Source organism: Globicephala melas, chromosome 15 (assembly GCF_963455315.2).
Source record: "Globicephala melas chromosome 15, mGloMel1.2, whole genome shotgun sequence".
Classification (NCBI taxonomy): Eukaryota; Metazoa; Chordata; class Mammalia; order Artiodactyla; family Delphinidae; genus Globicephala; species Globicephala melas.
The window spans coordinates 19,769,212-20,344,868 of record NC_083328.1 but is presented as its reverse complement, the minus strand read 5'-3'; the positions used below and the strand labels follow the sequence as shown (position 1 = coordinate 20,344,868).

The 575,657-nt window shown below is 45.1% G+C and overlaps 9 protein-coding genes across 32 annotated transcripts; 5 read left to right on the top strand and 4 right to left on the bottom strand.

Annotated features, from left to right (window-relative positions):
• Positions 1–6,946: 6,946 nt before the first annotated feature.
• EARS2 (glutamyl-tRNA synthetase 2, mitochondrial) lies at positions 6,947–28,189 on the bottom strand. Of its 6 annotated transcripts, none has more exons than XR_009559004.1 (10): positions 27,892–28,187; positions 24,787–24,942; positions 21,388–21,577; positions 18,646–19,118; positions 17,412–17,520; positions 14,810–14,963; positions 14,565–14,695; positions 9,883–10,018; positions 9,209–9,436; positions 6,947–8,092 (listed from the first exon to the last, which is right to left on the bottom strand). XR_009559004.1 is itself a non-coding variant. In XM_030871489.2 (10 exons), the coding sequence occupies exons 1-9, from the start codon at positions 28,028–28,030 to the stop codon at positions 9,353–9,355; spliced, it is 1,572 nt and encodes a 523-aa protein (XP_030727349.1). In that variant the 5' UTR covers positions 28,031–28,187; the 3' UTR covers positions 6,947–8,092; positions 9,346–9,352. The 6 variants fall into 6 exon arrangements, 3 of the variants coding, with proteins under 3 accessions (XP_030727349.1, XP_060140631.1, XP_060140632.1); XM_030871489.2 differs by having other exon boundaries at positions 9,346–9,436; XR_009559005.1 differs by lacking the exon at positions 9,883–10,018 and having other exon boundaries at positions 27,892–28,188.
• A 1-nt stretch (position 28,190) lies between these two features.
• UBFD1 (ubiquitin family domain containing 1) lies at positions 28,191–43,787 on the top strand. Of its 3 annotated transcripts, XM_030871492.2 has the most exons (7): positions 28,203–28,479; positions 28,665–28,994; positions 29,884–30,092; positions 32,724–32,789; positions 32,951–33,056; positions 36,862–36,944; positions 39,414–43,786. In XM_030871492.2, exons 1-7 carry the CDS (start codon positions 28,455–28,457, stop codon positions 39,522–39,524), a joined length of 930 nt encoding a protein of 309 aa, XP_030727352.1. In that variant the 5' UTR covers positions 28,203–28,454; the 3' UTR covers positions 39,525–43,786. The 3 variants fall into 3 exon arrangements, with proteins under 3 accessions (XP_030727358.2, XP_030727355.1, XP_030727352.1); XM_030871498.3 differs by lacking the exons at positions 36,862–36,944; positions 39,414–43,786 and adding an exon at positions 34,333–36,360 and having other exon boundaries at positions 28,191–28,479; XM_030871495.2 differs by lacking the exon at positions 36,862–36,944 and having other exon boundaries at positions 28,197–28,479; positions 39,414–43,787.
• Positions 43,788–49,813: 6,026 nt separating this feature from the next.
• Positions 49,814–55,109, bottom strand: NDUFAB1 (NADH:ubiquinone oxidoreductase subunit AB1). The gene is made up of 5 exons (XM_030871500.3): positions 54,894–55,109; positions 52,790–52,912; positions 51,808–51,895; positions 50,763–50,862; positions 49,814–49,978 (listed from the first exon to the last, which is right to left on the bottom strand). The coding sequence occupies exons 1-4, from the start codon at positions 55,059–55,061 to the stop codon at positions 50,771–50,773; spliced, it is 471 nt and encodes a 156-aa protein (XP_030727360.1). The 5' UTR covers positions 55,062–55,109; the 3' UTR covers positions 49,814–49,978; positions 50,763–50,770.
• Positions 55,110–59,433: 4,324 nt separating this feature from the next.
• On the bottom strand, positions 59,434–83,753 carry PALB2 (partner and localizer of BRCA2). Of its 15 annotated transcripts, none has more exons than XM_030871505.2 (13): positions 83,544–83,753; positions 81,483–81,542; positions 81,243–81,345; positions 77,388–78,857; positions 74,662–75,485; positions 74,230–74,301; positions 72,342–72,503; positions 71,122–71,207; positions 70,487–70,648; positions 68,948–69,064; positions 64,870–64,957; positions 62,304–62,452; positions 59,434–59,936 (listed from the first exon to the last, which is right to left on the bottom strand). In XM_030871505.2, exons 1-13 carry the CDS (start codon positions 83,616–83,618, stop codon positions 59,726–59,728), a joined length of 3,579 nt encoding a protein of 1,192 aa, XP_030727365.2. In that variant the 5' UTR covers positions 83,619–83,753; the 3' UTR covers positions 59,434–59,725. The 15 variants fall into 15 exon arrangements, with proteins under 15 accessions (XP_030727365.2, XP_060140858.1, XP_060140866.1 ...); XM_060284875.2 differs by having other exon boundaries at positions 81,483–82,950; positions 83,544–83,676; XM_060284883.1 differs by lacking the exon at positions 74,230–74,301.
• A 130-nt stretch (positions 83,754–83,883) lies between these two features.
• Positions 83,884–104,838, top strand: DCTN5 (dynactin subunit 5). The gene is made up of 6 exons (XM_030871516.2): positions 83,884–84,022; positions 84,796–84,864; positions 93,244–93,362; positions 96,813–96,924; positions 100,697–100,799; positions 104,119–104,838. The coding sequence occupies exons 1-6, from the start codon at positions 83,975–83,977 to the stop codon at positions 104,214–104,216; spliced, it is 549 nt and encodes a 182-aa protein (XP_030727376.1). The 5' UTR covers positions 83,884–83,974; the 3' UTR covers positions 104,217–104,838.
• Positions 104,839–116,621: 11,783 nt separating this feature from the next.
• On the top strand, positions 116,622–128,203 carry PLK1 (polo like kinase 1). Its single transcript, XM_030871515.2, has 10 exons — positions 116,622–118,232; positions 118,911–119,079; positions 119,843–119,987; positions 120,984–121,077; positions 122,426–122,645; positions 125,611–125,766; positions 126,732–126,809; positions 127,011–127,165; positions 127,269–127,451; positions 127,702–128,203. The coding sequence occupies exons 1-10, from the start codon at positions 117,825–117,827 to the stop codon at positions 127,906–127,908; spliced, it is 1,815 nt and encodes a 604-aa protein (XP_030727375.1). The 5' UTR covers positions 116,622–117,824; the 3' UTR covers positions 127,909–128,203.
• A 113-nt stretch (positions 128,204–128,316) lies between these two features.
• On the bottom strand, positions 128,317–149,953 carry ERN2 (endoplasmic reticulum to nucleus signaling 2). The gene is made up of 22 exons (XM_060284546.1): positions 149,870–149,953; positions 148,133–148,238; positions 147,749–147,782; positions 147,458–147,530; positions 143,495–143,567; positions 143,248–143,355; positions 142,820–142,921; positions 141,299–141,563; positions 139,372–139,450; positions 139,136–139,283; positions 138,903–139,024; positions 138,063–138,218; positions 137,625–137,793; positions 131,832–131,916; positions 131,504–131,693; positions 131,322–131,421; positions 131,048–131,247; positions 129,635–129,782; positions 129,419–129,546; positions 128,763–128,886; positions 128,614–128,681; positions 128,317–128,529 (listed from the first exon to the last, which is right to left on the bottom strand). The coding sequence occupies exons 1-22, from the start codon at positions 149,951–149,953 to the stop codon at positions 128,317–128,319; spliced, it is 2,775 nt and encodes a 924-aa protein (XP_060140529.1).
• A 23,754-nt stretch (positions 149,954–173,707) lies between these two features.
• On the top strand, positions 173,708–177,743 carry CHP2 (calcineurin like EF-hand protein 2). Its single transcript, XM_030871517.2, has 7 exons — positions 173,708–173,991; positions 174,408–174,480; positions 174,593–174,673; positions 174,800–174,930; positions 175,120–175,181; positions 175,965–176,087; positions 176,286–177,743. Exons 1-7 carry the CDS (start codon positions 173,925–173,927, stop codon positions 176,337–176,339), a joined length of 591 nt encoding a protein of 196 aa, XP_030727377.1. The 5' UTR covers positions 173,708–173,924; the 3' UTR covers positions 176,340–177,743.
• A 58,648-nt stretch (positions 177,744–236,391) lies between these two features.
• Positions 236,392–546,561, top strand: PRKCB (protein kinase C beta). Of its 3 annotated transcripts, none has more exons than XM_060285527.1 (17): positions 236,392–236,764; positions 237,810–237,841; positions 366,198–366,280; positions 400,612–400,723; positions 403,458–403,586; positions 450,636–450,792; positions 451,978–452,112; positions 458,026–458,122; positions 465,057–465,203; positions 489,687–489,860; positions 502,823–502,914; positions 504,648–504,710; positions 509,854–509,992; positions 514,062–514,142; positions 514,424–514,531; positions 519,714–519,854; positions 539,561–539,789. In XM_060285527.1, exons 1-17 carry the CDS (start codon positions 236,592–236,594, stop codon positions 539,711–539,713), a joined length of 2,016 nt encoding a protein of 671 aa, XP_060141510.1. In that variant the 5' UTR covers positions 236,392–236,591; the 3' UTR covers positions 539,714–539,789. The 3 variants fall into 3 exon arrangements, with proteins under 3 accessions (XP_060141510.1, XP_030727378.1, XP_030727379.1); XM_030871518.2 differs by lacking the exon at positions 539,561–539,789 and adding an exon at positions 539,826–540,013 and having other exon boundaries at positions 236,399–236,764; XM_030871519.2 differs by lacking the exon at positions 539,561–539,789 and adding an exon at positions 545,913–546,561 and having other exon boundaries at positions 236,402–236,764.
• Positions 546,562–575,657: the final 29,096 nt, after the last annotated feature.

The following is a 575,657-nucleotide window of genomic DNA, read 5'->3' as shown; positions in this document are numbered from 1 at the left end:
AATTTTTATTATTATTATTATTTTGGCCACGCCATGGGGCTTGCGGGATTTTAGTTCCCCGACCAGGGAAGCACGGAGTCCTAACCACTGGACCGCCAGAGAATTCCCCAATTTGCCTGTTTACAGGCAAGAATTATTTGCGTTGCTCTCAGTTATCTACAGCTAAGAGTGTAAGACATCTCTGAGGCAGTGAAAGGAAGGATAGGAACTGGAAAGGTGTGCTCTCTAGACAACGTGTAATTTTCCTTGGAAGCACACATTATACTCAATTACCTGCTTCACCCCACTAATATAAGCAGGAATTTTGTACACTTTTATGTCCCCAATACCTAGGATAGTGCCTGGCACACCAGTGCCAATACATATTTGTTGAATGGCCAGATGAACAGTGGAAGCAGTAAGAGGTAGCTACAGGATTTTAGGTCCCATCCCTACCCCAAATAAACGCACGGTCTAAGTTTAAATGTACATTTGCTGTGCTATTTCAGCTGCAAAATAAGTCCAGACACACATCTCCATCTGACAGATTGCTGCCTTCTATTTGGAAGTTATCCGACTGAACTCCTCCCTGTGTGCCAGGTTCTTTTACAGTTGTTACCTGTCTTAGTAAACTTGGGCTGCTATAAAAAATACCACAGACTGGTTGGCCTAAACAACAGACATTTATTTCTCACTGGAGGCTGGGAAGTCCAAGATCAAGGTGCTACTGATGGGTTCCTGGTGACAATCTGCTTCCAGGTTTGTAGAGGGCTTTCTTGCTGTGTTCACAGGGTGGAGAGAGAGACAGCTCTGATATCTTCCTCTTATCGGGGGACTAATCCCATCCTGAGGGCCCCACCCTCAGCACCACATCTAAACCTAATTACCTGCCACAGCCCTACATCAAATACCATCACATGGAGATAAGCGCTTCAGCGTGTGAATTTGAATTTTAAGGGGACACGTTCAGTCTGTAACATTATTCATGTTTGGGAAATTTTGTATGAAATCAGTGAAAACTAAGCATTGTTTACAGCAGCCCTTCTGTGTTATCTGATTTTGGTTCCTTGGGAATTATTTTACCTCTCTGTAAACTGTAAATAACTGAAAGCAATGGAAAATTATTCTTGTCTATAGACATGCAAATGATTCTGTCCCAGGAAGACACAAAAAAAAAAACAACAACAAAAACCAGCAACAGAAATTGGGTAAATAACCAGACATTGGACTTTGTTTTTCTGAATTTCTGAATTTTATTTTATTTTTTATTTATTTATTTTTTTCAGTACATGGGCTTCTCACTGCTGTGGCCTCTCCCATTGCGGAGCACAGGCTCCGGACGTGCAGGCTTAGCAGTCACGGCTCACGGGCCCAGCCACTCTGCGGCATGTGGGATCTTCCCGGACCGGGGTACGAACCCGTGTCCCCTGCATCGGCAGGTGGACTCTCAACCACTGTGCCACCAGGGAAGCCCTGAATTTTGTTTTTTTATACAGCAGGTTCTTATTAGTTATCCATTTAATACATATTAGTGTAGATATGTCAATCCCAATCTCCCAATTCATCACACCACCACCACCTCCCCTCCCCGCCACTTTCCCCCCTTGGTGTCCATACGTTTGTTCTCTACATCTGTCAGACATTGGACATTTATATGGCAGGGACAGAGTGGGACTAAACCCTGTTAAAAGATCAAGAGGTCATACATTTCCCATCCTTGGGGCAAGGGAAACACTGCACATGCGCATAAAAGCTCCTTGGGGGTCAAAAGGAGGTGCACCACCCCATAATATGTGATGCTAAGGCCGTCCCATAGGCCCCTGGGCTGGAATCCATCTTGGAAAAAAGTTGCACACATACGTTGGGGAGGGTCCTAGGGCATCAGGCGTGGAAAAAGAAACCAGGTAATTGGCCAAAGGTAAACAAAGACCTGGAAGAACTGCTCTATATAAATGACCTAACCGCCTCTTTACTGCATGCCTCCTCATTCGGGAGGACGCCCACACCCTTTCTCTCTGGGGGCATCTCTGCCTTGCTTCTGTCTTAACAAACTGTTTCTCTGTGTGCCCTCCCATTTGTGCTATGTCTCTAATAATAAATTTTGTACCTGTTTTTACAGCTCTTGCCTCTGTGAGAAATGCATTTTTCACTGGGGACAAGAGCCAGGGGGTGTGGTGGTGGCTAGGATTCCTGGTTTTTATCCAGGCTACCCAGGTTCAATTCCTGGGCAGAGAGTTAAGATCTCGCTTCACGCCACCACTCACTACTGCCTCTCCGAAATCAAGACAAGAGGAGTTCTCTAGATAGAGAAGGCTGCCCCCTCCTTGGCTAGTCTGTCCTACTGCAATCAGGGTTGGAGGAGGGGTGGTAGGGGGCAGAGGGGAGGGCACTCGGGCCTGGGCTGGGACCCCAACATTTTGCCCAGATATAAAGGCTAAGTTGGAGATCCCCAGAGCGTGATAATGAGTTTAATGAGTACCAAGCCAAGCTTCTACAGCCTTCTATATTTAAAAAAATGCATATCCTGGGGCTTCCCTGGTGGCACAGTGGTTGAGAGTCCGCCTGCCGATGCAGGGGACACGGGTTCAAGCCCTGGTCCGGGAAGATCCCACATGCCACAGATCAACTAAGCCCGTGTGCCACAACTACTGAGCCTGCGCTCTAGAGCCCACGAGCCACATCTACTGAGCCCATGTGCCACAATTACTGAAGCCCACGCGCCTAGAGCCCGTGCTCCACAACAAGAGAAGCCAGCCACTGCAATGAGAAGCCTGTGTACTGCAACGAAGAGTAGCCCCTGTTTGCCACAAGTAGAGAAAGCCCACACAACAATGAAGACCCAATGCAGCCAAAAAATTAATTAATTAATTAATTAAAAAGATCTGAAGGCTGAGAGAGAGCTGACCAGGCAAAAGGGCAGAAGAGCATATGGACAGGGCCTCCCTGGTGGCACAGTGGTTGAGAGTCCGCCTGCCGATGCAGGGGACGCGGGTTCGTGCCCCGGTCCGGGAGGATCCCACATGCTGCAGAGCGGCTGGGCCCGTGAGCCATGGCCGCTGGGTCTGCACGTCCGGAGCCTGTGCTCCGCAACGGGAGAGGCCACAACAGTGAGAGGCCCGTGTACCGCAAAAAAAAAAAAAAAAAAAAAAAAGTGCATATGGACAAGAGTATTCCAGACAGAATAGCGGCACAAAGGAAGGCTTACATGGCGGGAGACGAGAGAAGGGGGCGCGTGTGGCAGGAATGAGTGAAGTGAAGCAGGAAAGGTAGATGGGGTTGGGAGGGGGGGGGCGGTCAGGCTGTGAGGATGAAACATGGCTTTATCTTGTTTCCCTCTTTCACGTCTCATTTTCCTACCAGGGCTCCCCGCTCCTGGGCCAGCCCTGCTCAAATCTCTCTTCAGCAAAGCTGCCGGAATGATCTTTAAAAAAAACACAAATCTGATCTTGTCACTTCCCTACTTAAAGCATTTCAGTGGCTCCTCACCTTCCACTTCATGAAGACCCAACTCATGTCTTCGCTAATGGACCCCCACTTTGTCCAGGAACCCAGGGAAAAGCTGGCCCCGCCCCCAGCTCTGGGTCTGACTGATCTATGGGGACTCCCCCACCCACTTCCCCGAAGGGACAGGTTGAAGAATGGGGAAGTCACGAAGGGGAAGGTGCTGGAGAAAAGTTTCCTTGCTTTCAGGGAGAGAGACACAGAAAGCCACGCTCTCTCTGACAACATGAAGTGCAGAGAGGCCCGAGCACTTTAGGCAGACAATTGTGAGCAGAGAGAACCAACCCAAGGCTGTTGCCAATGCTGGGGCCAATAGAACAAAGAGATGGAAAGACCCTAAGTCCTCACTGAGGTCACTGAACGCTTAATTAACCAACCCCAGAGCCTGCCATACCCCCGAACTTACTGCTTTGCGGGATACTAAATCTTCCTTTTCAAGCTGGTTTGAATCTGGATGTTTTGCTATTTGCATCAGATGGCACCTTGATACCCTTAACCTGGCAAAGAAGGGCTGTTTGGATTTCCCTCTGCCTGGTTTCTCAGCTACTTCTCCCACTCCCTCAACTCCTACCCTTGGCTCCACCCAACTTGGTGAAATTCTCTTTCATCCTTTTGTTTGGAATACCTTCCAACCCCCACTGATCTGGAAACTCCTACTCATCCCTCAGAACCCAGTTCAAAGGTCACTTCATCTGTAAAGTCCTCTGACATCTATGAACATGAACGCATGAACTACCCTCTCTGGGTTCTGCCCTCACCCAGGAAGTCCTCATTTTCTAAGTATTTATTATCCTGGTCCCTGGGAAGGTAGGGAATTTCATCATAAAACAAACATATTTAATCAATTAGACAATTTCTAATTTAGGTCCCACTAAACACCCCTCTATATTGAAGTATTCCATCTATCTCAGTCTTCAAAGTCTTTGTCAAAGGTCAGTTTCTCACAGATAGCTGGATTTGGTGCAATTTACAGGCAATACATCAGATAGCTAACTACAACTGCAAATCTTGCAAAAGAGATGTGATTCCCCAGAGTCAATGAAAGTGAAACTGGGAAACTGTTGGAATCTGGCAGAGTTAGATCAGCTGATAATTGCCACTTCTGAAGAAACTGATCTGACTGATGAAGGCCTCAAACATTTTTTTCATCATGAGAGCTTACCTGACTCCCTACTGTGTCAGACAATGTGTCAGGTGCTATGGTTACGACCAAGAATAAGAAAAACTTATTGCCTGTCTCAATCTTATCTTTAGAGTAAGACAGACAATAAACATGTACAAATACACTATATAATTTCATATAGTAATAAGCATTATGAGGAAAAAAATAAGCTAGGATAAAGGCAATATGAATGAGATTCCAAAGTTGCCTACAGAAAAATAGTAATTTTCTGGCAAAGGTATACTCTAAACTCCATGGAAAGAGAATACGCTCAGGGGGAGGAACGGCCCTCTCCATCACTAGAGTGGTCTCCTGCAGCCATGATTGCTTACATGACTCTGTCCCACTGGCCACAGTTGATTGGACCAGGGGTAGACAGCTGACCCAAGCTAGGCCAATCAGATTCTCTCCTGGGATTTTGGACATGGAATACTAGTTATTGAATTGGCAGTGTAGCAGAGGGGCGATGATTCAGCTTTAGGGCTGGGGCAGTTGTTCAACAGCTGCAGAGATAAGAGAAAGCCAGCCTGCAGAAGAAAGATGAGAGTAGCAGACACCCAGACAGAGACGAAGGTTAGAAACTGCAGTTTCAGAGGGATAAAGGTGAGTGTGTTGGGTCCTAATAGGTTTTTGGGTACAGATTCCAGTCTCTTGTAAAGTCCAGCTGGAAGTCCTGCCCTTGGGATCTGTGGGTCCTAAATCTTCCAGTAAATTACTTTCATGGTTTAAGTTAGTCTGAGTGTGTTTCTATGTGTTGCAACCAAGATCAGCATCTCTAAGGATGAAAATACTGGTGATGAGGATGACTGTAATTGATAACATTTGTTGAGTGCCAAGCACTGTTTTAAGAACTTTACATATGTCATCTATTTTGATTCTTACAATTTGCTGAGACAGATACAACTGTTATCCCCATTTTAACAAATGAGGAAACTGAGCTACAGAAGTCACACAGTAAGTGGCAGAACCAGTTTTTGAGTCTAGACAGTTGGCCTCTATGGCCTTCACTTCACTATACTCTGAAAAAACACTGGGGGACGGACTTGAGGTTATTTAAACTGTGAAGTCCTTTTACATATTCCTTCTGATCCTGAGCAAAACCCCAGAGCAGAGGATACATGCTGCTTCTCAGACAACTCACTCCAACCGAGGAAGTGGCCACAACTTTATCGACTCAGCAATTTGATCACTCATTTTGTTAAAACAGTCAGATTCCCTAACCAAGATCTAGAGTTTCTTGTAAGCATATTTGATGTCTTAGAATCGAAGCCTCTGATGTCACTCAGAGTGACAAGAGTTGAGGTTGGACTCTGGGTTGTCGTAAGCCTCATACTAAAACCTCAGAAGAGTTGATCAACTTTTCTGAGCCTCAGTCTCCCTATCTAAAACATAGAAACAACAACCATAATAATAATGCCTGTCTCATGGGGTTGGGAAGATTTAAAGAGATGATGAACTAAACTGTTTACCAGCATAATTTTTTTTTAATATTTATTTACTTATTTTGGTTGTACCGGGTCTTAGTTGCAGCATGCAGACTCCCAGTTGCGGCATGCATGCAGTATCTAGTTCCCCAACCTGGGGTCGAACCCAGGCCCCCTGCGTTGGGAGCATGGAGTCTCAGCCACTGAACCACCAGGGAAGTCCCCTACCAGCATAATTTGAAACCCAGAAGTGGTTGAGGCTCACGTGAACGCAAAATAAATTGCAAGCATTATTATTCTGTGTCCCCTTTGGCGGAACACCTGTTGTTTCTGCCATTGCCCCTTCTTCTGGAAAAACCACCCTACTTCTCCTTGGGAACTTTTCCTCCATTGGATATATTCCTGGCTGAGGAATGGTAACATGACCTCCCAACCACTCTCTTCTTAGAATCTGAATCTTTAGCTGAATCATCCAAAACTGAAGGGGAAAAAATACAGAGAAACCATAACAAAAAATAGTTAAGAGTTCATGTGTTCCCACTGAAGAACACAGACAAGACTGGCCATGAGCTCCTGCTGCCTGCATGCTCAGAGCTTCCCTGGTTCCTGTCTTTTCCAAGACCTGGTTCTTTGGCTTTCCCATAGAGTCTATGACTTTCTCACAAATTTAAACTCCCATAAACTTAAAGTCTCCAAGAAACCTAAGTTAGGCAGAGCTGGTTTCCATTGCTTGCCATCAAAGAACTTTATCTGATGTACTTTTCAAGCAAGGATTAGGTCTCTGTGAAACTCAGCAAATTCTTTAATCCCCTTTCCCTATTCCCCTGGAAAAGGACAGTGTATTAGCAATTTCTTACTGGGTAACAAATTATCCCAGAGCTAAGTGGCTTTAAACAATAAATATTTATTATCTCATAACTGTATGTCTGAAATTCAGGAGCAACTTTGCTTAGTGGTTCTGGCTCAGGATCTTTCAAGAAGGCTGCAGTCAGCACTATTTACAATAGCCAGGACATGGAACCAACCTAAATGTCCATCAACAGAGGAATGGCTAAAGAAGATGTGGTACATATATACAATGGAATGTTACTCAGCCATAAAACGGAACGAAATTGTGCCATTTGCAGAGACGAGGATGTTCCTAGAGACTTTCATACAGAGTGAAGTAAGTCAGAAAGAGAAAAACAAATATCGTATATTAACACGTATGTGGAATCTAGAAAAATGGTACAGATGAACTTATTTGCAAAGCAGAAACAGAGACATAGAGAACAAACGTATAGATACTAAGGGGGATGAGGGGGTGAGATGGATTGGGAGATTGGGATTGACACATACACACTACTATGTATAAACCAGATAACTAACGAAAACCTACTGTATAGTACAGGGAACTCTATACTCAATGCTCTGTGGTGACCTAAATGGGAAGGAAATCCAAGGAAGAGGGGAATATATGTATACGTGTGGCTGATTCACTTTGCTGTACAGCAGAAACAAACATAACATTGTAAAGCAACTACACTCCAATTAAAAAAAAAAAAAAAAGAACGCTGCAGTCAAATGTCAGCCAGCATTGCAGTCATCTGAAGGCTTGACTGGGGCTGGAAGACTGACTCCCAAGATGGTCCATTCATACGGCTGTTGTCCAAAGGCCTCCGATCCTTGTCTCTCTGACTGTCTTCACAGTGTGGAAGCTGGCTTCCCACAGAGTAAGGGATCCAAGAGAACAACATGGAAGCCATGACACACCACACAGAAGTCAGCCCTATTCAGTGTGAATGCCAGGAGGCAGCGATGACTGGGGGCTACAAAGGGGAAGCCCAGTAGCTGTGTAGGGGTCTTTGTAGCCGGCCACCATCCTCCTTCCACTTCAGCTATTCCTATTCACCCCAAGAAGAACATCTCATTTCAGAAACCCACAGACAGTGATTTACAAATGATGGGTGGAAGAAGGAGGCAAATATGAAGAAAAAGATGCAGAGCAGGCAGGGTAGAGGTCTCCAGTCCAAGGACCGGGGGAGAACTGGAAAAGAGAAAGAGACAAACTTTAGGGAAGGGAGATACAGGCTGCCCCAAGCCCAAGGACAAAGAGTAGTATAAAACGTTAAGTGTTCCCCCTGGGCAGATTTGTGGGTTCTTCCCTTATAAGCCCCAAAGAAAGTCTAACAAGCCACTTCAGCCCAGCTTGTCAGTCATTGCTCCAGACTCAAACTGGGGGCTTCCCTGGTGGCACGGTTGTTGAGAATCCACCTGCCAATGCAGGGGACACGGGTTCCAGCCCTGGTCTGGGAAGATCCCACATGCCATGGAACTAAGCCCGCATGCCACAACTACTGAGTCCACGTGCCACAACTACTGAAGCCCGTGTGCCTAGAGCCCGTGCTCCACAACAAGAGAAGCCACCGCCATGAGAAGCTCACACACCACAACGAAGAGCGGGCCCCCGCTCACCGCAACTAGAGAAAGCCTGTGCGCAGCAACCAAGACCCAACACAGCCAAAAATAAATAAATTAAAAAACAAAGTCAAACTGGGCCCGAGAACTGGGACCCAGGGATCCAGGCTGCTGCCAAGCTGTTATGCATGGGCTGAGTTGTGTTCCCCTCAAAACTCACATGTGAAGCCCTAACCTCTCTGTACCTGAGAATGTGACAAAATTTGCAGACAGGGCCTTTAAAGAAGTGATTAAGTTCAAACTGGGCCGTGAGGGTGGGCCTTAACCCAATCTCACTGGTGTCCTCTTAAGAGGGCCTTTGGACAAACAGAGGTACCCAGGGCACACACAGAGGGAAGGCCTTGTGAGGAAAGAGCAAAAAGGCAGCCGTCTGCAAACCAAGGAGCGAGGCCTCAGGAGAAACGAAACCTGCCAACACCCTGATCTTGGACTGCTGGCCTCCACAACTGTGAGAAAATCATTTTCTGTTATTTAAGCCACCATTCTGTGCTATTTTTTCATAGCAGCCCGAGCAGACTAAAACATGAGCTGCGACTGCTCAGTGAGCCAGCTCCTAACCTCTGCTGTGTACTGTGGTGTCAGAACCATAAGTGAGGCCTTCCTTTCCAGCGTCAGGTAGGTGAGGGGGGCTCGGTGACCCTGGCCAACTGATAAGGATGGGCCTGGCGTGGAGCCATAAATGCACCTGTGCACCCAGAGGTTGTGTGTCCATTCTTGGTTCCTTCCACAAGCTTCCGATGGGCCCCAGGCCTCCTGCTCCTCCCCTCTGAGGGCAGGTCCCACAAGAACAGTTCCTGTGGCCACCTCTGCTGTCCTGCACACCTTCTCTCTAGCTGGAAAGCACCTTCTGTATTCGTTCCCGCACTTCCTTTGGTCCCAAGGACAACATCATCTCAGCTACAGGAGGTCCTTGCTAAGAACAAAAAGAGAAAACATTGCCTTAAGATGCCTGAGGAATGAACACCCAACTTGGTCTGCAGAAGTTACCCCTAGGCCAACCCCAGCACTGCTGCCTGCATCCCAAGGAGCAGAGTCTGCATTTTACGGGCTTTGATTTCTAAGGATGGGTCCCAGAAGCCTGCTCTTGCTGGGTTGGTAGGTCCAATAGCCCCAGTCAACCGCCGGCTCCATGAAGGCAGGGAGCACATGTGTTTCACTCACTACCGTATCCACTGTACCTAGTATGGTGCTTACACATGGTAGGTACTCAGTAAGTATTGTCTGTTGAATGACTGAATGAGGGGGGTGGTCATGTTTCATTCATCTTTGCAGCCCCCAAACTGAGCTTAGTGCTGCCGGTGACTGTTAGCTGAGTGGATAAATGAGGGCTCCAGGACACAGTCCAGCCACCCGCCTCACCAGCTGTCCACTGAGGGCCACTCGGAGGAGCTTCATCACGTTACTGTGTTTGGTGCCTTCCAGACCTTCTGACAGCTTCTTCAGTTCTCCGTTCAGCATGTCCTGAGTTAAACTCATACCGGGTCCTTCTAAAAGCCTAGAAGAGGGCCAGTCTATAAGGGGCCAGCATGGGCCAGTGGCAAGTGGGTGGAAGGGAGGACTTCAGAAGATTCATCCATCAGCTACAATATACATTAACAGCACAACCAATGTTCAAGCCTGCCTTGTGGGTGGGGGATATCTACTACCCCCATCCCCATCCTAGTTGCGGAAGAAACAACCACCAAGAGACTACAAACACAGAGAATCCAAGCAAGTGGGCATAAAATAGGGAAACTAAGAGGAAACCATAGAGGATTTACTGATTACTACCTGTGCCATGTAATCTTCATGCCTCAGTTTTCTCACCTGTAAAGTGGGAATAATAAGTGTCTGCACCTCACAGGGCTATGGTGGGGCTAAGTTAAAACTTGTAAAGCACTAAGTACATTGCCTGAACAGATGGTAAGTACTTGAAAGGATGAGCTCTTATATTTCAATAAAAAGTTAAATATTAGCTAATATTTATTACATCCAAGAGCTCAGAGACATTGCAGGAGGATCTGAAAAGACACTTAGGATTGGGTTACACATAGGATGGAAGAATGAAGCCCTCTGGGAAATGATCTGAAACACAGCTTCAAGACTTCTGGGGGATGTAGCGGAGAAGAGCTGAAAGAAGGAAATCGGGAGACCCCAGCTCCAGTAATGTCCCTGCCGCCAACTTGCTACAACCATTCTTTGCCCACAAATGAAACACTTAAGGAACTAAAACAGGCCAGCAACCATTCCCCCCTTTCCTGGCAGTCCAGCTGAGACCCTCTCCCCAAAGCACGTTTGAGCTCAAGAGAAAGTCCCCAATTAGTCAGAGCACGACTTGCAAAAACTTCGTCCCAGCCCTGATTCTGAGTTAGAGCAAGAGACAGGAGCAGGGCAGGGGGAGTCATTCCACACGGAAGAGGGACCGAGGCTGGAGATCTTCACTAGCGCAGACGATCCTCGACGCCACCTCTGACACCACCTGCTCCCAAAAGGGCCCAGACACTCCATTCCCCACATCAGCTCAGGGTGGAGGGCTACCGGCTCAGGGACTGGGTTCATGAGGAATTGAAACAAAAAGCCTTTTAGTGCAGATTTCCTTACTCACTCCAGTACTTGAGCAATTCAGTTTCAATTTGAGAAACATAATCATCTGTATTGCATCTTAAAACCGGACCACATGATTGCTATTTATGAAATGGAGAAGAGGAAATATTGAAAATATGAAATGTAATGTGGTTTGCAGCAACATGGATGGACCTAGAGATTATCATACGAAGTGAAGTAAGTCTCAGAAAGAGACAAATACCATGATATCACTTATATGTGGAATCTAAAATATGACACAAATGAACATATCTACAAACCAGAAACAGACTCACAGACATAGAGAACAGACCTGTGGTTGCCAAGGGTGGGCGGGGTCGGGGGAGGGAAGGATTGGGAGTTTAGGACTAGCAGATGCAAACCATTATGTATAAAATGGATAAACAACAAGGTCCTACCACAGAGCACAGGAAACTATAGTCAATATCCTGTGATAAACCATAATGGAAAAGACTATGGAAAGGAATATGTATAACTGAATCACTTTGCTATATAGCAGAAATTAACACATTGTAAACCAACTATACTTCAAAAAAACCCAAAAATGTAATGTGGGAAAAAACCAAACACACTCCTCAATGTCACTGTGGGGAAGCAGGCTGCCAAGGAGCTGGTGAGAGTAACAGGCCCCAGGCAGCCAACACTGGCAGCCAGGGCATGTTAGAGCTGGTCCAGGCCTTGGTGTGGGCACAGAGGGACTTCCAGAGATCCGGCAGCTTCTAAATATTTGGGCGTCAGCTTTCTTGCCTTCAGTGGGAGCCCCCGAGGGTCTCTAAAATCTAATCCCATGGCAGGGGTGGGGAGGTAAGACATTAGCCCAGTGAACTAGAACTAACAGCCTCGTGTGGAATGTCCTAAATTAAGGGAGTATTATTACTAATAATACCTCTTGGGAATTTATCCTGGAGATTTACTTGTAAGGGTGCTTAATGATGTCTATTCAAGGTTACTCACTGTGATTGTCTGTAACTGCAAAATTTGGAAGCAACCCAAATGTCCACCAATAGGATATGAATTATATAAATCATAGTAAAGTGGTATAAAAAGGGAATAGCTGTAGCTGGGAAAAGAATGAGGATGCTCTTCTAAGCCCTGGACAGATCTAAAGATAAATTGTTAAGGGAAAAACAAACAGACAAACAAGCAAAAAAACACATATAGACACTTAGGGAAATACAGCCATTATTTTGTAAACTTTAAATGAAGTATAATCTATAAAAATACTGAATCACTATGTTGTACATTTGAAACTAACATATTATAAATCAACTATACTTCACTAAAAAAATAAAAATAACACAAAAATCCCACCCAAAGACAACAGTGTTATTGTATCGTATTTTTTTGGCCACACTGCTTGGCTTGCAGGATCTTAGTTGCCCATCAGGGACTGAACCCAGGCCCTCGGCAGTGAAAGCACTGAGTCCTAACCATTGGACCACCAGAGAATTCCCTGTATTGTACCTTTTGTGTAAAAAAGCTGAAAACTAAGGGTTATTTAGATATAGTTATGAATAGTAGTAACATCCAGAGAGGGTTCTGGAACAGGGCAGACAGGGGACAAGGATTAAAAATGGGACTCCTGATATATGCCTTTCAAAATAATTTCTAGGTTTTAAACCTAGAGGTTCAAGAGGTTTGAATGTATTAATAACAATTAAGTTTTAAATTCAAAAAACTGGAAGAATGGAGCTGTATACACATTTCCTTGAATCCACAGACATTTCACAAAGGAAGCTGCTGTTTGGGACTGCCTTTCTGCTGGGGGCTGAGTAGGAGGGAAGACTTGTGATGGCTGCTTGCTATCAGGGGCTGTCCAAGTACTTTACACCAAAGATAAGCAACAGAGAATATGACTGGACATACGGTCTCTCGCCCCAGCCGGCTTGCGTCTCAATCCCTGCTCCTTCAATTTACTAGCTGTATTATTTTAGACAAGTTACTTAACCTCTTTGTGCCTTGATTTCCTCACCTGCTAAAATGGGGCTAACAGGAGTTCCTTTATTAGGTTTCTCTGAATTCAAGTGTACACACACACATAGCATGCACACTTATCCGTGTACACATCTAACGTATATGATATATAACACAGCATGCTGTAGGCACATGTGTAAGCAAACCCACACGAGTGTTTGCTATTATTATCTAATTTAATCTTTATAACTCTCTCCACAGGCCCTAACTCTCCCTGTGGAACTACCCGGCTCCATCCTCAGCCCATGTGCTTTGGCTGGGTCAGGGGCGGGGGGGAGGGGTCCACTCAGGGTCCCACGTATGACCTAACCTAAGCCAGTCAGCACATCACATTCTCCAGGCCTCAGTGACTAGTTCGGAGACAGAAAAACCAGGCCAATCAGGCCCCATCAGAGTGACTCTTAGGACACAGCTGGAGCCGGAGGCTAAGGTTTTGCTGTCTTAACCACCACAGTGGAGACTGTGAGAGAGGCTGCTTCTGCCCCTGGTATCCTTTCTCCCTCTCATGTGTACTGACACAATTTTCAGCTGGGCACCTGGTCCCCAAGGTAAAAACTACATTTTCTAGACTCCCTTGTAGCTTGGAGTGGCCGTAAGACAGGCGTTCGGGCCAGCGGGATGCAGGTGGAAACGAGTGTGTCACTTTTAAGTCAAGTCCCTAAGGGGGAGGAGTATCCCGTCCCCCTCTCCCTTCCCTCATTCTTCCTCTGGCTGAATTGTGAGCCACCATGGACCATGGGGACAAGAGCAAAACCCAGGGATGACAGGACCCTGGAGATGTGGAGAAAGCTCTTCAGCCCAAACTGCCTGCTCTGGATGCAGGTAAGGGAGAAAGGCGCTTGTCTTGTCTGGTAGAGCATCCGACGCTCCATCTACCCGATACAGAACCCCTGCAGAAGGAGTAGCGGGCGTGGAGGAGTGGGGGAGAAAGTCAAAGGGGCAGAGGGAGAAATTAGGTCTTGGTGCCGTATTTTTGGCCCCAGCTTTAAGCTGGACCTCAAGTTGGCTCTTCTCCTAGCCTCTGCAATTACGTAAACCAATCATTCCCCCCCTTGCTTAAGCCCGTTTTGGTTGCACTTTGTGCCCTCGTAATCTGGAGAGTTCTGCTACTGTTAAAATAAGACCTTGTATCATCTCCACCCTATAGATGAGGAAATGGAAGCTCAAGGACGTGCAGTCACTTGGACAAATCGAAGCCCCCTGGGCAAGTGAACTAACTGGGCCAGCGAGGGGTGGGGCGGGAACGGAACCCAGGTGGGTCCGATCCCAGCGCCAGACCACCGCCTCTTCCTGGGAGAGCCTGGGCTCCTCAGGGTCAGCCCTTCCGCCAAGAGAGCCGTGAGTGATCGTCTCACGGAGAACCTCTCGCTAGCTCTGGGGCTGTACTGCAGGCCTGACAGCCGAGCCCTGGAGTGAAGGGGGGCCCTGGTGGGGAGAGAGGGAAGAGAGGTGCAGAACCCTGAACTCAGCCTGCGGACACTCACCCCAGCACACGCTTGGCAATGATGTCCACCTTCTCCGAGATGGCGCCCAGCTGCGCTCGACTCACAGCAGGGCGAGTCCACAGGTAGGAGTGCGCTGGGGAGACCAAATCCTGCAGGTGGCAAATGTGACCCTGGGGGAAGAGGCGGTCACTGAACGTCCTGGGATGGGGCTCTGACGCAGCGGGAGGGGGAGGAGTGGGGCGCCACCCGCTCCCTGGGTCCCCCCCGAGCTCCCGACACCACACCTGTCTCAGCAGGATGATCCTCTCCACGTAGGCTGCGTCCAGCACATTCCTGTCTTGCAGCTGGCTCCCGAATGCCTCCTCCACGAGAGCCTGTAGCTTCCCCACCAGCTGGCGTCTCTGGGTCTCATCGCTCACCAGCCGGCGGAGGTGCAGCCTGCCGGGGAAGCCAAGGGACCGTCCTGCCACGGGCATCTCCAGCCCAGACAACCCTCTTCCCCAGTGGAGTGGGTGGGGTTTGAAGAATGACACCTTCCGGCTGGAGCAGAGAGGAGGGTGCCGAAGGTCTGCCCGTCCCTCTGCTCCCCAGGGCCTCTCACATGGCCCGCCACCCTCCTCTGAGCTACCTGCCTGGCCTCAACAGGCACCTGAGTTTACAAAGCAGAACCTGGCGGTGCCTGCCTCCTCGCAGAGTTCAAAGCATGGGGCTCTGGAGCAAAAGGGCAGAGGTCGAGAATATGGATTTCTAGGATTCAAAGCCATGTCCAGACGGCACAGTTCTCTGAATTCACGGCTCACAGTTAAAAAGCTCAAGTTTTCCTGTCAGGTCAAATCTTTCCCTTTTCAGAATTCTTCTAACCGCCTTGTTCCCTCCTTCAGAAGCAACAAAGCCTCTAAGACTCCAAGCCTCAAACCAGGCCCTGTCAGTCCTGTCTCTGGGCTGCCCTCACCCTGTCCCCAGCACGACTGGAGGGACCCAAGAGAGCGAGCAGCGAGGGGCCGAGGGCCATTCTGTAGGCGCTTGGGCCCCTGTCCCTGCCGCAGAAGAAAGGCAGGCAGCAAGGGACTCTTGATCATCTCATGGGCTCTGAGACTGCACAGGCCTGTGGGTGAAGCCAGCTTTGCCAGATGTCTGCAGCAAGTTACACAACCGTTCGGAGCTCAGGGTGCTTGTCTGTTACTGTGGGAACAACGGGGCCTCCCTCACAGGGCGCTGGGCAGAGTAAATGAGGAGCTGTCTGTAAAGCACTGAGTACCAGGCCTGCGTTACTGCCACACCCGGCAGTTGGAGACGGGCAGGGAGTCTGAACACAGGGTGGAAGGATGAGACCGTCTGGGAAGCAATCTGGAGCACTCACTGGCCCAAAACCATCACTTTCTAAAACGAATGAAGAGAAATCACATGAAATTTGTACTGAAACTGTTTCTAGGACCTCCTTAGTAGTTAGATGAGACAGTGGGAAGAAAGAAATCAGGCTTGACATAGTCCACGGCCTGGGACGTAGCCAAGTGCTAGATAAATGTTCGTTACCATCACTACCTCCACCACACCACTAGCACTGCTATGACAACTACTATCTTTACAACTGTTACTGAAATAATCATAGCAGTGGCTTGATTACAGAAACAACTAAAGAGAACAGCTTCGGCTGCACAAAAACTGAGGGCATCTATCCCAAGCAAAAGCCCACTGCCGTCTCCCTCTGGCTCCCCTTCATGCTTTGCAGAGGACTGGAATGGGTCACAAAGTATCTCCCCCGTTCCAACTCCATTACTCCCAGGGATATCGCTTTCTCCATGATAAGAAAGGTAGAGAACAGGCTGCATTCAATGTGCACGCTGTTTGCTCCTGAATGCCCCACTCAAGAGATGCCCACTCACAGTGGTTAAGAATCCGCCCGCCAACGCAGGGGACAGGAGTTCAATCCCTGTCGATCTCTGTTCGATCCCGGGAAGATCCCACATGCCGTGGAGCAACTAAGCCTGTGTGCCACAACTACTGAGCCTGTGCTCTAGAGCCCGTGAGCCGCGACTACTGAAGCCCATGCACCTAGAGCCCATGCTCCACAACAAGAAGCCACCGCAATGAGAAGCCTGCACACCGCAACGAAGACCCAACGCAGCCAAAAATAAATAAATAAAAATAATAATAAAAAAAAAGATGCCCATCATTACTGTGTGAACTTGAACTTGGGCTGGTTATTCAACTTCCTGACATCTTGCTCTCCTTGTATGCACACTAGGGCAAAATCATACAACTGACCTTATGTCTGATGTGGGAAGTACATGAAGTAACGTCCTTGACACACCCGCAGTCGATGTGAATCCCCTGGGCTCATGCCATAAAGCACCGAGAAGAGCCTGCCCCCAAACCAAGGCTCAAGAGAAGACATCAAAGAGTCCCTGGCCCTTAAGTATGGACCTGTCCTCTGGCTTTCCCTCTAATGCCCTTAGCCTGAGACGTGGCAACAGTGATCCGAACTGTAACTGTGGCTGGAGGTTTCGCAGGGAAGAACTACTTGAAATGTAAAACAGACGCCATGACACAGCACTGTTACTGTGTTGGCTGGGTAGGGGAGGGGCTGAGCAGGAATAATGGTGACTACAAAAACCGTACCTGCCATTTTACTGAGCGCTTTCTATGTGCAAAATAGTTTGAGGCTTAATTTAACTGAACAATCGCCTAAGGTGAGAAAACATTTTAGAGAAAAGAGGCTTGAGGAGGTTAGGTGACTTACCAGTGGTCACATGGCACTAGACACCTGAGCCCATGGTCAAAATCAAGTGTGTGTGACTCCAGAGCCCACTAGACCTTCCACCGTGGGGACCCAGCATCAGCCGGTGAGCCCTTTTCTCCTGGGGGTGCTCCAGATTCCCCGCTCACCTGTTGAATTCTGGGAGCTTCTCCAGGTCCAGCAGGGCTGAGTGGCAGGTGACCCGGGTCAGGTCAAACTGTGAGATCAGCTCTGGCAAGGTCCTGCCCATCTGGTTCTCTGCAAGTGAGGCAGGCCCAGCTGCTCAGCACCCACCCCCCACCCTGCCATTCCACCTTCAATCACAAGGGAGGCTGCCCAAACAGATTCGACTTCTAGGTATTTTATATACCAAGGGCCCGAGTGAGCTTTCATTTGCAGAAAGGGTTCTGTCACTAAAGAACAAAAAGCTTGAAAACAATCCGGCTAAATCAACCCTCACGGCCCTCAAAGACACGAGCTGCAAGAACAGCCTGCTCACTGCCTGGCTGCGCCCCAGGGATCTGACCCGACTGGTTTTGGATGGGGTCTGAGCAGGACTGCATTTCATAAGCTTCCTGGTGGATTCCAAAGTGCAGCCAGAGTGAGAAGAGCTGAGGCACGAGCTGCTTCTCACGAGCGGTGGCCCATCTCACGCAGTCAGTGGGCATCCTGGTTAGGCTTGAGCCTCTGCCACAGCCCTCACTAGCTGTGTGACTTCGGCAAGTTACTCAATCTCTCTGAGCCTCACAAGCTTCTAACAAACAGTGGGGATAATAAATACCCCTCAAGGATATTTTAAGGTTTAAATGAGATACGAGCAGAAAAAGCAGGAAGCAGACTATGGCCACATTTTCAGAAATCGTCCCCCCTCCAAAAGGTCATCCTATTTTGTGCATCATCAAGATGTGGGCCTAAGTCTTTGGTCAGCTTGGAATAAACTAGAGTCACAGTAATACTAGTAATACTGTCAGAGTACCTACTTGTACTTCTATTAATAATGTAATTACAATAATCACAGGATCTGTAATTTTTGTGCTGTTGTGTGGCAGATACTGTGCTGGTGCCTCATAGTCAGGAGCTCAGTGAACCCTAACTTAACCCTGTGAGGTAGACACTTAGCCCATTCTACAGATGAGGCAACCGAGGCTCACAGATCATAAGATCCTTGAGGGCAGGGATTACATCTACCTTGTTCACCATTGTAGCCCCAAGCACGTAACACGGTGTCTGGCTCAATAAACACTTGTCAAATAAGAGAAGGAACATGTATAAGATCACACAGCCAGTGGGCGGCACAGCTGGGACTGAAGGCCAGGCGGCCTGACCCAAGGCCCTGGCTCTTCAGTGCTATGGTTCCACCAGTACCTCTTGGGGAGTGGGTACCTGCAAACCCTGAGCCGCAGCTGGTGATGATATCGAGCAAGGCATCTGGCAGGAAGCCGGCGGCAGCAAAATGCTCCAGGAAGATGTCCCCTTGCCTCTTGGACAGTTTGCTGCCATCCCTGTTGAGGAGCAGGGGCAGGTGGGCAAAGTGCGGGGGCTGCCAGCCCAGGGCCTGGTAGAGGAGCAGATGCTTGGAGGTGGAGACCAGCCACTCGGAGCCCCGCAGCACGTGGCTGATGCCCATGTGGTGGTCGTCCACCACACAGGCCAGGTGGTAGGTGGGGAAGCCGTCGCTCTTCAGGATGACTGGGTCCCCCTCCACACTGGCCACCTCATGCCGATTCCAGCCGTACACCAAGTCCTGGAAGGCAGGCGCCTCCCTCTCCAGGTGGAAGCGGATGGGAGGCTTGGGGTCTTTGGCCAGCTTCTGGGCCACCTGCGCCTCGCTCAGGCTCCGGCACCGATTGTCATACCTGTTGGGAAGCAGAGCAGCACAGTAACTAAGAGTTACTAAGAGTAGTGGTGACGGGCGTGAGCCCTACCTTTGCCTCTGATAACTGTATGACCTTGGGCAAGTCATTTACCTCTTACAGCTGTCTCCTCAGTCTTGAATGGGGATAATAAGGTTATTGCGTGGGAGAACTAAGTGAGATAACATAGCACAGCAGTCACAAGCCTGTTTCCCTTCTTCCTTGCTAATGAGGAAACGTCAAATGTCACCCAAGGGGGTGAATCATGACTGATTTTGCTTAGCATGCAATCTCATTCCCCTAAAGCATTGACCCATCACTGAGATTCAAAAAAAAGTATGCTTGTGGGGTAGCGGAGGATGAAGGTTCTGGGAAAGATTTTCTCTCTAAGTGAGAAGCGGGCGAGCCACAGGGTGCTGCAGCCACTTGTAACTGATGGGGGAGGGGGGCAGCAAGGGAGGCAGCAACAGGCCAAAATAGAGTCTCGCCTTCTCAAAGCTGCTGGCTTCATCCTGGAGTCACCCACCTGCAGACTTCTGCAGAAGGAGAAGATGAATGTCTATGTGGTTTATGCTTTGGCTACTCAAAGTGTGGTCTGTGGACCTCCAGCGTCAGCCTCACCTGGGAGCTTGTCAGAAATGCGGCATCTCAGGACCTGCTGGACCCACCCTGGACCTGCTGAATCAGAAGCTGCCCGTTAACTAGACCCTCAGGTGATTCTTCTGCACATTGAAGTTGAGAAGCTCTGGTTTGTCCCTTTTAAACAGAGTATTTGTTACTTGCTCCCAAAAGCGTCCTAAATGATACACAAATGTAACACTTGTAAGTACCATCCTTGACACTGAGCTAAATGTTCAATCGTAAATGGCTGTATGGGACTTCCCTGGTGGCGCAGTGGTTAAGAATCTGCCTGCCAATGCAGGGGACACGGGTTCGAGCCCCGGTCTGGGAAGATCCCACATGCTGCGGAGCGACTAAGCCCGTGTGCCACAACTACTGAGCCTGTGATCTAGAGCCTGCGAGGCACAACTACTGAGCCCGTGTGCTGCAACTACTGGAGCCCATGCGCCTAGAGCCCGTGCTCCGCAACAAGAGAAGTCACTGCAATGAGAAGCCCGCGCACTGCAATGAAGAGTAGCCCCCACTCGCCACAACTAGAGAAAGCCCGCACGCACCAAAAAAGACCCAATGCAGCCAAAAATCAATAAATGTATAAAATAAATAAATAAATGGCTGTATGGATCCAGGATAGGACATGATTGTAATTTTAAAAAATAATCTTCTGTCAATGGGCAAGTAGACCGTTTATGATTAAAAAGGCAATGCTGCAGCGGATGGCACGACCTTGTATGAGCATCCAAGCCCTTGTCCAAATAGTTCATTGAAACCGGAACTTGAATGTTATGATGCTGATGGGAGTACAAGCTAGTAGAGTGCCTCTAGACAGCATCTATCAAAGCTATAAATTAACCTGCAATTCCAAATCTAGGGAGGTAACCCAACAAACACGTTGCACATGTGCCAAACGATGTACGTCAACATTATTCATCACCGTTCCCTTTTTTTAGTAACAAAAGATTAGAGATAACATAAATGTTCATTAGAAAGGAACTGATCAAGTGAGTGATGATACAGCCCTGTGATGGAATACTACGCAAGCAGAGGAAAATTTATGGACTCGTACAGACCGATCCTCAAGACAGTAAGTGGGATCTGTAAACTGCATGACACGTATCTTGTGGGCTACCATTTGAGCGGGGAAGAGGAGAATGATCCCTGCCTCATGGTGCTTTTCCCATGTCCTCCCCGCCCTTGAGCGTGGGCTGGACCTAGTGACTTCCTTCTGATGCACAGAGCACGACACAGCCGTGAGATGTCACTTCCCTGATTAGGTTATGCAGAAGCTGTAGCTTCCACCTTCCTCGCTCTCCCCTGCCTTCTCCCTGGCTTGCCCTGAGGAAAGCCAGCTGCCAAGCTGTGAGCTGCCCTGTGGAGAGGCCCACGTGGCTCGGAACAGATGCCTCCAGGCAACAGCCTCGGAGAGGCATGGAGGCAGATCCTTTGAGTCCAGCCTCGAGGTAACTGCAAGCCTGGCCAAGACCTTGACGCAGCTTTGAGAGCAACCCTGAGCCAAAGGAGCCAGCTAAGCTGTGCCCAAACCTGACCCACAGAAACCCTGAGATAAGCCAGTTGGGGATAATCTGTTACACAGCAAGAGCTAACGAACACATCCACCCCTGGGGAGGCACCCGTGACAGGCTGGGGCTCTCACCGGGGTGTCTGATGGTTCCTTAGGGCCTCCCTCTTCAGGAGCTCCAGCCGCTGGGGTGAGCAGAAACACGGGTATGCAGCGCCGCTCTTCAGCAGAGCTTCGGTGGCCTGGGCGTAGAGTGCAAGTCGCTGAGACTGCAGGTAGGGCCCTGCAGGACCTCCCCGGCGGGGGCTCTCATCAGGGGGGATGCCTACAACACAGGCAGAGAATAATCACCAAACGGTAATAACTACGATGCATAAGACACTGGTTCCCAGGCACTGTTATAAGCGCTTTACACATATAGCAAAGCTTCTAACCCTCCTGACAATCCATGAGGCTGTTACTCTTATGATTTCCCTTTTCCAGATGAAGAGTTAAAACACAGAGAGGTTAACGCTCAAGATCATGTGGCTGGTGGATAAGGAGTCGGATGGAGGTGCACTGGTTCCACGGCCCATGCCCTTACAGGCACGTCCTCTCCCTCCATCCTTGCCCTGGGGAGGGAGAAGCCAGCAGGGCTGGAACAGGGGACTTGGGAGAAGAAGCGTGGTTCAGGGACAGCCCATTCAGCCTGGCTGGGCTCCTGGCCCTGCCCCTGACTGGCTGTCACGAGGGATAGTGCCTTGCACCTTCCAGGCTGCTTTTATGTTTTGTGATCGCTGTTAAAGCTCAAAACCACCCCACCCAGTAGGGGCCGTTATTACCCCCATTCAGTAAGGAGGACATGGGGGCGTAGAGGGGCTGTGTTATTTCACCTGGCCAAGGACCAAAGCCAGGCTAGCTGGCCCCAAGTCCGCACTCTTAACCACTTGGTGGACTGCCTCTTGCATTCCTTAGCCTTTCTAAGCCTCGGTTTCCTTCTCTGAAAAGTGGAGCTGAGAGTCTACTGTGCAGAGTGACCGAGACGTAAACGCACCAGTGCTTACACAGTGCTTAGTGCAATGGCTTCATGTAGAACAGCTGCAACATACGCTGTTAGATTAAATGTGACCTATTATAAGCGAACCGCCAACCCCAGGTCTGGTTTCCTCAGGTCACAAAGGATAGATTTAACTTATAAACGCTTCCGGGAGAGGTAGGGTGGACACAGAAGAGCTGGATGACGGTGTTTCTGCCCTGAAATGGCTTTCAAACAAATTAGGAAGAGGACAGGGCTAACCCTGCACACCCGACGTCACACAGACTCTGGAGGCTGAGGGGCCTGGGTTCAAGTGCACTGGCCATCTCTGAGGCCAGGCAAGACACCTACCAGAGCCTCCATTTCCTCCTTTACAAAAGAAGGAAACAAACATTTACTTTCTGCTGAGGGGCATCACGAGGCTGGAATGGGACGGCCTACGGGAAGGGTTTGGCGCTTTGCCTGGCACATCTCGGTGCTCAGCAGGTCCTGGCTGTGACCATCGTTGGTACTGTTGGTGTTGGTATTTCTTCATTTGTCAGAGAAGGGGGGGGTTAGGTGCATCTGGGGCTCCTTCCTGATCTACCCTTAACGTGTCCAGCATTTGGAATGCTCCAGGGTTTAAGAGAGACTCCACTAGGAAAACTGAAAACAGAGTCACATAAAAAATAGTATGTAAATGTTCACGGCAGTTTTACGCATCATAACCAAAAAGCAGAAACAATCCAAATGCCCAATCACTGACGAATAGATAAGTAAAAAGTGTTATTTCCATACAATGAATATTGTTTGGCATAAACGGGAAAGAAGAACCAATTCATGCTACGACATACACGAACCTTATGCTAAGTGTAAGCCAGACATAAAATGAAACGTCCCAAATAGGCAAACCACAGAGACAGAAAGTAGGTTAGTGACTGCCAGGGGCAGGAGGGAAGGAGGAATAGGGAGTGCCTGGTGCAGGGTTTCGTTTTGGGGTGATGGAAATGTTCTGGAATTAGAGAGTGGTGGTGGATATACAACTCAGTGAATATACTAAAGACCACTTTGAGATGGTAAGTTTCATCCTATGTAAATTACATACCGATGCCCAAAGCAAGAAGCTCCAGAACTGAGCCACCTGGGGTGCGGATCCCTGCCCTCTGCCTCACCAGAAGGCTCACACCGTTGCGCCGAGCTGGAGGCTCCTCGGGGCAGGACACATCAGGCAGTCTTGCTCATCACGGTACCCTCGTGCCTAGCACGGTGTAGCAGGTGCTCCACGCCACGTGGCCAATCACGGGCTCCTGCCAACCTCTCTGTCCTCACGTCTCCAGGTCCTCTGTTTACCTCACCGTGCTTGGGCCACACTGGCTTCCTTGCTGCTCCTCAAATACATCCAGCACTAAGCTTCCACAGGGCCTTTGCATCTGCTATTCCCACTGCTTTGAGCATTCTCCCCCTAGGTAACCAGAGGGCTGGCCCCTCACTTTGTGCAACTCTCTGCTCTACCGTCCCCTCCCTGGGGAAGTCCCCCCCCCATCTCCAAGACCTGCTCTCTGCTGGTTTCCTCGCCTGCTACCTTTCCCTCCACATCACTTATCATCACTTAATATTGTAGTAAGAATGAATTCACCTGTTATTTATCTGTCTTCCCCTACTTACTGAGTGCAGGGTCTTGGTTCCATGCTTGAACACTATCACTACCTGGACCACAGTAAGTGACTTTGGTGCATGAATTCTTTTATTCAACTAATCTCAACTGAGTTTCTGCTATAACCTTCTACAGTAGAGGACAGAAATGAAATCAGTTTTTGCCCTTCAGGAACCCAAAATTTAGTTAATGATTTACCTGAGACTAGAATACACATGTCAAGACAGACTGGTGTTTTTGGCATTTTTCCTTGGCGAGCTTAAATAGTCATACCTGTTCTGACAGAAAGGCAGCTACTGACCTGGGGAACACAAATACACTCCTCCTCGTCCTCCCTGAGCTGAGCTGGCCTCAGGGCTAAACTTCCCTTAAAGAGACTGACTTAAGGAGCTGCACGTGTTTTGTTTGGCTCGTACAATGTGGTTTAAAAAAAAAAAAAATCTGAGCTCAGATTTAACAATGGGAAGTAGTCATCAAAAACAAAAAAACCCCAGAGTTCCGGCTCCTCCCGGAAATCAGAAGATTTGACAAGCTGGGCCAGGAGTCCCACATCAACTGGGCTGGCGCTTTCTCGGGCTTACCACACCCCTGGAGACTCCCGGTCCATCTTCCACTTGGCCTGTGTTTCCTGCCCGCTCCCAGGAGGAAGTGAGATTCCGAGATAAAAACAAGAATCTCCAAACAGCCTTGGAGCTTTTTATTCTGCCCTGCCCCAGGAACTTCAGCGTCTTTCCAGGTGGAACCTGCCACCCCAGGCAGCACAAATGTACTCATTCCTCCAGGGACTCCGCATTCTCCACCCTGGGCCATGTGAGAAAACCTTCAGGCTCCTTTTCCTGCTCCCTGCGCCTTCCTTGAAGAAGGGGCCTCTCCCGGCCAGCCTCACCTGCCCACTCCAGCATGTCCTCTATATTCTCCGCTGCCCCAGGCACAAGGCGGGTCTGATCCGTGTCCTCCAGCCTCAGGATGAAGTTCCCTCCGTGCTTCTTGGCAAAGACGTAGTTGTACAAGGCAGTGCGGAGGCCACCAAGGTGCAAAAAGCCTGGCGGAAGAAGAGAACAGCTCAGACAAGATGGGGAAGACAAGGGGCAAGTAAGTTCTGCTTGTGACACAAGGTCTCAGGGAACATCAAAGTCTAAGAAATGGCGCTACCCTGTCCCATCTCCCCGTCAGGCACCCAGGCAGGCAGGTTGCCACAGAAGAGGACTGGGCTGGTTGACTCATTTACCCTCATCCTGGAAGTGGAAGAACACTGAAGTTTTGGAGCATGTCATTGGGTAAAATGGCTCCAAATCTCCCCAACTGCACCCATCATTCTACTTTGACATTTGCCTTAAGGCCAAGTTTCACCCAAAGGAGAAGCAGACAGTTATTCAGTGAAGCCACATCACACGTGCATCTAACTTATGCAAATTCAATGAAGTCCTTGGACAAAAAAAAAAATTAACTACTAATTAAAAGTACTGTAAGATTACATTTTGCCCATACCCTCTATGCACTGTACGTGACTATCCACATCATACATTTTAAATTTTGTCTACTTGACACTTTAAGTGCTGGCTTTAGATACTAACCGAAAGTAATATTCGATGCCACTGTATTTCTCTTCACCCAAGTTTAAACACTTAATATTTTACTTTTTCATCATTCCTGACTGAAAAGTTAAAGTGAACAGTTTTCCCAGGGCTGTCATTTCCCCCCTTACCCTTCCTTCTTTGGGCCAGGTGTAGCGGAATAACTGAGGACATGGAAAGGAGACGTGACCCATGCCCCCCCGCCCCAGCAAACTGGGGGCTGGCGAATAAGCCAGAACTGTAAACAGTCCTGATTGCTTTGAGCCCCCCCAGCAAACCGGGGGCCTGCGAAGAAGCATTGAGTGCTTTGGGCACTGATCCATGAGATGTCCTCAGTATAATCAGAATGGTGGGAACGCGAGGAAATGTCCTTGTGCTACTTCAGTATAATCAAAATAATGGTGGGAAACTTGTGCTGCTTTTGCGCTCAAGGACGAAGCACGGCATGTTTTCAAGAAAGCCCGTTATTGCCTGTATAATCAATAGAAACATATGTTGCTGCTTTGGCATTTCTGAAATGTTAAGAAAACAAGTCTTAAAATGTAAACATAGATAATGCTTTAATAAAAGCTACCACAGCAGGACAGACGGCGCTGCTTTGCCTGAGCGAACGGCAGCCCTCTACTGCTGTGCTTCGGCACAATTCATCTCGTGTGATGAGCTTGCTTTCGGCCCTGTCATAAGATAAACTACGACAGCCAGGCTACGGCCCTGTCTCCACAATGAGCTTGTCTGCATCTCCAAGTACAGGAGGCAGCACGGGATAGGAAATGCTTCTCTGGAGTCAGGTAGACTCCAGCTCAACACTGATTATGTATGTGACCTTCAGCTAGTTACAAGGCCACCACCAAAACCAGAGGTCCCCAAGATAGAGGACAGGGGTCCAGTAGTTGAAAGCAAGACCTTTTAGATCAAATAGACCTTGATTCAAATTCTGCTACCCCTTGGACACTCTACTTGACTTCTGTGTGCATCGATTTCTTAATTTGTTAGAGAGATTAACAACAAAAAATAGAAACCTTCCTTGCAAGGTTGCTGTGAGGCATAAATGTTGACCAGAGTACCCTATTAATTTTAGTTATTATAATGATCTACATTCTTCTATCTGTAGTCAACAGCCTTTCCAACATGGGCTCTTCCCACAGATCAGCAAGGAAAGGAGAATTAAAATCATCACAATGGAACCTTCTGCTTATTAAGTGCTTTCCATGAGTACCAGTCCTTACCCCGTGCCTCAGTTGCATTAGCTCAAACCATGAGGCAGGTACTATTACCAGCCCTGTTTGACAGATGGTAAAACTCAAGAGGTTCAGAGAAGTTAAATAATTTTCTCAAGCCACACAAATAGGAAGTGGCAAAGCCAGAAATTTGGGCCCAGACAATTCCAGGCCTTGGCACCCAAACCAGAGCTTGTCTGCAAACTGTTGGCAGTTGCCAACCAAGTTGACAGCAATTTGACAGAATAACTTTATATCTGTTGAATTCAATAGTCTCATATTTTGTATGCTTTTACGAGTTTCCTTTTTCTACTAATTTCTTTATATTGATTTTATAAAAGTATTAGTCCATAATTGACTGGAAATCAGAAATGAGTCCTTTCACCAGGGGTGGTTTGAGAAGCACGCTCTACACGATACTGCCTGCTGAGAAAGACCCCTGTCACTCTGTGTAGCTGAGACCTTGTCACAAAGGTAGCTCTGTGACCCTGGAGTTCAGAATGAGAGGCACGCTTGGTGTGAAGAGGGCAAGCAGGTTGCCTTGATGAGAAAAGAATTTGGGGAACTGGTGCGGAGGCCCTGACAAGATCGCCGCTAGGGTATACAGTGGGGCCCTGCCTGACTCTCTGGTTTGCTAGGCTCCAATACTAATCACAGGGCCTTTGTACCTCCAATTTCCTCTGCCCAGAAGGTTCCTTCTATAGGTTTCACATACCTAGCCCCTTCTTGTTATCTGGTTCTCAGCCCTTATGACACCTCCTCAGCAAGGCATCCCTGAGCATCCTACCCAACCCCCAGTCCCCTACCCTGCTTCATCTTCCGCATGACACACGTGACTGTTTAAAACTAGTTATTTTTATACGTGTTTGTTGCAGCCACTACAGTGTAGGCTTCTTGGGAGCGGGGGCCCTATTTTCTCCATGTCCACTGTACCCCAGCGCCTAAAACATTTTGTACTCAATACACATTTACTATATACACAAAAGAAAAAAGGGGCCCAAAGAAATGGTACAGTACAATAAACACGAAATTCCTGGCAACGTGAAAATTTTCCTCTCGTAAACCTATTTCTGCCTCTGTATAATGAGGCCGCACTACCCGCCCAGTCTGACTCCACCGGAAGGGATTCGCTCGGAACGTTCGGGGGGCGGGCAAGAGACGGTGGGCCTAGGCCTGCAGCGTCACGTCCGCCAAGGTTACCTGTGGGGCTGGGGGCGAACCGCACTCGCACCGCAGGCCCGGCATGAGTGCCCAGGCTGGCCTCGCGCCGTCCCAGGGGGCGGCCCAAGGCCTCCAGGGGCCTCCGGGGATGCAACAACCTCTTCAGGAGCACAGCCATGTGGAGTGGAACCGCACACGTGGGCTTCTCCGTGCATCACTTCCGGGGACTCCTCCCAGCAAATCCGCTTCCGCCACAGCAGGCGCAACCCCGCCCCTTAAAGGCGCAGGCCCCCTAGCCTACAAGCCCACTCCCCCTAGCCTACAAGCCCACGCCCCCTTGCACGACTGCGGTCCCACTCGGCCTCTAGGAGGCAGAGTCCAGCGAGCGGGCGATTTCCCGGGCCCGCCCCCCCCGGGTTCTTGAAAGCTAAAGCGTGGCAGGGGCCGGGCCGGGGAAGCGGAGGAGGCGGGTCTCCATAGAAACCTCCACCTGTTTCCGGCCAGGCTGTGCGCGATTAGGGGCTGTTACCGGGGCCAATCTCAGCCAGCTCGCCTTTTCCCGGCGGCCTCTGCGGGAGCGGTGGGTGTTGTACACAATCATCATGGCGGCGGCCGGAGCCCCGGATGGTGAGTGTGGAGGGGGTGGCGGGCGCCCGGGTCGGGCCGAGGTGAAGCGGGAGCCCCTGGGGGATGCGGCCTGGCGCGGCGGGGGGAGCAGTCTGGCTCGGGAGCGGCGGTCCGGCGGGCGCCCGGGCAGAATCCGGTCCCAGGCCCAGCCCGCGGCGAGCGCCCACCCCCTAACCCCCTTGCAGGCATGGAGGAACCGGGCATGGACACGGAGGCCGAGACCGTGGCGACCGAGGGGCCCGCGCGGCCCCTCAGCTGCTTGGAGGCCGAAGCCGCGGCGGGGGCGGCGGCCGAGGACTCCTGCGCCGCGCGAGGCAGTCTGCAGCCTGCCCCGGCCCAGCCCCCTGGGGACCTCGCGGCCCAGGCCTCGGTCAGCAACGGCGAGGACGCGGGCGGCGGCGCGGGCAGGGAGTTGGTGGACCTGAAGATCATCTGGAACAAGACTAAGCACGACGTGAAGTTTCCCCTGGATAGCACAGGCTCCGAGCTAAAACAGAAGATTCACTCGATTACAGGTAATCCCCGTGGCTCTGACAGCCTTTCCCACTTCACCTACCTAGTGTTGACGCTGTGCTAGGCACCGCGCTGGCCTCTTTCCTTGCATCAGCGTTCTCAGTGCTCACAACAGTCCCCCCAAGTAAGTAGTAATGTGCCTGTTATTCAGGTGGGGAAAATGAGACCCGAAGTCAGAGCTAGTCAGTGGCTGAGCTGGGATTCAAGTCCATTTCTGACTCTTCGGCCCAAGTTTCTAACTTGTGCTTCTAACATCTCTAATAAAATCACCTAAGGCGCTTGTGAAATTTACAGCTCCTAGGCCCTTCCCCCTGGAGATTTTGATTCAGTGGGTCTGGAATGTGGCCAGGAATTATTTTTAGCAAATGCCTCAGGTACTTCTAATAAGGGAAGTTTAGGAAACACTGTTTTTGGCTCTCATGCTGGCCCCTTCACAGATGCTCGTGTTACTTAGTTTTTTCTTATTTACAGCAGTTTGCCATCTGAAATGATTTTCTTTTTACATTTTCTGCACGTATTCTGTAAGCTCCATAAAAACAGAAACCTTATTGGTTTCTATATCCCTGAGGTTTATGGACTCTCACTTAATATTTGAGTCACAAGATGGTTGAGGAACAACTTGGAATGAATAATAGCTGATATTTATTGATCAGTTATTAAATACCAGGTGCTGCACTAAATGCTCCGTATTTATTATATCTTAGTCCTTAAAACGAGTTCGTACAGAAGAAACTATTGTCATTACTCTTATGAAGTTCTGGAGACTCAGAGAGGTTGTGAATTGCCTGAGTGCACAAAAGTAATTGGCAATAGAGCAGTATTCACTTTCAGGTCTGTTGTGCAAGAATGTTTTTCGTTTCTTCCTTTCACTGTCCTCTATCTTTTCTCAAGGTCTCCCGCCTGCCATGCAGAAAGTCATGTATAAGGGACTTGTCCCTGAGGATAAGACGTTGAGAGAAATAAAAGTCACCAGTGGAGCCAAGATCATGGTGGTTGGCTCCACGATAAATGATGTTTTAGCAGTAAACACACCCAAAGATGCTGCCCAGCAGGACGCAAAGGCCGAAGAGAACAAGAAGGAGCCTCTCTGCAGGCAGAAAGTGAGTCTGTCGTGTGATTGTTGGTCCTGGGAAGTGTGAGGCTTTGTCCTCTCAAGCCTAGGCTGGTTGTATCCTTTCTAGAATAAGCTCCTTTTTGGACAGGGCCCATGATGGAAATTTATGGCAGCAGTTGGGTGCGGCTGGCTGTTGAGTGGAGGTGACAACTACCTGAGATTTGCATCTTTGTCTCATCTGGCGGGTCAGTGTGTCTCAAGTCTATCTACTTTAGGATAAGGCCTTTGTAAAGGCAGGCTTTAGACCAGGTATTGAAATGAAGCAGATGTGGGTTTCTCTCCTATTTAGTGCCAGAGAAAAATGCCACTGTTGGAATTAATCCTCCATTTTACACAAGTGCTTGCATTTGTTTTTTTGGCTTGTGGCTTCCCTCACGTCAACAAGCCCTTTTCTGGATAGGCATGGAAATCAATAGCTTTCAGAGGTTCCTCTAAAACTGACTGTTTCAGGAAGCCAAATGAAGCTGACTAGGAAGATAACTCTGCTGATTTTCTTTTTTCCCTCTTCCTGGTCTGTGAAACGGGGGCCTGAATTTTTACATGCTTTGTTGGTCATTTTGGATGGAAGAGATCCAGCCTGTTTTGTGCTCATTGTAGCCATTCAGATTCTTTTTTGTGATTGGCAAAAGTAAGTGTGTTTCACTGTGGAAGGAACTGATTGGAAGAACCATCACTTGTGATCTTATCACCCAGCTAACCCCACCTGTAGTTATGGAGTCTCCTGGCTACTCTTAATGTGTTCCAGGAAAATAGATATTCTCAACTTAATCTGTATCCTGAGGAGAGTAAACCAACCTTGACCAACATCAGTTTCAGTGACCTTAGGCACCAAGGCACATGGCCAACAGTGTGAGAAGGACACAATTTTCTGTTACAGGTCCATAATCCCTTATATGTGCTTCCAGAACCCCAAAAGAGTCTGAAAACTCAAGTGCTTTTATAAATTTGGCAGCAAAACCTGATCAGAATTAGTGTGAATAGTCATGTTTTGCCCTAGAAATATTAACATATTTGGTAACAAGGTACTGTCCTAGACTTCACAAAGAATATTATGTAGTGTAGTTTAAAACCATATTATGACAAAAAAAGAAAAACTATTACGTTTATAAAATTCTTAAAAGTTTTAGACTTTATAAAGTACAAAATATTTGTCCTTAGGCTTTCAGATAAGAGACTGTAAACCTATATTAACATCTAAAATGTGTTTATTTGGATATTTTTGCCTCTAAATATGGGATGATAATGTCTTGTAACTAAATGAGTGCATTTCCATTTTCATATCTTCCTCTGCCGCAATGTATGAAATTGTCAAATAGGAACATGTCAGACATGAATGAGCCTTCCCACTGGTTACACCCTTGGAGCATAACATGCCTCTTAAATACAGGTTTTGAGTTACTAATGGTAGCTTAACAGGCTTTAGAAGTGTTCTCCACAGTGAAGGGAAAATACTTCAAAAGGTACTTGTGAGGTATGAGTCCAGTTAGGCTTCTAATCCACGCAGCTTTGTTCCGTTGATGCCGGTTATGAGGCATAACGTGGCCTACTGAGAGGGACCCGTTCTCCTGGCTTTTCGTCAGCTTGCTCAAGAATCTAGGGCTGATATGTAGAGTGACATTTTGCTAGTAGTCTGGCAGTGTTGAGTTTATTCCTGCCAGAGGGTTTCCACCATGCCCGTGCGGGTTTAAGCTGGCTCTTGGCCACTTGGTCCGTAAATTCGATTAAATGTTTACCCTCTACCCACTTGTTACCCTACAGTTCTAGCTTGACCAGACAGCGACTGTACCTGTAAAGCCACAGATGGAGAGGAAACAAGACTCAGGCATTTGGGCCAGACAGAAACAGTTTTAGGGGGCCATGAGCCTCATTAGAACCCTTAATGAGCTGCTTCAGACTCCTGAGGTGGGAGTGGGGTTAGAGACTTCTTAATGTCAGGCTTTAGAGTAATCAGCATTTCTCTTTGGAAATGTGGCTCCTGAGCTTTCTGTTTAGCTGGGGTTGAGGGTGGGGTTATGGGGAAGATTTGTGCAGTGGACTGAGTCTCCATTTGTTGAAGGAGTGCCCCTTCTAGGGCAGCTAAGCTGATTCTCAGCATCCTTATAGGTTTCTCTGGGAGTTTAAGTTGACAGAAATGGCTGTCCTGTTTCGTACATGCCAGGAGAGCAAGCACCCTTTGTGGCTGTCTTATCTTGATGTTTAATTCTTTCAGTGGTGATTTCGGGGGAGGGGGAGAAGGAAGTGGAGTTTATTTGAATTAGCAATCTGGAAATCCTGATTGCTCTAGAGCTTTGATGTCTAATGTGGTAGCCACATGTGGCTGATTAAAGTTCAGTAATATTAAGAATTCAGTTCCTTACTCATGCTAGCCACGTTTCAAGTGCTTAATAGCCACAGGTGACTCATGGCTACTGTTTTGGACAGCATAGATATAGAACATTTCCATCATGGAAATTTCTGCTGGACAGCACTGCTCTGTAGTGTCAAAGGACCCATATCTGTAGTCACAAAAAGCTTTTGAACCAAAACATTAAGGCTTTCTTCATTCTCTTTTTCAAAGAGGTAATAATAGATAAAATGCAGTCAGCTGTTTCATTTAATTATCTCTTCTGACTTATAGCAACACAGGAAAGTATTGGATAAAGGAAAACCCGAAGATGTGATGCCGTCTGTTAAGGGTGCCCAGGTAAGCCGAACTCCTTTGTGAGCATTCTGAAAAGGAACCAGACTCACCTTCTGACTTCCTGAGGTTCCTGCAATCAGGTCCTCGAGTCTTGTCCCATCTTCTTTTCCTGTCTCGCCTTGTTTCTGGTTCCTCCCTCTCTTACCATGCTCTTGTGTCTCCAGGAGCGCCTGCCAGCTGTACCCTTATCTGGCATGTACAATAAGTCCGGGGGAAAAGTGAGACTTACCTTTAAGCTAGAACAAGACCAGCTGTGGATCGGCACTAAAGGTACGGACTGCTCTCACCTCTTCCTGGCTCACTGCCTCTCGTACCCTGCAGGGCGTGGCCTTGGGTGCAATTCTGCTCCTCATTCTGAAATCCTTCTCCACTGTGCTTTGTGTGCTCCTGGCTTTCAGTTTTTCTTTTTGATGCTCGCCTTCTATTTGGACCCTCTTCCCTCATTCTTTTTAGTCTGATCTCAGGGCCAATCCATCAGACATTGGCTCTTCAGTTGCAGCCAAAACCAGAGGTTCCAAACGTGTGGCCTTAGGGCCAGGTCTAGTCCACAGACGAGGGTTTTATGAGTTTACACACAATCTGTGAAAATCGGGAGGTTTCACTGGATCTGATTTTTTTTGTGTGTGTGTGCTTCTCTTGAAAAGAAGCAAAAGATCTAGCCATTCTGGACCTGCATTTTCACATGGCAACGATCAGACGGAGCTGAGCAGTGGTTTCAGGGGTCCATGCTGTAGTCCTCACTGTTTCATTTATCTTTTATTGTAGCCAGCTTTATTAATTTATGTCACCTGCCTGGCTCCTGTAGATCAGAGTTTGCCCCTGTACTAGGGACCTGCCCCTCCTTCCCTGCCTGGTTGCCCTCTGCTTCCCCGCCCCTACCCTGCCTGTGCCTGTGAATCAGGCTTGCTTTTTGCTGGGAAGTGTCTCTGACTGTCCTCCCTCTCCCTTCCCCCAGATGGTTCAAAGTCTTGTCAGTTACATTCCAGAATTATTTGTGTCCCTTTCTTTGCCACTCTGTTGCGCCAGTTAACTCCTAGCATCTCAAATCTTGGTCTGTTAAAGCAAATTAACCTATATCCCTGCCCCATCCGGGATCTCTTTTGTCCTGCCCATCTTCTGTACTGGTTTTTCCTCACTGGTTCCTGTGCTCAAAAACCTTGCGCTCTTTAAGGCCAAGTTCAAATGCCTAAACACAGTGTCCCGTATTCTCAACGGTGGGGCCCAGTTTAAGTTTCTGACCTCACTTCCTGCCCCACTTGCATTGTTGTGCCCTACGTACTTCAACTGCATCACTCCTTGAGCTTCCCACCATGCTTTGCACAGCTCATGTCTTTGCTCATTGCTGTGCCCTTACCCAGAATGCCTATTTCCCATTCCTGTTGTTAACAAAGTCTTCTGAGGTCCTACCTAAATGTGCTCTCCTAATGAAGCCTTCCCTGATATCTCCCCCACCCTCCAAATGAATTGCTGCCCCTTCTGTTCATAGAGAGCCCCGTTATATCCTCAGAGCACTCATTACTCTCTGACTTGTCTGTCCCCCTGTTAGATTCCTGGAGGGAACCGAACATGCCTAATTCACCTGTTTCTGGCCAGCACTGTAGGTATTCAGTGTTCGAGGTAAATGGTAAAGAGAAGTATAGGGGATCTCATCGTCTGAGGTTACGTGGTTTCAGGGACAGGCCATTTAGTATGATTCTGCTTAAAATGGGACCAAAGTTTTATGGAAAATAATTGGAGTAGGGGTGATGGGGAGTGAGATTTTAATCATGTGAAATATGAAAATGTTTCTGTTTTCAACCCTATCCTGATTCTTAAAATGAACAAAAATTGAAATGGCCAAAATGCTTGAGTTTTCTAACAAGTTTATGATTCCTTGCTATAGTCTTCATTTCACTTTCGACTCTAACTGCATGGGCAAAGCAAGTTGTGCATAATATTTAAGGGCTTTCCCAGCATTCCCAGGGGCCTTTGAACCCTTTAGCAGGTCATTCTCTTCTGCAGAGCCTGTCACATCATCAGTTTTTTTTAATTGTGAGCTGCCCTTCCTCTGTCAGGTCGTCACTTATTCATGACCTTGCAGGTGATTTTGCTTAGTTCTCCACCATTGCATTGACTTGCTGAGAGCCTGCCTCTTCCTAGGCTTGCACTTTCACTCGGGCAGCCTAATGGGAGGCAGGGACTAAGGATGCTGGCCCAGAGGGTGGGTGCAGGCAGGGGAGCTGGACGAGGACTAAGTGTGTCAGTGTTCGTTGGTTCCTCAGGGAGTGTTTTCAGGTTATGAAGTTGTATAGGAGCCAACATCGTAACTGCAGGGGCTAAAGAGAACCTCCCACACTTGAGTTAGAGGTTTTATTTCAGCTTGTAGGAGCAGCTGCCTTTCTGCTTTGGCACAAAGGCAGAGCTCTAGAAGAATCTTGATGTATCAGGGCTTCAGAGCTGTTGAGAGCCGCATTACTCACTAGCCTTGTTAAAGAGCCTGGCCGTGAACATTCATGTCTTCAAGGGTTGACCAAGGTCAGGCTTTCCATTCCCACCCAGACTGCTGTGTCAGTGTACCTCAGGCTTTCTTCTCACTTGGGAGCCCAGTAGTCCTGTCACCTGGGTGTCCTCAGCACTGTCCGAGGAGGACAGCTTGTTCTGGGAGTTGGCTGCCAGCCACTGGCTTCATCTTTCTGCTGACGTGACCATCCCAGCTGCTAGTTGGCCTCTTTCTCCACGGGGTGCTTTACCGAGTGGCACTCAGGGGCTTCTGCGGTAGCGTGTGTAGAAGGCAGCACTGACAGCCTCAGGCCCAGTGGAGGGGGAAGAACGAGCTCCAGGCAGGAACTGGGACCTGTGACCACGTGGAGCCGCCTCGGGGGAGCATGTGCCCTGCTTGTAGGGAACTCGAGTCTCTAATCTAGCTGATTGCTGTCACTCAGGAATGTGGGCCCAGGATTGTTGAATCTTCTGTGTTTTCAAGAGAAGCCAGAAGTTCATATTTTTGCGTGAAATCTCTGGACAATTCAAAATGGCTGATGTTTTTAAAAGTTTCCATCTTAAAGATAAGTGCTGGTCAGGTCCTACCTGTGGGTCACTGTTTTAGAGCCAATGAAAGTCAAAATCTGAATGAACATCTTCAGGTCCCATCTCCTCATCCCCATTTTTCAGAGACCAAGGCCCACAGGATGGAAGTAACATGTCTCGAGTCACCAACTAGATGACAGGTCAGGGCTCTGAGTTCCTGGTTTGTTTTGTCAACTTATTCGTTTTCCAGATTTTGCTTTCTGCAAAGCCTGTAATGAGTTTTCCAGTTTGGTTTCTCCATGTGCTGAGAACTCCTCCCTGAGGTGTCTGCTGCTTCTGGGCGGTGGCTTTGTTGTGTAGGTGCCCCCACCTCTCCTGCCACCAGCCCTGTCCTGCTGCCCTCAGCTCACCTCCAGTCTCATCTCACTCCAGGCATCCCTCGCTGCCTCCTCTTTCTTACCTGCCATCCTTAAACTTGCTGCAAAATGTCTTCTCACCCCATGTGATAAGTGGCATTTAGAGTGTTAATCATAAGAGGTTATGAATGCTCTCAGAGAACTTCTTCAAGTGTGTGTATTTGGAGGGGTGGGGGACCAAGGGAGGGAATGGGGGGGTGGTGAGTGAGCAGGATCAAGGGATAGAAACTGGTCTTAAAGCCCCAAGCATCCCCCTTCCTGTACAAGTCACAGGGGCATGCAGTTGCCTCTTTTTGGTCCCCTTGGCTATCCCAGGTGCCAAAGACCTCAGCCAGGGCTGGGCTTGGCAATAAGGGTGCAGAGGAATTTCTTGGGTGTTTATTAATCATCAGACGTTACAGAGTAACACCAGGCAAGCTATACCTCTGCTCTCAGAAACCTTTAATATACCTCTGTCAAGTCCAGTTCCCCATTTGCCCCTAAGAAGTTCCCAACTCCCAAGCAGGGCTGGAGGTGCACTGACCAGATCTTTCCCGTCGTCCCTAGAGGGTGGGGAGAGATTCCCCCAGCCACGAGCCCTGAGGAGGGACTGCTGAGTCACAGGAGTAGAGCAGGGGGGCCTTTAATAATCACTGTAATCCCTCTTAACTTAGAGCGGACTGAGAAATTGCCCATGGGTTCCATTAAAAATGTGGTCAGTGAACCTATCGAAGGACACGAAGACTACCACATGATGGTAAGTAGCCGGCGTGGCCTGGCCCTCCCTAGACTCCTGCTTCTGCTCCTCTAACAGGGGATGGATGTTTCACTGAGGAGAGTACTCAGTGTTGAGAAGATGCGCAGGGTTAAGACCCTCATGTTGTCTTCCCATTCTTAGAACTTAATCCGTGACCTATTCCTCGTTCTGTTTATTTTGCAAACCGCACCCCGCCCCCAGCAGTTTAAAGGGGAGACACTTTATCTCTGCTGCATCTTTCATATCTGTAATGTTTTGTTTTTAGACCAGGAAAATAAATATAAAGAGGAGGTTAATGGCTTGTGGGTCTTCATTTTAAGTTTTGTCTTGCGTATGAAACAAAACCTCCCACTCGCCTTGGCGTCTGTGAGGGCACCAGGCTGCCCCTTTCTGCAGTGATGTTGCTTATCCCAGGGGGCAGCCCTCGAGGGGCCGAGGACCCTGTGGGGAGGGTGGAGTCTGTGACCTGGTTAAGCAAGGAGTTGTGCTCTAAAGAGAGCGGCTGCTCTTTCCCAGACAGCACATCTGGAGGCATTCCCCAGGTCTGCAGAACAGAGCAGGAGTTCCGTGGCGAGACTCCCTGAGCAGCTTAGGCAGACACCTGTCTCCCCAGCACTGTTGAAGGGACTGCTTTAAAAAGGAAGTTCAGCCACCTTGCTCCGAAGTTGCTGTGCCAGAGACCTGAGCTGAGCGGTGATAGGGTGTGGGCGGGGCTGCCTCCCTTGCTCGCTGAGGAGGTGACAGTGATGTAGCCACGGCGGCGGCGGCCCAGCCCAGGGAGGAGCAGGAGCCAGCGGTCTGGGCTGCGGGTTGGCCTCCAGGGTTCACGGCGCAGGGAGGTGTTGGGAGGTCCGGGAAAAGGGGATCTCGAGGTATGGCGGTTCTCTCTGGGCAGATGACAGGTCCCCTGGCTCTAGGAGGTCAGCCAGTCGTGTCCCCTCTGCTGCCCTGTCGGAGTCCGTCAGCTCAGGGGCTTCGTCAGGCCATGGCTGGCCATGCAGCCCTGGGTGCACAGCTCATGGGTGTCCTCCGGGCAGTGGCGACGACGACACAGGCTCCTTTCAGGCCCTCGGGTGGCCCTTCCGCCACTAGTCTCTAGTCTTTAAACGATTGCAGGTGATTTGTTTTGCCTGCTCAGTGAATTTTTCTGTTTTAAAAGTTGGATTTTAATATTTTCAGTTGGGCCCCTTCACTCCCTTTCGAAACATCTGTCTCACCAGTTTGACCCGGTAGGGTTTGCAGTCCCAGTTTTCAGACAGCCTGGGAAGAAGGATTTCAAACAAGTAGAGTGGACCATTTTGGACATCTTTTAAGGAGGTGGTGTGGATGGCTAATGCCTTTGTATTTAGTTTAAATGCTGATTTCCCTCTGGAGTCATTGCTGGCAGAGGTGGGTTCTAATCGCCCCATTTCTTTTCTAAACGCCATTAAGTAGCACCTTGGCCTTTGTCTTAATGAAAGTGTTTATTTCCCTCTTTGCAGATGCCATTTCACTAACTAGATTCACAGGTCACCTTAGAAAAGGGGGGAATGTCACCTTAGAGAAATGTTAAAAAGCATAGAAAAGGACCGAGAGTACTATAACAAACCCATATATCCATCACCAAGAAATGACTATCGTAAATATTTGTAACTTGTTTTCAATCTTGCTTTAAATAAAAGAAAATATACCAGCAGTGAATATGTCCCCATTGTCTTCCCCTCCCCCCATTGCCATTATCATGATTTATCACGTGGATCCTTCCATCTCTCTGTGCATTTATTTTCACGTATATCCATGACCAAGCTACAGTATTGTTTTGTGTTTTTTCAGTTTTCATAAATGGTATCATGGTATGTATCGTTCTGCAACTTGCTTTTTTTTGGTTCGACATTACGATCTGTCTGTATTAACTCTAGATCCAGTTCATACCTTGTAAAAGTAAATCTAGTATTCATACGAGTAGGTCACTTTTAATTTTGCGTTCCCTTACTGATGGATATGTAGGTTGTTTCCAGGTTTTTATCATTTCTGACAGTGCTGCTTTGAACACTCATGTCTGTTTCCTCCTGCATGTGTGACAGTTTTCCTAGGGCAGTGGTTCTCAAACTGGTCTCTGGATCAGCAGTATTACATCACCTGAGAACTTGTTAGAAATACAGATCCTCAGGCCCCGCCCCACCTCTCTGGAACCAGGAACTTTAAGGGCTGGAGCCCACCATTCTGTTCTAACAAGCCCCCAGCTGGCTCTGCTGCACGCGCGAGTTCGGGAACCACCGCTTTAGGATCGGCTATGCTTAACTCTCCCACCTTTTTATGTTTTATTTATCCATTTATTTTTGACAGGAGAATGCTCCCCATGTGCACAGGTTTTTTTTTCCCCTTCCCCTTTTAATTAATTCACTTCTCAGCCCTCCCCGTGTTTGTTGTGCTGCCTGCTCAGTCTCCCGACCTCTGAAGTACCGCTTGGTTTTCCTTTTTCCCTTCCAGGCGTTTCAGTTGGGCCCCACGGAAGCCTCTTACTACTGGGTGTACTGGGTTCCAACTCAATATGTGGATGCAATCAAAGACACTGTGCTGGGGAAATGGCAGTATTTTTGAAAGCACTTTCACCTCTGGCCCAGGAGACTGACCCAAAGTGAAGGACATTGCTGGGAGAGGCCTGCAGCATCCCTGGATTTCAGAGTTCTGGAACTTTGTTCAAAAAAAATCTATATCCAATCTAAGGTGATGTGGTGACTGAAGCCAGAGGTGATGTACTTTCACCATTAGCTTAATTTTAACTTAAAATCACCAGTTCCCTTTCTTGCAGTCAGCTTCATACCATTTTTAAAAGTCAATATGGTGGAAATCAATAAATCTGAATTCTGAACATGTTGTGTGGAATACTCTTAAGTGTGTTTGAGAGTAGATCTACCAATTTTGTTTAGAAAGCAATTATCAAAAGCTTTCTGGTTTCTTTCTTTTTTTTTAAGTGATTTCACCTGAAATATTTTCATGACTCTTTGGTTGCAAACATTTGGACTGTGTTGTGATGAGTTGGGGTGGGTTTTTCCCTCTCTTATATGAAATTGTATGCAGAATGTGGGGTTAGTAAGCCATATTTCTCTGTCCATTGATTCAGAATGAATTCTTTCCCTTTTTATTTTCCCACTTCCTGGATTGGAATTTATGTTTTAAAAACCCAAAGAGGTCAGTTCCTCCTCTTGTACCTCATCACCACTTCCTTTCCTGGCTTCCCTCCTGCCACGCTGCTGCTCGTGAGCACTAGGCGGGAGAGGAAGAGCTGTGGGTCTGGTCGGGGTCGCTCACACTGGCCGTGGTGACTGTTGAGCAGCAGAGTGTGTCGCAGTGACTCCTGTCTGAACGTCTTGCCCTTTGGGCCCCGATCCCTGGGGAGATCCGCTGCTGCTTTGACGGTTGTCTGCAGCCCTCACTGATTCGGCTTTGAGGCCCAGCCTGGCACAGGTGTGCCTGGGTATGCCGACAAAGACCTCTTTGAGAGGAGCCAGGTGGAAGCCAGTTACACAGCCCTACAGCCACAGACCCAGATCCTTCTTTCCTTAGAAGTTTCGAGAAAGTCTTCAGCAGTCCAATGATTCTTTCAGTTACGCGTCTCCATTGGGTCCTTCTGCTCATGTGTTATGTTCAAGTGTCCTTCATCCCAGGTTCAGAGATGCTGCCTTTCTCAAGAAGAAGACATCTGACCTAGTGGGTTGGCCGATGTATTTAAACATCGAAAATGGGATAAATGGCTTTCGTGATTAGCTCTCCCTCTTCTGGTTTTAGCCCTTATGTTCTTCGTCCACGTGAAGTTCTGTTGTCTCCCGATGGCTTGGTTGACTCTGGAATGAGGGACGGTCTCTTGGTGAATGATACCCTTTGTGCTGTTTGCTGTTGCTCTGCTGCTGTCTTTGCAATTCTCGTCTCACTGGTGCAGGCCCTCATAGTAAGGTTTGGCGAGAGATGTTCCAAACTTCACATTTTGGATTCTAGACTGTTACCCCTCATTCTGTGAAATGTATTAGCATGTGTTCGCCTAAGATGACTATTCCTTGTGAGCCAGTTTATGGTGATATTCTGCGCCCTTCCCTTCTAAGCTGTAGTTCAGGAATCCAGCCCATCCAGACAGACTCTTGCTTTTCGTGGTGTAGTCAATGCCAAGTTATGCATCTGGGCAGGAAAACCTACTGTTGCTTTCTTGAGGGGCATAAGTATGTATGGGAAGTGTGTAGTGTTCAGGAAACTGCCTGGTTTTCATCCTTGAAAAAGGAGCAGTGACTGTAGCTTTTCTGTCCTCGTTGGCCCGCAGCTCCTGGAGAAAAGAGTGCTTCTTTGCTTCTTGTTGAAGCCTCCCTCTGCAGTTGACAGGCCTACAGAGGAAGCGGTCACGTAGCAAGAAGAGCGTCACCTCAGTGTGAATACTGCCCTTGCTGTTGGCCGGCGTCCCTGTCCCGGAGGCTTGTCCTGACAGTGCCACACGCCTGCTTTTGGTCTCTTGAAGCACGCGTCTCCGTCCCCAGACTGGCCGCGTGGGGCTGCTCTCTGAGGCCCTTCCTGCCAGGTCTCCTCACTTCCCCCGCTTGTGCGGCTGCCCGTGCCACCTGACGCCCCTCCCTCCCGGTGACAGCGTGTGTCCCGTCTGTCTCCCTGCTCCCCGAGGGCCAAACCGCCTCTCGCTCAGGCTGGTGTCATCTCAAGACGACCAAAGCCTGTGTGAGCCTTTTTATTTTAAGTAAAATGGTGCTTTTTTCCTTACTTGGAGATATATAAATAATGTAAATGCCATCTTTTCATATGGACCTGTCTGAGTGTTGCTTGACAGAGCTCACTAAATCTGCTGGAACCATCTTGGGCTCTGGCTCCCGACTCCGTGGAGACCTTGCTGGAAGCCCCGGAGAGCCGAGGGGGCGGCACCAGGAGCTGCTGGGAGGAGTGTGGGGTGTACAGCCGTGCCTGGGTCCCAGCAGTTCACTGGCTTGTCACTCGGCCCCGTGAGTGGTCGCTTCATCATCTTACGGGCCAGAACGTACTGACTAAACCTGTGTTAGCAAACTGAGACTCTGTGCCCTTCGGTAGCCTCACGGTGTTCATTTTTCCCTCAGGATGCTTTCTGGGCAGAGCCCTGGCTGTGATCCCCTCGCCGCGGCCCGGGGCGTGCGTGCAGGGCAGGGTGGCCGAGGCCGCTGCTTTCTCTCGGGAGGTCGTGCCGGCGGTCCCCCTGCAGGACTCGCTCGCTCGCTCACAGGCAGCCTGCCTTTCCTTCCCTCCCTGAGGCGACTTGGCAGGATGGTGACAAGCTTGTCCCTGCGCGGCCTGGCCCCTCAGCTCTGTTCCGGTCAGTCCGGTCAGAAAATGTAGAAAGACAGTCCCGACACATACTGGAACTCTTTGGTATTAAGTATTTTAATCGATGACGGGCCTTTGGCAAGTAGCATTAGCTCTTTTTAAATGAAGTCGAACTGAACTAAGGATGCACTTTCTCCGGAGTTGCTGCTTTAGATTACAAGGGCCAAGGAAACTCACTTTGCCACGTCTCTGAAAAGTTGCCGTATTTCAGCCGGAAGGGGCTGCCTTTCTTCTTACTCTCACTCTAACCACGTGCCTGGAGGAGCGGTCCTGGGCTCCGCACTTGGCTCGCCCTCTTTGCCGGGGGCAGGGAAGGGCGTGGGTTGGACCCCGGGTGCCAAGGGCCACTCAAGGGCGGCTTGCTTTCCACTGCATCCTCTGAGGGACGCCTCTTTCTCTCCTTGCCTCTGCTCATGCCTGTTGTCTTGGGAAAAGATGGTCCCTTTGTCTTAAGGCTTTGTGAAAAAGTCATCTCCAGTTAGGACTGGCCCCTGTTTCCTTCTTAGAGGGGCCTGGTGGCCTTTCTGAAGTTACAGGCGGTCAGGAGCCCTCCAAGGCGCGCGACATCTGGCAAGTTTACCTGCCAGGCTGGGTGGTTCTACTGCTTTCTGAATTTCTAAGAATCTCTTCGTTTCTTAACCAGTTCTGCGGAATTATTTGACAATATATATAAGTACCATGTTTTCCTTGTGGTGTACGCTCTGTTCTGGTTTTTGTTTTTAATCAAATGCCTGTTTGGGAGGAGATGAACGTATTTAGTCTTATTAGATTTGCGCTGCTGGATTGTTTTTTTAAGTGTAACCTTGACTAGCTGTCTTATTGTTTATCCTGTAAGATTAGTCTATCAATTAAAGTTTGATAATTAATTGCGTCTTCTTTTCCTTACAATTCTTCACGCGCCTAATCTGTACTGGGGATTGACCAACATTTGGAAATGAGCCCAGAGCCATTTTTGGCCAGCTGTGGTGTACCATGTTACTGTCTTACTTATTTGGCGTATAAGTATATCCAAGTTTGTTCCTGCTGAAAATAGTTGATAAAGGGGTTTGATTTGTTTTACACTGTGTTAGTCAAACTACCCCTCGGCAGTCAGCCACGTCCCTATTAGGGCTGTTCTCCTTGGCCCGGCCCCCAGGCATTGGAGGGGAAGCTGCCTCCCAGCCCTTACGCCTCCCGCCTAGGACCTCGTGTGACTTCAGTCTTCGAGGACGTGTTTGGTGAAACACTGAGATGGAGCTGTAGCTCTAGCCTCAAGCTACAAAGACCCAGGAGGAGGGAGGGAGATCTGTTACCAAAAATGGGACAAAAGCAGAATCCTTGGCACAAAGAGTGACTATAGTTTGTCAGAACTGGTTTTGACCCAGCACCACTCCCACTGGAACCCTCTCTTCTCTTCCCCCTGCGTTGTAAATGTTCCTGAAGGTTCTGGTCTCACTGCCCCTTCCTGGCTCTTTTCCACTTTTCCAATACCTCATAATCCTGAAACAACACTGTTAGATTCTTAAGCCTCTGACTGTTATATGGGAGGGAGGGACGGGTGGGGCTGTGCTATATGTTGCCTGCTGCCCACCTAGGGAATCTTCGGTCTGCACAGAGGGTACTTCTGGACTCTATCCCAGTTCTGAACTGTTATTGCAGGCACCTTAAAACGAATAGGATGATTGACCCTCCTAAGATGGAGAATGAGATAAACTCCAGTCTGAATTTCTTACCATATTTGGGGGGGGAGATATCTTGGCATTTTCTCAACTGTGGGTAGCTAACAGAACACTTTCTACAACAGGACCCCACAGAACAGACTGTCACTAGGGCAGGAGGCAAGGACTTCTTCCTGCTTTTGCCCGAGCGGTCTGTCTAGCCCATGCCAGCTGTAGGAAGTTGACGTGCTTTCCACCCTGGAGGCCTGTGCCAACACCACCCGGCTGCTTCCAGCTGGGATTAACCTCTGGCTTTTCCAGTTCATCAAGGCTATTTTTGTTCTGAAGCCTTGTTAGCCTATCTTATTCTACTGATAGAACCTTTCCTACTCTTCACCGCATTTTATAACTCCTAGCTCTCAAGTTTCTTCTATTTTTACCACTTTCCTCCATATCTAATTTCAATCCCTTGCTGTCTTCCCTTTTTTGTTTTGGAAATTTTCAAACCTACAGAAAGTTGAATAATGCTAGTGACCACCTCATGCTTTCACCTGGTTCATCAGTTGTTAAACTATTAACTCCATTTGCTTTCTCTCACATACTTTATTTTGCTGAAGCATTTGACAGGCATGCAGACATCATGGCACTTCACCTGTGGATATTTAAGCAGCATCTCTGAAGAATAAGGCCATTGTTATACCTAAGTATGACACGGTTATCTCACCTAAGAAAACTAACATCAATTCAGCAATGTCATCTAATATACAGATGATATGATGTTAGTAATATCACCTAATATATCTTCTAGAACTGTTCTTTCCAATCAATAATCCTTATGTTTTTGAGTCCTTCTCCCAAGTCTTGTATTTTTTTTAAATGGCTTTTTTCTCTCACTTTAAAGTAATCTCCTCCCATATGTTTTTAATCTTAATTTCACAGTGACCCCCTACTCTCTTTCGCTTCCCGTCATGAGTCTTGTACTGTATGTTACTGCAGCTTCTGGAGCTGGGGTTCAGGAGGAGGTTGTCAGGGAACTCGCGCCCCTGCTGGGTAGAGTCCCCTTGTCTTCTGATCACTCTGGCTTCCCTCCCACATCTAAGTCTGAGATTTAAGGACCCCAGGGGTCCGTGACTGAGGACTCTTGGTTATTGGTGACAAACCCAATTCACATGAATTACGCAAGAGGGTTTGGCTCATGTAACCAGAAAATCCGCAGTGTCAGACCTAGGCCTGTGCAGGTGCTTCAGTCTCATCAGGTGCCTGACCCTCCACCTCCTGGCTCTGCTTCGTTCTCTCCTGACTTAGCTTCTACCAGACTTGCAGCCCCAGGGGAAAGAGAATTGTTTTCTTCCGCAAGAATTCCAGAGTAGAAATACCACACAGGGCTCTTATTGGCTTGTTACTCTGCCCTCCACAAACACACAAACATAATAACCTTAGTGTCCGAGACGTGTTAGTTGACTTCCATTCATTGTGAGTCTGGGGCTTTCGGGTGAATACTGCGGACTGTAGAAAACGGCAGCTGTGGCAGACCACCCAGCAGGGATTGGACCTCTTGCTGTGTGCCAGGTAAATCACTTGGAAAGGACCTTCTTTAGGGCTCCAGCCTTGGTGAAGAGTGGGTTCCTCTTCTGGACCCTCTCTCCACGGGGGACTTGCTCTTAAATACTCTGCCTGCAAGTCCCGTAACGTCAGCTCCTTCACTGAGTCTGTCCATTGGCAGGCAGTGGGTCAGATTACGCACACGCGTTACGTTTTCACCACTCCACCATGTCCCTCTTGTCAGCCCCACTTTACCCATCGGAGGAAACTTAGGCTTAGAGAAGTGACTTAGCCAAGGTCATATGCTTGTCAGTGACCAGGGCTGTGATTCAGAACCCAGATTTGCCTGATGCCAGAGTCTGCAGATGCTCGTGGTATTGAGAACTTAGGAAAGAACTTGGCTACTTCTTGTTTTGCTTTCATACTTTTTCTTCTTTTCTCTCCCCAGTTTAACGTCTTAAGGGCACTAACTTGTGTTTATGACTTGATTTTTAAACTTCAACCCTTAACATTTATTGCTTGGCTACCATTTAAAAAACTAAGACAGTAAGTAATATATGCACTTGATAGAGAGATTTCAAGGGGTAAGTCTCACACAGTTCTCCTAGTTTCTCCACCCCGGCTCTTCTGAAGGAAGTAGAATTCACTTTAGGCTTAAGCACTAAGAGGCCATCTCACGAGTGGAGGGTCAGTCATTCCCACGTAAATCCCTTATCAGAGGGAGAGGGCATCCGCAGTGGGAACTTCGCAGTAGCGGGGAACAGGCCCAGGCAAAGCATCTCACAAACACTCTGACTCCAGCCCGGAGTTTTTCTTGAGATCTGGCTCATTATCTGTCATCTGCTTGGGTATCCCACAAAAATCCATCGTCCCAAACTGAAATTATATCCCTCTTCTTTTTTTTTTTTTTTTTTTTGCGGTATGCAGGACCCTCACTGCCGTGGCCTCTCCCGTTGCGGAGCACAGGCTCCGGACGCACAGGCCCAGCAGCCATGGCTCACAGGCCCAGCCGCTCCGCGGCATGCAGGATCCTCCCGGACCGGGGCACAAACCCGTGTCCCCTGCATCGGCAGGTGGACTCCCAACCACTGCACCACCAGGGAAGCCCCCCTCTTTTTTTTTTTTCAACTTTTTGGCTGTGCCACGTGGCATGCAGGATCTTAGTTCCCCGACCAGGGAATCGAACCCACTCCCCTGCAGTGAAAGCATGGAGTCTTAACCGCTGGACCGCCAGGGAAGTCCCTGTCTCCCTCTTCAATCCGACCCTCCTCTATTCCCTGTTTCAGACAGCAACTCACCCAGCACCAGTAGCCGAAGCCATAAGCTTGAGAGATACCCTAGACTTAACTTCCTCCGTCATCTGACCAAGTACTGCTATTTTTATCCCCAGAATATTTTTGCAGTCCATCTCTCTTTATCCCATCCTCCAAATCTGTGTCTTTCTCTTGGGTTCTTCTAGTAACCAGCAGACTCATCCCCTTCAGTCCACCCTCTGCCGCCAACCGCTGAGCTCAAGTATAGCTGTGTCTTCCCTGCAGAAAATCCTGCACCCACTGCCAACAAGTTCCTTACCAGACAGTAGGGCCCTACTTCGTGACCTGATCCCGGCCACAGCTTGAACCACAGGTCACCCCACCCATGAGTTCACGCTCCAGCCATATCCCTGCCTGAACAAATGACATCTGTGCACACGGGGCGCTTCCATGTCTCCTGCCCTTGCCATGGGGCTGACCCTGGCAGAGCCTTAGAAACTCTGCTCAGGCTTCACTGCCCAGGAACGCCTTTCCCAAGCCTCACTCCTCAGCTTCTGCTGAACTACTCTCAGTTTTCACAGATTTTTAATACTTCTGTTTTTCGTTTATTACACAAAACATGGTATTTATAATTTAGAAAATACTGATTAGTGAAAATAAGCCAATGTTATTTCTACCACGTGGTGGTAATCTTTAACATTTTGGTATGTGTTTTATGGAAATGGAATCATGCTGTTTATAGTCTCTTTTCACTTAAAACACCAATCTTTCATTGTGTAAAATTATTTCTATTTAACCAATCCCATATCATTGGATATTCAGTTGTATGCCATCAATATACTTTTTGTTACATGTATGTATCATGTTGAATTTTCTCTTTATTTTGACAAATTTCAAACAGGATAGTTGACAGTGGTACAGTGAACGCCCATATACGTGCATATACCTGTCAGCTAGTCACCATTTGTTAACAGTTTTGCTACTGTTCTTTTTCCTGAACCATTTGAAAGTCAGCTGCAGACATCTTGATGCTTCAAGATGTAGTAAGTATGCATCTCCTGAGAATAAGGTTAGTTTACTACATAATACTGATTATATCTAAGAAATTTAACACTTGTTTTATCACCTATGTAGAGTTCAATTGTCCTCAAAATGTCTTTTTAAGTTTTTTTTCCCCAAACCTTTCAAGCTTCACATTTCCCATGAAGTTGATGTCTTTGGTCTCCTTTAATTTAGTTACCCTGTCCTTTTTGTCCCATATCATTGGGTTTTTTTTTAAAGTCCCACCTTCTGGATTTGTTTCCTCATCAGTTTTATCAGCACCAGAGGTGACATGTCCTCAGTTTATCACGTCAGGTATTGGTGATGCTGAATGTGAAACATCATGTGGATTTTAACTGTCTCCCTTATTAGATGGCGAGCTACCTGAGAGCAGAGACAATCTTATCCTTGTGTACCGAGGCCCTGCCTCGGGGAGTGTGCCGCACATGGTGAGCACATCGTTGTTTCACTGGGTACATGAGTGCACGGGCTGTTTGGGAGACACAGAAGAGCGACGGGGCCACACACAGGTCATGACAGGCCTCCCAGCCACCCTCTCTCAAAGGGCCCTGCCTACAGCAGACACACTGATCCTCGACGATTGAAAACTATGCACACAATCCCATTTATTCTAATTCACGCACTTTGGAATGCTACGTTTGGCCAGTTTGCTGCCTATGTATAGTGGCACACAGGTCTCTCAAAGAACTTTGCAGCAAGTTTTTAGACGAGAAAGGCCTCTGCTGTTGTCTGAACACCCAGATCTTTAATAGCATCATCAATGAGTGATGTGTGTGATTCAGTGAGCTTTTTTTCCTCATTCTGGCTCCCTCGGGACTTAGAACAGCTATAGAATGATGTGAATGGGCTGTTTCACTGCAGGTGTATGGTTAAGAGGTTAGCAAGCAGTCATTTCGGTGGCAGTACTGCTAGACTTCATGATCTTAGGCAGCAATAAACACAGATGCAATTTTTGGTAAAATGTGCAGCTGCCATGGAGGTTAAAAAAATAGCGAGAAGGACATTTACCCCAGATGTTAAATTATGGTACATTCCCAGCAAGGGAGTCTTGTGCAGCCTGTTTTGTTGCCTGTTGGACCTCTAGTGCCTAATAAGCACTCAAACTATTTGCTGAATAAATGCAGTTGTGAAAAAGAACAAGGCAGTGCCTTACGCTCCAATTTGGCAGTTTTCCAAGAATACCTTGTTAAATATCAATATTTAAAAAAATGCAGTATAACAATGAATGCTTCCTATTACTGAAAAAGGCCAGAAATACAGCTGCCTGACCTTGTCTGTAGTAATTCTAGAGTGACACAGAAGGAACTGGCAACATTGGGTACCTCCAGGAAGGAGAAGCAGGTGGGAGTGTGGCCTGAACCCCAGACCAGACTGCAGAATCTTGCCATGTCATCCCTCAGCCATGAAGCTTCTCTGCTGGCTGAGGGTCACTCAGCCAGTCCCTCCACCTCTGTAACGCTACTTCCCACTTAACTACAAGACCTCGGTCTCCTCCCTCCTACAAACTAGAAGTTTCGGGAAAAGTAGAGAAGTATTTTATGATAGGTCTCTCAAGTTAAATCTCATCAAGAGCTAGGCAACTGCCTACGTTAATTCCAAAGACCTAACGCAGTGCTAGGAATAAAAGGAGCACAAGTTAATACTGATATATGACAAACAGACACAATGTCAAAGTAATCTTCTAGGAGGAAAGAGAACCTTTTATCCTCCAAAATTACTAAATTCCATTAATTCAGAAATGGATCCTTAGGTCAGGGATGAAAAATTAGTCCCACATGCTGGTGTCAGCTGATATATGGAATAATCAGTAAACTAATGGAGGCATAAATATATTTGAGGCAAAATGTTTTTTATCACTAATTCATTCCTCATGCTGAAGGTGATGTCTCCGGAGAGCAACTTGTTTCAAGTACCCTGCTGGAAAGTCGTATTTTCGATATGCACGAATACCAATGACAAATCAGACAAATCTCTAAAAATGCCAAGCAACGTCAATATAAAGCAAGCACTTTAGAGACGTAATTTAAAAACTGAAGACAGAAAAACGTTGGTTTTATAGATTTATTTTCAACAGGCAAAAACACTTAAGACAATTTAAGTACAAGTCTAAACAGAATTACTCTGTCAAAGTCAGCAATGATGCAGAGATGCGTTCTCACTTCCAGACACTTGCCAGCATCTTCTGAGTCTTCTCTCAGTGAAGAAAAGGGGTCTGGCAAAAGATAAGTTCAGTGTTTCTCTCTGGTGCTACTGACTTTAAGTGATAATCTCTGAGGTGCTAAATCCAGGATGACTAAAGTTATAGACTCTAATAAAATGTTTTATTTTAAAAGTCTGATCAGTTGATTATTCTACAGCCTAAAGAACAATAGCCAATATTTATCATGAGGCTTCTTTACATCAAGGGTTGTATTAAGTGATTTACACACACTATTCAATTTTACCTTCACAGAAGCCCCAGGTAGGTCCTATCATTATCCCCATTTTACATATGAGGAAACTGAGGCCTACAGAGGCTACGCAGCCTGCCCAAGACCACAGGCTTACAGAATGTTGCAGAGCTGAGAATAAACTCGGGTGTCTAACGCTAGAGTCCATCCTCTTACTCACAAGGCCTCTCCTGCCTAATTAAGAGCCAGGCCATCTCAGCTTCCTGGACAGTTACCCTTGGGTGGGTAACTGAGGGAGGCAGAGGTCTCTGCTTCTGGGTCACCTTGCTCAGTTTTTTGTACGAGGCTGCTTTTACGAGGAGGGCTGACAGCAAGAGAGTCCTGTCCAGGAGTGAACTGCTGTCAACACCTCTGGAGGAGAAAGATGATCACTAGGGCTGGCCTCCTTGGAGTGGCAGATAACCAGAAGGTGCCAGCATTTTATAACCAGTGAAAATCTGTCAAGCACTTCCATTTTTCCATTTCTTCCCAAGTCTGTCTTTATTGAAGAACCACAGAGGGGTTAATTCTATGGGAGAACATAATTCCATAAATCAAATTATTTACCTGATATTTTATTCATATACGTCCTTCTTATCTGCAATGTAATCTACAATTTCTTGTGGGCACATTAACTTCTCCGCATCTATATCAGGAATTTCAAACCCTGAAAGTAAAATGTGCAACAATGCGTTAGTGTAGGAAATGCCAGTCCTTTAGAACTGAAAGTATCTAACACTTCAGCAATACCCAGAAGTACATCAAAAATTTCCAGCAACCCTGAATCCCATTTAAGTTGTGAGCCTGTTATGTTTCCAGGCAACATTTTAGATATAATTCACATATTAGAAAATTCCCCCATTTAAAGTGCAAAATTCAATGTTTTTTAGTATATACACAAGGTTGTGCACCATCACCATCATCTAATTCTAGAACATTTTCATTACCCCCAAAAGAAACCCTGTAGCCCTAACCAATGCCATCCCTCTAGTTAGCATACTCTCTGAGGAACGGTAAGTTCTGCTCTGTAGGAAGGCACAGAAGTCCCTTGGCTTCCACTCAGGCAATTCACCCCCAAAATGGGCTGTGGAACCTTGTAAAGGTCTCATTTGCACAACTAACCGTCCCAGACAAGGGTAAGTTGGAGTGTGCATGGGAGGCACTGCAGGAAACCAAAGCGTGTATGAGTCTGTGCACGCACACGCCCTATCCTTGGCACACCCAGCACTTCTCTAGACATTTAGGCCTAGCTCATCGGGGAGGTGGGGAGGAGGGAGATGGTGCACCGAGGTGTCATCAGCTTCTCCACAGGTGAGGCTATGCCCTCATCTTGGAGACCCACCTCAAGAATCTCCGTGCCACACTCCCCCAGGCCTCTTCCGGTCGCTTAGCCCTTGGTATTACACCGGGCACTCTGCGGACCTGCAGTAAGTGCTCTCCAAGTAAGTGCACTGTCCCTAATAATCACTTCCCCCGACAGTAAGCAGGGGTGGGGGAGGGGTGGGCACGACTGTTGCAAACCCCAATCAGGCTCCCAGCATTCCTCTGCATTTAATCCACCGAAATCAAGAGCCACGACAGGCAGGTCCAAGACTCAGCCCGTGTGTGTTACCAAATTCGTCTTCCATGGCCATGATAATCTCCACTTGGTCCAAACTGTCTAAGCCCAGGTCTTTCATAAAATGGGAATTTACTGAGAGCTGCAAGAAAAGAAACACCAAACGCAAAATTCAGTCTGTGAGAGCGTTTGTTTCTCAAGATAACTGAATGGTGAAATATCAGTCATTATACAGAAGATTTTTTAATATAAAAAGGCCATATTTTAAACATAAAGAGCCACAACTAACATTATACATTGAACGTGTGCCAACCCACACTTGGCGTGCTTTATATGTTAACTTACTCTACCTTATTTTGAAATGGTTAGCAATATATATAAAGCTAATGATGAATTCACTTTATATATTTTATGATGATCTCTGATCACTGTTCTGAATGACATCTGAGAGTCTGGTTTTTCTTGCTGCCTTACCACTAAGACACCACACACCACACCTTAGAAGTGAATTCTGCTCCCTCAAGAACAGCACACAGTGTCTATTATCACCCTGTCTTTAATTTAGACCTCAAGATCACCAGGAAGAATTCTTCAAAAACCACATCAAAAACAAACTACCCTACCCACACCACAGATTCTGTTATTAAAGAAGGAATGTTTTAAGGTAGGACTGTGAGAAAAACTCCAAGAAGAGTTAAGTTAAAAAAGCAAGGTGCACAACAGTATTTACAGTGTACTCTCGGTTGTGTTTTTTTAAAAGGTTGGGAGATATAGATCACATAGTACATATAATATACATACATGTACTTGTGTGTGTGTGTGTGTGTGTGTATATATATATATATATATATATGCCCTTCCATATGCACTGAGAATCTCTGGAAAAATACTCAAGAAGTCAGGTGAACTGGCACCTCCCAGAAGGAGAACTGGGTGCCTGGGGTGACTTTTTACTTAATGTCCTTTAAACCCTTTGGATTTTGTACCATGTGACAATACTCATTTAAAGAAAAAACATTTAAACCACATCAATTACCTTTTCTGGGTCAATCTTGTCATAGAGTTTCAAGACGTAAAGAACACGGTCCTTGATGCCCTCTAATGTCAAAGGGGGTGCATCACTATACTGGCGGCACAGCGGTGTAACTCCACCTGGAACCTAGACCAAGGGAGGGAAGCACTGCTGTTGAGCCTGAAATGCCTCTGAGTAAAGGCATTGGCCTACAGATGTCTTTCACAAAGCTTTCATGGGGTTAGCAAACCCATCTCATCTGATTCTGTGGCCATTGGGACACACCGAGGCCTCATGCTGGGTAGTGTCAGAAGCCCTAGCAGTTCAAGAGCATAAAAATGGATCTCCTTTCCCCTCAGAGCCAGGACCGGCCCCCTTCTTTCCTCTGTTCAGCCATCAGGCTTTGGACATTGGTTCCACTCAGTAACACTGCCACTAAAACCATCTAGGGCCTGCAGAAGAGCCTAAGGCTTCCCATGGCATCTTAAGCAGTGCACTGCCTCTGTAAGGCACTGCCACCTTTAATACCCAAGTCAAAATAACTCATGCCAAGAGCTGTCAGGGTGAAATGAAAGGCAGCTCACACTGAAAACCATACACTGGAAGGATCTAATTTGGCCTCAGCAGTAATTACACTAACTTTGGCCAAGACAAATGAAGCCAGTACCAACCCAAAGAAGAGGATGATGGAGCCTGACAGGCATACACTCCAATCTATTTTCCTTCCAAGTGGGCTTGCCTTGTTGCCACCAACTAAATAATGAGCCATTCTGATCTTTGCCATGATGGAGTAGTATCTCAAATATCTCTCCCGCTGCGGAGCACAGGCTCCGGACGCGCAGGCTCAGCAGCCATGGCTCACGGGCCCAGCCGCTCCGCGGCACGTGGGATCCTCCCGGACCGGGGCAAGAACCCGTGTCTCCTGCATCGGCAGGCGGACTCTCAACCACTGCGCCACCAGGGAAGCCCCACACTGCTCCTTTAACTCAACTTCAAGGTGACACTTTTAACCTTTTGATTCATCGATAAGACAATGCCCCCTGAATGAATCCACTACACTGTCAGTAAATCTTGACGCTGGCTGCATAAAAGAATCACTGGCAACTTTCGAAAACCGATGACCAAGCCCCACCTCTAGAGATTCTAACTGATTTGGCCAGGGCATCCTTAGTTTTTATTCTCATATCTTAGTCAAGATTGAAACCACAATTACATGAAGTCCTGGAGTTTGAAAAGGGAATTCTCAACTAAACCTTGGGAGTCTATCCTACTTTAAGACGATAGTTCTTAACCTTGAGGCGCTTCAGAATCACCTGGGGAACTTAAACAAAAAACATGTCAGTGCCTCATCCAAGAGGAGTAAATCAGATGGGGAGGGGGAGAGCCCACGAGGGATTTATTTTTCTTTCTCTTTCATGCTACCCAGGTGACTTGAATGTGCAGCCAGGGTTGAGAATCACTGACCTAAGGAGAGTTTCAGTCTCAAAAAGGTTTCATCAGATTAAAAAAAAAAAAAAAAAAAAACTAGATACTACTTGTTTCCTATCCTTCCAAGAGACCCAGAAACAGGCAAAAGGAGCCACAGGGAGAAATCCAGGGAGAGAACTGCTGTGAAGAAGGCTGTAGGCCAGGGTGTCTTCCTCTCTGCACCCCGTCATTATTTTTTCCTAGAAAGCTATCACGGTATTTATCATTATCACTACAATTAACGGCAACCAGTATTGTGAGAGCTTACCAAGCACCGCCCTCGGTACTTTACCTGTATGATCTCCTCTAAACCTCGCTGAAACTCCACAAGGTAGAAACTAGTATCCCATTTTTACGGTTCAGACTGAGGCTTAGCGAGGTTACAAGGCTTTTCCAAAGTTCCGGGGTCAGCTTTCGAACCCAAGGGTGTTTGACTGGAAGATCTGTGCTGTTGCCCGTAATCGCTAGGTCACCCGGGTCCCAGCAGGGATCAACCAAGCACATTTAGGCAGTGGGACGGAGAGCGAGCAGGCGTCCCCGGGTCACCCCCGCCAACAGCAGCCACAGTAGCTGCGGCCCAGCTGCCTGGCCCGTCCCCACCACCCCGAGCGGGCCCGACGCCTGACCCCAGCCAAGCCCCCCCAAAGTCACCGCGAATCACCTGCGTGAGCACCGAGGCCGGATGCGGAGCCCAAGACCTCGCTCTGGCCCCCGCAGGGAACAGGGTAGTGCAGAGTGACCGGGCCGCCGCCAGCGTGGGGAGCCGGGGCAGCGGCGCGAAGGCGGCGGGCAGTCGGCGGACACAGACGCAAAGGACACGAGCCGCCATGGCTACGACGACCCAGGAGGCACTGCGCCGCGCCCTCCGGTCCGCCCTCCTGAGCTCCGCACAGGTGACGCATAGAGAGGCACTGTCGCGAGCCGCCCGCGGTAGCGGCCCCTGGCGGCTCCTGGCTGCACTGCGCCCTCAGGGCGCGCACTGTCCTGCCCTCCAGGTCCGGAGGCGAATGGCTGGCTGCTAGAGCCAGAGCTAAAAGGGCGAAGATGTTCTTTCCCTAAACACTATAATCACTGACGCAAGAAAGGAACTTATTTTTGTTTATTCTCTGAAAGTTCTGAAATACATTTATTTAAAAGTTTTGATGGCGGGAATTCCCTGGCGGTCCAGTGCTTAGGACTCCGCGCTCTCACTGCAGAGGGCCCGGGTTCGATCCCTGGTCTGTAAATTAAATCCCATAAGCCGCGGGACACGGCCAAAAGAAAGAAAAGTTTTGATGCCGCGATTCTTCCATAGAAGAAATAAAATTAATTTAAATTAAAATTATTAAATAATTAAATTTATTTAATAGGTCAAAACTATTAAAATTATTTTTTAAATTATTTAATAGGTCAAAACTCAGTATAAAATAAGAATGTGAAAATATGAGTTGATGTAAATATATAACTAAGACTAATAAATGTGGGAATTACAATAAAAGCAATATACATATTTTAAAACTTGACAGTATAAATAATATAGCTCACAAAAATGGGTAAGTGGGAGAAAGTTTAAGCGTGCTAATTCATTCATATTTCTCGGCAGTGAAATCCAAACATATAGAACAATGGCTCCAAACTCTGAATATTGCCTGGATGAACAATTCAACAATGCCTTCAGTTTCTTTTTACTTTTGTTAAATTCAAGTAAAATAAAAGGTAGTGCCTTTAATTTAAAATAGAATGCATACTATGATCCTACTGTTGTAATTTCTATTTATGTATTCATTAAAATATCCAGAATCTGTTATGTGCTAGTTGTTGAGGCTACAGCAGTGAGCAAGCCAGACTGGGCAGTCTATTTTCAGATTTTACATGCTAGTGGGAAAATGTACAATAAACAAACAAACAAAATACAACCCCCTACCCCCCCACGGAAAAAAAACCCTCCAGGAAGTAATGATAAGTACAATAATGGACAATAAAACAGGGAAGGGGAAAATGAGAGCTATGGGAGGTGTGTCATTATAGCCAGGGTGGTCTCTGAAGGCCTCTCTTTGGAGGTGATACTTGAGCCAAGACTTTCATCAATCAGGGGGATGGAAAAGAAACCCCCCAGAATCACCCTGCTGTTGGTGATGCCAACCAGAGTCTCTATGGCCGTGCTAGCAGTCCACCCCAGGCTTCTGCTGCAGGCTGATTTAATCACCACCACTTCACTGCTTATTAAGCAATTGGAAGAGCAATTGTATCACCTCTTTGGAATGGTCAGTGAATAAACGGCCAAGCTCCACCTCAAGTAGCAGCCTTCCATTTCTGCAGAAAACTGGTGCCAAAAATCTGACTGGAGTCCAAGGATTAGGGCCGATAAGATCTGCTTAAGTCACCAGTGACACAAAAGCCTCTGATTACACCTTCCTGGCCATGCTCTGTGGCAGACCCATGGGCCAGATCTATGATGGTCTCAGAAGGAGCACTCAGGAAGAGCTTGATAGCCTACCAAGTTCATGTTTGGAACCCTCTCTTCCCATAACCTCTCTGTATTTCTGGATAACATTTAATTCTTTTGGTCAAACATAATAAATCACCTCTTTTGAAATGACATATTTTAGGAGAGCTACTTTTCCCTTCAGCAAACACATAAAGAGAAAATGTCAACCTAGATGGGCTGTAGGGGAAAAGGTTCATTATTAAGGTTGAGATCAAGTCCTTAGCAGCTGGGGAAGATTTACGGGAGAGCGCTGGTGCTTTTCAGTAGCACTGCCATCAAAGGATGTGTAAGCATAAACTATGTCAGCTTCTTGCACACATCACCCCACCAGCCCATCAGTCATCCCTCCCTCCTCCCAGCGCATTTGCACTACTGTCATATCCCTTCCTGTTCCCCCTGGGACCTTGTACCACCGGTCCTCTCTTCTACCCTACATCTTCAACCTCTCCTTTGCTTCTGGCTCTTTCCCTTGAGCCCATAAACATGCCAAAGTTTCTCCTAGCCTAAAAACAAGGCCAGAAACCTCCTCCAGTAGCCTTTGATGTATCTTTAATATCACCATTCCTCCTTCCTTTCATAGTCAACCTTCTTGAAGGAATAATCTGCTCTTTCAGTCTTCAATTCCCCACTTCCTATTCACTTTTTTTAAATTAATTTTTATTGGAGTAGAGTTGGTTTACAATGTTGTATTAGTTTTTGCTGTACAGCAAAGTGAATCAGTTTAGATTCTTTTCCCAAATAGGTCATTACTAGGTATTGAGTAGAGTTCCCTGTGCTATACAGTAGGTCCCCATTAGTTATCTATTTAGTATATAGCAGTGTATATAGGTCAATCCTAATCTCCCAATTTATCCCTCCCCACCTCCTTTCCCCCTTGGTAACCGTAAGTTTGTTTTCTACATCTATGACTCTATTTCTGTTTTGTAAGTAATTTGTCCTATTCACCCTTTAATCCACTGAAATCTAGATTTACTTGACCTCTCACCCTCAGCACTAAAACTTTTCATAAACCTCACCAATGTATCTTAATTTAAGTCCAATAGACACAACTTCTCTGGCCATTCCTTTCCTGCCTTCTTCATGGCTTTATTTCCTCCGTTCATCATTTAAACATTGATTCTGGGGGTCTGTCCTTGACCCATTCTTGACTTTAAACATACAAGTTTTCAGAATTGATTCACTCCAGAGGTTTTAATTGCTACCTGCATCCAACCTGGCCTCTTCTCTGAGCTTCATAGTCCTAGATCCAATTGCCTATTGCCAGATGATCTATAAGCACTCAGATCAGTTCATTCCCCCTTGTGTGTTCCTTATTTCAATTGCTGACACCATCACCCCAGTAAGACAGAAACTGAAGACTCCTTCACCTGCTGCCTAATCATGCATTCACTTAGTCCTCCTGCTTCTTTTCCCCCCTAAATCTCTCTCTCATTCAGCTATTTCATTCCCACTGCCCCTGCCACAGGTCAGGCCCTTCTGGGCGTCTCCCTGCCTCTACTCTTGGCCTCCATAAATCCATTATTCACTGTGGCTACTGTGGGACCTTATCGCCTCACTCCTCAAACCCTTCAACAGCCCCTTCACCTGCAGCATAAAGTCCAGGTTTGTTAACATGCCTCACAAGCTCCCTGGCTACCTTTCTAGCTTCCTGAGTCCATTCCCCATGGCATAATCATCTGGTAATCTGAGTTGTTTGTAGTTCACACCATACTGTCCTTGCTGCCTGGAATATCCTTTGCTTCTGCTCTGACCTCCTCACCTTGCAAGACTCAGCTAAGTTGTCATTCTTCATGAAGCTTTTCTTGAACCCCGTGTTGTGCTTGCCCATTTGAGCTTCCACAGCCGAACTCTGAACACACCCTTTCAATTTAAAACACAGTATTTAAATTAAGTCACTAACCTGTGCACTTCTGAGGGGTGGGGGCCTCACGGCAATCATTTTCACACCTACTATGTCAAGTACGTACTCAGTGTTTGTTCTACTGTTACTAACTTAGATCTACTCAGTTTTCGTACCTCTTAAAATCAAGATAACATGTTTCCCAGGGTTCCTGAGTAAATTAAATCTTTGTGAAAGTCCATCTATTATCTATGATGTGCTTGCAAAGTATTAACTCATTTGAGGTTAGAGACAGTGAGAAAAGAATTAGTATAGGAGAGAAAATTAAATCTTTTATTCAAATGTATTAAAGGGTAGTAATGAAGTTAGCAAAACCCACTACAGTAATAGCATAAAAAGGTATCTTTAAAAGAGAAGTAATGGTGCAAATAGTTACTTTATATAGATCATGAATACATACTCTTAATATACTCAAGAAAGTTAAGCAAATAAATACTTGTAGATTGGGATGAAGTTTCCAATGATACCACAAGATTAGGACTTTAAAAACTGCCGTCTCTCAAACCACTTAGGCAAAGGTGAAGATGATGTACTCAGTAAAGCTGTGTTGTTGACTCCAAGTGACTTGTGAAAATGCAGGCACTGGTATCAAGGGTGCACGTGAGAATGAAAAAGCACAACAGCATTTCTAAATTAGCATTTCAATAGGCAGATATGTGAAAATAAAGTATTGTAAGTAGCATAAAAAGTACTTGCGTATTAGTATACTGAGTTAACTGAAATTTACTTTTACTATGCAAGCATCATTGACTAAATATTCTAGTTGTAAAATAATTAGTTCTTGTTTCTGAAAATGATCTTTATAGGATAGGAAAAAATATGCCAAACAGGATGTATCAAAATAAATATTTATTAACATTTGAAGCTTTATGTAGATACACCTTTAAAAGCAAATGTGCAAATGTGAGGAATTACAAAAATCAACCTAAAATCCGTTTCTCCCAAATAAGCATAAATGAACATTCAAGATTAGTAGGGCCCCTACCAACGGAGTAAAAAGTCTGTCTGAATGAATACAGGTAATTACTTTAAATGACTTCCAAATAGTCTCCTTTATAGTAACAACTCCAAAAAGTACTAAGAGGCCGAAAATATCCAGAACACGGTGTTTCAAGCTTACCCTAACTCAGTAGTAGCGGTATACAAATATATTTCCATCTTTTTGTCCAGCCAGCAAATAAGAATCTGCACCTGACCATTTAACAAAAGACCAGTTCTGGTCAGAGACAGGTGGAAGGAGAGCAGTGCAATGACCTAGAAGTAAATCCCAAATGGCAATGGTTCCAGAAGTTAATACTGCTGCTGCAAAATGATCTTTCACGTCACCTTCCAGGAACCTAACAGCAAGCAGAGAAAAGACAATTCAGACCACATATCAAAAAAACAGACAAACAGAAAAAAACATGAAAAAAACAGGCCCAAACCATGCTCTCAGGAAGAACAAAATTACCTGGAAATAGGAATGCCTGTGTTTGCAATCCAGGACTGCTGGCTATAATCACTAGAGACCCTGACTGTCTCTCTGATGCACCTCTGTATCCCCTGCACACCAGCTCACAGGGGCCTGCCTCCCACTCCTCAAACCAGCTGAGCTCCGTCTCACCTAATTGTCTTCGCTTTTGCTCTTCCCTCTCCTTGGCAGCTCTAACCCGAGAGCTTAGCCTGGCTGGGCTTTGGTCATCATTCAGGCCTGTCACCTCCGTAGAAAGGTCATACCTACTCAGAGATCTGAGAGCGCACACACACATACACTCTGCTCCCTCTCTATCGCAGCACCTCTGTTTATCTTCACAGCACTCCTCACTATGGGAGATTCTCCTATTTCCGTGTTTGGTCCCACAAAAATGTAAACATCATAAAACAAATCTGGTTGTCTTTTTAAGACAGGGCTCTGCAGTCAGCTACCGGGGTTTGAATTCTAACAAAGTAAGAGATGTGCAACCCTGGCAAGTCATTCCACTTCATCAGTAAAACAGGGATATGATGATATGAGTACCTACTTCATAGGATTGTTGTGAAGTTTAATGAAACAGTTGATATAAAAAGCTTAGCACAGTACCTAACACACAGGAAGTGCTTAATAAAAATTAATGATTATTCCTTACTGCCATATCACCAGCACCTTGCACAGAGCCTGGTACACAGTCAGCCCTCAGTGAATATTGTGAGTGAACTGAATGATATATTTTATCTCTGGCTCGCACCCAACTTTGTATAGCTGATTCCTAGCCCTTCTTTTGAAAATCCATCAAGTTTTCCTTGACAGTCTCTCCCCAACCCTCCACTGCCAATTAAGGTGCCTTTCCATCCTTTGTGCTCCCCAAAAGTGCAAGCCTCATGGCATTGTGTGCCCTGAAGAGCAGTCACTAGTTGTTTCAGAAAAAGGTTTATTGCAAAGGCCAAGCAAGGAGAACAAGTGGCTTGTGGTCAAAAACTCGAGCTCACTAGGTTTCTCTTCTAACTTCCATGAGATTAGAAATAGTAGTGCTTCCTACAGGATTGGCACCAAATAGGCTTTCAAGATTTACTAAACAAATGGGTTTGAAAAGTGACAAAGGAAATGTTTGACCAGGTAGTTATCTGTATCCTCAATTTCTAGGCCAATGACTATGGTTCTCTCTTCATATCCAAGAAAACAAGTATTATGCAAGCATATATTGCAGATGAGAGTTCTGAGGTTCTTGTTGACCTAAGAGCATTTGCAGAAATGCCACAGCTGGCTAAGTACATAGGGAGAGAGACTTTTAGAACATGCCATGCTCTTGCAAGCTTTGCACAAGATCCAAAGAAACATAGAAATATACATTGTAACTATCAAGGTTCCTTACCCTTGTGAGTTACTAAAGCTAAACTTTGTGATCCTGATTTACCAGGTCTATTTTCAAACGTTAATAAAGGCAGTCTTTATAAATGATACCTTCAGATGTTGCTCGGTTCGCCTAATATCAGCACTACTTCAGAGCTTTACATAGCTCAGAAAACTGTTGGGATGACAGTAACTGTGGCATTGGGAAATAGATCTTCTCATCAGTCAACAGACAAATATTTATCAAAAGATAAATATCAACTGCCTCCATGACAGAGATTCAGTCAAGATTTCAAAGTAAAGGTGTCTTTGTACATTTAAAACTTCCTTAATTTAGGTTTCATGAAAAGAACATAAATTATAGTAAGTTTTTTGTAGAGAATATTAATTACTTTGTATTTGAAATGTTTTTGGTATGGGAAAAAACAGGGCTTGAAAACACATAAAATACCTATCCAGTGCCATACAAGTGGGGATCATAGGATGTAGGGAATGTGAGGTTTGACTCAGATCTACTAAACTTCATACTTCATCCCACTTCTTTTTTTTTTTTTTTTTTGGTGGTACGTGGGCCTCTCACTGTTGTGGCCTCTCCCGTTGTGGAGCACAGGCTCCGGATGCACAGGCTCAGCGGCCATGGCTCACGGGCCCAACCGCTCCACGGCATGTGGGATCTTCCCGGACTGGGGCACGAACCCGTGTCCCCTGCATCGGCAGGCGGACTCTCAACCACCGCGCCACCAGGGAAGCCCCCCATCCCACTTGTTAACGTTCTTTACTATGATCTGTAGTATGTCATGTTTCCATTCATGTTAGTGACACAAAAATATCTGGTTTCTGTATTTGCACAAATGCTTCTTAAAATGTCATACTCATTAAATGGCAATAACACACTTGCCTTCCAGCCTGCCCTTGAGGAAGGCAGTAGAGCATCATGCCCACACTCAGGGTCGTCTTTGGGTTAATCACAATCAGCTGAAACACAGGGCTTCCCAACAACTTGCTCTCTTTGGCACAAGGGTGACTCAGAACAACAAACAGGAGCCCCTGATTTAGGAGAAAAATTAATAACCAAGTAAATCATCAAGAGTATGTGGGGAAAAAAGCACTGGCAGAGACAAAACTAAAGAATTACAGGTCAACAGGCTCTTAAATTTCCAGAATTTAATCCCTGGCTCACTCTTTCCCAGGCAGAACTGTGAGGGTATCCCTGAGCTGGACTTCTGGCTTCTCCAGCAGAGGGCTCCCCATGACTTTACAGCCAGTCTTTGCAGGCATGACTAGCTGACTTACCAGCTTCCTCCACTTTACAGCCTACTAACATCTCATGCCATCTCTTTGGGAAAATGCTGGCATAAGAAAAAAGGGCATATAAACACATGGAGGGAGTCCTCAGACTAGAAATGTTCATCTGTAAGTTGGTTTTTGAAACTTCAGAAGACATTTTCTCATAAAAACCACCTTTTAAGTGGTGGCTGCATTTTCAGGCCAGTCTGCAATAGCCTGTTTATTTATAGAGTAAAAACGACCAAGAAAAGACACCATCACCTATAGTTGTTTCTGTGGGAGAATGTGGTACAGACCTCTCCTGGCTTTAAAATTACATGTTCTAATAATAACATTATTGTGTGTGAAAATATATGTCACACATACATGTATATACACATATATGTACGTTGTACGTTGAAAGTAGTTATTTTGGGGGGTAAAATAGGGAAAATTAATTATAGGGCCATCTTAAGATTAATAACATTCATTTCTAATTCATCCATTTCTATCAATAGAATGACTGAATTCTTATAATGAGAATGAATTACCTTTATAATTAAAAAACAACCAAGAGTCAAAAAATGTTACATGCTATACACTTAACTAGGGGTTGGCAAACCGTGGCCTACAGGTCAAATCTGGCTCAATGCCTATCTTTGCATGGCTCATGAGCTAAGAATGATTTCTGCATTTTGAAATGGTTGGAAAAAAGAGGAAGAACGTTTTGTGCCACATGAAAATTATATGAAATCCAAGTCTCAAAGTTTTATTGTCCAAAACGTTTTATTGGAACAAAGCCACATGATTTGTTTACATATTACCTCTGCTGACTTGGGGCTGTAGTGGCAGAGCAGAGTAGCTGCAACAGAGACCACGTGGCCTGCAAAGCTGAAAATAGTTACCACCTGGGCACTTTACAGAAAACGTTTGCTGATTTCTGTACTGAACTATTAACTATTATTTCTGGAGGTTGGCTTCACGGAGAAATTTTACTTCCTATCTTATACATTTCTGTGTTAAATGTTTTAATATCAAATAGGTATTAGTGTTGTAATAACAAAAATGTAAAATTATTTAAATACCTAGTAGGTATATTTAAGCATTCCAGAAATAAATTCAACCCTCTTATTTTAAGATGAAAAAAGTTAGCCCCTGGGCTTCCCTGGTGGCGCAGTGGTTGAGAGTCCACCTGCCGATGCAGGGGACACAGGTTCGTGCCCCGGTCTGGGAAGATCCCACATGCCGCGGAGCAGCTGGGCCCGTGAGCCATGGCCGCTGAGCCTGCGTGTCCAGAGCCTGTGCTCCGCAACGGGAGAGGCCACAGCAGTGAGAGGCCCGCGTACCCCCCCCCAAAAAAAAAAAGTTAGCCCCAAGATAATGTGATAGATTATCTAAGATCACACAACATTTTCTTTGTGGCATACAGGATCTTAGTTCCCTGACCAGGGATTGAACTCATGCCCCCTGCAGTGGAAGCGTGGAGTTTCAACCAATGGGCCTCTAGGGAAGTCCCTAAGATCACACAACTTTTGAGTTCATTTCCACAGATGCTGCTAGACTAGGGAAAGATGCATCCTTTGTGTTCAGAGCTTCTGGGTGCTGATGCTCACAGAGCTGCCACTGCGGCTGGGCCGGTCAGTCTCCACACAGCTCTGAGCTGGCTGCTTCTGCCTCTGCTCATGGATCAACAGTGGATACTCAGGCAGTTATCCCTGACTCCTGGACAAATACCTTCACCCTGTTCAGATGTTAACACTGGACTGTAAGCCAAGTCTATTAATGCAATGGCTAAGAAGCTGTGTTGAGTTCTATATGAGAATCCTAAAGCCTCAGAGAAAAACATGTCTAGGACCACTTAATCATCCTTCCTAAAGGCATTCATTCACATCATAAATCATTTATGGCAATGTGGTTGGGAGCCAGGTCTGATAATAGGCCTACTATCTCCAGGTACAAATTCACAGCTGGAAATCAAGGTTTGCCCTTAAGTCATACAGCCAGAAATTTTACCCAGTCATATTGTGCCATCACTTATTCTCACTGATAAATTTTAAGAAAGAACAAACACTGCTATCCAATTTTGAAAAAAAATAGGCACCAGGAAGGGCCAGGTAATTACTACTTACTAAGTTATTGCTCTCACTCAGTGAGGCCAACAGTAACACACAAAGTGGTCCCAGCAGATCATTACTTACCATTTCAGAATAAGCTTTGTGACAGACTGAAGCTTGGTAGGAATCACCAATGTGCATCTTTTTCAGGAGTTGACCAGTTTTTAAATTCCTTGGACACAAAAAAATAAATAAGTTGTAATATTCTTCCAGCAAATTGGTTTTGACATAATGTTCTCTTATTTATCACAGAATCCTTTAGGAGGTGACCAAGGGAAAAACTAAGAGACACGGCACCTTAGTTTTGTTTAGCCACCAATTTAGCTAAAAATAAAACTATAGTTTAACTTTGCCAACAGTGTAATTTAATAGTTTAGCTTTAGATCGAATCTGCTATGCCACGAGGGATAAATCTTTTCACATTCCATGAGAAAAGTTTTCCATTATCTCATTTTACTTGTATTGAAATTAGGCACATGGCATAGCTCTATTATTAGGATTTTATCACTCTTCTTGTTATGCCTATATTTTCCATGGAAGACAATGGTCAGGAAACCAAATTTGGTTAGGGGAGAGACTACACCTAAAATAGACTTAGAATTATGTCTCTATAATATATGTTTATACTAGAGCTAGACCAAGATAATGGAGAGAAAAGATAATGTGGCTAGTCCAAGACAAAGGAGAGAAAATGGACTGAGATGGGATAAAAAATGGAAAAAGGAAGACAGGAGAGGGTGAATACAAAGAAGAAAAAAATAAAGTTTGTTGGAACCACTCCTTAGCTTTATTGAGGATTTGTGACACTGATTAACTGTTCTACCATGTGCCTCTACTGGTGAGAAACTTTCAATTGGCTCCCCATTAGCCACAAGATAAAGTCCGAATTCTTTTTCATGGTACTTATAACCCTCGTGAATCCAGCGCTGCAACACTATATTACTCACTGCTCCCTTACTTGAAAGCTTCTCATTGTCTGGACAAAATATTGTGCATATTCCTGGCTCTATATCCTTGTTCAAGCTATCCCTCCCAACGCGCTCCCCATTACTGACTAATTCTCATCCCTGTTATTGACAATGCCCATCTATTCCTTAAGGCCTAGATTATGTCCCATCCCCTCCCAGCTGTATGAGCTCAATTTAGATTCCATCACTCCTCCCAGTCTGCACCAGTCCACAGAAATCTCCTCTCCTCCAATTCCCTATAGTACTATCCATAGGCCTCATTTTTTATTTAATATATACTGTAATAAGGTATAATATATTCATTCAACAAATACTTCTGAAGTTTCTATGCACCAGGTACTATGTATAAAAACTGAAGAAAGAAAACTAAATTCTCATGTACTTATGCAAGGTTTTCCTCATATAAAGAACACCAGAATGGTTTATTCCTTACAAAGGTTAGTACAAGTTCCGTATTTAGTAACTGCGTTTTCCCCAAATCCCAAAGCACTTTGTTTAAATCTCTATCACTTTGACCTTATGTAAATTGTAAAGGAATTATATACTTTGAATTGCAAAGCAATCTTATTTCCCTACTAGATTTTAGGGGGCTTGGGACCAAAATTCATATCTGATTCATATCTGCATCTCTCACAGAGAATGGTACATAAGTAGAGATTCAAATACCTAGTAAATAATTGAAAGATGGGTGCTCTGTTAATATAGCTTGATCAAGATTAAATATTTAGACCTTCAGCAATAGTTTCAAAAAGGACCACTGAACCTTGATTATAACATGAATCACTTTAGACATCTAACATATCAGGTCAATAGGGAAGGTGAACAACTATTATATGTAAATGTAAAGTTATACAGAGCCCAAAAGGTAAATGATAGATTTTGATAGACATCTATGAGTAACTACTCTAAGCAAGGAGCTAAGACAGACACTGAGAATAGATATAAGATACAGTACCTATCTTCAAGGACTTTCATAATACAAGGTAGTATATGCTAAGTTAAAAATAAGGGCAATATGAACTCAGAGAGGAAAACATCAATGAGGATTGAGGTGCTACAACAGAACTTAAGGCAACTTAAGGCAACCTTAAACTTAGAATTTAAACTGATACTTACAGGTTAAGTAGAGAGGTCCCTTCCTAGCCTCAAATTCCACTGTGATCCCTTATCTATGAAATGCCAAAGGCTATTATTATTAGAAGGGGGGAACTGAAGGATGGAATGAAAAAAGGGAGTGAAGGAATAGGGAACAGGTGGAGAGGAATTTTTGTGAAGCATAAGGGAAATGAAAGCTGCAAAAAGTAAAATGGGCCCCCATTGAAGGTTTTATTTTTGGCGGCGGGAGCTAGGAGGACTGCGAGGATGAGTATTTATAAAGTAATAGTATAAAAGATGATCTGGGGGCTTCCCTGGTGGCGCAGTGGTTGAGAGTCTGCCTGCCGATGCAGGGGACGCGGGTTTGTGCCCCGGTCCGGGAAGATCCCACATGCCGCGGAGCGGCTGGGCCCGTGAGCCATGGCCGCTGAGCCTGCGCGTCCGGAGCCTGTGCTCCGCAACGGGAGAGGTCACACAGTGAGAGGCCCACGTACCGCAAAAAAACAACAACAAGAAAAATGATGTGGAGGTTGAATATTGATTGATGGCAAGGAGACCAATTACTAGATTATATAAATAGTATAGGAGCCAAACAATGAAAGTCCAGACTACAGAAAGAGCAAAAAGAATAGAAAAAACAAGTTTTATTAAGAACACTGTTCTCAAACAAGACCTATGTGTGGAAACCCTGAGGAAAGTGCCTAAAGTGGAAACCTGCTCCTTGAAGACAGCAGGACATCTGAAAACAAAGTCTTCTGGCAGATTAGGTCATGGTCAAATTCCAGAGGCTCCCTGGTGGGGAGGGGACAAAGTTTCTCTCAGGGGTCATGCTTTCCTCGTTTATTCCTAGAGGGTTAGGACTGGAAAATGCAGAACAGGCAGGTAGCAGTGACACTAATATCTTAACTTTCTTTCACCAAGACCCATTCTGGCCCCAAGGGAATAGTTAATGGAGAAGCCTTCTGAGAAAAAAAAAAAAAATCAACTTCTTCTCCTACTACAAATTAACCTTACAAATGCCTGTGGCCGGGTGTGGTTCTCTTCCACGGTCAGGAAAGAGAGGTGGCTGGGGACTCTTCGACTTCAGTTACCCTACCACAAATGTGTTAATTTGAATCTTGAAATCATGTTTTATACATCTAGTAATTCTGGATAGTATTCTAGACATAATGAATGACACATCACATAAACTCTACATTCTGTTAGGTTCCTCTGAAAAATATTGATTTTTTTCCCCCTAGTAAACAGTGAAATTGGCTAAACTCAAATTCCAAATGCCGAAAACCCGGTTCAGTTCTTTTTGCTTTACCTGGGCTGCTTCAAGTCTGTCCTGCATACATGCAGTTTAAAGGTCAGCCAGATATTTAGGTAGAGAATATAGCCAGAGTTTAGGGCTCCTTCTCTGGTTCTCTACTTTTTGGGATTTTTCTTCCTCGCTTTCTAGCTGCTGTAGTTACCTTGATCTCTATCCTTCAGTCCTTTAAGCCAGCAGGACAGAACATTTTCTATCAGGCTCTTAATAACTGAGTGTGCAGACTGGGGCCTGCCCGCTGAACAGGAGATTCGCCCAGTGACATTTCCTTCTTCTAAGTATTGAACTTCCTCCAGCATATTTCTTTTTTTCTTGCTCTCTAGTGCTTTCAGATAGTTGATTTTTATATTTTGTGCAGAGTTCATAGGTATTTTAAGTAGGAGAATTAGTCTGAGAAAGCTACTCAGCCATTAACTGGAAGCAATTTTTTTTTTTTTTTTTTTTTTTTGTATTTTGGCCGTGCGGCGAGGCACATGGGATAGTTCCCTGACCAGGGATCAAACCCGGGTCTCTGCAGTGAAAGCGCCAAATCCTAATCACTAGGCCACCAGGGAACTCCCAGCAGTAGATTTTTGTCAACAAAAAAAAATTTCATTTATTTTAAAATTGTCTGCTTGGACTGTCTGAATTAATCTTGTTAAGACAAGTATATAGCATTTGATAGTAAACAAACAAAAACACAATCATATTTACAGAGTCTCTTATTTAATCTTAATAACCCTGTGAAATTAGAGGTAAATCCTTATATTACAGATGAGGAAACTGAGGCCCTCGAGGGAAAGCTTACCAAATAACAATGTTGTTCATTACAGTGGTACCAAGCAGAGCTTCCTGCATCCCTTGAACCTCAGCAAAAGTTAGTATAGTCTCTTCAGGGTGCATCAAAAACTGTTTTTCTTTGCTTCTGCATTAAAAACAGTATTAAAAATCAGCACTTTCTACCAAAGCAGTTTCTAAGCAGCCCTTCTACATTATTATTGAACTATGCATAATAAACACTAACCTAATGCCAGAAAAAAAATTTCAGCCAAAAAACACATGTATTCTAAACTTTCTACAATGAACATTTATTACTTTCATATTACCTACCTGGATATATTGCAAGCACCTCAAATTCATCATATCCAAAATTAAACTCACCAGCTCTCTCTTTAAACCTTGTGTTTCTTTCTGCATTGCTATCTCAACTAACCGTTCCACCACCCACCCAAGTGAGCAACCCAGAAACATGGACTTTATCCTTGTGTCCTTCCTCTCTATTTACTCAATCACCAAGTCCTAATGACTTTATCATCTCATCTCTCTCAAATCCATCTGTTTCTCCCCATCTCCACTAATGCTTTCCTAATTTAAGCAAACAATTATTTATCTCTTGCTTATTTTACTGCAACAGGTCATGGATTAAATAAGACAAACAAGGTCCATGCCCTCCGTTATTAGGAAAGACAAATAAATAATTACAATAGGGCTTCCTTGGTGGTGCAGTGGTTAAGAATCTGCCTGCCAATGAAGGGGACACGGGTTTGAGCCCTGGTCCGGAAGATCCCACATGCCTCGGAGCAACTAAACTCGTGTGCCACAACTACTGAGCCTGCGCTCTAGAGCCCGCGAGCCACAACTACTGAGCCTGTGAGCCACAACTACTGAAGCCCGTGTGCCTAGAACCCATGCTCTGCAACAAGAGAAGCCACCGCAATGAGAAGCCCGTGCACCGCAACAAAGGGTAGCCCCCACTCGCCGCCACTAGGGAAAGCCCACGCACAGCAACAAAGACCCAACACAGCTAAAAATAAATAAATAAAATAAATTTTTAAAAAATCACAATAAAGTGTAACGAGTGTATAACAGACATAGAGGATGCTATGAGTTCCATTTTTAGCATGTTGAATTTGAGGTAACCATGAGATGTCTAATAAATAGGCATGCAGGTCTAGAGGTTGAGAAAGAGCTCAGAGTTAGAAATATATGTTTGCAGGTAGCCAGCATCCAGATGGTACCTGAAGCAATGGAAACTGAGTTTGTGAAACCAGAAAAGGGTATAGGATCTTGAGGTATTTGTAATACTTAAAGGATACACAGAGATGTCAAGGGAGACTGAAGAACAAACTACACTTGCTGAGCCTCTCTGCTCCACTGCCTTCTTCCCTGCCATGTCTGGCTCCATTCCTCTGAACTGCTTCTATGTTATAGCCCAGTATTGAGGCAGAACCTGCTATACTACACATATAGCAGAGAAAACAAGATGCTACTGATTCAACTTTCTCTGAAACCCTGTGATAAAATCATTCTTGATCTAATAGTTAAAATCAACCAATGCTTTTCTTACCCTCCATCTTCTGCAAACGTCATGATTTCTACTTGTTGATCACAAAGGGTCCCACTGCTACTGACTAGCCTCCTCTTTGTCAGGCCAAGCACAGCTTTTATATTTCCAGAACTCAGGAGCACTTGCTTTTCACTTTTACCATCAGGAGAACAAAGTAGTGCCCTAAACCAAATATAAGGAAAAATGCAGAGAAGTCAGGAGTAAGTCTTTAATATTAAAGAACTAGGTTCAAACCTTAAAAGGAAACTTCAGTTAGGGATGTCATTGATAGTTTTGTTTGTTTGTTTTTTAACACATCTCTCTTTAGACTAAATTTAGATTCTTTCAAGACTCAAGACTAGGTTATAACTTGTGCTCAAAACAAGCTGAGGGGCTTCCCTGGTGGCGCAGTGGTTGAGAGTCCGCCTGCCGATGCAGGGGACACAGGTTCGTGCCCCGGTCTGGGAAGATCCCACATGCCACGGAGTGGCTGAGCCCGTGAGCCATGGCCGCTGGGCCTGCGCGTCTGGAGCCTGTGCTCCGCAACAGGAGAGGCCACAACAGTGAGAGGCCCGCGTCCCGCAAAAAAAAAAAAAAAAAAAACAAGCTGAGAAAGATCAAGGGAAAGAAAAGAATACTCCTTGAGAATTACATACCTGATTTCTCTGATTTCCAAGTTTCCCAAAGCCACACACACAAGATTACAAACATCAGGCACTAGAACTATCTGTAATACTGGGACCTAAATAAAACAAAACAGCCAAAAATTATATTTGGTTGTTTCATCTTTAATTAATCTAAATTTTCCAAAATTTGTCACATTCCTTTCTAGTGTCATTATACCAGGATAGTTTCCAACATCTGAACAAATGTGAAAACGTTCAGCAAACACCCTCTTTTTATAAGCTTAAATCCAAATAAGCTATGTGCATAATAGTGTTTACTGTGGCATTTATTTAACACAATCTATGCTCTAGCAATGGGAGAATAATTAAATAAATTCTGGCATGTGGATGAATGGAACAATCTGTAGCCATTTAAAGTAAGTTTATTCACTGAATGAATATTTATTGAGCAACACTCTGCAAAGCACAGTGCTAGAAGCCGGGGTATACTGGAGAACAAGAATGAAATCTGCCAAGACAGTAGTAAATCTTAAGCATTCTCACCAAGAAAAAAAAAAGGAAACTGTGAGGTGATAGATGTGTCGATTAACTTGATTATAGGAATCCTTTCACAGTGTGTATGTATATCAAATCATCACATGTGTACATCGCAAATATACACTTTAAATATATTACAATTTTATTTGTCAACTATACCTCAATAAAGCTGGAAAAATAAAATTCAGAATAAACAAATAATTAAGTATGAAGGATATGTAGAAACCAGGAAACATGTTTACATGGTAAGAAAAGGCAGGCTTAAAAATTTTAGGCACACTAAGATTGCAACCATGTAAGATACGTACAAAGGTAGACAAGGACAGAAGAAAGTATATACAGAAAAAAAAGCAGAAATAACATTTTGGTGAGAGGTAAGGAACAGAGGTATCAGCAAGTTTAGAAGTCAGAATAGATATGAAATTCCAAGCTCCTCCAGCAGATCTAGCATAAAAATGCATCTCTGGATAAATATATGATAAAGCAAATAAAGCACAGTGTTAATTGTTGAGACTAGATGCTGGGTACGTGGGTGCCCCCTGCACCACTTTTCTGTATGCTTGAATATTTTCATAATAAAATGTTGGGGAAAAACCGCATCTCTCTGCTCTGTCTTGCATAGTCATAGATCCCAAATTTTTGGTAAGCTGCACATCTCTATTACCATGCAAATGATTGGAAAGATCTCTTTCAGCTATAATATTCTGACTTACCTCTGCGAAGTGCCAGGAATAAATCTTTTCCCACTGCCAAGTATCCCGAGGTTTCCAAAGAGAAACTACGTATTCACAAGCAGTTACGATACACCGTTCTCTGAAACCAGCTATTTCCCACCACACGGCACTCACATCCACAGAACAGGAACCTGAAGGATTCTAACACGGAATGGCAACAACAGTTATGTTAAAGGGATCCTTGGGGGCTGCTTAATAAAAAGAATAAGTATGAAAAGTAATGGATTACAAGGATTAGATGAAATACCAACTAAATGTAATTAAAATTTTATGCAGGTCAAAAGAAAGAGCTTTGTGGGTCTCACGGAACTACAACAGTTGTCCATACACACTTACAATGATAGATTTAAAAACATGTAGCTCCAGACTGGAAAAGATTCAGATTTAACCACAAAAAAACAGACCATAAGAACTAACTGGAACATTAATTAGCTCCATAAGAACCACTGGAAATGAAACATTCTGATGAAGCACCCATGGGTTGAAGAGGGAACAAAACTGAAAGAACATATTATTTCTAAACGAACATGCAGAATCTGGTGGCCAAAGCAGTATGCCCCAACCCCCCGAAACAGAAAAAAACACAAAAACCTATAATTATAAAGGTATTTACAAAGTAAGCAAGCAACTCAAGAAGTTAGTAAAAGAACAATGAAATAAGCACAATGATAAACAGAAGGAAGGACTTACTAAGGATAAAAACAGAAAAAAAAATGAAATAGGAAATCAAAAAACTCAATTAACAATCAACACAACCAAAACCCAGTTTTTTTGGAAGACCTATAGGATGGACAAACCTCTTAAGTCTGATATAGGAAAAAAATACTTTTATATAGAAATGGGGAGTGAGAAGAGAGAGGCTTAACTGCATATACACAGACCAAAAAGCTGTAAGAATAATAAATAACTTTTTACCTACAAATTTGAAAATACGAATGAAATGGTTGATTCCTTTAAGAAACTAAGTTATTAAAACTGATTCATGAATAGCTTTGAAACAACATAGGTATCATTATGTGTTTTTTATAGAAAAGGAATCTGGGGCTCAGAGGCTAAATGATTTGTCCCACGTCACACAGCCAGTGATCCGGAGAAATAGTTTATGTGGCTTTAAAGCTCTTTCTTCTACACCAGTTGTTCTCAACTAGAGGCAATTTTGCAACCCTCCCCTGGGGGACAGTTAGCAATATCTGGAGACACTGTTGGTCATCAGTACTGGGAAGGGGGTGTTACTGGTAGATACCAGGGCTGTTGCTAAATACCATACAATGCACAGGCCAGTCCCCTACAGGAAAGAATTATCCAGCCCCAAATGTCAACAGTACTGAGATTGAAAAACGTTGCTTTACACCATCCTACTTCAAGTATAAAAAGTTAACCAGGACAGGGGTCTAATCCACTTCTCTGGATTTACCAAAATATCATGAACAGAATACTATAATTTATATTTCTCAGAACCATATATAACACATAGCATATGAAAATTAACCATTCATTATGTCATAACCTAGAACTGCTACCCATTTTCTTACAAATCACCACAAGTGATTCTTCTAGAAATACTATATCATTTGGGTAGGAGAGTCATGGATGACCCCCCTCTCTCTCTGTCAAAATACCTGATTTAAAATTTAGATACAGAGAGTTAAGTTGTTCTTGGCAATAGCTTGACATATAAACTTCTTCAGAAGATCTCAAAATATATTCACAGGTAAATATTGTGGAAAACAAAGAATTTAAATCTGTTTTTCTGAATCTATTCTATCAAGTTTTTCTAATGATCAAATTCTTCTGCATTTTCCTATCAATTCATCACATTTTTCACATGTAAGACACAAGACATATTATAAGTTAACAGTCTTCCGACCTTTAACTTTGAAACCAATTGTAGGGTGCCTGGGTTTAAGCTATCACAAGCAGGAACGTCTGCTATTTCAGTCTGTGGAAACAAAAGTCACATAATTAATTTATACTTTATGTATGATATCAGCCTGCATCACTCACTCATCAAACTATTTCCTATGTTTTATTTTCTATGGTAACAGCGGCAAAGTTCCAAATGCAACAGCTTCGTTGATAACAAAGAGAACAGGATCCCTTATATTTAAAAATATATATTTTTTAATTAATCCTAATTTCCCCAGAATGAACTTAATGTTTATAGTGAAGCCATATCACAGAAACATGTTAAAACATTCTCAAACACTGAGGAACTGATGTGTAAGGTGGTCACGCTGTCCATATTCACTAAGATACTTCATTTCTTCGGAGAAAATTTCACAAAGGAAGCAGTCTGTACCTGTTCAGTGGAATGTTTCCGTAATTCCTGGCACATGTTTCCACGGAGCTGATTTTCTTTGTAGGTTGATGACTCGATGGGTAGAGCTGTTGCTTGCGGACCAGAGTCACAGTCACGGGAAGGCTGTCCTTCCCTTCCTGCCACATGCAGGCTGCTATCTAATTTTGGTGGGCTGCTCCAAAATTGTTTATGGTCACTAGCAAGGCTGACTGCGGCTTTTAAGTGAGAAAGCTGGGGTGTAGAGCAAGCTTGTCCAACAACCTCTGCAGACACCTTTTCTCCATGGGCTTGGGAGCCAAAAGCTGGAGTAGAGCCTAAGACGGGGAAAGCAGGTGAGCATAGGTCTGCTGTCGGTCTGTCATTATCATCAGATGCAACAGTATTTACAGGAGTGAAAAGTAAAATGGATGAAGAAAGGCCCTTCTCCTGCGGCTGGCTTTTTTGGTGTGGCATTTTAGGATGTGCCTTTCCTGGCAGGATGATCAGTTCCTCTTTCCCATCCTCCTTCTCTATAGTGATTTGTTTAGCGGTCAGTTGCTCCACAGCAACACAATTTCCCCCTTTAAGATGTCCCTCTCCATATATTTTTGATCCAAAAGGCTCCATCAGCTTTTCTGAGCAAGACTTCAGTTTTTCAAGCTTAAGAGGCCCGAAGTCTTCATCAGGTAACTGGAAGTCTGTGATTTTGAGAAAAGGCGACAGATGCTTTAAATTTAGCGTTTCACTCTTATGAACTGGAGAACTGAAAGCATCATCATCCAAAGATAAATACACGTAATTACTGTAAGAAAGGGAGTCCTCTTTTTGACAATGACCTTCCTTCTCTAAAACAGAAAGCAACAGAATACCCAACAAGAGACATTAATTCCCAACGAAGAGTGAGATTCTAAACTCCAATATAGTGCAGAGTTCATCACTTTTCCCACCCATGACTCTGAAATCTCAGTGAACAGTTCAAAAATCAGCCATAGGTTAGTGGTTAACTAGCAGCTCCTCCTGTAGGAGCAAAATCAATGTGGTGCTGACAGCACTAGCTAGAAGGGAGATGGGGGTGGAGTCCCAGCTCTGCCACTGATTCCCTGTGTTACCTTGGGCAAGTCAATCCACTTCATTTTCTTTGTCCCTCCTAGGGGAACTGGACTAAGAATCTCTAAAGTCCTTTCTGATCCAGAACTATGATTCCAACAGGCTACCAGAGTACAGTCTACAAAATGCTGGCCCTTCTCACTGAGGAAAACTTAGTCCCCTTTTCAAGCAAAGAGTAATTTACTAGACTTAAAGCGACAGGAATTCTGTATCACTCAAAGTGTAGCTGCATCCAACACCTAAAAAACAGATAAGAAAGCTGTGGTTCATGTATACAATTGAATATTATCCAGCCATAAACTGATACAAGCTACAATGTGGGTATATCTCAAAAACTAGCTAAGTAAAAGCGGCCAGACACAAAACGTCACATATTGTATAATTTCATTAATATGAGATACCCCCAAATAAGTAAGTCCACAGAGATAGAATACAGATTGGTGGTTGCCAGGGACTGACGAGAGGAAATGGGAAGACACTGCTTAATGGGTATGGGGTTTCTCTTTGGGGTGATGAAAGTGTTTTGGAACTAGATAGCGGTCATGGTGACACAACACTGAGAATGTACTAAACATCACTTAACTGTTCACTTAATTTAAAAAGGTTATTAACTTTATGTTATGTGAAGGTCACCACAAGAAAAAAAAATTTTTTAATGTACCTGCAGGTTACTGAAATCACAGCAGATTATTTCAAAGTATACAAAAGAACATTTCAAGTTTATTATTAGATTGCCCTATATTCCCATTCCTTTGTTTTCTTGTTGGCCTAAAATATGATAAGAAAGTCATGATTATTATTTTTAAATTAATTAATGAATCGCAGCTCATAGACCAAAGCCTGTGTCCAGTGGTCTAGAGCAGCTGGCTGCCTGCTGTGTAAATAAAATTTTATTGAGACGACCACATTTACATATTGTCTGTTGTTACTTGCACACTATATTCATGTAGCTGTGACGGAGCACAAAGACTATACTTCGTATCTGGCCCTTTACAGAAAGTTGCTGAGCTCTCACACAGAACTGGAGTGAATGATCTAGATTTTGTGCTCAGCTTATCAGATATAACTCCTGAGTAAATGAATAAAGAAGTTTAAATTATAACATGTCACTTGATATCCTTCAAAATCTGTGTCCTACAAACCTCAGAGAGACTGTATTAGATATTTTACCCCCAAAAGTGGCTCAGAACAACTTCATTTTGCTAGACAATCATCCCCAAGAGCTTGTCAGGGGACTCTTACTCTGACACAGATTTAATTTTATTTCAAAAACATTTCCTATATTAGTTACTTCTCCCCATGGATAAAAGATTGTATGGTACCTGAATAAACACTAATTTTAGGTAAATATCCAATATATTTTCCTCCTAAGTGTCAACTTTTTCACCCGTATTTGTGAACTCTGGCACCATCCAGCTAGGGTTGAATTCTGACTCTGTCATTTTAAAGACAGAGTACTTTGATCTCCTTGCCTTAGTTTCCTCATCTGTAAAGTGAAGATAAAAATAGATTCTACCTCATGTACAGCTGGTGTGATGATTCAGTGAGTGTATGTACAACATTTAGAAAGTGCCAGGTACATAGTGCTAGCTACCACCACCATCAACCACAACTCAATTTACCTTTACCTCTCCTCTTACCATGAATAATTGCTTTTTCATTCTGATCTCTGTGCAAGGCAACTTCTTCCTTGGACCTATTAACACCTGATGTGCCAGAAGTTGGCAAAAGTAGTTCATGGTGATCTAACAGAGGGGTGCAGACTGACTTTCTTCTTCCTTTGCGTTTTCTACCAGATGGCTGGGTAACCGCCTTCCCAGAAAAGTCATTTTTAGTGGGGCCAGCGGGAGAGTTGACTTCAGTTAACGAGAGAAGTTTCTGAGGACTTTTTGAACTTAGTTGTTCTGCGTACGTGTCCGACATCTTAATTTCACTTTGGTTAGTTTCTTCATTGGAAACGTTTAACTTTTTAGCAGATTCCTTATTTTTATTTTTAAAGCCCTTTTTTCTGACATCCAAATGACTTTGTATTACAGCCTCCAGGGCTACTTCCCTCTGGCAATCTGACATGCGTCGTGTTGTTCTGACATAATACTCTGCAGGAAATAGAAGGCCTTCAAGCACTGTGCAAGAATGTGTTTGATTTTCTGTAGAAACGGGAGAAATTACTTCTAGGCTAAGACTCTTAGACTGACTTAGAACTTCTTTTTCCAGACGACTTTCATTTCTACCACCAAGAGCATTATTGGGAGATTTAAAAGACATCTCTGTGTGATTTTGTTCTTTTAAGTTTTGGTTTTCATTTGCCACTAAGTTATCGTAGGTGAGTTCATTTATAGAACATGAATTATCTGCCTCCAAGTTAGGACTTCTAGGCGGCTGCTCACTTGCACTTATACTTTTGTTTACCTCTGGGTTATCTGTAAAGACAGTCATTTTTTTGTTTTGTGTCTCTAAGTTTACAGGCGAAGCAGGGCTAATGTTTTCTAAACTGTGAGTAGTAAGTTCACAGTTACTTTTAGGAGGCTCATGCTCGAGGTGCTGACCACTACTGCTGACTGATGGAACACGCAAAGGAAGAGTAGTCACGCTGGGGAAATTATTTCCTCTTAAGAGTGCATCAACATCTCTCTGCAGTTTGGCGTTTGGCAGAATTAATACACTCCCTACATTAGTTCCTGTAACTGGTACTGGAGAATCGGGAATGTCAGACTTAGGACTTGACGGGTAAGTTCTTATCTCAGTTACAGGTTTCTTAGGATTTTCTCTATTGATTTCTTCCTGTTCCTTTAGTCTTTTTCCAGAGAGTATGAGCGAATCAATATCAAAGAAAGACTCTCTCTCCTGTGAAATAAATGTTCTCTCCTGTTTCTTTCTTCTCCCTAGCAGCTTACTCTGCCTTTTCTTACCATCAGGGCCACTGACCCCGTACGGAAAATGTTCTTGGATATCATCTGATTTTTGTATGCGTGATCCTTCTGCTGGGATTCGTCCAGGGCTAAAGGACTCAGGCTCAAGGTCAAGTGTGATAGGTGTCTTTTCTCCAGTTTCTTTATCGACGTGGGTGTTGATTTGCAACGTGTCACAAGGAGATACTTTATTTTTAGGTTCTGAGGAGAAAAAATTATATAGTTAATATTTTCCTTTTAAAATGACACAAAAACTACCCCATATTTATTTTTAAATATTACATATAAATACTACAAAACATTTACTTAAAAAAGAGTCAATGCTATTTCGTTCAGACAGATCAAAGTTCAAGGGTTTTTTGTTTGTTTTTTGTTTTTCTTTCTGCGGTACGCGGGCCTCTCACTGTTGTGGCCTCTCCCATTGAGGAGCACAGACTCCGGACGCGCAGGCTCAGCGGCCATGGCTCACGGGCCCAGCTGCTCCGCGGCATGTGGGATCTTCCCGGACCGGGGCACGAACCCATGTCCCCTGCATCGGCAGGCAGACTCTCAACCACTGCGCCACCAGGGAAGCCCGAAAAGATTTATTGCAATCATCTTTTCTCTTAGTTTTGTCTTCCAGCTTCATTGAAGTACAACTGACAAATAAATATTGTACATATTTAATGTGACGTTTTGATATATGTATATATTGTGAAATGTTGCTACAATCAAGCTAACATATCCATCATTTCATATAGTTACAATTTTTTGTGTGTCATGAGAACACTTAAGGTCAGCTCTCTTAGCAAATTTCAAGTATACAATACAGTATTATTCCTTTTTTCTTTTTTTGGGGCCGTGCAGCACGCAGGACCCTAGTTCCCTGACCAGTGATCAAACCTGTACCTGCTGCAGTGGAAGCGTGGTGTCTTAACCACTGGACCGCCAGGGGAGTCCCTACAAGGGACCACCAGGGAAGCCCCATGTCTTTTTTTGGCTAAAGTAATTTTCATATCACTTTTCTTTTTTTTGGCCGCACTGCACGGCATCTGGTATCTCAGTTTCCTGACCGGGGATTGAACCCATGCTCCCTGCATTGGAAGCGAGGAGTCTTAACCACTAGACCACCAGAGAAGCCCCTCATACCACTTTTCTACTTCATTAGCTTCCAATTTATGATTATAAATTACCTGACTTCTAACATAAGAAATGATTATTGTTTTTTATTAAAATGTTCCCAGCCAGACTTTTTTCTTTGTGCATATATAATTTAAAAAAATCATCTTTCCGGGCTTCCCTGGTGGTGTAGTGGTTGAGAGTCCACCTGCCGATGCAGGGGACATGGGTTCGTGCTGTGGAGCAGCTGGGCCCGTGGGCCATGGCCGCTGAGCCTGTGTTTCCAGAGCCTGTGCTCCACAAAGGGAGAGGCCACAGCAGTGAGAGGCCCGCGTACTGCAAAAAAAAAAAAAAAAAGTCATCTTTCCAATATTTAAGCAATAAATATAATTGCTAAAAGTTAAGAGAGGAAAAGAGCAACTAAATATGCAATCCAACTGAAATACAGTTTACTGCTCACAGAATGGGAGAAAATATTTACAAATCATGTATCTGATAAGGGTCTAATAGCTAGAATATATGAAGAACCCTTACAACTCACCAATAAAATGGTGAATAAGACAAATGCCTAATTAAAATATCGGCAAGGACTTGAAGAGATATTTCTCTGAAGAAGATATACAAATGGTCAACAAGCACACAAAAAGATGTTCAACATCATTAGTCACTAGGAAATGCAAATCAAAACCACAATTAGATACCACTTCATATCTACCAGAATGGTTATAATCTTAAAAATAGAAAATTACAAGTATTAGCAAGGATGTGGAGAGACTGGAACCCTTGTGCATTGCAGTGGGAATGTAAAATGGTACAGCCACTGTAGAAAAGTTTGGCAGCGCCTCAAAAAAGTTAAACATAGAATTATCGTATGACCTAGAAATTCCACGCCTAGGTACATACCTGAAGGAACTGAAAATATATGTCCACATAAACACTTGTACATGAATGTTCATAGCAGCATAATGGCCAAAATTCATAATAGCCAAAAAGTAGCAACAACCCAAATGTCTATTAACTGACAAATGGATATACAAATTATGGTACATCTATATAATGGAATATTATTCAGCTGCAAAAAGGAATGAAGTACTGATGCATGCTTAGATGAACGTATAGATGGATGGATGACAGTTGAAAACTTTATGCTAAGTGAAAGATAGTCACAAAAGCCCACATATTGTATGGTTCCATTTATATGCAATGTCCAGGATAGGAAAACCCACAGGGACAAAAAGTAGGTTAATAGTTGCCCAGGGGTTAACGGTAGGATGGGCACAGGGTTTCTTTTAGGGGTGGTGAAAATGTTCTGTAATTAGATAGTGACTAGATTATACAATTTTTTGAATATACAAAGAACCACTGAATTGTATACTTTAAAGACTCTACTGCTACTGCTTATCTTCTGACTGTGAGAAAAAGAACCACAGCCAAGTTTACCTGGGAAATAAATAATAAAGCAAGTATAAGTGAATGGGCTCGCTTTACCTGTGTCGGTTAGCTGCGTTGAAACTTCCTGCTGGAGCGAGGAATCTTGTCCTTCTACTGTTCTCTTAATGGAATTCTTAAACTTCTCAGCTCTCTGGGCACGCTAGAGAAAACAAAAGCAGCTCACAAAACAATTTTACAAAAAAGAAATAAATTTTGGTTAAAAGCTTTATTAAACGAAGAGCTGTTTTTATATTCTTTGTACCACAATACCAATTTGAGAGAATAAGATTCACTTACCTGAAGGCGGGCCAGTGTCTTGCTGTATTCCCTTTTCAAGAATGCTAATTTTTCCTTCAACTGGAAGAAGAAAAACACCAAACAAAACTGAGCAGGTGGAAAGGAGGCATCAGAGAGAAGGGATGCAGTGCCTATCAGACACAAGCATGCGGCGCCCAGCTGGCCCTTCATCTAGAGGCAGTGGAGGAAGCGGCACTGACTCATTCTACTTTCAGTTCTCACAGAACATCAAGCTCTATAACATCTCAGCATCTCTGCATAAGTTGTTCCTATCACCTGGAGCATTTCCTCCCCAACTCACTTTGCTAATTCCTACTGATTTCTCAAGACTCAGCTTAGATTTTTATTTCCCTGGGGTAAACGTCTAGGTCCTTCTCCAAATCCAAGTTAGGCATTCCATCTCTCCTCTGTGCTTGCTTTATCACAGTACTTATTACACATATTGTCTGTTTGCTTCTGTTTCCTCCCATCTCACTGTGAGATCCTTGAAGGTAGCAGGGGCTGTCATCCTCAGACAGTCATTCGACTAATGAATCAGTCATTGGTCCAGGTATCTCCAGCACCTAGAACAATAACTGATACCTACCGTGTGTCAGTTCCAGTTCCAGGGGCTAGGTATACAGAGTGGTCAAGACCCCTGCTCCCAGGCAGCTTACACATAGTGAGGGGTACAGATAATAAACAAGGAAACAAATAAACAGGTGAGATGATTTCACATGGTCATCAATACCTAGACAAACAGGGTGATGTGAGAGTGTCTGGGCTACAGAAGAATGGACTACTTTAGAGACAGTGGTGAGGAAGGCATTTCTGAGGACTACCATTTGAGCCCAGACCTGAAGGAGGAAAGAGCTAGCTTTGGGAAGATCATAGGGAAAGCAATTCCTCCAAGACGACACAATTCATAGGCATGATTCACACCTAGACTGCTTCTCACAGCTTCCTACTTATCACCATTCTTATCAACGTCTGGGAATTAGCTTGTTGACTTGTAAATGACCTCTGTCACCCCCACTGCAAGGCAGAATGGGATAAGAGGACTGATGAGTTATTGTGAATGAAGAGTTTCAGCACGATGCTTGGAAGAGCCAGCCCAAGATGCATTCGAGTTAACATTCGCCGGCCCACGTACAAGGTGTCATGTATAAGGATATTCACAGCAGCACTGTCATAGAAAGAAAAGCTGCAAACAACCTAAAAGGCTCTCGACAGAGTAATATGTAAAGAAAAGGCGGCACTTCCACGCTGCAGGATACTATAAAAAACTTTTAAAAATAAGGTAGGTGGGCTTCCCTGGTGGCGCAGTGGTTGAGAGTCCGCCTGCCGATGCAGGGGACACGGGTTCGTGCCCCGGGAAGATCCCACATGCCGCGGAGCGGCTGGACCCGGGAGCCATGGCCGCTGAGCCTGCGCGTCCGGAGCCTGTGCTCCGCAACGGGAGAGGCCACAGCAGTGAGAGGCCCGCGTACTGCAAAATAAATAAATAAATAATAAGGTAGGTAAACGTGGACTAATGTGGATGTTAAACACGGAGAAGGAAAACGGAAGTTGCAGAACCATCCGGATCATACCATTTACGAACATTCACCTTTCCAAAAAAATGTATTACTTTCTGGTGGTTAAAGAACACAACTGCACCCCTCCACACCCCCACCGCCCGTTCAACGCGCGCACACACACACACACACACACACACACACAGGTGCACAAAAAGGTCTGAAATCCAGATTCTTAAGAGATTTACTTAAGGGGGTGGGGTGGGAGAAGCCAAGATTGAGAGTATGCAAGGTGGGCTGGGGAGGGTGTCAAAGCGAACTTTAGCTTTATCTACAGTTTTACATTTTGTACTTTTGCATTTCTGCTGTAAAGAAACTTCGTTCTTCAAACGCCACCACGGGAACACAGGGCTCTCCTACACTTTCACTTCCTGTGCCCCCTCAGTCCAGGGAAGTGGGTGAGAGGTCACTGCCGCCCTCTGATAGTGGAGGAAACAAAGACAGGCCTCAAATCCTGGGAAAGGGGGTCAAAGTTCTGAGTCAACCCTTCCCGCATCCCCGGCACCTTTTCCTTCTCCTCACAGCTGAGGGGCTTCCCAGGAGGCTCTTCCATCTGGCCGGCGGCCAACAAAAAGAGCATCTGTCGCTAGCCCCGGGCCTGCGGATACGAGGAGCCCGGCTGGCCCTAGGCCCCGAGGCTCCCGGGGAAGGTACGGGGTGCCCGGGATCCAGTCAGCCCACGGTCAGCCGGCCCACGCGGGCTGGGTGCACCAATCACCCCTTCCGATTACATCCGCCACTCGGCCTGCGCACGCGCAGCCAGAGACCGCAGAGCAATGGAGCGAGGCCAGCTAGCGGAGAGCCGAGCTATGGATGAGACCGCAGACCGCCCAGAGCGGAAGTGGAGGAGCAGCCGGAAGTAGCCGGAGTCTGAGGCGGAGAGACAGGCGGACAGACTTTGACAGGAGCCGGAGCTGCGCAGGGGGGTTGGTGGCCATGGAGTTGGGCGAGCTTCTCTACAACAAGTCCGAGTACATCGAGACGGTGCGCGTGTCCAGACATCTGCCCTCCCCTCTCCAAGCCTGCATCCCCTGAGGCCGCCGTCTCCATCCTGTCCCTGCCCCACCCCAGGTCCCTTTGGCGTTTAGTCCGAGATTACGCAGTGAGAGTTCTTGTATGGTCTGGCTTCGTTATGCATTCCTTGCATGGCCAGTTTAGGCTTTTTAAAATTTATTCCTGATTTCCTCGTAGAGATAAAACGCCTTCCAGAAAGCAGGACAAGTCTCATCCATCCTGATAATTACAGCTCTGGGCTTAAGGCCTTTAAAAAAAAAATTTTTTTTTAAACTAACGTGTCATAATTTATTACTACGTGCTAAAGACTGTTAGGTTCTTTTTTTGTTTGTTTGTTAGGTTCTTTATAGTCAATACAAACTATATGTAGATGTGTGTTAATTGCTCGAAACCGGGTTAGTGCTCAGTCAGCATTACCCTTTATTTTTTCATTGAATTCTCACAGCTCTATGCTATTGGTAAAGTCATTATCCTGTTTTTAGGGCTGTAAAACCGAAGTGTAGAAATGAGAGTCGAATCTGCTGCTGCTAGGCTATAGACGTATCACATCCAATTTCTGGGTCTGTTCCTTGAATCCCTAAGTTCCTAATTCATCCTTGCTTTTTTGATATCCTGACTCATTCCATTGCAGACGACACCCCATTGCAAGTCCTTTTCTCTCCAGTATGAGCTTTCTTGATGGAAACCTGTAGCCCAGAACCCACTCAGTTTGCTCACCTCGTTTTTCTGCTCTTTCCTTTCAGGCATCTGGGAACAAAGTTAGTCGCCAGTCTGTACTGTGTGGAAGTCAGAACATCGTTCTCAATGGCAAGGTAAGGGACGGAGCCAGCTCCGGGATGCATATTTCTGCTTTCTTTCCACTGATTATCACATTAGCAGGGCAGATGAAATGTTGTCCCCAATTTATTGCTATATATGCTAAAATTCTCTCTCTCTCTTTTAATGCTCCAAATTGGATTTATTGAATACAAAAAATATGCAGTAAAAAGAGGCAACAGAAAGCCTTTTTCCTGTTATTCCAGGCACAAAATACAATGACACCTAGCACTGAAATTACTGGACAGTATTGTAGTGTGTCCTGTATTACTGGACACAAAACATAAATAGACAGCACAGTATTTTAGTGTAGAAACTAAAGTGATACTGATATAATTATCTGTTTACTAATTAATGATTCATTATTAACTGAAACTTAATTTGAGAATAGGGAAAGATAACTAAAATCTGAAATGCATTTGAAAAATGGAATGTGAAAGGCTCAGAATCTTGTAGTCTGAATAAACTGAAATAGCACAGAGATGAGCATAAACCTGGGTTAATATTAGAACACTTTAGAACCAGAGAGAATATCAAGATATATTTGAGCTTGACAAACACTGAAGTCCATAGTTTCTTCCTGCCATTAGGAGCACTCAATTTTCCTTGAAATATTAAATCTGTAACTTCTAGAGGTAAAATAATCTCATTGTAATCAAATGATCACAGATATTTTCAGTAGAGACACAATTACTGTGTCTGTTACCCCATCATACCATGAGATTTAATAGAAAAGAAATAGAGTTTGGTAGTTAGATATAATTAGTAATTATAGATACACTGTTTTAGTACAAAATTAGAAAATTCAGTTAACTCCATCTGACTCGTTAGCAAATATGTGGAGTTTTTTTTGAAATCCTTCATCTAATTCCAAACCATTTTCTGTGATTTTGTAGGGAAGATTTGTGTGTGTGTGTGTGTGTGTGTGTATTTATGACAAAATACGCCACTTTAAGCACTTAAGTATACAGTTCATTGACATTAATTATATTCACAGTGTTGTGCAATCATCACCACTATATCTATTTCTAAAACATTTTCACCACTCAGACGGAAGCTCTGAACCCATTAAGGAATAACTCTCATCCCCTTTCCTCCCAGACCCTGGTAACCTCAGTCTACTTTCTGTCTCTATGAATGTGCCTATTCTAGATATATGTCATTTAAGCATAGTCATGCAAGATTTGTCCTTTGGGCTGGCTTATTGCACTTAGCATAATGTTTTCAAGGCTCATCCACACGTATCAGAATTTTATTCCTTTTCATGACTAATATTCCATTGTATATATGTATATTTTGTTTATTTATTCATCTGTTGATGGACACTTGGATTGTTTCTACCTTCCCACTATCGTGAGTATTGCTGCAATGAATTGGCATACAAGGATGTATTTGAGCTCTGTTTTCAGTTATTTATTACATACCTAGGGGTGGGGGTGTCTGGGTCATATGGCAGTTCTATTTTTCAGCTTTGCGAAGAACTGCCAAATTGCACCATTTTACGTTCCCACCGCAATGCAAGAGAGTACCAATTTCTCATGAACACTTGTAATTTTCTGGGTTCTTTTTTTTTTTGGATGTGTATATGAAAGATATTCAATATTCCATTGTGTGTTTTTTTCTTAATTAGTTACTTTATTTTATTTTTGGCTGCGTTGGGTCTTTGTTGCTGTGCGCGGGCTTTCTCTGGTTGCGGCGAGCGGGGGCTACTCTTCATTGCGGTGCGCGGGCTTCTCGTTGTGGTGGCCTCTCATTGTGGAGCATGGGCTGTAGGTGTGTGGGCTTCAGTAGTTGTGGCACGTGGGCTCAGTAGTTGTGGCTCATGGGCTCTAGAGCTCACGTTCGGTAGTTGTGGCACACTGGCTTAGTTGCTCCGCGGCATGTGGGATCTTCCCAGACCAGGGCTCAAACCTGTGTCCCCTGCATTGGCAGGCGGATTCTTAACCACTGCACCACCAAGGAAGCCCCTCATTGTGTTTTTTTTTTTTAATTAATGTTTTATTGGAGTATCATTGATTTACAATGTTGTGTTAGTTTCTGCTGTACAGCAAAGTGAATCAACCATCCATATACATATATCTACTCTCTGCTAGATTCCATTCCCATATAGGTCATTACAGAGCACTGAATAGAGTTTCCTGTGCTATACAATAGGTTCTTATTAGTTATCTTTTATATATATAGTAGTGTTATTTGCATTTCCCTAATGTCTAATGATGATGAACATCTTTTATCTTATTGGCCATTTGCATATCTTTGGAGAAATATCTATTCAGTCCTTTGACCATTTTAAAATCTTGTCTATTTGTTGTTGAATTGTAGGAGTTCTTTATATTCTGGGTGTTAAATCCTTATCAGATTTATGATTGCAAATATTTTCTACCATTCTGTAGGTTGTCTTTTTACTTTCTTGATAATGTTCTTTTTACTTTCTTGATAATGTTCTTTGATGCACAAGAGTTTTTAATTTTGATGAAGTCCAGTTTATCTATTTCTTCTTTTGTTGCTTAAGTTTTTGATGTTGTATATCTAAGAATCCTTGCCAAACCCAAGATCATGAAGATGTACTCCTATGTTTTCTTCTAAGAGTTTTATGGTTTTAGCACTTGTATTTAAATGGTTGTTGATCCATTTTGAGTTAATTTTTGCATATGATGTGAGGTTGGGGTCCTAATTAATTAATTTTGGGGGGGGTGGAATTCTACTTGTCCCAGCACCACTTGTTGAAGAGATTGTTCTTTCCCCATTGAATGGTCTTGTCATCCTTATAGAAAATCATCTGGCCACAGATGTATGGGTTACTTTCTGCACTCTCAATTCTATTCCATAGTTGATATATCTGTCCTTATGCTAGTTCTACACTATTTTGGTTACTGTAGACTTCTAGTAAATTTTATAATCAGGAAATATGAGTCTTCCAACTTCTTCTTTTTCAAGATTGTTTTGGTTATTCGGGGCCCTCTTTCTTTTTTGAAAGGTGTTTTATTTGGCAATATTTGGTGCACACAGAAGACTGGTATGTGATATATATGTTATGAAGCATAAAAATTAAATCAACACCATGAACCCACCACCCAACTGAAGAACTGGAACATAATCAATGCATAATAATACAGTACAGCCTGAAGTTCCTCTCCCATTTCTTTCTTCTACCTCCTTCCAAGAGGATACCACTATTCTGAACTTTTTCTTATAAATTCTTTATTTTTCAAAACAAAATTTTTACCACATATGTGTGTATTTCTAAATAATTTATATTGTTTAGCTTTACTTGGTTTTCTGTGACGTACTATTTTTACTCTCAGTTACTGTAATAATGACAATAGAAAACATATATTACATTTAGTAAGTAACATCATTCTCAGCTTAGTTTCTAAGATTCATTGTGGTTTATGCATTTTCACTGCTGTGTACAATTCGGTTTATCCCGTCTTTTATGGGTGGATAGTTATTTTGTTTCCAGCTTTTTGTTATTATGAACAATCCATTTTTGTTTCCAGCCCCTGCCCCTTTCAGAACTTTGACATTTCTGTTTTCCATCGGGTGTCACAGTGCCTGCAGGAAGAGACAGGGATCAGATGAGCAAAGAGGACTGGGTGTAAACCAGAATGGTGGGGCCTAGTGAATTGGAGAATACAGGACCTAGCTAAGCTTGGGCTGATTGTTGCCATTGGGAGTGCAGACCTGTACTTGCAGAGCTTCTGATTTTCTCAAAAGAAACTGGAAATCTGGATTTTTTTTTAAATGTAAAATGTCCTACTATTCACATAATAGCATCTAATTTAAATGATAAAAATGGCTGCAGAGGCCAGAGAAAACCATTTCTAGGTACAGCCCTCAGACCCCCAACTTGCCACCTCTGCCTTGTCCTTGTTGAGTTCGGTGAAGTATGCTTTAATACTGTTTTTCTCCCTGAGAGGTCTTTTTAGGCACCTCCTTTCATTTTAACACCCTGTTGCCTCTTTTGTTTTGTTTTGTTTTAAATACAGTACACGGCCTCTCCCTGTTGTGGCCTCTCCCGTTGCGGAGCACAGGCTCTGGACGCGCAGACTCAGCGGCCATGGCTCACGGGCCCAGCCGCTCTGCAGCATGTGAGATCTTCCCGGACCGGGGCACGAACCCGTGTCCCCTGCATCAGCAGGCGGACTCTCAACCACTGCGCCACCAGGGAAGCCCATGTTGCCTCTATTTTTAATCTGACTTCTCTTCTTTAGCTCCATTCTTTATGAGATAGGAAACCAGGGTTTGAATACCACTTGCTAAATTTCTTTGACCATCTGTGATATCGTTTCTTTCTTATGTTTTTTGTGTGTTTGCTTCCTCAGTGGGAATGTAATTTAGGCTGACTGAGGGACTTATATGGATTTTCTTTATTTCTAGATTAAGATTGTTATCTTTACTTAAAACACAATAAAACAATAACAGCCATTACCAAATACTCAGAACTCTTGGTATTCTGTTTTCTTCCAAAAGAAAAATAAGTCATTTTCTCTGATTGTAGATGGAAACACAAGCTGAAAAACAATGATTGAAGTAAATTAAGGATCTCAGATGAAAGAATTATGTACTAGAAATAGACATCTCTCTAAGCTTGAAGAAGATAGCTTTTAAAAACCAAGAGAGGAATTCCCTGGCAGTCCAGTAGTTAGGACTCGGCACTTTCACTGCTGGGGCCTGGGTTCGATCTCTGGTCAGGGAGCTAAGATCCCGCAAGCTGCATGGCACAGCCAAAAAAACAAAAACAAAACAAAACCAAAAAAACCAAGAGGACCTGTAATACTTTACAATCAGCAGCAGATGTGAAAATTTCTTTTTACCCATAGAGGTTTTATAGACTGAACATATGTGGGTCAGATTGGTAAACTCTTCCAGGTGTGAGCCCATTTCTTTTTCAGTATCTTCTCAGAGCCTCATGTTCTGGCTAGTGATTTATCTAAATTCACCTATATTTGAGGTGTTCCCATCTACTTCTCTAGCCTGACCTTCTATCTTGGGCCCCAGACCTTTATTTACAACTGCCTGTTGATCATCCCACAGATTCCACAAACTCAGAATTTCAAAATTGAATTTATCATCTAATCCCCAGAATTGCTCACCCTGTCCTAGATTCTTTTTCTCTTACCCAACATCTAAACAATGATCGAGTCATATAAAATCTCTTCTTTTTTTTTTCTTTTTAAATATTTTATAATGGAACATTAAAAAAAATCATTTTTAGGACTTCCCTGGTGGCGCGGTGGTTAAGAATCTGCCTGCCAGTGCAGGGGACATGGGTTCGAGCCCTGGTCCGGGAAGATCCCACAGGCCGTGGAGCAACTAAGCCCGTGCGCCGCAACTACTGAGCCTGTGCTTCTAGAGCCCACGAGCCACAACTACTGAAGCCCACGTGCCTAGAGCCGAGCCCGTGCTCCGCAACGGGAGAAGCCACCGCAATGAGAAGCCCGCACACTGCAACGAAGAGTAGGCCCCGCTCACCGCAACTAGAGAAAAGCCCACACACAGCAACAAAGACCCAACGCAGCCAAAAATAAAATAAATAAATTTATTTTTTAAAAAATCATTTTTATTTAGGTATATTACATACAATAAAGTGTACCCATTTTATTTTATTATTATTTTTTTTTTTTGTGGTACGCGGGCCTCTCACTGTTGTGGCCTCTCCTGTTGCGGAGCACAGGCTCCAGACAGGCAGGCTCAGTGGCCGTGGCTCACGGGCCCAGACGCTCCGCGGCATGTGGAATCTTCCCAGACCGAGGCACGAACCCATGTCCCCTGCATTGGCAGGTGGACTCTCAACCACTGTGCCACCAGGAAAGCCCAAGTATACCCATTTTAAATATGCAGTTTGAAAAGGTTTGGCTGATGGGGACATCTATGCAACTAGTACCACAGTCAAGATATAAAATATTTACATCACCCTAGTTTCCTTGTGTCCCTCTGCAGTCAAGCCTTCTTCTAGCTTTGCCCAGGTAACCTATGTAAAACGAATAGAGGTTAGTTTTGCATTTTCTCAAGTTTCCTGTAATTGGAATCATGTACTTTTTTTGGGGGGGGGGGTCAGCTTCTTTCCCTCAGCATAATGTTTTTGAGATTTATCCATGTTGTTGGATATATTCATGGATTAGTAGTTCATTACTTTTTATAGATGAGCAGTATTGTTATGGAACTTTTAGGACACATTTAAGAGTAGAGAGAACAGGGCTTCCCTGGCGGCGCAGTGGTTGAGAGTCCGCCTGCCGATGCAGGGGACGTGGGTTTGTGTCCCGGTCCGGGAAGATCCCACATGCCGCAGAGCGGCTGGGCCCGTGAGCCATGGCCGCTGAGCCTGCGAGTCCGGAGCCTGTGCTCCGCAATGGGAGAGGCCACAACAGTGAGAGGCCCGCGTACCGCAAAAAAAAATAGAGTAGAGAGAACATATAATGAGTCTCTATATACTCATTCACCAGCTTCTACAATTAGCAATATTCTGGCATTCTTGCTTCATCTCTATACTCACCTGCCAAGTTCAAACCAATTTTGGAGTGGAATATTTTAAAGCAAATTGCAAGCATAATATTATTTTACCCATAAATATTTCAATGTATATCACTGATATTTAAAGGCTTTAAAAAATGTATAGAGGACCGTTATTATATTTTTTAAAAAGCCAGTCATTCCCTAATATCATCTAATCTAATCCTCAGTCCATGTTCAGTCTTTCCATTATCTTTTTTTTTTGGCTGCGTTGGGTGTTCGTTGCTGTGCCCGGAATTTCTCTAGTTGCGGCGAGTGGGGGCTACTCTTCATTGCGGGGTGCAGGCTTCTCTTTGCGGTGGCTTCTCTTGTTGCGGAGCACAGTCTCTAGGCATGTGGGCTTCAGTGGTTGCAGCACGCAGGCTCAGCAGTTGCAGCACACGAGCCCTAGAGCACGCGGGCTTCAGTAGTTGCAGCGTGCAGGCTCTAGGGCTTGCGGGCTTCAGTAGTTGTGGCACATGGGCTCAGTAGTTGTGGCACACAGGCTCTAGAGCGCAGGCTCAATAGTTGTGATGCATGGGCTTAGTTGCTCCGCGGCATGTGGAATGTTCCCGCACCAGGGATTGAACCATGTCCTCTGCATTGGCAGGTGGATTCTTAACCACTGCGTCACAAGGGAAGTCCCTCCATTATCTTAAGATGTCTTTTTACAGTTGGCTTGTTCAAATCAGGATCCAGACAAGGTCAGGTACACATTACTGTTTGGTTGATGTGTTTCTTAAGTCTCTTTGAATCTGTAACAGTTCTCGTTCCCTGCCTCGTTTTTCTCCGCATGCCATTTATATGTTGAGGAAACTGGCTCACTGTCCTGCAGTATTTTCAAATTTCTGAATTTGGCTGATTCTTTTTACACAGTGTTGCTTAATGTGATCTCTGTCCCCCTCTCCTTCCTCTAAATTGGTAGCTGGATCTAAAGGATTGCTCAGATTCCTCTACCTCTGATTTATTTCTCTTTCCCTGATGCACAGCTTTTGCCTTAGGTAAGGCCCACCATCTCGTTTCACCTTGATCCATCTGAAGGGTCACATCCCCTCCAGTCTTGCCTGCCTCCATTCAGGCTCCAGACTGCTTCCAGAGTAATATTTCTAAAATGAAGCTTCGCTTGTGTTAATCCTCTGCTTAGAATCTTTCATTGATTCCTTATACCCGCTAGGGAAAAACATCTGAACTTCTCTACTCAGCACAGGTAATTCTTCATGATCTGGTCCCTTGCTTACTTTCCCAGCCGCAACCTCAGCCACGTGCACTTTTTTTTTTAAAACCTCATTTATTCAGCAGACATTTCAAGAATGCCTACTCTTTACCAAGTATGGGGCATTAGTTCCCCCCAGTTTCTGGGTTGTGTTATTCAGCCCCTCCTGGCAACCTCTGGGGAAGCCAGATATCACACCTTGCAGTGTAGCACATAATCTAGGTCCAGAAATTGGGAGAGGAAGCAGAACCTCAGTGGGTCCACCTCTGGAGCATGAAGTTGGAGATAGTACTGTTAGGAGATTAGACAAAGGTGGGAACAGCCAGGACTCTCACTGAGCAAGCAGCCAAGGCTTGGGGGCAGGTGGAACCAAGTGCATCTGAGGAGATACACAGACCAGGTCTGCCACAGGTATTCTCAATAAATGTTTGTCCATCCATTGAGTCCTATTCATGGGATAATAAGGGCAAACCCTGTGATGTACTGGGAACATCTTGAACTGCAATCAGTATTATGAGGGCAATTCTCTTTACCTTAAAAGTTATCCCTTTTGACAGAACAGGTGATTCAGTAGAATATAGCATAACTCTCAAACTGTCTGGTTTCCTACTCTTTTTCATTATGTTTTAGGCTATGTTAGTAGCTTTTTAAAATATGCTTTGTTTTATAGACCATTGTGATGAATGACTGTATTATTCGAGGGGATCTGGCAAATGTAAGAGTTGGACGTCATTGTGTTGTGAAAAGTCGGAGTGTCATAAGGCCACCATTCAAGAAATTCAGCAAAGGGTATGTAATTTAATGACCTGATTCAGTCTTGGGCAAGATGCTGCTACTGGTGGTACTATCCATGCGTTGAGTTGTGGGGGAAGGAGCAGGTCTACACTATTGTTTGGGACACTAAGTAAGAATTCATCATAATGAACACAACTCTGGTGTTGGTTGTCTTAGTCTAGTTGGTGGTTAGTTGCCAGAAACAATCCACTTAAGCTGGCAAAAGCAAAGGGGGTTCTGATTAAACAGCCACAGGCATATTTGATGGAATTTAAGGGTAGAAAAAGGGGTCAGGCTTCACAAGGGACTAGAACCTGGAACTGGACAGCTAGCCAGAGTCAAGACCACTATTCTGTCTGACTGCTGCTCTGTTACCAAGGTTATACTGTTTCTTAACTGTTCTTCTCTCTGCACTTCTGCTTCCCTCTTTTTTCTTTCAGCTATATCTTCCGGCTTTTCTAATGGAGCCAACCTTGCTGCCTCAGCCCGTTTTTTTACATCACTTCTCCATTTAGGCTTCCAATGGATACCAACCAGAGATTTTAGGTCCTATCAACAAAATGTTGGGAGAGAGAACACCCCCAGTCTAAAAACAGCCCACCCCCAGTCTAAAAACACCCAGTCTAAAAACAGCTTTGACCCAGAGAGCAGGGTCAAGTCAGGCCCCCTGATCTCTCAGTGGGCATAAGGATTGTCTAAGAAAGGGCATGGACAGGGCAGGAAAACCGACCGCTATGCTTGATATGATGGTATTCTCTTTGCCTCTCTCTCGCTTTGCCCTCCTCGTTCCTACCTGTGGCACCATCTGCTTTTCATCCAAGAATTCAGCAAGCATTGATTGAGTGCTTTCCTTATGCCAGTCACTAGGTTATAAGCTGGGCATATACAGATGGATCAAATAGGGTCTCATAACCCAGTGTTAGAAGTAAAACAAACTAGTGAATGTAAAAAAAAGAGACTCACAGATATACCGAACTAGTGGTTACCAGTGGGAAGGAGGAGGGGCAAGACAGGGGTAGGGGATTAAGAAGTACAAATTACTACATATAAAATAAATAAGCTACAAGGATATGTTTTACAGCACAGGGAATAAGAGCTAATATTTTATAATAACTATAAGTGGAGTATAACCTTTAAAAATTGTGGATCACTGTGTTGTACACCTGAAACTTATATATTGGAAATAAACTATACCTCAATTAAAAATACAACAACAGGGCTTCCCTGGTGGCGCAGTGGTTGGGAGTCCGCCTGCCGATGGAGGGGACACGGGTTCGTGCCCCGGTCTGGGAAGATCCCACATGCCGCGGAGCAGCTGGGCCCGTGAGCCATGGCCACTGAGCCTGCGCATCCGGAACCTGTGCTCTGCAATGGGAGAGGCCACAACAGTGAGAGGCCTGCGTACCGCAAAAAAATAAAATAAAAATAAAAAAAAAACAACAATAACCTAGTGATAGAAAGAATTACATAAACAGAAAGCTACTATAGAATGTGATGCTGTAACGTGATAACCACTATAGAATGGGATACTCCTGTCAATGGGGCATGAACATGGTTAGGGAGGAACAGAGAAGAGGGCAGCTAACTCAGACTACCATACCTGGGTGTATATCATGCAGGAATCGTCCTGCATTTCCCATAGTGATGTTGGGCTCCAGGCTTTTATTATGTACAGGAATTGGAGCAGGGAGTCATTGTAAATCATATGAAATTTAGATGAAAGCATTTGCTCATTAGCTCAGAAGGCTATTTTTTTTTTTTTTTTTTTTTGGCCGTGCTGTGCGGCATGTGGGATCTTAATTCCCTGACCAGAGATCGAACCCGGGCCCCCTTCAGTGGAAGCGCAGAGTCTTAACCACTGGACCACCAGGGAAGTCCCTCAGAAGACTGTTGAGGGGAGGGGACTTCCTTGGTGGTCCAGTGGGTTAAGATTCTGTGCTCCCAATGCAGGGGCCCCGGGTTCGATCCCTGGTCAGGGAACTAGATCCTGCATGCATGCTGCAACTAAGAAGTCCACATGCTGCAACTAAAGATCCCATGTGCCACAACTAAGACCCAGTGCAGCCAAAATATTAATAAATATTTTTTAAAATTAAAAAAAAGGACTATTGAGTGGAAATCAGAAAACCCTGTGACACCTTTTCATGGTTTCATACAGTGACTGATGCTCTGCTAGAGTTGTTGACTCCACCTCCTGATAAAGGCATTATTGGGCTGGATATGGTCCAGGAAGAGGACTGAGAATGAATAAGAAGCTTATTGGTGAATGGAGGGAAGTGTAAATTAGAATAGTCCACATGAGAAATATAGAAATATGAAAGTGTAAATAGCAACACGTGAATAGAAGGTGAATGTCGATTTCCTCCCCTGTATATCTCAATACCAGGACCAGCTGATAGTATAAAGTTTGGAGTTTTTAATTTAAAATTAAGGAGTTGATAGTACTGTTGTAGACTATGATAAGATCAAGGAATCCATTGCCACACAAGGGGTCCAGACCAAAAATGCAAATGAATTAAGGAAGATTTAAATAAAGTATAGGTCTGTGGAGGACAGGTATCATCTCTGACAAAATATTCCTGATAAAATAGAACACAGGACTGGAAAGAGCCAATGAGCATCCAGCTGCTTTATATTAGTTCCAGTTCAAATATTTTACATCCCAAGGTACCGAAATTTCTTGTAAATATGATCACAGACCACAGTCAATGACATTTGAGGAGTCCTGGAGAATGGGAATGATGTCACAAGTCTGGAGAAAGCCGACTGACTCCTTAAGTCCTGGCTTAAATGTCACTTTCAATTACTTAACCTCCAGTCTGAGTAAAGTCTCTGTTATATGCTCTCATAATGTGTTATTTTTCCTCTGTAGCACTTATCACAGTTGTAACTAATTACTTATTTAATCATTTATTTAGTCTCTCTTTTCTTCTCTTGTTTGTAAGCTCCATGGGCATGATTGCATCCCTTTTGCTCACCATTGTATTCCGCAGTTCCTAGCACAGAGTCTGGCATATAGTAGACTCTCAATAAAACCAGTCAGTATATAAATTTTTAGCATGTTGAGAATTATATCCCATGAACCTCACATCAGTCCCCTGAAGGATTATAGAGCAGATTAATGAAAATGTGATCTGTGGGCATTTTCAAAGGAGGCAAGAATGAGCAAAACATTCATTTGTTTTTATTTGGTGCCAGATTTTTTAGCTTTGAAGGTTTTGCTCTCACTGTTCTGCTATTTCCTTTCAAATTTCCTTGGTCTAATATTTCTGATTTTGATTTAGTAGTCACATGCATCTTCTTCAACATTATAGAATTCGTTAAGCCTGAGGATTCTTTCCTTGCTAGGAACAGTCTTATTAAGAAAAGACGATGGAGTTGAGATTACGATCTTTAGTTCTATAAACCTTGACCAAAAGTACATCACCTTGACCTTTCTTTGTTCATCTTCTTTTTCTTCTATAGCGTTGCATTTTTTCCTCTACATATTGGGGACCACGTCTTTATTGAGGAAGATTGTGTGGTCAACGCAGCTCAGATTGGCTCTTATGTTCACGTTGGCAAGAACTGTGTGATTGTGAGTATGGTGACTTGGCTGGCTGAGCAGCCTCACTCTCTCTCTAGCTCGCGTCCCTCACATCAGTGGGCTTCTGCTTCTGTCATCAAGCAGGGTAGAAGTCCTTTCTGGTCTACTGGTCTATCAGAATTATTACTGAATTTGGAGTTTTTCCTAGGCATTAATAATCATGGCTAACCTTTATGGAACCTCTTCCATATGACGTTAAACTCTTACCTTTGATTATTTCATTTTATTCTCACAACCATCCAAGGATACTAGGTACTGTTATTATCCCTGTTTTCAGGTGAGGAGACTGAAGACCTTCGATATTAGGGGATTTGACAAGGCTAGTAAATGGTAGTGCTGGGATTTGAACCCTAGTGGTATGAATAGCCATGCCGCTATGTGACCTACCTGTTGCTTCACCTCAAGAATCTTACAGTCTGGTGGGGGTGAGGGGATCTTGAAGGGTGCATCAAAATTGGCTCCTAGACCAGAGGAGAATGAGTGTTTCAGGGAAGACATTGGCATGTGTAAGGGTCAAAGTCACCAATGGGCATGACGTTAAGGGAGCTGCACGTAGTTCAGGGTGCTGGGTTTGCCAGGTACGAGGGGGCCCCTCCCTCAGCAGAACCTGTAGGACCCTGGTCCACAGGTGCCTCGATATCAATTTGTTTAACCCAACCAAGGCTTTCCAAGGCTGAATTTCTTGGTATTTCATAGATGAAGAGGTTGATTTCAGTTAGGATTTCTGAGACCATCCTGAGTAAGAATGTTAATGATCAGAGCCAAACTGCCTAAATTTTCAGGGAAAATGTCTCCTACATTTTAGGTTTGTCCCTCAGATTCTGGGAAAAACCAAGACCCCTTTCATACATTTAAATGGCCACTCCCCTTAATTTAGAGTCAGTTCTCTGCTCTGGATAAGACTAGGACCCTAAAGTATCAGAAAACCTGCAGAAGCCATGCAGTCACATTCCAGGAGCCATGAGGGCACAGCAAAGGTGGACAGTGCAATGGAGAACCCCACTGATGAGAAAAACATTCCAGTCTGACTTGTTACTCAGAATTAAGGGGAGTAGTTGTTTTGCCAAATATTCTTCTCCAGGGGAGTCCCTTTGTATGTATTAGAGACAGAATGTCTGTGGTTCGGGCTGACGTTGAGAAAAGGGAGAAGAAATCCATCCTCTCCCCTCACTCTGACTGTTTGACCAAAGCTGGCTTTCCAAGCCACAGCTGGGTTTTCCTGATATTTTCCTCAGCAATGTGAAGACATCACCATAGTAGCCTAGTCCTTTAGCCCCAGAGCCAAATGTCTGAACGGTTAAAATCCAAATGCTATTCCCACAGCTTAGGGAATTCTAGTCCTATTGTTAGGTGCTCTGCTTTTTGTATCACTTTTCAATACATCAATTCATGGTATTGTCATTGTTCAGTATTGACAGGGCTTATTTGCTGAGCCTTTAAAAATTCCCAAGTAATCTCAGGAGAATGATCCTTTGAGAATCTCAGAGCTAGCAAGAACTCATTTAGAGTCCAACTGTCTTCATGACACACGGATCCTTCCTGTAGCATCTCATGTGGTAGTCTAACTTATGCTTGGATATGTGAAGGTGTGGGTGTTAATCAGAATTGCCCAATGTCTGCAGGAAAAGCCTAACAGGCAATATTAATAGGCACTGTTAACCATGCCATGAGTTTTACTTTTGTCTCTAGTCTTGACAGCATCCCTACGGGCTTGGTTTTATATCCTATTTCACAGGATTTAAGTAACTTGCTAAATAACTTGCATAAGGAGATATGGGTAGCTATAATACTAGCAACATATAGTTCTTAACTCCTTCTTGGAAAGTTCTCCAGGAAAGAATAAAGAAGTAGTTTCAGCTTTTTATCTCCTCAGCTATTGCCAAGCCATTCATGCCTAAGAAGTACCTGCATTTTTTATTCTGCTGCCATGTAATTGATCAGTTTACCCAGAATTCTCTGAAACCCAGTTGAGCACATTTCTCTGAGTGGGCAGAATGGCCAACTCTAGAAAGCAGGTGCCCTCAGGCTGTGTGGTGGCTGGTAGTATACAGTGAGAAGGTTCATTTCCACTGTCCCTCTCTTCCAGGGCCCTGTGTCTGCAGGTCCCTGTCTGTGAATGTGTCCTGCCATACGCAGCACACTCCTTTTACTCAGTGCCCCATGTGCTTAGTCTGAGTTATTAGGAGCTTAGGCGTCATAGGACATCTTTGAGTTAATTTGGGAGTCACCAGGGGAGCTGGCCATCTGCCCGATTTTTGATGTTGCCAATATAATAGGTAATTCGTGGAAGAAAACTTTCCAAGGAGAAATGAGCTGCAGTCATAACTTGCTTCTGACCTAAAGATGTTGCCCAACTTGGCTGTTACCACCCAACTGGAGACAACTTAGTTAGCCACTAAAGAAATTCAGACCTTAGAGGTATAAGCTTTTTAAAAAATTCATTTGGCAATCAACCCAGGAGTTCCTGGACTTACATAAGAGTTAGGTATTTAATACTGGGGAAAAATTTGAACACAACCAAATCAAAGTATCTTTCATATTCTTTGGTAAAATCTAAGATCTAGATGGGTTAGCATTATCCTGGTATTTGTTAGGTGTTCCGCATCTTCAGCCACCTGGGGATGTTTTATCAGATCATCTGACCAGAACACAAGTAAACTTATAGACCTGGATGATGTAAATGCAATCTTTCATTTACTCAGCAAGTTGTCTGAGACATAACTTTAACTGTATACAGAAGCCTCTCCTTTCCCTTAAGCCATGAAAGAGATGAAGTTCCCAGACCTTATTTCTTGCCCCCAAAATGCCATGGGTGATGGCAGAATTGAAAAGTGATGACAGTGGATAAAGTCAAGCATTATGTGCAGCCTAAACCTTCTAATAACTACCACTTACCCATGGGGGAACAAATGAACTAGTAACTTCATATCCAGAAGAATTTGCCAAGACTTTTCCAGTTGGAATTGGCAAAAGAACAAACAGACCTTAAATTGGTAGGTTCAAAGCGAATGTACTGGCTAATATGAAGCAAGGGTACAGAAGTAGATCCTAATTTCATACATAAGTGACTCTGGGGGTTCAGTTGATGTCATGAGAATTAATCCCCTTCCCTTTTTTGTTTTCCTCTGGGAGTCTCTCAGGCAGGTCCTTTCCTCATGGAAACCAGTGGCTGGTCCAGGATTCTGTCCTGTCCTCTAAAATCCCCATTGGAAAGAGTGTTTCCCTGTAGTCCCAGCAGAAGCCCTGACATTGAGATTCATCATCAGCTCATACGCCGATTGCCTAAACCAGTGACTGTGGCCAGGCTTGGGGTTCATAGTTTGGGATGGGAGGTGAAGCACATGGACTGAGATGGGGATGGGGCGGTATCCAAGGAAAATATAGCTTCTGTTACCAGAAGAAAGGGAAGTGGATGTTGGACAAGCAAAACAACAGATATCCACTAAATTATTAAAAAAAGGAAGAAAGAAAAGTAAACAGAATTCTTGAAGATTGAATTTCATGTAGTATGAAATGCCTAAGGTAACTTGAACTGTCCCTAGTGTATGACCCCCACCTCAAATTTGTACACACTCACATTTTTACCTCCTGCTTGTCATGTACCACCTGCAATAGGGAATAGTAGCCAAGCCTCTTGTCACTGTCCATGACTATTGTATGATATCATGAATAGAGAAAATATAAATATATTCCACACAGCAGACAAGACAACTTTTACTCCCATTTCCTGGTCTATCTCCTATTAACAAAATTTTAATTTCAGGGGCGCCGGTGTGTGTTGAAAGACTGTTGCAAAATTCTTGACAACACAGTATTACCCCCAGAAACTGTGGTCCCACCATTCACCGTCTTCTCAGGCTGCCCAGGTAACCTTGGGTGTTGATTATTAAAACTCAAGTTTATTTTCTTTCACAAAAGTAATGCATGCGATTTCTATCTCTAACAGTATGTTGATCTAGCTAACTTAAACATTCTCCTGGTACAGAGTACTCAGAAATACTATCTAAAATATAACTAGATAAATCTGTCACCAGCACAGGAAAAGTATGAGGAAGCATGTCTCTCCTGCCTTGGGCTCTGGGTGGAAAAATAAAAAGTGTGTCCAGAGAATTCTATGGCCTTACCTTCACATTGGGTGGGGTTTGAACTTGTACTTCCCGCCCTGCCCAGGAATGCCCTAACTGAAAAGTTACCATAAAACATGCTCTAAGACCAGTGAGAGCTCTAGGACACCTGAGAGAAGCAAATACATTATCTTTTGACCTTTGCCCGTAGGCAAAGCCCTCATGAGCTCAGAGTTCCAAATTACAAACATGTGACGAGACAAAAGCAATCCATGCTCATGCTAGAGAGCTTGGAAAACACCAAAAAGCAAGAAGAAGAAAACCTCACATTTCCCAACCCCCACCTCAAGACAGTCTCTTTTCTTCTACATGTTGTTTTATGCAGTGGAAATCACGTAGCTCATGTAAAGGCACATCACAGATTCACAGATGGAAGATGATATGAAGAGAGAGATTTGACAATATATGATCTCTAACCACTGGGTGGTTTATTTGTTATTCCAATTTTTAAAAATCTCATTACTCAGATCACTGAATGCAAATTTCAAAGATGTACAGAATCATCCACTAGGATTCTTTGGGGAGGAAATGGGCCATTCTGTTCTTTCATGCACCTCTGTTTGCAAAGGAGGAAGAGACTTTTATTTAGTAATTCTCCCCATAATGAGTTCCCACTGTGAGAAAGTTTAATAGTTCTTAGCAAGTGCTATATCAGCATGGTCTTGGCGATTGTTTTAGGAGTTGTGAGACAAGCATCTGAGCTGAGATGAGAAGTGTATTGCTGACGAAATATCTTAATCTCTTTTAACTTATTCAAAGCCCTTAGAACCAATTTATGGTCTTTGAGCACTGATGGCGTATGGCAGGGAAGCACTGCTAGATATTTGAAATCCAGATAAACACTGTGTGTGGAGGTTCTGCCTGGGACCTTAGAGATCATTGTATAGGTGAGGAAACTGAGGCCTAGGGAGGTTGAGTTGTACGACGTATCGGAGCTAGCTGGGGGGAAAGCTTTGACAAGCACTAAAGACTTCTTATTTATTTATTTTAAAAAAAAAATTTTTTTTTTTGGCCCCTCGGCTTTTGGGATCTCAGTTCCCCAGCCAGGGATTGAAACCGGGCCACGACAGTGAGAGCACTGAATCCTAACCACTAGACCACCAGGGAACTCCCAGAGCTCCTTATTTAGAGTTCGGTACTTTTTGCACTGATAGGGTACTTCCCATGTTTATTTTATGTGACTTCACAAACAAATGCTAACCATCTAGATACTGCTGTTGGCAATCTCCCCCTTTAATGAAGAGGCATAGGGTTGCAGGAAAACTAGTATATTTTTGGAAGGCTCCACAGCATGAAACTGAGTCAAAATGAAAGGCAAACCGTACAGAAAGGATCTGGGTTAGGGACCAAAAACTCAGATGTCCACAGGAGCCCGGCAGATCATGTAAATGATTGAAGTAATAGGCTATCATAGCTGTTTAAGAATACAGGCATGATATCATGAGAACTTCTGGTGTTTCATGAGGAGCTCAAAATCTGAATTTTTGTATGGTATTTCTGAATTTTTAATTGTTGAGTACTAATTTTTTTTAGGAGATTAACTACTGTACAGACTAAACATATATTTGGAAATCTGACATGGGCTGCTAGTTTGTAAAAGGTGCCTGTGAGAATTGTGTATCTTTTAAGACCATTTTTTCTATCCTCCTTTCTCTTTGTATATATACAAGAGCATATGTGTGTGTTTTTATATGCGTATGAGTGTATAGGTATGTGTGTTTATATATATATTTGTGTATATAATATGAAACTGTTTTTACATGTATAAACAGAATCATACTCTGTTCTGTTAGGAAACTTGCTTCCTTAACAGTATATCTTGGGCATCTTTTCTTGTCAGTATGATGAGATTCACCTCATGCCTTTTAATAGTTTCATGGTTTTCATTGCATAAATGTCCCACAGTATAACTAATCATCCTCTGGCATAATGGATCAAAAGAAGTTGCACCTGGTTTTTCATGATTAGAAACTTTGCTGCATTGATGCTTTCGTACATATATTGTGCAATTGGGCAAGATTATCTGTAGAATAAATTCTTAAAAGTTGGATTATCAGGTCACAGGGTATGAACTTTTAAAAGTTTTGCTAAATGCTCCTAAATTGCTCTTCAAACGGTTGTATGAGTTTACGCGTCCACCCAGAGTGTGTGAGAGTGCCTCTTTCCTAGAAATTCTTACATAGGATTCCTGCATCTTTTGTCTTTCTATAAGGTGTTTCTGTTCTACCTCCATTTGTGATTTGAATATATCTAGCATGTTCGGGCCTTGGATTCAGTTTCATTGTATGAATAGCAGGGCAGTTTCTTCCCTCAAGAGCTCTCACCTTGGCTTGCCCAGCAGGCGTCACCCCAGAATCCAGGGGATGGACGAACCCTTGCCTGGAACAACGTCTGATGTAGTCAGATTTGCCTTAACTTTTCAGGTTATGCCACGATGTACTAACCTCTTTTACCTGGAATATATTTCTCTCTTTTTTTTAATTTTTTTTTTTTTTTTTACTTTTTTATTTTTGGCTGCATTGGGTCTTCGTGGCTGTGCGCGGGCTTTCTCTAGCTGCAGCGAGTGGTGGCCACTCTTTGTTGCGGTGCGCAGGCTTCTCATTGCGGTGGTTTCTCTTGTGGAGCACAGGCTCTAGGCATGTGGGCTTCAGCAGTTGTGGCTCGTGGGTTCAGTAGTTGTGGTTCGCGGGCTCTAGAGCACAGACTCAGCAGTTGTGGCGCACAGGCTTAGTTGCTTCGTGGCATGTGGGATCTTCCCGGACCAGGGCTTGAACCCGTGTCCCTGCATTGGCAGGAGGATTCTTAACCACTGTGCCACCAGGGAAGTCCCTGGGATTTATTTCTGCATTTTGGGAAAGTATTAGTTGTTTCTCTCACACACACACAAATTCACATCATCTTGAAGATATGGTCAGTGGAAATATTCTGTTAGCACCAAAGATGGAAAATGTAGTATTTAGACATTCATGACTAAAGAAAGGAGACTTCTAGAAACAGAAGTCAGAGCTGCATGTGGGCCTCCTCCGGCTCCTCGTGGTTGACCAGGTCTTTCTTTCCTCAGGACTCTTCTCAGGGGAGCTCCCAGAATGTACCCAGGAGCTGATGATTGACGTCACGAAGAGCTACTACCAGAAGTTTTTGCCCTTGACACAGGTCTAATGTCTCTGCCTTGTGTCTCAAATTCGCTTGAGCTCTAAGATGAACTTGGGGACAAAGTGAGCCAGTCAGCATCTACAAAGAGCTCTTGTGTCTTTGACACCTGCCGCCCTCTTTCTTTCTTTTTTTTTTGGTTTAATTCTTTAGAGTTTCTCAATCCTCCCAGGCTCTAAGCTCTTAAGACTTAATAACAGAACGTCTAGAGGAATTGTCTCCAAATGCTGTGCTTAAACCGTATCTATTAACAGTCACTCCGTACCGTTATGTGTGGAACATGGACTCATCTGTTTCCAGCACTGCCACCCCTTGGTCCTGTGGGTGGCTGGATGGAGCAGTGCATTCTGTCCCAGTGGGGAGGTTGTGATGCTCTTGAGCTGCCCATGGCCATGAGCTACCACAGTGAGCTCTGCTCACAGGGATCACTCAGCTTCCCTGCTGCTCACACATTTGACCAGTTGCCACAGCTGCTGATAATCTGGAAAAGTGTTTTGCGACTTTTCAGAGCCCAGATTCCTGTTGGCTACTAAAACTTGAAGGGAGGGTAGTTAGTATTTCTCTTCTTTCCAGAGTGACCTGAACTGTCATTTTAATTCAGGGTGACTAATAAAAGACTTTCTAGCATCTATTCTAGGGCCTTGGCTTTCACTAAAAGGGGGGCCCTTAGTGTCCAGATTTTATTTTTGCAAGGTCCCAGGTTTGAGTCTCCCACGTGGGTGGACTAGTCTGGCAGCCACTCCTTGCCTCATGGTGTTTGGGGACAGCAGTATATGCCTTATTTCACTGGAGATGTAGCATTTGTGACACTTGCTCCCTGGCCTAAAACCATTCAACCCACCCTTTCTTTGCCATAACCTCACAGTTCAGACCAAAATATCTGTACTTGGGCCCAATCTCATATGTACATGGGGGCCTCTTAAAATCATTCTGGGGGCACAGAGCCCCAAGGAGTAAACGAAGTTGGCAGGGCCGTTCTTATCTTCTGGATAATAGCACAACCCTTCCTGTTCTGCTCTGGCCTCTTGGCTTAGTAGGAAGATATAGGAGTGAAGACCTGAGAAGGCTGGCCTTGCTTGAAGCCCTGATGCTGCTGTGAATGGGGTAGGACAGTTTAGCCTTGAAGGTTAGTATCTAGCAGCAGCTGTCTTGACTTAATATCTGGTTATGGGGTTTGCAAAAAGAGCTGTATGTAGTCATCTCTACTAGTTCAATGTAAAACTGCTTTCTGGTTTGTCACTTTTTATGTTTGTACATTAGAAGATTGGCACATGAAACAAGTCACTTGAAGGTGATCACTGTCCACCTCCAGCGATGGCAGCCTCTCGTGGGCACTTCACTGTGTGCCTGGTGCCCTTCTGCGGGCTTTATATTCACTTGCCTACCTAGGGCTCACACCAACCCTGTAAGCTGGACGTTATCCCCACTTTACTGATGAGGAAAAAATTCAAAGATATTAGATAACTTGTTCCAGTCTTCGTGGTGAAGAAGTGGCTGACCCAGAAGTCACATACATGTGTGCATGTCTGCCTGGCTCTGCAGCCCACACTCTTCAGGTCTGCCCTGGTACGATGGGACAGTCTGCTGTGTCCTGATACCAGCAGTCTGTGATGGTTGCAGGTTTTTGGGGAGCCATATCCGCCAGCTCCCTTCCCCTTTTGTGCCACCAAAAAGGTGGATCTTGTAGTTGGCAGAGTTTAGATGTGCCCTAGGCTAACCTCTTGCTTCCTAGAGAAATCTTCCAGGGCGTGTCTGACAGATTCCCTTCCAGCCTGTGTTTGAATACCTGCAAAAGGAAGCTTGCCACTTTATACGACTAACTGTTCGTTTTCTTTTTAAATTTATTTATTTATTGAGATATAACTGACATATAAGCTTTTGACTGTCCATTTTGTTGGTGAACAACCAAAATTAAGAGAAAATGGGGTTTTTTTTTCTGAGTATTTTAAAAATCTTTAAGTAATTTGAGTACATGATTCCAAAAATCCAGTCCAGTTAGTAAAGAAGGGACCTACAATGAAGTAGATTTTCCCAACCCAGAATCCAGTCCCATGTTCTACTTCCCAGGGACAACTACTCAGAACAGTTTTGTGGGGTTTTTTGCTGTACGCGGGCCTCTCATTGTTGTGGCCTCTCCCGTTGCGGAGCACAGGCTCCAGATGCACAGGCTCAGCAGCCATGGCTCACGGGCCCAGCCGCTCCGCGGCATGTGGGATCCTCCTGGACCGGGGCACAAACCCGCGTTCCCTGCATCGGCAGGTGGACCCCCAACCACTGCACCACCAGGGAAGCCCTCAGAACAGTTTTTTTCTTTTCTTTTTTTTTTTTTTTTTCAGAACAGTTTTTGATCTGTCCTACCAGTGGTTAGTCTACGCTTGGCACAAGCAGATACACACATACACACCAACCTCTGTATTCATACAGATGCGAGCACATGCTAGATGTGCTGTCCTGCACCTTGCTGCTTTTACTTAACAGTACCTTAGAGATTGTTCCATTTTGACACAGACAGGTGATAAAAATAACAACTGTTAACGTTTATGGTGTTTACCATGTACCAGGTACTCTTCTGAGTTCTTACCTTTGTTAGTTCCTTTAATCCTCACAATAACCGTGAGGTAGGTCCAGTTTTCCTCCCCAAGGAACAGAGGTAAAGTAAATTGCCCACACTTCTACAGCTAAGGTGATGGTGAATCCAGGCATTCTGGCCCTAGAGCCCATACTTTTAATCATTATGCAGGAATCCCTCCATGTTCTAATACTTTTCATTGCCCAAATTGGATCATTTGACCAGCCCTTGCTGTACAGAAAGCATTTTCAGGCAGGCAAGGAAAAGGGGGTTGGGAATGGGTATTGTTGACCCATCCGGCAATGTCTGCCACAGGCAGGAAACCTAATGCTCCCTCTGAGAAGACTGTCTTCTTGCTATGGGCCCTGTTGTCTTGCAGCTACAATTGTGATCTGACTAGTTAAATGGGAGCCAGTTTCTTGGGAGAATTATCCTGCTTGCAGCCATTAAATTGCATCATACAGTTCTGTACCACATGGTTGCACTCTATAAAGGAACACAGAAACTAGATTAGACAAAAATCCAATTAGATCGCTTGTTGCAAGTGGCAGAAATCCAGCTTGAACCAATTTAAGCAAAATAAGGGGCTTTATTGGCTTACACAACAAATCACGGAAAAGACTAGCTTGAGAAGCAATGTAATGTGAACCCTGGGCAAGTTAATTAATCTGTCTATGCCCTCCCATTGTAAGCTGTACGGTAGGAATGACAGTAGCACCCCATAGAATTGGAATGGATTAAATGAGGTACTGCATGTAAACATTGTGGGCAGTTCCTGGCACTTAGAAGCACCCCATAAGTGATAACTTATCATTGCAGGGACAACTATATCCAAGGATTTAAACCCCAGCAGGGCTCTTTGCTTTTATATCTTTTTCACCTTCACATTAGTAGTGGTATAGATTGGGCTGTGAACCATCAAAATACAGAAGATTATTTGAATATGAAAGAGAAGGTTATTTTTCACTCACCTAACAGTGCAGCAATAGGCAGGTGGTCCAGGGAAGTGTCATCAGGCACCCAAGTTTCTACTGTCTTGTCATGTGGCCACATTGAGCTGCCAGAGAGGCTGTAAATTTAGTGTCTAGCTGAGCAGCCAAAACTCTGAGGAGGGAGGTTCTGGTAGTAGAAGGAGAGGGAGAGAGTGGACGTGGGGAGACAGCAAGCCGGCCCCCCCAGGCCTGTGTGTTGGCTTCCTTTTCTGCTGCTGCAAGTGGGCTTTCTCCATGCATCAGGGCACGTGGCAGCTTACAGCTCCAGATTTGCATCCTTCCAGCTTGGTGACCCTGAAAGAAAGGTTTCTTCCCTCCAGTTCTAATTTGGAAAATTCCAGAGAAAGGTTCTTACTGGTTTGTCGTGAGCCCACTGTGGCCAAGAGTGTGTGGCCCTATGATTAACCTGATCTGGGTCATGACCTTTCTTCCATCCCTGCATTGTAGAGAAACAGCAGAGCCCATTTCCAAAACAAGGTGCTGGGAAGACAAAAACAATGGCTACTACGAATAGCCAAGGAGTCTATAATTATGGACTGATACTGTTTGAAAGTGTGTTGACAGTTGTGTGTATCCTAGGAAAAGCCAGCTGGACTCTGTCTCCATGGTGGCTCTCACCCCAGGGACAATCTCTCACCAGACAATTACTTTATAACCCCAGAGAAGAGAGTCGCTTTGTCCTCAGAATACTCCTAGAAAAGTGGAGATGGAAGAGACCTTGGTTGGGACTCTTTCCAGTTGGCTTAGGGCAGAGAGGGGATTATTGGCTCATGTAGCTGATAAGGCCAAGTCTAGAGCTGCCCTTGTGCTGGATCCCAGCACTCACAAAAGCGTCATCAGGGACCTGTCTCTCTTCAGCTCTTGACTTTGCTTTTCTCTGAGTTGGCTTCATTCTCAAGCCTTCACAATGTGATGCTGCAGCTCCAGTTATTGGTAGAAAGAGCTCCCCTTCTCTGACAGAACCCCTGGACCTGGCTCTCACTGGTCCAGATTGGAGGTATCCAGCCTCAAGTAGCCACTGTGGCCAGGAAGATGGAATACACTGATCGGCTGGGCCTGGGGCACATACCCACATGGACTGAGAGTTGGTGCCTGGTGGCTGTGGTGGGGGTGATTTTACCAGAAGAGGAGATGAATGGGTGCCAGGCAGTAAAAATCATCAGGTGTCTAGTTCAGACCTTTTCCCCTTCTCCAGATGTCTTCTTTGCCCAGCCTTATCCCCTGCCCAATCTCTCACTACTCTTGGTCTTAGGGAGTACCTCCTGAGGGGTACCTGGGCCTGGATTGGGGGCACAGAGAGGATGTTGCTTAGCCAAAGTGGAGTGTTCAATAAAGAGCCATTTGGAGGATGCTCCTCTGCCTGGAGCTGCTTCCTCATGGGCCCCATAGCACCTTATGGAAGGGCCCTTGTCAAGGTCTTGGTAGAATTCTAGTTATGTACCTGTGCTCTTGTCTGAGTGCATGCTATCTGTGAGCTCCTGAGGAGGCAGGCGTGAGCCTGTGTGTATCCGGCACATACTTCATGGTTGATTACCTGGATGTGAGTCCCCCTACCCCTGGTCCCCACCCTACCCCAGATAAGTCTCACATTGCAGGATCCTGGGTGCAGGGAACAGGTTGAACAATTGACTTGTGAACCTCCTGTTGACCGATTCTGTTTCACGTGGCTGCACAGGGCCCTTGTGGTTGGTTGGGATCTGTGGTGGCTTCTGAATTAGTCACTTCTGCATGAGCCAGTTCACTTAGAGCCGAGGCCACAGTGCCTTTCTTAGTGACTCTGGCTCATCTGGGTGATGACAGACTTGAAATGAATCAGACAAACATTGCTCCTATTAACATATCCTTGGAAGTTTCTCAGCTATAAAGCAGCGATCCTGATGGCTAGGGAAGCCTCCCTTGGTGTCTTGGTCTGGCTGGTGTGAGCCCACAGTGTGTCCAGAACGTGGAGCTCCAGCCACGTTCTGACTCACCCTAAGCCATTTGCCAGGAGAGATTGCATCTAACAAAACTAGGGGGTCATATCTAGCTGGCTGATATCCTATAGGTAGCTGCTGTGGAGCTGCAAGACCCTTGAAATGGCATTGGCAATATTGGAGCAATGTGTTCAGAGGCCTGGTTATTTCAGAACAGGTGTCAGCAAAATGTCCTGCCAGCTTGGACCAGTTCCCATAAGTCCATGATCACTGAAACACTTCTAGAGCCCCAGTGATGGGACTGTGTTTTTGTAGAATGTGTACTTGCTGCCCCTTGGGGCTAGGAGGGGGGCGCCCTGACCACAGGCTACATCACTCATTTATTCATTTAACAAATACTGAGTGTCAGGCACTGCCCTAGTGGAGAATGAGACGGAGCCAGTCCCTGCCCATAGGGATCTTACAGCTTAGCCCAGAAAACAAAACAGAGTTCTCTGATGGAGGCCTGAGGGGCCCTTCTTGAGGGTCACCATAGTGGTGAAGAGTGTGGATGCTGGGGGCAGCAGATCAAATCCCACCCTGCTGTTTTCTAGCCTTGTGACTTTGGGCAAGTTATCTCACCTTGTGGAACCTCAGATTTCTCATCCTTAAAATGGGGAAGATGTGTAGGGGTCATTATGATGCTTAAATGCATTCGTACATGAGACGCATGAGTACGGGCTCCGGGTAAGCACTCAGTAAATGGTAGTTACGACTACTATTATTAGGAATGATACACCTTATAGTATACTGGGTGTACTATACTATTAGGTATACCTTATACTATTGATATTATTAGAAAGTGAAACTATTGTATAAGGTGCAGCATTCCTATATATATATTTTTTTTAATTAAAAGTGAAATTAAGACCATCTTTCCCTTTATAATCAGTTCACCAGAAAGAGGAGTTGGGAAAAAGAATTGACCCTTCCTTGCTTTGCATCTATGGGGTGCCAGGCACTTATTAGAAAACATTTACTCCTCCCAACTGTCAAAAAAGTAGGGATTTTTACAGCCCATTATACAGACAAGGGAGCCGATCTTCAGAGAGGTTAAGTAAATTTGCCCAGTGTCACACAGCTAATAAATGGCTGAGCTGGAATCAAAGCCAAGTCTTTTTTTTTTTTTTTTTTTTTTTTTGCGGCATGCGATCCTCTCACTGTTGTGGCCTCTTCCATTGCGGAGCACAGGCTCCAGACGCGCAGGCTCAGCGGCCATGGCTCACGGGCCTAGGCGCTCCGCGGCATGTGGGGTCTTCCCGGACCGGGGCATGAACCCGTGTCCCCTGCATCGGCAGGCGGACTCTCAACCACTGCGCCACCAGGGAAGCCCCAAAGCCAAGTCTTATCTGACTGCAAAGTCCATGTTTTATGCAGCAAAGCACTTGGCCCTGAGGACTGCACTTTCTGCTCTGTCGGTGTTAGTCCTTTGCTTTCCTGAAGTTTTTGCTGGCGGGTTGGCCACACCTGCTTTCATTATGCACTCTGACTTGGACCCTGAAGTAAGAAGAGGTAGCACAGGACATCCTGCTTCCCCGAGGAGACTAAATAGCTAGTTCTGTATCTCCAAGGCCATTGGGCATCAGGCACATGGTTCATGCATATGAAAATCATTCAAGAAAGAGAGACACAGGAATGGAGTCCACACCTCTGACTTTCAAACCTTAGGTCTGAAGCCCGTGGGTTTTCTTGGCCCTGCCAACTTGTCTCTTCAGCTGCATTCATCTCAGCCTTTGGTGTCTGCTGGGTGCACTTTCTGATTTTTGATGGAAGTAGCAAGAGCCTGAGGTAGCAGTATGGCCAGAGGAGAGGGGAGAACAAGAAAATATGAGAGACCCAGGAACTGAAAAGTCCTGTTGAAGACTCTTTTTTTTTCTTTTTTTCTGTTGAAGACTCTTGAGCTCCCTGGGAATAGGTACAGGTTCTTTTTATTTCAGTAGTAATAATAATAATAACAACAACAACAACAGCCATGTGCTTGGTATTGTTTGAAGTACTGTCCTCATAGAATCTCTTCACAAAAACCCTAGGAGATAGGCATGTCATCTCCTAGTTGGAATCCTAGGAGATGGGCACAGTAATTATCCCCATTTTATAGACCTGGAAATTGAGGCACAGAGAGGTTAAGTCACTTGCCTGAAGTCACACAGCGTTTGAACCCAGGGTTTCTTAAGTTCATGAGCTTAACCAACACATCGTATTTGCTTTTTGGTAGGAGTGAATGAGCAAGTGAGCGAGTGAACCAAATGAGTCTGGGATTTGGTTCTTGCCAGAACAACAAGGCCCTGAGAGGCAGTGTACAGACAGGTGTGCTTTGGAGTCAGCAGAGTTGGGTTGTAATTCAAGCTCTGCTATCTCCTGGCTACATGACCTTGGGCAAGTAACCTAATGTACAAGTGCTCATTTCCTCATCTTCAAATGGGAGTAGTAATCCTTTTCTTCTAGGGTCTTTGTATGGCTTAAATTAGATCATCTCTGTAAAGCTCTTAGCCCCGTGCCTGACGTATAGTAAGTCCATAGGGCTCACTGTTAGTAGTAGTATTACTGGTACCATGCAAATAGATTGTATTAACATGGCACACTTGCAGCTATATAAAATTGAAAGTCCATGTTGACAAGGACTAGAAGGGAATATGAAAACAGCTGTTAAAGGATGAAAGGGAATTAAAGTTTCTTCAATGCTTCATCATTTTTTTAGTAAATGTTCCTAAATGGAATAAATAAAACATACATGCAGTAAGTACTCAACAGGCCTTTGCATGTATGCATGAAAAACAGTCTAACTTTAAAAAATTTTTAAATTTTGTTCGGCTGCGCTGCATGGCTTGCGGGACCCTAGTTCCCTGACCAGGGAGCGAACCCACATCCTCAGCAGTGAAAGTACAGTCCCAACCACTGGACCACCAGGGAGTTCCCTGACTTTTTTTTAATTGGTTGAATCCATTCCTTATAAATCATACCTTATGATAGTGGATACCCTTGAGGCGTTGTAATTGAAAGGGGGCCTGTGCAGAAAAGAGTTAACACTGCAGGCCTGTAATGATAGCCCTATAAATGCTGAATTTCCTACTAGGGGTTTGTGTAAATTTGCAATGAGAGAAAAAGGGAAGTTTTTAAAAAATGGCTTTGTATTTTGTGGTTCTTGTATCTGGATATATGATAAAATTGATTTAAAATGTTACATGCTTATAATTTCATAAATGCTAGAGGAACCATCTCAAACATGCAAAAATGAAGAAGGTATTGGTGGGGTACAGCTTCCTTGCTTTTACCATCAAGGGGTGGGTTGGAATTTAAATTCTTTGGGTATTAGAACTAGGACAAGTCTCTGTAACTGATGATTTTTCCTATGATTTGTGTCTGTTCGAGCCTCTGGAAAGAGGGTGACAACATGAAAAGAGAGGCAGTCTCTGGATGGAAATACACATTTGGATTTTGAAAAAGCAGTTAAATTGATAATAAGCCGTGTTGAAATCAAATATCTGACCCTTAGAGCCTGATGGCTGTCCAGTTTGATGTGCATGTTTTTGAGTGGGTCAGTTTGGACTCTGATAAAGATAAGATAAAAAGGAAGCCTTGCTTGTCACTTGGACTTGGACCGTGGCTGTTCGGCACTGCAGCATGCCTTTGCTGGTCCTGAAAGCACCTGGCTTGATTGGAATCCCAAATTCACTGATCCTAATTGCTTGGACCTGACTCTAAGCTGAAACCTGACCCTGGCTGTCATGCAGTTTCAGCCGCAGCAGGAGGTGTGCTGCGCTGAAAGCAGACCCAGACTCCGTGAACAGGACTCAGACCCTGGGACCACTGGAGATTACGACCCCTTCTGTGGAGCTCTAAACGATGAAAATATACATCGTGGATGCTGGCTGCACCAGCTGGGTCACATACGATACCCGTAGGAAGGGGCCTGTTCTCTGATGGGACCATCTAAAATCAAGCTGCTGATCAGCTCTTTACATCTAATGCAGAGGCTAATTGCATCCTAACTTGTGATCCCTACCACAGTCCGCAAGTTGGAGGACGGCACGTCACAGGGACTTCCACCCCTCTGCCTGCTTTTGACAGATCAGACTCTGGGCCTTCTCTGGGGGGCAGCTCACTGCTGTTGATTTGTGTGTTTGGCATTCTGGATTAGCTGCAACTTACTGCGATGGGCTGATAGCCTTACTCTACCTCCTCACGTTTCCCTCTCTACACACACCTTAGTAAGGTAGATGGATTATTCAGATGTATCCGTCTCTGGAAAGGGATTGATCTTTTCTAGGCTTTCTCTGGATAAAAGGGGTGGGAGGTTATATAAACCCACTTTGAAATGTTTTAAATTCAGGATTTCACCCTCTGTTAGTTTGCTAGGGCTGCCATAACAAAGTAGCACAGACTGGATGGCTTAAACAATAGAAATGTATTTTCTCTGAGTTCTAGAGGCTAGACATCCAAGAGCAGGAGGTGGCACGTTTCTCCTAAGGCCCCTCTCCTTGGCTTGCAGCTGGCAGCCTTTTCACTGTGTCTTCACATGGTTGCCCCTCTGTGAGTGTCTGTGTCTTAATCTCGTCTTATAAGAACACCAGTCATATTGGATTAGGGCCCACCCAGATGACCTCATTTTACTTTAATCACCTCTTGAAAGGCCATATCTCCAAATACAGTCACATTCTATACTGGACGTTAGGGTTTCAACATATAAATTTGGGGAAAACACAATTCAGTCCATAACATATCCTGATCAATTCCTGAATATCTTTCTGGTTAAATTGTATTAAAATATTTATCTGCAAAAATATTCTGTACCTCTTGCATACAGGTCTCTGGATGAAAGGCCTGGATGAGAATAAGAGATGATTGAAAAAATGTAAAGTTAGGATTGCTGATCTGCGGGGCATGCTGATTTTGAAACAATGAGAAAAAACAGAACCTGGCAGCTAGGGAGCTTTGGGGAAGTGGCAGGGTGGTGGGGGAGTGGGTGGCGGCGGGGGGGGGGCATTTATGATCTTTGTTTCTCAGAAACAAAGGAAAAGGAAAGCTCCCAGTGCTGCCTTTCCATGAACGAAAGGCATAACTGAGATCCATATTGCAGGTTGGTCTCACCCTTTTGTATGGGGTCCTACTGATAATAATTTTGCTCTAAAGTGGATTTGGCCCTTAAGGGCCAAGGAGGTGGACTGTGCAGAAGAGAGCTAATCAAGCAGGCCTGAGACTGCTCTCCTTAGAAAGACCTGCTCACAATGTTGGCCCTGGCTGGCATCTGGGTTCTTGGATTTCAGGAGGGTTCTCACCATTCCCTAAATGATAAGAGTTGCTCACAGGGCCTAAACTGTGCAAACAATGTGGTTGATGCTGCATACCTGCTTTCCTTCCAGGAATGTGGAATTTTGGTGTGTGCTAGGCAGAGGGTGCCTACGTGACCAGCCCCTAGAAAAGTCCTGGGCGTTGAGTCTCTAATGAGCTGGTAGATAACATTTCACACATGTTGTCACAGTCATTGCTGGAGGAATTAATTGTGTCCTGTGTGACTCCACTAAAAAAAGACTTGGGGAAACTTGTGCCTGGTTTCCCCTGGATCTTGCCCTATACACATTTTCCCTTTGCTGATTTTGCTTCATAGCCTTTTGCTGTAATAAATCATAGCCATCTGTGAGTAGGACTATATGCTGAGTCCTGTGGGTCTTCTAGTGAATCATTGAACTGGGGGTAGGTAATCTTGGGGTACCCCAACACAGGGCACAAGGGGGACTTCTGGCGTGTTGGTCGTGTTCTCTTTCTCAGTCTGGGTGCTGTTTACATGGGTGTGTTCAGTTTATGAAAATTCACTGAGCTGTTCCATTAAGATATGTATAGGGACTTCCCTGGTGGTCCAGTGGTTAAGACTGCACGCTTCCAATGCAGGGGGCCCGGGTTCGACCCCTGGCCAGGGAACTAGATCCCGCATGCCCAACTGAGCTGACATGCCGCAACTAAAGTCCCCCCATGCCGCGACTAAAGATCCCTCTTGCCGCAACTAAAGAGATCCTGCACGCCGCAGCGAAGATCCCTCGTGCTGCAACTAAGACGTGGTGCAGCCAAATAAATAAATTTTTTTTTTTTTTGCGGTACGCGGGCCTCTCACTGTTGTGGCCTCTCCCGTTGCAGAGCACAGGCTCCAGACGCGCAGGCTCAGCGGCCATGGCTCACGGGCCCAGCTGCTCCGCGGCATGTGGGATCCTCCCGGACCGGAGCACAAACCCACGTCCCCTGCATAGGCAGGTGGACACTCAACCACTGCGCCACCAGGGAAGCCCTAGTGTACTTTTTTTGTACATAGATTCAACTTTATAAAAAGATAAAAGAGAATATTACACACTACAGGGATAAAAAAATCATAATTTTATTTATTTATTTTTTTGGCAGCACTGCAGAGCATGTGGAACTTCCCCAACCAGGGATCAAACACATATGCTCCCTGTAGTGGAAGTGTGGAGCCTTAACCACTGGACCACAGGGGAAGTCCAATAACTTAGTTTTAAAAAACAACTTGCTTTTATTTAGAAAACATTTTAATCACCCCTTTTTACCAGGCATTGTCCTGAGAGCTTAGGACATGGGGTAGGAAAGAGGTCTTCATTGCCTCTCAGTTTATTGGGAGTCAGATAAAGAGATACTTGTAATATGGTTGACTTTTGCTGAGTCCTAGCAAAGACACCATTGGACGCTACAGAGCTGCTAACCTGGGTAATTCTCAGGGTTACCATTCCAGTATCTACGGAAGCCAGACAGACAAATGGGCAAAGAGGGGTAACAGGGAACTGTGACAAATTGGGAAGGTAAGTAGGCATAGAGTTGCCACAGCTAATGGTTTTTCTTAAGGAAAAACCACAAATCTTAATTTTTATGTGAGCTCTCTTGATTTTTTTTTTTTTTTTTTTTTTTGCGGTACTTGGGCCTCTCAGTGTTGTGGCCTCTCCCGTTGCAGAGCACAGGCTCCGGACGCGCAGGCTCAGCGGCCATGGCTCACGGGCCCAGCCCCTCCGTGGCACGTGGGATCTTCCCAGACCGGGGCACGAACCTGTGTCCCCTGCATCGGCAGGCGGACTCTCAACCACTGCGCCACCAGGGGAGCCCAGCTCTCTTGATTTTTAAGTCCTGTAAATGAATCCAAATTTTAAAAAGTGGGAGGCCAAACAAAACACCTCTGCAGGCCAAATTTGGCCTTGGCCTACCAGTTTGCCAGGGATTCTGCCAACCAACCATCCTTCCCCTCTTACCGAACAATTGAGGGTCCACTGTTTTAGGCACTGGGAAATAGAGCAGTGAGCCAGCCAGACAACTGTCTTGCAGAATGGCCTGGGGGCAGGGGTGGGGGAGGGTGGTGTCTGGTACTGTGCCCTTCAAACTTCAGTATGTGTGGGAATCACTGGGTAGATTCTGAATTGGGAGGTCTGCGTTGAGGCCTGAATCTTGGCCTTTCTAACAACAAGCTCCCAGGTGATGGTGATGCTAGTCTTCCCTGCTGTTATTTGAAGGAGGGGAGTAGGGAATTTGTCTTGAAGGTGCATTTGCCTGGCAAGCATCCTCTTTTTACTTAGATTTTAGTTTATTGGGGTGACTTGGAAGAGAGTTGATGACCTCGGAGGTGGGTACTCGGGCTCTGCCAGCTATCTCTTGGCGCTGCCAGGTCTCTGTTCTCAGAGTTTATAATCTAGAAGGTGGCGTGAGGGGTGGAGGAAGGTGCTAGGAAAAGCTTCCTGGAGGAGGTGCTTGTGAACTGCAGGAGCTCCCCGGCCGCCAAGAAAGGGAAAAACCTTTAACTCCCCCCCTCCTGGGGCTCGGTCTCGGCGTCCCCGCACCGGGTTTGGTTTCCCAGGCATCCCACGTGTCTTCGGTCCGCGAGTCCCTGTCAATCAAGCTTCTCCCCCAGGGGCTGGGTACGGGTTTAAAGGCGGCTGCAGTGCAGAGAGCTCCCAGAATGCCGCGCGGCGGGCGGGTTTGGATTTTAAATCCCCGCGGCCAATCAGTAGCGCGTAGGCTTTTGTAACGTTCCCGGCGCCGCGTTTGAATTCGAGGAGGAGCAGAGCCCTGCCAAGCCTCTGCCCAGACCTTGCTAGGTCCGCTGAGCAATTCCGGGAACATGAGTGCGGCGGCAACTGCAGGGAAGCTGGCGCGGGCACCAGCCGATCCAGGGAAAGTCGGGGTCCCTGGAGTTGCAGCTCCCGGAGCCCCGGCGGCTGCCCCGCCGGCGAAAGAGATCCCGGAGGTCCTAGTAGACCCGCGCAGCCGGCGGCGCTATCTGCGGGGCCGCTTTCTGGGAAAGGGTGGCTTTGCCAAGTGCTTCGAGATCTCGGACGCGGACACTAAGGAGGTGTTTGCGGGCAAGATCGTGCCTAAGTCGCTGTTGCTCAAACCGCACCAGAAGGAGAAGATGTCCATGGAGATATCCATTCACCGTAGCCTCGCTCACCAGCACGTCGTCGGCTTCCACGGCTTTTTCGAGGACAACGACTTTGTGTTCGTGGTGTTGGAGCTCTGCCGCCGGAGGGTGAGTGTCGCTGCTGGGGGACTGGAGCTGCCTGGGGACCGGGGTTGGGGCGCCCGCACCCGGAGCTGCTGGGGAGGAGGTGCTGGGAACCTCGAGCTGGGGATGGAGAAGGTCTCGGGGAAAGAGGTGCTTAGCATTTGGGGCCTCTAGGAGAGGGGGTGCCGGTTAAGTGGAGCCCGGGTCAGGTTGGCTCTAGGGAAGGCGGCTCCCGGACGCTGGGAGTTGGGCTGAGTGGGGGAGGTGCGGGTCGCGGGAGAACCCTGCTAATGGACGCCAGGGCTTCCGGAGTTGCTAGGTAAGGGGTGCTGTGGACCCGAACCTCCGGAGTGGGGTTGGGTCAGGCAGAAAGTAGTTGGAGCCAGACTTAGTAGCTTCGGGGAGGAGAGGGGTCAGGAAAGGGATCTGCTGCTGCGAAGAGGCCCGGGGCAGGGATACAGGGGACTCTGCGCTTCCGGAGTGGGCTGAGAGAGGGGTCCCAGGTAAGGGACTTGGGAGGGAGCTGGTGGGAGAGGGGGTGCTATGAACGGTTGTGGCCTGGCTTAGGGGAGAGTCTACATCGTAGTTGTCCTGTAGAAGGAATGGGCGGTAGGGTCCTGGGCTGCCTTCACCTAATGACACCCCCTCCCTGCCTTGGGCCTGAGTACCCACTCCCCACTCCTCCTTCCCTCCCCCGCCCAGTCTCTCCTGGAGCTGCACAAGCGGAGGAAAGCACTCACCGAGCCCGAGGCCCGCTACTATCTGCGTCAGATTGTCCTTGGCTGCCAGTACCTGCATCGAAACCGCGTTATTCACAGAGATCTCAAGTTGGGCAACCTCTTCCTGAACGAGGATCTGGAGGTGAAAATAGGTGAGGAGCTGGGCCTGCAGAGACACTTGACACTATGCTCTATGGGAATGAGGAGGAGCTGGGAGAGAGGGAGGGAGAGAGGAAGTCGGAAGGAGACAAGGGAGGGAGGAAGAGGATGGTAGGAAGTCTGGGCTGTTGATTTCCTCTAGAAGCCTCTCTTTAGTACAGAAATTCAGAACAAAGAGCCAAAAGCCAGTGGCTTGCCTGCAGATGCAGTTTTGGTGTGTGTGCTCTCCTATACAGTATTATTTAAAAAAAAAAAAAGGATTTGAATTTGTTTTCATTTTTTTAAATCGGGAGACATGATTTTGAATTTGGGGCTCCTTTTAAACAGTTGGGTGCTCCAGCAGTACAGGGGCAGCTCTTTGTCGGACTGAAAAGCAGCTGTTCCCTTTAGGTGACCTCTGCTTTGTCACAATCCCCACCCCTCCCTATCACTTCCTCACAAACTTGCCAAGTAGCCATCTTGACATTTACCTGCTTAATCCCTGAAGGCATGTGACTTTTGCTATCCCTACCAGTTCCCTTTTAGAAGCAAAGCCCTCCTTTCTAAGGGAGGGGGTGAGGAGGGTCTCTGGGAGGCCCCTCCCTGGGGCTAGCATGGTGGGAGGATTCCTGAGCACGCCTTGCTGCACACAAGAACTAGAGGCTTGAGGGATCAAACTTCCCTGGTTCTTGATGGTTACACCTGAACCAGCTGTCCGCATTGACAGATGACAGAGGCTAGCATCTGAGTCCCCCCCTCTTCCTCCCTCTGTCCCAGGGGATTTTGGACTGGCAACCAAAGTCGAGTATGACGGGGAACGGAAGAAGACCCTGTGCGGGACTCCTAATTACATAGCTCCTGAGGTGCTGAGCAAGAAAGGGCACAGTTTCGAGGTGGACGTGTGGTCCATTGGGTGTATCATGTAAGTTGGGAGTTGTCTCAGGACCCACCCAGCCTCAGCAGAGGCCTTTTTGGATGTCTCACCTGGCAGACCTTATCCTGTAGACCTTTCTGCCTTTGGGAAGGCTGCTCCAGAGGACAGACTGATCCAAAAGGAAGCCTCATTTCCATATCTTTTCTTCTCACTGGTGTATCCTTTAGGATTCCTGCAGCCTGGGCCATGGGTCTGGGGAATGGGGGAGGGAAGGTCTCCACAAACTTGCTCTAGTCCCTTGCTATTCAAAATATGGCAGACCAGCATCATCACCACCTAGGAACTCGTTAGAAACACAGAATCTCAGGACCCAGGCTGACTGGGTCAGAATCTGGATTTTAAGACCCTTGAGCTTTTCCATGCACAATAAAGTAGTAGCACCACTGATCTAGGAAGCAGCAGTGGGTGGGAGGAGTTAGGCCAGGAGTTATAGCTGGCAGGAGGAGGTCCTGTGGTCTGTCTGGATCAAGGCCATCAGAGGTGGGTGGGTGGTAGGCAGAGAGTTGGGCCTGTTCAGGTGTCACCCCTTTCATGGTCGCCCTGGGTACTGGAGAGTTAGAAATGAGTTGTCGCAGTGGCTTTCCTACTTCACTGCAGTGGAACTTTTTCAAATGAAAACTTGCAACCTTAAGTACAGAGCTATTAACCGTGGAGCTGCCTCTGTAGGAGCAGGTAGCCCACTTGCTTTGACCTGTTTTGTGTTGGCTGGCAGTCTCTGGAGCCGTGCTGTAGTGTAGGCTATAGCAGAAAAGTCACTGGCCCATGAGAACCAAGTCTCATCACCTGTATTCTACTGAGGACTCCTCCCTGCCAGTGTCTTGGCTCCTGGGGCTGTTCAGTGGACTTGCGGACTGTCCTCCGGGACCCGAGAGTCATAGTGAATGTCCAGAAGGTGTCTGACTTCCTTTCTGGCCCTGAGAGGATTCCTCCAGCATCTGGGTTTTGGTTAGGAGCCTTGAGCCAAATCCCTCCTTGTGCTTACAGGTATACCTTGTTAGTGGGCAAACCACCTTTCGAGACCTCTTGCCTAAAAGAGACCTACCTCCGGATCAAGAAGAATGAGTACAGTATTCCCAAGGTGACTAAAAACACTTTAAGTTTACATTTATTTTATTTAATTTCCCCCCCGCAAAGCTATTTACTGAGCCCAGCCATATCCTGGGGACAGAGGTGGGTCAGTCCTACCCCTAGGGTAGCCATAAGAGCTTTAGAGGGTCCTTGTCTGAAATTGCATACAAAACCTGACGTATGTGCACAAAAGCATTTTTTCTTGGGGAAGAGAGTTTGTAGGTTCTCAAAAGGTTGGGCAGATAAACCAAAAGGTGTGTAAAACAGAGAGCATAAAGGAAGTAGAAGGCAGACAGAGACATGCTGCTTAAGCCTTGGAAGTGGACTGTCTTGATTCAGATGGGCCCTGCCACTTAGCACCCAGATCGCAATAGACAGATGGCCTGAATCTTCTGAGCTGCAGTTTCCCATCTATAAAATGGAGTCCTTACCCCAGAGCACCTTGCACACAATAAGCGCTCACAGAATTGCAAACTGCTGTGCTTCGTGACCACCAGCATGAGTGCATTGAGAGGGATAGCCTGCAGCAACCTGGCGTACGGCTGCTTTCCAGTTTGGTGTCTTTGCCTTGTGTGAAGCCAAGAGCCCTGTCTCCATAAGGACAGATGGACTGAATCTGTCATAAAGGGTCACTTATTGGACAGAGCAGAGTGGTTCCGAGTGTGGGTGTTGGCAGCTGACTATGCCCCCGTGTGGGTGCTGGCTCTACCATTCATAGGGGTGTGTTCTCAGGCACTTAACCTCTCTGTGCCTCAGTTTCCCCATCTGCAAAAGAGGGATGGTGATAGAGATCTTCACCCCCTGGGTGTTTCTGTGAGGGTTAAATGAGCTAATAGATATGAAGTGCTTAGAATATTTTGCTGGCACATAGTAAGTGCATAGTTGATGCTAGAATATTAGTGTGCATTTGACCTGCACTGGGTTTGATCTCCTCACCAGGGCAGCAAGCTTGGTGCTGTGTCCCCATTTTATAGATGAATTTACAAAGGCCCAGAAAGTTGGGTTAGTTGTCACAGCCAGTATTAAGGGACAGAAGTGGGACTTAAAACAGGTCATTATGACTTCGAAGCCTGTGTTCTCAAGTGCTGCTCTAGTGGTGAGCAACTTGAATTATGCAAGAGCAAATTTTGGGAAAAAGACCTCAAGAGGAAGGAGAAATTGTCATTCTCACAACTTAGGTTGACACTTGTGAACTCAGTAAAGCTGCTAGTGGAAATTTGGCACCCCACATCCCCACCAGACTCAACTGCTGAACATGGCATATTTGAGGCCGGGGCTGGGGCTGCAGCTTCTTTGTGGCAGTGCTGCATTCGGGTCCCCCACCACATCCTACTTACGTCTCTCCCTCTCTGCTCCAGCACATCAACCCCGTGGCCGCCTCCCTCATCCAGAAGATGCTTCAGACAGATCCCACTGCCCGTCCAACCATTCAGGAGCTGCTCGATGACGAGTTTTTCACTTCTGGCTATATCCCTGCCCGCCTCCCCATCACCTGCCTCACCATTCCGCCCAGGTTTTCAATTGCTCCCAGTAGCCTGGACCCCAACAGCCGGAAGCCTCTCACTGTTCTCAATAAAGGTAAACCGGGGTCTGGGTAGACCCCAAGAGAGCCTAGGCCTCAGCTGTGTGAATGGATGGTCCCCATAGCTCAGGTGTGTGGTAAGACAGGCCCCAGTCCTTGAATACGTGGTCCCCATCCTCATGTGGCAAAATGCCCTTCCCCACAGCCCTGTCAGGAAAGACAGACCTTACCATGGTGGAATCAGACCCGTCATGCCCCAAAAGAAGAGAGTGGCTGAACGCCATGCCTGAAAAATTTGTATTTAAAAAAAAATTGCTAATATCACCTTGCATGGTTCTTTGGGAAAAAATGTTGAAATTTTTCAGGTGTACACATAGAGCACAATGCAGTAGACCCCACATCCCCACCAGACTCAACACTTATCAAGATTTGTCATGTTTGCTCCATCACTCCTTTTTTGTTCCTTTGAAGTATTTTTGAAGTTAATCCCAGACATCTTGTCATTTTACCCCATAAACTTCAGTATGCATCTCTTTAAAAGGATGGACATTTTCTTGCAAAACCACATCCCATTGTTTGGGTTGTCATTGTTTCTAGATCTCTTCAGAGAACAGAATTAGGAAATACATAATTGGGAAGGGGGCGGGGACCTTGAATTTACACTGCTATTTCTGATTCACACTTTTTGAACATTTTATTTTGATATTGTTTCAAATTATGAAAAGTGAGAATAGATAAAAACTTCCTGTATCTTGTTCCCCCTTTTCTCCACCAATTAACATTTTTCTACATTTACTTTATCTCTCTCATATATATATCTAAATTTCTTTTCCCAAACCATCTGATAGTAAGTTGTACACATTCTGGCCTTTACTACTTAATACTTCAGTGTATATTTTCTAAAAACAATTCTTTTACATAACCACAGCACAGGACACAGTTATCAAGTTCAGGAAATTTAACATTGATGAAACTTCTCTTACAGCAATCTTTTTCTTCACTGTGAAGTTACTACTTTAATTTTCTTTTGGTAATTTATAAGTCTCTGATTTAAATATAATAATATAGGATTTTTACTTCTTTAATTTTATACTTGTTTTTTTTTTGTGGTACGCGGGCCTCTCACTGTTGTGGCCTCCCCCGTTGCGGAGCACAGGCTCCGCAGGCTCAGCAGCCATGGCTCACGGGCCCAGCCACTCCGCAGCATGTGGGATCTTCCCAGACCGGGGCATGAACCCGTGTCCCCTGCATCGGCAGGCGGACTCTCAACCACTGTGCCACCAGGGAAGCCCCTATACTTGTATTTTTTTCCCTTACATTATATACGTGAATTTTCAACATCTATAAAGTATGTTATGAAATGATGTTTATTTTCTTGCAGTTCTATTTGTCTTTGGAATATATTTCACTTGAAAAAAAAAGTGCCACTTGAAAAACTTTATTTCTCTGTGTGGATATAGCACCAATTTAATATATGAGTTCATTTGTTTCAGTTATAATACTGCTATTTTAAGGATTACTTTTTTCTTTAGGCTTTAATTTTTGATATTTTCACTGGTTATATTACTATTCCCTTTGATTGGTGATCACTTGGTTAAGGTGGTACCTCCAGTGCAGAGTTACTGTTTTTCCTTTTGTGATTAATTAATACCTTGTGAGGAGTTAATTTGAAAGGATTCTATCTCTTCTCAGACTTTAGCCTACTGATTTTAGCATCCATGGTGGATCTTGCCTGCAGCAGTTATTACTGTGGTATTCTAATGGTGACTTTTCTCCTTTTCTTGTTCCTTCTACATCCATTAATTGGAGTTCTCCTGTAAGGAAGAGCTGTCACTTCTCTCCCATTTATTTATTTGGTTATTTGTGTCAGTTTGGACTCATGGATATTTAATCTTGGAGCTATAATGTAATATTGTTATTTTAAGGATTGCTTTTCTTTTCTTTTGGTTTTAATTTTTGAACATAAAGCGTTCTTCAAAACGTAGCCAAAATAAAGGTGAAATTTTTTTGGAATACATAAATCCCCATTTATTCATCATCTGTTTTCAATAATTACCAACATTTGCCCATACTTGTTTTTATCTTTTCCACCTTCCCCTTTTTTTGGCTAGAGGTTTCTTTGTTTGTTTGTTTTTTGTGTTTTTTTTTTTTTTGGCGGTGCTGTATGGCTTGCGGGATCTTACTTCCCCAACCAGGGATTGAACCCGGGCCCCGGCAGTGAAAGCACTGAGTCCTAACCACTGGACCTCCAGGGAGCTCCCTTGCTAGAGTTTTTAAAGCAAGTCCCAAATATGTTATTATTCCACACTTAAGTCCTTATCACAGCATAGAGTTTTTCAATTGAAAATTCATATCTTTAAATATCTTAAGAATTTCATATTACACAAGGAAAACTAGCACATGTTGGTGGGGAAAGAAACATTTAAGCCTAAAGACAATAAAAATCATCCATGCTTCTACCACCCAAATATAACTGATGTTAAAATTTCAGTGTGTATCTGTCTTTTCAGATTTCAGTCACATGTAAGTACATAAAGCAAATTTTAGGGTGGAAAAAATCTCTTACGTTTTCATTAAATGCCTGCTAAATCCATCTTGCTGATGGGTTGTGATTTACTGAGCCCTTCCATTTTCCTGGATGCAAAAGATGCTTTTAATTCTTGGATTGAAGCCAGGCAGCTCCAAGCTGCTCGTGCCTTCTAGCTGTCTGCCTGAGTGACCAGAGGTGCCCTGCAGGGCCCAGCATTGGGTTAGAGGTCTGAGTGTCCGAAGCTCTATGGCTCTGTGTGGCCATGAGCCTTCCTACAGGGCTTGGCCTGGCCCTGGAGGTACCAATGAGTGGGTACCAGGTGCTGTCACATGAGCAGGGCAGCTGCTGCTCTAATAACCTGGCACCTACCTAAAACAGTGGCAGCGCAAAGAGCTTTTCTCTGGGGGCAGTACCAGCTGTGGCCAGGGATCCTGGGCCCTCCCAACCTGCGGCCTTTTTGCCCAGCTAATGACTGTTTCATCTCCTTCCAGGCATAGAGAACCCCATGCCGGAGCGTCCCCGGGAAAAAGAGGAGCCAGTGGTGCGGGAGGCCAGCGAGGCGGTCGACTGCCACCTCGGCGACATGCTGCAGCAGCTGCACAGCGTCAACGCCTCCAAGCCCTCAGAGCGGGGGCTGGTGAGGCAAGGTGGGCACTGCGGGCCAGGGCGTCTGGAGAGGGCAGGGAAGTCAGCCCCGGAGTGCCGGTGGCTTGTCCAGGCCCCTGGCTCCGTAATACCTTTACTTCCCCCATTTCCTGTACGTTACAGTGCAAACAAGTTAGCTTACTGGCCCAGGCCCTCCATGGTCAGGCCCCTTCCTTCTTTTCCTGACTCATCTGTTCTGTCTCCACAAGCGCCCCACCTTCCAACACCCCCATGTGCTGCCTGTATACATTGGCACGCACTGTCTCCTCTGCTCAGAGAATCCCTCTGTAGCCTTCAAGACAGTGGAAATAACAGACCCAGATGTGCTCCAGCCTCGGGGCCTTTGCTCTCCCGGCAAGCACTTCCTCCAGATCACTGCAAGGCTCACACTCCCTGCCTTCACGTGTCTGCGCCAGAGTCACCTCCATGATCATCTCCCTGCCCCCACTCCTCTTACTTGCCTCGTTTCTCCACAACACTTCTCATCTAACACATTCTAAAGTTTCCGTATTTGTTTATTGTATTTAAAAGAAGGGATCGTCACATGCACAGAACATAACATTTTCACGTATCTGGGATTGTCTATCTTCTCACAATTTTTTAATCATTTAAAACTCACTGATTTGCACCATGATAGAAGTAACTTACATATTCTGTGAACATTTATTTTGATTGGTCTCTATCCCTAGAGCCAGAATGCAAGCTCAGGGAGGGCTGGGTTTTGTCATTGCTCGCTGCCTGTAACGGTGTCTGGCACACAGCGGGCCTTTGTTAAATGGGTCAGCTGAATGCATGAGTGGACTCGGCGCTCTGCACTGTAACTTTCTGCTTCGGTGCTGCCTGTCTAAGCTTGTTGCTGGCAGAGGCCTCCAGGCCTCTTGACCGAGCTCCCTGGTGTGGGCCGCCTGAGTGGACCAGAGGGGAAGAGGCTGGTGCTGATCGATCTTCTTGTCTGTTTCTGTCCCAGAGGAGGCTGAGGATCCCGCCTGCATCCCCATCTTCTGGGTCAGCAAGTGGGTGGACTATTCGGACAAGTATGGCCTTGGTACGTTTCTCCCAGCTGTGGCGGTGGCTCAGGTGCCACCTAGCAACCCTTCGAGTTGTTACAGGCTCTTGCCTTTCTTGGCTCCCACGTCCTCTTCTCTCGACACTCTCCTATCTCCATCCCAGGCTCACTAGTCCCAGCCCCTAACGGCCCCCTGCCCCCCATGGCCCCTTTCTGAGGCCTCCCTCCACCTACCGCTAGGGTACCAGCTGTGTGACAACAGCGTGGGAGTGCTCTTCAACGACTCAACACGCCTCATCCTCTACAACGACGGCGACAGCCTGCAGTACATCGAACGTGATGGCACGGAGTCCTACCTCACCGTGAGTTCCCATCCCAACTCCCTGATAAAGAAGGTGAGTGCTGGCTGGCCCGCGTGGGCTGCTGTTGGCCGGGAGTGAGGGCTTTGCCAGGGGACAGGCTCTTAACTCCGGACGCCCTCCCTCACTTTCCAACCAGATCACCCTCCTCAAGTATTTCCGAAACTACATGAGCGAACACTTGCTGAAGGCGGGTGCCAACATCACGCCCCGGGAAGGTGACGAGCTAGCCCGGCTACCCTACCTGCGTACCTGGTTTCGCACCCGCAGCGCCATCATTCTGCACCTCAGTAATGGCTGCGTGCAGATCAACTTCTTCCAGGTGAGCTGCAGCCCTGGAGGGTTGGGGCCGGGTATCTGTGCCTCTTAGTGGCCCACGGCATTGGGTGGGGAGTGGGAGGCACAGGACCTGTCCTTGGCAGCATCAGCAGAAGGGAGTGAAATGCCCCCCACCCCCCCCACCATCGACTGGGATATCTTCCCTCTACTCCTGCCAAGGCACACAGGCAGCTGGGAGCTTCAATCACCAGTAACCCCCTGTCCGTCCACCTGCTCCCCTCCTGCCCTCACAGGACCACACCAAACTCATCCTGTGCCCGCTGATGGCTGCCGTGACCTACATCGACGAGAAGCGGGACTTCCGCACGTACCGCCTGAGCCTCCTGGAGGAGTACGGCTGCTCCAAGGAGCTGGCCAGCCGGCTGCGCTACGCTCGCACCATGGTGGACAAGCTGCTGAGTTCACGCTCGGCCACCAACCGCCTCAAGGCCTCCTCGTAGCCCCCCCACCCCCCTGGACTGGCACTCTCCTCCCCCCCACCAGCACCTCGGCCCACGCTGGTTAGATCCCTATTTTATGGGGTGTCCCCCAGCCCTGGGGGCTGGGGTGGAAGCTCCATCATCCCTGCAGGTGGGGCTGCTGTGTAAGTTATTTTTGTACATGTCCCGGTGTGGGTTCTGAGGCCGCTTCCCCTTCCCTCTCAACCTCACCATATGAATTGTACAGAATATTGCTATTGAATTCGGGACTGTCTTTTCCTTGCCTTTATATTACATTAAACATATATGAATCTTCCTTTTTCTTCTTGTGTTCCCCGAGGGGTGCCTGGCACCCGGGTTCCGGCCACACTGTTGCTCTGGTGTCCCTGGCGGCCCAGCCTCTGCTGGTCTTTTCGACGCCAGGCCATCTCAGCTCCCAGCAGCTCCCAGGCTCAGCGCCTGGGCCCCTGAGGCCGGCGGATAGTAGGGCAGGAAGAGGCTCTCAGAGGCGCAGCTCCTCAGGGCATGGTACGTGTGGAGCAGCAGCCGTGGGAAGCGGTTTGTGAAGTACTGGACGAAGCTGTCAGGGACAGGGCCCAGCGCCTGCCGTACCTCGGCCGGGAGCTCCCTGTAGTGATGCTTCTGGAGGGGTCAGAGCAGAGAGCCCGGGCTTAGCTGGACCAGGCCTCCCCACCTTCCAGGCCCCTCCCAAGCCCTGGAACACACCTTGTTTCTCACAGCACGGAGCAGGTCTCGCACCGACGTCCCCTTATACGACCGGAACCTCTTCAGATCTGTGGACGGGGAGGTCGTTGGCACAGCCGTCCCCACTGGGCTCCCCTCGGCCTCCTGGGCCACCCGAGTCTGGCCTCTACCTGTGTGCAGCGGCACCGAGATGTGCTTGTGCCAGTCACTCCGGACCACCTCGGCACCACCCGCCTCCAGCGCCGTCACCAGCGGCCCCTGCTCAGGCTCCTTCTCCAGCCAGTCGCTGGCGTCCTAGGACCCACAGCTCCTGAGCCACCTGAGCGGGCTCGGAGGCCACAGGCCAGGAGTGTCCTATGGCTGGGGCAGTGCAGCCGCCAAAGCTGCTCGGGTTAGGGTAAGTATTATTGCCTCCTATGGAGTGTGGCTTCTCTGTGCTGTGCGGGGTCTAATCCAACCGGTGACAGAGGTGCTGTCGTCCCCGTTTTACAGATGAGCAAACAGGCTCAAGAAGCTCAAGGTCACACAAGTGGAATGGGCTGTCTGGGCACGAGTATAGCAGGAGGGACGACTAGGGCTGAAAGGAACGGGGTCTAGCCTCACATGAGGGGCAGCTGGGCTGGGGAAGCGGTGCTGAGGAGACCGTGCAGTGCCAAGATGGCAGCGTTCGGGAGTCTGGGCTCTGCCTTGATTGAGATAAGGATCTGGGCTGCCTGGAACAGGTAGACGAGTCTCTCTTCCCCCAACCAATCTGGCTTCCCCTCTCTTGTTGCTCAGGACCCAAACTTGGGACTTTCTGGGGCCGCTCCCCAGATTTCCTCCTGACCTGGAAGAACTGGAGCTGCTTGGCTCTGCTCCAAAAGAAGGGGTGGGCCAGCACCTGGTGAGCAGAGGGACGAGCCTGTGGCAGGGGGCTCAGCATGGCCTCCACCAGGTTCCAGGCAACGACCTTGTCTGTAGGGGCAAGAGGGAGGGACGGCTTCAGGCCCGCGCAGGCTCTGCCCTGCTTCCTCCCTCCTCTGCCAGCCCAGGTCCCCCTCACCGTGGGCCTCTTCCTCCAGGTGAGCCAGGCAGGGAGAGCCTGCAAGGATGTTTGCCTGGCGATAAAGACTCTCTCCGAAGGGGTGGCTGCCACTGGAAAGCACATAGTAGAACACGCAGCCTGCAGAGAATATGTCCACTGCGCTGGTCTGGGGGCCAGAGGGACAAGCATAAGGAGGAAGTCTCTGCTCCAGGAGGTCTGCCGGGCTACATTCTCCCCAGGGCTGATATGGCAGCTGGGGATCTGGCTCGGACTAGGACACAAGGACACTTCCCAAGAGGCATCCTCTTGGCCCTAGATCCCCTCCCCTCTGCACTGTTGAAAGGGACCCACGGTTTTCATCCAAAACCTTTGCCCCTACTGAGCCTCTAGTTTAGGTTTCCAAGTGTCATTCCTCCAAGTCTGGTGGGCAACACAACCAAGTGAAGCTGGGCACGCATGAGGCGATCAGGCAGCGGTGAGGACTGTATGATCTGTTGCTGGCCCTGTCCACACATGGCCACTGGCACTTAGCTCCAGCTGGTTGCCTCCAGGGGACTTTCTCGGTGGCAGAGCTTTTGATTTTCCAAGTGAATCCAGAAATCTAGACTTTTATGTGCAATTTCCCAGAAGTTAAAATATTGGCTGCTAATTTAAAAAATCAAAACCTGCACAGGCTCCTAACATCAGTGCTTTGGTCCTTGGGCCTCCAGGTTGCCAATCCTAGCTTTCTCTAAACTTCAGGGGTGGGGTGGGTTTGCCTGGTGACTGTCCTTGCGTGTTACTCTCATCCATGCCTGTGACTTTCCCCTACACACCAACTCAAAAATCTGTAATCCTGGGGTCTCCAACTCAAGTGTCTCTGGAGGTCAGACACTGCTCTGTGCTCCAGTTATATCAGCTCATGTGATGCTCCCCCGAACCCTCCGCATCTGGGTGGCTCTCCACGCTGGCTACACGTTACAGTCACTGGGGGTCAGTTACTGGGTGTGGGACCCGGGCACCTGAATTTTTTTCAAGTTCCCCAGTGATTGTGCATCACAGTAGAGATGAAAACTATTTTCTAGTTCAGAGTTTCTCAACCTCAGTACTACTGACATTTTGGACCAGATAATTCTTCGTCCTGGGGGACTGTCCTGTGCGTTGTAGGATGTTTCGCAAGAGTCCCTGGCCTCTGCCCATTAGATGGCAGTAACAAGCCTCCCTTCCCCTGCCAAGTGTGACATCCAAAAATGTCTCCAGACATTGCCCAAAGGTGGCAAAAATCATCCCTGGTTAAGAACCATACCCTGGGTAAGAAGGGAGGAATTATCCCCACTTTACAGATGAAGAAACAGGCTTGGAGGAGTGACTGAAGGTCACACAGCGGGCCCGGACAGGAGAGGCACTGGGCAGGGAATGATTACTGCGGCCTGGGGCGGCAGGAGGACTCACGGGGCTGTCTGGGGGCAGGAGCTGCAGGAGCTCGGGCGCCATCCAGCCTTCTGTACCGGGGACGCCTGAATGGAGGCTGAAGCTGCAGCGGCCAGCGGGCAGCTTCTTGCAGAGGCCAAAGTCTGAGAGGACCACTCTGCCTTGGCCCTGGCTGTCGGGCCCCGTAATGAGGACGTTGCCGGGCTTCAGGTCCCGGTGCACTGTGAGAGCGGAGCAGAGTTGAGAGCTGAGGGGGGAGTCGGGAGCTTGGATGGAGGGCGGAAGGGGCTGGTACCTATGTGTAAGGAATGCAGGTGGGCCAGGCCCGCCATCAGCTGCTGCAGCGCCATCCCGGGCTCCAGGCCCCAGCGGTCCGTCTCCGGGTGTTCCACGTACTGGGGAGCGGCGAGGGGCAGAGGTCACCCCGCGGCCCAGGACCCTGCCCCCCCCCCGCCCATCCCTGAGCACAGGTTTCACCTCCCGCAGCGAGGCCCGGCAGAGCTCCAGGGCGATGTAGTGGAACTGCGGTCCCCGCTCGGTGCAGAAGTAGCGGAGCACGTTGGGGTGCCTGTCAGACTCCTGCAGCATCTGCACCTCCCGCCGGACCAGGCCGAAGCACTCACGGAGGAGCCGCTTGACCGCCACGGCCCGCCCCTCGAACTGTCCCCTGGGAGGTGGCGAGCGGAGGTCCAGAGGGCAGAAGAAGGCAAAGGTTAGGAACTGTGCCCACCTCGGGGGTTCTCGGAGAGAATGGCTCTCCAAGGGACAGTGGCCATCCCCAGCCTGGCTCCTGGCTGCCGCTCACCGGAAAACGAAAGTCCCGCCTGCCCCGCGGCCCAGCACGTCCTTGGGATTGAAGGAAATCTTCCCCACCACGGTGAGCTGCTCGGCTGGGGGGAGGGGAGAGAGGGGGGTCTCAGGGAGACCTGCCCAGTCCCAGCTCCCCCACCTCGGCCCTTCTCCGGCCTCCCCCTTCCACGCCCCGCCTGGTGCCAGACTGCTTGGGTCCAGTGTCTCGTGCTGCCACTCAATCCGTGTGAACTTGGGCGAGTGACTTAACCGCTGTGCCCTGGTCCTCTCATCTGTAAAGTGGGACCTATGTCAAGGATCCTGCACAATATTATCGTGAGGATTAATGGAAGAAACGGTGGGGGAGAGGTTCACTCTACTGTCCTCTTTTATCCTTCTCCCTGTTTTGGCATCTTCTGCGCAGGTTTCTTTCCTTTACCCACCTCCACCAGTTATAAACCCTTTTAACTAAGGAATTCGCTTCCAACAGGAAGGTGAGTTTTGGCAGCCGTAAGCGTGAGGAGGGTGAATGCTGTTGCAGAAAAGACTGTCCTGGAAGAGGGCGGGGCGGGGTCAGTGGGCGTTTGGATGCTGAGCTGTCCCAGAGTTAGTTCTAGGGCAGCAGGGATTCCCCAGAAGGCCTTGGTTTCCTGTTAAGAAGGATGAGGTTGGACTGTTACTGCTCTTCCTTTTGGGTTGCTTGCAAGAGACCCCTCACAATGCACCAGGCTGCACCTTGCTCAGATCCAAGGGGCCCCATGCTCGCAGCTAAGTGTATCTGGCGCCCCTAGAGCTGTGTGCCCCTCCGTGGCCCTGAGAACACTCTCCTTAGGAAGAGCTGCCAGCTTCAGTCTCTCTAATCAGCTCTTGGAAAAGCAAATGAAAATCAGCATCAGGGATCAGTGAGAAAAGTATTAAGCTGTCCCTCAGCACTGCTCTGGATTATTGGCTTAAACAGTCACTCTCATCTCCTGACGAGATGCAAGCAGTAACCGAAATTTGTATACCATGGACACTCAGGCGTGTGGGCCCAGGGCCTTGCTGGAAGCACATCGCCCACAAGTAAGATGGGCCTGTCTCTCCAGCAGCTCAGGAAGCAGGGACAGAGCTGCGGGAAAGCCTGTTTGAACCAGCCATGATCAGCTGGCTCCAGGTGAGGGTCCCTGAGCACTTCCGACCCCTCTTCTGTACCTACTTGCTTCGTTCTGCTGCGTTTCCTGTCTCTTATGTGTCTGCCTTCCCTGCTCTGGATGCCCTTGGCATGAGGTGAAGACTTGCTATGTGCTTTCTGGGTTAGATTCAAAACTAACTCTAGTTTCAGGAGCACCCTCAATGCTGGGATGGAGGCCAGACTTCTGGCCTTGAATGCAGAAATAATGAGCCAGGGGGCTTCCCTGGTGGCGCAGTGATTAAGAATCTGCCTGCCAATGCAGCGGACACAGGTTCGAGCCCTGGTCCGGGAAGATCCCACATGCCACGGAGCAACTAAGCCCGTGCGCCACAACTACTGAAGCCCACGCACCTAGAGCCCGTGCTCCACAACAAGGGAGGCCACCACAATGAGAAGCCCGCGAAGCCTGTGCACCGCAACGAAGAGTAGCCCCCACTCGCCTCAACTAGAGAAAGTATGGGCGCAGCAGCGAAGACCCAATGCAGCTAAAAATAAATAAGTTTTTAAAAAGCTTTTGCACAGCAAAGGAAACCATAAACAAGACCAAAAGACAACCCTCAGAATGGGAGAAAATATTTGCAAATGAAGCAACCGACAAAGGATTAATCTCTAAAATTTACAAGCAGCTCATGCAGCTCAATAACAAGAAAACAAACAACCCAATCCAAAAATGGGCAGAAGACCTAAATAGACATTTCTCCAAAGAAGATATACAGACTGCCAACAAACACATGAAAGAATGCTCAACATCATTAATCATTAGAGAAATGCAAATCAAAACTACAATGAGATATCATCTCACACCAGTCAGAATGGCCATCATCAAAAAATCTAGAAACAATAAATGCTGGAGAGGGTGTGGAGAAAAGGGAACACTCTTGCACTGCTGGTGGGAATGTGAATTGGTTCAGCCACTATGGAGAACAGTATGGAGGTTCCTTAAAAAGCTACAAATAGAACTACCATATGACCCAGCAATCCCACTACTGGGCATATACCCTGAGAAAACCGAAATTCAAAAAGAGTCATGTACCAAAATGTTCATTGCAGCTCTATTTACAATAGCCCGGAGATGGAAACCATCTAAATGCCCATCATCGGATGAATGGATAAAGAAGATGTGGCACATATATACAATGGAATATTACTCAGCCATAAAAAGAAACGAAATTGAGCTATTTGTAATGAGGTGGATAGACCTAGAGTCTGTCATACAGAGTGAAGTAAGTCAGAAAGAAAAAGACAAATACCGTATGCTAACACATATATATGGAATTTAAGAAAAAAAAAATGTCATGAAGAACCTAGGGGTAAGGCAGGAATAAAGACGCAGACCTCCTAGAGAACGGACTTGAGGTTATGGGGAGGGGGAAGGGTGAGCTATGACAGGACAAGAGAGAGTCATGGACATATACACACTAACAAACGTGGTAAGGTAGATAGCTAGTTGGAAGCAGCCGCATGGCACAGGGAGATTGGGTTGGTGCTTTCTGACAGCCTGGAGGGGTGGGATAGGGAGGGTGGGAGGGAGGGAGACGCAAGAGGGAAGAGATATGGGAACATATGTATATGTATAACTGATTCACTTTGTTATAAAGCAGAAACTAACACACCCTTGTAAAGCAATTATACCCCAATAAAGATGTTTAAAAAAAAAAAAACAATAATAATAATGAGCCGGGAGGCTCAGTCTGCACAAACATATTCACCATTTGCTCAGCCTTCCATATCATGGTAATGGAGAAGCAGCAAAGGCAGGAGAGAAGTTCTAAAGTAATCAAAAGTTGTCACACGATGGGGAAGCAGTGTACAGTCAGAATTCCCTCTGAAAACCTCAAGAACATGTGATGTATTGTGTTGCTTCTTGTACACGGGTTGGGAAACCATTAAAGTGGTCACCTGTCTTCATGGGTATTGCCAAAATGCAAACAGAGGCAACATCCCAGAGTTGACCTGCTTTTGAGTTCCTGAGCTGCTCCTTACTGGCTTTGTGAGTCTGGGGTGGGGTGCCGTGAACCTTTCATTTTCTCTTCCATAAAATCAGCGTTATGATAGTATCTGCCTCACAGAAATGTTGTGACTATCATACGAGTTCATGCACGCACAGCATTTAGGAAAGTGCCCGGTACACAGTAAGCGCCATATAAATGTGAGCTCTCAGTGTTAACTCTGGTTCAGGCTTGAGTGCGCCCACTTGCCGCTGAATGTACCATGTAGCCGGTGGTCCTGGAGGACACCCAACCAGGCACGTGTAGATGGATTTGTGGAGGTTAAATGAGAGTGGGACAGGACCCCGCTGTAGATTTTGTGAACCATAAAAAGGTCCCGAGGAACGTTGTTCTCCCCGCACCAAAAGGAGAAGCAAGATTTCCAAAGTCAGAGTTCCTGACATAGAGGCCCTAAGAATAAGAATAGGTTGCCACACGGTGCCAGTGTGGCAGGGGCTTTTTTGGAGAGTGGTTCTTGAAGCTTTTCTGCCATCTGCCACATTCGTTTATTTGACTCTCCCTGCACTAAAGATTTTTGATACACTGGACTCCATATTGTTGCCTATTGGATGGGCAAGTCCCAGCCTATTAACTCTGCCTGTTCCTCACACCTGCTCGGCACATATTCACTCCATATATATTTATTGAGTTGAGAAGGGCTGTTTAAGAACCTGCAGTGGCCAGTCAGCCACTGCCTCAACAGATATTCCCTGAGCCATGCTCTGGGTCGAGATTGCAGCAGTAAGCAAGGCAGGCTGAGCCCAAGCACCTGTTCTCCAGTTTACCACAGTCCCATCATGCCCTATTCTCTCTCCTATGTGGCTGCTTCACTTGTTTACTTTATCCACCTGACCTACCCATGAGCATGAGATTGCCACCTTCCTTTCAGCTTCCGGAATGTGTACCCTGCTTCCTCTCATCTCTGAACCTTCGCCTGTGCTACTGGTGCCACCTGGACTGCTGCTGTCCCCCGCCTCCCTGTTCACCTGGGTAATTCCTTCTTATCCTTGGGATCACAGCTTAGACTTGCCTTTCAGGACAATTCCCATGTCCCCATGTCTGAGCTACATGCCCCTCCTTTGTGTTCCTATAGCTCCCTGTAGCCTCCCCAACCCCATCACAGCATTTATCACAGAGCCTAGTAACAGCCTGTCCTTTCCTGGCTTTGCCTAGAGGTCATGAAAACACCAAAGTAAAGTTTATGAAAACTTTAAACGAAGAAAGTGAAAGAAATAGAAAGGTTTCTTTTCAATTCCAGAGGGAATCCAGTATTATAAAGAGATTGTTACCACTGAGTTTTGTAACAAAGGTACCAAGCTCTAGCTGGGATTCTTGTCCTGAAGCACTGATATCACTTTGATTATTTTCTTATAGTGAGTAAAGAAGTTTAAGTGTTTTATATATCAAGGATGAGCCAGGGCTGGGATTCAACATCTTTTTTTCTCCTCCTCTGAGGATTATCGGTATCTGCGGACTCACAAGGGGACTGAGACGTCTGGGGAAGGAATTCCATCCTGTCAATGACTGGGACCGTGGACCGGGGTCGTGAGGGACACCGGAACGATGATGGCAGGAGGAACAGCAAGGTCATTTGACGAGAACCACCTGGGACAAGTGGAGTCTGGGTCATCTGGGGAAAGACTTGGCTCGAGTCAGAAGGTCCAAGGAGATGAGTGTTTCAGGGTGCAGTGGGGTGAGTATTACTTGGACCCACCCAGAGCCAGTAAAGTGATCGGAACTGCAACTCTCAGGGCTCAGGCAACTCGGCAGTGGGGGGTTTTCTACAAGAGCTGAGCCCTGAGGAAGAGAGCTGCTTCCCTCTCAGCACAGGGAGGCGAACGCAAGGGGGAACTTTGGGAGCAGCACGGGAGCCGCATGCCAAGCATGGGGCGGACTTCACGCTGAGTTAAGGGCACAGCAGAGTGGCTCCAAGGCTCCAAGGCAGTGGTTTGAGCAGTGACAGGAGGGTCCAGCAGCAGTTCACACAAAGGACCGAGGCCAGCCCAGCCCGGAGCCAAAGAAACAGGAGAGAAGTAGCCTGGACTGACCACTAAAAGCATGTGGAAGTTCCCCTGGGGCATCCCACAGATTCCAGAGGAAGCTTGAAAGGGCTTGTTTATAGGATGAAATTGAGAAAAGAGAAGAGAAACGTTTAAAAAATAAAAAGCCCTAAAGAGAAAAGGAACCAAATGGTACCTAGGTGATTTACTATTATTGTTACCAAATATGATGTTATTTTAACACAAATATTAATAACATCACATAGTCTGATTTAATAGTAATGGTGATGTAACCTCTCATCATGAAGTGATGTCATGGGGTGGGTGTTATTATTCCCATTTGACAGATGAGAGAACTGAAGCTCAGAGGAGTTAAGCAATTCATCAAAGTTAACAGTTAGTAGAGTTAGATCTATACCCAGTTCTATCTGCATCCAGGGTCCTTGAACATAACGACAACAGTAAAAATGATGGAAAACATTTTCAGAGGGCTGAACTACATAGCAGGCACTATTTGACGTTCTCTCCTGTTAACTCATTTAGGCCTGGCTACCCCACTATAGTGGCTTCTAATACACCGACTTTGAAGCTAAACCTTCCCCTCTCTTTTCTGTCCCTGACTTTGTCCTTTCCTGTTCATGTAAGCTCACCTTCAGGGTCTTCGAGTGGCTGGTCTTGCTCTGGGGGGTTTTGAAACCTCTTGCGGCTCCGTGGGGTGGCCCCGGAGGGCTGAGACTGAGCATCCTGTGAGATGTGAGACGGGCCTGCAGGTGCCAGGGAGGCCTGCTGCCACTGCTTCTCTGCCAGCTGCTGTTGCTGCTGCTGAAACATGGGGGCCTAAGAGGGCCCAGCCTTGGCCAGCCCCTGACCCATGATGGGCCCAGAAGCTGTGCCTGAGATGGCCTGTCCCTGGAGCACTGGCATAAAGAGCACAGTATCAAGGGCTCTGGGAGCTGCCAAGAGGACAGCAGGGGGCAGAATTGGATCTGGGTGAGGGAGAAAGTTGCCAAGTGGTCTTGGAGAAGAGAACCAGAGTTCCCCCTAGGAAGACCATGAGAGGGGCCTGAGGCCAGGGATGATGGGCTTACCTGCCTCATCAGGAAGAGAATCCATCCTCCCAGGAGGAGAGCAGTGAGGCTGGCTGCCAGCAGGTCTTGGGGTCCCAGTCCTGGATGCAGGTCTGGGGTTTTCTCTTCAGGATGCAGCTCCAGGTTCGAAGGTTCCTCCCGGCTCAGGCTCAGGAGCTGGGGACAAAGAACCTTTCACTCTTAGCAGCCCCTCCCACTGTGGAACCCCTAACCCTTCTTCATGACCCAGTATAGGGCTGGGCTTAGCTGAAGGGGTGATGAGTGAGTGGTGGGAAACCTGGCACTCTCCATGCTGCTGAAACACCATGGTGCCCCAGTGGACTGGTCTTTCAGATCTAGCTGAGGACAAGCAATCTCCTGGGGCATCACCAAAAAATTCAGATATCCACCTCCAGAGATTCTGAATTCAGGGGGGTCGGGTGGAGTGGGCTCCTAGGTGATTCTGATAAGCAACCAGATTTGAGAATTACGTCTCCAGGTCATGCCTGTTCCTTCTAAACTTGAACTATTGGCAACTCTTGTCCAGTCCTCTCCCAGGAGGACATGCTTTTATAGTTTTTCCATTTTCATTTTCTCACTTGATAAATATTTTGTAAACTTTAAACTGAAGAAGAATAAAGAAAACTGTGACCCATGTTTCACAATTTAGATAGCCAATATCTTTTTAACACTTCTAACACTCTTCTGGCAATAACAACAAATGAAAGTTTTCCTTCCGAGAAATTGTGAGGTCAGTTGACCCACCCCGAATGTTATTCCTAGAAGCCTGAGGAAAAGGTCCAAGGGCTGCACCCCCGCTGCCGCACCTCCCCCCATGCCCTCTACCCCTCTAGCACTGACCTCCAAGAAGAGAGCTGGGGCCTGGGTGCCCCCTGAGGGTCTGGTCCCAGAAGTCCCACTCCCTGGGGTGGGATGGAATCTCAGCATGGTCGTGTGCAGGACTGGGGGTGGCTCATGGTGTCCTAAGGGGCAGGGAAAATGTCAATGGGTTGGAGGTGATCTCAGCCTTCCAGCTCATAAACTGAGCTCACAGGTCCTTTATCCACTCTAAATTTGGGTAGAGGGGGTCTCACCAATGAGAAGCCACTGGCTAGGGAGGGCCGTACTGCCTGAGGGGTATCTGACAGCAGTGCTAGGTGAGCCCTCTCGCTCTCCTGAGACTTGGAGTGTCACCTCATCTGTGGTAGGGCCATCCGTGGGGGCCAGGGTCAGTCCACGAGGCTATGGAAGAAGGTGGAGAGTCAGGAGTGGTGGGGGGAGACTTCTCTCCTCTATCCCCTCCTTCCAGCCCCTCAGAGAACCTTCTCACCACTAGGGCCACCCCTGTGTGAACCAGTGCTTTAGACACATAGAAGCCAGCTTCATCCTTCCCCACATACAGCGTCATCCTAGTGGGGGAGAGGAAAAGGGGGAGGAGAATGAGTAATTGTGGTGGGTAGTTTCAGTCACCGTAGTACCCGTTTCCTTGTATTATCCCCGCCCACACTGACTCTGGGCTGGGCCAAGTGACTTGCTTTGGCCAGTGAGACAATAGCAGATGTGACACAAACACAGTCTTGAGAAATGCTTGTGCACTGGCGTTTGCCCTCTCATGGGGTTCTTTGGAACCCCGGGACCACCAAAGAAGGAAACCCAGGCTAGTCTGCAGGGGCATGAGAGACCTCATTTGACATCCCATAGGCTAAATAGTCCACCAACTACGAGAGAGTTGAGTGAAGCTATTCTAGATTGTCCAGGCCCAGCCAAGCCACCATCTGGCTGCTCAAACCAGAAAACCACCCAGCTGACCCACAGAATCTTGAAAAATAATGAATGTTTGTTTGTTTTGAAGCTCTAAATTTTGGGGCTGATTTGTTATATAGCAAAAGCTAACTGATACAAGCTCTGTAGTCATTGTTTCTAAATCTATTTCTAGCCCAGACCTCTTCCATGAGCTCAATCTTCTAAATCTGAACTCATCTCCTCATTCCTTAGCTCCCCCTTCTTCCCCCACTTCCTCCCCCCTTCTTCCCCCACTTCCTCCTCACCCCCACCACTTCCTCCTCCAGTGCTCCCTACCTTTGAAAACGACCGCACTCATGCGCCTCTAGAAACCTGAGCAAAATGGTTGACTCCTTGCTCTAATCACCAAATTCGTACTGGTTTTTCCTCTTAATATCTGTTACCCTCCACTTATTTCCAACTCTAGCGTTTCTGCCCTGGTCCAAAGTGTCTTCATCTCCTGCCTGAACTAATGCAATATTCTGTGAACACTTCCTCCCCACAATTCTAAGATACTCTTCACACTGCAGCCAGTTATCTTTCTGAAATGAAAATACGATCAAATCACTTCTTTGCCTAAAACTCTCTAGTGGCGTCTCCTTAGCCTTGTCCCAAACCCTTTAAATGATCCTACAAGATCCCTGTTTAACAGCCTCAGACCTTATTCTCTGCTCAGAGCCATGCTCCAGCCTTATTTATTTTGTTAACTTAATCTGTTCCCTGGTTGCCATGATCTCTCTCTCTCTCTCTCTCTCTCTCGTTTCCTCTTCATCCTTTAGGTTTCAACTTATAGGTCCCTTCCTCTAGGAAGCTTTCTATGATTACCTTCTGCCCCCAGTCTTGATTTCAGTGCCCTTCCTATACATTCCCATGACACCCTATACTTCTCTTATCTCATCCTTTATCATACCATATTATGATTACGTCTTTACGTACCTGTCTCCCCTACTAGACTCTGAGATTTTTGTAGGTAGGAACACTGGCTGTATTACTGTACTCCCAGAGCCTAGCAAGCAATTGCTACATAGCAAGTGCTCAATTAATATTTGTGGGATGAACTGAAAGAACGGGTAATCCGCAATTTTCCCAGTCTGTCTCCCGGCTCCCCAAGATGGGGACACTAATGTATTTGGTGTTGCAAGGAAGGGTCATATTTAAAGTTTTCAACAATCAGTAAACACATAGTACCTACCAAGCATAACAAGTGCCCGCTGTAGCACTGGGGTGGAGACATGGAGGCCCCTCCTAGGCCAGACTTTACCCTATCAGTTGCTGAACAGTGGGGCCAACCAGGGGGTCCTGGGAGCACATGGGGGGTGGTGCAGGGCACTGGTTATTTACCAAACTGCTTGAAATATTTTGACCCCTGGTTCAGCTGCACCGGCGTGTCATGGTCGGACATCACACCTGCCCATTGGACCTGGGCTACAACACTTGCAGAAGCTCCTCCCCAGTCCCCAGGCGTGGGCACTTACAGCAGCTGGGTGTCTAAGGCAGAGAAGTGAGTGGCGGTGTCCTGGGGGCCTGAGGCGGGCAGTTGGATGTGGCCCCAGCGGAGGGCAAGGAAGTGCAGGGTGTCCCGAGCCAGTGTGAGATGGGGCAGCTGGCGCAGGCTGTCCTGGTGCCATGTGTAGACGCCCACCACAGGTACGCCTAAGTCCTGGGTCCACAGCACCGCCCCGCTTCCTGGGTCCACCGTTAGCAGCAGGCCCATCCCACAGGATGCCAGGTAGCTCGTGTCTGCCAAGAAAGGTGGCTAGGAGATGTGGTCAGGGAGCCCTGACCTGAGGCACCTCGGAGCACCTTGAGGTGGGGAAGCTGCTCTGAGGGTGGGCCATCAGGAGGGCCACTCAGGTACGTGGAGGTCAGGTGAGATCACCTGGAGGGTAATCAGGACATAGGAAGTTCACTGGGTCACTTTGATCAGGGTCAGCTGGCAGCTGTGTAAGACGTAGGGGGTCAGTCATGGTCATCCAAAGGCGACTCAGGTGTGTGAACCAGTCCTTGTCGCTTAGGATGTGGGGTAGTCAGTCATGGTCTGGCTGCTGGTCAGTCAGGGAGGTCTGGAGACATGTGGGTAGCGTGGAAGTCATTTAGAAGGTGAAGGGTGTCAGCCAGGGGCCCTCTGGGTGTCACCTGTGATGTGTCAAGGTCGCCTGCATGAGTTCTCACGTGGAATGGTGGAGTCAGGGTCTGAGAGGTGGCTTGGGGCACCTTTGGGGTCACTCAGGCATTTGGCAAGGAGAGTTATTATTTTTTTAAAAACACATGATTATATTTTAATACACAACTAAAATACAAAACACCATAGTAAATTGATGGCAATAAAATATGGCGTTTCATTTGCATTGCCTGACAAATGGTTAGCATCCTTAGTCATAAATGAGTTCTTAGGAACCAGTAACAAAGACACTGATATACCAAGGGAAATGAAACAAACAAAAAAAAAAAGAAGAAGATGAAATAACCCAAGTAACTAGAAGGATTAAGCATATATGAAGATGACTGAGCTGAACAATAACAGAAGAAAAGCAATTTCTCTGTAATATCATATTACCAAAGGTTAAAAATCTAACATTTGTAGTTTTAGGAAACATAGGGAAGGACAGTTATAATATCAAGGGGGTGGTGAGTCTGGGGGAGGTCACTTAGGGTCATCTGTCAGGGGTCGTTCAACATTTGGGGGACTGCTCAGGGTGTGCAGGGGTTGTTTGGGGTCACTCAGGAGGTGGGGAGCACCCAGGGTGACCTGGCTGGGCTTATTGGGAGTGCAGAGGAATTAGGATGTTAAGAGCTGCTCAGGGTACAGGAGGGTCAGGCTGGGTGTCGAGAGGGGTCACTTAGGGCTGTCTGTCAAGGGTGTGTCATTCAGTACGTGGGGTCCCTCCGGAGTTCAGGTGGGTCAGAATGTGGTGGGCTTGGTCGTGGATACCACTCAGGGTTCCCTGAGTTGGGGACCTTGCTCCAAGGTGGAGCCAGAGAAGGGAGGCACTCACATTTCCCAGGTGAGCCGTCCACGGGGGCTGCTGCGTAGCGGCGGTAGGTGGTGTTCCAGCACAGGGCTGGGGCCCTGGGGTCATGCATGGTGACCGTGTACTCTGGGGACACCCAGAAGCAGGGTTACCAGGAGCGCCCACGTGGTGCTCCTCTATTCCCATCCAGGGGACATCATCTCATGGGGGCGGGGGCTTCCCGAGCACCCAGCCTGGAGGCCAGAGTCTTCAAACAGCATCAGGATAGCAGAAACTAGGTCTGTTTTGCTCACTGCTGTGTCCCCCGCTCCTTGTTCAGTGCTCAGGGAAGTGTTTGTTGACTGACAGAGTGATTGACTGGCCTGGACCCAGCGTGGATAGCAATTGCCAGGCCTGGGCAGAGCAAAAGGGGGGCTTCCCAGAGCTCGAGGAGCAGCTGGGGCCTGACTCACGCGTCCGGCCGATGTAGAGGCGGGGGGTAGAGGGTCGCTCTGTGGTCAGGGTCATCTGCGTCTTCCCTGATTCAGGGTCCACCACAAACCAGGCATCCTGCTTCCGGCCTGTGGAGGTGGGAAATGTGCTCGCTCTCAAGATGGCCTGGAGAGGGTGTGCAGCCTCTCCGTGCTGTGCCTAGCTGGCCTGTCCTGACCTAGGTCCAGTCCCTGCTGGACCAGGACTCCAGGCTGGAGAGATGCTTACCTGTATAGAAGACGCCGTCAGAGCTGCGACAGGGGGAGGCATGAACCAGCTCAGGGATGGTGAACGGCAGTCTCTGGGGAGTGGAAATAGCAGAGAAGCACATACAACCTATTCATTAGGTACAATTATTATCATATCCATTCCCAGAGGGGCTAAGTAATGTGGCTAATATCACACAGCTGCTAAGTAGCAGAGCCAGGCCTTGAGCATAGCCAGTTAGTTTCCAGACCCCTCACACTTAACCACTCTGCTACACAACCTCTTGAGGAGCTGCAGAAAATCCCACTCCCAGTGCCAAGATGCCACCTGATCACATGATGCTGGCCTGACCACCTCAAAAACACTTGCTGAGACTTGAAAACTTCAGTGGCCATGACAACCTTGGAGAGGCTGGGGAACTGTTCCACCCAAGAGACATGAGGACCAAATGCAAGGGGTGATCTTGGTTTGGGTTCTGGACTGGAAACAATAAAGCACACCATTAGGAACTTGACAAAATTAATATGGATTGTGGATTAGATAACACTATTGTATCGACGTTAAATCTGCTGATTTTGATAATTTACTCTCAGGCTATGTAGGAGAAAATCCTTGTTTTAGGAATGCACAAGGACGCTTTAGGAGTAAAGGAGCATAACGTCTGCAACTCATTCTCAGATAGTTCAGAAAAAGAAATTTTATACACACATGTGTAATATTATCCATCTGTTAAGAGAGAATGATAAAGTGAAAGTGATAAGATGTTAAAAATTGACGCATCTGGGTAAAGGGAATAAACAATTGCTCTGAACTATCTTTGCATTTTTTCCTTACATTTGAAATTATATCAAAGTGAAAAAGATCCCCAAACTCCACATACAGAGCTCTTGCCAGACAGCACCCCAGGCACAAGCAAGTACTGAGGGAAAGAGAGTCGGGGCTTCCCGGGGGCTCAGTCAGGATGGACAACAAAAGAAGTCCATACAACCTATGGTTGGTACGGTTAGTGCATGACAGGGGAGCACATGAAGTTGAGAGTACCTGATGCAGATGTGGGGGACTGAAGATGGACTGATGGAAGAAGTTCAGTTGTTTATTCATTCATTCAACAACCGTTTAATGAGCACCTATTACTAGCCAGGTGCTAGGACTCTGTTGTAACCAAGACTGACCAAGTGCCCTTCTGCACAGAGTTACATTTCTGGTGTGTGTGTGTGTGTGTGTGTGTGATAATAAACAAACAAAAACACATAAACCATAATGCCAGGTAGTGGTAAATATTATTAAAACAAACTCAGAGAACTAGGATAGACACTGATTTGAGATGTTATATCACATAGCCCAGCTAGGGAGTAAGTACCCAAGCCAAGGGAGGAGTGAGCCACAGGGTCATGTGGAGGGAGAGTGCTCTGGGCAGAGGGACAGAATGCTGAGGCCAACGGCAGGGCCACCTACCAACTGGCATGTTTAAGGAACAGCAAGGAGGCCAGTGCACCAGGAGTGGGGATGGAGAGGGGCAGAGTGGCCGAAAGTGAGGTCAGCTGGAGGCAAGATCACGGACTGGGAAGGAGTTTGGCTGTTACATTGGGACTTGAGGGATGAGTAGGAAACAGCCAGGGGAAGGGGAGCACTTCTCACAAGTATTCTGCTTCTTCTTCTGGGCTCCCGGTGGATTATATTTCTTTTCCTGCTTAAAGTGGGCACAGCCATGAGACTTGCTTTAGCCAGAGGGAGGGAGCAGAAGAGACCAGGTCCACATGGATACTACAAGAGCCAGGGTGTGCTTCACCTCGTTCTCCTTTTCTGCTTTGGTGACTGAGAAGCCTCGGTTGCGACGGAGTGTCTGACAGCTTGGGTCTCCAGTAGACCACAGTGTACAGAGCCCCCGGGGGACCAATGCTGGGCACACGCTGTAAGCAGGAAGCAAGCTCTCTGGAGCCACGGAGCTTTGTGTGCTGTTGTCGCAGCGTGCTGCGGCTCATCCTGACTGAGTTGGGGAAACAGAGGCAGAATGGAAGAGGGTTCCAGACTCTTGGGGACAAGCTGGGTGAAGCCCCAGAGCTGGCACATTCAATAAGTTGATCGGTGTGTGTGCAGGTGTGTGCACGCATGGGTGCCTGTAGGTGAGTGAAGAGACTGCACGAGTGAGCTGGCCCTGGTGTGCTTTGTCAGGGCGACTGGACTTTATCCCAGATGCCCGGAGAGTGATGAGACTCACAACCACACCTGCCCATAAGACCCAGTGATGACCCCCAGAGCTGGATGGGACTGGAGGTCCACTCTCCACCCGGCCCTCCCCATGGGAGACATACTTGTTTAGATTCCATCAGTGGGCGCCCTGTGCTCTGGCTTCCAGTCGGGGGCTGGGATACGGGGAGGGGGCAGAATCAGGGCGAGTGTTCCTGGGTCTCCTCTCCACAGGGTCATCGAGGGCTGGCTGTGTCCCTCCCCCAAAGGCCTCATCTCCTTCCCGGTGGCCCTCTCCTCAAGCCCCCTCTGGATCCTTCCCCTCCTCTGAGCTTAGGGCTGATAAGTGGCACCCCACGGTATGGGCCATAGGACACAGCACCCTGCCCTGCGGTTTCCTACCTCGGCCCACACCTTTGTAAGGAATCCCGTTAATAAAACCGCCTCAAACTCTCCTGTTGTAGTGTGCCACCTGCTTGCTGGGACCTTGCCTGCTCACGTGCTAACATTTCTTACCAATTCGGTTTCCTAAATCACATGCGTAAGACCATCCCGGTAGGCATCCCATGGCACAGTCAGAATTCTGACACTGCCTGACTCTGCGCTTGGCCACATGACCAGCTTTGGCTGATGAGACTTTAGCGAATGCGGTACCGTCGGCCCTCCCTATCCGCTGGCTCCGAACCCACAGATTCAGTCAAATGCAGATAGAAAATATTTGGGAAAAAAAGTTCCAGAAAGTTTCAAAGAGCAAAACTTGTATTTGCCGCACACTTGCCAACTATTTACATACCATTTACATTGTATTAGATATTATAAGTAATCTAGAGATGATTTAACGTATATGGGAGGGGGACTTCCCTGGTGGTCCAGTGGGTGAGACTCCGCGTTGCCAGTACAGGGGGCCCAGGTTCGATCCCTGGTCGGGGAACTAGATCCCGCATGCATGCCGCAGCTAAAAGATCCCACATGCTGCAACTAAATAAAGATCCCGCATGCCACAACTAAGACCAGGCACAGCCAAAATAAATAAATAAATGTGAAAAAAAATAAAGTATATGGGAGGATGCGTGTAGGTTATATGCAAATACTGTGCCATTCTAAATAAGGGACTTGAGCATCCTTGGATTTTGGTGGTGGGGGACGATTGACCTGTGGATACCAAGGGACGACTGTATAAGCAAAGCTTGAAAAATGCTCATGCACTGGCCTCGCCCTCTCTTGCTGCTTCTGGCTCCCTTGTTGATACCATGTGAACAAGCCCAGGCTTGCCTGTTAAAAGATGAGAGACCCCTGGCCCAGTTGCCCCCATCAAAAGCCAGCCAACTACCAACGAGTTTTCAGAAAGAGAGCCAGCTGACCGGAAGCGGACCACAGATGCTTGGGCAAACTCAGTCAAGGCCACCCAGCTGAGTCCAGCCTAAACTGTCATCTCACAAAATGATGAGTTAAATAAATGGTTTGTATTTTAAGTTTGAGTTTGGGGGCAATTTGTTATTTAGCACAAGCTAACTGATACATAGGTTTCCCCTTAAAACCCTCAGAGTCCCCTGGAGAACGCCCCGTGACGCCCTCAGAGGCCTGACAGTCATCCGGTCAGCCTGCTCTGCAGACACAGCCAGAGTCACACTACCACCCCCTTTCAACAGACCCCTCCAGACAGCCTTCCCCCAGTGCTCTCAGACTTCACCCTCTGCAGGACACTTGGATTCTGACCATACAGCCCTGCACCCTTTCAGTGCTCTGGCTAACAGAAGCCCTGACCCTCACCCATCCCAAGCACTGTAGGAAACACACCATTAATCCCTGTTGTTTTTGCGTCCCCAAGATGTACAGGCTGCCATCAGCTGGGTCTGAGAGAAAGGCTGTCCTGTGGGGCAGAGAGGAACGGGAGAAGGTTGGGTGCACGCCCCCTGGTTCCAAGAGGGCTCCTCCCCTCCAACTTCCCTGCCAGTAGGGGCCCACCCTCAAAGGAGGCACCACAGAGCTCCGGACCCAAATCTTCTCCCTTACTTCCAGCCCACCCGCCCCTCCAGGCAACTATGGCTTCCCCATCTCTCAGTTGCCCACTCCTTGGGGTCCACTTACTCTGTGACGTACATGGGCCCCTGGATGATGGGATCTGTAGGGACAGGGACAGGGGCATGAATAGACTCCCCGTTGAAAGGCATACCTCACATTGGTGCTTACTGGGTGCCAGACACCAAGCCAAGCATTTGTCACGAGTGTAATGTAATCCTCCCAAGAACTCTGTGAGGTAGGGTTGTTACCCTTGGCCCCCTTTTACAGGTGAGGACATTGAGGCTCAGAGAGGTGAAATGACTTTCCCAAAGTCACACAGCTGGTAAGTAGTAAAGCTGCCTGCGGACACCTGCTTCTTGGATTCTAGACCTCATGTTCTCATCGTCCACGCCAAGGTGACCTCCCCCCAACGCGAGATCCAAGGAGGGAGGAGTGACTGCCCTTGCTTACCTTCTTTCAGCGTCCACTTCAAGTCCCCTGTCTGCTTGATCAGTGCGTGGAGACTTCCATCCAGGGTGGACACGAACAGGAGGTTCTCTGGCGTGAAGGTCTGAACCTGCAGTGGAAACAAAGTCACCTCTTCTGAGAGGCCTGGGACCGCCCTAGTGCTTGCTCCAGGCAGGGCTGGCTGTGACTCCCCTTCCCCTAGAGGGAAACAGAGAAAGAAGGAAGGAGGACTGGGGAAGCTGCTGGCTCCTCCCACTGACCTCCACGACCCTAGAGAGGGGTTATGGTGGGAGCCGGGGGGCCTGGCTCCTTTACAAAAGGACTTCAGTGACCCTCACAGCCTCCCTAAGAGATTGGTGCTATTATTCTCACCATTGCACAGGTGAAGGAGACTAAGGCTCAGGAAGGTTAGGTAATTAGCCTCCAGCCACACAGATAAATGGCAGAACTGGGACTTGAACCACCATCTCTCTGGTTCCAGTGCCCGGTCCCTTTCTCCTTTGCCTCCCCCAACCCATTCCGTCTCCCCAAACCGGCCCAGCTGCTTTTGGTGCCAGGCTCCAGCAGGCCCCCTGGACCAAGTGGGGGGGTGGCCAAGGGAGGGAGGGCTGGTGCTGCCCTGCGTCTGGCCCCTGCTGGGCTAACTCACCTGCTCCAGCCCTTCCTTGAGCAAACAGGGTGGGGCTGAGCTCCTAGCAGGAACCCTAACATCCGGGTGGCCTAGCCGCACCCCTGCAAAGGCCACATCCTGCTCCAGGACCCTCAGGCTTGGGGCCAAGCCAATGGTTTCGGAGTAGAGTCAGGAAACTACCTTCGGGTCCTCTCTTCTCCGGGCCTGTTTTGTGATCTGCAGCGTGGCAGGAGGGAGAGTGATCTGGAGAAGAAGCTGCGGACTGATTGCCCACTGTTGAGTTTCGTTTGACCATCATCGTTTTTAAAATTTCATTTATAATTAGCTACCAAGTTTTTAAAAATTGGAAAGATTTCACTTAAAAAAAATCAAGATTTCTCATTTTTCTCATTTCTAGTTTTTTTTTCTCATTTTTTCTGGAAACACCCGATCTGGCCACACTGTGCTCACATTCTTACTTGGCAACCATCAGCTGGGTCCTGAGCTGGAAGTGGGCACGGGGTGGCATGAGCAGTTGCCTCTATGATCCCAGTAACTGCTCTGGGGGCTCCAGGCTGGACACGTGGGTTCTAGCCCTGGCTTTGCCTTCTCACTGCATTTCTGTAAGACTGGATTTTCCCGCTCTTGGCAGGGCTGCACCAGATACCCATACCTCGGCTTATTTATCCCAGAGGTTGTGAATCAGGGGTCCAGTCACGGGTAAGGCGGGAGCGTTGTGATCCGCCTGAATTTGTCTGTAAAGCTGGGTGTATGGGCGCATTTCTCGACAGAGGACCTTCAAGTGGATCCTGAGTTCCAAGGAAGCCGGGGTTCCAGAAGTTTTAGGACGCCTGGCAGGAAAGCGAGGGTCCCCTCCCTCCACCCCCACCCCCATGCTGCAGGACGCGCGGGGTGTTGGGTCTACCTGCGCTCTTCCGCGCGGGCAAGTCTCTCCAGCTCGTGGGGCAACCGGCAACTCCCCAAAGCTAGGAATTTTTCTCAGGCCAGGGGCCGACTTGAGGCGACCCGGACCAGGGGGAGGGAGAGGAGCCCGCTGTGCTCCCGCCGCGCCCCAGCCGTCTGCGCCCCCAGCCCCGACCTTGGAGGCTCCGTGTCCGCCCGCTTCTCACCTGTGGCTCGAGCGTCCCGAGCAGCGCCGCGAGCTGCAGCAGGAACGGGGACCAAGGGCCGGATCCCCGGGCCGCGCTCGCCATAGCCCGCATAGACGGCGTCCACACAGCTGTCCTGGTCCCCGGGGCCACCAGGGGACCGCACGGCTCCCGCCCGGCAGGAAGAGACTCCGCCCCGGGCTGGGCCAGTTGGGCGCGCAGGGGCCGGGGTGCAACCTCAGCCCGTAATTCTGCTCTTTCCCCCGCCCTTCCCATCGCACTCACACCTGCATCCCTCGGTCACCCCGCAAGGGATGGCTCTGAGGTTTCCTGGAAAAGGGATTTTACCAACGGCGGCCCTTATGGAGAATGTACCACCTGCCAAGTATTGTACCAAGTGCTTTACATCCATCATTAACTCATTTAATCTTCACAGCATTTCCCATGTAACAGCTGGGGCTCAGAACTGGGATTAAGATTCAGATGTCTGACCTCAGAGCTTGCGCTCTTTGTTACTATGCCAGTGGCCTCCATTGAGAAATGATAAACGACAGATTAATTGGTTGGTTCAGTTATTCATTCAATAGATATTTATCTATTACCCTAGGCTGGGAAGCAGGAGAGATAAAGTCTCTGTTTTCATAGAACTTGCAGATTCCTAAGCATTAGATATCAAACGCACACATGAAAGACTGCCTGGCTATGGCCGTTACAGTCCTAGCTGCAGGCAGACTTGGTTCAGGGAGGGCCTGCAGGGGTCCAGCTGGTTTTCAAGGTTTGACTCATTCATTTCTCCTTCTTTGTGTAAAAATCCCTGCTGATTTGAAGGTCGTGCAGCCTGGCTCTGCCACCATCTCCCCCTCCTTCTCTCTGTCATCTTTGGCCCTCTGGTCACACCGCCCACAGTCAATGAAGACTTTGCTGGCTGGCCCATAGCTTTCATCCCCACCCCCAATTCTGCTGTCATCTCTGGTGTCTTCAGTGTCACCTGCTCCTGCACGCTGACCCTGACCCACACTGTAATCAGCTCATGGTCACCCAGGCTTGCCCAAGTAACCCCAAGTCAATCTTGCGTGACTGGCATCTGCATTCCCCAGCTGCTGGGCAGGGGGGAGTGCTAGGGGCTCACGGGTGCCTACTTCTCTACAGAATTGCCCTTGGCCACTGGAGCAGCCCAGTGCCCCCTGCCCATGACTGACGGACACGGGCCCTTTTGCCTCAAGGTGGGACAAACTCTGTGGTGCAGTTTGTGCTCGAGAGGTCCCCGTGAGATGAGGCTGAAGCTGGTCTCCAGCTGAGACCCCTCCTTCCTTGGCTCTTCCCCCTGCCCCATCCTGCTTCCCTCATCCCCCTTCTCTTAAAGAGTTCTTCCCAACATGTCACTTGAGCAAGAATCCCTGTCTCAGGCTCTGTTTACAAGAACCTGCCAAACCTAAGGCATCCTCTAACCACATTGTCATCAGCTGTAGCCTTGGAAAGCCCGACTCCCTCATGGCGCAGAAACCTCTTTTAGAAATATGTACATCATGAAGTCTTTGGTTCACTTGGTTACTCCTTCATGCTTAGCTCATCCAATACCGTCAAACCTAACTTCATAACCAAAGTGGTTGCTTGCCACTCTAGAGACCAACCCAAGCTACTGAACATGTGGATGAGCCCTTCTTTAGGCTTTATATTTTGTGCACTGTACACTTGTTTCAGAATGTGCATTGTGTTTGTTAATTATGCTTGGATTCACAGCAATTTCTCATGCGATAAATTTGATTTGCATAGACTACAAGTGAACTGGTTTAGATAATTTGTGTGTGTGTGATGATATAAGTAATACCCATTTTAGAAACTTTGCAAAATTCAAAAAATATATATAAATAAGAAAGGAACACTCATTCATTGTTCCACCTCTTGGAAACACAGCATCTCTGTTAACATTCTGTCGTATTTCCCCCAGTGTTGTTTTTTTCCTGCGCCTATACGTCTGGTGGGTACTATGTTGAAATATTAACAATGTTTTCCCTTCCAGAGCTTCTTTTTCCCCTGACAGCCCTTCTCCTATTTGAGTGAGGCTGCTCTGAATTTATTGCCTCAGAGAAGGGATGAGGAAGCAGAAAGAGAGGGAGAGGGAGAGGGAGAGAGGGAGAGGGAGACGGAGAGAGAGAGAGAGAGAGGGAAAGGCTCTACAAAAAGAAAAAGGGACAATGCAGTAGAGACCAGTAAGGACAAGAGATAGGACACAATGAGACCATGGGCATCTCAGGGGATGGCGGCTGGGACAGATCATGACAAGGACTCAGTGCCGTCTTGCTTCCTGGCACTATGTGAACTCTATGGAATTTAAACCCACCCTGGAGGAAAGCTGGGAGAAGCCAGATGGGAATGAATTTCTTCCACCTGGCACAAGGGAGCTTAAAATAAAAAGTTAAATTGAGTTATAAAGATAAAAAGTTACATTTATTCGCCACACCTCGGTTTGTGCTCTGCTTCTGGACACATACATAAACCAATAACGTTTCTCCATTCTAGCAAAAGAATGTGAAAAACAGAAATGGTAATGGGAAAAATATTCCAATCATGATAGATAGCAATAAAAAGAAAGTCCTTAGGAATAAATTTAACTAGAAAGGCACAGGACCTATATGAAAACTATAAAGTCTTATGAAGGCTGTAAAACAAAATGTGAACAAATAAAAAGATATGACTATGTGGGAACACTTAATGTGACTAAAATATTAATTCTCTCTACATTAAATTGTAAGTATAATGAAATTCTATTATTGCTGTAATACTAAATCTACTCCTCGGTCTTTAAAACTTGGTTAAAATTGGGACTTCCCTGGTGGTGCAGCTGTTAAGAATCTGCCTGCCAATGCAGGGGACACTGGTTCGAGCCCTGGTCCAGGAAGATCCCACATGCCATGGAGCAAATAAGCCCGTGCGTTGCAACTACTGAGCCTACACTCTAGAGACCACGTGCCACTACTACTGAAGCCCATGTGCCTAGATCCCGTGAGCTACAACTAGTGAAGCCTGCGTGCTACAATTACTGAAGTCCACGTGCCTAGAGCCCGTGCTGCGCAGCAAGAGAAGCCACCATAATGAGAAGCCCGTGCACCGCAACGAAGAGTAGCCCCCGATCGTTGCAACTAGAGAAAGCCCACGCGCAGCAACGAAGACCCAACGCAGCCATAAATAAATAAATGTATGGAAAAAAATATTTGGCTAAAATAAAGATCATATATAAGAATAATGCCTGAGAATAGCCAAGAAAAGTGTGAAAATTAAGAATAATGAGAAGGGGGCTTGTCTTTCAGGGTATAAGCACATACTGTAAAAACTACAATATCAATATAATTTCAGCACAGGAGTTGACAAATAGAAAAATATGTCAGTGGGATCAAATAGAGAATCCAGAAATGTATATCCACACATTTGAGAATTTAATAAATTATAAAGATAGTATTTTAATTCATTGGAAAATTCAATAAATGCCATGGCATAATTATCCATCAGGAAGAAAGTAAATCTTTCTCACTCTTTTTTTAAAAATAGATTTTATTTTTTAGAGCAGTTTTAGGTTCATAGCAAAATTGAATGGAAGGTCCAGAGATCTCCCATATACTTCTTGCCCTCAAAATTGCAGAGCTGGCTCCATTATTTACATCCCCCACTAGAATGGTGACTTTGTTACAAGTGATGAACCTACGTTGACACATCACTATCACCCAAAGTCCACAGTTTAGGGTTCACGCTTGGGTTGTACATTCTCTTGGACAAATGTACAGTGACAGGTATACATCGTTATAGTGTAATACACCACTGTATTCTCATTGCCCTAAAAAGGCTCTGTGCTCTGTGTTCATCCCTCTCTCCCCTTCAATCTCTGGTAACCACTGATCTTTTTACTGTCGCCGTAGTTTTGCCTTTTCCAGAATGTCATGTAGTTGGAATCATACAGTATGTAGCCTTTTCATAATGACCTTTTTCACTTAGTAATATGCGTTTAAGTTTCCTTAAGTCTTCTCATGGTTTGATAGGTTATTTCTTTTTAGTGCTGGATAACATTCCTTTGTCTACATGTACCACAGTTTATTTGTCCATTCACCCGGTGAAGGACAAGTTGCTTCCAAGTCTTGGCAATTATGAATAAAGCTGCTATAAACATCTGTTTGCAGATTTTCAAGTGGATCTTGTCAACTTTCTATTGAAATATATCATACAGAAAAGTGAACTAATCATAGGTCATAGAGTGAACACATTTGTTTAACCTGTACATAGATCAAGAAACAGAATATGACCAGCAACCCCACAAGGTCCCTTATACCCCATTCTAAGAGCAACCTCTACCCTGACTTCTAACACCATAAATTAATTTTGCTTATTTTTGATATTTATATAAATAGAATCAGACCATATATTCTCTTCTGTGTCTGGTTTCTTTTTCAATAATATTTTTGTGAGATTGTCCATGTCATCAAGTGTAGTTGTAGTTCACTCTCATTGCTGTATTACATTGTATGAATATACCACAATTTATCCATCCTAGTGTTGATGGGAATTAGGATTTTTTTCCCCTACCAGTTTTTGGATATGATGGAGTGCTATGAATATTCTTGCACATGTCTTTTGGTGAACATATCTATGCATTTCTGCTGCGTGCATACTTAGGAGCAGAACTTCTAGGTCATAGGATATATATATGTTCATCTTCTGTAGATTTTGCCAAACCACTTTCCAGAGTGGTTGTACCAGCTTACATTTGGTGGTGGTGGTGGGTAGTTTCTTTTGTGATACAGAAAATATAGAAGCTGTAAAAGAAAAAAGAAAAAAAATGTATACTTAAAATATATAAAAAATTTTAAAAACTTAGAAGGGCAAAATATACCATAAACAAACATCAGAAGTATTGGCAACACAGAATATAAAGACTAACATGTATAATAACAAACTGCTCCTATAAATTGACAAGAAAAAGACAAACAACCAAAAAATATACAAAGGCTATGAATAGGCTCTTACATAAGATGAACTCCAAATGTGTGAAAATGTGCTCAAAAACACTACCAGTCAGAGAAATGCAAAAACAAGATTTTTAAAAAGTAACAAGTATATTGCTTTATGTCCATAAATTTGCAAAAATTAAAAAGAAGTCCACGGTAATGACAGAATGTTGGTAATTGCTGAAGCTGAGTTGTGAGTATTTGGGGGCTCATTATACTATTGTGTTTGGTTTCAAGATGTTTGAAAATGTCCATGATAAAAAGAAAATCCTCAAACAAACAAAAATAAGAAGGCAAAGCCCACTGCTGCCAGGGATTTGGGGAAGAGCATACTCTCATATGGGGTTGGCAGAAATGTAAATTGTTACAGACTTTTTTGGATGCAATCTGGAAACATTTGTTTAAAATAAAAATTGCATAATCCCTTTGACCTGAAAAACCCATTCTCAGGATCTTTCCCGTAAAAATAAAAGATCTTTATATAAAATTATTTTTTGAATATATTTTTAAAAGTTTATAATGGTAGAGATATAAGAGTGCTTATTGGAACATTGTTCTTAGTACAAACCAGTAGAAACAAAGCAAGTAGCCTTCAACTGAAGTACAGCTGACCTAGTTACAGAACATTTGTACTTTGGAGTATTATGCAGCCACTAAAAACAATAGAGTGTATTTATTAACTCAGAAAGATTTTTAAGAATAGCAAGATGCAGAAAGATCATTATAGGAACCTATTATTTTTGTAAAACCATGTGTATGTATATATGTAAGTTATTTTATATGAATATGGATAAAAATACAGAATGCAATATATTAGTTTGTTAACAAGGATTTGTGGTATGCTAGAGATGGTATGTTATGCTAAGAAAGGGGTAAAACCAGCAAAAAATAAAAAAATTAAAGCTGCTTGAAGAATATCACTATGTATCTACCCCATTTACATAAAAGCAGATGTATATATGTGCGGTGTGTGTATGCATTAATGTGCATTTAAGTCCTTGCCCAAATGAAATAGCTGTTTATATATTACGCAGAGCCATTTTAATCCCCATGTTTCCACACTTTGTCAGTTCTGTACATAACTCAGCACTAGAATGCCTTCACAAACAAAATAGGAGTCTCCTTTTCATCTTGATGATGAAAATACTACTTTTGAAAAAATATATGACCCTCTCCTTGCTTCACATATAGGATCTTACCTACTCTGTCAACTAACTAGCAAGGAAGGTTTTGTTCTCATTCTACAGATGAGCAAACTAAGTTTCAGAGAGGTTAAGTAAAATTTGCCCAAGTTCACAAAGCTAGTGAGTGAAGAGGCAGTGATTCAAACCCAGCTTTGTCCCTGAGTCTCCGAACTTAACTCTCTTATACTTCCTTTCCCTCGTCCTTCTCTCGACGTGTTTTTCTGTGGATTCACCTGGTCTAGATAAAGGAGCCACCAAGGCATGTGGGCCTGTGATGACCCAGGCAGAAGCAATCCTCGTTGTTCATTTGCCCGCTGGCTCCCTGGCAGACTCCATTAGGGTTTCAGGCTAAAGCCCCAGTTGGGACTCCCGTGCCAGAGCTTGGTCCCTACATCTCCCCCGGGAAACCTGTGGCTCCACAACTCCTCCGGGGACTCACCCACGCTCAGATTTAGCGCTCAGTTATTTCTCTATTTCCTCCCACCCTGGGTTGTGAGTAACCAACCGCTCCCTAGACGGAGAGAGGTGGGTAAGCGCCCTAGACTGGGTATGGGAGCAGCATTCCAAGTCCTGTAGGAGGAGCGTTCTGTCTGTGCCTCACGAGAGGCCTCTAGTGGTAATACTTCAAACTGCAGGCTTACTATTCCATAGGTGTAATCTACTATGCAGGCAAACCGGTTCAGCTGTTGGAAGTCGGGGTGTAGGTTATCCACCGAGGGTTCTGAGGGAAGGAGGCCAGGGAGGACGCACGAGGGAGTCGTCTCGGGATCTGGTCATGTTGTGTTTTTGCTTCTTACGGGTGCTGGTTGCATACTTCTTTGTGTGTATTTCATTGATGTGCTGGAGTCAGTTCATGAGAGCCGACTATTACATTTTCTGGAATTTTGAGAGCTGTCAGTTAATCACAACCATTGTAAAAAAAAATTAAATGATATAAATTTACAATGAACTATATTTTATTTAAGACAAACGTAATAAATACTCAAGACTCATCACTTCTTAATTGTCTTCCTGTTCTCTCTGCCCTTGAGATCATCTACATCTACGGTATCTGTATGGTGGAACTACCACACATGGTTGCTACCAGCCTCGAAGCATCCCAACTCCATGCTCAGCGACATCACTTTAGCAACTTGTAATCAGCCACAGCAGGAGTATTTACACCATGGAAATAAGCCGACGCTACAAACCAGACTTGATTTATTGTTTTGTTGATTGCCTAGACTTAAGAAAGTGAGAAGGAAAAGGTACATAGTGCATATTGTTTGAAAGCGTTCTGTGTCTGTGAATGGCATAAAAGAAATCAAGGAAATAGTCTTCTTCCTATTTGGAATGTATTATCTGATTCAGCCAAGAAATCGCTCACATCACTGAAGAATGAGTGGAGTTTCGATTTCTCTCCTGGGACTCGTTTATAGTGCAGAATCTGGAAACGTGTTAGAATGACAAATTCTTGGCCTTGGCCCCAGACCTATTGTGTCAGAAATTCTGTGGGTGAGGCCCAGCAACTTGTGTTCTAGCAAACCCTCCAGATGATTTTGAGGCACACTAGGGTTCGAGAACCACTGGTCTAAGTGTGTAAGATGTCACTTGCTCAGAGAGGAGATACACCCCACAGATAGTAGATTTATCTCTCCACCTCACCCCCAGAATAAGAGGGGATTAACCACTTGATGAGGGATTTCTCCCAGGAATTTGAAGATCAGGGGTGGGGAAATTAGGACAATTGGCATCTTGGCAAAGCTAAGAAAACAAGAAAGCTTTTCCTCTCTCTTCTTCCTTCTATCTTCTTTGCCTGCACACTTTCCCTTTGGTTGGTCATAGCAACATGAGTTGAGATGTTCGGATCAGGGATCTTGCTGTGGGGTTGGCAAATGCTACTTTAAGAAAGAGTCAATGATTTGATTTTAAGCTGCTGCTGTAGTCATTTCTGGTTCTAATATTTGCTTGTATTTTCTAAATTTTGGGGTGTAATGCTGGTCCTGAGATATCCTTCTGGATCCTATTGACTTCTAGAATTTTGGAAAAGTGAGACGGGTGAGATGCTCGTTGAAATAAATAACCTGATTGTGGAGGTGCTGATGGACCATCATGATCCAAGCCAGCTCCTGAAAAGGAAAACAACCGACCTGAATGAATCCTTCCAGCCCATCAAGACAGGGACTGGGAGGAATGAGAAGGGAAAGATAGAGAACAACAACGACAATGGTAAAGATACTGAGAGTCTGAGGTGTGCCAGGCCACCATACAAGGGTATTACATAGTTATTGACTATATTCCCCACACTGTACATTCCATACCCAGGACTCATTTATTTTGCAACTGGAATTTTGTATCTCTTAATCTCCCTCACCTATTTCTTCCCCCCTCACCCCGGTCCTCTCTTGCATCCACCTGTAAGAATGATTTTTTTTTTTGCGGTACGCGGGCATCTCACTGTGTGGCCTCTCCCGTTGCGGAGCACAGGCCCCGGATGCGCAGGCTCAGCGGCCATGGCTCACGGGCCCAGCCGCTCCGCGGCAGGTGGGATCTTCCTTGACTGGGGCACGAACCCGTGTCCCCTGCATCAGCAGGCAGACTCTCAACCACTGCGCCACTAGGGAAGCCCAAGAATGATTTTTATAGTTACCTTTTCTTGCCCCCTTGCCTGACAAGAGGCTTGGTTTTAAGTCTTTGAGTTACCCTGAGAAAGGAGGAAGGTGGCTGGCCTCGAGTGGAGCCCAAGAACCCTCTCCACCCCTGTCCTCCCGGTGGAAGGGTTTTGAAGTTCGGACTTTGACCAGATTATTTCACTTTTGTTTCTTCTCATTCATGGCTTTGTACGGTTCCTCTTTCATCTCCCTTGAGGCTGGTGTGGTAGAGAGACCTGGGGCTGCTTCCTGCTGTGTGTGTGTGTGCGTGCATGTGTGTGTGTGTGTGTGTGTGTATGCATGGATATGTGTGTGGTGTGTATGTGTATGTATATGTGTAAGTGTGTGTGTGTGTGTGTGTGGTTTAGAAAATTTTGGCTCTAGATACATTTTGTTTTAAATTTTTATTGGAGTATAGTTACTTTACAGTGTTGTTTCTGCTGTACAGCAAAGTGAATCAGCCATACGTATACATATAGCCACTGTTTTTTAGATTTCCTTCCCATTTAGGTCACCATAGATCATTGAGTAGGGGTCCCTGTACTAAACAGTAGGTTCTCATTAGTTATCTATTTTATACTAGGTAGCTCTTTGATAAAAATCTTTTGCCCCTGGATTCATCCTTCCTCATCGTTAAAATCGTGGGAACTAGTCTAGAGGAGGTTAAGGGTGGCTACAAAACCTACGTACAGCAGGGGGCAGTAGAGTGTAGTGATTAAAAGTGTGGGCTTTGCTGCGGTAGTTGGGTTTGACTTTGGCTTCAGCCAGTCGTTCCCATGCATCTGTGATCATACACCTCTCTAAATGAGAAAACATTTTTTAACTTTTTATTTTATATTGCAGTATAGCTGATTAACAATGTTGTGTTAGTTTCAGGTGTACAGCAAAGTGATTCAGTTATACATATACATGTATCTATTCTTTTTCAAATTCTTCTCTTATTTAAGTTGTTACAAAATATTGAGCAGAGTTCCCTGTGATATACAGCAGGTCCTTGTTGGTTATCCATTTTAAATACAGTGTGTGCATGTCAATGAGAAAGTTTTTGAATATGAGCCCTCAAATAAGGGTAAAATAACTGATAAATTATAGTCGTAATTCCTGTCCTTATAGAAGTATGTACTATAAAATATAACAAAGTTGAAATTAGAAATGGAGAAAAATGGTGAAAACAACTTTTAAAAACGCTTTGTTAAGGTGTAATTGATTATAAACTGCACATATTAAAAGCACACAATTTTATAAGTTTTGACCTCTGTATACACCCATGAAATCGTCACCAATCAAGATAGCAAACAGAGCCATCATACCCCAGAATTACCTCGCGTCCCATCCTCCTTCCCATCCTCCCTGCTCCCTGACCCCCTGATCTGCTTTCTGTCACTATAGATTAGTTTGCAGTTTGTGGAGTTTAGTATAAATGGCATTAAACAGCATTTACTTTTTTGGGGGGAGTCTGGCCTCTTTCACACAGCATAATTATTTTGTTTCAAGATAATTAAGGATGAAATACACTTTTAAAATAATATTTTGGGGCTTCCCTGGTGGCGCAGTGGTTGAGAATCTGTCTGCTAATGCAGGGGACATGGGTTCGAGCCCTGGTCTGGGAGGATCCCACATGCCGCGGAACAACTAGGCCCGTGAGCCACAACTACTGAGCCTGTGCGCCTGGAGCCTGTGCTCCGCAGCAAGAGAGGCCGCGATAGTGAGAGGCCCGCGCACCGCGATGAAGAGTGGCCCCCCGCTTGCCACCGCTAGAGAAAGCCCTCACACAGAAACGAAGACCCAACACAGCAGAAATAAATTAATTAATTAATAAACTCCTACCCCCAACATCTTCTTAAAAAAAAAATTTTGTTTATTTCCTGGTATGAAATATTTTGTTCTCAGATTGTAGAGGTTTGTCTTCATGTTCTGGATGCTAGATTTTTTCCCCCTTTTACATTGAATTAAAACAATTTTTTAAATTAAATTTTTGAACAGGGAATACATTCTAACCAGATAAAAAGGTAAAGTTAAAAGTCCCCCTTCAACTGCTAGCACCCTTCAACCTAAATTGCACTGTGTCCTCCCACCTTCCAAGTCATCACTTTGATTAGTTTCTTAGGTGTCTTCAAGATTTACTTATGCAAATATGAATAAATATGTACATATATATGTTTGTATTCTCCCAGCTTTTTACAGAAAAGATAGCATGTTTATTCACAGTGATACACACTGTTCTGCAGCTCGCTTTTTTAACTTGATCTATCTTGGCAATCTCTCTCTATCTGCTTGTTGGAAGTTGTTTGTTTGTTTTTTTTTTTCCCACAGTTTCATTGTGTTTCATGGTTCTGTGATTTATTACCTGATGGATACTTGGGTGGTTTACAGGTTTGTTTGTTTGTTTGTTTTTGCTGGGAAAAACAATGCTACATCAAATAACCTTGTGTACACCCCATTTTACAAGTGTGCAAATGTATTTGTAGGGTGAATTTTTAGATGTTGGATTGCTGGGCCAGGAGCGTACAATTTATAACTTTGATAGATAGCGCCTGCATGACCTTCACAGAGGTTATGCCAATCAACACACCCACCTGCGGTGGAGGACTGTGCCTATTTCCCTATAGTTTCACCAACAGTGTTTATCCAACTTTTGGATTTTTTTCCAATCTCAAAAATGAAAAATGGTATCTCAGGTTAGTTTTAATTTGCATGTATCTTCATGAGACTCTAGTTGAACTGGATGCTTAGTTTTTAATTGTCTTGCTGATTGTGATGGTTTCATAACATTATTACCTAACATCGCAAGGCATGAAACATGCCAAGTGCCTAGATTTGTGGTTTTCCTGAGCTTTCCATGAGCATGGAGATGCTTGTAAGTGTTGAGATTCTGATTCACTGGAGTTGCATCAAATGTGTGTTTACTTAACTTATTTGAATCCTATTATATACCCAGAGAAGAGGGAAAAGAATAATTTAAGTGGTGTTGTCATGAGATGAGGAAGATTATCCATCAGAGGGTGTATAGCACTCTTTATTCCTTATCCCATCATAGGACATATAGCATTCAACTAGTTGTATCATACAAGGTCATAGGCAAAAAACCCATGTATACTAAGGTTCATGGTAATTTTGCCTGTTCTTGCTTTTTGAATTACGTGTTGACCTAGGAACTGGATTTGCTGCCTAAGCGTGGTCTATTGTCCTGGTTAAGAGAGTCTGTTTCCCTTAATTCTCAGCATGTAAATATTACATGGTCTGATGAGACAGTATGCTAAATTCTTTGTCTCATGGCTTCTGCTGCTGAGAGAGGAATTACTAGTGTATTTGTGTGAGACTAACTGGCAATGTGTATTTGGCATCACACCTTGTGGTTTAGGGAGAGCAAAGGTAAATGTGGAAAATGCTTTTGGGGCACAGGTCTCACGTGTCATTCTTTCCTTGGAATTGCCTCACAGTATCTGCAAAAGGAGTGGACCTAGGGAGTCATGTTTGCCTCGACGTGACCAAGACTCTTAGGCCACAGCTGAGTGGACCAGGTATGGATACCTGACCCCAGTTAAGACCCCAGTTAAAATCTGAATTAATGACGGGAATGTTTGGGAGCATTGGAACTGTGATCTACTGTAGGATTTGGGCCAGAGCTGATGCCATGGAACCCAAAGTCAAGGACAGGTCTAAATTATGAAGGAGACAGACACTAGGAGCCTTTCAGAGGATGCTGACCTGCAGAGGGAAGTGAGGATACACAGTAGGAGAAAAGCAGAGACGGGAGGTGATTTGCCCCAGAGAGAAAAAAAAAACAGGTTGTTGGGGAGCTGAACTTCCCACTCTAGGTTCCCATGAGATTCCTCGAATCCTGACACTAAAACTCCTTTTCTTTAAGCATTTCATTTCCTTTCAACAAGTCCTGAGCATTTGAATTATAAATGTCTAAGATGCTTAGACAATGCTGGCGGAAGTGTAGAATCATCTCCAACACTTTGGAAAAGAGTTTGATTTTATCTCCTCAAGTTGGATATTCACATATTCTGTGACGCAGCAATTTCACCAAGAAAAACTTCTTCACCAAGAAAAACTCCTGCAAGTATAAACTGGAAACATGCACAAGGATGTTTGCACCAGCATTGTTTATAAGAACTGAAATCTGGAGGCCCGTCAATGGGAGAGCGGATAGATAAACTTTGGCAAAGTCAGGCTATGAATGTTAGCGGTCAAAACAATAACTTACAGGGACTAAACAATGTGGCTGAACATAAGCCGTATAATATTAAGTGAAAAAAGCGCACGGCCGGGACTGTGTCTATTTTGTTCCCAGCTCTAACCCCCTCATCCAGCACATGCCTGCTCAGTAGATATTTCTCAACTGAATAAATTGGTGGAGCAGTTTCCTGGGGAGAACTGTCGTTTAAGTCCACCAGACCATGGGGACACATTTGCTGCGACTTCTCTCCCAGCCTCTCATTCCTCACTTTTCTCACCCATTTTGTCCCTTTCTTCTGCTCTGTCTCTTTCCCTCACCTTTTCTTCTTTTTGGGCAGGAGATGACCCAGTCCCAGTTTTTAGTTTTGTTGACATTTGTCACTGGCTGTGGGTCCTTTGACTCAGCTTCTGATTTAATGGCCTGAGGTTGGGTCCCCAGCATCTGGCATTTAAAAAAATACCACGTGGGGCTTCCCTGGTGGCGCAGTGGTTGAGAATCTGCCTGCCAATGCAGGGGACACGGGTTCGAGCCCTGGTCTGGGAGGACCCCACATGCCGTGGAGCAACTGGGCCCGTGAGCCACAACTACTGAGCCTGCGCGTCTGGAGCCTGTGCTCCGCAACAAGAGAGGCCACGACAGTGAGAGGCCCGCGCACCGCGATGAAGAGAGGCCCCCGCTCGCCGCAACTAGAGAAAGCCCTCACACAGAAACGAAGATCCAACACAGCCAAAAGTAAAAAATAATTTAAAAAAAAACATACCACGTGGTTCTAATGTGCAGCCAGACTTGCCCATTTGCTTTGCTGGTGTTTTTATTTTTTGTTGTTGTTTTGTAGGCGCATGTGATGAAACCTTGGCCAATGAGATGTATGGTGAAGTCTGTTGAGGGAGGCTTCTGGAACAGAGCCCTTTCTGTTAGGAGGAACGCCTGTTTTCCATGTATCTTTCCCTGTGTGTGCGTAAACATCTCGGGAAGAGTCACATGAAAGAGGGGCCACAGTAGTTACCTCTGGGGTTGAGGAATGGGAGATGGGAGCTTTCAGGAGAAGCCTCACTGTCATGCAGGAATACCAGCGACCAAGCCTTGGGTATTGTCCCAAGATGCCTCCAGCTCTCGGGGTGCCCGAAGAGTGTGGGGTTCAGTGGAGAGATGGGGCGAATGGCCTCAGCCTGGACTCTGGGCCACACTTCACTGCTGGGCCCGACACAACCTGAGCTCAGAGGTGCACGAAACTCCCCACCCACCGGGGACACTGCTTCCTGAGTCTGCCTACAACCACGGGATCCAGTGAGGACAAGACATCACCCACCCTCTCCTTCGTCTTCCATTCCCTCCTGGTCCCCCCTCCCTGCTCAATCTCACTTCTCTGTTCTGTAAGGCTCTGCATTAGGCCAGGTTCCTAGAAGCAGAACCAGAGACGGGGACTCTTGTTCAACTGATTTATTGAGCGTGAGGGAAGTGGGGTAGGGCAGAGAATACAAGTGGAGGCAAGAATGTGATCTCAGCTGAAGGCCAGCTTCTTTCTGATCCCACAGAGAAGCTCTGGAGCACAAATTCACCACAGAGCAAATCCCACTTGGGGGCAAAGGGGCTGCTCTGTGTGCCACTGGCCGAGCTCGGTCCTGGAGTGTGTGTGTGTATGTGTGTGTAATCTCTCATCAAGGGCGGCTCATTTTTGACCGAGGGCAGTTTCCAGAAAGGGGGAGCTTCATGATGAGTTACCAGCCAATACTCCTGGCAGCTGGGGGTTGGGTACACTGGCAGGGGAAGGGGACCTGCACAGGGGATCCAGAGGAGACGCTGTGGTTCTCCCTTCGTGGATGCGGAAAGACAGAGAGGAAGATAGGCGGTGTGTGTATGAGAGAGGGAGACAGAGAGAGAGAGATACACTGTCACACGCTAGACAAAGATTCTTTTATATTATCACTTGCAAAGGACTTAGCCTGCCCCTTGAGTCCTTTCTCAGCCTAAGAGGCAGAGGGAAAGGACATTCTCATAAAAAGACAGCTTTGTTGAGGTGTAATTCACATATCATTTAATTCATCCATGTGGAGCGTACCATTCAATGGTTTCTAGTGTATCCACAGAGTGGTGCAACCACCACCACAATCAGTTTTAGAACTTTTCGCCATCCCAACAAGAAGCCCTGTGCCCTTTATCAGTCACTCTCCACGTCCCCTGGACACCCACACCCCATCCCCAGACAACAACAAATCTGCTTCTGTCTCTATGGATTTGCCTGTTTTGAACATTTCATACAAATGGAATCATATAACACGTGGTCTTTTATGTCTGGCGTCTTTCACTTAGCATAATGTTTGCAAGGTTCATCCGTGCTGTAGCATGTATTGGGTACTTCATTTCTTTTTATTGCTGAATAATATTCCATTGTGTGGATATACCATATTTTATTTATTCATCAGTTGTTTCCACCTTTAAGTGTGGGGTGAACATATATTTTCATTTCTCTTCTATGTACCTAGGAGAGGGATTCCTGGGTCAACCAGTCATTTTTGCACTGTTCTTGTGACGGCTTCTGCTAAGTTCTGGACAGCTGTCCAGAACTGGACTACTTCATGACTTTTTGCAAACCTGATTCCTTTTTTTTTTAAATTTCATTAATTATTTTTGGCTGCGTTGGGTCTTTGTTGCTGCGTGCGGGCTTTCTCTACTTGTGGCGAGCAGGGGCTACTATTTGTTGCAGTGCACGTGCTTCTCATTGCGGTGGCTTCTCTTATTGCAGAGCACGGGCTCTAGGCACGCGGGCTTCAGTAGCTGTGGCACGCAGGCTCAGTAGTTGTGGTGCATGGGCTTAGTTGTTCTGCAGCATGTGGGATCTTCCCGGACCAGGGCTCGAACCCATGTCCCCTGCATTGGCAGGCGGATTCTCAACCACTGCACCACCAGGGAAGTGTCCCAAACTTGATTCTTCAGCCTTCTTCCCCGCAAATGAGTTTGGCTTTCATTCTGAGAGTTCCTCCCCAAAGGAACAAAATTGTCCTGAAGGTCTCTGAGAACAATGGCTTTGTACTCTTGGGTTGAAGCCAATGTTTCCATTAGCATCCATTAGGTTTTGAGGCACTCCAGACAGTATGCCCCCACTCAGTTCTGGTTTGTTTCAGTCTTCATGCAAAATTCTAGTTTTCCTGGAGAACTCTGAAGAGAGAGCATATCAGTCTTTTACTGAGCACAGTCTGTAAAGAACGCAGAAGTTAAAATCTAGAGCAGATTAGCAAACAATGGCCTGTGGGCTAAACCCAGCCTGTTGCCTCTTTTGGTATGAGCCACAGCTAAGAGTAGATTATACATTTTGAGATCATTGAAAAAAAAGGAATAATATTTTTTGATGCAAGGAAATGAAATGAATTTCAAATTTTAGTGTCCATAGGTAGTTTTATTGGAACACAAACATGTCCATTTGTTTAAGCGTTGTCTATGGCTGCTTTTGCACTACACCAGCAGAATTGTGTAGTTGTGACAGAGACTGAAGGATACACAAAGCCTAAAATATTTACTATCAAGCCCTTTACAGAAGAAGTGTGCCAACCCTTGATGCAGCCAAGACCCTGCACTGCCGTGTAGCACCCAGCCTGGCATTAGTAAGCAAAAGGGGAGATGGGTGTTTTCAGTCCTCATTTTGAAAAGCACTCCATACACGCAATCCCCAAGTTTACCTATGACTATCCACATTTGAACCAGGAACTCCAGTTTATGCATATTATACTGACCCTTATTACCAGACTCATGCTCTTCACTTAGCTGGAAAACCACACTCCTGATTTTCCTTCTACTTCACTCGCCACTCCTTCTCAATCTCCTTTACCAATTCTTTTTCTCTTCCCAAGTTCTAAATGTTGGAGGATCCCCAGTGATTAGCCCTGGGCCTTCTTCTCTCCTTCCTTCATTCACATCACAGATGATCTTATCCAGTTTCATAGTTTTAATACCATCTATACACTGATAATTCCCACATGTATAGTCCTGTCAATTCCTCAAGGAAATATAAGAATGATAAATGCATATGCACCAAACAACAGAGCTCCCAAATATATGAAGCAAACGTTGACAGACTTGAAGGAAGAAATAGACAGTTCTATAATAATTTGAGACTTCAATATCTCACTTTCAATATTGGATAGAACATCTAGACAGAAGATGAATAAGGAAATAGACGACTTGAAAGACACTGTAAACCAACTAGATCAAACAGGCATATATAGAACGCTCTACCCAACAACAGCAGAATACACCTTCTTCTCAAATGCACAGGGAACCTTAGTCCACAAAAGAAGTCTCAGTAAATTTAAAAATATTGAAATTGTGCAAAGTATCCTTTCTGACTGCCATGGAATGAAACTAGAAATCAATAAGAGAAGAAAACTGGAAAATTAACAAATATGTGGAAGTTAAACAACACACTCAAAACAATCAATAGGTCAAATAAATCGCAGAGGAAATTAGAAAATACTTTGAGATGAATGAAAATAAAAACACAGGATAGCAAGTATATAACACTTGTCCCAACTTCTATTTTGAAATCCAAACTCCCATACCCAGTTAACTACTTAACATCTTTACTAGGATGTATAACCAGCAGCTCAAGGACTTTAAAATTTTCTCCCGTTGATCTGTACTCTTTTCCCTCCATTCACAATCTCGGCTAATGGTGGCCTCCTGTTGTTTACTACCAAATCCTTGGAATTATCCTTGACTCCTCTCTTTCTCTCACACTTTACATCCAATACATAAGCAAATATTGTGGACTCTTCTTTCGAAATAGGACCCAAATTTGACCCCTTCTCACCACTTCCACTTGTGGCACACTGATTCACCATTGTCTTCTGCCTGAATTTTTGCAGTAGTCTCCCAGCTTCCACTTTGCCCTAGTTAAGTCTACTCATAACAGCCAGAGTGATTCTCCATCTTTTTTTTTTTTTTTGGAGTTGATTTCTTATTTATTTATTTTTGGCTGCATTGGATCTTTGTTGCTGTGAGTGGGCTTTCTCTAGTTGCCACGAGAGGGGACTACTCTTTGTTGCGGTGCACGGGCTTCTCATTGTGGTGGCTTCTCTTGTTGCAGAGCATGGGCTGTATGTGCCCAGGCTTCAGTCATTGTTGCATGTGGGCTCAGTAGTTGTGCCTTGCAGGTTCTAGAGTGCAGGCTCAGTAGTTGTGGCGCATGGGCTTAGTTGCCCTGTGGCATGTGGGATCTTCCCGGACCAGGGCTCAAACTCGTGTCCCCTGCATTGGCAGGCGGATTCTTAAGCACTGCACCACCAGGGAAGCCCCCCTCATTCTCCATCTTAAACCCTACCGTGATGTCCCCTCACACTTAAAATAAAACTTGTGACCTAAAAGACTCTGCAAGACCCTGTAAGACATGACTCTTGCCTACTTGAAGTTCCTGACCTGTATCCTTGCCATCTTGACCACATCAAATGTACAAATAGTCTCTTGTTTTAATGCATACTTCTTTTATTTTTTTTATTTTTTTTTTCTAGAGACAATATGTACTTTTAAACTTTGTGAGGTTGGTCATCTTCTTATGCTATTTACCATTTCTATTTCACATCTTATCCCATTTTTTCTAATGAGAGGTGTGGGGATTTTTGGTTTTCCTTTTTGTTGTCTTATCATTTTCCTTTTGATTTTTAAGATACCTTTGTATTCTAAGGAAATTATCTTTAGTCTTTTATATAGACTGAATATTTCCCCAGCTAGTCTTTTTTTTTTTTTTTTTTTTTTTTTGTGGTACGCGGGCCTCTCACTGTTGTGGCCTCTCCCGTTGCGGAGCACAGGCTCCGGACGCGCAGGCTCAGCGGCCATGGCTCACGGGCCCAGCCGCTCTGCTCCACAGCACGTGGGATCCTCCCGGACCGGGGCACGAACCCGTGTCCCCTGCATCGGCAGGCGGACTCTCAACCACTGCGCCACCAGGGCAGCCCCCCCCCCCAGTCTTTTTGACTTTGAGATCTCTATCTCTCTGTGAATCGCCATACAGAGATTTTAATTTTCACATAGTCAAATTAGCCAATCTTTTCTCTATGCTTTCTGTGCTTCTGTTCATGTTTACAAAGGCCTTCAAGTTCAAGACTATAACAACATTTAAAATTTCTTCTAGTATTGTATAGTTTCACTTTGCATTTAAACCTTTATTCTATCTGGTATTAATTTTGGTATGTGAAGGTAGGGATACAGCTTTATTTTTTCCCCCAAAAGACAGATGTCCCTGATGACATTTACTGAGTAATTCACATTTCCCCCATTGATTTGAGATGTCACTTTTATCACATGTCAAATTCCCACATGTATTTGGGTCTGTTTCTGACTTTCTTGTCTGTTTCTTTTCTGTCTATTCCTGCCCTATTACGTCATAGCTCATTGTAACTTTATAATACATTTAAAAATCTGTTAGAATTAGTTTGCCCTCGTTACTTTTTACTTTCCAGAGTTTTCAGGCTATCCTTGGCTTTTGTCTTTAAACAGCTTTACTGAGATATAATTCACATAGCATATAATTCACTGTTTAAAGTGTACAATTCAAGAGATAAATATATTCACATATACGTGTAACCATCACCACAATTTTAGAATGTTTTCATCACCTCAAAAATAAACTCTGTACCCTTTACCTACAACCCCCTTTCCCACTGGCCCCCCCAGTCTTAAGCGACAAGTAATTTACTTTCTGTCTCTACAAATTTCCTATTCTTGACATTTCATGTTATAATATTATATGTGGTCTTTTGTGGCTGGTTTATTTTACTTTACAGAGTTCATCCGTATTGCGGCATGTATTAGCACTTCATTCCTCCTTATGGCTGAATAGTATTCCATTGTAATGGATATATCACATTTTATTGACTCATTAATCAGTGGACATTTGGATTCTTTCCACATAGTAGCTATTGTGAATAATGCTGCTATCAACATTCATGCACAAGTTTTTGTTTTAACACCTGTCTTCAATTCTTTTGGGTATATACCTAGCAGTGGAATTGCTCGTATGGTAATTCTGTTTAACTTGCTGAGAAATCTCCGAACTGTTTTCCACAGCAGCTGCACCATTTTACATTTCTACTAGCAATGTATGAGGGTTCCAATTTCTCCACATCATGGCCAAAACTTGTTATTTTCCATTGTTTTGTTTTGTTTTAAATTCTAGCCAGTCTAGTGGGTGTGAAATGAAATCTCATTGTCGTTTTATTTGTATTTCCCTAATGACTGATGATATTGAGCATCTTTTTATGTGCTTCTCGGTCATTTGCATATCTTTGGAGAAATGTCAGTTTAAGACTTTTTTGGCTCACTTAAAAATTGGGTTATTTGGAAACCCCAAATTTTAGCTGGGCATATGGCCACGCAGTACTACAGGAGTGCCCATCCTCCTCTGCAGCTAGGCTGGTCATGTGACTAAGCTCTCCCTCCAGAATGGAATGGGAAGCAATTTGCATGACTTCTAGGTACTTCCTAGGAGGGAGAGGCAGGCTCTTTTCTCTGCTTCTCCCTCTGTCCTGCTGGTGGGAACGTGAGCTCTGAGGCTGGAGGTCCATCCTGGCCTGCGTCCATCCTGGATGAGGGCAATGTCCCTGGGATGATAGAGCATCAAGGGAGAGGAGCTTCCTGGAGCAGCCCTGCCAGGCCAGCCCTGGACTGTCTGCCTCCAGACCCAAACATGAGAGAGCTGCCAACTTCTGCCTGCGACTCTTATGTGGAGGCTCTTTGTTACAACAGCTGAACGTTATCCTAACCAGGACAGCTGTCTTGGAGGGGACTTTTCTGTGCGGTTCCTTTGGGTCGGGTTGCTCCAAGAACCACAGCTGTCTGAAATTCTCAGCTCCCTCTTCCACGTGAGCCAAGCTCAGCTCCAGCCCACTCTCCTTTCCAGGTGCTCTTTGGAAATCTAATGTGTGAAGATCATTGCTCCCAACTAAACAAGCCTGGAGCTAATATCTTCCAGGGGCATTGTCTTATTCTTTCCTCCCACACTTGTGCACCCACCCCCACTCTCTCCCAAAGAGGCAGCCTGTTTTGAAATATGCTTTGCCTGTGGATATCTGTAGATTCTAATTAAATAACTCAGGAAACAGGCCACCTTGTGTGTGGTGTAACTTGACTCTTGCTAGAAAGATGTTTGGAACGTGTAAGTCCCCTGTTAAGCTGACAAATTTAAAAGCTTAATTTGAAAAACTAACCAAATTCCCCTTGCAGTATGAGGGCAGAAAGGGGGCTTGGTCAAGCCTTCTTGTCCTGAGCTCTCAGCATGAGGACACAGATATTTGGACTTCCCAGGTATCTGGACTTGTTATATAATTTCTTATATGCCCTCCACTCTTATGGAACCTGCAATGTTATGGGGAAAAGGAGCTCTAACATATATTAAAATGTGAAACTCATTGAGAACGTTGTAAAAACAACTGAGCTGTCTTTCTGTTATTGAGTTGTAAGTGTTCTATATTTTCCCAACTATTCTCGCATCTGCATTTTTCCAGTTGAACCTCAGTATTGCTTCATCAAGAATGGCTAGCAACTTTTATGCAGCTTAAAAGCAAATGACAAACGTTTAGCCTGAATCCTATTCAACAGATTCTTCAGATGAAATTCTCCCCAAAACATTTCCCCTTTAAATGCCCTGAAAAGATGTGGCCATGTAAATTGTGAAGTTGATTTAAACACTACTTGTGTGCGTGAAGCAGGAATCAATGCTAGCACAGTGTTCTCCTGTAAGCTTGTGATGGCATGTGGACTGGGGTTGTAAATTGCTATCTGGCCTGATTTACTTTAGTGCAGCACTGACTCAGAGATTAAGGCTGGAGGAGCTCTTTCCAAGATCAGCAGCCCAAGCTGGACTGAGATGATTATTGCAGCCTCCCAGGGGCTCTTACCCCCTCCTGGGTTCAGAACCTAACCCGTCCTACACTCCCAGGGTGGCGCCAGAGTGACTGCTTGGCTTCATTAGGGAGCAGTGTAGTTTCCCGCATGCTTTAGTCCTTGTGGTGGGGCAACTGAAAGGGAATCAAGCATTCTTTATGACAGTTGCCTAACCCTTGGGGTACCTGAAAAGAGAAGCATGCACTTCTTAGATCAATATTTTCAAGGCTTATCCGATGTGAGACTCTGCCTGGGCCTAGAGGCTTGATTGTTTCTCCAGTTTCTCTCTCTCTCCAAGGCGGGTATGAACTTGAACCCTTGTAATGAACAGCTTGCCTTTTTTTCCCCTTGGGAAATTTGTGTATCTATGTGATTATGATGGGGGAAGAGAGGGTAATTATACATGCAAAGCTGGACACCTGTGGTGCTTGTTCCTTTACAACTGAGTTTCTCAACTTTTAAAAAATTATCACCTCCCACTTAAGGAGCATTGTTAGACTTTTTTTTTCCTTAACCACCCCTCTCCCATGAAATCTTTTTTTTTTTTTTTGGCTGCGTTGGGTCTTCGTTGCTGGGCGCGGGCTTTCTCTAGTTGCGGCGAGAGGGGGCTACTCTTTATGGCGGTGCACGGGCTTCCCATTGCGGTGGCTGCTCTTGTTGGGGAGCAGGGGCTCTAGGCGCACGGGCTTCAGTAGTTGTGGCGCATGGGCTCAGTAGTTGTGGCTCGCGGGCTCTAGATCGCAGGCTCAGTAGTTGTGGCACACGGGCTTAGTTGCTCCGTGGAATGTGAGATCATCCCGGACCAGGGCTCGAACCCGTGTCCCCTGCATTGGCAGGCGGATTCTTAACCACTTAACCAGGGAAGTCCCTCCCATGAAATTTTAATACTACAGATATATATATCTATTTATGTGTTATATGTGTGTCTGTGTTTCATACATAAAAAGAAGATTTTTGCCCCTTGGGGGTCATGTGACCCCCATGGAGGATACATGCTTTATGACAGTCCACAGCTATTTCAAGCGATGGCAAGCCTCCACCACAGAAAAGTGGGAAGATGGCCGTGTAGCAAGCATGTGAGTTAATGCACTTAAAAGGGATAGCAAAGTGCAGGGCCCATGGTGAGTGCTCAGAAAAATGAGAGCCCTTGCTGTCATTGTCATTATTATGTAAAGGTTGGTGACAGTGAGGTTTGTAACGCTCCCTCAGGCTGTATGTGGATTCCCCTGGTGCTTGAGGGCTGGTCGGAGGGCTGTCAGTCCCTTAGCTGGAGCTTCTACCAGAGCCCAATAGGGCTCATAAGGGAGCAGCCGGGCTGGCTGGGGACTATAGCAAGAGGACCCCTCAGGATGCCCCCTCTACACATGGCAGCTGTTCCCAGCTGCCCCCAAGCGGCGCCAGGCAGGACTGCGGGCCTAGTGGTGTCAGATCTGATTTTTCAGAAGCCAGGAATTTGGGATTTGGGGTTCAACATCCAGATTTTTAAGCATTGACTCAATTAAACAACAAGGCTGTGTGGACCAAACGAAAGAGATGAAACCAAGATACGCTGACTTGTCCAGAGAGAGAAGCATAGCTGGGATTCCAATCCAAGTCTTTCAAACCCGGCGCTCCTTCCACTTAAACCAGCCCTTGCTCTCTGCCTCCCAACCCTCCTCGCTTCAGCCCCGTTTGGGACTCTTTCAAGGCCTCTGCCTCCAGGCCCGAGGGGGCCCCAGGCTGGGGCCATCCCGGATTGGGACGAATGCGTCTAGCTCCCCTGCCCACCCGTCACTCACTTCCCAGAAGGGCTTGGATTCTGTCTCCAAATGAAGAAGGGCGGACCTCGCTCGAGCCTTGCTCGGCGGCACCTGGGAGGCCCAGGGCCGGGAGGGAGGGCTGGGCCGGGCGGGAGGAGGCGGGTCGGTGCCGGGGCCAGAGTGGGAACGGGGACTCGCGGCCGGCGGACCCGGCCCAGCCCAGCCCCTCCCCTCCCCTCCCCGCCCGACCTCGGAGTCTCGGGATGCAACTGCGCGTTCTTCGCTCCCGCCCCGCTGACCCCGCCACACTGGCACGGTTTTCTATTCGCCCGGGTCGCGGGTGGGAGGCGAGGAACGGCGGGGTTCAGGAGCCTGGCTCCCCGCCAGGGCTGTGGCCTTCGGCCCAGGGGCCACCAGGCGGCCGCGCCTGCGAGGCGGGAGGGGAGGACGCCGGCCCCGGCGCAGCTCGGCCATGGGCTCCCGCAGCTCCCGCGCCGCCAGGATCCCCGACGTGGACAGCATCCAGCGGGAGACCGGCTGTGAGTGGCGGCGCATAGCGCCCGGGGACCCGGTAGGGTTCCGGGGGGCTCCGGCGGAAGGTCCCGGGGCCGGGCGAACCTAGAAGACCCTAGCGGCCTGGTTCGCGGGCGTGGGGCGCGTTCACTCAGGGGTCCCGGCTCCGGGCTTGCGGGCACCCAGGTAGCCTCCAGCCGGGGTCGAGGCAGCCTGCAGGACCGGAGGCGGATGGAGGGGTGGCTTTGGTCTCTTTGGGTCTCCCGGACCTCCCGGGTCGCACCCCGCCCGCTCGGCCCCGGGGCCCGAGTGGAGCCTCCCTCCAGCCAGCCCCCCGCCCCCCGCTCAACCCCCGCGGCCGCCTTGGGCATGGAGCGCGCCCCGGGGTTCGGCCGCGTCCCCAGAGTCCTCGGGGAGTCACCGTCCGCCTCCGTCCCCGCAGTCTCGCAGGCCAGTCTGCTCCGCCTCTACCACCGGTTCCGAGCGCTTGACAAGAATGAGAAGGGCTACCTCAGGTGAGCCGGAGCTGGCCTTCTGACCTCTCACCTCTGCCTCTCAGACCCCGTCCCCTCCTTGACCATGTTCCGTCTTTGCCTCACCCCCCCCCCTTAAACTTTGACTTTCCAGCCGCGTAGATCTGCAGGAGATCGGGGCACTGGCCGTGAACCCTCTGGGAGACCGCATTATAGACAGCTTCTTCCCTGACGGGTGAGCCTCGCCGCGGGTGGGGAGGTGGGGGTGAGAGCTTGTCGGGGGAGGTTAGCAACTGAGGCAGAGGCAGGGCCACGGCGACCACCGCGCCTGCACCATTGCCTGCCTCCCCCCACCCCCCAGGAGTCTGCAACTGGACTTCCCAGGCTTTGTCAGAGTCCTGGCTCACTTTCGACCTGTAGATGTTGAGGACCTCAGAAACAGGGACCCCCAGGAACCCGAGCCCCTCAACAGCAGAATGAACAAACTTCGCTGTGAGTCTGTGCCCCCTACCCGAGTGAGACCCCAGATTGACCATACCCGTTGAGAGGGCCCAGGCACCTTCCACTCCCTGTGTGGGCCCATTGGTGCCCCCCGCACCCCCCACTCCTCCAAGGTGAACTTGGGAGGGAAGAGAAGCAGGGAAAACCCACCTTCCTTTTCCCCCTCCACTCTCTTCCCAGTTGCATTCCAGCTCTATGACCTGGATCGAGATGGAAAGATCTCCAGGCATGAAATGCTCCAGGTTGGAAGAACCCAAGGGAAGGGGGGTGTGGTAGAACGGAACGGCTGTGGGCGATGGAGGGATGATTGGTGGGTGGGAGATGCAGATGACTGGGGTGTTGGGCGGGGAATAGGAGTGGGTGGGGTTGGAGTGTGGGTTCGTTGGGAGATGGGATGGGGAACATTTGGGTATGAGGTTGGAAATAGATCAGTAGCTCTCAACTGGGGGTGATTTTGCCCCCTGAATGACACTGGCAATATGTAGAGACCTTTTTGTTTGACGGGGTGGTGCTCCTGGGACCTAGTGGGTAGAGGTCAGGAACACTGCTAAACATTTTACAATACCCAGGGTGGTACCCTGGGTACCAGGGGTACAATACCCCTCCCCCCACCGAAAGGAGTTATCTGGCCCCAAATGTCAATAGTGCTGAGACTGAGAAACTCTGGGATAGATGTGATGAGGTGGGGGATGGATTTGGGACTAGTTGGAGGATGAGATGGGGGATGGGGTGGAGGATAGGCAGAGATTGGGTTCTAAGGTTGGGCTTGAGTAATGAACTTGGGCACATTATTGAGATGAGAGTGGGATAGTGAATGACAGATGGGGGGGTTGGATGGAGAAGCAATGGGGGAATTATTGGGGGCTGTGGTGGGAAGTGACTGGAATCGGGGGAAAATGAATGAGGGATGGATTACAAAATTGGCACTAACATTTGGGGTGATGCGGACAAGGTTTGGGGGATGGTGTCAGTAGTCTCTGCGCCTCCTCCTTATGGCTGTCTCTGTCTCTTCCTCCACCACCCAGGTACTCCGGCTGATGGTTGGGGTACAGGTGACAGAAGAGCAGCTGGAGAGCATTGCCGACCGCACAGTGCAGGAAGCCGACGAAGATGGGGATGGCGCTGTGTCCTTCCTGGAGTTCGCCAAGGTCAGGATGCCCTCAGGCCTGGGAAGTTGAGACCAGGAGTCCCTAGGACAGGTGGACATGGGAAATGAAGTTGGAAGGAGGATGGCAGAAAGAGAGGGGGTCCCCCAGGGAATCATGGGGCCTGGGGGATGGGAGAGGAGGCTGGAAGCATAGAGGTTTGGAATTCAAGCCTCTTGACTACCACCCGTCTCCCCGCAGTCCTTAGAGAAGATGAACATCGAGCAGAAAATGAGCATCCGGATCCTGAAGTGACGCCCTTTGTGCCATGGGTAGCTTACATGGACCAGTTCTGCCTGGAACTCCTCCTCATGGAGGCCCAGCCCCAGTGAACTGTATTCTTACTTGAACACTGAGCTCTAACTAGGACCAAGGAGAAAAGCTTGGAGGGGTGTTTACCAACTCATTTGATCTCAGATCTGTGAATCAGCCAGAAAATTTTTGGTTGCAAGTGACTGAAAACCCAAATCAAAGGGATTTCAGTTAAAAAAGAATTTTATGGGCTCATGTATTGAAAAAGTGTGGAAGTATCCAGAAAACTGGGAAGGTCTGGAAGTGTCTCAGGCACAGCTGAATCCAAGGACCAAGATGATGCTATCAGGACTCAGTTATTCTCTGTCTCTCATCTCAGCTTTCTTTTGTGTTGTATTCGTTCTCAGGTGGGCTCTTTCCTTGTAGTGGAGGATGGCCACCAGCAGTTCCAGGCTTCCGTCCTACTAGCCTAGTAATGCAGAGGGAAGAGATTTTCTTGTTCAATAATTCCAAGCAAAGAGTCTCATTAGCCCCCCCGGAACCTTGTCCTTTCTCCAGGGGAATGGAACTTTCTGTTTGGCCAGGACTGTGTCATGTGCTAAATGCTAGAGCCAGGAAGTAAGGCCTGAGGAGGACTCAAGATGGGGTAAGGGATGGTTGCTTAAAGGAAAATGCAGGGCTATTATCAGAAGGGGAAATGATGCTGGTCAGGCAAAACAAAATATCCATTAGTGTTAGGTTGACCAAATGGAGGGATCCTTGAAGTCTGGCTTCTTAAGTGGGTTTTCACTGATGAAGGTGGGTAGTGGGGGAAGAGGTGATGTAAAAATAATAAAGAAGACATACCTTCCTAGAGTATGAAATAATTAAAAGGTTTGGAGAGTACTTTCATTTTGTTTCACGGTAAGATGTTCAAGCATTGGCATATCACAGAAGAGAGTGTAAAAGTCACATAACATCATGAGATTCTATGTCTGTAGCAAAGCACTCTGGCTATACGTAAAGGAGATGCTGTCGGTACCCTGCTCATATCCCTTCCGAGGCCTGTGCTGGAGTTGTCTTGTATCAACACATTGATACAAGACACATCGGGAGCCAATTGTGCTTCTATCTTCCTAAGTCTGCTTTCAGTGATGTCAGCCTTGGTAGCTTGAAATTGCTGCGGTGGGAATATTTACACCATAGACATTGGCAGGCAATAGTCCAGCACTTTTCTGCTTAGGAGAGCCTGTTTTTAAACATTTATCAGCACATCAGCTGCTCGGCATTCACCATTACTGTATATGTCAATGACTTTTCCCCCAGCTTTATTGAGATATAATTGGTATACAAAAAACTGCACATAATTAATGTATCCAATTTGGTGAGTTCAGACATGTGTATACACTTGTATTACCATTACCATGATTAAGGTAATAAACATATCCATCATCTCCAAAACTTTCCTGTGTCCCTTTGTTTTCTAGGTTTATTTTAACATGTGTAGTAGGACCATGTAACATGAGACCTAACATGCTTAACGTATGTTTAAGTACACAGTATTACTGTTGACTAGGCACTCTGTCGTATGGCAGATCTCTGGAACTTACTCATCTTGTATAACTGTAACTTTTACCCATTGAACAACAGGTTCTCATATCCCCTTCCCCCCATCCCCTGGGAATCACCATTCCGTTGACTACTTCTGCACACTTGACTATTTTAGATGCCTCATAGAAGAGGAATCATGCAGCACTTGTCTTTCTGTGACTAATTTCATGCAGCATAATGTCTCCCAGGTCCATCCATGTTGTCACAAAGGGTAGGATTTCCTTCTTTTTAAAGACTGAATAATATTCCATTTATGCGTATACCACACTTTCTTTATCTACTCATCTGTTGATGGACGTTTGGGTTGATTATTGTGAATAAGGCTGCAAAGAACATGGGAGTGCAGATATCTCGTCAAGATAGTGATTTCATTTCCTTTGGACATGCACCCAGAAGTGGGACTGCTGGATCATACGGTAGTTCTATTTTTAATTTTTTGAGCAACCTCGACGGCTTCTTCCTGCAAGCATGGGTGACACTGCCCAAGGGCTTTGCCTGCCGTAGGCATGTGCTCAGCCTTTGTGAGGGGCAGGTGGAAGTGCCAGGGAGCCAATGTCTGTGGAAGCAGCTCTCAACCAATGACAGATGGAAACTGGAGGATAAATACTCGCTTCCTCACCCCTCAGGTGGGACAACAGGGGCAAGTTCTCTTCATTCTCAGAAATCTCCAGCAGGTCTGAGCCCCAGCTGCCTACGGTATTAACCTGCTTGGTATGGTGCCCTGTTTGGCTCCTTCTATCCTGTCTCCCTTTTCCCCGTCAGTGCTTCCTGCATCACCTCACATATAAACAGCTAGCTGTCAAAGCGTTGTCTCAGGACGCTCTGGAGAAACTCAACCTGAGACGTGCTAGACCTTCCAGAACACAAGCTCACAGTCCTCTGTGGTTGCAGAGGTATAAACTGTCTGAGTGGTATAAACTTGTGGTATAAACTGTCTGAGTGGGACACTCAGAGGGAGCACCGTGTTAGGTGACTGTACAGCTCCTGGTGTTTTCCAAGTCCAGGGAGTTTGAGGCCATGTAAAGACTGTGCACCTTTGGGGCTCTAGGAACATGAAGTTGTCTGGGGTGGCACATCAGCCCCGCTTCGACTTTTGCATTTTGATCGTATGATTCTGACAGGTGAGGCTCGCAGCTGAGGGGAGGGGGGCAAGGAGGATATTGGATTGCTTATGAAATGTTGAGTTTTTGTCAGCATTTTTACATGAGCAGAGACTTTTTGATTGAGAGATGTTTGTTTAGTTTTCGGCTCCAAGTAAAGGTGGGGGAGGTGTAAACCTCACTGAGTAGCTATGTCCTCCAGGCACTGTGGAGGGAGACTTGTGTACAGAGAGAAATAGGGGAGAGGGACAGGGAGAGAGGGAATGAATCTTTATCCATGGTCTTTTCCCCATTACAGTGTTTCTCAAATTTTCCTGACAGTAAATATCATCTGATTAAAAAGTTCAGACGCTTTGGCCCCATTTGAGAGCTCCTGAGTCTCCAGGGAAATCTATATTTTTAATATGTGATTCTGATGTTAGAGGTCCAAAGACTAAACTTTTAGAAACGCTGACCTAAAGCTTCTGGCCAGGACTTCCCTGTTGGCGCAGTGGATAAAACTCCGCGCTCCCATTGCAGGGGGCCTGGGTTCGAGCCCTGGTCAGGGAACTAGATCCCACATGCATGCCGCAACTAAGAGTTCACATGCCACAACTAAGGAGCTGGCGAGCCACAACTAAGACCAGGTGCAACTAACTAACTAAATAAATAAATATTAAAAAAAAAAAAGCTTCCGGCCAGGCTCCCAGTGACAGCTACCAGTGAGATGTTCTCCCACAACCACAAGGCACCGGCATAACACTGGCCCATAGGCTCTGGGTCCACACCTGCTCTGTGCCAGTGAGTAGCGCTTCTGACCGAATAAGGGTCCCTGGAGGGCCTGGGGGATCCCCCAGCCTCTACTTGCTGTTCTGGTGGGTGAGGGAGCGCACTGCCCCCACTTTTTCTCAGCATGAAATCCTCAGGATCCCACCGAGCTTAGGAGGTTGGAGACCTTTGTCAGGCAGGAGGGCGAGGCATCCGTCTGGCTGCTGTGGTATAAACTGTCTGAACCTCACCCTCTTGATATCGACCCCGACAGAGTTGCCTATGGATTTGTTCTGGGGGTGGGGGGCTCTGATGACACCGGTGGGGAGCCCTGTGCTGTCGTTAGCAGTTGCCAGATGCAGCGATTTGTCTACCGCCCTCGTCGTTGTTGCCGTACGGTCTCTACGAGCTGTGCCATTATTTACTTATTATTTGTCTGAATCGACTTGTTTAAAAATTTATGTATTTGAGCTCACAAAGGAACTGAATCTCACTCCTGTAAATTAGAAACTGCCGTAAACAAAATACATACAAAGAAACAAACAAACAAACAAATGTCAAGAAGAGAGATTAGCAAGTGTTGTCAAAGACAAACCTGCCTGAAACACAGCTCGTCTGTGGTGATCTGAAGGATAGAGAATCACCTTTTCGTTGTGTGATTTGGGGTTATTTAGAACTGTGGGGTTACCTCTGAAAATCATCTTGGGTACACGAGCGCTGTGTTTCCTACACTTTGGGATCCGCTGGCTGGGGGAACTGGAAGGCAGTAGTCCTGGATCCAGGGACCATCTTGGAGGCGGCCATCGGTGGGCTGGGCATCCCGCTTCTCGGGCCGGCTGCTGGTCGCCTTGGGCTTGGTAAAGGTTGGGCACTGAAATGGAGTCCACTCACCAGGGCAGGTCCAGGGACAAGCAGCAAGGCGTTACAACAGACGATTTATTACAGAGCTGGAAATGTTAAGAGCAACAGCCCTTTGCTGACATTTGTGTCCAGACCTGGTAAGACTGTGAGCTTGGAAACGGGGCCTGTGAACTTGCCTACCTGCTGGGCTCAGATGGCAAGAGTCGTCAAGGGAGGGGCTGAAGGCCTGGTGTTTGGGATCCTCACTTGAGAGGCGATTCCCAGAGAGGTGTGGGGCAGGCACTGGCACTGCCCCCACTTGTTCCACCAGGGCTGCTGCGAAGGTCTTTTGCTGACCTGGGGTTTTCTGGAAGAACCCATCTACATATCCTGAAAATAAGATGGGAATTCCAGAAGCCCCTTTCCTGGCCAAGGTGACTGAACCTGAGAGAGCGTGTGTAGGAGCCCTGGGGAGTAGCACTTAAGTAGTAATGTTGTATAAACGTAATTATGGCTAATCAGGAAAATAATGAAGAATGCTGAACTTGACTCTCAAATACAATAGAAGGAGACTATGAGTTGTCCTCTGCCCCGCCCAGCCAACACCAATAAAACTCTTCTTGATGTTTATGAGGCATTATATAGACTTGATTCTTGGTTATAGAGCTACCCTGAGAATCAGTGTGGTTCAATAAAATTAAGTTGAGTTTTGGAGTTCTATTAAGCCTGAGATTGAACCTGGACCCTTTTAATTACTCACTGAATGCCCTTGGGTAAGGAACTTTACCCTTCAATGCGTCAGCCTCCAACATCCATGAAAGAGACAGATAACAGCAGTACCTCGTAGAGTTATTATGTCTTGTCCTTCCCCTATGTCACCCTGCCCCCCAACCTGCTTTACTTCAGCTGAGGCCCCTTGGCCCTACCTGTAAACCAGGACTCTGGTCTGTATCAGTCAGGAATCTTTCTGTTGTAACCAGCTTATGAAAGAATAAGAGTTTGTTGGTTCATATAACTGAACGGAAAGTCCAAAGGTAGACCTGGCAAAGGACAGTTCCAAAGGCTCATTGATGTCATCAGAAATCCGTCTTTTCACTCTGCACTCTGCTTTTCTCTGTGTTTGTTTCATTCCCCAGCAGCAATCCCAATGAAAAGGGAGCCTCTCTTTCCCAATAGCTTTGCCAAAAGACACAGAAGTGAACCTCAGCTTAAAGAAGTAAACCTCGCTATAGCTGGGTGGATGTGCCACTCTGATTGGCCAGACTGGTGACATGCTCACCCCAGGAGCTGGAGATTGCAATCTCACTTGTACCAAATCCTGCGTAAAATGTGTGTGTGTGTGTGTGTGTGGTATCGCTTCCTTAAAAGAAAATCAGAATGCTGTTGCCAGAAGAAAAAGGCTGCATGCTGGTTCTGGGAAGGCAAAATCAACAGAGAACTGTACACTAGTTAAGTGTTTTGTTTTGGTTTTGTTTTGGGCTACAAAAAACAGAATTACCAACTAACAGTGGCTTACACGATTGAGACAATTGTCTCATATTATAAGATGTTTTTGGTGGTAGGCAGTCCTAGAGATGTTGAGTGGCTCAACAATTTTATTAAAGATCCAAGATCTTGTTAACCCTCCATTCCTCAGCATATTGGCTTTTAATTCTCAGGTTTGTTGACTCGTGGTTACAAGATGGCTGCTGTGGCTCTAGCCAACACACCCTCACAGGAATAGTGTCTAGAACAGGTGGGTGGCCAGGGCAGCTAAAGATAATGCCTTTTGTGTCTGTCTACCTTGATTGCTGAGGAAAATATTTCCCCAAACTATATCCCACTCATAGAGTGCCCTTTACTTGTCATTGGTCAGAACAAGAACACCTCTAGCTGTAAGGGAGGCTGGGAAAATGAATATCTGACATCTTCAGACTTCATCATGGGAAATGGTCTTTCCCAGTAATGATGAAAGGGGAGAGAAATCACAGCTGTGTAGTATATTATTCTAAGTGTGACTGTGATAGTGGACAACACCTAAATCTTCATGGCTTAAGACAGCAAGAGTTTATTCCCTGCTTACACTGTATGTTGTTAGCTGTGGGTCAGCTGTCCTCTGCTCCACATGCCTTCGTGCTGCAGGACCCAGGCTGAAGGAGCAGCCCCTGTCAGGGACATGCCACATGGCAGAGGGACAGCAAAAGAGCTGCAGGAAACGTGGCTAAGTTTCTGTGCAGACCTGACATATGTCTTGTCTACTTGGATACCATTGGCCAAAGCAAGTCACAGTCTAACTTGAAGTCAACAGAGCAGGAAATTCTACTCCTCCCATAGGGAGTCATGATGTTCTATCATATGATGTTCTATTGCTGTGTAGCAAATCACCTGAAAACTTAGCTTAAAACAACCACCATTTTATTATACCTGATGATTTTGTGGTTCAGGGATTCAGGCAGGGCTCAGCTGGGCAACGCTTCTGCAGCACGTGGTGTTGACTGAATCCACTCTGGTGTTCAGCTGGCACACGGGCTGGTCTGGAGGGTCCAGCTGGCTTTAATCACAGGTGTGGCACCTTGGTGGGGATGCTTTGAAGTCTGGGCTCTCTGGCATGGCAATGTGAAGGTTGTGGACTTCCTCCATGGCAGCTCAGGGCTTGAAAGACAGTGTCCTAAGAGACAGGAAGTGGAAAAGCCCAGGCCGGGGAAACTGGCCCAACATCACTTCTGCCATAGTGTGTCAGGACAAACCAGTCACAGAGCCCACAAGAGAAGGGGAGACAGATTCTCTCTCTGGAGGGGAGGAGTATTAAAGAATTTATGGCCGTCTTTTACTTGCCACACGTGGATATAGGAACAGATGCATAACCTTACAGGGAAGAGAAGTAGACATTTAAAAAAAAATAAATTTTAAGATGGGTCTTACCTTACCAGTTAGCATTTATCATGAAATAAAAATTATCAAAACATTGTTATGTTACATAGTTAATATTTATCATGAAACCGAAATAATTAAAACAAAGTTGTTAAATACTTAACACACGTGATGCTTAATATATTTGTGTATGCTTAACTATATGTTAGTTAATATTTATTGTGAAACCAAAATAATTCAAACAGTTGGGCTATTGCTACAGAAAGATCAAGGTACAAAAAAAGAAAGGACAGCTATACGCCCACACACACACATACACACACACACACATAGTTTATACAGTATGATAAAACATTATATATTTATATATTAGACCCCCCCAAATCAGATCACAAAATAAAACATCATGGTTTAAAAAAGGATATAATTGAATATTAATGTAATCTTGAGTGGCCAAGGCTTTTCTAAGAATAATCACCAAGGAAACTATTAATAGTATTAAATATATAAGAAGTTCTGTGTATCCAAAAAAACATGAAAAAAGTTAAAGACAAAGGACAAACAGAAGGATCATTTGCGTTATACATATCAGACAAGGGGTCAGAATCTTTCACATATAAATAGCTCTTTCAAATCCTTTAAAAAGGATGAATATCATATAGGCAAAGATATGAACAAGAAATTTTTTTAAAGAAATACAAATGTCCAAAGTCATATAAAAATGTTCAGCCTCAATGTTGATTAAATTCTAATTAAAACCCTGATTCTTCTGAAGATCACTCTGGTTTTATAAATCAAAAGCCTCAAAACTGGGCCTATGCTTTGACCCAGAACTCTCATTCCTGGGAATTAATCCTAAGTAAATACGTATGGATCTGCAAAAAGATCAACCTGCTAGATTATTTACCTAACTATTGTTTATAACAACGTGAAAAACCGGAGTCAATTAACTGTGTGATTGTGGGCGGGGCAGCCTCTGGGGTGTCCCTTCAAGAATGCACTTGTCCTTCACTGCAAGGAGTGCTGGAGCTGGCAGATTCCACCTTTGACCTGTTCAGGATCCGCTGTACTCTCACGCAGAGGCCACGTTCTTCTGAGACAGCCCTGGCTGAGGACTGAGCAAGGTGCAAGAGCCTGGTGAGTTTTGCTCATCCACGGGACTCCTCTAGCCGGAAACTCTGCTCCAGAGCTCCCTGCTGACCTGGCTGAACCTGTGCCAAGTCTGCATTGCGATCTGAGGCTCTCTCTGGCCAATCCTGCTTCTTCATTGTTTTATCTTCCCAGGTGTTACTCCCAACTGCACTCCTAAGTCCGTAACAGCGTCTGCTTCCCAGAGAACCCGATGAACAGAGACAGGATTCAGTTAGAGTTTGGTCAGAGAAGCAGAACCACGAAGGGTGAAAGGGACTAAGGAACTTAGTATAGAGATTAGACCCTGCACATCTGCGGGAACAGGTCATCAGTGGTCCAGTAGTCAGTATGTAAGGGGGTGGCTTTTCTGAATTCTGGTGTTGGGCCTGATGTCAACAGTTGGGAAGGAAAAATATACATGAAGTCGGCGAATGCAAAGATGAACAGGAGCTTGTGAGAACAGAGTGGAACCTGTTACCACCTGCAGCCTTGATGATGTGGGTAATGGGCAGGCACCCATCACATGCATCTCCCAGGATTTGGAGAAGCCAAAGGAGACCCAGAGTTGCTGGAGGAGCCGCAGGCCTGGCTGCTGCCCCACATGGACAAGGTGAAACAGCAGATCAGCCGCAACGTGTGTGAGGGGCAACAGTGCCATACTCTGACCTTCAGAGCGTAAAGACATCTCCTTCACTTCTGCCTGCCCAGTCCTGCATACATTTTTCTCATGGCCAACTGTAACCCAGACTATAGGGAAGGCAACTCTTGGAAATGTAGTTCCAGCTTAGCTAAACTGAAGAAGAATGAAGCCACCATAATGGGACTGGTTAAAAATAATACATATTCATAAAATGAGGTGGTATTTATCTATTTAAAATGGTGCTATAGGGAATTCCCCGGGGGTCCAGTGGTTAGGACTCCACGCTTGCACTGCAGGGGGCACAGGTTCAATCCCTGGTCAGGGAACTAAGATCTTGCAAGCCGCACAGCACAGCCAATAAATAAATAAATAAAATTTAAAAATGATGCTATAGATGAATATTTACTGTCATTAAAAGACAACAATATATACATTATAACCCCATTTGTAAAAATGTGTATAAACATATAAAGACAAGTGTTCAAAGGAATTGAATGGTGAGTTCACATATCCTATGGTCATAATATAGAGTTTACAGTTTCTTTTTCAGTGATTACCAAAGTTTTCTAATGGTTACATCACTCTAAACTATGCCATTTGAATTGTTATATTTTTACTAAATTGTAGCTATAAAGGCATAATTATAATAATGGCTACTTAATGAGCTAAACCTTTCACAAGCATTACCTCATTTATTATTTATTTATTTTGGGGATTTATTTATTTATTCATTTATTTAGCCTGCATTGGGTCTTCGTTGCTGCGCATGGGCTTTCTCTAATTGCGGCAAGCAGGGGCTACTCTTTGTTGCGGTGTGCAGGCTTCTCACTGCAGTGGCTTCTCTTGTGGAGCACGGGCTCTAGGAACGCGGGCTTCAGTAGTTGTGGTACGCAGGCTCAGTAGTGGCTCATGGGCTCTAGAGCGCAGGCTCAGTAGTTGTGGCACTCGGGCTTAGTTGCTCTGTGGCACGTGGGATCTTCCCAGAGCAGGGCTCGAACCCATGTCCTCTCCATTGGCAGGTAGATTTCTAACCACTGCGCCACCAGGGAAGTCCCAAGCATTACCTCATTTAATTCTTCCAATAAACCTGGAGTTAGGTATTTTTTAATTAAGCCCACATTTAATTATGTATGAATGTGAAGTGATATTCTCAAGGTCATGGAGCTACTAAGTGGTGAAGTCCATGGTGCTTACTCTTAATTATTAAGCTATTCTGTCTGTTGGGAAATTGCTGGTTTCCAATCACATAAGTGTTTCTTTTAATTAAACACTCTTCCTGATTTTCCTTCAATTTTATATATGAATTCTCATAATTATACTTCAGTGAATACTAAGTTGATATTCAAGAGGTCTGCTTGTCGCTTCCCAGCACAACTGTAATTCACAAAATTATTTAATTTAATACTCGGATCATCCATTTCTCATTGAAACCCCTACCAATCTCTTTCCTAACTCCGAGCAAAATTTTCAGACTCAGTTTTGAGTGAATGATTCCTTAATTAATTACTAATATTCATTAACATTCTGGCTTGCCAGGCCCTGAGCTGAAAGCAGGTGTTATAGGGATTAGCAAAACAAACAGTTCCACTGTCATGGAGCTCATATTCTAGAGAGGGAGGCAGACAATACAACCAAACATATATTAAAGAGTTAAGTTCAGATAGGGGTCAGTGCTGTAAAGAAAGTAAACCGGAGTGATTCTATAGGCAGCAATTGAGGGTGGGGTGCGGCTAGTTCAGATAAGGTGGTAAGTGAAGGCCTCTCTAAGGAGGTGATGCTCGAGGAGGGGCCTCAAGGCTGAGAGCAAGTTTCCCATGGAAAGATTAGGAGGAAGAGCACTCCAGCCAGAGGGTAAAGCAAGTGCAAAGGTCCTGAGGCAGGAACAGAAAGTGTTTAGAAGTGAAAACAGAGAGTTAAGAGATGCATTGGAAAGAGGGGCAGGGACCATAGTATATAGGTCAGTATAACGAGCTTGGATTTTATTCCAAGAGAAATGGGAAGCCATTTGGAGAGTTTTAAGTGGGATTGTAACATGATCTGTTTTAAATTTTAAAGAAGTCACTTTGGGTGCTGTGTGGAAAATAAATAAGGGGGCAGAATGGAAGCAGGGTTTGGCAGTTCCTCCATGACTTGAACATGGAATTGCCATATGGCCCTGTAATTCCGCTTCTAGGTGTATACGCAAAAGAACTGAAAACATGTTCAAACAAAAACTTGTACTCAGGGACTTCCCTGGTGGCGCAGTGGTTAAGAATCTGCCTGCCAATGCAGGAGACACCGGTTCGATCCCTGGTCTGGGAAGATCCCACATGCCGCAGAGCACCTAAGCCCATGTGCCACAACTACTGAGCCTGTGCTCTTGAGCCCATGAGCCACAACTACTGAGCTCGCATGCCACAACTACTGAAGCCCGTGCACCTAGAGCCCGTGCTCCGCAACAAAAGCCACTGCAGTGAGAAGCTCGTGCACTGCAACGAAGAGTAGCCCCTGCTCGTTGCAACTAGAGAAAGTCCGTGTGCACCAATGAAGACCCAATGCAGCCAAAAATAAATAAATTAATTAAAACAAAACAAAACAAAACAACAACTTGTACTCAAATGTTCCTAGCAGCATTATTCACAATAGCCAAAAAGTAGAAGCAACCCAAATGTCTACCAAAAGATGAATATACAACATGTGATATTTCCACATATCACCATAAAAGGAAGTGAAGTACTGACACATGCTACCACATGGATGAATCTTGACAACATTATGCTAAGTGAAAGAAGCCATACAGAAAAGGCCACATATTGTATAATTCCATTTGTATGAAAAGTCCAGAGTAGCTAAATCCATAGAGACAGAAAGCAGATTTTTTTTTTGTCTAGAGATGAATTTATTAATTTAAAACACTAAAAATACATAAATTTTGATCATAAAGTATAGACTGTTTTGAAATAGAGAATAAATGTTATCCCATTCCAGACATTTGTGAAAATTCAGAAAAAACACATTTGTGACAACATTAAGGACAGTCAATAGCATCTGTTTATATAACTGAACAGAAGTCAAATGCTTTCACATAAAACATAAGTATCAACAATTTTTTTTTTAACATCTTTATTGGAGTATAATTGCTTTACAATGGTATGTTAGTTTCAGCTTCACAACAAAATGAATCAGTTATATATATACATATATTCCCATATCTCTTCCCGCTTGCGTCTCCCTCCCTCCCACCCTCCCTATCCCACCCCTCCAGGCGGTCACAAAGCACCGAGCTGATCTCCCTGTGCTATGCGGCTGCTTCCCACTAGCTATCTACCTTACGTTTGGTAGTGTATATATGTCCATGCCTCTTTATCGCTTTGTCACCGTTTACCCTTCCCCCTCCCCATAGCCTCAAGTCCATTCTCTAGTAAGTCTGTGTCTTTATTCCTGAGAAAGCAGATTTATGTCTGGGGACAGGAAGAAGGGATTCTGACTGCGTGACGGGTATGAGGTTTCCACTGGGGTGATGAAAAAAGTGCTGAAAATAGATGGTGGTGAAGTTTGTACAACATTGTGAAAGCATCTAATGCCACTGAATTGTAAACCGTAAAATGGTACATTTTATGTTATTGTATTTAATCATCATAATAAAAGAATTACCCAAGGATTTATTTAAAATGCGGCTTCTTGGGGGATTTTCTTTCTTTTTTTAAAAATTAACTTTTATTGGAGTAGAGTTGCTGGGGGCTTTTCTTTAGAAATCATGATTCTGCAGGTCTGGGGAATCCTAGGGACCTGCCACTGAAAAAAAAAAAAAAAAAAGAGTGGAAGCAGGAAGACCAGACAGGAAGAGGGGGACTTGGACTAGGATGGTGACAGTGGCGGTTAGATTTAGAAAGGTAGGGGACATATCCTGGAGGGGGTGTCCACAAAACATGCTCATGGCTGGAACGTAAGGTAAAAGAAGGATCAAAGATGGCTCGCAGGCTTTTGACGTGAGCATCTGGTCAGAGAATGGTGCCCTTTACGGAGCAGGGAGATTCTACAGGAGCAATACATTTGGGAAGATTAAGGGTTTTGTGCTTGCTTAAGCAAAGTTATACCTTTTCTTGGAGAAGGTGCCAATGCAGAGGTTTTTTTGTTTGTTTGTTTGTTTTGTGGGCCTCTCACTGTTGTGGCCTCTCCAGTTGCAGAGCACGCAGGCTCAGCGGCCATAGCTCATGGGCCCAGCCGCTCCGCGGCATGTGGGATCCTCCCGGACCGGGGCACGAACCCGTATCCCCTGCCTCGGCAGGTAGACTCGCAACCACTGCGCCACCAGAGAAGCCCAGACTAAATTAACCTTCTGCTGTTACCTCCATCCCGCCTCTGTTCTCTGCTCTGGGTTCTTTCTTGGACGTGTTTGTCTTGCCTTGGGGGTGGGTGTGGGTGGGTGGAGAGCAGTTTCCTCCTCATTTCCAGTTGCCTCTGGGGGAAGGCTGCCCGCAAAGTGAGCTGCCATCAGGCATACGTCCCGAGCCCCCAGGGACTAATGAGAACCCAAATATCATCACCCTCTTCCTTGGTCTTCATTTCCTGCCCATCTTTACAAGATCATTGATAACTGGGGGAGCCTGCTAAAAACACCTAACCAGGAATTGCTCCTGCTGTTGTACTTCCAGCAGGGGGCAGAGCACACCACCTGTACAGTTCCTGGACCAGGTCACCTCACACCACGTGCTCTTTGGCCACCTCTCACCTCAGTCCTGACCTGTCGAATCCCCAATCTGCCATCAACAACCCCCAGCTGGTTTTCTTTCCTCTTCTGTTGCCAGGTGTTACCGGTCCCTTCTTCCGACATCATTAGGCTAGTATTAGTTAACATGTAGCTATTTTCTTTTCTTCATTTAAAATTTCAAATGCATGAATGCTCCTTGTAAAAATTAAAATAATTGAGAAGCATAGAAAGTAAAAAGGTGAGAGTCCTTCCCTCACTGGACTCATCCTGGTCCCCAAAGTTAACCACGGTGAGTAGTTTTGTGTTCCTCCTTCCAGAACTATTTTTCAGAATGTAATTTAGACTCATGGAGTTTTAGAACAGATGTGCACAATTTATAGAAAATAGTGGATGCAGGTGAGGCAGGAGGTAGATGGGCTCCAGGTTAGACATTTACAGGCAGTCTCTTGTTTACACTTCCAGACAGAAATAACAACAGGAAAAGGGTAAACAGCTGGACTTTGCCTCCAGCGGACACTTTAAGGTAACAATAATGGCAGGGGCAGAGAGGAGCTGAGCCCTGCCCAGATAAGAGATAAAGAGACCACATATCTCATTCTTGAGGTCAAGGAGACCTTCCCGACTACACAGGCGCAGAAAGGCTCCTTGGGGGTCAAAAAGGGAGGGGGTGTCACCCCATAGTAGGTGATGTCAACCTACCCATAGGCCTCTTCCCTAGAATCCCTCTTGGCTGAGAGATGCGAACACACATAGGGGAGGACCCTGAGTTAAACCAGGCATGGACTCAGAGCCAGGCAAAGCAAGATGATTGGCCAGAGGAAACCCAGAAGAAATGCCCCATAAAAGTGATTCAAACTACCACGAGGGCACGACTCTCTCCTGAACCCGCCTGTGTGTGTCTATTCACACACACTCTTTTTCCTCAATAATAAATACTTTACTGGTTTCACTACTTTCCATCTCTTTGTGGAAATTCATTTCTACAAAGCCGACGGGGCCAGGGCCTTGTCACTGGCCACTGGCCCTCGTGGTCTAGTGGTTAGGATTCAGGGTTCTCACTGGCGTGGCCTGACTTCAATCTCTGGCCGGGAAACCAAAATCCAGCTTAAAGCCGCTGCAGGCCAAGGCCACCACAGATCAAAGGGAATCGCAGCCCTGGGGTCTGGGCTGACTCCACCTGTCTTCTAGGACTTGCAGCATTTGAACCTGACTCCACGTTTCAATACTTGTCTCCTCCTGGGCTTCCTGGCCACCACACCTTGGCTGTTCTCATTTCCTCTGAGGTCTTCTCTCCTCTGCCCTCCCCTAAAGTCTGGTGTCCTTCTGGGCTCTGTTCTCCTCTCTTTAGGTCGATGGGGCACAGAACATATACTCGCTTCTTCAGACCTGCAAACACACACCCGCTGTTGAAGTATGTGCCGAGGTAAAGCTGAGTGGGGACCAAGTGTGGCTGGCTGTCCAACTTAGGATGTACAAGCAAGTTCTAGCCTTGTTCCAAGTGGGGTCCATATCCTCACGGAAGATTGCTACTATTATTGCTACCGCTGCTGTTACTGAACCAAACTTGGGTCCGCTCGCCCTTCGGCAATAAAGCCAATCTACTGACACCCCGTTGTGTGAAGGAAAATGCAGTGTTTATTGCAGGCTGCCATACAAGAAGTCTGAGACTGCTAGTGCCCAGAAAGCTCAAACTCCCTGATAGGTTTCAGCAAGGCCAGGTGAGGGAGGGGCATCTCAGGGTATGTAACCAGCTCATACACAATTCTCTGATTGGTTGATGGTGAGGGAACAGGGCGGTGTCACAGAGATTCACATTATCAATCTTTAGGTGCCAGTAGGTCTGGGAGCTAGGTGCACGTGGTCATCAAGTAGTTCATTTCTTCCATTTGGGGGGGGGGGTTTAGCATCTGTAAAACAGCTCAGGAAGTGCGCATCAGGTACTTTTATCTAGGTACTTCAGAGAGGAACTAAAGCAAAGGGTGTGGGGGAGGAGTCTGTCTCGGGAAGACCCTATAGGTTCCTGCTCGATTACCCTGCTGCAACTACTGCTGGCATTTTGGTTGGCTGAAGAGGAGCTCAGACCTTATGGTAGAAATAAACTCCTTCCACTCCCATCACCACCATGACCAATATCCCTTTGCATCCATTGATGGTCATGGGAGCTATTAGTGTATAACCTACTGTATAACTGGCTTAGGAAGGAGGTATTAGGATCCTGGATCTGAGCCCATGAGGCAAGGCAGGAACAGTGGGAGTGAGGAAAGGATGACATGGCATCTGTATCTGCTGGACTCCGTGGCATAAGTTTGAACCTCTGTCATGAGAATTGTAAAGAACATGTGCTATAGAATTGTTTTTCAAAATCTTTTTTTAGGGGGTGGGTGGGGTATATAACACACATATAGAAAAATTCATAAACTGTAAGTGGACAGCATGAGGAATTGCTACATAACAAACACCCATATAAGTAACCACCACCCAGATCAACAACTAGAACAACAGCCCCCAAGAGCCTGCACATACTTCTTTACTTTTGAAAACTTCCTCCCCACCCCCAAAAGGAAACAATGTTCCTGCGTTTTTGGTAATCAGCCCCTTGCTTTTCTTTGTTATTTTATCCCCTTAGAATTCATCCCTGAATCATGCCACTTGATTTTACTTGTTTTTGAACTTTGCATAGATGTATTGAAAATACTTTTTTGTGAGTGTTTTCTTTCACTTAACTTCATATTTGTGAATTGTGTGCAAGCTCTTGTGCGGAGCGTTCGTGCATTCTCAATGTTCCTTGGCATTCCATCCATTGTGTGAATTAACGGCACTTTTTTTTTTTTTTTTTTTTTTTTTTGCGGTACGCGGGCCTCTCACTGTTGTGGCCTCTCCCATCGCGGGGCACAGGCTCGCGCAGGCTCAGCGGCCATGGCTCACGGGCCCAGCCGCTCCTCGGCATGTGGGACCTTCCCGGACCGGGGCACGAACCCGTATCCCCTGCATCGGCAGGCGGACTCTCAACCACTGCGCCACCAGGGAAGCCCCACTTTTTTTTTTTTAAGCTCATTTTACTGTTGAGGGACAATCGGGTTGTTTCCAATGTTTGGCTTTTACAAAGATGCTGTCTGCAGAACTGTTTTTCCTGAGAGCCTTTGCTACTGTTGGGGAAACAAGCAGTTGCAGTGATGCAGCGATGGGAAGGGGCCAGTTCTGTGCAGAATCTACCCTGTGTGGAGTTCCGAGACCTCTTTGCTTTGTGAGCGTTGGGAGGTGGCACCTCAGTGCCAGCACAGACATTCTCACGAGGGACACTGTCAGCTAGTCGTTCCTTTATGTGGCTTCCTGCATCTCAGTCTGAAACAGAGAGAGAAAGAACTTGGCAACTTTTGTGTTTTCAGACTGGTGTGTGAGTGCAGGTGAGGTTGCTCCTTGGACACAGGAACGGGGTGCAGGCAGGAGGCTCGGAGGTATTGTAGTTTGGGTATAAGTGTAAATGTTCCATGTGTGAATCCGCTGTAGCCAAGATTTTCCCCAGACCTGTTGACTAGCGGGGAAGCGGCTCTTGTTGACCACCTGGGTGGGTGGGTGTGTTACTCATTGGGTCTGGGATAGGTGATGGCAGGATTTTGTGGGTGGCATTGGAGTAGAAGGGCCTGCCACTTCCCTCTGACTGACCCTGCAGCACATGTAGCTCATCAAGATGGCACTGGAATGAAATACTCATATATGTGCAGATCAGCAATGACTGGTGGTGATCTTGCAGGGTCTAGAAGAGCCGCCCTGTGCCAGAGAACCAGGTCTGGTCCTGGTTCTGGTCCATTGGCTAAATAAAGCAGACTTTCTTTCCTTGCTCCCTCTGTTTCAGTGAAGATCACCTCCAAGAAACTCTCAGTATCCTGGCTTCAGAGATGATGTGATGAATACTGATTGAATACTTATTATGTGTTAGGCACTGGTTGATGCACTTTTTATGTATATGTATTCAAGGTTCAAACATCACTCTGGGTGAGAAAATGTGTATGTCAGCTTCTGCTGTGTAACAAAACTTCCCCAAAGGTAGTGTCTTAAAATAAGAAACACTTATTATTTCTCACAGTTCTACGGGTTTGCTGGGAGTTTATTTTGACTTGGGCTGGCTTGGCTGTAGCTGGATAGTCTAGGATGGCCTCACTCACATATCTGGCAGTTGGCCTGACATTAGCTGCGCTGACAGCCACATGCCTCTCATCAGCCAGCCCATGCTTGTTCACATGATGGTGAAAATGTTCTCAACAGCAAGAGAGAGTAAGCCCTAGTATGCAAGCACAACTCCAGCTTCTTCTTGCATCACATTTGCTGGTGTCGCATTTGTCAAAGCAAGGCACACGGCTAAAATTAGATTATGGAAGTGACCTACTCAAGGTATGGTAAACAATCCACTACAGACTCTTATTACCCCCATTTTACTGAGGAGGAAACTGATGCTCAGAGAAGTTAAGTAACTAGCTCCAGGTCACACAGCCGCTATTGGACAGAGCTCAGCCTCAAATCCAGGTCTATCTGGTGGCTAAGTCTGTGCCTTAAGCCCTATTTATATTGCCTCCTTCCTCAGACCTGAGCCCTTGTGTCCCAGTGCACCAGTTCTGGAGAGGAGAGATGAACTCACTTAACCAGCCTCCCCCCAGGGGCCACTCCATTGTAGAGCCTGGCAGTTGCCTATATCGCCAGCCAGGCTTAGCAGCCTCTGCAGCTCTGAAGAAAAAATATCCTCATGAATCTGACCAATAGTTCAGCTATTGCACTGGATTCTGTGCACTTGGATTAGTCTTGGGAGGTCACATTCCGTAGAATGTAGGAAATGGATGGAAAGAATAAAAGATGGCAGCAGAAATGGGCCATTATGCTGCACATAAATGTATTAAATGCTCAATGGGCAACCATTAAACACCCACTGTGTCTGAGCTAGATCCTGATTGCTCAGGAGAAGTGCAGGCAGGGGAACAGTTATTCTCTGAAGCATTGATTTCAATAATGTGTGTTAAGGTAAAGAGTCTCCAAATGAAGTCACTTATGCTAAGCCCCGTATCACCAAACCAAGACTTAATTACAGGTTCAGCTCTCCCAGAAATGGAATCTTAAACCAGTCAATCAGAAATTGCCTGGTCAGAATGTAAAATAGTTGGCTGGTGGGAAGCAGCAGCATGGGACAGGGAGATCAGCTCGGTGCTTTGCCAGGACTTAGAAGGGTGGGATAGGGAGGATGGGAGGGAGGCTCAAGAGGGAGGGGATATGGGGACATGTATATGCATATGACTGATTCGCTTTATTGTGCAACAGAAACTAACACAGTATTGTGAAGCAATTATACTCTGATAAAGATCTATTTAAAAAAAAAATTGACTGGTCAGCGTTAGTTAAGTAACATGCCTGATAGATCCCTGCCCTCCTCCGTAAGGAAATGATCTTGCAATAACCAATCCACTTTTTGCCTAGTACAACTTCCTTGTTCCTGCTCCCTTCTGTTCACAAAATTTCATGCCTTGTATACCTCTTCCGGGCTCCTCTCTGTCTGCCAGATTGGATACTGCTTGATTCATGATTTATTGGATTGAATTTTGTTTTTTAACAATGGATATCAAGAATAAGATAAAAGACTCTTAGACTTGGAAACTACAAGATAGTAAGACCTCGAGATTCAAGAGAGGTGGGAAAGCAGGGCGTCTTTTCATAATACTGCTAGTGCAGACAGCCTCTTATTAGGTTGTTAGAACCTGTACCAACTTCTAACGAGATCTGAGACCACCATCTCCTTTTAAATTTAAGGTCTACTCCAAAAAGACATTTTTTGATGACTCTGGGAAAATGGGGTGAGCGTGCAAATTTGGGGTAAGGATTGAAGGAATAAAATCTCCAAACCCCAGTTTAGATTTGCAATCAAGCTGAAACTCTTCAGTCCCCCAGGGCTTACCTTTAAAAGAACAAAAAAGTTATTTGTAAGAAACAGCGATCTAGATTTGCATTTGAATGCGGTGCCGATCAATGCTTATTAGCAGGAATACAATGCACACCATTAGCAGGAAGGTAGCTTTGGCAACTGCTCATTAGTTTCCTAGATTCAAATAAGTAACTAACAGGTGATCCGGATGCTCCCGTGTCTGATGAGATCCAATGGCATCTATGATTTCCCACTTTCCTCCCCAGGGCAAGGCAACGTTCTGCAGGAATAATTGTATTCTCCTTTCCCTCCTTTCTCACTCACACATGCCTCTAGGCTCCTTTGTACTCCCAGGGTTATAGGATGTCAAAACTTGGAAGGACTGTAGGCATTTCTTGGTCAGGACATTACTTAGGAGGAAATTGTAGTCCCAAGAGGGTAGTAACAAACTGGTCATCTGAGAAGTCAGGAAAGAATCTGTTTATTACACACACTCCCTTTCTTCATTGAAAGGAGACTTGCAAAGGAGAGAAGACCTCTCTGCCTGAAGGACTGGAGAACTGGGGCCAGGCACAACTTTTTTGTTTGTTTGTTTTTTGTTTTTATTTGTGGTACGCAGGCCTCTCACTGTTGTGGCCTCTCCTGTTGCGGAGCACAGGATCCGGACGCTTAGGTTCAGCAGCCATGGCTCACGGGCCCAGCCGCTCCGCGGCATGTGGGATCTTCCCGGACCGGGGCACGAACCCGTGTCCCCTGCATCGGCAGGCGGACTCTCAACCACTGCGCCACCAGGGAAGCCCCAGGCACAACTTTCGGCTGGAAGAAATGTAAGCAGCTTTTGGCAGCAAAGAGTTCTCTGCAGGAGGCCCCCTTGTCCTGTCACTAACCTGAAACCAGGCACCCCCATGCTCTACTCATCTCTGACCCTAGCACACCTTTCACATCTTTTGACCACACACTACCTTGCCCAATCTGTTGGTTCTTTCCATATATCAAAGGAGTAGAAATGAAGAATAAGTAATTAAGTGATGACCAGGTCTCTTCCCTAGCTCCCCCTTCAGTAATCTTGGGAACAAACTGTGTGAACAAGATAGCATCTAAAAAAAATTGTTGCAGGAAGGGGGACCTCTTCCAGGGCCCGAGAGTGGGCTCTTGTCTAACACTCGGTAATGAACTGTCCGAGGAGACGCACGTGCTGAAAAAGCAAGAGACTTGATTGGGAAGGGGCGCCCGGGAGGAGAGCAGCAGGTAAGGGAACCCAGGAGAACTGCTCTGCCACGTGACTTGCGGTCTCGGGTTTTATGGTGATGGGGTTAATTTCCGGGGTGGTCTCTGGCCAATCATTCTGACTCAGGGTCCTCCCTGGTGCCATGCGCATCACTCAGCCAGGATGGATTCCAGGGAGAAGGATTCTGGGAGGTTGGCAGGACATAGACTGGCATCTCCTCTCTCCTTTTGACCTTACCCAAATTCTTACATTTCTGGTAGCTTGTTAGTTCCGCGTTCCTTACCAGGACCTCCTGTTGTAAGATAACTCATGCAAGTGGTTACTATCGGGCCTCGCCAAGGTAGGCAGTTTCAGTCAGTGGTTCCCCTAACAAAATCACCAGAAGCTGACAAGCCTGCACACAGTGGGGGATGGCGATGACTCTGACCCCCTATCTCCATGATTAACTGAGATTACCTCCCTTTTTCCTTTTAAAAGCTTTCAAGGCTGAGCAGAATCCATGGAGATGGTTTTTGGGGACGCTAAGTCCACCATCTCCCCAGACTACTGGCATTCTGATTAAAAGTAACTTTCCTTTCCACCAACTTTCCTCTCTGTCTCTGACTCTCTGGTTTTCGAGCCGTGAGCACCTGGACCTGATTGGGTAACAGAAACGTGCTGAGATTCACCAGGTCACAGGGGCTCACTGTGAAGGGAAACTTCTTAGGCCTAACTCTGCTGTGGGCGTTAAGGGAGCCCCCAGGACAACAGCACAGTGGTTGCAAGCCCAAGTGTTAGAATTACATGGACTTACGTTCAAGTTCCAGCCTTTCCACCAGTCTCCTAGGGTGATTCTTGGGCACGTTAATGTTTGAGAACTGCTGATCTGGCCTGTCCTGTTCTGATAATTCATGCTGGACCCTAGGAGATTGTATTTGAGGAGGGAGGAGGATGAATCCCAAGGTGAAGCCCACTCCTGTGAGCAGAGCATAATGAAGATTTAGTTTTTCCTAGAAAACAAGCATTTCCTCTTCCTTTTTTGTAATAGAACTTCCTTTTTTTTGTTTTCTATTTTTCAGCTACCATCTGTCCTCCATGTGATCTTATTCTTCAGGGGAAGTGGTCTCTGCTCCCAGGAAGTGGTATAATTGGTCTAAACAAACCATATTTTCGTATCCCCTTTGTTTAATGATGGGCTTAGGCATGGGGACATGAGGTGACTCTGGCCAAGGAGACACGAGTGGAGCCTGTGCTGGGGCTTCTGGCAGAGGTTTTCCTTGTTGATTGAGAGGACACAAAGAGGGAAGAAGCAGTCCCTCTACTGACTCTGGATACTGTTGTGAGAAAGTACCACCAGGAGCTTGGGCAGCCACCTTGTGGTCACGAGGAGGCTGCTAGGTCAAAGGCGGCAGAACAGAACAGCAGAAGGAAGCTGGGATTTACTGATATAACAGAGCTGCTGAATCAACCAACTCTGAAACCATCATTTTATTATGTGAGATAATATTTCCTCAAAGTCTAAAGACAGATGCATTGGTAGGTTCTGTTTCTTGCGGCTGAAAGTTTCTCTAAAAAGAGAGGTGGAGATGTACACTCTGGAGGCCTCAGAAAGGAAACACTGATGAAGGGAAGAACCTGAGAGCGGAACAGCAAGTCTAGGAACTAGACTGTATCTCTAAGGAGAGTGTTGAGGAGTGGCCTGACCTTTACCACAGCCTAGTGGCTAAAATCGAGGACTCTGGAATGAGTGCCTGAGTTCAAAGTCCAAGTCCATCACTTAACTGACTATGTCACCTTGGGCAAGTTACTTAACCTCAGTTTTCTCATCTATAAAACAGGATCATAATAGTACTATATAATATGATTTGAGAAGGTTAAATTAGTAACCTGAAGTACCAGGCAGTACCTCGCCCATGGTGAGTACTACATAAATATTAACTATGAGGTGAGTAATATTTAGCAATCAGTTTTCCTTTACATGTTGTAATTCCCCTTTGTAAAAAAAATAAACTCTTTATCTTGAGATAATTATAGGTTTATATGCAGTTGTAAGTAAAAATACAGAGAGATCCCATGTACCATGTACCCTATTTCTCCCAATGGTAACATTTTGCAACACTCTTGTCCAAAATCAGAATCAGAATCTTGACATAACTACAGTGAAGATACAGAATATTCCCATCACAGCAAGCATTTCTCTTGTGCCATTTTATAGCCACACCCACTTTCTCCTACCTTCACCCCCTCCTTAATCCCTGGCAACCACTACTCTGTTCTCCATTTCTTTGATTTTGTCATTTTAAGAATGTTACATAAATGGAATCATATAGGATGTAGCCTTTGGGTTTGGCTTTTTTTTTGCACTCAGCCTAGTTCTCTGGAGATTTATACGGGTTGTTGTGTGTATCAGTAGTTTGTTCCTTTTTACTGCTGAATGGTATTCCATGGTGTGGATATTCCGTGGTTTGTTTAGCCATTTATCCAGTGAAGGACATTTGGGTTGTTTCCAGTTTGCGGCTATCACGAATAAAGCTGCCGTAAACGTTCATGGGGCGATGTTTGCATGAACATAAATTTTCATTTCTCTGGGATGAATGCCCAAGACCACAATTGCTGGGGCCGTATAGCAGTTGCATTTTTAGTTTTTTAAAGAAACTGACAAATTGTTTTCCAGAATGGCTATAACATTTTACATTCTCACTAGTGACGTAGGTTTCTTTGCATCCTTGCCAACATTTGGTATTGTCAGTATTTTTTATTTTCGGTATTTTGATAGGTGTGAGGTGATGTCTTACCACGGTTTTAGTTGGCATTTCTCTCTTTCCATGTGCTTGTTTGCCATCTGTTATCTCCTCTTCAGTAAAATGTCTCTTCATATCTTTTGCCCATTTTCTAACTGGATTGTTTGTGGGTTTAGTTGTTGTTGAGTTTTGAGCGTTCTTTATGTATTTTAGATACTAATCTTTTGTTGGATGTGTGTTTGCAAATATTTTCTCTCAGTCTATAGTCTGTCTTTACAACCTCTTGACAAGGTCTTGAGAGCTTACTCAAATATTTCAGAGGAAGATGAGAAGACAGGAGGACGCTGGAGCTCAGGTGTTGGATAATATCATTTAGTAAATGATATGTTTTTATAATAATGAATGTGAGCTAGGAATGCAGGGTGGAAAGGGAGAGTGGAGTGAAAGAAGGCATTTGAGTCCCCCCGCCCTGGCCCTCATGACCCAGAATTGGAAATTATCCCTAGTGAAAACTCCCATATGAGAGGGTTAAGGGAAACTACTCCTGGGAGAACCATCTCCTGGCAACAGCCAAGAAGATGGGAAAAGGTGGCAGGGGGCTGAGGCAGGACCTAAACTCTGCAGGATTGGGAAAACCCCCAAGAGAAGAGCTGGCTGTTCCCCTCGCCACTCAACAATAAGGAGATTTACGATCTCAAATAAGAAGAATTATGGAAGTAGACAGCTCTGGGTCTGTTCAGAGAAGACAGACCATCGAGACTATCAAGGTTGCTTGGCCAGTTGCCGAGTGTTAAGGTGGAAAATTGAACATGGGAACATGGACTCTGTTTCTCGTATTCACTCAATACAGGAGTTCCCAGATCAAAGAAAGACAGGAGAGACTAGAACATTTGGAAAGGAAAACTTAAAAGTTTAAAAAGGGCTGGTGGAACTAGAGGGAAGAAGGAAATGTTAGGAAAGATATAGCAACTTGAAAGATCATCATTGCAAATTTGAAAATGTAGCTTTTTTTTTTTGGCGGTACGCGGGCCTCTCACTGTTGTGGCCTCTCCCGCTGCAGAGCACAGGCTCCGGACGCGCAGGCTCGGTGGCCATGGCTCACGGGCCCAGCCGCTCCGCTGCATGTGGGATCTTCCCGGACAGGGGCACGAACCCGTGTCCCCTGCATCGGCAGGCGGACTCTCAACCACTGCGCCACCAGGGAAGCCCAAAAATGTAGTTTTGAAGCCAAATCCAGCCTCTGTACCCTGACACTGAATTAAATCTTGGAGACAGAGTTTTGGGTGAAGTAGAAAAGAATAGCTTTATTGCTTTGCCAGGTAAAGGGGGCCACAGCAGGCTAGTGCCCTCAGAACTCTGTGTCCTGACCTGGAGGGGTCAGTGAGGAGATTTACAGTAATGGTTCCAAGAGGGTGTGCAGCTTGTGGACGTTCTTCTGATTGGTTGGACAGTCAACTTCTCCCACCTGGTGGTGGTTTCGATGTCTGCAAAACAACTCAAGGATACTGTTGTGTGTATCCCTCCCCCTTTTCTCTTTTTAAAGCTGCACCATGAGCCATGTGGGATCTTAGTTTCCTGACCAGGGATCAGACTTGTGCCCCCTGCATTGGGAGCCCGGAGTCTTAACCACTGGACTGCCAGGGAAGTCCATGTGTATCCCTTGATGGGGAACCAGGACCTTGCCCCAAGGCTGCACTATTGTTTATTTTGACTGTTCCTACCTTGTCTTACATCCCCCCCCCTTCCATAATTAACAACTGCTTGAACCTGCCTGCTGGAACTCAAGGAGGCTTGAATGAAGCCTATTTCCTGTAATCAAAGAAATGGGGGACACAGAAAGGCTTTTGTGCCCAGGAGTTCCACAGGGTCCTGCTCGGTATCAGCTTCTCAGTGATGATGTTGGAGCTGGTTCTCTCTCTCTGGAAAATGAGGATTTCTGTAAAGTGGGGAGGGTGATCATTTGCCTGGATATGAAATCCTTCTAAAGGGGAAATAAGATCACTTAAATGTCATTTGATCTCTCAGTCTCTTTTTACTTCCAATGATTTTATTCCCCTGTTGTAAAAATAGGGCATGTTCCTTAAAAAAAAAAAAAAAAAGGAAACTATTAACAAGATGACAAAAAAAAAAGAAGGATTAAAAAAAATACTCATAATCCTGCTACACTGGCAAAGCTACTCTTGTATATTGGTTACATGATTTTACATTATTTTGTTTAAATGCTACAAAGTTTGAAATTGGTATCCTGCTTTTAATTTTTCCCTTTCCATTATATTGTGAATAGTTTTCCTTGTTATTATGGACTTCTGGTCAATGTAATTTTTAATGCTGCTTAATAATAAATCAAGTAGCTGAACGGTAATTTCCTGAATAAGTCTTTCCCATTAGTTGGACAATTTAGCTTGTTTCCAGTTTTTGTCTATTAAATGGATGCTTTGGTGAAAACTGCAGTGAGAATACCCACAGTCAGTCACCGTTCAGCGAGCACTTACCGGGCCAAATGGTTTACAATCCACATTTATTTGATCCTCACAACAACACAACCGGGCAGAAGCCACTGTGGTTTATTCCACTTTTTTATTATTAAATTATAAAAACAAAATAAAGCAAGTCAAGCAGAACTAAAGGGACCTAAATGGGAAGGTTCAACTCCTCCTCCCCTTGCCCTCCAAGCTCACCAATCCCCCTTCCCAGAAATAACACTGGTGTATTTCTTATGCATCCTTCCAGAAATTTTCTGTTCACCTCCAAACACAGAAATCATGGCATATATTTTACTCTGAAACTTCCTATTTGTCTGAGCAAACTATCTCAAACGTCTTTCTATGTTTAGACATATTGATCTATGAGACAGCCACAGTTATTTTTACTTTACACTTGGAGAAATTGAGGCCTAGGAGGTGAAGAGACATGTTTTTATGGGTTGAACTGTGTAATCCCTCCAAAAGATATGGTGAAGTCCTACCCCGGGACCTCAGAATGTGACCTCATTTGGAAGTAGGGTCATTGCTAATGTGATTAGTTAAGATGAGGCCATACAGAAGTAGGGAGAGCACTAATCCAACATGACTGGTATCCTTATAAAAAGGGGACATGTGGACACAGGCATTTGCAGAAGGAAAACTAAATGCAGAGACACAGGAAGGCCACCATGTGAAGATGGAGAATTGCGGTGATGCACCTACAAGCCGAGGAACACCGAAGCAACTGGAAAACCATTAGAAAGGAGGAAGAAGCCGGACTGCCCTAACGGTCCAGTGGTTAAGACTCCGCACTTCCACTGCAGGGTGCACAGGTTCAATATTTGGTCTGGGGAACTAAGATCCCACACGCTACGTGGCAAAAAAAAAAAAAAAAAAAAATTAGGAAGAAGCAAATAAGGATTTCTACAGACTTCATGATTTCAAACTTCTAGCCTGGAGAACTGTGAGACAACACATTTATGTATGTACGTATTTTTATAAAGCCATCAGTTTGTTACAGCAGCCCTAGGAAACGAATACACAGCTCAAAGCTTCAAAACTAGCATGTGGCGGGGCTGGAATCTGAACTCAGGGAGGTGTGACCCCAAGGCTAACAGCATGTTTTGTTTTTTTGAGCACACACCTATATGGTACTTAGCCAGTGCCAGGCTCTGTTCTAAGCATTTCACATGGATTTCCCTGCAGTAGGCATCTTCCAACCCCAATGTGGTTCAGTCATTCCTTCCTTGAGGTTATCTGGCAGCTTCCGTCAGGGGACAGGCCAGCACCTTTGTGTTCAGAAAGGAAAAGAACACAGAAGTCAGGTCCCTCTGCCCAGATTGCTTATAAACTCAGTCCACCAAAGCAAGGTTCGCATCCAAAGAAGGGGAGTGATTGGCCAAGAAGAGTGGGCGCAAAAAAATTTGGGGATTCTCTCGGCGGGGAGAGAACAAGGCCCCTGTGGGCATGGGCAGTCTGGTCTCTAGGTTGTTCTGTCAAGGGATATAGGGGACATATTATCTATTTTTCCTCCAAAAAGATCCTGAGTCCATTCTCACTGAGCAACATTCTGATGCATAGACAGGTTAATGTTTGTGTGATAGGCGCCAGGTCTGGGGATTGTGGTGCAACAGGTCCCCTTTCTCTACAACTGTCTTGGCAGCCATGTCTATACCACACGACCCTAACGCCCCTGGACCCATGTGGAGCTGGAGGAATTCGGCACATTCCTGCTGCTCCGGCTCAGAAGCTGTCCTGGCTGTTGACCCTGCTGAGCCCTGGTTGTTCAGCCCTTCCTTGGATTCTGTAGAGCACCCCGGTATCCAGCTAGCATCCTTTTCTTGTTGCAAGTCCCCACTCCTTTTAAAGCTCTAGTCAGAGCTAGTTTCTATATTTGCAAAAGCGCAAAAGCAAAAACCTGAATTCATGTGAATTAGGATGGCTTCTGTGGATCGGAAAAATAAAGGATTAAATGTATTACTTAAAATCATAAAGGCAAGAAAAAGATAAAAATAATAAAGTCACAAGAACAACTAAGCACCTAGAAAAGAACCTACTGTGTTTAGATTCTTAATACATATTTCTTGACTGACTGTAGGAATTCACTAAAAATACTATCATACAAAAACTGGGAAAGCAGGAAAGGAGAATGAAGCTGAGCTAAATTTCACTTCTTTCTTAGCAACGGAGATAGTGTAGCTTCCAGTTGGTAATTTAAGACATACAGGTATAATCATATTATTTAGAATTATAGCGTTAAAACAAGAAAATGTTATTTCAGGAGTGGGAGAGTGTTTGTTTTTCAGCATCTTTCTAAACACTGTGTATTCTCAACCTTCTTTCTGTTTTGCTGAGGGATACAAGTCTGTTTGCAAAAGGTCCAGGCTGGGGGCAAGTGGCACTGAAATCCAGGACGCGCCCAGTCCCCCGTCACTAGACGCATCTTCCCAGAAGGGGGCGCCATTTTCAAACTTGCGCAGAGGCACTTACCGGCTGGCGTCTACCTTGTGTTTGCCAGTTCGACAGAGGAAAATGGTATCTCATTATTGTTTTAATTTGCATTCCCTTAATTGTGTGTGAGATCGAATGTTTTCTCCTATGTTTATACTCCATTTGTATTTCCTTTTCTGTGAATTGCCTTTTCATGTCCTAAACCCTAATGGAAATTCTTTCTCCTCCGTGCAGTACTTTCTTTTTCTTATCTGATCACACTATTACTCAGCTGCTTCCTCTAGTTTATTTTTGGCACACTCGAGCTGCTCTAAGTTCTCCTTTCCTCTTCCTCATGCTCCCCTACTGCCCTCTTCCTCCTGTTTGAATGTGTAGATGCCTCCTAGCACTCATGCTTCGTTTTCTGCCCCTGAGAGGTGAATCAGACACAACTGTGATAGCAACGACCTTCTATCGATGTAAAGCATAAAGTCACCATCTTTGTCTCCTCCAGTTCCTTTTATTCCTGAAAACTTTTCTCTCCCTTCTAGATCTTCTGCAAACCCTCTACACTCTCCTATGGGCTTGGATTTTTGGAGCAAAGCCACGAAATCTTGGCCGTGTTCTGCTTTTTGGACCTGTCACGAACCTCCTCTGGGCCAAGGACTTTCAAAGCTGGCTTTCTGCCTGCTTGGGTGCAGGAAAGACAGTGGGGAGAGGGAAAGTGTAGAAAAATCTGTAAATGAAAGCAAAATATCATTCCACCATGTTTTTATAAACAGAAACAGTTATGCAAGAACCTGAACCCAATACTTGTTAGTGGTTAACTTAGGGGACAGGATCGTCTTTCTTCGTAGAAAAAAAATTTTTTTAACTAGGCTTATGGGAGTTTTTTCTTTTCCTCCTCTCCAGCATTTCCAACCTTAGTAGTTTTCATTGAAATATTTTATAGAAAAAAATAATAAAATGGTAACATTCAAAGAGTAACAAAGTGTATATAATGAAAATGAAGTTTCTCTTTTATCTGAATCCCGGGGAGCAATTACTATTATCACTTTCTTATGTAAGTTTTCAGACTTGTTCTGTGTATAGTCGGTCTGTCTGTCTGTCTGTATCTCTCTGTCTCTGTCTCTGATCTCTTTCTTTCTCTCCTCATCCTTGACTCTTTTTCCACTAGTGGGTGTATCACATACAGACTTTCATGCCCCCACCAGAATATCTTGGAAGTTGTTTAGTATCAGAGCCCATAAAAATCCACCTCATTAAAAAAATGGCTTTGTAGTATTCTTATATGGGAGTTCTGTAATATAACGAACTCTTTTCCCATTAATTGGGAAAGATTATTTCCCATTTTTTGCTACTACAAACAAGGACCGAAAAAATAACCTTGAGCAAACATCTTAGATTTGAGAGTATGTCTAGGATAAATTCCTCAAACTAGAGTTCCTGGGTCAAAGGTTTCCCCCACATTTAAAATTTTTGATAGTTATCTAATAATTTCCTTTCAAAGAAGTTGTACCAACATGTGCTCACACCAACAATGTGTGAAAAGTGTGTGTGTTTATACTTCCTTTTATTTTTTAAAAAATAAATAATTAATTAATTAAATTTTGGCTGCATTGGGTCTTCGTTGCTGTGCACGGGCTTTCTCTAGTTGCAGCGAGTGGGGGCTACTCTTCGTTGCGGTGCGTGGACTTCTCATTGCAGTGGCTTCTCTTGTTGCAAAGCACAGCCTCTAGGCGCACGGGATTCAGTAGTTGTGGCTCGTGGGCTCTAGAGCGCATGCTCAGTAGTTGTGGTGCAGGGCTTAGTTGCTCCGCGGCACGTGGGATCTTCCCGGACCAGGGCTCAAACCCATGTCCCCTGCATCGGCAGGCGGACTCTCAACCACTGCGCCACCAGGGAAGCCCCCCTCACATCCTCTTAGGTTCACTTTTTTACTACAGCCAGCACTGTGGCACCTAGCTGTGCCCAGTTGTAAACAGAGAGCATCTCACTTTAGTGATACTGTACGTGTCACTCTCTGTCCCAGGGCTTTTCTGCCACCTCCAGATGGTGCAAATGTAAGGACCTGCGCAACTATTCTGACTCAGTCACACACCTGGATGTGCAAGGGGCTGACCTGCCACAGAACAACCCTTGACAAACGAAGGATGGGAGCCACGGATGAATCACTCTCCTCTTGAGTCACATATTCTGAAGAGCATCCCCCATGGCTCCTGCCAGGGACCCCTGCAGGACTGAGCCCTAGCTGCCCATAGTGGTAACCAGCTGAATAGCTTATGCCTAGGTGGCTCTCACTCCTCTGATTCACTTTTCTTCATCCTCCACCTCTTTGGAATCACTTTCCAAGTTAAACCCCTCTTTCAGGCTCTGCTCTTTTGAGGAACGGAGGCTGAAACAATAGTGTTGGAGAAGATCATGGAGAGGACGTGAGTGGCGGTTGACCAGGGCAGCGGGAGACTCCTCACCCCCACCCCATCCTTGGAATGTGCACATTCGGCCCACTGTTCCCACACTGAGAGCTGTTCCAAGGACGCAGCCTTGACAGAGCAGTGTGTTGTCAACACTGTCTGGGCTAGATATGTGACTGAACCCTGCTAAGGCCGCTACATAAACTTTTCAGGTTCTAGCAGGCGGGTGCAGAGATCTACTCATCTTGCTACTGCCTAAGACAAGCCTCATATGTAAGTTTGTTTGCTTATTACCCTGGCCACCTACCAATCTGGAGTGGCTGCCTCTTTCTTCCGTCTCTCCTTGCCCTCCGTGTATGGGCATCAATTTACAAACCAATAAGTAGATGTAAGGAATTCCACCAAAGTTTTCGTTCTTCCGTGACTATCTTAATGTCCCGGAGTCACTGATGCCGCTATTCACCAAGGTGCTTCAGGAAGACAGGAAGAAAGATAGGCCCAGGAACCATTGTAAACAGGGCAGGGAGAAAGCAGAATGAGGTTGAGGCCTAGTAAGAAATATGCAGACAGGATGGAGGGAAATGAGCAGACAGGCCAACCGTGAGTGTGGCAGAGTTAGGACACGTTACGAGGAGAATAACATTAGAAATAAAGCAGGAAAAATTCCCCATCCTTCGTGGAACAGACCACGTTTGGAGCACTGTGTCTCACTTCCGGGCCCTCCACTTTGATAAAGGCAATGGAACTACGGCCTGTTTAGACAAAAGGTCAACTAGATATTCAGGGACTTGTTACTATAATGCAGAAGGAGGTAGGAAGGTTTTACCTGTAGAACTGCTAGGAGAGAGGGAGGGGTATGAGAGCTGTTTTCCAATGTGCGAAGGGTTGTCATATGGCAGAGGCAGTAGATTTATTCTCGGAGTGAAGAATATTATATGGAAGTTGGAGGGAGCCGGATTTAGCTCAACACAAGGAGAAACTCTTAAATCTGGAGCCTGCCTTCTGTCTTCCAGAGGATCTAGAGGCCTGGGGTTCCCATGCATGGCATGGTTTCCAAACTAAGAAGAAGCAAAGGCAATGACATCAAAAGATCTTAACTTGGACTTCCCTGGTGGTGCAGTGGTTAGGAGTCCGCCTGCTAATGCAGGGGACACAGGTTCGATTCCTGGTCCAGGAAGATCCCACATGCCGCGGAGCAACAGAGCCCGTGCACCACAACTACTGAGCCTGCGCTCTAGAGCCCATGAAGCACAACTACTGAGCCCGTGTGCCACAGCTACTTAAGCCCGCACGCCTAGAGCCCGTGCTCCACAACAAGAGAAGCCACCACAATGAGAAGCCTGCACACCGCAACGAAGAGTAGTCCCCGCTCGCCGCAACTAGAGAAAGCCCGCGTGCTGCAACGAAGACCCAAGACAGCCAAAAATAAATAAATTAAAAAAAAAATCTTAACTTATCTCATTCCCTCCTTCCTTCCATTCATTCCATCAAATTGCTGAGCACCTCTAATGTACAGGAAGGTCTTCCTTACAGAGAATTGAAAATCTCTTGGTAACTCACATCTTTTGTTCCTAGGCTCTTCTCATGGAAAGAAATAAAAGTCTCCAGTGTTGCTTTCTTCTGTCAGAGTCCTTGAAGTGTGGCTCGTGAAACTGAGCATGCCTGTGATAACTATCTCCACATCATGGCAGCAAGAGTCAATTGCATTAGTGCATCATTCAGGATACTTTCATTGTAAACAACGTAAACGGACTCTGGCTAACCTTAGAAAAAAATTATTAGATTTTTAAATAGCTGCAGGTAAAACTAAAGGTCAGTCTTTGAGGCCAGGAATCAGGGAGGTTCTAAGTATCTGGGTAGTCAGAAAACATGTACCTATGTGTACTTATCTATCTATCATACATCTATCTATCTGTCTATCTATCTATCTATCTATCTATCTATCTATCTAACATCTATCGCCTGCACTCGTAACCAGCATGTTGTAGAATCTTCCCCACAAGAAGCCAGCTCTACACTTTGCCTTAATTGAAACCTGGCTCTCTAAGGAGGTAATTTCTTCTTCCCCTCTCCATTACCACTGTGAGCAATTTTAGTGTCCTTACAGATCACTTTCCCAACACTTTGGATGACTGTTCTGTGATCTTCTCAACCAACGATCTTCTCCTCTACTCTCTCGTGGCCACACCAGGACTTGGGCATCAGCCAGAACGGCTCTACTTGAAAAGTGTTAAAAGGGATGCTTCCACCTACTGATCATAACTTCCCATCTTCCCACCTCTTCCACACCTTCATTTCCACTGAACCTATTTTTCAATCCCATCAATGCCACTGGTCCCTCAACCTCTTCTGGCTTCACTTTTTTCCCCAGCTGCAAGACTGTGGTCAGTCCAATGAACACCTCTCAGGTCAATAATCCCAATTCTTCCACACCTCTGTCTTTCTGGCCATCCATTTTCTCAGTTCCTATTCTCAGGCTTTTCAGCATGACTGGAGAGGAATCATAGCATCATACTCTCTGGCTTCATGAAAAATTCTTAGTTTCCATCTGTTGTGGTTAATTTTATGTGCCCACTTGGCTGGGCTACAGAGTGCCCAGATATTTGGTCAAACATTATTATGGATGTGTCTGTGAAGATGTGTTTGGATGAGATTCACATTTGAATCTGTAGACTGAGTAAAGCAGATTGCCCTCCCCAATTGTGTGGGTCTTGTCTAATCAGTTGAAGGCCCGAATAGAGCAAAAAGCCTGATTCTCGCCTGAGTAAGAGGGAACTCCTCCTGCCTGATGGACTTTGAGCTGGGACATTGGATTTTCCCCACCTTCAGACTTTAACTGAAACATTGGCTCTCTCTGAGTGTAGAGTCTGCCAGCCTTTGGACTGGAACTTACATCACCGGCTCTCCTGGTTCTCAGGCCTTCAGATTCAGAATGGAGCTATACCATCATCTCTACTGGGTGTCTAGCTTGCCTACTCAGCCTGCAAATTTTGGGACTTTCCAGCCTCCATAATCACATGAGCCAATTCCTTACAGTAAATCTCTCTCTCACTCTCTCTCTCACTCTCTCTCTCTCTCTCTCTCTCTCTATATATATATATAATATATATATACACACACACACACACACACATATATATATATACATATACACCTTATTATTTCTGTTTCTCTAGAGAACCCTAACACACCATCCTTAGCTTGACTTTTATGCTGGTCAAAATCTTTTTATAAATCTTTAGTTGTTCTCTTTTCCACAACGCAAGGCTTTACCACTTTCCTCAAGCCCCCACCTGATTGTGTCTCTTTATTCCCAAGTTTTGACTTTACTTCTAGAAAATATATAGGCCAATAAGCTAAAACAACCTCAACTTCTCCCTCCTCCCTTTTGAAACATCTATATTTTCCCAGTCCTTACCACTGTCACTGTGTTCCTCCAGGACAAGGATCCTCTCTAGTTTTCAAGGGTAAGTGCTTCATCTCTTCATCCATTGTATTTCCTCTCTTCTCCCCAGGAGCCTCGCTCCAGCAATTAATTCTCTGTCCTCTGAACTTTCATCCTTTCCCTGCCATTGCCTTCTTTCTCCCCATCTGATGACGTCTTTATCATCGAAAAATAAAACTCCTTTTCTTAGCACTACCTTTGCTGCAAATCATGATTGTATCACTCTCCATTCAAACGTCTAGAAAAGTACATATGGTATACATTTTAAAGATGTTTTTATTTTGAGGTAATTGTAAATGGACGTGCAGATGTAAGAAATAATACAGAGAGATCCCATATGCCTTTGCCCAGTTTCCTTCAGTGGAAACACCCTGTATAACTGTAGCACAATAGCACGTATAATCAACCGACCTATTCCGATTTCACCAATGTTACATGTACTCGCGCGTGTGTGTGTGTTTAGTGTCATGTGATATATCACATGTTTAGGTTTTGTGACCACCACCATAGTCAAGATAAAGGACAATCTCATCACTACAAGGATCTCTCATGCTATCTTTTTATGGCCACACCACCTCCCTTCCTCCTTCTCCCTTCCTCTTGGAAACAACTAATATGTTTTCCATTTCTATAATTTTGTCATTTCAAGAATGTTGTATAAATGGGAACATACAGTATGTAATTTGGGGGATTGGATTTTTTTTTCCCTCAGAATAATTTTCTTGAGATCCATCCAAGTTGTGTATACCAATATTTCATTATTAAAATTTTTTTTAGTAGTACTCCTATTCCATATAGATGTACTGTAGTTTTTTTAACCATTTGCCCACATTTGATTGTCTCTATTTTGGGGCTATTATAAAGTTTCTATGAATATTTGTGTACAGGTTTTTGTGTGAACATGAGGTTTTATTTATCTAGGACAAATATCTAAGAGTGCAGTGCAGTTGCTAAGCCCATATGGCAAGCATCTATTTACTTTTATCTACCTATCTATCTATCTATCTATCTATCTATCTATCTATCTACCTATGTAATCTACCTACCTATCTATCTATCTATCTACCTATCTATCTATCTACCTATGTAATCTACCTACCTACCTATCTATCTATCTACCTATCTAATCTATCTACCTATCTATCTATCTATCTATCTACCTACCTATCAATCATCTGTCTTATTGTGGTAAAAAAAAACAGTACATAAAATTTATCATCTTAACTATTTTTACGTGTGTAGTTCAGTAGTGCTAAGTATATTCACATTTGTTGTGCAGCAGTTGTTCTCCAGAACTTTTTCATCTTGCAAATCTGAAACTATACCCCTTAAACAACAACTCCACTTTCTCCCTCCCTCCAGTTCCTGGTAACTACTATCTACTCTCTATTTCTATGAATTTGACTACTTCTGGGTACCCCATATAAGCGGAATCATACAGTACTTGTCTTTTCCTGACTGGCTCATTTCACTTAGCATAATGTCCTCAAGTTTCATCCTTTTTTGTAGCATGTGTCAGAATTTCCTTCCTTTTTAAGGCTGAATAATACTCCATTGTATGTATCTACCACATTTTGTTTATCCACTCATCCACTGATGGACAGTTGTGTTGCTTCCACTTCCTGGCTCTTGTGAATACTGATGTTATTAATGTGAGTGTGCAAATATCTCTTTGAGACTCTGCTTTCACTTCTATTGGGTATATACTTAGAAGTGGGATTGCTGGATCATAAGGTAATTCTATTTTTAATTGTTTTGGGAAACTCCATGCTGTTTTCCACAGCAGCTGCACTATTTTACAATCCGAACAACAATGTACAAGGGTTCCAATTTCTTCACATCACCACCAGCACTTGTTATTTTCTGTGTGTGTGTGTGTTTTAATAGCAGCCATCCTAATGGGTGTGAGGTAACAACTCATTGTGGTTTTGATTTGCATTTGTCTGCGATGTGAGCATTTTTTCATATGTCTATTGGACATTTGTATATCATCTCTGGAGAAATGTGTATTCAAGTCCTTTGCCCATTTTAAAATAGGGTTATTTTATTATTTGTTGTAGAGTTGCAGTGTTTTTTTGTTTGTTTGTTTTGTTTTCTGTGGTAGAGTTGCAGTGTTTTTAAAAATATTTTCTGGATATTAATCCCTTGTCAAATATATGATTTGCAAATAACTTCTCTTACTCTGTACATTGCCTTTTTATTCTGTTGGTTGTGCCCTTTGATGCACAAAATTTTTCAAATATGATGTAGTCCCAAGTACATTTTGTTTCGTAGGAAACTACCATAGTCTTTTCCAGAGTGACTGCACCATTTTACATTCCCAGCAACAATGTATGGGTGATCTTGTTTCTCTGAATTCTTAACAGCGTTTGGTAGTAGCACTATTTTTCAATTTTAGTCATTCTGATGAGTGTGTGGTAATATATTTTTGTGGTTTTAATTTGCATTTTCCTGATGGTTAATGATGTTGAACATATTTTCATGGGCTTATTTGTGATGTGAAATGGCTGTTCATGTCTTTTGCCCACTTTCTAATTTTTTTTTTATTGTTAAGTTTTCAGTTTTTAATATATTCTAGATACTCATCCTTTATGGGTTACAAATATTTTCTCCAGTCTGTAGCTTATCTTTTCATCCTCTTAACAAGGTCTTTTACAGAGAAAACTTTTTTAATTTTCATGATTTAATCTCCGATTTATCAATTTTTCCTTGCTTTTGGTGTCATGTCTAAAAACACTGTTATACACTCCCCCATTCTTTCTTCTTTTAGAGAATCATCACTCTCCTTATTCCATAAAAATGTTTAATCTGTGTGGTTTGGTGAAATGGAAGCTAACAAGTGTATGGCCAATGAGAACACACTCCATCTCCTTGCCCAGAGATGGTCAGGTCTCTCAAGCTCGACCATTCAAAGTCTCTCTTGAGACTTTCACAAGAGCCATTGGGAAGGATGCCCTCTACTTCTCCATGTGGAAAAAGATTTTTCTGAGAAGAAGACAAGCAGAACCAAGAAATGGAGAGAAAAGAAGACAGTGTTTCAGTTATGTAGTTTAAACCTCTGAACCCTGGTGTGCCTGAAGCTAGCTACCTTTTGATGCTTCTATGATTGAAGAGCCACCAGATCAATTATAAGGGCCACCAAGTCTCCCCTCTCCCACCAAACTGGTTTAAATTGGGTTTATGTGGTACATAATCAAAAGAGTCCTAGGTAATATAGCATTCTATATTTATTATTCCTCTTTTCTCTTCTTTATTTTACACTTTAATTGATAGTCTGTTTTTCACCATATCATGCCCCTGAAACTGCTCTTGCTAAGGTGACCAGTGACAAAAATGTTACAGTCTCTGTTCTTAACCTCTTTGCCATATTTGACATTAAGTCAATGTCCAATTTACTTACTTCCTAATATTCCTATAATGTCTTTCTCCTTTTTCTTTAGGTCCTACCCATCAGAGACCATGACAGACATCATCACACAAGTTATATCTTTACATGGAGCTTAAACCTCCCCACATCCTTTCACATCCTCTACATTTTATACCCTCTCCTTAACTAGTTACATGTGTATTTGGATTTTTGGACCCCAGAACTGGACTTTGCATGTAATTTTCTAGACTCTACATAATATTAAGGATGCTAAAGTTTGATTTTTGGGTAACTACCCATCACAGTTGGCTCGTATTAGGCGTGCAATCAGCCAGGGTTTCTTCACAGAAATTTTTTAATTTCCAGCCAACCTGGGATGTCTGGCTGTGGGCAAACCATTTTTTATTGTCTGGGAAATATCACCCCCAACACCTCAACTGATATGCAAAGATAATGTAATACCAACTCAACTATCTTAAACAGAAAGGAAAATTAATTATCTTACAACACCAGAACTTTCAAGGAAGCATCTCTGCAGGATTAACAAAGTCATTGGTTCAACATCGTCATTGAGAATCGTTTTCATCTTCTCATTTGCCATCCTCCGGCTGGTACCTCTCATGGTCCCAAGATGACTAGCGTTCTAGGCATCACTGTGATAGGTTGCAAAAATAGCTACACTATTTTGTAGCTACTCCCATCAAGAGATATAGTCTACTTCTCCATCTCATTAGGGCTTAGTCACGTGACTTGCTTTGGCCAATGGGACAATAGTAAGGAGACACATGAAGACACTTGAAAAGTGCTTTGCACATTGGAGTTGTTGTTGTTGTTTTCTCTTGTTGCACTTGGGACCTGAGACACTATTTCGTGACCAGCTTGCTGATAGCATAGAAATGAGCCACTTCCCCCACCCCCCAGCTGACTCCCTCTAGACCAACCAGCTTGTCAATTGTCAGACATGTGAGTGAGGCTGTCCTGGACCATCCAGCCCCAGCTGAGGAAGCCCAGGCCACAAGAGCCACCTGGCCAACCCACAGAATCATAAGAAATAATGAATGATTCTATATTAAGTCACTAGATTTGGGGGTGGTTTGTTATGTAGCACAAGCTAATCGATACAATCACATACAGACACAACAGCATACATTAACAGAAGAGTGCCCATCTTGACACTGTATCTGTTTTTAGTGAAGAATGTTTCCTTATGTATCATTGGCTAGAGCTGCATCCTTCTATTCCTAAAACCATCCCTTGCAAAGGGAATAGAATTACCATGATTGCCTTGGAAAAACACTGGAGTCATGCAGAGAGGAGTAGACTATCCTCCAAGTGGAGCTCTGCCAAAAAAAAAAAAAAAAAAAAGAAGCCTTCTGTCTTTTTGGCAGAATGCTCCATGGAGGATGGACAATTAGTGAAGGGGCAGTGGGTTTTCCGTAGGCATGCAATAGGCATCTACTATAGGTGGGCCCCGGAAATTGTGTTTCCTGATTCTCCTCATCATCCCCATCTCCAACTATGGCTCATTGGACTAGGGATGCACTGGGGCAGAAACTGTGTATTTGGAATTTAGACTATGTGATAGTGCCTGTGGGGGATGGGAAATGTATCAGGTACTTTAGGGGGCTGTGAGGAGGTTTTATGCCATGAATGGAGAGAGAGAGACAGAGACAGGGAATCTAGTTAATGTTTTTCCATTTTCTAGATCCAGTCTCTCCTGGGGCTTGGCTAGCTTTCTGCTCTTGGCTTCATGAAACACTTCTGTCATTCTTTAATACTAATTTCCCCTTCATTTGCTTGGGCTAGCCCTAATGAGCTTCTGTCGCTCACAATTAAAGTGTTTATTTTATTTTAATTTGGTTGCATTTGGTCTTCGTTGCTGCACGCAGGCTTTCTCTAGTTGCATGGAGTGGGGGCTACTCTTCATTGTGGTGCACGGGTTTCTCATTGCAGTGGTGTCTCTTGTTGCAGAGCTCGGGTTTTAGGCGTGCAGGCTTCAGTAGTTGTGGCACGTGGGCTCCGTAGCTGTGACTTGCGGGCTCTAGAGTGCAGGCTCAGTAGTTGTGGCCACGCATGGGCTTAGTTGCTCTGTGGCATGTGGGATCTTCCTGGACCACGGATCGAACCCATGTCCCCTGCATTGGCAGGTGGATTCTTAACCACTGCGCCACCAGGGAAGTCCCCAATAAAAGTGTTTTTAACTCACTGTCCTTATGAAAAGATGCCAAACCTTACTCATGATAAGATAAATGCAAATGGAAATTACACTCAGATACCATTTAACACTTACCAGATTGGCAAAAAGAGAATGTTCTAAAGACTTTATTGGTAAGGATGTGGGGAAATAGGCACTGTTATCATGACTGGTGTGAGTGCAAAAGGTTGTAGCCCCCGTGGAGGGCAAGCTGGCACCATCCATCAACCTTGAAAATGCTCTTACCCTTTGACCTAGTGATCCTGGCTCTGGGATTTATTCTACAGAGGCACTGTGGTGGGGAGAACATGATGATTTGCAATCGTAAAAGTTTGGAAATACCAAAGTATTCACCCACTAGGGACTATTTAAACTATTCAGGTACATCCTTACATGAATGCAATGCAGCTGTAAAAATTAATGAAATTCTCTATGCTCTAATATGGAAAGGTCTCCAGATAGATTGTTAAATAAAACAAACAAAGTGCACAATATTGTACATACTATTGATATCTTTTGTGTCAGAAAGAAGAATATATAAGAAAATTTATTCTCATTTTTAAATATTTAGATGGGTAAATTTGTTAAAGAAAGTATGGAAAGATGGACAAGAAACTAAGAAATGAATAAACATGGTTATTTCTATTGGGTAGAAAGAATGGCTGGGGTGGGAGTTCACTTCCCAATGACAATCATTTGATATCAGTCTGATTTTTGCAAATGGGAACACATTAACTGTTCTAAACCTGAGTATAAGTAAAAAGTCATTTTCCAATTCAAATATTCTATCATTCCATTCTATCCTGTTGTCTGAAGAATTCAGGGTGGTACAAAGAAAACATGCTAGGTTGATACCTTGCCACTTGTTTATAAAAACACCTAAACCTGGAATGTACTGACGAAAATCCAAAAACATACAAGGTGTGCAAGAAATATCCCTTTCACCAGATGGTTTCTCTGCTGCTTTCTACATTTGGCACTGTGACTGCTTGCTAAAGTCTCCCGTCTTCAGGCTGCACTGCATCTAGAAGTGCAGTTTTATGGATGGGTGTTCTTCTGGGCCAGCTGAAGATTAAGCTGACCAGCCAAGCATATGAAAGAATTGCAGGACAAAGAGACATGTTATATTAAAGATTTCTTTTTAACATGCAGGGATCAGGTGGCCTCTCAGAGAAATGATAAAATCTATTTTCTTTTCCTCGTATGTCCTTGCTATTGAGCACTCTCTTGTTATAAGAGGGACTAAGTAAAGATTGCTTGGGGTGGCAGGTATTAAGCTGGCATCTTCTTACAAATGTGGGTGGCGGGTTCTGTGAACCTGGGGAGCCAAGTCTCATTTAGTGCCTGGTAGCACAGACTCTGGGGTCAGATTGAGGAGTTTGAGCACAGCTCTCCCACTTGGTGACTGAGTGATCCTGGACACACACTCGACTTCTCTGTGCCTGTTTCAGTTAAATGGGAAAAAAAAATTATCTATCTCTGTGATTATCATGAGGATTAAATGAGTTAATCCATGAAAAAAGTTTAGAACAATGCTTAGCACATATATGAAGTTGCCGATAAATGTTAACACTCAAAGAAACAATAGTGATAATTTTATTATTATATAATTTTATATAATATAATATAATTTATAATTTAATAAAATATAATTTTAATTATATTTTAAATTTATTTAAATTTAATTATATTCAAAATTAAATATATTTAAATTTAATTATATTTTAATTAATAAAATAAAATATAATTTATAATATAATAAAATTATATTATATAATTTTATTATTCTTTGACTTCAGGCTAAACAGGAGAGTTGGCAGGTTCCCATTCCCCCACCCCAGACTCCCGACCAATCTGGTGCAATTTTATTGAAGAAGGATTGAGGAGAGGTCTCTGGACACCAATTCTCAGTCATCTAAGACCATAAATATAGTTCCAGGGGCTATTACGTGGCAGGCACTGGGCTCTGCTCTGAGGAGGATAAATTGATAAACAAGATAGGGCTGCCTCTACCCTCCCAAAAGTCCTAGGCTGCCTGGGGAGATGGATGAATAAACAGACGACACAATGCAGGGTAAGTGCAAAGATCAGGTCAATTGAGGATGCCAGGGGGGCACAGGTGAGGGGCAACGAATTTAAATTCAAGGAATTAGGAAAGACTGCTTAGAGGCAGGGATAGGAACAGCTGCTCCCCACTATCCCAAGTGATGAAACAACCCTCTCTCTCCAAGTAATAATAGTGATAATAACTAAATAATAATATTTCTGATAATAGGAAATTATGATTAATATGAAATAATAATAATAATGATGATAATAATTAAAACATTTATAGCTTGTTCCAAGAGTTTTACAAGCTTTAGCTCATATAATCCTAACAATTTCTTTGTAGGTCTACTCTGAACCTACATGACTCAGCCTCACTTACCTCACCTTAATCCTGGCAATGAGATCCTACCTTGGTTTAAAAAGTTGTTGTTTCCTTCATCATGTTTTTTTTTTTTTTTTGCATTAGTTTTGCTTTTTAAATACATTACATTGAACTATTATTGATTTTTCTTACTGATTTCTTGGTGCCCCTTAAATTTGGGACTCAAGTCGAGTGCCTCACTCTCCTCACCCTAGTCCTGGCCCTGCAGAGAAATGCTGAGTAAGGAAGCCTTAGGGCAGAGCTATCTATTCCACCCAATTCAAGTTTTCTGTGCAGAAGGCACTCCCAGTTCCTTCTTTCCAGGAGGCAGCATGGGAGGAAAGAGAAAGAGAAAGTACTTCCTATTCAGACTTAAGTCATCCCTTTGCATCTTGATTCCAAATTGGGGACCCTGCCATGACCTTTCGTATTGCTTTCACATGGCACCGGATCTCAAAATGAGAGTCATTCCTGATTTAACTAGGTTTCAGTTGTTCTGGAAACATTGAGGAGAAAATCTCAGATTGGTGCTAGTGGGTTTTCAACACCTCTCCAACATTTGCTAACCCTCTTCTAACGAAGAATGAGCAGGCCTCTGGCTTTCTCCCTGCAGCCCTTGAATGAGGAGGGTAGCAGAGCTGGAACCCTCCAACAGCAAGTCTGCCCTGGGAGCTGAGTTACCATTACTGTGCTATTACTCCTGGGAGGACTGGAGGGCCGTAATGGGAACAATGTTCCAGTCTGGATCTTTGAACTCTTCGTTTGTGCCCTCATGGCTTCATTTTTTCAGTTTCTTCTTCTAGAATTTAGTAAACCAAACAAGAACTCTCCCTGATCTAATATTGGGTTTAATTGTGCTGCATTCATTATTACTCAGTGTTTATCCACAATTACTTCCTGTTCAAGTTCTTGTTTGCTGCTGTGCTTGGAGAACCCACCTAGGCACTGGAGGCCCTGAAAGGAGTGAAGGGGAAACTGGAGACAGCCTCCTCCCAGGAGGAGTCCTCAGTGAAAGGAGTGGGGTACGTACAGGACCGTATGACATCATAGCTGCAACCAGCCCCAGCCGTTTGGAGTCAGGCCAAAGGATTTAGAATAGCTGGTTGTAGAAATTCCACTTCTGGTTATTTATCCAAGAGAAATGAATACATATTCATTCAAAAAGACACATACAAGAACGTTCTTAGTAGAGTTTTCCAAAGTTGTCCCCAGCTGGAAATAATCCAGATGGCCATTGACATTGACTAGATAAGCACATTGTCTGTATTCATGCAGAGCAAGAAAAAAAAAGAAAAAAAAGAAAAAAAAAAAAGAATGAAAACTGACATGCACCAAAAAATGGATGAATCTCACAGATATTACGTACAGTGAAAAAAATCCAGAAACAGTATGATTCCCATTTATATGAAATTCAAGAATAGAAAAGACTAATACATGCTACAGCATGGATGAAACTTGAGAACATTATGCTAAGTGAAATTAGCCAGTACAATGAACTGAACATTTGTGTCTCCCTTGTACTAAATTTATCTGTTGAAGCCCTAATTCCCAATGTGGTGGTAGGTGGAGATGAGGCCTTTGGGAGGTAATCGGGTTTAGGTGAGGTCATGAGGGTAGAGGCCCTATGATGAGACAAATGCCCTTATAAAAAGAAAAAGAGACATGAGACTTTCTCTTTTCTTCTTCTTCCCCTTCTCCTTCTTCTTCTTCTCCTCCTCCTCCTCCCCCTCCTCTCCCTCTTTCTTCTCCTTCCTCTTCCTCTTCTCCTCCTTCCTCTCCTTCTTCTTCTTCTTCTTCTTCTTTTTCTCCTTCTTCTTCTTCTTCTTCTTCTTCTTCTTCTTCTTCTTCTTCTTCTTCTTCTTCTCCTTCTCCTCCTCCTCCTCCTCCTCCTCCCCCTCCTCCCCCTCTTTCTTCTCCTTCCTCTTCTCCTCCTTCCTCTCCTTCTTCTCCTTCTTCTTCTCCTTCTTCTTCTTCTTCTTCTTCTTCTCCTTCTCCTTCTCCTTCTCCTTCTCCTTCTCCTTCTCCTTCTTCTTCTTCTTCTTCTTCTTCTTCTTCTTCTTCTTCTTCTTCTTCTTCTTCTTCTTCTTCTTCTTCTCCTTCTCCTCCTCCTCCTCCTCCTACTTCTTCTTCCCCCCCTCCTTCTCCTTCCTTTTTTCTTCTTCTCTCTCTCTCTCTGTCTCCATGCATGCACCAAGGAAAGGGCACATGGGGACATAACCAAGAAGACAGCTCCCACAACAACCTGATCATGCTGGCATCCTAATCTTAAATTTCTAGCCTCCAGAATCATGAGGAATATATGTTTCTTTAAGCCACCCAGTCTAGGGTAACTTGTCATAGTATCTTGAACTAAGATCGCCAGTCATGAAAAGATAAACATATATGATTCAACTTACCTGAACTACCTTGAAGAGTCAAATTCATAGGGACAGAAAGTAAGAAGGTGTTTGCCAGTGGCTGAGGGGAGGGGGATGGGGTGTGGTTTAATGGGAAGAGTTTCAGTTTTGCAAGATGAAAAGAGTTCTGGAGACAGGTTGCACAACAAAGTGAATGAACTTAACACTACTGAACTTTACACTTAGAAATGGTTTATTAAAACCACAATGAGATATCACCTCACACCTGCTAGAATGACTGTCATCAAAAAGACAAGAGATAGCAAGTATTGGTGAGGATGTGGAGAAAAGGGGACACTTGTGCACTGTTGGTGGGAATGTAAATTGGTGCAGCTACTATGGAAAATAGTATGGAGGTTCCTCAAAAAATTAAAAGTAGAACTACTGTATGATCCAACAATTCCACTACTGGGCATATATCTAAAGGAAAAGACATCACTATCTCAAAGAGATATCTGCACTCCCAAGTTCATTGAAGCATCATTTATGATAGACAAGACATGGAAACAACCTAAGTGTCCTTCAATGGGTGAATGGGTAAAGAAAATGTGGTGTATATACAGTGGAATATTATTCAGCCACAAAGAGAAGGAAATCCTGCTGTTTGTGACAACGTGGATGAATCTCAAAGGCATTAGGGTAAATGAAACGTCAGAGAGAGAAAAACAAATAGTGTATGATCTCACCTTTGTGTAGAATCTAAAAAGAACACAACTAAATTCATAGAAACAGAGAACGGATTGGTGGTTGCCAGAAGTAGGGATGAGGGTGGGCAAAATAGGTGAAGTTGTCAAAAGGCACAAAGTTTCAGTTAAAAGGCAAATAAGTTCAGGGGATGTAATGTACACCAAGGTGACTGTAGTTAACAATACAGTACTGTATATTTGAAAGTTGCTAAGAGAGTAGATCTTAAAAGCTTTTATCACAAGGAAAAAAGTTGCAGCTATGTGAGGTGAATGATTTTAACTAAACTTATTGTGAAAATCATTTTATAATATATTTGTATATCAAATAATTATGTTATACACCTTAAAATAATACAATTTTATGTCAATTATATCTCAGTAAAACTGGGAAAAAAGAAATGGTTAAGATGGTAAATTTTATGTTACATACTATACCACAATTTTAAAAATTCTTAAAAGTAAATAAACCTAATCTATGACAATAGAAGTCAGACAGTGGCTCTTTCTGGAGGGGATATTTCCTGGGAAAAGGTGCAGGAAAGTTTTCTGGGGAGCTGGAACTTTTCTGTATTTTGGTGGTGGATTTTACACAAGTGTCGAGGTATATAAAAACATATTCTGCTGTAGCCTTAAAATTAATGTATCTTGGGCTTCCCTGGTGGCACAGTGGTTGAGAGTCCGCCTGCCGATGCAGGGCCCCGGTCTGGGAAGATCCCACATGCCGCGGAGCGGCTGGACCCATGAGCCATGGCCGCTGAGCCTGCGCGTCCGGAGCCTGTGCTCCACAACGGGAGAGGCCACAACAGTGAGAGGCCCGCGTACCGCAAAAAAAAAAAAAAAAAAAAAGTAACCATAAATAAATAATGAAACAAATAGTTAATATTTAGAGGACCTAGCACACAATTTAGAAAAATTGCTTTAACAGCTTTATGACTTAATTTTCTCATCTGTACACAATGTAGGAAGCATAGAGTGGAGACACCAATGCATGTAAAGCATTTAGCACAGGATCTGGTTCAATGTAAGTGTCTAATCAATATTAGGCTTTTTTTCCATTCACTTTTTTATTGTGGTAAAGAATATAAAAGATAAAATTTACAATATTAACCCCCGTTTGAGGTGTACAGTTTAGTGGCATTAAGTACATTCACATTGTTGTACAGCCATCACCACCATCCAGCTCCAGAACTTTTTCATCTTTTCAAAATGAAATTCTGTATCCAGTAATCTATTTACTTTTCTCCCCATTTTCTTTTCTTTTCTTTTCTTTTTATAAGTTTATTTTATTTTTTAAATTTAGTTTTGGCTGCGTTGGGTCTTTGCTGCTGCATGAGGGCTTTCTCTACTTGCGGCAAGTGGGGGCTACTCTTTGTTATAGTGCGAGGCTTCTTATTGCGGTGGCTTCTCTTGTTGCAGAGCACGGGTTCTAGGTGTGTGGGCTTCAGGAGTTGTGGTGCTTGGGCTCAGTAGTTGTGGCTCGCGGGCTCTAGAGTGCAGGCTTAGTAGTTGTGGCGCACAGGCTTAGCTGCTCTGCAGCATGTGAGATCTTCCCGGACCGGGGCTTGAACCTGTGTCCCCTGCACTGGCAGGTGGATTCTTAACCACTGCACCACCAGGGAAGTCCTTCTCCCCATTTTCTTTATTGTGGTAAATAACATGTAACATGAATTTTAACATCTTAACCGTTTTAAGTGTATAGTTCAGCGATATAAAGTACATTCATATTATTGTGCAACTATCATCACCATCCATCTCCAGAATTCTTTTCATCTTGCAAAACTGAAACTCAATATCCCATTAAACTGTAAATCCCCATTCTTCCCAACTTTACTGTTCTACTTTCTGTCTCTATGATTTTGACTGCTCTAGTTACCTCATTTGAATCATTCAGTTGTCTTTTTGTAACTGGCTTATTTCACTCAGCATAATGTTCTCAAAGTTTATCCATGTTGTAGCGTATGTTAGAATTTCGTTTCTTTTTAAGGATGAATAATATTCCATTGTATGTATATACCACATTTTCTTAACCATTGATGGGCACTTGGGTTGCTTACACACTTTGGCTACTGTGAGTAATGCTGCTATGATATCAGCGTACAAATATCTCTTCAAGATCCTGCTTTCACCATCTTTTCATTTTTAACCTATGTGTGTCTTTGGATCTAAATTGATTCTCTCGTAGACAGCATAGAGTTGGGTCATATAGTTTTTGATCCATTCTGCCAATATCTGACTTTTGATTGGGTATTCTCCAATTAAATTAGTTACTGATAAAGGGGGACTTACTTCTGTCATTTTGCTATTTTTTTCTATATGTCTTATAGTTTTTTTATTCCTCATTTCCTGTATTACTGTCCTTTTTGTGTTTAGCTAACTTTTTGTAGTGAATCATTTAAGTTTTATTCTTATTTCCTTTTGTGTATATTCTATAACTATTTTCTTTGTGCTAACTATAGAGATTCCATTTAACATCCTAAAGTTAAAACACTCTAATTTTAATTTGTACTAGCTTAACTTCAACAATATACAAAACTCTGCTGTTATACATTTGTGGCCCCAGCTCTTTTAGTTGTGGATGCCACAAAATGACATCTGTATACATTGTGTGTTCAAAAACATAAACTCATAAGGTTTTTTTTATGATGCATTAGTCTCTTAAATTATGTAGAAGATAAAATGTGGAATTACAAACCACTGTTACAATAATACTAGCTTTAGGCTAATATTTTTCTTTTGTAAAATAGTGTATTAGCCTCTTAAATTGTGTAGAAAACAAAAAGTGAAGTTACAAACCATTTCTACAATAACACTAGCTTTTATAATAGTCATTTATCTACCTTTACTGAGATCTTTATTTCTTCATATGGCTTTGAATTACTGTTTAGTGTCCTTTCATTCCAATCTGTATGACTCCTTTTAGTATTTCTTGCAGGGTACATCTAGTAAAAAAATGTCCCTAAACTTTTGTTTGTCTAGGAATGTGTTAATTTTTCCCTCAAAATTGAAGGACAATTTTGCCAGTTAGGATTCTTGGTTGACAGTTATTATTTTTTTTCCTTTTAGCACTTTGAACATAGTCTACTGTCTTCTGGCTTCCAAAGTTTTCTGATGAGAAATCTGATCATAATATTGTTGAGGATCTCGTGTATGTGATGAGTCGCTTCTCTTTTGCTGCTTTCAAGATTTTCTCTTTGTTTTCTGACAATTTGATTATAACCTAAGTCAGTTTGAATCTCTTTGAGTTTATCCTACTTAGTGTTATTTGAACTGCTTGGATGTTTATATTCATGTCTTTCATCAAACTTGGGATGTTTTGTCCATTATTTCTTTAAATATTCTTTCTGCCCTTTCTGTCTCTATTCTCCTTCTGGGCTCCCACAATATATATCTTGATTTCTTGATGGTATCTTTTAGGCTCTGTTCACTTTTCTTTTATCTTTTTTCTTTCTGTTCTTCAATAATTTCTTAAAAAAATTTTTTTTATTGAAGTATAGCTGATTTACAATGCTGTGTTAGTTTCAGGTGTACAGCAAAGTGAATCAGTTATACATATATATATCCACTCTTTTTAAGATTCTTTTCTCATATAGGCCATTACAGAGTATTGAGTTGAGTTCTCTGTGCTATACTGTAAATCCTTATTAGTTACCTATTTTATATATAGTAGTGTGTATATGTCAACCCCAATCTCCCAATTATCTCTCCTCCCCTTACCCTCTGGTAACCATATGGTGTTTTCTACATCTGTAACTCTATTTCTGTTTTGTAGGTAAGTTTACTTCTACCCTTTTCTTTTTATATTCCACAAATAAGTGGTATCGTATGATATTTGTCTTTCTCTGTCTAATTTATTTCACTCAGTATGACAATCTCTAGGTCCATCCATGTTGTTGTAAATGGTGTTATTTTGTTCTTTTTTATGGCTGACTAATATTCCATTGTATGGGCTTCCCTGATGGCGCAGTGGTTGAGAGTCTGCCTGCCAATGCAGGGGACACGGGTTTGTGCCCCGGTCCGGGAAGATCCCACATGCCGCGGAGGGGCTGGGCCCGTGAGCCATGGCCGCTGAGCCTGCGCGTCCGGAGCCTGTGCGCCACAACGGGAGAGGCCACAACAGTGAGAGGCCTGTGTACTGAAAAAAAAAAAATTCCATTGTATATACATACTACATTTTCTTTATCCATTCCTCTGTTAATGGACATTTAGGTTGCTTCCATGCCTTGGCTATTGTAAATAGTGCTGCAATGAACATTGTGGTACATGACTTGTTTTGAATTATGGTTTTCTCAAGGTATATGCCCAGTAGTGGGATTGCTGGGTCATATGGTAGTTCTATTTTTAGCTTTTTAAGGAAACTTACTGTTCTCCATAGTGGCTGTATCAATTTACATTCCCACCAACAGTGCAAGAGGGTTCCCTTTTCTCCACATCCTCTCCAGTATTTATTGTTTGTATATTTTTTGATGATGGCCATTCTGATTGGTGTGAGGTGTTAACTCATTGTAGTTTTGATTTGCATTTCTCTAATGATTAGTGATCTTGAGCATCCTTTCATGTGTTTGTTGGCAATCTGTATATATTCTTTGGAGAAATGTCTATTTAGGTCTTCTGCCCATTTTTGGATTGGGTTGTTTGTTTTTTTTGATATTGAGCTGCATGAGCTGCTTGTATATTTTGGAGATTAATCCTCTGTCAGTTGCTTCGTTTGCAACTATTTTCTCCCATTCTGAGGGTTGTCTTTTCGTGTTGTTTGTAGTTTCCTATGCTTTGCAAAAGCTTTTAAGTTTCATTAGATCCCATTTGTTTATTTTTATTTCCATTTCTCTAGGAGGTGGGTCATAAAGGATCTTGCTGTGATTTATGTCATAGAGTGTTCTCCCTATGTTTTCCTCTAAGAGTTTTATAGTGTCTGGCTTTACATTTAGGTTTTTAATCCATTTTGAGTTTATTTTTGTGTATGGTGTTAGGGAGTGTTCTAATTTCATTCTTTTACATGTAGCTATCCAGTTTTCCCAGAACCACTTGTTGAAGAGACTGTCTTTTCTCCATTGTATATCCTTGCCTCCTTTGTCATAGATTAGTTGACCATAGGTGCATGGGTTTATCTCTGGGCTTTCTATCCTGTTCCATTGATCTATATTTCTGTTTCTGTGCCAGTACCATATTGTCTTGATTACTGTAGCTTTGTAGTATACTCTGAAGTCATGGAGTCTGATTCCTCCAGCTCCATTTTCTTCCCACAGGACTGCTTTGGCTATTTGGGGTCTTTTGTGTCTCCATACAAATTTTAAGATTTTTTGTTCTAGTTCCGTAAAAAATACTATTGGTAGTTTGATAGGGATTGCACTAAATCTGTAGATTGCTTTGGGTAGTATAGTCATTTTCACAGTATTGATTCTTCCTATTCAAGAACATGGTATATCTCTCCATCTCTTTGTATCATCTTTAATTTCTTTCATCAGTGTCTTATAGTTTTCTGCATACAGGTCTTTTGTCTCCCTAGGTAGGTTTATTCCTCGGTATTTTATTCTTCTTGTTGCCATGGTAAATGGGAGTGTTTCCTTAATTTCTCTTTCAGATTTTTCACCATTAGTGTATAGAAATGCAAGAGATTTCTGTACATTAATTTTGTATCCTGCAACTTTACCAAATTCGTTAATTAGCTCTAGTAGTTTTCTGGTGGCATCTTTAGGATTCCCTATGTATAGTGTCATGTCATCTGCCAACAGTGACAGTTTTACTGCTTCTTTCCAGTTTGTATTCCTTTTATTGCTTTTTCTTCTCTGATTGCCATGGCTAGGACTTCCAAAACTTTGTTGAATAATAGTGGTGAGAGTGGGCATCCTTGTCTTGTTCCTGATCTTAGAGGAAATGCTTTCAGTTTTTCACCATTGAGAATGATGTTTGCTGTGGGTTTGTCATATATGGCCTTTATTATATTGAGGTAGGTTCCCTCTATGCCCAATTTCTGGAGGGTTTTTATCATAAATGGGTGTTGAATTTGTCAGAAGCTTTTTCTGCATCTATTGAGATGATCATATGGTTTTTGTTCTTCAATTTGTTAATATGGTGTAGCACATTGATTGATTTGCGTATATTGAAGAATCCTTGCATCCCTGGGATAAATCCCACTTGATCGTGGTGTATGATCCTTTTAATGTGTTGTTGGATTCTGTTTGCTAGTATTTTGTTGAGGATTTTTTCATCTATATTCATCAGTGATATTGGTCTGTAATTTTCTTTTTTTGTAGTACCTTTGTCTGGCTTTGGTATCAGGGTGATGGTGGCCTCATAGAATGAGTTTGGGAGTGTTCCTTCCTCTGCAATTTTTTGGAAGAGTTTGAGAAGGATGGGTGTTAGCTCTTCTTTAAATGTTTGATAGAATTCACCTGTGAAGTCATCTGGTCCTGGACTTTTGTTTGTTGGAAGATTTTTAATCACAGTTTCAGTTTCATTACCTGTGATTGGTCTGTTCATATTTTCTATTTCTTCCTGGTTCAGTCTTGGAAGGTTATACCTTTCTAAGAATTTGTCCATTTCTACCAGGTTGTCCATTTCATTGGCATAGAGTTGCTTGTAGTAGTCTGTTAGGATGCTTTGTATTTCTGCGGTGTCTGTTGTAACCTCTTTTTCATTTCTAATTTTATTGATTTGAATCCTCTCCCTCTTTTTCTTGTTGAGTCTGGCTAATGGTTTATCAATTTTATTTATCTTCTCAAAGAACCAGCTTTTAGTTTTATTGATCTTTGCTATTGTTTTCTTTGTTTCTATTTCATTTATTTCTGATCTGATCTTTATGATTTCTTTCCTTCTGCTACTTTGGGTTTTGTTTGTTCTTCTTTCTCTAGTTCCTTTAGGTGTAAGGTTAGATTGTTTATTTCAGATTTTTCTTTTTTTTTTTTTAAATTTTAATTAATTAATTAATTAATTTTTGGCTGTGTTGGGTCTTCATTTCTGTGCGAGGGCTTTCTCCAGTTGCGGCGAGTGGGGGCCACTCTTCATCGCGGTGCGTGGGCCTCTCACTGTCGCGGCCTCTCCTGTTGCGGACCACAGGCTCCAGACGCGCAAGCTCAGTAGTTGTGGCTCATGGGCTTAGTTGCTCTGCGGCATCTGGGATCTTCCCAGACCAGGGCTCGAACCCGTGTCCCCTGCATTGGCAGGCGGACTCCCAACCACTGCGCCACCAGGGAAGCCCTTTTCTTGTTTTCTGAGGTAGCCTTGTATTGCTATAAACTCCTCTCTTAGAACTGCTTTTGCTGCATCCCATAGGTTTTGGATCGTCGTGTTTTCATTGTCATTTGTCTCTAGGTACTTTTTGATTTCCTCTTTGATTTCTTCAGTGGTTAGTTAGTAACATATTGTTTAACCTCCATGTGTTTGTGTTTTTTACATTTTTTTCCCTGTAATTGATTTCTAATCTCATAGTGTTGTGGTCAGAAAAGATGTTTGATATGATTTCAGTTTACTTAAATTTACTGAGGCTTGATTTGTGACCCAAGATGTGATCTATCCTGGAGAATGTTCCATGCGCACTTGAGAAGAAAGTGTAATCTGCAGTTTTTGGATGGAATGTCCTATAAATATCAATTAAATCTATCTGGTCTATTGTGTCATTTAAAGCTTGTGTTTCCTTATTAATTTTCTGTCTGGATGATCTGTCCATTGGTTTAAGTGAGGTGTTAAAGTCCCCCACTATTATTGTGTTACTGTTGATTTCTTCTTTTATAGCTGTTAGCAGTTGCCTGATGTATTGAGGTGCTCCTATGTTAGATGCATAAACATTTATAATTGTTATATTCTTCTTCGATTGATCTTTAAATCATTATGTAGGGTCCCTCCTTATCTCTTGTAACAGTCTCTATTTTAAAGTCTATTTTATCTGATATGAGTATTGCTACTCCAGCTTTCTTTTGATTTCCATTTGCATGGAATATCTTTTTCCATCCTTCACTTTCAGTCTGTATATGTCCCTAGGTCTGAAGTGAGTCTCTTGTAGACAGCATATATATAGGTCTTGTTTTTGTATCCATTCAGCGAGCCTGTATCTTTTGGTTGGAGCATTTAATCCATTCACATTTAAGGTAATTATCAATATGTATGTTCCTATTATCATTTTCTTAATTTTTTTTTTTTTTTTTTTTTGCTGTACATGGGCCTCTCACTGCTGTGACCTCTCCCGTTGCAGAGCACAGGCTCCAGACACGCAGGCCCAGAAGCCATGGCTCACGGGCCCAGCCGCACTGCGGCATGTGGGATTTTCCCAGACCGGGGCACGAACCTGTGTCCCCTGCATCGGCAGGCGGACTCTCAACCACTGCACCAGCAGGGAAGCCCTGGGTTTGTTTTTGTAAGTCCTTTTCTTCTCTTGTGTTTCCCACTTAGACAAGTTCCTTTAGCATTTGTTGTAGAGCTGGTTTGGTGGTGCTGAATTCTCTTAGCTTTTGCTTGTCTGTAAAGCTTTTGATTTCTCCGTCGAATCTGAATGAGATCCTTGTTGAGTAGGTTTTTACCTTTCATCACTTTAAATATGTCCTGCCACTCCCTTCTGGCTTGCAGAGCTTCTGCTGAAAGGTCAGCTGTTAACCTTATGGGGATTCCCTTGTATGTTATTTGTTGCTTTTCCTTTGTTGCTTTTAATAATTTTTCTTTGTATTTAATTTTTGATAGTTTGATTAATATGTGTCTTGGTGTGTTTCTCCTTGGATTTATCCTGTATGGGACTCTCTGCACTTCCTGGACTTGATTGACTATTTCCTTTCCCATATTAGGGAAGTTTTCAACTATAATCTCTTGAAATATTTTCTCAGTCCCTTTCTTTTTCTCTTTTTCTTCTGGGACCCCTATAATTCAAATGTTGGTGCACTTAATGTTGTCTCAGAAGTCTCTGAGAGTGTCCTCAATTCTTTCATTCTTTTTCCCTTATTCTGCTCTGTGGTAGTTATTTCCACTATTTTATCTTCCAGGTCACTTATCCATTCTTCTGCCTCCGTTATTCTGCTATTGATTCCTTCTAGAGAATTTTTAATTTCATTTATTGTGTTGTTCATCGTAGTTTGTTTGCTCTTTAGTGCTTCTAGTCCTTGTTAAACTTTTCTTGTATTTTCTCCATTCTATTTCCGAGATTTTGGATCATCTTTACTATCATTACTCTGTATTCTTTTTCAGGTAGACTGCTTATTTCCTCTTCATTTGTTTGGTCTGGTGGGTTTTTACCTTACTCCTTCATCTGCTGCATATTTCTCTGTCTTCTCAATTTGCTTAACTTACTGTTTTTGGGGTCTCTTTTTCGCAGGCTGCAAGTTCATAGTCCCCATTGTTTTTGGCATCTGCCCCCAGTGGGTATGGTTGGTTCAGTGGCTTGTATAGGCTTCCTGGTGGAGGTGACTAGTCCCTGTGTTCTGGTGGGCAGGACTGCGTCCTGTGGTGTGTTTTGGGGTGTCTCTGAACTTATTATGATTTTAGGCAACCTCTCTGATAATGGGGGTTGTGTTCCTGTCTTGCTAGTTGTTTGGCATGGGGTTTCCAGCACTGGAGCTTGCTGGTCACTGAGTGGAGCTGGGTTTAGCATTGAGATGGAGATCTCTGGGAGAGCTCTCGCCGATTGATATTACATTGGGCCAGGAAGTCTCTGGTGGTCCAATGTCCTGAACTCAGCTTTCCCACCTCAGAGGCTCAGGCCTGACACCCAGCCGAAGCACCAAGACCCTGTCAGCCACATTGCCAGGTATGTGGGTAGTTTCTTGCCTTTTGGGAAGTCTGAGGTCTTCTCTGTAGACTTTTTGATGATGGCTATTCTGACTGGTAGGAAGTGATACCTCATTGTAGTTTTGATTTGCATTTCTCTAATAATTAATGATGTTGAGCATTTCTTCATGTGCTTTTTAGCCATCTGTATGGCTTCTTTGGAGAAATGTTCTCCAATAGTTTCAATAGTCCTATCTTCGAGTTCACTGATTCTTTTGTCTGTCTACTCAAATCTGCCTTTGAGTCCCTCTAGTGAATTTTTCATTTCAGTTTCTATACTTTTCAGCTCTAGAATCTCTTGCTGGTTTCTTTTGAGGTTTTCTCTCTCTTTCTTGATATTTACATTTTGTTCATCCACCATTTTCTTGACTTTATGTCTTCCTTTAGTTCTTTGATTATGTTTAAGATGGTTGTTTTAAAGTGTTTGTCTAGTAGGTTCTCTGTGTTGTCTTTCCCTGGGACTGTTTCTGTTGGTTCATTTTTTTCTTTTGATTGGGCCACAGTTTCTTGTTTCTTAATGTTAGCTTTTAATTATTAATAGTAGCAGTCCTAGAATGACTGTGACTTAATTTTTTCAAATTTCTGTTTCCTTATATGTCAGATGGGAATTGTTACAGTTTATTAATTTGAATAATTTTATTAATGCAATAAATATTTACTGAGCTCTTCCTAGGAGGCCCCCAATTTCTTTGTCAGTCTTTTCGTTGAGACATGGAGTCTCCCCTTGAATATAGGCTCTGTGGCTATTTGACGAATAGCATATATCAGAAATGACACTGTCAGTTTTCAGATCAGGCTTTAAGGAACTATCATCTTCCACTTTCCATCTCTTGGGACACTCACTCTTGGAATTCAACCACCGTGTTCTGAGGAAGCTCAAGGTGCCAGTGGAAAGGCTCACCTAAAGAGGAACCAAGGTCCCTGGCTCAAAGCCCTGGGTGAGCTCTCAACTAACAGCATCAACTTATCAGCCATGTGAGTGAGCATCTTGAAAGCAGATTCTTCAGCCTCTAGTCAAGGTACCACTACTGATTCTACGTAGAATAGAGATGAATTTTTATTTATATTATCTACTTACAACTTTTAATTTATTTTTAAATCTACTCTTTAGAATAGAGCTGTCCAAAGAAATATAATGTAAGTCATATATGTAATTTTATGTTTTTTAGTAGCCGCATTAAAAAAGTAAGAAGAAGCAGGTAAAATTAATTTTAGAGAGAAATTTTATTTAGCCCAATATATCCAAAATATATTTTCAACATGCACTGAAGATAAAAATTATTTATGAGATATTTTACATTCTGTTCACACTAAGTACTTGATGTTTTGGGATATATTTTACACTTACAGTCACATCTCAGTTGAGACTAGCTACATTCCAAATGCTCAGTGGCCACACGTGGCTAGTGACTACTGTATTGGTGAGAAGCTTGCCTTATAATGAAAGAGTTGGAAGGCAAACTACATCTCTGCCCCTATTTTACAATGGAGGAAAGTGAGACCCAGAGGGAAGAAGTGACTTGCCTAAGGTTATGCACTGTAGTGGATTGAATCGTAGCCCCTCCAAAAGACATGTCCATGTCTTAACTCCTGTGGTAAAAAGGTCTTTGCAAATGTAATTAAGTTAATGATCTTGAGATGAAGACATTATTACAGATTATCTGGGCATGCCCTAAATCCGATGACCAGTGTCCTTGTAAGAGATACACCGGGGAGATTAGACAGAAAAGGAGAAGACTGACACACAGAGAGAAGTTGATGTGAAGAGGAAGGCAGAGATGGGAGTGATGTGGCCACAAACCAAGGAAACCAAGGAAAGCTGACAGATGCCAGAACTTGGAAGAGTTAAGGAAGGATTCTTCTCTAAAGCCTCCACAGGGAGTAGGGTCTGCAGACATCTTCATTTCAGCCTTCTGACCTTTGGCATTGTGAGAGAATAAATTTCTGTTATTTTAGCCGTCTAGTTTTCCAATAATTTGTTATGGCAGCCACAGGAAACTAATGTATACAGCAAGTTTGAAGCCTAAGCTTAAGAGCCCTTGGACTCCATTCCCAGCCAGAGCAACCTGCCTTCTCATTGCCTCTGAAATCTTTCAAGTGGCCAGCATTCATTCTTTTATAAGCAGAGTGGACCATGTGAGGGCTCTAATGACCTAGAGGGCCCATGCCCATTGTACAGAGAACCACTGCCCTTTCTCTCCAAGGGGCACCATGCCATTGTCATCATCTCTTGTCTCCTCTATTCAAATGACCTCAAATGCTCTCTCTGCTTCTACTCTTTCTATCTTCAGTCTATTTTATACATAGTATCCAGGGTAATCTTAAAAAAAAAACCAACCACAAATTATATCAGGCCACTTCTCTGCTCTCAATCCTCTGGTGGCTTCCCATTCTCTGGAGTGAAGTCCAAACTCCTTATCACATCTACAAGGCCCTGCTCTTTTATGGACCTTGTCTTGTACCTGTTCCCTCCACTCCAACCACAGAGACCTCCTTGCTGCTTCTGCAACACGCTAAGCACACTACTTCTCCAGGTCCTCTGCATTTGCTCCTTTCTCTTTCTGGAACTCTCTCTACCCTGATAGCCCAATGGCTCATCCTCTCACTTCATTCAGGTCTTTGCTTTTCATAAAGGATTTCCCTGGTGGCGGTCACTCTTCATTCCTTTACTATGCTTTGTGTTTCTTTACAGCATGAATCTCCATGCCACCTAGTATAGATTTGTTAGTTTATTAGGTTAGTGTCCATCTTCCCCATTAGTTCTATGAAGGCAGGGACTTTTGTCTGTTTTATTTAACAGTGTGTGGAACAGCACGTAACAGGTGCTCAAGAAATTCAATCCTGAATGAGTAAACAAATGAATGAGGAAGTAGAGGAATGCAGGCTCCATGTAATCATAACTTTTTTTTCCTAGAGAAGTCAGAATCTGGATATTTAGGTGAAATTCTACCAAGGTGAACCAAAAAATAAATGTTCACTGGGCTGGCTAAAAGAATGTGTCCAAGGGCCACAAGTTTGAGACCCCTGCCCTATAGAATCTGGGTGCAATGGGAACTGTGTTCCTCATATTCAGATGGTGCAGCCCCTCCAGGAATTGAGTGGTTCTTCAGGATCTACCAGCCCTTGCATCTTTAGGCCCAGGTCCCATGAGGTACTGTTTGTTGTTACAGACCAAAGTCATCCAGAGCTCTTGGTTCAAAAGGCAGGATGTGGGCTTCAAGCTTCCAGCTCATCAGTTCAAAGAAAATCTACTTCAGCAGCAATGTCTCCTGGGATGTTTTCACAAGCTTCCCTGGGAGATGATGGGGCCTCTTAAAGGACTAATAATAGACAAGCACGTCCAGTTTCCCAAACAAGTCAACCTTAAAAGTGAATGCTATTTTTTCCTTGTTTCCTTTGAGTTACTACGTAGGAAAAGGACATTCTATTATGACAGCCATTGCTCTCCACATGCCACTTAATAACGACTTAGACTCAGCAGCTTCCAGGTAAAATCATCCTAGTAGGACCTGAGCTTCATTAGGCAGAAGTTCAGTGTAGCTGGTTCAATTCCATCCTGTCTTCCTTCACCCTTTTGTCACCAGTATGCTTTGTACTTAGGCAGGTTTAACCACCACTCAACAACAATGTGACTTCGGGGGTCTATCTTAAACACTCTGAGCTTCCTTGTCTTTATCCATCATGAAAGTTACTAGACCTACATAGGGTTGTTGGGAGGTCTAAATAAGACACTGCAAATACCTGTGACACCCACCTAGCACCTGATGTTTATTATTATTGAACACCTACTGGACACGGGTTGGGGGTAGGGGGTAATGTCCTTTAAGTTTTCATTCACTCACTTGTTCACACAATTACTCACTTATTCAACCAATATTTATTGAGCTCTGAGAAGGTGTCAGGCACAGAGCTAGGCGCAAGGTGACACAATGGTGAGCAGAGCCTGCTCTCAGAGCCTAGGTCTAGTGCAGGAGTTCATAGTCTAATGCAGCAATGTGTCCCCAGAGTGTGGGGCATGGTGGGGGGACGTTTAGATGCAGTGTGTGGACGGGACACTAAATCACACAGCATTGTTTACGTAGACAATTATTACTCTTTTGGTTACCTTTCCATCCTTCAGATTCCATCCAGGAGAGAGTCCCAGTTGGATGTTAATGTCTTTAACATCTCTCTAAAATTTGTAAATCTCCCTTAACAAACAAAAGAAGGCCTCAGATGCTGGTGTTTTGGGCAAGTGGCAGCATCTGGAGAGATTTTCACAGTAAGGATACGTCTTGCTATTTGAACTCGGAAACTAGATAGAGATTTTTTTCTAGATGGTGCACAAATATTACCAGCATTTGTGAAGATGGGTCAAGAATGAATGAAAGTTGAGGAAATACTGGCCTCTTAAATTTCTCCCCAAGCCCTTTAATGACCCCATATCACAGCTGAGGAAACTGAGTCTCTTTGTGGAGGGGATGGACAGAAGGTAGGGAGTTTTCTTCTAAATGGTCAGGCAAGCAAAGCCAAGAATCGTCTTTGTGGTGGAGTTAGATGTGTGTATAAAGTAAGGATTGCCCCTCCCCTCCCTCTGCAGTAGTGTGTGCGTATGTGTGTGTAAGTGTGTGGAGCCACAGGCCTTTCCGAATGAGTGACAGCGGTAGCCCATCCCTCCAGGAGACGCGTGCAGAATGACAAATGGCACGGATACGGGGTGGATGGGCACCAGTCTCTGCAGAGGCCTGGGTGGAAACCGTCGCACCCACCCTTTCCACCCTCTACCCCCGCAGGCCTCAGCCCCCGTTCTCGTTTCCCCTGGGGCGCACCCAAGGTGCTCATTGCCTTCATGCAACCCAGGCTGAGGACGAGGTAGCGGGCGAGGCTCAGGTCTGGCGGTCCCTGGCTGCGGTCCCCGCGTCGCAGCGCTGCGGCTGAGAACGCTTCTCTGGGAGGCCGGCAGCCTCGGGGTGCCAGTATGTAAAGCAGCTGGCGGCTCTGGGCGGAGCCTGGGGGCGATGCAAATGAGGGAGGCGGGGTCTGCCCGCGGCTCCGCCTCCCTCCCCCGCAGCTGGGGCCAGCGGTGCCAAGCGCAGCTGGTCGAGTGGCTGCAGCTGGGCGAGTGACAGCCCCAGCTCCGCGCGCCGCGGCCGCCAGAGCCGGCGCAGGGAAAGCGTCCGCGGCCCCGGGCGGCAGAGCGGCCGCCTTCTCCCGCGCCTCCCGGGCCCGCAGCCCGCGCTACCGCGGCCCCTGGCCGGCACCTCTCGGGCTCCCGCTACCCGCGCGCAAGATGGCTGACCCGGCTGCGGGGCCGCCGCCGAGCGAGGGCGAGGAGAGCACGGTGCGCTTCGCCCGCAAAGGCGCCCTCCGGCAGAAGAACGTGCACGAGGTGAAGAACCACAAATTCACAGCCCGCTTCTTCAAGCAGCCCACCTTCTGCAGCCACTGCACCGACTTCATCTGGTGAGAACGCGCCGGCTCAGGGCACCTTCCCGGGGCTCCGAGGGTAGCGCCGCGCGCGGGGACCCCCTCTTCGCGTCCTCCGCGCCCCCCGCGCCTCCGAGGGAGGTTAAGCCCCGCCGTGGCCCCAGATCCCGGGCTCCCGCTCCGGACCCTTCTGTCCCGGACTCCCCCGTGGGCAGTCCTGCGGCTTCCCGCTCCCCGGGGTCCCAGACAGCCGATCGCGCGGTGCCTCGTGCCCTCTCTTCCTCCCAGCTGCCTCGGAGCGCCTAGAGATCGCGCTCCGCTTCGGAAGGGGAGAAGGGGTCGCTTCTCCACAGGGCTCAGGGCTCCGCTGTCCCTCCGCGGGAGGGCAGCGCCTCGAGTGCCCTCTCGTTCGGGGTTCCCTATCTCTCTGTCTCCTTCCGGGCTCGAGGCACCCTCACCCCTTCCCTCCTTTCTGGGGGCAGCGCCCTGGGTGTCCTTTCTCTGTCTCCCTGCGGGCATGGGGCATTCTTTCCTCCTCCTCAGTGTCTCCGGGGGCAGCGCCCCGTGTTATCTCTTGCTTCTCCCTAAGGGCCTGGGTTCCCCTTTCCACTCTTCAGTTTCCCCCCTTCACATCACTGCGGGGACTCTCCGCTCCCCGGTCCCTCTAGGCATGGGGAGTCCTCTCTCCTTTCCAGTCCCCCAGGGAATGCCATCGCCGCGGGGGCTCTCCCATCCTCCCACTCAATGCGTCTTTTTCTCTTTCCCCGAGGGCATTCGGGCATCTCTGTGGGCAGAACTCCCGCCTGTCCGCCACCTCCCACCAAGACGGAAACGCTCCCCCCACCCCGCCACCTGGTGGTCGCAGCCTCTTCTCTTCTGCCTTTTGAGGGGAGGTGGAGGTTACCGCTGAGCTCCCACCTACCCCCTCCCCCCCAGAGGCGGAAGACTCTTGGGCACCCGCCTGTGGCTGGGAGGTTGCACCTGGGCTAGGGGAGCAGGGGGAAGTGGGGTGATTCTGGGGGGAACTAACTGGTGGCTGGGCCCCTCGGGCTGCCTGACATGTCTCCTTCTGCTTTTGCAGGGGCTTCGGGAAGCAAGGATTCCAGTGCCAAGGTAGGCTGTGGGGTTCTAAGGATGCTGTTTGCCGGAGGAGAAGGTGAAAAAGACTTTCTGGAAGTGACTGAGATAGGCAGAGAGTGAAGGAATTACATTTGTCAGAGTGACCTCCCAAACTAGGAGTTCACCACAGAAAGGTCTTTAAAAGTCGTGTGTGTACATGGGGCAGAGATGCTCCATCCAGGAAGGACCAGTGGAGCTGGGAGGCTCAGCTGGCCAAGGAAGTACATCCATCCTTTCTCCCTAACCGGCGCCAGAAGAGTCAAAATAGGTTCTCTTGAACCTATCCTGCCTGGCCACTTCTTCTTGAGATACCCTCCCCCCCCAATTCCTGTTCATGTGTCCTTCCACTTCCCCTGCCTCATAGAGGTCTCTACAGGTGGCCCCTGCCTCTGCAGATGGTGTATCCCCTAGGAAGGCGACTGTGGTTGTCCCCTGGGCCTCCTGCCTCTCTGAAAGAAGTGGTTCCAGTTGGGGTGCTTCTCAGATCCTGATTTAAATTGCCCTTTCTTCTGGCTAGATACAGGAAGGACTCCAAGTGACTGGTTACCTGGGTCTTTGCATCGGGTTTGAGATCCTTGACCCTAGCCAGGGATGCCCAACCTAGTGGTGACTCGGCCGTCTCTGGTTGCAGATTTGCTCTCCAGATGCCAAATCATCTGTAGTTTTGTTTAGCCCTTAGGGTGTCAAACATGTTTTGAATTTGATGCCAACATTTTAGAACTGGGAGATTTCACGAAGTATCTGACTTTGCAGCTTCAAGTTTGCTGAGCATTGGTCCCACTTTCTTTTTAGAACCATCATTTGGAGCTGAGAGCAGCAGTTTTTGTGGACAGGGTGCACATGCTGCACCATTTTGTCTCAGTCGATCCCAACCAGGCCTGCTTCACCCATTTTTGGCCCCTGTAAGGCATTTGAGTTTGCAACCTCTGGTCTGGAAGGTCCCCCCTTTCCCCCATTTTAGACCAGGTCCACGTGGTTGAGTTTGGTGAGAAATATCACATTTCTGGGGAGTGTCTTAGGGGCAAGTTGATTGCCCTGGCGATCTGGGTTTAGATCAGGGGAAGAAAACATTTGAATGTTAAAGAGTCTGAGATGTGACTTAGCACTGACTGACAGTTCTGTTGTAGCACCTCCACCCTCCAGAGAAAAGTAAAGTGATCCCTGATGAGAGTGAGTGGCATTGTCAGTTATGTAGAGTGCTGGCAGTGTGGCACTGGTTTTTTCGGAGACTTATATGACCTCTCACCTGAGATCTGGGCAGAGCCCGCTCAGCCAGTGAGCCTCGTAGACCCCCAACCCCTGCCCTCTTTTACCAAGGTTTGGAGCCCCAGTTTCACGCACTGCACCAGAGGACTTCCCACGTTCCTTTAAATGGCAATAATTTCAGCCTTGGTGCACACGGTTGGATTGTTTTCTAGAACTTTAACCCCTTAAGCAGAATGCCAGGGGTGCCTTAGTGTGGGGACATGTAGAAGATCTTTGAGGTTACCTCTCACTTCCATGAATCGGTTTCTGTCTTTGTCTCTTGCTGAGGTCAGGGGTGATTTTTGAACATTTTTATTGCTGTTTTCCTGTCCCACCTGCTCTGCAGTTATTAACGGTTGGGAAAGTTAACTTCTCAGTGTGCAGGTAATGACACATCTGAAACAGCAGATCTGTTTTTTCAAAGCCAGGAAAATGGTAGGCATTTTCTGGTGCAGTGAGTAAAGCAGACTTAAAGTTTCTAATGAAATATGGCAGCTTTAGAGGTAGGCATGTTTAAATTTTTTTTTTTTATTGCCTTTCTTTTTCTCCTCTTCCTGAGAGGCAGTGTAGGGTAGTGAACATGTGCACAGGCTATCAGGCTACCACTGTGAGTTTGAATCTTGGCTTGAGACTTCCCAGCCATTTTACTTAGCCTCTCTGTACCTCAGGCTCCTTGTGTGTAAAATGGGTCCATGTAACAATACCTACCTTAAAAAATTGCTGAGCGGCTCCAAGTTGTTACGGTATATAAGGTGCTTGGACCAGAGTTCAGCACAGACTAAGCACTCAGAAAGTATCAGCTCCCATGATTGTCTCCAAAGTAACCCAGTGGTGGGGCAACTGGTGTGAGAGGAGACTGGCTCTGCAGGGTTGCTTTGCTATGCAACTGGCTGCCAGGTGAGAGTCTAAATCCAGCTGTGAACGTCTGGTCGCCCTGTGTCACTGCTTTGGTAGTAAATTCCATTTGGGCTGGAGTGGGAAGGAGCAAGAGAGGGGAAGGGGCAGATTGACAGCCCTTGAATTTGAGATGCTTAGGATCTCATGCTTAGGGATATCCCGGAAGGTGACAGATTATCCTCAGATGTGCTCAGAGATACCTGGGACTAGTTTTGAAATCAGAGAGGAGTTCCTTATCTGAGCATTTTTGTACCACATTTTTCCTCTTAAAGTGAATCTAATTAAAATGGGATCAGTATGTTATAGAAAATACATACGGTTTTATTCTCTCACCAAAGTCAGAAGTTCAGAGCCCAAGGTGCTATGTTCCTTTCAGTTTTCTGCTTTACTATCCCAGGAGTGAAAATTATTTCAGAGTCCAAGAAGGATGCTGGACTCCCCAGTCATCACAGCCTTATTTCAGCCAGCAGGAGGAGAAAAGGTACAGAAAGGTGAAGGACACATGTTCACTGTCCTGGAAGTTGCCTCTGATACTTCTGCCTATATGCTATTAGCTAGAACTTAATCACATACCCACACCTTGCTGCAAAGGAGTATGTTGGAAATGTAAGGTTAATTTCAGGTAGCCATGTTCCCAGATAAAAGCTATGGTGGGGGGTTTTCCATTTCAAAAGTAGAAGTGGAGGGCTTCCCTGGTGGTGCAGTGGTTGAGAGTCCGCTTGCTGATGCAGGGGACACGGGTTCGTGCCCCGGTCCGGGAGGATCCCACGTGCCGTGGAGCTGCTGGGCCTGTGAGCCATGGCCGCTGAGCCTGTGTGTCCGGAGCCTGTGCTCCGCAACGGGAGAGGCCACAGCAGTGAGAGGCCCGCGTACCACAAAAAAAAAAAAAAAAAAAAAAAAAAGTAGAAGTGGAAAGAGGATCTAGTCCCTGCCTTTGTTGGGTAGGAGTTGTGTAGGATGATCATAAAGCAAAGAAACCACTGAGGCCCGTGCTCCATGGTGCTGCCATGGAAATTGGCGGTGCTGAGATGGCTTGAGAGAGGAAGGATGGGAAGTCCATAAGCCATGGGAGATTGTGGATTTCTGTGTGCTCAGGGGAGTTTAAGAATAGACTTTCTTGCTTTTGTATAGAACTCTAGATTGACTGCTACATAATTTCTCCCTTTTTGTTTCCACTCTGTATTTTCTATAAAACCATTCTCTGTGAGGTAGTTTAAGAATGTCTCTGGTGACAGGGGACTGGAGCTGAGAATCTCTATTATGAAACCCCCTGAATTCTGGATTAGAAATAGGACTGCTCAGATAAGCAAGGCAGACTTCTCTCTGTGGTATTCTTTTTTTTTTTTTTTTGCGGTACGCGGGCCTCTCACTGTGTGGCCTCTCCCGTTGTGGAGCACAGGCTCTGGACGCGCAGGCTCAGTGGCCACGGCTCACGGGCCCAGCCACTCCATGGCATGTGGGATCTTTCCTGGACCGGGGCACGAACCTGTGTCCCCTGCATCGGCAGGCGGACTCTCAGCCACTGCGCCACCAGGGAAGCCCTGTGGCATTCTTTAGAGGAGCCACAGACCAACATTTGTGCTGTCATTGTAATTAAGACAAGGCTTTGGGTGGAATTAGGCTCTTGCCCAAAGAAACTTCTACAGTTGGGCAGAGAGAAAAAAAAAATTTTTAAGGAAGTCACTTAATTAGAAATAGGGAGGCAATAAAATATAGGGATTCAGAATTCCTAGCATGGGATTGGAGTCAGAACTGCGTTTGAATCTGTGCTCTGCCACCTACTTACTGTGTGAACTTGGGCAAGTCATTCATTTGTAGTGGCCTCGGTCTTCTCATCTGTGAAATGGGCTAATAGTACCTACCTCATAGGGTTGTGGTGAGGAGTAATGAGGTGGTACAAGAGAAATATCCACTATCGATAACTCTAAGTGAGATGATCATTATTACTTGATTAGCTGTAGGAAACTGTGTCAAAAGAGGAAGAGAATTAATTTGGGAACTCATTAAATGACTATGTCTCTTTCGTGTATTTAGATGGGTTTCTTCTTTGGTATGTTTCTTCATAGACTTTAGGTGACACCAGTGAGTCTAGCCCCAGATAGCCAGCTTGTTTAGATTGTCTTTTTTCACCCTTCTTGTGAGAAAAATCTAAACTTGCCATGGACCCTCTAGAAGAACCCCAGTGCACTAATTTTCTGACTATGTAGACCTAGCATTGATGACTATAATGAGTAAACCAGCTCTTTCCTTTCTTGTATAGATTAGAAAACAAGTTTTTAAGCCTTCTTTTTTTAAATTTTATTTTTTTAATTGAAGTAGAGTTGATTGACAATGCTGTGCCGATCTCTGCTGTACAGCAAAGTGACTCAGTTACACACATAGAGACATTCTTGTTTTACACGTTCTTTTCCATTATGGTTTATCCCAGGAGATTGAATATAGTTCCCTGTGCTTTTTTAAGCCTTCTAATAGACATTATTCTTTTTTTTTTTTTTTTTTTTTTGCGGTACGCGGGCTTCTCACTGTTGTGGCATCTCCTGTTGCGGAGCACAGGCTCCGGACGCGCAGGCTCAACGGCCATGGCTCACGGGCCCAGCCGCTCCACGGCATGTGGGATCTTCCTGGACCGGGGCACGAACCCGTGTCCCCTGCATCGGCAGGCAGACTCGCAACCACTGCGCCACCAGGGAAGCCCAATAGACATTATTCTTAAAAATCCCCAAAGTATTGCATGAATACAACCATTGCTAGTTTCATCAACATGACTTTACAGGATACAAGTTTATTTTAGTCTTTAGTTAACACTTTGAGATTAGAATATGTACTTTTTAAAAACAGTAGTCAAAGATGAATCGAAGGTTCATTTTATTTTTGGCATATTTTTCTCTAGGAACTATGATATCCTGAATTTCAGGTTGAACTTTCTCAGTAGAATCATAAATAGGGCCTTTTTTGTGTGCAGTCAAGCCTCTATTCTTCCACTTCCCTCCCTTCTCGGAAGCAGATCCCAGAGGCCTGTGAGTGAGGCTCCACTTATCTCTTGGCTCTTCTTAATGTGTCCTGGGGGTTCCATGTGGATAAAAGGCAGAGGCTTTTTGAATTTGTGTTTGTTGGTTTGACTTTTTAATTTTTTCCACCTGAAGTGGGATTTGGGGCTCAAAGTCCCAAATGAAATAAAAAATTTGAAGGATAGGTTAATGCTGGGTCTTAGCAAGAAGGAGGGTTGATTTGTTGAAGAGGCAGCAGCCAATTCCTTTTGAGCTGTAGAACACTCAGAGAAAGCTTGAAGCTTTGTCACTGGGCAACAGAATGCCTTTCCAAGTAAATATGGAAAATATGACCTTTGAAAATCTAGTTGATATGATATACCAGTTATTAGAAACTCATTAAAAAATATATTATTTCTGAGTACCAGTGATACTTCAGGTACTGCCCAGAACCAGATATAGCATGTTTATAGTGTATCTGGGTCAATAAAGAAAAAGATATAGAGAAGTTAACTGGTCAAAAGGTAAACCAAAGGTTTGAAAATAAATTGTACACGTTCTTGCTGTTGGGGTCCTCTTTCCTCTGTCTGTCTCTTTCTTTCTCCACACATGCACACACGTACACACACACGTGCACACACACGCAAATAGATCAGTACGTCACAATTTTGAGATTATGCATCTCCTTTTGATGCTTTTCAGCTACAGGTCGTTAAATTATTAAGTACAATGTTTAATCCTCTGGTCTTTTGTCTTTGCAGTCCAATTAATTCTTGGGTGGGGAGGGGGATCAGCTGAACAGTTCATCATCTCTGGCTGATGTGTTCAAAAGCTTGGTCCCTCATTCTTGGCATTTGATCTAATCTCAAGGATTCTTTGACTTCACTCATCCTATCTCTCCATTGAAATTGTGTGATAGCTTTTTTATAGAGTATATAAAAATCACAATGTTTACATGTGGTATTTGGAGGTGTGATGGCTCCTTGACAATCTGGTAGGAAATTTGTATATTTACCACATACCTCCATTCGTCCATCCATCCATCCATCCTTCCAAAAAATATTCACTCATTAAGCTCTCTGTGTCAGGAGTTATGTCAGATGGCAGGAATACAAGGGTGAATGAGATTGAGAGGATCCTTATTGTTGCGGAGCTTACAGTGTAATGGGGGAGATGAGACAGGCTACAAAGCATTGTACCAATATTTAATTTCACTCTTAAGTACTTAGAAGGAAATGTACAGGGTGCTATGGGAATGTGTAGGGGATGCTAACCTATGTAAGGGTTGGGGTGGAGTCAGGGAATTCTTTGGCCTGGGAATTAAAAACAAAAACCAGGGACTTCCCTGCCAGTCCAGTGGTGAAGACTCTGCGCTTCCAATGCAGGGGGCTCGGGTTCGACCCCTGGTTAGGGAACTAAGATCCCACATGCCGCACAGAAACAAAAACAAAAAACAAAAAACAGACAACTTCTTATTCTTTGAGGTAATTGGAGAAAGTCTGAGTTGTCAAGGAGCCAGAGCTAAAAATCTGTATTGTGAAGCTGCTTATAACCTGGATAAAGATGCGCAGGAGGTCTTATCTCTGTGACATTCTGTGGAGAAGCCCTGAATCTTTATTTGTGCCATGGTTGCAAGTAAGATGAATATTTAGTAGAATTAGACAGTTACGTTAAGATGGCTTCTTTCTCAGTTTGACAGACAGAGAACGTCATCTCCTCTTAGCTAATAACTCATAATGAGCTGACTTCCTTTTTGTTCAGGGGTTGCAGTTCGAGGTGGCTGCTCTACAGGAGAAAAATCAGATCATTTCAGAGGTGGAGGGGCAAGCCTGAGGCAATAGATTGAGAATAAATAAAAAGAGAGAGCAGTTATATATGTGTATACACACACAGATTCTTTTCCATTATAGTTTATTACAAGATATTAAAGTGTATAACTGAGTCACTCTGCTGTACGCCAGAAACTAACACAACATTATAAATCAACTCTACTTCAATTAAAAAAAGAGAGAGAACAAAGTCTATCAGGGAAAGGCATTTGTGAGCTGAAAGCCAGTTTACAGGGGCACAGGATTACTTGCATTTTCTCCTGAATACCTTCCTCATCCTGGGTCCATGTCTGATTTTCTACAACCATTCATTCCATTGGTTTAGGCAGTGTGTCTTCTTTTATTTGGAAGATAATTTTTAAGTAGTTTCACAGTGAGCAGCATTGACTCACACGTAGAAAAAGATCCTTTGTCAATTCTCTTTCCATTTTTCTGATTCCTTCAAGGAGAAAGTCTCAGTCTCTCTAATGAAAATCTGGGTACTTCGTAAATGTTCTTTATTGTTTTGATTATAAAGGGACTACAGGGAATTATGGGAACATAAAGATGTGTTCGTTTCTACCAGTAACCCACTTTTACCTAACGTTGAGCTCATGTTCTTCTACCTCTGGGCCTGGTTTCTTACTGGCGTTTCCTCCTTGTGAGTAGGGAAGGGGAGTTCAGTGTCTTCCCTGGAAATGTTTGGTGTTGGAAGGAAGCTCTGTGTTGCAGAGGGTTGAAAAGCACAGCAACTGCAGGCTCTGGAAGAGACGGTAGCCTTTATTCAGGAATGTCAGTCTTTTAATATTACCGTTGTTATCGTTGCTGTTTTTGTTACCTTTTCATTGTCCTTGGCCTGGTTATTTGTATCTCTTGGAGGTCTCTTTTTCCCTCAGCCCACATGCAGAAATTTGCCCTACCCGGTCAGACGGGGAACTCAGACCCAGACTAGGAGGGTTCTGATCCCCCTTATTGAGTCTTGGCATTTGCTAAGTAAATGGAAATTAACTTTGCTCAACAATAACCATGTTCTTGGGGTGAATTCTAGACTCTTCCTTTACCTTGCCACTGGCCAGTGACCAGACTTTGGGCTTCTAGATAGGCAGTAAAAATGGGGCTTGAGAATGAAGGTTCAAATATCAAACAGACCTGATTTCCTATCCTGGCTTTGTTTCTCCATGGCTTTGTGACCCTGGGCTGGTGAAACATGATTCTGCCTTTATCCACCCATCCATCTATCCATCCATCTTCCCACTCACCCACCAATCCATTCCTCTATCCACCCAGTTGTTTTTCCATCCATCATCCATCTATTCATCCATCCATTTCCACATCCATCTAGCCATCTGTCCATCTGTCCATTCATTCAGTTAATATTTATTGAGTGCCTACCACGTATCAGGTACTGTTCTAAGCACTGGAACTAGAGCGGTGAACAAGACAGAATCCCTGCCCTCAGAGACGTTTGGTAGAAGAATAGCAATTAATACATTTTAGTAGAAGAATAGCAATTAACAAGTAACTTAGAAGAAATATATTGTATAATGTCAGGTTCCAATATGGGCTTTGGAGAGGAATAAGACACCATGCTTGCCCTTGAAAATCTCCCTCGTCTTTTGAGGGGAGAACAGCACATGGCCAATTACTTCTGGTACATAAATGAGAAGTGTTACACCGAGGGTGTGAAAAAGCTTTGAATGACATCCTTACTCCTAGGAGAGGTGGAGAAGATTCCACACAGGAGCTGACATTTGGGAACAATCTTCCAGCAGGAGTAGGAGTTCCCAGATTGACATGGGGGCGGGGGCCGGGGAGGGTGTTTCAGGCAGAGGACAGCACAAGTGGAGCCCGGGAGGAGAGAAAGGGGCTCATGCGGGGAACAGGAAGGAGGGTGTGTGAGGGATGAGCTGGTGGGAGGGGAACGTCCTGTCGGGGGTCTGGACCTCGTGAAGGCAGCGTAGTGACTAGGAAGTGGCTGTTGTCACTGCTGTCGCGCGGGATGTGTGTGGGTGAGTGAAATGGCCAAATGTTTGAAAAAGAGCATGAGATGCATTCTGAAGCCATAATTGCCGTGACTCAGATCCTGAAATTCCAGGCTGGTAGGGTTGGAAGTCAGGTAAGAGGAGCGGAAATGACCACTTAAAAGCAGCGGGGGAGCGTTCCCAGAGCATCGAGGGGCTGCTGCCATTTTTCACATCCTAAAGAGACGTTTGGACTTTCGTGTCAGTCATACTGTTGATTGTCCTATTTTGGGAGATGGTTACTGGGTTATTTTTATGGTTCTGACAATCGGGATATTGCTCTTCACTGCATCCTTCATCGTAGAGGGCCACAGAAGCGATTTTTTTCTCTAGAAGGAATCCTCCCACTCCTTTTCTCCTTCTCTCCTGCTATCATGCACTCAGCTCGTGTTTATTGAGCACATGCTGCACCGGTGGTGACGAATTTGTGCTTTGGAGACAGAAAGGCATGGGTATAAGTCTTGGCTTCTTGCTATGGGACCTCGAACATGTTACTTAAACTCTTTGAACTTGTGGTTCTTCCAGAGGACAAAGGCAGTGACAGAACCTAGTTTACAGGGCACACGGCAGGTGTTTCCTGAGCACCTTGCCTGACATACAGTGAGTACTTGATAAACAGGGCCGTTTCCATGATTTCTAGGGCTGGGCACTGTCTTGTCCTTACTGAGTTTATAGTCTTGGGAGGCAGGATGAATGCTCCCGAGTCAAGGACATGATGCAAGAATGAATGTGCTTACATGCCGTGGCCAAGAGCGCACAGGGAAACTGACAATGGATCTGAGGGAGGAGGGCTCAGCTGCCGTCAGAGACGTGATTTGAACGTGGGTGAGCGCGGTGCTTTCTGTGCTTCAGTTTCCTGGGTTTTGATGCTTTAATTTTGTGGGAAACCTCAGAAAGCTGAATTGAAATCTGTGATTGCCCCACCTGCTGCCTCATTTTGGAAACGTGTTGATGGCGTTTCAACTTCAAATAGATTTCTGACCAGCTCACCTTTAAAATTTGGGGGTCCCCTCAGCCTCTGTGTGGGACGTTCTTGTGCTCTTTTGGGTTGAAGAAGCTAGCTAATAATGTGGGTGAAGGTAGAGGGTGAGCTCTGCAGGACTGTCTCTTGTCGTGATGGAGTTTTATGGAATAACCCTATTTTGAAGACCTTCCCTCCCTAAAGGCGGGGGGGGGGGTCATTCTTTACAGTTTAGGCAAAGCGGCAACTGAGAATTTTGATAGTTATCTGGATTTTTGTGTGTGTGTGGCAAAATGTATCGTTGGGGGCATTAATAAGTCTATCTGGGCCACCAGTACACTTAGGGATGCAGGATTGGCATATAGGGTGGTGAGGGACCGTTTTCTATTTTGGTTAGAGGTCTATGTTTTGGTGGCTGGCTCTCTTTTTCCCAGGGTTAAGTCCAGAATCCTTAACACCAGTTACAAGGTTGCCTGATCTGGGCCCTCACAATCCTCCCCTTGTACCACGCTTCCACTTGCATTTCACTTTCTGGCTGAAGACCCAACTGGTGGTCTTTCTCAGTAGGACACAGCCCTGCCCAGCCTAGGGCTTTTGCACCTGCTCTGTCTTCAGCTTGAATCGCTCTTCCCTTTCCTCTTCCCCCACTCGCCTCCTACTTCTCCTTCAGAAGTTAGCTCAAATGTCACTTTTTCAGAGAAGCCTTCCCTGATCTTCCAAATCACGTTCCCCCTTGTAGTCTCATAACCCCTTGTCACTTTTACATTTCCTAATTGTATATTTATTTGAGTGTTTGGTGTTTGTCTTGCCCACAAGAATGTAAGTTTTGTGAGCGTAGGGACCACATCTGTCTCATTTCCTGTTGTTTCTGGAGTACCTGGCTCCCTACCTGGCACATGGTATGTGCTCGTAGATACTTTTTAAATGAGTGAATGGTATGGGGGAGGATAACTCCATTGAGGGAGTCATTGGATTTGGCTTTTGGTGCTAGTTTTGGTATAGCTTGATCTGTGATTTTTATAAAGAGTGTTATCACTTGCTAGTTTACAAGCTCTGGTCATTTTTGTTTGAACCAAAAAAAAAATTGCCCTCATTAAAGCCTGTTGAGAAGTGATTTTCAGAAGTACGCGAATGCTGCAGTCTTAACTTTGGGCACAGCCTCAGGCTTTGGCCGTGTTTCACTGTGAAGATAAAGAGTTTCTCCACTGAAGTCCCTTCTTTGGGACCCTGGTGGACTGGAGTGAGGATAATTACCTTTGACGTAACATAAACTGGAGGCTACTGAAATGGCCATCTGAGTAGAATAGTGGGTACATAATGGAATACTATACAGCAACGAAAATGGACAGACTCCAGCTATACACAGCATAGATGACTCTCACAACCTGTGAGCTAAAATGCCAGTACGTTCTGTATGATTCCATGCGCTAAAGTTCAGGGACAGGTGAAAGTAATCATAGGCGATAGCAGTTAGGATGGTGATTACCCACAGGGGGACTGGTGGGGACTGAGAGGGGCTCCTAGGGTGCTGGCGATGTTGTTTCCTGATCTGGGTGCTGGTTACATGGTGGATTCAGATTGTGACCATCCATTGAGCTCTAGACATGTACCCACTTTTCTGTTAACGTATATTCCACTTTAACAGAAACAGCTAAAAAGCACAGAGTTTTGGAATTCCTTAGCGGTCCAGCGGTCAGGACTCTGAGCTTTCACTGCCGAGGCCCCAGGTTCAAGCTGTGCTCGCGGAACTAAGATCCCACAAGCACATGGCGTGGCCAAAAAAAAAAAAAAGTACATAGTTTTAAGTCACTGGGAATCTGAGAAATGTTAGTGGGGACTTTTTCAGTTTTGCACACAGAAGTGAAATCTGTACAGGAGACAAGCACCTTCTGCAGTCACCCATTGAGGGATGGTGCTGTTTGCCTTTTTGGGGGGACATCTGCTTCGCATTTCAATGTTGCCCGTCGGTTGCAAACTGTAGAACAAAGAAGCCAGGACATTCTGACAGTTTTCCCAGCCAGTAATGTAGCTCTGTTAATACCAGGAAAACTTGAGCTCGTAAACTGCTTTTAGGGCTTGCATTTAAAACATTCTCTATTTGCTAAGGTATTAGTCAGAATCTATGAAAGCTACTATAACAGATAAGCCTTGAAACCTCTGGCTTGAGAGGAAGGGATTTATTTCTCACTCACGGCACAGACCACTGCAGGCGATGCTGGTCAGGCAGCCTCCCGCCCAGTCATCCAGGGCTCCAGGTAACTCTCCACTGGGCAGGTGGGTGGGGAGAAGGAACACAAGAAAGCACATTCATTTCAGAGCCACTTCAGCCAGGAAGGGACACATAACACTTCTACTCACATTCTCGTGGCCGGAGCTTGGGCACAGGGCTGCGTCAACTGCGTGTTGACCAGCTCGGGAGCAAAAGAAAACAGGTAAGTGTTGAGAACAGCAAACCCTACTCTAGTCCGCAAAGCCATGGTTTCCTCTGACTTCCTTGGAGCTGGTGTATCCAATTTTACCTCTAGCTTGACTTCTTTAAACCTGAGAGGTGAAACTCTAGACCTCTTTATCTTATCAAACATAGGAGGGGATGTTAGGGGGAGAACACAGTCTGTTTGTGTTGCTTAGAGTGAAATAAAGAGACACTCTTCTTACTTTTAGCTGGTAGAACAATCTGGTTCTTGTCAGAATTTCCAGTTTTCCAGCCATTCAGAATTCTTGCTGCTTCTAGTTGTCAGTGGGCATCACAAACGCTTTGATTTGAGTCAGGAATAAGCTCACCCGGTTACTTCTTTTGGGAAAGTCTTTTGCTTATTTGTCATCTCTCCTACGGAAGAATCTTTCGGTAGTTCTACTTTTGGATGTTTGACTGAACACCTAATTTGACTGGACACAATTATCTGGTGTTTAGCGAACCACCTCAAACCTTTAGTGGCTTCAAATCACCACCATTTTATTTTGCTCCTGTTTCTGTGGGTCAGTCATTTGGGCTGGGCTCAGCTGCGTGGTCCTTCTGGTCTAGGCAAGGACTGGCTGTTCGTGGCTGGGCTCACCCGTGTCTGGGGCCTCAGCTAGGACACCTGGGCCACCTGGAGCCTTTCTCCAGGTGGTCTCTCATCTTCAGTGGGCTGGCCCAAGCTTGGTCACGTGGTGGTGGGTGCATTCCCAGTGCATAAGCAGGGGCCCAGCCTCTTGAACTCTAAGCTCAGAACTTGCACAGTGTCATTGCTCCCATATTCTATGAGTGAAAGGGAAACACAAGCCCATCCCAGAAATAAAGGAGGAAAGAGAGGGGGGAAGAGACTCTTCCTCTTGATGGGAGAAGCTGCATATACCATGTGGCATTTTTGGGGACCTAATAGACCAGTTTCAACGTGGCCCTCATGACTGCTTAGTTCCAGTACAGTGTGCATCTGCTGGACTGACCTTGAATCTGCGGTAGGTCCCGAGTGAGCGCTCACCGCTTACACCTAATAACAGGACTCAAGTCATAGGGAAGTGAAAGGGCCAAATGCTTTACGTAAAGGGCACAGCCCAGGCTTAGTGCACATGAAACACTGACTACTACCACCATCACTATCGAATACCACCACCATCACTACTGAATACACCACCACAAGTATTGTCATTACTACCACCCGGGTCCTGCTGTGGACTTGGCACTACACTAAGTGCTTAAGATTCATAACATGAGGCCCCTGCCCTTGAGGAGGGAGAGATCTGAGAAAGAAACAGATGTGAGTGAATCCGTGTCATCCAGTGTGGCACGTGTGATCACAGAGCTGCAGTGGAGTGGGATGAGGTCGAGGGCATGGGTTCAGACCTCAGCTCCATTGCTGCACATTCGAGGGCTTGGGTGCCTTTCTTAACCTCTTTCATCTCTGGTTTCCTCATCTGTGAAATGCAGGTAACAGCACAGAGCCCACCTCCTAGGATGCCGTGTGGATTGAATGAGACCTGGCATGCAAGGAACATAGGATTGCTTGTTAAATGTTAGTTCTGAAAAACAATTCTCAAAAATACCTTTGAGAAGTGTCCTAAAGGCACCATTTTTCCTTCAGTCTCCTCCTGTGACTCTGGCCAATGTCATTGCTGCTTTGTCTTCAAAGATGAAGCTTTACAAACAGGTGGCTTATGGGAGGAGGAGCTCTTGGGAACGACACCTGTAAGGGGTGGAGGGAGGCAGGGAAGAGAGAAGTTAAACTGCAGTGCAATAGTTGTAATAGAGGCCGAAGCCAATCCCATGGCTGGAGCTGGGATGGCCCTTCAGAATTGGAACAGTGGGGACCCACAGCAAGTGGGCACTGGCTGTGGGCTGCTCTGGGGAGCTGGCATTACCCTGGGCAAGGCAGCTTCTTTAAGGGAAGAGTCCCAGGGAGGATGCGTCTGGGGATCATCGGCCTTCAGCACTCCCAGCAGGGAGTGTCCTGGTCCTACAGGAGTGAGTAGGGTCTAGGGGATGCTCTGTGGGGTCCACAACATGCTTCCGGTTCTCTCTTAGAGGTTGAACATTCCAAACTGTGTCTTCTTGACTCTTAGTAACCCTGTGGGCCTGCATCCTTGGCCTCTTCCCAGAACTGATTTAGTTGCTATGTAGATTCATAGCCCGTATCTTCCAGCACTGAAATACCATTTACAGAGAGCCTTAATCCAAGTAGGACACGGGAATGGCTCGCCCAAGGTCACTTAGCTACCTGGGAGGAGACCTGGATTCACATACCTCCCCTTACTTTCCCTCTACCTTGCTCTCCTGAGTCACAGGAGATTCCCTCTTTATTCTGAGCCTGGACTCCGTGAGATGCCTTGACCTTCACCTTTACACCTCCTTGCAGCTCCGCTCTGGAGAGAGTTTTCTTGAATTCCTTTAAATGTGTTTTTTAAACTGTGGATCATCGCTCATTTGAGGGTCATGAAATCAGTTTCGTAGGTCATGAACACCATGAAAAAATAAACTTGAAAATAGAATGCATGACACTCATAAGTATTGTTGCATAAAACTTCTATTTCATGTATACATATACAGGCATGTGTGAACTGGGTCAGATGTAAAATGTGTTTCTCACTGTGGGTGATGGTCAACACAGTTTGAAAGTCATTGTGAAAAGTATAGACAAGAGGTGCTGGAGGCTCATGAAGTTGACTTTTGAGGTCCATGGACTGTTGAGGCTTTATTTATTTTTAGAGATGATATAAATGCATTGTTTTGAATTCTTTATAATTAGGTGTTTTATTCTCACCCCATCACACTATCCCAAGATTATTTTGATGATCATCTTTGAGCCTTAAACATTATCACTGATAAGAGTTATTTTTCCAAATAGAATTCTAAGTGTGGGATAAGAGTTTTTTAAAATGGAATTATTGGTTCAAATGGAGCTGCCTGGCCTGGCCTGTCACTTGGGTGCAGTGTTCCAGCGCTGTGTCAAGTGCTGGCAGAGAGCTGTCCCTCTTGTGCAGACAAAGAACTGGTTTTCCTGGGGGATCATGTGGGTTGAGAAAGAAGCGTTTTACGAACAGAATCAGCACAGAGGGAGGGAGGAGGAGGTGTTCAGGTGCAGGCATGGAGGTGGGCCGTGTAGCCTGGGTGGCAGTCTGCTGAGGTCAGCTTCCAGCTGGGCCTTCCAAGGGCTGGGGTTCAGGATGTGTTTCTATTCTCCGGTGTCCTCGATAGGTGGGGGCTGAAATGACAGTTGGCCTCATTGTGTTTCCCTTTTGGCCTTCTCTGATTTGGGGTCTAAGGCCGGGGCACTCCAGATGGGACCAAAAAAAGTCAGGTTCAAGAGAAAAATGAAATCTGGGCTAGACCTGTTCCTGCTTGAGTGTATGTGTCCCCAGCATGGTCTCTTTTTGCTGGGGAGACAGGCCAGGGAAATTTCCATTTCGTGGACGTCTTCAAATAAGGCTTTCAAAGGCCGCTGACTCGAGCTGACGTTTATTTGGTACTTACTATGTGCCTGGCACTATTCTAAATGTTTTACATGTATTAACTCTTTTAATCCTCGCGACAGCCCCATGAGGTTGCTACTGTCATTATTCCCATTTTATGCTGAGAAAACTGAGGCACAAAGAGTTAAGAAATTTTTCCAAAGTTACATAGAGTTAGGATTCAAACATAGATTTGAGTTTAGGATTGTGTAAAAGGAATGTTGAGATGGTGCTTGTGACAGTGATGACAGTGACAGCTAATATTTGAGGGCTTGCAATGAGCTGGGGATTTCACAAACTTCATCCCTTTGAATCTTCATCCTCCGCTAAGATTTGCTGTTATTATTATCCCCATTCACAGGTGAGGAAACAGGCTTAGTAAGGATAAAGAGTTTTCCTGAGAACTGCAGAGCCCAGATTGAATTCAGGACTGTCTGAGTCAGATTCTGAGTTCCCAGTCACTAAGGTGAAGTGCTCGGGGTGGGAGAGAGCATTGGTGCAGGGGTGGTTGGGGGGGAGGGCCCCTGGCAGAGTGAGGGGGAACAGTGGTCAGGCAGGTTTGCGGTGCCTGATGGTGGTCTGGCTCATCCCTCAGAGCTGGGAAAGCGTGCTTGCTACAGCAGTGGGTGAAACTGGCAAGACTTGACGGGACGAGGAAATTCCCTAGTGGGAGAAAATATTTTCAACAAATTGTTTTTGTTCAGTGAGGGAGTTAGCACATCTGTAGATTTTTAGCTATGGCCCTGAATAAGGAATTCAGAAAGTGGCTTCCGCTCTGAGGTCTTTTTGGTTGTCATATGACTGCAGTCAGCTGATTTCTTGGTGCGCATGAGTTGCTGGGCTGGGAGGACTGGCTGAAAAGCATGAAGTCCTTGCATCATTTGGAAGGAAGGGTTCACATACAGCAGACATGGCCATGAAACGATAGAACTTCCCCGAAGAGCTGTTCTCATTTTTGAGGCACCGAGCTTAATGCTTCACACATGATCACATTTAAAGTCTGCAGCACCCTAGGAGATAAGTCTCATTTTCCCTCCATGAGGAAACGGAGGCTCAGCGATATTAAGTAACTTGACCCAGGACTTGACCCTAAGAAGTATTTGAAGAGGGCGACAAACCCAGTCCATCTGATTATGAAGCTTGTGGTTCAAGGATTCTGCCAGGACCCTTAATCAGCCTTTGGCCAGGGCATAGTGACATATCAAGGTGTGGTTTGTGTGAGTGAAAAATGTTGCCTGACTTATCAGCAAACGAAGGATGCTGCAGCCATCCAGCCGTCAGCCACATAACTCAGGATGGAGGAGAATGGGCTGCCCGCTGCCAAGCCCTCAGCCACTGCAGCCGCCCCCAAAGGTGCACCCTGAGGGGACTTGGGAAGGGAAAGCACGGGATGATGGCCCTAGACAGCTAAGGTGCATATCAAAGGAATGATTGCAGTGAGCCCAGACTCTTGCATCTTCCCATACATAGAAAAGCACTAAATTCATTAACTCGAGATATCTGGTTTTCTTTAATTAACAGTAATTTTTTTTTTTTTGCTGTCGCGGGCCTCTCACTGTTGTGGCCTCTCCCGTTGCGGAGCACAGGCTCCAACAGTAATCTTTTGATGTTCCACTACCTGGTCTTTGTTGCAAAGACCCCTATATATCCTGGCTCCTCCCTGACCTCTTTTTTTTTTTTTTTGCATTTATAAAGAAAAGGTTTTATTTTCATCACAAGAAGCACACAGACCATACACACCAACAGATGTAAAAAAAAAAAAAAGTGTATTATGCATCTTCTGCAAATTCACAGTACAAAAGATACTGCCTTTTAAATGTGTAATATAAAAAAAAACAAGAAGAGGGCTTCCCTGGTGGCGCCGTGGTTGAGAGTCCGCCTGCTGATGCAGGGGACACGGGTTCGTGCCCCGGTCCGGGAGGATCCCACATGCAGCAGAGCGGCTGGGCCCGTGAGCCATGGCCGCTGAGCCTGCGCGTCCGGAGCCTGTGCTCCGCAATGGGAGAGGCCACAACAGTGAGAGGCCCGCATACCGCAAAAAAAAAGACAGAAAAAACCAAGAAGAAAAACAATATAATAAAAAAATCATTGATATCATAACACAACACACTGGAACCCACTGGCAGCTTCTGAAAACCAAAGGGCAGCCCATCCTGTGGAGCTCCTGATTGGGTGGAGGGCGGCAGTCTGCACCTGCATTTTGTTGCGAAGAGCTCAGGATCCCTTATCTCTTTGGAGCCTTCCCTCAGACCCATCTGAGAGGCTGTCTTCCGGGCTTAAGTACTCAGTTTTGTCTGCCAAATAAAACATAATTCTCAACTTTTAAGTTGTGCATTTTTTTTCACTTGACATTTACATTCCTGTGTATTTTCCAAAATCCACATAGAGGAGAGTAATATAAAAGGAATAATAGCACAGTGTGGTCCAGCTGGCATATTCGGCCATCCCCTCATGTGCAGGGGGTAATACAGAGCAATAAGGCATGTCTCTCCCCTCCAGCAGCCCCCAGTCTCATAGGAAAGTCCATAAATCAAACATTTATAACACAGTGTGATATGCACTATAATGGTGATAGAGGCGGGGATTCTGGGATCAGCTCGAGTCCCAGAGTCCTGGGAGGCTGCACGGAGGAGCTCAAGTTCTAAGTTGAGTTTTGAGGCAGCGGAAGCGGTGAGAGAGTGAAGAAGAGTGTCAGCGAGGGTGGAGGAGAAGCGAGAGAAAGAAGGGACACTGGTTAAGAGGCAGTAGTTAAAGGACTTGGAATGGTAAGCTTGGAGAAGAGAAGATTTGGAGAGGCTGAGAGAAGGCAGGAGAACGTTGAAAGTAGAGAGAAAGCTCTCCAGGATTCCTCAGCCTGGTGAGGTTCAAAGCGCTAAGTGCTGACGAGAGCGCAGTGAAGTAAGGTGTCTCCGAGGAAGATAGCTTCCCAGGAGATGAGAGCGGAGAGCACAGGTGGAAATGAGAAAAGAACGGAAAATGAGTGGGAAATAAAATAAGTTTAAGGCCAGTTGAGGAATTCTTGCTTGATGGTCTCTGTTTGCTTTGTGAAGTAGGAAAAAAGAGGATTAGATCTGGATTCAGATCCTGTGACCCCAGGCAGATTTCTCATCCTTAGCTTCCTAGTTTTTAAAAAGGGGTACATGATAGGGTAAGTGTACCTTCTACAAAGATTTCTCAGGATCAGATATAATGTCTGTGTGGGGCAGAGCAGCACTTTACCTGGCACATCGAACAATAAAAGTGTATGAAAAATTGTCAGCTGTTAAGGGAGTTCTCATTTGGGTACTTGATGAATAGGGGTACCATAAAGAGCAGTAGAAAATTCAAGAAGAGGAGAAGGCTTGGGGGTGAAGATAGTGAATTCTGCGTTGGCTATGTTGAGTTTGTGATACCTGTGCTATATCCAGGTATAGGTGTCCAAAAGGCAATTTGGAATAATGAGAAGTCAGGCATGGTGGTAAAAATTTGGGAGTTATTAATACAGGGCTGTATTTTTCAAAATACCTAAATCATATGACTGGATTTTAATTGTGTGTGACATTAAACATCTTGGAAATATGTCTCTGTGTGTGTATGTATATATATTTTTTACCTCTTCAATTATCTTTTAATTCTTCTGGTTGTTAAGGAGGATTTCTCAGTGTGGTGCTACCATGTCTCAGACATCTTTTGAATTCATGCTAATTTCTCTTTAAAAAAAAATAAATGAGGCAATCTCAGGCTCAGAGCTATGTGGCTGCTGGGATTTAATAATTATAATTTTCATTGTGTTTTTCATGCTTGCCTTCTATTTAGAGCAAATGTTACTGGCTTTCCAATTCTGGTGGTGGTTTTAGATAGGACACTTTGGTTGTTAATAGTAGAACCCTTAAGCTGTCTGGAGGTAGGTGATTCAAGTGTTTGTTTAATCAGAGGCTTAACAGGGCCGTGAAAGACTGGGGATTCTCCCAGTTATTTGCTCTGCCATCCTTCAAGATCAGTATCTCCCCTCTTGGTCCCAAGAAGACTGTGGTAAGTACCAAGAGTCATATTCTCACAGGACAGCATACAAATCAGGAAGGAAGGGGACCCAGGATAAAGGATTTTTCTTCAAGTACCTCATGTCATGGCTTGGAACTGTGGCAGCTGTCTTTTGACCATGAGGGACAGGGCTGACATGCTGTGAATGGCAGTGCGGAAAGATGGAGAAGAATTGTGTCCTTCATGATGTCGTTGAGCCACTGAATTAACTAACCTTGATGTAGCCCTATCTCTGGAAATTTGTTCTTGTTAGACAATAAATTCTCTTACTGCTTAAACCATTTCAGATGGGTTTTCTGTTACTTGCAGCTGAAGGCATTGTATCTCATACAATTTCAGATTATTGCCCCAACCTAGTAGGAATTGTTCCTCCCTGTTTTCCTTGGTTGGTTGTATTTTCTCTTGAGATTGGGTCATATTTTCCTGGTTTTTCATATGTTGAGTAATTTCAGATCGTATCCTGGACATTGTATTATGTTGTGGAGATTCTGGATTCAGTTGTATTTCTCTGAGGAATGTTGAAGTTTTCATCTTAGTAAGCTATTGACTTGGTTGGACAGTAAACTGTCTCTTGGACATTAGTTCAGATGTCAGTTCTGTTTTTTATTTTATCTTTGAGGCTGCCCCATGTGTGCATGGTTCAAGAGTCAGCCAGGCACTTGGAAAGAGTTTATACAGGCATACCTTCCTTTATTGTGCTTCTCAGATACTGTTTTTTCTTTTTCTTTTCTTTTGGCTGCACTGTGTGGCCTGTGGGATCTGAGTTCCCCAACCAGGGATTGAATCCGGGCCCTTGGCAGTGAGAGTGCAGAGTCCTAACCGCTGGAGCGCCAGGGAATTCTCACTGCGTTTTTTACAAATTGAAGGTTTGCAGCAACCCTGCGCTGAGCAAGTCTGTTGGCACCATTTTTCCAAGAGCATTTGCTCACTTTGCGTCCCTGGGTTACGTTTTGGTAATTCTCATAATATTTCTAATGTTTTCATTTTCATTATATTTGTTATGGTGACCTGTGATCAGTAATCTTTGATGTTCCTACTGTGATTGTGTTGGTATTTTTCAGCAATAAAGTATTTTTCAATTGAGGTATGTCCATTGTTTTTATAGACATAGTGTTATCGCACACTTAATACACTACAGTATAGTGTAAACATAACTTTAATATGCACTGGGAAACCAAAACATTTGTGTGACTCACTTTATTGCATTATTTACTTTAGTGCGGTGGTCTGGAACCAATCCCGCAGTATCTCCCAGGCCTGCCTGTACTCAGAAGCTGGGGCTCCTCTGTGGGCTCTCTCTATCCTTGGATTCGCTCCTCACTTTCCAGTAGCTGTGGTTGACCTGAAATTGGTCCTCTGGCTCTGCAAGCCAGGAAGACTTAAGGTTTTATATTGGAGTTTTAGCTGCCACTTGATGCAGTCTGTTCTCAGGGTAAAAGCTGCGAAATGGTATTCTCTTCTTTCAGATTTCAGCTCCCTTACTCCAGAATCTGCCTTCTTTTGTTCACTCTCCAGTGCTTTCAGGTTAAAAAATTTTTTTAAATAAAAGAAATTTTTTGGTCCAGAGTTAAACTTGTTATCTGCAGGAAGCTTGGGTCCATTTGGGGTTTACTTGACCATATCAGAAACAGAAGCCTTTTTTCTTTCTAACATATGAGAAAACGGATGCCCAGAGAGGTTAAGCCACTTCCCCAACATCACAGAGCTGGTAAGTAAGTGGTAGAGCCAGGGCCCAGACTCAGGCTGCTGCACTCTACGTCCAAGGCCCCTCCAGGGTATCTGGCTGTGGACTTGTGCCTTGGAGTAGTCTGCCAGTTTGGGCTCAGTTTCATTTTGGCGTGGCAGATGTCTGTCCTGTGAGTAGAGCTGCAGCAGCCACAGAGCTGAGCTCAGCAGTTTCTTGGCAGCCTTGGGACAGTTTTGTCCCCTTTCAGTCAGGATCCCTGGATGGGCTCCTTGAAAAGGTTTGGAATCAGTAGGCAATGTTCCAGGCAGAGTTTCGGATAGAAACGTTGCAGCGCCAGTAAGATACCTAATTATTATTTATTTGGCAATTATTTTACCAAAGTAAGCCAGTAGTAGTTGTGGTTAGAGGAGAGGAAGTTCAGAGTTCAGTAAGTTTTTTTTTCCTCCTCTCTTTCTGTTTAAAACGTAAAAGAGGAAGTGACTGCTCTTATTTTTCTACCAGCCTTGTCACTAATGGATATGGAATAAAATCTTAACTAAGCTGAGGTCAAGCTTTGAAAGTTTGTCATAAGGATCTCCTTTTCTCCTCCGTGGAACTGCTGGCATGGTGTTTCCAACTTTTAAACAACCTACAGAGTCACAGAAAAGAATCCTCATAAAATCTTGTGATTTTATGCCATTTACTTTAGGAACAAAAAAGTCCCCTCCAAGGCTTCCCTGGTGGCGCTGTGGTTGAGAGTCCGCCTGCCGATGCGGGGGACACGGGTTCGTGTCCCGGTCCGGGAAGATCCCACATGCCGCGGAGCGGCTGGGCCCGTGAGCCATGGCCACTGGGCCTGCGCGTCTGGAGCCTGTGCTCTGCAATGGGAGAGGCCACAACAGTGAGAGGCCACAACAGTGAGAGGCCCGTGTACCGCAAAAAAAAAAAAAAAAAGTCCCCTCCAAAATGGTTATTTCCAGTGCTCTTAGCCATTCTTTCTGCTCAGCAATCTATGTCACCCTCAGGTACTATGTTTCAAGCCTCTTGCTGTATTTCTGGAAGTATCTCCACCTTCAAGATGAAAAGAAAACAAAAAACAACTTACTGAGCACCTACTGTATGCCAGATACTGGGGATACAGTGGTGAACAAGACAGAGAAAGTCCTTGCTGCTCATGTAACTTACATTTCCTTGTTTATAAACAAGTAAACAAGGAAAAAAGATCATTATAGATTGTAGTAAGTGCTGGGAAAGAGAAAAACTTAGAGACGTCTTAAAGCAGACACGTATTTTTGAGGGGTGCTGTGATCAAATGGGAAACATAAGGTCGTGCCTTTCTCTCCATTTGCCCACCCTTTAGTCCCTTTAGTGGAGATAGGATAGTTCTTATCCCATGAGGTCTCTTAATGCAAGGGACTGTGGATGAATGCGCTTTGTTTTTTTGGTTGCGCCATGCAGCATGTGGAATCTTAGTTCCCCCGACCAGGGATCTAACCCCATGGACCCTGCATTGGAAGCGTGGAGTCTTAACCACTGGACCACCAGGGAAGTCCCTGAATGCACTTCTTGGGCTTGTCCCTGTGTCTCAGCTGATGCCTCTGGGCGGGTCGGTTACCCCCTTCCATTGTCAGAGGTCTTACCCCTCACACTTGGCACCCCCTTGGGCTAGATGGAACTGAGAGAAGGTTCTGGAAAGGTAGACTTAAGCCCAGAATATGAAAGGCTGTGGATGTCATGCTAAAGAATCTGTTTTTTCAACTTTGTCTTCACTCTTCACCCACCTCTTCCAGGGTTCAGAACCTCTACCTCGCCAGATTGCCCCCAGGCTCTGTGAATTCCTCTTGAATTCTATCCTTTCTGCTTATCCTCCACCCTTAAAGCATCTCCTCTTCTTTTTCACACCTAAGTAGATAAGAGCAGCAGTTGTTAACTCTATTGATAGTAAAAGTGCCTGCATTAAAAATGTTAATTATCGCCCCTGGGAAGGGATTAAGCCTGTAGGTCTTTAGGCTATTGGAATAGCAAAAAGCTAGGTGTGCCTTGGCTTCCTGTTTCTCAGAGTAGAGAAAGCATCTGGGGAGACAGAAGCCTCAGTCATGTGGTAATAATTATGGCCACATTTATCCCCATAAGCATATCTCTTCTGTTGATTCTGGAGTCAACTAGACCTTGTGACCCACCACGGATGATGCAGTGAGATCCTCCTGCTGTGTTAAAGGAAAACGTTAAATTCATAAGAAATGCATAAGTATAATCTCATTAAGATGAATTAAATATCATAGATAAGGTATTAAAGACCTTTTTGGCTTTTTTGACATTCCAATCCAGGTCCTCTCTCCCTTCCCCAGAGGTCACCATTGGTGTCTCTTTTTAGAACCTTTTCTTTGTTCATATTTGTATCCATACAGATTATATGGTAGCGTTTATGTGTGTGTGTGTATACGGCTTGCTAAACGGTGTCATACGTCACTCATCATCCTGCAACTTGATTTTTCACTTCACAGTGTTTTGAAGAGCAATCTCTGTTGTTATGCTTTTAACTACATACTCCCTAGTATTCCACAGTATGACCTTTCTCCCATTTTTATGGCCACTCCCTGTTGAGGAACATTTAGATTCTATTTTTTTAGGGGTGGTGTCTATTACAAACAGTACTGCAATAAGCAGCCTTGTACATGTCTCACACACATGCATGTGTTTCTCTAGTTACCGAGAAGTAGAATGGCATGGTAATGGGGTACACGATTTGGATTTTAATAGATACTGCCAAATGTTCTCCAGAGTGACTGGTGTCATTCCCACCAGCAGTGTGTGTTTCTGTTTTACTACATCTTTCTTAAATTATGATATTGCCAAGCTTTAACACTTTTGCCAATCTGAGGGGAGAAAAATGACATTTCATTTTAATAGACATTTTCTTGATTACTAGTGAGGTTTCTTTTTACGTATTCCTTGGACAGTGCATTTCGTCTTCTATAAATGCCCCCCCCCTTTTACATTTTCTTGTTGATTTGTACGAATTTTTACTTTAATCTGCTAAACACCAGTCCTTCACTAGTGTTGATTGAAAGAAAATGCACAACTTAAGAGTTGTGAGTTTAAGTTTTATTCAGGGATCTTACTGGGGACTGCAGCCTGGGAGACAGCCTCTTGGCAGCTCTGAGGACCAGCTCTGCAGAGGTAGGGGGAGAAGCCAGTTGTATATATGATTTTTGGCTAGGGAGTAGTTGCTGTCAAGCATACATCTCAGTAAAAGATTACTGTAGTCACAAGGAACAGGTATCTCAAGTTAATGATTTTAGTGCTTTCCTATGTATGGGCAGATGCAAGATTCTGGGGTCATGAAAATTCTTCCTGAGGTGCACACCTGACTATCTAAGGGGCCGTTTTTTCAAGGCTGAGTGCCTCGTCCTGTCTCTCATCCTGAATTCCTCTCCGGGTGTGCTGTTAGGCGACTGCAGTGGCTGATGGCTCCATATTTGTAGAACTGGTTGGTGAGCCACATTCTTTGTTTTACACTAGTTATTTGTGTTTGTGTTTGTTCAGGTCTATTTTCATCAAATCCTGACTCCTGTGTCACTCTAATGTCCAGGTGAGAGACTCCCTTATCTTGATTTGGCTCTAGAAGTCTAACAAAGTGTTTCCAAGCAATCTATCATTCCCACTTTAAAGGTGAGAAAACTGAGGCTCAAAGAGCTTATGTGATTAACTCAGGGTCATAACTTGTGCAGACAAGGAAGGAAACTTTGAAAGCTTGAGCAGACTTAGAAATAGACCAAACTGGGAATTACCTGGTGGTCCAGTGGTTAGGACTCAGAGCTTTCACTGCCATGGCCTGGGCTCGATCCCTGGTCGGGGAGCTAAGATCCTGGAGGCCACGGGGTGTGGCCAAAATAAATTAAAAAAAAAAAAGAAATAGACCAAACTGCTGTGAGCCACAGGGAGATTATTATCTCTAACCTTTCACTCTTACCCAGACACTTCCACTTAGTATCTTTTTTTTTTTTTCGAAATTTTCTTTTTTTTTTCTTCTTTTTTTGAAGATGTTAGGGGTAGGAGTTTAATTAATTAATTTATTTTTGCTGTGTTGGGTCTTTGTTTCTGTGCAAGGGCTTTCTCTAGTTGTGGCAAGCGGGGGCCCCTCTTCATCGTGGTGCGCCGGCCTCTCACTATCGCGGCCTCTCTTGTTGCGGAGCACAGGCTCCAGACGCGCAGGCTCAGTAGTTGTGGCTCACAGGCTTAGTTGCTCCGTGGCATGTGGGATCCTCCCAGACCAGGGCTCGAACCCATGTCCCCTGCATTAGCAGGCAGATTCTCAACCACTGCGCCACCAGGGAAGCCCTCCACTTAGTATCTTGAGAGAAAAGTCTGTTTAATTATTCATCTCTTTTCCAAGTAATTAGTGACAAGTCCTCCAGCTGGGAGATGGAATAAGCTTCGTTGCTAAAAATGTCCACCACACATAAGACAGGGAATCCAGCTCCAAAAAAGAGTAAATGGAGATCCTGTCCTTGAGGGTCTTTTTTGTGAGGGTCTCCTTGTATACTGACAGCAGCCTTTTGCTGAAATGCCCTGTGAACAGAAGGCTGGGGAAACCGATGTTGCCATGGTCCACATCCATTTATCACTTTCAGAAATGACTTTTGTACCTTTTGTTTCTTCAGGTTCTTTCAAAAGAATTGAAAATCCTTTATAGATAGAGAGGCAAGGTCAGGGAATTTCTACAGGGTTTCCAGGGAGCAGTGCGGTCTCCCATATCAAAGAATGAGAAATAAAAATTGAACTCAGACTTATACAACTGGTATAGGCAAGGGTACTGGATATACTGGATGCCAAACGTTGATTTGAAATGCTTGAATATCTATACTTTGGGACATGTACCAGCGTTAATAAGGGTTTCTATTTATTGAGCATTTAGTTGGACCTGGCACAGTAATGAGCCATACATATGAATTATCTCAATATAGTAATCTATGACTTAAATAGTTTATTGTCCCATTTTATGGAAAATCTGAGGCTCAGTTACTTAACTTTCTCAAGGTCACATCCAAATGACAGAGCCATGATTCCAATTCCAAAATGTATGCTTTTAATTACTGTACTAATATTATGATGTCAATTAATATAACCATTTCCTCTCCATTTTCTCTTTAGTTCTGGAACTGGTGTTTTTCCAGTAAGATTTTCATAAGGTGGCGACATGAGTGGCATAGAGGGACAGTCCCCTAAGTCCTTGCTTAGGAGGGGAGTACATTCATCTCACATGAATAATCACTGGGTTTGTTTTTAGCTGTTTACAGGTCTTGGACTAAACATTTGAATACAGCTGGTCTACCAAGGTCTTTCTAAATTTGGTTTGAGCTGCTCTGAATGAATCTCAGAAGATGGGAAAGGGGAAGGGAATTCATATTTATTGAGCTTCATTCTGAAGTAGGTATTCTCATTTCAAAAATGGAGAAGTGGGCTTCCCTGGTGGCGCAGTGGTTAAGAGTCCGCCTACTGATGCAGGGGACACGGGGTCGTGACCCGGTCCGGGAAGATCCCACATGCCGTGGAGCGGCTAGGCCTGTGAGCCATGGCCGCTGAGCCTGTGCATCCGGAGCCTGTGCTCCGCAACAGGAGAGGCTGCAATGGTGAGAGGCCCGCATACCGCAAAAAAAAAAAATTTTAAAAAATGGAGAAGTAAAAATGAGATGACTTGCGCAGGGTCATTATGGTGGATTATATTATTGAGTCAGTTATTTGCTTTCTCCACTTAAGAGGATTATATATCCCCATCCATTGCTATGTGAGGTATAGTATCTACTTACAGGAGGGATGAACTTTCCTGTTCCTGTTGATGTGGAGCTTGACCATGTGACACACATTGGCCAGTGGAATTGAGCAGACTTCACATACTGTAGATCTAAGCAGAAGCTTTAAGAGCCATTGCATGGTTTGGCCGTTACTCTTTTCTCCTCTGCCCCAGGACCAAGCAAGGGCTGTTTCTTTGGCTTATATCCTGCCATATGAAAGACACATGGAGCAAAGCCACAGAGCCACAGACAACTGCAGTGACATGTAGCATGAGCAAGAACTAAACTTTGCATGTCGAAAGCCATGGAATTTTGGGGTTGCTTGTTACTGTAGCCTTACCTAGCCGAAGCTGACTAATACAGTTTTATAGCTACTAACTTGGGTAAGCTGAACTTTGAACCAGGTTGAATTCCATATTCTACCCATGTTCTTTTCCTTATTTCAGTCTTCCCTAATATTCTGCTCTTCATAATATTTGCTCTGTGTGCACTCTGTCTTTTAAAAAATATTTTTTAATGGTCTGCTTTTTCATTTCAACACATTTATTTTAAAGGAAACTATATAAATGGAAAAACAATAACATCATAAAGAACTAGTAACTATAAAATGAATATAAATAAACAATATGAAATTCTAGCAAGGTACTATTGGCTGACAAGGATCTGAATTTGAAATCCCCCCCCGCTTTGTTCTGAAAGGGAATTTAGCAAATATAGAGTGGGGTTCAAAACATACAAGCACCAAACTGAGACTTTCTCCTTTGATAGAATCACGAGGATTGAAAAAAAATTGAAAAGGGAACAACCACTACTTATTATAGTTTGCCATGATTGAATGCCACGTCTATGTTCCACCTAAAATTCTTTCACATACCGCCAGTGTGGGCCTCACATGGGGACTTTCCCTCCCTTTTGTTTATATGTGATAATTGTAAACTTACACAACACAAAAGTGCTATGTCTATGTGACAGGTACTCTCTAATGTGCTTTATATATTTACTCCATTATCAAGTGAGGAAACAGAGGTGGGAGAGGTTAAGCTACTCATCCCAGCTGGTAAGAGGCAGGGTTGGGATTTAAAGCCAGGTGTGTCTGATTCTCACTGCAGAGTTTCAGCGAATGAAGCCACTGGGTGTTGCTGTTTCCTGGTGTCAAGCATCAGCCTGGGGCTGTGGCAGAGCCTCCCTGCAGCAGTGCTGTTGTCAGGACCCTGGCAGGGCTGCCAAGCACAGCCACAGAGCAGCCTCTCGTGGGCAGTTTCTGACTGTCCCTACAGTGCTTCTCTCTGTCCGGGCATCACCCTGGGTGTATGAATTAGCTATTTCTTTATTACAGACTACCCCCAAACTGCACCAAAGTGGGCAGTTCTGCTGATGTTGGCTGGGCTTGCTCGTGTGTCTGCGGTCAGCTGGCAGGTTACCTGGGGCCTGGAAGGTCTAGGACGGCTTCACGCATGTGTCCAGCACTGGGATGTGTGTTTCTTGGAGCGGCAGAGAGAGAATGGATCCTGTGTGTCTCCCCATCCAGCGGGCTACTCAGGCTTGTTCCTGGGCAGTTGGGCAAGGTTCCACGGTTCTAAGGACGCAAGCATGCAAGGACTCTTGAGAAATGCTTCAGAGTTGGCACACCGTCACTTCTGCTGCTTCCACTGGCCCCAAACCAGTCACAGGCCATCCCAGATTCGAGAAGTGGGGAGTGGAGGAGAGGAGCTGCAAAGCCACGTTGCGAAGGGCGTGGACACGGTTGGGGGGAATAAAGACCCGGCCATCCTGGCAGCCTACCGCACTCGCTCCTTCTCAGGGCTCTGGAGCAGGGTTGCCTCTCTCTCCATATGCCCGGCCCACTGAGGGGTGGAACGGACGTGTGCTCCAGCCACCGTGCCCACTTCTGTTCCTTGAGTTCGCACGCTTCTTCCCACCGCAGTGCCTCTCTGAATCTTCTGCTTCTCATCATCTCCATGTCAGCTCAGTCATTGCCTCTCTGAGAAGCCTTCTCCAACTACCCTACCTAAAAGTATCCCTTTCAATATTCTTATTACATCACCCTCCTATTTTCCTTTCATGGCATCTGTCACCATGTAGAATCATTCATGTATCTCCCTCTTCTAGAAAGTAAGCTTTGGGAAAACAGGGCCCTTGCCTGTCTTATTCTCTGCTAATTTTCTGTCTCCTAGAATAAAAGCTGGCACAGAGTGGGTACCCAACACAGATTGGTCCAAGGGATGCTATATCAGTGCCTGAGTGGCTTCCCCACGGCTCTGCTTGTGTCCGAAGGCCCTGGTCCAGCAACCACCTTGATGCAGGAAAGAGTCCTTTGCCGGCCAACTTAGCAAGAAGAACTGGCAGGGTTCCCGTGACAGTGCCTTCCAGGTGGCTGCTTTCCCCCAAGTCCATGTGGCTTCTCTGTGTCTCAGGCGGGGCTTTTTGGGTCACAAGTGATGGAAATTCACTCAAGCAAACTGAGGCCAAGAGGTAGAATAGTTAATGGTTAAATGCAAGGCCTCTGCGGCTGTACTGTTTGGATTCCGGTTCTGGTTCTGCCACTTCCTAGCTGGGTGCTCTTTGGGGAGTTACTTAAACTCTCTGCACCTCAGGTTCCTCACCTATAAAAAATGGGGGGGGGGGTTAAAAGGAAGGGTACTATTAGCTGTCTCATAGGGTTTTCAGGAAAATTAAATGAGTCCATATATGTAGAGCACTTACTGTTGAGCAGATGGTAAGCATCTTCGAACGTGGGCCGCTGCCTATGTTGTTACTATTAGTATTGGAGGTTCTCTTTTGTGATCGAAGGGCAGGAAGTTCAGCCTAGGCTTCATGAGTGACTGGATAGAAGAATTGGAAAACCAGCCATCAAGAGCATAGGCAGCTGTGCCCTTTCAGCCTCTCTTTGTCTCCGGGCCCTGGGTTCTTCCTACGCGTCTGCCTTGTTCTCCCTTCTCTGGCTTTCTTGGCTTATGTTTACGCTGGATCAACTGTGCTCTTTCTGGCCATATTCACAGTATTTCCCAACTGGGACAGATAGCATCTCTTAGGTCTAATTCCAAGTTTCTTGGGATAATCTGATGGCCCCCGCTGGGTCGGTTGCCCACACTCAGGCCATTTAGCTGCGTGTGCGTGCGTGTGCGTGTAGGAGGGTTTGGATGTGGAAGACACTATAGCTGGGATCCCCCCTCTATAGGTTTTAGAGAAGTCAGGGATGGGAAGAAACCCAAAAGATGTCAGCTAGAGGCAGCTACCATCGGTACATCTTCTTCAAGGCTGCTTTTCTGCCTACTGTTGAGGCTCTCAAGCATGTATTCCCACTCAATCTCATAAAAATCATTATTTTTAAAGTATTCCCCAGCACTCTTAACCTCTAATTACACTAGACTCTTGCCTTCTGCCTCTGTAAATCACTTGCTCATTTCCTGATCTTATATTTGGCTGTCACGAATACGGAAATGTCACAGAATCTCTGAATTTCAAGGTTGGATGGGAAAACTGCTCTTCTATGCCTATAAGAAAGACATACCTACACCCACATATTCATATACTTAACTAAAATAGTATTAGGCTAAACATTCATTTCCACAAGTTTCTGATTTTACCAAAAATGTCAATCTTTCCATGTCAACATATAGGCATTAAAAGGAATGGGCACAAAAAAAAAAAAAAAAAAGGAATGGGCAAAAAAAAAAAAAAAAAAAAAGGAATGGGCAGCATATGTGTGAATTTCATTGTATGTGTGAGCTAAGAGTTCTTAAACCTGTCCTCAAATTTCCAGCTTGTCCATGTACTTTATAAATAATGGATTCTGAAATCCTGTGTAACACTTCAGCAAGAGTCTGCCTATCCCTGAATAGAGAGGAACCATGACATCTCATGTTATAATTGGGGTTCACAAATTCAAATTCCTACAGGAGCACAGGCAGATAACTTAATCACATGAAACAGCCTAGATTTAAGAAATACCTGTATCTTAAACCATAAGAATTTTCTTCACTTCTACAAAGAAGTATGTAATTTTTGGAAACATACCCTTTTTTTAAAAAAAATACAGCCTTTATTATGTGGGTACAGAAGAATATATATTTTTAATTGTACCATAGGGAAAATAACCATCCAAGTGTGATGAGACTTGGCGACTGGCAAGTCTTGGTAATGGGGAGACCACAGGGAGGGGTAGGGACAATGGCAAAATAAAGGGAGTGTGCCCCATCTCAGAGGAGTGGCCACTTAGCTCCAGCCAATTGTTGCCAGTATGGCAGCACAGGCCTAGTATTGCCAGATTCTTTTTTCTTTTTTCAGCAGAGACAGGAAATCAGAATATTTATGGGAAGACTTCTAATTTAGGAGTATTGGTAATTTATTTACTTTTTTAAAACTAGAAAACAATTTTTGTAGGCCAAACAATATGTGGGCCACCGATTTGCAATCACTGATATAGATAATATACTTCAATTTGTCTAAAATCGTTAACTGTTTTTTGGCAGCCCTCTCATACTGCTGACTCACTAGCTTTTTGTCTGATGAAATCCTTAAGTGATTCAAAAGTGCTTAATCTAAAACCCTCTTAATCCAACTTGCATTCCTGGACTCGGAAACTGGGTTTCTGGACCTTCTGATTGCTTGTACTAATTCCATTCTGTCACATGTGTTTAAGATGCTACTTCTGTCTTCCGACTCATTTGATCCTTTCTTCAAGTCGTATCACGAAAATAGTGAAAGAGACAGGACCGAGGCCCAGGAGCCGAGGTCCCCCTTTAGCAGAGCTCACCAGTGGCCCTGCATATGTTTTGCTTTGCTGGGGCCCAGGGCAGGCTGCCCTGAAATGTGCCTCAATGGTATACTGATTATTTTGAATTAAAGTTAGTTAAGAAATGACCAACACAAGAAGGACACTCTGACCCTTCTCTCTGTCTCCCTGAAAGCAGGAAATAAATCTCTCCTGTGAAAGGTATCCTCCCTGCATCTGGAGGTAGAAGACACTCAGTTATATCACCAGAGATGGGGAATTAGGCTGAGAGCCTGTATAAACAAACCTATGACTTCTTTAATTTGCTGCCCCAAGCCCAAACTCTCCACTAATTTAGAGTCCAAAACCTAAGTTTCTTTGTCCTGTCAATTCCTTACAAATTTATTATTTCTTTGCCTAAAAAGTATAAAAGCTGCCTGCTTTGGCCACTTCTTAGGTCCCATTTCTTTCTTTTTTTTTTTTTTTTTTTGCGGTACGCGGGACTCTCACTGTTGTGGCCTCTCCCGTTGCGGAGCACAGGCTCCGGACGCGCCCGCTCAGTGGCCATGGCTCATGGGCTCAGCCGCTCCGCGGCATGTGGGATCTTCCCGGACCGGGTCACGAACCCGCGTCCCCTGCACCGGCAGGCGGACTCCCAACCACTGCGCCACCAGGGAAGCCCAGGTCCCATTTCTATGAGACCTCTGTGTGCATGAATAGCTGGAATTTCCTTTATCCTGAGGTGTAAGTCTAAGGGAAGGGGGATGGAAAAAAGGCTATCCCTTGAAATTCCTGTCTTGGTTAGGATCCTTGGTTGTGAGTAACATAAACTGACTCTGATTAATTTAAGCAGAAATGAATTTCTTAGCAGGGCATGAGAGAAATCAGAGACGTGAAGGAAAAGATGAAGATGTAGGCTTTGGAAAGTCCTGGAACCAGAGACGTTCTGGGGATCTAGAAAGCAGGACTTAATGGTTCATTCCTTCAAGACACCATAGGCAGGATGAATAACTTTGTTCTAGATGCAAAATCCAGGGAGTGAGCTTCTGATTGGCCTACCTGAAGTCACATGACCATCCCAGAATTGCTGACCCCCACCAAGACCCCAGGTAATACTCCTCAAGGGAAAACAAGGAGGAAAACCAAGGGGAGTGGATCTTAGGTGGGTGAACCCTGTGGATGCTCCCTGGAGTCTTCTTTCCTCAACGTAAAACCACTGTCAACTCCGAGCTCATCACCAGTGGTGTGCCACATGGTCAAAGCTTCTTAATATTTGGCCCACTCATTCGTCCCATTCAACTCAAGTCAAGAACACTTGTTCTGGGTGGGGCCCTAGTTCTCTTTTATTTCACCTCAGTCTTCAAGCTAAGAATGTGTATAAGTGATAAAGGAAAATGCCTACCTAGCCCATCGGATGGTCCGAGTGTTATTCTAAGTGCCTTAGTGATATCAGCTCATTTAAGACTGACAGTACTATGAGGTACAGTCAGTTCTTGTTACTTGCGGTTGGTATGTCCCATAAAGTTGCAGCAAACGCCGAATTAGTGAATACTGAACTATTGCTCCTAGGGGAAATATGGGGTCAGGTTCCTGTGAGCCTCTGGCCATGACATTTTTGTCAACCGATCGATACGTAACATTGTTTTATGTGTGTTTCTGTTTAAAGTCACTTTATTGTTGACTTTTTAACATTGAACTTGTGGCCAACAGGACCACAACTGAATGAAACTTATCTAACACACGTATTTTCTTCGAAAGACACATAACAGACTTCTTGCCCTTAGGAACACATCCTTTGGGCCATTTTTAACAGCTAAGTTTCCAACGAAAAGCATAAAAATGCGAAACACGCGCTACTGATTTCCCGCAAAAAGAATACTTGTTTATAACGTGAAAACTGAAACAAGAAGGCAGAGCATAGCCTTGTTCAACCTCAGCTGGGAATGTGTGCGTCGGGTGACTCAAATCTTTCATCACTCTGCATGTGTCTGAGAACGATCATGAAAATACTGTGAGTGTTGATTTGGGGGTTATAAATAAATTTTAGCAAGTAGGAAAATTTGCAAATATGGAATCTGTGAGTAATGAGTACAGACTTTAATACTGTTTTTCCTGTTCTAGGAATGGAATGGAGGTGGGGGAGCTAATTAATTAGCTCTCCTCAGGTAATGTAGCCGGGGAGTGTAGAGCAGGGTCTGACTTACTCTGTTTGCAGAGCATGTGTTAAGACAGTGGAGTGTAGTGGTGAGTGCAGTGTGGCCCCTGCGGAGAGCTGGTTTTCATGTTTTGTGGGCACCTAGGAAGCAGAGAATACTGAGGGCCATGGTCTGAAGAAGGAGGGGAGGTGGGAGTGGGAAAGTGGTTTCGTAGGGCAAGCTTGGGCTGTTTTCATAGCCCACCTGTGATGAGGTGCAACGATACTCAGCCCTGAGGTTTTCTGTGTAATTTCTCCTTGAGGTGAATTTCCTACAAACAGATGTCCGAGTAGTCTGAGAAAAGCACTTGTTGGTCTTTTGGATAGCTAAGAGAGAACAGCCTCTGGTTCACAGCATAGACCCTGGAGCCACAGCTTCCTGGGTTTGAACCCTGGCTCTGCCATTAATTAACTGTATGACCTTGGGCAAGTTACTTGACCTCTCTGTGCCTCAGTTTTCTCATCTGTAAAATGGGGATGAGAGTGATAACTATCTCATAGAGTCGTTGAGAAGATTAAATGAGGGTACATGTATATATATAAAATTTAGCATAATGCTTGGTCCAGAACACACACTGTGAAAGTGTTTACTACTATTTTTATTTGTCCCCAGCTCTGAGAGTCACACTATTAAACATTGTTGTGTGTATCCCCACCCAGTTCAGAAATCACCGTGGAAGCTAGGTCAGCTGGCAGGCTCCTGCGGCTCTTCCACTCTGCTAGAGGGGCTGCCTGACTCACCTGCTGTGCTCACGCAGATGACGGCTGAAGAGAAGGGCTCTTTCCTCTTAGCCTTAGCTTAACTATAGGGGCTCCCAGGCCCTGTAGTTGCTTCCCAACCCTCCCATCCCCCCGCAAGCCCCCACGGCCCCCGAAAGAAGCCTGAATGTTGTTTCCTGCCTCCTCTCTCTTACACTCACTTTTGTCCCTGTGATTCTGCGCACCTAATCTTTCATCTCTGGATGGGTCCTGTTACTTTTTTGTGTGTTTTCTCTGCCCTGGTTTGAGTTCCAAAAGGTCTGTTTGGGTCTCTGCGGGTGTCCGGGAGCTTCTGCGGGCCTTCCTGAATTACGTAACTGTAGTTTTGTGTTTTCTGTTCCTTGCTGGGCGTTCTTGCTGTGCTATAATTTGACTCTCAGGGTACTAGAATTTTCTTTGGGATCCGCAGTGTTTTCTTGTAAACATTTTTTTCTGCCGTGTTTTCTTCTTAAAGATAATGCCTTCTCACTGCCGAAGCAATATATCTTCGTTACGGAGCATTACAAAATACACAGAAAGCAAATTATCTCACCCTTCCCCCAAATGTCAATACCTAGGTATATATCCCTCTCTGTCTCTGTCTCTGTCTCTCTCACACAAACGGGATCATGATGACACTCGAGACTGCTCGTTTGTCAAGTCAGATTTCATCATTGTTTTTTTCATGTGACTCCGTAGTCTCTGTTGCATGGCTTGACCATACTTCATTTAAAAGGTGCCCCAAGATGGTCATGGAGGTGTTTCCATTTCTCACTATTATAAGCACATCCCGCGCCTGCATCCCTAATTAGATCCTCAGAGCAGATTTCTAGGAAGTCTTTAGTAGTGATGCCAGTAGGAGTGTTTGCCTCCTCTTGAATTCCCCTGATGCTCATGGGGGCCCAGATCCACGGGTCTCTGTGTCCATCTTCCAAAGGCGAATGTCAAAAAATGGACAGGACAGTTTTTGGGGCTCTGTGTTAACTTTTTTTCTTCTGGCTCTTTCCCCAATTTTTGTTCTTTTTTCCTCTCCTTTTAGCTGACTTAGGTATAGCTTTCTATTTTGTTCCCTGAGATAGGTGGAAGTTTTATTGTTTTAAAAAATATTAAGAAAATTTAAACTCATGGTAAAAAACATAAAACTTACCATCTGAACCATGTTTAAATGTACAGGACACTTGTGTTAAGCATATTCATGTTACAGTGCAGCAGAGCTCCAGAGCTTTTTCATCTTGCAAATCTGAAACTCTGTCCCCGTTGTAAACAACTCCTCATGAACCCCTCCCGCCAGTCCCTGGAAACCACCATTCTACTTTCTGTTTCTATGATTTTGACTACGCTAGACGTGGCGTGTAATGGCATCATACGGTAGTTGTCTTTTTGTGGCTGGCTTATTTCACTTAGCATGATGTCCTCAAGGTTCATCCATGTTGTAGCAGGTGTCAATTTCCTTCCTTTTAAAGGCTAAATAATATTCCGTGTTACGTATACACTACATTTTGCTCATCCATTCATCTGTCGATGGACACTCGGGTTGCTTCCACCTTTTGGCTACTGTGAATTATGCTGCTGTGAACGTGGGTGTATGAATATCTCTTTGAGACCCTGCTTTCAGTTCTTTTGGATATTATACCCAGACGTGGCATGGCTGGAGTGGAAGCGTCTCTGGCAGACTGTTCTGGGGACCTGGCCTCTAATTCCTCCACAGCTCCAGCTGGCACAGCCACTTGCTCACTTGGCATTTATTGGGCACCAGCCATGTTCTAGTCGCCAGTCTAGGCTGTGGAGCTAGAATAGCTAAGACAGGTCCCTGCCCTCACTGAGCTGATATTCCAGCAAGAAGACAGATGATATTCAAGTAAACGAATTGAAAACACAATGAGTTCAGTGTGTGGTGAATGTCATGAAGAGATTGAACCAGGAGAAGGCAACGGAGTGGTGTGGTGAGTGTCTTCTTTAGGTAGGGAAGACCATCCTGACCAAGTGACGTGTGACCTGAGACCCACAAGATAAGAAGGAGACAGCCATGCAGAATGGGGGAAAATATTGTTCTGGGCCCTTGGGATGAGCAGTGTCAAGGCCATGAGGAGGAAACCAGCTCAGCATGATCTTGTATCTGGGTTCTAGTGGGTGTGGATGGAGAAGCAGGTGGGGAGGTGGGCAGCGGCCATATCACATGGGGCTTCTTATGCTGGGATAAGCTTCTGTGCTGAGTGCAGTGGGAGGCCACTGGAGGGTATTACGTAGGGGATGGAAAGGACTGGATTTGTATTTAAAACATCTCCTATTGGCTGTTGAATGGAGAATAGATTCTTGGTGGCTGGGGTGGAAGTAGAAGATGAGTTAGGAGTCCACTGCAGATATCCAGGTGAGAGATGATGAGAGAGACATGATATGTTTGGAGAGACATTGGCAGACTGGGGAGTTGAAAGGACTTTCTGGATCAGATGTAGGTGGGGGAGGGAAATGAACACAATACTGGACGCCTAGAACTCTTAACATATGACATCTTCTTTGAACTTCATATCAACCTCCTAACATTTTGTAGATCACTGCTGTCCAATAGGAATATAACATGAGCCACACAATGTAATGTAAAATTTTCTAAGTAACCACATTAAAAAGAAACAAGTGAAGTTAATTTTGATTAATGTTTTCTTTAACTCATTATATCCCAAATATTCTCATATCAACACGTAATCAATATAAAATGATTAATGGAATATTTAACTTTTTTTAAAGACTACGTCTTCAGATGTTGGTATGTATTTTACACTTACGCCTCAATTCAAACTAACCACGTTTCAGGTATTCACTAGCCACATGTTGCTCGTGGCTACTGTATTGGAGCATTTGTACGTGAGGAAACAGAGGCTCAGAGAGTATAGGTTACTTACTCCAAGTTACAGAATTGGCATTTGGACCCTAACTTGACTCTCACACCCATACTGAGCTTGCGGCACTGTGTCCATCACCGTTGGCTAAGCCCTTCTCGATGTAAGCAAACCTCATCAGAAGTTCTGTAGACTTCGCCATATAGTATACGTGTGGACCCAGGAACTTACCTTTGTCATATGTTTACATTTTCCTTTACAAAGGAGATCAACCCCAAGTTCCTTCCCTCGGCCCAAGCTCCTCTTTGCAAAGATTACCTCATTAGAAAAATGTGAACATTCTCTTTGCCTTTCTGTTGGAGCACTGCATCCTGAGGACCCCATCATTCAAGTACCCTTGAATGATGCTCGAGTTGGGGGTGCCGGCCCCTATGGCTAGCCGTCGTGTGGCTTTAGCTCTTTTCTCCCCAGCTGGGTTCCAGGCATCTTCCCAGGTCTGGTTTTTTCTTGGGTGCTCCTAGCTCCTGCAGCTAACTACAAGAATCTGACATGCTTTACTCTGCTTTCCCCCTTTTCCTTTAGGGCATCAGGTCCCTGCCCCCACCACCCACTTTCCATTTTCCTAGCCTGGTTATAGCAGGGCCTGACTAGAGAACGTTAGGCAAGTCTCTTCTCCTTGATGGGCTGCTGCGACCTCAGCGGTACATTGATCCCCTGTCTTGACTCAGCCTGCCTGCTAGGGCAGATGCTGAACCTGGGTGGCTTTTGAAGTTGCTGAGCTGGTGAGACGCTTGGGCTGAGCGGTGGAAAGCACAGCTCGGCTCAGCTAGAGGAAGCTCCGTAAAAGCTGTTTGGGTGGGCCTGGTGGCTTCATGAGTTGGCAGACAAGCCCTCCCCCCCTGGGAGATGATGGGCCCTCATGGGGCCCATGTTTTTGGGGTAGAACATTCAAAGCTATCTTCCCTGCTGCCTTTCTGTATTCTCTTTATCCGGGAAGCTGAATGTTGTTAGCAAGCAAAATGCTGCTCAGTAACTGTTTCCCATTTTAAGTGTGTGCTGGGGCCAGAGCAGGGGAAATCCTCAAAACCCACTGCTTTTGACTCAGGCAACACTGGTTTTGCCATAACGGCCAGTTTGTCCCCCCTCCCTCCACCGCCCTAGTCAAGTCTGCTTGTTCTCAACAGCAGCCTGTTTGAGTCGTCCCCGTCTTTGTGAGGAGTTATTCCTCCCCACCTGCCAAGAAGGAGCTTCTGTGTGGGGACTGGGTACCAGGCTTGTGGTTCCAGGACGGCTGGAAGGGTTTCACTGGCAAGCATGCAGTATGTTTACATGGGCCTCTGGCCTTCTGCCTGGAAGACTATGACAGCTGTTTTTTTTTTTTCTGTTGAGAATGTAAGTGGTGACAGAGTTGGATGACCAAGACTGGTGAAATGAATGTGAGACCTGCAGGTGTATGAGTCCTTTTCTACTGGTGGCACGAGTCAAGCTCTTATATTTTCCTAGTTGACATTGTTATTGCCAGTCAACATGAGTGGTCATCCATCCATCCACCTATCCATCCATCCATCTATCCACCCACCTATCCATCCATCCATCCAATCTCAAAAATGAGATGATGTTGAAAATAATAATAGAGCCTACCTCATAGTATTGTTATGAGGGTTGTATAAGTCAGTATGTGTAAGGTGCTTTCCATAGTACCTGCCTCATAGCAGTGCTATGTGCTAACGATTACTATTATTACATCTATCCATCCTTTTAACTATCATCTTTCATAAGCACTCATGCCCTTCACTAAATATTTCTGGGTTTTGGCTTCACAGACCAATGGTAGGATTGCGCTTTCTGGCTCCCTTGTGGGTGAGTAGGGCCACATGAGTTGTTCTGGACAATGAGCTGTATTCCAAAGTGATTGTATGTCACTTTATGCTGAAGCATTTCATTGCTGGTTCTAGACTGTCCAGAGCAATCTTTGAGTTAAAGGCTTCTCTATCAACCTGATCCTGGAGACACAGAACATGTCCCTTAGCCGATCTAGCATGACCACGTAGTGTGAGAGGAAGAGAAACCTGTGCCTGTTTGGGGGTTGTTTACTACCACAATATAACCCAGCTCTCCTGACTGGTCCTCTCTCACCTCTCATCTGTCTGTGTACAATAACACCACAGTCTTTTTACTTCCTTTCCCTTTACTTTACAGCACCTGTTACTAGCTGGCATTTTATTATATGTTTATTCATTTGTTGTTAACTATATACAATGTACTCTCGTCTGTTCACTTCTCTTGTTCTAGTATTTAGAATGGAGCTTTGCACATAGTAGATGCTCAATACATATTCTTTAAATAAGGCAATTAATGAATAGATCTGTTTAACTTTTAGGAAGTTCTGCTGAATCCTATATTCTACAGCTCCCTTGAAAATCCTTACTGAGGTAGCTAATATTTGAGAAGGAACACACTGACCTTTCATTCTCTACTTTCATTGCCTGAATTAAGAAAAAAATCCCCAAGATAGATCTCTTTGTCTCTCTGCAACCCTCCTAATGTCCTTAGTCTATTGCAAGAAGCTACCCGGAACTCTGTGAGACTGTCCTTGCCCACATCAAGGCTATGTTGTCTTCCTCTGAACCTTGTAGGGGGCTTTGTCCTCTCTGTGACAGCTGTCACCCAGAGCAGAATGTCTTTTAAGCCTAACATATCTTTGGCCACTTCTCTGAAACTAGGAGAAACACTACCCAGGACCCTTAGCTATTTCTAGAAGCAAAATGACCTGTGCCCCACTGAGGACTTAGGAGGCTGGTCACCTCCAACCACGCTTCCCGTCTTTGTAATTCTCATTTATGGGCGGAGAGGCCAGCTCCAGTCCCCGTGTCATCACCTCATTCCTACCTGGTTCCTTGTTCTCTTGACCCCTTTGTTGACTCTTTCCACTTTGCCTTCTGGACTTGACTCTGTAGAATGCTTTCCCTTCCTCCTGCCTGGAGAGGATCCTGACTACCTCCTGGGGATGTCATTCCATTCAGGAACAGCAAGCTTTCTGGAGTCAGAAGTTTGCCTTCCTCTGGTTCTTTGTCGTTGCTTCCTGAAGTTCCTACTCTCATTCAGGAGCTCACCTCTAAGCCTCATGTTCAGTGACCATTCTACCCTCCTGCTTCTTCCCCTCTTTCATCTATAGACCGCCAGTCTCTCCTCGCATTTATTGAAGACACTGGGACCTGATCCATGATCTTTCTTCCCACAGCAATTCCTACCGTAATCTTAGGATTTTTTAATATCCATGAAGGCATATCTAGCTTTATCGTTTTTGTACTTCCTTACTTAAATTATCTTCACTCCCTGAGCCCAGTTAGGAAACAGAGATGTATAAAGATGTGTGCTGCTGTTTGTAGCAGAGAATAATTGTAAATATCGAAACTATCCAATATGTAAATAAAGCTAAAGCCTATGGTAGATTATTAGACTGTTAGAAAAAATACTTGTTGCCTTCCTTGGAAAAATGGTCATGACACGTGGCTAGGTAGGAAAAAATCAGGTTATGAAATAGGATGTTTATTTTTATGTGTATGCTTAGGGAAAAAACAAAGGGTCATAAGATGTTCTTGTATGTTTGTTTGTTTTTTGCGGTACGCGGGCCTCTCGCTGTTGGGGCCTCTCCCGTTGCGGAGCACAGGCTCCGGACGCGCAGGCTCAGCGGCCATGGCTCACGGGCCCAGCCGCTCCGCGGCATGTGGGATCTTCCCAGACCGGGGCACGAACCCGTGTCCCCTGCATCGGCAGGGGGACTCTCAACCACTGCGCCACCAGGGAAGCCCTGTTCTTGTATGTTTTTATACGTGCTTATTGTTGAGTGGTAAGGTTGTGAGTCCTGTTGTTTGCGTATGTGTGTGTATGTGTATGTATGTGTATATGTGTATGTATGTGTGCATGTGTGTGTGTGTGTATATATATATATATGTTTTCAGGTGCATGCATCTATGTTCTCCATAGTTTTCCCTTTGAGCATGTGCTAATTAATATATATATTTTTAAATAATAAAAATCATAACTGAGGGACAGGGGACTCTCTTGGGTATTTCCTAAGGTACATTGCCCAGTTTCCTGTATTGGGTATGTCTCCAGGAGTTTTTCAGGGTTTATTATTATTATTATTTCTAGAATCTCCAGTTCAACAAAAGAGCAGCATGAATTTTTAATTAGAAGAACTGGTCAGTTGTGGTGATTTTGGCTCTAGATCCAACGCCCAGTTGCAGGGGGCTGTGTGGATGACCTGGGGAGGCTGATGAGCATCTAAGGGAAGCAGTTTGTGAATGAGGATGCCACGTGTCTGCCCATCACATTGACCCAGGAAAGGCGCTTTCACCCAAGACAGCACAGAAATTTTGCAGGCTCTGACCAGAAGGGAATTTGTCAGTGTTTAGCTTGGCTGGCATCCCACAACCTACCTTCTTGTGCAGTTAGAATCCTTTCCAGTGTAATGTGTGAAAAACCATAGGCCCCCTGCCCACGCGCTCCAAGAGCTGTAACACCAACAGCTTTCAAGTGTGTGCAAATTGGGAGATGGCTGGATCCCACATCTCCTTGTGACATTTGCTGAAACAAATGCCTGTTAAGAAGTGGCATGGCTCCCTTGGTCTCGATGATAAAGATGTACCTGTTACTGGGAGCCCTTGAGAGGAAGTCGTTGGTGAGGGCCTCAACATTCCACATTTTAATTGGTGGTAGACAGATGTGTTGGGAAAGCTTACTTTTCCCCGCAACTGTTTCAGTAAGAATGTTGTGAAATAGCACCCCCTTTGCCCTTCTGTGCTTTATGCCCTGGACTTTAAAGGCTGACAACATGGTTGGTTAAAAAAAAAAACCTCCGTTGCTTCAGGATGCAGTGTTGGCTGATTTGGTGGATTAAATCGTTTTAAGGTCATGAGCTCTAATTCTTACTTCAGTGATTCTCAAACCTTGTTTTGCAAAGCCCAAGAGCTTCTACCTCAAGGGATGAGCACGTTATTTCCAAGACAATGTTACTTCTATTTTATATTAGTAAAAAAATATTAAAACATACATTGTCTTTGCAATGTGATTTATACAGCCAAAGCACTCGCATTCCCATTTATCTGTTCTTCATATGAAGCCCTGTGTGAGTGAACAGATCGGTGTTTTATTTCTTTTGTTCAACATATATGTATTGAGTACCTGTTGGTATCTAGCACCGAACAAATGAGACAAACATCAGTGCTTACGGGAGCTTAACACAGTCTAAGGGGGTGTATTAGGCCCATTTTGCAGAGGAGGAAAAGATGGCCCAGAGAGGTGAAGTGAATTCTTAGGTTTGATATCAAGTTAGCGTCAGAACTAGACTGTTATCCAAGTCTTCTGATCTCAGCCTATCATCTGACCCAGGTCCTATCTCCACAACAGCATGTGAATGGAACCAGCTTATTAGTGTGGGGATAAATAAATCATCATCCTTTTAGCAGGATTGGAAATCTACCTCCCTTGGTCACTTAGTCAAGAATTCTAGAGAATTCTTGAATTCTAGGGATGGCCTGATGGAGTGTAATGGAAGCCATGCTAAGACCCTGGATGTGCTTCATCTTTGGATACCTCTCCTCCAGCCCCCTGCCTGAATCCTTTCTCTTTCTCCCAAAGGGACTCTGAGAAAATCCAAATGAAGAGTAAATAAAGGGAAAAGTAAGAAGGGAACATGACAGGGAGAAGCTGGAAGAGAGAATGAGACTTGAGTAGAAGGAAGAAGCCAGGTAACCTTGCTGGACTTGGACTCAGTAAATTGGCCGTGGTGAAGGCCTTTGCCAGCAACATGGTGGCCTGTTCCAGCTCCTTTTCCTTTTGCTTTTCCCAGCTATGCTGACAAGCACTATGCTTAGGGTGCTTGAATAGGGATTATACTAGGAGGATTTTCTAACATCCATGCATGGATTACCCCTTATCTGATTTCTCAGCAGTGGCCTTTGGTGGGCTCAGAGTGTTCCAGGTTCAGCTCCCAGAGCAGCCCAGTGACTGTTTAAAAGCCCTGATTTATGAGCTTCCCTGGTGGCTCAGTGATTAAGAATCTGCCTGCCAGTGCAGGGGACATGGGTTTGAGCCCTGGTCCGGGAAGATCCTGTATGCTGCGGAGCAACTAAGCCTGTGTGCCACAACTACTGAGCCTGTGCTCTAGAGCCCGTGAGCCACAACTACTGAGCCCCCGTGCCACAACTACTGAGCCCATGTGCCACAACTACTGAAGCCCACGTGCCTAGAGCGTGTGCTCCGCAACAAGAGAAGCCACCGCAATGAGAAGCCTGTGCACCACAGTGAAGAGTAGCCCCCGCTCGCCTCAACTGGAGAAAGCCTGCATGTAGCTACGAAGACCCAGTGCAGCCAGAAATAAATGAATAAATGAATTAAAAAAAAAAAAGCCCTGACTTAGGATCAATGCAGAAAATATGAAGAGTGTAGGAAAAAAAACAAAGGAAAAAAGTCAACATGTTTGAAGACTGGTAGGTAACATTTTTGTCATTCCAGTATTTTTCCATGCATATAAAGACATATACTTATTTTCATTTTTTACAAGAATAGTCTCATACCATAATATTATTTTATAGATTTTATAACCTTCTTTTGCACTAAGAATATTTACTATCTTATAAATATTTTGCCACCTCAAATTTTGCTATAAAAGATTTTTAATAGCTGCACAGATTTTCATTGAATAAATATTCAATTACCTAAGCAGCCTCTATTATTTAACATTATTTAACCAGTTATAAATAACATCTTTGCATATTTATCTTTATAGATGGCTACTTCTGAATATTTCCAAAGGATAAGTTCATGTATTAGTTAGATTTTGCTGTGTAACAAATAATCCCACAATTTAGTGGTGTAAAACAACAACTATTTGTTTAGCTCTGCAGGTCTGCACTTTGGGCCAGGCAGTTCTTTTGGTCTGTGCTGGAATCAGTTAGGCTCGTGCGTGCATTTGTAATCAGCTGGTGGATTGCTCTGTATGGTGAGGGTATCATCTTCCAACTGGCCAGCCTTGTTTACATAGCAGTTACAGAGCTGCAAGAGCAGCAGGAAGTCCCCAGTGCACAAACTATTTTCAAGTTTGTGCTTGTGACAAGTTTGCTTCTGTCCTGTAGGCCAAAGCACGTGACGTGACCAAACTCAGAGCTAGTTTCAGAGGGCATTGCCAAAGGGCATGGCTACCATAGGCATAAAAAAATGGGACCTTTATTGCAGTCAGCCCATCACAGTTCCCAAAATTGGCATTTCTGAGTCAAAGGGTATGGCCATTTTAAAGGCTTTTGTTGCCAGATTGCTCTCCAGAGAGGCTGCAAGTAATTTATACCCTCACCTAGAGTACATGCATTTCCAAATTTTCTTGATCACTGGATATAATCATTGCTTTAATTTTCTCACAGAAAAGCACATTGTTGCTTTTGAAAAGTACATGCTCATTGTAAAACACCAAAGCAATGTATGACCTTTATTGTTACTGTCTCCCCAGTACTTGATTCATTCTGGTATTATTCTTCTACTATGGTATTGGGTTAAATTTACTTACATTATATATAAGATCTTTGAGCTTATATTCATCAGTGAAATTGGTCTGTAGTTTACTTTTTTTGGTTCGCTATTACGGTCTATCTTCTCTTCTCTCTGTCTTTTCTTTCTTTCTACTTAGATAGAGTCTAAATTGCAAAGTGTTTATAATGTTCTTTAATTTTCTATAGTACCTCCAAATAAGACAACTTTTTGGGCCTAGTGCCCTTTCTTGGAATTACTTATTTGACAAATTTTATAATTTATTCCATGATCATTGTTGATATGCTTTCAAATTTGTTGTGTTCTCCGAGGAATGATTATTTAATTGAAGTGTGGGACTGTATATGTTGTTCTGTAGTGATTTGAAAAATCTCCTTGCCACCTGCAGTTCTGTCTCTTTTCTCATTTTTACTGACAAGTTCTTATTTTTGATTTTTGAAATTTTTCTTGATGAGCTTTGCCAGAATGTTAGTTTTATTTTCCCTTTCAAATAACCACCCTTTAAATTTATCTTCCAGTTGTTTCCTGATATTTTAATTCCTGTTTTCCTCCTCACCCTTTTCTCAGTTTTATGACTTTTCCCTAGTTTCTTGAGCTAAATGCCCTTATATGATTTTAATAATGTCTGCTGATTTGTCAAAGAGTGGATAGTATGCTAGTCTCCCACTATGATAGTGATTTTTAAAAAATATTATTTAATTATTTATTTATGGCTGCGTTGGGTCTTTGCTGCTGTGCACCGGCGTTCTCTAGTTGCGGCGAGTGCGGGCTTCTCATTGCAGTGGCTTCTCTTGTTGCGGAGCACAGGCTCTAGGCGTGCAGGCTTCAGTAGTTGTGGCATGTGGGTTCAGTAGTTGTGGCTCGCGGGCTCCAGAGAACAGGCTCAGTAGTTGTGGCACACGGGCTTAGTTGCTCCGCGGCATGTGGGATCTTCCTGGACCAGGGCTCGAAACCATGCCCCCTGCATTGGCAGGCAGATTCTTAACCACTGCACCACCAGGGAAGTCCCTGATAGTGATTTTTTAAAACAAATTTTGCTTTATGTATTTTGAATTTATTTCTGTGTTGTAGGAGTCAGAGCTTCATGGTTCTCCAGTCTTCACTGTTAAATCCTTCTTGGCTGTTCTTAGCAAATGATGGGCCAGTTTTATATTCTCCTAAAAGCTTGCTGGTAATAATGATGCCAGTGTAACTTTTTTTTTTTGTATATTTAAATGATGTAGTCAATATAATGTGCTTAACATAATGCTGGGCACGTGGAATCCATATCACTATTGGTTTTGTTATTACTGATATACTTTTTATGAATACAAAACACCTAGCTTTGTCTTATGTAGTATTTTCATGCTTCAAATTTTCTTTGTCTGATATTAATATTTCTACTCATGACAGCTTTCTCATTTTTTCATTTTCATTTTATATCATTTTATCTTCAGCAAGTCTCTCGTGAACCGTATATATTTGAATTTTGATTTTTTTCTCCAAATTATAAATCTTTGTCTTTAAGTGGGATAATTCAACCCATTCATATATTTGCAAGACAAGGGATTTTGCAAGTTTCTACTTCCCTCTCTCAATCTACTCTCCTGCCTTTGAAGATTTAACAGCCAGAATTTTATGAAAAAATTGGAATGTATTTGATTTCACATGAATTGTTATTGATATTTGCATTATTTCATATGATTCAAGAAGACTTTTTGAGATGTGACTCCTAAAATTTACTTGTTTTATTATTCACTCTTTATTTTGGGGGGATCCATTTCCCTCTTAATGAGTTAACTGATTGATTCATTAATGCAATCAACAGATATTGAACACATACTATATACAGGCACTGTGCTAGGTGCTGGGGAAAAAAGTGTGTCATATAGAGCTAGTCTGTGACTTCATCAGACCTCCTTAGAGGATGAGACAAAAAAGAGTAAACAGTAAACAAACAGTAAACAAACAGTAAACAAACAACAAACAGTAAACAAACAACAAACAGTAAACAAACAGTAAACAAACAACAAACAGTAAACAAAAAACAGTAAACAGTAAAAAAGAGTAAAAAAAGAATAAACAGTAAAAAGCCACAACTACTGCTTCCCTGGTGGCGCAGTGGTTGAGAGTCCGCCTGCCGATGCAGGGGACACGGGTTCGTGCCCCGGTCCGGGAAGATCCCACATGCCGCGGAGCGGCTGGGCCCGTGAGCCATGGCCGCTGAGCCTGCGTGTCCGGAGCCTGTGCTCCGCAACGGGAGAGGCCACAACAGTGAGAGGCCTGCGTACCGCAAAAAAAAAAAAAAAAAAGAGTAAACACAAAAACAGACTGAAAGTTAAAAACAATTATAAAGGAAACAGATAAGGGGCTTGAGGAGAGAATAGTGAGCATGTGTGGGGATACCTGTTTAGCAATGCTGGCACCTTAAGGAAGAGGTGGAATTAGCTGTGTGAATGAAGAGAGGAGGATGGGTGTTCCAGGCATAAGGACCAGCATGTGCAAAGGCCCCGAGAGATTAAATTCTTTTTTTTATATTCAACAATTAGCTTTTGAATTAAAGGAATACACAGAAGCACAGTTAATTTCTTGTAGGTTATCAAATGAAGAGTTGGAGAGGGCATCCACAAGCCAGATGGAGTGTTCATCCATCCATCCATCCATCCATCCATCCATCCAATAACCATTTATTGAGTGTCTACTATGTGCCAGGCTCTGTGAGAGGTGTTGACCATATAAAATATGCACCCCTTAGAGTGTAGAACCTAGTTGTATAAACAGGCTGCAGGGCCCATGAGGATAAAGCTCGGTGCTTCTGTTGGAGTGGGATGGACCAGGGGGTGGGGAGGCATGTGCGAGCTCTGCAGAGCCCTGAGCAGGAGGGGGGTGGCGGGAAAGAGCTGAGAGCAACTCCTGCCAGATGGCTTCATTCTTCCCCCGAAGGAAGTGGGGACTTCGTGCTGTGATATGATACACAAGAACAGCGTTTCCTGTGGGTTTGCAAGGGCATTTTGAATCTAAAGACTACAGCTTGTTGATGTGTGAAAGAAATTTTTTTTTTCTTTTTTAGACTTTGTGAAGGGATAATCAGACTGATTTTATAAGCCTGGAAGAAGGTACTTGGGGTGAATTTAAATGCACCCATTGTATTGGGTGGAGCCCTAATCGAATGCAGATATTACCTGTTGAGGGTTCTCCTATGCACCTGCTATTGGTGCATCCACCTGTCACCTGGAAGCTCTTGTTCCTGGAACTGACCAATTTTCCTGCAACTGACCAGATCCTAATACTGGATCCTGTCTGATTTGACCCTAACCTGCATGAACCTTACTGTCTTCACCTGTAAGATGAGGAGGGGATTGGATTACTTGATCTCTTAAGACCCTGCTGATCTTTATTTATTTTTATTTTTATTCTTTTTTGGCCACTCTGCAGCTTATGGGATCTTAGTTCCCCAACCGGGGACCGAACCCAGGCCCTCAGCAGTGAAAGTGCAGAGTCCGCCAGGGAGTTCCCAACTGTGCTTATCTTTAAAGTTTAGTCATTTGTTTATTCACTTACCCTCCCTCCCTCCCTCCCTTCCTCCCTCCTTCCCTCCCTCCCTCCCTTCCTTCTTCTGTCCCTCCCTCTGTCCCTTCCTTCCTTCTATTTTTACGTCCATCCAGTATTTAATTGAGTGCCTGCTCTGTGCCAGGCACTGTGCTAGGTGCTAAGAAGAATAGAGTGGGTGGGAATGTGTCTCAAGGTGATCTGTCTTATTTTGGGGGTCAGAGAATCTTTCTTGACAAAGGGAAGTTTAAACAAAAACCAGATGAAGATTGGCAGAAAAGCATTCCAGGCAGAGGGCATAGCCTGTGCAAAGGCCCTGAGATAGGAAGGAGTGTGGCAACATTAACAAAATAACAATACAACTACTTTATGAGAACCTGCTGTCTGCCAGGCACTATGCAATCCTTAACTGTGTGATCTCGATCAAGCCGTTTTACCTCCTTGTGTCTTAACTTGTGTATCTGTAAAGTGGGGTGAGGATGATTGTACTTACTTCGTTGGGTTGTTTTGAGGATCCAATGAAGTAATGTCTGTGAAGTTCTCAGCACCACGCCTGGGCCATAGTAAGTGCCCCAAAGACAGTCGTTGTTACTATTCTTTTATGGAGAGTGTTGGGTGAGAGGTAGTTCTCACTGGAGCTCAGGACTTGTCCTCTCGATGACCTCTTTGTTGGGGTCACTCTTGGAGTTTCTGCAGAAGAGGAAGTCCGCCACTCAGCGCAGCCAAGCATGTGAAACAACTGCTTCTCCATCTGCTCCCAAGGAAGGAGGGGGTGGAGGTGGTGGCCTTCAGGCACCAGGGACATCAGGGGTTGGCTGTTGGCATTTGTAACATTGGTCGGCATTGCAGAGGGCATGGAAGGTCAGGGATAGTAATTATCAAAGAACAGACAGCTTCGGGCAAACAGCACATTCCATTTCTTATCTATTGGTGAGACCAATACATTCCCTGTTCTTTCACTGATGGGAAGACATTTCCCCTAAATCTCTCTGCTGAGAACCAGGGCCATTTCCCTGGTTACAAACATCAAATATAAACTTAGTGGTGTAAACAGAATGATGGATGTGCCCTTTTCAGCATTCAGACAGCCCCAGTGCCAAACTCTGTGTGTGTGTGTGTGTGTGTGTGTGTGTGCGCGCGCACATGTATGTGTAAGTAAAAATTTGCAAAAAGCCTCGTAAATTCCTTTTGTTCATTTGTAATTATTTATCTGTAAGAACTCTTGGTACATCATTAAGTATGGAGAGAGAAGGAAATAAAGAAGACACCGTTATTGTTCCTTGGGAGCCCATCACCTAACTCAGGCGATTTGTCCCCAGGGGACAGTTGGTTGTGTCTGGTTTGTCACAGCTGGAGGGTTGCTGCTGGAATCTAGTAAGCAGAGGCCAGGTTATACTGCTAAACATGCTACAGTGCACAGGACAGCTTCACAACAAAGAATTGTAGAGTCCAAAATGTCAATGTGCCAGGGTTGAGAAACCCTGATCTCATCCTATGAAGTACCAATTTTGTAAAACCAACGGAGGGAGGCGGGTATCAATTATCACCGTTTCTAGGGAATCGTGTGTGTGTGTGTGTGTGTGTGTGTGTGTGTGTGTGTATGCATCTGTTGACCTTAATTATATAACTTCCTTTATCTTCTTTTCCTAGGTATTTTTACTTATCTACTATCCATTAAAACAGTTTATTTTGAGTATATAATGCAAAGTTTGAAATCCTATAGGTACAACAAATGTATACAGGAGCAAAAAATCTCCCCTCCACCCCTGTCCCCAAGCCCCCAATTCCTTTCTCTGGAAGGACAGCACTGTTGCTACTTTTGCATGTATTAGTAAAGAGATATTACGCATATGAATTTTTTTATACCCTTAGCAGCGCCTTATGCACATTGTTTTTTGCTTGTTGCCTTTTTTTACTTGACAGTGTATCTTAGAGATCTTAGGGCACACACAGGGCTGCCTCATTCATTTTAATAGCTGCACAGTGTTCCCTTCTACGGATGTTCCATGTCTCCTGGTCTCCTGGTGATGGGCATTGGGCTATTTCCAGTCTTTTGCCTTAACAGACAAGGCTGTAGTGCATATCCTGGTACCCAACTGTGGACACACATGTGTTAGTACATCTCTAATCCAAAGTCTTGCAAATGGAATTGCTGGCCAAAAAGGCATGTGTGTTTTAAACTTGGCCAGAGAGTTCTGATAACAATGGGATCTGACTGTGTGTACTTCTTCATGGGCCCTATTTCTGGTCCTTGACTCTCCCCTTCTCCTGTGGGTTTCTGAGCTGAAAGTGGAACCTCTACCTCTCCCCCCTTTGGAACTGATTTCTCTAATCTGTAAGATGAACTTTTTTCCCTAATCAAAATGCAATGCCCAGGATGGTTTGGAAATATAAACTGTGTCTGTCATTCTGAGCTTTTGTGATGGTTTGGGATATAATTTTTTCAAATTGAGCACGGTTCATACAGCGCAGCAAGAGCCTCTCTCTGCAGCCAATCCATCCTGTCCGATCGCACCCACCCCCTTCCCCAGTGGACTTTCTCCTAAGGGTAAGGAGAAGGCATGGGTTCTCTTGGTTAAAAAAAATATCGTTAACTCCACGGAGGTGCCTGCTGTTTGATTGGGAGCGTCGGCATTTAGAGCCTGCTGGCTGCAATCTCGCTATGCAGACTGGAAGTTGTGGGGTGTTTTTATCTGCAGGAAACAGCTAGCAGCGGAAGGGGAGAGAGAGAAGGATAGATGAGGGAATTAGAAGAGGAGGAAGCCGTGGGAGAAAAGTGTCTTCTTTTAAAGACATCTCTGCCCATCTCTTTGGAATGTGAATTAGGAGTGAAATGAGACGTTGTGTCGCTTCTGCCAGACCTGCCCAGGAGTCAGCCTGGTTGGGTTCCCCAGGCTGCGTACTGTTGTCCGAGCTTGCGAGGGTCCCCCTCGACCCTGCCACCCCCGGAGTCTCTCTTACAGGAATTGGCCAGTAGCAGCACCTGCTCTGAGGTCCCACAGGTTCAAGGGGCCAAAAAGAAACCCTGCAGTGACCGTTTCCCAGCATTGGAGGCCACAGAAGGACGCTGGCCTGCAAATACATTCTCTAAGCTCCTGTCGCTGGCGCAGAAAGATACCTCGGTTGCGTGTGTGTCTTGCTCATTGTATTTCCCAGCTCCTGGAGGGGTACCCGGTACACAGTAGGCGCTCAATAAATATTCATTGAAAAAGGAGAAAACCTGATGGCGAGTAGAGGTCTGAGCCTGTTGGGATTTTTACCCCTGCGGAGAGACCTGATTTTAACTCACAGCCAGTTGATAAATGGCTTTGCAGAGCAGAGGGCGGGCTGCTGTGGGGTGGGGGGGGTGGGTGGGGCGGGGTGTGTGTATGTGTGTGTGTGTGTGTGTGTGTATCTGTGTGGATGATGTCTGTCCTTTCTGAAACTTGGACTTCTCTGCTGATGAGGGAGAAGACCTGAGGAGGCAGTGAGAAAATGTTTGCTTCTGCCTTTTTTTAAAAAAAGAACCTTGTTATTTTGGAATACTTTTAGATTTCAGAAAAGTTTCCAAGTTAATACAGAAGAGTGCCTGTATACACCCCTCACGCAGTTTCCCCTGATGCTAATCTTGCATAACTATGGCATATTTGCCGCTATTTTGTAGTTAATCAGAAATCCTTTGAGAATTCACCAGTGACTTCGATTTGGATTTTAATAATAAGAATGATGAAATGGTAATAATAGTAGTGGCAGTAGTGGAAGTTAGCAATTAAGACAGTACTTTTTCAGTGCCAAACACTGTTCTAAGCCTTTTCCCCTGCAGTAACTCATTGTCCTGTGAGGGACAGGCACTACTATAAAGGTACCCATTTTACAGATGGGGAGGCTGAGGCAGAGCAGTTGGACAGACAGCTCACGCAGCTATCTTCTGGCTAGGGCTAAAACTGAAGCTGTCTGGCTCTAGACTTCCACTCTCCACCATTATTTTCTGCACAATAACAGTAATAGCTGTCATCTTTTGGTGTGTGTGTGCTCAGGAACTGGACTCGAAGTTTGACAGGTATTATCTCTAAACTCTTCCTCTCACTCAGAGGGTTGTGATGAAGAGTGCTGATTTTGTTTTCCTGCTTAGGAGAAAGATACAGGGCCCCAAGATTTTGTGAGTAGGGGCAGGAAGAACACCTTAGCTGTGTGTGTGTGTGTGTGTGTGTGTGTGTGTGTGTGTGTGTCTGGGAGGGAGAGAGATCTGGTGGGGAGAGAGAGAGATTGTTGAGTGAGAGAGGTGGAGTGGGAGAGAGATGGAGATTCTGCTGCTTTCAGTCCTGGTTTTTTCCCTGTGTATTTGGACAGGTCTGCTCTGTACATCTGGCCACTGGTATTGCCACTTCCTTCCTCTCTCATCAGTGGCAAAGATTCCCAAAGCTTGGTCAGAACACGAACAGTCAGAGTGCCTTAATTTGGGGAGTTAAAAAACACAACACTTGAATTCAACAGCAAGCACATGCCTTGGGACTGTAAGCGGCTAAGTTGTTTCTGCCTTAGATCTTGCAGATAGCTGGCAGGGGAAATCAATATGAAAGCAAAGTGCGGCCCATGGGTTTAGGCTTGGGAGGAGGAGAAGGCTGAGGGGCCAAGGAGGCAGTGGAAGCGTTCTTGAGGCTGGGGATGGAGATCAACCTGAACTCATTTTCCACCCAGGGTCTTTGTGGCATGCAGGTCCCTCTGCCTAGAATAGTTTTCAAATGCTGAGCCCTTGCTGTGCAGTCTTAGCTTTCAGTGTCCCCCCAGCTCAAACGGCCCCTCCCCAGACAGGCCTTTGCGGACATGGTGTCTACAATTCCTCCTGCACGTTCACTGAACCATAAGCTTCACGATGTCGAGGATCTGCTTGTCTTGTTTGAGGCTGCGTCTTCTAGTGCCTAGAGCAATGCTAGGTGCATATTAGGCCCTTGTTACATATTTGTTGACTAAATGAATGGTGGTATATTCCCAGTCCTATCTGTCCTAGAACTTGGCGCTTCTGCCACTAGCTTGTCTGTTTCCTGTGGAGGATCAGATGCCCTCACAAACCGTAAGCCCCACGAGGGCAGGAGTGTGTCTATCTTGTTCACTACCCAGTGCCTACGACAGGCCTGGCCTGTGGTGAAGGGTGTGGGCTCTGGGGTCAGATTGTCAGGGTTCAAATCTTCTGCTTATCCACTGTGTGATCTTCATTAGTTACTGAGCCCCTCTTTGCCTCAATTTCCACATGTGTACAAAAGGGATAATAATAGCATCTGTCTCATGGGGTTGCTGAGATAATTAAATGAGTTAATGTTGGTTAAAATACTTAGAAGAGTGCCTGGCATATAGTGAGTGTTTCATAAACATCAGTTATTGTTGTTAGTGCTCAAAATATGTTTGGGAGGTGAAGGTTGGGAGATCTTTACATAAAATGCACTTTCCCTCTTTGAGTGATAAAATCTGTCCTAAGAAAGAGGTAAGGACAGATGGAGACGATCTGAGAGGGCCAAAAGATCCTTAAAGCCAGGCTGTTTAAGAAAGGTGACATTTTATTTCTCTCTGTTCTCTTGGAAAAAGCTAGTTTCTGGCTTGCCTGGTGTTTCTTTCCCCCACTGTTTTCTACATTTGTTTCTTTGCATTGGGCTTTTTTTTTTTTTTTTTAAATAGCGCAGCTCGGAATCCTGCTTGCTAACTTGCTGCCCGGGTGTGGGACAGAGCAGAGCGCTTCCATTTAGAGAAGCAGCTGGCCCTGGAATGCGGTTGTGGGGCAGCCAGACTGCTCCGAGGGCTGCCCAGGAATGCACTTTGCAACTTACGCAAAGTTGGGCCTCACATCCATGGAACTTCTCCTCTTTTCTTATTCAGTCATGTCAGGTTAAAATAAATAAATAAATAAAAGCAATACATACGCCTGATTATTATTCCAAACAGTGCAATACATTTCCACGTACAGGAGCATGAAGGCAATCTCCCTTCTATCCTGGATGCCTCATTCCCCCTCCCCGCACCTCCAAAGTAGGGTTGCCCAGTTAGCAGGATGCCCAGTGAAATCTAAAGTTTGGATAAACAAAGAATAACTTTGTATAAGTATGTCCCCAATATTGCATAGGACAAACTTTTGATTTGCCCAGTTTGACATCCCAGAGCCTCCCCTGTTATCAGTTTCCTGTGTTTCTTTCTAATAATTTTCCAAGCTTGTGCAACCCACACAGACTTTGATGGACTCGCTCCTGGGGGAATTCCCAGCATCCAGAACAGTACCTGGCATGTTGTAGGTGCTTAATAAATATTGGTTGAATGAATGACTGAATGCACTCACCCATTTTTCTTTACACAATTGAATATATAACACCATTTCATATATTGCTTTTCCTCCTGGTATTGCAGTCTCATGGGATTGATAGATAAAGCTGCCTCAGTTATTTTTAAGTGTTTCATAGTATTCTCTTTGATGAATACTACGTCCCTTGACAATGGGCATTGGCATGGTTGACAGTCTCCTGCTATTACAAACAATACGGTAACGAACATTCCTCTCTGTATTTATCTGTGTGTGTTGGATACTATGCAAGGATAGATATAGCATTGGGATCACTTGGGCAAAGGATATGTACTTTATTTATTAATTTTTTTTAAAAAAATTATTTATTTGTTTTTGGCTGCGTTGCGTCTCCGTTTCTGTGCACGGGCATTCTCTAGTTGCTGTGAGCGGGGGCAACTCTTCCTTGCTGTGCGCGGGCTTCTCATTGCGGTGGCTTCTCTTGGTGCGGAACACGGGCTCTAGGCATGTGGGCTTCAGTAGTTGTGGCACGTGGGCTCAGTAGTTGTGGCTCACGGGCTCTAGAGCACAGGCTCAGTAGTCGTGGCGCACGGGCTTAGTTGCTCCGCGGCATGTTGGATCTTCCCAGACCAGGGCTCGTACCCGTTTACCTTGCATTGGCAGGCAGATTCTTAACCATTGCGCCACCAGGGAAGCCCAGGGTATGTGCTTTAAAATGTGGATTGATGCTTCTGAATTTCTTTCCATAGCAGATCTGTTTGCACTTGCATCAGACAGCTTCTCCCTAGATCCTTACCAGCACAAACTAGTATCAGATTTTTTCATTTTGCCAACCTGATCAATGGAAAATGGGTATCTCACTTTCTCCTTAATTTGCCTTTGTTTGCTTATGAGAACCTTTTTATCTTTGAAAACTCTTCGTATTTCTCTTTCTGTGAACTAATTGCCTCTTGTGTTTTGCCTGTTTTTTTCCTACTTTCTTATTGATTTTTAAGAGGTTTTTATTTATGTTGGCTAACATGTTAGCCTTGACATATGTTTCATATATAATGTGATATAATACTATAGTATATAAAATTGTTCTTCTAACTTTGAAAAAATTGGTTTATAATGGAATTTTTTTTACTCTGTAGATATTTAAACATGCTTAATTAGTCAGATTTATGAATCTTTTCTTTCATGTATTCTACATTTTGTGTCTTGCTTACAAAGGCCTCCCCCTCAATGAGATTATGGAGCGGTTCTCCCACATTTTCTTTTACTACTTTAACTGTTTTTTTTTTGCATTTAAATCTTTAATCCATCTGGCATTTATTTTGGTTTTAGGAGGGAGGTGAGGATCTAGCTTTATTTTCTACCAGATGGCCAGCCAGTTGTCCCAATACCATTTATTGAATAATCCATCGCTTCCCACAGAATTGAAATGCCGCCTTTATCATATATTAAATTAGGGAGGAGGGATTTTGTACTCATTTTCTGAGAGCCTCTGGAGTCAGCTAGACAGCAAAGACGTGGAACCAAGGCCCGCCTGTTTCAGGTTCAGCCAGAGATACCGTGAACAGCAGCAGTGGGTTGCCTGGGCCGTGGGAGGGGAAAGTGAGTTCCCAGTGGTAGGAGGGGTTTAGTTAGAGCAAGATTTCTCACTCTCCGCATTACCGACATTTTGGGCTGAATAAGTCTTTATTGGAGGCTGTCCTGTGTATTGTAGGATATTTAGCAGCGTCCTTGACCTCTACCCACTCGATGCCAGTATTAATAACCCTTTCCCTGAGTTATGACAATCGAAAACATCTCCAGGCATACCAAAATGTCTTCAGGGCCCTAGATTGTCTCCAGTTGAGAACCACTGCTTTATCAGACCTGGGTTGCGCAGACTCTTGATTAGATGCACGTCAAGCCCTTTCTTATTCTAAGATTCCGTCATCCACAATCTCAAGGGTGCCAGACATCTAGGAGCCAGGAAGGGAGATGCCTTTCTATCTCACAGACCAGAGACCCCCAGTTCCCCCCAGGCCCTGCAGAGAATCTCCCAGAACTCCCTGGGGCCCGGCCTGAGCCTTCCCCCCCCCCCCCCCCCCCCCCGCCAAGTGCACCGCCAAGCAAAGGGCCTCACCTGGCCATGCCTCCCGGAGCAGTGACTCTGAAACCTGAGGTGGCAGAAGTTTTGTGATTTGAGGGTGTGTCAGTTTACTGTTTTAGGAGTAAAAGGGTCATGTGTTTGGGAGATTGGAGGTGGCAGGTGGGGAGAGAAATTCTGTATTGAATAGGCAGGTGTGAGAGTGAGAGGGAAGAGGAAAGAGAGGTGGGGGAAGTCCCTGGGGCCTGGGAGAAGGAAGAAATGCAGAGGGGAACAGTGGCTCCGAAGATTAGCCAGTTAGAGGTGGGGTCTGGATTACTGTGGACAACTGCAGAGGAGGGATGATCGTTACCGTGTGCGGTCGAGATGTAAGACTGACCTGAAGAAGGGGGTCCCATTGGAGTTTGATGGGCCAGGCAGTGTGGGGAGGGCAGCTCCGGCAGGTGAACAGCTTTTGCAGAGGCACCTGTGTGGGGCACGTTGGACCAACACACATCCTCCCCAGGTGTGGCTCCAACCCGGGATGCAGCTTCTGATGGGAGACAGAGAGCCAGACTCAGGATGCCTTGCTGAGGGGTTTGGGTTTTCTTTTATTTCAAAGCGCCCCTCATGTACTCAATATACAGAAAACATAGGAGGAAGTTGTGTAACTAGAAGATGATGAAGAACAGCCCACTGTCACCCCCCTGACCCCCCAGGGACCACCCGCATTCCTCCTGCATGTCATTAGGGTGCTGTCACCTCGCACCACTAGAATATATGTCCCCAGAGGACAGGAGTTTGTTTTGTTTTGTACACAGTGCCTAGAACAGTGCCTGGCATAGAGCTGACTCTTAATACCTATTTGGGGGATGAACAAATCCAGACTGCAAACCTGATGTCACTTATCCTTTTTACTTCATGGTTCATGATCCACTTTCCGTGTCTGTAGATACCTTTCCGTGACACAAGTCTTTCATGGTGCAGACTCTTTTTTTAAAAAAAAATTTTTATCTATTTATTTATGGCTGCATCGGGTCTTTGTTGCTGTGCACGGACTTTCTCTAGTTGTTGTGGGCAGGGGCTCCTCTTTCGTTGCAGTGTGCGGGCTTCTCATTGCGGTGGCTTCTCTTGTTGCGGATAACAGGCTCCAGACGCACGGTCTTCAGTAGCTGTGGCACGCAGGCTCAGTAGTTGTGGCGCACGGGCTTAGTTGCTCCATGGCATGTGGAATCTTCCCGGACCAGGGCTCGAATCCGTGTCCCCTGCGTTGGCAGGTGGATTCCACTGTGCCACCAGGGAAGCCCCCATGGTGCAAGACTCTTGTGCTGTGCCGATGGCCCTATTTTGCTTGACCAAGTCCTCCTGCTCTTTGAGGTTTTTTCCACGTTTCTCTATCACAGATGCCTTAGTCCGTTCGGGCTTCTGTAACAGAATACCACAGACTGGGTGGTTAAACGACAACAGTTTGTTTCTCATAGTTCTGGAGGCTGGAAGTCTGAGATCAGGGTGCCAGTGTGGTGAGGGCTCTCTTGCTGGGTTGCAGACAGCCGTCTTCCCATCATATTCTCACTTGATGAGAGCAGAGAGAGAGGAGGCAACCTCTCTGGGGTCACTTCTTATAAGGGTACTAATCCCATTCATGGAATCATGTTAAGGCAGAATGAAACTAACATTGTTTTGTTTTCTTTGTGTTTATGTCTGTGGTTGGCTTCTAGTTATGTTAAGAGATGCTGGTTTTTCATTCTGTTTCTTTTAAAAAATTATTATTATTATTAAAATTATTAAATTTTATAAATATTCACGTAACATAAAATTCCCCATTTTAACCATGTAAAATTCTGTTGTTTTTATATTTACAATGTTGTGCAGTCATCACCACTATCTAAATTCCAGAACATTTTCATCACCCCAGTAGGAAACCCAGACACATTAGCAGTCACTCCCCGTTTCTTCCTCCCTATTTCTGCCTCCCCCAGCTACCGGCAACCACTAATCTACTTTAGTCTCTAGATTCGTCTATTCTGACATTTCATATCAATGGAATCATGCAATATGCGGTCCTTTGTGACTGGTTTCTTTCACTTAGCTTAATGTTTTCAAGGTTCATCCATGCTATAGGTGTATCAGTATTCCTTTTTATGGCTGAAAAAATATCGCATCAGAATATATCACATCTTGTTTATCCCTTCATCAACTGATGACATTTGGGTTATTTCCACCTTTTGGCTATGATAACTAATGCTGCTATGAACATTCACATACAATTTTTGTGTGAACATGTTTTCAACTCTCTTGGGTATTTACCTAGGAGTGGAATTGCTGGGCCATATGAGTTATGTTCTATGTTTAACTTTTCCAGACAATTTCCATTTTAAAAATGCTTTAAAGAGTAAGTCAATTTAAAGAAAAATATGAATCGTATTGCAAACGGTTTGCGGATATGGCAGGTATCAGGACAGTGGGGTATAGTGATGGGAGAGTAACCTGGACGTGACCCCCTCCTCACACTGTTTCCCACATGTCTCTCCAGCCTTATGTCCTTCCACTCCCTGGAGCCTCAGTGCAGCCAAAGTAGATTTCTCGTTGTCCCGAAGAAGCGCTCCTTCCTCAAAGATGCTGCCTTTTGCCCTGACCTGGGATGTGATCCATCCCTTTGCATCCTCCAGAGAACTAGACTTCTCAGAACTCACCTTTTGCTTAGAATCTACAGTTTAACCCTTAATTGCATGTTTCCTCTTATTTCTTACTAATGGCTTTGTTGGTGAACCTTTTCCCTCCACTATAAGCTCTTGACGACAGGGTTGTATTTGAGTGGTCCGTTGTTCCCCTCACAGTGCAGCCTTACTTGATAGGTGCTTAATAGATACTTGGTGAGTTGATCTTCCTCGGAGCCTCCCTTCAGGCTGGAACCAGCCCCAGGGTTGGCTTTCGCTCTGTTTGTGTTACTTTTAGCTTGCGGTTTTTCCTTCGGTTAATTTATTTCCAGCTGTTTGGGTGCATTGGCCAGAGGTCCCAGGAGAGAGAGAGGTGTGTGTGTTAACCTTTTTTGGTTGTAAGAAACAGAAACCAACTCGAGTCAGCTACCCCTAGAAGGGAAATCTAGCTTAAGAATGTAGGGACATTGCTTGGGTCCAAGAGAAAGGTCAGCTGGTTGAAGGGAGGGAACAGAATTGGGAACTGGAAGACTGTTGGGGCCTCCATCTCTCATCTCCACTTCTCCTTATCTGTTTTCACCATTCTCGCCTCCTTGCTTTCCTTGTCTTTTACTCTACGTGTTAGATGGAGGGTGACGTCCCATAGCTGCCTGGTGTCCTTCCCCTTGAATCTCAGCCTCCATTCTAAAGTCTCCAAAAGAATCTGATTGTCCCAGCTTAGATGTGGTGGCTGGTGAACTGGGGTGACAGGCGGGGTCATATAACAGCAGTTCTGTGGGGCAGAGAGGCAGTCAAGGTGGGGTCCCTGGAGCTGAGCCCTCGGCGATGTTCATTATTGGGCAAGGAGCAGCTCTGGAGCTGTACGCCTCAGCTTCTCCTCCCCAAAGCTTTAGGGGGAGTCATTTGGGAGTGTGGGAGAAGAGCGGGATGTGACAAAAACAGTTAATGTCAGACTTGCTAACCTCGAAAGCTCTAGATAGAGATGTCTTAGTGGAGGGAGAGGCAAGCATGAAGCTGCTGGTTGGCTCCCACTTCTGGGGCACGAAGCTCTTCTCATTTTTCTGGCTCCGTGGGGGAAGGTTTGCAGCATCTCAGAATTCCCGCTCAGGTGATTTTTGGCTTGTGTACCGGGAATGAGAGGGAATCTTTGTTCCCTGCATCTGGGGGCTACTGCCACTCTTCTGGGTTTCCTTAGCTTAAGTTGGCTCACTTTCCATTCCTGTTGAGGGGCTGAGAGTGCTCCCCAGTACCTGGAAATACACCCAAGCCTTTAAGCTTTAGTTACTTAATCTATACAATGGGGCAAATATAGCTCACCAGTCGCAGTTGTGGATTTGATAACTGTGGTTCCTACTCTCATTAGCTACTCAGAAGATCCTTGGCACAGGGTCGTGGCTCATCATTTTAAAGATTTGCTTTGAATTGGATGCTTGGCGAGATTTGGAAGTAGCAGAATGGTGTTGTGACCAAGGTTATGAGCTCGGGAGTGAGATATGCTTCCAAGTCCAGACACAGCCATGTAGCTGGGTATCCTTGGGCAGATTATTTAACTTCTCTGTGCTTCGTTTTTTTAACCTATACATGGGGATGGTACTAGGACCCACCTCACAGAGTGGGCACTTTTGGGGAGGTTTAAATGAGTTAAGACATGTACAGACCTTTGAAGAGTAAGCCTCAACACATGTTGGCCACGACTCTTCTGCCTGGCTGGTTTCACGCATTCAGGTGATGCCTGGCCTCTAGGGGAAGGGGAAGTAGCCTGCCTGTGATGCCGTCTTCGTGGTCCGGTCCAGCTGTGCAGTGGACCGTGCGAGGGATGCCCACCAGGCCTACATTTTCCTCAAGAACCATTTAACGGGAAAGGTTCGGGCCAGGCAAGCCAGATGTTTGGGGTCCTGGATGCTTCCTTTTCTCAATCTTTGTTTACCTTTAACAAAACTGAGGCGAGCCAGGAAGCCCCTCTGGGTGGCCCTGCCCTGGCTGTTTTCAGCTTGTTTGCATTGCCTTAGGAAACAGCAGGTGCACTTCACAGCCTCTTTCCCCACCTCTGGCCTGTTAGCCCCGATCTCTGGGGACTCCTTAGACTAATGCAGTTTTAATGAATACACATTACTGTTTACATGGCTGAAACGAGAGCCTGGCTGCTTATTTGATGCTGAGGTTTATGGCTCTGCCTTGAAAACTCCTGCCTTCCTCCCTCGGCTTCTGGCCAAGGAGCTCTTTCCTGGCGGCCTTCTGTCACCCCTCCAAATAAGGTATTCCCTGCGAGGTCCTGTGGTGTAGGAACCCTTGCCTTGCCTAGGAAGGAGTGGCACGTGTGTGTAGGACAAAAGCTTAAAGGTGGATTCTTCATTTTAAAGAATTTAAAAATATTAAAAAAATTCTCAATTAGAAAATGAAGATGTACCAAGAGGAGAAAGTAAAAACCACCTGTAATTCCACTACTCAGGAAAAAACCGACTATTAACGTTTTGGTTTATATTTTTGCAGATCTTAATCAACATTTATATGCATTTTAAATTAAAGTTACAGGGCTTCCCTGGTGGCGTAGTGGTTGAGAGTCTGCCTGCCAATGCAGGGGACACGGGTTCGTGCCCCGGTCCGGGAAGATCCCACATGCCGCGGAGCGGCTAGGCCCGTGATCCATGGCCGCTGAGCCTGCGCGTCCAGAGCCTGTGCTCCGCAACGGGAGAGGCCACAGCAGTGAGAGGCCTGCGTACCACCAAAAAAAATAAAAATAAAAAAATAAATTAAAGTTAGAAACCAAAATTAAAACACATTGTTCTGAAATCTGCTTTTCATCCCCTGCAATTAACGTAATATAACATCTTTCCAAGGGAAGAAATACAGATCAGTGGCATCTTTTATCAGGCATCACTGTCTCCTACTACATGGCTGATCACTTTTCGAGAAAGTTTAAATTAAATTAAATTTCAAATAGTTATATACACTCACAGGTTCAAAATTAAAAATGTGCAATAGGGTTTACCTTGAAAAGTCTCTCCTACACTTCGTCATTGGCCACTCAATTTATCTCCCTATAGCAACCAATATTACCAATCTCTTGTGTATACTTCTGGAAGTATCCCATAATATACATGCAAATCATATATATTTATTTTCTGTCCCCAAAACACACACATTCAAATGTTAGCTTACCTTGCTTTTTAAACTTTATATATCTTAGAGTTTGTTCCATATTGGTACATAAAGAATGTCCTTATTCTATTTTATGACTGCATCATGGTCTGTGGTACGGATATCCCTGAAGTGTTTTTAAAATTGGTGTGTATTGACTCAGAGAAACCTTTCCTGTGGTTTTGGCCAAGTTCATTGTCCATATGGCCTGGCCAGGGGCAGCTAAAGGAAGGATGCCCATTCAGAGATTAGGAGGGACTGCAGGTCCAGATTATGAATGGGATTGGCCTGGACAGATCTGAGTGACAAAGGCAAAGAACAGAGCTGGAGAGCCGCATGCCAGGTGGCGGTCACCGGCAAAAGGCCATTTGTGACCTATCTGCCATTCTCCAGATGGACCACACTTAAAACAGAGGCACTGACCTTCATTTATGCTTGGTTGAGAAAATGTTTCAGCAGAGGCCCAGAGAGAGGATCAGGTGTTTCTTACACTTTCTGGCAAGAGGTTGAGGAGTGTCAGAGGGTAAGTCATCTCATAGAGCTGATTCAAAATGAGAAAGAATTCTGTGTCTGCTTTAGAAACATCCACTTGCCTCCAAACTGAAGGCATGTGATGGACTAATCAAAGCATTTCACATTTGACATCTTTGACTCTCCTCGTGGTCTTACATTGCTAGCCCAGAATGTTTTGAATAGATCGAGGAAACACTTCAAGTTAGTATGATCAGAGGAAAATATGGGGGTCTTACTGAATGAGGTTTGTTAGCAAGGACAGTGAAAACCTCCTAGAGATGGTGGGGGCCATTTTGTATAAGTAAATGAACCTCATGACTCTCTAAACAGGAGGGGTGATTTGACTTGGGAATGGGGCATTTCCCACACTTGGAAGGATGGGAGGGAGCCCACAAGGATGTAAAGGAAACTGGGATGGTGGTGATGGAGAAACTGAGAGAGGGTTTCTATGGGAAAACCCAGGGAGTAATGATCTGTCATTGATGAATTAAGCTAGGTCCACCAGGAGAGACTTGCTCTATTACTTTCCCCCTGAATTTCAGTCAATTCCACGTGACCAAGTTTTCATTATTGAGTGAAAAAGGAATCAAGTCGAGAATAAAGACTCATTCTTTATTATGTTACCTATTTTGTGAGGGATGGAGTGAAACAAATATCCAACCAAACTTAACCATCAAACAATTAAAATTTACATTCTTAAATAGCATAAATATTTAATATTTGGATTAAATAGGACTCAAAACTATAATTGCAAAGAGGCTATAAATGAAGAAAAATAGAGTGCTATATGAAAAAACTTAGGAGATTAGCCAATACTGTGCTTAGAGAGAAGTTTATAGCCTTAACACTTTTGTGATTAAAGATCTGCGTGATGCTGTGGTTTGAACATAATTTGGCTACTCACTTATTCTAATGCACCTGTCATGGCTTGAAAATGTTTCTGGTATACCTCTTTAGGAATTTCATGTAGACCCAGTTTTCTTTATTAAACCTTCTAAGGTGAATAGTTTGAATGTGAAACATTTATTTTGTTGTTTACATTAACACGTGTTTAGAGAGTCATGTAACTATATTATCCATCAAATATATTTCTAAGCCTCACTTAGTTTTTCTTATCACACAAAAGCAACATATCACCATTGCAGTAATAAGAATATAGGATTGGGCTTCCCTGGTGGCGCAGTGGTTAAGAATCTGCCTGCCAATGCAGGGGACACGGGTTTGAGCCCTGGGCCGGGAGGATCCCACATGCCGCGGAGCAACTAAGCCTGTGCGCCACAACTACTGAGCCCGCGAGCCACAACTACTGAAGCCCGTGTGCCTAGAGCCCGTGCTCCATAACGAGAGAAGCCACCGCAATGAGAAGCACGCACACCGCAACAAAGAGTAGCTCCCGCTCACCACAACTAGAGAAAGCCGGCACGTGGCAACGAAGACCCAATGCAGACAAAAATAAATAAATAAAATTAAAAAAAAAATAGGATCAAGCAAAAAGAAAAAAAAGGCAGGTAAGAATGTAGATAACCAGAACTTGTGTAGCAGCTGGATGATGTCTTTAAGGACTCAGGTTTCTTTGTTCTTCCTGTTCCACCAGCCCTAGCAGGTAGTTTTCTTTCACATGGTCACAGAATGGCTGCAGAACCTCCCAGCATTCAGTCTACATTCTAGGCATGCAGAATATGGAACGGCCACAAGTCTTCTCCTTGCAAGGCTTTGTCTTTTTCACTTCAGAAGGGATAATGATACTCTTCCCAGGGAATCCATGTATATCTTTATTGGCCAAGACTGAAGGGAAAGCTGTTAAGTTAGAATATCTTTATTTGGGAAGATTGAGCCATACCAGGGTTCTGTTAGTGAGAGGGAAGGGGAGACGGACATGGGGTGTGCACCGAGCAGATCTGCCACAGGAGGAGTCTGCGCCAGCCTGTAGTCTTCGTTAATGTGACAAATTTGTTTCCTTCATAGCATTTTCTGTACATTGTGGTTTTATAATTATTCATTTTTACCAGAAAAAAATGACTGATTTTTGTCTGTTTTCTTCATTGGACCAAGATCATTTCTGATTTGTAATTGGAGATAATACTTTTGAGTGAATGAATGCAACAAGAGGCAAAGGGGCTTTCCTGTTTCCGGTTCTATGCAGAATTGGTCTACATTGGTCCAATATTGACCGTTGAGATGGGTTTTGCAAGAGTTTGGGCATTTCTCTTTTCACCACTTTCAGTCTCTGATTAAAGGAGAAGGGAAAGTTTAGATCTCTAGAAATCTCTTTGTCAGCTTAGATACCTGGAAGTGGCAGGGGATAGAGGGAGCAGAGATGGAGGGGTACAGACTTATCCTCGTGCTTTCCTTCATCAGTCTCCCTTAAGCCATCCCTCCTTCTCTGCCTCTGCAGCTCAAAGCCGCTGGAGCACGCAGCCCCTCTCCTGCCGCAATGATGTTTCTTGGCTGTGCCTCTGTTCCACTCAGCATCTCTCCTCCACCACGTGTGCCGTGTGTGGGGAGCTGCAGGGACTCCCGCGAGATTTCTGAGCCTCATAGTCTTTGGGATTTGGGATGGAGGCTCATTGGGAACAGCAATTTGCTCCCAACAACTTGTCTCCAACCCCCCCACCCCCCCACAACATAAACCCAAACCCCTCTACTGCACAGAGCATCGATGCAGCACTCCTGAGGTCCTTTCTGGGCTGTACCATTTTATCATAAAGAGAGAATACTTACTGATTTCCATGATTTTTAAAACTTGTAGTAAAATACCCACAACATAAAATTGACCTTCTTAACCATTTCTAAGTGTAGAGGACTCTTTTCATCCTGCAAAACTGAAACTATATGCATTAAACAACTGTTTATTCCTCTCTCCTCCCAGCCCCTGGCAACCACTGGTCTACTTTCTGTCTCTATGATTTGATTACTCCAGGTTCCTTATTTGTATTCTGTGGCTGACTTATTTTATTTAGCACCATGTCTTCAAGGTTCATCCGTGTTCTTTCTATTGAATATGTATACCACGATTTGTTTAGCTATTCATTCATTGCTGGACACTTGGATTGCTTCTGAAACCTTTTGGCTATTGTGAATAATGTTGTTATGAACATGGATGGACAGATACCTCTTCAAGCTGTGCTTTTATTCTTTTGGCTATATACCCAGAAGTGGAATTGCTGTATCATATGGTAATTTTATTTTCAATTTTTTGAAGGAATCCCCATACGGTTTTCCATAGTGTCTGCACCGTTTTGCATTCCCATCAACAGTCCATAAGAGTTTCAATTTCTCCACATCCTCACCAACACTTGTTATTTTCTGTTTTTTTTTCTTGTTTGTTTTTTTAAATAAATTTATTTATTTATGTATTTATTTTTGGCTGCGTTGGGTCTTCGTTGCTGCCCACGGGCTTTCTCTAGTTGCGGTGAGCGAGGGCTACTCTTCGTTGAGGTGCACGGGCTTCTCATTGCAGTGGCTTCTCTTGCTGTGGAGCACAGGCTCTAGGTGCGCAGGCTTCAGTAGTTGTGGCATGTGGGCTCAGTAGTTGTGGCTCGTGGGCTCTAGAGCACAGGCTCAGTCGTTGTGGCGCACGGGTTTAGTTGCTCTGCAGCATGTGGGATCTTCCCGGACCAGGGCTTGAACCCATGTCCCCTGCATTGGCAGGCGGATTCTTAACTACTGCACCACCAGGGAAGTTCCTGTTTGTGTTTTTGGCTGTGCCGTGTGGCATGCGGGACCTTAGTTCCCTGACCAGGGATCAAACCGATGCCCTCTGCAGAGTCTTAACCACTGGACCGCCAGGGAAGTCCCTTTTTTTTTTTTTTGATAGATTTTAATGGATGTGAGGTGGTATCTCATTGTGGTTTTGATTTGCATTTCCCTACTGATGAGTGATGTTGAACATCTTATCATCTTTGGAGAAATGTCTGTTCAAGTCGATTTCCATGACTTTGCATTATCACATCTGTATTGTTTCAGGCAAGCCAACTAGAGTAAACTCTGGCATTTAGACCGATTTTGTGGTTTTCGGCAAATAAATTCTACCCCCAAATAACCTCCAACTTTCTGGAAGCAGTCAGCACGAGCACAGTTCTGAAGATAACTTTTTTAGAAAAGGAAATTCATAAAAGTATCATGCATCTTCCTTTTTTGACACTAATGGAACAATTTAATATAATTTCAGAGGGAAGCAGAGCTGCTGGAAAGGCTTGTGTGATGAGGGAAGGTTACCCAGCTCCGCTGTCAGGTGACGTGTGGGAGCAGAGAGTAGTGTTCTCTGCAGTCTCTAAGGGAGAGGAGTGGGTGAGACAGCCCATTGCAGGCCCTCCAGGGCTTGGAGCAGAGTCTGGGGAAGGGGGATGGAAGAGGGGAAAGGCAATCCTTCAAGAGTCCTGCAGAATTTGGTGGACATGTTGTTTCATCCTACAGATTCCACTTCCTTCTAAGCACAGGGTGATGGAAGCAGTGTGCCCTGGTGCTATGGTGGTTAAGAAAACTGCTCTTGGACATTGAGTCTTTCTAGGCCTCAGTTTCCTCATCTTTCAAATGGGGACATTAATACGACCCACCTCATAGGGGTTGTGATACGGTTTAAACAAGAAAAGGTGGGTAAAGTGCTGGCACCTAGTGAGTGATTAAGTAAGTTATTATGAAGGTGCTAGAGACTTAAATCTTTGCCCTTGGAAATCCGCTGGTCTCATGAAGAGACAGCCTCGTTCCTACAAAAGTGTAACGCAGAGTGGGAAGAAATAAGGGCTAAGACTTGATACGCTCTCAGGTTACAAGAATGCTGGGGAATGAACGTTTACTTCTGAATCATACTTCTTGGAGGGCAGTCATTAAGGTGGGCTTCACAAGAAGAAGGCATTTGAGTTGACTCTTGCAGGCTCAGCTGAGTTCTAATCCGCAAAGCTTAGGGAAAGGGCAGTGCAGGCAGGGCAAAGGTTGTGGCCATGATAGTTCATGGTTAATTACCAACTGAGATGTTTAGTGTTAGGGTACATGGAACACTAATGTAAGATCATGAAAACATTGAAATTCAACGTTCAAAAAAGATGTTGGCCGATTAAAATAACATGTTCATATTTACCTGTGGACACATATGTAAATGTAAAAGGATTGAAATCAAATCCTACAGGATCCAGGCAGGAAGCATAAATGAGTGAAGTGGGTTGGGTGTAAAACAATGATGGTGGTCGGGCTTGTGTTGAGCTGGAGAGTGGGCACCTTATTAAAAGGGGTACCAGTTGCCTATCTTAATTCAGAAGGAAATTCGTTGCTTTATGTAACTGAAAAATCTAAAGGTATCTGCTCAGGTATAGTTTGATCTAGGGGCTCGTTATGTTAACCGGGACATGGTTTCTCTCATTTCATCTCTACTTCTTCTTCATTGGCTCCACTCTCAAAGAGAAGAGCCTCCCCTCACTATCGCAGGATGGCCGTGGAAGCTCTCCTCACATTTCCTCTAGGGTCAAGTTCACGTGTGGAAGAGTAGCTTCATCTCTCTTGTATCTCACTGCTTCTGAATTGGCCACCAGGGCCAATGAGAAAGTAATGCTCTGATTGGCCAGGCTTGGGCACGCTTGGAATTCAGAGTAGAATTAACACTATTTGAATTATGTGGGCTTAGAGTGGGGAAGGGACAGTTCTTCAGAAGGATATGTGGTATTGTTTTTAAAAGAAGGTTAAGTAAGTACTGTACCGTCTAATGCTTCACAGCATACCGTGGTGACCATCCAGTCTTGAGTTACTAACATACTTCTCTCGAAGTGGTATGTTTGGACAGCTCTAGTCATCATAGAGTCTCTCCTAGTACTGAGCTAATGTTGGCATCACTCTAGTTCCTGGCATTCTTTCTAGTCCCAACCACGATCAACATGATTTGGCTAGGGTGGGAGGGGAGAGGTTTCTTGTTGTGCTCACAAAAGGGACCTGGCCAACAGACACTCGAACTTGAAGTATGCTTCCATAATCACTGAGGAAGGAAAGGGGACCTTGGCAAGTCTTGTAGTTCTTGAAGCTCTCCCTGGCAGTACCCATCACTGCCAAACACATATCATTGACCAAAGTGAGTCACATGGCCATACCTAACCTCAAAGCAGGTGCGTGGTTCCATACTGCTCTATGCTTGGAAGGAGGGAGAATCAGAATCTTTGACTTCGTGTCCACTCTCCAGCTGACCTTCTATATTTCTGTGCTCCTTCTGCTAACCCATTTCTGTTTCTTCTAGGGACATGTATAAATTATTTTTCAAGACCCAACACAAGACTCTAATAGTCACCTGTGTTTCATTACTTCCTAATAGACTGTGATATCTCTGGATACTGATTTTAAAATTCAAAGCCTCCCTAGGCCCACCTAGTTGCACATCATCTGCACACTTAGAGAGTAGACCCCATGTAGCTTCATTCCGGATCTGGGTAAAACTATCAATATTTAACAGGCTATTGAGGTTGGCTATTTCCTTGGACCTTTTTGCAGTCTATTAGACAAAGCCTTCTAGGTCAGCATCTGACTATGAGTATATTTTGGATACAGTTATTTAACCACTTTCTAATTTACCTCAAATCCTAAGCACTCAATGGAGGAAGAAGGGAACACAGCTTCTAGAAGGATGCTGAGAGGAGGGAAAGAGACAGAAAGTGCCCCAAGTAGGAAAACACTGACATTATCCCTTTGGGGGCTATTTCTCCTTATAACATCTCTGCCTGGGGTGCCTTCCATTGGGATCCCTGTCCTTTGCTCTGGGAATATCTCAGTGCATTACTACCCAGGAAGAGGCATCCCTTTCCCTTTCATTCTGCAGGACATGCCTCTGGGGTACTCTCAGGCCTGGCTGGTCATTGGGTATCTGTGGCCATGGGTGCTCATTCCATCCTAGTCACTCCTTGACTCTCCCCCATTAACCATGACGCGTGTGTTCTTAAGGTTGGAAAGAGAGCTCGTATTCCCACAGTTTCTAGCAGAGTACCAGGGACTCTGTTCTCGACACTGTCCTGTCAGCTCTGCAATGCTAAACCCTAGTAACCCTGCCTGAGATGGTCCTGTCTTTTTCCAAACAAGAAGACGTCTTAAAAACTTGAATAAAGCATCTCAGTCTGCCAGGCAGCTCCCAGGCTTCAAAATACTGCCCTGCAAGATTATTTTAGTCAAGAGTTTTCTCAAAAGCGTTGATGTGCACGCTGCCTGATTTATTTATCCACTGAGGTATTAATTGAATACCTGCTGTGTCAGGTGGTGGTGGGGGGATGTCCAACAGTGAAACAGTGACCACAGTTGGCAAGTCCCTGCCATGACAGAAGCGTTGTCTAGTAGAGAATACAGACTCATCAACAGGCAGGCGCCCATACAGGGCCTCGGTGCTATGGTTGCTGTAAGTGTGGGATTCTGAGGTGTGCAGAGTTGGGGCACCTAACTGAAGACATCAGGGAGGCTTCCAGGGCCAAATGATCTCGGAGTCTAGCTTTCAGGATGATAGATTTAATTCAGTAATGGAGGGCGTGGAAAGAAGGAGAAGGGGGTTCTAGGCAGAGGGAATAGCGTATGCAAGGGCACAGGAGGATTCAGTTTGGCTTGGCCGGCACAGAGCATCTGTCCTTGTGTATTTATAAGGTGGGGATGTGGTTAGGGAAAAGGAAGGCAGGAGCCTGATTATAAGTGGCTCATATGTCCAACGGAAGAGTGTAGATTTTATTCTGAGGGTACAGATGTCTTTTTTTTTAAATAAAGTATTCCATGTTTAGATTTGCCTTTTAGATACCACTCTGGCTGCAGCTGAAAGGTGAGTTTCCAGGTGGCAAGGCTGGAGGAGGGGACTTGGTGGGAGGAGGCAGGTGTAGTGATCCAGGCGCTTGAGGATGCCTGGATCGCGGTGAGGAAGGAGAGCTGGATGGAGGCTTGGAGGGATGTTTAGGGAGTGCTGTTGAGAGACCTTGGTGATCGACTGGGAGTGAGAGGAGTCAGGGGCGGCTCCCAGGCTTCCGGCTTGGGTGCGGGGTGGGTTGGTGGTGCAGTTCACAGAGATGGGGACCACGGGAAGAGGGACATGTTTCGAAGGAGCTTGGAGTTTCCCTTGTAGATGCCTAGTTGGTGTCCAAGTGGCACAGATCAGTTGGCATGTGATCTTCAGACCTGGGGCTTTGGGCCTCGATCTGGGCTCGAGACAGAGAGTTGGGACCCAGTTGCCTCCCAATGGTAATTGCAGTCACGGAGTGTGATGAGCTTTCCCCGAGAGCTCACGTCGACTCTGGAGAGGAGAAGCGGGCCCCGGGGGGGGGGGGGGGACACTGGCTTTGGAAATACCGTTGAAATGAAAGCACTTACAGAGTTATTTCAGCAGACGTTTATTGAGCAAGAGCTTGTGCAAGGCACAGAGGCACGTATGTTGTAGGGGGGCCTCTAATGGATGGAGCTCGGCATTGTGAAAGGAAGTGATCGCTATTAGGGGCAGAGAGCTTTCTATAGATGACCATAGTGTGCAAGAGACGGTGATAAGGACTGGCAGCAAGGTAGAAGAAGAGGGCAGTGAGCAATATAGGCTGGAAAACACACTTCTGTAGGGGGACTGGAGGGCTTCCTGGAGAAGGTGACTTTTTTTTTTTTTGCGGTACGCGGGTCTCTCACTGTTGTGGCCTCCCCTGTTGCGGAGCACAGGCTCCGGACGCGCAGGCTCAGCGGCCATGGCTCACGGGCCCAGCCGCTCTGCGGCATGTGGGATCTTCCCGGACCAGGGCACGAACCCGTGTCTCCTGCATCGGCAGGCGGACTCTCAACCACTGAGCCACCAGGGAAGCCCGGTGACTTTTTTTTAACCTGGAAAAATAACCTCGATACATGATTTTAATTTTGTACTCTGGCCTGGCATTGGATATGAATAATAGAGTAGTTGCTCTTTTCTCATAAGCAAAAAGTAAGAAGTTGCCTTTTGTATTAAACTTTTGTTTAAGGAGATCTTTTGTCAGGTGGAGCTGGAGTTTCGGAATGGAGAACTGGGGAGGACAGGTGAGTGAGCGGGCGCTGCATGAGAGAGAGAAAGCGTGATGGATGTTTTCAGGATACGTGAGTCCCTCCTCATGGCAGGAATCCAAGTGGCTGAAAAGCATTTTGGGAAATCATAATAGAAAATTGTAGGAAGGTTTGCTGCAGAGTTTGGGGTCCATCATGGAGGCAGAGGGGAGCTATTGAGTAATTAGAAACTAGAGGCCGATGTAGCCTCCAGAACACCCTGGCTAAAAGTGTGAACTTTGAATCAGACAGAACTGGGGTTGCATTTAAACTCTTTTGCTTCCTAGCTGTGTGGTCTTGGGCAGTGTATTTACCTCTCTGAGCCTCGGTTTTCTCATCTGTCAAACAGGAATGAAATACCTCAGAGGAGGTTGTGCGGAATGAAGTAAACTAACGTATAGAAAGCAGTCGGCAGTGTCTGGGATACAGCAGTCCCTCAACACGTGTTACCGTAATAACACTTTATACATGATCATACCCACAAAAGCACGGAGGCTGTCCTCTTAACTTATATACTTTGGTAGCCTCAGGGCCTAGGATTGTGTCTGGCATATAATAGATGCTCAACAAATATTCCTTGGATAAAAGATCAATTACGCCAGTTTTGTTTTGGAAGGGATCTTATTTTATGTGGGAAAATACTTTGATAAAGCCTTCGGGAGAAGGTGAAATTCCCTTTCTTCTGGTGCCTGGGTTTCAGAGAGGAGAGGTCGACCTTTCTGCAGAATAGACGGGGAAGGTTTTGGGGGTTCCTGAGCCCATGGGGAGGGAGACAGTGAGCAGGGGGACTGGTGAGGGGGTAGGAGACAGTGTCTTGTGAAATGTGACTCCCCACATGCAACCCCCTAAAAACCTTCTGTAATGTTTTGCATCTGTAATGCTTCTATCTGCCATCTGCCGTGGTTGGTATGGGATTTGTAGAGATTCATGTGACTACCAGACCTCCTAGTAACTCTACTTCCGTGGAAAGGCAGCTGTCTCCCTGCCAGCTGGTGTCTTCTGGATGTGGGAAGCTTGCATCTGGGGGAGGAGAACAGCTTGAGGAAAGATGGCAGGAAGCGTGTGGGGAGGGATAATGATGGGCCCGCGAGGCAGCCTCACTTGGTGTGGATGGGCAGGTGCTCGAGGTGGATGTTTTTTTTTCCACCTGAGTTTATGGAGTTGCTCTTTTGAAGAACATTTAAATGACTTGTCTGCAGATTCTAGGAAAGAAGTTAAATGTGGTTTTCAGTGTCTGTCTTTCTAGATTTCTTCCTTCTAACTCATAGTGGTTGTTATGTCTCCAGACAAAGAGCATTTGGTACTTATTATGGGCTTCATAGGGTTATGAATTAATACATACAAAGCTCTTAGTGCAGGACCCGAAACATAGACGGCATTTTATATTATTATTGTTATTAATGTTATTATTGTTATTAATTGCAAGCATTAAGCCCTGCGTCCACTTAATGCATGCAACAACATTGTGTGGTCAGTTCTATTACGGGGTCAATGTTAGAGACACACCTTGACAATATTGTGGTCGTACCTTGTGACTGAACAGATGCGTGGTCATGTTTGAAGGAATCTGAAGCTCCCGGAGGTTGATGACTCGCTCAGGATCACTCACGAAGCAAGTGGCAGAGCTGATTGCCATGGTAACCATTTCCAAGCATCAGTGCGCCAGGATGGACCTGAGGATTCCCAGTCTGGCATTGGCTGGTCCCCCAGAACACTGGGAGTGTCTGGTCAGAGAAGTAAAGGAAGCCAGTAATTCCTGAACAGTGCCTGCCATGGCTGGGGGTCGGTGAAGACGCCCTCAAAGACCTTTCTGTCCACTCTCACCTCACTGTCCAAGCGTTTTATCTTTCATTCCTCTGATACTCCCCACAGCCCCAGGAACTAACCAAGGGAGAGTTTTCTTCATCAGCTATGGGAAGGGGGCCATGATTGTCCCGAGGTCCTGGAGCTAATGGTGGGATCGGAACCAGACTTCAGTTTCCATGTTTCCAAATTCAGTTCTGTTCTTTCAGTAGACCACGAGGCCCCCAGACGAGACAGATGGCAGACAGCTATAGGAGTTTAAAATAGACCGAGCTCACTTCTGAGGTAGACATGTGCGTGGAGAGTGAGCTGGAAGACAGGGACCCCTGTGTGGGAAAGCATTTTGGCAGAAAGGGGCCCAGAGTGGAGCGTTGAACGTGAGGGTGAGTGTAGTTAGGTGGGTGTGAGAGTGTGAGAAGGGCCTTGGGCGGGAGCCAACGAGAGACAGAGCAGGGAGGAGGGAAGGCAGAGGGTGGCTGCCGGGCGAAGTGTGGTGAGCATTTGCATGGCTTCCTCTCTCCTCTCCAGCTGTGCCCACCAGCTGTGCTCCCGAGAGAGGGGAGGGTCAGGTGGTCGTACTGGGATGACTGCTGTTTTTTCCTTCCCGTCCTTCTGGCCTGCTGGCTCTTAGAGGCTGATGTCCCAGGAGAATCGTGAATTTCCTGCAAAGTGAGCTCGTACAGACCCCTTTAGGGTGCCTTTGAGGTCTGTGCATTCCCTACTTTTTGGCAAACAGGCCCCAAGGGGTGGCCCCTGGCATCTGCCTTTGAACCATGTCACTGGGATTCCTGCCCACTGCTGATGGACCAGGTATGGCTTCACCTGATTCTTTCTCTGGGACTTGGACTTTGCATTGAGAGACACCAGCTAGCCTCTGTCAACGCCAGACTGGAAGGCTGTGTGGTGTCAGGGACTGTGCGATGTGTACCGAAAAGCAAAGCCTCACTGCTTCCGGAGCAGGCTCAGAGGTTGTGTGGACAGAGAGGTGGACGTGGCTGCCTTGCTTCTTGACCATCCTGCACTGAAGCCAGACCACCGTTGCTGCCCCTGGTTTCTGTGAGTTACTTTGTCTCCTTACAACAAAACTTCTTTCTTTGCTTGAACTAGTTTTAGTGGGATTCTGACACTTGGAATCCTAAGTGCCCTGAGGAAGAGGCTGACAAGATGAAGGTGGAAAACTTGTCCATAAAGGGAATGGGGTTATTGGAATCTCTCCGGAGGGCACATTATGGGAATTATTAGAGTGCATTTCTGATTGGAGGGGGTCTTGTAGGTATCTGGGGATTGAAAAGTGGGAACAGATGCTATAGCAGATGATGTTGGTCCATTCAACAGCCATTCCCCAATCGTTCCTGGTGTTGTTTAGTGAAAATGTGCCCAAGGGACAAAGTATGAGTGATGCAAGATAGTTCTATTTCCGCTCTCAGTGATTGGTCTAGAGGTGGGCATGGGACCCAGTTCTGGCCAGTGTAAAAGAGAAAAGAACTCTTTTTTTTGTCTCAGCCCTTCTTCCTGCCTTGGAGTTTGTCAAATATGAAAACAATGGTTGGAGCCATGGCGACCACCTTGTGACTATAAATGGATCCCTAGAATTGCAGTGCTGAGAGCCTTGAGCCACTCATAGCCCCAGAAACCTCCTGCTTCAAGTGTTTTCTGTATGTGATATTTTTTAAAAAAATTTATTTATTTATTTATTTTTGGCTGTGTTGGGTCTTCGTTGCTGTGCGTGGGCTTTCTCTAGTTGCAGCGAGCAGGGGGCTACTCTTCGTTGCTGCGCGTGGGTTTCTCATTGCAGTGGCTTCTCTTGTTGCAGAGCATGGGCTCTAGGTGTGCGGGCTTCAGTATTTGTGGCATGTGGGCTCTGTAGTTGTGGCTCGCGGGCTCTAGAGCGCAGGCTCAGTAGTTGTGGCGCACGGGCTTAGTTGCTCCGCAGCATGTGGGATCTTCCCGGACCAGGGCTTGAACCCGTGTCCCCTGCATTGGCAGGCGGATTCTTAACCACTGTGCCACCAGGGAAGCCCTGTGTGTGATATTTTTTGATAAGCCCCTTTTGTTTAAGCAGCATTTACTTGGCTGTTATGTTAATTGAGGCCCAGAGCATCTTAATTGATACAGTTACACTTCATGATTTGGAGATCTGGGAGGAAAACAAGGTGAAAGAGCATGTACAATAATCTTTTTAAGCAGAAAATTAATGCTTTCACACATGAAGACCTTTAGGTCTGGTATTAAAGGCTGGTTTGTAAAGCCCTGACTTTGAGAGTTGTGTGAACTGATATCTGTCCATCAACCCATCCATACATCATGCATGCATGCACGCAGACATCCAACATCTGTCCATCCATTGATCTGTCCGCCTCTCTGACTTTCTTTTTTTTTTTTTTAAAAAAATAAATTTATTTATTTTATTTTATTATTCATTTTTGGCTGCGTTAGGTCTTTGTTGCTGTGTGCGGGCTTTAGGTGCGACGAGCAGGGGCTACTCTTTTTTGTTTGTTTGTTTATTTATTTATTTTGGGCTGTGTTGGGTCTTCATTTCTGTGCAAGGGCTTTCTCTAGTTGTGGCAAGCAGGGGCCGCTCTTCATTGCAGTGCACGGGCCTCTCACTATCGCGGCCTCTCTTGTTGCGGAGCATAGGCTCCAGACGTGCAGGCTCAGTAGTTGTGGCTCACAGGCCCAGCCGCTACGCGGCATGTGGGATCTTCCCAGACTTGGGCTCGAACCCGTGTTCCCTGCATTAGCAGGCAGATTCTCAACCACTGCACCACCAGAGAAGCCCCTGCCTTTCTTTTTATGAAACTTTCCCTTTGAACAATGGAGGATTTCCTTCCTGATCTTGCTTGATTCTGTCTGTTGTCATTTTGGTATAAATGTTTTTCTTTCTCCAATTAAGTCACATTTAGAGAAATGAGATTAGGTGGTCATAGCAGGGTGTGAAGGAGATTCTGCTGCAGCCTCTCTAGGGACACCTTGTCTTGCAGGATGTCTGGAATTTTAAGAGAAATGTTGATTTTTAGATGTTGGGGAAAAAGTGTTTCCTCTGTTTTTAGGACATTAAAAACTCCCACTTCCCCTTATTTCACTCCCTGTGGCTTCCTCAAAGGCATTCAAGCACCGTCAGCTTTAGGTCTGGCTCTGTTGGCCGGAAAGCGCCAGGGTATGTCTGCAGAAAAATGGTGTGGGATTGCCTCAGGAGTGCTTGCTTCAGGGAGTAATTACTATTTTCATAGTAATTTTAAGGGGAAGATATTCTTTATTTTTTTTATTTTTTTATTTTTTGCAGGGCTTGGGCCTCCCACTGTTGTGGCCTCTCCCGTTGCGGAGCACAGGCTCCGGACGCGCAGGCTCAGCGGCCATGGCTCACGGGCCCAGCCGCTCCGCGGCACGGGGGATCCTCCCGGACCGGGGCACGAACCCACGTCCCCTGCATCGGCAGGCGGATTCCCAACCACTGCGCCACCAGGGAAGCCCTTAATTTTTGATTCTTAGGAATTGTGCTTGGTCAAGTAGGTGCACTGGCTTTTGTTACAAAAATCAATTCCATAAACTATTTTATGTTTATAAAATTTTTACCCATCTTGGACTCTTGTCCACTTCAGGTTAGAATGGAACGTGTTTGTATGTGTGCCTACCCCCTCTTGGCCTGGCTGTTACTGGAGTGGGGGTGATGGGGGTCCTTGAGGCTGGGATGCCAGCACTGCTAGCATGTCCAGTGATTTCTGATTGAGGTCCTTGGGGTTGTAAGTCCTTCGGGAGGAAAGAGAAGGGGGAAGAAACCCAGGGTGATAGGAATGTGAACCACACACTCAGGAATAACCGAATGTGATTTCATTTAGAAAACAGAGTTCTTCTTGAGCAAAGTGGGCTTTTCTTTTCTGAACCTGGCCTTTGCTAATGCTTGAGTCCTTGCGTGAGTGCAGTGATGGCGGGGTAAGAGGATGTTGTTTTGGGCAACAGGAACATCTGGAACCGCTGGTCACAAACCTGGCTGAACACCGGTCACCTGGAGGACGTGTTTGTACATACAGATTCGGAACCTCACCTCAGATCTGCCCAGTCAGGAGGCTGTCACTGTGGTTGTGTGTTAGGTTTACCTGGGGAGCTTTTAAAAGTCCCAGTGCCCTGGCCCTCCTCGAACCTATTAAGTCAGAATATCTGGGGGTGGGGCTGGAGCAGTAGCCTTTACTGAAGGTTCCCCAGGTGACTAAAAGGGGCAGCCAGGTTTGAGAGCCACTGGGCAAGATGATCTGTACTTTTTATAAAGCCTGATGCAGTCAATCTTTTGAGCATCACTGATTGGACCATAGCCACTTACCAGTATAGACAAGGCAGGCTCACCCCACCTTCACGACTGTAGCAAACTGCTTACTAATGGGCACAGTGGAGAAATAGCAAACCACAGGAACCCAAAAGGAATATAAAATGAAACTTATATCATATCAGCCTTGGGCACCCATATCCCTTCTCCACATGAAAAATCTCTTAAGTTAAAAAATAGACTTTTTTAAAATGTAATTTTTGGATAATATATTTACATGGTTCAAAAAATACAAGAGAGTGTACAGTTTTAAAGTCTCTCTTCATGTCTGTCCTCCATCCACCCCCTGCCCACCCCTTCTTTGGGTATCCTTCCAGAAGTTTTTTCTTCTACTCCCTTATTTTCACAGGAAAAGATGGCATACTACGACCTATATCCTCCACTTTGCTCTTTCTGCTAATATTTGGTTAATATGCTCCAGTATGCTGGAATGGCTGGCCTTTGTTCTGATTGGTTGGGTATCCTCACTGATTGGCAGGGGCTCATGCCATGCCAGTCTTTACATATTTGAATTAGTCCCGCCTACCCCCCCAACCTTGCATCTTGGAGAACTTTCTATATCAGTACAAAGAGAGGTTCCTTAAACTTAAAAAAATTAGATACCAGGCTTTCCATTGTATGGATGATTCATAATTTATTTAACCAGCCCTGGGGTGGTGGACTTTAGGTTATTTCCAATTGGGGGCTATTACAAACGATGCCGTTAAGAATAATGTGGTAAATGTACCATTTCAGATGTGTAGAAATTCATCAGTAGAATTCCTCTATGTATTGGTGAAAGGGCAGTTGCTGGGGTCGAACTAGCAATGAAGAATGTTGAGAAGGTACCACGTTATCCAGTGTTGCTGTGCCAGGCCGCTCTGCTTCAGAACCGTAGTAGGTGAAGAGGTATATTTGCTTCTTTCCATTGTCTCTGAAGAAATATCAGAAGGGGCAGGTGATGCATAGCACAGGGAGATCAGCTTGGTGCTTTGTGATCACCTAGAGGGGTTGGGTAGGGAGGATGAAGGGAGACGCAAGAGGGAGGAGATACGGGGATATATGTATATGTATAGCTGATTCACCTTATTTTAAAGCAGAAACTAACACACCACTGTAAAGCAATTATACTCTAATAAAGATGTTAAAAAAAAAAAAGTCCAGCAAGGCAACAAAACAAAACAAAACTTTGTTGCTAAAAATGCTAAAAAAAAAAAAAAAAAAAAAGAAGGGACAGCTGAAAATTTCCCATCTGGTGGTTTTAGAGGAGATGCTTCTGGTGCTTCAGTTCTCCAAGGCCTGTTCTTGGCCCGTCGGCAGCATCCCCTAGCATTTGTTAAGGATGCAGACCCAAGACTCCACTAGAACTTTTGGGTGGAGCCTGATCAAGTTTTAATAGGCTCCCTGGCTGATGCTTCTGTACACTAGACTTTGAGAACCACTGTTCTAGGGAATTTGTTGTGGAGCAGTGCCCTGGGAGGAAACCCTCTCATGTGATTACACAGTCAGGCCACTCTGGTTCATCCTGGACAGGATCTGTAACTGCCATGAACATTGAAAGCTCTATAATTCCAAGCAAAGACTTGGCCGTGGTATAGGCTGAAAGTGACATTTGACTGTCAGTCCCTCTTTGCTCTTGCATGACTAAGATAACATAGAATAGGGGAAACACTACTGACAGCTTAAAAATAAACAACGAGTTGTTGGAATCTCCGTGAAATCTCCATTAATGGTAAGACACATGGGGCTGAATTGGGTCCAACTCATTCCAGGCATCACCTCCAGAAACTAAGACCAACTGGAAGCAGTAGAAAAACCCTTTGTCTCTCTTCCACTGTCCTATTCCTAGACTAAGAGACCCAAGTAAAAAGTCCCTCTTCTGCTCAAGAATCACTTGTTGAAATAACCAGAGGCTCCTTACAACCCCTAATCTTCCTACATTCATTCAGAGAAGTCAAGAAGGTGAAGGAGGCAGTTTACTTGTGCACTGGTGTGTGTAGGGAACTGTTGGTGGCACACTGAACCTTGAGTGGTGAGGCTTGTGTTGGTTAAGGTGCGTAAGAGAGACCAAAGGAACTATGGTGTGAGTGCATCCTGGAATCAGAGAACCAAGTAGCAGAGGAGGGAGAAGAGTCTGTTTCAGGACAACAGAGCTGCAGTGGATGAGTGCTTGCTAAAAACCTGGTGCTGTGTACATTAGCCTGCCCTCCAGTTTGGCTTGAGAAGGGGATTCAGCCATCACCAAAGTGGGCAGAGAGCAGGACCAAAGATAATCGACACAAACTATTTTTTGGCAAATACAGGGCCTGGATGTATATTTGCAATGAGTAACACAGAATTTAAGACTATGCAGCTATGTCTACAGAATTTTGAGGGGGAATGTTATCATCTACATATTTGAATCTCAGTCAAGCTGTCATTAATGTGTGACTGCAATGGAAAGCCAGTTTTCAGATATAAAAAGACTCTGGAGGGACTTCGCTGGTGGCGCAGTGGTTAAGAATCCGCCTGCCAGTGTAAGGTACATGGGTTCGATCCCTGGTGCAGGAAGATCCCATATGCCGTGGAGCAACTAAGCTCGTGAGCCACAACTACTGAGCCTGTGCTCTAGAGCCCACGAACCATAACTACTGAGCCCGCAAGCCACAACCACTGAAGCTCTCACTCCTAGAGCCCGTGCTCTGCAACAAGAGAAGCCACCGCAATGAGAAACCCATGCACGGCAACGAAGAGTAGCCCCGGCTCACCACAACTAGAGAAAGCTTGCATGTAGCAACAAGGACCCAAGGCAGGCAAAAATAAAAATAAAGAAATAAAGTAATTAAAAAAAAAAGACTGGAAATATACCACCAATGAAAGAGTTATTTGAAGATGTCCTCTATCTGATTGACAGAAGGTCTAATACTGAGAACTTAAGGATGGAGTTACAGTATAGAGGAACTGGGATGAATCCTTCAAGTAAGTAAACATAATATTGAGTCCAAATAATCACTTTAAGTCTCACATTAAAATAGATGGCAGAAGGTTTATCAGTTGTAACAAATGTACCACTCTGGTGGGGGGATGTTGATAATAAGAGAGTCCATGCATGTATGGGAGGATATGGGAAATCTCTGTACCATCCCCTCAATTTTGCTATGAACGTTAAACTGCTCTAAAAAGTAGAGTCTTAAAATAAAATAGATGTTAGATGTCAAAAATATTTGTGAATGAAAGGCAATATGATATAAAAATAACTTCATAATCTTTTATGAAGATTGAGTCTAAAATCCTAGTTTATGTTAATGAAGACTGCAAAGTAGACAGCAGGGGAGTGAGGATAAGGAAAATTTACTTAATTTACTGCCTTTTACATGGAAGACTTAATCAGAAAATATGCCGTCAACTTTCTCTGATTGAAATGAAGTAAAACTAGAAGTTAAGAAAAACAGTTATAAAACTCAAGGACTTAAAAAAAACCACTTTCCTTAATATCCCTGGGACATATGCAACATGGTGCTGGATGTTCTAGTCAGTTCTAAGCAGTGTAATAAGGCAAGAAAAGGCATACGTATAAGAAAGGAAGAAATACAACAGTCCTTATTTGTAGATGACATGATTGTGCAGAAAATCCCAAGGAATCTATGAAACAGCAAGACCAAAAAACCCTACTACAACTAATAAATGAGTTTGGCAAGGTTTCAGGGTACAGGATAAACATACCAAAAAATCAATTTTATTTTTATATAGTAGCAAAGAACATGAAAGACTCAAAACAATAAAAACGTCAGTTCTCCCTAAATTTATATACAGATTTGATGCAATTCCTATCAAAATCCCAACAAAATTATTTTGTGGATATAAACAAGATTATTATAGAATTTATGTGAAAAGGCAAAGGAGCTAGAATAGCTAAATCAGTTTTGAAAAAGAAGAATAAAATGGGAGGAATCAGTCTTATTATATAGCTACGGTAATCAAGACTTTGTGGTACTGGTGGAAGGATAGACACACAGATTGCTGGAACAGAATAGAGAACCCAGAAATAGACCCACACAAGTGCACACAGTTGATTTTTGACAAAGGCACAAAAACAGTTCCGTGCAGGAAATAGATTTTCAGTAAGTAGTGTTGGCGCAGCTGTACACCAATGGGCAAAGAAATGAACCTTTTGGCCTATACGTCTCACGCCTCCTACACAAATCAGCTCAAAGTAGATCATGGACTTACGCATAAAACATAAAACTGTAAAACTTGTAGAAGAAAACATAGCAGAAAATCTTCGGAATCTGGGGCCAGGCAAAGAGTTCTTAGACTTGACACCGGAAGCGTGAACTATAAACAGAAAAATCGGTAAGTTGAACCTCATCGAAATTTAAAACCGTTGCTTTGTGAAAGATCCTATTAAGAGGATGAAAAGACAAACTATAGACTGGGACCAAATATTTGCAAACCACTTATCTGCAAAGTACTATTATCTGGAATGTATAAAGAACCCTCCAAACTCAACTAAACAACCTAATTAGAAAATGGGTGAAAGATGTAAACAGACATTTCACTGAATAGGAGATACAGATGGTAAATGAGCACATAAAAAGATATTCAGTCTCTCTCTCTCCCTCTCTCTCCCTCTCTCTCTCCCTCTCTCTCTCTCTCCCTCTCTCTCCCTCTCTCTCTCTCCCTCTCTCTGTCTCTCTCTCTCCCTCTCTCTCTGTCTCTCTCTCTCCCTCTGTCTCTCTCCCTCTCTCTCTGTCTCTCTCCCTCTCTCTCTCTCTCTCTCTCTCTCTCTCACTCACACACACACACACACACCCACCCCACAATGAGATACTACTGCACACTTATCAGAATGGCTAAAATAAAAAAATAATGACAACACCAAATGCTGGTGAGGATACGCAGCATCTACGTCACTCTTATATTTTTGGTGGGATGTAAAATGGGAGAGCCACTCTGGAGAATAGTTCGGCAGTTTCTTAAAAAGTGAAACACGCAACTGTGATATGACCCAGGAATTAAACTCTAATTTATTTATCCCCAAGCAATGAAGATGTATGCTCACACAAAAACCTCCGTGCAAGTGTTGATAGCATCTTCGTTCATAATAGCCAAAAGCTGGAAACAAGCCAAGTGTCCTTCAATAAGTAAATGGCCAAACAAACTGTCGTATGTCCACACCATGTACTATTAGTCAGCAGTATAAAGGAACAAACTGTTGATACACTCAATGACCTGATGAATCACCAGAGAATTATGCCAAGTTAAAAAAGCTCAATACTATACTGTATGTTTGCAATTATATAACATTCTTGAAATGTCAAAATTATAGAAATATAGAAATGGAAAACAGATTAGTGATTTCCAGGAGTGAGGAGAGGGTGGGAGCAGAGAGAGGTGGGTGTGACTATAAAAGGACAACACGAAGCATCCTTGTGAAGTGTTCTGTATCTTCACTATACGAATGTCAATATCCTGGTTGTGGTATAGTCATATTATAGTTTTGCAAGATGTTACCTTTGGGAGAAACTGTGTAAAGGTTGTATGGGATCTCTCTATTATTTTTTATAACTTCATGGAAACCTACAATTGTCTCAAAATAAAAAATTCAGTTAAAAATTTAGGCTATTTAGTATAGTTTATAAACTATAGATAGTGTAAAATCAATATCCCAAATTCATAGTCATAAATGCTTTTTAAAATATTAACAAACCATAAATTAAGCATTCCACTCAAGAGGTAAGGGAGAAAAACTCCACAAGAGAAACCTAAGGAAAGCGGGAGTAAGAATGCAGAATTAGACATAGCATTGGAATGTATAAAATTTTATATTCTGTTGAAATAGAGCATTAAAATGTATAAGAAGCATTGTGTTGATAACTCGAAGAATTAGCCCTGGAAAACAGGACAAAGCAAAACAAACAAAAGCCAATAAAATAGATCTACTTTTAACGAATCATATATATAAAATGAATATATACAATGAATATATAATACATATAATGAATATATATATATATCCACAATATTGCAGATGGGAATGAAAAAGGACATGAATACAGGGATAGAAAAAATTATGACATAATACTATAATGGTGTCCAGCACAGGTATACATGGATTTATGTCATAGCTTTTCCACTACACCCTTCTGATCTTGGGCAAGCTATTTACTCTCCCTAAGATCAATCTCTTCCACTGTAAAATGGGGATAATAATGCAGTGTTTGTGTGGATTCAGTGAAATAATACTGGGCTGGAAGTTCGTTCGGGTTTTCCGTAACAGCGTTCGGAAAACCCGAACGAACTTTTTGGCCAACCCAATACATGTAAATAGCTCAACCCATTGCTAGGCACTTTGTAGAATTCAGATGGTTAGCTGTTGTTAATTTTTGGTATTAAATTTGAAAATCTAAGAAAACAGAAATGTCCTAATTATCTACCATAAAAGACAGCCTGTCTAGACTAGGGGTTGGAAAAGTTTTTCTTAAAGGGACAGATAGTAAATATTTTAGGTTTGTGAGGCATTCTGTAGCAACAACTCAAATCTGCCATTGTAGCATGAAGGCAGCGTAGACAATTTGTAAAAAAGTGGACATGACTGTATTCCAATAAAACTTTATTTATAAAAACACACGGCAGACCTGCAAGCTGAAGTTTACTGGCGCCTGGTCTAGACCAAGAGCAAGGAAGGAAATGATGAAAGTTTTCAAATCCATTAGCAAAACCTCCAGGACAAGTGATCCTTTTGGTTTTCAAAAAAATTTCTCTAAACCATAGAAAAACAGAAAACTATCTCAGTTCTTTCCTCTGACCTAGCATTATACAGACACAAAAACCTGATGAAGATAACACAAAAAATAAAGCATAGTATAATCTCACTTATAAACACAGGAAATCCTGAATTAAACCTGGACAAGTTGAATTTTTTGAATATTAAAAGATTATGATTAAGGAAGGTTCATTCTAGAAGTACATTCTAGAAGTACATTACGGTTTATTATTAGGAAGTCTATTAATAAATCCCATCAGTAACTCAGAGGAAAAAGTGTGATCATCTTTATAGATGCCAAAAAAGAATTTGTTAAAATTTCATTATTAATTTTGGGTAAAAACTCTTGGAGAAAGAACTAAGAATAAAAATGTACTTTCTCAGCATGATACAGACTGTCTATGGCCAACCAGTAGCCAAAAATGTGCCTAATTTTGTGATATTTGAGGCCTTCCCATTAAAGTCAAGAATAAATGAAGGGTGGTTGAAGGATCAACTCTGTTATTTGTCATTTTGGATGTTCTAGTCAATGAAACAAGAAACAGATATAAGTAGTAATTATATACCAGAAAAAAGAATGCCAAATTAACATTTTTCACAGGTTACATTAGTATTTATTTTAGAAACTCTAAAGGAATCACTTGAAAAACCATTAGTACTAACAAGAGAGTTACAGGTAAGGGGCTAGTTACAAAACATATCAACCAAAATCAATGACTTTCTAAGTCGTTGGATGCATGACATAATGGAAAAATAACCCCTTCTGATCTCCAGTGCCACCACCCTGCCCACCAGCTCCTTTTCCACATCTGCACACTTGGCAGAAGGTCAGAGAAGAGTGCTGTAACCCTCTATAACAGAAGGACAGGTGGGAAACTTGAATGTTAACCCATGGGTTGGCAGAACCACCTCTGCCTTGTGTCCGCTGCATTGCCTGCGTATGAAGGTAATCAAACCTCTCTCCTAGGGTAGAGTAGCATTAACTATGATTTTTTTTTTTTTTTTTTGGTAAGAGGTGGCACCTCAACAACTGCTCATTTAAAGTTAATTCCCTTTCTGCTGCCTTCCTTGGATTGGCTAATTCCCTTGGCCCTTTAAAAACACCAGGAAGCCTGGCCTTAAACTCCTTTTTGGAAACTAAGCATGGATTCGAGAGTTTGAGGCATCTTAACCTCTCCTTGTCTGGTGTAACTGCTTCCTGTTTCTGAACTTTGCTCTCATTTCAGGAAAGGAGAAAAAGAAATTATTCACAATTGTCATTTCTTGGGGGCAGTGACTACCTCTTCCATCCTCTTGTTTCCCCTGGAGCGCTCAGGGCAATTCTGAGGATAGGAATGTAGAGATAAAGTCAGGCAAAGAGGAACAGCAGAAACTGGAGAGGTTATGGTGATGGGGAAAGATCATGGACTCAGTTGTCTTGAGTGTTGGCCTTTCAAGTCCTTACTCTACAATCTGCCAGCTTTGTCGCTTGGGAAACTCCATTAAACCACTCTGAAGCTTGAGAGTGTTCTGGATTGTAAAATGAGAAAATGGTATCATCTGCCTTAGGACATTGCTGTAAAGGCTACACACGTGTGAATGTGTTTTATTTAACTGTTACATACACATAAATCCCGTAGATTAATAGCTCATGTAATATACACACTACGTGCCTTTAAAAATGTAAAGCTTTCTGAGCTGCCTAAGACATCTCAGAAACAGGGAATGTATTTTTATATGAAAAGTTATTGAATGGAGTGATGTAAATTTTTTCCACCCTGCCACACAACGCTTGCATGAAATAGCAACGGGCATGAACCCCACAGGCAGCTAGGAGTGCGGTTCTTCCTCCCCCGCTTGGTTATATCATCTTTCGTGTCTTCATCCTCGTCATCAGTATCATCAAACCTAACATTTATTGTGGGTATCCTACATGTCAGGTGCTGTTCTGGGATCTTGTTAATGAATTAATTCATTGTTTCCTTATAACATGGAGGGAAAGAGATGACAGGGGGACGGCGTTGGATCCCCAGATTTTGCCCCAGGTCACTGCTGGCACTATTTTCCAGAGAGGTAACAGCTTGGTTCCATACGGATCTATAAACTCATGATTGTTTTGGTCTGGTCTCAACTCTCATCTTCCTATATGCTCGTAGAAATAATCTTATCTTAAGAGAAAAATTTGGAGAAAACACTGAAAGTGGAGAGTCCCAGTCTTGCCTGTGGTCTCAGAAGGGTGCCATTACTTCCACTTTTCCAAATACCCTACAAGAGAGACTTCTGGTGTATCCAGAAGATGGGATACCAGCATAGTGTCGGCAAGTTGTGAAAAATTTCTAACTGTATCCGGAAAGGTTGCCTGACTCTATTGCCTCAGAGTCTGTATAATTAGAATTCCATGATGTCATCTCTGAGCTTTAATATAGCTTAAAATTATCCTTCTGTAGGTTGTGTTTCTTTCTGAAACATTTTAAATTTAGAAAATTAACTTGTTAAACTTTTTTTAAGTTAAATCTTTAGATTTTTTTATTCGCCCTGCTGTGGGCGAGTTGGAATGACACACGCTTGCTTGAGTCATCCAAGTCAAATGTTAGGGTACTCTGGTCGTCCTGGGGAAGCCAAGATCTCCATGGTCTCAGATGGTTCTGTTTGGCCAACATTTTTTATTGGCAGGGCTTAGGGGTGCAGGTGGACTCCAATATGTATGCCTTACTCAAGCCAGGTCCCTTGCCTGCTGACAACTGTCCTTGGGTGGCTGGAGGGAGTGCTACAAAGGGTGACAGTGTTCAGGGGTCAGAGACAGTTCTTGATGGACTGGATTCCGAGAGTTGAGTAATTTTCCTCCATCACCTGTTCATAAACTCTCATGGGGTCTAGTTCATGGTGCAGCTCTAGGTCAACCTTCCAAAAACCAGTTTGCTGAAATTAATTCAAATTGACTAGCTTTTTTTTTTTTGGACTCGCTTTATATCAGCATTTTAGGGAACGCCTGATTTGTCTCCATCCCTGTTCCCTGTTGTTGCAGGCTAAGAAGCAATGAGAGGGGATAATGAAGGACAGAGAGAGGAGGGGACTGAGGGTCAAGGAGAGGTGCTGATGAGCAAAAAGAGAAGGGGCTAGAGGGCAGAGAGGAGGCTATCGAGGGAGATGAGGGGCAGAGGGGACATGGCAGGATTGAGGGGCAGAGAGCAGGGTTCTGAGCAGTATGGGACAGCAGCTCCCTCATTTTAGTGACTAGAGATCCAAGTTTTTGGACTTTCCAGGCACTCCAGGGGCACCTTGGCGATTCTGGCAGTGGGAACATGAACGGCTAGGTCTTTCTTTATTTCACTCAATTCCTGCTGTGTGTGGTGAGTGTGGGTGAGTCTGGGGGAAGGTTATCCTGTTGTCAGGAGGTAATTTACCATTGGTGGGGGATGATCCAGAAATGATGTGTGTGATCCTTCCCCTGCCACCTTTGGGACTTATTGTTAATTTCCTCCCCCCCACTTGTCACAGCTGTGAAAACCCATCTTCTGATTCGATGGATGACAGATGGCAGGGCACCAGCCAGCCCTCCTGGAGGGATGATAGGCTGTACCTGCACATAATATGTGTCCAATAAGTATCGGTTGAGTGAGTAAATGAGAGGTCTACTGAGGGACCTCTTGGCTTCCTGGAAGTCACAGACCGGGAGCCATAGAATCTTAGTGCTGGCAGTTCCTACTGATCTGGGGCTCAGGGAGGAATGGAGGAAGCAGTGGTGTGCTCATAAATGTTCAATAATTGGCTCTCTGGTTAAAAAACAAAAACACAACCCTGGTATGTAAGACTTGCTGATGGCCAATTCCCATGGTGTAAATACCCCTTGTCATTCTCATGTGACATGCCTGAAAACGGAGTTGAGAAGAGATGCATGAACTGGTTCTAGCGCACCCCCAGAGGAGGGAGTGTGAATGGGGCAACACGAACGGCAGTAAAAAGCTCACTCTGATCTCTCCCAGCACAGCTGTGGACTCTGGAACCTAGTATTTATCTCCCCCTCTTATAGATGGGGCAGCTGAGGCTCAGAGGGGTTAGATAATGTATCTGTTATTGTAATCAGCAGCGGAGTGGATTCTAAGGGCTGTGTCCTCTCTACTCACCTCACTGGGCTGTCAAGGCTCAAGGTCAAGGTCAAGGAAAGCGTTTCATAAGGCACCTTTGAATACCAGAGACTAACAGGGCTGGCTAATTCTTCCAGGACAGTATTGGAGAGAGGCTCCATTCAGGGATGGCTTTGCTAAAGAGGTGACCTAAGAGGCCACCCAGAGACGGCGTAGAGGTGGGTGACCAGGTGGACATAGTGGTGAAGGGTGAGTTACATCTCCTGTCTAACCCTCAGTTTCCCCATATGTCAAATGGGACCCTGAAAGTCTACTTCAAAGGCTTGTTACGAGGATTAAATGCGATAAGTACATAAAGCACTTAGCATCATGCCTGCCACGTGGTAGCTTCACAGAAATGCTGATTCTCAGCAGCCTGACCTTTTCTTCTGGAATTCCTCTTCAGCGTTTGCCAGACTTTAACGTGCATGTGAATCACCTGGGGATCTAGTTAAGACGCAGATTCTGATTCAGCAGGGCTGGGGCGGGACCTGGGATTCGGCATTTCTGACGGGCTCCCCGGTGATGCTGATGCTGTGGTTCACAGATCACACTTTGAGTAGCCAGGGGCTAGGACACCCTGACAGAGCATTTTGGTGTCCTGCTGCTAAAACTCTCTCCTTTCTCTCCTCATGACCTCCAAGATTGCTCTTCACAGGGCAGGATCCTTTTCATCCCAGACTGGCTCCTCTGGAGCAGCCCTGTGCTCAGCCCTGCCACGCACATCTTCTGTGCTGTAGCGCCAGCTTGCTGTGGGGAATCTGGAAACTCGTTTCCCCTCTTCTTCATTTTCCTTGAGCTTAATTTTGTTTCTGCCAGGACTTTGCGGCGCAATCTTTGCCAAATCCCTTCTCTTCTTTAGGATTTAATTTCTAAATTTGCAAAATAAGACAGTAGTACAGAGTGACCTTCCAGTCGGGGCTTCTGAAGTTCTGTGAATCCGTGATTCCAGCTGGTTGATGCATTCTGCCTCTAGGTCATAGGAGAGCTTGACTCCATTTTGGGGCTCTAGGTTTCCGGTAGGATCTCCAAAGACATTTAGAGGAGTAGAGTTAGGACTTAGGAGGAGGAAGGGTAAGGATTTAATCCAGACCTTCTGGAAAGATAACACATGGGCCGAGAAGTGAAAAGGAAAGCCTGGGGCACAGGAACCTCCTTGCTTTGGGGCATAAAACACATTCCCTCAAATACATTTCCAGGGGATGGCTCCTAATTATTGAGCATGTATGTGCCAGGTGGTGTGCCAAGAACTAATAGGGGACATTTGTCATGCTTTCTGGCCTCTTAAACATCATTTTTTATGTTGGGAAATTCCTTACCTTAGAAACCTCTGCCCTCTTAATGTAGAATTCAGAAACTCACCTTCCCAGCCTCTCTTGCAGCTAGTGCACGGACATGTGACCTGTGATCTGCCGATTGGTTGCATCCTGGCTGGGCTTTGAATTGGCTGCTAGTGATGAGAAAGAGCAGACACTGGGCAATCCATTCTGGAGAGAGGGTTGGTAGATGTATCCAGACTATGCAGGCAGCTGTGGAAAGGCTTCTAGCAGGATCCATCGCACGTGAATGTCGAATATTCCATGGTGCAGACTCTAGGGTGGCGGCAGTGATTCCTCTACCGACGGATTCTGTGCTGTGGTGTAGGTGTTCCTCCGGGCTGTGTGGCTTCCAGTCAGATTCTCTAGGCCTCCCAGAGATTAAATGCCTTTCCCGCCTAAACTGGTTATAGTGGCTTTCTGTTGTTTGTAAATAAGAATCTTGACTGTTGACAACACTTCAACGTGCATTATCTGATTGAAGTCTCATGGTAACCCAGTGATGTAGCATTATTACCCTCTTCTTACAACTGAAGAAACTGAGGCATGAAGAGGTGAACTAGCTTGCCCAAGGTCACACAGCTGGTAAGTGGAGGAGCCAGGATTTGAGTCCAGGTCATCTGGCCCCAAAGTGCATATTTAATTTAATTTATTTATTATGATTTTTAAAAATAAATTTGTTTATTTCATTTATTTATTATTTTTGGCTGCATTGGGTCTTCGTTGCTGCGCATGGGGGTCTCTAGTTGCAGCGAGTGGGGGCTACTCTTCGTTGTGGTGCACGGGCTTCTCATTGCTGTGGCTTCTCTTGTTGTGGAGCACGGGCTCTAGGCGTGTGGGTTCCAGTAGCTGTGGCACATGGGCTCAGTAGTTGTGGCTCGCGGGCTGTAGAGTGCAGGCTCAGTAGTTGTGGTGCATGGGCTTAGTTGTTCCACGGCATGTGGGATCTTCCCGGACCAGGGCTCGAACCCGTGTCCCCTACATTGGCAGGTGGATTCTTAACCACTGCGCCACCAGGGAAGCCCCAAAGCGCATATTTTAAATCAGGGGTCGCCAACCCCTGGTAGCGGTCTGCGGCCGGTTAGGAACCGGGCTACACAGCAGGAGGTGAGCAGTGGGCGAGCAAGCGAAGCTTCATCTGCCGCTCCCCATCGCTCACATTACCGCCTGAACCCCCCCCACCCCCGTCCGTGGAAAAATTGTCTTCTACGAAACTGGTCCCTTGTGCCAAAAAGGTTGGGAACCACTGTTTTAAACCACTACCCATCTTTTGTAACAGATTCGTGGGTGTGGAAAGGCCTTTGTAGATCACCCGTCAGTGGTACAGCGTTCATCAGGTCGAGGCCGGGACTGGGCACGCCTGTTGGGTTTTCACTGACAACGTGAGGAGTCGTAACAGAGGCAACTGTTCTCGTGACAGTGATTCAGGCATGAACACTTGACTTTGGCCTGGAGCTTGCACTATGTGAGACCACAGATGAACATTAGGATGTTTATACTCTTCCAGAGTCCACAGGTGGATGCTGGGGGCAAAGAATGAGATTGAAGCTCAGAGGAGAAAGAAAGAACTGTCCTCTGGGGCTTTCTTAGAAAAGAAAGGGAAAGGAAGTCTTCGCTTAAGCCCAGAGACCGGTTAGAAAGTAAGCCTGGCTACCGCCTACTGATCAGCAGTACCGAGTCCTGTTTACAGTGACACAGCAGTTAATATTCTTGTGGGCAGTACTCCAAAAGAGGCGGATTGGCTAACTGGTCGACCTCAGCTGCTTCTCATGGGCTGGGAACCTCCTGGGGGTTCAACTTCCTCCCTTCTTCTCTCTTTCTTTGCCTCCTTTTTAGCACCTGGCATTTACTGATTCAATCAATATTTATTGTGTGCATACTGTATGCCACACGTGGTTGTAGGTGTTGGAGATACAGCAGTGAAATAGGCAGACAGACTCTCATAGTTTCTAATTTAGCGGCAGAGGAGGTGGTTTGGTGGGCACAAAAGCCAGCAGGTACAAGCTGATTTAAGTGGTGGTATCTCCACTCCCAGTCTTAACCCTGCTCCCTAGGAATATACCATTCTCATCCTTATTTCACAGATGAGGAAACTGAGGCTGGAGAGTTTGAGTCAACTGCTCAAGGTCTCACAGTTAGACCACATCTCTGTGAGATCTGTCAGAGCCACATGAGTCCAGATAAACTTGACTCCAGATTGCATCTCAGTCTGGGATGGGACTCAGACCCTCTTTATCCTTCTTCACTTGGGCCGAAGGACCAGCCTCCTTTACCCTCCCCGGTGCCACACCCATTATGTCCCAAGGAGCCTGGCTGTGGGGCGGATGTGGTCCCCCCAGTGGCCCACTTCCTTGCTGCCTCTGCCAATAGCAGCTTCGGCCCTTCTGATGTGAAAATTTTCTTTTTTTTTTTTCCTGTTGATCCCCCTAGGGGAAACAGATGTGGGTGGGGAGGATGGTGGGGCACGCCCACACTCACCTAAGCCCGGAAGTAACCCAGGTTCCAGGCTTTCTGTGCCCCGAATGGTGACAGTGACTCCCTTCTGAGATGCCTGGCTCACTGGATGTCCCAACCCTCCACCCCCACGTTGTGCTCCTGCGTTTCCTGTGGTGGATAAACCTCCTTCCGGTCCCAACCCATTGTTGGGCAGGACTTCCTTCTTGAGACCTGACTTCCTAGTATTACACCAGCTCAAAGTCAAGCAGTGTGGTTAAGCGTAGTGGGTTCTGGGGTTGGACAGACCTAGGTTCAAATCCCAGTGCTGCCATTGACAAGCTGTGTAGCCTCAAACAAGTGGATTAACCTCTCTGAGTTCCTTTGTCACATAAGCATGAGAGTACCTACATCAGAGGGCTGTAGGGACCTCCAGGGATAAGGCACCTGAAGGTCTTAGCTCAGTGCCCCGCATGCAGTAAACGGTAAGTGTTGGCTATTTCCGTTACTGGGTGGAACAGAAGGAGTCTTCTGCTGTGGGCCCCTCGGGCCTGGTGCCCCCATTTCTAAGGCTTGGTGCTGCCTTGCAGGGCGGTGCCTCTCTGCAGTTTCACTTTAGCAAAGGCCTCTCCTTGCTCTCCACTCTGCCTTCTGCCTCTTGGTCTATTTCCTCTCCACGGTGAACAATCACATACAAACCCTTTTTTTCTGGTCCCTGTTTCCGTCTGTGAGCGAGAGGCACGCCGAGCACCCTGGGTCGCCTCTGGGGAGGACGGACGAGTGGCCATTGTCGAAGGAGCACTTCGGTCTCTGGGTAAAAAGCCCTGTTCTTCCTTGTCCCTCGCTCCTGCTCCCAGATCCGTTAGCCTACTTGAATCAACCCCGATCCCAGAAGAGCCATGGGGAGGGGTGTTTGAATAATTAAAAGCCTCTGCAGCTCCGATAGGTAGCAATACCTTCCCTGTTTCGCTGGATTCTGCAGAGGACTGCTGAATGTCTGTCACGTGCAAAGCGCATGGGAGGAGGGCAGCAAGTAGCAAAACCAATGGAACGCCCATCCCCCACCTGCAAGGGGCTGGAAGATACTCTCACTCATCCATTCACCATTCATTCAACCCACGTGGGTGTCAACACTGGGAACTATCGTTCTTTTCCATTTTTGCCAGTCTAATGGGTGAAAAAGTATCTTGGATTCATGTGCATTTCCCAGATATTCATGCAGTTGGGCCTATCTTCCTGTGCCTGTTGCCCATTTGTATTGCTTTCTCTGGGAATTCCCTCTTCATATTACTTTGTCCGTTTTCTAGTGGGCTTTTTCTTATTGATTGATACTGTCTTTATATATGGTGGAGACCTATCTCTTATCTGTGCTATATGTTGGAAATAAATCCCCCTGCTCTGTCCTGTGTCTTTCCTTTTTGTTTACAAATTGTTTTGCCATGTGGACCTATCATACTTTTATGGTCAAATGTTTCAGTCTTCTGAATGGCTTCTGGGTTCATCTCCCCTCTGATAGTCCTTTGATTTGTGCTGACTTGTTTGTTTTCCATCTGTCGGACAGTGAGAAACTTGATGGCAGGGACTACATTTTATTCATGTCTGTCTCTTCAGGGACTAGTGCAAGGCCGCGCACAGAGTTTTGTGCCTGAATGAGTTTGCTTTTTTTTGCTGCAAACAGGTTTTAGGCCTGAATGAGGGAGTGAATGACGAAGCTGTGTGCTGCCCTCCCTTCCAGAGATGGGGTCTGCTGCAGAGAAGGGAGTGAGTCAGGGAGTGAATCACAACCTCTTTCCTGGCTCAGCTGACATTTCAAAAGCCCCGAGCAGAGAAGTGCTCCCCTCATTCCAGGAAGCCTTCCCCTTCCTGAGCAGGCACAGTGGGGTCCTGCTGGTTATCAGACTCGTGTGTGTGTGTGTGTGTGTGTGTGTTCGTGTACGTGAACACGTTTGGGCGTTTATCATTTAAAACTCTGAGTAGGTATCGTGTTCCGTGTATGTGTGAACGAGGCTGAAAAATTCTCTGAGAGGACCTCTGCCTGTGTGTGGGTGTCGGAGGTCTGAGTAGAGAGGGAGAGAGAGGGCGGAGAGCATGTTAAGAATCTTTGCCACGCACCGCATTTGATGCTGGGAGGCTGGGGTGGCGGGAGGAGGTTAAGCGGTCTGGGAGGCATCCTTGAGCCGAGCTTCCTCAAGTCTCTGGATCTGCAGCTACGTGATGTTCTTCCTCATCCACGTGGCTGGCTGCTGTCCCTGATGCAGAAGGTGCTTCTGTTTAGCTCCCAGAGGCTTGGCTTCTCCATTGTCGTTTTCCGAAGCCGTGGAGCATGCCAGTTAGATTGTTAGACCCAAATAAACAGAAATGTGTGAAAAAATAGTAAATATTTACTGTACCTTTTGTGGAGCAGGTTATTGCCATGGAAATGCTCTGCACGCAGACCTGAGTGATGGAGGGAAGCTGGCTCAGGAGCTGTGGGAGCTTCTGGATGCGATGAGGCCGGAATTGGCAGATTCAGGAGTGAGCGCTGTGGGTGTGGAATCGCAGTGCAGTTGGGGGAGGCTGCAAACCTTGGTCTCAGGTGGTCTGTAGAGAGAGGGCATTTGTTTACTGCTTACCACGTGCAGGGTACTGTGGGTACTGTGCTGAGCCTTCTGTGTGCCTTATTGCATTTAATCTTCATGCCAGCCCTGTGAGATGGCATTATCCTCCTGGTTTCCTGGGGCACAGAGCTTGAAGAGCTTGCTGGAAGGGACTCAGTCAGTGAATGGCAGAGCCCCATGACTGTGGCTCTCCAGAGCCCGAGCCTTCACCACCTAGCTGTTCTTTTCTCCATGATTTACTCCAGAGAAAGCTAACTAGCCGTCCACGGGGGTTTTAGTTTTCAGCACTGGATTTGTTGCCAACATTCAGAAACCATAGACAATTTCCAGCTTCTCTTGTCAGTGTAGACGACCTGGCTGCTGACTGGGGGCTGCTTCCCAGCCGGTTCAGCTGGGGCCTCCGCTCTCCAGCCGGTACTGGGCAACCCCCTGTTGCAGCTGGGAGAGAGCTCTGGGCATCACACTCAGGGGCTGTTGGAATTAATTGAGAATTTTCTGCTGAGAGCTTTCATCCTGTTAGAAATTACGTTTCCTTTTAGCTGTTGTTTTCATTTGCCAATCAGAGCTTTGGGGATTATTTGATTTTCTTCCTGTGGTCTCAAGAATGCGTGGGTGGTTGAGTGAAGCTCTTCATGGCAAGAAAGAAAGGGCTTCAGCTGGAGATGTGATGTGTTAGTGTATTCATTCACTCATTCGTATATTCATTCAACATGTTCATTGAGTGTTAGGTACTGCAGTTACAATAAATGATAGTCTTGCCTTCAAGGAGCTCACCATCTAACTGGGAGAGGTGTAAGCTGGCATTACAAAACAATTCAGAGATGCCATGATTGGGGTGCACACGTGCAATTCTGACAGTGTACAAGAGGACATCTGTTCAGATCTTGGGGATAGGTCAGGGAGGCCTTCCAAGAAGAGGTAATATCTGTTGATAATCAAATATGGGTGGATACAGTTAGCCAAGTAAAGAATAATTAGGGGAAGAACATTTCAGGCTGATGGAAAGGAGAGAGCATGACGCATGTGGAGAATGCCTGAGAGTTCAGTATGGCTGGAGCAGTGTGTGTGTGTGTGTGTGTGTGTGTGTGTGTGTGTGTGTGTGTGTGTGTGTGTGTTTGGGGGTACTCAATCTATGAGTAAAATCACACAGTCACTCATATCTCCTGGTCCAAGTTCTGTTGGGCACAGGGCTGTCAGGTTGGTGGGGATACAGCACCCCAGGGTGCAGGAGAACTAAATCTGGGAGCAGCATTAGGGGCTCTAGAGATCCTTTTACAGACAAGGCCAGCTTTATTAGGTTTGGCTTGGTAGGTCACATCTCTCCTTGTGTGATGTGAGGACTTTTAGAAAGGCTCCCCTACTTGGCTCCCCTTTGCTTGAAATTCTGCCCCTTGGAGTTATTCCTTTGGCTTTAAGCTTGGTCTGAAGTTAGAACGCAGTGAAATATCCCGGAGCGCTAGGTGGATTCTTCAGGTTGCAAAGGAAAGGCTTGTCTAGAATACCTTAGGTAGAGTGAAGGTTAACTGCAGGTGTGTATGGGGAAATAGGATGGAGGGGGAAACGATCTCATCAGCTGCATGGTTATACCAAGACAGGATGCTTTCTCACCTCTCTTAGAGAGCTGGGATTGTGGGCTTCTCTCCATGTACGTTCTAGCTCACCAAAGCTATCTGCTGTGTTTCTTATCTCTCCACCCCAGAGAGACCCTGGTTGGTTGAAATTTGACACTGTCTGGTATGGAAAATTTATGCCAGGCCACATGATCCATTTATCCAACCACCCGTCCATCCACCCATCCATCCATCCATCCATCCATCCATCCATCTGATTCCATAACAGATGTTAATTTAGCACCTACTCAAGTGTCAAACACTATGCTGAATTCCAGGCTTACAGTAATGAATAAGACAGATACAGTCACTGTTCTCAAAGAGTATACAGTCAGAGGGCAGTCAGATATTAAATGTGATGAATGCTATAAAAGAACTAAGGAAATACATAAATCTAAGACTTATAAGAGGGATGTAAGCGGGTGGACAGAAGGAGGTATTAGGGAAATCTTCCTAGGCTAATTTTTGTGACCAGGGGAGCTCTGTTCGTTTCACATGAACAGGAGCCTCAGGGGCTCTTGCAGAAGACCCTTCCAGGGGGAAATTCCTCAGAAGCGGTGGTGGGCTCTGCAGGCTCTGTGCACTTCCTGGCCTGTTCAATACCTCTGGGAGGTGTCTTATATCAAGACCCCTGGCTAGACATTTTCTCCAGTGGGGGTAACTTTTACCCTTTTATGAGAGTCAGTGTAGACGATGGAGTAAAGAGTGATGAAAGCGTTTGGGAGTGGTCAGTGATGAGCACACGCATTCTGAACTGACAGTATAGCATGGGCACTACAGCCAGAACACCTGGTTCAACTCAGCTGCACTGCCTATCATTATGTGACGTTGTGGTTTCCTGCCTCAGTTTCCTCATCTGTAAATTGTGAATAAAATACCCACGTCATAGGGTTATAGTGAAGATTCAATGAATTGATGTAAGGCACTTAGAACAATGCCAGGCACAGGATAAAAGTAGGCGCTTAAGAAATGCTAGCCATTAGTTTGAGTATCATGATTATTATATGGTGTCAGCCAGTCTTGCCTACTTTTGACAGCTCTTTCTTTGGTGGACTATACCTGTGTCCTTTCGTGCCACATTTATGATATATCCAGCCTTCCTATCTGCGTACTTCAGTTCATTCCTGTTCCCAGGCAGGTTCTTCACTGACTCTGAGGCCCCATTCTTGCCCGCATCCCCAGCACAGAACAGTGTCTCAGCCTGGCCCAGTGTTCTGTATCTGGGGATATGTGTGCATTAGGGCAGGTGGAGGTGTTCTCTGGGGAGCAACAGCACTAATGCTTAAGATGGCCTAGAACATCACAAAAGCACATGGAGAGACAAGGTGCAGGCTCCTGGCTCTCCAGTGTTGGTTACCAAGAAGTATTGGACTCAGCCTGTCTACTTACTGCACTGGATGCCACTGATAACTCTTAGCAGGTGCCAATGAGGCATTTACTTCTCCCACCATGGGTAAGACCTTGGAAGTGTTGCCTCTGCCCTGAGCAAGTGGCCAGGGGGTTCTGATGGAGGGGAAGACGGTAGTTGTGGATGACCAAGGCCAAGCGGCTGGAGCCAGGCCAGAGAGAGGTTGACTCCTCCTGAGGGGATGGCATGCCATGGGTTGGGGTGGCACCATAGGGCTGAAAGAAACTTTCCTTTGAATTTGAGTTTTGTTCCTACACTGACTTCCGGTGCCATGGGGTCCTCATTCATCAAATGGGGCTACTTCATACTCACTCATTCACAGGCTGTCTGCATTTCTATTTTTGTGTTTTTTAATTACCAAATATTTTTGTATTTTTGGTCACCAAAAAAAACAACTTATTATAAAAGAATGTAACAATGTATAACTATGTAATCTAGATAGAAAGTTTCTATCTTATAGAGACTACAGACAACATTAACTGTATTATCCTTTGAAATTTTTTACTTGTAAATATAAACAGATATTACTAATCAACAAAAATGAAAGCATATCCTATATATTACAGCCTACGGTGTTTTGACTTGTTACCTCTTGGACTTTTTCCTATATCAATGCCTTAATTACATCTACCATATTTTTTTAAATGGCTACATTGTATTCCATAATATGGTGACCGCCATATTTATTTATATTATATTTATGTTTATTTGACCAATACCCTATTGATGGGCATTTGGATTGTTTCCAGTTTTTTCTCTTGTTGAGCAATGCATCTGTGCATATTCTTGGGCACTTCAGTAACTATTTCTGTAGAATATTCTTAGAAGGAGGGTTTTTAGGGCAAAAGAAGTGAAGGGAACATTTTCAGTTATAGTAGATATTGCTGAATTGCTCTCCAAAAGGTTGTACCAATTTATGCACCCACCAGCAGCGCGTGAAAGTGCCTCTAAGAAATGTCTTTTAAAAGATAAAATACCTATTGTTAAGCCATGAAACACACTTCAAATGATTGCTGAAAATTCTTCCAGCTGTGGCATAAGAAGCTACAGTCCCAAAGAGGACCGAAGGGTCTTGGGAAACATGGGAACTTAATGTATTAAAAGGTGACATTTTGGATCAATGGGAAAAGAATGGTTTATTTAATAAATGGTACTGGCATAATTGGGTGGCCACATGGAAGGATGCGAAATTTGACTCCTAACTCACATATTATAAAAGAAGAAATTACGAATGGAGTAAATTTACAGACAGAGTAACGATTTTAAAGTAAAATAATCAAGAATATTAGAGGAAATTTTAGGAGCATATACCTATAACCTTGAGTGAGGGAAACCCAGAAGCCATAAAGGAAAAGATTAGACATTTTTTGATTATGTAAAAATAATTCAACCTTTTAAAAGAAGAATGTATTCATGAATTGCCTATCAAATTAAGAAATACTACTAAAAATAGACCCAGTAGATAAGGTACAGTGGTGTCCAATATGAATAAAGTTGAAGTTAATAAAGAAAAAACTTTAGACACTAATTGGAAAAGATACCTGCACCCTAATGTTCATAGCAGCATTATTTACAATTGCCAAGATATGGAAGCAACATAAGTGTCCATCAGCAGACGAATGGATAAAGAAGATGTGGTATACACACACAATGGAATACTACTCAGCCATAAAAAGAATGAAATTTTGCCATTTACAACAATGTGGGTGGATCTGGAGGATACTGTGCTTAGTGAAATAAGTCAGACAGAGAAAGACAAATACTGGATGTTATCACTTATATGTGGAATCTAAAAAATACAACAAACTAGTGAATATAGCAAAGAAGAAGCAGACTCACAGATATGGAGAACAAACTAGTGGTTACCAGTTGGGATAGGGAAAGGGGGAGGGGGAGGAGATTGAGGTACAAATTGCTATGTATGAAATCAATAAGCAGGGAAGATAGACAATATTTTATAATAACTTTAAATGGAGAATAATCTATAAAAATTTTGAATCACTATGTTGCACATCCAAAACTGCTGTAATATTGTAAATCAACTATACCTCAAAAAAAAAAAAAAAGGTGCTATAAACATTTGCATATTTTTAAAAAAAGAAAAAAGTTTTAGGACATACATGTGTCCGAGAGATTATGGTCAGGGACTGGAATTCTATGACTTTTATTCTAAGTAGAGTTGAATGATAAACTAGTAATTGTATGGCCCCTGAACCTGGTAAGCTCTGAAAGAGTAAAGAAAAGGGAAGGAAATGTTGTTTTCTGTTTCTTTTATTTTTTATTGTTTTGAAAAAGTTGAGTACCCACCCAAAGCCTCAGGTATCCCAGGAGAGAGGAGACAAAAACACTCCATCAAAACAAAGCTTCAGCCACATGTTCTAGTACTCAGCAGGGCACAGCGCTTGTTTCCTCTGTGTCTGGTCCTACGTGAAGCCTACGCCCTCCTGGCCTTCTTGAAATCTGGGTCTCTCAGGCTGTTCCTGGGCAGTTTTAGCAAAACCTCTTTCCCCACCCTTCACCTCAGTATTTGTACCACCCTCTGAATCAGCCCTGAAGGTACCTCCTTGTACTTTTCCCATTGTCTGGCCATCACCAGGGAACTGTGGTCTATGGAACTGAGCATGTGGTCCCAACTGTCCTTAAATTCAAAGCTCCATTATTCTCTACCTGCAGGGGTCACTGGTCTTAAAGTTAGCAGTACATTTAGTAGTAGGCAGGCAGACGTAACTTCAATTACTAGCTCTCCCACTTTTGGGATGAGTGACCTTACACAAGATCTAAGTCTCAATTTTCTCATCTACAAAATGGGGATACAATGGTCCTACCTCCTAGCATTGCTCTGAAGATTGTTGTTGTCATTATTATTGCTGAGCACAACACTTGGCATTTAGGAAATGCTCAGTGAATGTTAGCTATTGTTGGCAACTGTTATTTCTTCTCCTTCTCTTTCTTTGTTACTTTAAATGCCTCCTTACCAACGCCTGCAGAAATAGATTGATCTAGTGCCAGGGTTTGGGAAAGCTCGAGTTCCCTCATTACCTTAGAGGTAGCAGTGTAGTTCAGAGCCAGGTACTAGACCCAGACGGCCTTCATTCAAATCCTGGTTTTGCCACCTATTACTGTGTGCACCTTGGGCAATTTACTTAACATCTCTGTGCCTTATTTTCTTGATTTGTAAAATGAGGGTAATAATGGAACATAGTTCTTACCAGGATTAAATGAATTAATATTTATAAAACAGATAAAAGAGTGTCCGGCTCATTGTAAGTGTTATGTAAATGCCAAAATAATTACAAAATAAACACTTAGATACATTACTTACCCCCTGTGGATCATGTCAAGGATAAAGGAAACAGTGCTCTGAAAACCCTGGTGAGCTGTGTGCATGTGAGAGGTGTTATGGCGATTCATCATTGTGTGCCTGGCCACTTTCCATCTGTTTATTTTAGAATCAACCTTGGCCAAAAAAGGAGCCCTGACTGTTGAGAAGCTGACACCACGGGGGCAATTTCTGAGTCTCTTCGTCTCTCTATTTGATCTTCCTAAACCTTTCGCTAATGCAACTTTGGGATAGGACCAAAGAAAACTGAGTGAATGCACTGTTGCTGTTTTGCTTCCAGTAGTGGGAGTGACTGGTGGTTTACAAAGGGATGGGTGGAAAGGCAGTGCCTAGCAGGAAAGCCTTCTTGCTAAATAGAGGACTTTTCACACAAATAGACACAAGCTTGCTTGCTGTTTATCTCCAGTCTTGACTTCACTTCTGAGATGAGACCTCCATTTCCCCACCCTCTAGAGTTAGGGATTTCCATTTGGTTGTGCCACCTAGACGTGAAACTCAGCATGCCCCAGCCCTGGCCACCTCCCACTGGCTCCTATTCCTAACATCTCTGTTTACCTCTGGGACCACTCAGGTTTCCGTCTCTCCCTCCTTCCTACCCCCACGTTGGGGTTTCCAGCCACGTTGTGTTTCTTTGGGTTCCTTGAATGTGCCACACACTCTCTGGACTTTGCACGTGATTTTCCTAATTATGGAGCCCACTTTGGCCTACTCTTTGGTTGGTGAACCCCTACCCACCATTTGGACCTCAGTTCAGAAGTCACTCCTTGTGGGACCTCCACCCTGATCACCCTTTTCTGCCAAGTCTTGGTTAGATCCCCGGCGCTCCACTGGGCTTTTTCCTCCTCCGCCACTGGGCTTCTGACTCAGCCTCTAGTGACCTGTGCCATCGTCTGTCTTCCCCGCCAGGGCAGGGCCACATCTATCTGGTTCATCATTCTATCTTCAGTGGTCCAGACTTAGGATTTCGAGTCTGGGCTAGTGTCTGATGAACCCGGGTTTGAATTCAGGTTGCACCCCTCGAACGTAGCCAAATTCCTTCACCTCTTCAAGCCTCAGTTTTCTCTTGTCTAAAATGGAGATAATGAGGAATTCCCTGGTGGTCCCGTGGTTAGGACTCCGAGCTTTCATTGCAGGGGGCACGGGTTTGATCCCTGGTCGGGGAACTAAGCCGTGCAGTGCAGCTAAAAAAATAATAATAATAAAAAAAATTAAAATAGTCCCTTCCTCACTGAGCCACTGTGTGGAGTGAGTGGTCATCGCACATAGGAAGTGCCCAGCATGGTGGCTGGCACGTGGTCAACGTGGAATCCCTGCAAACTGTGGTTATTTCTACTTACAAATTATTTTACTTTATCCAGTGTCCAGCACATCATACACTCTCAACAAATAATAGCTCTTTTTAGCCTGGAACAGAACCTGAAACATAGCAGGCTCATTGGACAGTTGAAACTTGCATTTCGAAAATTCGGGGGGCGGGGATAAAAGAGGCTGTGATGCCTCGTTTGCTGCACGTCAGTTAGGAGTCGTGATCGATGAGGGAAGGGCAGTTTCAGTTGGGGGCTGGAGGCTATCCCCATTCTGGTGGGAGGCCGTCTTCTCTGATGTCACTGGGCTGCCCAGTGGACTGTTGCCGGCACTTGTTGGCGGGTTTGATCTAAGCAGGTGGCCTTGCGCCTCCTGGGGAAGAGGCTCATTAAGGTTAGTGAGGGGTGTGTTTCCGAGGTCTTCCAACGGCTGCCTGGGGCGCTGCATGAGGCGGTCCTCTTTTCTCATTTTGTCTCAATTAGTTGTTGTTGATCTCTACACGATCTTCCTCCCTCTGGCTAGCCTTGGGAATGGGTAATCCTAGGGCGTGGCTCTTGGCTTGAGAACTGCTGGCATCACCACCATCATCACCATCACCACCGGCAACATCACAATAAACCCTCACTTGGGTTTTTTGAGGATCTGCTTGTGACAGTATGCTAGCATTTTGTATACTTTAGGGCTGCTGGGGGGATTAAACGTGTCAGAAGGCATCTCTCTCCTTCCTGTGAGATATGGTAGCCACAAGCCACATGTGGCTACTTAAATTTATTTATTTATTTGTGTGTGTGTGTGTGTGTGTGTGTGTGTGTGTAGAAATTTATTTATTTATTTTTGGCTGCTTTGGGTCTTTGTTGCTGCGCGCGGGCTTTCTCTAGTTGCGGCGAGCGGGGGCTACTCTTCGTTGCAGTGCGCGGGCTTCTCATTGCGGTGGCTTCTCTTTGTTGTGGAGCACGGCCTCTAGGCATGCGGGCTTCAGTAGTTGCGGCACACGGGCTCAGTAGTTATGGCTTGTGGGCTCTAGAGCGCAGCTCAGTAGTTGTGGCACATGGGCTTTGTTTCTCTGCGGCATGTGGGATCTTCCCAGGCCAGGGCTCGAACCCGTGTCCCCCGCATTGGCAGGTGGATTCTTAACCACTGCGCCACCAAGGAAGCCCTTAAATTTAAATTAATGAAAGTTAAATGAAATGAAAAAAAAAATCCAGTTTCTCAGTCACAATATCCACCTTTCAAGTGGACAGTGCAGATATAGAATGTTTCTCTCATCGCAGAAAGATCTCCTGGACAGGGCTGGTCTAGAACTGGAGTCGGTAAACTATGGTTCATGGATCCACTGGTTGAATTTGTAAACAGAATTTTAGGGGAACACAGCTGTGTCTCCCTGTTTACATGTTGTCTGTGGCTGCTTTTCTGCTACAAGGAAGATTTGAGTAGTATCGACAGAGACTGGGCAGCCTGTGCAGCCTAAAATATTTACACCTTTGGGGCTTTTCTGGTGGCGCAGTGGTTGAGAGTCCGCCTGCCGATGCAGGGGACACGGGTTTGTGCCCCAGCCTGGGAAGATCCCACATGCCGCGGAGCGGCTGGGCCCGTGAGCCATAGCCGCTGGGCCTGCGCGTCCGGAGCCTGTGTTCCGCAATGGGAGAGGCCACAACAGTGAGAGGCCCGCGTACCGCAAAAAAAAAAAAAAAAAAAAAAAAAAAAATTTACTCCTTTAACCTTTTAGAAATTTTATTTATTTATTTATTTCGGCCATGCTGCGTGACATGTGAGATCTGACTTTCCCAGCCAGGGATTGAACCCGTGTCCCCTGTATTGGAAGCATGGAGTCTTAACCACTGGATGGCGAGGGAAGTCCCTTTACTCCCTTAGCCTTGAAGAAAAGTTTTCCTGACCTCTGGCCTAGCACATTGCCTGGCGCTCGATAATTAAATGCTTGCTATTTTTTATTTATAAAAAAAATAACGTTAGTTCTCTAAATAACCTTTCAAAGTCAGTATTCTCTCCATCCCAGAGATGGGAAAACTTGGACTAGAGTTCTTTACGATAACTTCCAGGAGGGCAGACACCTCATCCATCTCATTTACTTTTTTTTTTTTTAAGATATATAAACTTTTAATGGTGTATAACATGTACATTTACTCTTATATTTGGGGCAGTGCCTGGCACACAATAGACGTTCAGTATGTGTTTGGTGAATAACGAATGGATAAATAAATTGAATAAATGACTTTATGAACAAATACAAAAATCTGATCAGCTCCATTGTACAGATGAGGAAACAGAGGCCCTTCAGAGGGGAGTTGCCTCATCAGCAGGCGACTGGACGTGTAGAGCTGGGATTTTAGCTGAAATAGTCGGTGTGTTTCCTAAACCTTCCGCTCCACCTCTCCGCCCGCTCCGGGAGCTGCCCAAATGCAGAGCGGGGCCGCCCCTACCCCTGCTGCAGACAGACGTTTGTCTTGCACTGTTTGTCCTCATCTCCAGCTGCCAGCTTTAGCTGCTCTGTGGCGCTCTTGGGCTGGAAGCTTCCTTTCTGCTGCTGAGGCACTTGGGTCCAAGTAGGTTGAAGTTTGAATGATCTCTCTCTTGGCCACTGCAACTCATGTGGTTTGAGGAAAGACCATCTGTGAGTTGACATTTTTGTTAGAGCAAAACTAAGAGGACCATGGGGGTATCTTTAGCTGAGAAGCTAGAGGCCGAGCGAAACTCCTTAAGCACCTTCTCAGATGGCTCCTCATGGAGCATCTGCTCGCAGTGGCTTCCTGTTGAACTGAGTTGAAGATGCATTAAATGAACCCAGAGCATCACTGCTTCAAGCCATGGAGCCCCAGAATTCCGTCTCTGCTGAGGAGTAGCTTCATTAGGGCTCGGAGGACTAAAGCCAAGGGGTCTCTGTGGCCTGGCTCTTCCCTCTTTCATCATTATAGGGTTATTTTTCATGTGCTCTGGAGGTCGCCTACCTGGATATGAATCCTGCCTTCCCTACCTGGGGCTGTGTAATCTCCTTGGTCAAGTTACTTTCTCTCCCTGTGCTCACTCACCTTCCCTTTCTGCCTGGGAGGGATAATAACAGGACCTCCTACGTGGCTGTTGTGAGGATTAAAGGAGCCAGTATATGCTTGGCACGTAGTACCCGTTCTATAAGGGGTAATGGTGATTCTCTCCTCTCATCTTTCATTTCCGACGAGCAGGGACTGTGTCTTGCCTGCCTTTAAATTCTGCACTGTAAGTTGGGGGTCTCAAACTTAACTGTCTGCAGGGGCCTGGAAGAGAACTTAATTGGGTAAGTTGAGCCAAATGGGGACTGCTGTGAAGTGGAGAATACAAGGTGGTCTGGAGGGGGGAGCACTTATTCCTACAGTCAACACATGTTTATTGAGTATCTCCCATGTGCCAAGCATTGTTCTAGGCGTGGAGATAGAGCAGTGAAGGAACCGGACAAAACTCCCGGCCCTCTTGGAGTTTCCGTGTTAGAGGACTCGGGTTTAACTGCTTTGTCACCACGCAAGAATATGGGCCCATTGTTGCCATAACTTCGATTTTTGGAAAGAAAAGCCAGCAGCGGATTTTTAAAAACAATGAGAGAGTTTGAGATTAGCTGATGCAAACTAGTATATGTAGCATGTCCTACTGTATAGCACAAAGAACTATATTCAATATCCTGTGATAAACCATAATGGAAAAGAATATGAAAGAGAATATATATGTATAACTGAGCCACTTTGCTGTACAGCAGAAATTAACACACCATTGTTAATCAACTATACTTCGATAACATGAAAAAAAACCCCATGAACTCTCCTATTTAAGTATTGGCAATGTTTTTCTTTTTAACATCTTTATTGGAGTATAATTGCTTTACAATGTTGTGTTAGTTTCTGCTGTACAACAAAGTGAATCCGCTATATGTATACACATGTCCCCATATCCCCTCCTTCTTGAGCCTCCCTCCCACCCTCCCTATCCCACCCCTCTAGGTCATCACAAAGCACTGAGCTGATCTCCCTGTGCTATGCAGGTAGTGTATATATGTCCATGCCACTCTATCACTTCGTCCCAGCTTCCCCTTCCCCCCGTGTCCTCAAGTCCATTCTCTACGTCTGCGTGTTTGTTCCTGCCCTGCCCCTAGGTTCATCAGTACCATTTTTTTAGATTCCATGTATATGTGTTAGCATATGGTATTTGTTTTTCTCTTTCTGGCTTACTTCACTCTGTATGACAGACTCTAGGTACATCCACCTCACTACAAATAACTCAATTTTGTTCCTTTTTACGGCTAATATCCCATTGTATATACGTGTCACATCTTCTTTATCCATTCATCTGTTGATGGGCATTTAGGTTGCTTCCATGTCCTGGCTATTGTAAATAGTGTTGCAATGAACATTGTGGTACATGACTCTTTTTGAATTATGGTTTTTTCTGGGTATATGCCCAGTAGTGGGATTGCTGGATTATATGGTAGTTCTATTTTTAGTTTCTTAAGGAACCTCCATGCTGTTCACCATAGTGGCTGTATCAATTTACATTCCCACCAACAGTACTGGAGGGTTCCCTTTTCTCCACACCTTCTCCAGCATTTATTGGCAATGGTTTTATATTGTTTTATGATAAAAAACAAGTGCGGGCCAAACCCAGGGAGCCCTGAGGCTGCCAGTTTGCAGCTCCCCACTGTGAGATGCTTTACCAATAGCTCTGGGAGGAGGGGAGTCTCTGCTCTGGACGCCAGCAGCTGGGCTGATGTCAAGGTCATTGGTGCAGAGGGCACCTCCTCTCTCTCCCCCGGGGAGGTTCCCGTGCCTTTTCTGCCCACAGTGCAGATGACACTGCTACGTTGCAGACTGCAGGCAGCGAGATCGAATATTCTTTCTCTCATCCTTCCTTCGGACAGCAGCTGTGGCTGGGTTCCCAGGCCCCATACAGCATATATCAGAAGGACAGAAGCAGTGCACATAGTTACCCATGGGGGCAAGAGGCTGGTGGTAGTGGCAGTGGTGACGTTCAGAAAATGCAGTGGGTCCGGGAAGCAGCCTTTGAAGCCAAAGAATTAATTATCTTTGTTGCCTGCATCTTTTAAAAGTGGAGAACTGATTTAAAAGCCTGTGTGGGGAGGATTGGGAATAGGTTTGAGGAGAAAAGAACTTTAGGATGCTATCAGGAGTAATTCTGACAGCAAGAGGTTTTTGGAGAGGGAGTGGTGAGATTCCGGGGAAAATGTGAGAAAAGGTCATGAGGTACTTTGTGTTCGGTGTGCACGGTGCTTCAGTGCTCGCTTTTACATGTGGTTACCTGTAAGTGGGGCGTGTGCTCCCTGGTTTGCCTCAGTCTCCACCACCCCCTCTTGTACTTCAGCCACTTGCTTAACTCATTTCTGCCACTAGCCTTACCTTCATAGGTCTTAGAGCTAGTGGCCTCTGCTCTGAGGAAGCCATATGGCAGAGTGCTTGAGATGGTGGACTCAAGGCTCAAAACCAGCCTCATCTGCCTCTTATTAGCCGTGTGTCTCTGGACAAGTTTTTCTACCTTTGTGATTGTACCTGTCAGGATCCCAGCAGGAAACAGAAATCCCTCAGGCAGCTTCAATGAAGCAAGTTTAATGAAGGGATTATTTAACACCTCTAGGGAGGAAGAAGCAAGTGGAGGAAATAGCGTGGGGACTGTGGAGCTAAGGAAGAAAGGCTTGCCAGCATGAACGGTGGCCCTGGAGGGATGTAACTGCTTCCCGAATGGCAGCATCAAGGCAAGGAGGAAGGGGAGGAAGTACCCCAGCCTCTCTCCTCTCCAGTCACCTGTTTGTCCCACCCATTGGCTGAGCCCAGCTGGAAACCAGGAGGCAGGGGGACTAGGTGATTAATTCTGCAGGGGTTAGCCCTCCAGGGCTCAGATCATAGCAGAGTCCGTGAAGAATGGATCTGGGGGGGGGAGCAGGGAAAACGGGCACACTGATCCTTGGTTTCCTAATCTTGAAAGTGGAGGATAATACGGCAGCCTGCCCCAAAACGTTCTTGAGGTGAAAGTCCTCACTCAGGGACGTGCCTGCCCGGTAAATGCTAAGACTCAGTGTGGGTCTCAAGGCATTCCTAGGGTGAGGGTCCAGAGACAAGGGTTCTGTGTGCTGTCTCTCCATAAAATTTTCAGATGAAGGAACCTTCCTCTCCATCCCCTGTAATGGGGACCTGGCGTAATGGCTTCTTTTGGGGGGAGTACAGGTGGAGGGTAGCAGTTAAGCATTAAGACTCTGGAGCCAGATAATCTGGGTTCCAGCCTGACTGTCAAGTTACTTAACTTCTCAAGCCTCATTTTTTTCACCTGTAAAATGGGGCTGTTAGTAATTCCTATCTCATTGGGTTGTGAGGATTAAGTGAGTTAATCTATGTCAAGAGCTTAGAACAGTGCCTGGCACATAGTAGACAATCAATAGATATTAACTACTGTTGCTGTTTCCATCTCCCCCTTCCTTCTCCCCCCACCTTCTTCTTCTTCATCGTCATCATTATCATCATCATCAGTATGGGTTAACGCCAAGCAAAACTGACCTGTTGTCAATAGAGAATTTCCCACTGGATGGAGTCCATCCACCAACCCTCTCGGGAGCTTCATTGATCATACCATTATGCTCTCATCCTCCCACAGATATGATATTTCAGGGAGTGATTGATGGGTGTGTGTGAGTGTACGTGGGGAGGGGTGGGCTTGTGCCTGACTCTGGGGACACAGTGCTTTGTTATGCAGAATAACTTGCCTGTCATCCCACTACGAGCCCCTTCCTTGAAAAGTTCCAGGCTATTTTTGAAGCCCTCATGGCTCACATGTTCCTTTCTCTGTCAAGTCAATGCCAGTACAGAAACATCAGAACCTTTTGGCAGAGTATAAAGCAAAAGAGATTTCAAAGTGCATGGAGGATGAGTGTTGCTCAAATGACAGGGTATTAAGACGTGACAAGAATGCTGAGTTTCGAGACTGCAGCAGCTTGTGCGTTTGTATTTAGATCTTGTTGGATTTCTTGGGAAATCAGTGGAGGTGCCAAAGGCTCACGTCATCTCTAAGAAGGCACCAAAGGGTAGAAACACCCCGTGACCCTCCCCCGCGGTAAACACACTCCGGAAGATCAGTAAAGGATGCCTGAGTGAGTGGGTGGTTGCCCGGGCAACTCCTGGACTCTGGGCCACAGGGTTCTGCAGGTGAAATAGCTTCAGCGCTGGCTGCCCTGGAGCTTTGCTGCTGATGCAAAGCCTCACGCTGGAGTCTCACAGCGTGCGGGCCAGCATGTGGATCTGAGCGTGAAGGCACCAAACCCTCACCGTTGGTACATTTTATTACAAACGTAATATTTTATTTACCCTTCCTGTTCTTCCCTGAAGGGCAGAGAATGACCTTGGGGACAGGTAGACCTGAGTCCCAGTCCCTCCTCTGCCTCTTGCTAGCTCTTTAATCTTGGGCAAGTAGCTTTAAGATTCCTGGAATCTTTCTGAACCACTATTTCTTCATTTGAAAGGAATTGTCGCAGCCCTTATGGGATTAGAGATCATGGTGTCGCACGGTCCCTGGGACTCAAAAAATGTTTGTGGAACTGCCCTGTTGTATTAAGTGCTCAAATAGTCCCAAAGGGAGGATAAGTAGACCTGCTTCCACAAATGGGGAGACTTAGGTGCAGAGTGACATGTGCACACTGCACAGGGTGAGCACTGGGGCCTGAGTCTCCAGGCCTTCCTCTGAGGGAGGCAGTATGGAGTAGTGGTTAGGGCTCACCCACTCTCTGGAGTCCCTTGGCAGGTTTTCTAAACCTCCGTAAGTCTCACTTTTTCTCCCTGTGAAGTGGGGGATAGTCATAGACTTGCTTTCTATAGTTGTTGTGAGGGTTACACAAGATAACCTTACAAGCACTTAGCATGTGCTTGTGGGATAGTAAGCGCTCAATAAAGTTGCTGTTGTTCTTGCTAGTAGTATTACTGGTGGTGCAGTAATAGTAGTAGTAGTAGTTGCTGCAGTCGTAGTAGTGGTAGCAATAGTGATAGTACGGTTCCGCTGGTTTGTGAGTGTTGACCTCTGGCCGCATTGCAAATCTTTGCCCTTTTTCTCCCCTCCTCTGAGGACAGTGTCTAGCTACTCTCCACGAGATCCTTTCTCTAGGGCCACCATTCTCCACCCTTCTCTGCCCTGCCCTGTGTCTGGGGAGGTAAACCCCAGGGGACTGCATCTCCTGGACTCCCCTGCTGATGGCTTTTGTCTTGAGTTGGGCCAATGGGAGGTGGCAGCCAGAGACTAGAGGGCAGGAGGAGAGAGAGTTTGGGGTTATTTCCACCCTCTGCTCCCTCCCTCCATCTCTGGCCTCCTTCTGCAGTGACAGCTCCTGGCCAGCGGTCCCTCTTCCTTGGTTTCACCTCTCACTAGGCTCTTGTTGTTCTTTTTCATTAGATGATACCTGTAGCCCTAGGTGTGGTAACAGTTTTCCACAGTTGCTAGTGTTTTCTAATTGAACATCTAGAGTGAATCCCAGTTCTTGCTGAGACCCCAAGAGACCTATACACCTATTAAAAAATAATGTATTGGATTGTTTTCATTCTAAAAAAATAAAGTGCTACAACCATTTTGGAAAAAAGTGGCCGTTTCTTACACAGTTAAACATAGAATTACTGTATACCATTATTAGGTATGTACCGAGATAAGTTAAATTATGTGCCCACACAAAGACATAAATGAATATTCATAATAGCCAAAAACTGGGGGGGAAAATCCTCAAATGTCAATCAACAGATGAATGTATAAACAAACCTGGGAATAACTATATAATGGAATACTACTCAGCAGTGAAAATGAACTAACTACTGATGTTGACAACTGCATTATTAATCATTAATAATCAAAACATTATTCTGAGTGAAAGAAGGCAGACACAGAATAGTACATACTGTGTGCTTCCATTAATCTGTGCTAACAGAAAGCAGATCAATGGCTGCTGAAGGCTGGGGCTGGGGTGAGCGGATCTGACTGTAAAACGGTGCAAGGGAACTTTTGGGGTGATGCAAATGTGCTCTTGATTGTGGATGGTTACACGGGTGTAACGCATCTGCCAGAACACATCAAACTGTACATCTAGAACGGTGTATTTTATAGTATATATTTTTTCTCATAGATTTAAGATTTCTATATAATGTTGAAAAACTGCACAAATTTGTATGGAATAAAGCCCAGAAAAATGAAAACTATAGATTGAATAGTAATCTAATTCGTCCTAGTACGTATGACAAAGGAGGGGAAATTTGGGTACCATAATTTGTCTCTTCATGGTGTTGGACTTAAATCAGTTGAAATGTATTTCCATACTATAATTTAAGCTTCAGTGAAAGTTTGCTTAATTCTTTGTCTAGTGAAAAAAACCCCAACCTCTTGAAGCTTATTAAATTCTACATTTGCTTTATTATTTTAAAATATTAGAGGAATAAAGAATTATAAAAAGAAGAACAAGACCCCAAAGTCCTTATAACCAGACATCACTCCCCCCATCAACATTTCAGGTGTTATGTGTTTCCTTCCAGTTTTTTTTTTTTTCCTCTTCTTCTGTACTTAGATTTTCTACCCTCAGCAGACTTATTCAAATAAAAAAGAAAGCACGTGCAAAGTCTCCATCGTGAGGGCATTTTTGTTATGACTTTACTTGCCTCAGGGCACCTAGCATAATGGTGAGGAGGTTGTATCCTTCATCCCAAATATATTGGGAGGAAATGAAAATGTTTAGTCTGAAGAAGGGGAGATGGGTCGGGTTGGGGCGGGACACGGTCGTTGGCTTCAAAGCTCTATCAGTCAGTCAGTCAATTAAATATTATTGAACTTCTTTCATGTGCCAGCACTAGTAGTAGTATGGTAGTGACCACAGCATGTGGTTCTTCTGCTTGGAGTTAGTCTGGGAGGGAAGGGCGTTATTCTTAATAGTAATAACGACAATGGCAATGGCAGTCACTAATATTTATGATGAACCTACTATGTGCCTGGTATTGAGGCTTGTTTTTTCTGTTCAAGTTTTTAATATGTCGCTCTGTTTAATCTCCCAGCACTCTATGAGTAGGTACTCTTTTTATCCCCATTATATGATTGGAAATAATAAAGTGGCTTAGAAAGTTTCAGGCCAGTGGGATTGCACCATAAGCAGGTTAAACCTAGGCTGGTGGGTCAGGAGAACTGGAGGAAATGGCATCTCATCTGAGATCTGAGGGATGACAGGCATTAGAGAAACAAGATGACAGCTTCGGAGAACACAGACAAGGGCTATTTTTGCACTGAGGGAAGTAGGCTGTTTTGAGTGATAATTTGGGGTCAGGTGTGACAGAATTGGTGACTGAAAGTGAGTAGTGAGGGAGAAGCCAAGGGTGGCTCCCAGGATGAGTAAGCGGAAACATCAGAAGTGAGGCAGAAGTTTAAACTAAGTAGCATTTAGATTCTCACCAGAGATCTTGATTATTTTCCCCCCTCTGTCAAAAATACAAATGCTGCATTCAGAGGGTTAATGTCAACATAATCCTTATTTTTTTCCTGTGAACAGCGATGAACCTCTGAAAACCGGAAAAACCTTGACTCTATTACCTTTAGTTAATTCTTTAAGTTTGTGTTCAGAGGTGAGGCGCTACAAACGTCTAATGTAAAGAACACAAGTGTGTCCCTGAAATAGAACAATAACAACTTTGTTTCCTCAACACACTCGTTTCCAGGTTTGAACTGAATATAAGGTGGATTCAGATGGAGACTAAATTAGTTGAAACACCAAGCATTTTCCTAAAATTCCCTTTTTACTTCCCTTTGATGATCTTTGATGATTTATGATGCTATTATTTGAATATTCAAATCCCTTTTTGTAGAGTCTGGGAAGCATAAATAAAAGTAGGGATGGAAACAAGGGACTTCGTTTTTTGTGTATGTATCTTCACTGTTACCTGTGCTAAGGTTGTGGTAAAGAAAAATATATCAATATGCTTGGAAAATTTTCAGCTTTACAGATATCAGGTTACTTTATGTGAATTTAAACTTGTCTAATAACAGGGCGAAGGAGAAGGAATGTAAATGTTATGAATTTAAAAAATTGGATACTACATGATTTTTTCAAAGACCTTTTGAATGTAACCATCATTTCCTCTAAAGTATATATCTTATCATATTTAATAAATTGTTTTATAAAAGCAGCAACAACAGAAATGAGGCAGAAGAACAAGGACTTGGTTTGGGGCAACTTCAGTTTGAGATCCAAATCGTGGTGCTGAGCAAGTAGGGGAGAGCTCTTGGCCGAGAGGTGCAAATTTGGGAGTCACCAGCATGAACAGATTTTTAAGTCTGTAGGTTGACAAGATGGCCTGGCGAGAGAGTGTCCACAGGGAAGAGACCAGCACCTGGGACAGACCTTTAAGGAATTCCAGTAGGTTAAGGGGTAGGGAGAACAGGAGGAGGAGCCAGGAAAAGGGGAAGGGGCCACGGAGGGCAGGGTCGGGAAGTTACAGGGAGGCTGAGTTCCGTGCAGTCTAAAGAACTTTCTAGTATTAGAGTTGTTCTTAGGAGGTGGAGCAATCCTTGTCCTGGAGGTGTGCAATGAGAAGCTTGGTGACCAGCCCTCAGGGATGTTGTAGAAGCGGGTGATATCAGATGTCTTTGAATTGGCCGGAGTTGTTCGGTTCTTTGTAAGCAATCAAAATTGACTGTAGGTGTCTCAAAAAGCAAGTGGAAAGGTGTGGGTTTCTACATTCACGCAGTGCCAGGCCTTAGAAAGAACAGGGTCCAGAAGAATGGACCCTGAACAGTGGACCCTGGAACAGGGTCCAGGACAGTGGCTCTTGGATCTAGGTGGCAGGAACTAACGGGCTACCTTCACGTGGCAACACTACTGATTCAAGAATCAAATTCAAGCAAGAGTTTGATTGGCTGATCTTGGGTCACATGCCGCCCCCACCCCCCACCCCCTTGGCCAGGGCAGAGCTGGGCACCTTGATTGATAGCACCACCAAAACTGCACATCACGGAGCAAGGCTGGTTTCCCAAAGGAAAATCAACATGCCACTTACCAGAATGGAGAATGCATGCTGTGCAGGCAAAACCAACAGATGCCCACTGTAATCTCTATGGCCCTGTCTTTGATTGGGTGATACTTGCAATGTTCACATAACAGCCCACCCCTCCTTGCGGAGCTGTTGCTAGTGTTTTGCCTGTTGGAGGATTAAGTTTCTCTGTTTGCTTTTTAGAGTGAGTTAGGGGACTGGGATTGACATGAATTTGTCTCTGGGCTTCAAGCCACTAGCTCTGGAGGCACAATTTGGCAGGTATGACTCATGTTATTTCTTGACATGACAGTCAAGAAAAGACTTGGCCTTGTGGCTATGTGGCCCCTCCTTCATGAGCAAGGGTAGGAGCTGGTAGTAGACAGATGGTATAAATTTCTGTTGCATCAGCGAGGTGGGTGTGCCCATCCTACAGGCACTTACTGAAAAGAAGCCCAAGTGACAGGCGCCTGTGGGTAAAGGAGACCTGTCAAATCTTATACCTCCTGGTATTTTCTCTTACCTGAGCAAACTCCTAGGTGCAGCCATCCTCATAGGACTACGATATTTACAGGAATAAGGGTAGGGTGAGACACTGTATCCCATCTTTCCTCAATCCACCAACACGGACTGATCGAATTGAATGTTCTTAATATCAAGCCCCTAAATAAAAAAGAAAAGAGGTCTATTTACAGGAACACGTGAAACACAGGAGAAAAGAGGGGCCCTCCCTGCCCGTCCTCTAACTTCTCACCTTTGCTTTATTAGTCATATGTTCTTTGGTCTCAGGAAACAAAAACCCAATTCAAGTTGCTTTAGACAAGGAGGGATTTGTTGACTTATACAGAAAAGTCAAGGGGTTCTCCCTTCAGGCTTGGTTGAATCCAGGTGCTCATATGTGGTTATCAGATCCCTGTTGGCTCTGCTTTTCTCTTCGTTGGCTTCATTCTCAGGAAAGCTTTTCCTTAGTGATAATAAAGATGGCAGATGCAGACTCATTCCCCACCAGCTTAGCAGTACTGCTGGAAAATAAATCTTCTTTCCTAATAAATTCCAGCAAGAGTCCTGAAGTTGATTCTCATTGGGCGCCTTGAGTCACACGCCCATCCCTGAATCCACACTGTGGCCTGGGTCCTATGTCCACCCTGGGAACTGGGCGTGAGGGCATCCTTAGCCAGCTCACAGGAACTGGGGATCAGATGCCCCAAATAGAAGCAGAGAGGATGGATGCTGATTGGGCGTGTTCACCACACTTGGTTTCGGGACCAGCTCTTCTCCTGGTCTGAGAGCTCTAGGGTGGGATGTAGCTGGTGCCCTTAGGCCATGGCATTTTGTCTTACTGCCCCCGCCTTTGGGGCCTGATCAAAATGGGGAGGCCAAGGGGTCAAGAACAGTCTCCATGTGTTATCCAGACAAGCAGGATATTCCCAGCAGCTGTCCTGCCCAGGCCCTTCTCCCCAGGGTTGGTATAGCAGAAGGTGGTGGTGTGGGGCAGCTGTCTTCTCATGGGTTTGTTTACTTCTGAGGCCTGTCCTTTACCTCTCGTTGGCTCCACTGCTTTATCTGGCTCAGTTAAATAAATTTGGTAACATTATAAATGAAAACATTCCTTTCCTGCATTTGCTGACCGCTGCAAGGCTCTTGCTTTTGCTTTGAGTTCTCTCTGTAGCGCTGGGCTGTTGCTAAACAAATGAAGTTTGTTCCTGCTTCCTCCTCTTTTACAGGAGGCAATCATCATCATCATCACAATCTTGCAAATTCCCTTTAAGGCTGGGTAAATAAATGGTAGCCCCATATGATGGAATAAGATGCAGTTATGGAAACAGGATGAGGTCATTCTCTACATACTGAGATAGAATGGGCCTCCAGCTGTGCTAGTTGGGGAAAAAGCATGGGTAGAGTGTGCAGATCAGCAATGCTCTTCAACATTTGAGTCACCTGTTCCCAGCATCCCCCCAATAACTCAGAATCTCTTGAGGTGGGACTTGAGCCCTGATATGTTTTGAAAAGTCCAAATGACTCAGTGTGCAGCCAGGGCTGAGAACCAGGGGTATAGAATTGTATCATATGGTTGAAACAAAAGGAACATAGATAAAAAACAAGAAGGAGATAGAGAATTATACTACATATATAGGTAGAGACTCACATGTGCTGACACACGTGCAGAGAATATCTCTAGAAGGATAGACAAGAAATAGTTCCCTCCGATAATGGAGTAGAGCAGTGATTCTCAACCATATGCTCATCTGTAATGTTTGAATTTTAAGCCATAAGCATGGTATATAGTTTTAAAAAGAAATCCTCACTGCACACCCAAGGCCGGCCAGGCAGGGCTGTGAGATGATTCTGAGCTCACGCAGCTTGGCTGTGCTGGGGCCAGCCGCCCACAGATGCACACGTACCACCCACCGCCCCGGCCACAGCTGCCTTCCTCTTGACTCAGCCGTGGTGGGTGATTTCTGAGTGAGGGGGTGACCAAAAAAGTCCAATCATTCATTTATTCATTCATTGTTAATGCACTCATTCATATTTTTATTAAGAATTAGATATGGGGCAGGTACCTGCCAAGCACGTGAATCTGGTCTCATCCTCACAACTACATGTGAAGTAGGTGATCTTATCCCCATTCTGTGGTTGGGGATATTTTAGCTCAGAGATAATAAGTAATCAAGGTGAAAGTATTTGAGTCAGGAAGACCAGCTAAAACAGAGCTTGTAAACCGGTGGGACTCAGATGTTTTTGGATGTTCTGCACAGAGCTTAAAAAAATTCCCATCCGGCAACACCGGACTAGCGCTCACAGGGCCACTGTTGAATGGAATTGAGTATCCCAGGGATGGACGTGTGCTCTCTAGTTCATCCCATCCACCCATCCCTGCTGTATTACACCAGGCTGGCTTCACTTAGTCACAAGGCCTGGCCTTTGTAGGCATTTAAGTTTGTAACCCCTGCAATAAAGTAGGTAGGATGAGCCAACCATTATCTGTCCCATGGGGCTCCTGAGCTGAATTATCCTGTGGAATGTGTCATTTCTACTCCAATCTGGCCTTCAGTCTGTTCGCTGGAGAACTGAGCTCTGTGCCTTGAATTTCCTTGTGGCCATCATGGGATGGGCTATTGGTAGTGATATATTTATGGTAGAAAGGGACAGTCATCCAGACTGGCAGGAGTGTGGGGTAATGGAGTGAGAGGAGATAAGAGTAAAGTTAGACGCTGGCTATATGTGGATGGATGGATGTCAGCCTGCGGTATTTGAACTTTATTCTTTAGGCCAGTGCTGTCCAATAATACTTTCTACGATGAGTGCCCAGTGTGGTAGCTTCTAGCTACATGTGACTATTAAGCACTTGAAATGTGGTTAGTGTGAACGAAGAACTGAATTTTAAATTTCATTTAATTAATTTCAATTGGCATAGCCCCATGTCACCTGTGGCTACCATATTGGACAGTGCAACTTTAGATGATAGGCAGCCAGTGAATGTGTTGGGGCAGGGAAATAATATCAAGCTGAGTTTTCACAGGATGAATTTTCCAGGAGTGTGTAGGCTGCAGGGGGTGGAGGGAAGTAGGAAGGAATAATATTGACAGTATTTACTATATGTTAGGCTCTTACTGTGTCCACACACTGTACTAAGATGACCTCATTTAATCCTCACAACAACTCTATGAGAAAAGCACTGTTATTATTTCTGTTTTATAGACTAGGAAACCAAGACACAGCAAGGTCAATGGACTTATTCCAGGTCACAGAGCTAACAAATAGTGGTGCCTGGTGTAGCGTCCGGGCAGCTTGGCTGCAGAACTTGGACTGTAAACCTCTAACCTGGAAGGAAGTAAATAAACCTTCATTGAGAGCTTACTTTGTGCCCTGATGCTGTGCATCTGTACACCACGTCTCATTTAGATATCATGGCAATCACATAACATTGGTGGTCTTATCTCCTTTGTGGTTATGGAAACTTTGGCTCATCAATTTCTGGGGAGACCAGTTAAGGTTTCATTGCAAAATTCCACATCTGAGTTACTGAGGGCGGTTAGGGTGGAATCAGTGGGGAGTATACAGGAGGATATGGTATGAAAGATGTTGCGAAGGAAGAATCAGTAGGATTTAGCAATTGATTGGATGGCTGGGGTGAGGAAAGTGGGGGAGGATTTCTTCTGGAACAGTGAGATGAATGACAAACACAAATGCAGCCACGCCATGTGAGTTAAGAGTGTGGGCTCAAGAGAAAGACAAACCTGGTTTCAAATACAAGCATTGCCACCGACTAGCTGGACACCCTTGGGCAAGTCATGTCTCTTTGAGTGTCAGCATCCCTGTCGTTATAACGTGGATCAAAACACCTTCCTCACAGGGCCGTGATGTGGCTCAGGTGAATGGATGTGAAAGCTCTTCCAGACTCAAGTCCATGGCCATGTGAGTCACTCTTCTGAATGTCAGTGAGGCAAGGTGTTAGGTGGAGATGGTTACCAGGCCTTTCTGCCTTCGATCATGGAGATGTTTCCAGAAAGCATGTGGGGGAGCCCCACCTCATCTTGGACACTAGGCAGAATTTCGTGCCAGTGAGTCAGCTTTGACCTGGGAGGAAAGAGGGGTCCTCCCCGGCCATCGCAAAGCAAACTTGCCATGCTGACGCCTCCAACTCAACTGCCTCTTTCCACCAAGCGCTTTGTGTGTGTTGTCTCATTTGAGCTCACAACAGCCTTCTCAGAGTAGGTACTGCTATCATTCCTATTTTGGAGAAGGAGATGGAGGCTCAGAGAGGCATAGTAATAGTAATTGGGTTAGTATTGGCATAGTAATTGGGCTAATGTCCTTCAGTTTATGGCTCGTAAAATGAGGGTTCAAACTGAGGTCCATCTGATCCAGAGGCCTGGCCTGTAGCTCTTGCAGATTGTGGATTTCTGTCTCGAGAAACGGCTATTTGGAGGCCTCCTGAGAGAGATGAGAGCTGAGGAGAGTGTTGAGGGTCCTTCTCTTTCTTCTCCCAACACAGACATCTGTAGCTAGTGCTGGGATATCTATCTCAGGTAATTATGGATTCGGGGACAAAGATTGCTTCCCAAAGATGTCAGTTTTCCATTTTAGACCCTGGTGAGAATAGGGTACAAGAGATGGATCCACTCCAAAGAGAGAAAATAAAAATTTAATGACTTCATCTAGTTCTCTTTGGATGTAACAAATAAATTATAATGGCTAGAGTTGGGCATTTGGGAGTGGGTGCAGTATGAGGTAGAGTTGGGGTCCCATTGCTTTCTGGGGCCAGATACTCCAGAGAGGTCTCCTGGGATCAATGAGCTGTTTCTGATCCTTGGCTGGTATATCAGTTTATTATTGCTGGTATAACAAATTACCATGAACTTAATGCCTTGAAATGACACAGATTTATTACCTTATAGTTCTGGAGGTCAAAAGTCTGAAAATGGGTCTCATGAGGCTAAAATCAGGATGTCTACAGGGCTTCATTCCTTCTGGAGGCTCTAGGGGACAATCTGTTCCTTGCCTTTTCTAGCTTCTAGAAGCCGTCCACATTCCTTGACTTGTGTTCCTTTCCAGCAATGACATCACTCCAGCCTCTGCTTTTATAGTCACACCTCCTTCTATGACTCTTGAGTCTCCTGCCTCCCTCTAATTAGGACCCTTGTAATTACAATTAATTGGGCCCACCAGCATAATCCAGTATAATTCCCATTCTCAAGATCCTTAATGTAATCACATCTGCAGAGTCTATTTTGCCATGTAAAGTAACATAATCACAAATTCCAGGGATTAGGACGTGGACATCTTTGGTGAGGTTGGGGAAAGATGTTATTCTACCTACAGGCCTGTGACCTTTGTGATTTTACATGTAATACGGGAGGAGTGGAGGACGATAGTACTTGGGACCTTAATCTCGTTCTCTGCTGGAGCCAAGTAGCAGTTTCCCCTTTTAAACAGGTCCTGCATGCATTCTCCCATCTGACCCTCAGCCATTTTCATTGCTTATCTGTCCCTTAGGCATTTGAGTTTGAGACCGCATTGTGTAGTCCTAAGAAAGCATGGCTACGGGTTGGATTCAGAGGGCTGTAGGCTTGCAGGCTTTTAACCTCTACAGAGCAAGGAGTTATTGAATAAACTGGGAAGCATCTAGGAATTCTTGGCTCTTACGAGGTACCTGTTTGAAAGTAGGACCTGGTACGTGTTTCAGCAGCTCATTGAATGTTGGCTCTTATTTAAGAAAAGCTAGTTTTATCCTGAATTTGCCAAACAGAAATGTGGGGGTGTTTGTTTGTATCACAAAAGGGTTTAGTTTGTTTCTTTAAATAGCCAGCCCTACTACTTTTCTGTGAAGTGTTTTAGTTAGTGGGAAATGTGATTTGCAGAACTTTTCAGAAGCACGTTGTATAAGGTAAGTACCTGCACTGGAAGGTCATCAACTTTCCAGTCTGTTCCCAGCTTCTCTGTAGAGTATGCTGGAGTATAGCCAAGTCCCTTGGCATATTGAGTCTACCTTGGTAGGGATGGATTGTTTATTGTGTGGCTAATTGGAAGGCTGCCTAAAGAGACCTAGTTGATGACTGGTGTCTTCCTACCCCTGTCTATGGTGGTAGAATGTGGAAAGCCAGCCAGGAGCTACAGCTACCATGAAGTTGATTGGGCGTTCTTCTTTTTCTGTGGCTGATGATATTCATTCTTTTGTTCATTCATTCACCAAACATTTATTTACATATCAGTTATGTACCAGGAATTGTGGTAGACCCTAGGAAACTAGAGATGAGCCCCCCTCCTTCCCTCAAAGAGAGTATGGATGAATAAGATCATAACTGATATTTTGGATATTTTGAAGAAAGGTTCTAGACTAAAGTAGTTGCTTATAAATGGTGAATGGTGGGCGGGGGGAGGAGAACTTTCCTAAACATCTCTGGGTTAAGGAAGAAATGAAAACCACAGTAATAGGCCACTTAGAAACTTAAAACAGTGATGGCACTAAATATAAAACATAGGATGCAGCCAAAGCTGTGCTTGAAAGGAAAGTTTCTAGCTTTAAAATCTTGAAACTTTTAATGAAGAAGAATGGGAAGAAATTAACTGAACACTCAATTCAAGAAGCTTTAAAAAGAATAATGAAAAAAAGCAGCAGACATTTGTTGAATACTCATGATATGCTAGGCACAGTTCTGAGCATGGACTAGCTTGTTTAATTCTGACAACACCACTGTAATATGGGTATTATTATTATCACCGTCATTTTTCAGAGAGAAAACTGAAGCACAGGGAGATAAGGTAATGTGCCCAAGTACTATAGTTTACAAATGATGAATGCATCCAAACCTGGCCATTTGACTCCAGATACTCCCCACTAATAAGGAATAAAAGTACAAATACAAATAAAAGAAGTAGGACAAGTGAGAGTAAAACTAACAATTAATCAAGTAGGAAAAAAACAATAGAATTGAGAAATATGTCCATGATTTGCTTCTTTAAAATGAAAGAATAATAAAATAGACAACAAGGAAGATGAACCTCTGGAAAAAATAAAAAGAGAGATTCCCTAACAATACAATGTGAAGAAAGCATGAGAAAGGGCACAGCACCATCCCAGATAAGATGATGCAGTTGAAACACACTGAGAAGAACACTATGGATAATTCCAAAGGAAAATATAAATTCCAAAAGTTAGTTTGAGGAGAGAGTGAGGGAGAGGTGAAGCTGGTAAAAGCTCCAAATGGGACAGGACTGTCTGCTGTCATCCCTTTTATTCCACATTGTTCTGGAAATTCTTGACATGGAAATATAAGGGGAAGAAAAGAGGCATATCTATCAGGGAGGAGAAGAGAAAAATGTTATTATTGGGGATAATATGATTCTCTACATGGAAAACTCAATGGAAGCAACTGAAAACCCACCAAAACTATTACAAATTTAAAAAATACTTACAAAATAAATACACTGAAAGTTTATATCTTTCCTATTTGTAAACGATAACCACTTGGAAAACAAAATGCAAAAGATTTCAAAAATCATAATAGCGTAGAAAAAGGACCTCTCAGATAATACTAAGTGAGAAATTTGTAGAACGATAGAGAAAATTAAGACTTTATTGGGAGACATAAAATAAAATTTTAACAAAGGGACACCCTATTCCTGCTAGAAAGACTCATTATTATGAAAGTGTTAATTACCAAAGTCCCAATAAATTTTTTTTTCTGGGGGTGGGAAATTTACTAAATATAATTCCAATAAAAATTACATCGGTTTATTTATTTGTTTGTTTATTTATTTATGGCTGTGTTGGGTCTCCGTTGCTGCGTGCAGGCTTTCTCTAGTTGCAGGGAGTGGGGGCTACTCTTCATTGTGGTGCAAGGGACTTCTCTTGGCGGTGGCTTCTCTTGTTGCGGAGCATGGGCTCTAGGTGCGTGGGCTTCAGTATTTGTGGCATGTGGGCTCTGTAGTTGTGGCTCACGGGCTCTAGAGCACAGGCTCAGTAGTGGTGGCACACGGGCTTAGTTGCTCCGTGGCATATGGGATCTTCCCGGACCAGGGCTCGAACCTGTGTCTCCTGCATTGGCAGGTGGATTCTTAACCCCTGCACCAGCAGGGAAGTCCCTCCGTCGGTATTTTTAAAAGCTTGATAAACTGATTCTAAAGTTCACTTGGAACTCTCCGTGACTGCCAAGAAAATGTTGAAAATAAGGATAATGAGGGAGGACTTGCCCAACCAAGATATAACATGTTATAAAGGTACTATAATTAAATCCCATATTGCTTTATTATAAGACAGATCAGTGGAACAGAACAGAAGGCCCAAAGACAGACCCCAGTGTATATAATTATTTAGCATATAATGAAGTTGGCATTTGAGATCAGTGGAGAGGGGATGAATTATTCAGTAAAAGATGCTGGCACAATTGATTACCTATTTGGAAAAAATGGCAAATTAGATTCCCATGTCATTAAAGATAACCAAGAAATTACAGATGATAAAAGAGTTTAAAGTGCAAATGATGCCATATAAAAGTTAAAAAAAATTGTATGTGTAGGAATCTGGGTCATATGGGAAGGCCTTTTGAAGTGTAGTTGGATTAAGTTTTCTTTGTCCATTTTTTTCTTTTAGTGGTCTGCAAGTTATATATAATACTTCTATCCGTATTTTTATTCCTAATTGTTAACACACATATTCAAACTTATAATGTCCTAAATGCGGTTTCTCAATACCTATAAACTCCTGAGGAATAAGACAAGACTCTTAGCATATTGCAATTTTATAGTCTTTTTCCCAACCCCATCTCTTATGACTTAAGTCTCTCTTCCCCCGCCCCGCTCTTCTTTTTGTTCTCTCTTTCACCACTGTTTGTTATGCCCCGTTCATTCATTTTGTCGTTGTTTTGCGGAGTGTATATTCTCTATTTCTTCTTTTGTGGGAAGTAAATTTTCCAAGTTCTTATATTCTGGAAATGTATTTATTTTGTACTTTCACTTGAATGCTAGTTTGGCTGTGTATGGGGTTTTAGGTTCAAATGACTTTTTCTAAACCTTTGAAGACGTTGCTCCATTGTATTCTAGAATTCAAAGTTGCAGACAAGAAATCTGGTGTTAAAATTATTTTTGTTCCTTTGTCAGTAATCTTTCTCCTCTTCTCCTCCTGCCACTGCTGGACACGTCCTCACAGTGATCTCAGAGCCTTGAAAATCCTCACCATTAGTTGTTTTTTTCATTCACATCTATTGACACTTGATAGTTTCTTTCAATTTAATGACTCAAATTCTTCTTAATCTTTAGAGGACTTCCTTCTATTTTCTTTAATTACACATTCTTTACCGTTCTCTCTGTTCTTTCCTGAGTATCCTTCTATATGGTTGTTAGAATTTGGGGATCTATCCTACAGTTTTGTATCGTTTCTTTTATATTTTCTTGCTTTTTTGCAGAATTCAGGGAAAATCACTCAATTTAGACTCCAGTGTGCTAAGTTCCTCTTTAGCTGTCTCCATTCTATATCAGCCCAACCACTGAGTTTCCAGTTTGGGCAGTCATATTTTTCATTTCCTGACCTTTGTTTTTCTTTGACTCTTCGTTTTGTTTCAAAATGAAAGTGGGCTTATTTTCCCTGATTATATAATTAATACTCATTGTCAACATTTCAAACAATACAGATGTAAGATTGTAAGTAAAAATAATCTGTAGTCCTACTGCCCAGAGATAACCATCAGTGGCATTTTTTGGCCACTGCTCATGTATTTCTCTCAGCAGTCAGATATACAGGCACAGAGAGGGACCCCCCCCCCCACCACAGCACACACTGTTTGACACAAATGTCTTCCGACAAAGCATATATTATTTATAAAATACAGTAAATACTAAAACAGAAAGGGGAGAAAGCAAAGGAGAAAGCAATTGGCCCCTTTGGAACTCTTGTTTTAAACCACGAGCATTTAAAATGTTTTTATTACAGAAAATATACATAAAAGTAGAGAGATTAGTATAACGAATCCTTCTGTGTCCATCAGCCAGGGTCAGTAATGACCAGTCGAGACTCATTTTTTTTTCCCATCTATAACCCTCCCCTTTCTATCTCCTTCATGTCACACTGAATTATTTTGAATAGAATCATCTTATCCATAAAGATTATAGGATGTATTCTTAGAGGTAAGTATTCTTTAACAAAAATAATCATAATACCATTATTACATCAAAAATTATAATTCCCTAATATCAATAACAATGATTCTCTCATACCATCAAAAAGTGAATATATCCACTTTTCTGATTGTCTCATAATTTTAAAAAACTATTAGTTTGTTTAAATTAGGATCCAAACGAGGTCTACATATTACATTTAGTTGATATGTTTCTTAAATCTCTTTGAATGTATGTTTCTCCTCTGCCCTGCTACTTTCCTCTTGCAGTTTTCCATTTTTGTTTGTTTGTTTGTTGTTGTTTTGAGCAGTTTTAGGCATATAGAAAAATTGATTGGAAAATACAGAGTTTCTGTATACTCCCTCAACCCCATTTCCACCCTAGTTCCCCCTATTATTAACATTTGCAAGTGAAATAAATCGAAAAGAGAAAGAGAAATACCATATGAACTCACTTATATCTGGAATCTAAAACAAAAACCAAACCAAACCAAAACTAAAAAGCGAACTTGTAGATACAGAGAACAGATTGGTGGTTGCCAGAGGTGGGGGTGGGGAGTGAGTGAAATGGGTGAAAGTGGTCAAAATAAAAAGTTCTGGGGATGTAATATATAGAGAGTTGATTATAGTTAATAGTACTGTAGTGTATATTTGAAAGTTGCTAAGAGAGTAGATAAAAGATCATATTACAAGAAAAAAATTATAACTATTTTTGGTGATGGATGGATGTTGACTTACAGTGATGATCATTTTGCTATGGTCATATATATATATATATGTGTGTGTATATATATATATAGGATCATTATGTTGCACACCTGAAACTAATATAATGTTATATCAATTATATCTCAATTAAAAAAATGAAGACATCTATATTCAATATCCTATGGCAAACCATAATGGAAAAGAATATTAACAAAAAAGAATGTAAAAAAAAATGAAATGGCGTGCCTTAGAATCGTTAGGAGTATTAAATGAATTAATATATGTACAGTGCTTGTAAAGAATCTTGCATTAGTGTGGTACATTTGTTACAATTGATGAGCCAATAGTGATACATTGTTATTAATTAAAAGCCATTATTTATACTAGGGTTCACTTTTTGTTTTATATATTCTCTAAATGCAGCCGTTGCTACAGTATCATCCAGAAGAGGACAGATGCTCTCCTCTCCTCTTCCAGTTTATTTGTTGAAAAAACATCTTGTAGCTTACCACATTCTTCTGTATTAAAATTTTGTTTTTTCTCACTGTGGTGTCATTTAAAATGCGTCTGTCACTTGTAGTTGCGGTAAATTGGTAGTTGGATGAAGATTCTTGAACTGATTCAGGTGTGATTATTTTGGCAAGAATACTTCACAGGTGGTAGGATTCTTCATAGCACTTTCATCAGCAGGCAGGTAGTGTCTTTTTCTGATGTTGGCAGCATTGATGATTGTTGCCCAGGTCCATTATATCACTAGTGGTAACCTTGAGGTTTCCTGTCCTGTTTTCATTTACTGAGAATGTCCTTTAGAAAGATTCTGAGCATGGTGCCCATCCTCCAGGAGTCCACAGTCTAGAGTTTATAAAAATAGATTTGAACAACAACAAAAAATAGTTTTATTTTGTATGTATTCTCTAATTGTCCCTCCCCCTAAGTAATATAGTCCCCAAATAGTGGAGCGTTTAACGCATACAAATTCAAACATATGTATGTACACATTTGGTTTCAAACTGCTAAAGTAACAATGTAAACATGTAGCCTGTTTCTTCCACTTAGTTGATGGTTGCTCCTGGGTGAGATGCAGGTGTGGGTCCGCCGTTCCTGCTCACTCTTTTTCTACATGCCCTTCACATTATGCATCTCTCTAAGTGTGATTCTAGTGATTAAATGTACATACTTCATAAGCGTTATGGACCTAAACACAAGCCAACAGCTAGCTTCCTGTGGTGCCCGATCTGAAAAACAACATTCTGTTCCCAAAGTAGTGGAAGATCATACAACTTAAGTGATCTTCACTAAAGTGTAATTTTGAGCATGTGTGATCTTTTGAACCCTAGTTAACATTACAAGCGAAGTAATTTGCAAGTTGTAACATCCGTGTACCCAAGAGTTTGACTTCAATAAAAGACAAGGTGCAGAAGCTGAAGGCATTGTTTATTTTGGTATAAAGCCTTTACTTGTCGGGAAGTCCAGGTTTAACGATTTCTTCCTCTCTTCCCCTCCTTCCCTACTCTCCATTTTCCTTTTCCCCCACTCCTACCCTTATTTTCTCTTTTGCAGTCTGCTGTTTTGTCGTGCACAAGCGGTGCCATGAGTTTGTCACTTTCTCCTGCCCAGGTGCTGACAAGGGTCCAGCCTCCGATGTAAGTAACGGGCCCTGGTCACCTCTCTCTGTCCACAGTCAATGCATCCTTTTGGGTATCTGTGAGTACACTGAGACAGAAAAGTCAGGATGTCATGGTCCTATAGCCTCTGAGACGATTTTCGTTTTAATGGGAAAGAACAAAACAACAAAACATTTTGAGAGGGGTGTGTGACTTCAAGAAACCAGCTAGTTTCCCTACTGTGATTCTGCAAAATGTCTTCGTGTTTATGGCTGAGGCATGAGAGTGGTGGGCAGCAGCTAAATTTTTATGGCTACTATAAAAAGGTAGTTAGGATGGTACCTTACAGTGTACTTTTTAGCCCTTTGGTAGGGAATTTTTTGTACTAGGGCCCAAGAATTAGGAAGAAGTGAGCTTATCCTGCTACTGTGTACCCCAGAGTATGATTACTGCTGGTGGGACAAGGGATGCTTCTGGGTAAACCTGGCAATTTTTGTTTTGATCATTATGGATTTATTTTAATATGAATTGGAAAATGTGTCTAGTAATGGTTTTGCATTTATGGTGGGGATAGAAAATTTCCTATCTAGGTAAAGGTAGTTAGCTTAAATAAAAAATAAAGAGACTCAAGGAAAATATTAAGTGAATGGCAGCGTGAGTGCTCTAAGGATATGGCAAAGGATATGGTGCAAGTTTACCAAAAGTTTGGGGTACCATGTGGATTGCCTACCCAACAGCCATTCCTAACCCCCACTCTTTTTCTGGCAGAGGCCACCTCTCATGCTAAAAGCTGAAGATGCCTGATACTTGTTTTCCCAGGCTCCCTTGCAGCTAGTGAGCGAGCACGTGACCCAATTCTGCTCAGTGGGAACTGCAGGGAAGTCTGGGCAGGGCTTCTAGGAAGACTTTCCTTTCTGATAAAGGAAGACACTCCTTACTTTGTTCTGTTGCACATTTTTGTGGGAGGATGTAATGCACAGAGTTGTGGCAACCGTTTGAGTCAATGAGGGAGACACGGCTGACATCCTGAGCATGGCAGGGTGGAAGAGTTGAAGGGATCTGGGTCATCGATGACATTGGTGAGCTGCTGAGCCAACGCTGAGTTCTCTTATGCCCAGACTCTGTATGTGAGATAAGAAGCACCTCTTATTGGTAAAGTCTCATTGTTTGCGTTATTCTTTTCCATGGAGCTGAAACTGTCCTGGACCTTCCACCATGCACACTCTTCCATTGGCCCAGTCATGAACTGCGTTCAGCGTACCCTGTGTGCAGCTGTCACCCCTGGTTCTCTTATTTTGTTCCTGCTTTGGTTCACCTTCCTGGAATTTTCCCCATTGGCTTTGTCTCCCACTGGTCCTGTCCTGGTGCCTTAGACTTGACAGCTGACCTGAGGTTGCGTGAAGTGGGTGGTGATAACTACCTCTGTTATTGCATATGTTCTTGCTGGCCTTCTGTAAGTGGTCATCTGCCATTTGGCTGCAAATCACGGGCATACCACGCACACTCTAGAGCTAATACTGAAGTGGCTTTGCTTGGAGCCTGTGGTACTTGGGTTTAAAAACTCCAGGCAACAGAGAACAACCAAAGCCTTCACAGGCTTGTTTGCAGAGACAAAGATGGGACCATTCTTCATGTTCTCTCAGATCACACTCCCTGACCCTTTTAGTGCAATTCCATCTCTTGTCCCCAGGAAAGCAGGCAGGGAAGACTGGGGGGACAGCATGGCTCCATTATGCAAGCTCTGAATGTTCATGCAGACCAAGGCTTGGTACTCAAAGAGCAGCCAAGAGGATGGTGTTTCCCATATCCTGTCTTTATTCATTGACTTTTTATGTTGCCTAAGATAGAAAGAGCTCAAACTGTTTTATGTGAAAAGGGAAATTTTGGTCCCTGAAACTGAAAAGCTCCAAGGGTAGACTGGCTTCAGACACAGTGAGTCAAGGGGCCGAAATGAGGTCTTCAGGAATCTCTTTCTCCATGTCTTGGCCCAGCCTTCCTCTGTCTTGGTTTCTGTTTCAAGAAGATTTTTCTCCTAACGACAGCATGATGGCTGTGGTACCTTTAGTCATAACGTCTTATCAGTGCTGCAGTTCCAGTGACAAGAGCTAAAGTCTCATTGGACCCTGGGTCATATGTAACCAGAGGATGGTTATGCTGATTGGCAGGCCTGGTTATGTGCTTACTCCTGGCGAGGAGGGCCGGTGTGCCTACCCCATGATTTGAGAGTGGGGGAGAGGTGGTCCCTCAGAGGAGAACTAGAGAAGCAGTATTGTGTACTGGTTAAAATCGTAGGCTATGGATGGAGCCTAGACATGTGTAACCTTGGGCAGAGTACTTAACTCCCTTGTGCTTTATATTCCTCAGCTGAAAATGAATAAAACCCTACCATATAACTTTGCTACGAGTATCCAGTGTATACATATAAGACAGTGTCTGGTACGTATGTGAAGATGATAATGACAGTGCTAATGAATTACAGTGAATACATGCTGGGCAGACAGCAAGGACAGATGTCTACCAAATATGTCTGAAGAATGAATGGGTCCTCTGCCTGCCACCTGGCAGTTGTCCTTCCTAGGAGTGTGTAGGCGCCATAAGTTGTAGGAGACCCTGCTCTTTGTGAATGGAGCCATGCAGCCGTTCATTGCCTCGGGCGTGGGGAGAGCAGGCAGTACTGCCTGCAGCCAGCATGCATAGGATTTGGCAGCCTACCTGAAATGATTCTATCTCTGGACACAGTTCCAAGAAGGCCGGTTGGCACTGAGGATGATGAATTGGTCCAGACTCCTGAACTGACTTGACTTGGTTCATTGACCCTTTTCTGTCCAGGGGTGGAGACATGATTAGAGATCTGGCCACACCTACTTGCCAACCTGGCCAGGCTCTCTGAGGTATGGAGGAGTGCCTTCCTCCTTTGTGACCTTGGAGGAGCTGGCGTGCAGCAGGCTCATGGAGTAGAAAAGCACAGTCGCCATCCGTGAACAAGGAATGTGCTAGGTTTTGTCCTCTACGTTCTGCTATTCCAAGTCCAGTCTGAGTCAGGGAATATTCTGGATATTAGTAGATCTTTGTGTGGTTGGCATCCTTCTAGGTCTCCATCATGGCATATTAGGCTACCTGAGGGAATTTTATGAATCAGGCTTTGTCCCAGTGAACCCAGCTACTGACCCAACCATTCAGTGCCCATGGGAACAGGCAATACATATGGGCACCCACCACTGGGGGACCTCAAAACACAGCAGAGGTCCTGGGTGGTACTTCTGGTCATCTGTAGGCATCTTCCTTGTTTTTGGTCTCATCTGCTTGGAAACGCTCAATCCTGCTGTCTCTTCGACCTCTCAGGGAGACCAAGTCTCTGATATTGCCGTAAGCATTACTTATGGACATTACAGTTACCCAGCACTTAGAATACTGACCACGTACACAGTGTCCTGAGAGATCTTCTCAGAACAAGAAAGAGAGGACTTGTCTCTGAGGGCTGGGACTAGGATGAGTCAAGTGAGGTACTTGTCTTGGGCACCAAAATTAAGGGATTCTTGCTTGTGTCTGTGGATGTCTGGTGGCTGGTTGATCTAGGATGGCCCCATTCACATGACTGTCAGTGAGCCGGTTGGTGGCCTGGGTGCCTTGACTCTCCTCCACATGGCTTCTCATCCTCCAGCTGGCCAGCTCTGCCTTGTTCACATGAGGTTTCAGGGTTCCAAGAGTCCCAGTGCATCCGTGCTTTTTCAGCCTGTGCATCATGTTTGATAATGTACCACTGGATCAAGTAGTCTCATGGTCAAGCCCAAATTCAAGTGGTAAAGAAGTAGACTTCACTCTTCATTGAGGGGAAAGAATCTCTGGTCAAACTACTGAAGGTCCTGTTGACCCAGGGGACCACTGTGGAACAGAATCCCTGGAGGCCATCACACTGGACTTCAGAAAAGACCTGTGGGTCTCACTGTAGTTCAGAGTCACAGATGACCTCAGTAGGAGAACAGACCTCATTTATTGCCTGCCCCAAGTCCCTGGCTGACTTAGTGCCCTCCAGCTACAAATGGGACTTGGGCAATTTAAGGATCATGCCCAGAGACAATGGTGGTTAAGAGTATGGATTCTGAAGTCAGTCATACCTGAGTTCAGATCCTGACTCTGCCAGTTACTCATGAGGTGACCTTGGGTGTGTCATTTTCCTTCTCTGTGGCTCAGTTTCCTTATCCATAAACTGGGATATTAGTACCAACCACATAGATTTGTTGTAATAAGTTTTAAGAAATCCTTAAAATGAATAAGAGTTAACTACAACCACAACAAAAGGATTAACAGCAAATGGATTAAAGAGTCATTGCATGAAAGTGTTAAGCACAAGTGTCCTTGCAAGCCCCTGGTGCAGGTAGCTGAGGGCATTTCCATTGCTCTACTTACCTCCCTAGTCAGGGATATACTGGTAATTCTGTCCATGCCTCCACTCAGATCATTCCCTTAGGACGTAATGACTGTTTCCATTTCCATTACTTTACACAAAACCTCAAATTCTATGGTGCAATGCTGAGAAAAGAACCTAGACTTTGGAGCAGAAAAAACTCAGTGTCAAAATCCAGTGCTGACGCTTACAGCTCCATTGATCTTGGTAAAATAATTTCAGTTCTGTGACCCTTAGTTTATATCTTTAAAATGGGGAAAATAGTACGTATGCCATAGGTTTTTTTTTGGTGAGCATTCAATGAGAGTCTGCTTGAACCACGTCCAGAATAGTGTCTGGCACAAAGAAGGCACTCAGTAAATGGTTTCTAAATTATTATTAATCCTTGGAGGAGTCTCTCCTACTCAAGAAGGGGGATGCAGGACCTGCCCAGGAATAATAGGTAATAACAATAGCTGACTTTGCTGAGCAGAGGCTCTGTGCCAGGCAGTACAAAAGTACGAAAGGACTCTTGAGCTGGTTTGTCTGAAGATAATGTCTTCAACATTTTATGGTTTTAGAAATAATAATTTCTTATCATGCATATCAAGGTACTGAATAAAACTCACTGTTATGCCCTGTGCCCTCCTGATTCCATCACTAAATCAGTCAGTGAAAGACACTGGCAGTAATGTTGAGTGTATCCTTTTGTGTTTCTTAATCAAGTCTTATTTTATGAAGAAATATATTAAAAATGATAAATCATGTGTTAGATGTTGAAGATTTAATAAAAGGGAAATAAAAGAAAATTTTAAAAGAATGTTAGATTTATACATTAAAAAGAATATGCATATAAACGCTAATGGGCTTGAAAATCTGGTTGCAGTGGATGATTTTCTAGGAAATTTTAAATTGGCAATTTTGTCTCAAGAAGAAATTGAAAACCATAACAGGAGAATAATCAAGAGAGAAATGAGAACATTGCCCAAGAAGCTTTTCTTCTCCCAGAGCTCCAGAATAATAGGCTTCATGGGTAAATTATTTTAAACTTTAGAAGAATGAAGGATTTCTCTTCATTTTATTTTATTTTATTTTGATTTTCATAACAGTGAGCCTTAAAATATCTTTATGTTTCTTTATTTTTGACATGCTTTACTTTTTTATTGAAGTATATTTTGATGTACAATATTATGTAAGTTACAGGTATATAATATAGTGCTTCACAATTTTAAAGGTTATGCTCCATTTATAGTTATTATAAAATATTGACTATATTCCCCTTGTTGTACAATATATCCTTGTGGCTTATTTTATACCTAATCTGTTCATTTTCAATTGTATCAAATTACAGAGAAAAAGTAAACCTTCACAATTTTAAAAATTGAAAATGAGATAAATCCAACTCAAATCAGCACTAGGAAAAGAGATCAGCTCATGGGAAGGACATTGAGAAGGAGTAAGAGCTTCAGGGACAAGGGCCTCAGACACTGGAACTGAGGATCCAATACTTGCAAGATGTTTTCTTATTATCAGCTGTATCAGTTAGCTTTGCTGTGTAACAAACCATTCCAAACTTTAGTGGCTTCAAACAATAATCATTTATTATTTCTCATGATTCTGTGGGCTGCTTTGGTCATTCTTCTGATCTGGGTCTCTTCAGCTGATCACTGCTGAGCTCTCTCATGTGTTTGGTCAGCTAGTGTCTTGGCTGGTGCAGGATCACCTTGGATAGCTTCAGGAACACGACTGACACTTGGCAGCCTGTTGTCTGGTACACTTCATTCCTCCTCCACGTGGTCTCTTTTCCTCCCAGTAGGCAGGTTTAGGCTCTTTCACACACTGGTCTCAGGGTTCCAAGCGCAGCAAGAGAGGGAAATCCCCAAAGCACAGGTGTTTTTCAAGCTTTTATTTGTGTCACAGTGGTTATGGCCAAGAACAGACTCAGAGGTGGAGAAATAGACTTCACCTCTGGATAGGAGGGCCTGCAAAGTCGCAGAGATGCGTACAGGAAGGGGAGATTTGTGGCCATGTTGTCGTCTACCACACCTGGCCCTTGCCTGCTGTGCCAGCTGTCTCATTTGTCCTTCCAGGTCCTCTTTGCTTTCTCCCTGAGAGACTGACCTGTAAGGGCTGCATCCGTTGGGGTTCCCTTACCCTCTGGCTCAAGGGAAGGGACTGATAGGAGATTGGAGGGTGAGCCCAGGGTATTGATCATGAGATCTTCTTCGCTTTACTCTTTGAAGGTCGCTGCTCCTCTAAAGGCAGCCATCTCTATACAATTCTCTCCTTTTGGGTTCCAGGAACTACTCTCTTCCCTTGTCCCTTTGCTCTTAATTGCCCCCAGTTACTACATTCTCCCTCATGGTTTCTCAACACCATGCCCACACCTTTCTAAATAGTCCTTGCATGAAACCTGCCTTAAACTCTCTAATCTCAATATGCCATTTGTTTCCTGCTGGGACCCTGACTGATTTGTCCTTGTCTCATTTGTGCCTACTGTAGACAGGACATGTCTGTAAATATGTCTGTCAGCCTGGTTGTAGTTGACCCCAGGGAAAGATGGAAACCCTAGAGGAAGAAGTGGCCTTCTTTCTTCCTGCATTCATAATCAGTCTCAGGAAAGGGTTCTGATTGATTGGTCCTCAGTTGTTAAGGGAATGAACTCTTTACAGTTTATCAAGCCTGGATCACGTGGCATCCCTACGGCTCAGAGAGCAATGTATGTTATAAGAAGAGGGGATGGGAAACTTTGAGGAGCAGACAAAATCAATAGCTGTCACAGTTTATTATTATAAGCCACCTTCACCATGGTAACCAGCATAACCCAATAAAGTTGGCATAAAAAACTAAACTAGGGACTTCCCTCGTGGTCCAGTGGGTAAGCCTCTGTGCTCCCAATGCAGGGGGCCCAGGTTTGATCCCTGGTCGGGGAACTAGATCCCACATGCTGCCACTAAGAGTTCGCATGCTGCAACTAAACATGCCGCAACAAAGATCCTGCGTGCGGCCACTAAGACCCAGCACAGCCAAATTAATTAATTAAAACAAAACTAAACTATAGTAAACTTAGAGTCTAAATTTAAAGATCCTAAATAAAATATTTAATACTATTTAATTCTTGGCATAGACATATTGGTTCAGATAGACTTCTTTTAGTGTGAAAGAAGCAATCTAGAGATAAAAATAACAAAGAACATTTTGGTCAATATAACAAAATATAAAGACAAAGATAAAAATTAGCCAGCAAGGAACTGTGAAATCTAGAAAGTATACATTTCAGTTTATTTCAGTTACCTAACCCAATGTAAATGGATTGAAATTCTCTACTAAAAGGAAAAGACTTATCAGACTGGATAAATGTATAATTCTAGGCATTGTACAAGAGAAACTTATTAGGTTAAAAATAAAAGAGGCAGGGCTTCCCTGGTGGTGCAGTGGTTGAGAGTCTGCCTGCCGATGCAGGGGACACGGGTTCGTGCCCCGGTCCGGGAAGATCCCACATGCCTCGGAGTGGCTGGGCCCGTGAGCCATGGCCGCTGAGCCTGTGCGTCCGGAGCCTGTGCTCCGTAATGGGAGAGGCCACAACAGTGAGAGGCCCGCATACTGCAAAAAAGAAAATAAATAAAAGAGGCAAAGATATACCCCCAAAACACACATAGCATATAAAACAGGGCCTTAATAACAATATCAAAAGAAATAGGACTCAAAGTAAAAAGCATAAACAGGAGGAAGAGGGGAAAAGATTAGACTAATTTACACATTCACCAGTGTGTGTAAATTAGTCTAATCTTTCTCCAGAGAATATTACCAATATGTACCAAAAGTGTTAATGAACTTTTTGGCTTAAGAATTTTTACTAAGGAATTATTTAAGAATATGTGTATATATTTAGCTAAATTGATATTCATTGTCTCAGTATTTAATACTAATGAAAAATTGGAAACAACCTGAATGACTGCCAGTTAGGGTTTTTGTAAGTAAAACATATCCATGTGATGGGATGCTGTACAGTGATTAAAATGTCACAGTGTCTGGGGTAACGGAAATGTCCTATGTCTTGATTGGGATGGTGCCTAGCCAGGTGCACACATGTTTCAAAACTCATGAAACGGTCTGCTTAAAATCTGTACATTACTGTATGTCAATTATACTTCAGTAAAAAGTCACAGTGATTCAAATGTTATTGACATGGGACTATACAGTCATTATGAATGAAGAAAGCAGACAACAGAGGACATGTATGGTATGATATATCAAGAGATATACAAAAAACGCACACATGTAGAAAAACACAAGACCACATTTCCTAAACACATTTTGGTGGCCACTTGTCAGTTCTGCTCAGTGTTTTATCCCAGATTGCTGCCTGCAGAACTCTGAAGGTCACTTTGGGAGCTTCTGTAACTGGTTTCTACAAGACAGTCTTGTTTTTCGTGCCACTTCACCTCCAGCATGGAGTCAGCCTTCCCGCTTTATTTGGTTAAAATCAAACCTGAGCGAAGGCTTGGGTATAACTGTAAGCAATTATAGTTGCTTCTAGATGTGGTTACTCTTTTTTTTTTGGCCACAAAGCATGCGGGATCTTAGTTCCCCAAGCAGAGATAGAACCCGCACCCCCTGCAGTGGAAGTGCAGAGTCTTAACCATTGGGCCGCCAGGGAAGTCCCTAGATGTGGTTACTCTTAATATATTCCATCAGCTGGAAACCAGCTTAGTCCTCCAAATGGGAATCTTCAGGTGTTCTTGGTAAGAATCTGGCCCCTGTTGGCCAGTTCACCTTTGGCCCCAGAGGAGGGAAGTCCTAGCTCTGCCAATCCAGGCCTCACCCATTTCCTGCCTGAGCACTAGTGGCAGTAGGACATCCCTATCATCAGAGAAAGGGCCCCCCTCCTCTTACATGGCATTGTCTGGTCTCCTTGGCTCAGAAAAAGCAACATAACAGTCAACTGCACTCTTCTCAAAGCCTGGGTTGTTTAGTCTTTCATAACCCCAAGCAGGGACGCCCCACAGTTCAGTTCTGATGATGCTCGAAGACTGTCTGGCTCCTTCCAGGAGGTGAAGCAACAGTTAAGGTTGAATATCCCTCTTGGCATCATGGTAAGATCTCTTCATCACCGGAGGGCAAAACTCTCAAGGATAAATAATATTAGGGGCAAATCAGCCTAAACAGTACAGATACACACACACACACGCACACGCACGCACACGCACACACATGCACACACGCACACAGTCTCTCTCATTTATCTATTATCTATCTAAATCTGGCAGTGCGCCAGGACTATTATTTATTACTAAACACTGCAGTCTATAACTTCTACATTCACAACGAAAGTGCTCAAGAACCAGGTGTATGTTCCAAAGGGCAAAAGGACACCTTACAAGGGGGCTGGATGCCCTCTGAGGGTTGGCCTGGATAGCTCAGAGGCTAGGCTGTCATTAAACATTTAAAGAGCTACTGTATAGATGTTTGGTAGCTTCAAAGGACAGAATCAGGACTGAGGACCATCTGTGCAGGCTAAGGAAGAACAGCCCAAACTGACGGCCTGGTTCCTGTATACGGATATTAGCTCCCCTCCCAGTAGAGCAAAGACCAGTTGTCACGGATGCTGTAGAGGTGATATCTGTGGTAGGTGTGGGTTTCCTCCCAAGTTGGTTATTCTTTTACTAATTAGTGTTGTTTGGTTGCATGCAACAGAAACCACCTTGAGTTAGTTAGCTTGTTACAAAGAAATTTATTGAAAAGGGTATAATGTACTTTAGAGAATTGGAAGAAACCTTCCCAAACGACCAGACCAGTTGTATTTGATTTTGGTTCTTGTGTTGTTTTGGCCCTAAATTCAAATTCCGGAAGGAGGGACATTATGTGGTGAAGCTTAAGTTACCTAACCAGCCCTTGGTTGGGACTTGAAAGTGTTCCCTCTTTAGGGAACTAAATACAGTGGGGGTGGGATGGCTTTTTGATGGAGAATTGAGGCTCTGCTAACCCCAAAAGGAGGCAGAGATATTTGCAGATCAAAACAACACATGTCCACTACCATTTCTAAATGCCACTTTGCAGAGTACAGACAGGTTGAATGATTAAGGATTATTTTGATAGCCTGTTAAGAACAGACCTCACCTGAAGAGCTACAGACAAGGGTCTGGGGGTCTGTATTTTGAAGTCCTTTGGGTAATTCTGCAGGGGAGCCAAGTTTGGAAACCAGCAAAAGGTCCTATAGTAGGGTGGTTCTGAAACCAGAATGGTGGGGTTTGAATTCCAGGTTTGCCACTAACTAGCTGAATAATCTTGGACGAGTTACCCCACCTCTCTGCCTCCGTTTCCTCTTCTGTAAGAAGAGGATGAAATAGCACCCTCCTAACAGGGTTCAGGTGAGGATTAAATGAGTTAATCCATGTTAAGGGCTTCTTGCTGTGCCTGGCACATAGTAAGTGCTAATTAATATTGTTACCACCAATGGTTCTTCCGAATCCTAGACGGTGAGTTCTAGCTTAGAAAATAAATAATAAATAAATAATAATAAATAAAAATAATAATAAATAAAAATAATAATAAAAATTATTATAATAATTTTAATAATAAATAAAAATAATAATAAAAATAAGTCTAGCCTTATTTTTGACATGGCATGCTTCCATCTTGCTTGTCACAAAATGGAAATACAAAGGCACCTCCCATGGGCTGGTCGGGGCAAAAGTCTAATAAAAATGATGGTAATGTGGTAAAATGCAATTCTTTGACTCTGAAATGAACTCCACTGGATTCTTCTGCCCCCATTTGCCGTGTGCCACTGATGGCATCCACAGTGCAGAATGAACATGTAAAGGTCAGAATGAATTGCTTCTCAACGGCCCTCTGTCCCTCACTGTCACAAAGACACAGAGCTTCATGCTGTGGAGGAAGAAGCAAATCCACGGTGTGCAGCATCTGGGGAATGGAAGCCAACTGTTTCTCCCGTGCACAAAGAGGACAGGTGGTGGGACTAAATGAGGTGGGGATGTCCTGTCTGATGAGTTATTTTGGCTTCTCCTGGTTGTGGGGTGGGACCAGCCTCAGAGCCTGATAAAGGGAATTTCCCAGAAGACCTCAGCCTGTGGAGGCTGCAGACTTGGGGGAAATAGAGAAACCAAAGGCAGATGACCCTGGAGAGATGTGAAAGGAGCTGGTCCTGGAGTCAGAAGGCCCGTCCCCCCCCCGACTTCAGTGGTCTGGGATTCTAGGATGTCCAAGTATTTTACTTAAATAATAATATCTAAGAACCAGCATTCATAGATATGATTCTGTTTTAAGCACTTTACATGTAATATCTCTTTATTCTTCATTACACTCTATGAGGTGATTACCATTGTTATCAATCTCATTTTACAGGTAAGGAAACTGAGGCTCTCAGAGACTGAGGGACCTGCCCAGGGTTCCATGACCAGTGAGTGGTTGAGCCAGGATTCACACCCAGGCACTCTGGCCCGGGTCTGTGCGCTTATCCAGCACCCCAAACTGCTTTGTTACTTCAACCCTGTTCACCTGGAAAATCTAACTGAAGCAGACAACCCTTTTCTCTGAGAACTGCCTCCCCAGATCTGTGCTCCCAGAGGCTGTCTGAACCCATGGCCTTGGCTCCGCTGGGTCCAGATACATGTGGACATCTGCCCCAAACTGGACCAATCAGACTCCCTCTTCTAAGAATTTAGAATTTGGGTTCAAAGGTGCTGCCTTTAGTCTGGGCTGGTCATATAGTTTTTGAAAACCATTTATTATACATGAAAAGTGTCCATCTTGATGAATTCTCACACAGCAAACATTTCTCTGTAACCAGAACCCCAGAAGCCCTTCTGTACTCCCTTGTAATCCCTACACCTCCAAACCCTTTCATCAGGGTAACAACTACCCAGGCCAACAGCCATTTGCTTGCTTTATTTTACTGAACTATTTTATTTTATTTTGGAAAGAACACTTAACATGAGATCTACCCTCTTAATACACTTTTAAGGGTATGATACAGTATTGTTGATTGTAGATGCAAAGTTGTACAGATCTCTAGAGCTCACTCATCCTTTTTTTTTTAATGTTTCTTTTGGCTGCGCTGCATGGCATGTAGGATCTTAGTTCCCAACCAGGGATTGAACCTGCGCCCCCTGCAGTGGAAGTGCGGAGTCTTAAGCGCTGGACCACCAAGGAAGTCCCTAGAGCTTACTCATCTTGAAACTGAACTTTATGCCCATTGATTAGTAACTCCCCATTCCCCTCCTCACCCCAGCTTTTAGCACTCATCATTCCACTCTTTGATTCTATGATATGACTATTTTAGATACCTCATATGATTGGAATTATGCAATATTTGTCTTTCTGTGTCTGGCTTATTTCGTCCCATGTTGCAGAATTTCTTTCTTTATTAAGCCTGAATAATAGTCCATTGTATGTATATACCACGTTTTCTTTATCCATTCCTCTGCTGGTGGACATTGAGGTTGTTTCCTCACCATTGTGAATAATGCTGCAGTGAACATAGGAGTGCTAAAGTCTCTCAAAGATCCTAATTTCAATTATTTTGGATAAATACCCAGAAGCGGAATTGCTGGATCATATAGTAGTTCTGTTTTTTACTTTTTGAGGAACCTCCAAATGATCTAAGGACTTGGGTAGACATTCATCTGAAGACATACAAGTGAGCAACATGTGTATGAGAAAATGCTCAGTAATCATCAGAAAATGCAAATCAAACCCACAGTGAGACCTCACACCTGGCAGGCTGGCTATTATCAAAACAAAGTCCAGTGACAACAAATGTTGGTGAGGATGTAGAGAAGCCCTTGCTCACCCTTGGTGGGAATGCAAAATAGTGCAGCCACTATAGAAAAGAGAGCGCCTGCTTTGGACGCTATGCAAATGGAATTGTACGGGAGACCCTCCCTAGTGTCTGGCTGCCTTCCTCAATGTTTTGTTTGTGGCCACCTGACTTTGAAAGGATGCATGGTATTCCATTTATCAGGAGGTCTGACTTCAAAGCCAGCCAGGACCAGGCAGTAAATGAGTGCTAACAGGGAACATCCACCTGGGGTGTGTGCACGCTGTCCGGAAGGGGCAGCCATTACTCAGCTTTCTATTTAAAAAAATCTCCTGTTCTTTAAAGGACCAAGATCCAGATTTTCCAATTTTTCAGGAGATGCCTGAATCCCCCAAATGTGGATGCTGACAAATAATTCGAGAATTACATGTGTGGTATATTAAAAAAATATTTTTGCACTGGATTCATTCTGTGTACCACCAGTTTATGACCTCTGTAGGTGGGAACTGTCAGTGGAAGGTCGAGTCTCCGCCCCGTGCTCTCACCCCTCCTGCCGCCCCGGCCAATGAAGGGAGAGGGAAAATACAGATTTAGTCAAATCAGCCTTCTTTGGGGAGTATGGAGGGTGCAACAGTCCAAGGCAGGGAGCTTCAAAGGTATGCAGAGGGCCCTTTTCCCTGGCCATGTGGTTGAGCTGTAAATTGACAGGGGCAGACCCCTGATTAGGAAGCAGCTGCTGCAGCGCCCCCTGCTGTCATTGCACTCTCTGTGTCTAGTGGGAACTGCAGGGGGTCCTGTAGTCACTTGCTTCACCTGCAGTCTTCAAGGGGGTCATTCATTATTCCACATGTTTTTCAAGTGCCTGCTGCTGCCAGGGACAGCAAGGTGAGGATTCAACTCGACTTTTCTATGTTTGCTCAGTTGCCCCCCACCCCCCATCAGACCTTGCCATTCTTCATTCTTTTAAATAAGGAGAACCAGGCCAGGCTGCCCTTCACTCAATTCAAGTCTCACCTTTGCTATATATTGAAAAACATTTCAAGAGGTTTTGTCACTTACTTGGCACCTTTCCCTGATTTCTAGGCTGAAATAGATTCTCCTATTTTTAAACAATTCCTTCTGGTACTTGCAGTGGTAGTTTGGAGGTGAGGGCAGAGTGAAATGTTCAGGCTCAGGTGCCTGGTCTTGCTTGTTGATTAAAAGTATGGACTCTGGAGCCGGCCTGCCTGGGTTCAAGTCTTGGCTCTGCTACTTACTGGCTGTGCGACTTTGGATAAGTCAGTTAACCTCTCTGTGCCCCAGTTTCTTCATTTTCAAGATGAGGATGATACTCTACCTACTTTCTAGGGATGTTGTATGAAATAAGCTAGTTTATGCAAAGAGCTTAAAACAGTGTCTTGGGCTTCCCTGGTGGCGCAGTGGTTGAGAGTCCGCCTGCCGATGCAGGGGACACGGGTTCGTGCCCCTGTCCGGGAAGATCCCACATGCCGCGGAGTGGCTGGGCCCGTGAGCCATGGCCGCTGAGCCTGCACGTCTGGAGCCTGTGCTCCGCGGTGGGAGAGGCTGCAACAGTGAGAGGCCCGCGTACCGCAAAACAAAAACAAAAACAAAAACAGTGTCTTGCGTGTTACGTGTTTGCTTGACTGAGAATCTTGGACATGTTATTGCCTTCAAACTCAGCCTTTAGGTTCTGGCTCTGCTCCTTAATTCTGCATCTCAGCCCTTCCTCGAGCAGCTGTCTCTCTTTGATCCTCTTTACCCCTTAACTGTGAATCTCCAAAATTCTGCTGAGCCCGGGTCAATTCTTGGGACCTCTCCTGTGTTCCCAGACTTTCCCCACCTTAATATTCTCTCCATTGCTGACTCCTGTTGTACCTCCTAAATAATTATAGCTAACATTTACAGGTGTACCTTGGAGATATTGTAGGTTAGGTTCCAAACCACTGCAATAATGCGAATATCACAGGGATTTTTTTTTTAAAGATTTATTTATTTATTTATTTTTGGCTGTGTTGGGTCTTAGTTGTGGCACGCAGGATCTTCGTTGAGGCATGCAGGCTCTTTGTTGTGGCGCGCGGGCTTCTCTCTAGTTGTGGCATGCAGGTTTTCTCTTCTCTAGTTGTGGTGCACAGGCTCCAGGGTGCGTGGGCTCTGTAGTTTGCGGCACACGACCTCTCTTGTTGAGGCGCGCAGGCTCAGTAGTTGTGGCGCACGGGCTTAGTTGCCTCGCGGCACGTGGGATCTTAGTTCCCTGACCAGGGATCGAACCTGCGTCCCCTGCACTGGAAGTCGGATTCTTTACCACTGGACCACCAGGGAAGTCCCCACATGGATTTTTTGATTTCCCACTGAATATAGAAATTATGTTCACACTATACTGTATTCTATTAAGTATGCAGTAGCATTATGTCTAAAAAACAATGTACATATCTTAATTTTAGAATATGTTATTGCTAAAAAACGCTAGCTATCATGTGAGCCTTCAGTGAGTCATAATCTTTTTGTTGGTGGAGGGTTTGAAATATCTCAAGAATTACCAAAATGTGACATAAAGACAGGAAGTGAGCAAATGCTGTTGGAAAAATGGCACGGATAGACTTGGTTGACACAGAGTTACCACAAACCTTCGATTTGTAAGAAACTCAATACTTTTTCGGTGTAATAAAGCGAAGCGCAATAGAACGGTGTGTGCCTGCACTAGCACCTGTCATATGTCAGGTTCTGTTCTAAGTGATTTACATACACTAACTCATTGAGTCCTCACCTCATGAGAAAGATACTATTTGTATGCCCATTTTAAAGAGGGGGAACCTGAGGCAGAGAAGTCTTCTGACTTGCCAGGTCACATGACGAATAAGCAGATCTGAACATGGATTTGAACTTGGTCTGGCTCTAGAGTCTGCTCTTCAAAATGATACGCGTGACCCAGTCCTCTCCATCCCCACAGCCAGGACCTTAGTCCAGGCTCCACCCACCCTCCCTGGACCAGTAAGTAGTATCTTGTCCTGATTCCCTGATTCCTCTCTGTCTCATCAGCCTGTCATTTCCGTATTGCTGTGGAGTCATTTTTCCAAAGACCAGATGTAATCTTGTCATCATCCTTGCTGAAAACGCGTCAGTGGCTTCCCATTGTTTTTAAGGCAAAGTTGATTCTCTGATGTGGCCTATTAACAGGGTCCTCATACATCTTCCTTTGTCAAGCTTACTCATAAACACACCTGCTTATTCTGTTGCATTGGAATCTCAAAGGATCTGTGGCCCCTGCCATTCCCGCCATTCTCACAAGAGTCCCCTTTGGAAGACAAATGATATGGCCGCCCTACTCATAGGCCCTGCATATGCTGTGGCCCCGTCCGTCCCTCCAGCCTCTTCCTGACCCCTCACTCCTCACCCCTGAGCTTCCTTCCTTCAGTCTCTTGTCCTCCCTAACAGCTCTCCCACCACTAGGCATTTGCCTTGCTCTTACCTCTACCAGCTACTTCTTGTCTCTTCTTGCCCTTGCACTCAGTGAGTCTCAGGCCTGGTTGCATGTTTGAATCATCTGCAGAGCTTTATAACCGAATACTGGTGCCTGGGCCCACTGCAGACAAATGAAGTTAGAATCTCTGTTGATTCAAAGTCTCCCAGTTGATTTTAATGTGTGTTAAGGTTAAAAACCCTGGTTGACTTGTACTCATCCTCTAGGCCACAGCTCACCTCCTCAGGGAAGCCCTCCCTGACCTCCCTGACCAGGTCTGTTCCTCCTATTTTGCACTCTTATAGCCCCACATACCTCTCCTTGCTGTCACACATCATAGGGTCACTTAACATTTATTTATGGGACGACAGAGAGCCTAGAATCTGGGTCCAAGTCACCAGCTGTGTGACCTTGAACAAGTTACTGAACTTCTCTGTGCCTCAGTTTTCTCCCCTGTAAAATGAGGATAATAAACCTATTGTACAGGGTCAGTGAGGGTCAAATGAGTTAATTATATGTAAAGCTCTTAGAAGAGTGCCTGGCATATGTTAGCTGTTATAGTAAGTCCCCTACATATGAACCTTCAAGTTGTGAACTGTCAAAGATTCGAATGTGTGTTCGCATGTCCAATCACTAACTTAGTTCACGTGTCTGGCATACATTGTCACGTGCGTGCATCCTCTACAAGTGGTTGTGCTTTTGTGTACTTTACTTTACAGTACTGTATAGAGTACAGTAGTACAGTATCTTTATTTGAAGCCCAGGATGTCTGGAAGCAAGCGTAAAAGCAGCAGTGGTGTAGCTGGTACTGCTAAGAAGCGCCAAGCGCCAAGAAAGGACGAAAAGAGACACAAGAGGAAGAAGTAACTGAAGAACCGAAGAGATTCACGACGCAGGGAGTGGCAAGGGGGTTTTCTTTCTTTGAGGAGGCACTGTTAGTTTTTGAGGCACAGGACCCAGATGTAGAACGGTACACGAAGGTGGCAGCAGCCGTTCAGCATGCAATCCAGTGCCACTGTGTCATCTATGATGAGAAAAAAGGAGCTGCTACCCAGACATCACTGGATTGTTTCTTCAAGAGGGTAGATAGAATTGAACCCAGCAAGGAACCAGAACCTGTGCCATCAGCGTCAGGCGTGAGTGACATTGCAGCTTGCCCTCCGTCTCCTATTGCTGACGATCCTTCAGCTCTACCGTCTCCCACCTCCTCTCCCTCCTCCAGTCAGTAACTCTTCTTGCCTGTTCAGTCAGTGCCAGCGCCTGTATGCCAGCTGTTGTACTGTACTACTGTACTTTTCAAGGTACTGTACTGTAAGATTTAAAATGTTTTCTTTATTTTTTGTTTGTTTTTTATGTATTATTTGTGTGACAGGTATTATAAACCTATTACAGTACAGTACTATACAGCCGATTGTGTTAGTTGGGTACCTAGGCTAACTTTGTTGGACATACGAACAAATTGCACTTAACGAATGCGCTCTCGGAATGGAACTCGTTCATATGTTGGGGACTTAACTGTACTGTAATAATAATAGTAATAATAGTAATAGTAATAGTAATAATTATCATCCCCCATTGGAATCTAGAAATCCCTGAAGGTGGGGATAGGATCAGAACCTACGTGGGCTTGTGGTTTCCCAGGTGCCAATGGTGGCCTGACAGGCATTCGCTTCAGCAGTGTTCTGCGTGTCCTTCTACATAAGGGCTCTTTCTGCTCTTCTGAAATGCAGGCTTGGGAGTGCCGAGGGCTTCTGTGGCAGAGGGAGCAGTCAGGAAGCTGAGCACGGTGCTCTGAGCCCAGGAATCAAGCTGACAGCATCTTTGCGAGTTAAATAGCCCCGTGTCCTGGTCCTGCCTTTGGTCGACCTGCACTCACCGGGGGGAGGAGGTGCCCCTCCTTCTGTTGGCTGATGGCACTGTGGGGGGAGGAGGGGCAGTGAGAGGAGAGGATGGGTATGTGTGTTTTGTGGCTGATGGAGGGTTTATTTATAAAGCAACGGTGTGATCCGTGGCAGTGTGTCTGTTCCCTCAAGGCTGCTGTACATTCTGAGCAGTGAATTCACAGGAAGAGGCGGGACAGAGCTGTGTGAACAGCCTGGATGGCAGAGGGTGTCAGAGCTTGAAAGGCCCCTGGGGAATACCCGGCTTAACCCCCTTATTTTCTGCAGGGGGAACTGAGACCAGAGCATGGAAGTGACTTGGCCAAGATCATAGATGTAGTTTTTATTTTAAGCTAACATCGATCAAGTGCGTACTACCTGCCAGTCCCCGTGCTAAACACAATATAAAAATGATTTCATGAACCTTCACAAATCTAGAAAGCAGAAACATTTATTTATTTATTATTCCACACGCACAGTGTTTACTACATGCCAGGCATCGTGCTGAGCTCTTTACAAATACTAACTCATTAAAATCTCATAATCCTATGAGATTTTGTGTCAGGCAGCTGTTAAAGTTTTAAGTAATTCACTCCCCATAACGATCCCAGGAAATAACTATCATTATTGTCCCTGATTAACGGACGAGGAAACTGAAGTGTGTAAATGGTGGAGCTGGCTTTAATCCAGGCAACTGGACATGGAGCCTCACCTCTTGTCTTATTTTATTTTTTTAGTTTTTTGGCTGCGCCGCACAGCGTGCAGGATCTCAGTTCTCCCTGACCAGGGATCGAACCCGTGCTCCCTGCAGTAGAAGCGTGGAGTCTTAACCACTGGACACCCAGGGACATCCCTGGAGCCTCACCTTTTAAATACCCCTCTAAACCTCCTCTTCATGGTGAACTGCACCCTATACCAGGCTGAGGGTCACCCAACCAGGTCTAGGCCTCACCTGCTGGAAGGGATGTGGCTTCTCATCCCTGCCAACTCAGACACCAAACTGGAGCTGAACCTGCACGTCTAATGCCTGACGCCTTGAAGCCACTTAGAGTTGGTTCTAGCTTGTCCACACACACAGCCTTCCAGAAGAAGGAAGACAGCCCCTGTTTGCTGGGAGAATGAGGACTCCCACTTTTACCTGAGGCTGGGTCTACGCTTCTCCCTGAGGCTCCATGAAGGCACACAGTTGCTGTTTCCTATGGTCTCCCTCTGTTATACTAGTCGGTGGGTTATACTAGTTGGAGTGGGGATCTGGCAGGAGTTACGAACTCAGATGCCTGCAGGGACCCGCCAGTTGCAAGTGGGCTGGGTGGGGACCATTGTCCCCCACCCAAAGGGTGTGGCCAGGACTCGGCTCCAGCCCAGGGCTGCCCTCAGGAGAGCTGGCCCAGTGTTGCCAGCTCTGAGCTCTTTGCCAACGTTCTGTGTAAATCTGAGGAATACGATACCCCTGTAAAATTGTGGCTCCGTGGCTGTGAGTCCCACCCCGAGTCCTGGAAGTACCTCTCTGCAACAGATTTGCATGTATGCCCTGGAGGATGGCATAAGAACCAGGTTAAAAACCGCTGACTTAGCTAATGAATTGAAATCACTCGTCTAAATAACATAAATCCTGGAAAGGAGAAGACCAGCTTAACATTAGTGACAACCAAGAAGAGTTTAGGGGGTAGAAAACACAACACTTTTCAGGAAGCACATAAAGGAAGGCTCAAATTACATGTGACTTCCTTCCCCCCTTTCTCTTTCTCTCTCCATCCCCCCACCCCACCCCTTTAACTGAGCTTCAGCTCCCAGCCACTGCACTGCTCCTTGTTCTAAATTCTGATGGGCCTAGTTCTCCCTTCATAAATGGCACGTCACTGACCAGACCTTGGTCCATTCAGCACTGGCTGGAAGCGTGAGGTCAGATGCTCTACTGCCCACTGAGCTGGTGCTGTAGGTGGGAATTTTTGTAGAAGAGGCAATAAGCAGGGTTGACAAAGATTGGCATTTCCAACACAATCTGGAAGAATATGTGGGTGGGAATAACCAAGAAAATTTTGAAAGTGGATGGTGATGCTGGGGTAGGGGTGGGTGGGTATACAATGGATGTTTTTAGGTACTAAGATATTATAAACCTATGGTATATTAAAATAGTATGGTACTGAGGCACATCTCTCAGTTAAGAGACAGATCAGTGGAGCATAAGAGGAAACTTTAAAATGAACAAAGGATATAAGAGAAATTAGTGTATGATGAAAGAGGCATTTTAAATCAGCACAAGAAGATGCATTCCATACATTTGTTGTTACAACTTGCTAAACAGTAAGAAAAAATAAAGGCCTTTCTTCAAGAAGCTCCTGCTAAAATGAATTCCAAGGGACATAATGATTTCAGTGTAGAAAGTGAAACTGTAAGAGAATGAAAATACTGGGAAGGACTTTCTGAATATAGCAGCAGGAACAGAGACCATAAGGAAAAGGGAGAAATTGCACTTTATTTAAACACACACAAACAAATACACTTTCAGTGTTAGATGTTGAAAGAAAGAACATCAACAAAATTGAAAGGCAAATGAGGGCTTCCCTGGTGGCGCAGTGGTTGAGAGTCCGCCTGCCGATGCAGGGGACATGGGTTCGTGCCCCGGTCCGGGAGGATCCCACATGCCGCGGAGCGGCTGGGCCCGTGAGCCATGGCCGCTAAGCCTGCGCGTCCGGAGCCTGTGCTCCGCAGCAGGAGAGGCTGCAACATTGAGAGGCCCGCGTACCGCAAAAAAAAAAAAAAAAAAAAAAAGGGCAAATGAAAAACTGGGAAAACATTTACTGTATAGATCATAGATAAGTGGTTAATATTCTTTTTAAAATTGTATAGGAAACGTGTTACAAATAATTTAGAAAGAAACCAACTTGAATTTAAACATGGACAAAGAATATGGACAGAAAATTAACAATAACAGTGAACATTTAAAAATATTTACTTCCACTAGTGACTATTAGGCAGTTTTCATGCAGTAGAGCATTGAACCCTCCCATCAAGTTAGGAATTAGATATGATTATTATCCCATTTTTAGATGAAGAAACTAAGACTTAAAAGGGTTAAGTAATTGGCCTCAGAGTCCAAAAGCTATTGTAATAACTGTGAGAGCTGGGCCTTAAATTTGAACATGGCTATTAAGGAACCCCTAATATGGACATTGACTCCAGTACAGATTGTAACCCAGGAAATCATATTTAAAATTTTACCAAAGTTGGGCTTCCCTGGTGGCGCAGTGGTTGAGAATCTGCCTGCCAATGCAGGGGACACGGGTTCGAGGCCTGGTCTGGGAAGATCCCACATGCCGCAGAGCAAGTAGGCCTGTGAGCCACAACTACTGAGCCTGCGCGTCTGGAGGCTGTGCTCCGCAACAAGAGAGGCTGCGATAGTGAGAGGCCCGCGCACCACGATGAAGAGTGGCCCCCGCTTGCCGCAACTAGAGAAAGCCCTCGCACAGAAACGAAACCCAACACAGCCAAACATAAAAATAAATAAATTAATTAATTAAAAAAAATTCTACCAAAGTTGACACAACAGAAGCTTGTCCTTAAATGGAACAATTACTTATTTGCCCAAGGGGCGGGGGTAGTAGCAGGCATGGTGTATCAAACCATTCCTCAGGCACCCGAGCATCTGCACAGCGTTATCAGTGCTATTCACTCTCTTCTCCGGCAACATAATGAAAGATCTTCACCAAATTATAGTGTCCCCCTTTCAACTGTGTAATTACAGCTTCTAACATTTTACACATTTCGTGTTCACAGAATCTCAGTCCACGTCATCCCGATTAAGGTTTCCTTGCGTCTTTGTCTCTCGGGAATTCTTGGCGTTCTGTTTGCAGTCTGGGGCATGGTGGTGCTGTCGGGTTACCCAGTGTGCTGGTACGTGCTGTGGGAGTTTCGTGATAAACACGAAAATATTCTGCTTTCATCAAAACTTGACAGGGGTATATATGGAGAAGTCGTACTCCCTTGCACTTTGTTCCCTCCTGCCTTCCTAGAGAAACACTTATTACCTTCTCTTGCAGCCTCTCCTTCTAGAATTTGTTTATGCAGGTGTGAGTAATTTAGAGTATACTTCTTATCCCGCCTTAGTTTCTCACCCAAAAGGTAGTATGCGACACACACTCTTCTGCATCTTGGGTTTGGCTTTTTTTCCTTTTTCGATTTCACTTAAAAATAAACCCTTAAGATTTTTCCATATTAGTGCAGAGAACTCCTCATTTTTATACCTGAAGAGTAGACCATTGTGTAACTGCACTATGATTTATTTAAGCACCTCCCTACCTATGACACTTGGCTTATTTAAAGTCTTTTGCTATTATAAATGATGCTGCAGTGAACAACCGTCTGCGTATATAATTTCCTATGTATGTGGGTTTACCTCCAGGATCAGTTCGCAGAAGTGGAACGACTGGGTCAGAAGGGGAGAAGCATTTGGAATTTTGATAGACGTGCCCAGTTGCCCCCAAGGGTAATACCAGTCGGCCGACCTACCAGGCATATGTGTATCTGTGTTCCCACAGCTTGTTAATGGAGACCGTTGGGATGAACATCTTAAAATTTTAAAGAGTTGTCTATTTCATTTTTAAGGTGTATTAGAAAAAACATAATTTGCACATCAATTCCACAAGTTCACACTCTTAGAGAGTTTTATTTTAAAATAGATTTAAGTAAAAGTGGCAAGCCGAGTTAAAGAAAAGCACCAAGTAATAAATAATATTATAGGTAGTATGTAGATGTGCAAAGATATGACAACTCAAGACTGAAGTTGGGGAAGTGTTACCATGATTATATTTTCTCAAATCAGGAGCCTGTACTTCCTGTGTACAGGGCACTGTGCTGGGAGCTTTAACCATCACAACCGATCTGTGAGGTGGGTACTGTTTTCATCTCCATTTTATGGACAAGGAACCAGAGACTCAGAGTGGTTAAGTCACTTGCCTGAGGCCACACAGTTAACTCCAGAGCCCGTGTTTGTAAACTTCCTCCTGTTCTGACAGTATTTTCAAACGAGATCTCCAGGTTCGCCTTGCTGTCGACCTTCCAGGAAGCATACTTTCCAGGCTTTTGTAGTCGGTAAAGGTCCAGGGATGACACAGTCTGAATTTACAGGTTGCTCTGACTTCCTACTCTGACTGATGCTGTTGGTGTGGGCTTTCATGACCTTGGTGTTTCAACACAGCTTCTGTATTCCTGCAGCTTTGCCTCAGCTCAGCCGGATTTCAGCCCACCTGTGCACAAAGCCACACAGCCCATTCAGGTGGAGAAAGGCTATTTTAGGTTTTGATTTAGAGGTTTAAAGTTTTTTTTTTTATTGGTTTCTCATCTCTGCTTCCTTCCTCCTTAGCTGCATGTACCTGGAGTCAGGTGATGAACTGAAGATGCTGAGCTGGGTTCGGCCTGTCCTTTGGTCCTGGGGAGTATCTGTTCACAGTAAAGACTCTGGTTTGGGGGTGGGGGTGGGGAGCTCCGAGTGACCTGACTCTGGCTGGTGCTGCATTTGTGTGGGATGAAGGGTGTCATTATCTATAACGCCCTGTTGGGTGGGAGACCCTCTGGGAAGGCTGAGGAGCAGGGAGGCAGCCAGGTGACACTTGGGCGTCCCCATGCTGTTGCCTGCATCTTTGGAGCCTGACAAACTTGATTCCACTTCTTCTCTCCCACTTCCTTACTTTGTGACCTTGGACAAGTCATTTCTCTAAGCCTCAGTTTAGTCATCTGGAATACCGGGATAATAGCTCCTCCCTCATTGGCCATTATGAAGCTTTAATGATGTTATATGGAACCCTTAGCACAGTGTTTGGCAGAGAGTCTGCTGAATTCATGGTGGCAGTAAGAGTCACAGTAGTTGATTATCATTTTGTTGTTGTTATTTGGCAATCTCTTGGATCAAAATCAGAAGTGGAAGAAAACTTGGAATCCAAGTTTGCCTAGTACAAAGCATGATGGAGCTCAACCCCATGAAACAGTGGGTAGAAGAATCATGCCAGGACCCTGTGGGAACCTGGTTCCCAAGGGTGGGAGAGATGACCAGGGACACTGGAAATCAAGTGATGATGCTGGGGTAGGGATATGACAGTTTCTAACCCATTTCTTTTTTTTTAGTTTTTAATTTTTATTTATTTTTTTATACAGCAGGTTCTTATTCGTCATCAATTTTTTTTGTGTGTGTGTGGTATGCGGGCCTCTCACTGCTGTGGCCTCTGCCGTTGCGGAGCACAGGCTCTGGATGCACAGGCTCGGCAACCATGGCGCACGGGCCCAGCCGCTCCGCGGCATGCGGGATCCTCCCGGACCGGGGCACGAACCCATGTCCCCTGCATCGGCAGGCAGACTCTCAACCACTGCGCCACCAGGGAAGCCCAGTCATAAATTTTATACACATCAGTGTATACAGGTCAATCCCAATCGCCCAATTCATCACACCACCATCCCCAACCCCCCGCAGCTTTCCCACCTTGGTGTCCATATGTCTGTTCTCTACATCTGTGTCTCAACTTCTGCCCTGCAAACCGGTTCATCTGTACCATTTTTCTAGGTTCCACATACATGCGTTAATATACGTTATTTGTTTTTCTCTTTATGACTTGCTTCACTCTGTATGACAGTCTCTAGATCCAGCCACTTCTCAACAAATGACCCAATTTCGTTCCTTTTTATGGCTGAGTAATATTCTATCGTATATATATACCACAACTTCTTTATCCATTCGTCTGTCGATGGGCATTTAGGTTGCTTCCATGACCTGGCTATTGTAAATAGTGCTGCACTGAACATTGGGGTGCATGTGTCTTTTTGAATTATGGTTTTCTCTGGGTATATGACCAGTAGTGGGATTGCTGGGTCATAGGGTAATTCTATTTTTGGCTTTTTAAGGAACCTCCATACTGTTCTCCATAGTGGCTGTATCAATTTACATTCCCACCAACAGTGCAAGAGGGTTCCCTTTTCTCCACACCCTCTCCAGCATTTGTTGTTTGTAGATTTCCTGATGATGCCCATTCTAACTGGTATGAGGTGATAACCTCATTGTAGGTTTGATTTGCATTTCTCTAATAATTAGTGATGTTGAGCAGTTTTTCATGTGCCTCTTGGCCATCTGCATGTTTTCTTTGGAGAAATGTCTATTTAGGTCTTCTGCCCATTTTTGGATTGGGTTGTTTGTTTCTTTAATATTGAGCTGCATGAGCTATTTATATACTTTGGAGATTAATCCTTTGTCCGTTGATTCGTTTGCAAATATTTTCTGCCATTCTGAGGGTTGTCTTTTCGTCTTGTTTATGGTTTCCTTTGCTGTGCAAAAGCTTTGAAGTTTCATTAGGTCCCATTTGTTTATTTTTGTTTTTATTTCCATTACTCTAGGAGGTGGATGAAAAAATATGTTGCTGTGATTTATGTCAAAGAGTGTTCTTCCTATGTTTTCCTCTACTAGTTTTATCCTGTCCGGTCTTACATTTAGGTCTCGAATCCATTTTGAGTTTATTTCTGTGTATGGTGCTAGGGAGTGTTCTAATTTCCTTCTTTTACATGTAGCTGTCCAGTTTTCCCAGCACCACTTATTGAAGAGACTGTCTTTTCTCCATTGTATATCCTTGCCTCCTTTGTCATAGATTAGTTGACCATAGGTGCGTGAGTTTATCTCGGCTTTTTATCTTGTTCCATTGATCCATGTTTCTGTTTTTGTGCCAGTACCATATTGTCTTGATTACTGTAGCTTTGTAGTATAATCTGAAGTCAGGGAGTCTGATTTCTCTTGCTCCGTTTTTTTCCCTCAAGACTGCTTTGGCTATTCGGGGTCTTTTGTGTCTCCATACAAATTTTAAGATCTTTTGTTCTAGTTCCGTAAAAAATGCCATTGGTAATTTGATAGGGATTCTATTGAATCTGTAGATTGCTTTGGGTAGTATAGTCATTTTCACAATATTGATTCTTCCAATCCAAGAACATGGTATATCTCTCCATCTGTTGGTATCATCTTTAATTTCTTTCATCAGTGTCTTATAGTTTTCTGCATACAGGTCTTCTGTCTCCCTAGGTAGGTTTATTCCTAGGTATTTTATTCTTTTTGTTGCAATGGTAAATGGGAGTGTTTCCTTAATTTCTCTTTCAGATTTTTCATCATTAGTGTATAGGAATGCAAGAGATTTCTGTGCATTAATTTTGTATCTTGCAACTTTACCAAATTCATTGATTAGCTCTAGTAGTTTTCTGGTGGCATTTTTAGGATTCTTTATGTTTAGTATCATGTCATCTGCAAACAGTGACAGTTTTACTTCTTCTTTTCCAATTTGTATTCCTTTTATTTCTTTTTCTTCTCTGATTGCCGTGGCTAGGACTTCCAAAACTATGTTGAATACTAGAGGTGAGAGTGGACATCCTTGTCTTGTTCCTGATCTTAGAGGAAATGCTTTCAGTTTTTCACCATTGAGAATGATGTTTGCTGTGGGTTTGTCATATATGGCCTTTATTATGTTGAGGTAGGTTCCCTCTATGCCCAATTTCTGGAGAGTTTTTACCATAAATGGGTGTTGAATTTTGTCAGAAGCTTTTTCTGCATCTATTGAGATGATCATATGGTTTTTATTCTTCAATTTGTTATTATGGTGTGTCACATTGATTGCATATATTGAAGAATCCTTGCATCCCTGGGATGCACTTGATCATGGTGTATGATCCTTTTAATGTGTTGTTGGATTCTGTTTGCTAGTATTTTGTTGAGGATTTTTGCATCTATATTCATCAGTGATATTAGTCTGTAATTTCCTTTTTTTGTAGTATCTTTGTCTGGTTTTGGTATCAGGGTAATGGTGGCCTCATAGAATGAGTTTGGGAGTGTTCCTTCCTCTGCAATGTTTTTGGAAGAGTTTGAGAAGGATGGGTGTTAGCTCTCCTCTAAATGTTTGATAGAATTCACCTGTGAGGCCATCTGGTCCTGGACTTTTGTTGGAAGATTTTTAATCACAGTTTCAATTTCATTACTTGTGATTGGTCTGTTCATATTTTCTCTTTCTTCCTGGTTCAGTCTTTGAAGGTTATACCTTTCTAAGAATTTGTTCATTTCTTCCAGGTTGTCCATTTTATTGGCATAGAGTTGCTTGTAGTTGTCTCTTAGGATGCTTTGTATTTCTACGGTGTCTGTTGTAACTTCTCCTTTTTAATTTCTAATTTTATTGATTTGAGTCCTCTCCCTCTTGATGAGTCTGGCTAATGGTTTATCAATTTTGTTTATCTTCTCAAAGAACCAGCTTTTAGTTTTATTGATCTTTACTATTGTTTTCTTTGTTTCTATTTCTTTTATTTCTGATCTGATCTTTATGATTTCTTTCCTTCTGCTAACTTTGGGTTTTGTTTGTTCTTTTCTCTCTAGTTCCTTTAGGTGTAAGGTTAGATTATTTCAGATTTTTCTTGTTTCTTGAGGTAGGCTTGTATAGCTATAAACTTCCCTCTTAGAACTGCTTTTGCTGCATCCCATAGGTTTTGGATCATCGTGTTTTCATTGTCATTTGTCTCTGGGTATTTTTTGATATCCTCTTTGATTTCTTCAGTGATCTCTTGGTTATTTAGTAATGCATTGTTTAGCCTCCATGTGTTTGTGTTTTTTACGGTTTTTTCCCTGTAATTGATTTCTAATCTCATAGTGTTGTGTTCAGAAAAGATGCTTGAAACGATTTCAATTTTCTTAAATTTACTGAGGCTTGATTTGTGACCCATGATGTGATCTATCCTGGAGACTGTTCAGTGTGCACTTGAGAAGAAAGTGTATTCTGCCACATTTGGGTGGAATGTTCTATAAATATGAATTAGATCTATCTGGTCCATTGTGTCATTTAAAGGTTGTGTCTTGTTATTTATTTTGTTTGGATGATCTGTCCATTGGTGTAAGTGGGGTGTTGAAGTCCCCTACTATTATTGTGTTACTGTTGATTTCTCCTTTCATGGCAGTTATCATTTGCCTTATGTATTGAGGTGCTCCTGTGTTGAGTGCATAAACATTTATAATTGTTACATTCTTCTTGGATTGATTCTTTGATCAATCAATCAGTGTAGTGTCCCTCCTTATCTCTTGTAACATTCTTTATTTTAAAGTCTATTTTATCTGATGTGAGTATTGCTACTTCAGCTTTCTTTTGATTTCCATTTGCATGGAATATCTTTTTCCATACCTTCAGTTTCAGTCTGTATGTGTCCCTAGGTCTTAAGTGGGTCTCTTGTAGACAGCATATGTATGGGTCTTGTTTTTGTATCCATTCAGCCAGTCTGTGTCTTTTGGTTGGGGCATTTAATCCATTTACATTCAAGGTTATTATCGATATGTATGTTCCTATTACCATTTTCTTAATTGTTTTGAGTTTGTTTTTGTGGGTCTTTTTCTTCTACTGTGTTTCCTGCTTAGAGAAGTTTCTTTTGCATTTGTTGTAAAGCTGGTTTGGTGGTGCTGAATTCTCTTAGCTTTTGCTTGTCTGAAAAGCTTTTGACTTCTCCATCGAATCTGAATGAGATCCTTGCTGGGTAGAGTAATCTTGGCTGTAGGTTTTTCTCTTTCATGACTTTAAGTATATCCTGCCACTCCCTTCTGGCCTGCAGAGTTTCTGCTGAAAAATCAGCTGATAACCTTATGGGGATTCCTTTGTATGTTATTTTTTGTTTTTCCCTTGCTGCTTTTAGTATTTTTTCTTTGAACTTAATTTTGGTTAGTTTAATATGTTTCTTGGTGTGTTTTTCCTAAGGTTTATCCTGTATGGGACTCTCTGTGCTTCCTGGAATTGGGTGACTATTTCCTTTTCCATGTTAGGGAAGTTTTCAACTATAATCTCTTGAAATATTTTCTCAGAACCTTTCTTTTTCTCTTCTTCTTCTGGGACCCTTATAATTTGAATGTTGCTGCATTTAGTGTTGTCCCAGAGGTCTCTGAGATTGTATTCAATTCTTTTCATTCTTTTTTCTTTATTTCTGCTCCTTGGCAGTTATTCCACCATTTTGTCTTCTAGCTCATTTATTCATTCTTCTGCCTCAATTACTCTGTTATTGATTCCTTCTAGTGTATTTTTCTTTTTCATTTCAGTTATTGTGTTTTTCATCTCTGTTTGTTCTTTAGTTCTTCTAGATCTTTGTTAAGGATTTCTTGTATTTTCTCAATCCATGCCTCCATTCTATTTCCAAGATTCTGGATCATCTTTACTATCATTACTCTGAATTCTTTTTCAGGTAGATTGCCTATTTCCTCTTCATTTATTTGGCTTTGTAGGTTTTTACCTTGCTCCTTCATCTGTGACATATTTTTTTGCTGTCTCTCTCTCTCTCTCTCTCTCTTTTTTTTTTTTAATGAATGGGATTGTGTTCCTGTCTTACTGGTTGTTTGGCCTGAGGCTTCCAACACTGGAGTTTGTAGGCTATTGGGTAGAGTTGGGTGTTGGTGCTGAGATGAGGAACTCTGTTAGACCTCACTCCGATGAATATTCCCTGGGGTCTGAGGTTCTCTGTTAGTCCAGTGGTTCGGACTCGGAGCTCCCACCGCAGGAGCTTCAGCCCGACCCCGGGCTCGTGAACCAAGATCCCACAAGCCACGTGGGGTGGCAAAAAAACAATACCAAAGTAAAAAAGTAAGATTAGACTAGGAAACTAACAGATATGTTAGAAAGAATAGAAAAATAAAAATATAGATGAATCAACAACTGAAAGGTATGTCAGTATCACAATAGTAAAAAAGAAGAGGAGGGAAAAGAAAAAAAAAACGGGGGGAAAGGCCTCAGCTGAGGAGAGTGGGACCTAAGCAAGGGCGAGGTTTAGGCAGTGGGTGGGGCCTATGCTCAGGACCCACAGGGCAGGAGAAGGCCCTGGGGGCTGTGGGGGGAGGGGCTTAGGCTCAAGGAACAGAAGGGGCCCAGGCGTGCCCCCCACCCCTGGTCTCAGGGGGCGGGGGAACCTCACCTGGGAGCCCAGCAGGCAAACGCCCTCCTGTCCTCTCCTGCGCCTCTGGTCTGGGAGGGCCCCTCCCACCTGCCTCTCCTGATCTCCCTGGCCTCCCTCTTACGCCCCCAAGGACCCACGTGGCCTGGAGGGGGCTTTGGACGGCAGGGGATCAGTGCGGGAGCTCAGCGGGCTCCTCAGGCCCGCGTGGGCAGGGCAGTCGCCCTCTGCTCCTCCTGGAGAGTCCCTCCCACCTGCCTCTCCTGATCTCCCCAGCCTCAGGGGCGCCTATCTTCTCTGGCCTCCACTTCTCCTCCCCCCCTCAGTCCCCCTACATCCTACCGGTTCACTATGGGGTTCCTCCCATCTCCTTGGGTGTCAGAGTCCCCCACCAGCGGCCGGCAGGAACCCTAGTTGTGGGGAGAAGCCAACTCCTCGTCTTCCCACAATGCCATCTTGACTCTCCCTCCTGCACTATTGTTTCTGACTGCTCCTCCCTTGTCTCTGCATCCCCTCTCTACCCTGATTAGCAACCGTTTGAACCTGCCCTTTGGAACTCAGGGAAGGTCATGGAGGCTGAACAGAACGGCTCCCGTGCCCAGGAGCCCCACAGGGTCCTGCTTGTTTCAATAGTATGTGGTCAGAAATGCTCGAATCCTTCTCCCTGAGATTCCTCACTAAGATTTATCCGTGGAGGAAAGTGCAAAGCCAGCAAAGAGCAACTTTATTGTTAGTTGGGGTTTTGCTTCAAATCTCGAAGTAGAGCTCATGAGGCCCTTGGGGACCTAAGGACATTTAAAACATACTCAAAACTAATTCTTGGCTCCTATAGGTTAACATATCAGGGAACCCAGAAGGAAATACAAAACCAAGAGGAGAGAGAGAACTTGTCCTAGGGCTTGGAGTGGAGCTGGTCCAGACCATTCATGCCCAACCTTCTTAGGGTGAGGCCACGGCCCCCCAGCAGCCTCCTGGGAGAGGGAGAGAAAGAGAAAGATGGTGGTGCAGCTTTTAAAACCTGTGAAGGCTCCACACACCAAGGCTAGGCCAATCAGTGTCTTGGACTCTGACCAACCAGATAGGTTCTCCTCCTTTGAGGCTGAGTAGGGGAGTGAGAGAAGCCTTGAGCTCCCCCTTCAGGCCAATACCAGTGGTGAACAGGTGTTTCTTTCTAGGCAGATTTGAGACACTCATTTCTCGACTTTAAGGTGAATTCTCAAAGGCCAGGGAAGTGTTTTATGGCACAGAGCACTGGGACTATTTCCGGGAACCAGATGTATTTTCTGCATCTCATTGCCTAAGAAAGGAAACATGGCTGGTTAAGCCATCAACGGGGAGCCTTTAGTTTCCTTTTTTGATTTCCAAAAAATTGTTATTAGGGTAGCACCTCAGTCCTCGAGCAGGACAAGGGGGTCCTGGGGTCCTTCTGCATCCTGGGAGCCCTGCAGGACAGCCAGAGCAGAGCTGACCCAGCCTCTAAAACTTGGCGGTTCAGAGCTGTGCAAGGGCCAACACTTCATCTGCCTGACCGCAGAGGCTTGGAATGTCATGAAAGAAACTTTGTAGCTCATTAAGAAGATGCAGGCCAGCAAAAGCCTTCAGGGATGGACAGGGTTTTAGGCAGAGGCTTACTGAGACAGAGTTTTCATGCAGCAAAATTCACTTTCTTTACATATAGTAAAATTCACTGCAGTTGATATATAGCACATTCCAGTCAGCCCCTAAAAGTTCCCACATGCTGTCCCTTTGTTGTCAATCCCCTTTCCACCCCCAATCCTTCTTAACCACTGATCTGTTTTCTGTCCCCATAGTTTTGCCTTTTCTAGGATGTCATTTAAGTGGAATCATATAGCATGTAGCCTTTGATTTAAACAGAATCCAACAGCATGTGTTTGACAGCTTTATCTTACCCAAATTCTTCTGAGATTCATGAATGTTACCTGTATCAGTAGTTCATTCCTTCTTACTGCTGAGAAGTATTCCATTGTGTGGACGTACCACACTTTGTTTATCCGTTCACACGTTGAATGTTGAATACTTGGTTGGTTCCAGACTTTGGCTATTGTAAGTAAAGTAGCTATAAACTTGCAGGTTTTTCTGTGGATAGATGTATTCCTTTCACACCTAGGAGTGGGACTACTGGGTCATATATTATAAGGGTATGTTTATAAGAAAGTGCCACACAGTTTTCCAAAGAGGTGCTACCACTTTGCATTCTCCCCAGCGTCGTAGGAGAGTTCCAATAGTGTTCTCTCCACATCAGCACTTGGTATCGTCAGTATCAATTTTCTAAAATTGTAGCCATTCTGGAAGATATAAGGATTATTTTTAAATTTTGTAAATAACAGTTTCCTAAGGAGAAATGCTCATCATTTTAATAGCACATAAAATAATTTCTACTTATTCTGTCCATTTATTTGCTCACTTGTTCATTTCCTGTCTCTATTAGAATATGTTTTTAAAAGGCACCTGCATCAATAAATAAATGTGAATGGATGAATGAATGAATGAGTGAATGAATTAGGAGATGGGTAGCATATAGCAAAGGCTAGAACATCAGATCAGCCCTGGGTTGGAACCTAGGGCCCATGATTTTAACTTTTCTCTTTCACAGAGAAGGCAGCTTTCAGGCTGGGATGGGAAAGAGAAGAAGGAACTTTTTGGTTAGAGTAGCTCTTGAAGGAGAAAGACATCATGCAGAGCCAGAGAGTCATGAAGGGCATGGCATATTTGGGAGTACGAGCAAGTCCTGTGTACTGAAAACACAGTGTGTGTTTGAGGTCATAGTTGGGATCACATGGGGGATCTAGTAATAATAATGCAAAAGCTTATACTCCTTACTGTGTGCAAGGCTGTTCTAAGATCTCTACATAGGTTAATTCATTTATTCTTCCCAATGGTCATATAGCTTATATCATTCTTTCCATCATACAGACAAGGAAAATGAAGCACAAAGAAATTAAATAACTTGCCCCAAATTATGCATCAAAGAAGAGCCCAGGCAGTTTGGACCTTCAACTACTGCATTACATTGCCAGGTTAGGAAGGGCATGTTAGTTAGTTAAGGAATGGTGTAAGCTGCTGTAACAAATAGCCCCCAAATATAGTGACTTGAACAAGACAGAAGGTAGGTTTTCTCTCAGATGTCTGTCCAGAAGTACAAAGTCCAGGGCTGGTGGGTCCAAGTTTGGGTCCAAGGTGGTCACTTTCACTTCTCACCATCTTCCAGACAATGGGAAGGGAAAAAGGGGCCCTGGAGGCTGTACACCTTCCTTTTAAAGGAATGACTGAAACACGTACATCCCATGGGCCAGAACTCAATCACATGGACACACCAAGCTGCAAGGGAGACTGGGAAATGTGGTCTATAGTTGGGCAGCCACGGTCTCTGCTAAGACTCAAGGGTTCTGTTATTGAAAGGAAGAATGGGTATTGGTGGAAAGCCAGTAGTCTCTGCCACAACCTGTAGACGATTCATTGGACTTTGAACTCTGTCCCGTAGATGATGAGGTCCTGTTGGGGAGGTTTCATGCCCAGACTTGGGTTTTAGATCATCCAGAAGTTGCTTGGCTGATAAAGGAGAGAAAAGTAGGAGCAAGGCGACCTGTTTACCTGATCTGTCTGGTGTTTTGTTTGCCATCTGTGGAGTCCTTGCTGCAGATAAGAGTCAGTAGGTTGGGTTCCCAGATGGAGGACTTGCAGGCACAGTGAGTGTGCTGGGGCAGGATGGGAGCCATCAGCTGTCTTAGGCATTCATTCATTCAGTGGTTACTTATCAAGCACCATGTTTGGGCACAGAGCTCCAGTGATGGTCCCAGCAAGTATGATGAATGCTGGGGGCCAAGTTCAGTTCTCTAGGAGTTCTCCAGGGATGCACAGTGCAGTGGGAAACTGGGGCATGCCACACTGATGCCAACCTCTTTTGTTTGTTTCTTTTGACCTTAGGACCCCCGGAGCAAACACAAGTTCAAGATCCACACGTACTCCAGCCCCACGTTTTGTGACCACTGTGGGTCGCTGCTGTATGGACTCATCCACCAGGGGATGAAATGTGACAGTAAGTACGTTTGCTCTCTGGCAGCCTCTGCTGACTGGGCTGCTTCCTCATGGTCTACAAAACATTCTCCCAAGTCCTGGGTGGCCTGGGTACCACTTGTTTGTTGCTGAGTAACAATAACCATTTATAGAGCTCATGATTCTGCAAGGCTGTCCTTTAGGTCTGGGCTGGGCTTACTCATGCCTACGTGGTGGGTTAGCAGGTTGGTGAGGGGCTGTCTGGGCCTGGAGGGCCTCACCCACCTGTCTGCAAGGATGGCTGGCTGTCACCTGGGTGATGGGAATGACGGGGGTTGGGGGACCACATGTCTTCCGTCCTGAGCAGGCTAGCCTGGGCTTGCTCACACGGAGGTCCCAAGTGCTTTAAGAGGGCAAGTCCCACTGATCAAAGCAAGTCACATGGCAAGGTTCACAGTCTGTGTGGGAGGGGACAGTCCACAGGTGTGGACACAGGGAGGCGTGGTCAAATCGGGGCCATTCCTGCAGCCACGCACACAGCTGTTGCCAGCACCGATATGCGGGGCTGATGCCTTTCTCTGCAGAGAGAAAATCTGCCTCCCTTTAGCACCTACAGTTTATGCTAGAAGGGGGGCGGGCATGTGATTCTCTGACCAGGCTGGGGTGGAAAGAGGCAGGAGGGGGCAGGACTTCTCTTTATTAAGTGAAGGACTGAATGGCCCGAGGGGTGGGGGAGCCAGCAGGCTTTGAGAGCTGCAGCTGCAAAGGGGACAGGGTGGAGATGGGGGGCTCAGTGCTGCTGGCTCCCAGAGGCCTGTTGACCCCCGCATATTGAGCAGTCATGAGGCCGGACTGTCCCTGTCACAGGGGTCCTGAGGCCCAGGGGACAGAGAGAGAAACTCTCAGGGGCAGAGAGTGACAGAGAGGAGTATGGGTGTGGATGGGGAGGAAGGGGGCAAGAGACAGAGAGAAACACACAATCACAGACAGGGACGGATTCAGGGGGCAAATGACACGTGCGCCCAGGTGTAGGGAGCGATGGGTGAGGCTACAGAGGGGCCCAGCTAGAGAGAGACTCAAGCAGGAGGGACAGACAGACGAACCAACAGACACAATGATTGGAAGTGACACAGAGAGAGATGCCCTCAGTCAGGCTCCTGCAGAGATACTGAGATGGAGAGAGAGCAGAGACAGGCAGAAACACACACATGGAGAGACACAGAAAGAGATGGAGACAAAGAGGTGTGACACAGGCCCAGAGCATGAAACAGACCTATTCACAGATGCAGCCGAGGCAGCGAGAGACACATGCTGAAGCAGAGGAGCAGAGACCAGGAAAGAGACGTACACCCATATGGGTACCGAGAGGCAGACAGAAACAAACAGGGCAAGAGCCACAGAGACACGCATGGTGAATGGGGCTCCCAGGTAGACACATAACAGAGGCGGGGAGAGAGCGGCGCAGCTGCCTTCTGCCTGTGGGACACTGATTCCTCTTAGCGCACGTGGGGCCCCAGGTGGGCCTCAAGGACAGAGAGGGCTGGGTGGGAGGCAGCTTGGGCTGACGCAGAGCCCTGAACGTGGGCACTCAGGTTCCAGGGGGCTCTCCCTTCCTCCCCACCATCCTTTTCTCCCCACGATTCATTTCCAGTTTTGTAATCTGCCTGCTGCCTCCTGGAGCTTGGGAGGGCTGAGAAGGGGGTGTCCTGAGCACCCCCTGCCCCTGGGGATGCCGTCCCCCCAGTTCCCCAGGGAATCTCCTGAAATGCAGGCCCCATGGGGTGATCTAGACTCTCCTCCTGGCTTCTCGAACTGGAACGAGGGTCCCCTAGAGAACACTGGACTCCAGGCACACCTCCCTGGAGCAGCCGTGGGACTTAGGGGAAACCAGCCACCCACTGAAGGAAGCACAGATGTACTACAGGATTGTGGGAAGGGAGCCTGTATTTATCGTATCACGTAAGAGACGTGAAGGTCCGATTCAGTCGCAGACCTATTCCATTCGTCTTACCCTGCATCTAATTCTTTTTCTTGCAGTTAGTTTCGGTGGATACTGTGCGGGCTTTGCTCAGGTCCCAAGATGATGCCCCTCCCAGGGGGTGGTTCCTGGCAGGTGCAAGGGTGCAGAGGCCTGGTCCTCTTGTATCCATTTGGGACAACTCTGAAGGGTCCCTGGAGGTCCAGAGCTCTCTTTACTGTCAGCCTCAGTGCATCCTCGTGGGCGAGCTCCTCCCTCCCAGGAGCCCTTGCGGTAAACCTGCTGGCTCACAACTCCCATTCTCAGACGCTTTCCACGGAGACCAACCTATGGGCCGTCAATATTTAAAAATCGGGAGATGTCACATACAAGTCAGGATTCCTGCTTAATCTTGAAAAATGGGGCGATCTCAGCAATTTGGGGCATGCACCCTGCATGGCGGCTCCTGAGTGGGGACACTGCGCTCCCTGGCCGGTCAGGTCCCGCCACACCTGCAGCTTCTCTCGCTGCGTTACCTGCTGCCCGTGCCACTGAGCTTGGTGCCTCTGGCTTCAGAGCCGTCGGGGATGCGCGAGGTGCCTCAGCCTTTCGGGAGGACGGACATGTTCCTCCTCCTTTGTCCATCAGGGCCTGGGGTGGGGGGCGGGGGCCGCGGGAGAGTTGGAGAAGCCCTTCTGATGAGACCCGGGCAGGGCGGGCACGGCTGGCTGGTCTCCGCCAGCTTCGGAGGGAAGGAGGGGAACAGGAGGGGTCCAGCCTGGACCAGCCTGAGCCGCGCACCCTCCCTCTGTCCCCGCAGCCTGCATGATGAACGTCCACAAGCGCTGCGTGATGAACGTCCCCAGCCTCTGCGGCACAGACCACACGGAGCGCCGCGGCCGCATCTACATCCAGGCCCACATCGAGAGGGAGGTCCTTATCGTTGTCGGTAGGTGGCGCTGGGCTCCCGCTCCGGTTCTGCTAGGTTCGGACCTGGCTGGACCGCTGAGTCAGGGGAGGGGAGGTTGGTGGAGGGATGGGCGGTGCAGGGGCGGGGCGAGAGGTGAGGTGACACACTGCCTTCCTCCCCTCTCCCCGCGCCGCCGGCCCCCATTACAGCCCATCTCCGCTGTAGGCATCCTTAGAGACTGCATCCCCAAAGGGTGAAGCTCTCAGCACCTCTGGTGCGCTGGAGCTTAGAGCTGGGACACCAGCAGTACATTACTTTTCTCGAAGACCTCAGAGGAGCCAGTAGAGCAGACAAAATGCTGAACGCCTTAATTTTATGGCACTGTGCGTCCCTGGGGGCTTTCCATGTATTTGAAGTATTTCTTTCTTAAGCCTGACGGCGGCCTCACTGGTCCCTGTTCTGTGATTCTCCCTATTTTTCGCACTTCTGAAATACTTCATAGTAATAAGAAAGAGGGATAATACCGCCTCTTATGAGAAGTGCAGCATGGTGTCTGTCCCTCCTAATGGAGCATTCACAACATGCTTGGCTCTGACATGAGCAGCTCAGACAAAATGGAAACCTGGCTGTGCTGGATGGGTAACTGCTCAGACATAAAGCTACGGTCAATGCGGCACTGAACTGGACCAGAATGGGACTAAAACTTTGTTTTTTTAAATTTATCTTATTTTATTATTTTATTTTTTATATATTTTTTGGCCACGCCGTGCGGCATGTGGGATCCTAGTTCCCTGACCGGGGACCAAACCCTCACCCCCTGCATTGGAAGCACGGAATCTCAATCACTGGACCGCCAGGGAAGTCCCCAGAATGGGACTAGAACTTTGAAGGAATTCTCCCCCAGAGGCTTGTGTCAAACTTCTTAGAATTTACAATTTGTTAATTTAAACAAGGTTTTTTGACTTGATATCTTAGGAAATTGATCATAGAAGGGATTGATTTTGCAAAAATTGGTCTGAGGCCCTGGAATGGTTCAGCAGCTCTGAAGCACTGAGCCTACACCACATAAAAGTTGAAAGATAGCCCTGTAAAATGTAATCCCCGTTTTAAACTGAGGTTCATGACACCCAGTGGGCTCTTATGGAACGTGTATTCCGTTGAATTGTTTTTTCCTCTGAAAGGAAGGCAATGGCTGACATGACTTCTTCCCAGTGAAATGCTTGAGGGTCCCCCAAGGAGGAAAAGCCTCACGAAAAGCTGGTTTCCCCACTGTCGAAGCTTCCTGGGCTGGAGGGGCAAAAATGAGACCCTGCTGCCCTCTACTGTTATTCTCTAGGAACTACACTGGCTCAGATGTTACTAGGGCCAGCCAACCTTCAAGGAACCCATTGAATGCACGGCGCTCAAAACCAAACGACAGCATAATGCTCTCAAGGTCCATCCATTGTTCCCACCACAAAAAAGAAGTAATTATTTGAGGTGACAGAGGTGTTAGCTAATGCCAGGGATGTAATCATATTGTAATATACAAATCAACACATCCGTACACCTTAAACTTACACAGTGTTATATGTCAATGATATTTCAATTAAATAGAAAAGACTTACATGTTATCTCTTTCACTGCTCAAAACAGCATTGTGAAATATCTATTATACTTGTTTTATGAATGAAGATACTGAGGCTCAGAGGAGTTGTACTTCTGAGAGCTCACACCATTTGTAATCATCATCGTCATCCAGTCAGCTACATCAGAAGTAGCTAACATTTGAGTTTTTAAGTGTGTTAATCACTCTGCAAAGCACTTATGGCAATATCTTGTTTAAAAATTTTCAGTATCTCTCATGAGCTAAGTAGTATTATCGTTCTATCAGAAAACAGGCTTAGAGAGTCACACACGGCATCACCTAGGTCTGTTGACTATTGTGATATACTAGGTTACTTTTTGGTTTAGTTCCCTGCGCTAACTCTCCCCCCATACCTTATTTATTCCCTCTGTGGTTTAGCTGCATTACCTCTTATGTGTGTTTCCTGGGCACTTTGTTTCACGTGGTACAATGCAACGTCTCTTCCAATTCGAGGTCAAAGTCTTCCCCCTCAATCACAGATACACTGTCTTATATCTTGATCACAAGCTGACGATTTCCAGGCAATCCCAATGAGGGTGTGGTATATTTGTTTCCTAGAGCTACTGTAACGAAGTACCACAAACTGGTGGCTTCAAACAACAGTTATTTATTCAGTCACAGTTCTGGAGGCTGGAGGCTAGAAGTCTGAAATCAAAGTGCCGGCAAGTTGGTTCCTTCAGGAGGGCTCTGAGGGAAAGTCAGTTCCATGCCTCTCTCTTAGTTTCTGGTAGTTGGGGCTCCTTGGCTTGTGGCTGCGTCCCTCCAATCTCTGCTTCCATCATCACATGGCGTTCTTCCCTGTGTGTCTCGGCATCCAAATTTCCTCTTCTTCTAAGGACTCCAGGCATTGGATCAGGGCCACCCTAATCTGGTATGACCTCATCTTGACTTGGTTACATCTGCAAAGACCTTATCTCCAAACAAGGTCCCATTCATATGTATTGGGATTAGGACTTGAACACCTCTTTTAGGGGATACAATTCAACCCATAGCAAGGAGAAGGAAGAAAAGTTAGGACTCCCTTAAAGTTAAGGACAGAATATCTGCATGTTCAGGGTTCTGCTAGCACTAACTGAATAGCTACCGATATACTAAGAGCACTTTGTGGTTTTCCAAGTGCTTTGGTACTGACTCATCCAACGGAGATAGTGGTGTTGCCAACATACAGAAGGGGAAACTAAGACTCGGTGAGGTTGGACAACTTGCCTGATGTCTCGTGCAGAGCAGGATGAGCCCCTGGGCCTCCTGTCTGCAGGTCACTGTGCCCTGCTATTGCCTCCTCACCGTTCCAGGCACGGTCAGTACCTGGTGTGGGATCGTTGATTGACTGATGATAGAAGAAGCTGATGCTTTGACTGCAGTCCTCTAAACACAGAGCTGAGATGGAGATTTTTGTTCAAGTGATTTACTGGGGCTGCTCATAAGATAAGGAGTGAGGATAGAGCAGGGAAAAGCTGAGTGAGAGTGTGGTCTCCATTGAAGACCAGCTATAGCTGGATCCCATGGAGTCCTGGACCACAGATTATAGCACAGGGTCAGTCCCTCCTCGAGGCAAGAGGGCTGTTCTGTTAGGGTCAGACACTGCTATGGGCTGAATTGTGTCCCCTTAAAATTCACATGTGGAAGCCCTAACCCAATGAAATGGTGTTTGGGGGTGGGGCCTTTGGGAGATAATTAGAGTTAGATGAAGGTGGGGTTCTTATGATGGGCTTGGTGGCTTTATGGCCGCATGAGGGCACAGCAAGAAGGTGGCCACCTGCAAGCCAGGAAGAGGGCTCTCACCAGGAACCGAATTGGCCTGCACCTTGATATTGGACTTCCTGCCTCCAGAGCTGTGAGAAATAAACACTGTTGTTTAAGTAACCCAGTCTGAGGTATTTTATTTCCGCAGCCTGGGCTGGCTAAGACGGTCAGTCTTTGCTCCAGGCTACTGGGATTGAAAGTGGGATGGTACCTCCCAGAATCCATGGCTTCTGTGAGACTGAGGGCAGCTATCTGGACATGGGGCAACTGTGAGCCATTAACAGCCAACACTCACGGTAGCCGGGAGCTGGGGGCCTTGGCCCGAGTGGAGGGGAGCTGGCAGGGTCTGGGTCTCCTGGGTATACTCTGATCTCCCAAGCATCCTTCTGGTTTCATTGTTGGGACTCCAGGCCCTCCTCCTTGATCTCAGCCAGACAGATCAGAGAGAAGAGAGCCCTTCCCAGCAGTGTGAGGCCAAACGTGACCTGTGGTGTTGAATTGCCCCACTTCATTCAGACCGTAGAGGCACGTCCAGTGTTGGTACTTGCCACATGCTCTTTGAAATCCCACCATCTCCAGAGGCACCAGGCTACCGGTGCTTCTGAAAGATCTGAAGGTTTCCTCATCTCTGGCTCATGAAATCCTGGCTTTATATCTGCTGTCAGGAGTCTTGCAGGTCAAACTCAGAAGGGAAATCCAATCAGTTCTCTTTCTTTAAAAAGCTCATCACAAGTTTCTCATTGCCCTTAGGACAGACTAACTGTGACATGGTAATCTCATTATCTATTCTCTGTCTCCTTGCTTTTCTTTAATCCTTCATCCCCTCCAGGCTGCCACCCACCATAGGACATCTGCATACTCTCTTCCTTCCATCTGGAGTGTTTGCCCTTTTGTCTTCTTTCAGCAGTTTACTCTTCCTCTTCCTGTAGGTCTCAGCTCATTCTTACAATCAAGGCAGCTTCCCTGGACCTCCCTTTGTTGTAGACATTCATGGTATCCTGAACTTGAACTTGTGTCAGTTGTGGTTTTATGTTGGGTTGATTAGTGTCTGCATCTCCCTCTGGGCTTTAAGCTCGGTGAGGGTAGGGCTGTGTCTGTCTTGACTCACCACTGTATCCCAGCACCTAGTGTGATGACATCACTAAATATTTGTGGAATCAGTGGATATATGTGTGAAGGAGATGCCACTAGAGGATCCTGATGGATACCAGAACTCACAGATGATCCCCAAATCAGTGCCTTCCACAGTGAGGAGCTAAAGTTCAGCAGATAATCCAATTCACACCATCATCCTTAAAGAAGGAGACCATGCAGAAAATTCCAAGGACCAGGTCCAAGGTCAACAGCAGGTATTACTGAGACTGGGACTCACCCTTTGGAGCCATAACTACCCTCATTCCCTGGATAATGTAGAAAAGACACAGAACAGTGGGACTTGTAGAATCACAGGAAATCATGTGGACATCATGATGCCCTGTGTTACCGTGGAGGGGAGGCAGTACAATCAGAAGCCCTGATCAAAGTTGTAAAATGCTCCTGGAGGTTATGAAGCCCATGTCCTTGTATATAAAATACCCCTTTTCAATTCAGTATCTCCCTATTAACATAGCAACTAATATCCCATTATTAACATTTCCATCTACATTGCAGCAGTCTGCAAATCCTTAACCATATCCATAGTTCTATCTCACAAAAACTGGGGCTGTTCTTAAAAATAGCAGAGGAGCAATGTTTTGAATGTTTCTCTTTGGGACACCCATTCGGTGTTCTTACAATGTATTATGTTGTACACAACCTCCTCAGACTGAAGCATCTCCCAGAAAGACTGAGGAACTTCCAATACTTTGTATTTAAATCCTTCCCAAGATCTGACATCCACACATCAAAAGAAGAGCACCAGAGGAACATAAATCCTTGACGGGCTATTGGGAAAGGCCGAGGATTGCATCCACCTGTACACTAGGTTCCAAAAGAAGTTTTAAAAGCATTCTTAGGAGAAAGGAAACTGATGTTGAAGGCTCAAAGAAGCCCCTCTTGTTATGTAAAGAAGTGTTTCAAGGTAGAAAAGGTTCTGCCCGTCACGGAGACCCTAACAAGGGGGGAAGAGTTCAAGGAAACCAACGAGGGCCCTTCTACTTGGGTATCTTCCTTCCATGACCAATAGGGCAGGACAAGACCAGAAGAGCAGAGGGCAGGCCCAGGTATGGTGTACCTGAGGGGTGAGGTGGGAGGTGGGGGTAGTTTGGTGTTTAGGCGTTTACAGTGTGAGAAAGGTGGCACGTTATAGGTAGGAAGGTGAGATGGGCTCAGTAAGCACAGATGTTCATTCATTCATTCATTCATTCAGGAAGGGCCTGACTACCAGGTTGTATCCATTGACAAATGAGATCTCATCTTTGCCCTCGGGGAGCTCACAGCTTAGTGGGAGAGATAGACATAGATAATTATATTGCAATGTGGCAGATGGTGAGATGGTACCATGGGAACCCTCAGAGGGGCACCTGAAGCTTCCTGAAGGAAGCCATGGCAGAGTTGAGTCTGTAAGATGTATAGGAGTTATCTGGGTGGAGCGAGCTTTGTGTCAGGGTACATAAGAAAGCATCCGCTCTGTTTATTGAGTTCTTATTACACACCAGGAGCTTTACACAGATCAACTCATTAATCTTCAGAACAATCCCCTGTCGTAGGTATTATTATCATCCCCATTTTACCTGTGAGGAAATGAGGCACAGAGTTGGTTAACTAACTTTCCCAGAATTGCACAGTAAGTGCTGAGTCTCGTATCTAAGTCCAGGCAGTTCAGCTCGATGGCCCTCAGTCTCACCATGATGCTGCATTCCAGGCAGAGGGAAAATGGTGCACAAAAGCCTGGAGGCTGGAAAAATGGCAGGGGTTGAGGGAGGCTGTTAGCTGTTGAGTGTGACTTCCCTTCCCTACGTTCTAGTTATAAGCTCCTGTAGAATCTATTCGCTCACTCTGCCAATCATTCACTTATTCATTCAACAACAGGTATTGAATTTCCATTGTTTGTCAGGCATGTTCTAGACCATTGGGATACAACAGGGGGCAAGACAAATCTCTTTTCCTGGACAAACATCACAACCTAGGGTCTTGGCAATTCCCTAGGACTCTTGGAATTTTTTCTCATCTTTCTTCCTTTTGTTTGCAATGGAGAATTTCCTTCTTGTCAGGTTACATTCACTGCCCTTCGAGTTTTTTTTCAGACACGCTCTGTCCATTTCCTCTTTAAAACCTCAGAGGTTTGGGAATTTGGGACACAGAGCCAGAGTGACCTGAAGGCTATTTCTGCTTTTTGGCCTGTCACATCCTTCCCCGAGCTATAGCTCTCTGGTTTTTTTTTTTTTTTTTAACATCTTTACTGGGGTATAATTGCTTAGCTCTCTGATTTAAGGAGAAAGGGAAGGAGGGAAGAAAAAGAAGTGTAATGAAGAAAAACCCAGACGGATTAATATCTCAAAATACTACCCAGCCATGCATCAGTTGCAGGGATATAAAATGACCACAAGCTATCCAGCAATACCACTCCTGGGTGTATATCAGGGCAAAACTATAATTCAAAAAGATAATCAACAATACTTCAATTTAAAAAAAAAAAGACAAGCTAGGCCACTAGGGTCCACTAGGGGGCAGGCTTTGCATTCAAAGCCATTCCTCCCCCCAAAATCTTTTGTTTTTTTAAAATTTTTTTTATTGGAGTATAGTCGATTTACAATGTTTTGTTAGTTTCTGCTGTACAGCATAGTGAATCAGTTATGCATATACATATATCTGCTTTTTAAGATTCTTTTCTCATGTAGGTCATTACGGAGTATTCTCTGTACTCTACTGTAGGTCCTTATTAGTTATCTATTTTATATATAAGAATCTCTTTCACGAGATGCCCAGATCTTGCAGAACAAAGTGAAACCACAACACCATCGCTGTCCGTAATGGAAGGTATCACAGCAACAGTTATCCCCTTCTCCCCCCGTTAAACAGGTGAGTCACAGGGGCTCAGAAAAAGGAATAACTTCTCAAGGCCACACATCCTGGAGTGGGGATAGGGCCCAGTTCTTGTGGATTTCCCACTCCTTTATCATACTACTGGTTCGTATTTTTCCCCCAACATTTTATTATGAAAAATGTCCAGCATACAGCAAAGTGGAAAGAATTTTACAGTGAACAATCGTTTATCTGCCACCTAGATCCTGCCATTAACATTTGCTTAATCACGTGTCCATCCATCTCGCTCTCCATCCATCAGTTTGTCTTATTTTTGACACATTTCAAAACGAAGACATCAATTCAGTTCCCCCGAAACACTTCAGCCTGCACATCATCAACAGGAATTCAAAACGTATTTACAATTTCTTTAAACTTGTGAGGTCGAATTTACATACCATGAAATGCACACATCTTCAGTGTACAATGGCTAAGTTTTGACAGGTGTATTACCCTATCTCCTATCACGTTAACCCTCTTTTTTTTTTTTTTTTTTTTCCGTACGTGGGCCTCTCACTGTTGTGGCCTCTCCCGTTGCGGAGCACAGGCTCTGAACGCACAGGCTCAGCGGCCATGGCTCACGGGCCCAGCCGCTCCGCGGCATGTGGGATCTTCCCGGACCGGGGCACGAACCCGTGTCCCCTGCATCGGCAGGTGGACTCTCAACCACTGCGCCACCAGGAGAGCCCCACCCTCTTTTTCTGATGTCACAGCTGCCGTTGAGGATCTGGTGAAAGCTGTGAACACCATTCTCAGAGCAATCCCCTTGTATGCCGACACGCATGCCCCGCACCTCCGCGGACTCTGGGAATTAGGGCGCCAGGGAACCTAAGATCTTTTAGATTATATTACACTTGATAGTTGTTAAATTTGGGGGGGGTAAATTGTAATGCAGTAAAATAGATTTGTTCAAACCACTTCATGTGTACTCACTGGAGAGCACATCCCCTTAAACTTAGCAAGGCACCCATGTTATTTTGCTTCTCTTTAGTGTTTTTGTAATGAAGTTGAGTTAAATCCTATCTCTACCTATGGAACTCTAACCATCTTTCTCAATGCATTATAGATAGTTGTCTGCACACCGCTGAGGCCAGGGCAAGCATCCCCTGCCCACCCTTCACAGGAAGCCTTTTGACTTGGGAGGTGGTAGTTGGTGTGTGGACACTGAAGGAGGTGGAGTTGACTTGAGAAGATGGAGGGAGCTAAAGTCTTTCTACCCAGGTTTCCTTTTCTTGTTCCCTGAGTGTTTAAGTCTTGTGAGAACTGTCAAGCCCAGACCGCTATCTGAGGCACCCAAACCTCGAGATGTGCTGGGTACGCGGTCATTGTTCCTAAATGCCTGTTGAGTGGCACTGGTGGGGGCCCTGCCAGGACCTGCAGGGCTGTGACTTGTTACCGCCTTTGGGGGAAGTGGTCCGACAATATCTATTAAAAACTATATACATATACACACTTTGACTCTCAAATTTCCCTTTTGGGAATCTCTCCTATTGAAATAAATCACTAGCATCAAAGGAAATAACATCCGGAATAAGCATGTTTATTGATGTTTTCTTTGCAGTGGCAAAGAATTGGAATCAGCCTAATTGGGCTAATATCCATTTTATGAGGTATTATGCAGTTGTTGAAAACAGTGAATCAAATTGGGTGTGGGGGCTTCTGTGTACCCTACGCAGGTACGTGGGGAGTTCCTTGCCTTTTGGGAGGTCTGAGGTCTTCTGCCAGCATTCAGTAGGTGTTCTGTAGGAGTTGTTCCACGTGTAGATGTATTTCTGATGTATTTGTGGGGAGGAAGGTGATCTCCACGTCTCACTCCTCTGCCGTCTTGAAGGTCTCTCTCTGTGTGCGCTTTAAAATCCCATACCCCTTGCTGGCGGACAATCTCAGTGAAACAGGATGCGCCTCGTCCACTAGATGGCAGGCTTTACCTGCTCTGCTTCTGCAGGGACGGCCACAGGTGGAGGCTGGGTGGTGTGTGCCTCCCAGCCCACCTTGGCCATGACATTTCGCCTGTCGTGAGGCTTTGGTGTTAGTATCTCAGGGGCCAGAGTCCCCTTTTGTCGACCGCCTGAACCTCCCCACGTCCCCTGAAATAGTCCTCACGCAGCACGGAGCCCCTGGCTCGTGGAAAATGACCAGAGCCCTTCTCTGCTGTGCCTTTGTCTCCTGCCGCAGGGGGAGAAGGCACACCTTGCTTTTCAGTCACTAGCTCCACCTGCTTTTCTCACTGACTTGAGGCAAGTCTGTACAGTGTAGTCCAATATACAGGCCAATATAGTCTGAGATCCCAGAGCTTGTGCAAGGGCTTTGGGGTCAGGCCTGGGTTCGAATCCTGCTTCCTCTACTTCTTCAGCAAACACTCGTCAGGTGCGTCCTGTGTGCCGGGCACCTTACCATCATGAACAAGACTGCGCCTGCTCTTGTGTCCTGTGTTCTTTCTTTCTTTTTTTTTTTTAACATCTTTATTGGAGTATAATTGCTTTACAATGGTGGGTTAGTTTCTGCTTTATAACAAAGTGAATCAGCTATACATATACATATATCATTGCCATATCTCCTCCCTCTTACGTCTCCCTCCCTCCCTCCCTATCCCACCCCTCTGGGTGGTCACAAAGCACCGAGCTGATCTCCCTGTGCTATGCGGCTGCTTCCCACTAGCTATCTATTTTATGTTTGGTAGTGTATATATGTCCATGCCTCTCTCTCACTTCATCCCAGTTTACCCTTCCCCCTCTCCATGTTCTCAAGTCCATTCTCTAGTAGGTCTGTGTCTTTATTCTTGTCCTGCCCCTAGGTTCTTCATGACCTTTTTTTTTTTTCTTAGATTACATGTATATGTGTTAGCATACGGTATTTGTTTTTCTCTTTCTGACTTACTTCACTCTGTATGACAGACTCTAGGTCCATCCACCTCACTACAAATAACTCACTTTCATTTCTTTTTATGGCTGAGTAATATTCCATTGTATATATGTGCCACATCTTCTTCATCCATTCATCTGTTGATGGACACTTAGGTTGCTTCCATGTCCTGGCTATTGTAAATAGAGCTGCAATGAACATCTGTGTTCTTTCTGATGATGGGAGACGACCACTGAGCAAACAGAATCCTTTTTTATGTGATAAAGGTTATGAAGGAAATAAAATAAGGCCGAGGGCTAGCACTTTCCTAGTTCTCATGTAATCCTATCAATAGCCCTGTGGGAGAGTTACTAATATCACATCCATTTTACAGGTGACGACACTGAGGCACAGAGAGGGAGGTTTATGACTTGCTCCAGTGCCACAGCTCCGAAGGGGTGGAGCTGGGACGTGAACCCATGTCGGTCCCAGAGCACGAGGCTCTTGAACACCACCTCTGTCCCTCCTGGGGGGTGGGGGTAACACCAGCAGCAGCTTCCTTTTCTGAAACACTTCCTGGGTTCCGGCCGTGCCGCGGACGCACAAGCACCACTTCCGCTGTTAGAGTGATTCTCCCCAGGCCACCGAGGAGGAAGTGGGTACAGGGCCCGGCTGCCCTGCGCTGATGGAGACGTTGCTTCCCAGGGCTCCGTTTTCCCAGTACCCCCCGCTTGCCCATTTTTCTCCTCCAGGAGCGTTCGAGCCAGTATCTGCTGGGCTGCGAGGCTGATATGATGCCAGTCCTTCAGGTCAGCCTGCCTGTTTGCAGAAAGGCTGGCTTCGTTGGCCACGACCTAAGCAAGAGGCTGGCTGAGTTCCTAGGTTGTGAGAGGTGGACCAATGGGGAAAGCCTGTGGTAGGGCCAGGGGCTCTCCCTTCCTGCCTGGAAGGTAAGGAATACCTGGATGGCTCAGGAGGACAAGGTGAAGGTGGTGGAAGTACCCACCTCAGGGCCATGTGGCTGTGGGAATCCCACAGGCTGTGCGTACAAGCGTTTAGAACACCACCTGGGACAGGCTCGGGACGCCAGACGTATTTGCCGCTAGTCTGGTCGGCGTGGTTTACCCAACCCTTTCCAAGTTCCCTGGCTGATTTTTGCTGGATTTGCCAAATTTGGAGTTTCCTGTTTAGTGAGCTTTTTATTTCCTCCCAAAGTGGCATGTTTTCAGGACATGGTTTCTTGGGTGAGAAGTCCAGCGTCTTGGAGACTGTAATGGGCAGGCAGAGAGAGGGGTCAGAGGCACCCCGGATAAATGTCAGCTGTTGTTTTCTGTCTTGTTACTACCCTCCTGGGTACCATATGTCCTGGAAAACTTACAACACTTAAGCTGCCTCTTTGATGAGGAAGTGAGGCATTTGGCTCCCCTGAAATGGCCCGAGAGGGGGTACCTGCCCAGCTGAGGAGTTCAGAGGACCTGGTTGCTAAGCCTGCCACTTTAAGACACCGTTCCGCTTATATATGCAGCCAACATGTACTAAGCACTTACTGTGTGCCAGGTGCTTTAAGGGAAGCATCGCATGTCGTGCTCACCTCCAGCCTTTGAGGTTTCACCCCCATCGTTCAGGTGAAGACGCTGCAGCTTGGAGAGGTTAAGTAATTCATTGAAAGTTGCACAGTCATGAAGTGGCAGATCTACGGTTCAAAGCCGGGCTGATTCCAGAGCCTGTGCGCCTAATCTCTACCCCATCCTGTCTCCCTGGGTGCTCAAGTTGGTGGAACTGAGGGCATCCAGAAGGTGAGAGGGAGAGGGATAGAATAGAGTTCATAGCAGTATCTTGAGAAAGCGTTTTCACTTAAAAATAAAAAGGTGTCCAGGTTACACAGGGAAACATCAAGATACAAGGTGGTTTGAGCTTCTGGGAGGAGCAGGTCTTCATGGGAAAACCAGCTTCCCACCTGGATGGGTGCTGGGCCTTGCAGGCCTCTCGTATCATTCAGAGAATCAAAGTCACCACGCAGACAATGGAACAAGGGATTTACTGGAGGAATTTGACCTTACACAAGCTTGGAGAAGCTGGGGATGGGAACAGTGTGCTGGGAGATCAGAGGAGGAGCAGTGAGTGGTCCAGGCAGGCAGGGTGCCATTGGTTGGGAATCCAGTAAGCCAGACACGTCGGGCTACCAAAGGGTATATTAGTTAACCTCGTGAAGCTTCTGCTAGTGTCATCTCTTGGGTCACCCAGTACAGGTGTGCCGACAGCTTCTTACTCATTTGAAGCCCCAGAATCCTTCAGTTCCCAGGTGAAGCTGCCCCAACTCCTTCAGCCATTTGCTATCTAATCCCTAAGCCACAAACCACAGTTTCAAACACCACATGACAGAGCTGTGTGTCCCCTCACGAACATCAGCGGGTTCTAGAGAGAAGGGACTGTCTCTGGGTGTCCAGCCCTGGTGTGATTAGTGCAGGGGAATAGTGGCCTGGCGTGCAAGAGCTCCATAAAGGAGATGGTTGGAGGCATGGGCTCTGGATTGGCTGCTTTGCTTCTGAAAGATACACTCGCAGCTGATTTTAGTATCTCTAGGAATTGGCCAGCCTTGGGAAGGGCGGTCTTTCTGGGGTCAGCAAGGCCCCAGATGTCAAAGCATCAGAAACACAGAAAGTAAAAAGCTGTGATTAATACATTTAAAACTTTTTATTGAATGGTATTATCAAACTCGTTTAGGTACAGAGTTTAAAAACCCCGTATGCATTGAAGAGCCTCTGATGGAAAGCAGCGTGCCCTCTCCCACCCCCAGTTCCTCTCTTCAGAGTGGTGCTTCTGAGACCAGAATCACCCACAGAGTGTCCTACCCCAGGGATTCTGCTTCAGCAGATCTGGGGTACACCTGAGAATTTGAATTTCTAGCAAGTTCCCAGGAGATGCCGATGTATCATCCCTCCAGGGGACCATGCTCTGAGCACTACTGCCTTGGAGGACACCATTTGAAATTCTTTCTTCTTGTACTTGAGCTCTATGTTTTTGTTTTTTTGTTTTTGCGGTATGCGGGCCTCTCACTGCTGTGGCCTCTCCCGTTGCGGAGCACAGGCTCCGGATGCGCAGGCTCAGCGGCCATGGCTCACGGGCCCAGCCGCTCCGCGGCATGTGGGATCTTCCCGGACCGGGGCACGAACCCGTGTCCCCTGCATCAGCAGGCGGACTCTCAACCACTGCGCCCCCAGGGAAGCCTGAGCTCTATGTTTTAATGACATACTCTGTCACTATTTCACTTCACTGCTTCATGGCTCCAACTTCCTGAGCCGGACTTAGCTCGCTGACACCGTCCCTCTGGTGCCCTCCTCCACATACCTGCAGCACAGGTGTACTGCCACTTCTGGTTCTCTCATTCAGCAAAAGGGTCATATTATTGAGCATCTTGTAGGTGTCAGGCACTGACTGCTCATTGAGATTTGCCTGAGAGCAAGACAACCCAGCCCTCATGGAGCTTATATTCTAGTGCAAAGGCTCCACAGGCTTTCCCTGTTAAGGACCAGGTAGACTTTGCAGCCATATGGTTGCTGTCACAGCTACTCAACATTGCCATTGCAGCATGAAAGTGACCACAGACCATATGTAAATGAATGGGCATGGCTGTGTTCTACTAAAACTTTCTTACAAAAACAGGTGATGGGTTGGATTTGGCCTGCAGGCTGCCGTTGGACCTCTGTTGTAGTGTGTGTGACAGACGATAAAGTAGGTAAAGAAGTAGAATATACAGTATGTCAGATGGTAAGTGTTAAGGAGAAATATAAAGCATAAAAGGAGGATTGGGAGTATGGGCGAGGGGACAGGACTTGCAAATTTAGATAATGGTGGCAGGGAAAGTGTCACTGAGATGGGGACATTTGAGTAAAGACTTTTGAAGATGAAGGAGGGAGTCATGCAGCTCCCTGGAGGAAGAGCATTCCAGGCAGAGGAACAGTCGGTGCAAAGGCCCTGTGGCATTAGCGTGCTCAACAAGGTTGAGGAAGCAGCAAGGAGGCTCCTGAGTCTGAGTGGAGTGAGCCAAGGTGGGAAGAGCAGGAGAGGAAGACAGAGGTAACGTGAAGGCAGCTGCTGAAGTCTTTGTAATCCCTTGTAAGGAATTTGAGCCACAATAATGGATTCCAGGAGTGTATTGTGGCTCTAGTAGTTTTAATGGTTCTTTGGTCTTTGCGGAGATTGGTTCCAGGACCCCTGGTGGATGCCAAAGTCCACCGATGCTCAAATCCCTTAGCGTCGGCTCCCCTCCCCCACCCCTGTGTCTGGAAATACAGACAGCCGATTGTATATTTACAGCTCCATTTCTTGTTTCCTCAGTTATAAGTACCTCTTGACTTTCTGTTTTGTAAGAGGTACCAGGCATTGTACCAAGCACTTTTACACGCAATACATCATTTAATTCCTGTGAGACAGAGACTAATATTTTCTCCATTCTGTAGAGGAGGAAACTGAAGCTCAGGAAAGGTTAAGTGACTTGGCTAAGGCCACACAGCTAGTAAGTGCCAGAGCTTGGATTTGAACCCAGGTCTGCCTTTATTAGAGATGTTAGCACCCACATTATCCTGAGAGGCAATGCTGTAATCCTTCAGAGGTACTGGGGGAAACTGTGGGTTTTGGACAATAAAATGGAAAACCTTTGCCAAGGAGAGATGTGTGTGCATCCGTCAAACAAAACAGGAACTATTCTGAGAGAGGGGAAATGTTCTTTTCTGTGGGAACTCTGACCAAATCTCTGACAGCTCATTTATGTGATGCTGGTGTAGTTTGACATTCATAGTACAAGACTTGCATGCAATTAGCCTGAATCGTTCTAACACGGTTTCTTGAAAACATTTGGAATTTTCCCTGTCTGGCCTTGTGCATGATGTAACCATGGCTTTATTTAGTGGGTCATCCGTCCCAGAATAGTGCCATCTACATCTGCCCGCATCACTGTGGTCCGATTGAGGTCTTGTTTTCCTGGAGGGCCGAGACCGTCGTGTGGGCTTGCTTTGTGGACCCCCCTGTTTGTTCATTTGCACAGACATGACGGCAGAGCCTCTTTTCAGAGTGCGACAGTGTAAGCTGAAGTCCTGTTAAGTATGCCATGCAAATGAGATGCAAATGAGGGGGCCGCCTTGGCTGGGTGGGGATGTCAGAGCTCTGGGGACTTCTGCCCGCCTCCTCGTCAGTAGGCTGATGAACCTGGCAGTTCCTTTAACAATCATCTTTTTGGCCCACCAAAGGGCTTTTAATGAGGGCAGAAGCTGACGACTCCTGCAACCCCTTCAGATACCTGGTGATTGGAAGCTGGAGAGACTGAGCGCTTTGCACGGGCTGTCAGACTCCGAGTTACCATCAGCTGCCTGCTGGGCTCTGAGAAGGGCTGGGGCAGGAAAGGGAAATGGCGGTAACAGACTGCTGTTGTCTGTTCCTCCTCCCCCTGTGGAGCTGCGTGACGCAGGCTTGGATGGCTGGATTTGGGCTCTCACGCCAGCTTCCGTGGTCCTCGCTGGGTGCCTGCCTCGGCTCAGAACATGGGCCTCCCCAGGGACTTGGAATAAGAGCTAAGAGCCTGCCCCCCAAAGTTGAGGATCAATGACCCTTTGATTTTATTTCTTCTTCCAGTCTAACCCACTGTCTTCGCTTGTAGCTTAAGAAATCCCAATCCAAGCAGTCTTTTGAAGCAAGGAAAGAAAAGTGAACAAAACCGCAAGAAATTAGGCAACAGTGGAGAAAGACACGTGGATATATTCACAAAGAGCCAGTAGACCCAAAGGCTGCTCCCTGGTATCTTTCTGCTTATTTCTCCTAGTTTTGCAGGGGCTTGTACAGTGCATTCCCTTGACAAAATCATTACCATCTCTCTAAATATCAAATGCACAAAGCGAGGACCTCCTAAGTGCCAGGCACGGTGCAGAATTCTTTACCTGTATTAGTACACTTATTGAATCTCCGTTCACAGGTGGAGAAACTGAGACCCAGGGAGCTTAACTGACGTGCCCAAGGTCATTTGGCTAGGAGGTGGCAGAACTGATGTTGGATCCCTGAAGTCCTTAACCACTGTGACAAACTGAAGATTTAGGAATTGAAATGGTGACTTCAGCTGAGGGACGAGTGAGCTTTCATTATTTCCCCAGCCTTCCCATCCAGCCTTCCTGTTGTCAGACTGACCTGGGCTGATCACTGTCTCTGCTCATCATTAGCTCAAGAGGCAGCTCCTGGGGCTTGTGGGCTACAGGTTCCCCTAGACGGGGGTGATGGATGGGTAGGCAGATCCTGGGCTTGAAATGCCTTGTCTTCAGATCACTTTAGCAGGGATGCTGCCTGCCAGGTCTCCAGGGAGTGGGTTGTTCACTGAGGCTTGGGGTCTGAAAGTTAATGTGAAAGGCCTGTTTCCATGGCCTCGTTTCAGGAGTTTCTTGGGTCCATGGCACATTGGCAGGGGCCAGACTCAACCCTCATCCACGAGCACATGGGATGTGTCTTTCCCCAGCTGTTTATAGCAGATATAATGGGGGTGATGGTTGCATTGGTGTTCATGGTCAGCACTCAACAGACGTTTGTTAAAAATGAAAATCTGAAGAAGACAGAACCTTGTCAACAGTGTCCTATAGCCATGGGGCCACATTTTGGATTGCTCTACCCCTGCCCGTCCCAAACAGGTATACTTTTGAGAAGGGGAGGGACATTGGTGTTCTTTGGTCCCATTAGATCCTCATCACAACCCTATGAGATAATACCTATCCCTTTCCTACTATTATTCTGATGTTACAGACGAGGAAAGTGCAGCTCAGAGAGGTGAATTTACTTGCCCAAAGTCCCACAGCTAGTGAGCAGCGGGGCTTGAATTAAAATATAGATGTGACTGATTGTAAACCTAGGCTCTTAATGTGCAGCATTCCTGGGGAACACAAAGATATTTTCTTTGAGCCTCTCTCCCTCCCTCCCCCCACCCCACTTCCTTCCCTCCTTCCATTGCTCTTTGAGTCTCTCCGGTGTGGGAGGCCATTTGCCAGACACCGAGAGGGCTCTGGGAATGAGTATGACCCCTTCCGCACAGAGTATTTCACAACTTACTAAGAGAGCAAGGAAGAGAGAACCGACTCTATCAGGGCCATGGGTGAAGTGATAACCCAGCTTGAAGACAAGTGCTGTGGGAGGTGACTGCTGAGCAGAGAAGTATTCCTCCCAGTGGGGCTGGGAAAGGCTGCACGGAGGCAAAGGCAGTGGAGTTCGCTCTGGAGGGGAAGGACTAACCCCTGCTAGGACTCAGCTGGGAGCTTCATCTGTTTCATACATTGAAAGATGAATAGACACTTTCATGGGCTTTGGCCCTCTGAAATCTATTGTTCACACCCAGCCAGAGGGAGCGTTCTAAAATATAAATCAGACAGTGCCCTTCCCCTACTTAAACTGTTCTAAGGCTTCGCAGAGCTTTCCACTGAAATCCAGACCCCTGGCCCTGCTCCGAGAGCCTGCAGGGGCTGCTTCTCTCTCTGAGCCTCTCCCTCCAACCTCATCTTCTTCCTTTGTCCTCCTGCCGTGATAGCCTCCTCGCTGCTCCCCCAAAAGAGTGTCCTTCCTTCTCGCACCTGCTCTTCCCTCAGTTGGATTGTTCTTCCTTGAGCTCTACATGTGGTGGCCTCCGGTCACCCCTCAGTTGTCCACTCAAATGTTACCTTCTCAGAAAGGGCACCCCAGAGCCTTATCCAAAGAATGAATCCCCTCCCAGTCCCTGTACCCCGTTACCCTGTCTAACACTGTCTTGGTATTTGTCCCGTGTTGTTATTATGTTGTTTATTTGTTTCTTTGCTTCTTACCTGTTTCCCTCCACTGGATGCAGGGAAGAGCCAGTCTTATTTTTCATACCACTGTGTGCTAGCGCCTCGTGTGCAACTGACACGTACAGACGCACAGTGAATGTTTACTGAACAAGTGATTAAACAGGTGGAAAAGTGGGTTAAATGGTGGGCTGTCAGGATGAAGTGACTGCATGCGTGAAGACCCTGGGCCTGAAGGGCCATTGGATTTCTGGGGTGTTGAGACTACAGAGTGTGTCTGTGAAGACAGATCGATGCCATATCACAGAAGAATTGTTCACGCATCCTAGGGATTTTGGACGTTATTCGGTAGTTGATGAGCCATTTGGGGTGGTAATTACCTAATCTAGATACCACTGGTGGCAGTGAAAGAGAAGGATCTCAGGAGGATGGATGAGGAGATGCACACTTGAGTTAAGGAAGTGACAACAGAAAGGGACAGATGAGAGTCAGTTGATGTGGAGAGTCAAGGAGAGGATGGAGGAATCAAGGATTAATTGAGATTTGTGGCTCGGGAAGGTGCGTGCATAGCAATAAGCAGTCAGGGTTAGAAGTCAAGGAAACTCACTCGGAGGGAAAGGCGATGCTCTTGGGTTTGTGCAAGCCGGGTCTGCGACGTTTTGGGCTCACGTGGGTGACTACGTCCAGTAGGTGGATCTATATATCCAGACACCCAACTGAGGAATTAGAGCCGAGAGCAGAGGTTCAGGCGTCAGTAGCCTAACAGTGGAGCCAGAGCTGTTGGGTGTGCCAGGTATTAGAAGGCGGGGAGTTGGAAGAACAGTGTGGGTGGGACCCTGGGAAATGGAACCACTTCAAGGAACCAGTGAAGGAGAGAAAAAAATGGCGCTCTGAGACAAAGAAGGGGAGCCAGGAGAGTGGAGGGTCCCGGGAACCAAAACAAGAGAGAGCTCAAGAAAGTGAAGCGGGGACTTCCCTGGAGGTCCATTGGTTAAGACTTTGCCTTCCAATTCAGGGAGTGCGGGTTCGATCCTTGGTCAGGGAGCTAAGATCCCACATGCCTTGTGTCCAAAAAAAACCAAAAAACATAAAACAGAAGCAATAGTGTAACAAATTCAATAAAGACTTAAAAAAAAAAAGGTGCACATAAAAAAAAAAGAAAGAAAGAAAGTGAACGTGGCCAGCCTGTTAGGTGCTGCCAGCGGGAAACGGTAGAGAGAACAGGCTGAGCGTGGAGACAGCCTCCCGATTTGGTCATTTAACTTAGGGATTTGGGCAGTGCTTGTTCAGCGGCATGGTGGGAGGAAAAGCCAGGATGCTGGGTGTTAGGAAGGGGAGGTGGGAAGAGAAGTGTAGACAGCTCTTAAGAGAATGTGGGTTGTAAAAGGAAGGAGTCAGGAGAGGAAGCTTGAGAGAAAGTCATTTATGAGAAAAACTCAATCATTTCTATAGTGGGAATGGAAGAATGCGTGAAGGAAGGGCTCAGGATGCTTGGGAAAGGGGGCAGGAAGTATGCAGAAGAGGTTCTAGGCCTTTGTCGTCACATAGTTAGGTGTTCAAATCCCAGCTCTGCCAGCTGCCAGCTGTGGGACTCTGGGCAAGTGAGTCAGCCCCTCTTAGACTCTGCTTCCTCAACTGCCCAACAGCGAGAGCACACACCTCACAGAGTCACGGCAGGGGTGCCGGAAGAGTGTGTATTGGGACCTTCACAGTGCCTAGTACCTGGAGAGTTTTGAGTTAGCGGACTCTTCTCAGGCTCCTTTATAGATGTCATTTAGAAAAGACCACAGTGACACCCGCTAACCCTCAGTCCACTTTAGGTGCCTCCTGCTCTAAAGTCTGAACTCACGACACACATCACACTTATAATGATTCTCTGTGTAGTGGGTAGTGTGGGGCGCCACCCAGATCCCCCTTTCATAACTGAGGCACTTCTGCCCCAGGCATGGGGAGCGATGGCTGCTGACGACTCACAGCTTAGTCCTCCAGGAATTGCCCTGAAGAGACCTGCATTGTCCAGGCGCAGCCCATACCCAAGGACTGGTCTCTGGTTGGGGGGTGGGTACAGACGTGTCCACTGGGGACATGTCTGAAGGAACATCCCGACCTCAGAGCTCCCTAATAGATTGGGTGAGGTCTGTTACGACTGCATTGCCATTTCACTCCTCCCTCTGCTCTGTCTGTCCTGCTTCCCTCATTGCCTGCGGGGGTTATTCCCAAGGGTAAGACCCAGCAAGACCCCTACACACAAGTCTCCACATCAGTCTGTTTTCAGGGAACCTGACTTAAGACACCCTGTTTAATGTCTTTATCTTTCCCCTGAACTGTAAGCTTCTTGAAGGCGTTGACTCTGGTCTGTCTTGTTCATCGTATCACCAGGTCTAGGCACATAATAGATGCTCATTAATTATGTGTTGAATAAATGAATGAACTGATTTCCTAGACACACACACAGGAGTCCCCTGTTATATACAAATTTCTAGAATTGTGAATTACAGATCAAGTTCTCCACGAGTGCCTTTCTGTGGGCGTGTGAGCCTGCCTGGGCCCACCCGGTATGAAGCCATCGCTCACAGTAGCTCTGTGTCTTCTGTGAGTGATTTCCAGGTTTCTGTCAGCAAACAGTGGTCACAATTTATAAAATGTTCACACAAGAATCTTAGGGCTGCATTCAATATCATTTTTGTACAGAGAGGTGGTTCCTTAGGGCCTTTAATTTTCTAGCTTTCATTATTGGGAGAGTAAAATGTATCACTTGCAAGCCAAAATTGATTTTTATTTCCCAAAAGAAGCCCATAAAAGTAAATAACTTCCTGGGAGGGAAGAAAGAAAAGAACTCTTTACGCTAGGCAATTTGTTAAAAAAGAGAAGAAAAGGAAGCCTGGAGGGACAAAGCAATCTAAAGATTTAGATTGTATCTCCCCGCAGCCCCCACTCCTCCTTTTTTTGTTGTTTTAATTTGAGGCTTACTGGACTTTGAAAACACTCATGCTATTGAGAAGGTTCACTATGGAAAGCTTCATGGGGCATTCTGCAGCATTGCCCCACCGTTTGTACCTCTGGTACTCCAACCTACCACTGTGTTGCTATTGGGGAGGAGATGTATTGCCAGTATCTCATTAGTAATTGTATCAGTAAGTTTTTGCTGTGTAACAAATCACTCCGAATGTAGTGGGCTTAAAAGGACAAACATTCTTTCTCTCAATTTTGTGAGTCTGCTGGGAGGTTCTTCTGACCTGGGCTGGCTTGTCTGGGGCTGAAAGGTCTAGGATGGCCTCAGCCTCACATGTGGTGGTTTGCTCAGTGTCAGCTGGAGTGACAGGGCTGACCTAGCCTTGTGTTTCTCACCGTTCTGCAGGCTGGCTCTAGCTTGTTCATGTGGTTTTAGTCATAGGCGTCTCAAAAGCAGTAAGTGAGAGCATTTCAACTCAAGCCTCAATTCACAAGCACTTTTTTAGGACTCTGCTTATATCACACTGCCTAATGTCCCAGTGGCTAAAGCAATTCACATGACCAAGTCTACATTCAGAGAACGGAAAAACAGACTTTCATTCTTTCACTGGCATAAATAGGAGTATGTAGGCAGGGAAGATACTGAGTAGTCTCATTTTATAGCTAATAAGCTGGGAATCAGAGAAGTTGAGCAACTGGCTTGAGGTCACACAGCAAGCCAAGAACCCGCCCTGTAACCAGCCCCCTGTGGGTGAACTCACCCTGTGCTGCCACATGCTGTCTCCCCTTCCTTCATTCCCTCCACCACCCTGATATCCAGGAGGGCAGCTCCCTGTGGCCTCTGTTAACTGGTTGGCCCCTCACTCAGCCTTGGAGTGATGCCCTCCTTTTACCAATTAGTACTAACAATTGCCTGCTGTGCTGAGTACTTGCATTCCTCAGTCCCCATCCACTCTCTGCTCTTCCCTGAGTCTCAGGAGACTAACCCCTGCGGAGGGCATCCCCTGGGCCCTCTAGCTTCTGCTTGAGTGCATGCAGTAAGAAGCACTGGCCAGAGGATTGAAGGAGAGAGAAGGTGAGGTGTTCTTTCCCAATCCCCCTGCTCTGGACCCCAGCTCCAGGGTGCACCGGGCTCTGGTAACACTGTTTCCTCCCTTTGCCTTTCAGCCTAAGAGTGGCCGTGACATTCACCATTGCTAGTCTCTGGGTGCCTCACCACCCATTCTTGATTCCTTTAACCCTGGCCTCACATTTCTGAGTAGTTCCTTCATTAAAGTCTCTTAAACCATCTGAATTGAATTCTGTTTCCTGCTCGAGCCTACTTGGATATACTTTCATTAGGTTGCATTTGCTTATAAGGGAAGAAGGAAATAGAGTTTGCAGCCTGTGATTTGGGGAACCGAGTTTCATGCTGGGCATGCCCGTGAAAAGGAGCGTGTAGCCTCCAGAAATGCTCATGTGGCAGGAAGAATGTTCGAGAACTTCAGCGCTAGAGTGTGAGGGTTCCCATTGTCTAGGCTTTGTTCAGGGAATTCTGAGGACTCTGGGAAGGACGTCCAAGAGTATTTATGGCATCTGTGTGGTGGCAAAAAGCTAATGGCGTCCTGAATACCTGTTGATGGAAGAATGAGTGGCTGAATAGTTTGTGGTCCGTGCATGCGGTGGTATAATAGGCAGTTTGAAAAGAATGAGTTAGTTCTCAGTTGATTGACATGGAGAAATAGACAAGATGTACTGTGAGGTAGGAAAGGTACTTTGCTGGGTAACAGGTACAATGTGATTCCATTTTTGTAGAGTAACTCTCCCGATCCCTTCCTTTCCAAGTGATTGTCACTGCAGGGGGAAAGGTGTGGAAGGGTAAACACCAGGTTGTCAGTCTGGGTTTGCTGGGGTGGGTGTTGGGTGTGGGGAGGAAGAGAAGGTAGGGCAGGAGATGATGGGGGAGGAGAACTCGAGGAAAAAACTAGCACAATGGGAAAGTGCACGGGTTTAATTTGCTCTTCTCTTTCTCACGTTTTGCGATACTTAGATCATGGATTTTCAGATGAACTTTTTCCTCTAAGCACAGCTTTAGCTGACTTTCACAAGGTTTGAAGCTTTTGAATTTCTATTATGATTTCTTCTTTCCTAGGGGCTATTTAAAAGTGTCTTTAATTTTCAAACATTTGTGGATTTTCTTATGATCTTTTGTTATGGATTTTAAGTTTGGTTCCACTGTGGTCAGAGAACACACATCATTTCATCCTCTTGAAATTTTGGGAAATATTCTCTGTGCACTTGGAAAGAATACATATTCTGCAGTTGTTGTAGTATTCATGCGGGTAAATTAGGTTAAGGTTGTGTCATTGTGCTGTTCATGTCTTCGGTATCTTTGTGGATTTTTATCTTGCTTGCTCGTTCTGTTACTGAAGGAGTTATGTTCAAGCCTCCTATCATGACTGTGCATTTTCCTCTTTTATTTTTTTAAGATGATTTTATTTAATTTATTTATTTTTTATTTTTGGCTGCGTTGGGTGTTCATTCTTGCACGTGGGCTTTCTCTAGTTGTGCTGAGCAGGGGCTACTCTTAGTTGTGGTGCGTGGGCTTCTCATTGCGCTGGCTTCTCTTGTTGCGGAGCACGGGCTCTAGGTGTGCGGGCTTCAGTAGTTGTGGCTTGCAGGCTCCAGAGCACAGGCTCAGTAGTTGCGGCGCACGGGCTTTGCTGCTCCGCGGCATGTGGGATTTTCCCAGACTGTCTCTCTCTCTCTCTGTCTCTCTGTCTCTCTGCCTCTCTCTCTCTCTCATGAAAGTGGTTGACAGTGAGCGACTGGAAGTAAAAAGGAAAAAAAACCTAAATATAAGGATATGGAAAGATCAAAAGACAAAAGAAAAAGAAAAAAATATGTAAAGTGAAAATGATTGAAAATGAAAGGAAGAAGAACATTTAAAAATGTATATTCTTTTCCCTTTGCTTTCAATCCTTATATTCAGGATGTGTCTCTTATAAGCATAATTTAAAAATCCAGTCTATTTGATTTTTAATTTGACCATTTAGACCATTTTCATTAAATGTAATTGCTGATATATTTGAGTTTATGTCTGTGATCTTCCTATTTATTTTTATTTGTCCCATGTGTTTTATATTCCTTTTTCTCTTCGTTTTTGCCTCGTTTTGAATCACTTGAGTATATTTTATCATTTCACTTCCATTAACTTGTTAGCCATATATTGTTATTATTTTTATGTTGGCTCTGCAGATTTCAACATACATCCTTGACCTTTTAGAGCCCATTATATTTCCAAATAACCCTAGGTCCTTAAACATTTGAGTTCCATTTACCCTGTCTCACCCTGTTTTAATTTTACATGTCATTTTAATTATACTTTATTATTATTGCTTTGTACAATCAGTATTAATTTAGAGTTACAAATATATTTATCCTTTTTGTTTTTTGTTTGTTTGTTTCTTCCTACATATTCATATTTCCATCTGGAATCATTATCTTTCTCTGTAAAGAACCCCTTTAAGCGTTTACTTTAATTGGGGCCTGCTGGAAATAAATTTTAAAATACCTTTATTTCACATTCACTTTTGAAGAATGTTTTTGCTGCGTATAGAATTCAAAATCGGGAGTTGTTTTCTTTCAGCACTTTAAAGATATTACCCCATTGTTCTTATTCTTATTCATATTCTTATTTTCTTACTCCTTTGAAGGTAATGTGCCTTATTTTCATTTGGCTGCTTTTGATTTTCTCTTTATCTTTGATTTTCAACAGTTTGATTATGATGTTCTTAGGAATGTGTGTGTGTGTGCGTGCGTGCGTGTGTGTGTGTGTGTGTTTACATACATACGTATTTATTCTGTTCTTGAATTTTTTAGCTTGACATCTTTCATCAGTATTGGAAAATTCTTGGCCACTCTCTGCCCTATTCCTTCTCTTCTTTTCATCCTGGATTTCAATTACACATAGATTAGACCTTTCCACTGGTCTCTGACACTGTCTTCAAAACTTTCCATCCTTTTTGCTCTCTGTGCTTTAGTCTGATGGTTCTATTTTGTATTTTTTTTCCTTTTCTTTCTTTTTTTTCCTTTTTGGCCACTCCAGGCACAGCTTGTGGGATCTCAGTTCCCTGAGCAGGAATCGAACCCATGCCACCTGCAGTGGAAGCTCAGAGTCCTAACCACTGCCCCACAAGGGAATTCCCTAGTCTGATGGTTCTAAATGAGCTACTTTTCCAGTCACTAATATGCCTTCCAGTGGCTTCTAATCTGCTGCTAAACCCTTATATTGAGTTCTTAGTTTTAATTATTGTATTTTTAATTAAACCTTTTTATTTTAGAATACGTTTAGATATATGGAAAAGTTACATAGTACAGAGTTCCCATAAACCCTTCACTCAGTTTCCCCTGTTGTTAACATCTTACCTTATCATGGTGCATTTGTCAAAACTCAGAAATTAACATTAATCGGTACATTACTGTTAACAAAACTCCAGACTTTATTTGGGTGTTAACTAGATTTTTCATTAATATCCTTTATTTGTTTCAGGTTTCCATCCAAGATACCAACTTTTATTTAGTTGTCATATCCTCTTAGGTTCCTCTGGTTCATTACAATTTCTCAGTCTTTCTTTGTTTTTCATGATCTTGACGGTTTTGAGGAGTAGCGGTCAGGTGTTTGTAGAGTTCCCCTCAGTGTGGGAATTATTGTATTTTAGATGCGAAATGTCACATTTTTTTATAGGTTATAGCTCTCTAGGGAAGTTCTCCATATTGTTATCTTTTTTTTTTTTTTTTTTTAAAACCCTCTCAATCACAGTTATTTTAAAATCCAGTGTCTGGGTCACCTGTGGATCTGTCCTATTGGCTGTTTTTTCTTCTCGTCCTATTTCTTGGCATATTTGGAACTTTGGTTTGAGTTCCAGTCATTTCATGTGCCAAATCAAAGAGGTTTGGATGAAGTTATCTTCCTCCTCTGGTTCATTGCCAGTCCAATGATGGAGCCGCTAGAGGTTTCCAATTGTGAGGCTGAATACTTCTTAGGGCCCCCCTCCTTGCAAGGTCCTGCACTCCAGATTTTGCTTCTCCAGCACCACGAGACTGCCAGAAACCGTCAGCAGATTTCTGTTTTGTGTCTCAACCTCTGTATTTGAATTGGCAAAGCCCCAAGGGAGAACCGATGCTTAGGGTCGAGTTAGCTTCTTTGGTCTTCTCTTCTCGCTGGTATCTTGGTCTCCCAAGTCCTGCTTTCCCTGGCAGTTCTATTCCTGGCCCTGAGGCTTCTAACTGCTTCTTAGCAGCTGCCGCCTGCCTGGCTTCTCAGCCTCTTGCCCTGTGCCGAGAATGACTTCTGCCCCAAAGGAAAAAGTGGCACACAGAATAATAGGCTCATCTCAATTCCAATTCCTTTAACATCCCAGTTCCTTGAAAAAATATTTTGTTTGTTTATCTGTCTGGCCGGTATAGTTGTTCTCAGCTGGAGTGCTGAGCTTCTGTGAGCTACTCCATCATCGCCCCAAGTGGTATGATGTTAAGTGAAAATGCAAACTATAAAATAGATGTATGGTTTTATAATTATGTAAAAATTGAATGTTAATGTGGGTAAAGACCAGAAGGTGAATGTACAAATTAAAGCATTATTGAATTTTAGGATAAAATCAAAGATAATATGTACTTTGTGTTCCATTACATCTGCAGTTAAGTTTAAAAAACTTTTTTAAAAAGAGGGGTTGGGGAGAGCATCAGTGACAGAGTGAAGAATGCCCATTTCTTCTAGGTCCTGGTAGGGGGACCCTAAGAACTCTGGGGAATGAAGACAGTGAAGTTAAAGTCAATAAGTATCTCATGGGAGTACTGATACAGAACAGTAGCCAATAATAACAGCCTAGCACATACGGGATGTTTACCATGAGCCAGACATTCCACGACTTCATTAAATTATTACAACATCCTTATGAGACTGTTGTTAGCCCCATATCTTAGACAAGGGGACTGAGTCACTGAGAAGTTCGGTGACATTTAGGGCGCATAGCACTGAGTGGCAGGGTTTATATTAAAACCCAGGATCTCTAGCTTTCTGACTGAGCTTCTCACCACCCAACTCTACTAATTTGGTAAGGAGGGTGGCTTTAGATCAGATACAGGTCCTCGAAAGGCAGGAGGCGCTGTGCTGGAGGAAGAGTTTAGTCCAGTCCCCACATGTTGGGGCAAATGAAGCGGAAGTTCCCGGAACAGTCTGTTCTTAAATCAGTCGAGACTTGCCTCTTCTGAACAGGTTGGATTCCTGCCTCCCAGAGAGAGGTGGCAAAGTGTGGAAGTGAAGAACTCAGGCTCTGGGGACGGGCAATACCGTGATGTGTGTCAAGTGCACATAACATGTGCTCAGTGAATGTTGTCAGCGTTGGCAGCAGCTTCGGCCAGAACAACCCAGATCACAAAACCTGTAAATCCTCTCTGGGCTCGAGGCCTTGGGATCCTCCCAAGGTGATAAGATTCATGGTCATTCTCTCCTTCAGCGAGTGTCTCACACTGTGCTGGGCTCTGGAGTCACCACCATCAATAAGACAGGTACATGGATAATCACAGTAAAGGGTTACACGTCCTGCACCAGACATCAGGACAAGGTGTTCTGAGGAACCACAGGAGGGGCACCGACCCGTGCTGCCCTTGGAGCTCTACAGTGGTTTTAGGGCGTGGAGAGAAGGGAACATCTCACTCATCCCTTATCAATTCATTCATTGATTCACCATCTGCTACATGTCAGATGCTGTGCTGGGGCTGGAAATACGAAAGTGACCACAATAGAAGCAGAAGCTTTTAACCTTGCAGGAAATCAGGGAATTATTCTGATTGAATCATCAGATACTGAGCACCTACAAAATACATGTCCCAGTTCTAGGCGCTTAATGGGTTAGAGTAATAATATTGCCTAGGCTTTTGAGTATATAAGAGGTTTGATCCCTTAGCATGCATTATAGCTCCTAAACCCTCCCAGGCTGGTGAGGTGGCATGGTGACTGTTCTCATATTACAGATGAGGAAACTGAGGCTCACAGAGGTTAAGTAACTTTCCAAGGTCACACAACTAGAAAATGGCATTACTTGGATGCAAATCCAGGTCTGCTCTTAGCCATGGTACTGTGCTCCTTCCAGAAATATTAGAAAGTCACAGTTCCTTCCCTTAAAGAGTTCTATTAAATACAATAGAACAAGTAAGGCAAGCAAACATATCCCTAAAATATATTGTGCTGCTGAACGTAAGAAAGCAATAATCCTGTTGGTAGGTCAGATGAAGTCAAGAAAGGCTTCTGGGAAGAGGCGGCATTAGAGATCTAACTGCCAGAATGAGCGAAGGGCCGAGGGAGGGAGCTCACTGGGTAGAGGGTAGTGCACACTCTGGCCTCCAGGGGGAGTTGGAAACTCCTCTCTATGCCGCGGCTGATGTGGGGATGGGGGTCAAGGCTAAGGACCTGGATGATGCTATTGGTTCATGAGCCTTGGCTAGAGGGCTGGTGGGGCTCAGAGAGATGAGGGGAAGCTTAACGACTTCATCATCATGATACACCCATAATATTCTTTCTTGGGCTTCTATTTGAGGCTTACTCTGTCTTCAGACCTCTCAGAGCTCCAGATAGCTGGAGTGGAGAGGACTCTGGGCTTATCTCCTGCTTGGGACACTACTCTCTCTGAGTTACCAGGGAAACAAACAGTAGTAGGAGAAAGGAAGCAAAAAGAGCCCATCCAATTTCCAGTGATTCTAATGTGTATCTAGAGTTAAGAACTGATGGTCGGGCCAACTCACCAGGGCTGTTGGTTGTACTTGGGATTTGGGGTGAAGGTCCTAGTGTAGTAGAGTGACTATCTGCCTGGCTCAGCCACTCTGCACGTATCCCTTGGGAAGTTGCTGTGGGACATGATTCTGGACGCTAGATCGTGTCCGTCTCCTCCTGCAGAGACAGGGACTTGCAGGGAGCAGCAAGCAGTCGAGTATGACTGGAGTTTGGGATACATGTGAGGAAGAAGTGGCAGGAAAGGCTGTAGAGTTATAGTGGGGAAAGGAGCCGGTGACCACAGTGGACGCACTCTGGAGGGATCGTAGGCGTCTTTGGGCCCTGCTCCAGGGTCTCGCCGGGGTGTTATCTTCACGAAGGTGCCCAGTTCAGCTTGCAGCTCTCTTCTGGGCTGATGGTAGTTTGACTGCAGGTTAACCCGCTCTCTTTTGTTTTTTTCTTAATTTATTGAGATGAAACGCACGTAACATTAACTTGACCATTTTAGAGTGCGCAAGTCAGGGGCATATCGTACATTCACAGTGTGTACAACCACCACCTCTATCTAGTTCCAAAACATTCCCATTGCTCCAGAATGAAACCGCATACCCATTAAGCGGTTATTCCCCATTCCCTTCTGCCCTCAGCCCCTGGCAACCATCGATCTGCTTTCTTGAACTCTCTCTTTTCAAGACTGTTTAAAAACTCAACTGTTTGGTACCTCAAGTATCTTTAACTCTAAAGAAGAGGATAATCATGTAATGCTCAGTCATCTAGATCAAGGCTGGTTGTCACAACATCTAAACACTTCTATATCAGTTTGCAAATAATCAGTAACCTGAGTGCCCTTTGCCTCCTTGGCCTCCTTGGTCTCCTCTCCAGGGCCCCTTGGACCTGATCCAGCAGTGAAAAGGCTAACATCTGATCCGGCGGCGGGGGGAGAATTCAGATCCACTCCAGGGCTTTGGCTATGTCCTTTCTGCTGGGTAGCACTGCTTGCTCTGTATTTGCCTGTCAGCCCTGTGGTGGAGGGTAGGATTGGAATGCTTCCAGATGCAAGAGCCTCTCCTAATCCAAAGACTGCTTTCCATTGCTCACCTTTTTGCATCCTACCTGCCTTCAACCGGTTTACCATTTTTTACCTGTCTTAGTCTGAAGTTCAATATTTTCCCCCTATCATTTTTAAACTACTTTTCTGAATGATGTGCTGTCTGCACCTAAAATGTGCCCAATACACCTTCTGAGGTGGTGGAAGGATGCTCTTTTGGGGAGAAATACGTTGATCTCCCCTTGAAGGAGCCCAAGACATCTGAAGGTGGCTTTTGCTCGTTCATTATAGAGGGGCAAGCGCTATGTTTAAGACAGACCTGGAAGCTGCTGCCACAGAACATATGAGCACAGTTGTGGATTCAAGAAGAGGCACACTCAGAGGGGAAAGGTCTGACCTGCCTCGGTTTTCAGCAGCAGTGTGATGTCACAGTTAAGGGTGCAGTTTTTAGAGCCAGGCAGCCTGAGTTCAAATCCCACCTTTACTGTTAACCAGCTATGTGACCTTGGAAAAGACATTTAACCTCCTCAGCTCTCAGTTTCCACATCAGTAAAATGGGGAGAACAGTAATACACACGTCGTAAGATTTCCATGTGGATTACATGAGAGAGAACACGAACAGCACTTAGTGCTTGGCTCATAGTAAGAGCTCGTTTGCCACTAGCTGTTAGGATTTAATCTTGATTTCTGTCATATTTTGGAATAAATCATTTTTGGCTTCCTAAAGAAGAAAAAAAAGAGCATGGACTTAAAATCAGTAGGCAATGGTGAGTCACTGAGGATTTTTTCTGAGTGGGAATGACACAATAAGATCTTTGCTTTAGGAAGATTAATTTGTCTGCAGCTCACAGGCTGACCTGGAAGAAAGAGAGGGTGACGGGCGGCTGACGCAGCAGTCTGAGCTGTGCTTACAGCATGGCAGCCACTAGTCACACGTGGCTACTTACATTTAAATTGATTAAAATTAAGTGAAATCTACTCAATGGCCGCATGTGGCTAGTGGCTGCTATGTGGGACAGCAAACACTTCTGTCCTCCCAGGAATTTCTGTTGGATGGTGCTGGTCGAGAGCAGTGGTTCTCACACCTGAATGTGCAGCAGAATAACCTAGAGGGTGCATTAGAGTCCAGATTGCTGGGCTCCCCTCCCCTTCCCATCAGTTTCCGACTCAGGAGGTCGGGGGTGGGGGTGGGGTGGGGGTGGGCCTGGGAATTTGCATTTGCATCAAGTCCCCAGGAGATGCTGATGCTTCTGGTCTGGGACACCCTCGCTTTCCTCCTTGGAGAACCCTCTCTCTGGAACACCGCTTTTCAGTTCCTGGTGTGAGGGAAGAAGGGGAGTTGTTTTGAGCTTGTTGACAGTCCTGCGAGTCTTGTTTATATGTCCCAGCTAATCCTGTTTGGGATTTGGACTCTGTCTCTTCCCGAGACAGGAGACAGGCAGGCGGCGGTGCTCCTGGGGGTCTGTTTCGTGAAGGGAGGTGTGTAGGAGCCTTGGCTGAAGGAGGAGAAAGTAGGGCTCACTGGGAGTCTGGAGAACAGAGAGACTGATCAAGTAGCGAAGCGTGATCTCTGCTGCCTCCTGTGCTCTGCCTGCCCTCCTGGAGCTCTACTTTTGACGTCTGATGGAGAGGACAGTAGAGACAGACGCTTTCACAACTGAACAGCCGAGAACGCGCTGCCTCTGTCCCTGGGTCCTACCCGACAGCTTTCTCCCTGAGGCATGAATGACTCAAGTCTAGCTGCACAGTTGGGTTGGGTTGGGGCAAAGGGCCTTGGGATATAAATGACAGAATTCAATGAAGTGCGAAGTGGGAGAAGCTTAAAACCTCAACATGTTACCCGCCACAAGTGTGCCTCAAACTTGTGGTTTGAGCTGCAGAAAGAAACATCATAGAGCTTGTTCTCAGCCAGAGGACAGCATCTGCTGATGGGCAGGGTCCCCGAAATGTTCACCTGAGTCTGAGCTGAGCTTGGGGTATCAGGCAGAGACATGGGGTGGGGCTGTGATAGACCAGAAGCAAGAAAATTCTCCCCACGCCAGCTGTGCGCCCTTTTCTAGATGGTCATCGGATGTGCATGAATGAGTGTCTGAGGGCAACTAGGACGTTCTTCCAGATTATGCTCCGTACCAGCTGACAAGTAGCTGTGACCCTCCTGAGGTGGCTCTCCCTGCTGTCCCAGCTGCTCTCCAGATCCTCCCTGGACCTCCCCACAGCCCAGCAACTAAAGTTCACACCTGGGCATCTCGAGGAGCCTTCAAGACCCTGTTCTAATTCTGAGGATGGCATCAGTATTGTTTAGTTGGCACTTGGGTTATGGCATTTGGAAGTATTTTGAATATAATGTGTGTGTGTGTGTGTTTACATACAGTGGTGAAGAGTGGGGGAAGGTGGGGAGGATTTAGTAGGTGCTATAATGACCTTGAGATATGAATAGTTTGGTAAAATTAAAATAAAAAGAAAGTGGGAAGGATGCCTGTTTCCTACAGGCTGGTTAAGACCCATTGCTTTAATCATCTATCCATCCATTTAGGATAAATGGGTCCAGCAGGAAAATTCTCCCTCTTTTAGTGCTTCTGTGCCATTGAGGATGTTTGACAGTACATAAGGGGAAATATTCCTCTGTTGGGACTTCTCTGAACAGATGTTTTCTTCCCTCATCATCCCCAAATGACAGTAGAAGAAGCAGAAAACTTATCTTCAAATGACAGCCCTTTCCTCTGACTGCCTGGGGAACATGGCGTGAGAATGTGGCTGTCGGGTTTTAAAAAATCCGTTGGGTCCCATGATTCAGTGATGTGGTTAATGTAGATAGGACTCTTCTATCAAACCGGGGCGCCCATTGAAGAAATGAGAAAATATGCACCGGTTCTCTAGAGAAGGGAGGTTAAGCCTGCCTTCCTCAGAGCTGGAAGGCTTTTGTCCCGAGCCTCTGGAAATTAAACCCATCACTTAGAGAGCAGATTGTGGGGCTTCTGGCCATTGCTACTTGGGCTGCACAAAGCCGCCGACGGACAGTTTTGATTGAATGTCGAAATTAAGTTGCCAAGTAGTGACTCTGCAGCTCCAGGGACCCCATGTTAGTATTTATGTCACATCTTTAGAAATAATCACATTGTGAAGCAGCGCCCAAAGCCATGTCCTCAGCCACTGCAGCTCAGGGTTTGGACGCCACCCTCCCGGTGCCTCTGCTGCATTTGCTCAGCATGGGTTGGTGGAGGGGTGGGGTGCTGGGCACAGGCACACCATCAGGGTTCCTGTCCTGAGGATGCAGGCAGAGAAGCTGAAAGCCTCGTCTGTCTGTTTTCTCTCAACTTGAGGCATGAGTTGGTCTCCAAGCAAGAAATAAAGCTAGCTTATTGGGTGCCTTACTCACAAACCATCTGTCCTAGGCATAGGACAGACCCCCAGGGCCAGCCTGAGGGGAACAGGTGTTCATGGGGACAGGGTTTATTCTTGTTTTTCCAAGCTGGTCTGAAGAGCGCCTCCTCTATCTACATGAATCCCTGCACACTCTCCCTGCATCGCCAGGGGGGTCCGGTGACATCACCCACACCACTGAGGAGTGCCAGGCACTAAGAGGCTGCGCTTGTGAGATCTCAAAGGGTGACTAACCCAGATCCTCTCTGGGGAGTGGCGTGGTCTCTGGACCTCTAGGGGTTGAGGCTGTATAGAGTCATAACAGGTGCAGAGCAGCCCTGGGAATTGCAAGACCCTGAATGACCAGGGTAACCTCTGTAGAAAATAGATGACACTAAACTGGGTTCAGTGGATTATAGAATGCCCAGCTTTCCAAGTTTCTGGCTCTAAGAAGAAACCAGTTACAGAGCATGAAAGTTGCATGGTTTTGGCAGTGATGGACAGACTCCGAGCTTGGGGGAATCAGCTGACTGGGTCTTGGGGCACCCAAGTTGTATCCAATTCAAGTTTGTTGAGCGTAATTGTGCACAAGACTGGCCTCCCATTAAGCAAAGAATTTTTTCTCCCAGATTTAGAGTAACTTTTTAAGATTATTTTTTAAAAATAAATTTATTTATTTTATTTTTATTTATTTTTGGCTGCGTTGGGTCTTCATTGCTACACGCGGGCTTTCTCTAGTTGCGGCGAGCGGGGGCTACTCTTCGTTGCGGTGCGCGGGCTTCTCATTGCGGTGGCTTCTCTTGTTTCAGAGCATGGGCTCTAGGCACGCGGGCTTCAGTGGTTGTGGTGCATGGGCTTAGTTGCTCCGCGGCATGTGGGATCTTCCCAGACCAGGGCTTGAACCTGTGTCGCCTGAGTTGGCAGGCGGATTCTTAACCACTGTACCACCAGGGAAGCCCTAGAGTAACTTTTTAAAATTAAAAAAGTAATTCATGCTCAACTGAGACCATATATTTAACTTCTCCTTCTTCCAAATTCCCACTGAGTGACTAAGAGATTAAAAAAGGGAAAAATTTATCAGGGCTGCAAACCAGAGAGTGTCAATCGCTTGCCAGACCACTGAAGAATTTCTCTAAGATACAGTTGAGACAATACAAGCTAATTTTGTCTTCTCTTTTCCAACATCTAAGCCTCTTAATATTTTTCTTTTATGTAATTGTATTGGTTGGTACTTCCAGAATGATGTTAAATTATAATGGTGATGGTAGGCATTTTTAATTTGATTGTGGCCTTAAGGGAACTAGAAATGCCTCTAGAGTTTCACCAGTAAGCGCGATGAAAGCCTTTGATACATTTATCACACCAAGAAAAACATGTATCTCTTCCTATTTTTCTAAGGGTTAAAAGAAAGAATGATTTATTAAATTTTGTCACTTGTCTTTTTTGTCATTTTTTGAGATAATTACATGTTTTTTCTCCTTTGACCTAGTTTTATAGTGAATAATGTTAATAGATTTTCTGAAACTATGAAGCGTTTTGTTTAGAGAGCTTGTAATCAGACTTGAAGTTTTGAAAGATCTCTTTGATGTAGGGGCGTGGAGGAAGCGCAGAAAGGAGCGAGACTGTAGGGGAGAAACCAGCTAGGAGAGAAAAAAGGAATGCGCAGACAACAACCATGTGCAATTGCTGTTTACCCATCACTCATTACCTGCCAAGGACAATACCAGGCACTTTACAGGCTTCAGATATAACTTAGTAATCACATAACCCTATGACACAATTATTATTGTTAAGGTGGTAACAGTGTGGATAGTAAGAAGGGCTCAGGTACATAAAATGATAAAGAGGCAGAATGAATAGTACACAGTCAAAGATTTTACCGAGGGGAGGCGACCGAAGTGATTTCCAGATTTCTCACCACAGTTGGGTGAATGGTTAAGCACTCATCAAGGATGGCATTGAAAGAGGGGCAGCACGTATGCTCTGCTCTGTATGCTGGTAGGTGGGTGGGGGATGGGGGATAATGACAGGGAGGAAGTATTTTTTTTTTTTTTAGAAAAGAATGTTTAAAAAACTTCACTTTCATTTCTTTCTTTTTAGTGGTTCACATGAAAGTTTTCTCTCTTTTTTAACATCTTTATTGGAGTATAATTGCTTTACAGTGGGGTGTTAGTTTCTGCTTTATAACAAAAGTAAATCAGCTATACATATACATATATCCCCATATCCCCTCCTTCTTGCATCTCCCTCCCACCCTCCCTGTCCCACCCCTCTAGGTGGACACAAAGCACCGAGCTGATCTCCCTGTGCTATGTGGCTGCTTCCCACAAGCTAGCTAGCTATTTTACATTTGGTAGTATATATATGTCCATGCCACTCTCTCACTTCGTCCCAGCTTACCCTTCCCCCTCCCCATGTCCTCAAGTCCATTCTCGACGTCTGTGTCTTTATTCCTGTCCTGCCCCTAGGTTCTTCAGAACCATTTTTTTTTTTTTTTAGATTCCATATATGTGTGTTAGCATACGGTATTTATTTTTCTCTTTCTGACTTATTTCATGAGAGTGAGTATTCTTGGGCATGCTTTGGGTTGATGTACTTATGGGATATCCAGTACCAGATATATGGTAGACAGTTGTGTGTTCTGTTATAAAGCTCAGTAAAGAGCTTTTAGGTAGAAATTAAAATCATGGGAGTAGGGCCCCTGGAAAAATGTGGAAATTAAAAAGCAAACTTCTACTTATTCTGTGGTTCAAAGAGGAAATCTCAAGGAAAATTAGAAAATATTTTGAACCCATGAAAGAAAATGAAAATGCAACACATCAGAATTTGTGGAGTCCAGATAAAGAAGTGCTTGGAATGAGATTTATATTGTGGAATTCTACCAGACATTTAAAAAGGAAATGACACGGATTCTTCTAGAAAACAGAAGAGTAGGGAACACTCCCTAACTTATTTTATGAGGATAGCATTACCCCGATACCAAAGTCAGACAAAAACAGTACAAGAAAACTACAGTTATCCCTTATGACCATAACTACAAAAATCTTCAACAAAATATTAGGAAATCAAACCCAGAAATATGTAAAAAGAATAATACACCCCAACCAAGTAAATTTTATCCTGGGAATGCAAGGCTGGTTCAATAATTAAAAAATCAATTAATGTATTCCACTATGTTCATAATCTAAAGAAAGAAGAAGCACTTGACAAGATTTAATATCCATTTATGATAAAAGTTCTCAGCAGAGTAGAAATGGAAGGAAGCTTTCTTGATGTTATAAAGGACATCTAGAGAAAAGTCTACAAGGTTCTTAATAATGAAAGATAGCATGCTTTCCCCCTGAGCTATGAAACAAGACAAGGATGTCCACCCTCACCCACTCTATTCAGCATCATACTGGAGGATCTAGCTGGTGTAGTAAGAGAATAAAAATAAACCAAAAGATTGGAAAAACAGGTTGAGAAATACAGATTGGAGGGGAAAAAACAAAACTGTCTCTGTACATAGAAAATGATGGTCTATGTAGAAAATTCAAAAGAATCTACCAAAAAACCTCCAAGAACTAATGAGTTAAATTGCAAGATATAAGGTGAACACATAAAAATAATTTGTATTTTTATATATCAACCGTTAACAATTAGAAACTCAAATTTTAAAAACACCATTTACAATAACTTCAAAACAAATGAAATATTTTGTTATAAATCTAACAAAACATGTCTAGGATCTGTATGCTGAAAATTATAAAACACTGCATGAAATCAAAGAATACCTAAATATATGAAAAGACATACCGTGTTTGAAGACTCAGCGTACAGTAAAGTTGTCAGTTCTTCAGATTGATCTGCAGACTTAATGAATTTCCAATCAAAATCTCAGCAGGATTTTTTTTTTATTGATATGGACAAGGTGATTCTAAAATTTAATGGAAAGATCAAAGAACTAGAAGGGCCAAAACAATTTTTAAGGTGAAGAATAAAGTTGGCAGAATCATAGTACTCAATCTTAAGACTTAACTATGTAAAGCTTCAGTAATCAGGCAGTGTGATTTTGGTAAAGGGATAGATATATAAATGACTGGAACAGAATAGAGAGTCCAGATATATACCCACACAAATATGGCCCATTGATTTTTTTTTTTTTAAGTATAAAAACAAAGAAATGGAAAGACTATCCAGTCTTGCAGCAAGTGATGTTGGAAAGATTGGGCATCCCTATGCAAACAAAATGAGCCTCACCTTCCACTTCATACCTTCTATAAGAATTAACTCAAAATGGATTATAGATCTGAATGTAAAATATAAAGGTAGAAACAGGAGAAAATTTTTATGACCTGGAGTTAAACAAAGAATTCTCAAACATGGCACTAAAAACATGACTCATAAAAGAAAAAAATGATTATTTGGACCTTATTAAAATTTTAAAAAAAGTATGCTCTGCAAAAGACACTGTTATAGAATGAAAAGACAAGCTACAAACTGGAAGAAAATATTTGCAAATCACACATCTGACAAAGGACCTGAATCCAGAGTAAAGAACTCTCAGAGTCATAAGTATGAAAACAACCCCACGAAAAAGATGGTCCAAAGACTCAAACCAACACACCACCAAAGACGATATAAACATGGCAAATTCATTCGCAAGAAGATATTCAGTATCACTAGGAATTAGGGAAATACAAATTAAAGCCACAATGAAATACCACTGTACATGTATTAGAATGGCTAAAATGATAACGACGATAAATACTGTGAATACAGTGCGCTGGCAGGATGCAGAGTGAGAGGAACTTTCATTCATTGCTAGTGGGAATGCAGAATGGTACAGTCACTCTGGAAAACCTTTTGACATATATATATGTATGTATGTATGTATACATACACTTACCATATGACTTAATGATCTGACTCCTAGGAATTTACCCTAGAGAAATGAAACTTTTTGTTCATACAAAAACATGAATAGTTGCACAGCTCTGTCATAATCAACAAAAACTAGAGACCACTCAAATGTCCTTGAACAGGTGAATGGATAAACTAACTGTGGTACATCCATACAGTGGAATATTCCTCATCAATAGAAGGGAATTAACTTCATACATACAACTTGGCTCACTCTCAAAGGAATTTTGCTGAGTTAGAGAAGCCAATCTCAGGAGGTTTCATACTGTATGATTCCATGGATATACCATTCTTAACAAGATAAAACTGTAGTAAATGAGAAATAGATCATCGATTGCTAGGGGCTGAGGGAGGGGGCAGTTTGTAGCTACGAAGCAGCAGCACAAGGGGTTTTTTCTGGAATGATAGAATTGTTCTGTATCCTGGTAGTGTGGTGGTTACATGAATCTATACATGTGTCAAAATTCAGAAAACTATACACCAAAATAAAAAAGTCAGTATTACTGTATGCTGTATTTAATTAAAAAAATTAAATGCCATAGGCAGAAAATAAACAGATAGAAGATAAGGAGAGGAAAGGAGGGTGGGAGGGAGGGAGGAAGAGAGAGAGACACTGAGAGCAGGGGAGGACAGAAGGTAAGACAATAGCCTGAGACGAAAGAGGAGCTGGCTCAGGGGAAGGTGTGAGCAAGAAGGAGCTCATGTTACGATAATAAAAAGTAATGTAAAAAATAAAGTAAATTAAAATGCATAGAAACAGTAAATAGAGGAATGCCGACTGCAGAAAATATTATCAGTAATATGGAAACAAGCTTAAGGAGTACTTCCAGGTGGCAGGGAAAAGGGACAAAGAAATGACTACAATCATGAAAAAAAAAAAAAAAAGATGTAGAGGACAAACAGCATTGATCCACAGGTAAATGGAATCAGATGTTCCTGGAGAAAAGACCAGCTAAATGGAAAAACACCTATATTGAGAGTAGAGTTCCAGACAAACAAATAATAACCTGCATAAAAAGAAATTTTTAAGAATGAAACACAAAATCCAAGACCAAAAAATAGTCATGAGTCTCAAGTAACACAGGGTCAAAATACATAAAAGCAAAAACTGCTAGAAATGAAAGGAGAAATTTATAGAAATACCATCACAGGAGGGTTTTAAAACATACTTTGTCAGTCTTTGACAGATAAAACAGATAAAAAATATGGATATAGATAACTTAAATAATATAATTAAAGTGAGTGTCCAATACCTCTATCTTGAAGCCTGAACCCTTCCATAAGAGAAACACCTTTTTCCCTAGTATGCACAAAATTGGTGCTATGTTAGCTTGCAATGCAAACCTTATGAAATTCTTCACAAAATGCCCCAGAAATGGCTCAGCCCACATTTTCTGATGAAAACATAATAGAACTAGAAATTCATGACACAAACATAATACAGAAGATCCTCAGATGAACAAGATGGAGCGGGAATCAGGTGGGAGCCTTAAAATGATGAGGTCTTGCAATTGCTTCTGTCGAGAATGAGAGGCGGGTTGACTGGGCACACCCAGTAGGGTTGACAGGTGGTGTGGAGGGCCAAGGTGTGGTTGGAGGTCCTGAGTGGGTCATGCATCAAACCCCCACTTTCTCCAGGGGCACTCTCTAAGCCATATATCACTGATGGTCTGAGGTATGCGACAGGATGTTGTTGAAAAGACAAAATATTTAGGCCTGTGGCCAGAAGTGATTGGAGGGCTTTCCATATTGGTAGGGTTAGGAAAAAAGTAATAACTCAGGCGCACACTGATGGACCGGAGGAAAGGAAAGTGTTGAGGGATCTGAGGATTTGATGAGGTTAAAAAAAAAATTGGTGTAAAGGGAGCAGGGGATTAAAAGGATAAAAGGTTATTGGGGAGTTCAGAGGAAGAGCCATTCCAGGTGAGACTCCAGGTGGCTGCATTGGGTGGAGAGGAAGCCATAATATAAGAAGAAGGAAGGGATCTATCACATTTGGCTTCAGATCATCTATCATTCCCTGACTACCTCCTCTAGGTTCATTTATATGAAAATCACATTGGAGAGATGCTCTTTTAACCTTGAAATGGATCTTAATCGTTATATAATTTGATCTAAATTCTCTCAAAGGAGAAAGGAAATCAACGTTTGTTGAACCTCTGCCATGTGCTTTACACTATACTTCAACACCATTATCCTCTATAATTAGGGGAACCATATAATTTATTGTCCAAACTGGACTCTCTTGAGAGTAAAAGGACAACAGATAGAGACTGAGGCTGCTCTGGGTAAACTGGCATGGATGGCCATCCTATAATTATCACACATCCCTTTGAGTTGTATGTGACTTTATCAGCGTTTCGAAGACAGGGGAACTCAGGCTCAGAGAAGTCTTTTTACTTAAGGGCGTTAGTGAGAGTAAAGGCAGAGGCAGGATTCAGACCTGAAGGTGTGTGTGACTCCAGAGTCGAACTGTTGCTAATTTGGGTCCTGATTCACCTGCATTAGCTTCCCCATCATCATTTCACTTGCCTTGGCTTGACAGACTGTCTTCCAGACAGACACTGTGACGGTCCCAGCTGGAAGTCTGTCTCAACACAAATAAATGGATGTGTGATAACTGTACCATTGCCAGCAGTGACGGGAAGCCAGCTGTTCTAGGAGCCTTTGGCCACGATGTGCTTGGGATGCCTTAGATGCTGCATGTGGGCTGCCCAAAGACCCCAGGTTTGCTTACTTTGTAATCAGATTCCATCAGATGAGGCCAGGGATGGCCAGTTAAGATGACTGGAAGGGGATTCTGATGGATCCATGGCTCCCAAAAGCTGTAGCATCAGAGAACCCTGAGGTTAGAAGAAGTAATAAGTGAACAGGAATCAAAAGGATGCGGATCTAGGAGTAGAGGGCTGAAGAAGCTTGCAACTTAAGAAGGTGTAGCAGGGCAGTGTGGAGGGGTTTGGGGTTAACCAAAGGTCCAGTGAACTGTCATCCATCTGGAGGTCACTGGAATGGAAGGAGGGGGATGCAGAGCAGGAGAGCTAGAATAGGTGGATGGTTCTGAAATTTTTCACCTGTTTAGCCTCTTTCCTCCAACCCTGCTTTGATTCTGGGATATGTGCTGGGGGCATCCAGCTGATCTGGGTCTGTGCATTGTTCACCAAGGGCTCAGGGATTCAAACCATGATCTTTGCAGACCTAGTTGCTCTAAAAAGTCTCTGGGGAACAGGGTGCGGGTCTCTGAAGGCCAGAACAATGGATTCTTGGAGGCTGTAGATGCACCACAACTGAATTGTTTTTTAAACTAAGTTTCAATAACACAGTTAATACAAGAATGCATTCTCTTTGTAATAAATTCAGAATATGACAGTTAAGGCTGACGTCTCTTTTGCCCACAGCCCCCAAACCAGATTCCTTTGCCTCTTCCACAGATGTAACCGTTACTTCAAGCCAATTTTGGGTTTATCCTTCCAGACTCTTTTCTATATATTTACATTCATATATGACCTTGTAGAAAATTTATTTTATTATACTTGTCTCTTGAAGATTTGGAGGGCCTTGTTTATTAAAACTTTTTCTTTTGACATAATCTCAAAGTTACAGAAAAGTTGCAAGAACAGTACAAGGAATATCTGTATGCTCTTTACCTGATTTGATTTACCACTTGTTCATATCTTGCTACATTTGGTTTATCATTCTCTCTGTTAAATATTTTTATATGTGTGTGTGTGTGTATATATATATATATATATTTTTTTTTTTGCGGTACGCGGGCCTCTCACTGTTGTGGCCTCTCCCGTTGAGGAGCACAGGCTCCGGACGCGCAGGCTCAGCTGCCATGGCTCACGGGCCCAGCTGCTCCGCGACACGTGGGATCTTCCCGGACCGCGGCACGAGCCCATGTCCCCTGCATCGGCAGGTGGACTCTCAACCAGTACGCCACCAGGGAAGCCCTGTGTTTGTATATTTTTCCCCAGCCATCTGAGAATAGGTTGGAGTCATGGTTCTCACTTGCCCCTAAATACTTCAGTGTGTGTTTCCCAAGAACAAGGACATTCTCTTGCATGTGTATAGCTATCCAACTCAGGAAATGTAACATTGACCCAATGCTATTATCTAATTCACAGTCCCAATCCAGAGTTCATCAACTGAACCACTGATGTCCTCAGACCTTTTTCTTAAATAAAGAAGCATTAGACTGTAATCGTCTATCTTCATCTTGCTGTTTTCTTCAACGTGTTAGTGCATGTAGGTAGCCCAGTGTTATTGACAGGTACCTCGTATGTTCACGGTGTGAATATGCTGTCGATTTTTTACCCCTTCCCCTGTGGATGGGCACTCCGATTATTTCCTACTTTTCGTCATTGCCAACATCCTCAAACATAACTTAATGTTGGTGTTGCTTTGAATAACTGTTCTGAGGACACGTAGTGAGGACAAATGAGGACTCGTGATGTTGAAGAAAGGACCTTCAAAAGGAGTTAATAAAGAGAAGCTCCTGGTTCACACAGTGTAGGATAATGGCTATAAAGCAACACAGTTATTCAGACTTTCCAATAGTTGGTTGAAAAAAAAAGACTAGGAAAGTTCTTGGTGAAGAACGATTCTTAGGAAAATAGTTAACAGTAGTGCTGTCTTTTATGGATTCAGCACCGTGTTAGGTAACTTGCACCAGGATGCAGAGGTCTCATTTGCTCTGAAGGCCCTTTGATGGAAACAGCCAGATCTTACCCCCCAGCCAGCTTCACTTCCAAGGCAAGCAATGTTCTCTTGATTGGGACACTTTTCTCCTGTGCACTTAGCAGACTTCCACCAGGGGGGAAGGTTGCTATTTCTGCTTTGTGTGAAGCATTTTGTACCATCTGGGCTGGCTGAATTTCAACAAAGATAGTAAAGAAACATTTATCAAGAAAAATCAAAGTCAGTCTCGCCAAGTGTGGTCTAGAGAGATTTGCTTTCTCGATACATATGCAGCTCTCTTGCTGCTGGGAAACATGACTGTACTCTGAAAAGCTTCAGGAGGGACAGGCGTTTGGATCTTAGCCTGCAGCTACTGTCAACTGCTCATGATACAGTGGCTCTAGGAGCCAGAGCTCTTGGAGATAGGAACAGTCCCAGAATCAATTCTGTTCCGTACCTTTCCACAGAAATTTTTGGCCCCTTTGGTAGAGGAGAGACCCAAAAGGACAGAAGTAGAAGAAAGGGTTCTATAAGCGTTGGGGGAAAGATGGAGTCATGCCTCAGTTAGGAATGTTCGGTTCAGGGGAAGTAGATGCCCAGGGAGAGGTCATTCTTAAACCATTAGTTATGAGATTGGCTCAAGAATACAACATACACTTGTCCTGCAAAGAGCACTCTGAAAGAGCTGTGAGGTTGCAAATTTAAATAGAGGAACGTCCTGGTGATTGTCCTGTGGTGTCAGTTCATAAGACAGGGGAGGGAGCGTGGTCTTTGAAGAAAGACACTGTTTCCACTTGCATATGTGTTGCCAATCAACCAGACAGACAAGTTTCTTGCACTTCAGAGCATCTCAAACCATGTTTTTATGCAGCTCCCTAGAGTGATAGATGTGTCATTCCAAGATCCCAGCCTAGAAACTGGCACGTGCTTCCTTGGAAGGCTCAAGAAATGAAAGTAACAGTTGGAGATTGTATTCCATGGGGGAAATGCATGGGGATATTAAGAAATTATATCCTCTAGGAAAGTTTTACCTAATGTGTGCTCTGTGGGCTAGCGCATCAGCATCGCCTGGGAACTTGATAAACAAATGAGCAGGTGTCACTCCAGACTTACTGAATCAGAATCTATCTGTGGGAATACGTGTCTCGCGAGTCCTCCAGGTGGCCCTTATCCACGCTGACGGTTGAGGAGCGTTCCTCTAGAAGGGTTCAAATGGAAAAGTCGGATGCATTATTCTCAAGAAGGAAAACCACAAGTGGTTCTGTTTAATATCAGTCTGTTTGGGAATGGTTAAGTCTTCATAATAAAAATAGACAAAAGTGGCACAAGGGGCACTGCATATGAATTTTAAGAACAGTGAAATAGCAATAATATAGCTAGCGTTTATTGACTATTCCCTAGGTGCCAGGTTCTGTGCTAAACATGTATATTCCTTGTCTGACTGTACTCTTATAATAACCCAATGAGGCATGTATTATCTCCATTTCACTGATCAAGAATTTGAGGTTTAAAAATGTGAAATACTGCTAGGCAAGATGCAGACCCTGGCACCTTATAGCCCTGTATCCACTACACTATATGACCTGGCTACTGTCTCATTAGAAATCAACTATACTTTGAATAAATTTGGTTTTATGTGTCCCTTGCGGACAGGATCAACATCTTATGTTGGCCCCCCTGTCACCAGTACCTAGCAGAATGCCTAACACATTAGGGACCTGCTTATTTATTTATTTAAATAAGATGTTGGGGGTAGGAGTTTATTAATTAATTAATTAATTTTTGCTGTGTTGCGCCTTCGATTCTGTGCGAGGGCTTTCTCTAGTTGTGGCAAGCGGGGGCCACTCTTCATCACGGTGCGCGGGTCTCTCACTATCGCGGCCTCTCCTGTTGCGGAGCACAGGCTCCAGACGCGCAGGCTCAGTAGTTATGGCTCACGGGTCCAGCCACTCTGCGGCATGTGGGATCCTCCCAGACCAGGGCTCGAACCTGTGTCCCCTGCGTTAGCAGGCAGATTCTCAACCACTGCGCCACCAGGGAAGCCCCAGGGACCTGCTTATTGAGCTTAACCAAATCAAAGAGGAAAAATTCTTGCTTTTGGTGCAAAAATGAGTTACAACTTGCAAGCTGAGGTGGAACATGAATTCAACCTGTGGATAAATGGAAGAAAGGGCCATGTACTAGAGTGCAGAACAGTGTCAATGCAGAATAAGTTACAACTTGCGTCCCGGGGTCCCTTGTCACTCCTCAGACGGTCCACCCAGCCCTTTCCTCATTTCATTTATCCAGTCTCAACCCTTTACTAGCTATATGATCTTAGACAAGTGAGCCTCCCCTGACTCCCATCCCTAGCAGTGGTTAGCTGCTTGCATGTAGGAAAATAAAGGGAAAATATTTGAATTTAACTAAGGCTGTGTTTGTCAGATAAAATGGAAAGAAAGAGGAGTAAGGGAGTTGACAGTAATTTCAGGGAGTGATTATAATGCACCCAAAACTCTAAACTGGGGGTGAATGGAGTAAAGGCAAGAGGGAATGGGGAGAAAGAGAAAACATATTGTGCTCAATAGACTGATTGGTGATGAAAGGCCTGTAGCAGTGGCGTACTAGAGTTAATGAACTGGAAAATGGGAAGTGGCATAAGATCGTGGGGTACATGAAACTGAGTTTAAGAAAGCAGTGTAGGGCTTCCCTGGTGGCGCAGTGGTTGAGAGTCCGTCTGCCGATGCAGGGGACACGGGTTCGTGCCCCGGTCTGGGAAGATCCCACATGCCGCGGAGCGGCTGGGCCCGTGAGCCATGGCCACTAAGCCTGCGCATCCGGAGCCTGTGCTCCGCAACGGGAGAGGCCACAACGGTGAGAGGCCCGCATACCGCCAAAAAAAAAAAAAAAAGAAAGAAAGTAGTGTAATTGCTGGATGATAAGCACCAGGTAGGAGGTGATGGGGGTGGAAGCAAAGGTTGCAGGGAAAGGGGGATGCTTTACCCCTACATTTCTGTTTCTGTTATCTTATTACACGTATGAAATACTTAGAAAAGATGTTGAATGATGGCTGTGGTAATGGGTATCTTTGTCTTATTCCTGACTTTAATGGGATTGCATTTGTCATTAACTTTGGTGTCTATTATTTCAGATATCCTTTATCCTGTGAAGAAAATTTCCTGTTACTTCTAGCTAATTGCAGTGATCCTATCGTTTTCTCCTTTGACCTATAAATATGATGAATATTTTAATAATACATTTCTAAGGTTGAAGCGTCTTTGCATTCCTGGTAGGAGTCATTATCTACTAGCCTTCTAGCAGACAGTCTGATTAGCAGATTGAGTCTGCTACTACATTCCTTCCCTTGGCTGCCTGCATTACTGTTTGAACTGACTCCTAATTAACTTCTTCCCATTTCTCCAGGTTGATGTCTTATTCTACCTTATCCTCCCTATTCCCAGTTGCATCTGCACTGCTGACCTCTGCTTCCTTTCCCCTCTCTAAGCCTCCTTTACCCGGGGTGTTGTTGGTTGAGGGTGGAGCCTGATGGTAATGCTGCTCTTTTTCTCTCTGTGGGCTGTCTGGGTACTGGTTATGGGTGCTACATGGAAAACAGTTGCACTTTGGTTTACAGGGCAACTCTTTGCCTTTTAGCTTTTTCTTTTTGAATTCAGGTAAAATGCACATAACATAAAATTAACCATTTTAAAGTGTACAATTCAGTGGCATTTAGTACATGAGCAGTGTTGTGCAACCATCATTTCTATCTAGTTCCGAGGAATTTTGTCACCTGTAAAGGAAACCCCATAACCATTAGGTAGTAACTCCCCATTCCACCTCCCACCAGCTCCTGGCAGCCACTAGTCTGCTGTCTCTTTGGATTTACCTGTTCTGGATGTTTTCTATAAATGGAATCATAGAATATGTGACCTTTTGTGTCAGAGTATACACATGTTCATAGCAGCACTATTCACAATAGCCAAAAGGTGGGAATGGCCCAAATATTGATCCACTGTTGAATGGATAAACAAAGCTTGATATATCCATACAAGCGGGTATTATTCAGTCATAAATGAAGTACAATGTGTTTGAACCTTGAAAGCATTATGCTAGATGGAAGAAGCCAATCTTTCTTGTAGACTTTTTGGAAAATAAGATTAGAGAACTTACAGTTAATCTAGGGGGCAGAGTGGGGAGAGCAGTATGAAAGTCAGAACTCAATTTTAAACCAATATAGAGCAGAGTCTACATCTGTTCAGTTTATCTCACTTTGTACGCTTCTTAGCTGTTGATGTTAATAAATGAAAATTCCCGTTAAGTAAGTGTGATGCCAATGATCTTTTCACAGGTTTTACAACTATCAGTAGCTGGTGCTTAAATAGTCTGGGGCTATTAATGCTAAAACTGCTTTTTCTGTTTTTAGTAAGAGATGCTAAAAACCTTGTACCTATGGACCCTAATGGCTTGTCAGATCCTTACGTGAAACTGAAACTGATTCCTGATCCCAAGAGTGAGAGCAAGCAGAAGACCAAAACCATCAAATGCTCCCTCAACCCGGAGTGGAACGAGACATTTAGATTGTAAGTTAAAATCATTGCAGCCCAGCCTGGGTGGTGCAGGTTGGGTTGTGTGGGCCACCTGAGGTTGGGGAGGTCCTCTCCCAGCTTCTCTTTCCTTCGCTCCTTCCCTGCCTCCCTCCTTCCTTCCTTCCTTTCCTTCCTCCCTCCATCTGCATTTTTGCATTGCAAGCCAAGTAAAAATTGGAATTTTTTTTTGTACACTGCTGAGAATGTCTCTGGTGTGGGAGAGTGGGTGGGATGGAAAATAGTGTGATGTGTTGCTAGGTGAAGGCAAATTGTGGGAGAAGCTCTGGGTCTTGGCAAACATGGGACATAACCCATAGGGTGTGGGGATGACCTCTCTAGGGCTGGGTGCGTGGATAATGCTGGGCCTGTAGCTTGCCGGGAGCTCTCTGCCAGCTGCCATGGAGGATTTTACGTGGCTAGTGCTCCAATAATGTGGGTTCACTTCTTGATGCATCTGGGCCAACAGATATGACATATATCAGCCGATATTTATTGAGCATGTACTATGTATAACGAGCACTGTATTAAGTGATCTAGCTTCATTGGTCATTTCATCCCCATTTTACCAACGGGGCTTAAAGCGATTAAAACACAGGCCAATGTCCCACAACAAATGGAGCAGGATTCAGCGACAGACAGTCTGACTTCAAGAGCCATGGGCCAAAAGCATGATTCCTTGTGATGCCTCGTTCCTTCTTTCCCCTCTCAGGGCAAAACTGGGGGCCTATCTCAGCCTCAGTCAAGGACATGCCCTAGAACAATTTCCCCTAGACTGACAGCATCAAGACTCTTTCCTTCATACATTTCCTCAGCCTCATCCTCAACCCGCATGTGTGCAAACACTCACACAATTATATGATTGACATCTATAGTTCTTACAGTGACTGTGTCAGTAGGATTTCCTGAACATCATGGATCCTATTAGGACATAAGGCAGCAGAAGTAGTTAGAACTGTCCCTGTCAGAGCTGGCCTTGGCCCTCCACCTGTTTAAACCGCTGTAAAACAGGAAAAGCTCTACCTCCCTGGGGAGCTTGCCTGGGATGGAAACTGAATATGTTTCTTACAACAGCTTGTAATCCTTAAAAATTCCGACCTTCAGGCTTTGTCCTCTTGTACATTTCATCCGCTTGAGAAATCACCATAACCTCCACTGACTTCTCTTTTTTTCTCCTTGCAGCCAGCTGAAAGAGTCGGACAAAGACAGAAGACTGTCTGTAGAGATTTGGGATTGGGACCTGACCAGCAGGAATGACTTCATGGGATCTTTGTCATTTGGGATTTCTGAGCTGCAGAAAGCTGGTGTTGACGGCTGGTAAGGGAAATTCCACTTTGAAAGCAACAGTACAGCTTGGTCCATCAAAATGTGGGAGCAAGTATGTTTCCCTTTTTCTCCTAAATGTGAAAGACTAAAGCAGAATCACAAAGGGAAAGCTGGTAGATTGGCTCTGCCTCATAGATAGTTTTATTTAGTCCTCATGCAAAAAAAAAAAAAAAAAGAAAAAGAAAAACAGAAAAAGAAAAGAAAAAAGAATTAGTTGCCAATATTTTCAAAAATCAGGACATTTCCCATAAAAATCTGGACCTAGAGGGCAAAAATGAGGACAGTTGAATAGTTAATACCCCCTTTAGACAGGATGTGGATTTTCTATTTGCCACAGTCCTCACCAGTCCCTGTTGTTTTACAGCTGCCCCACTTCACACAATTATATGGCTTGACAGGCCCCATGGGCACTAAAAGGGCTCTCATGCTTTACCCAGAAGATATGTGTCATCCACTGTCAGATTTTGACTCCTTAAGAAGATGCTTCTTCTTTGGGACTGCTTACCAAGCCTGGTCACAAAAGTGCTGGAAGGTTGCTGTCATAGTCAGCTGCAAAATCTTTGTTCTGACATTTTTGCTTTATTCCCTTCTAATGGCAAAAAATCCTTCCCCAATATTCCCATCAGAGAGGCTGGATAAGTCCTCTTTGGCAACTGTTTCCTTCCCAGTTATCTGAGTAAACGAGTCAGAAGAGATGGCCCACCTTGGCACTAGAACTTTGGGAGAAGTAGTAATTAGGGGCGCTCCTATCTCTTTAAGAGAAATTGTCTCATTTCTGAATGGTCCCTTCTCAGGGCTTTTTCAGTTACAAGTGAAATACAATCAAAATCAAACTGGTTTAGCAAGAAAGAGAATGGATCACTGGGCCCTCACATCCTTTCCCTCGTCCTCCTTACAACTTCCTTGTCTCTCCTCCACATTTATTGTAGGCTTTTATTCAAATATATATTGAGTATCCACTCCGTTCTAGTCACTAGAGATACAAAATAGTAGAAAATAGTGAATGATGCTGATGAATGCTATAGAGAAAAGTAAGCAAGAAACAGGGGTAGGGACTGCCAGGGGACGGTGACATTCTGGTTTAATAGCGTGCTCAGGAAGGGACTCTCTGCAGAGGTGACATACAGCCAAGACCTGATGGGGGTGAGGGAATGGACCATGTGAAGATATAGGGAGAAACTGTCCCACACAGAGAGAATTAACCTGTCCACTTTGGTTGCAGAATTGTAGGGACCTCTTGCCTAGTCGATCCTTTTCCAAGCTTCCATGTTCAGTCTTTCCAAGTCCTCTGGCTTTGTGTAAAAAGTGACATGTTGTTGGATTTAAAAAAAAAAAAAAAGAAAAAAGAAAACGTTATTCTGAAAGTGTTTTCCTCTTTTCCATACGGAAGTGTTTTAACACGTTTGGTCTTAATTTCTCCATTTTTGTCATGGTGTTTCTGTTTCTAAAGGTTTTATTTTTTTCCTTTGCTATTTCATTCTTTTTTTTCTGCAGCTGAACAGATTATCCTAAATCATTGTACCTTAAAGTCATATTTCTTTAAGCTTTCTTTTGTTATTACTAATAGTCATGTTTTGGTCTTATCACACACAAAAAATAACTAAAGCTTTGGAATCAGACTTCGTGAGTTAGAATTTCTGTCCTACCACTTCCTAGCTGTGTACCCCTGAGCAAGTTACTTTGCCTTTCTGTGCCTTCTTTCCTCATTTGGAAATAATAGTGGTAATTAAGTCATAGGATTGTTGTGACATTAAATTAGTTAATAAGTGAAGTGCCCAGTGTCTGGTAAATAGTAAGCACTCAGTAAGTGTTAGTCATTATTATTAATTGAATAATTATTAGAAAAATATAAATAAGCAAACAAAATATTATCGGGATCCCATTGCCCAGAGATAATCACTACTGACCATTTTTAGAGTTTTTTTCTGTGTGTGTATGAAACAAAAATGAAAACTTACTGTCCACACTCTTTGGCAGTGTGCATTTTTCACCTAACAATACATTATGAACCCTTTTCCCTATCATTCAGTAACCTTAGGCAACATCATTTTTAGTAGCTTCATATAGTCCGTTCTTATAGATCAGCCTCAATTTACATAATCATATTCTTATTATAAGATATGCAATGCTTACCTATATAAATAATTCTACAGTAAACATACTTATAGTGAAACCTTTGGGCATGGCTTTAATTATTTCCTAATAAATTCGTAAGCCTGGAATCAATGGCTTTGAGACCATATGCATTATTCAAGTATTTGCCATAATGTTCTGTAATTTTTTTCAGTCAATTTACATCCTCACCAATGCTGTGTGAGACTTTTCATTTCACCCACACTTGTCAACATTTGGTATTATAAATTTCAAAGATGATGCAAAGGCCATACATATTTTGTTACTAATTATACATATTTACATAATATACATACATAATATGATACATGTTTTTATATATACTTTCATTTTATAATATAAATATTTATTATTATTATACATACATTTGTTACTAATTATGTTGAATGTTTTCATTTGTATCTTGCTTTTTTTTGTATTTATAAGTGACTATTTCCAGTGTTTTGCCTATCATTTTCTTATTAATTTAGAAGAACTTTTTTTTTTTTCGCGGTACGTGGGCCTCTCACTGCTGTGGCCTCTCCCATTGCGGAGCACAGGCTCCGGACGCGCAGGCTCAGCGGCCATGGCTCACGGGCCCAGCCGCTCCGCGGCATGTGGGATCTTCCCGGACCGGGGCACGAACCCGTGTCCCCTGCATCGGCAGGCGGATTCTCAACCACTGCGCCACCAGGGAAGCCCTAGAAGAGCTTTTTATGTAAGAAGGATAATACTATATCTTTGCTGAAATATATGTTGCAATATTCCCCTTTTTGATGTGGTAGGTTAATTCTGGTAATATGCATTTTTTCTTAGTGGTGTATAAAGCATTCCATTCAACTCTAATTAATACAATAAATATCAAGCCAACTGCCAGAAAAAGTTCCCTAGTTTGTCCACTGATCACTAGTTGTTTTCTGAATCATCCATCCTGGTGTTTACTGTCTCCTATGGATTTTAAAATTCACTAATTATATTTTTCTTCTGAAAGTAGTCTTTCCTAAGCTCAGATTCTTGCTGCTTCATAGATGCATCAACCTCTTGGATCTCACTGAAAATACGAGTTAGATATTTTCTGGAACTTTCTTTTGGCACCAGTTCTATTTCATGGGAATCCGATTCCTCATCGTTTCTCTTTATTTTAATGAGTTTTCCACATGCCCTCCTTATAGAAGGATGAACACAGAAATGTTGAGTGTCCCTGTTCTAATCTTTCACATCCAGATGAAGGGAGAAGGGAGCCTTTTGTATTTTTTGGAGTTCTTCTTTGTTGGATCGAGGGTGCTGGTCCTGTAGATATTTGGGAGAGGGCTACGGCTGGAGTCAGCTGCACGGCAGGCAGCCCTACTGCCCCATGGAGGGGCATCTTCCCCCTGTTGGTTTTGTGCATCTCAAAGTCGGAAGGGGTTCCTGCTCTTCTTTTCTAATGGGCACAGTTGTCCGTATTCGGAGGCCATAGTGACAGCGTCCTGGCCACAGCAATCGTGAGGTGGTGGTGCCGTGCTCTAACCAATGCCCCAGGTGCTGACGTGTCCTGTACTTGCTGAATATGGATCGGAATTTTTGACCCTCGTCCAGTCCCTGCTGGTCTGTTCCAGGGTTGTTAGTGGGGTCCTGTTGAGGTTCCCACTGGCCGATCACAGCTGGTCAATCCTCTTTGATGTGTATTTTCCAAAGTATGGGGCCCCAAATGGCTTAGGTAGTACATGGTTGGGGCATCAGCCATATTGAATTGTATCCTGACAAAGCTATTCTTCTTTTTTTTTAATTTAGTTTACTTATTTATTTATTTATTTATTGGCCGCGCCATGCAGCATGCGGGATCTTAGTTCCCCGAGGGATCAAACCCGTGTCTCCTGCATTGGGCACGTGGAGTCCTAACCACCAGACCGCCAGGGAAGTCCCAAAACTATTCTTTTGTTGGTGTTGCTTCAGTTCTTGAGTTTACTGCAGAGAAAGTCTCAGAGGGCGCTGGTGTATCCTTAATACTCTTTAACCCTTGCTGCTTGCTGATCCCCCATTTTAATAAAAGGGGCAGGTATGAGTCTCAGAGCCTTTGGTAAGCAACACCATCTACTTGGCTTTGAGTAGCTTTGATTTGCGTATGCTTCATTTTTTACAGATACATACTTTCTGCTTGTAACAAGTGTTGTTGGCTTTCTTTACAAAGAAGAGATATAAAGTGTCTCTTTAAAGTGAAGTTATTATTTGAAGAGATGATTTAATGAAAAGCATTGTCAAAAATAACATCCAGATTTAGCAAAATCCACAAAGCTGGAGGAATTTTGCCAAACACTGCTCCGTGCTCTCTTACTAATACTTTAATTTGCAGAACTTCCTGGAAGTCCCTGCTGCGTGTATAACACCCTTCTTGATTCCCAGCAAAGATACAGATGTTCTCTTACTTTTGTATTTATTTTGGTAATTTCTTTGGCAGTTTGGAAGATGAGCACTGAATATTAAATGTGGAGGTGTCCAGGCTCAAATCGCCATCTCTGCTTTGAGTCACCTATCTCTCTATTTTTAGAAGCTGCCTAGGAAGATTTGTGAATGGAGAAAAAAATTGTGATGAAAATTGTAAATTCTGGTTAGAAAGTCTCTGGGGGTGAGGAGTTTTGGGTTCTTTTTCCCCCTGCTGACTCCAGTGCCTTGGGAGTGTCCCTTTTCCTTCCTCACACTCATCTCAGTCTGACTAGATGGAAACATCTTTGTGGTCTAGAAACAAACTGAAACCATCTTGTTTATTATAGTAATATTAATATCAGTAACAATGATGATGATACCTTTTATTGAACACTTGCTAAATGCCAGGCACCAGGCTTATCATTTTACATGCAACATCATGTCTCAGCTTCACAGTCACCCTATGAAAAAGACTTTTATTCCTATTTATTGATGAGAAAAATCGAGGCTCAGAGGGCCTACCTAGCTTCAGTTATCCAAAGAGGCAAGGGAAGAGGTGAGATTTGGACCCAGGCATAGTTTGACTCCAGGGCTTGTGTACTTTCTCAGGAGCTTGACTACCGAGCACTTTGGGAAGGTTTCTGCGTAGAAAAATGGCATCAGTGAGACAAGTCCAGAGTCATCCAAGTGCTGGGATGGCCGGGTGGCAGCATGTTACAGTGAAAGGGGATAGAAATGCTGGGACAGCATGATAGGAATACGTTGACAGTGGGAGATCCTCAACATTCTTTCAGAATCAGAAAGCACATAATGGACCAAAAAAGTAGGTAGAAACATTGAATGATATAATCAAGGAAATTGTGTGTGTGTGTGTTTAGAGAGACAGAGAACCTTGCATCCTATAAACCCATTTTTTTCTGATGTGTTTCTGATGGTTATAAAAATATATAGTGTCCCTGGCTACACACACACTCTCACACACACACACACACACACACACACACACACACCCCAAAACATAAAACCCTCAACACATGTTTTTGGTTTTTTTTAACATCTTTATTGGAGTATAATTGCTTTACAATGGCGTGTTAGTTTCTGCTTTACAACAAAATGAATCAGTTATATATATACATATGTTCCCATATCTCTTCCCTCTTGCGTCTCCCTCCCTCCCACCCTCCCTATCCCACCCCTCCAGGCGGTCACAAAGCACCGAGCTGATCTCCCTGTGCTATGCAGCTGCTTCCCACTAGCTCTTTACCTTACGTTTGGTAGTCAACACATGTTTTTAAAGCAGAGCTTTCTATAGACTTCCCTCCCTTATCCTAATCAACAAAATGATATTAAGTAGAGTCATGGAATTTGTCTTTCCTTTGCTCCCTTTAGGTTTAAGTTACTGAGCCAGGAGGAAGGCGAGTACTTCAACGTACCTGTGCCACCGGAAGGCAGTGAGGGCAATGAGGAACTGCGGCAGAAATTTGAGGTGAGATGTCTTTCTTTCGGCATCAGTGGGAACCGGTTGAGCCTGCCTCTGTACTGTTTTTCTTGTTTATGGTGTGGTTTCTACCAAGGCCTTTCCTGACCCTGTGCCTTTGCTATCTGGTTCTGCTTTCTAGAAAACTCCTATTTATCCTTCAAGACCCCAGTTAAATGTCCCCTGCCTTGTAAAGTCATTCTGCCTGCCTGTCCTCATTCAGATTTAGACTTTTCCTTGAGAGTGTTCATTCACTACCCAGGTCATTTTGATGGTGGCTTGGACAGGGATGTTAGTAATGGTGAATGAAAGCAGTGGACAGGGTAGAGATATCTTGGAAGCTCAGACAAGCAGACTTGCTGAGGGATAGAATCTGGATTTGGATCTGTCGGCAGGATGGTGCTGTATTAACAAATGGAATTGATAGTGCTGGTGACTCCGTGAAATACCCATGGATGCATTTTTCGAAGATTAAGAGCCCTTGGCTCTGACCTTGGGCCATAGCGCTGGTCTGCTTCTACCCCAGATAAGCCCCTTCCCTTCTGTGGAGCCAAATAGACTCCATACATGAGACTAGCAGGTATGTAGGACACATCCCAGTTTTACAAAGAAAACGTTTTGGGGAAAATGGGTTTGAGTCCCTTCATTATATGTGTATTGAGTGATTTTAAAGTAGTTTCATAAGGGAAAACACGTTATTTTGTTCACAGAAACTTACTATACTGAGTCTGATGGGAAATCATCAATTCTAGATAAACAATGATGGCCTACTAACTCTGAAAAATGTATAAAATAGCTAAAATGAAGTAGGTTACTGTCATTGTTATTCATCAAGTAATCACACAAGCAAATAGAAGCAAAATATGACGAGGTGAGGTTCTGTGAAAGAGAGGCCCATGGTGCTTTGAGAAGATATAAGAGGGAAATGTAACCTTGTCTGAGAGGACAGGGAAGGAGTCATTGAGGAAACAATAGGGAAGTTAACCAAGTAGAGAGGGGAAAAGAGCATTCCATTCAGAAAGGCGAACAGGTGCAAAGGCCCTGTGGTGGGGAGTTATATAGCAACTCTGTGACACTGAAAGAAGGCCAGTGTGGGTAGAGAAGAGAGAGCAAAGGGTGAGTTCACAGTGTGGCTGGGAGGTGGGTGGGGTCAGAGTAGAAGGACTGCTGACTCTAGCAAGGGTTTTGGCATTTATTCCAAGAACCATCTTAGTGTCCCCTCAACGTGATAGGACTCATACTTGTGTACTGACCCTTGTCTTGAGCCTGTGCCCTCCGTAAAACCTGGTGACGGTTCTGACCCAGTGGGACTTCCCTTCATGGAAACAAGTGGAATAAACATGTTAGCCTTGGACTTAACAGTCATTCTCCAGTGTACTTGATCACTGAGGTTCATCCTTAGAGAGCAGCTCGCTCAAGCCCAAATGAGTTGATGAAAGGACTTTCCCTCCCAGGAGAGTCGAGACCTGGACAGTGATAACGTTTTAGGACAGGAGGGCAGGCCTTCCAGAGGACCCTTTTCTTCTCCTTCCCTCAACTTTCTGATGGAGTGGTGTCCGTTTGCTGCCGAGTTAAAAATGTCCTCTTGTGGGTGAAAAAAATGAGACCAGTGTTTTCTTGTATAAAATGAAGTCTCAGTTTTGCGAAATGATTTCTTCTGTCTTAGGGCAGCCAGGGTGACATTTCAGAACACCCAGGAAAACATTTCCTACATGAACAGAGCATCTGTCTGGGCCAGTTACTGGTTTGAAGGCAAGGACTGTTTTATCTGCGTGCAACAAAATGTGTCCTGTATTTCCTGCAAGAGCCTGCAAATGCTTGCTTATGCCTGAGTGGTAATTGCTCCACACCATAGTTTGTTGATTAAAAAAATGTTTCCAAGAGACCGAAAATTGTTCACAGACACATAGAGGAATTTCAGTTGACCTTGGACGTGAGAAATGTAATCCCTGTGCAACAACCAATTAGCCCCCAGAATGACTCAGAAATTACTTTCAAGCCTCTTATCTGGAGAAATTCTGAGTGACAGTAAAATCGAGCTGCAGAAATTGGGGTAATAGAATTTCACGGTAGGGTGAGCTTGGTGAAGTTACCACACATGGTATGCCTCAGAACATTGGAGCAGGCTCTGTCTGGGGACTTTTGTCTGGCTGTGGCCTTGCCAATGGGCCAGGGAAGGGAAGACTCCATTTTGCATGGTTCAGAATGGGTCTTCTGACAAGCTTAGAATTTTTTAATTTAATAAAGTGCTTACTGTGTGCCATTTATTGTTTTAAGTGCTTTAGAAATATTAAGTCACTTAATTCAGTCCTTACAACCACCATGACTGGTCAGTACCTTTATCATCCCCCTTTATCTTTTACAGATGAGGAAACTGAGGCCCAGAGAGGTTAAGCAACTTTCTAATATCCCTCAGCTGGTCATTGTCTAACTTCGAGTTTCCCCAGAAACAGACTATAAGGATTCAAGTGCAGGTGGTTTCTTTGGGAGGCGAGCCCAGGAAGCATCGGGAGCAGTGGGAAAGTGAGGCAGGGAAAGGAAGGGAGCTGGAAAAGTATGTCTGATCAGCAAGTTACCACTGTGGGCAGCTGGGGTTTAATCCTGCCGGGGATTAACCGGGCCGCAGCGTTTGCAGTCAAGGGGCAGGCAGCTGAAGTATTATCCACGAGCTCCCCTCCCATCACTGGCTGAAGGCTGCTTCCAGGGGTATTAACCTGCAACCAGGAAAGGAGCCTGCAGGCAGAGTCACGGGTGGAAGCGGCAAGCAGCCCCAGGTATAGGGAGGAGAGGGCCCAGGGGTCTCAGCTGGAAACCTGGAGCCACACGCGTGCCGCGTAGCCTATTCTGTTCAGGTGGTTCGAGAGCCAGCCTGCCTGGATTGGAATCCCAGCTCTGTCCCTTCTTTGCTGGGTGCTGAAGGCAGGTGACTTTATTTCTCTGAGCTTTTGATTCCCCACCTGTATGTATCGTGGCACTTCTGGCCTCCCACGGTTATGTGAAGAGTGAGTGAGATGGCATTTAAACCAGTGTCCGGCATGTCATATCATTCAGATGTCAGATGGTTATTATCCTTAGCAGCCCTCTCCCTGCCTCACCACCGCCCGGAATAAATAAAGCTCAGGACCTGCTCCTTCGGTCTTCGGAAGGGTTGCTTGGGGGCTGGGGAGCATCTACGTGGACCGCTAGCCTACAGAGGTGTCTCCCGCCACTGCTGGGTATGGGAGTGCCGTTGGAGCTCCTTGTAGGGGTGGAGGTTAGTTTAAGCCAAGAAAGGCATTCCTCATCTGAGATGGGGCCCTGGAGCCAGGCAGCCGGGACGCCTTCGCTCTCCCGTAGCGCAGTCTGGGAACAGGCAGGGCTCTTTGCTCAGAAGCGTGTCTCTTTGCTTTATCTTTGAGCACCAAGTCCTAGGGCTCTAAATTACAGACATGAAAAGGTAGCCATTAGTGTATTCCTGTTTCTGAAGCCGTATCCAACGCAGCAAGATAGAGCATCATTTAAATTTGGGCCTCAATTTAAAAATGTTTGTTCTTTGATGGAGGACCTGCTAGGCACGAGGCCGCTGGGAGACATGGGACGTTCGGAGGAACACAGGACAGGGTCCTTGTCCCCAATGTTTTTAGAACTGAGAAGGTAACAAGAAGGGGGAAAAGCTTAGCGTGAGACAGCAGGGTGTGGTGGTGATGATGGTCAACTGGGGACCCCATGTCCCGTCGAAACGCCCCATTCTTATGGATGGGGCCCAGTTTTGCCAGATCTGCTTCTTTAGAAGAAGCCGGGATTTGGGTTTTTGTAGGACATCTCCTGATTTTTAACAGATCTCAACTAATTTAAATATTAGTGCAAACCAGACCGATAAGGCTATTAGACTTCTGATCCAGCATCTAGAGGCTGAGATAACATTCTGTCTTAGTTCAGACTCTTATAACAAAAATACCATAGACTGGGTGGCTTAAACAACATTTATTTCTCACAGTTCTGGAGGCTGGAAAGTCTAGGATCAAGGTGCCGGCAGAATCGTTGTCTGGTGAGGGGCTGCTTCCTGCTTCATGGCCCTCTTTTTGTTTTGTTTTGTTTTGGCCACGCCCAGAGCATGTGGGATCTTAGTTCCCTGACCAGGGATAGACGCCCCCTGCAGTGAAGCTCGGAGTCCTAACCACTGGACCGCCAGGGAAGTCCCCATGGCCCTCTTCTTACTATGTCCTCACGTGGCAGAAGGGGCAAGGGGACTCCTCTGGGGTCTCTTCTATAAGGGCACTAATCCCACCCATGAGGACTCCACCCTCATGATCTAATCTCTTCCACAGGCCCCACCTCCTAATACCATCACGTTTGAGGGTTAGGATGTCAACATATGAACTTTCAGGAGACACAAACATTCTCGGTCTATAGCAGGTAACTGTGAGAAGAGTCACATAAGCAAATTGAGATGGAGCGTGGAATTCAGAGGAGAGAAGGTTGCTTGAAGGACTGAGGAATCAAGCTGATGGACACTTGCTGCTCCTTGAAGAACAGGGAAAAAATTTTCCTCTAAGCAGTCAGATGGAGAAATGGGGAAGTGTGTGCACCTCACCCATGCTCCACTGGCAGGGGTGCTGGGACCTGCAGGTGGATGGAAGCAAACCTCAGGGCTGGAACGGAGACTGGGGACCAGGGACAGTCAGGATGTGGATCTTCACAGGCTGGAGATTGGACTGTGTGTATCGGGTGGGTCCTGAGTTGGGACTCAGAGAAGGTGGGAGACAGCATAATAAAGCAGGGATGGTGGGAGGGAGGGAGCGATATGTTTAGATTGGGATAGCCTGGGAAAATCTCTGGGGGCTGGAGGGTGAGAATTTGGGATTATGGGAGGACATGGCCCTGAAAAAGCAATGCAACTTCTCTTTGAGGCTCTTTTCTTGTTTGCAATTTCCCTAATGATCTGGTTTTAACTACCCCCTCTAGGCTTTAACCCCCAAATCTGTCTCCAGTTTTTGGTGGTTTTTTTTTATGATTTTTTTGGGGGGCTGTGTCAGGTCTTTGTTGTTGCGTGCAGGCTTTCTCTAGTTACAGCGAGTGGGGGCTACTCTTTGTTGCGGTGTGCAGACTTCTCATTGTGGTTGCTTCTCTTCTTGCAGAGCATAGGCTCTAGGCATGCAGGCTTCAGTAGTTGCAGCACGCGGGTTCAGTAGTTGCGGTGCGCGGGCTCTAGGATGTGCGGACTTCAGTAGTTTGGCTTGCAGGCTCTAGAGCGCAGGCTCAGTAGTTGTGGTGCACAGGCTTAGGTGCTCCGCGGCATGTGGGATCTTCCCGGACCAGGGCTCAAACCCGTGTCTCCTGCATTGGCAGGCGGATTCTTAACCACTGTGCCACCAGGGAGGTCCCTGTCTCCAGTTCTTATGTCATTTCTTAACCCGAGAACCACATAATACAACTGTTTACTGGGTATTTATTTACACTTGATCGTCCCCGAGACACTTAAATCTTAACATATCTTTACTACAAGATAACTGGACCAAGAATGCTCACAGCAGCCTTGTTAGCAGCCAAAAAGTGGAGACAACACAAATGCCCGTAACAGAAGAATGAATAAATGTAAACAGTGAACGCTACTCAGCAGTACAAAGAACAAATCACTGATTCAAGCAACAGCATGAGTGAATTTCAAGGCCATTAGGATGAGTGAAAGAAGCTGGATGCTAAAAACTACATACCCTATAGAGGAAACTACATACATACCTATAGAGGAAAACTTGACACTCTCACAATACTTCCGATACCAAGTGTGTGGGTTTTCCACACCAAGAAGTTCTCCAGTTCTCTGTGGGCACCAACTAGGTGTTCTACAATTTAATTCAGTTTCGGCGCTAGTTACCTGGAGTTAGTGCAGACCCCATAGGTTAAGGACTCAGTCCTACAAGACATCCCCCACTTTAGACTCCAATCGCAAATATTCTGGCCTCCTATTCTCCCCTGCTTTCACAGCGTTTGCTGCCATTCTGAGTCATCATTCTGCTGCGCACAGCAGCAGGCCCCTACCCCGTTGCACTGAGGACAGACATGGGCCTCATCCATCCATTTATCCAACAAAATATTTAACTAGAAAGTGTGCTAGTTGTCAGAGCAATTGCGGAGAATGAGACATATTCTCTGCCCTGGCAGGTTTCCAGTCTGTTGGGGAAAACAAGTGAACAGACAGTTATCATGAGGTGTAAATGGGAAGTGAGGTGGATGAAGGGAGCAGATAGGCACAGCCCATCCAGACAGAGAGAATCAAGGAAGGCTTCCCCGAGGAAGTGAAAGCGTGGAGCGGGAGGTAACTAGGTTGGCGAAAGGGAGAGAATAGTCATCCACACAGGAGTAACAGTAGGTGCAAAGGCCCTGAAGTGGGAGGGAACTGGGACTCAAAGATGGGAAGGAGGATGAAGCTGTGTTTCAGGGAAGAAGGAGCCGAGAAAATGTTGAAGAGGTTGGAGAAGCAGGTAGAGCCTGATCATACTGGGCCATCTGGGCCAGTGAAATCACCGAAGTCTTTATCCTAAAAATCATGGGTCACTACCAAAGCATTTTAAGCAGGTGGTGACTGGGTTGAGTATGAAGAAGTGGAAGATCACTGTGACTACATGTAAAGCCCAGTGTGGAGGGAACCAAGGTGGGTTGTCCAGGTGAGAGATGATGACAGGTGGTATTGGTGGAGATGGAAAGAAGAAGGCATTCTAGAGACAGCTGGGAGGAAGCAGTGCCTGTTCCTGGTGGTGGATGAGACACGAGGGATGAAAGAGGAATGAGGTGCCAGGGCTGGCCTCCACGTTTTGGGTCTGCACTGTGGAGGCTGGGCCATGCTTTTCACCAAGCTGGGGGCATGAGCTGCGGGACCCACAGCTTGCGGCCTTTACGTGAGTTTGAGCACGTACAAGGGCATCCTCAAACTCTGATGATGTTTTCTGTGTGCTTCTCCCTCCAGAGGGCCAAGATCAATCAGGGGACCAAGGCTCCTGAAGAAAAGACGACTAACACCATATCCAAATTTGACAACAACGGGAACAGGGACCGGATGAAACTGACCGATTTTAACTTCCTGATGGTGCTTGGAAAAGGCAGCTTCGGCAAGGTACAGTATGGCTGGGTGGCAGCACCTGCTCCAGGAGGAACAGCTAACAAGGCAGGCACATTTGCTGTTCATATGGGGCTTACATTCCAGTGAGGGAGAGAGTGAAAAGTAAATAGAGCTACACTACAGTTGGTAATGAATACTGTGAGGGAAATGAATGGAGTGCTGTGTCACAGACAGATCAAGAAGGGACCCACTCAGATTGAGGAAGTGACGTAGAAACTGAGACCTAAAGGATGAGAATGAACCAGCCGTACATTCAAAGAGCTAGGAAGGAATGTTCGCAGCGGTGAGAACGGCAAGTGCAAAGGCCCTGAGGTAGGCAAGGGCTGGGCACATTCTAGGCACCATCAGAAGGTGCTGGGGCCAAAATGTCATCAGCAGGGGGAGGTTGCAGGACGTGAGGTTGCAGAGGTGGGAGGGGCCTGATCATGCAAAGCCTTAGAAGCTGTGATGAGAAGTTTGGATTTTATTCACAGCGCAGAGGGGAGCCACTGAAAGTCTTAAACAGAGAAGTGACATGATCAGATTTGGTTTGGGAAAAGATTACTCTTGCAGCTGAGAATGGAGATGGTTCTTTTCGAACAGCAGCACAGTTGAAGGATGACCTGGGACTCGTAGAGTGATTCTGGATGCTATTATAGGTACTAGGAGATGCAGTTTTACTGAAGTTGAGATTGTGTTATAAGTATTCCTGACGTGTTTAGTGTTGTGAGTCTTTTAATCCCTGTGTGTGCCACCAGTATGTCTCATATCAATCTCAGACCATGAACTGAGGTGTGCAAAAATATCAAATTTCTTCCCCATCTCTGTAGCTTAAGTCAAAAATCTGGGAGTTATCCTTGCCTCCTCTTTGCCCTCCCCTTACCCCAGCCGTGCATAATCCATTAGTTAGTCTGGATAGGTCCTCCTCCAAAGCATATCATGAATTTACCGAGTTCTCTCCATCTTCACTGATGCAGCCCTAATCTATGCCATACAATACCGTCTGGACCACTGCAGACATTCCTAACTGGTTTCCCTGCTTCCACTCTTGTGACCTATAATTAATACACTTCTATGCAGCAGCCATAGTTATTTTTAAAAACTTACATTAGGTCAAATCACTCCCATGCTTAAAACCCTCCAATGACTTCACAAGGAGAATAAATTCTATACTGTGTCCTTGGCTTACATGACCCTTTAAATTCTGATCAGTTTAAATTGTTCTCTGTTTGATACCCTCTTCTCCTGTCCTCCCCATCACCCATTGTGCTTGGGCCGCATGAGGTTCTTTGAGACATACAGAGCTCCCTCCTCTCTTCGAGCTTTTGTGATGCTGTTCGCTTTATTCTTTGCAGAGCTGGCTCTCTCTTGTAATTCCCATCTCTACTTAGATATCACCTCTTCTGAGAAGTCTTCCCTAACTACCACTGAAAGAGCCACTCATTCATTCTCCATTATATTGAACTCTCTCCTAGCACCCATCACCAGATGATACTTCTCTTGCTTGTTTGTTGGTTTGTCTCCTTGTTCTAAGATCTGAGCTCCACCAGAGCCAGGAGCTCTGTCATGTTCACCGCTGTACTTCCAGTGCCTGTGGATGAATTCATTCAGGGTCTAGACTGAGTGCGTGAATTTTCTCTATGGGCCACAAGGTCCATCCATCTGCTGTGATGGACTAAGGAATCTGAGGTTGTGGCCCAAAGTTTGAAGAGCCTCGGCAGGGAGTGAGAATAGAGAGTAGGAACACGGAATAAGATTACTGAGCAGCCTGGAGGTCCAAAAGGCTAGAGAACAAGCAGTAGTGATGGTGGAGGTCCGTGCCGCTGTGTCCTTTTTGCCAGCAGCTCTGAGCAGCCTGGGGGTGGAGATGGAGAAGTAGATGGTGGATTTGAGCTAAGGATGGTGATTAGCAGGATCGGTGCCCTAGAAGATCCCAGCGATAAGGGAGTCAAGGCTTCTGGGAAGAGGGATGCCCACGGCAGATCCAACAGAGCCTGTTCTAGCAGGTACTCAGCAAAAGTGTCCTGAATAAATGAATAAAAAGGACATCCAGACTGGAAGGAAGTCAAAGCAGCAAGAGGGTTATAACCTTGGGGAGGAAGAAGGAGTCTAGAGGCCTAGGGATGAGAAACAAGTGGGTGAGGCCAAGAGATTTAAAATGCTAGGAAGACTAAAGGCATTTAGATTTCAAAGATGGGGGGGTTTCCCTGATGACAAGGAAGAATGAAGCCTAAATGAAGAGGAGGTTCTAATAAGCTGAGGTTGTCGGGGAGTCTTAAAAAATTAAATTATATTTTTAATAAGCAGTGTTTTCACGTGGTTCATAATTAACATTATATTAAAAGGATAAACACTGAGAAGTCTTTTGCTCCCACTCAGGCTCACATCCTCCTGTGCCCCCTTGCTGCTCCTGCCCTCATATACAAGCTGTTTTGTTAATTTGCATCTTTCCGGTCTCTCTCTGCTAATTAACGAACAGAAATACACATATTTATTCTTGTCCTTGTTGCCTCAAAAGTTAGCAGACCACACACAGGTTCCTTCACTCAGCAGTACAGATTGGAGAGTTTTTGATTGAGGAATGGAAGTTCTGGAGGGTCTTACAGAAAGGATTGGGGTTGGGGGGTGGGTAGAGAAGTGGGAGAGTGGGTCTTGGGGAACAGCGAGGGAATGAGAGAGAATAGATCATATGTTTCCATGGAAACTGTTATACTAATTGAGAGTTCTGTTCCAGACTGGGGATGTGATATCAAATAAATCACAGAGGAAGACAACAGTATGTCATGAAAGCAAGCTAGAATAGCAAAAACCTCTACCGTCCTTTAAAACATAGAGTAATCCTTTGCAACTCTTGTTTTGCCAGTCGCGGTTTTAAATTAATGTGGTTTTCTATTTGAATGCCTACTTTTACCATTTTTCAGTCTTGTGGGATATATACATCAACCCCCTTAAATGGAAGAACACAGCAGCAGTAACTGCTCCCCCGCCAAAGATGAAAGACAGGGACCGTTGGGTAATCTGTTCACACCTCCCCTCCCGCAGGCCCACTGTATCAGATCTGGCCCAGAAAAACATGCTCTTAGAGACAGTAATAATTTGTGGAGCGACTAGGGAGAGACACAAGCATTTTGCTAAGACCTATGAAAATGAAACAGGGGGCAAAGCAAGTGTGAAGGCCACTGAGTTCCAAACGAGTAAACCCTGTTTCAAAAACTTTAAAAAGAAGAAAAATTCGGAGAGTTTGCTTTCCTGACCATGTGAAAGTGTTTCCCTGGGAGCGTTACCGCACCAGGGCAGGGCCTCTTGGCATGTCCGGCTTACTTGGAGATAGACGCCCTCTAGAACTTTTGTTGCAGAGCGTTTGCGCGTATTATTCATTTGTTATTTAATGTTTATTTTTATAGCTTTATCCTCTCTATTTTCTTCTGATTTCTTGAACCTTTGACTTCTGCTTTGCCAACCTTTACACTTTTCAAGAATTTTACCTCTGTGGTTGTCGAGTGATTTCTGCAGTTAAAATTGTGCTCCAGATATATAAATTGGGCAGATGTGCCCTGTTCAGACTGATTATACAAGTGGGGCTTATAAAATAAACACAGCAAGTCTCTGATAAGGTGTATACACAGCACAAGTACAGCTCTGTACCTTACAGACTTGATTCCCCTAATTCTAAAGTACCATAATAAACATCCGTTGGATATTTAATTAATGCTAGTATCACTTGCTTTCTGAGACTTCAGATGTGCTTGTGGTACTGATTTGTACGATCCAGATGTTTTTAGAAAATCATGCCGGGAAGTTTGAATGAGGGCTTTCTTATTATTTTCTTATACTCGTGGACTCCTGCCTGTGGAGGATACTGGCCTGCTGGGGGGGTTGGTGGTGTGGGGAGGGCAGGGACATGTGGTGGTGGACCTAGAGCTCACATAAAGAAGCTCAAATCCAGCAGCACAGAAGAGCTATCATAGGAAAAGATCAGTAATAGAAAAAAATGAAAATAGCCCAAATGTTTATCAGTAGTGTGAAAGTTAAACATATAATGGTGTCTCCATGATACCTTCAAAAGGATGAGGTCTTTGTGTCTCTCGTATCTCTGTCTGTCTGTCTATCTGTCATCATGGACAGATGTCCATGACACAGTATCAAGTAGAAATAGAAGCAAATCACAGAACATTATGATTGGTAATATAAAATACACTGTACACAGAATAATTCTATTTATGGAACGTACTCATAGCTCCTACTCTCTTTGAACTTCCCCCCAACACTTTATTAGGAAAAACTTTAAAAATACAGAAAAGTTAAAAGAATTATACAATGAACACCCATAATACCCAATACCTAGGTTCTGCAGCCAGCATTTGACTGTATATGCGTGATCACATGTCTCTCCATCTCTTTGTCAACCCATTTTTTAATGCGTTTCAAACCAAGATGCAGATATCGGTACACTTCTCCCCTGAGCTCTTCAGCATGCATATCATTTAACGAGAATTCAATATTTGTTTTTGATCATTTTAAGGTAATAAAATTTACATACAACAAAATGCACAAGGAAGTGTATCATTCTATGCATTTTGAAAAATGCATACTTAAAAACCCAGTGGGAGTATAAACGTTAATCAAAAAAAAAATCACACTAACAGATATAAAGTACAGCCGTGATGTTTGCCGTGTGCTGGGAGAGCCTGCGGGAGTGGGATCGGCCCTGGCCAAAGTCAGGGAAGGCTTCTGGGAGGAAGAGGCTCTTGAGCTTTATCTAAAGGATGAGCTAAGTTAACTGTGCAAAGAGGGGAGGGAGTAAGTGGAAATCTCAGAATGTCTCCTCTGGGACTTCCCTGACGGTCCACTGGTTAAGATTCTGTGCTAATGCAGGGGCCACGGTTTTGATGCCTGGTTGGGGAACTAAGATCCCACATGCAGCGTGGCAAAAAAAAAGAACATCTCTTCTTCCAGACCCCACACACCTAACCTCCTTTGTTAGTTAGGGTGGATCCAACTGCCATAACAAAAAGACCCCTACATCTATACTGGCGCCGACGCAATAGAAGTTTAATGTTCATTCATGTAACAGTCCAAGATGGGTGTTCCTGGCCTCACCCACGCTCTCCATATGGTGATTAAGTGACCCAGGTTCCTTCCATCTTACACAGCCCCATCAATCCCTACAGCCTTGTTTTTGTCTATACTCAGAGTGCGGGGGCGGGGAAAGAGTACAGAGGAGGCACAAGCTGCTTCATAAAAGCCTTGGTTTGGAAGTGGCACCCATCACTTCTGCCTACACGCTATTACAGAGAATTTAGTCACATGACTCAGTGCAAGGGACGCTGGGAGAACAATTTTGATGGAAAGATAGTGGTCTCAGCCATACGCCCTACTTCTCAGCTCTGGTTGGAATTCTTGGTGACATGAAAGACCTTCTGACTTTAACCTTTAGAACTCCCCATTTTCATGCCCCACAAACAAAAAACTTTAAGCTTCTCTTCTCGATGACATTTCCTTGTGTTCAAATCATGGAACGTGCCAGGTGTTAGTGCTGCTTTTCCTGAAGCATAGCATAAGCCAGGAATAAATCAAGTAGGAAGAAGTCAGCAGCTTATAAAATTAAAAGGAAAAGTGGCAAGTCTTTAGAAACTGAGTGCCCTGGTATTACATTTATCTCTTCAAAAAGTCCCATGCAGGTCTGCTGCTCTGTGTGCATTGAAGATGATCAGAAATAAAAAGCTGAGAGGTGAGAGACAAGACCATTAAGCCTCCCTTCTGGTGTTTGACTTTCCTAGAATAATGCCCAAGAGGCTGATGATATTAAGTGCCCGAGTGTCACTAAGGAGGCCATTTAGTGTTAGCCAGTGGCCCCTTTCCTATAGCACCCCAGAGACTCGGCATTTGTGTGCCACTCTCCAAGGTGCTGACACCAACTCCCTTGGCTCCAGATTCAGACCGTACAAAAGGGTCGAGTATAGCCTTGGCCAAGTTTCCCAACTATTACCTATTTATGCACTTGTTTTTATATTTTCTGTTTTTGTTTTTTAAGCACGTACATACCTCCTTTATACTATCTTAAATATTTTCTCTCTCTCTTTTTTTTTGGCCGCGTTGCGTGGCTTGTGGGATCTTAGTTCCCTGACCAGGGATTGAACCCCGGGCCCTCGGCAGTGAGAGCGCAGTCCTGAACTCTGGACTGCCAGGGAATTCCCCTTAAATATATATTTTAAATTGATTTAATTGACTGCCTTTTCTTCTTCTTAGCATTGCCCTAAGTGATAATGTATTCGAAATCACAGGCTTGATCTAGCAGTCATATATTTATTTTAATATATTCTTAGGAGAGTTTATTAAAAGGAAAATAATTTTGTCCTTGTATTGCCGATGGTAGAAGTACCACATTTTTTGAAAAACCGCGTTCAAGATCTTACACTCACATGACAATCTGGTGCTTCAATTACCACTGTATTCCTAGGAACATGAAGTCTTTTGCTACATTTTTTGTGTATATCTGGAAGCTACAGAACGTCTCTGATCTTCCCTCTCCCCTATATCCTTTCCTTTAGATGAGAAGCAAGCTCAGCATTTCCTGTCTCCCTAAAGATGTTTTCTGTGACCTTGACTCTCCCTTCGCTGTCCTGTACTCACTGACTATATCCAGAGAATCAAACTGCTCTTCTGAGATTTGCTGCCTACACTTCCTCCCCACTCACCTGTGCCTTACCCTTTTGCCTTGTGACTTCTACTCTCAGCTACTTCTGAATCGCCCGTCTCCCAGGTTATCAGTGATCTCGTAGCTCCTGACTCTCTAGATCTGAGCACAAGGCATGGTGGCTGCTTATGACAGCAGAGGGCAGACATGAGGGAGAGGAACTGAGACTAAGATTGGAACCCATACCGGGGAGGAGTATCACTTTTATAATAACTGCCCACTGACAGCACGATTAAGGATTTATTCATTCACCAAATATGTATTGAGCATTTACTATGTGCCAGGCACTGTTCTAGGTGCAGAGGAAATGGCTGTGAACAAAACAGACAAAAATACCTGCCCTCATGGAACATATATTCTTGTGGTGGCAGTAGTGATGAAGATGATGATGTCACCTAACATTTTGAGTCCTTACTATAGGCCAGGCTTCGTTGTAAGTGCTTTGTATGTTTCGGCTCATGTTTATGCTGTGATGTAGCTTCTTATATCCCCATTTTACAGATGAGGAAAGGAGATGCGGGAAGTTGAAATAAGTTGGTAAAGTCACAGAGCTCGTCAGGGACGTTTAACTGACCAGGTTTGGTTTAGATGCGTGTGATCTTAGGCTCTTGATTGCCTTGATACTTAAAACTTGCATTTCTAGTCTCAACAGGGGTCGCCTTGCCATGTCACAAACATATTCTAGAAGGTTAACCGTTTTCCCCTCTTATTTTCTCATTTCCCCCTCTCTGCTCTTTGCCTCTAAGTGTAAGCAGAGTTTGCTGCCTTGTTTTCATCCTGGGCCTTTGCCATTAGACAGATGCCACGTGCATGGTGATGGAAGCCTCCAAATTTTCTGTTCTCCCTCCTCACTCTGTGTTTGTCAATTACCTATGCATGTGCAAACACCCGTTGGCACTGTGAGCCATCAACAGGGATTCCTGGGAGGGCTCCTGAGAATGGGCTACTGTCTTCTAGAGCCTGCCCTTCTCACCTCCTCTACAGGCTTCAGCTCGTGGGGTCCTCCAAGTCGTGGAGGCACCTCTAGTGCGTGTGGTTCCTCAGCTGGTTCCCTTTCCACCATCGCCCTCCATTTCTTGTAACCCTCACCAGCTCTGTCTCCCATCCCCACCCTCTACAATTCCACTTGCCCACCTCCATTGCCTCCAACTTTTGAGCTCCTACGAAATGCCAGGGATCATGCTATGGCTTTATATGCATCACACATCCTATTATTTCTTACCACAGTCATGCAAGGTAGTTACTGATGTTAACCCTATTACACCTATTTGGAAATTGGAAGTCAGAGAGATTGAGTGACCTCCCCGAGACTACACAGCTGGGAATAGGCAGGACCAGGACTTGAAATCAGGTGTTGTGATTCCAGTTGCCTCTTTCCATCCCTAACAGCACTCTTCTCTACTTTTGGGTCCACTCATCTCCACCAAGCTGCTAGTCTTTTCGTTTTTGAGACAGTTTCAAAACTGCTACGGAGACTTTTGCGGGTTCTTCCTTACACCATGAAAAAAAGTTAAAACCTGTATCTTACGACTGCTTTGGCATCAGGACAAATGTATTAATATTGCATGTTAAAGCAGTTTCTTCAGCCTAAAAGTTCATTTTTTTTTTCTTGTGATTCTAAAAGAAAGTAAAACACTTTCATGAGCCCCTACAGAGATCGTGGTCCCCAGTGTGCTTGAAGTTGGCCCTGGTGGCTAACACTAGCTCCCCAACAGCACACAACCTCCAAGCTGTCTCCCCAAAAGCCACTGGGGTCCTTAATTAGTGTGTGCTTTGAGTTTGGGCACAAGAGGACAACCCAGACAGAGCTCCAAGCCCCGGACTCCAGTGTCTTCTGCTGCATCCAAGTACAGCACTGAATTAACCGCAGGAAGAAAGTGCCTGAGGAGATGAAAAGGCAGTTTCGTTTCTACCGGTAACAAAGGCCTTTTCTGAAGTCCCAGCGCTCCCGCTGTGGGAGTTTATTCCTAATTTTAATCTCATTAGTAGTGTGGCTTCACAGGCGCACATATACGTCCATACATTAGAGGTGGTTATATAATCCTACAGACAAAAGCTCTTCCCTTTACTTCAACCTGCTTTGCTATCTTCCTGCACCATATGGTGAGTCCTGTATCATGTGGTTCACAGAGAGCTCAAAGGCTTCGCTACCTGTTCCCTTAATCCTCTTCCAGAGAACCTGTTGACACTTGCTGTCTGATCTTGGACTCCTGCCTTCTCTTTGGTTCTGTCCCAATTACGGCACCTTCGTCCCTGCCCCTAGTCTTTCGTATGCAATTCTGACTGCTGTGGGGTTTTTTTGCCAACTCATTTTCCCCAGTCACGGTGAGGCCCTTCCACTCTCTGAATTCATCCAGGTCTCTCATCAATGAAGTGACTTACTGCTTCTCTGTAGCCCCTACCTACCTTCACCCCTCAGAGGATAGTAAATTACAGAACAAAAAAACGTAAGGGTCTGTTTTCCCAATAAAATGAATTATATCAAGGAAAGGGAAACATCTGGAATTCAAGTTTCCTTGTCAAGCCACAGGGAGTAAAGGGGGATTTATTGGACAGACATGGCATGTCCCTGTGTATCTCCCAACATCCAAAGGCAGGAAGTGCGGCTGGGACCAGAAAGTTCCAGGAACCCAGCATTCATTGTCTCCATCCTGGGGACCCCAATCTGTCACCTTGGCTTCCTGCTGACGTCTCTCACTGTGGATGTACATCAGTGTTACCTCCTTCAGCCTTATGTCACTTCTCAATTCTCAATGTCTTAATTCCCAAATCTAGAGTAGTCTAGAATTTAAAACCCCAGGAAAGGGACTGATGGACCAGTATGGCTCAGTGATCATGTGATCCAGTTAGCTGTGGCCAAAGGGACAGGTCCCTTTTCCAGCCATCTGTCAGGAAGGACAACAGGAACAGACTCTCTGAAAAGCAAATGTGATGTGGGCAGTTCCTCGAAGAGAAGGAAGAAAATATTGTCCGTCTGGCACACAGGCCATTGTTTCCTTTAAGTCTGTATATTCTTCAAAACGTTGTCTGGCTCTTTGGGAAAAATAATACAAAGTTAAATCTAGTCCTCTTACTGAAGGGCCAGATAGAGCCTATTAACAGGGAAGCTCTGTCTCGGGCAATAATTCACAGCCTCCGGTCCAATTATTGTGCTGTCATAGTTCACCCTCCACACATCCATCTCAACTGCATCTTTATGTGCTATTTCAGAAATTCTAGACCTGTTAAGATATTGAATCCCTGTTTACTAACAACATTACCCATAATCTTTTCTACAAAAAACGTGATAGCAGAGACCTATAGATTTTAATCATCCAACACCCATAGTAAATATTTTGAATGTACACCTACAGATGGTTAATATAATTAAACATGCCATAGTTTGTTTCAATCCTTCCCCGCCCCTCAGCTCTGTTTGTTATTATGTATTGACCTCATTGAAAATCACTGCAGAGATTGTATTTTGAGTGCTGAGAACCCGTCTAAGTGTTTTATATGCATTGCTTGTTTCATCTTCACAACGATCTTATGGGGTGGGTGCTGTCATTATCCCCATTTTACATGAGGGAATGGAGGCTCAGAGAGTTGAGAGACTTCCAGATTCATGCAGTGGTGGATGCAGGTCCAAACCCAGAGAGTCTGGCTCCCAAACACATGACCACTGTGCCACCCAGCCTCAATATGCTCCACTCCTGCCTTGGAGAAAACCCATTCTCCATTAGTCTGTGACACCAATCATAAAGGGAGGCTTGTGTGCACAGAGCAGATCAGATTATAGGGAAACAGGCTTCCTTTGTGCGCCTAATAGTTGAAATGAATGACAGACCCTTAAGGGTTTCATTGCGTTTTCTTTTGGTAAAATGCATCAGTTATTGGTTTGTTTTCCCAGGAACTGTTTAAAAAAGAGTCAAATTAAATCTGCTTTTATTTTAACCATCTAGTTTTGTCAGATATAACATGTGATTCAAAGAAAATTGACTAAGCAAACCTACAGGACACCAGCATTGATTTGAGCTCAAGAGAACACTTCAATAACTCGAATGGATACCTACCGATTCCACCATATCAATTCTATGATATCAATAATTAGAAGTGATACAACCCAGAGTTTTGAAATAATAGTTCTTTTGCATTTCTTATTACAACCCAATCAAACACTTCTTATTAAATCCAACTAAGCCTCTTCATTTAAAACTCAGAGCTCGGCGTTTCAAGTTTAAACCTTCTTATTCCCTCTCCTCCCTCTTGCCAGCAGTGACTGTGAGTCATTCCTTCCATGGGTGTAGTGACATTTGCTTAACAATAGCAAGTCCACAGGAGCCAGAGATGACTCGGCGGAAAGTACCTCCATTCTAAACTCCGTTTCACACTTCCACTGGCTTTCTCTGCTAGTGGGCAAAAATTCAACTTGATTAAATCTAATGTGTGACATGGCATCACTTTAAGAGGCTTAAATCTTAATGACACGTGCCACCCTGACCTCTAATCTGAAAACTCAGTTTATCTACCACCCAGTTCCATGCCTCCCCCATTATCAACATCCCCACTAGAGTGGTACATTCATTCCAGTCAATAAGCCTACACTGACACATCATGATCACCCAAAGTCTGCAATTCACATTAGGGTTCATTCTTGGTGGTGTACGTTCTGCGGGTTTGGACAGATGTATAATGCCATGCATCAACCATTATAGTATCATACAGAGTAGTTTCACTGCCCTAAAAATCCTCTGCACTCTGCCTATTCATCCCTCCCACCCCCTACCCCCTAGCAACCACTGATCTTTTTACTGTCTCCATGGTTTTGCCTTTTCCAGAATGTCATATAGTTGGAATCATACAGTACGTAACCATATAAAGAGATTTTATTTTAAATATGGAAAACCTTACATAATAAATCATGAAATAACCCAGTTGATCTGCACACTATCACTGCTCTTATTTTTGTCTTACCAACTTGAAGATTGTATCCAAAAAGTGCTTCAGTCCTACCCAGATCCACACTATTAACTCCCAATTAGCACCTTTTCCCCACTATACCACTTTTCAATTTTTCCTGAAGTACTTCCTCAATTTGCAAGTCCACCCAGTTGCTCCTCTAGAGCAAGCTATTAGAAGCCAGGAACCGTTTCTAGACTGCTGACTTCCAGTTTGCTGCTAGAGGCGAATGCATTTGATTCCCCCAAACCACATGATTTCATATTCGATTAGCGTGTCCACCATCAAATATAAAATTTAAACACACATATGTGTGGATACATACGCTTAGAACATCGGACCCAAAGTTTGAACAGTAACAATACACTTTGGGGGATTAAAATTAGGGCCTTAAGATAACCTAGAACATGTTAGGACATCTACCTGTCTGGTGAAAGTTGAAAGTTAGGAGAACCTCAAAAGGTAAAGAATTCATCAACTCTGATGAATGTAGTGTACTGAGTTCTGTCTATATGTTAAGCTCTTACGACACGTATCATTGAAGCATCATCATGGGGGTGGACTCTTGTCTAGATTTATCCCCACATCTACTTACAAGGTCTCCTGGTAGGAATGGCTCTGCCCCTCATTCCAGGCCTCTGGTTATCAGGGCTTGGGTGGCTTAAGCCGTCTCTTCAGCCCCGGCTCAGTCTGAAGGAGGGCTCTGCTGGAGAAGATGAGTCTGTGACGGCCTGGAATCCAGGGTATATCGTCGCTTCCCCATTCAGAATTTCAGAAGATGACAGATGGTCTGCTGATTCCTCAGGGAAGTCCCGTCTGGACTGAGCATGTAGCTCCCTGCAGGAGAGTCCCCTTAGCCTCTCCCGGAGGGCTGGTGCCAGCCCCACCTCTAAACACAGACAGTAAGACCTTGCCCTTCATTCTGGGTTTCGCATAAGGATCTCCTGGGAAATAGATTTTGCAGAAATTTTGGTCTATTGCTCTAATTCACTTTCTGCCACCTGGAGACTGTGGGAAAGAGCCACTGTACCCACCATTCCTCTTATTCTCTGTATTTATTCTTTCACTTTAACCATATGGCTTTCTGTGTGCAGGCTCTGAGTTTTACCTGCGTTATGTCACTCTGACAACAGCCTGCTGAGGGAGGAACTATCATTATGCCCCTTTTACATATGAGGGAACTGAGACTCAGAGAGGCTGAGTAACTTGCCCAAGATCACACAGCAAGCACATGATAGAGTTAAACTTTGAACTCGTGATTCCAGAGATGAACTTGTACCTACTGCGATTTTACAGTTCTAATTAGATATGAACTTCCAGCTTATCAGATTCTGTCAAGGTCAAAATCACATTCTTATGTTAAACAGCTTGTCAGGATACCTGCCATGCTGTAAAGAGATGAGGATGTGTGGACGCTCACCTTCATTTAGTAACCTGGCCGCACCCAAGTCTCTCTCAAAATCCTACTCCCGAGTGAGCAGACGCCCTTGGAAGAACAGTGGCCAGTGTCTGCCCAGCGCTCCAGCCCCTGATTACAATACCACCCTGATGGCCTCTAGCCAGCTCATCACCTCGTCCTCTCCCAGGGCAGGCCACACAGGAAGGTCCCAGATATTTAGAAGGTTCCGATTTAATTGGTCTGGAGTGGGGCCCAAGCATCAGCCGGTAAAGGCCCCTCAGGGAATTCTCATGCGCAGCCTGGAGAAAGAGGAGCTCAGTACGAGCAGGCGAGGCAAACCCAAGGAAAGGGTGGGGGAGGGGAGGAGACCAGATTTGCCTTAGGACTTAGAACTGAGCTGATCTAAAGTACTCTCTGCTCTGCAGGTCTTCGGAGGACTGGGTGGAGCCCAAGCAGGAGACAGTCCCAGAGGGTGGGGGACCAGAGGGCGGGGGACCCTCAAAGAGACAGAACCCTAAAATAGAGGAGGGTACACACCTTGCACCAGATCAGACCCGCACCCCACCTTGTCCACAAGCCAGTGTGGCGGGTGTGGGAGAGGCCGGGAGAGGGGCTCGTGGTCCCCCTGGAGGCCTGCACTGTACACACCAGGCTTAACTTGCTCCTCCATCCCTCTCCCGTACACCCTCAGCTCCCTGCACCTTACCGATCCTCTCCTCTCAAATTAGTGTTCGGGGACACTGTGAGCCCCAAATGTGTCTCTCTCTGTCTCTATTTTAGATGCACCATCTGAGTTCATCAAGTTAGCATCTTTTCCAGACACCCGTGTGTTAGTCAAGCTTGCAGGCTCCGACAGTGCTAGATGGTATGGTCTCTCCTCTTCTGACCCTGTCATAGGGATGTTATTAAGAACATTGTCCACGGCGGCAACGCATGTTCAGGATCCATGTGAGACATTTCCTTTAGGCCTAAGTTCTAGGGAAAGCTTATTTTTCTCCTCAAAAAATGATTTTCCCTGTAGAAAATAGGAACTTCTGTTATCATTTCATGTACCTCTGGTTGCTTTGGCCTCTAGGAAGCTGATAGTACAACACACACAAACACACACACTATATTTATAATATAGGCATACACATACACGCTATGTGCTATATACTCATTTTTAACCAGATTTATCAAGGTATAATTTCCATATCATAAAATCTACTTGTTTAATATTATATAATGTTGAATGCTACCTCAAATTCATTGTGAATTATAGGTTGGATGTAGCCATAGATAAATTAAACAATGCTGAGAACCAAGTAACGAAAGATCTTTAGTGACCTAGATCTAGGGATTTTTTTTTGAAACTACTTCACCCTCACTCAGATATTTTCATTCATTTATTCAAGAAATATTTATTGAGTGTCTAGATGTTGGGGATGTGACAGCAAACCAGTCAAACAAAACAGCTGTTCTCCTGTACTAGGGAGGGAGGAAAAGAAACAAATGGCGATTAATAGAATGCCAGGTGTGGGAAGAAAGACAAAGTAGTGGAAGGGGATGGGGAGTGACAAAGGGGCTGCAACTTTAGAGAAGGTGGTCAGGGAGGATCTCTGCAAGGAAGTCGCACTGAACGAGGTGAGGGAGCAAACTCTTGGGTGTATCTGGGGGAGGGATCCTGCAGGCAGGACAGAGTGTACGTGGAGGTTGGGAGCAGGTAGAGTGGAAACAATGATCTAGGAGGCAATTGCAGGAGACCAGGGTGGGGATCGTGGTGGCTTAGATCAGGAAGGAGGTTGGGTATGGCATGTACTTTGAATGCAGAGCTAACAAAACTTGTTGATGCCTGGATGAGAGATGTAAGAGAGACGAATTGAGGGAGGCTCAGTTTGGCTTTGGACTTGCGGCAGGTGTCTGTTGAAGTTGGAGGAGTGGGGAGCGGGGCCTTGGTCCCTAACTATCTCTGCCCTCTCCCCTTAGCAAGCACATGGACACACAAGTCCCTCGGGGCAAATCTCCTTAGCCAGTTGAGAGCTGGAAATTGATGCTGTGTACAGGGATCACAAGTGGTCCCCTTGGTCCTTCTCTGAAAAGATGAAGCTGATGATAACCACTGTAGTGGATAGAATTGTCTCCCCTCAATATATATTTTCAAGTTCTGACTACAGATACTGTGAATTTGACCGTATTTGGGGATAGGGTCTTTGCAGATGTCATCAAGTTCAGAGTTCAGACGGGATTAGCGTGGGCCCAGATCCAATGACTGGTCTCCTTATAAGAAGAGGAAATTGGGGCAGAGACACAGGGAGGAGCGCCGTGTGAAGACAGAGGCAGAGATTGGAATGATGTGTCCATAAACCAACGATTGCTGGCAACCACATAAGCTGGGAGAGAGGCATGGAATAGATTCTTTCTCAGAGCCTCTAGAAGGAACCAACCCTGCCAACACCTTGATTTCAGACTTCTGGTCTCCTTAACCGTGAGAGAATAGATTTCTGTTGTTTTATGCCACACAGTTTCTGGTTCTTTGTTATTATAACTAGTACAAGTCCCTAAGTACTCATCATTTGCCCAGCACGGAGCTGAATTAAGGTGTACAGTTTGCATACTTTATCCCCCAAAGTTCCCTTAGCACCACCCAAAGCTGAGCATTGCTAGTGTATCTGTTTTATAGACGAGGAAATTAAGGTTCAGAAAAGTTAAATGACTTTCCCAAGGTCATGCAGCTAGTATGTGGTGGAACTTGGATATTTACCAGGTCTCCTAATTCTAAAGTCCCTGCCCTAACCATGATGCCATCTTGTCCCATGGTCAAGGACCAAGGTTCCAGGCACATTTGGCCGTTTGGATTTGCCAGTTAAGTTCATCTCCATCAACTTTCAGGCTAGGAGTCCCTGGGCTACCTTGCATTTTATCTGCTGTCACCAGAGCTGCTGCTGCTGATCACATCTCTCCCAGAAGATTCTTGGGGAACAGATGTGGCTTGGAATTTGATAAGAACGTCACTTCAAGACAGCCTTTCAATCTGTTTGGAATCCTCACCCTAGAGATGGAGGGACAGCTGAACAAACAGCCCATGCCCTCGATGTTGGTATTAACTGAAGTGGAAGCTCCAGAAACTGCGAGAGACAATTAATAAAAAATCATGTCTACGTAAAGGAGCATTTTAGATCATGGCCATCGCCATTGCTGGTGCTGTGGCTGCTTTTCTGTCATTTTTCTCTCTCGTACCAACACTTCAGGGCACGGATGGAGGGAGTAAGGTCTTCTCAAGCCACTTACTGCTTGGAAGCAGGGCCACGTCTGTCCTGTTCGTGGACGCATCACCAGTGCCTGGCATCATGCCTGGCACACAATTCCCAATAGAGCTCTTGGACTAGATGGATGAACTGACTCAGACCAAGCTCATCTTGACAAGTGGATGAGTGGTTTGTTAGTGGTTGTATAAGAAATGGAGAAAGGACGTAAGTGTTCTGTTCTTGACCATGAATTAGGCCTCAAGGGCTGAAGTCTCAACAGGTAGGATGGGTAGGAAAAGGAGAACAGGGCCAGGATCTGGAGTCGAATTTGAAACACTTCAGCAATAATTTGCAGACAGTACAGCCTCATGACCCAACACTTGGTGCTCAGGGCTCAGAGAATCAGATGGTTAAGAGCATGGACTTTGGAGGTAGGTGACCTAGAAGGGTCACTTCCTAGTAAGAGTGACTTTGGACCACTCACCTAACTTCTCTAAGCCCTGGCTTCCTCTCCTGTGAAATGGGGATGGTAGCAGTACCTATACTACCCATCTGTGTGGAATTAAATGAAATAATGCACAGAGTAGGTAAGAAATGGGGGTGGTTATCATATCAGCCCCAAACTGGCCACCTTCTCTCACATGCTGGTCATCCCAGCATTGTCTTTCTCCCTGGCACACACATTGGCCCATTCCCTTTGAATGTCACCCGTTCTTTGTCCAGCCACCCGACTTGGTGCTACTGCTGCTCTCTCTGCTGGAGACATCTCAGAGGGCTGGGAGTTGGCATCTGGACTTTGAGTTCTAGAGCTTAAGAGCTCACTTCCTACAGTAATTCTAGACCAAGATTTGTGGATCCAGGTAGTTTAATCCTAAGGGAACACAGTTGGCTTCCCTTTGGCTGGAATATGCCTCCCCCATGTCCACTGTGCTAGTCCTGGTCATCCTTCAGGTCTCAGCTTAACCATCACTTCCCCAGGGCATCTTTTGCCGGCCCACCAAACCAGGTTAAGTCCTCCATGTGAACACTCTCAGGGCACCATGAACTTCTCTTTCAGGAGTTTAATCATAATTGAATTGGACTCATTTGCGCCGGTGTGTAAGCCTCCTGAAGGGATTGTCATTCTGCATCGCCAGTGCCTGGCGCATCCCAGACACTTAATTCATGTTTACTGAACGAATAAATGAATTGGCCAGCCTCCCAAGTCCTGGGTGAGACTAGGAAAGGTGATACATTTGGAAGGCAGACTGAATTCCATCTCTGTTGCCCATCTCAATTGAAGTCTTAAAAGTTTTTCGATTAAAAAGAGCGTTCATAACCAAACACAAGAAATAAATAAAGCAAGGTAACAGGGGCCACACCTGACAAGGCTGGGTTGCATTAGGGCACATATGAACTCAGATGAATCTGTTCTAGTTGCCTGTTGCTGCATCACAAATCATCCTCAAACTCAGAGGTTTAAAAACGACAACACTTGTATATTATTATCTCTCATGGTGTATGTGGGTCAGGAGATTGGGAAGTCTCACGGGTTGCTTGTGGCTTGGGCTCTGTCCTGCAGTGGCTGGAGCTGGAACAGCTGAGGCTGGAGCACCCAGTGCTGTCTAGGCAGCAAGCTCTTTGTGTGGTCTCCAGGCCTCTTCACGTGGTCTCATGCTGTGGCCTCACTAGCACGGTGGCCTAGGGCTCCAAAGGCAGGTGTCCCAAGAGAAACTGAGAGAAGCTGCTATCTCCCAAGTCACACAGGATCCCTTCCACTGTATTCCATTCATTGAAGCAGTCACATAGGCTGCCCGGGTTCCAGAACAGAGGCCACAGACTCTGCCCCTTCACTGAGGAGTGTCAGATATTTACAGACATGTTTTGAAACCACCACAGAATATCACTTCTTTCATGATACCGGGAAAGCTCTAGGAAGCTCTCAGAAAGCTCTCCAAGGGCAGAGAGATTCCTATGGAAAGGAAAGCTCGATTCGAATATTAAGGAGCAAAGTTCCCTTTCCACCCCTGGTAACGACTGCGGAGAGAGCGTTGGGACACTCAAAATAAAAGGATTCTATCTGTTTTACTTCTAGACACCTCCTATCCCTCATATTAAATGAATCAATTCTGATATTACCTCAGAGTTCCTCAGAGCAACAAATTTAGTGATTAGAATCACGGGGAAGGGAGGCGCTTGTTAAAATGCGTCCTCCCAGGCCACAGTCAGAGCTTCTGGATGAGAGGTGGCGCTTGGAATCTGCCTTGTAAACAGGTACCCCACGTGGTTCTGATATAGGCAAGAGGCACCTGAAGAATGGAATTTATAAATGATGGAATTTGTCTTGTTTTAGGTCATGTACTAACCTGATGCTATTTGACTTACTGACATTTTTATTTTATTAAGCATTTGTACTCCTCAAGCTATAATTTTGTCTTATAGATCTTTAAAAGGTAGACATCCACTCAAGCTAGTATAAATAAAATAATAACTTTATTGGGGAGATATGGAGGTTTCTATGGAAACAGCCAAGCCTCCTGAGAGACTGGAACCAAGAGCTGGAAAGCAAGGCCTTTGCTCATTCCCTGACCTTCATTTTTTTTTTTCTTTTTTTTTTTTTTTTTTGCGGTACGCGGGCCTCTCACTGTTGTGGCCTCTCCCGTTGCGGAGCACAGGCTCCAGAGGCGCAGGCTCAGCAGCCATGGCTCACGGGCCCAGCCGCTCCACAGCATGTGGGATCCCCCCGGACTGGGACATGAACCCGTGTCCCCTGCATCGGCAGGTGGACTCCCAACCACTGCGCCACCAGGGAAGCCCTCCCTGACCTTCTTGTTTCCCCCACACATCCGGGTCACTTTTCTTTGCCTGCATGTGGTAGGAAAGGACCACTCTAGGCAGATCTGTGTGTTTTTCTTTTCAGGATCCTAGACTGCCTACATGGAGCATCCTAATTCCACATCTTTCAATGAGAGAATCTGATTGGTTCAACGTAGATCAGTTCTCCACCTCTAATCCAATCAGCTGTGGCCAGATAAGTCCCCTGCCCAATCAGAAGGCTCTAAGAAGGAGTTGGAAGAAATGAAAAGCATGCTAGGGTCCATATCCAAGTTAAACTGTGACCACTTTTTTTTATTTTTAACATCTTTATTGGAGTATAATTGCTTTACATTGTTGTGTTAGTTGCTGCTGTATAACAAAGTGAATCAGCTATACGTATACATATCTCATATCCCCTCCCTCTTGCGTCTCCCTCCCTCCCTCCCTATCCCACCCCTCTAGGTGGTCACAAAGCACCGAGCTGATCTCCCTGTGCTATGCGGCTGCTTCCCACTAGCTATCTATTTTACTATTTTACTATCTCACTTCGTCCCAGCTTACCCTTCCCCCTCCCCGTGTCCTCAAGCCCATTCTCTACGTCTGTGTCTTTATTCCTGTCCTGCCCCTAGTTCCTTCAGACCTTTTTTTTTAGATTCCATATATATGCGTTAGGATACGGTATTTGTTTTTCCCTTTCTGACTTACTTCACTCTGTATGACAGTCTCTAGGTCCATCCACCTCACTACAAATAACTCAATTTCATTTCTTTTTATGGCTAATATTCCATTGTATATATGTGCCACATCTTCTTTATCCATTCATCCGATGATGGACGCTTAGGTTGCTTCCATGTCCTGGTTACTGTAAATAGAGCTGCAGTGCACATTGTGGTACATGACTCTTTTTGAATTATGGTTTTCTCAGGGTATATGCCCAGGAGAGGGATTGCTGGGTCTTCTGGTAGTTCTATTTTTTTTAACTGTGGCCACTTTTGATAATGTAGTCACTCTTATTTTTTCCTGATCTTTTTTGAAATACATGTTCTAGAACAGGGTTCAGCAAACTACTGGTGCTGGGCCCACCAGCTATTTTTATAAATAAAGTTTCATTGGGACACAGTCACACCCATTCACTTGTGTGTGGTCTACAGCTGCTTTCCCACTACAGTGGCAAGTTGAGTAGTGGATACAGAGACTGTCCCCTGAAGCCTATGATATTTACTCTTTGTCCTTTTACAGAAAAAGTTTGCTGGCCCCTGCTCTAGAACTTGATTCAGTTCTATCTCTAAATTGTTATTAATGCTTTGTGTGTGTCAGCTCTGTTTTCCTCCAGATGCTATAGGAGAATTTTCCAGAGTTTGCCCCTTTGTGTAGCACTTGCAGGATGTGAGGGGGTGTCCTCTGGTACTGGCTATTCTCCCCTCTACCCCTGTGGCTTAGGGCAGGGCGAGGCACTGAGAATCTTCACACATCCCTGTTGATTGACTGAAAGATAAATATCTCTACAAATGCAACAGTATTATCTAAGGTGTGAAGCACATAGTCTTGATGATTTGCAAGATGATTTTAGTTGAGTAATTGAGTTTTTTAAGGTGGTACATAGGTGCCATATGAATGATAAGGTTTTTCTCTTTTTACGTTTTCTCTTAGTCTTTCTAATTACTTGAATCAGAAAGTCTCATTTGATGACAACGTGCCATTAATAGCTAACGTTTGCTAATACCACTTTTTACCTTAAACAAGAGAAAAACACAGGCCTGGCTTGGAACCTTCAACAGCCAGCAGTATCCAGCTAGAATTTCCTAGCACTGCTTTGCTTTTATTTACTTTTTTTAAAAAATAAATTTATTATTTATTTTTTGGCTGTGTTGGGTCTTTGTTGCTGCGCGCGAGCTTTTCTCTAGTTGCGGCGAGTGGGGGCTACTCTTCGTTGCAGTGCACGGGCCTCTCTTTGCAGTGGCTTCTCTTGTTGCGGAGCACGGGCTCTAGGCATGTGGGCCTCAGTAGTTGTGACGTACGGGCTTAGTTGCTTTGTGGCATGTGGGATCTTCCGGGACCAGGGCTCGAACCCGTGTCCCCTGCATTGGCAGGCGGATTCTTAACCATTGCGCCACCAGGGAAGCCCCCACTTTTATTTACTTTTATGCTCATCTTCCACTTATGGCTGGTGATACTGGCTTGCCATTAATGGTGGTGATATAAAATTTCCTTTTCAGATAAATGTAGTTAAGTAAAGATGTGACTAGATTTAAAAAATAATAAGTAAATACCAGTTTAGGTGGTAGGGAAAAAATGTGAAAAAGGCACGTGAATGATTGACTGAAGTTTGGAAACACTTGCCCTAAAGTACCTGCCATAGATACAAAGCAGTCCCAGTGTCCAGAGGAGGGAGTGACCTGTTTGGTCTACGTGGATCATTGAGGGATAGAGAGGAAGGGAACATCTGAGCTGAATCTCAGATTTTCTGAGCAGTGAAAGCGTGTGGAAGGACACTACAGGCACTGGCAATAGAAGAGCCAGAGGAGAAGAAAGAACAGGATGTGGTCAGGAAATTGTTTGACTTGCGGGAGTCACTGAGGGACTGGAAACATTTGAGTAGCCTGGTCAGATCTGCACTTTTAGAACAATCATCAGCTCCAGCAGGTTAATCTCTCTGAGCCTCAGTTTGTTCATCTGTAGAAGGGGAGTAATTGAAACAGACGTAGGGCGTTCACCCCTGCCTCTGGTGCCTGGGGAAATTCCCAGCCATCTGTCCTGCTACTCCTCCAGACAGGGGACTGCATTGACATTCAAGGTGTCCAGGGCTCCTCCCCTGTGTTCCTGGGTGGTGGTGGGGTGGGGTGGGTTGTCTACGAGTACTCTGGGTTGTTAGATGGTACGTCGACCAGTGGTGACAGGGCAGTGGGGTTGCCACACTCACAGCCAGCTCAGCACTGAGCCCCTCCTGTTGTACTTGGGGGTCCTCTCAGCTGATGACTCTGCTTCCATCCTCCTTCAGTCTCTCTACCCTTTCGCCTCTGGCTAAGTCACCTCTCCGCCCTTGCCCCAGCCCTGCCTTCTCAGGAATCTGGGAACAGAAAACCCCTATCTCCAGCCTACTCTTAACATCTTAGTGGAGTCATTGGTTCTGCCTTGGTTGAGGACTAGGGAAGGAAAAACGGCTCTGGGTACCCATGAGGGAGCAGAGGGAGATGGGAAATGAGCTAAAGACACGCACTCTAGCACTTTGAGCCCTCCTCTGCCATGGGGGCGAGTGGGTCTGCTGTGAGGGCTGAGTAGATGCCTGGCATGGAGGACCTGCCCAGCTGGCAGCTCGTATTTCTATGGTGAGGCTGGGGGAGGAAGCGGTCGGAAAAGTCCTCTTGATGCGGAGGTGTGCGTCAGGGACTTTCTCCCGCAGTGCTCTAGATTCCTAGGCCTGAATCGCCCATGGCCACCCCTGGCTGTGATGAGAGAGAAGGTGGTGCGGGCAGGAGACGGGCCTCTGTGAGGGGCGGCGATCGCAGCCCAGAGCTGCCGTGCAGGAGTCCAGTCAGGCCTCTTACCATCAGGGCAGGAGCTGAGCGGACTGTGCAAGCTGCCCTCCTGCCTCGGGGCTCCCTCTGTGTGTCACTCCCTCTGGTCCCAGGCCTCTGTTGCTGTCTCTGATCCTCCAGCTGAGTCAGGGATGAGCATTTCATTTCCCCAGCCACCTAAACTCCTTGAGGATTCTTCTGGAACTCTCACAAGTGGAGTGTATAAAGGCAGAGACCTTGGGATCAGGTAAACCGGAGTTCAAATCCTGGCTCTGTCCCTAACTGAATTTGTAGTGTGACAGGTCACTTAGCTTCCCTGAGCCCCGGGCTCCTATGAAATAGGGCTCTTTTCTTTTTAATTAATTAATTATTTAATTTTTAAACTTATTTATTTATTTCTTATTGAAGTGTAGTTGATGTACAATATTATATGTTACCGGTGTACAGTATAGTGATTCACAAGTTTTAAAGGTTATACTCCATTTACAGTTATTATAAAATATTGGCCATATTCCCTGTGTTGTACAATATGCCCTTGGAGCTTATTTTATGCCTAATAGTTTGTACCTCTTAACCCCCCACCCCACTGCTCCTCCCCCCTTGAAATAGGGTTCTTAATGGTCCCGACTTCCTAGGGTCTTAGGCAAAGTGAATGAGACATAATAAATGAAAACCATTGTCTGGCACCCTGGTCAGCACTCAGAATATTGTGGTGATTGATATTATTGCCTGCAAAATGTCTGACACAGTACACACAGTATATAGTTACTTCAGTCCGATTGCTTCTTCCTCCAGGAAGCCATCTCAGAAGCCCCCAGACCAGGTTAGGTCTTGTACAGTGTGGTCCCGCCCCATGCTCCCTAAGAGGCTTCTTGAGAATGGTACCTGCTGGTCCCTGTTCTCTCTGGCATAGTCACAGCCAGTGCAAATAATGATGTGTCACAAGCCACACTGATTAACATGCTCGGATTGTGACCACAGCTGCATGAAAGGAAGCCCCAGGACAACAGGAGAGGATGTTAAAATATTACATTAATCATCCCTGTAATTAATGTCCAAAGTCTTCCTTCCTCCCTAGAATGCAGGGTCAGAGAACGTGCCTGCTCATCTAATGCTGCTTCCCCGGTGCTTAAAAGGCTCTTAATGAATATTAAACAACTGAAAGAATACGGAAACAGTTGCCCCAAATTCAGTTCTTTCAGGAATTCACTCATTCCCTCCTTCAACAAATACTTCTTGAACACCTACTGTGTGCCAGGCACCGTTCCAGACTCTTGGGTTACACCAGTGAACAAAGCAGGCAAAGATACTTGCCCTCATGGGGTTTGTATTCTCGTCATGTTCGGCTGGCATTGATACATATCCCAAAGGGATATCCGAATGCTTGCTCATCACTCTTGGAAACATCCTCTATTTTTAAAAAATTAAAAAAAAAATTTTAGTGATACGCTTTTTAAATATTTGAAGTATAATTGATGTACAATGTTGTGTTCGTTTCAGGTGTACAGCAAAGTGATTCAGTTTATGTACCTTTATTCTTTTTCAGATTCTTTTCCATTATATGTTATTACAAGATACTGAATTCCCTGTGCTACACAGCAGGTCCTTGTTGATCTATTTTATTTATAGTAGCGTGTATCTGTTAACCCCAAACTCCTAATTTATCCCTCCTTGCCCCCACCACTTTTCCCTTTAGTCACCATCAGTGTGTTTTCTACGTCTGTGAGTCTGTCTCTGTTCTGGAACCATCCTCTGTTGACTGGGTTCAGCCATTCAAGGTGCGAGGTCTGTGGGAAACTTCACGTGTCGTACCAGCATCCACCGAGGGCACGTGGACTAAGCTTGGAGCAGATCTGAGTGACCGTCAGCCGCCTGTGGCTTCCCCGGGGCCCCTTCCGCTACTACACTGACGTGCCCGCTCTCTCGCAGGTCATGCTCTCAGAGCGGAAGGGCACAGATGAGCTGTACGCCGTGAAGATCCTGAAGAAGGACGTGGTGATTCAAGACGATGACGTGGAATGCACGATGGTGGAGAAGCGGGTGCTGGCCCTGCCCGGGAAGCCGCCCTTCCTGACCCAGCTGCATTCCTGCTTCCAGACCATGGTAACTGCCTGGGGACCTGGGCCACTCCCTCTCCAGCCTTCAGGCTTTGGCCAGAGCTGTCCCGGCAGCGGCCACCCCAAACAGACACCCGGACCCTTCCCCTCCTAGAGACAGGAAGCTGTCAGGGCCCAGGGACAGCCGGCCGCGGAGAATTTCTGAGGTTGCGGCTGAGAAGCACTCTCCCCTGAGGCAGATGCTGTTTCAACAAAGATAAAGAACTCAGGCAATTGGTTTTATAACCAAGGGAGCAGGGCCTTCCTCTGGCAGCGAGAGGTGACTTGCGGACAGGAACTCAGGACTCACAATCTGAGATGTACTAGCAGAACTTACAGATGGGGATGAGGGATAAGGTCCTCCTATGTGCCCCTAGAGGGTCACAGTCGGCCCTGTGGACTTTTCAGATAAATGCACGAGTTCACGTTGCAGGTTGCATGGACCTTCTTGGAGGAGGGGTTGCCTGAGAACACAGCCCTCAGAGGACTCCCGGGGCAGGGGACACAGCCTGGGCAGGGACGAGTGAGGTCAGAACCAGGCTCCTAAGAAGAAGGGGGCATCTGTGCACTGTCTGCTATTGACTGTGGTTCTACCTCTATCTGTCAGAATAAGAGATGTCCCTTCAAGCAACTCCTTACCTTTCCCCTGTTCAGACTAAACCTTGGTCTCCATACCTAGGGGGGTACTTGTGGCAATCAGGCAACAATTTGGGGACCCATTCACCTCTCCAGGTTCTGCTATGACAGACCCCATTGCCTTGTATCCACATGTCTTGTCTCCTCTGCTTTAAGAGTATGACCTTCTCAGAAACGGGACCCAGCTTACTCAGCTCTATACCTCATCTGTGAGCCTTTCCCAGGTACCAGGCACCGTGGCGGGGCGGGGCAGGGGGCAGGGGAGAGATGAGGCAGAGCGTAAATGCAAAGAGATATAAAGTTAATTCTTGCTTTGGGAGCTTCTAAGGGCCAAAGGCCTAGTGTCTTGAAGATGCTTTAAGGGAGTTTTCAAGATTATTTTGACTCTCTCCAGTTCTCACCCTACATCCTGATTGTAGAGCCCAACCCCTGTGCAAGACGGGACACTATTGCAAGTTGTGTGTACCTTAAAGCTTGAGGCTTGCTCTCTTCTCCAACATCACCAAGTCCTGTGCTCTGCTAAGTTAGACTGAGTCCCTCCAGCCTAGGAAGACGCAGAACTGGGTTTGGGGTGGGTTTTCTCAGTGCAGACCATACGCCAGGCATAGAACTACCTGTTGTGAAAGGGGAAGAGCCAGAACCCAGCCCTGTCCCTGTTCTAAGTAGTCTCTTGACACATTTGGGGTCAAGATCCCAGCTGTGTCACTTTCTGGCCGAGTGGCCTTGGGAAAATTAGAAAACCTCTTGGTATCAGTCTCCTCATTTGTGAATGAGCTACGTCCAAGGTTGCTATGAGGAGGAAATGAGATTATACATGAGAAACACTTAACACAGTGCTTGGTACCTGGTACACGCTCATAGATGCTGGTTCTTCACTTCACAAGCATTTAGCATTGGCCTTGGCCTGGACCAAGTACTGAGGTATAGTGCTGGGTAAGCTGGGTCCTGTTTCTGAGAAGGTCATGCTCTTAAAGCAAAGTAAACAGACGTGGGGATAGTTACAAAACAATGCAATGGGGGGCTGTGATAGCAGAACTTGGAGAGGTTGTTGCCTGATCGCCACAGGGGCATCTATGTTTTGGGTGCAGGGATGATTTTCTGCTGGGGCCCGTTCCCTGAATCCCAGACAATCTCCCTACCACAGGTCATCAAGAGAAGGAACATTCTAGGCAAATGTGTACAGTATTCCCCTGTGTGGCTTTGGCCCACCAGCCTCTTGTTGGGGTCTGCTGGTGACGAGGGGCTACAAGAACATTGTTCACTCCACTGCAGGCAGGACTAAGCGCTGAAATCGTGTTTGCGAAAGTATAGAGCGGGCACCGCCATGCAGAATGGTCCTGGGTAGCTCAAAGGGGGATTTTGGGTGGTGCACGGATTTTAAATTACATTCTTTTCAGTTCACTTTATGTTCTTCTGAGTACCTCAAAGAGAATGTTTCTGTTTGGTGCTACCATGGCCATTAACATCTTTTTAACACTTGACTTTTTTTTTTTTTTTTTTTGCGGTACGCGGGCCTCTCACTGTTGTGGCCTCTCCCATTGCGGAGCACAGGCTCTGGACGCACAGGCTCAGCGGCCATGGCTCACGGGCCCAGCCGCTCCGCGGCATATGGGATCTTCCCAGACCGGGGCGCGAACCCACGTCCCCTGCATCGGCAGGCAGACTCTCAACCACTGCGCCACCAGGGAAGCCCAAACACTTGACTTTTTAACGAAGAGAGAGGACCAAGCTTCAGGTTCTGAGCTTTGGCAAAGAGCAGTTTCTAAGTCGCTGTTTTGCTTTTATTTTCTATATATTTTTACAGATTTCTTTCATTTATGGCAATATAAAGTCTTTTCATTTTTAAATTTTGAGATATTATAAGACAAATATAGAGAAACCACACACAATTGATGTTTTAATAATGAGTTATTACAAGGTTAAGTTCCTCATACCACCATCCAGGTTGAGAAGGAACTTTAGCAGCCACTCTAGAAGCCTCTCTACGTCCCAATCTCAACCTCCCCACAAATGGTAGCTTGACTTCCTTGCCTGTCTCTATAGTTTTATCACTTAAGTTTTAGCATCCCTTGATAAGACAGTTTACTCTTTCCCATTTGTAGAAATTTGATTTGTCTTTTAATAGGGTGATTTCCCTCTCCATTCCTTCCATCCCTTTCTTTTATCTGCTAAAGATCCTGGGCTGTTTGAGCCACAGCGTTTTCACAGTCTGGATTTTGCTGAGTGCATAGTCATGGGGCCCCTCCACATGTTTCCTCTGTCCTCTGTGTTTTCTGCAAATTGGTAGCTGGACCTAGAGGTTCGGTCAGACCCAGGTTTGACCCCTTTGGCAAGACCATAGATGGCTGTGTGTTTTTTCATCCAAAGTCACATAATGTCCAGTTGTCTCTGTTTTTGTAAAGTGTTGGCAACCAATGATGCTCTGTGCCTAGATCCATGAATTCATTAAGGATTGTGAGATGGTGATATCCTAATTCTGTCATTCCTTTTTCTTTATTAGTTGGAATTCTTTTATAAAGAGAGACTTTCCTCATCTGTTGCTTGGTACCCTGGTGATACAGTTCATATAGGAAAGGCAGGATAGATGCGTGACACTTTTTTTTATTTGACAGTTTTCATGAACTGGCTCACTGTTACGCCCCAAAGGTGACAAAAGTTTGCTTTTAAAATAAAATTTTTGAGTAAAAGAATAGAGTCCTTGGGCTTCCCTGGTGGCGCAGTGGTTGAGAGTCCACCTGCCGATGCAGGGGACGCGAGTTTGTGCCCTGGTCCAGGAAGATCCCACGTGCCACGGAGCGGCTGGGCCCGTGAGCCATGGCCGCTGAGCCTGCGCGTCCGGAGCCTGTGCTCCACAACGGGAGAGGCCAGAACAGTGAGAGGCCCGCGTACTGCAGAAAAAAAAAAGAGAGAGAGAATAGAGTCCTTGTAAAGAAAAATATTCAGTGAGCAATAATTCACATTACATGGGACTTGGCAAAGATCAGGAAGGGCATACATCTTACAAGTCCATATCCCTGGTGTTACCTTGGGGAGTTAAGGCCTAAAGGTATTCAAATAGTGACAGAAACGGGACTAGACTAGACTCTTAGACCTCTAGACTCTCTCATTCTCACATCTTTTCTTTTTTTCCGTTGGTGGTTCCCAAACTGACTCGTGGACATCACCACATAAAGGACAGTCTCAGTGGTAAACAGACTGAGTGGTAAACAAGGAGATCTTGTTCTCAAGGCCGGGCTGACTTGGAGCAGCAGTTTTCAATTTTAGCTGGATGTGTTGAGATTGGGGGAACTTGGTCATTTGTGACTAATATTCATTAAGTACAGTATCTTAATTTGTAATTTACTGTTTTAAACACGACAGAGTAGAGTGGATTTGAGGCTCTTCTTTTAACATTGAGCCTTGGATTTCATTATGCTTTCTGGAATTGGAGAGTAGGGTCTGGATGTGCATGGAAATTGTGCAGCACCCTGGGTCCCCTCCAGGAGTTGTCACCTGCCAGGAAATAGAGATTAAGAACCGAGAGAACATAAAACACAAGAATTGAGTGAATTCGAGTCTTGTATGGGGATGGAGGCCTCCTACTGAAGACCGACCCACAGTCTCACACTCCAGCAAGGCCAGGGACGGAACAGGTTGCTTTCTTGTTGGTGAGGATCAGATGAAATCGTGAACTCATGTTGAGGGGCTGTATTGTTTGGGGGGGAAATGTAACTTTAAATAGCAGAGTTACGCTTGGCTTGGGGAGATACACTCCCTGCCAGCTGAACTCGAGGCCCTTGGGGGGCTGAGCGGGGTTGGCTGAGGGGAGAGCAGAGACCCTCCCATCTCACGTCCACTCAGCAGCAGATGCTCATTGAGTGAAAGGCCCCCACTGAAAATGTTTTTCATTTACTTTTTCTTTTGGCTAAGCACATATATTTTAATTTTACATGAATTTATTTCAAAGACCTAATAATGCCTACTATACGTGAGGCATAAGCCACATCCGTGGCAGCCCTTGCATGGGTCCCGACATCGTCCCAATGTCACAGACGGGCACTGAGGCCATACAGCTAGTACGTTTCAGGGCCAGGACTTGAACCCAGGCAACCTGGCTCCGAGGGCCTTTACACTTAATCACTGCACTATGAGGTCTTTTGAGTGTACGTTACCCGATTTCCACTCTACCTGACACACGTGGGGGCAGAACCGCCAGCAGCCAACCTGTCTCCAGGCTCCAGCAGGGGCCCGGCCACATCCTTCACCTGGTGCTTCCTCCTTCAGCTTTCCCATCCCTGGAGTGGATCTGAATTTCTGTCTGTGCATCTGCCATCCTGTGGGCCTTTGAAAACTCTGTTTCGTTCCACCCTCACAAAACATCTTGGGTGGAAGGGATTATCTGACACCCGACTTGGCAGGTGAATGGATTGAGGAACTGGGATGTAGGGTAGTTTTCCCTGGACACAGCACAGGGTCACAGGCCCACTGAACCCAGAGCCCAAGCTTTTGCTAGCAAATTATGTTGAGTGGCTACCAAAGTGGCCTCAACAGGGATGATCAAAACCACAAAAAGCAGCAGCCTTAGTGTGTCAGCCTGTGTCAGGCACTGTGCTCAGGGCTCTACAGGTAACCTCTCATTTTATCCTGCTGACACTTCGACTGGGTGGGCCCTGTGACTACCCCCAGTGTATAGATAAGGGCGCTGATATTCAGAGAAGTTCGGTAACTTGAGCAATGCCACACACAGTGAGGGGGGTGGCGCTGGCATTTGTTCTGTAAGACTCTAGAACCCCAAACCCCGAAGCCTTGCTATCCTGCCTCTGCCTTACTTCCAGATTCCTTTTTCTAGTTTAGAAATTATCTTCATTGTCATGATCACATTTAATTTTAACAAGAACACCACAAGCACGTATTACTGTCCCCACTTCTGCAAAGGAAACCAACCCTCAGAAATTTGAAATGCCTCAGGTTACACTGTCGGTAAGTGGCAGGTGTCCTCATGCCCCTTCAGGTGTTCTTTTCACTATGAAAGAGTCACCTACTTACCCCACAAGGATGTTGCGATGATTGGAAAGATTTCGTGGTGGGAGTGATTTTCAAATTTAGGGAGCCCTGCCTATAGGTGAAACAAACCATTGTTAACCTGGCTCAGGTGAGCAGGAAGGCCCGTGAAGGTGGTCATCATCATCTCACGCTCACCTTCTGGAGTTGCATATCCTCTGACCCCCAGACTGGTGCTCCAGAGGTGGAGGCGTCCTGGCTGGAATAGGCAGTATCCCTAAAGCCAGCATCCCTGAAAGTCAGATCATTACTGCCAGTCTACAGGGGGTACTAAGGCTTATTGATTCTGTCAACAAATATTTATTTGTTGACATAAATATGTCAGGACCCAGCTGCATCCCTGTGAGGGTACATCAGTGAACAAAAGAGATAAAGTCCCCTGTTCCTTTGGAATTTACATTCGAATGGAGGAGACAGATAATAAACAATAATAACAAAAAATAAAGGGGGGAGAGATGGATGGATGAAGACAGAGATGCTATTTTTGATTGGATGATCAAGGAAGGTCTTTCTGATAAGGATGACATTTGAGCAGAGACCAGAGCAAATGAGGGAGCGAGGCACGTGGATGTCTAGGGGCAAAGTGTTCTAGACAGCAGGGAGAGTGAGTGTAAACGCCTGAGGCAGTGACATGCTCGGCATATATGAGGAGCAGCAAGGAGGCCAGTGTAGCCTGAGTGGAGCGTCATTTTGTATTTTGTGACCCAGAATTCTTTTATGAATCATCTACCTTTAAAAAATGACAAATTTATTATAACATGCTGCAAATTTGATATGGTTTTTTTGCTAGAGACTTAGAATTTGGAAGATAAAAGATGCTTGATAAAACAGAAAAATCTTGAAGGTGGTCAGAATAGATAAAAAGGAAAAAGACACCCTGCCAATATACAAAACAATTTTTGTCATTCTTAAAACGATACACATTTAATTTCTAAAAACTTGTTTAGAAAAGCAAAGTTACATCAGAAGTATTCTTAGACAACTGGATTTTAAAGACCCTTGAAAAGCATGCATGGCACAATGTTAACAGAAAATGTAAGATATTACATTCTATTTAAGAGATTATTCTAAATGTTTTAAAATTGAATCTGCACACGGAAAAGAATCAGAGACACAGATAAGATAAATCGAAACTTTGATTTGATTTAGGGAGGGGCCAGTGGATAATTGTCTTCATTTTGAATTTATATTATTTCAGGAGAGTCGATGATAAAACAAGTTAAAAGTGTTGAATGTGCCACAAGATGGCAAAAGTTAATACTCAAATACACAGATACAAAAGCCATCAGAAGGGGCTTGAATTTTTAGAGAATTGCTCATTAGAGGAACTGATCTTCAGAGAATGGGGTTTAGGCCAGTTGTTCTAGAAGCACAAAGGGATAAACACCAGCTTCTCAGTCAGATAAATCTGGGTCTGTGATTACTGGCTGTGTGACCTCCAGGAAGTCACTTAACAGATCTGCATATTCGTTTCATCATCTTTAAAGTGACATAAGAAGTGAGGATTAAAAGAGGTGGTGTGGGCTTCCCTGGTGGCGCAGTGGTTGAGAGTCCGCCTGCCGATGCAGGGGACACGGGTTCGTGCCCCTGTCCGGGAAGATCCCACATGCCGTGGAGCGGCTGGGCCCGTGAGCCATGGCTGCTGAGCCTGCGTGTCCGGAGCCTGTGCTCTGCAACGGGAGAGGCTGCAACAGTGAGAGCCCCGCGTACCGCAAAATAATAATAATAAAAAATAAAAGAGGTGGTGTACAAAGTGCAGAACAAACAAAAAGGGAGGCTACCCGCATTATTTGAGCTGGGCTGGAGGGGCACCTGGCTGGAGGGGCACAAAAGGATTATGTTTCCTCCAGCCCTTTTGCAGTTTTTCCCGGGTACAATTGTCAGCCCAGCACATTCATGCAGTTTCCCAACCGCCAGTGGGCACAGGCAGTTAAGTCTCCTAAGCAAAACATCTATTTTAAATGTTTTCTTTTCAATTGAACATATGCACTTCTTTTTTCTTTTTTTAAAAAATAGAATTAGATTTTATGAGTCATTGAAGGACAGGAATTACTTCCTCCCCAAATTTGCTGTTGTAGCCCAGCAGGAACTCAGTTGCAACGCATGCCGGGAGGGGCGTCAACCCAGAATGCAAAAAGGGACAGGGAGGGGGATGAGGATGATTCCACTTGTAGAGGTGGCCCCTGACGACGTGTCCATTGAGCACTGAGAGTGTCCAAGTGGTCCTGGTAACTCGGGGTCAACTCTGGGTTGGCAGCAGTATCCAAGGATATAGTTTAATGTAAGGGCGTTGCTGTAGGAAACTCTTGGCCGTAGTCTCAGTTGGCCATGGTTGAGTTGCAGGAAACAGAATACCTCTTCCAAACTAGCTGATGTTAAAAAAAAAAAAAAAAAAAAAAAGAATTATTGGAAGAAAAACAACCCAAAGACAAAGATGTACCTGAGCGTCATGAAGATCTAGAAACTGTAACTTCAAAGCTTTCTAGACTGGATCTCTGTTTCTTTTTCCTTGCTTTCTTTGTTTTCCCCCACACACACCCCCACACACCCCCGCTCATGGTAACATGGCTTCCCTAGTCCCTCGCAGTTTGCCTATCCACCAAATTCCCCGAATTCCAATTCATACACAGGAAAGAGAATCTGATTGATTCAGCATAGGTCAGTTGTTTTATTCCTAGCCCAATCACCTAGTCATTGGCTACTAATTCAGCAGGAACCTTTAAGAAGGGGGTGTATCTACAGGGAAGGAATAATTGGCGCTCTTGTCAGGTCGGAGATGCCACCTTGAATCCAAGGAGGCCAGCTGGGTTGGAGCAGGACATAGCCTGCTGCTAGCAATGCAAACATGGTATTCAATGCATCCAAGGAGAGGAAGCTGGAGAGAGCTTGATAGGTGTCTGGGCCTCAGGCAACTAAAGCCATCCAAGAATCTTGAGTGCAGGAAAGGACCCAGGAATGCAACCCAGGCATATAGAGCCGGGGTGGGGAGGAATAGACACAGCCTGGTTCTCTCTGCCCTCTGATGGTGGCTTTTGCATATTCATTCAATAATCAGAGGTCCATAGAATTCCAAGGAAGAAGAGAGATGGCCCTAGCCCTTGAGAACTTTGCTCTCTATGTGGAAGGGCAAAGCTTAGAAAGCAGAAAATACAGTTAGAGGAGCATCAAGTTGCTTGATTCTGATAGAGATTCTTAGGCTATAGAATACAGAGGAAAGAAGGTGTCCACACACTCACTTGAGTGAGCCTCTGTGAGTTTGCATGGACCCCATGCATTATCTGTTACATCTTTGCAAACCCATATGGAAGAGAAGTTATTCCTGCCCCTTTAGGAAGGCAGGGGAAGTTTAAGTAACTGATGCAAGGTCTCAGAGTAAGTAAGCGGGATAACCGGCACTTGAACCCAGTACTAGCTCGTGCCACAGCTAAGGCTCTTAACTGCACAGCTTCTTGATAGAAACAGATGGATCTTTGCAGTAAGAGGAACAGTTTACAGACAGGATTGATTCACTGACCAGCTTGGAAAATCACTAAAGATCATTAAATAGATTAACGTTTATGCAACTCACCTTAGAGCAGGGTACGCGCTTAGAGTTGCCCACATTGTTGATTTTCTCTGTCCATGGTATCTTATTAAAAGTGGCAAGTGTCCTCCTGACAGTCACATGGGCATTGTGTCACATCCCACTTTCAGCTGTCTTGGAGGAACAGTGATTATCTCTTTAAATGCCCTGCCCTGTCCAAGGCCTCCCCTGGTGAATTCTGCACATGCAATCCAGCCAGCGTTTTAAATCAGACTATCCTCATATTCACACTCCAAATTTGAAAAATTCTATCCCACCATTTTGCACGCTACGGTGACAGACAGATATTTAATTTTATTTATTTACTGATTGAATATGAGCGGTCACGGAGAAAGGAAATTTAAAATTAACTGAAGTTGTTTCACGCTTCAGAGACAAGGGCAAGTGTGTAAATGAAAAGTAACCGCAATAACGATGATAATTTGGAAGAAACACTTTGAAAGTTGAGCAGACTGGCTAGTTTGAAGAGAAAGATGGTGAGCTCGCCTTTCGGAGCTTTTAATTGGAGTTGACAGTGGAACACCCACGTAGAAACGTCCTGTAGCCAGCTGGAGCTGACTGGAGCTCAGGAGAAAGGGAGAGGATAGAAATTGAAGTCGAGATTCATCAGCCTAGAGCGATGAGAGTTGATGTTTTGAGCTGTGACAAGTCCTCTTTGGAAAACAGAGCAAGTAGCAGGAACCAAGCTGGACTTGGGGTCCATATTCAATACATACTTTCCGATGTCCATGTAGGAGAGGCCAGCAAGTAGGTCCTGATCCAAACCCACTGCACGTGACTATGAGAAAGATCTGTGAAGCCTTGGAATAATTTTATAGGAAGCGTGGGGAACAAAGTCGGATTTCAGGGCACTATGGGGGGAATAATTATGTCAGAATTGGAGGTAGTGGGTGAGCTGAAGTCCCTCTCATGAAATTTCTCTGAACACATCCTACTTTAGATGATGGCTTTAGTTAGTTGTATATTAACCATGATTCTGAATTCCTATGGAATTAACCAAGATTCTGAATTTTCTGACGGCAAGACCTGTACCTTATCATTTTTGCCCTTTTAACACCTAATACCATGAATTGCAAACATCAATGCTCAATAAAAGTTCTAAAATTCACTTCTCTGCTCAAGATGGGCTCTAGATTGCCATTGGCAGTGTTTTCCAAATTTTGATGTTCCTTGCGTTGGAGTGGGAGATGAAGTACATGGGCAAATTACATTTATTTTAAAAATAAGTCATTTAAGGGATTGATGTACCAAAGCCAGACTGGTGATAGCATGGAGTCAATAGACTCCAGAGAGGCATTTATTTTTTTACAGAGACAATGAATCTCCATTTATGACTTTGGTATGAAGTTTTAAAATTTTTAAATAACTGTGTTTAAGTAAAAAAAAAAATAAGGTAAGTTAATAAAAAACATTATAAAATAAGTAAATTTTAGCAGATGATTTAGAACAACGTGGTAAAGGTCTTAACGTAAGTGAGATGACTGACGTTTGGGTGGATGGCCTTATGCAGTTCATCATAATCCGATCCCATGTCTTGATCCCATCTCCTCTTTTGTAACTCCAGGCATTCTACTCTCCCTCTACAGGAATAATAGCCGTCAAAGCAGGGGCTTCAGTGCTAGTTATATTTTTAATAATATGCATTAAGATAAACACAAAACTCGAAAGGTAAAAACATAGCCCACCTAAAATGATCTCCCACCCCATTTTGGGAGACATTGCCATTTGGAAGTTTATCTGGTCTCCCCACTTGCCTGGGGGAATCCTTAACATCGGGCACCACAGATCGTTCACAGTAGCATCTCTGGCAGTAGAAGAGCCTGGCGAAGAGTGGGCATCATTAAGTGTTTGCTCGGAAAATGAAAGGACAACAAGATGCCAACCATAATGTTTAATAGCTGAAGAACTGGTGTGCCAACGCCACACTCAGTACAGTTCGAAGATGACAGATGTCAGGGTTGCCCCGAATACAGTGAGTGGTAGAAACAGACCACAGAACGTGGCATTACCCACCGTGGAGCTCTCTCCCTGATGTGGGGATTCTGACTAATGAGTCTGGGGGGGCAAGTTGAGTTCTTCCAAGCAGAAAGCAAGCAACTGAAATCTCTCCCTCACTTTCTTCTCTCTCTGTGGCCGATGCCATCTGCTAGTTTTAAAAATAATTTTTAAAAGCAAGTGTTTTGGTTCTCTTCAATGTGCAGCAAAGACAGATGCTATTTTTAGGCTTGTTTTCTATCAGAAAACCCCCAAAGAACCAGGGGCAGGGTGTGGGCAGTTCTGGCTGACTGTCTCCGCTCTGCCACTAACTTGTAAGCGACCTTTTTGCAAACCTCATATGGCTTGGAGTGGAGGGTTCTGCCTCTCATTAGAGATGTTGAGAGGGTGAAGTAGAGTCGGGCTGAGAAAGTCCTTCGACATTTCAAAAATGATTGATTAACCTGTACCCGTCCCTTGTGGTCTGCCAGCTTTTTTTGACGTCCCTTCTCTTCTCCCCTGGACTGGAAGCTCCCAGAAGGCAGGACACACCCACACATCCATACAATGTCTGGGTCAGAACCTTACACGGGAAGCTGCATAATACGAGGTTACAAGTGTAGACTCTGAAACCAACCTGCCCGGGGTTCAAATCCTGCCATGGGGAAAAGGTAATGTTTGTCATGTTGGGTTGTTCAGAGATAAATGGGACACAATATGTAAAGCGCTCGGCTTAGTCACATCGTGCTTGCAAGGTGGTAACTTCGTTTCGTTGTTTTTATTCTAATTATTATACACTCAATACACATTTGATAAATGCACACATGACTGTTATATGTAAGATAAAGTTCTGTGCACTGTAAGGAACACTTTTTTTAGTGGTGGATTAAACCTTTGTTGTATGGCCGCCATCATTGTTAGAACACTTTACATATGTCATCTTGGTACTTAACTCTATGGGCAGGTGGGTCGTGTCCACTTTACAGATGGAGAGAAAGCTGGAGATCTGAGAGGTTAAGTAACAGCTGTTGCACAGCTAGTAAGTAGTGGAAAGAGACTTCAAATCCTATATTGATTTCATAGGGACCCTTTGCCCTACACATCACTTCTCTGCTACCCTCCTCCTGGTCTTACAGCTCCGTACAATAGCTTGGTGACTTTTGACAGCAAACCCCCTTTTACACAGTGATCCAGCCACCTTAATATGTAAGTAAAACAGAAACACATATTTCACAGTGCGACCAGTCCCGGAAGCCACACACTGTCATTTTTACAATATCCTGTTGGTTACACAAGTCAGTCCAATTCTCAGAGGGAAGGGACTACACCAGGATGTGAACACCGGGCAGTGGAAATCACAGGGGACATGGTGGAGGCTGGCTCCCACAGCTTACCTATTACCTATATATGATTCACTTAATAGTCTCCACTGTTTATTAAAATAAGATTTACTAAACAATGATAGCCACTAAGTCACAAGATTAACGTGCTAATTATATCTTCCAGTACCGACAAGTATAAAGTTAGCATTATTAATTTAAAAAAACAATTCACATACTGCCTGTGGTCACTTGCATACTTCCAGTGGCACAAATACTCCGCTTGGGGAAACAGTGCACCCAACCTGTCATAGAGTCCTGGTGGTTTTGATCATAAATCCCAGCTATTACCTGCTCTCCATTTGGACCCCAAGAAACTGTAAGAGGCTGACTTTGCTCTTTGCTGTCTTCTCCCAGGACCGCCTGTACTTTGTGATGGAGTATGTGAATGGTGGCGACCTCATGTACCACATCCAACAAGTGGGCCGGTTCAAGGAACCTCACGCTGTGTAAGTGAGAACTGGTGCTGTGCTTTTCCCTTGGGATAAATGGGTGGGTTGTTAGTTCTTTTGGGTTCCTAGTCGAATAGGGATTTTAAACACCTTGAGCTTTTTCTTTAAACGTCTTGGGCTTCCGAGAAATAGATGGCTGGGGCAAAGGGTGTTCTGCTGAGATGGGATACTTCTTTCTCTCTTGACACCAGCTAAGAACAAGAAGCTTGAAAGCCACAGCTATTTCTTTATCTCTAAGTTTCTTGGGGCCGTGCTGCGTGGCATGTGGGATCTTAGTTCCCTGACGAGGGATCGAACCCACGCCCCTTGAATTGGAAGCGTGGAGTCCTAACCACTGGACTTCCAGGGAAGTCCCTATCTCTACGTTTTGCCCCTGGCTCATGAAGAAAGCCCTGTAGCTTCCTCGGGGAATGTCCTTGTAGGTTTTGTGTATTCCTTTGCTGATGTTTATTGAGAGCTTACTATGTGCCAGGCCCAGAGAGTTTTTAGAGACTTGATCAAGGTCACAGAGCTAGTGTGAGGCAGATCCAGAATTCTGACCCAGATCTTCTTTGCTCACGTTCTCTGTCCGACACCACTCTCCCTCTGAGATGCCCTCGTTCCGGGGAGATGAAGACGCAAGCTGCGTAGAGACTACGCTCTGTGGCTCTTGGGGTGGAGAGACTGACTCTGCGTCTTTGGAAATCTGTTTCCCCTGCTGAGCTCATGCTGTCCCCTTCAGTCCACAAGGCAGCTGGTCTCTTCTCTTTAGAACACAAATGTCATCCTGTTTCTCCCGGCTGTTGGAGAACAGGAGCACGGCAAGTCATAGGATCAGCAGAGCTAACCTCTCCTAGGGAGTTTGCCGGGCTCTTGTCGTCCCGCTAGAAAGCTCTGGAGGCTCATCTAGGGCGCCATCCCATCATCGCAGAGGCCTGCTGACTCCTGTTCAGCTCAGCCTTGCCCCCCTCCTCCCACCTGCCCAGGTCATGAGCACTAATTCTGATAGGGTTTGCATTCTCTTGCTTCCAGGTCGTGCCATTTGTGTATCTTGGCACAGTCCTAATGGGTTGGCTCTTCTTGTAGTTCTGACATCTAATTGACCACTGACCTTCGCTCCATTATCACACAAGACACACTGTCAGGACATTTTACAGAGCTCCCCAAAGGCCTGCCTAACCTTTGTAACGGGACTTTCCGGTTCTCTCAAAAATCTGTTTCCTTCCGGGCCTTCATGAAGAGCTTAGCCAGGTGCTGTTTCCAATACTGACTGAGCCATTCATTAGCTGTATAACTTGGTCAAGTTATTTCATGTCACTAAGCCTCAGTTTCCTCATTTGAGGAACAGGGAAGTAGTAGTGTCACCTACCTTATAGGATTGTTATTTAGATTTAATCAGATGATAAGCTGAAATGATGCAAGGTTGATGGTACGCCTTCAGCAGATGTTAGCCGTTATCATGCTGGAGTCTGAAATGATCATTCTCCAGCCAGTTCATCACATCCCGTGGCTCCTCCCCACTAAGCAGGTGCTGAACCTCTGCCCACTGCATTTTGTCCTTGGCCTCAAGCTCTGTAAACCCTGTTGATCCGTCCAAACTCTCATACTTCGTTTTATGAGATGTATGTTTGACCATCCATGGTGGAACATTAATGCCCTATGCCCAGTTCAATATTGTATTGAGTTCTGAGAGTTGCCAAGCCTATGGTGTCCTTGAATTTCTCCATTGCTTTTTTTTTTTTTAATTTCAGATTTTATGCTGCGGAAATTGCCATTGGTCTGTTCTTCCTACAGAGCAAGGGCATCATTTACCGGTAAGTGAACCCTGCTGTACTTCCCGTCTCCTTGGTTCCTAAGCTCCTCCCTTCCCTGCCTCTTTCTTCAACTGCTTTTAAAATTAGAATCCACGGTGGGGGAGGAATCCTCCAGTGCTAACTTGGGCATGTGCTCTGCCAGGCAGCATTGCCCACTGCCCTGGCAATGTTCGGGCAGCTCTATACGATGACAGATCTTCCTCCAGTGATGGTTCAGAGCCTCGAATGTGAGACCATTTGCTCAGAGGAGGGGGCTCACCCCTGGGGACCCAGCCCTTCTTTCTGTCACCCGTGAATCCCACATTTGGGGAGCAAGCAAAGAATCGTGGCTGGCAGAATGTGCTGGATCATATTATTAGGAAACAAATTTCTTTCTTTCTTTCTTTCCTTTTTTCTCCTTTTTTTTTTGCTATGTAACTATAATTTGGAAATGGATCTCTGAGTAGCTTGGCCTGAAAGACAGGATTAAGCTCAGGACTTGGCATTTGCCCGTTTTTGCAGGAGCAAGTGTATGATCATAGCCGGATGAGTCAGCCCATTTTATATCTCATGCAAGGAGCCTGGGGCTGCTGTTTGTCAGTGAGTCCAGGGTGTACAGTTCTCCTTACACTACACGGATGCAAATGGCATTACAGTGCAGGCTTGCGTTGGTTTGTCATGCAAGGGAGGCTGGCGCGTGGCACGGGGCTTCCAAAGAGCACTTGGCATGGGCGAGGGTCTATTTAAAAGATCCTGAAGAGTCATCAGAGTCCGTTTCGTTCATTCATTCATTCGACAAACATTTATTGAAAGCCTGCCATGCGCTGGCCTCTCGTCTAGATGGTGGGGATACAGCGTGAAGAAAACAGACAAAGCCCCACCTTTGTAGAACTCATATTCCAGTGGTGGAAGAGAGAGACGTAAATCACACAAATACAGTCTGTCGAGTAGTGAGAAGTACTATGGAGGAAAGTCAAGCAGGGGAGGGGTCTGGTGTGGGCTGGGTGGTGGTGGGTTGCCTGTCATTCTGTACAGAGCATGAGATTAGGGTCTGAAGAGTTAGGGAAGACCCTCGGAGGCCTGGTCTTACTTAAGCAATTGAAGGATATGGGACTAAAAGGCATAAAGAGATCAGCCTTGGTGATCTCAAGGCAGAAACTGGAAGTGAGGCTGTGGGCCCTGGTGGGATGGAGGGATGGAAGGTGAGGGCCTTGCCAGAAGCCTGCAGAGTCCTGGGGCTTTTTTTCACTCCATGAAGTAGCACATCCGGAACGCATAGAGTCCCCCCTCTGCCTGTGTGCTCCTGAATGGAGGAATGAAGGTCAGGAAGCCAAGTGGCTTTACGTGGCACAGTGTGATCTCAGTGAAGAAATAGAAACAGAGAGAGTAACCATAATGATTTAAACTGTAAATTGTGTGGTCATTCAGCCCACGCTTGTCCTCAATGAATATGTGTCACCACGTATGCATGAGACGGGACCTTGAAGCCTCTAATTCCCCGTTTCTCCTTTGACTGTCATGGTGGGAGCATCTTGTGCTGAATGTAATTCTGGTGTTGAAAGGTACACATTATCTTCCATACGACATGACCCCTAAATTCAAGCCCGTGACTTCCGCTGGTGCTTACCCAAAAAACCGGGGATCATGGGTAATTGTTCACTCTACATGGTTTTCACCTTATGTGCTGACATTTGAACCTAACTCCTATACGAGATGGACCTCCACCAGAATAGAATCAAGGCATTCAAGCGTTGCCGAGAAGATTAAACAGAGGACTGTAAGTTTATTGGAAGAAACTCCAGTCCCAGTGGAGGAAACAGGAGATGAAATGATTAGAGTCCTTGCCAACAGGGTTGGGATTGAAGGCAAGGTTTCCAGTCTAGCAGGGAGCTGGATTGGGAGCTGGGGTCCATTTGGTCCAAGTCATAAAATGCAAAGATTAGCATTCTAGGTGCTAGACCGTGCCTAAATGCAAAGCTTTTTCTGCTAATGACACATTCTCTCTTTCTTCCTCCATTATTTATACATTTAGGGCATATTGATCACTTTTTTAAGCCACTCAACATCTGAACCCCTTTCATTTGTGAGTAGGAATGGAGTCCATATCCTCCTCTAAAGATTTAACGTGCCAGATACTTTCACAGCCTCCCTGTAGGAAGAGCAGACGCACAACTCAGGCTCTGATGCCCATCACACTCACTGAAGACCTTGAATCAGAAGTTAGTGACCAAGAAAACAGAGGCTGTAGAATCGAGAGGGGCCATAGTCCATCAGCTGCGTCTGGTTTCCAGAGGCATGAGGGGAAGCGGTTCTTAGCAGCAGCATCCAGAGCCCAGTGCTAGGGCTTCATGGAACAAGGGATGATGTCTGTGCCCAGTGGTGACATCAGTGGCATCTTCGCTGGGGCATCTCTGTGCTGCAATTAGGCATTGTTCCTGGCTGTGTAGCCTGCAAATCTGATTCTTCCGCCTTTTTGGAGATTCTCTGAGCTCTCCAATTCCCTTTTAAAAAATTCCTTTTTTGGCTGAAATAGTCAGAGTTGGTTTTTGTTGCTCACAATCAGGAACTTCAGTGGAGACAGTGTTTGCAATTGATAATCAAGTGAAAACTGTAAAAAAAAATTTACATGACTGAAGATGTATGGTTTTCTAACTTCATAGAGATTGGTTTCATGTTGGTAAAGTCTTTAAATGTTATAAATGCCCCTCTTCTTCATTTGGATCTCTAGTTATTTGGACAGTTCTTAAGTAAAGAGGATGAGGAATCATGCTAGACTTGCGCTCTCTGAGGACCATGGCTGGAGATGTTGGTTGCGGGGAGGACAAACGACCCTTCCAAACTTAGTGTCTGATTTGTAGATTACCGTCTGTGGAATGTGTGTTGATTTTGCCCTTGATGGATTTGTGAACATGAAACATCTGGCCAGCCCCCTTTAGAAAGCAGGAATGAAGATTTATTACATTAAACAAAAGAATGGAGTGGGCTATCAAAACACTATTATGTGACAGTGAATATGACCAGGGCGTGCTCCAGCCCCATGACCTGCTGGCTCTTAGCACCTCAAGCTCCTTTTCTATAATAGATGAAGATGTCCTCACTTCCAGAGTTGCTTGCCCCAGCTGCCTCCTTGGGGGCATGTGGTCAAGCTGAGGGGAATGTCATGGATCTCCGTCAATCAAATCACATGCAGACCTGGTATGTTTAGGTGAAACAAGTGTCTGCAAAGTCAGCTTTTCTAAGTTCCAAGCTGGCCTTCAGAGACCTCTGTGGCTTGTAGAGAAACATGAAGGCTGGATATGGGTAGCACCATGGACAGCACCAGAGATCTTGGAATGTTGCTGTTGGTAAACACTGGGGTGGAAGTGAGCTTCCCCTTGGATGAAGAGACCTCACAGACATAGATAGTAGATGCCAGGATATATTTTCAGGTTGTATTTGTTTAGTTGAAGATGATGACAGCAACTACATTCAAACTAACTTACATTAAAGGAGGCATTTTCTGGTTGACACAACTGAAAAGTCCAGGAGGCAGATCTCACTTCAGGCCTGGATGGATCCAGTGGCTCAAATGATGTTATGAGCATTTATTCTCTTTCTCTAGGTTCTGCGTTATCTATACTAGCTTTCTTCTCTCCATCTGTGACCCTCGCACTTCTAGACTTACTTTCTACCACCTGAGCCATCCCAATGGAAAAAGAGCTCATCTCTTTCCTGATGGTATCCGCGAAAATGCCAGGGCTGATGTTGATGTTCAGAGGCTTTGAGTAGCTCATAGTGGGTCACGTGGCCATTCCTGAACCAGTCACTGTGACCAGCAGGATTTCCACTGGCCAGGACAGGACCACATGACCACTCCTGGAACCAGAAGTTAAGAGCCGCATCACCAACCATGAGAATCAGGGAAGGTGGTTCTTGAGAATCAGGCAAGATGGTTCTTCAGAGCAATATTAGGATGCTTGAGAATGGCTTGAGAATCATGGAAGGTGGTTCTTCAAAGGAATAATAGGTTGCTTTCACCCCAGGATGCTAGAATAGGCAGAAGCCACAGATGTCCACCACCCACTGAAGATGATTTAAAGGAGAGATCTGAACTGAACAGTAGATCCCTTTACCTCTGAGGAAGTTGGATTTCTCATGGGATTGAGGAAGTCTGGCCCATAGATCGTCCCTACTCATTGATGCTGAAACACCAAGTGATGACATTGGAGTCAGTGTTTAGGGAGGAGGAAAGTGTGATGATATTGGAGTCTTCAGATACACTGGGAGTGTGCAAGTGTCCCCAAACATCAAACTCTCCTCATCAACATGGATGAAATAAAAGAATGGGAGTGTAGCCCGTGTCGTTTAGGACATTGCTCCATGGAGGTGACACCTTCCTGACACTCTGTTACAGTAACCTCCTTCAGTTCCTGTCCATCTCATCATTCTTTTTATTTCCTTCGTACCATCCATCAGAAGCTATAATAAGCATGCTTATAGATTTGAATACTTGGTAATTGTCTTTTCCCCTCCACTAGAATTTAATCCTAACAAGAGCAGGATGCTTGTTTATCTTGTTCATAGTATATATCTCACTCAACGCATAGTGCCTGTCACATAGTAGGTGTGCAACACATATTTTTTGGTTGAAAGAATCAGTAGAAACTCCTGGGTTCATGGCCTAGGAACTGGCTTAGGAGAGCTTGGGGCACTTGGTGTTAAATAAGATGCTCTCAATCCATTTTTTTCTCCATGATTTTCAGAGATTTTTAAAAAATAAAAATGTGTGTAAAACATATCTTCCTACGAAATGTAAGCGGTCCTGAAGTCGCAGAGGTCAACTCTGGAGATGCTCCTGGATACAGGAAGCTTCTGTGGAAGCTTCTGTGGAAGCTTCTGTCCTTTATATAGCTGTCTGTGGATCACTCTTCTCAGAGCTGCCGTCTCACTGTGTCCTTCTGAGATGCTTGGCACAGTTGGCTCTGTAGGAAAAGCAAAGCACAGGGGTTTGTGCACCCTTGTATCTCCCTGCCAGATTATAAGCTGTTGGAGGGCAAGGGCTGCGTTGTACCCACGGCTGTGCCCCCAACACCCCTGCTGTAGTGTCTGGCGCATAATGAGTGGCTGTTGGTTGACTTGAAATAAATAGCATTTAATTAAATCTCTAAATCTTCTGTCTGCACAGAGACCTGAAACTTGACAATGTGATGCTGGATTCCGAGGGTCACATCAAGATCGCTGATTTCGGCATGTGTAAGGAAAACATCTGGGACGGAGTGACAACCAAGACCTTCTGTGGCACTCCAGACTACATCGCCCCTGAGGTGAGCTGATGCCAACCCCTAAGGCGTGTCTGTGTTGTGTTGATGTACTGATGTCTCCCCGGGGCCCTAGGTGGCCACATAGGAGCTGGGAAAGGTTCAGGGGGTACCTGACAAGCAAACCTCAGGCTGATCCTTCTCCTGTCCTCTAAATTATTCCTTTGCGATCACACATGAAAATTAGCTTAGCACACATCCAGAAGCTCAGGCCCAAAATACATCAAGGTTTGGGAGAAAATTTAAATAAAACTCAAAAGAACCATCCACCACACATCAGTAAAATTCTTCATCAAGCTGCTATGGCTCATGGCCATAGGATACCTCCTAATTTTGACACTGAAACATTTGTTCAGGGGAGGGAGGGAGGGAGGGGGAGGGGAAAGGGATAGATCGATTCTCTGGACTGACTTATGACACAGGAGCTGTGTACTAATAGGTATGCAGTAGTTGTGCTAAATCCTAAAAGCCTCAGAATTTTTCTTCCTATGATTAAGATGTAAATGAAAGTGTGAAGATTTATTTTAGTGCCTCCCCGTTCCTTCCCAAAGGAAACGGTCAGTTGCAGAATGGATTTCCCCAACATGTCATGGTACAAAAATTTGTGCCAGATGATAGCCTTCCTTTTTCTCTGAATTGGTGCTCAGAAAGGTGGCATTCTGCAATCTGTTACTGGATTTTTATGGAAAGGAACTGAGAGCTTGGCAGAGAGTCTGGGAAATGGACATTCTAGAATTCCTCTTTTCCTGACTGTTAAGGCTTCATATGTAACAATGGTGACGGGAGGCCCCATGTCACTAAGTAGCTCGGCACTAAATTTAAAACCTGCATACTCTGTCACCAAAGCTGTTCCTCTTCTAGGAATCTAGTTTGCAAAACACACACACACACACACACACACACACACACTCACACACTCACACACACACACACACACACACACACTCCATACGTGGAAGGATATGTGTTCGAAGTCCTTTCTTCCTTGCAGCACTATTTTTAATAATGAAAAATAGGGACTTCCTTGGCGGTCCAGTGGTTAAGACTTTGTCTGCCAACGCAGGGGGTGCAGTGATCGATCCCTGGTCGGGGAGCTAAGATCCCACACACCTGGCTGCCAAAAAAAAAAAAAAAACTGAAACATAAAACAGAAGCAATATTGTAACAAATTCAGTAAAGACTTTAAAAGTGGTCCACATCAAAAAAAATCTTAACAAAGAAATAATGAAAAACGGAAGGCAACCTCAAAGACGATCAATAAAGGAACAGTGCTACATTGCATATTAAGAAATATTGTTCAGCCCTTACAAAGATCAGAGCACACCTGTCTGCACTACCTTGAACAATGTTTGTTGATTAAGGGATGGGCCATAGACTGAATGATTTATAGTATGGAATACTATTAGGCATCTGTATATGCAGATGTGGAAATACCATTGAGAGAAAAAAAGCAAGTTACAGAATGATAAATACAACATGATACCATTTCTGGAAAATAACACTAATACACAGAACACTGCTATATGTTTCTTATGAGTATGTAGATATGCATGCAAAAGTATAGAAAATCTGGAAGATTACAGACTGATTTTACAACATTGGTTACCTCTGAGGATAAGGCCGTGGTAAAGGGGAATTTAGCTTAATCTGTGTACTGTTTAAATTTTTCACAAGGTAAATGTATTTGTGTATTACTTGAGGAATTGGAAAGTAATCCTTTAAGCACTTAATCCTTTATTAGGACCCAATGGAGTTATCCCCACGTGACATACATTGCTTTATTATCATTTTGCTGATTAGGACATCAGACACAATTCCTTGATCTGCCATGAGTTCAGTGATCTCTGGTTCACAAGTCCCGCTGCCCTTAACAGTCACCTGGGGAGCTTTTAAAATGGGGATGTCCAGGCGTCACCCTAGGTGCATGGAATCAGAATCCCTGCAGGGTGGGCCTCCACATCTGTGGTTTTCAAAAGTTCCTGGGTGCTCGTGATGCCGGCAAGCAGGAGCCCCGACTTGTGTTACTGGGGAAGCTGCATCCTCCTCCAGCTCACAGCCCACAGCCCGCTGGGGAGGGGAATAAACTCAGGTCAGGTGTCCCCCTGCTTTGCCATTAAATAACCCCATCGCCTCCGGCTACTTCTTTCATCTCTCGCAGGCTCTATTTCCCTTTGTAAAAGGATTAACTTGTTAGGTTGTCATGAGGATCGAAGGAGACATGAAGTACTTTAAAAGTGGTGAGGGTGTGTGGGGGGAAACAGATCCTCTAACACACAAGCGCTGAGAGTATAAATTAGCACAGCCACTTGGGAGTTTAATTTGACAATTCTTCTTAAATTTAAGATTCGTATTTTTAACGACCTGATCACCTCTCTATTCAATTTGTATTTAATCAGATAGTGCCTGCGTGTACTAAAAGACATACAAGAGTATGTATTGCATTATTCCTAATAATGGAGAAAATAGGATGCCTAACAGTTAAGTGTGTGCTGCATATACTTATGAAATTGATTTATTAAATTGATTTTATAAAAAAAAAAAAAGTGTGAAAACACTGGCAATATGTGTTCTCCCAGAAAGCTTTCTCTTCATCCCTTGAGGTCAGTTCTCCTCAGAGGACACTTCTGATTTCAGGGCAGAAGCCGAGGTGGGAGATGGAATTGGATACACGGACAGTTACGTTATAGCCAAGGTTGCTCAGACACACGTGTTGAGTAAAACAAACCATGACCGAATTAGAGAACTTTTGAGTCATAGCTGACGTTTCGAGGGCATAATAAGTGAGAGGCATATATTTCTCTTTGATCCTCAGAAAACCCTATGACAGAGATATTATTATAAACTTCATTTTGTAGATGAGGAAACTGAGACTTAGAGAAGTTAAGTAACTTCCCCCAGGGTCACACGCTGGGAAACGGCAGTCAGGATTCCAAGTCTGGACTGTCTGGCCCTCAATCCTCAGCCCTTAACCTTTGCTGTATCACCTTCTAATCCCTCTGATACAGTGAGTTTTACACCCCTACATCCTGATGGATGGTCACACAGCTGTTCGAGACTTTGCCGTGCTCTGGGAATTTGGTAATAAATAAGAAAACCTTGAAAACTATGTGTACCATTTGATCCACCCATTCTACTCCTAGGAATTTATCTTAAGGAAAAACAAATTGAACAAATGTCCAGATATCTAATTACGTGGAAGGAACCCAGTCAGTTGGGTATTGATGAAATAGATTTTGGTATATCCATCCAATGGAACATTGTGCAGAGGTAAAAGCTGGTTATGTTGATGTACAGATATTAGCATGGCAATTCTAAATGAATAAAATCCTTTACTAAAATTCCACGTTAAAGTATTCATGCAAAGCACATACCTACACGCGGAGCTTAATATATATTAATAGAAAAAAACCTAGAAGGAAATAGACCAAATGTTAATCTTGATTTCTCTCTTGATAGAGGATTATGGGTGATTTCAATTGCATTCTCTTAGCTTATCTATATCTTTAAATTAATAGTAAAATAGGAATAAATGCTATTACATTTTTTAACTTAAAAGTCTTTTTAATTTTGGCAAAAAAGCACATTACCATCTTAACCAGTTCTAAGCATACAGTTCAGTAGCCTTAAATATATTCACATTGTTGTGTAAATGTTATTACTTTAGGAATGAGAAACGAAGATGGGTTTTCTTCTTTAAAATGCCACGCTCACTATATTAAAATCGAAAATAACACAACCATACTAGGTGCTTTAAAAAGGCAATGTGACATCCACAGATGTTTTCCCCGCCTGCGGGTATCTCTGCAAAAGGATGTCCATCTTCCTAAGGTAAAGAAATAGGTTGGGTGGACACTGGGCTCCCTGTTGACTCTTTTAGACAGAGACCCACATCTGGGACTGTGTCAGCCAATTTAATCTTTCACAATAGGCAGGTGACAGGCAAAGGAAGAACTCTCCCCCCGCCACCCTGCCCCCAGGGATGCTCCAGTCTTATTGTAAAAGAACTGCCTATTCAGTCAGTCTCAGCCGCTGCAAGAACCTGCCGTCTCCCTGACAGATGCCTTCTGTTTTCCAGATAATTGCTTATCAGCCCTATGGGAAGTCCGTGGATTGGTGGGCATTCGGAGTCTTGCTGTATGAGATGTTGGCTGGGCAGGTAATTGAATTTTAAGTGATTTGTAAGGAAAGTCCTCCCCCATCCCCACCCTCATGGTTTCTTTAGGAGAAAGTGTCAGCTTGATACCAGCTCACAGATCTGAACCTCTATGACTTCCGTGACCTTGGGGTTATTACCCTAGTCTGTTCACCAGTTTTCCTTATCTTCTCCCTGGAAGTGTGGCCTCGCTGTGGACCCCAGGGAGCAGCGCTTGTTGTTTTGGGGCAGTTGGGGGAGATTCAGGCAGGACTTCTTCTCCCACCCTATCCTCTGTCCCACAGGCACCCTTTGAAGGGGAGGATGAAGATGAACTCTTCCAGTCTATCATGGAACACAACGTGGCTTATCCAAAGTCCATGTCCAAGGAAGCTGTGGCCATCTGCAAAGGGGTGAGTGAGCCCCTTAGAGCTTGCGGCCGGGACCACCACCTACAGGGGTGCTGGTTGTGCCCTGCACAAGGATGCTTTGCCCAGGGTGGGGGAGGGGCAGTGGAGGCTGAACTCCACCCCTCACCCACTTGCCAGCCTGTGAGCCTGGTACAGAGCTGCTACCGCCCAGAGGAAAGGGAGCTTTTTTCTAATTTGCACAGAAGCACCGTGGAGGACTGCCTGCAATAGCATCTTGCTGCTGGCTGGGCTCCAGGCTCTAAGCCAGCACAGGGGAATGCTAATGGAGTGAATGAGGTAGGAAGCACAGAGACTTTGCCAAAGAGCTAGAACCCAGGAGAAGGTACACAAGAGCTCTGTGGCACGAATCTGTCAGCTTCACTCTGCGCTGGGGCCTACGTGGTTAGTTAATACTAGGAGCGTGTGACTTTTGTCCTAAGAAAATATCAACCAGTATTGAGTTTAAGGAATTCTCTAGATAAGTTGACCCAAACTGAGTGTCCCCAAACCCGTACTCCCTCGCCAACCCACAGATGGCTGAAAAATTCGCACATTTATACATTGTGATGTATGCAGATTGCACCTGTGAACAAAGCGGGACACATGTTTTGGGGTAAGGATTGCTTGTTATGCATCTTGCGTGCGGCCAGGATGTGCTCACAGTGACCTGGGTGAGTCCCTGGAGACCAGTGGTCCTCCCCGTTGGTACCATCAGGATGACCTGAAGTGCTTTTTCAGCAAGCGCAGACCTCAGCCTCACCCCAGAGAGTAAGTCTGGGCATCTGTATTGTAAAAAAAAAGGTCGCTTGAAAACCACTACCTTTAAGTATCTTAACCAAATGTGGTAACTTTTCAACTGATGAAAGTACGAAAGCAACACTGAGAGATCCCCAGAGAACAGGGCCCAGGGATGCTGCCTTTATAAAGTTTTCCCTCCCACCAGTCAGCAGTACCAGGGCATTCTCAGCGTTAGAGCATGCCCACCTGTGTGTCTGGATAAACCAGGGCTGCCAGTCCTAGATTCTTGGAGTGTTTGCAGATTTCCCATTGCCCAACCCAGCCCTGCCCTTCCTCACCCATCAGACACCATGTGAGCTGGCTTGGGTGAAGGAAAGCTGAAGACTCAGGTGGTTTATAACAGCTGGGCCAGCCCCTCCATCTAGAAGCACCTTGCCATGCTGCCTAAATTCCCACTCTCAGTGAGTCACCTAAGATTTGTGTGTCAGCTGCATAGGTTAGGATGCAAATATCCCTGGGGAAAACATATGTGAATTTGTCTCAGTCCCTAACATCTTAAAATTTATAGGTTGGGGCTTCCCTGGTGGCACAGTGGTTGAGAATCTGCCTACCAATGCAGGGGACATGGGTTCGAGCCCTGGTCTGGGGAGATCCCACATGCCGCGGAGCAAGTAGGCCCGTGAGCCACAACTACTGAGCCTGCGCGTCTGGAGCCTGTGCTCCGCAACAAGAGAGGCCGCGATAGTGAGAGGCCCCGCGCACCGTGATGAAGAGTGGCCCCCGCTCGCCGCAACTAGAGAAAGCCCGCACACAGAAACGAAGACCCAACACAGCAAAAGTTAATTAATTAATTAATAAACTCCTACCCCCAACATCTTCTTTAAAAAAAAAAAAATTTATAGGTTGAAAATAGTTTTTGAGGCTATGAGGCGGGGAGAGGGAAGACGAGGAACAGAGCATGGAGAGGTTCATTAGGAGCTTAAGCGAGGCCCCTTGGCACCAAGAGAGAGCATGGAACAAGGCCAGGGCAAACCCCTGTAGACATTATACGGGGTTGGGGAGAGGGAGGAGGTCATACATGAGCTCTCAGTTTGTTTAATAATTGCCAACATTTGGGCTAACCTGGTGGCGCAGTGGTTGAGAGTCCACCTGCCGATGCAGGGGACGCGGGTTCGTGCCCCGGTCCGGGAAGATCCCACATGCCGCGGAGCGGCTGGACCCGTGAGCCATGGCCGCTGAGCCTGCGCATCCGGAGCCTGTGCTCCGCGACGGGCGAGGCCACGACAGTGAGAGGCCCGCGTACCGCAAAAATTGCCAACATTTAAAGATCAGGGAATTTCCCATAAACATTCAGCTGTCCAGTTTCTCTTGAAAAATCTGATCTGTCCATGCTGGTCCGTCATTCCTGTAAGGCATCAGTCAGCTGAATTGGAAGCCACTGTCTCTTTAGGTAGAATGTGCCCTCTCCTATCCTGATTTTTCTGGGCAAAAATCCCCATGTGAGCACAAATCCCAGCATTATTAGCCCTATGACAACCGGGAAGTTGTTCAACTCCACCTACAGATTGAGGACACACCTATGGGACTGCACATAAGGTTCTCTGATGACTAGATGGGTTAATACGAGGAAATCACGTAGAAGAGAGTCTGGCACTCTGCTCTGAAACCCTTGGGTTATTACTCCTACTATTACTAATGCTGGCACTGCTGTGTTACATGCTAGCCTCCTCTTGTGTTTTGAGCTTGCATCTCCCGAGACGGGGATTTTTTAAGTGGCAGATTTTGGAGCTCAAGACCATTTGCAAATTTCAACCCTTTCACTTCCTAGGTGCGTGGTCTTGAGCACGTTACTTTGCATCTGTGGGCTTCTGTTTATCTCCGAAAATGGAATATTAATCCTTAATTAAACAGAGTTTTGGAGAGTGTTAAATGAGGTAACAGAAGAACTAAGCGTTTTGCATGGTGTTGGCACAGTAGTAGGTGCTCGATACATGTTCAAGACCTTCCCCTTCACAGCTCTGCCTGCTTAGACAGCTGGGGTTCTAAGTGGGTCATGGAGGAGAGGGTTTTCCAGGTCAGCTGCATTCAGCTTCAGCTCCAATTAGCAGTTTCCCTGGTAGAGCAGATTTCTATTAATTTCAGACCCATAACCTTCAGGATTAACGAGGGTGACTTTCTTGCTATTGTGTTTGCGGACCTTTCTGAGTTGTGTCGGCTGAGGCCTGTGTAGGCTTTTTCTTCAAGGTTGATGCTCCAGAGAAGGGGTGATGCTCAAGTGAACAGCCAAATGCTTCCTCCTGAACCGCGGGCCCCAGGGGGTCTGTCTGGGAGGTGATCAGAGATCGGAAGAGTGATTAAGTCCAGCTGTCTGCGTGGCTGGCTTTGGGCACAGGAGTTCAGCGTGCAGGAGCTGAGCAGAGCTGGGCATTAGTGCTGGGTGTTTTCTGCAGTGGTTTTGCTCCGCCTGGCATTCTCCTGCCTACATGGAAAGTGAGCTAGGTTTTTGAAAACAGTGCCATTCCAATTGAAAATGTCCTATTTTCCATCCCATTAAAGACCCTATTTTCCACTGTAAAAAAAAAATTAGCATACGTTTGCTCAGATCACCATTCCCACTTTGTACAAACTTAAAGCAGACAGATGCCCCAACTGGCCACACGTTAGGGTGAAAACAAGAAGAAACTGTAAGATGGAGCTTCAAGACTCTGGGTCAGGCTGATCTGTTCAAAGCATAGTTCTGCTCATTAGCTGTGTAATCTTGAGTAGGTGACTACTTTTCAGGACCTGTTTTTTTTATGTGGAAAATGAGGATAATAGTTTCTGAGGCCTGAAAATGTTGTTGTGGAGATGAAAGAGTGATATGTTACAGCTGAGAAGCCTTTGGCACAGAGCCTGGGCACACAGGGAGTGCTCAGGACACGGAAGCCGTTATCGATAGGGTTACTGGCTGTGCTAACCAAGACCTCATAACCCTTTCTTTCCTGCCATCCTAATTCTATACAAAGGTCAAGGCTTGGCCCAATTTCCTTGCCCTACATAAACTTTTCCTGACCAAGCCAGGCCACAGATATCCCTGGGGAACCACATGTAATCTATTTCTCTAAAAACTCAAGGTTTAGAGGTCAGCAGAGGTGAGATCCAGTCCCAGCTCTGCCATCTACTATCTCTGTGTCAGTTGCCTTGTCACTCAAATGGTAAAAAGTAATACACCCAACTCATTGGGTATTGTGAGAATCAGGTAAGACCAGGCATATAATATATAAATAAAGAAGTAGCTTAGAACATAAGTGCCCAGTTATTTTTCCCCTGGAAGGTAAAGCATATAGGGAAAGTATGTGCTTGTGTGTGTGTGTGTGTGTGTGTGTGTGTGTGTGTGTGTGTGTAGGAGGGTAGCTTCTGATGACAAATTATCTGTAGCAAGAATCAGGCTGAGCTAAATGCCCAGCAGAGTAGGTGTGAATTGCTGGATTCATCCCTTCCCCCATAATCCTGAAGCCCTGGGCAAAAATCTAAGGAACCTACCGTCTTGGGCTACTTGGGGTCAGGTCAGCTCCGGGAAGCTTCTTGGTCTTGTATGTTCCAATTGTTTTGTTTCTTCTTTTGATGGCCTCTTGCCGATCTTTTTTTTTTTTTTTTTTAATTAATCATCAACTCCTCCGTCTTTACTCTCTGTGCATTTGCTGAAGACTTGAGATCAGAGATATTTTCATGCTGCTTTGGGTTCATTTACAAGAGGAAGCCTGTCTGGTTTCATCTTGGAGCAGCTATTCATCTTGTTATTTAGCACTGGCTCAGAGACCCAAAGATGGAGGGTTTTGATAATTAAGTAATTTAAATGGGACACCAAAGAAACCTCAGCGGAGTTTACTGTAATGTGTGATACAAGAGAAATGAGCTGGGCTAGGTTTTGACTATTTAATGAGCTTTTGGAAAGTAATTACTTGAAACTTGGGTCCATTTGACTAATATTTTTTCTTCTGACTTGTCATTTTCACAAGTGCTTTACTGAGAAATGCAAATATTATCTGAATGAACGTGCCCTTTGCTTTGGTCAAACTCCAGTTTCCTAGTGGTGGCAGGAGGGGAATTTGAAGATATTGAAACTGTTCTCATTAAATGCATCAGTAACTGCGTAAACCTCATTCATAAATCAAAATGAATCATGTGACATTTCTAACTTGAAGTTCAGGGCCACATTCAGGCTGAGGTTTGATTAACCATAAGGGATCTTGTTCTGGGACGGGGGGGCAGCAGGCACTACTGTCGGGTCCTCCTATTAGAAAGACCTGGCTAGGAAATTACTGCTGGGATGAAAAGCAAAAAATAAAGATTAGTTGGGACTCTTCCTCAAGCTGTCTTCCCTAATTCATAGGAGTGATCATTTCTGAGAGTCCCACGTTTCCTGTCCTGAAATTCATTAAATTCCACGTTTCTCTTTCTCTTGAAGCTGATGACCAAACACCCGGGCAAACGCCTGGGTTGTGGACCTGAAGGTGAACGTGACATTAAAGAGCATGCATTTTTCCGGTATATTGACTGGGAGAAACTTGAACGCAAAGAGATTCAACCCCCGTATAAGCCGAAAGCCGTAAGTAAACCGTTCTCTCTGGTTGTTGGGTCCACATCATAACACTCTCTTTCTCTCTCCAATGCGTGTGCCCTTGGTGTCCTCCGAGGGGTGGACCTCGATCTAGGAGCGCTCACATTTATACTCAAAGGCAGTGGGTACAAAAATGGAGTTTTCCATCCACACGGCCTCTATGAATGTGGGAAAGACCATGGACATCGAGTTTTTGTTTTATCGATTCAATTATTGTAACCGTCTGAGCTGGGGAATGGTTCTTGGGTGAGCAGAGTTCAGATCCATTCTTGGACAGTGATAAAGAATCTAATTTTGCCCTCGTTCTTTCCTTGGTTCGACTGTGTCATTTTCTCTTCATACTGACGTTGAAAAGGTCATGCTGTTTATCTCAACAGTATTTAAGTTTAATTCTGAAATATACACTCCATCTGAGTCAGTAAAGAAGACAGAACCACCAGCCAGCTCCCACCCAAGGCGAACCAGAATGAGTGACGTGCTGGTAGCCCTCCTGGAGGCTCTGGGCGTAGATATAGCTCTCAGAGAACCGTTACTAGAATAGTAAAGGTCTCACATTTCCTGCAGTTGTGTGCACACGGTAGTGCTTCTATCCCCAAAGACTCAGCAGGGGGGAGGAGTTTGCCCTTGAATTAATCGGAACCGTGGTTCTACTGGGAGGATATTTCTTCGTTAGATTAAGTACAGCGGAGACCTGGTGACTTTATTATGAGTTGTAAAACTACCGACTGAGGCTGAAAAGGGAGCACAAACATCGTCACCGAAACCTGAAATTGTGAGGGTCTCAGATGTTAAGATGAAGAAAATGACAGTGATAACGGTGCTTGTTTTGATATCATTATTATGAATTTCTTGGCCACTTATCTGGCCATATTAAACACTTCACACATAGCATCTGATTAAATCCTCACAACAACCTATTAAGCAAGTGCTTCCATGTAATGGAAGAGGAAATGGAAGCACAGAGGGGTTAAGCGCTCTGTCCAAGGTCACTCAGGCAGCGTGTGAGGAAGCGAGGATTCAGAGTCTGACTCCGTTAGAGGTGTACCAGGATGCCCGGGGCAAAGGACATGTAGTTCTGCTTCTGTCATCTCGCCAGTCCTGCACATCCCAAATGCTTAGGATCACAGCATCCCTGATGAATTCTGTTTCTCTCTGGACACTTCCTGGTGTGCAGATACAGGGTCCTTCTAGAGGCAGCCAGTTCCACACTGTGGTCCTTCTATTGTTGCCAACATATATACTGATATCAAATCAGCCTCCCCAGAATTGCCATCACTGGGTCCTGTTCTATCAACCAGAGCCTCTTTCTCTGTAGCACATCCTTATACTCCTGAATCCTGCGCTTTTCAGGCTAAACGCCCCTCCTCCACTTGCAAGCATGTCCCGTGTGACATCACCTCCGGGTGCCTGATGTCCTCCAGGTAATCAACATCCATCTTAAAATACAGACACAGGATTGAGCACAATATTCCTAATAGTGTCTGACCCTCAGTGAATGCAGTGGGTCCAACGAACCATCTCTTGATTATTCTGCATCTGGACAACTTGGACGAGTCGTTTCCCCTCTCTGCTCTTCTGCTGCATTGTCTGTAGTACAGCGATGATAACAGTTTCTCCATCAGAGGAGGCTCATAATGTATAAAGCACTCAGCACGTGCCCGGGACGCAGGAGGCCCTCTGGGATAGTTGATGATTTTTGTTAGCGGCGTGTCACACGTTGGTCATTGTGTTGGGTGCAGAGTCTTTGAGGGGCAGAACAGTGTTGAGTCCTGCGCTGCTAGTCCCTAAGATAATGTCCATGTGTACACATGGGGTTCATGTGTACACCTGCATGTCATAGGCAGTATCATCACTTTTGTTATATAAAAAACAATCAAAAAGCGATCTGGGGGCTTCCCTGGTGGCGCAGTGGTTGAGAGTCCGCCTGCCGATGCAGGGGACACGGGTTCTTGCCCCGGTCTGGGAAGATCCCACATGCCACGGAGCGGCTGGGCCCGTGAGCCATGGCCGCTGAGCCTGCGCATCCGGAGCCTGTGCTCCGCAACGGGAGAGGCCACAGCAGTGAGAGGCCCGCGTACCGCAAAAAAAAAAAAAAAGCAATCTGGAAGAGAAGAGTGGATTCTCCATTCAGGAAACTGGGAACCTGAAGGTGGCACACACAGACCACTGGGGTTTTGTGGGGCTCTTCATGAGGTCTCAAAATGTGGACCAATCTCTCTTCACTTGGCCAGAGGAAAGATGCAAATGCCCCCATCCCCACCGGCATTGAGCCACTGACATTTGAGGTTCATTCTTTACGTGTAGAGCAGTGGTTTTTCAAAGTGTGGTCCCCAGACCAGCAGTATCACCTAGGAACTTTAGGAGTGAAATTCTCAGGCCCTGCCCCAGACCTCCTGAATCAGAAACCCTGAGGGGGGTGGGGCTCTCTAGGTGAATCTGATAAACACTCCAGGCTGGGAATCACTGCTGTGGAGTTCATGGTCAAAAGCTCAGGCAGGGAAGCTAGACAGAGGCCAAAGGAATGTGGCAAGGAGAGAAATCTCTTTAAGAGGAAGATACTGGTTCTCACACAGTCTGAGTGAGGGGTGGTACCTTCCAGGAACAGGTAGCTACAGAGGCCAGGCAGGTAATGTCAGTGAGGGAGGTGGGAGTAGTGGGGAAAGGGGCAGACGGGGAGCTGGTGGCTCTCAAGGGCTCGGTGGGTGTTCATCTCCAGCGGACCAGTTGGAGGATCCTGTGACTCATGACTAATTATTGTATTCTTTTTATATTATCCATGATAATAACAGCTGCCTTCTCCTGAGAACCTTCTACGAGCTGGGCACCGGGCTAGCCAGACTGGTCCTGTGGGCATGCAGGCTCTGCATTGCTCCATCCTCATTGGGATTTTCATATGAAATCTCACTATTTTTATCAATATGTCAGCAACAAGTTTTAAAAATTAAACACAAATCAGGTCAAATAAAACACACCCATGAACCGTATGTGGCTGTCAGTTTATAACCTCTAGAATAGTGATCACTCAAAGTCAGGTTGAAGTTTAGCCGGTTAGTACTGGTTACTGACAACCAGAGCCCATTTTGACTGGTTAAATACTTAGAAATATTTAACCTGGCTCAAAGGAGGTGCTCAGGAAAAATTAGCTGTTCTTATCATTGATAATACAAAAAGATTACAATAGTTAGTGATGATCTACAGAATCCTTCAACTGTTCTATATTGGATATGGTTTCCAGCCAGCCAGTGTCTTGAAATGCCTCATGTGGGTTTAACAATGACTTTCAAAGTACAGTGACTGGACTGGGCTATAGACTTCAAGATGTTCTACAACCAGCTCTAAGGGGAAGAGGCACTGCCCTTGATTTTCTTAGGGTGAATTAGAAATAAACATAATAATGAATACACCACCCACTCATCTGATTCAATCTGGGCACACGCCTTTCACACAGCAGGTGCCAGCCTTAGAGCCCCTCCCCCCACCCCCCCCCCGCAGGGATTTCACATTTCCCCTTCCCCACACCTTCTGAAAGGCCCGCGGTGAGTGTGTGCAGAGTTCCATATGCCTCGTGGGATATTAAAAGGCATGCATGTATCTGTCAGTGTTCCTGATTCATGCATGCTATTAGAGTGCAGCAAGAGAAAGAAAAAACATGGGGCAAAAACAGAGGATTATATTCAAACATCAGTGAAGGGTGCTATTATTGGAGGTTCATTAAAATAATTTTAAATGGATTTTTAAAGTCGTTCTCTTTTATTGTGGCAAGAGCTCTTCGCAGAGTAGCATTGGAAACTACTGAAACACATTAGCCTCATGTATTGTTTCAGGTACAAGAGTAATTTTTTTAACGTGCATCTGATCGTGTCACTCTCTTGCTTAAAGACCCCCGATGGCTCTCTGCCAGCCCCGGGATAATGTCTATTGTTCCGTAGCATATATGGCTTTATAGTCTCCCCAGGTCCAGTCTCTGCTGCCTCCCCAGACTCTTTACTTCAAGAACTGGCATTTCTGAGTGTCGTTCAGTTCCTCAAACATGCAGTGCCTTCCCTTCCCTTCCTGGCTTTCCCCACGTGGAGCCAGCTACCTGGAAACCCCAAAGCCTTCCCGTGCTCCCTGCACCCCCCATCCTCCTGGTGCCTCCCTCCTTCCTCCTCATCAGATCGGTAGACCATCACCCACGCAGGGAGGCTCTTGTCGATTCCTGAGTAGGGATCACCTGCTAGTGTCCCATCAACAAACTCATCACACTTTGTCGTAATTACTTGTTCAGTGTAAGGTCTGTCTTTTTGGCGAGCCTAAAAGATCGCGACTGTCTTTTTCAGGGTTGGATCCCAGTGCTTAGCATAAGGTTGAGCACACGACATGTGCTTAATCATTTTTACTGAATAAATGAGTGATTAAATGAAAGGCTGTCAAATAGGATGCTGCAATGCACTGTGCTGAGGAACATACTGGATTCTTTAGGGATATATAGTAGAGTACAGGGTGTTTTTCTTATGTACAGCAGTGTGTCTCAAATAAATTGGTTGTTGTGTAAGCTACCCTATTTAAAAAGGGCTATAATTTGGGTGCTGAGTTGTATCTGTCATGGCATCGTTTGGTTGTGTGATGAAGGATCTGATGATGCAATGCATGAATGTTGGACTTTGGATGGAGGGGGCTGTGACTTCCGCAGTCTGTCGTTGCCCAGCCAATGCTACAGGTGCCGTGATGCAGCCTAGCGGAGCTTCTTAAACTTTAATGTGCATACGGAGTCTCTTGGGCATCTGATTAAACTGTGGATTCTGATTCCGCCAGTCTGGGGTAGGGCCTGAGATGCTGCGTTTCTAACATGATCCCAGGTGAGAGGATGCTGCTGGACCACGGTGTAGCAGGGGCTACCTCATGGTTCTGTGGGGTCCCACCAGCCAGTGAGTTGACTGGTGGATCCTGTTGTAGTCAGTGTGCAGTGTGGCATGGTGAGGGCTATGCTGAAGGGGTGTATATGTTTTAGTACAGAATGTGCTTGGAATGTGGCTTCGGACGCGCGGCAGGGTGCTGTAGGTCAGTGTGCGGCGGATGGGAGGTGCTGGTTTGTGGCTGAAGGGCGGAGGATGTGGCTGGGCATGTGGTGGAGTAGTGGGTTGAGAAGCAGCGCGTTCTGGTTCCGTCCTCTAGTGGGGGCGTTATGGGTCATCCATTCAGCAGGTGTTTATTGATGTTAGGTGCTGTTCTAGGCCCTGGAGACATGGCAATAAAAATAAAAATCTCTGTATATTCTAGAGGGAGTGGGCAAATAATGAACATAGAAATCCGTGACTATGTCAGAAGTTGATAAGCATTATGGAAGGTTGGGAATTGGGAGAGCAGGGTCACAGAGACGTCAGTTTTAAATAGGGTCGTTGGAAAGCCTCACTGAGAAAGTGACATTTCAGCAAAGATGGGAAGAAGGTGAGGGAAGGAGGGAGCCGTGTGTATATCTGGGGGAGAGAGTGGTTTGGGTGGTAGTAATAGGTGCAAAGGCCCTGGGGCAGGAGCTGGCCTGGCACGTTCAGGGAAGAGCAGAGAGTCCAGGTGGCTGAGCTGAGCCGGCAAGGGAGAGAGTGAAAGGAGATGAGATCAGAGAGGCCACGGGAGGGGCAGATGGTACAGGCCATTGAGGATCTGCGGCTTTCACTCCAGCTAAGGTGGGCAGAGAAGTATCTTGATCTGACTGTTGTGGGGGGAGGGGTGAAATCAGGAGATGGGTTATGAGACTCTTGTGCTAATCCAGGTGGGAGGTGCTGTCTGGTGATCAGCTTGGAATGTGGCTGTGCTGTCGTGGAGGGTGTGTTGAGGCCACACAGTGGGTGAGCACGTCTTACAGGAGAATTTGTGGTATGTGGTGCTATAATGTCTCAGTGCACGGTAGGCTAGCGTAAGGTGTTTAAATCAAAACGCCTGATTGAGATTTCAGTGGCTTTCGTATATCATTATGAACTGCCTCGGTGAAGTCCAGTGGTGTCCATGACACCTGACGCAGGGCTCGCCCTGAAAATGAGGTAGGGACACAGACCCTGGGCTCAAGGCTCCAGTTGCCCCATGGAGGCAGCCCTTGGATCAACTCACCCAACAGGCAGCATAGATGCAGCAAATTGAAGAGTGAGAGAAAAGGACAAGGCGACAAGGGTGCCCTGTTTCATTACAGTCTACGGAGCCTGCAATACTAGGGTGTGTGTACAGAGACCTGCCCACTAGTAAGCGTGACTCTATTCTTGTCCTAAGACATGATCATCTGATTGTCATTTTGCTCTGGGCAGGGGTTGAGTGCAGTTGGACGGGACATAGTCATTAAGAAACATCTCTTTCCCTACATCCTTTCATCGAGGGCGGCCATCTGACACTGTTTAGACATGATCAGCGTGCTCACCCCTCCTTCCTTCCCTTCCAGCCTTGGTGGCAGGCTCACAGGCTCCAGCCCCACCCTATGATAGGCTGATGCCAGTCACTTCTGCTCTGGTTACCTATTCTCTGTTCTCATCACTTTACATAAAGTCCCGTAGAATTTTGAGGCATCTGCACGTCTGGAAAGTCTTGGAATCTCGCAAAGTAAAAAAACGGAGCCCCTTCTCCCCGTTCTACTTTTTTCAGCCTCTCATTTAATATCCTTTCCAAAATACTGCATAGGGTACTGATCCCATACCATTACTCGCATCCTCTGGGAGCCTAAATGCCGAACTGCTCACAGGACTTGGTTTCTTGGTAATTCTGTCATCTGAAAACATTGTTTATGTAGCTGAGGTCAAAAGCTTCAAGTACTGCTTTAATGAGCTGCAATTCTGTTCATGTGACATTCTCCTCCAAACCCAATTGCCCTTTACACTGTATGAGGAAGTGTCTCTGTGTGTGTGTCTGAACGTGTGTTTGATGTGCTGACATTTCTGAATTGAAGCCACAAAGCATAACCTTTGTATGTTTGCTATTAAAACTCAAAATTCAAGGCTTAAGAAAGGGAGCTAACTTTTACTTAATATGATTTATTTAAGAATAGAATCTAGCTCCTCTAAAGTACCAAATGCTCAAGAGGATAATATTTTTTTGAATACTGGGATTTAAAATAATTCTCATAAAACCTGTACTGTTCAAATACATTGGAAAAAATATTGAGCTCTTGTCTGTGCCAGGCACTGTTTTAAGTGCCTTCCAGGCATTACCTCATTTAATTCTCACAACCCTATGAGGTAAGCGCCGTTGTCACTGTGTTGCAGATGAGGGCATGAAACTTGGAAAGGTTAGGACATTTGCTCAAGGTCCAGCAGCTTGCAGGTGGCCAAGCCAGGACTTGAACCATGGATTTTATCTGCTCAGTATCTTGGAAAGATGTTTAGAAGCACCTGGAGCCCCTTTTAATAAGGTCTGTGATAGCACTGATGGGAGCGGACCGTGATAACACCATCTAATGGTGTCTGTTACATAATAGAAAAAGACGAACTATTCTCACAGTTCAAATGAATTAAAATTTATTTTAAAATATTGCAACAAACATGTAGCATATTCACACCTTTTACAATTCACTGGCAGGATTTTTAAAAGATGCAAATCTCACTTGTTCCTTAAGGCTTTGATTTCGAGGCTGGCAAAGAGAGCAGACACTGACTAACCCCTGGAAGCAGGGCATGGCAGCAACTGAAGTGAGGCACTCAAGGCAGGCTCGTCAAGAAGTAGACGTTTTCCCACCCGGTTCTGTTTGTTCTCGTGGTTATCCAGAGAGTGTGGAGTTTGCAGAGATCATAATCAAGATATTAGGCTTCATGCGTACACTGACTAACACATAGCCAGGGGTTGTTTAGGACATGTGACCTGGAGTTTGTGTGTCTGTTTATCTCCCTTTCCAGCCATCCATGGAGAGCCTACTGAAACTGTGGATTCAGCCAGGCTCCCTTCGAAAGATGGTTCAAATTGACAGGTTCCTGGGCCAAGTGAGTTTCCTAAATCTTTTGCCAGGTGCGTGACTTTCAGCTGTCCCTTGGCAGAGGGACCAATGGTTTGATTGAAATGGTAGGCGGGAAGGTCACATGCTGAGAGAGAGCATGAATCTGTTAGGATATGTCTGGCCATAACCACTGAAATGTGACAGAGGTCAAGAATTGAAAGATACCTTAGAAGTGGAATTCAACCCCTCCATTCTATAGATGAGGAAGCAGAGGCCCAGAGATTTCCCCAAGTGACTTACACAGGGAATATGATAGAACCAGGACAAGAAAACTCGCCCTCCATTTAATGCATGAAGGACTTTATTAATAACACTATTTACAACAGTAACAATAAAATGGGTCAGGCATGTTCTATGAAATTGTTCAATTTTACTAGAAAGCAGAGCACTCTATCTAATTTATTGATCTCATGTCATCTGCACAACAACCCCAGGAAATAGATGGTATTATTACCTCCCCCATACAGGTGAGGAAACAGGCTCAGAGAGGTTAAGTAACTTGCCCGTGGTCACACAGCCAATTTAATCTGAAGTCCTATTTCTTTACCTCCGAAGCCCATACTCTTGCCTCCATGATGTTTCTTCTCTCATCTCCCAAACTCAGCTGCACAGATGTGGGATTTGAACTGCTCTTGGTCCAGTCCCACGTTTAAATACTTTCCTGGGGGATGGGCTCCGCTGAATGAATGTCCATGAAGTTTAGTTCCTTAGATTCTGCCGTCAACCCTGCCCAGGTTGTAATTCTTATCACAGTGCCCCAGAAAGCTGTTGACCAAAGGTTGGGAGAACTTCAGGAGATGAACACGTGGATCCAGGGAGACTGGGTCAAGCAGAAGGAATGTGGACAGAGAGTCAACAGAGCCAGGATTCAAACACCAGCCTTGGGACTTCCCTGGCGGTCCAGTGGTTAGGACTCGGCGCTTTCAGTGCTGTGGCTCGAGTTTAATCCCTGGTCAGGGAACTAAGATCCCGCAAACCGTGTGGCATTGCCAAAACACAAAACAAAACAGAAAACCCCCAAAAACCACCAGACTTGCTCTTCAGCAGCTGAGGAAAGACGAGCCTCCACGATCGCAGGCTCTCCAATCTCAGTCGGGCCCTTAAGCCTGCCCGGGCAAGTCCCCAAACCTTCTGTTTTCTGAAGGTCCCCCTACTAAAGTTCCAGTCCCCTTGGTCTCAACGGATAGCCCCATCTCCTAAGTCGGGGGGAAATTGAGGCCCATGGGTGGGTGGCTTTCCTGCTCCTGTATAGTCACCTTGACCTCTTTCCCTCTGTGTGTCAGCAAACAGGTGCCTCCCCCCGCCCCCCGTGAAGACTTTCCCCTTCTGCTCTGAACCCCTGTTCTCCAATGTCCTTTGCGCATCTGCTCTGGCCAGTCTGTGCCTACAGCTTCTCTATATATTAATCAAAGCTCCTATGGTTACAAATAGGAACCCAATTCAAACTGACGTAATGACTAAATTTTTTTCAAGTATTTAGCTGTGGCTGGATCCAGGGTCTCAACAGTATCAAAAGCCATCCACTTCTCTGTCTCCCTGGGATGGCTTTCCTGCCTGTTGATTTCATTCTTCATTCCCTGAAGGCTTTCTTGGGCACATAGCTACTCCAGACTTAGTACGTCCCATTATTTTTGCAATTTCTGCCGAAAAAAAGAGCTTCCTTTTCCTAAACTTCCCAGCAGCCTGGAACTCAATCTTGTTGGAAGGTATTGGGTCATATGGTCATCTCTAAAGCAATCACTGGGCCTGGGGGTTGGGGAGATGGAATGTTCTGATCGGCCAGGCCTGGGTCACCTGCCAAGTGACTGGGTCTGCCCCTATCTAAAGCGGACATCTTGCAGAGGGGAAGGAGTGGGTCCTCCAAGAAAAATAAAGCCACGGTGCCTGCAAGCCCAGCAGATATCCACTCTGACTCCATTCTGATTCATCCTTCTCACACAGAAACATGCTAAGTCTCTCATCTTAAAAATCCCTTGCCTCAAACCTGGATCCCTCCATCCTACCGCTAGGGCTCCTGCCCTATCTTCTCATACAAACAAACTTTGGAAGGAGTTCTTGCTGTCTCCACTTCATTCCTTCCATTCTTTCTACAGTTCAGTGCAATCTGGCTTCTGCCGCCACCATTCTATTGAAATTTCTCTCCTTGAGTCCGCAATGACCCCAGATTGTCTCCTCTCGTGGACTTATCTTTCTTGACCTCATCAAATTGGGCACTTTGATCTTCCTTCCTTAAGAAAAAATCTGAAAAAGTAAAAACTTCCAGCAGCATCAAAAGCTATGCAGTGAAATTAAGTACCTCCCCAGAGACCCCTAACTAGGCTCCGTGGCTCTCCTTCCCAGAGCCACTCACTGCGACCGGCTTCCTTGGGTGACCTTCTGGAGATGCTGTGTGCAGCACAGAAGTCCTCCACATCACACACAGGGATGTTAGTGCTCGTGTTCAATTCCCATGCCTGGCTCTACTCCTGCCTTCCATCTTGCAGATTGTTTTTTATTTTTTTTTTAACTTTTAGATTGGAGCATAGTTGGTTAACAATGCTGTGTTAGTTTCAGGTGTACAGGAAAGTGATTCATTTATACATATACACGTATCTATTCTTTTTCAAATTCTTCTCCCACTTAGGTTGTTACATAACATTGAGCAGAGTTCCCTGTGCTCTACAGTAGGTCCTCATTGGTTATCCATTTTAAATATAGCAGTGTGTACATGTCTATCCCAAACTCCCTGACTATCCCTCCCTGCGCCTCGCTGGTAACCGTAAGTTCCTTCTCTAAGTCTGTGAGTCTGTTTCTGTTTTGTAAATAAGCTCATTTGTATCATTGTTTTTAGATTCCGTGTAAGTGATATCATTGGGGTTTTTTTAACATCTTTATTGGAGTATAATTGCTTTACAATGGTGTGTTGGTTTCTGCTTTATAACAAAGTGAATCAGCTATTCGTATACATATGTTCCCATATCTCTTCCCTCTTGCGTCTCCCTCCCTCCCACCCTCCCTATCCTACCCCTCTAGGTGGTCACAAAGCACCGAGCTGATCTCCCTGTGCTATGAGGCTGCTTCCCACTAGCTATCTATTTCATGTTTGGTAGTGTATATATATGTCCATGCCACTCTCTCACTTTGTCACAGCTTACCCTTCCCCCTCCCCATATCCTCAAGTCCATTCTCCAGTAGGTCTGTGTCTTTATTCCTGTCTTACCCCTAGGTTCTTCATGACCTTTTTTTTTTTCTTAGATTCCATATGTATGTGTTAGCATACGGTATTTGTTTTTCTCTTTCTGACTTACTTCACTCTGTATGACAGACTCTAGTTCCATCCACCTCACTACAAATATCTCAATTTCGTTTCTTTTTATGGCTGAGTAATATTCCATCGTATATATGTGCCACATCTTCTTTATCCATTCATCCGATGATGGACACTTAGGTTGCTTCCATGTCCTGGCTCTTGTACATAGAGCTGCAATGAACAGTTAGGTACATGACTCTTCTTGAATTATGGTTTTCTCAGGGTTTTATCAGCACGTCTAAATCTACTTCATTCTTTCAGTAGCTTCCTAGTTTCCTATATGTGCGAGTTTATCTGTAGGATAAGCTCAGAGTCTCTCCCTCCTTTTCAGGCCCCTCTTCTCCCTTGTTCTTAGGGCACTGAGCTGACTGATTTTCCTCCTGTCTCCATAACCACTCCCGGCAGAGATACTGCATGAAGACTTCTGATGACAGTTGAACTTGGAGGATCAAGACATGCCCATGACCCAGAGAGGGAAAGAACAAAAGTGTATTTTTTGTTTATTTACAAGTGCAGTTCTTAAAAGCAATCACAAAGTGCCCTCCACTTAGGGTATGAAAAACAGCAGCTCAGAAGTGGTGTGTGAAACTGCTCGAAATGTCTTTACGAGGAAGTGAGGCTTGGACGGGAGAGGGGAGGTGTCCCTTTTGTGCCTGGGCCCACGTTTTCCTCACTTTCTCTAACCAGGAGCCCCAGGGCCTGGCTTCACCTTGTGGCTTCCCACATATCTTGCCAGCCTTGGTGGGAAAGATTTCGTGTTTTAAGTGTCTGTAACTTGTTAATGATAATATCCTCGTGATCTCAGAGAGACAGCAGTGAGCGGTCCTGAAGAGAAATCTTAGCTCCCTGCCCAGGAATCACACCTAGGTAGCGTGGATGAAAACCGGAAATCCTAGCTGCTGGTCCTCCAGGGGCTAGAGGCTAGAAGCAAAGTTGCCCTGGCTCTTGCCCTGTTTGGAAAATGAATTTCTCAAAGAGGCAAACACTGTAAGAACAGGTACAAAGTTTATTATCAGAGACACAGCATAACGTGTGGGAGAGCACGCAAAAAACAGCTTGTTTATTTAAGACAGAAGCGAGGCAGAGATACACACCCTGAGAGAAAGGGCGTGGGCGTCCTCCCTAATGAGGAGAAGTGCAGTGAAGAGGTGGTTAAATCATTTACATAGGGCAGTTCTTCTGGGTCTTTGCTTACCTTTGGCCAATTATCTCACTTGTTTTCCACCCCTGACCTGTCCTAGGGCCCTCCCCAATATGTGTGCACATGTTTTTTGCCAAGATGGATTCCAGCGCAGAGGCCTGTGGGAGGTTTGACAGCACCTATTACGGGGTGGCGTCCTCTCCTTCTTTGACCCCCGAGAAGCCTTCCTGTGTATGTGCCGTTGGGCAGCTGGGGAGCTGATAGATGTGGTTGTCTTATCTCCTTACTCTGGCAGAGCTCAGCCCCTGCCGCTAGCTTTGTCCTTGGAATGTCATGGGAAAACAAAGCTCCGGTTTACTCTGCTGGACAAACTCCGGCTCTCCAGCCCAGGGGCCCATCTACCTCCTACCTCGCTAGGATAGGTTGGGTGTGGCAGGGCCTGTAGGATCCCTCGGTTGCCAGGGTACAGCCACGCGCATCAGATTGGCTCATTGGACAGGACTGGGTAAGTCCTCACTCAACAGCGGCTACAGCTACCGTGTCAGAGATTTTATGTGCATTTTGTCAAATCAACCTCACCGCATCCTGCGAGACAGATCCATTTGACATAACAGGAAACCTGGCTTAGGGAATTTAGCTAACCTGCTTACCATTTATCTGGCTGGGGATGGGTGGTGCTGAGATTGGTACCAGGTCAGCTTTTTTTTTTTTTTTTTTTGTGGTACGCGGGCCTCTCACCACTGTGGCCTCTCCGGTTGGCACACGCAGGCTCAGCGGCCACGGCTCACGGGCCCAGCCGCTCCGCGGCATGTGGGATCCTCCCGGACCGGGGCACGAACCCTCGTCCCCTGCATCGGCAGGCGGACTCTCAACCACTGCGCCACCAGGGAAGCCGCCCAAGTCAGCTTTCAAGTCCATACCACATGATCGGATACAGTCTGTAAGGCAGTGAGATGTCGCTGTTGCCCCGTGGCCTTTGGAATCAAGCAAAGCGGGCTCTGAATCGTGGTTCTCCTCCTTTACCTTGTAGGATCCTGACCAAATTGTTAACTTTTCACATTTTCTGCTAAGTGGAGATAATCCTTTTCCTGCCTATCTTACCAACTTGTGAGAATCAAAGCTATAAAAACACAAGCAAGTAAAAGCGTTCATTACTATTTGAGGGCAGCTTATTCGAAGCCAGCAACATGGTTTAGGATGAAGGTGAAGAACAGATACGAACAATATGATACTTTGTTGACATGGGGAAAAGTTTAGAGTATATTTCATGTCGTTTTTTAAAAAGCAGGCTAAAGAATAAAGTGATGAGTCTACAGGTTTTAGAGTAAAAAGCATCCGTCTGACAATTCTTCCAGCCATCCAGGACACAGACCAAAATGTTAACATAATAAAGGTACTGGGGTGGGGGAATTACAAAGGGTTTTGTTGTTTCTTTTTCGTGGTGCTTGGGAACAAGTTATTTGTTTCTGCATAAACGGATCAGTTGTCAGATCTTGGATCAAATCCTAGTCAGTTACTTAAGCTCTAAATCTATTCCTCATTGTAGAGCAGACTTCATAGAACTGTTGGATTAAATGAGATCATGCTTGTAAAGCACTTATACAGTATTTGGCTAATAATAAGCACTTAATATATGCTACTATTCATCCCTTTGACAACACTGAGTGCCTACTCTGTACTGGGACCTGGAAATTGAGGGGTGGGCAAATCCGATGTGGCTTCAGCTCTCATAGAGCTTACAGTCTAGATGGGAATATAGACAATACAGATACGCAAAGAAATAAACATGTAATCGTAGATTGGGATATTCACGTATTTTATTTCCTGTGGAAGAAATGAACAGATTGCTCTGAGAGAGTAACAGGAGGAGAAAGGGTGAATCTGCTTTACTTGGAGGCGATCCAGAGGCTCACCTCACCTTCTCTGAGGAGGTAGCATTTAACCTGAGATCTGGAAGAAAAGAAAACATTGCGTGTTGTTTTTAAATGAAGATCTTTTTAAAAATGAAACTTGCTATCAAGCGCAAAAGGCCCCCTCTCTTGCCAGCTTCCTCCTTAATAGACACAGAGATCAAATATTCCTGATTGTAAGGGACCTTCATTGTTAGGAAAGGAGGCTTTAATCTTTCCTGCTTTGCCAAAGCCCAGACCATGCAGAATATTGTCTGACTCTGCTCCAGAAAAACACCTTGGTCCACGGACAACTTTTAAAAATGATCAAATGCGTGTGCCTGACATGGCTGGCTGCTTCTGCCTGGGTGGGTCCTTCCTGCGTTCTCCTGCTGCATAGAACCATAGGCATAAAAAGGATCCCGAATTTCACTGAATTTGCACATTAAAAACAGAGAGAGAGAGAGAGAGAGAGAGAGAGAGAGAGACTCCCTTGTCTTTTAGTCAGACCATATCGCTTGGGTATCTTTTCATTGTGACCTTGTCTCGGTTCGTTGTGACCTAGTCTCTGGTGTCTTGATGGAGGCTGGGTAGGAATCTCCCCTGTGCCATTGGCCTCATGTTATCAAACTTGATTAAGCAGTGAGAAGTATGGGGTGGACCTTTACCTCTTCTCCAGCATCTTGCTCTGTCCCTGACCTCTTTTCACCTCCATTTCTTCCCTGGGCTCTTCCTTTCCCTCCTCCAAAGAAGCAGTGTCTTTCTTTCCGGTCCCACTCAACTTAGATGTCATCTCCTCGGAAAGTCTCCCTGGCCCTTCTCGCGTTGCTCACCTCTGTACTCAATGGCAGCACTTGTCACGTGGCACCATGCCATGGCCTGTGTGTGCACCTGTCTCCTCTGCTAGACTATAAGCTCAACGATGGCAAGGACAGGGTCTGTCTCATGTGTCATCATATTTTTGGTGCCCAGCACACCGATGGACAGAAGATGCCCATTTAGATAACCTAAATATTAGCCTTTGTCATCATCCCCAAATCCACACTAGGGCAGCCATTTGGGAGATCTTAGAGTTTTTAACTAAGATGAAGTGCATTAAACAGCGCCAGGCAGATTTCGGCAATTTGGCTACATCTTCCCATTCCCTTTATTTCTATTTTCCCCCTTTCCTCCACTGTAATAGCTCCCTCATTTAAAATAGCTTTTGTAGTTTTTGTCCTTATTATACACAAAATAATACTACTTGACTATTATTTAAATTTTCAAAAACACAATAAGCATAAAAGATAGAAAAATCAAACAATCTGTAACTCTCCCAATCTGTAGAAGCACGTGTATAATGTGCCTGCAGGTACCACGCACACCTTTATGTCTGTAATTTATAGAATGGGAACATATCGTGCACACTGTCATTAATTATATATAACTGTTATTTAATATTCTTCTACATCTTATTTTAATTTTTAAAAGCATTTTGCATGGCAATACATAAAATAGATGGATCATTATTTATTTAACTCTTCCCTGTTGGCCGAGAGTTGATTTAAAAATTTTTTTTTTCCCTCTAACAATTCTTTGATGAACATCCTATATCTTGATGGGATAAACCCAGGGGTATAGATAGAGCAGGAGTCCAGGAAAAGCTCCTGGAGGAAGTGTCTGGAGACAGAGAAGGACGCGTAGACAATGATGGGGAACAGGGTGGGAGGCAAGTGTTCCCGGCAGAAGAGACAGCCTGTGCTAAGGCTCGGAGGTGAGCGTGCATGAGGGTTCTAGGAGCTGGGAGGATGTCAGGACAGCTGGTGGGTGTGTTGTGGTGGGAGGAGCTGGGCTGCGGGACCGTGGGCAGCGAAGAGGCTGTTGACCAGGTGACCAGGGCCGAGTCCTAAACAGCCTGTAAGCCATGCTGAGGAGTGTGGCTTCGGGCAGTGGGACGCCATCGCAGACTAGAGCAGGGAAGTGACATATCCAGGTTGGCGTCTCTGAAGGCTCCCTGTGGTTGCTGTGACCGAGCCAACTCCACATTAGACAGCTAGACTTGGAGGTGTTATTAGCACAATGAAACAGAAATTAGAAAGAAGAGAAGAAAAGGAAAAGAAGAGCTCACATGTAACGGCTCACAGATAAGCTTTTCAAACGGTCTTGTCTCTTGACATTCGGGGGCACAAGGAAACAAGTCAGAATCCTCACTCCCCTCTCCAACCCGGGAAGAGGTTCCCTGTGATTTTAAATAACCTAGTTGGCTTTGGCCCCCATTCCTGTTCCAGGAGCCCCAGTGATGACAAGGGGGTTGGATTTTCTTCTCGCCACTGAGTGAGGGTGAAGCATCCACCCAAGACAGCCAGAGAAGCAGGTGTGGTCCACGCTGCGTTTGCAATTAGATCCCAGCCGCTGAGCTGCCCCTTCTCCAAGGACACAGCGGGCGCAGAGCTGATCAGGGCCGTGCCTCCCAAGGGCTGACGTCTCCATTTAGGGAGCGCTCCTGAAGCTAATGGGCAGTGACAGCTCCATTTGAAAAACACGGAAACACTTAGGGAGGCTGTGATCTGCCAGCCTCGTAAGCTGCTTATTAGCAAGGAAATCACGCTCCCGCTGTATTGTGCCCCCTTGGTTAACCCCTGTTCCTGCATCTCCTCTCTGCTATCTCACTTAAAGATTTCATTGTTCTCCAGGCAGTGGGGGGAGTGATGGGAGAGGAGGCTGCGGAGCTTCCAGAAGCTGTTTCTCTGTCTCCCATCACAGCCTCTGGGGAGGCCCCAGCAGAGCAACAGCCTTCTGTTGTGGATAGGAAATGGATGGTTTTTAAAGAAAAATGGCCCCTGAAGACTCTCTGTGTCTCAGCTAACAGGCTTCCTGCACTGGCTGGCTGAGGTCCCAACACCCAGAAACACCCGCCGGGCTGCCTCGTAACACGCCTTCCCACTCCTCCATCCCTGCCACAAATACCTCTTTGTTTTTTCCAGCTCCATCCCTTCTGCTCCACCCTCTTTTCCACAGCCCCATCCACCATCTCTCTCCTCTGGATGATCGCCACCATCTTCTACCCTCCCCGCCGCCTCTGCCATCAGTCTAGCGCTGCTTCCTTTTCAGTCCCCACACCGCAGCAAGGGGACTCCCTCCTTGACCCTTGACTCCTCCACTGGACTCTCCAATTTATCATGAATGAAACCAAGTGCTCCATGTCTTCCAACAAACATGCTTTACCCCTCGTGTCCCCCACTCACCAAGTAACTCAGACCACAAGCCCTCTCATACCCCATGTCCGATCCATCAGCAAATCATGTCAACTCTAAATTCAAAGTAGACCCCCCACAAACAAATGCATCTTCCAATCTCCCCCAGTCATCTTCCTCCAGGCCACCATCATCTCTTGCCTGGATTATGCGACAGCCTCCTGACTGGTCTCACTTTTTCCACCTTTTCCCCTCGTCCACCCATCGGTCTATTTTGGACACAGCCCCAATGATGCTGCTTAAATGTAAGTCAGAATTGTCCCCAGGGCACAAAAGAGGAAACTGAGACTTGAAGGGACTTGGCTGGAGTTGCACAACTAGCGGTCAGTGATGGCAGAATTCGAACCCATGTCTGCAGATGCGTGGGCTTCCTTCTCTCCCAATAGGAAGGGGGCAGGAGCTGAGGCTCTCTGAGAACTCGGTCTCCTGAGCACATATCCAATACCTCTGCTTCCCTTGATCGTAAGCTTGAAAGAGGAGCTTGTACTGCTTGGCTTTGCAGCTTATCTTCCCTCTTCCAAGGACTGAAGTTCGGCGGCAGCCCTGCATTTTCTCATCAGTCTCCTCCCAATTACCAAATGCCATGGCCCATTTTCAGTAACTTTCTTGCTTGACCTCTTGGAGATATTTCAGCTGTAACAGTGCCCTCTCCTTGGATTCCTCTCCATCCTCAGCTTGTCTGCTGCAGCTCTCTCCTGATTCTCTTCTTACCGCTTTAAGTGTTAGGGGCAATATTCCCTTTGGCAAATGACAATCAGATACCTACCTCACAGGGTGGTTATGTGAATTAAAAAGCTAATGTATGCCACACACTTAGCAAATGTCAGTTGTCTAGAAAGTGCTCAGTGGTTTTAATTACTATTGTTATTATCTTTTTTTCTACCCTCCATAGTCTGTCCTTTAAAAAACTTTTTCAAGCCCTCTCTCCTGAGCTCCAGAACCCATACTTCTGACTCCCCCAGATCATCTCCGAGAATCTCAGTGGCCCCTCAAAGTCATCATGTCCAAAACAGAAATAGTCATCTTTCTGAATTCTCCCGCATTCTTTGTCTTGGTGATTGATATAAGCATATTCTCTGTCATTCAAAGCAGAGACCTCATGATCCCCATCCTTGGCTTCTCCCCCCTGCCCCCCACCCCTACCCCACTCCATGCGGTCAGTCACCAGCTAACGACCATTCTTGCAACATGGCGCCGGGAGATTGGCTCTGACATCAGACAGAAGTGGCTCACGTGGCAGCTCTCCTGTTCATTAGCAGCGGGACCCTGAACAAATTACATCACCTCCTTGGCCTCAGTCTCCTTATCTGTACAATAGGGATGACAGTAATACCCACTTCATAGGATCATTGGGAGGATGAAATAAGATACTACAAGGAAAGAGCATTCCAGGGTGCCTGGAACATAGCAAATGCATAATAAATATTAACTGTCATAATTATTATTATTACTACTGCTGCTACTATGCTATTGGGCTGTGGTTGCCTCCTGTGGTTGCTGAAACACTTAGAGATTTCATGTAAACGGGTTTGCTGGTGAAGAACAAAGAAGGCCAGATTTACTGACTCATCGCTTCTCGTTAGATGAGAACTGGCGTGTGCACGTGTGTGCACTCACGCATGAGTGTACACATGTACATACACACACATATGTCATCACTCTGCCTCAGACCAGGACCTTTCATAGAGAAGGACAGCAGGATGAGTGAGAAATGACGATGGTTTTCCCTCTAGAGCCGGATTGCCTCACCAAAGCACTGGGTTGGGTTTCATCCCACACCCTTTGTTCACACCTGGAGGGAGAATGGCTGAGTTTACCTCCTGGCACCTTGTAATTAAGGGTCGGTGACATCACGCCTGGTGGTTGCCCAGCCATTGCAGGCACCAAATCCAGGTCTTGATCTCTTTCTCCATTGACTGGAGTTTGTAACAAACTCCTGTATCTGTGGAGCTAGAAAACATCTCCAGAGATGACTGAGAGCCAGAGGACAGTGCTTTGAGGGACCTGCTGCTTAGTATTGGGATCTCCAAGGTGATGTATAAATGTGCCATTACTTTGCATCTTGTGCCCAAGAAATATCTCAGTCACCTTAATCACATCTCCTTCAAAATGAACTTGGCTGACTCCTTGGGGTGGGGTTGGGAGAACATGCCACATGCCACCAGCCCCACCATCCCATGCCTTTGCCATCCAGCTCCTGACTGCCCAGAAGGATACCAGAGGCAGCTCACGAGCTACAGGAACTGAAGGTTGGGAGCCCAGCGTCATGTGCCAATCAACGGTCGTGAAAATTTTGCATTTTATGTTGCTCTCATTTCTGATCATCAAAACAACCTCTCTGAGGTAGTGAAAGGGAAGGGTTTGGAGAAAACCTCACCCAGTTTTATTTCGTTCTGTTTTGTTTTGGTTGTTTTTTTTTTTTTCCACCCACCACAAATTCTTCTCTTCCCCTCTCATAGTGTGGGCGAAATGCTGAAAACTTCGACCGATTTTTCACCCGCCATCCACCAGTCCTAACACCTCCTGACCAGGAAGTCATCAGGAATATTGACCAATCAGAATTCGAAGGATTTTCCTTTGTTAACTCTGAATTTTTAAAACCTGAAGTCAAGAGCTAAGTAGATGTGTAGATTTCCGTCCTTCATTTCATTCAAGCTCAACGGCTATTGTGGTGACATTTTTTTTTTTAATTGCAAAATTGCATCCATGTTTTATTTGCTGATGAAACTAGAGTGACCATGTTTCAGGACCCAAATGTCCTCAGGTAGTTTGGAGCATCTCTGTGAGATGGGATTATGCAGATGGCATGTTGAAAATGTGGCTGCATAATTAGCACATTATCAAAGTTCTTTTAGCACTTATTTTCCCCAGCACGTCAGCGAAGTAGATCCAGTGGGGACAGAACATGCCTGCTTTCTTTCCTTTTTTCCTGCGCTGCCATTTTCACACATTTTCCAATCCCAACCATCCAATCTAGATTTTTCCTGCCGAACGAGTGGATAATCGGATGCTAGCAGTATTCTTCCACTTCTGGACTTGGAGCTTGGCTTGTATCCATGTAGGTGGTTGCTTTGACTTAGAGGGAGTTTCCTCCATTCTGCCTGGTTTGGAGGCACTGGGAGCTTTGAAAAGAACATGCTGAAAATAAAATTTTATTTGTTATTTTTTAAAACGCGAAGTTCAGAAGATTATCTAAGCCCTTTTAAAATTCTAAGAGTGTGCCTTGAAACAGTTTCAATCTAAGGGCACTTCAAGGAGTCATAAGGCAACCACCTTGGGTGCTGCCTCAACGCTGTAAGCTCTGATTCCCTGTGTCCCCAATCACCTTCATCCCCAAACTACTTGAAAAGGACATTTGGACCCACTCCCTGAAAAGACATGGTCACTTTAGCAAGGTCCTGAAGGGCCATGGTTTTACATTACATTTCAAAGTTTATTTGCTTTGGGGTTTTATTTCCGTTGTTGTCCAAATGCAAAAAAAAAAAAAAAAAATTACTCTTGTTACACATGCTTTGAAATACGTGTCCAAATGTTATTAACCACAATGACCTGCTTTGATTCACCAAGAAGATGGCTCTGGAGCCTGGCAGACCCGTGCCTGCGTGGATGGGGTTTGTCTAGGTTTGTTGCTGGCTTTGGAAAGCTAATTAAGTGCTCCAAGAAAGACCATTCGTGAAAGCATAGACAGTTGTATTCCTCACTTTGATGTTGTTTTGCAAGATGTTTGTGGAAATGTTCGTACCTGGATGTCTGTTATGTGCCATTTTTCTTCTAGCATCGAGATACAATAAAAAAAAAAAAAAAGCAAGGAAGAAGAAATACTATTTCAAGGAAAATGGCTCTCTTTGAAAACCATGGACCCAAACTACAAAATGGGGCCTCCTGAGGCTTCACGACAGAAAAAAACTAAACCCAGAACTTAACCTTGGTCCCAGTGTTTAGCCGGTCAGAGAGGCTGGGACTGTGGACCATTCAGGGACTCCTGGGGGCCTGTGATGGGGTGAGGTGAGCTGGCAAGGGGGGCCTCCAGCAATATCGGAGCTCAAGGCCCACATTCCCACCAGAGGCAAGTTTAGGGTCCAGCTAGGAGCCGGGCTGGGGCTCTTGATTTTCTTGTCAAAATTGCTACTCCTCCCAGCTCACACTCAACCTTTCTAGCAAGTAGGTTTATGAGCCCCCAGAAGCCCAAGGAAACCCCTTGGGTGGAAGAAATCCCATTTCCATCTGAGCAGATGAGGACAGCAGGTGGTCCCCCATCCCTGCCCCCTGTCCCCTGCTGTCCTCAGGCAGCCCTAAAGACAACTCTTGTCACAAGTCCAGTGATTTCTGGAAGTGCCAGGGCTTCTAAGAGACCATCAAGGGAACTTGAAAAACTTGACAAATGTCCTTGAAGTGAGACTTCTCATCTTTAAAAAAACCATGATTTGATCTCCACTTCAGCAAAGCCCCCTGCGGTTCACTGCTTCTGCCCGCTCTCATCTCCCTGCTGTGGGCTTTGGGACCAGCCCTGCTGCCGCCGTGGTGGTAGCAATCTGGACGTCAGGGGAAGCATACATGAAGTCCTGGCTGACAAGCTCAGGTGGCCAGAGAAGGAGGGAAATCGGGGCACAACCTCATTTTATTGTTGGGAAACCAGCATCTGGAGGGAGGAAGTGACTTGCCCAATGTCAGCCAGCTGGGATGCAAACCCAGTTTCCTCATTCTCGGTGCGGGCCTCTTTCTGCTCTGTGACTACCATCTCTGAGCTGTGCCCACCAACAGACAAGTTATTTGAGGTCCTTCACCTGGCTGTTGGGTCACCAGTCCTCTCCTTGGATATGCTCTCAGGAAGATTAAAAATGATGGAGAAACATTGGCCCATCAATAAAAGACTACAGACAACTTTAGAGAACAATGTAGGATGGATGGATGGATCGATAGAACTAGATAGATAGATAGAGATAAATAGAATATACTCTGTGTGTGTGTGTGTGTGTGTATACACACACACACACACTGCACTCTACATTTTCCAAATTGCTGCCATTATTTTACAAAAGTTTAATAGTTTGCAGAAATAGGGACTCGAGCCAAAGTCTCTGTTCCCCTAACACACCGAGCTGAGGGTTGGTCAGGGAAGCCTTCTGTGAAAGAGAGGGATCATTAGTCAGAATTCCTGCAGTTGCCTTTTCTATCAACATTTCAATTGCAGAGGAGACTGAGAAACAGAGCTTTCGACATGTGTAATCCCAAGGGAATACTTTGCAAAGGTATCCAAGAAGGAAGATTTTGAATTTATTTTTGCGACCGTCCATGTATTCCACCCTCCATTCATTCACCCAACCAGCATTTATTGAGCACCGGCTCTGTGCCAGGCTCTATTGTGGGTGCCAGGAGCGTGGTGGGGAACCATGAAGATGCAGTCCAAGAAGGCAGTCATTAAACAAGTAATTAAAAGCATGATGTAATCTAGAGATAACTAGTCTCCGGGTTGATCAGGGAAGGCTTCTTTTAAGAAAGAAGAAGTCATCAAAAGTCTATGGGGCTCTGCTTTCTCTCTGGGGATCACATTTGAGGCTACAGGAGGAGATGCAGCAGTGCTCTCTTGACCCAGATTTGTGGGACAATCATATAGTGCAATGGTGGGGAAAGAGAGGCAGGAGGGTAACTGGGGTGAGTTTCCCTCCAGAAGACCAAAGGCACAGTCTCCATACTTGAACAGCTCACAGAATCACCAAGAGTGGAGCAGAGACGCCTGTATGGAGAGAGGGAACTGGTTTCAGAGCTCAGTTCTGAGTCCTGAATCTCACCTTTGGGGTTCATCACTCAGATTCCTGCAGGCATTACCTTTTCTGGCCCTCAGGGAGACACCGCCCCTGGCTTAACACCACCTGGTTCTTCTAGATGAGACAGGCTGATATTTTCCAAAAGAACTTAAATCAGAGGAGAAGTTTTTAAAAAGAGACTAAAAAGATAATCCAAAGGAACCAGAGCACAGTCCAGGTCAGCCATGGCTAGTTGCCTACCAGGATCTTAGAATCCCTCTTTTCATTACTTGGACTTCTCACTAACCTGCTTCTCTTCTAAGAAAGCACAGGGCCATGGTCACAGTGACCTTCTTGGGGAATTAATAGGAAGCCAGTGGAATCAGTAACCCTCCTTGAAGGAGTGAAACTATTCTCATGTGGCTTCAGATACTATCAACCCAGAAAGGAATTGTCCCAACGGAGAGGCCCATTCTTTCCCAATTGCTAGGGTAGAATTCAGGGATATTTTCTATGAGGATCTGCCCATAATGGCCAGTCCTGTTTACACCATGTGAACGATGGAAGCATGAGTCATCACCAGAACAACACATGGGGAAGGGCCTTCAATACTGGGGCTGGTGGGAAAGGAACCTCTTCTGGATGCCCACAGGCAGGGAAGGCCACGGCGGGGGGACCTGAAAGGAGACAGCTGCCTGCTTCTAGCCCCAGATATACCCAGGGCCCACACCCAGCCCTGGAGCTCTCAGATCTCGAAGGAACTTAACACAGTTCTGTCCATATTGGGGCTCACAATGGACAGGGGCCCATGTGAGAGACCCGTAGGATCAATGGGAACAAATTCCATTGTTTTGCTATAGAGTATGATCTCTAGCCCCGGGGGCAACTGTAAGTTGGAGAAAGCAAAGAGGCTCATCTTTCATAAAGTCTTCATTCATTGACTCATTCATTCAACAAATAATTGTGGAAGGCCTGCCATGTGCCAAGTCTTGGCACTGGAAATACACAGACAAGGACCTTGCCCTCCTGGAAAGAGGCAATAAATAATAACGACAGTTCCTGACAGCAGCAAGTGCAACGAAGACAATTAAAAAGATGCTAACGTATGACTTGTGGGGTCCAGAGAGGGATGCACAGGCAATATTAAAGGAAAAGACGGCGTGGAATTCAAGCTTTTCTCTGAACACAGCAAATAACACATTCAGTGCCTGGGACAACACAAGACAGGCTGACAGCAGGCAGGACCAGACAAAGCAGAATAGGTGGGGCATGGTAAGAGACGGTCCACTGTCCAGAAAACAGCTCCAGCGGCATCTTCAGCCCACTCCCCTCTGGCCACACTTACTGAAGTGCATTCTTCATGTCCCCCTCACCCCTACACCCCTACATATACACCAAAAGAGCAATTGGAGCACTTCTTAGGGACATTTTACCTGTCTCAGGGGAGCAACCAAAAAGAAGGCATTCTTGCGAGAAGTATTTTGCAAAGGGAAATGAATCCAGTAATGAGAAATCCTTGTCAGTCAGTACCCTTTAGGGGTTAAACCTAAAGCATGGATGGCCATTGACCAAATTCTAGCAAATCAGTCAATCTTCACCGACCCTTCCCTCTTTACAATCTGACACCACTCTGCCTTCAGCCAGGTAACCTGCCCGGTACCTGTGAAACCCATACGTTATCCTTGGTTGTCCTGCAATAAACCAGCCATCAAGCTTTCCCCCCAGTCAGAGAGGCTGAGATTAAGCAGAATTAGGTGCGATGTGGTTGGGTGAAAATCACTACCCCACTGTGCAATCTTGGGCAAGTCACTTTACTTTCCTGTGCCTCAGTTTTCTCATATGTCAGAGCACCAGGGGCGAGGACCTCTACCTGCCCCTAGATGTGTGGTAAGGATGGGAAGATCATAGGCTGATAGGGACCCTGAAGAGGTGAGAGCATCACCCAGATGTGAGATCTTGTTATGAGCCCACGCTCTGACATTCCCTGGTGAAACTTGCCCCAAACTGCAGTTAGTAAACTGGGATTGATGCCCACCCCCCCCAAAAAAAAGAAAATGCCAGACTAACTAGGAGAATAGAATGTTTTAAAGCTGCCCTTCCAGACTAGGAGTTTGTTGACTAGATACATTGCTGTAAACATCCTTGGAAGAAACTCTGGCTGTTGAAGACCCAAATTCTAGTCTGTGGGCGGATTTCAGAGCATCCCTTCGAAGCCTAGATCGCACCAGGGAATGTGGGGTGGATAGTGATCTGTTCCTTTCATTGAGCAGTGATCTGATGTCCCCATTTTGCCGCTCTGCCTTCTGGGGAGCTGAGTGGTCATGTGGCTCTGCTCCTCTTTAAAGAAAGAAGCCTCCTAGCCACAGGGGGCGCTCTTGGATCATGTCCTCCTGGACTCTCTACTGCATGACTAATTCTGTGACATCATACCTGGTCAGAGGAAGTTTCCAACTCAATTCATCTCAAAGCCAAGGAAAACAACACACACACACACACACACACACACACACACACACACACACACACACACACACACACACCCCTCACTTTCTGGCAATCCTTAAAGAAAGTCAAGGTCTCATTTCCTTTCTTAGAAAATTTCCACCAAGTTTTCTCTCCTGAAGCCAACATACAATGTGAAAGCTAGGGGATAGTATTGCAATGCCGCTGCTAAACCCTGTCAGCACAGGGCTCCTCCTGACTCTGCCCATGAGACGTCATCAGCTTCCCAGTAACTGGCACGTCTTGGTCACGTTTCCTTCTTCTTATGCTGTGTTAATGTGTTTGCTTTCCATTTGGCAGAGAGACAAGCGAGACGCCTCCAATTTCGACAAAGAGTTCACCAGACAGCCTGTGGAACTCACGCCTACTGATAAACTCTTCATCATGAACTTGGACCAAAATGAATTTGCTGGCTTCTCCTATACTAACCCAGAGTTTGTCATTAATGTGTAGGTGAATGCAAACTCCATTGTAAGCCTGGAGTACAAGACTTCAGGGCGAGTGTATGTATCTATTCTAGTCTTCCAGGATTCATGGTGCATATGCTGGCATTCCACACGTGGAGAGCTTGTCCTAGAGGGCTTTTCTTTGTATGTGTAGCTTGCTAGTTTGTTTTCTACATCTGAAAATGTTTAGTTTAGAGTAAGCGCTTTATCCAGTTGTAGAGGTACAATTTTCCAAACTGCCAGAAACTCATCAAATGAACAGACGATATCAGAACTACTATGTCTGATACCAAAATGCTTCAGCATTTGTAATTTTTAAAGTCAGAAGCTAATGTTCATGGTAAAAGTTTTTACAGTTATTCTATGATATCCCCCTTGAATGCTAAGCATGACTGGTATTTTTAAATTGTGAGTAAGCTTTGCAGTTACTGTGAACTCTTGTCTCTTGGAGGAAATTTTTTGTTTAAGAATTGATATGATTAAACTGAGTTAATATATGCAAACTCTTGTTTACATGTCTGCTTTTTTTTTTTTTTTTTCCGGTACGCAGGCCTCTCACCGTTGAGGCCTCTACCGCTGCGGAGCACAGGCTCCGGACGCGCAGGCTCAGCGACCACGGCTCACGGGCCCAGCCGCTCCGTGGCATGTGGGATCTTCCCGGACCGGGGCACGAACCCGTGTCCCCTGCATCGGCAGGTGGACTCTCAACCACTGTGCCAGCAGGGAAGCCCTACATGTCTGCTTTTAAATAGAGTCTGGCGCAGAGGTTACAAACTGGAGAGCCATGGGCTGATGCGTAGATGAATTTCATTTCACTTGCACAGAATTTCATTTAATTGAAATCATTGTCAACATTAAAAAATGGAAGTTTTATGTAAATTTCTAGACTTTCAGATTCACTTTTAAAAAAATCAGAAGACTGGTAGCATTGGGCCTACATTTCCATGTGGAAATAATTCAACAGAACTGAAAAATGGCTATCTCCTTTAAAAGCAGTGCATCCTCCTATTATACCACAGTCTCCACCACCCCCTATTGTACTATGCTCTCATCCACTTCTCTGGATTCTCTAGCCATTTGAGATTGAGACCTCTGCCATTTGCAAGTCACAGGCTTAGTGACCTTCATATTTTCCTGTGCCCGTAATCAGGGTATCTGCTCAGTCATCCATTTGAGTGGTTTGTGTGCATTAAATCCTCAAGCACAAAGTACAGGACATAATTTCATTGCTGCCATGGCAAAAGTCAGCAAGGAGACTGGAGTCAGGACAGAAAGAACCCTTCCGTGAGCATATCACTCATATTTGTAAAACTACTTACCTTTTACTATTTTCTTCTAACTTAGTATCTGCAACAGACAAAACAAAACAAACAGGGGTTTGCCCTTTTCTCAACAGCCATGCTTGTCCAAGGAGGTCAGAAGAGGAAGGGAAAATAAGGGAGATCACTGCTAAAAGCTGTTGGCATGATAAGGAGCCCCATTCTCTCTGAGATCAGAGTGTCACGTTACTGAATCACTGGATGTGAGCCTGACACCTTCTCTGAATGAAATTATGCTTCTCTTTTCTTTTTGAAAGATGTAGTAGTCCAATCGGTAACACATGGCTTTGTAGCTGCTAATGCCATAGGGTAGCAGAAAAGAGCAATTCTGTCACACCAAGTACATCATGACTCCACAGAATTTATTCATCTCCTCCCTCCTTGGAAGACCCCCAGGAAATGGGCATTGGGCAGATACAGTGAAGTCACTGGTCTTAGTGTTCTCTGCAGAATTTTAGAAACTCTGCCGGTTAAAATTGGGTAAAGCCAACTTAAAAGAAGACTGTGTATTCAATGCATCACATTTAGAAAACAAAAACATGTGGATTTCTTTAGATGTGTGATGGCATGTTCCATTTAAGATGATATTAGAAAAAAGGTTGCTATTGTTACTTCTGATTCCTCCCTTTTTCATACCAACTCCACATATTTTCTCCCTCTGCTGGATATAAACCAGTTTCATTTCGTAAATATTGAGCACCGGCTCTGAGCCAGGCATAGTTCTGGGTGCTGGGCATATAGAGACCAACAAGGCAATCCAGGACTTTATACTTATAGGCACAAGAAGACTGCAGAAGTCCCAGACACTTATCTTCCTGGGATCACGTCCAGTGAGACAGAGTGGGAGCTCCTGTAAGAGCCCTGTAGTTTCCTCTGACTGGCTCAGCCTGGTCCCATGTACATCCCTGAACCAAGCACTGTATCTGGGGTGGAGAGGAATGGTGGGTGAGGCACTTTGATTGGCCAGACCTAAGTTGTATTAGTTATCTACTGCTGTGTAACAAATTATTCTAAAACTTGGAAACAGCAAATATTTATTACCTCTCAGTGTCTGGGCAGGAATCTGGCTTCATTGGTTTAATGCCTCTCATAAGGCTGCAATCAGGCTGTTGGCCAGGGTTGCGGTCACACATGAAGGCGCGACCGGGGGAGATGGGATTCACTTCAAGTTTAATCACATGGTGTTGGCAGCCTCAGTTCCTAGCAAGATAGGTATCTCCATAAAACTGTCTTTGGACACGGCTTCCCTGGGGGAAGATGGATCAAGTGAGAGTGTCTAATCTGGAAGCCATATAATCTCAGTAGTAACCTAGTCTCAGAAGTGACATCCCATCATATTACTGTTTTCTGTTCTTTAGAAGGAAGTCAGTAAATCCAGCCCATACTCAAAGGGAGGGAATTATACAAGGTGAGAGTTCCAGGAAGTGGGGGCCTCTAGGTGTCATCTTGGAGACTGCTTACTACACACATCAGGAGCTGCACCTCTGGAGCTAGGGGTAGAGTGCCACCCAAACTACATTAACTGAGACTGGGTGAGGGACCACGCTCTGAATAAAAATCGGAAGCTGTTCTCGGAACAAGGGGAACGTATGTTGAGGAAGCAAACCACAATGGTGGGTTCTCTGAAGATGGGAATTTGGGGTTACCCCAAGGATTCCTTAAGGCTGAGAGACAGGTCAATACTGAGAAGCAATTAAAGGAATGACTCACTTGTCATTGTATTTGATCCACAGAGTCCCCATCGTTTCATTGCCAAGTTCACCACCAAAAGCAAGAGCCTGAATTTGACGTTCAGAGGAATTAGAGTCCTTTGCCTTCAGGGACTCAAAATCCACCAAGGAGATGTGTTGGTAGAAACATACGCATAAGTCTACATCAGTTATTTAATACTGAGTAACAAGACACTTCAAAACTTAGCGTCTTTTAAAAACAACCATTTATTTAACTCACAATGGTTTTTCTGCTTTGGCCATCCCAGCTTCTCTGATGGACTTGCCTGTGACTTTCCGTCACCTGGAAGGGCAGCTGGTGACTGCATGGTCTAGGCTGGCCTCATTCCATGTACAGAGTTTGCAAGACTGACTGGTCTAGGGAAGGCTCAGCTGGGATGGTGTGGCTTTACTCCATGTGCTCTATTGCATTCCAGCAGGCTAGAACGTAGGCTTCCTCGTGTGGTGGTTTTGAGGACTACAAAAAGCAGCAATGGGAAGCAAACCCCAGTGCACGAGCACTTTTCAAACCTCAGCTTATGTCATGGTTGCTGCATTCCCATAAGAGAAATTCAAGGGGTGGAGAAATGGCCTCTACTTTTGGATGGGAGGCACTGTAAAAACACATTGCAAAGGCAAATGGACAGAGGGACGGAAAAATGTGTGACCAACTTTATATCTACCATGGAGTCCAACAAGGGCACCATTCGTGAACTTAGGGGACATCAAAGAAATAAGACAGACGGGAAAGAAACTTCCAGGAACATCCTGGGCTGCCCCGTGGTCAGGCCTCATAGATCACCAGAAGTCAGTCACCCTACTTGTCTCTTCAATCTCAACATACAAAGATACGGTGCTAAAGTTCAGGCTTGCCAGTGGGATAACAAGAGTCAGCTTGAGAGCTGGTGCTATAGGTTCTTCAAACCAATGAAGACAAAGTTCTGAAATCCTCACCTGCTACTCCTGCCATGGTTCTTTTTCTCACCGCACATACAAGCTGAGATGCCAGGGAGGAATGAAAAGCAAGATAAATAATAACCAAATCTGGGACACCCAATCCAGTACCACCTATCAGTATCTGGTTCTAAAAGCCCGAAAGCCAAATCGCTGAGCTCCTATATCTTTCCTGATTTTGATGTGGAGCTGCTTTGACCTACATGGAATTCTGCTGCTCATCACTTCCTAGACAAGCAATGGTGGCTTCAAAAGTGAATCCTGATTTCCCAAAACAATAAAGATTTGCACTTTAGACTTCTTGCCCAAACGACTGAACCGCACTCCCTCCACTATGGATTTTGTCCCATGGAATGCTAGTTTCCCTGGCATATGGACTGCTGATATCAGGCCAGATGTCAGGGTTGAGATTACCGTGGTGTTTAAACAAAAGATGCAAGGACATTCAGTTCTGTTTTCAACCAATCTGTTTTCAAGTACTTCTTGCACTTCCTCACGAGGTGCAAGAAGGAAATGAATGCATAGAGGACAGTGCCTAGTAAATGAAAAGCTGATCAGTATTTGAAGATTCGACTTTATATCCCAGTGTGGGATCCTAACCCCAAGGTGGGTTAGACTGCATGGAGAATTCCTAGATATCGTGTGCATTATATTACTTATCTATCGCTGTTAACAAGTTACCCCAAAATTTAGCAGCTTAAGACAAGACATATTAGCTCACAATCTCTGTGGGCTGGGAGTCCAGGTACAGTTTAGCTGGGTCTTCTGCTTCACGGTGCCTTATAAGCTTCAATCGAGGTATTGACAGGGGCCGTGGTCTTATCTGAAGGTTCAACCAGGGAAGCATCCGCTTCTAAGCTTGCTTGCATTGGTGTTGGCAGGATTCAGTTCCTTGTGAGCTATTGGACTGAGAACCTCGGTTCCTCGCTCTCTCTCGGCTGGAGGCTGCCCTCCGTTGCTTGCCATTTGGGTCTTTCCAAAATGTCGGCTTGCTTCATCAAAGTGTACAAGCTAAGAAGGCAATATAGTGAGAATACCAGTAAGCGGGCAGTGCCGTTCTTTTGTAAATGAATCGTCACTAGGTCCAGCCCACACTTAAGGAGAAGGGATTATACAAGGGCATAAATAAGTGAGGCAGAGACCACGGGGAGTCATATCAGAAGCTGCCTGCCACATAGGTGTAAAGGGATGGGAGATATATCTGGGAGATTATATGAGATGGGAGATTATATGAGATGGGAGATTATATATATATAATCTGGGATATATATATATATAATATATATATATTACATCTGGGATATATATATATTGGGATATATATATCTGGGATATATATATTTTATATATATATATATATCTGGGAGATTATATGAGATGGGAGATTATATCTCTACGAGATATAATATGGGATGGGGTATGGGAGACCGAGGGGGGTCTCAACACTGTGTTCAATGAATGTGCTCATCTTGATCAACCAGAACAACCCCTTCCTCGGAGGCGAAGTGAAGGTGCGGAGGAGGCACTGTGATCATCCCTTTTCTGACTGGGAGTTTCCGAGCTGGTGTGGGTGGCCAGACTGACACCATTTATCTGAATGGAAATTACTTTTTTCTTGCATCAAAAGATTTGAGCCTCTCCTAAGTAGAACATTAATCAGCATTTATTTAATCCCACAAGATTGAAGGGCCCTTGGTCTCAAAACAGAGGAGTTTCCTTGAACCGCCCCCCTAAACACAAGCAGCGTTAGATTCATATCTCTGCCCTAGTTAAGCAACAGAAAGCTGAAAGGAACCATGGAACTTTAGTTGAGGAGCCCCCAAGGCGGGGGCTCCAATGACCCCAAGATCATTGTCAGGAAATTCTACTAGTTGGAAGTGAACAGAGCCCAGGGGCGGACTTACAGGGAAAGAAGGTGAAAATATTTTAAAATGATGTAAAGGGGGAGGAAACTCTGATTGAAGAGAGGAGCAAGCAGAAAAAGCCTCCAGATCCCATCTTCCTCATTATTATGCTACAGAGACTGAAACTGTGTCAGGCAGCCCATGACTGCACTGCAAAGAGAAATCATTAGACCTGAACGTGATTGAATATATTTCATTCATTCATTCATTAAATCTCTCTTTAGGACTAATGTCTATTCCAGATGGGGAACAAAACATGGGCCCTCTTCTCATGCAGCTGATGTGCTGAGAGGGATACATATGAAATACAGTGAATAACATTACAGATAGCAATACCTGCTAAGAAGAAAACAAAACAGAGTGGTGGGTAGATACTGGCAGGGATGGGGATGACTGGGTCATCAGCCACTTAACCCAAATGCTCAAGGAAGACCTCCTTGAGAAGGTGATAGTTCGAGGTCAGTGATAAGGAGCCAGAGCAAAGCATTCCAGACAGAAGGGACAGCAAGTTCCAGAGCGTGAGACCTGGCCTCCCAGAGACCAGAAAGGAGCCCATGTCACTGGAGAAAGGCAAGACTCGGCAAAGTGGGGGAGGTGAAGCCAGAGAGCAAAGCAGGGGCCAGATCTTGTAAGCATTCGCAGACCTTGATGGGAAGTTTGACTTTATTCTAAGTTCAGGGAGAATCCCCTGGACACTGTATTACTTCCCTGTTGCTGCTGTAACTAATTGTCACAAGCCGTGTGGCTTAAAACAACGCAGGTGTATTCTCTTGCCGTTCTGGATGTCAGAAGTCAAAAATCAGTGTCCCTGGTCTAAAGTCAAGTTGTCCACAGAGCTGGTTCCTCCTGGAGGCTCTAGGGGAGAATCGATTTCCTTGTCTTTTCCACCTTCTGGAGTCCTCCTGGGTTCCTTGGCTCGTGGATCTCTGTCATCTTCAAAGCACATCACTACATCCTCTGCTTCTGTTGTCATATCTTTTTTACCTGTGACTCCCCTGCCTTCCTTGTGATTACATGGGGCCCATCCGGATAATTCAGGATGATCTGCGCATCTCATGATCTTTAACACATTTGCCAATCCCTTTTGCCACGTCAGGTAATATATTTCTGGTTTCAGGGTTTAGGAGGGGACATCTTTAGAGGGCCTTTATTCCGTCTTCTGCAGAGACATGAAGCAACGGGCTGACATGATCTGATTTACCTTAGAGAACATGGTTTTGTAAGGGTGAGAGGGAGAGAGGAAGCTCAACGGAGACAATTGCGGTAGTGCAGGGGGAAGCAGAGGTGCCGGACCGCTGTGGTCCTCATAGAGATGAAAGAGAAAAACACAGAGAAGGACTATCTAGCCAAACAGGTGTGCTGACTCCCAGCTGAATAAGCTCAACTAGTCCAGCATCAGTCTCTTTAGAGAACTCTTGGGTCTGTGTGGCTTTTCGGAAGGGAAGAGGCCTGGACTGGAAAGGAGTGAAACACCCCTTCCAGTGACATAAGCAGGGTGGGGCTAGTCCCCAGTCTGGGGTGGGAGGGTGATGCTTGGGCTAAAGGGCTAGGGGGGAATAAAGAACCAGACTGGGGATGAGTGGGGGAAGGGCTTCAGCAGTGGTGGGGAAAACCTGGGGTAGTAAGTTGAGGACTGCCCCCCCCACACACACACCAAGTATTGAGTCTTAACCCTAGAATTTGTAAAATTCACCTTCTTTGGGAAGAGTCTTTGCATATGTAATTACACTGAGGATCCTGAGATGAAGAGATTACCCTGCATTACCAGGGTGGGCCCTAAATGCCATCACAAGTATCTTTACAAAAGAGACACAAAGGGCAGTAACACATACACACAGAGAAGGCGGCATGAAGAAGGAACAGAGAAGGATGTGACCACAAGCCAAGGAATGTCGACAGATGCTGGAAGCTGGAAGAGGTGAGGAATGGGTTCTCCCCCGGAGCCTCCAAAGAGAGTGAGACCGTGTCAGCACCTTGATTTTGGCCTCCAGAACCATGAAAGTATCAATTTCTGTTGTTTTAACCCATCCAGTTTTGGTCATTTGTTACAGCATCTCTAAGAAGCTAATGCACCTGGTGTGGACAAGATCATAGTGTAGAGTTTGACTGAACTACTGATAAATGGGCCAAACTGGAATTCTGAAACAAACCCTTCCAATGTGGGCGTGCCACCAGGCAAGTGAAGTTGGAGATGGAATCTCAGTCCCAATCATCCCAGGAAACAAGATGAGAAGAAACTAATGTCACTCTGACAGCCAGGGGACCCTGATGACTTTAATCCCCTTCCCCATTGGTGCTGCCCTCACCAACTGAAACTGGGAGCAAGAACCCCGCCTGTGGTGCAGCCCTTCTGTGGGACCCCTGAAGACAGCCAGCCATTGCTTTGTATGGTTCAGGTCTGTGGACAACCTGCCTCCCCCTCACAATACACCCACTTGGGGTTGGCTCAAATGCCTCTATGTCTGACGCTGCAGAGAGTGGTGGAAAGCTACAGAGAATGGACAAAACTCACCATCTGTTCATCTTCTGTGTTTTGCGAATTTATTTTCAAAGTTAAGCATTTGATAGCAGTTGTCAGGCATTATCTTAAAAGATACCACTTGGGTAAAGACATTGTTTTAAAAATCCAGGAGAATCACTCATAGATCGGGGTTTGGAATAAGGGATGAGTTGTATTTTGAAACAACTTCAAATATTATCATATAACTTTACTACCGGAAAAGGGGAAAATGTCTTGTTTCTATAATACAGACTTCAGGAAAGAAAGCTTGACCAAATTTTGCTAGAAAAGCTGTGTAGAAAATGGAGGACTTTCTCAATCAAGAATCACAGGCTCTGGGATGAGGGTTTATTGGAATTTCCTGGCCATTCTGAGATTTTTATGTTTATCAAAAAGGGACACATTTGTTGTTGTTGTTGTTGTTTTTCTTTGCGGTACGCGGGCCTCTCACTGTTGTAGCCTCTCCCGTTGCAGAGCACAGGCTCCGGACGCGCAGGCTCAGCGGCCATGGCTCACGGGCCCAGCCGCTCCGCGGCATGTGGGATCTTCCCGGACCGGGGCAAGAACCCGTGTCCCCTGCATCGGCAGGCGGACTCCCAACCACTGAGTCGCCAGGGAAGCCCCAGGGACACATTTTTAAAAAAATACTATGTAGCCCCTTCAGTAGAAGGATATGTCACCTTGACTTGATTCTCAGAATGTTTGGAAAGTGAGTACAGCCATCTAGGAAGGGGTGCATCAGCGGTTGTAAAGGATAAGCAGAATGTACCAACTTCTGGGCATGAGTTTTGTCCTCCATGCCCTACAGTTCCGGGGCTGAGTTGGGAGATACTCAGGTTGGAAGAGACTCTCCCTCCAACTTCAATACCTTCCAGCAGGAGCTTCTCAGTAGAAGCTTGAGTATCAAGGACTTAGAATAAGTCCTTGAGTATCATGGAAATTAGGCAGCTAATTCCCAAATCATGACCCTAGGCACCATAACTAAGCCCTCTTGGCCAACATGACCATGAGAACTGAATATCGACCCCCTGGAACACGTTCCCATTTCATTGATACAACTGCAGAAAACTTTGCCTAGGTTAGAATAAAGGGGTTACTCTAGAGTATAGTGGGGTGGCGAAAACCCAGACTCTGCATTCAGAGCATTCAACTCCCAGCTCTGCTACGTACCAGCTGCATAACCTTGGCAAGTTACTTAGCCACGTCTTCCCATCCTTAAGATGGGAGGGGACAATAATACTCTTCCTTAGAATTGTTGTGGAGATTGAATGAGACAGTGCCTGGAATATAGTTTGTTTCATTTATGTGTCAGCTATTATTTTCTTTATTACAGGAGCTGGGCAGGTAAGGCAAATGCATGAAGCATTCTAAGAGTAGAAAAATAAGAAGGTTGTGAGCTAAGAGTTTTTGACCTGGAGAGTGCCTCCTCCTGTCTGACGTCAGCAGCCACTGTGGCATCCTCTCCAAGAGACAACCTGCAAGGATGCAGCCCAACAGTGCTGTATTTTCCATTCCTCAAAAGAAGCTAGAAATCTAGATTTTTATATAAAATGTCTTGATTTTAAAATATGGACCACTAATTCTAATCTTTTGAAACTCTGGGCTGTGCAAATAAAATATGTCCATTTAATACATTTGTCAGCCAGGCTTCAAGATAAGCGGGTACACATTTTCAGCTCTTTTAAGAGTCTTCTAAGGATATCTGGGGGAGAAAGCATTTCATCTGCAGAACTTATTAACTGGACATTATTATTTATAATAATTTAGCACTTATAATGTGCCAAGCCCTATCCTAGGGCTTTATAATAATAATTCCATCCTCACAACAGCCCTATAAGGTAGGTACTATTACTTTTGTCATTTTACAGTGGAAGGGACTGAAGCTCAGAGGGTAAGTAACTTGCTCAAGACAAAAGAGCAGGTGGTAGAGATAGATTTTAATGCAAGCTGACTTTTAAAAATTTGTCATGGGGGCTTCCCTGGTGGCGCAGTGGTTGAGGGTCCGCCTGCCGATACAGAGGACACGGGTTCGTGCCCCGGTCCAGGAAGATCCCACATGCCGCGGAGCGGCTGGGCCCGCGAGCCATGGCCGCTGAGCCTGCGCGTCCGGAGCCTGTGCTCCGCAACGGGAGAGGCCACAGCAGTGAGAGGCCCGCGTCCCGGAAAAAAAAAAAAAACGTTATGGATCACATAAAAAATTTTAAAACCCACACAGAATGTTGGCACGGCCGGAGCTGTCACCAAAGTGTGTATTTATAAAGGTGCGTATCACTGAGTGATGTTGGGATTAGCAGGACCACGACAGAACCCAAGCAAACCGAGCTCAGCAGAGCCGTGCCACGCACGCAGAGTTGCTTGCGCCCACCGCAAGTCAGTACGTGACCACTGAACCGTATTTGTAGTTGACGTGGCACTAAATTAATCATATAGATGATGGCAAACCTTTATAGAGCCCTTACCATGTGCTAGTCCCTATTCTAAACACCCTACAAATACTAATTTACCTAATCTCATTGAGACAGATACTGTTCCTATCTTCCCCATTTTATGTGGAAGCTGAGTCACAGAGAGATGGAGTCGTTTGTCCAAGTCCACACAGCCACGAACTGGGGCAGAGTTTGAATCCAGGCAGTTCAGTTCCCGAGTCTATGCTCTTGGCTACTACATTTTGTTCATAAATCAATTGACAATGTCAATTACCTGTGGTGAGTTCCACTGCAGAAATGCCCACGAGCAAGAAAGAACATGGCAAAGAGAGAGATTTCAAATGAAGTTGCAGACAAAACTGAACATTGATGGGGGTTTGGGGGGATATAGTTTGCTTTATAATGATGACAATAGCTAGCTCTGGGAGGGAATTATTCCTAGGTTCCACCAGTGTTAAGTTCACATTAGCCTCATAGAAGCTGTAGGAGCTGGATGTTATTATTCTACCCATTTTACAGATGAGAAAGCTGAGACTCAGAGATGGTTTGAATAAGGTCACATAGCTGCTAAGCGGTCAAATGAAGGCATGAACACAGGTCTGTCAGACCCTACAGCCTGTGTGTTTAAGCCTCACATTAAAATGCTCAGACACTTGTTTCTCCCACAATGGCTTCTGCTAAGCGAGGTGGAAAAAACTAGGATAAAGACTAATTGCTAATCAGCCAGGGAGTAACTTCCAGGGAGTTTCCAAAGAAAAAGTCCACATGACCGGGCGGTGCCTGAGGGGGGAGGGTTTGGGATAGAGCCTCACTAGGAGTGTCTCTGACACCCCACAGGCCGCCCCAGCCCACAGACACCCTGTTCCCTGAAACCAGAGGACCACAGACCCTTCCCTTCCCTCTGGCTAAATGTGAAGAGCATCCTTCTGCCTCGTTACCTCTTGGAACCCAAAACCTGGCTGCGCACTGAACTTGCATGTTGGACCCTCTTAGGTTTACATGTGGCAAAACCCACCTCAAACTGCAGTAATTAAAAGAATAAGAATCATTTTTTTGTTTAGATAATTAAAAGAACCTTGGGAGCTACCCTGGTGGCGCAGTGGTTGAGAGTCCGCCTGCTGATGCAGGGGACGCGGGTTCGTGCCCCGGTCCAGGAAGATCCCACATGCCGCGGAGCGGCTGGGCCCGTGAGCCATGGCCGCTGAGCCTGCGCGTCCGGAGCCCGTGCTCCGCAATGGGAGAGGCCACAAGAGTGAGAGGCCCGCGTACCGCAAAAAAAAAAAAAAAAAAAAAAAAAATTTAAAAGAGCCTTGGGCTGTCTGGCTTCAGGTACAGATGTGTCCAGGGACTCATACAATATCGAAAGCTGTCCTTCTCTGACTTCATCTAATGTTCTCCATGGCTTCATTTTCTTGGTGGCCCACAGAAGCTCCAGTCACTAGCCCCAGAGCTTAGCAATACTAGTGGGAGGAGAATTTAATTTTTCTAATAGTCCCAATAAAAATGAGACTGAGTTCTACTGGCTTGGCTTGAATATCCATCTATAACTTAATTATCTTAGCTAGAGGGATAGATTTGCCAAGGCTGGGTCACATGCTCGCCCCTGGAGTAGGGTGGAGGTAAGAGAGTCCTCTTGAATCACATGGGGATGGATGGTTTCCCAAAAGAAAATGGTAATATAATTTTAAAAAGAAAGGGGAATGGGAGTCTGGGAGATAATAACAGGTGTCTCCTAAAAGCTCAGACTATAGGGTCACCTACTTTCAGATGCTAAGATTATAGGCATAGATCCCTCTAGTCCCTAGATGTGTGTTACCTATCACTCTTAATGGGAGGTTCTCAGTGTCTCTGAAGCCTGTAAGAAAGGCAATAAACTTCTTTGCTAGCATATGTAGTGGACATTTCCCCTTCTGGAAAGAGCATGCCAATATTCCTTGTGGTTCTATCCATCCCTCATTCTCAGTCACTATGGTTCAGAATGGGGCTCACCCACCCAAGTCTTCAAGCATAAAGCTGTAACCTAAACCCATCGTATGCCTTTGGCCATATGACTGGTTCTGAGATGACTGTGTGATTTGATTCTTACCAGAGTCATCATATCCTGGGCGTTAAAAAAAAAAAAGGACTACTGGGGAAGAAAAGCTCTTTCTTTTCAACTTGGGTTGGTGAGAGGGTAGGTTGTTGGCTGGGCGAAGCTAGAAGCCATCTTGCCACTGCAAGGATATTGCTGGCCCAAAAATGATAGAAGAAACCAGAGCTGAGAGATGGAATTTGAGCCCCAGGACCCAGACATACTCTATTTGAGTCAATCGATCACCATCATTTTTTTTCTTGAATTAAACCAATTTGAAGTGGATTTTCTGTCACTGGCAACTAAAAAGTGCCTAACTAATTGCTACTACCTGGCTTCAAATACCAGCCCTGCCATTTTTACAAACCATGTCACTTTGGGTAAATCGCTTAACCCCTCTGATCCTTAGTTGCCCCTTCTATGGGGGGCAAATGTCTTTCTTGCAGGGTTTCCAGGATAGTAATTGAGGTTATAACTGATTAATACTGAGCACAGTTCTGGGGACACCATGTGTGCATCACACATGTAAGTTTTATTGTTGTTGGGAGAGCAGGAAAAGCCAAAATGAGTGGGATGCAAACTAAAATTGAGTGTCTGTCAGAGCCAGGGAAGCATTTGATGTAGCTGAGCTTGCTGGACACAGATAACAGGGAGTGCTGGGGGATACTGGGAGGGTGAAAGCCTGATTCCAACACATTCAAACTTCAAATTTTAAAATCTCTGTAAGGGACAAGCAAAATAAGGACAAGTGCTACTATTTCTCCAGGCCCCGGAAAACAGTTGAAACATGAATGTTCCAGACAAGACCGTGGCTGTGAGCCAGGAGGGGTGGTTGACCGATTCTAAGGTGTTCCTATGAATTCGGGGTCTCAGCACCATGGCGCCCCCCACCTCAACGCTCTGCCTCTCCCAAAGCAAGAGAGTCGAAGGGCTCTTTGAGTCCAGGCTCTCCTTAATTTCAAACCCGAACATGACCACTCTTTATTTTTAACCTTCCCTTCCCCTCGTCTATGCCTTCAAGCAGCTTTTCTGGGGAGGGAGTGTTTGCGCCCACACTGGCAGATCTGAGTCCCTGGCCACGCGCCGGCTGCGATGGGGCTGTTGCCATGCCCACCCACCCTAGCAGCCGGGAAGCCAGCCTTTAGGGGGGCTCACTTGAGAGCTGCATGAACCGTGAGGAGAGTGGAACTCAAGTGCCAGAAGTGACCCGGGTGTGGGCAAGGTGCCCTCCGCTGGCTCCCTCTTTTGAAAGGCGCATGCCTCGCGTCTGGTTGGAACGTCTGTAACAGTAAAGGACTTGGAGGAGGAGGTGGGGCGTAGGGTCGTCATCGCCATACAGTGAATGCTCCCCATGAACCAGCATTTGTCGGATGTTATACTTTTATCACATTTGCTTTACAGAGAAGGAAGCCCAGAGAGGTTAACAAACTTGCCCAGAGTCACAAGGCTAATGGGCGACAGAGCCAGAATTTGAACTTCAGTGGCTATAAATCTAGCACTTTAACTTAATCACCATACTGAAATGCCAACCAGGAGATAAAATGCATTGATGAGCTGACATGAATGTTCTGAGCCCTTTGACAACTGCATTTATTTTTGCTAATTATTAAAGGATCATCTGATCCATACATCAATTTCCTCTCAATATGACTAGTTTGATGGTCTTAAACATGTCCACAGATTTCTTTGACATCCCTCCCATCAAGAGATGGAACTAATTCCCTTCCTCTTGAATCTGGGCTGGCTCCTAACGAATATAATGTGATGGAATTAATGCCTTGTGTTTTCCAAGGCTTGCTTAGAAAGAGCTATAGAGCTTCTGCCGGGCTCCGTGTCCTGAGATGCTCACTCTTGGGACCCAGCTACCATGCTGTGTGGAAGCCTAGGCCACTCAGAGGCCACATGGAGGTGCTCCCTGTGAAAGTTCCTTCTGAGGTCCAAGGCCACAGCCAGCATCAACCACCAGATGTGCAGGTGGGGAAGACTTTGAGATGATTCCAACTCCAGCCACCATCTAACTGCAACCAGAGAAGAACCCTGAACAAGAACCACATAGCTGATTCAGTCAATTCCCAGAACAGTGAGAGATAATAATAAATGATTGTCATTAGGTACAGTTAGTGTGAATTAGTTCCTGTAAAAAAAAAAAGATCAATTCTTGGACTTTGGCAAAAAAATAAAATAAAATAAAATAAAATAAAAATGAGCTTCTTGACTTGTATGATTTGATTCCAAACTGAATAGACTCCAATCCCACAAAATCATGTCTGGGCAACTCTCCACCGACCTTTCTGACAGTGCTCTTAAATCTAAACAATCGGGACGATGATGATGATGACAGTGATGATGATTTGTGCTACTCCTTGAGAACTTTGTATGTGCCACACAGAGAGCAAAGGGCTTTACCTACATGATTTCATTTTTTTTGCTCAAAACACCCCCATGGTATTGCCTTTTTTTTCAGGTTTGGAACTGAGCTCAAGGAGTGGAATTGTACAAAGTCGCCCAGCTAGGATGCAGCAAGGCTGGGTTTTCGTGGATTCACTGAGTTGACTTGTACCGTATTGATTGAGCTCCCACTATGTACCACACACTGTGCCGGGCCCCCGGAGACATCGCAAGAAGACAGATGTGGTTCTTGTCCCCAGACTCCAATGTGGCAGACAGGTGATAAGAAAACAGACGAGCAAGCAAGGAAATAAATAACAGCATTGCCGATGGTGATCAACGCTGTAAGGAAAATTGTGATGAGACTGGTAGTAGTGAAGGCACTGCCCTCAGTCCCCTCTGAGGAAGTGGCCTTTGAGGGACAAGACGTGAGATCTATGCCATGTGATTCTGGAGGAGGTGCAACCTGGGTGGCAGAAACACTGAGAGGAAAGCCAGGGTTAGGGGAAGGGCTTGGCACAGTCAAGAAACAAACACGAAAAAGGGCCAGCATTGAAGTCAACAAGAAAAAATAAGAGATGAGGGCAAAGACGGAAGGAGGCCAGACCACACATGGCCTTGTTGGCCAAGGTAAAGAATGTGGGTCTATTCTAAGAAAAATGAGAAATTTGGAAGTTTAAAAAAAAAACAGTAGAGTGACATGATCTGGTTAACGTTTTAAAAGTGTCATTTCTGGGGCTTCCCTGGTGGCGCTGTGGCTGAGGGTCCGCCTGCCGATGCAGGGGACACGGGTTCGAGCCCCAGTCCGGGAGGATCCCACATGCCGCGGAGCGGCTGGACCCGTGAGCCATGGCCGCTGAGCCTGCGCGTCCGGAGCCTGTGCTCCGCAACGGGAGAGGCCACAGCAGTGAGAGGCCCGCGTACCACACACACACACACAAAGTGTCATTTCTGCTCCATGGGCTAAGCCAAGGAGGAGCTGGGTGGACTGGGAGAGGCTACTCAATCAGAGCTGAGCCATGTGACCCGGAACTAAACTGAACACCCAACCCCTGGGATCAAAGATTTGACCTGCTTGGCCTGACCAGAGCATTATCCATCCAGAGTGGCCATCTCTCCACTCCAGCAACTGGCGGATAAGACAGTATGCAGAGGAACCCAAAGAACGAAGTTCTGAATTCAGCAAGAGAGAGTGGGGAGGGGGCGTGGAAAGGAGAGGGTCGCCATAATGATTTCTATTCATTAAAAAAAAAGAAAAAGGAAATTAAATGAAGTAAGCATCCAACTCAAGAAATTAGAAAAAACAGCGAAAGTACAATGTACAATTCTTTGTTAGCAAACTGGAAAATCTTGATGAAGATGATGCTTTTCTGGAAAATAATCACTAAAACTCTTTATATAACAGAATATTATAATATATTTTAAGTATAATATAATCTTTATAATATACTTAAAATCTTATCATCTTAAATAAAGTAGCCTAGTGATTTAGGGTGGAGGCTCTGCTTTCAGACTGATCTGGATTCAAATCCAGTCTCCACCATTTACTAGCTGTGTGACCCTAGGCAACACTCAGTTTCTTCACTTGTTATTTTCCCCTCTTCTTTTTTTACTTCTTTAATTTTCTTAATTGAACTATAGTCGATTTACAGTGTTTCAGGTGTACAGCAGGTATATATCAGTTAGACATCTATCTATCTATCATCTATCTATGTATCTATATATGTATCTATCATCTATCTATTCTTTTTCAGATTCTTTTCCATTATAGGTTATTACAAGATATTGAATATAGTTCTCTATGCTATACAGTAGGTCCTTGTTGTTTATCTGTTTTTATAGTAGTGTGTATCTGTTAATCTTAAATTCCCAATTTTTCCCTCCCTTCCATTCCCCCTTAGTAACTGTAAGTTTGTTTTCTATGTCTGTGAATCTATTTCAATTTTGTAAATAAGTTCATTTGTATCATGTTTTTTAGATTTCATATATAAGTGATATCATATGATATTTGTCTCTTTCTGACTTACTTCACTTAGTATGATAATCTCTAGGTCCATCCATGTTGCTGCAAATGGCACTATTTCATTCTTTTTATGGCTGAGTTCTTCACTTCTAAAATGGGGATAAAAACAGTCCCTGCCTAGAAATAAATATAACTAGGGGTGTGCAGAATGTATGTGAAGAAATAATAAAAGTTCATCGAGGGAATTTAAAACAAGATCAGATGAATGGAATCAAAGTATTGTTACTTAATAATGTCAGTTCTTCTTAAATAAACATATGGTTTGATATAATTCTAATAAATATCCCCAATCAATTACTTTTATATTTGTTATATTTGTGTTCCTTTGATGGGAAGGGGGAGAATTTGATGAAGTGACTCTAAAATTCAACCTGAAGAATGAATGGGCAAAATAGCCCAGAACAACCTGAAAGTGAAGAATAATTAGGGAACGTGCTGACTACAGATATTAAAATGGACGAGAAATTTTCAAAGATTAAAATAGCATAGTACATAAATATTGAAACATAGATCAATGGAGTAGCGCAGATAGCTCTGAGGCAATCTTTCATGTACCTGACTTTATTAGATAATAAAAGTGGCCATCCAAGATTATGGAGAAAGAAGAAATTCAATAGTGACACTGGGACAATTGATTAATATTGGGAGGTAAACAAAGGAAAACTAAATCTTCATCTCACTATACATCAATGTAAATTCCAGACTGATTAAAGAGTATAAAGTAATTTAAAAGTTAATTAAAACTAATAAAAAATCTAGACAAAGTTCTGATTAAGAAGGCAACTTGGTCACTTGGTCACAGGCATCTAACGTTTATCTGCTCCTCCTTTCTCCTATATGTATATTTAAATATATATATATTTAAACATATATATGTATATACATACATATGCTATATATATTTATGTATTTAAAAAATTTATTTTATTGAAGTATAGTTGATTTACAAAGTTGTGTTAATTTCTGCTGTACAGCAAAGTGATTCAGTTATATATATACATTCTTTTTCATATTCTTTTCCATTATGATTTATCACAGGATATTGAACATAGTTTCCTGTGCTATACAATAGGGCCTTGTTGTTTATCTATTCTATATATAATAGTTTTGATCTGCTAGTCCTAAACTCCCAATCCATCTGTCCCCCAACCCCCTGCCCCAAGTCTTGACAGTCACAAGTCTGTTCTCTATGTCTATGAGTCTGTTTCTGTTTCGTAGATAAATTCATTTGTGTCGTATTTTTTAGTTTTTAAAGATGAGGGGTAAAGCCTTATCTGTGCTGACAATTATGGAGGGCTGCCATCCATATATTTGAAACTTTAAAATATTTATACTCAATATGATATGGATGAGACAAAATTTAAAAGTGGCTCTTTGGTGACGTTGGGAATCAATAAAAAAGAAATACTTTTTTAGTTAATCTAATCAAGGAGAGGAAGAAAGACAGGTCTCATTAGGAGTAAGAGAAATCAGAATTACAGTTAAGGAAAATAAATTTAAAATGCAGAAGATATTATGCATAACCTCATACTGATAAATTAGAAATTTGGGGTGAAATAGGTTATATTATAGAAAAACATATATGGCCAAAAAATTGATTTGGAAAGGAGAATTAAAAGATCTGAGTAAGATACAAAACCACGGGAAAAATTGAAAACTTAGTCAAAGAATGACAGTGGGCCCAGCTGGTTTCATGGACGAGATCATACGTTTAAAAAAACTGAAGGGAGTTGGCAGAATCTATACTTCCATGTCTCTGTTTTGTTTTAAACCAGAGGTCCGACTGGAGCCAGGCAGGTGACTTAGGAGTGACGCAGGTGGAGGATCATAGGGAGGACTGGAAACTGCGGTAAAATGAAGCAGGCTCGCCTCACTGAAGGGGGCAGATGCTACTCTCCTCCAACCAATGGCTGGCTGAAATGTGGGCCCACAATTTAATCCAGTGCAATGCAAATTGTAAAATCAGGTGGTGAGGCATACCAGTTTGCAAGTTTCTCCCGGAAATGTACAAATACATAGGATTTAGGAAGAGATGACCTCTATACCATTGTCTGGAATCATTCTGAAAACTCTTTTTCAGGGGGCTTCCCTGGTGGTGCAGTGGTTGAGAGTCTGCCTGCCGATGCAGGGGACACGGGTTCGTGCTCTGGTCCGGGAAGATCCCGCATGCCGCGGAGCGGCTGGGCCCGTGAGCCATGGCCGCTGAGCCTGCGCATCCAGAGCCTGTGTTCTGCAACGAGAGAGGCCACAACAGTGAGAGGCCCGCGTAACGCAAAAAAAAAAAAAAAAAAAAAAAGCCCAATCTAGGAATAATATCAGATCTGGGACTTGCTTCAAAATAAATCAGTGGGGAGGGGCAGTTAATAGGACATAGAGATAAAACAGGATTGGCCATGGGTCAATGACTCTTGCAGTTGGTGATGGGTACAAGGGCATTCATTCTTTCATTACACTTTCCTCCCCACTTTTATACATGTTTGAAAAATTTTCATAATGAAAAGGTTTTTAAAGTCCATTTCAGTTGAAATCAAAATTTGAACCTTGCATTCGAAGTCTTTCCTTCTCTCCAGCCCCGGCCTAATCATGAGTGGAGGGGCTCCGTGTAGGAGGGGGAGGTGGCTGGGATGTCCTTCTCCGCTTCCCCTCCTCTCCTGTTGCTGGCTCCTCTGGGGTTGAGGAGGGGCAAGTGGGGTGGATAGAGGGGTAAGAGGTCAAACTTCTCTTAGATGATGCCATCAGTGGTTCTCTTTCGGCTGCCGATGCCCTCTGCATTGCTGGCGTTCAAATGTTGTTCTCTTGTGAGTGTGGTCCCATGGAGAGAGTTTGAGCTAATTTCCTCCGTATCCACACGGATACTGTGCGTGCGCATCTTTGCAACACCAAACGCTGGCAGTCGAGGCTGCCTTCCTGGTGCCCCCTCTCCTCACCCTATAATCGAGGGCTGCTCTAGCCAGCCTCTTGCCTTCAAGGTTCTCCAGGCAGGAACCAGACACAGCCTCTATGTTCATGGGTTCACGCATGCTCCAAACACCTGGTGACACTTAGTTTCTCTCAAGTGCTCCTCTCGGTGCTTGGGTCCCGCCCACCATTTTGTTCCAGGTGCCAGCCGAGAGCGGCCACTTCAGCAAGCACCAGCCAGGGAGTGAGGTGTCAGTCTCCCTTCTGGTAGGTCCCTCATCCCACCAATGAGTGGATTGGACCTCTTCTCACTTGACGTGATGGGGAGGAGCCACCCAGAGCCAAAGCCCCTCCCTCCCCCAGGCTCATGGCTCGTTGTTTCCCCACCTCATTGAACTCCAATCCTCAGTCCATATAATCTGGACAGAAGTTATCCGAGGGAGGACTGCAGGCGCCCTGGGGAGCCCTGGGGACTCATCTGGCAGCTCTTTGGCTCTGCACGTGGGACTATTTCATGTTTATTGTTTTCAGCTTTGGGGTTCTGGCCAACATTCCAAGCCAACAGGTAAAGCCCTAAACCACATCCTGTTCTACTGAATTTAGGAAGGTTTCCAAAGTGGTTTTAAGCCTCTTAGTTGACTCTTGAGGTGTTTATCTCATCTCTCAATAAAGACACCTTTTGAATCTCTAACTGCCTCTTGGGTCATTTTGATTTCCTGGTGCACAAGTCCTACGGAAAGTGATGGACCACGTAATCGTCAGCTGTTTGTTATTCTGAAGGTGGCAGATTAAAACAAATCTCATTAAGAGAGCTGGCTGCTTTGGCATCATTTTATTTATAGCTGCAGCTGACACTTATGGAGGACTTCATATGTGTCAGGCACTACGTAAAGCACTTGTGTGAATTATCATATGTAATCTTCATTATACGATAAGGAGGTCCTACCGACCTTAGAAATAGGTCCTATTATTTTGTTTATGAAGAAAGAGAGGCAAAGAAGGATTAGGTAATTTTCTCAAGGTCACACAGCAAGTGATGCAATTAGGACTGGAATCCAGGTTTCACTGACTCCAAACCCCACACTTTCGGCCATGCCCCAAGTACAGTTTTTGGTGTTTCCGTAGATTTAAGCTTCTGTCCCACAAATCTGTTCAGAATTAGAGGAGCAGAACGAAGGCTCTGATGTACCACTAAAAAAATACAAATCTGATCACTTCACTTCCTGCTAAAACCTCTCACTGTTCCCCACCACCCTCAGGAAATATTCCCTAACAACCCTAGTCTAGGATGTCCATATCTCTAGCCCAAGCAAATGCAATAGCCTCCTGATTCATCTCCTGGTTTTTCGCTCTTGTCCTGGTGGAGTCTATTTCTAGAGTGAAATTTCCAGGTCAGGTCATGTTACTCTGCTGCTTAACTTGTGCAATGGCTTTACGTTGTTAAAGAATACCCAAACTGTTTACCCTGGCACACTTGCTCTATGTAATCTAGCCCCAGCCTGCCGCCCTGACCTCCTTGGCTGTCATTTTTCCTCTTGTTCACGAGACTCCTGCCACAGTATCCATTCTGTCCTTCAACAAGGACACATTCATTCTCATTTCAGGGCTTCTGCACTTGACGATCCTTCCGCTGGGAATACTTTCCCTAGATCTTCTTCGGGCTAACTCCTCCTCCACCTTTGACTTTTTTCAGCTCAGAATCACCTCCTCAGAATGCCCTCTTGACTGTGCTCCCTAAAGCAGTCCTTCTTCCATTGCCGACACTGCTCTTATCCTATCGAATTACTTGATTTCATTTTCTTTTCTTCACAGCATTCATCATTACTTGCATTTTTTTGTTTGTTTGGTAACTCCCTCACCAAGTTCCTTAGGTGCAGGGAATCTGTGTTGCTCATTACTGCATCCTCAGTGCCTACAGCAGGGCCTGGTAAACAAGTGGGTCTTGATAGATATTTGTTGAATGATCTAGCGTGGCAAAAAGGCCCTGCGGCATATGGCATCGACCTATCTGCAGTGCACAGTGAACATCTCATTTTCTTTTTCCTTCCTCTGGTAACATCACCCTCAAATTCCTCAAAGAATCAGCCCTTTACCCACTCTCAGTTCACACGGATTAAGGTAAGGCTGATCTTCCTCCCTCTGTGTCTGGAGACAGAATGATAGCACAGACCTGAAAGTCAGTGAATCCCATTTCCTGGCCACCACGATTGACTCAGGTAGGTCTGAACCAAATGGGTCAATGAGAAACCATCCCCAAGACATTTGTCGTAACTCTTTTAAATTTATTTATTTATTTATTTTTGGCTGTGTTGGGTCTTCGTTTCTGTGTGAGGGCTTTCTCCAGTTGCGGAGAGCGGGGGCCACTCTTCATCGCCATGCGCGGGCCTCTTACTGTCGTGGCCCCTCTTGTTGCAGACCACAGGCTCCAGACGCGCAGGCTCAGTAGTTGTGGCTCACGGGCCTAGTTGCTCCGCGGCATGTGGGATCTTCCCAGACCAGGGCTCGAACCCGTGTCCTTTGCATTAGCAGGCGGATTCTCAACCACTGCGCCACCAGGGAAGCCCTGTCGTAACTCTTGATGGAGACGTATCCTCTTTCTTCTAAGGTGGCTCAGCTGGTAGAATGCAGAACAGGAGTTCTTGGTACTTGAGAAGAGAGCCAGGCTGAAGATGGAGCTGGTGGAGACGGAGTCAGGGCTGAGATGCAGAGGCAGATCCTGGATGCCATTGTTGGAAGCCCTGGATCCAGTTGCTCATGAGCTTGTCTACTTTTGTACTTTTAAATCACAGGCACTGATTGATTGCTTTTGCTTGTTGTATACCATTTGAATTGGGTTTCTGTCAGCTCTGACTAGAAGCTTCATGGCTGGGGGGAGGGAGAGGGAAGGACGGGGAGTTTGGGATTAGCAGATGCAAACTATTATATACAGGATGAATAAACAACAAGGTCCTGCTGTATAGCACAGGGACCTATATTCAATATCCTGTGATAAACCATAATGGAAAAGAATATGAAAAAGAATATATATACATATATATCTATAACTGCGTCACCTTACTATACAGTGGAAATTAACATAACATTGTAAATCAACTATACTTCAATAAAATATTTTTTAAAAAGAAGCTTCATGACCAATAGACTACCTAATTCCACTTCTCTTCATCTGTACAAATTAGGAATTACCATTGATTCTTGAGCAACAGGGTTTGAACTGCACTGTTCCACTTATGTGGGGATGTTTTTCAATAGTAAAGGCTACAGTACTATACGACCTGCAGTTGGTGGAATCTGCGGATGCAGAACCAGAACGCCGGATACAGAGGAACTGCAGCTACGTGTAGGAGGGCAGACTATAAGTTAATCATGGATTTTTGACTGAGCGGAGTGGTGGCGCCCCTAGTCCCTCCATTGGCCAAGAGTCAAGTGCGCTTTCATCTACTAAAATTGAAAAGGGGTGAACTAAATTAAGGAGTCTATTTTTGTCATGTAATAATGATTTTGGAGATAATCAATCCTGGCCTTGGATGGGGGTTCCATAATGCTAGTAGGGGCCCAGGCTTCTCCAATTTTATTTTATTTTCAGCTGTCTTAAAAATGTGCTTGTCACGTTACGGTGACAAGTCAGCCGGTTGACCTCTGGCGCAGAGTTCCAGTTCCTAGCAGGAAGAAGGAGAAGGTAAGGGCAACACACTGTGGGTTGTCAAAGTCTGACCACCAGCCCCGTCGAAGGAGATTTTACACGCCACAGACAACTCTTTTTTCCCCACTTTAAAAACTGTGGTAAAATTTATGTAACATAAAATTTGCCATTTTCAGGGTACAATTTAATTTCATCCACAATGTTAGGTAACCATCACCACTCTCTATTTCTAAAACTTCTCATCACACAAAACAGTTCCTTAACCATTAAGCAGTAACTCTCCATCCCCCTCTCCTCTCGGCCCCTGACAACCTCTAATCTACTTTCTGTCTCTATGAATCTGCCTATTCTAGAGCCTTCTTATAAGCGGAATGATATGATATTTGTCCTTTTGTGTCTGGCTGATTTCACTAAGCAAAATATCTTCAAGGTTCAATCATGTTGTCGCATGTATCCAAACCTCATTTCTTTTTCTGACGGAAAAATATTCCATTGTATGTATAGAACACATAAGTTTACCCGTTCATCGGTTGACGGACACTTGGGTTGTTTGCACCTTCTGGCTATTGTCCACAAAACAACTTTTAATTACATTTTATTGGTCAGAATTTTGTGACAGGGCCACCATTCTCTTCACGGAAAACTGAAAGATGTAATTTTCTTTCAAGTAGACAAAGAGCATCCTCAAATACAACTGGAGTTTTATTAGTTAAAAAGAAATGAAGAAAGGTCATTAGGGAAGCAACTAGCAGCCTCTGCAACAGTCCACCCCTTTGCCAGCAAAAGTCTTTCCATATGTAGAACACACTCACCTTTTCCCAAAGGAAACAATCCCAAGACATCCCCTGAGAGGGTAAGCTTTCTGAACAATGTGTAGTCCTCTTCATCAGGTCTGGGTGTGTCTTCTTTTGGTCTAAACTAAAAGATAACATACTTGCTACCAGCACACCCATTATTCAACTGGGCAGATGGAACCAGATAACCATTAAGAGCTTCTTTTGAATGCAGAGACTGGGCTACACAGAGCACCCACAGGTTCATAGAAATTATCCAACCCAACTGAGCAGGAATAACAAAATTTCTCTTTCCTGGGAATGGAAGAAGTTTCCTGGCTAGCAAGGAGGAACTCCCTTATCTATTATTTTCCATCATCTTCTCTCTGCCCTCTGGAAGATCCTTCTTTGCCCATCTCTCTCCCTGGATCCATCTGAGGTGGAACTGGGGGAGAACAGCCTACCTCTTGGGCTCAAGAATCTTTCAGGGGTTTACCTGTTTAGAGGTGTCATAGTCACAGGTTGCTACCCAAGTTTGGGTCATATTTGGCAAAATAGTTCCTCCAAAATCTAATAAGCTTCGAATATTTTCTAGAAGAGTATTCGTGGACAAGCATCTCATCTATACATAATATGCAAGCACGAAAATCTGCGACACTAACCCCACATCACACTCCAGCCATACTAAGCTACCGTCATTCCCTCAAGCTCATCACGTACCAGGGCTTTGCATGTACTGGTCCAACCGCCTGCAACACAGTTTTCCCTCATCCTTACTTGGCTACTCGTCCTTAAGGGTTCAGTTAAAATGGACTTTCTCTGTGAAGCCTTTCTTGATGACCCCCACTGTTATGAATTGTCCCTCACTTGCACCTCCCTAGCAGAGTACTTACCAGACCTCCATGATATTTTAGGTAGCGTTTCCTAGAAGCAGAGCCTGAGGCAGGGAGTCAGGTACATGTAACTTCTAGAAGGAGTGATCTTTAGGAAAAACCTGTAAGGGAGTATGGGAACAAGCATAACGAAGGGCAGTGAGTCTCCACCTGTGACCTCCCAGAGGAGCAAGCAGCATTAGCTTTGCCAGGGACCTTGCTAGAAGTGAGAAACTCCCAGAACCAGCCTAGAAACTCTGGGAATGGAACCAGTAAGCTGTTGTTTAACCAGCCCTTTAAGTGATGGTGCTGCACACTTAAGTTTGAGAACCACAGGGGAAGGGGCCAAAGTCAAATAAGGATGTGATCCCAGGTAAAATCTAGCCTGGGCCTGATCCATGGAGGACTCTGGAGCATAAATTGCACCACAGAATTGTCCCTGCCTCTGGCAAGAGGGAAGATTTTGCATCTCTGTATCAGCACTCATTGACGGTAGGCTGTCCCTTGGGGGAGGGATCCCTTGGGTGAGGCAGCTCCTATCAGCTGAGAGCAATTCTCCCAAGAAGGGGCAACCAAGGGCTGGCAGAGGGGGTGGGAAGGTTGGTGCTGCAAATACACCAACCTAGCAAAGGGGATCCAGGCCTCTATGGGATACTAGCAGCATCTACTGCAGTTTTTCTTATTTGTTCAATGATCTCTGTTCTCTCCATCAGACTGAGAGTTCCAAGTGATCAAGAACAATGTCTTGTAATTTAGATGTGAATTCTCTTGCTCTAGTTGGGGAGGTGGCAATAAACACACAGGCACATATACATACATATGTACATATGTATATATGTACATAGGAGGATGTCAGATATTGATAAATGCTATGGAGAAAAGCAAAGAAGAGGGAGAGGACAGAGGGAAGTACGAGGTGTCATTTTAGAGCAGTTAAAGAAGGATTCTCTGAGAAGGCGACATTTGAGCCGAGATATGAATGAAGTGAGGGATTGAATCATGAGAAAGAACATCTGGGTAAATTCAAAATTATTTCAAAATAAATGTTTTCTTATGAGAAGGATATCTCAGGGGAGAGCATTCCAGGCACAGGGAATGGATGGATGAATCACAGGAAACACCTGGCATTTGTATACTGATAAGGCGGGAGGTGGCTGGAAAGATGGACAGGTGGCATGTTGCTTACTGTTTTCATTTATTTTTTAATTGACTTTAAACATTTATCAAAATATATATGCACAAGATTTTTAAAAAATCAAATAGGATCAAAGGGGCTGTCATGAAAAGCAGTTCCTCATCCCACTCCAGCTCCTCTCCCCAAAAGTTACCACAGTTAACCATTTCTGTCTTAGTTTAACTTATTTCACTCCAAATACAGTTGTTGAATATTTATGGTTCCTCTACTGGTTATCTTTGTAACTTTCAATAACAAGCCTCTAGTGCTTCCATCAACTATAGACAGTATCTCTTGGCTGTTGCCTTTGTAATATTGGGATGTTGCATTCCTACCATTCCTCCCCTCCTTCAACCATCCAACTCCTATTACTGTTGTAGACAGTAGGGACCTAACTTTCAAGTATTTGGGTGTGACAGGGAGAATAGGGGATTTCGGTTACTGAAAGAAATTCAGTAAGGCTAAATTTTAAGTAATAAAATGAGGATATGTTTTATAACAATATTTCATTTTCAATGCTTTTTCTATAGGTTGAGTCTAAAAGTAGAAAACTAATAACTAGACTGTGTGAGAACACAGTCAAGGGGGAATTACAGGATGGCAAACAGTACACCCTCGGTCTGTGTCTGCTTGGTCTTCACCATCTCCTTAACTTACACTCATGTGGGTGACTTTACAGCAGAAGAGTTTTTCTGTTTCAACTTATGTTCCTTGGAAGAAGAGCATAGACAAAGGTGAAGCTGGTTCCCAGCCCAGTTCTACCTCTAGCAGAGACTCCAGTACCTTCAGAGCCCTCCCATGTGGTCTCTCATTCATGATCATGTTTTACTGCTGAGTCCCTGGGCATCATCAGAGTGGCTCCAAAAGTGAATCACATGGACTTTTCATAGCAGTCTTCTGAGATGTCTCGAAAATTCCTCCTACTTTGAGAACTGTTCTCCCTCCCTCAACTCACAGAGGCTGGTCCCAATAGCCATGTCTATACTACACGACCCTATCTCTATGACCACAGCAGTATGGGCCAGGAAGTGGCACATGACACAATCAGTTTGTCTCCCCTGGAAATTTTAAATTGAGGCTAAAACTGCCCAGTTGAGTCTGGGTGGATCTCTTGGATAGAGGAGACATAAAACCTCAAAATCTAGCTTCCATCTTGAAGATCAACGAGTAGAGAAGGCAAAACAATCTTTTTCAACTAAAAATACGGGAAAAGTCAGAGATGAAAAATAGAGTGACTGTCAGGACTCCTGATGGCTTTTTTTCCCTTGTTTCAGCTCCTTGCTGAAGACTTTGCTTGAAGGTTTCTTGAAACAGCACCACATCCTTATACCAAAACCCCAATTTCTTAAACTAGCTCCAGTGAGTTTCCACTATTTACAGCCAAAATGTACTAACAAAATAACCCCTACTATGCAATGGGCTCCTTGGGGGGTAGGAACTATATCTGTGTATTCTCCAAACTGCTAAGCAGAATGCTTTGTACATAGTAGGCACTCACACAGAGCATTTATTGAATTGAATCAGCTGCTGGTACTCCTTCCTAAATGACACAGCCACTTTCAGGGGCACTGACTCCTTCTGACATGAGGGTAGTTCCGACCTATGAGAGGATGAACAGAAAAAAGCACAAATCCACCTTGCCAGCTACTCTACTACCTAAGAATCCAATGGAGGAGGGGTGGAAAGTTGCCTTAATAAGAGAATCAAACATCAGTTTCAAACTGCTTAAGTGCCTCCCAGTTTCCTGCCACATTAGTAGGATCAAAGAAGGTCATCTGCAAACACAGAGAAAGAGCCTGGCTCCATCATTATAAGGAAAGATGTGCTTTCAATCTCTTGGATCCCTTATGGATCTGGTGAAAGAGCCCTCTAGTGGTGAAAATGAGCAATTACATCTAGGCTTAGACGCCTATTCTACGCACACATGTACACACACCCACACATTCAATTGAATGAAAGGATGAGGTCACCCCCTAGTAAGTGGGGAGGCATCATCAGGAACTAACTGACGGCTTCCCTGTCTCTGCATTCCCACTCCAGTCAGGTGTTCTGACTCTCTCCAGATGCAGGTTCAGGTCTTCCCATTCTCTGTGATCAGCTTTGGCCCTGGGCAGGGGTTGTAAAGGATAATCCTGCCAAACCAAACCAGAGGCTCAGTATAAAGTTTCATTCTTGTTATGTTGATCCCTTTCTCTCCTTCAGAAAAATTGTCCACATCCTGACCCATGATTGTCGCCTTCATCTGCCTGAGTTCCTGACCCTTCTCCCCAACCCCACACTGTCCACCTGGATGCCTGATTCCTTTCTTCTGGACCTTCTGGGAACCATACCTTGTCTACCTGGGCTTATATTACAGACCAAGGAGATAGAGTGGGGGCTGCTTTTGTTTTACTGTGCGTCTGGTGAATGGAGTGATTGGAGCACACTCTTCCAAAGCCCAAAGCCCATTGACTTTCCAATCACATGATCCTGTTTTGAGAAAAGACCTTTCTCACTCTTATCAGAAGAAGAGAAGAAACAAACAGATCCTGGAAGAGCTGCTTTGGTCATTATTAATTACTTCATATTATTTACGTTTCAGAGATGGGGAAAGAAAATTTCACTAATTTAGTAAGCCTTCTCAGGAAAGACCAACTTCACCTCCATGTTACATATGGCTTTTTCCTTTTTTTTTTTTTTAAAAAAAAGGACATTTACTGAGAAGCAATTTTTCTTTTCAGGAAAGAAAAAACAATAAGTAACTTATAGAAGACCTTGTACATCTTCCCCCATTACCTCCTATCATTCTTCTGGGATATGACTAGCTGTGGTCTTGGCCCCAAGTTTATCTGTTCTATTTTGGTTATGTGGCAAAATTTCAGTATTTCTATTTCCTGCCCACAAATCAGTGTTTGTGATCCACGACACATGCATATGCAATTAAGTGCATGTAGGTGCATAAACCT

What these genes read in the sequence shown, in the direction of transcription:
- PALB2 (XM_030871503.3), bottom strand. Translation starts at nt 81,653, where the DNA reads ATGAAGGGCCAGCTGGGCGCCGCATGCTTGTGTCTGATAGGCACTGCA. An exon ending in ATTCCTGGCACTTCGCAGAG is followed by an intron (nt 71,208 to 72,341) that starts GTAAGTCAGAAT and finishes TGTTTTATTTAG; the next exon opens with GTCCCAGTATTACAGATAGT. An exon ending in TTGGAAATCAGAGAAATCAG is followed by an intron (nt 70,649 to 71,121) that starts GTATGTAATTCT and finishes TATTTGGTTTAG; the next exon opens with GGCACTACTTTGTTCTCCTG.
- ERN2 (XM_060284546.1), bottom strand. Translation starts at nt 149,953, where the DNA reads ATGGCGAGCGCGGCCCGGGGATCCGGCCCTTGGTCCCCGTTCCTGCTG. An exon ending in GGGCCCATGTACGTCACAGA is followed by an intron (nt 147,531 to 147,748) that starts GTAAGTGGACCC and finishes TCTGCCCCACAG; the next exon opens with GACAGCCTTTCTCTCAGACC. An exon ending in TCCGTGCTGTGAGAAACAAG is followed by an intron (nt 128,530 to 128,613) that starts GTGTGTTCCAGG and finishes TGACCCCTCCAG; the next exon opens with AAGCATCACTACAGGGAGCT.
- PLK1 (XM_030871515.2), top strand. Translation starts at nt 117,825, where the DNA reads ATGAGTGCGGCGGCAACTGCAGGGAAGCTGGCGCGGGCACCAGCCGAT. An exon ending in GCGGGGGCTGGTGAGGCAAG is followed by an intron (nt 125,767 to 126,731) that starts GTGGGCACTGCG and finishes TTTCTGTCCCAG; the next exon opens with AGGAGGCTGAGGATCCCGCC. An exon ending in CCAACTCCCTGATAAAGAAG is followed by an intron (nt 127,166 to 127,268) that starts GTGAGTGCTGGC and finishes CTTTCCAACCAG; the next exon opens with ATCACCCTCCTCAAGTATTT.
- UBFD1 (XM_030871492.2), top strand. Translation starts at nt 28,455, where the DNA reads ATGGCGGCGGCCGGAGCCCCGGATG. An exon ending in GAAGATTCACTCGATTACAG is followed by an intron (nt 28,995 to 29,883) that starts GTAATCCCCGTG and finishes TCTTTTCTCAAG; the next exon opens with GTCTCCCGCCTGCCATGCAG. An exon ending in GCTGTGGATCGGCACTAAAG is followed by an intron (nt 33,057 to 36,861) that starts GTACGGACTGCT and finishes CTCTTAACTTAG; the next exon opens with AGCGGACTGAGAAATTGCCC.
- DCTN5 (XM_030871516.2), top strand. Translation starts at nt 83,975, where the DNA reads ATGGAGTTGGGCGAGCTTCTCTACAACAAGTCCGAGTACATCGAGACG. An exon ending in ACATCGTTCTCAATGGCAAG is followed by an intron (nt 84,865 to 93,243) that starts GTAAGGGACGGA and finishes TTTGTTTTATAG; the next exon opens with ACCATTGTGATGAATGACTG. An exon ending in CGTCTTCTCAGGCTGCCCAG is followed by an intron (nt 100,800 to 104,118) that starts GTAACCTTGGGT and finishes TTCTTTCCTCAG; the next exon opens with GACTCTTCTCAGGGGAGCTC.
- NDUFAB1 (XM_030871500.3), bottom strand. Translation starts at nt 55,061, where the DNA reads ATGGCGGCTCGTGTCCTTTGCGTCTGTGTCCGCCGACTGCCCGCCGCC. An exon ending in CGGCCTCGGTGCTCACGCAG is followed by an intron (nt 52,913 to 54,893) that starts GTGATTCGCGGT and finishes CCCTTGGTCTAG; the next exon opens with GTTCCAGGTGGAGTTACACC. An exon ending in GGCCATGGAAGACGAATTTG is followed by an intron (nt 50,863 to 51,807) that starts GTAACACACACG and finishes TTTTACTTTCAG; the next exon opens with GGTTTGAAATTCCTGATATA.
- EARS2 (XM_030871489.2), bottom strand. Translation starts at nt 28,030, where the DNA reads ATGGCTGTGCTCCTGAAGAGGTTGTTGCATCCCCGGAGGCCCCTGGAG. An exon ending in GTTCGCCCCCAGCCCCACAG is followed by an intron (nt 24,943 to 27,891) that starts GTAACCTTGGCG and finishes TTCTTCCGCCAG; the next exon opens with GCTTTTTGCACCTTGGTGGC. An exon ending in AAGCTCCCAGAATTCAACAG is followed by an intron (nt 14,964 to 17,411) that starts GTGAGCGGGGAA and finishes CTTCCCCGGCAG; the next exon opens with GCTGCACCTCCGCCGGCTGG.
- CHP2 (XM_030871517.2), top strand. Translation starts at nt 173,925, where the DNA reads ATGGGCTCCCGCAGCTCCCGCGCCGCCAGGATCCCCGACGTGGACAGC. An exon ending in CATCCAGCGGGAGACCGGCT is followed by an intron (nt 173,992 to 174,407) that starts GTGAGTGGCGGC and finishes CCGTCCCCGCAG; the next exon opens with TCTCGCAGGCCAGTCTGCTC. An exon ending in GACAGCTTCTTCCCTGACGG is followed by an intron (nt 174,674 to 174,799) that starts GTGAGCCTCGCC and finishes CCCACCCCCCAG; the next exon opens with GAGTCTGCAACTGGACTTCC.
- PRKCB (XM_030871518.2), top strand. Translation starts at nt 236,592, where the DNA reads ATGGCTGACCCGGCTGCGGGGCCGCCGCCGAGCGAGGGCGAGGAGAGC. An exon ending in CCAGGGGATGAAATGTGACA is followed by an intron (nt 400,724 to 403,457) that starts GTAAGTACGTTT and finishes CTGTCCCCGCAG; the next exon opens with CCTGCATGATGAACGTCCAC. An exon ending in AGCAAGGGCATCATTTACCG is followed by an intron (nt 504,711 to 509,853) that starts GTAAGTGAACCC and finishes CTGTCTGCACAG; the next exon opens with AGACCTGAAACTTGACAATG.